At 36.2% G+C, this 576716-nt stretch overlaps 5 protein-coding genes across 7 annotated transcripts; 2 read left to right on the top strand and 3 right to left on the bottom strand.

Moving 5' to 3' along the window:
* Window positions 1-18838: 18838 nt before the first annotated feature.
* On the bottom strand, window positions 18839-93288 carry LOC145662564 (transcription factor YY2-like). Of its 2 annotated transcripts, none has more exons than XM_081728250.1 (6): window positions 92806-93288; window positions 83467-83623; window positions 80138-80198; window positions 77673-77831; window positions 72936-73105; window positions 18839-21945 (listed from the first exon to the last, which is right to left on the bottom strand). In XM_081728250.1, exons 1-6 carry the CDS (start codon window positions 93260-93262, stop codon window positions 21825-21827), a joined length of 1125 nt encoding a protein of 374 aa, XP_081584376.1. In that variant the 5' UTR covers window positions 93263-93288; the 3' UTR covers window positions 18839-21824. The 2 variants fall into 2 exon arrangements, with proteins under 2 accessions (XP_081584376.1, XP_081584375.1); XM_081728249.1 differs by lacking the exon at window positions 18839-21945 and adding an exon at window positions 54884-55930.
* Window positions 93289-128788: 35500 nt separating this feature from the next.
* LOC145661543 (uncharacterized) lies at window positions 128789-131058 on the bottom strand. Its single transcript, XM_081726864.1, has 2 exons — window positions 130363-131058; window positions 128789-128842 (listed from the first exon to the last, which is right to left on the bottom strand). Exons 1-2 carry the CDS (start codon window positions 131056-131058, stop codon window positions 128789-128791), a joined length of 750 nt encoding a protein of 249 aa, XP_081582990.1.
* Window positions 131059-145301: 14243 nt separating this feature from the next.
* Window positions 145302-147651, bottom strand: LOC145661542 (uncharacterized). Its single transcript, XM_081726863.1, has 2 exons — window positions 146956-147651; window positions 145302-145355 (listed from the first exon to the last, which is right to left on the bottom strand). Exons 1-2 carry the CDS (start codon window positions 147649-147651, stop codon window positions 145302-145304), a joined length of 750 nt encoding a protein of 249 aa, XP_081582989.1.
* A 63414-nt stretch (window positions 147652-211065) lies between these two features.
* Sos (Son of sevenless guanine nucleotide exchange factor) lies at window positions 211066-442315 on the top strand. The gene is made up of 25 exons (XM_081728247.1): window positions 211066-211475; window positions 224486-224752; window positions 230874-230957; window positions 233464-233544; window positions 258259-258456; window positions 259468-259608; window positions 268272-268481; window positions 282540-282655; window positions 284913-285043; window positions 286404-286595; window positions 288741-288858; window positions 290424-290580; window positions 301602-301709; window positions 302374-302528; window positions 308454-308610; window positions 317691-317798; window positions 318433-318588; window positions 326674-326856; window positions 336271-336388; window positions 342974-343143; window positions 392167-392283; window positions 423125-423365; window positions 427531-427664; window positions 431179-431455; window positions 438420-442315. Exons 1-25 carry the CDS (start codon window positions 211371-211373, stop codon window positions 438875-438877), a joined length of 4182 nt encoding a protein of 1393 aa, XP_081584373.1. The 5' UTR covers window positions 211066-211370; the 3' UTR covers window positions 438878-442315.
* Window positions 442316-477634: 35319 nt separating this feature from the next.
* Window positions 477635-503968, top strand: LOC145662562 (small integral membrane protein 12). Of its 2 annotated transcripts, none has more exons than XM_081728246.1 (2): window positions 477635-477785; window positions 503492-503968. In XM_081728246.1, exon 2 carries the CDS (start codon window positions 503533-503535, stop codon window positions 503812-503814), a length of 282 nt encoding a protein of 93 aa, XP_081584372.1. In that variant the 5' UTR covers window positions 477635-477785; window positions 503492-503532; the 3' UTR covers window positions 503815-503968. The 2 variants fall into 2 exon arrangements, with proteins under 2 accessions (XP_081584372.1, XP_081584371.1); XM_081728245.1 differs by lacking the exon at window positions 477635-477785 and adding an exon at window positions 477810-477934.
* Window positions 503969-576716: the final 72748 nt, after the last annotated feature.

The following is a 576716-nucleotide window of genomic DNA, read 5'->3' as shown; positions in this document are numbered from 1 at the left end:
CAGGTGAAACCGATAACCCCGGCAATGACTTGGACCCCTGCACTGGCAGGCCTGCCATAGGCCACTTGTCAGCCACTCCTAGATCTGCGAAGGTGTTACCTAGTTCCCACTGTGGAAAGTTTTATGTGGATGCAAGAGGATTAGCCATTCATATAGGTAAAAAGCATCCGATCATAAACGTAGAAGAGGATTGTCTTCATATCAATAATAATAGTTTTCCTGACTGTAGAGCCACAAATGTAACCATCACTAACTGCAATGATAGCACACAGGATTTAACGTTATCTAACTTGGGTAAACTGTTGACGTCATTAAGATCCTCTACACACATCCTAAGACGTGTCCCTCGTGGTGCTCGAATTGAGGTTGCTGATACACTTTCCAAATTATTACAGCAAGTAGCTATTTCAAATGGAGAAAGAGAATGGATTAACCTGTTTATATGTCCATTTGTAGCACTAACTGCTCCCAAACAATCCGAAAGACCCTTACCTCATGGGCAAAACAAAGAGTTCGTGTTTGGGATAATATAAGTACTGACGTCTTAACCTTACACTTGCTAAAGATCAAGAAATCTATACCTAAACAGAATGTGTCAAATCTGAAAATTATTGAAAATAAATTAGCCGATGGTGATATCCGAGGAGCAGCCCGTTTATTAATGTCAGATGATACAGTAATAGCCCCTGACACTTCAGTGTTTGAGACGTTGTTGGAGAAACATCCAGCCCACCCTGGTACATTTACTTCACCGAATTTTCCAGACCAAAACAGGGTTCAAGGAGATTCAGTAAACGAAGTTAAAAATGCTATACATTCTTTTCTATCTGGCAGCTTAGGAGGTCTAGATGGTCTTCGCCCTTCGATTCTCAAAGATCTTTTATCTTGCCAAATACTTGAATCGAAGGAAAATCTATTAAAATCACTTTGTAATCTGTTCAATCTAATTATTTCGGAAAAAATACCCTTAGAAGTTCGCCTTTTGTTTTTTAAAGCCAGACTTATCGCTCTTAAAAAGAAATGTGGTGGAATCAGACCTATCGCCATAGGGAATATTTGGCGCAGAATATTAGCCAAAATTATATGCTTCAGAATACGAGAGCCTGTTAAGAACTTTTTGTCTCCCCATCAACGTGGAGTTTGTATTTCCAACGGAGTCGAAGCTGCCGTTCATGCAACCAGGGTATATTTTTCCTCCACACACAACGCTCCAAAGGCTATCGTAAAGCTGGATTTTCGCAACGCTTTTAATGAACTTCGCCGGGACTCCATGCTTACTGAGGTACTGAACTATTTGCCCGCAATATACCCATATGTTCACCAGTGTTACGCACAACCCAGTAACCTATTCTTAGGCCAAGACACTATTTCATCCCAGAGAGTAGTACAACAAGGTGATCCCTTGCGCCCAGCACTTTTTGCCATAACAATACATTCTTTAGTACATTCAATTAATACTGAACTAAACATCTGGTATTTGGATGATGGGACTATTGCTGACAAACCTGAGGCAGTCCTTTCAACGTTAACACATATGTATGAGAAAGCATCAGCTCTTGGCTTACATTTGAATTTCTCAAAATGCGAAGTTGGTTTTCTTGGATCAGATGAAGTCACATCCGATCAATTATTCAGAAGATTTGGAGAAGTTGCCCCAGGAATACGTCTCCTAACCAAACAGTATGCTTGTCTTCTAGGTTCTGCTCTCACAAAGAAAGCATTTACAAGTGTGCTATCAAACAAAATATCCAAATTAGAATAGTTTCTGTCTCGTCTTGACTCGATTTAATTACACGCAGCTTTTTTCTTCTACGTGCTTCATTGTCAATCCCTCGCCTAAATTACTTTCTATGGTGCTTTCCATCTTGGAATGAGATTCCACTGCTGAAGAAATATGATCATATCCTCAAAATGGGTCTGGAATCAATTTTGAACTGCTCCTTGAGTGACGACTCTTGGATGCAAGCACCTGTTGGATTGGGAGGCCTTGGTATTCGACGAACCGTTGATATGGCGATTCCTACCTTTTTAGCGTCCTACCACGGATCTCTTCGATTAATCCAGGCTCTCCTTCCTCAAGGCTACCACCTGGACCCAGATGGGATAGTTGAAGAAGGCTCTAGCAAATGGATAAATATAACAGATACGGACCTTCCAGAAATCAGCAAAAGAGGTTCTCCGGCATCTTGGTACACACCAATAGGAGTACATTTCCATAAACTTCTTTTACAAACCGTTACTGTTCCAGAGGATAAAGCTAGACTTCTTGCTGCGTCATCCCCCCCCCTCATGCTGGGGCATAGTTAAATGCGTTACCTTCCCCCCAATTAGGTTTTCACATGTCTAATGAAACCTTTCGAATCGCAGTAGCCCTAAGACTAGGTTCAGCTGTTCGTGAGCCGCATCGCTGTCCAGCTTGCGGGGATCAAGTTACCCAACGCGGTCTGCATGGCTTCTCATGCATGAAGAGCATAGTCAGAACCACCAGACATTCATCTGTTAATGACATCATTTTGCGAGCCCTCACGACGGCAGGAATTCCTTCGATTCGTGAACCGTCAGGCTGTTGTCGTTCCGATGGTAAACGACCTGATGGCATGACATTAATACTTTGGATGAGAGGCAAATCACTAGTATGGGATTTTACATGTTCTGACACATTTGCCCATTCAAGCCTCCCATTGACTGTTGTGAATGTTGGAGAAGTTGCTAGACGTAGAGAGGCAGAAAAGGAAAGGAAATACAATAATCTCCTCGATAAATTTATATTTGCTCCAATAGCCATCAAGACCAGTGGATCATGGGGTTCTAGAAGCCTTGATTTTATCAGAGAGGTAGGCAGACGCATATCTGTCGTTTCTGGAGGTGTTCGTTCAGCATCCTTATTCCAATGTATATCCATAGCGGTCCAACGTGGCAACGTTTCGTCAGTTCTTGGTACGTTGCCGCCTGGAAGGGAACTGGAGCAGGTGTTTCTTCTCTAGTACAACAGAAACAAGCGAACAATAGAATAATTAAAATAATATATCAACGTTCAAATAAGTTTAACAGTATTTTAGGTTTAAACTTTAAATGTTGATCCATCCACCTGTAACATAATATTTATTCAAATTGCGTTTGCTCCTTAGAAATACTTAAATATAACAGAGAAAACAGGCAAAATTACGCTGGCTACAAAATCCGAATGAAATAACTTCACAAAATTTCGCAGATATCAGGCGGAAAACTTCCAAAACTTTTAGAACAAAGAAACGCGATGTTTTGAAAGTAAAATTAAGGAACTTGAAGATAATAGTAAAAATAAAAACATCCGGGACATGTATAAGATCAGCGAATTTAAGAAGGCTATCAACCTCGTGTTTATATATTAAAGAAATCTGACGGTACAGTTCTCACTGATACGGAAAGCATCTTAAATAGATGGAAAGATTTTTTTGACGATTTACTTAACACGCAACCAAAAACTAGTGTGTGTAGAGAAAAGGAGATACACACCGCAGAACCGTATATTCCAGAACCCAACCGAATAGAAGTAGAAACCGCTATAAAGAAATTAAAGAAACACAAATCTCCGGGTGTAGATGAAATTCCGGCTGAGTTAATTTTAGCTGGAGGCGAAAAATTGTGGAACAAGATACATAAACTTATTCTTCTTATCTGGAACAAGGAAGAATTGCCACAAGAGTGGAAAGAATCAATCATTGTTCCAATTCACAAGAAAGGCGACAAAACTGACTGTAATAGTTATCGAGGCATTTCTCTTCTATCAACATCCTATAAAATCCTTTAAAATATTCTATTAGCAAGATTGACCCCATACGCAGATGAAATTATTGGAGATTATCAATGCGGATTTAGACGAAATCCATCAACTATCGACCAAATATTTACCATTCGCCAAATACTCGAAAATAAGTGGGAATACAATACCCTGGTACATCAAGTACCGGTATTTATTGATTTTAGAAAGGCGTGCGACTCGGTTGGAAGAGAAACATTATACAACGTTCTTACAGAACTTGGAATACCGAGAAAGCTAATTAGATTAATTAAGATATGTTTAAATGAATCCCAAACGAAAGTGTTCGTATTGCAATTGCACTTCGCCTAGGAGTAGACATCTATGAATCACACATTTGCTCTAAATGTGGTGCATCAGTCAAGTAGAATGGTCTACACGGTCTGTCTTGTATAAGTAGCTCCGGAAGACATGTGAGGCATTCGAACGTGAATGACATTATCTGGAGAGCACTCACATCGGCGGAAGTTCCATCTGTTCGTGAACCTCCGGGTTGTAACAGATCTGATGGCAAAAGACCAGATGGCATGACGCTGGTACCATGGAAGAGGGGAAGGATTCTTCTCTGGGATTTCACCTGCTCTGACACTTTCGCGTCATCTAATCTCACTTTTTCTTCATCTCGAAAAGGAGCTATTGCAGCCCGCAGAGAATGCGAGGAAAGAAGAAAATATAAAGATCTGCTCGATAGATACATGTTCGTGCCCGTAGCCATTGAATCGAGCGGCATTTGGGGCCTCGAAGGGCTCAATTTCATCAAAGAAGTAGGCCAACGTATTGCACACCTTACTGGTGACAAGCGGGCTACTACTTTTCTGATACAACGTATCAGCATAGCAGTTCAGCGAGGAAATGTGGCTTCCATTTTAGGTACATTACCTCCTAGAAAATTATTAGAAGTAGTTTTTCTTTTATAACTAACTGTTCAGAATTTGCTGTTTATCTTTCTGTATATATATTTTAAAAAATGTCAAATATATCCCAAAGTAAAGTCCGAGTAGGAAAATCTTTGTCCACGAGCTTTCACGTTGAAAATGGCCTGAAACAAGGAGATGCGTTGTTGCCATTATTATTTAACTTTGTTCTGGAATACGCTATAAGGAAAATCAAAGATAGCAACCAGGGCCTAGAGTTGAACGGTATTCACCAGATTATGACATATGCTGATGATGTAAATTTAATAAGGGATGATAGGAGAACAATAGAAAGAAATGCAGAGATCTTATTAAACGCTTGCAGGGACATGGGTTTAGAAGTAAATGCAGAGAAATCTAAATACATGGAAGTGTGTCGGGACCGTAATGCAGCAAATTATGGATGCGCTAAAATATTAAATAATACTTTTGATAAAGTAGATAGTTTCAAATATCTAGGATCAATATTAACAGAGGAAAATTATATTCACGAAGAAATTAAATGTCGACTAAAAGCAGGGAATTCGTGTTACTATTCAGTTTAAAATCTCTTGTCGTCGCGAATTCTGTCGAGGAATCTTAAGCTTAAAATATACAAAACGATAATCATGCCTGTTGTTCTGTATGGTTGTATGGTTAGTCTGAGAGAAGAACATAGACTGAAAGTATTTGACAACAAGATCCTGAGACGAATATTCGGACCCAAGAGGAATGGGAATGGGGAATGGCGGAAACTTCATAACGAGGAACTACATAATTTATACGGTTTACCAAACATTGTTAGGGTCGTCAAGTCTAGGTGGCTTAGGTGGGCGGGTCATGTAGCTAGAATGGAAGAAACTAGAAACGCTTTCAAAGTCTTGACTGGAAGACCAATCGGAAAACGACCATTAGGAAGACCTAGGCGCAGATGGAAGGCCAATATTAAGATGGATCTCGCAAAGATTGGAATACAAAGTAGAAACTGGATGCAGTTAGCTAAGGATAGAAGTCAGTGGAGAGCTTTTGTGAACGCGGCATTGAACCTCCGGGTTCCATAGGTCATAGAGTTAGTTAAATATAACAATGAAATTTAATCATTGAAAATATTAAATGGAAGGAATAAATTACTGTCAAATATTGTAATTTAAATTTGAAAAATTTATAGAATTATTGTAATATAATTTGTATTAAATATTTTTGGTATTTTTTTAAAAAAATAAAGTAATAATATTTATTAATATTTTCTGTTGCACTGTGCATTCATATAACTGAATGATGCTATTTAATAGGGCAAAATACGCTCAAGAGGAACTTCTGTGGTTAATTAATTTAGTTTCATCGCCTATGGCATGGAAGTCATGGATTTGACTCTGTCAGAATGCATGTGATTTGGATTCCACATGAAATTATAGGTTTCGTGAAACCATGTAATGAGAATGTACACCGTACTTATCGTTAGAGATTCCGCGTTACTAGATTAGCGATACATACCTGGTCTACTGATACGCATTAATGAAAAGTGTCGAAAACGTTAATTATTATACTTAAAGAGTACATTGTCGTTGCAGAAAATTAATTGTGAATTCAGGTAGGTTTGTGCTCAATTTAACTGTACCGCAAATTAAGTTTCTGTTACGTGTGAACAGCTGTTGGAAACAAATGAAGGAGTTACTACTTACTCTTTGTTTAAGAACAGTGTTCACAGTCCTTTGCAGAAGTTCAGAAAAATATTGTGCCTGTCTCTTGCGTCGTTACTATAATAATCATTACAGTAATTATCATAATTATCATTACAATAACTCCTTAGCACCCATTGTACTGTACCTTAAAAGATACACGTAAGTTTTCGTTTACAGTTGCCACTTAGATGACTATCAGCGTTTTGTTTGAGCGGTACAACGTCACAATTGATACACAAAATCATGGAATTGCGATGCAAATGAAAAATTTAATTAAAAAAATGCATCTATGATTTTTTTTTAACAGCATAATAGTTTTTCCTTGAACAATAAAAAGGTTCACTTTTGATCTCGCATAGTTATGATGAATCTCCCTTCTAAAACCCGACTTTTCCTTTAGATGCCTCTGGTTCTCAAACTATACATACCAATCCACCAAAGACTAGACACCATTTTCCTGAAAAGCTAGCCGTAGAACTGACGATAAACAGACGATGTATACATCAACATTTTTATAGTACATGGAAATAAAGCGGCTTGCAAAATGCAAGACCTCAGCTCACTTTTCGGAATTCAAATAACAAGCGAAAACGCTATAACGAACTAGCGATAACGAGATTTTATAATTACTTCCTTTTCTGTTCTGTTGTTTCAAGCTCTGGGACAAAGAGTTTATAAATAACAATCATTTCATAGTATCGGCCCAAAATTTACTTTGCTATGTCCTCTTTATTTTTTTTCTTTTTACTGAAATAGCAAAAGTAATGTAATGTTCGGTTTACGATTATATATATAAAAAGGAAAAACGACATTGATCTGAGCATCATTTGGCTACAGTATAAGTTAGGAAATTAACACTTGGGTGAATTTAAATGAATGTTCTTTTGCCATAAAAAAAAAAAAAAAGTGGATTCAGTTCGTGGATTGAGTAATGCTAATTACCCGTTTCTTGAAGGCATTACAGATTGAGTACTTAATAAAAACCTCCATGTAAACACGTTGAGAACCAGATACCATTTTAGGGAATCTGTAGGATAACAAAGTTAGTACTTTAATATATTCGATATTTTTTCTATTCTGCATTATCATATGTTTGTTATGTAAATATTGACTTTTATTATTTTGTGTCCACGTAAAACATTAAATTAATAAATAAATTCCATTTTCATTGCTGTCGAAAATGTGATACAAAATTTGTAAATTGTGATGTGAATTTAAATTTATTTCGCAAATTCCTACTCAAAAAACCAAATCTTACAAAAACTCTGATGTCCATGTATATTGAAGTCTTGCACACACAAGTTTTATAATGCAGATTTTAAGTTGAGCTATAAGATTCCTTTACTTTGTAAAATTTCAAGATAATGTTGAGGTATTTTCTTCCGCCTGCCAAATTTAGCTCACTTCTCCATCCTGTTTCACTCTAAAAAGATTATTTTGAATGACATGGAACGTACATTGTAAATGAAGCATTAATCAAACTGCAAGTATTTCCAAATGGTTCATTCGTGTTATGTTTGATTGGGATGGTGAAAAAAGTTGGTGTACCTCTAAAGGTATACTGGTCGCTAACAAGATAAGATTTTCTAGGTCGCATTTCTTTTCTTTTGGAATGTGTATTGATGTAATAGAACAATGAGGTCCATAACTGAAACAAAAATGTACAATTTTTCGATTTACCTACAGTTTACAATGACTACGTACCACTAGTACACCTAGACGCATAGTAGTATCTCTCACTTCAATAAGTTTATAACGAATTAGAAACAGTATCTGAGAATGGTTATAGTCATGCAATTGATGTTGCTTTCTCGTACGTTCAGGAGATGCACCTGCAGACGAGGAAGAATTTTGTGATGTTGAGCCAGCTTTTCTCAAAGAATTTTCGTAGCAGTTGAAATTGATGATGTAGACAACAAAATTCATGACGTTATAATTCATTCGAAAATACCATCACGTTCTAAGTAAATGAAGGTTCAATGAAGGTACACACATGAATATCCAGAATAGTGAAAGATATAATCCTTTAAATATATATATAACGTGGGTTCCTGTCACCACGGCATGGCGCGTCCTCAGGTTGCGAATCGAGGAGAAGGCCTCTAGATATAGAGGTTAGCTGCGAATATACTGAATAAGCAGTCGCGGACAGACGACTAGGAGTGGTCCTCCAGCTTGGGGGTTTGGGTAAGGCTAACACCCTCATCCTGTAAAAAAAGGTACTTGTTCAGAAACATTCACAAAAGCCTCGGACAAGGACTGATAACTTGGCACGACATCAGCAAAAGAAAATGGACATGAGATTTGGAACATGGAATATTAGAAGTCTTTATAGTGCAGGCGCGTTAAAATCTGTAACGAGTGAGTTAGAGAAATACAGGATGGACGTAGTAGGAGTTCAGGAAGTTAGGTGGGAAGGAAATGGATCTGAGAATTCCGGAAATTTTACGTTCTTTTACGGGGAAGGAAATAAAAATCACCAGTTAGGAACAGGGTTTTTCGTTCACAAACGAATATTACCAGCAATTAAACGGGTTGAATTTGTTACTGACAGACTTTCTTTTATTACTCTTAAGGGACGGTGGTGTGATATTGTTGTTTTAAATGTACATGCTCCAACTGAAGATAAGGGTGACGGTATAAAAGATAGTTTTTACGAAGAAGTGGAACGGATATTTGACCAACTCCCGCAATACCATATGAAGATTCTATTAGGGGATTTCAATGCGAAGGTAGGACGAGAGGATATTTTCAAACCGATTATAGGGAACGAAAGTTTGCATAAGGAAAGTAATGACAACGGTGTTAGACTCGTGAACTTTGCAACATCCAAAAACCTAATCGTGAAGAGTACAAAATTCCCACATCGCGACGTTCATAAATACACTTGGACATCACCAGACGGAAAAGCACATAATCAAATTGATCACGTTTTAGTAGATAGAAGAAGACAATCTAGCATAATTGACGTCCGGTCGTTTAGAGGGGCTGATTGTGACACTGATCACTACCTGGTAGCAGCGATAATACGGGAGAGATTATCGTTGAATAAATGTAATACTCAATGTCCGAAAACGGAGAGATTTAATTTAAAGAAATTAGAAGAGAGCCAGGTAAGAGAGGAATACCAGATTGAAGTTTCGAATAGATTCTCGGTTTTAGAAGACTCGGAGTGCACTAGTGTTGAGGATACTTGGATTGAAATTAGAGATAGCATTAAAAGTTCAGCAATAGAAAAATTGGGACACGCGGAAATACGTAGGAACAAACCATGGTTCGACCAAGAATGCATTAAACTAGTAGAGAAGAGAAAACAGGCAAAATTACGGTGGCTACAAAATCCGAATGAAATAACTACACAAAATTTCGCAGCTATCAGGCGGGAAACTTCCAAAACTTTTAGAACAAAGAAACGGGATTTTTTGAAAGCTAAAATTAAGGAACTTGAAGATAATAGTAAAAATAAAAATGTTCGGGACATGTATAAGGGGATCAGCGAATTTAAGAAAGGCTATCAACCTCGTGCTTATATATTAAAGAAATCTGACGGAACAGTTCTCACTGATACGGATAGCCTCTTAAATAGATGGAAAGATTTCTTTGACGATTTCCTGAACACGCAACCAAAAACTAATGTGCGTGGAGAAAAGGAGATACACACCGCAGAACCGTATATTCCAGAACCCAACCGAATAGAAGTAGAAACCGCTATAAAGAAATTAAAGAAACACAAATCTCCGAGTGTAGATGAAATTCCGGCTGAGTTAATTTTAGCTGGAGGCGAAAAATTGTGGAACAAGATACACAAACTCATTCTCCTTATCTGGAACAAGGAAGAATTGCCACAAGAGTGGAAAGAGTCAATCATTGTTCCAATTCACAAGAAAGGCGACAAAACTGACTGTAATAATTATCGAGGCATTTCTCTTCTGTCAACATCCTATAAAATCGTTTCAAATATTCTGTTAGCAAGATTGACCCCATACGCAGATGAAATTATTGGAGATTATCAGTGCGGATTTAGACGAAATCGATCAACTATCGACCAAATATTTACCATTCGCCAAATACTCGAAAAGAAGTGGGAATACAATACCCTGGTACATCAACTATTTATTGATTTTAGAAAGGCTTACGACTCGGTTAGGAGAGAAACATTATACAACGTTCTTACAGAGCTTGGAATACCGAGAAAGCTAATTAGATTAATTAAGATATGTTTAAGTGAATCCCAAAGTAAAGTCCGGGTAGGAAAATTTTTGTCCACGAGCTTCCACGTCGAAAATGGCCTGAAACAAGGAGATGCGTTGTCGCCATTATTATTTAACTTTATGCTGGAATACGCCATAAGGAAAATCAAAGATAGCAACCAGGGCCTAGAGTTGAACGGTATTCACCAGGTTATGGCATATGCTGATGATGTAAATTTAATAGGGGATGATAGGAGAACAGTAGAAATAAATGCAGAGATCTTATTAAACGCTTGCAGGGACATGGGTTTAGAAGTAAATGCAGAGAAAACTAAATACATGGAAGTGCGTCGGGACCGTAATACGGCAAATTGTGGAGGCATTAAAATATTAAATAATACTTTTGATAAAGTGAATACTTTCAAATATTTAGGATCAATATTAACAGACGAAAATCATATTCACGAAGAAATTAAATGTCGACTAAAAGCAGGGAATTCGTGTTACTATTCGGTTCAAAATCTCTTGTCGTCGCGAATTCTGTCGAGGAATTTGAAGCTTAAAATATATAAAACGATAATCATGCCTGTTGTTCTGTATGGTTGCGAAACATGGTCGCTTACTCTGAGGGAAGAACATAAACTGAAAGTATTTGAGAACAGGATCCTGAGAAGAATATTCGGACCCAAGAGGAACGAGAATGGGGAATGGCGGAAGCTCCATAACGAGGAACTACATAGTTTATACGGTTTACCCAACATTGTTAGGGTCGTCAAGTCTAGGAGGCTTAGGTGGGCAGGTCATGTAGCTAGAATGGAAGAAAGTAGAAACGCTTTCAAAGTCTTGACTGGTAGACCCATAGGAAAACGACCATTAGGTAGACCTAGGCGCAGATGGGAGGATAATATTAAGATGGATCTCGCAGAGATAGGAATACAAAGTAGAAACTGGATCCAATTAGCTAAGAATAGAAGTCAGTGGAGAGCTTTTGTGAACGCGGCACTGAACCTCCGGGTTCCATAGGCCATAGAGTTAGTTATATCTATATCTATATATATCTATATCTATCTATCTATCTATCTATCTATCTATATATATATATATATATATATATATATATATATATATATATATATATATATATATATATATACACGTTGAAAATACAGTGTTCTGAATGTTCATAGAAAGTTTTGCTAAAATATCTCAAGAATAAGCCTTAATGTGCTAAGCTCAGTATACCAACAGATCTGATACTATATACGATATAAATATTCTACGCTTTGTTGCACGTCATGTGGATTTCCTCTTTGCAGGATCTACCTTTCTGTATTTCATGTTTTATTATTTTTTTCGAATTTTGGTTCTTTATTCGTTGTATGGCTTACTTTTAACTTCTGAAAATCCTTGGAACTTCATATTTTCAGCTCTTCCAAGGGACCTTGCCCACGGAGGAGAAAAAGTAATACATAAAGGAAATAACAAACTCACAGAAAAGATTTGTCTTGTAAGATTTCTAAAGCTTCGCTCGTCAAGTTACAGTGTATTTCACTGTGTAATGGAGTGATAATGCTCGGTGTTCTGTTAGCTACGACATGAAAGTTGCAAATTCATGTTCAAAACAGCTATATTCTCCATCTGTCTGTCATCAGGTATCAGATAGCGAAAAAGGTTTTTCTGCTATGGATTTAACGTCCTAAGAATAAGTCTTATCTCCATTTTTATTTCTCTATTCAAAGCGGAAGTGTAAATCTACCATTTTTGGCTACAACGTTAATCGAAATAGAGAGAGAGAGAGAGAGAGAAAAAAGGATGGAGCATCTCAAGAATAGATTACTTCGACGCCCTTATCGTTATACTTGAATCATCATCATCATCATCAGGTATTGTGTCATTCTTCATCTTCACGTACGATTTTTCTTGTCTTGATATCGTCCATCAGTTATAGCCTCCTTCGCCCCCTCCCTCTCTTTTCTGCCATCATATCTTCTAGCACGTCTCTAATGATACAGTTCATTCTTAGCCTATGTCTTAACCAGTTCCTCTTCTCAATAATATCTAAAATTGTTCTTTTCTCCCCACCTTTTCTAAAACCCTTTCATTAATTTTCCCCTCGACCCAGATAATTCTCTCCATTCTTCTCCACGCCTACGTTTCGAAAGCTTCCAGTTGTTTTCCATCCTTTTTGCGTAATGTCCATGTTCCTGACAATACTATACACGAAACATTCTGAGTTTTTTCTCAACTGTTTATTGAATGTCTCACAAAATAGACCTTTCTTCCTCCTAAGGGCTTCTTTTGGCGCTCCTATCCTTGCTTTTATTTCACGTTCGCACTTCGTATTATCACTAATAATATTACCCAGGTATCGAAAACTAGTTACCTGTTCTTTTCTCCCCTCCTACTTCTATATTTGACACTGACTGCTTCGTTCCAATCACCATGGCTTTTGTCTTTCTAACATTTATTTTCACCCCATATTCTTTACAACCCTTCCTTAGGTTCCTAACATCTTATTCATTTTCTTTTCAGATTCCGCAACAAGCGCCATATCATCTGCGAACCGCATATATTTAATCATTCTACCTCCAACTGAAATCCCATCTTCATTATATAGGCTCTTTTCACACTCTCTTCTAGATAGATATTAATAATGTTGGCAACAGACAGCATTTCTATCGAACTTCCCTTCCAACTGCACTTTCCTTCGTCATTTTCTCCCCTATTTTAACACTTACTTGTTGTTCATATACAAGTTTATTCTATCTCGTCGATCTTTCCATTACAACCCGACCTTCTTTATAACTTCCAACAACAATTTTCAATTCACACGGTCAAAACCCTTTCCAGATCAATAAATACAACATATACTTTTTTCCCTTTTTTATAAACCTTTTACCGACCATCCTTAATAATCCAATTGCGTCTCTGCTGCCCTTACCTCTCCTGAAACCGAACTGTTCTTCCTCAACTTTTTCATTTGTTCTTCCACACAACCTTCTGTTCAAAATTAGAAGGAAAACTTTTGCTATATCGATATGAGACGAATAGTTCTATAATCCTCACGTTTCTCTGGATTCGATTCTTAGCTTCCTAACATAGAAGAGCTCTTATGTATTGCTCTTTACGAAGCTCCTAATAGCTCTTTACGAAAGGGCTAAAACAGTAGATGTTTTTCCACTTTCTAACACTAGATGGTATGGACTGGATCTGAACAAATGATAGTTTCTCAATTTTTTGAAGATCAATTGTATAGACGCCTATTTTAACCAACCTAATGGTAATTTTCTTATCTTCATATCTTACATGCTTAATAGCTCTTTAGGAAAGGAGTAAATCAAAAGATATTTTCCACAATCTGATATTAGAGGGTATGGGCTATATCTTTGCAAATTATAGTTTCTCTATTCTTTGAGGATCAATTGCAGAATCACTTTTTAACTAAAGAGTGGTATTTTTCCTATCTTCACATCTTGACTCTAATATCTCTTTAGGAAAGATGTGATTCAATAGATGTTTTTGCACATTCTAACACTTAAAAGATATGGGCTATACTTGGAGAAATTACAGTTTCTCTATTATTTGAGGATCAACTGTAGATTCGCCTATTTTAATCAAAAATGGTATACTGGTAACTCTTCCTATCGTCACATCTTGGCTCCTCAATAGCTTTGTAGGAAAAGGGTGAGGGCGTGAACTGTTTATATAAATTATCGTTTCTCTGTTATTCGAAAATCATTGTTAGAATGACCGTTTCCTTTTATTGAAACTAGTTTTAGTTTCCATTGTATTCAATTTCTGTCTGCGAAATTGACCTTTGGAAAGGATGTGGTTAAATAGTATTTTTAAATTTGAAAAGAGTAAAATGGGTGGGTTTATTTATTTATTTATTGTTTGTTTGTTTCATGCTTATGTCGATTTGAAATTTTGTCAATACATAAAATGTTGATTTCAGTTCGCCTTTTTTGTTGTTTGTTTGGGAGACATTTAATTTGTTTTCTATATTCGAAAAATGTTTGTGAATTTAATGATTTTAAAATTGGAATTTTTGTAATATTGTGATGGGCAGATTATCCAGTTTTTGGTTCTATCTTTTTCTTTCATATACCGTAATAATTCCTGGGTGGTAAGTAGATGGCGCAACTGAATTCGTGCCATTAGTTCCCTCAATGATAGGTTTATTACAAAGGACACTATAGTCCGCGTCACCCGAAATGGCGTGTGGCATCAGCCAAGAAGCTCGCAGTGCGCTGTTACTAAACTTTAAGGGAAGAATCTAATCGTTCATAATTGTCCACAAATATGAACAAAATTAATTACGAATGATTGGATTCCTCCCTGAAGTTTTAGTAACAGCGCACTGAGAGCTTCTTGGCTGATGCCACACGCCAATTCGTGTAACGCAGACTATAGGGAAGTTTTGCTATACGACCTTATTTCTTATACTTTTTCAAAGTACTTTCCACCACACATTACATATTTCCATTCTTCAAAACTAGTTATCGAAGAAAGTCTGCCCTCTTTCGGCAGAGATCTGGGCACCTCATAGTCCCAAGCTTAGGGCGTCATCGCTTGTAAAACGCCTTGCTTTCAGTCTGGTCTTCATATGGAGGAACAGCGCGAAGTCACAGGGAGCGAGAACTGGATTGTACGGAGGGTGTTCTAACACTTTTAGTCCAGTGCTGATTAAATATTCTGAGCAAACTTTTGAACGGTGCGCAAGAGCGTTCTCGTTGTGAAGAAACCATGTGCCCATTCTTGAGTTTGGGGGCAACTGTTTGGGAGCTCTAAGAAGTTTAGGCAGACATTCCTCGGTATACCACTTCCTTGTGACTGTCTTCTGTGTTTCTAAGACAACTCGCTCGACAATTCCTCGCACACTTAAAATACCGTCATATTCTCTTCACTGCTGTGGACTTTCAGCCACGGGGGTCTCCTCTTCTTCGAACACCCACACTTTGTTTTGAGCCTTAGTCGGGACGTCATAGTAATAGAGCCAAGTTTCGTCACCAAACACACTACTGTTAACAGAGGAAGATTTTCAATTTTTAAATTTTTTCAACATTTCACAGCACCATGAAAAACAGTGTGCCATCTGCTCGTCGGTCAAGTCATGTGGTACCTAAAGGGTAAAAACTTTCTAACTCAAAGGTAATCGCGAAGAATAGCACGAACTACTGGTGCATTAATGCCCAAGCATATCTCTATTTGATGGTATATAACCCGTCTATCTGTCTCAAGCCTTTTTCCTTACTGCAACAATGTTTTATTCAGTCACAGAAGAAGATGGCTGACCTGACCTTGGAGCGTCCTCAAGGCTGAAATTTCCTTTTTGAAACTCTCGGTACCACCTAAATATCGTTGTACGATGAGGACACTCCTCTCCAAGCACAGGAGTCATTTACTCGAAACAGTGATCAACACTTAAACCACGTGCAAAATTGTAGCGCAAAATTGCCCGATATTCAGTTTTTGACCACGACGAAACTCCACCTCTTTTCACTAACACAGCAATTCAACAATACACTGATTCTTAGTAATACGAAAACATGAAAGCTACTCTCTTAACTTCAAAAGGTAGACAATGTCTCATAGAATCCTAGGCCATTTGTAGTGAAGTTTGAGAAGGCGTAGAACCTGCAAATATGTACAGAAGACTTCAAATATAGTATGGTGATGAGACGTTCAGCCACAGTAGACGATGTGAACATTTAGAGATTGCTGTATGTCCATCCATGGTGGTTACCAGCCCACAGCAATCATTTTCTTAAAACGCTCAACGCGTGAAACACCTGATCCTGGATAATCGACCCATAATATGTCGTTAAATTACACAATATCTTGTGGGAAAGGTGAACACAATCATTCACTAACACGTGACTTCTCGGGAAGTTAATGCACGCTGGGTACCAACGTAGCTTCCTGCATTTTTCTGGTACAGGAGAGATGAAGTTTGCGCCTCACTGTGAGTGATTTACACCTAGTTCAGGTACAGTCCAAGTGGTCTAAATGCTTAAGTACTGATCTCAGGAGTGTAAATGTGTGGTTAGTCTGTAATATAGCGTAGTAATTCATGCACCGGCATGGTAAGCCGGAAAGCTCAGTTCAATCTCGGCTCAGTCACGATTTTTTTTTTTTTTACTACATTGTATTGAATTCCAACCTATAAAGAATACGATATAAAAAAGAAAAGTTTTTTTTTTTTTCATTTCTCATGTTTAACTGAAACATAGTTACACTAATCCAAGAACACTTCACAATTCCCTACATATAGCTGGAAGACTCACTGGCTGTTTACAGATGGGAAACATTGCTCCAGTATGACTGAAAATTCACGATGCATCACTATTTTCAGTACAAGTACCTTTCTTCTATCTACTTCCTCTTTGATCAATAATTTCATAATAAAGGGGCCATTTTGAATGCAACTTTTAATAACTTATAACTACTTGCAAACAGAAAATCCATAGTGTTAACAGTTATGAAGCATTATAACCGGTCAGGCAAATCTAAATTTGCTCAAGTGGTGCACCAAGGCCTGCTTTTACATCAACAACGCCCTGGAAACATTCTAAGTAATCGTCCCCCCCCCCCCCTTTTTTAGCCCTTCAATAACAATGACATGCAAGTTTTGGTTTGGGGAGGATTTTTTCCTTAACTCTCCTTCCGAAAGCCTTTCTACTATCTACCACCTATGGCACACCTTGACTTCAACTAGCAATCGGTTACCTTAAAAGAAGAAGAAGAAGAAGTATAAAACGAAATAAACCTGTATCGTTCACGTAATGATCGTGATAATATAAAATTAATTATTTATGGTATCAAGGACTTCCCTCCCATGAAAGCAAAAGAGAAGGTAGGGCTTTTCCCATTATGATCAATTATACATCCACCACTCGTGTGGTCAAGCTGCCCATAGAATGGTTACACACAGAACCAAGATCCACAGCCAGTCCCCGCAATCACTTTTGATATAAAAGTACATTGTCATAAATAGTAAAGAGTCAACTACAATTCATTATAAGAGATGAATCCCACATCCTTCGTATTTACTATGTGTATTCTAATTTTATAGTTATTTTTTTTACTTTTCTTATAAGGTTAAAGACTTTTTCTAATTGTCCTCCTTTTACTTTGCACAAACTTTGATCCCTGGGCACGTGCCCACTGTGTCCATTTATAAAAACGGGCCTAGGTATACGTGCGTCAAAGAAAAATTATTTTAAATAAAATAAAACCAAAGACTGCTTCTACAGAGCATTTTCTCCACCTTTATTCATCTACAACATTGTATCGTAACTCAGAAATACGATTTATCACTTTTTTATACTTGAAAATAAATTTGTAATATTACAACACAACCATACGAATCAGAAATTACAATCCACATGAAGAAGAAAAAAAGAGAGGACAGAATTGAAGCCATGTAAAACAGTTCTTTTTAGTCACAAGATTTTTTTTACACTAATTCATCATATGAAATTTCTAACAAACAATAAACAAGGACAGAAATTAGTAAATTTAAATACATATCGAGTTATTACTCTTTATTTACCAAAGTCGACTTCCAACATTTTAATTATAAAAAAGTCAAATAATTCTTGTAATGCGATCTGAAGAAATAAAGTGGATTGAAGAAAATATCACGTACACAAACACATACTTTCATACATACACGTATACACACAAACACACACACGCATACACACCTACACTGGAGAAAATATGTAAAAAGCAAAATATAAGTTACTTATACGATGCTCTTGAGGATTACATATACAAGATGTTTCAGGAAAAATCCAAATTAAGAAAAACTATTTACACTCACCATATCTAGTTTCACATAAAATGTCTACTTTGAATAAATAGCCAACATACAGGTAATAATAGCAGGATATGAGGCTAAAATACGGATATGTGGGAAAAACAGCAAACTTAACAGCTTAACTTAATTGGAATATTACATAAAAATCTAATCGCTGGCCCTACGGAGAATCGAACACCAATCTTCCGTTTGTCGGGTATTGACTACCTTCTGTGTACTGGAAACATAATCATTTTTATTTATTTATTTTTTATTTCTCAAGTACCAACGAACTAGGCATCTCGCAATTACTTGTGAAGGGAAATTAATGTGATCAATATCTGATAGGAAAGGTTTCAACGTGTAACATACTAGTTGGAAAACACCAAAAAACGAAACGGACGCGTTGGTGGAAGCACAATTGACAGATAATTCGCCTGTCAAGCGAGATATTGGAATTCGATTCCCGATATTTTTTTTTTTTTTTTTTTTATGTGTTTGAATTTTGTTAGTTGAAAGATAATATTTAAAATATCTGTACAGGTTTATCTTAGTTTAAAAACTGTGAATAAAACAAGTCATATAACTATGTTTCGAAAGATCTATAGTTGTTTAAAATTGACAGGTATAAATCTATTGCGTAAGCTATTGTTCAGAACGATGAATGATCTTCTGTGTATATTTAGTAACTATATGAATGTTGCAAGAAAGTGATTAATAAACAAAATATAAATACACGTCTTCGTCTCCTGTAACCTATAAGGCACAAAAGTAGAATTATTTTAACTTCCTTTTAATAACAATGTACATGAATACCCTTCTATTAAAATTCTTCGTTTGGAAGTGTTTGCATCATTACCAATGTTCAGTCTACACACCCTATACAGTTTTTTTTTTTTTCAACAACCTACAGAACAAATCGACTAAATCAATAAATAAGATTCCATATTCCACCGTGTTTTATTTCTCTCGAGCTAACTAACGTTTCAAAAGTATCTGACTGCCTTTATCATCAAAGTTGTATAAATGTAGGCAGCTGTTGTATAATAGTTTTTGCTATAATCTTGTTATATTGATATAATATTTCCAAATTTTCTGTAAGTTCAAAGAGTGAATAAGAACAATTTATATGCCACTTTTAAAGATCCGACCTGAAAGGTCAAGGTGGATTAGAAACTCTTAGGTATTTATGCAATCCCACATGGACGTGCATAACGTACGTTGGATAAACTGTACGTACAATTGAGACCAGATGCAAGGAACGTGCAATATACAATTAAACCAATCACAAAAACCAGCACTGGACAACACATGCACTACAAGAAAACTATAAAAGTTTTTTTTTTTTTTTCTGAAAACATCAATTAATAACAAAATATTATTAAGAGAAACGATGTAAATAAAATTAAAGAATAACACCTTGAATAGCGAAGAAGGTTTGAAAATAAGTCAAATTTGGAACATTTTATTACAATAAAAAGTGGAGAAAAAGGAATAATAATAATAAAACAGTCAATATTGTAAATTTAATTTAAACGGAAAGCTGTAACAATATTTTATTGTTATATATTGAAAAATAAAATTATAACAATGTAACAAAATTACACCAAAAACTATAACAGTTTTCTTAATTATTGCAACTTTGATGATAAAGGCAGTTAGATGCAATCGAAACGTTAGTTTGAATAGAACAAAACACAGATGGAGTATCAAAAGCCTTATTATTGAATTACAAACATCTCCGTAATATATATAAGTCGACTAATGTTAAGTTTTGTTTTACATAATTCTCCGTACAATAATAAAAATTGTACTTGAATTGGTCAATTAATTCGTAAGTTATTGACAAAAGGATGTGTTGATGACTATATAATTGTGAACTATTATTATTACCATATACTGTATTTTCATCTCTTTATCCCTCCTTATACTTCTTAATTCCTTAGACTCATGAATATGATGAAAGTTTAACTTAGCAAAAATTAGAGTGTAAGAACATAACTAGTTCTACAGAATCACCCAGTTATATTATCTTTTATCGTAATTTGATTCTCAGCGCTTCAATCATTGACCACGCCGCACCTTTATTATGTTCAAAGGACATGAATACCAATCCTTGTGGCCACGACAAAATCCTTCATTAACATTGGAAACGCATTTTGAGAGATTTTAAATATATAAGACCTTATTAAACGATTTGACAACAAAATACCTAAACAAGTGTTGTTAATTATACTGGTCACACATTTACAAGAAAACAAATTAGACACTTCTTCTATAGTAACAAGTGAATTGGCATCAAATAAATGTGTATATATATTGGGCTGAGATATTTTTATCATTCAATCCTATTCGTACCAAGCTGTCATGTAAACAGTAAGTCATTTATTTTTCTTCACCTCCTGTAACAAAAAAAAAAAAAAAAAAAAAATCTCCACACAGTTCAGTATTATATTCGTGTTAATATTATAAGAGTTTTATATTATCGCTTATGATCTACCTACTATCGAGAGTTTTACATTATGATATACCTAGAATTTGTCTCGATATTACTACGATTTACAAAAAATTTTAATATTCTTCCTGAAAACATCTACATAAAAAATATTATTATGCATTTCGATTGCCTTTACAACTTCTGATAAGAAATGGGAAAAAACAAAAATGTTAAAAGCATACCAAACTGGAAATGCTTTCACGCACCATGTTGGATGACGTGAGAGGGAAGAACGACTTGCATCTTATAATATAATCCTCAAGAAAATCACACAAATAACTTAATATTTTGATTTATATCTGAGTAAGTTCACATTATTACTACACTCTTCGAAAGCTAGTACACATCTGATTACGTTAAAATGTGATCGATAATTGATAACACCTTTCATATTACCTTCGTCAGTAGGGTTTGTGCACAAAAATACAAATCTGAGTCACTTACACTACATGTTTGCTCAGGTATTTGCTTTTTCTCTAAAGCGTGCCAACATATTAAAGCAATCCTTTGTTTTATGCTTATTGTTTTGCTCTAGTAAAGGAGCATTTCTTCAATGCTGGTATTCATAATTGTTAGTCACTCAGTGAACACTGAATTATTGCTAGCACCAAACACTATGCATATTTCTTCTGTGTCTTTTATGTAAGAATTATCACGTTTTTTTGGCTTCCAGTAATTATCTTCCAAATGTTGCAGAAGTACGTACAATACTTCAAGAAACAAGGGAACTTCTATAATTACTGTCACAGACATATACATATCATGCTTCATGATAAGTTCTCCACACTTAACTGCTCCTCGTTTTTTTTTTTTTTTTCTTCCTTTGTTTTCTAGTTTTGGAGTAACACTACACTTCATCAAGAGGAAGGATAAGGGAACAAAGCTATTATTCACAACTATAAAATGACTTTAGTTCACGTTTGGTTTAGTTTTACTTTATTGTACTAGTCACTGTCTTCTTAATCTGCGTACACTATAAAGTGATCGTCAGGTCCTGCCATTTCGACTTGAACAAAGTGGGGTGGCTGAAGTTCTGATTCATCTAAGTCAGATGCAGTTCGACTCAAACTGTTCCTTGATCTAAAAGAAAAAAAAAAATATATCAATGTAAGGCTATTACATATTTACATAATATATTCGTACAACATATTAAAGTAGACCTGTAATATGAACGTCATCCAGAGAACAGCAGTTTTAGAAATAATAATGACTGCATCCACATTGCTTGGATTAAAGAAAAAAAGATCAATCATAAGGATAGTATATATCGCAAGTGATGTATGAATTCATTCTAATTTGACATGAAAGTAATCCTTGACTTGCTTAGTACGTATTAGAAATATTTTCCTTTTCAGACTTTGGTTCTCGAGTTGTTGGTCATTTAATTTGAAATTTGGACTAGTCAAGTGTCGGAAAAACCTTCCGAGTTAGTCATGGCAAGGTTTTAACTTAAAAATAAAATTTAAAAAAAAAAAAAAAAAAAAAAAAGATAAGAAAGTCGTTCGCAAATTTAAATTATGCAACAATATTCCAATCATCACTGAATAGAATTCGTGGTTCAATTTGGAGATGCATTAAAATATGGAATCCAACTATTAATAATTTTTGTAAGAAATTTGCATACGCTTTGAATGGTAAGCTTTTGATGAGGAAGGGAAGTTATGTTATGTAATCTCGTAACAAGTCAAACGAACAAAATATTGAATAATTGTGCATGCTGTTCTCAACGGTTCATTGCAACAATGATGATATAGTATTCAATATGTTTATCTTATTGCTATATATTAACTTTGTGATATGTTTTCAATGTGCACTTATCAAGGGATAGAATTAGGTACTCATCATTTCTTTTAAGCCTTTATAAGCCCAAGTGTTTAAATATTATACCCACTGTTAATGAGGAACATTCAATAAGTTTACAAAGTAAATTATGCTACTTGAAACCCCTAGTATTCATTTCGTAGAATTCATTTCGAATAAGAGACCTTTTTTTAAGTGTTCAAAAATCATTGATATATGTGTGAACTTCATCGAAAATTAAACTACTTTCTTTTATTATCTTAAGAAGTGTCCCTAGATAGATACATAGATACATAGGGTGCCTAGATACATAGGGTGCCTATATTAAGCTTTTAGAATCCTGACACGTCACTGGCAGTATTTGCATATTGAGACAATTGGATACCCTACGAAATGTTGCCCCACAAATAATAATAATAATAATAATAATAATAATAATAATAATAATAATAATAATAATAATAATAATAATAATAATAATAATAATAATAATAATAATAATAATAATAATAATTATTATTATTATTATTATTATTATTATTATTATTATTATTATTATTATTATTATTATTATTATTATTATTATTATTGTATTATCTGTGGTGTCTTCTGAACTGTTTAACGTATCGGGGGATGTTTCATCATTATATATTACTCACAGTTCTCTATACTCATGGATCGGAGAGAGACCCAAATCCTTCAGTCCGCTTTCTACTTATGGTCTACAGACTGCTCGCTCAATTTGTTATGTCAGTTAAGATAAGATTCAATTTGAAGTGAGTATAAGACACGTTAGTGATCGGGGGCCGCGGTCGCTCACTGGTAGAGCGTTCACCTCTGGTGCATGGGATCCCGGTTTCGAACCCTGCTCCCGCCAAGTGAACTTTGTGGTGGACAAACACCGTGTGCGTGGGTTTCCTCGGGGTTCTCCCGTTTCCTACCACTTTCTTCATTCCACCATTTCATTCATTGCTCATCATCACCGCCTCCTTTAGCCTAGCCAGCATAAGCGTGGGACGTAAAAAAACGTTGGTGATCGGTTTTGTTCAGATTATTCAATTGATAACATTGGATAATATTTCAAGTCTTGCACAGTCATTGATAGGTGGACAACTCAAACTAACAACTACCATGTTTCCCCTTTGTTGAAAGTTTTTCAATTTCTGACACATGTAGCCGTCTTTTTGGTAATGAGGATCTAAGACGACTTGCTGAACTACCCATTTTTGCGCACCCATTTTTCCACTGCATTTTCCCTTCCTGAAAATTGATATTCACTAACTTCGCAGAGCAGATATTATATATATATATATATATATATATATATATATATATATATATATATATATATATATATATATATATATATATATATATATATATATATATATAGGGGCGGATCCAGGATATGATCAAGGGAGGGGCTAAACCATATTTTGCCGTTTTATCCAGTGTAAAGCAGGATTGAAACCCATTTTATCCAGTGTATACCTGAGCGTGAAGGGTGGGCCATAGCCCCCCTTGGATCCGCCACTATATATATATATATATATATATATATATATATATATATATAGGATGTTAATGAACTATACCGACAAACTGTAAGAAGTGATTCCTCACACGAAAATAAGAGAAAAAGTGCATAGTTTCAGAGCTAGGGCTGTCCAAAATCGCAAAAAAGCCAAATTTCAAGAGGCCCTACTTCGAATTCGAGAAACAGTGGATGGTGGTCCTTATTAGCGTAAAGGAAGTCATGCATACGCAGTCCAAAATTACACATTTCATTAATATTCAATGGGTGCACAGAGTATTTTCTGCAGGGTAAAATTCCCAGACATGCCATCAACTGAATTTTGAGATATGCTCTGACTTTATGATTGGTCCAAAATAGGCAAACGATAAGTTTTGATAGCAGTGAACGAGGAATCCTTTGGCGAAATGTCGGAATTGTGAAGGATCGTTAGCAGCACGGTCTCTCGTACTCGGGAAAACGCATGCTGCGATGTTTTCTTTCACGCTTATACATCGCATCACACGTTATTAAAAAAAAAAAAAAAAAAAAAAAAAAAAAAAAAAAAAAAAAAAAAAAAAAAAAAAAAGCTGCCTGTTCCTAATACTTCCAACTTCCCTGAGAAGCATTGCATGTATATTGTGGTCAAGGTTTACCTCCTGCCTACTCTGGACCCTCCTTAAAATCAGGGTATATCTGAAAACCCTATTGAGAGCATATCTGAGAATTACATCCTGTAGGGAATACCCTGTATACCTATTGAAAATTGATGAAATATGCACTTGTGGCTTCCTTTACGCTGATAACGACCAGCATCCACAGTTGGAAAATACCATATGGAACGAGTTGAGTTGATTTTGAGTTTTACGTCCCGTTCAGCAGCGAGGCTATATGAGACGTGGACCTACTGATTAACGTGGAATCCGAACCACATGAGCTCCCACCGGGAATCGAACCCGGGTCTCCCAAGCATATGGAACGAATTCGATACACTTTAGCCTACAGAAATGGTCGAGAAGTCTAACAAATTCAACTAGCGATCGTAACACTTGTTTGTGGCGAGTTCGAATCTCGCTCAGGTTGTTATGTATTGCGATTTACAATTCATTTCGATGTCATCATTCATATCCTATATTTTAGCCTAAAGGGTATTACAATGGAATATAAAACTCAAAAATATAACACAACTAGGATTGTACACCAGATGAGACGAAATACCAAAAGATATAAACATCTTATAATAAAAACAGATACATTTTACAAGACGAGACCTCACTTTTATTATATCTTTTCGAGACGAGGCAGACTTAACTCTTGTCTCGTGGATAACCCTAAATACAATGGTATCTTTCCGCAACAACATTTCTACTCGTAATTAGTAATTCCCAAAACAGCATTCTCGGTGTTAGCTCTTGCAGTTCAAATTCCACGTTAAAATGTAAGTCTCTATCATATAGCCTCGGTCTGAAAAAGGGCATTGTTATCAAACAAACGATGATGCAATATGGCAGTTCAAATGACATGGAAGAAATAATAAATGTGGATACAATTATGTACTGTGCTCAAACGTTCAAAGGACTTCCACATTAGATGACAACGTAATTATTATATAGCTTCCGTAATTCTAATAATTTTCCAAGTTCCTGATGATGGGTTAAAACTAAAAATTGTATCCCAACCAAAAATCGAACATTTAATCACGCGCACAATTATTCTGTTACGGGAGTACAAGTTGTATGTTACAAATTTCCAGGACCATATATCAAATATACACTATGAGATTACCATGAAGTAATTAAACAGTCCTACGATAAAGAGATGGACCAGTTCTAGTGAAGTATGGAACTTGTAAAAATTTAACACTTTTAGGAGGGAAAGAACTCAAGGATTTTGACAGAACTGTTGTTGGTACGCGTAATTTCTAAGGTCTGTCCAACAAGGATATAGCTGAAAGGTTAACGGACTCAAATTAACTTTAGTATTTATCCTATGGAAGTAAAAGATGGAAGGAAATTACTTCATGACGTAACGGGGTACACATCAAGGTCCATCGACCCTACTGTTTTTCCTTTTTTAAGGTTCCGACATAACTACCGTTCGTTGGAAACCGGATTCAATAAAATTGTGATGTCACGGCGGGAGCAGAAATAGTTTTCACTCAAGATCTTTGTCATTCACCTCTGTTTGTTAGTTTGATTTTTGCAGTGAAGTGGGTGATTCATGTTTTTCTAGGTTGCATAAAATCAATTACTGTAGTGTTTATGTTAGTCTATACGCATGTCGAATTGTGAGCTAAGTACTTTTCGCAATCATAGAAATACGAAGAATTCCGAAGTTATTTAGCGTGTATTTTCCTTCGATCCTAAACTGCGGAAAATTTAACAATAAATGCCGTCGGAAATACACGTTTAAAGTTGACAACGTTCGCTCATTTTATTCCCCATGCTTATGAATGTGACTTAAAATCTGGGCTTCTAAATATTCCACTCAAGAAGAAGTTGAAAACGAGATACTGAACCTTCACTGAACATACCAGCGCCATATGTGAATTGTGTTGATGTAAATAATGAATGAAACAAGCGTAAGGAAGCTAAGTGTTTGAAGAAAATGAAATTATCAAACATTGGAGAACAATTAGATGAAAAGACCACTGAGACCGAAACAAAAAACGCTTTGTTTATATCATTTTTCGTTTGTTCTGTGAAGAGTGAAGGTCATAAACTTAAGAAAGAGTTTTCCTTTTTGTGTTAAGAGAACGAAAATTTACAAAGTTAGAACAATTAAAAAACAAATAGATTAAAGAATTAGTTTTGAGGGCCAGTTCTAGAATAGAATATCGTAGCATCTCAATACAGTGGTTAATAACCCGGTTGTGGGTATATTAAGAAAACGTTTCACACAGGGCCAAGTAAACATGCTAATGAATGACAAGAAACAAACTAAGATGAACTGAGAAAGATATCATTCCTGCAGTCACACAACTTGCCATTAATGACAAATTATACAATCATCTGCGGTTACAAGTTCGAATTCTACTACCCAATATGTCAACATTACTATGTTGGGTGCAAAAATTACCGTTTTCATCTGGTATTCTTACCCTAGTTTTGAAGATTTAAACGGAGCTAGAGCCTACTTCAATGATGTGGACAAATTTTCAGTGCCAAGTTTGATGAAACGAATGCTAACGGAATGTGTGTTATGTCCAAGATGATGATTTAGTTTGGGGACCATAAAGAAATGACTATGAGGCGCTAATTTGAGGCTTGACAGACAGATAGAAATAGCCAGTGTATTACGATTTCGATAAAACTGTGAGTAAAAAGTTACCAGGGTGTCTCTCAGAACTCGGAATTCCTAACTGATGACTTTTTCAGGACTTATTATCAAATTTCTTGACTCATAAAAAATATCGCAAAATTCGACAATTCTATCACTTATACCACATTCAATTTATATACTTTACAAACATCATTCCTACGATCTGAAAAAGATTACTGAGGCATAAAGATCTTACTTTATTCCAATATGATGTATTGAAGAAATCCATCAACAGTGCTCAGTAATTTTTTCGTTCACACTGTCACCACATACAACTTTTAACAGCTCATAAAACGAAAAAAAAAAAAAAAAAAACTAACACTGACGCAGTTTCTTTTGAGGCGAAACAATTTTCTCTTGTAGTTGTTCAGCTTCTTCTGCAGTCCGCTCCAGTAATTTTCTCTTCTCTTCTCTCTTCAGTGCCCTAATTTTCTCACCAGTGTTGTTAATTTTGTCTAGCTCCTTTACTTCTTTCTTATCGCCAAAGCTACCTTTCGTCGCGAGGATAGCAGCCTTATAGCTAAGCCTTCAACCAAAGGGGGTCTAGGGGGACCTTGCCCCCCTAAACTTTCCGTGGTCCCTCCAGACCAATACAAAATAATATTATTAATGCAAAAATCATAATTTAGACATCTGTAAGAGAATTTTTAATGACTTGGCCTCCCTTAACATTCATGACCCTCTCAAACCTCTGTGGCTAGTTTTGGGCCTGCTTATAGTTATCATCATACTTTTGGACACAATTACTTGATCAACTTCACTACATTGAGAGACCGCTGAATGAACATATTGCTGGGGTATAAGAGATTCTTCACGAAGATTTTGAATAAGACACTCTTTGTTTACAGAGAATCCTCTTTCAATGGCTGCATTCCCATGAAACATACACAAAATCTTCATGGCAAATTTCAGAAACACAGCATTGTCTGCATCTAAACTGTACCCCAATCTTTGCTTTTTCTATGCAAAATCTCGTAGGTTTTGCTAGAATTCCTTTCACAAATTTTAAGGTAACAGCTTTTTATTTGATCATCTTCTGAGGAAGAAATCCAGTTCGTAGAAATGAACTCCTTTAAAGCTAGAATCACTCGACAATTGCTCAATACTGAATTAAGCATGATTGATGGTGCCAAATATATCGTTCCCTTTATTATTACGTAAAGGACTTCTTTTACTATTAGTTTTTCAAATATAGCAATCAAGAAGTCCTGAGTCACGTCTCAAGAAAATGATGTTTGTGTCTTTCAAACATTTACATGCTGATCTTGCTCCAAATTCTATGTCAATATTCTTTACTGGTAATAAGTTAGCTTTATTCTTAACACTCACTGAAGCATCTGTGCAGGATTTTTAACTTCTCCCTTCAAAAATCGCTTGCCAATATTTCTAAGTATTGAATACATTTCAGTGTACAAGAACGGTATCAAAGGTTTGGCCTTCTGAAAGGAAATAAAAAATAACTGTAATTCAGCAGTTACTGACTGAACTGAAGAAACGACAATTTAGCAGAAAGTAAACCATCTTCCACAAACGACTTCAAAACGGAGAAGTTATTGCTGTCAGGTGGGTTAGCTGAAATAGACTCAATATACATTTTCAAATTGGGTATCACATGTAGTGCTCTTTCAATTACATTTATATTCTCAACTCATTTGGAATTATGTCAAAAGTTAAAGTCTAGGATTCAAGACAATCGCTATTATTTCAGATTTGGGTAAGTGGCAATTGTAAACTTTGGAATGAATTACAAATAAATACAGAACACTCATACTTCATAAAAACGGTGAATGAAGAGGAAAAATTTTGGATCTTCGCAAATTTGTTACATTTGATGAAATTACTGAAAAGTATTTCGTATATAGTAGCTTTGAATTAAACAGTGTAACTATCGAAAATTGTCTTATAGATAGAGGTCTGCGCGGTTGCGGGTATCCGCGGATATCCGCATCAAAATGGGTATTTGCGGATATATATCTCTTTTCTGTGAGGATAGCAGATAAAGCTGTGGATAATGTTTCCTACATTTTTTCTACTTAAAAAATGCTATGAATTTTCTGATGGTGAAAAGAGCACTAAGAAATGTTTGATTTGAATTAAAAGTTTTAAAACCAGTTGAAAAATAACTAAAATCAAAATACAAGTATGTTTGAAGCTTGTGGATCAGTGACAGCAAAAGGACAAAAAATGACACGAGAGAATTGTACTTTTATTGCTATTTTCAACATTTTTAGCAGCCGTTTTGTAGGTGAATGATATCTCTGACCTATACAGAGCGAAACGACAGGCCCCTTTGCTACTCCTCAAGTACCGCTATTTACTGAAAAAAAAAAAAAAAAATCTGCCAAAGCCCCTCTGGTAAAGTTGAAAATTTTCAGACCATTGGCCTTGAAGATGAACAAATGTCTTGAAATAAAGTTTTTCTACCCTGAGAGGTCAGGAACCAAAACCCTAATTTAAGACACCGCATCCCCCTTCATAAACTGAAAACTGGTCAGCAGAATTATCTTTGCCTTTTGTGACAAACAGGAGAAGCGCGTAGGTCACCGAAATAGTAAACAAACCACATCATACGCTCATCTTTCTCTCTAAAAAAATCATCTTCACTGTTTCCTTTACTGAATGCACATTTGCGACCCCACAGATTTCTCTCTTCGGAGAGGTACCACGGACCTCAATGAACATTCCGAGATTGGAGTTTTATAGCAGCAGCTGTTTCTTTCTCTCTCTCTCTTCTTGTGTGTATGTGTATATGTATGTATGTTCTGGGCCTCTGGTAAACAAAGAAAGAACAACCAATGCGTTGTTTCTCCTACCCTAAATGTGTCCATCAATTGAGTGGGGGCTACAAAGAAAAGCAGTAAATTCTAAACTTCCTCCATTGCCTCTTCCCGAAATTAAAGGCATAGACTTCCTATTCGTATTCGAAGTTATTTTCACTTCTAGTTTCAGTCAAAGCATGCATTGTATTGCGTTGTTCATCACTTTTTTTTTTTTTTTATTATTATTTAAAGCAATTACTGTTACTAGTGTCAGTTCGAGATATGTGGATGCATTTGCAGTGCTGTGATTAATTTTTATTTCTTAATAACGATTATTTCTATTTCGCCTTTGTGTTTTGAACAAATGCTCCTTTTTAATAAGTAATGATAAAGTTTAAAAACTTAGTGCCGTGCTCTAAAATTACATGATTGAGGGAATATTACCTACGTGGCATTATTTTGGTCCGATATCTGCATTTGAAGACCTGGGTAAGTACATAGATCGTTAATTAATTTCTAATTTGTATCTGCACGGTTTATATTGCATTTTATTTATCGTAGTTGGTATTTGATCACGAGAAACTGATATAATGTATTGTTTCGTTTGATTCAGAAAACTACAAGAGATAGTTATTTAAAATGTATTTAAAAATATTTTCGAAATCATGACTATTATAGAATATGTAAGTTGTATATATTTGCTACCTCATCATCTGAGGATACGGATCGAGATGCTGCGGATGCGGTACGGATGTGGATGCAATATTTTGTATCCGCGCAAACCTCTACTTATAGAGATGTTCTTGAAGGTTTGTTTTTTTTTTTTTTTTTTTTTTTAAAGGACAAAGGGTTGCCCTAGCAATGGAACCATTTTCCCATCAAATGGCTGCGCTTATCAAATTTCTAACGCCAGACAATAAAACAGCGCACAGTTTCTTCTAGTTTGTCAATGATTTTTCGTTCCCATTAACGCCACCAACGAACTCAAATATGATTTCGGAGTACATTTTGAAAAGCAAATTCGAGTACTAAACCAACTGGAAGAAACAATTAAAATTTTGAGAGAGCACAGTTTACCTGTTTCTATCAGTAACTTTAATGGACTTTATGAGGACTTAAAGACCATTGGTTTGACGTATGTACTCAAAAGGAATTTAAACTGGAGAATTTATTCTCTCAACTCTATGCAATGGGACATTTCTGCAACCACCCTCTTCCAGTAGAAGTTAAACACAAGTTGCGCCTTCTAATATTAAGATGCTGTTCATCACATCCTATAAATGTTCCAGTAGAAGCAACTGGAGTTAGTATAATGGCAAAATGTTTTTTCGTGATTTTATTATTTCTTCGCGCTTTGGGGAAATTGTATCAGAAAATGAACGCATGAAAGAACGCGGCTTCAGTATGGATGAAGAAACGGAAGCATTAAGATATAGAGCTGGGTACATTGCAAAGAAATATTGAAACCTTCGCCGCTACGAGTAATATGGATTCGCATAATTCAAACGTATGATGGGCAGAGGTGGCTTTACGTAGTGCACAGTGGCCCCAGACAATCTTCAAATCTGGCCAAAACCTCAAAATTCGAAATTATCACAAATATGAAAGACCTTACACATTTAATAAGGGAAGATGTAAGGTTTTTGTAGATTTCGTGCAGCTCCTAAGGGTTGGGCCTACAGTTAGCACCAATGTGAAAGATTAAAGTCGGTGGAAGAAGGCTATGTAGACGCCGGTTGTAGTACACCGGTAGTAGACGCAAAGTTCATGATGTAAAAACAAAATAATGTTTCGTTGTTAGGCGTCAACAATGAATAAGCAGAACATGATAAAGAAACGTCCACTAAATTGACTAGTGCAATGTATTGTATTAGTCAATTCGTACCAGTCAATTCGGTGGATGCTTCTTTCTCAAGGAAACCAATCCGATGTTGCCTTTTGGTATCTTTGTTTCATTCTACATTCCGCAGAATTTGTAGAAGCCTCCTTCCATTTGTTTTGTATCACATTTCGAGAATGACAAGGGAAAACAATCATTAGCCTAAATACTGCTCGCAAAAAATATTACCCTACTCACATACAAATATGCCTTTCAAACCAGATCAGGCAAAAACGGGCAACAATCGGTCTTTTTCTCTAACAGATAACATCCTCTACTATCACATCCGGCACAGAGTAGAACTGGACTCGGTTGGACTCGAAATAAAACTCTACTTGAAATTCAATATCAAGCATACCAATTTTGGTTTTCGATCTAATTTTATTTAGCCACATATTGTCTGATACATGAAAGTATATTAGTGTTCTATGTATGTGTCGTGAACGATGAATGTATAGCAATGCACAATCATTGTTGACGCCTAACAACGAAACATTATTTTGTTTTTACATCATGAACTTTGCGTCTGCTACCGGTGTGGATACGTGGCCTTCTTCCACCGACTTTAATCTTTCATATTGGTACTAACTGTAGGGCCAAGCCTTAGGAGTTGCACGGAAATCAACTTATTTCTGAAAACCTTACATCTTTCCTTATTAAATGTGTAAAGTCTTTCATATTTGTGATAATTTCGAATTTTGAGGTTTTGACCAGGTTTGAAGGTAGTCTGGACCACTGTGCAGTGGTGTGAAATTATATTTCGTAAATTCCACAAGAAAACTGTGAATCGAAAAAACGAATATAATTGGTCGACTGTTTGATGCCCTAAGGAAGAAATTTAAAAATGAAGATCAAGCTATGGTGAAACTGTTCGCCAAAGCTACGACATTCTTCAGAATCCGGTTTTTGAACACAAAAACACGTGAACTTCAGGGAAAGAATGTTCTTAAGCGAAAACAATGGATACAAAGCTGTTTTTCCAGTGCTGCACAATGCTTAGCTGAGTACATATTGTATCTGTATATAGTCATTATTATTATTTCGTATTTTTTTAATTTATTTGTTTTCCTTTACAAATCGGTACGCTGCAACATTGGCTCAGCACACGATATTAGTCCCTGCTTCAAGTGTCGACGTCACACTACCGCTGAAGAAAGTGGCTACGCAGAAACAGGGTCAATCCATCCGAAATGGTCCAGAGGTGGTTGCTCGGCCATCTCCGGAAGTTATAAAAAATTGAGTGTGATCAACCTTATTTATGAGAAGATCAATAACATCATTCACGTTGTTGTATGTACAAGTGTTCCTGAATGGCGGCCATTTTAGTTGTCGGTGGAGTGCCAATTTTTGCATTTGCAAGCGTTTAAGCGTTTGCATTTGCAATCAGGACGTACGAATCAGACGAACACAAAACAAAAACGAATGTTTACAGGAGAGACTCAGGTACACGGACAATATAAACTTTTGCGTCTTAATAAATATGCAGGGTTGAAAACCAATACATGAAATCACGAGAAAAACTACAGAAAATTACACTTTATAGGGGCTGTAGTTTGGAATGGCATGAAGTGGGGGGGGGGGGTACAAGATTGGTACTGAATACTATTGCATGTAAAGAGTCTGCAGAAATATCCACGGCTATGATACTACTGGCATCGTAGATTTATGGAGATCCGAAAGTTGAAGTTTGTGATTTTGATGCCATTTTTGGGGCGTAATATCTCAAGAGGGCAAAGTGCTCGAAATTGCTGCTTATGCCACAAAGTAAATCTGTATGTGAATAAACTATTGCAAGAAAATCATGACTGATATTACACGGAGAAAGAAATGAGGACATGGTAAAAACACGTGGGTGATGAAAGCACGTGCGTGACGATGGTCGTAGCCTGGAAAAAATTAAATGTTTGGATATGTTTCATGCTAGATTTCAAAAACTATGCATGGTACAGCAATTAGGCCCACTTTTGTTTGTGTTTAATTGTGTATAAGCTTGCAATTGGCGTTCGTTTCATCTTACTAGCTTCATGATCATTGCCACGTCTATATGGTAAGGGGTTAGCTCCCCCTTGCTCCCACGACACACATCGACGAACTGGACCGCAGTATTAAGGCCTTTAATGTATCGGCAAAGTATCATTAAAATCTAATCACAGTTAATATGTTCACAAAGTTGCGTTATATAGGATAAACTACTCTTTGGCTAGCTGAGGACTCCGCCCCGCGTTTACTCGGCCAACGGCCTTGAGTCTCTAAAACCTACAATTCTACCAAATTTTAATTCTTTTCATATTTCAACTATCTAAAAGGTAAGATTTTGTATCACAAGAAAACACCCATATAAATAGCATGGGAATTACTTCATCCCCCAATAGATACCTTAACAACTAAAAATATTAACTTTTGGTAATTTTCCTGTTGGTTAGTTCCGAAAGTCTACAATCATGCAGAATTTCATCATTCTAATCCTGCCGGAAGTGCCTAAACATTGTGGGGTGTAGAAGATGTCCCATATAAATAACATTGGGAAGACTTTTCAGTTCCCCACAAAACCTCTCTACGGTTGAACTTTTTTATTTTTGGTGATTTACTTAAGTAACGCTAACGGTAGCGTATAAGCATATCGAATTTCAAGTTTTTATAACTCCAAGTACCTAAAATACGAAATTATACGTAATAAAAAAAAGGCCTCATTTAAATTACATACAGAATTTCTCCATCCCCCCTTAGACCCCTAAAAATTAAAAATATTAACTTTTGACAATTTTCCTGTGGGTTTAGTACTTGAAAGCTACAATCGTGCTAAATTTCAACTTTCCACTTAAACCGAAATACCCCTTTATTTTATGTCAGTTCATGTAGTTTTATATATAGTTAGGATATATATATAACGCAACCTTTTGATCATATTAACTTCCGTAACTTGGATTTCAATGTCCCTTTCCTGATACATTAAGTGCCTTAATACCTCTGTTCAGTTCGACGATGGGTGTCGTGGTTGCAAGGGAGAGCTAACCTCTTCACCATATAGACGTGGTAATGATCATGGGAGCTAGAAAGATGGAACAAACACCACTCGCAAGCTTTTGCACAACTGAATACAAACAAAACCGGGCATAATTGCTGCACCACGCATAATGTTTGAGATGAAACATAATCCAAACATTTAAATTTTTCCGGGCTACGACCATCGTCACGCACGTGTTTTTACCACGTCCTCATTTCTTTCTTGCAATAGTTTATTCACATACAGAGTTACTTTGTGGCATAAGCAGCAATTTTGAGCACTTTGCCCTCTTGAGATATTAAGCCCCAAAAATGGCATCAAAATCACAAACTTCAACTTTCGGATCTCCATAAATCTACGGTGCCAGTAGTATCATAGCCGTGGATATTTCTGCAGATTCTTTACATGCAATAGTATTCAGCACCAATCTTGTGACACCCCCCCCCCCCCCCACACACACACACATTTCATGCCATTCCAAAATACAGCCCCTTTAAAAGTGTAATTTTCTGTAGTTTTTCTGGTGATTTCATGTATTGGTTTGCAACCTTGCATACTTATTTAGACGCAAAAGTTTGTATTCTCCGTGTATCTCAGTCTCTCCTGTAAACATTCGTTTTTGTTTTTTGTTCGTCTGATTCGTACGTCCTGAGCAACTGTAGTTTGTTTTCGTAAACGCTTGCAAATGCAAAAATTGGCACTCCACCGACAACAAAGATGGCCGCAATTTAAGAACAGTTACACATACGAAAACATGAATGATGTTATTGTCCTTCCCATACACACGGTTCGTCACACTTAAATTTTTATAATTTTCGGAGATAGTCGAGCAACCATTTTTACCATTTTTGGACCACTTCAGATGGATTGGCCCAACAGCGAGTTACAAACGGTCCTGTAAAAGCGCGCGTCAACGGGTTTGGGTACACATTAATAATATAAGTCAAATTGTACTCGCGTAAGCAACAAACGGTAAAACTGCAATTGACGCTACGTTTCGTTTCAGTGGCCAACTGTTATCTCCTCCACCTGCATTTTTTTTTTTTTTTTTAAAATTAAGAAATGCTGCTTCAAGAACTAGATATTTTAATGTTTCCTTCATTGCAGAAAAAATGTTAAATCTCCTTGAATGCCAGAGATGAGCCATGAGATGGTTTAAGCATGCGTGCCAAACCAAGTTTTTAGAGCTTAAAGTCGAAAAGCAGACACAAAATGAATATTAATATTTAGAAATCAAGTTACGCTAAATACATAAATCTGAATGCTAAAAACTAAATTATGCTTCATCACAATTCAAATAGAAAAAAAAAAGAAAAAAAAATATTCCTTGCTTTCACAACAGGGCTAGGCATAAACTAGTCTTCAAGGGGTTGTAAACACAGCACAGGAACCAGAGTCGGCGACTCCCGCAGACAAAGAGAGCGAAAGTTTTCTCGAATGGATTCTTGCCTACTGCCTCCCATGTTAATGAAAGTCATTCTCTCTCTCTCTCTTAGAAAAGTAATATCACATTTTACAGAAAGGGGGAAAAAAGTTACTTCTTCAAGTCGATGAACGGAAGACGTACAACTGATGATGATGGACTTTACTTCTGATGTGTCGAACAAAGACCAGCTATCGATTATACTTCAGCTTATTTCACCCATTGATACCTTTGCAAAAGAATGCCTTATATAACTTTACTAGGAGTATTACAGAGCGAACGCCTAGAAAAGATGACTTTGACTGTACTAGCAGAACTTAAAACTAGATATCAGATATTGTCATTGGACAAAGCTACTATAATACCCCGAATATGCTTCTATATATTCTGGTCTACAAACAAAAATTAACCAAACTAACTGATTACGTGTCATGTACGTCTCATTGTGTGAATCTAGTCAGAAGTCGAGTGGCTCGAAAAGCCTGTCGAAGCACTCTTAAAGGTCTCTACAACCTCTCAGCATGTACACACTGGGACACACTAAAAACTGCATCAAAGCAAACAAACAAAATAATGCTGAAATCATTTAGTGACAAAAGGTGCTCTCCAAAAGTGGAGGATGATGCTCGAGTTTACTGAGTTTGTCCGGAAAGTAATGCAATTTGACTTTTCTTACCGCTCCTTCTGGTGGTAGCGCATTCTGATCGGTTGGATCAGATGTGTGTGTGTGTGTGGGAAGGGGGGGGGATTCTTAGCTTCACAACGCTTACAAGCTCAGTTGGAAGCGTCACGATCGCCGTTCCCGTGAATCTTCTGTTAGTGCTTGTGTAAAGACGTACCATGGAGAAAACTATCGAACAATGTCACGTGATCGAGTTCTGTCCTAAATTGAACAAACGCCTCGCTGACACCCACCAAATGATTTAGGAAGACTACAAGGACTCTTCTCTTTCATATTCTCAAGTTTCCAGGTGGTTGAAGTTGTTTACAAATTACCAAGAAGACATGAAGGATGATTCCCAGTCTGGACGACCGTCAACCAGCAAAAATGATGAAAATATGTCCCGTGTTCTTTATCTTTTAAATACAGATCGTCGAATAAGTGTTCGAATGATAACCAGAGACTCTCAGTATTCGTCCGCACTCGAAAGGAGATCGCCATTACCTGGATGTTGCATCACACCGCTTTGCGTGTCCAGGAGTTCCTGGCCAATCACAGCTTGGCAACGTTGCCCCAGGCCCCCTACAATCCTGACCTGGCTCCGGTAGACTTCTTTTTGTTCCCAAGAATCAAGACCACCCTGAGAGGAACCCATTTAGGAACCACTGAAACAATATAGTTTTGGATTACAAGGAGATTGGACACGTTCTTGAGACTGATAAAAGATGCAACTCAAAATCCTGAAACACGACCATCAACTGAAAGGATGCATAAGAAACTTAACAACTTAAAGTTGGCTCTATTTGCTTTTTTCTGGAATGATATCCTACACAGAGTGGACAAAACAAAGCAAATGCTTCTAACGAAAGGACGACCTATTCTGTACGACAAGAGTGCTACATATCTAACAATCGTTTGTAGAAGACAGAAGAGTTTGAGGAATACAAAAGCCTAACTACTTCAAATTACAGCAAAAATTTATACACGATGTTTCACCCAAAAAACCGTGATTTCTAGCAGCTACAAAATTTATTTGAAATAATATAGTAATATATATATATACGTAAATACACAGCAAACAAAGTATAAACTTTGTTTTACATTTTTTTTTTTTTTTTTCAGGTTGCATAGTCCAGTATAATAATGGCGGACCGCAGACGTACGTTGCAACAAAAGATCTCATTGGCGAATTGGTTCATAGAATCTCACTCCCTTGTTGGTGTCCAATGATGATTCCGACTGGAGAATTACTGTGCATTGGCACCATCCACCAAGTCCATATGGCATTATGTTGATCAGTACTTCGCAGAGGGGGATCCAGACTAACTGTATATACAGAACAGCGTATTGCAGTAGTGCGAGCATCTGTTGTGAATAGCCCGACTAAAAGATCTCTGCGACGTTTGCCAGCAGAAAACGCAATGTCCGTAACATCATGTTGACGTATTCCGCGAAAAGACCTGCAAATGTTCCCCTACAAAAGGCAGATGTTTCAAGAATTAACAGATATTGCAAAAAGAAGGCGTCTGCATTTTGCAAATCAGTTCAATGCGTTAATTGCTGATGACCCAGACATTATTGAAAACTTGTGGTGTACAAATGAAGCTTACTTTTATCTGTCAGGTGAAGTAAACAAACAAAATGTAAGATTTTGGGAGGCAGAAAATCCGCATGAAATGGTAGACTCGCCTCTGCATCCGGAAAAGGTTTTGGTTTGGTGTGCTGTATCAAAACGTGACATAATTGGACCTTTCTTCTTTAATGGCTATGTCACATCAGAAAATTATTTGGAAATGTTTGAGCATTACTTTTATCCTGGCCTTCGTCGTAAAAGGTGTCCACTTCATCAGGAATTGGTTCTAGCAGGATGGAGCTAAACCATATACGACAGAACCTGTCCTTACTTTCCTTCACAAAATGCCTCAATCGTGTGATGTTTAATCACTACCCAGTGTTTTTTGGAACAGGCTTATAGTGGGCTCCATGCAGCCCAGACATTAACCCTTATGAGTTTTTTTTTTTTTTTTTTTTTTTTTTTTTTTTTTTTTTTTTTTTTTAATGGGATTACCTCAAGCAGGAGGTATTCAAGCTTAAACCCTGAACTTTAAATGAATTAAGAGCAAACATTGAGCAGTGTAGGGCAGCAGTTTGTCACGTCACCCTAGGTAAGGTTTTTGACAATATGTGCATCAGGTCAGAGAAGTATCCAATCGTCAGGGTGGACACTTCGAATATGTGTTACATTAAACTTTAATCTTTCTCTTACTATGGTCATCAATAAAATAAGTTGTTTCACTTCAAAATCACGGCTTTTTCACTGAAACATCCTGTACATTTCAAATTACCGGCTATGGAAAGCGACCAGATTTTATTGATGAGAAAAAAGAAGTTAAGTCGGAAATGAAGCCGGAAACTGAGTTTCGAATTGGAATATTTCCAGTATTATCCACAATTTTGTAGTATAACTCAAGAAACAAAGAAAATATTGTGTCTTCCTTAATAACATTTTTGAGATATTTAGAAATATCCATGACAAAGAACCATACGGCATAGAAATTCACGCGAGACGACTTACTTCTCAGTCCTCTTAGCTTGGTAGACTATTGTATGCATTTCGAAGTCTACGTGGAACTAGAAAAATAGACTGCTTGCATATCGTGAGTTTTACATGTACACGTATAAAAAGTAAACATTTAGCATGTACTTTTTCCAAATTAGAAATGGCAATATGACATTATTTATTTGAAGTTACCTGTCACCAATTGCACAGCCAAAAGAGAAGGAATTAAAAATGCGAAAAAAGTCAACAATGGTAAAAATTACTATAAAAATTGATTTTACTGGCAGCAGTGATAACCTTGTCCATTCTAAGTTACGGAAGAAGCCAAGTCTACAACAGAAACGTTAAAAACTAGATAAGGAGGTCCGTGATTCTGCAGAAAAACGTAATTTCAACTAATTGTTAACTATCGACAAACTTAATAATTATGTTTTTTAACAGTTGCCGATTCAGTCCGGGATATAACAGGTCTCTAGGTGGTTGATAATGGAAAGGCCCTCCGTTTGAGGCTTAAGGAAGAATTCTCTCCCGAATCAACATTTTTGTATTACGGTATTGGGAGCGCAATGTTTCTCTGTGTCCAGAGTGCTGTCTGTTACTGTCTAAAAAGAGCCTGACCATCATATGATATGTAGTGATCTTGCGATCTTCATTTTATAATTCATCAGTTCTTTTTCTTATTTTGATCATATATTTCATATGTCCTCTTTTCTTGACATTCAATTTTCCATTTATTTTTCATTGTAAAATTTGTGTTGGCAGAAGATAGAACCCATAATCCCTACTTTAAACACTTGTGTGAAGTATCTCCTCTTTTTCAAGGACGAGATAATTATTTCTCGTTGGGCCATAGAATGAACAATTTCATTATTCTTTTTTCAATGTAGAATTTATTAAAATTAATTGTCTAGTCCCTCACTGGTAGTTGTTAAAGTCAGTCTTAAGCTGTCATTGATGGATATACTTTTCTTAAGTTAGCGATATACTTTTCACAAGTTAGTTTCATCATTTCTGGAAGAAATCTACACACAGCTATTCTGAAAAGTGGCGGCGGATCAGATTCTTGTAGCAAAAAGTCCCTATCCCTTTGTTGTGCTTGCATAGTAAATTCAGTTCAACATCGGGAATTGGGCGGGAAGAATAGCTGTTTTGTTTCCGACAATATATATGTATCAAATGTTACGTTTCTTGTCGAGTATAGGGAAGGTAATCCTCGATTATTTCTTTTTTCAAAAGAATTCTATTTAGCATAGCAGAGAAATATATCGGAATAATTTGTTAAGACAATTTAAAAGTTCAAAATTAGCGCTTATCTTCCGGGACCATCCATATTCATTGTTGAATGTCATCTTGATTGCACCGAAGTGGAAGCGAGTATTCCAGTCCTTCACTTACCGGTTTTATATTTGTATTCGAGAAATTATTTTTGAAATCTTGAGATCTTTTCTTTTGTGGAGTGGACAAAGCGAAGCTGAGATCTCTTTGGACTTTGGAGCTATCAGGAAGACTGAGGTATCAATAGTCTTATTCTTGCGGTAGAGTCTTTATCTAGTTTGGAGAAGTATAACAGTTCTTTACTCAAAAGAATTTTATTGAAGAAATCCATTAACTGGTCAAAGTACGAAGAGAAATTTTTCAAGGAACGAATTATGTCAATTTTCCAGGAAAATATCAATGTGCAAAGTCTTCTATGAACTGTTGTGTTTCAAGAAGCGGAGTTCGAATCCCACTTTTGTTCATGGTTGATTCAGAGAAACTACTATCGGACCTAACTGTTAGCAGGTTTTGTTTCGTTTCTTACAGTAGTTAGTTTGCATCAGAAACAAGATATTTGTGAAAACTTGAGTTGATTTTGAGTTTAACGTCCCTTTCAGCAGCGAGGCTATATTTCGCAATTTTTATTTGAGTGATATTCTTGCGTGCCATATTTTCGGGAGTGGGGGTGGACAATAGGTGTAGGTTTATTTAATATGTTTGTGTAGATTGCTGATCTTTCCAATTTGTTCTGATACTTGGGAGAATCATTATAACAATATTATAGTATGCAGTTTCTTTAAATCTTTAGTCGCAAAACGCAGAAATACAGATAATACGATTTAGATATGTTTAGATTTTGTTTACGTTTCTAGTTTCTTGTCGTTCGATCAGTTTTGCGTTTAATTGGAATATACCTTCGGTATTCTAAATTATTGCCATTGATCCTGTGGTTGCTATTGGCTTTCTGTGACTTAAGAAATTATATGCTGTGTACTTTTAGAAATACTATCTAGGCAGTACAATTTTTTTTTTTAAACTTAGTTTCAGCCACATTTGCATTATTTATATCTTTGACATACTTAGCTAACTGGAAAAGTAATATAATCGTGTTGCCAGTATGTGTGTGTTATGTATGTCTTGCGTCAGTTTTTCTTTTTTGCTTGGGCTTTATGCGTGAGATGCGCTCCTTTGTACACGGATTCCTATATCGCACAAGTGTAATTAAAAATTTGTATGTCTTTTAATATGTGAGTGTATATTCAGTATGTATACTTATGATTTTAATTGGTCTCTGCGAGATACATAATTTTGATTTTGTAGAAGTCACTGATGTCGATTTATACTATTAATGCTTGTGCGAGAATCAGCTAATCCCATAATGATAGATTTGGAAACACTAATTTTATACTTAGATGAGAATATGCGATTATTCCATTGCAGCTTTTAACTGAAAAGTACGCATATTGCCTTTTGAGATTAAGTTATTTTTCTTTATATAGTTGATTTAGAGAGTTTCCCCCAGTAAATGGGAGTTGTGGTCCTTTGGAAGAGGGAGATGTCAAAAATAATTTGAACTGCGTTTTCGTAATATCATCGTTGTTTTACTGGCAGCTCAATGTAATGGCTGTATTTAATTTTTTAAATCAATACTTATTTGGCGACTACGAATTCCTTGGTTTATATATAATGCAAAATAGCAACTTTATTTCTCGTGACCAGAGGTTTCCTCATCTACTATGCATGTATATGTATAGAGTGGGTGAATAGGTAGAGAAGTTTTAGAAAACAAACTAACTTATTATATAAAATATCCCCTACCAAACAGCCGGGTAAGGCAAAAAGAAAAGTGACTTTTGACAAGTAAAACTTCGTATTTAAATTCCATGACTTTTCGAGATTTTTAAAGCTTTTCCTGAAATTCCCTGACTTTTCCAGGCTTCCTAAGTCGGTGGGAATCCTGTAATATGATTTATATTATTGTGTACCACAATGTGTAATCAAACAAACTATTTAATTGAATTTTAAAATATGTATAAAATAGGCAATGTATGAAGTGGAAGCAGTTTGAATATTCTTTACGATTCATAATCCAACGGAAAATTTAGTGTCTTGACTTCTACAATGCAAATGACCGGCTATGACTTCTAGAACTAGGAAGACGCAGAAAGAATGTGTAAGAATGTTGACATGACTGAAAAATCATATAAATACTACCAGATTCTCTTCCGGGTATTGGAAGTTCTATTTTGACGTCGAAACTCTGCGAGTCAGATTATTCATCATTAGTTTTTCTACTCCATCATTCTATCCATCAGAGGTTCTGCGTATCACCGTTACCAAAAGTAAGTGATTATGCATTGTCTTCTCTAGTCATACCAGTCCATACCATGCTCTGTGATTACTCAATTATTCAACATCAGATCATTAAATTCTTGTTCTAAATTATTTCTATGTTATCGAATTTTATCTTTGAATTTCTATTCCCATGTTTCTAATCAATTCTGAGCTACGTTTTCCACGCCCCCAAGACTTGCATTAATTTAAATTACTTCTTGGAGGAACTGGGTGGATGTTAAGGCCATTCAGTAATTTCATGTATGAGAATGGTTTGGGGTTCGCAATCCAGACGAAAGGTCTCCATTCGACGTGCCTCCGGAAGTTTCTAACTGCCTTTTACGTCACAAAACCGGTCACGTTTAACGTAGATTGCGAACCTATTTAAGGTTTTAGCCATATTGACAGCGAATACCTGCCTTATGAAAAATAAGATTTCGGACCTTGTAAAATAAATTACACGGGACTAAATCGTTGTAAATTGCAGTTTATACGTTTAACAAGATCTGATTTGCCACATATTCTTACTCTGAAGAATGTTATCTACAATTGTTCAATATCAATCTGAAGATATTCTTTTATGATTCTCTCAGCTGATTGGAACAGCTTCCATTAAATGAAAGTTTCAGATAATCCAACATCAATTTGAGAAAAACTTTTCTGTTTTTCCTCATGAATTATTATTTTAATATTTGATTAAAATATCACTTCTATTCGGGTTTTATCATTTAACCACATTCTACGTTCTTTTAATTGGAATAATATGAATGATTAATCTTCTCAGTGTAAGTTAAATATGTGTAAAATTTACCTGAAAGATGAAAAATTTCTGAATTTTGCTGTAAGCTTACACGTTGAGCTTGTAATTTTCTTCAAGGTTCTCTAATAAATGTCAGATGCGTTATAATACGTTGTGTACAATTAAGAATAAATTAATTTTTGTGGCCTTATATTGCATATTTGAATAATATTTTCGTTTTCAGAGAAAAGGAAGATGGTTTTTGTGTACGATTTCTTTCGCGTTTTCCCTTGTTTATTTGGGCCCTTCCATTCTTGTATATTGTAATGTCCCACGTGAAGTGATAAACAAACATTTCCACACGCCAGTGTTTACAAACACCACCACGTGGTTTGGCAAGAGGATTTCACACCAGGTGGATCTACAATCACTTGCAGACGATGGCTTCTAGCCCCTCCCACGGAGCAGCAGCGCCACCGCCACCGCCACCCAAGAAACCCTATATATTGGCTGGACCACGGTAATTCTGTACCAGTTTTCTGGTGTCCCTCCTACTGTTTGCCACGGAACATTAGGAGTAACCTAACCCCAGGCCTCTAGTCTGCTACGGCAACTCCGCCTATCCTATCTCCTGGCTTAGCCTGCTACGGGGCTCTGTAGAGATTCTGTCTGCGACCTTACGGTCAAAGACTACCTATAACTAACCTTATATACTAGAGAAATTATTTGTACAGTATTTTGTAAAAATACTTTTATAGTGAAAAGTTTTATAATAAAAACCGGTAGTGGGAGTCGATCCGGACACTCTTTTTATTAACGCTCTACCTATACCTATATGGGACAAAGTTTTACATGGTCAAGGCTTTGACCGGCTTAGTTTTGGTCTGAATACTCCCCTACCGGACAGTATTTTTATCAACTAGAAGTGAACTCTTTTTAAAGGTATGTGATTTTCTTAAATTGTGAAATTAGTAAATCGGACTTGACTTTATTTTAGTGCATGCCTCATACTAGAACAGGAAAGAACACTTTCCCGCAGGACGGTGCAAATATGGATCAGAATTCGCGCCCGTCTTTCAATATACCACACCTAACTAAATATTCGGGACACGTTACGGAGGACCCCGATAGATTTTTTATGTTTTTTGACCATCTTGCGATATTGCATTCTTGGAATGCTGAGAAAAAGAAAGAGTTATTACCGATGTATTTACAAGACACGGCGCTCGATTTAGTGCTACAGTTAAAGGCCCAGAACCAATTGGATTCACTTAATTACGAACATTTAAAGAATAAATTAGTTGACTTGAGTAGACCGAAATTACCGGCATATCGGGCTGGGTTTGAAAATTTTCAGGTCCAACAGGGCGAAAATGAGCCAAAAAGATGCCTATTTTCTTAGGAAATTGAGAGTTATACAAGTTCTGCCGCAGGCCACCGAGGAACTGAAAATAAATTATTTATCATTAGGATTAAAGAAAATCTTTATACAAAAGATCGCGTTATAAAAATTCACAACTGCACAAGCCATGCAAACACACTTACATAACCTGGAAAAAGCAAATAACCCCATGAAGAAACGTGATTACGTAGAGTTACAACAGGCAATATATTCACTCTGCGATCACAATTCACCAGTCAGCAGTTTAAACTCATCGGCTGTCGCTGTCACTTCCTTCCCTACACATCATCAACAACTGACTTGTTCATTATGTAATCAAACACCTAATTGGAATCATTACCAACAACTTGCCCCAGTCTTTCCTACACCTTCAGCACCAGAATTACCGGGTGCATCACAAAATCAATTCCCTCCGAATCTCCCTCCCGAACCGCCAGCACCTAGCACATCTGGTACTTCTAGCACAAATAATTCATTGGACTTTAGTAAATTAGCAAATCAAATTGCCGAACTATCTCTTCTAGTAGCCCAAAATGCTATTAAGAATTCACAATTCAGACGGGGCGGCCGTAACAACCAGAACAAAAATGGAAAGAAAAGCAATTCTAAAAATAATAATAGTACTCCTAGGCCAGAAACAGTCACAGTTTGCGGTACGTGCTATAAAAAAGGTCATTCTTCCAGCACATGTTATAAGAATAATCAGCAAAGAAACCTAGAGGGGCCCCAGGACAAATCCTCTCAAGAACATGTTTTGAGGGCCGAAAGTCAGAAAGTAAATGGGCAGCAAAAAGTCGCAAGTACTAGCCCTAATAGACAGTTAATTACATCACTTTATGCAGTGGCTCCGATATCCGATAGAAGAGAAAACATCAAGTTGTTAAATCAAGAACATAAATTGTTAATTAATGTAACGGTTAACAAAGAAAAATATCCTGTAATCATTGACACAGGCAGCTCCTTGAGCCTATGGCCGAAGAATTGAGAATTCCGTCGTAAATTTACGTTATATAGCTTTAATTAAATTCAGGATTGGATCAGCAACTTTCTCCCACTATTTTCGAATTTTAGAGCACGGAGACTTTTTGCCTTTATTTGGAGAGGACATTCTAAATCGTTTACAGGCTAAAATTGATCTGCAAAATAATACATATCAGTATACAAGAAATCACAGCCACCGCCATACCCAATCTACGTTGACGATCAAGAAAAATTATCAGCAAAAGCAATCCATACAATAAAACAGCATAAATCGGCTGACGTATTTACTACTCGAAAGGTTACTATACCAGCCAGGTCACATTTCTTTTTACCAATTAATGTCAAGAATCGGAAAATAGATAATGAATATTTTATCATCTCTCCAATAGAGAATTTGTTACACAAGTACGGGTTACAAACTTCGACTACTAAAGTACCTAAAAATAATTTCACGCTATGAATATCAAATCCAATAGGCCAGTAACACTAGTAAAAAACACACCGATTGAATATGATGAAGAGAATGTTCAAGAAGTAGACTGCCAAACAGACGAACAAAATGATGGAACATTTTATAGAACTGAACAAGAAATTCAGAATAGGCTGACCAAGTCACTTTTTAATATTAAGTTATTCTACATAAATCCGGATTTAACAAATGAACAGAAGAAAGCTGTACATGATCTACTTTTTAGATGTCTTTTCTTATACACCAACTGACATAGGCTACTTTCGTGGATATGTACATAAGAAAAGAATAGATAAAGGAGCCTCTTTCCACCAGAAGTCACCACCCATTCCATTGGCAGTAAAACCGCAAATTGATTTGCAAATTAAACAACTTTTAGAGGCCAATATTATTAAAGAGACTAGTGACAGTTCCTATTCCTCGCCACTTCTCATAGTAAGGAAATCAAATAGTTCAGAGCTCAGCCTAGTTTTGAATCTACAGGTTTGCAATAAATTTACACAGTATTTGAGCATTCCATTCCAGTCCACAGAAGACATTTTACATGTACTTAGAGGCAAATCTTGCATCTCAACTATCGACATAAAGTCTAGTTATTTTCAACTATTACTGCATCCTAAAAGTTAAAAATACATGACGTTTGAACTTAATCATATTAGGAAGGCATATAAATTCCAACGCTCCGTAATGGGACACACCACGTCGGCGACAGCCCTGACTATAGCAGTACGCATGCTTCTAGAAGGTTTACTACCTCGTGTAACTGCTTTTGCAGATGACCTCGTAATAGGGAGCAAAAATTGGAAACAACAACTATCAGACTTGGAATTGCTCTTTAAAAGACTAAGAAAACACGATTTTAGAGCGAGCCCGAATAAGACCCGTCTATTATACTCGGAATTGGATGTTTTGGGATTTACAGTTAGCGGTAATGAAATCAAAATTGCACCCAAAATTGCCAATAAAATACGAAATTGAACCTTGAAGAGTTTCCTAGGACTCTGTTTTTATTTGACGGCCCATATCAAAAATTTCACGGAAAGGGTGGAACCCTTTCAAATTCTTTTGGATAAGAATTCAAAATTTAAATGGACAACTCAACATGACGAGCTATTTGAAAAACTTAAGACGGATATTATACAAGCTTCATCTTTGTTCCATTTTGATCTATCGTTGGAAATCCGAGCATATTCAAATGCATCATCAACCTCCGCAGGCGGTATATTGGCATGTTATGATAATAAAACTAATCAGGAACGTGTTGTTTCCTATTGTAGTCGTCGTTTTACCAAAACCGAGAGAAAGGCCTCAACATGGCAAAAGGAACTATATGCACTGATATATGTCCTGCGAAAATTCCGATATTTCTTATTGAATAGAAAATTTAAATTATTTATAGATGCTAAATGCTTAGCATCATCCAACACCCAGTCGGATAAAGTAGAGAAATTTAGCCGCTATAAAATATTCTTGGCGGATTACGGTTTTGAAATTCAACACATTAAAAGTCAGCAACATCGTGCAGACATTTTTAGGCGCTTAGAAGACAAGCAGGATATATAACGTGACGAAAATCAAGAAGTTGATAACTTCTCGGATACAGATGATGATAAAGTCTTTGCTTCCCACTCATTGGAGCACACCTTTCAAATTGACGAGTCCTTTTGTTACCCAATTTAGCAGTTGAACAAAGGAAGGACCCTTCATTTTCGGACATCATTACTGTATTGGAAAATAAAGAACATAAGTTATCTACACTCCGTGCGGCGAAATACTTTTCTCTTAAAAATTGATTGTTATATAGGACTCAGAAACACCCTCAACTAGGACTGCTGTATTTACTTTGTGTGCCAAAATCCTTACTAAACAAATGGTTTGATGCTATCCATAACAACCCGATGGCACCCCACTTTGGGTATACTAAGACGTACCAGTCGGCACTCAGAAAATATTATTTTCCTAATATGAAAGCTTACGTAGCCAATAGAATAAAGACATACAATCTTTGCCAAAGATTCACGAAGTTACCAGCTAAGCCAGCAAGCCTATTGCTGCACCACCCATCTAAACCCATTGCCACTGCCTGGCAGTATGACTCAATTGGAAAAATCCCAGTCGGGCAAGGAAATTTCAAACACACTAGTTGCCATTGAAATGTCTACGCGATACTGTGACCAGGGTTGTAGACAATATTACAGCAGAAGAAATTGAACAATTTCTTATATATGACATTATTCTTAAATATGGAGCTTTTTCATACCTGTATTTGGACAGACACCCTGTACATAATGCTAAGATATTGCAAAACCTAGCGAAGTTCTATAACTTTGAATTTAAATTTTGTCCAGCGTACGATCACAAAACTCTAGGTGTAGTAGAAACATTCCACAGAGTCATACAGAACGCTCTTAAATTTTTTGTACAGGAAAATCAAAATCGTTGGCCAAAACTAATTCCGTATATAACATTCGGAATTAATACATTTGTACAAGCTGGAACTAAATATTCAAGTTTTTTTCTTATGTACGGATACGAACCTAAGACTATCTCTGATATAGCATTAGCATCAACTCCGACGTTATGCGTCGACAAAGAAATCCTGAATAAGGTACGTGGGATCGTACAGGATAATTTAATTGCAAGTTATAACAAACAGAAAAGATATTTTGACCGTAAACATCAACAAACTAATTTTGATAAGGGCCAGAAAGTACTAGTATTTTTCCCAATCGGCAAATTGGAATACCAGAATCCTTCTCGGCTAGATTCGTAGGACTTTTAGAAATCATCGAAAGAGTTAACCCTAATCTTTATAAGATCGAATTTCCAAACTCATATCGTCAAACAATACAGGAGATTTCAGTAAACAGAATTAAGCCATATGAAGATAAGGAGGACATAGAGCAAGAATAAATAACTTATTTTTATTTTCTACACGAGCGAAGACATCTATAAAAAAATGTATATAATAGCAAGAGCAGAACAGAAAATACGATAAGCTTTGGAATATCTCATTTTTAAATATTCCTCTTCTTTTAATTGGCAGTATGAAAAGAAGGAGAATCAGAAGAGAACATAAACGCATCCAAATTATTTAACTCAATTGGCAAAGAACATTGAATAGCATAAAAACATTTTTTCATTCTTGCTTTGAAAAAAAAAATTTATTAAAGTACTCACCACTAAGAAGAAGAAACACGAACACAAACATTCAGACGGATAAAAACACTTTTCATTGCAATACAAATACTTACTATTTTCTGCTTTAACAAAAAGCTGATTCATTATTCTGCAACTGAATGAAAGAATGCTGAGATTTGCATTTCCGCTTTTGAAAGGCAACTGATCTTTACAAGGACAGCTAACCTATAATTTTACAATTCCTTGATATTTTTTTTCTTTCTTTTTCCACTATGGACTACATACTATGACTGACATTATGCAACATAGATATTGTACAGGATATTCCAAAGGTTATGAACATTATACAGGATGACTAGGAATTCAGGACCATCATTATCATTATCATTGGCATTTAAACTTGGAAATTTTATTGAAATATATATCTTTAGTGCAAATATATTAGAAACTTTACACCTTATACAGGGTGACCAAGAAATCACGCCGTTCGCATCACGAATTTTCTAATACAAATTATCTTTATATCTCTGTGTTAATCACAACTTTTTTAGTACTTGTAACTCTTATTTGATATATATCCGTCTTCGCTCAATACCAAAAATATCCAAGAGACCTCGCTTAGAAATATCTCCTCCAATTCCAATGGACACATTTAATACAATTCATACAACTAAAGAGCGACCGAATCCACAGACTCCAAAAACCCTTCACTATAAGTGAACTAATTATATATATATATATATTAACGCCAAAGCTAAAAGCAGCCCTACCTCCAGGGAAATGAAGTGACATAAAAATGCACCGATCCTGCCTGTAATTAGGGAACAACTGTTTAGTGGTTTCTTCCGCTACCTTCTAGTGGTCCGAAAGGCGATTTTTTGTGTTGCCAGTGTTGATAATGTTTTCAGTGATTTTTTTGTGTGATTCCGTGGTTGCCAACTCCTACAAGAAAAATAACCCTTCGGGTTATTTTATAAACAAGCCAGGGGGTGTAATATCCCATGTGATGTTGTAAACAAACAATTCCACATGTCAGTGTTTACAAACAGCACCACGTGGTTCGGCAAGAAGACTTCACACCAGATGGATCTACAATCACTTGCGACGACGGCTTCTAGCCCCTCCCACGGAACAGAAGACGACATCGGAGCAGCGGCGCCACCGCCACCCAAGGAACCCTATAAATAGGATGGACAAAGGCAATTAAGTATCAGTTTTCTGGTGACCCTCCTCTAGTCTGCTACGGGACTTAAGGAGTAACCTAACGACAGTTATTTATATACACCTGCTTTAAGCATTCCTATGGATAAAAATAACAGGATAAATCTGGGGAACGAAGATATCACAACCCTTTGCTTACTGTGCGATCTTCTATGAACAGTTTATATGCCAACGCCAACGATTCGGCTAAAGCATGACCATGTGGTTCCACCTTACTGGAAATAGGAGTTTTTCTTGTGGTGGCAGTTCGTCGTAGAACTGTTGCAAGAAGCCACGATAAACTTCTCTAGTCACTGTTGATTCAAAGAACACGACACACTACACGTGTCAACACCTGTTTTTGAAACTGCACACCAATCTTTTGGTCATGAAGGAGTATTTCGTGTAGACTATGTGGATTCTCGGCAGACCGATACCAGTATTCTGCACATTCACGTAAGTTAATAAATGGAACAACGCTTCGTCGAATATGAAGTACAGGAGAAGCTCCGAACGTCCGTCCGCAATCACTTTCAGTAATCAAAAACAGTACGCAACCTGTTTATCTCTTCAGTTTCTGGACACATGTTGTTCAATATGGTTTCAGTTTCAGAAACTTCAGCACACGCTGTCACATTATTTGTAATATATCGACTGGCTGGGATAGTTTCCGAATAGACTTTGCGAATTTCGTGTTGTCCGATACTGAATATCACGGACGACCTCCGGTACTCGGATAACATTTGGTTTCCTCCTACTCACATTGGTTACAGACTCAGTTTGACGCCATTTTTGCACCTGGTTCTGAACGCAGCATTTCACACTGGTTTTTATTCCTGTGTAGTCGATAGTGAAAGCCTCTTTTTTGTGTTCTTAACTGACCCCGTCCGCACATATTCTTTCACTATCAAAATTCGCTGCTGCATAGAAAACGTCATCTTCTCGATGTGACTTGTTTACTAGAACTGAACAAGTAGAAAATCCCAGCTAAACATCTACACATTAAGTGGCACATCCGCGCCACATCGCAGTGTCAGGCAGAAATAAGTTCCCGCAAGGTATTAAATAACTGCGCATCGGCTCGGCGTCAGTCACAATTACTTAGAAGATTACACACAATTATTTGATCGTCTCTGATATTATCTGGCCAAGCTAATTTTATGTACGCCATCTTGTATATATTGTCTTTGAGAAAGAATGGTGAGGTTTTGTGGAGCTGTTGAGCAGGAGTGATGGCGCACTTAGGTGGCTAAATGATGCACTGTTTTGTTTGGCAACTCAAATAGTTTGTTCAGTGCAAAAACAAATACAGTGCTACCATAATCCACTATACTGTGGCAAAAACATTAGAGAGTGTGTATGCATGTCAGTATATTTGTTGTGGAGCTATATCAACACAGTGTGTACGGTGTTAAAATCAATAATGTAAAACATCTGAAAGTAACAGCAATGAGGCAATTGTTACTGTTACGCCCGATTAGCTATCAGCAGATCGAACGCGTGAAAGAATGAGGGCATCAAGGAAAGTTATCTCCCATTTTGACCGCAATGCCGACCAATTTCTGTCACGAATAGTAACCATGGATGAAACATGATTGTAACACTACGATTCTGAAACGAAACAACAATCAATGAAATGGCGACACACAGGTTCCCCCTCGCTCCAAGAACTTTCAGAGATAGAAGTGGGCTGGAAAAGTGTTTGCAACATTCTTCTGGGATAAGGATGAAATTTCATAGACTATCTGCCCAAACGTCAGACACATTTAAGGCACAGTATTACTCTGCATTACTCACAAAACTGAAAAACAAATTGAAGGTTCAACGCCACGGAAAATTGAAAAACGGAATTCTCTTTCTTTAGGACAATGCCTCTGTCCATCGAGTACTGCAAACAACTGACAATGCATGATATAGAGTTTTAATGTCTAGATCATTCCCCGTATTCCACAAATATAGCTCCGTCAGACTATTATTTACCTCCCAAACTCAAATAATACTTGAAAAGACGTCATTTTGGATTTGATAAGGAGGTGATTAGTGTTCCGAAACAGTCTTCACTTTTTATATATATAGTTGATCTGCAAAAATTGAAGCACAGTGCAAGGAAGTTATTGAATTCGGGAGGAGTATGCAGAATAACAAGAATTCCATCATTCCATGTGCACGCCTCCTAAGTTGGGCAACGAACTTTTCAGCAGTCTCTCGTACTACATCTGTAGGCAGATTTAAACCTGCCTGAAGAACTTCTTTCAAAAATAATTACTTATGTTTCCTAATATCTTGTCATTACACTTGTTACACATTCTTCTAACTCTTCTCTAGATCCTTAAAATATATCATTGTACGCGTACTATTTACTCGTTGTTAATTAAAATTTCCAACAATTGGACTTCTGAATTGCATTAATAATGTATTTTTACGTTCCTATTATCGTGAAGTCTTCAAGTGTAGATTTAGATGTCTGAAGTGCAGTAGTGTTGAGAAACGAAAAACATCTTAAAAATATACAAACCTCTGCTTCCGGTTTGAAAAACTCAGTGATGCGATTCCAATTCATCTAAGTTCCAGGGTTCCTTTCCCTTAAGTTGCTCCTCACAAAAAAGCTTCTCTACTCTGGAATTCGTTTCTCACTCCTTCCAGACTGAATTTCCTAAACGTCGTGCCAATGAATGATATTTCGAAAACCCCAACGTATCATATTCCATGTTTTCATATTAAACGGTTCAAAAAAATAACGTGCAATATTAGATTTCATGCCACTGGTCCGTTCTAAGGAGCCAAAGTGAGATGATGGGTAGCTTATGCCCATACTGATATACCAATTAGTATTTAAATGAATTTGATCCGACAGTTTTGTTTCATTGATGGATAAACATACCACCTGTTGAAATCTAATTATATTAGTAGATGAACACGATTATACAAATCCAACAAAGTTCCCGCAAAATAAACCGTTAATGGTTCCAGTGTATTACGATTAATGAAATATATATCAAATCACATTATAATTATTAATAATAAAAATATAACAAGAGAATACTAATTCTTTTTTTTATTATTTGTGAATAAAGAAAATTATATACACATCTTTCCTTATACAAATTCACGAGCAATAATATTTTGATTGAAATGGATGTAAATAAAGTTCAATGATGATATTTAGTATCTGTAAATCAGGTTACTGCTTCCATTAAGAAATAAAGTGTTTAAAATACTGATCTCAGTTGGGAATATTAAGATAAAAAATACACATAAATACAATATGCAGATGTCACTTTGTAGCATGCACTCTACTCTGCTTACATATAAATCACAGAATACAAAAAGTTTGAGTGTATGAATGCGAAAAGATTATTTGTTTTTCGGAATTAAACAGCAATAATTATATTAATGATTATGAAGGAATGATTTACACTGAAAATATCATTAAGTTCACTGTGTAGGTTCATGGAAAAAGAAACTGTTTAAATCATACTCGCTATATCCGTATATACAAAAAAATAAATTTATACAAACTCTGTTTTACTTTGATGTAACTAAACTATTTTCCTCTGAATCTATCGAGTACTTAGTTTTTTTCTTTTTTCAAATAAACATGATTTATTTATGATAACAATTACCCGCATATATTAAAAAAATGCCATTGAAAAAATTTAATGTATACTTCGTTTTCAAACTTCATTAGGATTTTTTAAATATATATAACTCAATAAAATTGTAAATTATGATTATCATGATGATCAAATCATAATTGTAAACAAAAGTAATATTACACTTTCAACATTAATGCATATAATCACAATAAGGCTACTTCTGATTAAGTGTTACTTGCACGGTCTGTAATTGGAACGCCTAATATGCAAATATGTATAAATAAATATTATTTTCTAACCGTATATCGAAGGTCACCTCCATGACCACTTCCTTTATAAAATATACAATAGAGTTGTCAGGAATAAAACTAAAGCGTCTTCTTGATACTATTATATTAACGCTATATTTCCGATTTATTCACAAATAATAATGCACTCTATCACAGAGGATCCACTAATCTACTGAAGGCAAGATACATATACATACTTCTCTCAAACTTAAATCGTACTATAAGTCTGAAGCTACCACTGCAAATGGCGGATACGGAAGATATAGATCCACAAGTTTCACTACTAACACTACATATTGTCCGATTCTCCGTCCACAACTTAACAATGTTAAGTTATAATTTTAAAAATGTTCCGTTATGTACTTTTTTTCGATAGAACACTTGAGTTTATTAAATTCACGAGCACAGTCACTGATAATGTATTTGTGTATTCATACACAAGTCTACAGCTAAAACGGCTGCAAAAAAATGCACCACTGTATACTTCCTGTTTGACACTGTATGCAAAACGTTTGGTACTTTTTAGTTCGAACCACTAAATTATGCATTAGTTCCATGAACACAGGTTACGTGGAAGAATATATTCGTGATTTGAGAAACGAAGTCTTCCCACATTTAGTCTGCATAGACTATGAACTGTTCGTCATCCGGAGTATCCATCTCCACTTGCACATAATGTGTTTGCGGTATGAAATCGGCCTGTAGTGCCTGGACTTGATTCAAACTATTTCTCGATCTATAAAAAGTAAATAAGCATATTTACCATTACGAACACAATATAATCAATGAAAGTTCTAGTTCTACTTTTCTTCACGTTAAATTCTCGTAGTACCAATTCTATTTTGTTCTCTTATATGTGACTAACCGAAAATCTAAAGTAAAAATCTAAATTTCTGGAGTTAGATAAATTGTGTTTGATCGACTCTAATTTTATCACGCTGATTTAATATGAATTGAAGTTTAATTCAATAGGGCATAATACATTACGTTATAGTGTATCAATTAGTAATCTTAAATAAAGAAAGAAATGCAGACGTCAGGTTAGATCTTTCACAACGACACATGTAGAAGTAGACTGAACCCTTGTAATACATTTACATTCAGAGAGAGAATGATAAGAAAATAAATATAGAAGTGATCTACTGGATTGATGCAATTGAAATGTCAGCTGATGCGTGTCACTTTCACAGGCAAAATCATAGAAACTATAACACTTTGTTTATCAATATCTCCGCAGCAGCACACTCTTGCCAATGCTTATCCAACGATTGAATTCCATGACGAAAGAAGCCTAAAGTCTGCAAACCGAAGAAATCCTCAACCACAGTTGTACCGACTGGTAAGGACAATACGTGGGTGATGAAGTATTTCATCATACTACAATTCTTGGAGAGTTTGTAACCTTTTGACATGTGGGTGTGAATTGTCGTGCAACATGACGGCACCATGTATACTGAACGTAGCAGTTTGAAATCTTGCAGACAAATTTAAGATGTCCTTCATGTAGTTCAACATTGTAACGCTCTGAAGTGATGGTTTCATCTCTATGCACAAAGACATGTTGGATCACCTCCACTACAGCAGCAACAACTTTTGCAGGTGAAATGGTGATTGGAAAACTGTTCAGAATAATTATCACGATCCTAACACTGTCCTCGACGTTTATGATTGTCGTAGCAGGACATGTTTCATCAGAAGTGCAACTTGATCCTGAAAACTTAACGGTTATTCAGTACACTTAAAGAACTGAAGACTTCCACACAGTGGTTCTTGTTGGCCGATGTCAACTTACATCTTACTTTTATGTCCAACTTTTTCAATTAACCGATTGAGCGAAGCCGCCGAACAACTATTATATGGTGTACGATCTTCTGCAATGGTGCGAACACTTTTCCAAGGATTTTCTTTCATGGTGTTCCTGGGTACTAATCAAGCATGCTGTTGTAGGTGGCTGCGGGACTCATTTTTCAATGTATCACCGACATGAAGTTGCACAAACCAGCAGCGTTCGTTCACCAATGCACTGTTGCTAATTTTTACGATTAGACATGGAGAATATCACGGTTTCAACTCGAAAAGGAAAATCATTCACAATCGTGTTTTCTCCATGGTACACTTTTCACATGATCCTGTTCAACAACACACTGCCTCCTAATGATTGGGCTCACTAGTCTGTTTCTTGGGCATGTACGGAGTTTGTGATATAGCATGCGTGACCTCGCTCAATCCATTGGTTGCGTTACAGGGGGTTGTTTCCCACCATAAATAAAATTGAACATTTCAATCGTACCAACCCTATACTTAGCGAAGTGAAATTCTTCTTAAGAGGAAATAAATTTAAGTCAGGTTATTATTAGATTGGTGCGAACAAAATATCTCCTCCCGCCCTAAGTGCGTCATTTTCAAAGGCACAACAAAAGAAATCTTAAATCTGCGATGTGAATAAGTTCTCAGCCACACGGTGCACTTCCTGATCGTTATGAGTTATCTTGGTGGGAGTGATGTCAGGTGAATACGGCGTATGAGAAAAGGTTTCAAACTACAACTCATGCAGAGACTTTAACATCCTTTGAAGGATATTTGAGCGTGTACTGTCGTGTAATATGTAGCAATGTCATCTTTTGAACATTTCTATTTGTTTGCGGGCAAAGTTGTGGTGCATTTCATGGAGTTCAGCACTGTAACGATCCGCAATAACGATCTCACCTCGACCGAGAACGACATGATGGATCATCCACAGCATAGATCACCATAACAGCAACTTCACCTCGAGTTCTGGAAACCACCCTGAACTTCGATAAAGATCCAACATCTGTCTTAATTGTGTTTGACTTTCGTGGCAGTCTATTTTTCAATAAAAGTAACAACCCGATGCAAGGAACTTTCCCAATTATTAAGAGAACTGTTCACCTCCAGACGGTGATTCTTGTTGGTCGATGTCAAACTCATGTGGCACTAATGAGAACAACCTTTTCATCTTACCAACTGCATGGAGTCTCCCAACGAAAGTATGGCTAACTTGTCTGCAATATCATAAACATTTTTCCGATGATTCACTTCCACGGTATTCCAGAAGAGCTCAACCAAACATGATGACGATAGTACGCACGGACTCATTTCGCAATTCTGTGTGACCGGAACCAAACACACCAAAGATTCCTGGTTCAAATTCGAAATCTTCGAAAAAGAAGTCACTCGCAACTGTACGTTTGTCACGATGCTCCTTCATACGCCCCTGTTCAACAATGCACTGCCTCCTGACTGTCCAGGTATTCGAACCTGTTTGCTGGACGTGTAGAGTTTGTGACGTTAGAAGCGTGACCTTAGTTCATTCTTGTTGTGTTGTGTTGTTGAAATGAGTTTCCATCAGACGCCTAAGCGGATATTTCATTCGCACCAAGCTAACATAACATAAACGTAATCTTTCCAAATATATGGTAATGTTTTAATTAATAACATTTCTAAGCCTTACCGATAATAATAATAATTGCGAAATCTCAAGCTATATAAAATAAATAAATAATAAAAAAGAAACATCTAACATACGTAAACCATATAATGTCAAATATTTCATATCTAGAGAACTTAATTGTAAAACACAGAACTTGGGAAAAAATGTGAAACTAAAACTACTAATTAAAACGTCCACTTAAAAATGATCAGGTTTTTTGATATATACATGTAATATTTTTCATAATGTATTCTTATACTCTTATACCTGAATATATATATATATATATAAATCAACAAATCAACACAAAGTCCGTAAACGAAGTATTTAAAATCTGACTACTCTACAACTAAGATAAAGTATATTACTTAGGTAAAAACAAATTTTCCTTAAATTATGGTCATGGTGTTTCGGCACAAAAATGTCTTTTACGAAGAATTGCTTAAAAGAAATCATGAAGACATGTTTATCTAGTATAATTTTTCCACTTTTTTAGGCACTTGTATCTTCAAATAAGTGGCATTTATTCTCTTTCTTTTCTAGATGTGCGTGAGTTACGCTTGTGTTGGTTTTAATAGCAATACAAAAAATATATTAAAATGATACTAATGAACTGCATTTACTTCCAAAATCTTCAATGTATCATTGTTACTCATGTAAATATTACCAGGTCATAATTGACAGAATACTTTATGACGATGTGATTACTGAAATGTTAGTTATTTTCATTTAATTTGATAATCATGATTATTAAGGGTGCCTTGTTCAAATTAACGGTTTTATAATATTCGTGTGCTTCAATTTGAGTTACGGATTTATGTAAAATACAGGGTTAACATAAATAGTTCATCGGGTTACAAAATGTGCATTTACTAGCATAAAACTTCAAAGATAGACATACATATACTCTTAGACATAGACGGCAGATGTTCAGTGTGTGCACGGCACACGTCCAAAAATAATCCAGTTTGTTCCATACGTTTAGTAGCATTTTCTTATCAATGTTCGTCACAGCAGTACTGATGCATTCCTTTAGTTCTTGCAGTATTTTTGTATACTTCACTTACCCTCCTCCGCCCAAAAAAAAAAAAAAAAAAAAAAAAAAGCGCGTCTAAGTTGAGTGATCACGGGGAATTGTAATGTCAATCTATTTTCAGTTTGTTTCTATTTCTTCTTTCTCTTCCTGTACTTGATCTTCCGTTTCTTCTAGTCAATTTTTCTTATTTCAATCTCTGCTGTAAGTAATTCATTTTTTCTACATGCCTTGTAAAACTCTCGAAGTGCCAAAGCTGAAATAAATTATGTTTCGCCCTTCACTTGTTGAACGCCCATGTCTACAATGTGGGGGTCGCTTTCGCTCTCTTACTGGTAATTATTCGTCTATTTATGAATCTGCTTTATTTCTGGGTGGTGTGTTGAGATTAACCCTTCAAAGCTAGTTAATACTTTGGACTCGTGAGTCTGCGCACAACCCTCAGCGTTTGCTCGCTTTTGGGCAAGGCTAGAGCACAACCCGTTAAACTTCCGTAACGTCAACAGTGAGCACTACAAAACCCCTTTCACACTTGTTGAGTTTAATTCTGCTCTCCGTGAATCATTCAATATTGCTCCAGGTATTAACATCCTCCAAGAAATTTTGCGCAACCTCTACCGCGATACACAGCTTGCATTATTGCAACTGTATAATCGCATCTGGTTAGAGGATCCCCCCCCCCCCCCCCCGTTGGCGTGAGGTTTTAGCTCTTCTAATCTTGAAACCAGGGAAAGTTGCAACTAGTCCTATGAGCTGCAGACCTATTGCTCTTACAAGCTGCGTCTGTAAGCTGTTTGAATGCATGGTAAATACACGCCTCGTATGGTATTTGGAATCTAATTCGCTCTTGAACAACTATCAGAATGGATTTCGATCTTCTCGATGCCCTACAGACAATCTTACTCATCTCGAGGGGCAGATTCATGACGCTTTTCTCAACGGGAAACATTCTGTTGATATTTTTTTGACTTAGAGAAAGCGTATGACACCACTTAGCATTACGATATATTGAAACAATTGTGACTGGAATCTTTGTGGACATATGGCCCAATTTATTGTGAATGAACATTTTCGAGTGCGTGTGGGATCTAATCCTTCAGAGCGTTTTTGTCCAAGGAAATGGTGTTCCACAAGACAGTGTACTCAGTATCACGTTGTTTTTCGTTGCAGTCAACAGTGTACTTTCCCAGCTCCTGTCGCTTGTCCGTGGTCTGCTTTATGTTGATGACCTTGTAATTTATTGTCGCTCCCGACACCTTCGCGGCATTAGTCGACAGCTTCGGCTGACTCTACATCGTCTTGTTGGCTAGTCGACCGAGGCAGGATTTCGCTTTCCCGCTGAGAAACCTTAATGTGTTCACTTCTGCCGCCAACACAGTTGCCTTATGAACCCGGACTTGTATCTGGGTCTGCTCTTTGACCGTCGATTAACGTGGACACCGTACATTCGTTATCTTAACTACTGTTGTCTCCGCGCTCTGCATATCGTACGTGTCCTCTCTTCGCCGCTCGTGGAGTGTTGACTGTACTGTTCAGCTCCGCTTATAAAGCAGTCTAATCTGGTCCAAGTTAGACTATGGCTGTATTATTGCTTATGCGTCTGCTCGCTCTTCTCTGATGAGACAACTTAGCATTGCATCTCGTGGGTATTCGACTAGCAACTTGCGCCTTCTGTACTATTTCTGTTGCCAGCCTTTATGTTGAGGCAAACGAACTTTCGTTAAGATTTCGTCATGGGATACTTCTCACTTATGCATGTGCGCTGTATTCCTGTAGATTTTATCTTCATGGTGAGCAAATTTACGAGCTCTATGCTGCACGTCCTCGCACCATATCCTGTGCGTGTAACGGTTTTCTCACTGAAGATTTCGTGTGCCTCCTCTCGTTGCTTGTGCTCTCCCACCATGGCTGCTTTGTTCACCAAGACTATTTCCCCTTACCCTCACATTCTAAACAATACGCTATTTCCCAGATATACCAGAAGGAGTTTGCAGCCTTGTTAGAACAGTGCTAATATTTTAACGTGTTTCATACGGATTGTTCTAATAATGGAATTCCTGTTGGCTGTGCCTTTGTCACCGGGGCAGCTCACAATTCAGTTTGTATCGCCTATGTTCAGTATATACTGCTGAATTAACTGTAATTAGGCTTGCTTTCGACCATGCGCCTATGCTTTCGTTATGTTGTGTGGTGGTTTGCACCGACTCTCAGAGGGTAGCTAATGAACCTACGGAACGTTTTCAGTAAGCACGCCCTCGTTCAAGACATTCATGAGATGCCATCAACTACAGCAACAGGGTTGTGTCGTCGTTGTCTGCTGTGTGCCGGGTCACGTCGGCATTCAGAGAAACGAACGTGCTGACAGTTGCCAAGCGCGCCGCCTTAGCCGGGGTTGCACTGGAGCACAGTCTTCCTCGCTCCGATCTCGATAGCTATTTCCATACCTTGGTGCGCTCTCATTGTCAAGTAGACTGAGACTAGGCATAAATAAACTTCACGCAATTAAACCACTCCTTAAAGAGTGACACACATCCGCCTTAGTCATCGAGATGAAGTGCTCTTGACGCGTTTGCGTATCGGACTCTCATCTGATGAACAGTTATTTGCTGCGTGGTTTGAATCGTCCGTACTGTGAGGAATGTATTGTTCCACTGAGTATTTGGCACATTCTTGTCGAATGTCCTGATACTCAGATCTCAGAAAGGGTCAGGGACTCCCGCTTACACTTCACCGTGCATTGGGCAATGATTTTGATATTGTTGAGCGTATACATACTTGTTTTTATACATACCTGTAACATTGTTCGCGTTCTCTCAACCCTGTTAGTCCTTTGCTCTTTTATTTGTTGTTTCTGCATTTTTATCTTTCATTCTGACTTTTTATTACTATTTATTGTTATTGTTATACATTTTTTCTATTGTTACTATTATTATTATTATTATTATTTTATTTCTATTATTATATACTTGTAATTCTCATACATTTATTATTTTATCTCAGTGTGATCGTCCCGAAAGATTATATATTTTGCACAGAGTGCTTCCATATTGTAAATGAGACCATCCAGCAGTTCCTGTGGTAATGCATTCCTCTTTTGTACAAGGTCCCGTCTGAGATTATCCACATTTCGGGTTACAATCCGACGTCTACGGGGATCCTAGACATGTTTAATCGGATCAGGATCCGGGGGTACGATGGCCCAGTGGTGAAGCTTATGGTACGAGGGGTCCCTGGGTTGATCTTAGGCCATGTGAATTTGTGAACATCGTCGTGTCTGTGAGTTCTTCAGTTTGCTCCTACGGTCTCATTCCACCAATCATTTCATAAACATTCACTCTCATTAATCTTCTGTCTCCTTTAACCTTTGTTGGCATAACTGCTAGAAGTTGAACTAGAAATTTAATTTCATCTTAATTAACAGCGGTACTCCTCTGGTATTCATGTTCCAAGTACTCCTCGACCACCTCTGCTCTGTAAGGACGGGTACTGTTGTTCATTAGACAACACCTAAGGCCATACGCACCATGTAAGAGTAGCACATATTGCTGTAGGATAACGTGCCGATATATCGCACCTGTCATATTATATTCCGGAAATACAAGCAGGGTTTCTTTGCCCCTAACATGAAGCCACTCCATATTATAACCCTGTCACCACCATACCGATCTCGTTGGCAGAGTCATAACGTGTCCCTGGTACCCGCCAGCCATACAGACGTCGAAGTATACCAAAGACCGATGCAAAGTGTCGAGCAAATGCAGATGCAGTTGTAATTGAACATCGACATACATTTTTTTGTAAGATACGGGTCTTCATACTGGATTAGTATGTAACTGACTTGGTCTACATTGCCTCCAAATGCTTTCACCCTCCTGGAATCTTGTCTACAGTCGGGAAATTACACTACAAGTCACATTCAACTCCGCACCAACAGCTCGTTGACTTTGATCCATTTATAGTCTTTCGACGTAAAAATCCAAATGTATTCTTTGTGTCATCCTCTATGCTTCCTGTACATGTGAAATATACTTATCCAACGAAACACGCTGTACGTAACACTTCAGTACCAAGCAGACATTGAATGTACCAACCATCGATAGTCACGCTCGTAGACGACGCCTGTGTAGCTCACATGGTTACAATTCACGTTATTTGTGTAAGGTAGTACGTGATGATTTCTGCCTTTACAAAATCATATTTTGTTCCAGGGTCTCTCTCGACATGAGCGTATATATATATCCACTTAAAAAAAAAAAAAAAAAAAAAAAATCCACACCGATATAGTTTTAATGAATGTGAAATGGGTAATACAATTAGGTCCAAGACGACACTTTGGGAGTATGCCACGCGGACTTCCGCCGTCTTGAATTCAATTTTTCTATGAATTATAGTGTGACACGTGACCATGGGCTAGAATTTTCTCAGGATGTGAGATATGCATGTAATTTAATTTAGTGAAAAGTTATTGGCAACTGAAAATTATATTTACCTTTTTCTTTCAGGTGTGGAACCACGCCGCTATCACGCAAGGAATGCATGCAGATACTCAAACTGGGGACGGAAGGAGTGCCCGTGCGGTGACTCCCGATTTCAACCAGTATCATCCACAACGTGACCCTGTGTCACATGTAGTGTCACAGTTATTAATCAAATTTGAGGAGACGGGCACAGTCGTCGACAGACTTCATAGCGGGCGACCGCGCACAGCCACGGACGAAGCAACAGCTACGGCATTGCTGGCCTCCTTCCCGATGTCACCCCAGCGGATCACACATAGTTTATCAATGCTATGAGGGGTGAGTCATAGTTCAGTGCACAATGTGGCATCACTATTAGGTTCAAATGCAGCAACATCTCTCCGAGGACGATCGTGATCGCCGATTGCAGCTTTGTAAGTACAGTATCAAGCAATTACGGCTAAACTTTGCTATGCAAATACTCCATTCAGATGAAGCTAAGTAAATGGGGAGGTTAACACACAGAACATGCGCTATTGGTCACCTGACAACCCCGCGTAGACACATCCCTTCAAAATGACTAGTTCAAAGATTATGGTGTGGGCTCTCACTAATAACGTATCTATGTATCTGCCGCGATAAATGTGAACACACATCAATATCAGAGATTACAGTGTAAATCCTTCCACACCTGGATAAACACTACTTATGACAAAATCCTACATTACTCAATTTATTAACACATTACATTAAAATACTGGTCTTCTCCATAAGGTTTCTTTATGCGCAATAATTTATATTACCTGTTTAACCAACAGTATCTTCTTCCTGTAATACACAACCTTAAATTCCGCTGTTTTCCAATTCAGTTTGCTGACTTCAGTACACAACTTTATCTTTCACCTTAAAATTATTTTTCACTATCATTGCCCACACTAGAACAAAAGGAATTACTTTTCCTCTGCCATTAAGTACAAACGAACATTGAATTCTCGAATTACTAATTATGTAACTACTAATACAGTATACGTAATATATTGATGAACAGTTTACGAAGTACACATACACAGGAAGACAAAATTTCATAAAATCAAAATCTCCGAGACACTAAATGGCACAATATATTTTTCATATTGTTTTTTCACGTAATTTTCTTAAACCAGCTCGGTTTCTAAGGTATTCTAGTCTGAAAGTGTCTTCAATGTGATCTGAGTATTTTCTAAATTAAATTAAATTTGTTATTCATATCAGTGACAATGATTTTGAATTTTCCACTTTTTACAGTTCTATGAGCAGCAAATTTAAACTTTCTTTTTTCTTTTATAGGAGACTGCATACGAATAGCTAACTTGGCAAAATCAAAATGTTCTAGGGAAGCAACAGTCCCAACATTTGACGGGCACTACGTGTCCACCACTATTCTGGACTAACGTCCTGAGCATCTCTCGAGAATAGGAAGACAGTCATCATCTCTTGACACGCTTTCATAGGTCTGGCACGATCCTGATGCTACAAAAGCACCCTCTTGAGAAGTACAAACCTGTTAAAATCGATGGGACTGGCTCGAATGAGATGTTCTGGAATGGAATTATTTGGATTCCAGTGTCAGCTGACATTTTTCTTGAGAGCAAACTGCAGATTTGAACTGTGTGATGAAACCTCGTCTTGATTCAAGTGGAACAGGTGACACGAATTTAGTTGAAGTGTATTAACTCTTCAGTGGAGAATGGCTTGAAGATCTGTTTGTAGTAGTAGTCTGACTTGCTTAAAATTTTTTCTATCTTTGATTCTCCGCTTGCTATTGTAACAAGTATTCAATAACGACCATGACAACCTTCACGAAAGATTCTTTACAGTGGTAGAGAATCTTTCGATGCAGTTTCAACATACGTAATTACTTAATTAACTGAGGGGATGTACATTTAATACAAAACCAAATTCGCCAATCACTTAAGAATTTAAAAATGCATTACTGCATGTAGACGATTCAGTAGTGATTTTCCCGTTTTCTTAAGTTTGCGTTTTCGATAAAAGCATGATAATTATTTACTCAATTCAAAAAATTATCAGTAAGCAATAATGAGTATGTTTATGTGGTTACTATACAACATTACTATTTTTAAGTTTACGTTCAGTTCTGTATTTCCTATTAAATGAATAATTAATAATCAGGACACAATATAAGGAAGTCAAGGTTTGTAAGAACAGATTTACAATTCGTCGGCATTAATTCTCTTCTAACATAGATACCAGCAATGACAAGAAAGCACTGGCTGACTCTGACCATCATTGATTTAGAGAGTTCACACTGAACAAAGTGGAAAATCACCACTAAAATTTGTCTGCGTGGAGTAATTTTTCGATGCTTCGATGTGTGCAGCAATTTGTTTTGTATACGATTGTCCATTTCTTCTGCGGTCAGCAAAATACACACCTCTGTTATTTACTGTTGCAACCAAGTTCAACGTTTTACCGATAGATGGCGTTCAGTTTTCTTTAGTTGTTATTTTCTCGCAAAGTATGAGTAACGCGATGGCCACAGGTTTGAATTCCTTTCATAGCTTATCTGGTGATGGAGAGAGTGGCTGCTTTCTGAGACTTTGTGCCGCTGGACCATAATATGCTGTTGAGTTAAAGCTCATGGAAAGACACTCTACGAAGTCTTTACTGCACAACTGAAATGACCTTCGTATATGGTAATGTGGGATACATTGTGGGGCAAACCAAGGCCTGGTACCTAGAACACTATACCGATTGATGATATTCTTGACTACGATCAGATTACTGGTGGTACATCCACTTCTTTTGCACTTGTCCTGAAACTCGAGACTGAACATTTGCATGGGCGATCGTCAAGAAGCAACCCTCACCAAACAAGCTCACTATGTGAAGCATGTTCAGAAAAAAGTAAATACTTCCTAATATGAGGATGGCAGTAAGCCTCTGTTAGTACGCTCGAGATTGTCCGCTTTATGAATGGGATGGAAGAGCTGAAATTGGTCATTTACACAATACTAGCTTTCTGTTCTAGTATATTTTCTTACATTTTATGATTTACATTTTGCAAAATTCAGCAAGAAGTTGATTCTGAAAAAAATGGGCCAACAAGCGACAGACAGCAACAAAATATATGTTCTGTCATATCTCTTACTTTATTATTGTTATAAAAGAAGAAGTAGTAGTAGTAGTGGTGGTGGTCAGAATATTTTCATTTTCTTAATGAATAATTCTTAAAAGCATCAATCTCGCAGGCAAAATAGTAATTAGATACATCAACAAAGTTTTCGCTCAGCTACATCAATATAAATTTAGTATCCTAAAAGTTTAATCCGGCCGCGATTTATAAGTGATGAATATCTGGATCATACAAAAATGAAACAGATTCCTCGGAAAACGGGGTCAATTTCTAAACGTCCCTGATCTCCTCAAGTGAAAGAGCAATACACAAAATAATACAAATGTTAAAAAAAAAATTCTTCATACGACCATGCTCAATAACGCACTGCCTCTTAGACTACCTGAGGACCACAACCTGTTTTTGGACGTGTACAGGGTATGTAAAATTAGACGCATGGGCTTAGCCCTGTGTTCCGAAAACGAGTTTCTTACCAGACATCAAAGCGACGAGTTCATTCGTTATCACCCTAATATTAGCCTGTTAAATAATGGTGCTTTGGGACTACCATTGTTGTGTACCTATTGCCTTTTTTTTAAAATTATTTTTTATTTTTTAATACCATGCCTACTGAATAATTTTAAGGAGAAAAAATAACCAGTAATATGTACTAGCTGAAATGTCTGTTTTTCACATAGGAATAGCTTTCTGGAAAATATTTGAAATATCTTTTCCTCTTATAGTACGCAATGAAATTAAAATGAAATCTTTGAGTTTTACGTCCCACGATTATGTCGGTTAGGCTAAAGGAGACTATTATGAGAATTGAATGAAATGGTGGAATGAAGAAAGTGGGAGGAAACGGGAGAACCCAGAGGAAACCCACGCACACGGTATTTGTCCACCACAAAGTTCACTTGGCGGGGACTGGGATCGAACCCGGGACCCCAAGCACCAGAAGTGAACGCTCTAATTTCAAACAGGTCAGCCGTTTTCCGCTCTACGATAACAAATGATAGACAATGTGGCGAAAAATATATAAATTTCCCCCTTCCCCCTTTAATACCGAACATTTCGAAAACACTGAAACACGTATTCGCTTATTTCCGATGAGCTTGTATGGAGTTTCGTTGTTCTGGTTTCAGGAGTTTGTGGAGATACTCTACTTTTCGCGTTAATTTTCATCCCCGTTTCCTCTTTTGGATACACCGATTAACTAAAGTGGTTCAATTAAGAAAGAAAAAAAAAAGTTGAGGTATGTACGTTTTAAATTCGTTTCAAAGTGTTCAGAAGTTTTCTCGCATGCGATTGAAAAGACAAAAATTTGTTGATCCAATCTGTCAACAAAAAACTCCTTTCCTATTGCCTCCTTCCCCAGGGAAACGAGAATTTTGAAAAAAGTTTATTTTTAATGAGTTTATATACCGAGTTTCATCGTCCTAACTTGAAAGGTTTATGATATATTTTATTTTTCGCGCAACATTTTGAATCCTTTCGCCCCCCTTAAGATGTCCTTCAATCACAGTGACAGATTAAAACCTGGATTTGCAGCTTGGACTTACTTTTTAACGCCTCAATTAATAGCAGTTCAATTTTGTTATAAGGACTTCATACTTCTTCATACTAGTTTTATGTAAACAAGTAACAGGTACAGGACATAAATCATTATATCTTTAGCCTCCAGAGCATAAGTGAGTAACATTAAACTAAATATTAAAAACATGTTTCGAACCGCAAGAAACTAGAAAGATGGAACATATTTGTTGATAATAATAATAATAATAATAATAATAATAATAATAATAATAATAATAATAATAATAATAATAAAGATTCCCAATAAAACCATGTACACAGATTTCAGGTCACCACTAAACCCTCATAAATCGACCATGGATAGCGACAGTGATCGAAGTAATAACCAGAGAACCACAAAAATCTATATAATTGTACTAGACAGATGATACTATTCAATCTTTAAGGTAAGCGAACACATTACTGAAATTGAATCGGTGAAGAAAGAACAATACGAATCCAAAATTACAGTTTATGATTACGAGGTCCATTCAACTTACAAAACACCTTTATTTTCTTCCTCACGACTGGTAACAGACAGAAACGTGCTATTTGCTTTAAAATATGCGAGCACTCGTTGTCAACTTGTGAAAGAAATGTGCACACTGTCGTCAAATTGGCTTATGCGAGGCCGAAATTGTCTTGGTTTGTTGTCACAAGATGTGTCACACCGCGAAATGAAAAATGAAGAAGAAAAAAAAAAAAAAAAAAAAGATTACACGCCGTTCTTGCAATGAACACAGCCACCGGAAGCAGAATATAAAAAGGGAACTGAGTTTTCTACGCTAAAATGTCCAGGATACGCAAAATCTTGCTGCTCTACAACTTTGACATAAAATGTCTTCCTGACGCCCCATAAAACAACAGTGTTTGCATGACAAGCACTATCATGGAAGATTCGTTAAATTCTTTCAATGCGAAGATGAAATAAAACAGTTTTTTTTCACTATGCGCCTAATTAACCACATGTGAATGAATTATCTAACATTATTATAACTTGTTTGCGCAGGTATTTCTCGACCTAGAGACTAAGGTGTAAATTTTATCTTTAAGGACTAAGGTGCAAATTTTATCTTTAAAAGTCACTCCAGCGAAGTCGTTAATGTCGCAATATCCAGTAGCTAACATATCAAGCAATACTGTGGATTCATTCTCTTCGATGACCAAAATTTCCACACACACCTGTTCATGGCAGTCCACTCCTACACTAGTGGTTATACTCGATGTGGTGACCACGAATCTAGAATATCGCCCTGGAATATAACACCCACTGAAGCAGTGCTTGACGAAGGTGGGGGAGCGGAATTACGATCACACCGCTTGATAATCTTTCTAAAGGCTCGCTAGTGCGATGGGACGTCTTCATTTCATCAAGCCAAAAGCAAAACACTGGAAAGGAATCTGGGAACTTCACAGGGTAATAGACATGCTAGCTTCAGTCCTCAATCGTCGATACATACACCACTGAACTCCCTGCGGTATGACTGGATGCTTTGTCCATTTAAATTCATACCTTTCGGGTATCATTGCCAAGAACAGCCGGACGTGAGGGCTGCATAAGAGAGCCATGACTTCTTCCAGGAAGTAGGCTCCATATACTTTGGCCCTGAAATGATCAACAATTGCCCACGGGTGAAGGAACTTTACACCATGAAGTTCTCTGAAAGTTCTCTCGACACTGAAAGACGAATTCGGAACAGCCTTTCAAATCAACTAGGGCGTAAATGCACCTGAGCTTACTGATGTCATTAAATTGGACCGAAGCATGGTCAAGAGTAACAACCAACCGCCATCTGCCACCTACAAGATACTACTACACCTTTCGTGCGTTCAGAATCTCTCCTGAACACGCCTGGGTGCTAGCTTGAGACCCCTAGCTTTGTAACTATTCTTTATACCAAAATATTGTATGGTGATTTCACGCTTTCGTCTTCGTCCTGATTTCTGGGGCCAGAGTTCTTACAGCGGTGGATAATTCTTGCCATTGTATGCTTGTATGCCTGCTAATCCTCTGCAGCACAATATTTGACTGTCACACTGTACTTTGCATAACGAAGTGCACATAGATACCCTTCCATAACGCTATCACTTTAAACGACATACCTGGAGCTCCCACCAACCACTTGCAAACAGCACTACACACTCGTGACACTAACGTATTCGACATCCAAAGAAACACGTCATTTTACAAGGCATATACGTAAGCATCTGACGAACCTTGATCATCTAAGACGAATGAAACCACTGCAGTGCAAACCATTTATGAAAGCTTATTTCTGTACTTTATACTGGAAATTAGGTATCGTTTCTTCTCGAAATTCAGAAGAAAACTAAAGCTAAGTGTTTTGTGAAAACCGGGTTTACTGAACATTCTTGTTCTTCAGAAACTGTCGAAATCTTTTGGAATCTTTAAAACTTTTATGGTAGCGAAACAACCGATCGTTTGCGTGGTGAAGATGTGGAAAAGTATACGCTTCAATCAGTTGGAAGCCTCAGACAAAATACGACCGAGGAAGACAACACGAAGATGGATTGAGGAGCAAGAAAACTTGAAAATGAGACTTTGAATGAAGTTTTTCAATGGGTTTAAAATACCACTCAGCTTCTTGCTAACTAAAATTAGCTACATTATAAAGAACATAATATGTAGATGGCCTTGAAAGAAATGTGAGTAAACTACTCACAGCCACAACCGTTATTCAATTAAAATTCATTGAACTGCTTTAGCATACAGTATAATAAATTCTAACGGTCTTCTCTTTAGTGTTTGCACATTTCACATATTTCTTTTGTTGTAGTAAATAATATATATATTCTGTTCATTGAAATTGAGCTTCACTTTTCAGTACTGTAATGGGCTGAAATCTGAAGTTCTCCCACTGGAAAATGAATCTGAAACCCATTTATACATCACACAATATACAAAAACATGTCTTGTTCTATTGGTGGTGTGTGTGTTTGCTCTATTTGTTGGAAGTAAAGCTGTCTAAAACGAAATTAGTTCGAACCCATTACCTTTCGTTTTATTCATATTTCGCTACAGTCCTTGCCTTTTGGGTGGAACTTTAAAAAATTAGTGCATCTTCGTATTCTTTCTTATGCAGGTGAATGAAAATGAAATTTTTGAGTTTTTGTCCCACGGTTATGCCAGTTAGGCTAAAGGAAACGGTGATGATGAGTAATGAATGAAATGGGGAAATGAAGAAAGTGGGAGGAAACGGGAGAACCCCGAGAAAACCCACGCACACGGTGCGCAGGTGAATGAGGTACTCATACTCTGCGTTATCAAAATCCCTCCAATATACTGCTTTACCAAATTTTTCGCGCCTTTACGCCCAACGTTAATAAAGTACCCTATTCCCCTTAGTCTGTCATATTGAATTCCCCCCCCCCCCTTAGAAGCTGGCTTTCCAACATTCGTACAAATCAATGAAATATTCTTTTCTGGATTCAACTTTCGCTATGTAAAAGTATACAAAATTTCATATGAAAGTACCTTCATGTATGGAAGTTCGTGCCTACATGTTTCACGGTTAAAAAGAACAAAAACTTCCCTCTATTCTGTCCATCCCCTATATTCTCACGACTTCGAGGTAGTATTTCTGGCTCCTCGTATGTGATGTAATAGTTCACAGATTGACCAGTTTCAGAGATTAACACAGAACACAACAAAACACAAAGTTTCAGGAACATTTTCTCTAAATAATCCACTTAGATAAGAATGAGAACACAATTTCACAAACTAAAAATAGTACACTAAAATATCTTTTACTAAACGCTTCATCAGTAAGCGACAGGAAGAAGTGGAGGGTGAAAAAAAAAAAAAAGGTAAACGTGAATAGCCCCAGTAGGGACCTTGCCTTAATTAAAACATTTTGATATTTCCAACAAAGAAGTCTCGAAACTGACATTATCATAATTACGTGATAAGGAGAGAAAGATTCAATAAGCAGTTTGCCAGATTCTTCTAGATATTTACTTGATGAACCCCATTCTTTGAGTATCGAATTGGAGCTTCCTATTAGGAATCTGAACGACTGATTCAAGAAATGTAGTAAGAAAAATGATATAATCTGAGATGAAGAAAAGAAGATGGAAAGAATTACTTACTTTGCTTTGGCATGTGTCAAAATGTGAGACTTCAAATTAGTTGACTGGGCAAATTTCTTGTTGCATCCGTCGAAAGGACATACATACGGTCGATCGCCTGTGTGTATCCTGACATGTGTTCGTAGGTTGAAGTCCAAGGAAAAACGCTTCCCGCAACCTTCAAATGTACACTAGAAACACAAAAAAACGAAAACTATCATCAACACTATATAATCAAAAGATTCACCATTAGCATTCAAATATTAATTCCTTACGTCACAACGTAGTACCCACACTATTTTACAACACTAACTCTTACTTGTACCTCAACACAGAAAGAGTCCGTCATATTTCGTTAAAATTAAGTAACTCTTTATTTTTTGCCCATGTAAATCCTGATGGAATTGCTATATTCCTACTATGATTTTCGCAACCAATCCTGTTGTCTTCGACAGCTGGACACTAACGAAGAGCCTCAGTTTCACAAATACTGAAATAACTTATTGCTGATTTTAGAGTTTACTGCGAAAAAAGGGAAAAAAGAATAAGCTGAATAACATGCAAAACTATTTGTGACGTCAAAGCTCTGCAACAGCGTCTAGGTGTCGAAGGCAATAGGACTGGTTGCCGAAACCATACTAGGAATATTACAATCTAATTATGATTCCCAGAGCACAGAACAGATTAGTATTATGTATCTTCTTATTTCTAATCTTATTTGAGAAACAGTAAGACAGAATATGAACTTTCAATACATATTACAAATAATGTATTAACTACTCTTTTTTCTTTGCCTCCAATTGGAGCGACGGTATTACAATTATAGCAATCGTTATTGTAAAATGTTTACCCAATATTCTCATGTAACGAAATACTATCTAAGTCGAAACATTATAAAAAGAATGATAAAAATAACGAAAAAAAAAGACTGCTTCAACTAACTAAAAAGAACAGTCATTCTTCGACTACAACTAAAGATGCTCGCAGTATCCTCTAACTTCTTTTATTTGATCTATCTTTCTTAATACTGTAAGAAGTCAAAGTGTTTCTTTCATGAGAATATTAACTGAAGAATGAAATAAATTATACGAAAAATGTGCTAATAATTCAGCTCTTGTTATTATGTTATTCTTATTTCTAATTCTAGGGAAACGTTAAACTAACAAATTTCATATTAAAACTATCTGCGAGACGTTAAACTAACAAATTCCATTTTAAAACTATCAACTTCACTCCAGCTCCCAGATTTGTAATTTTCCATATACTCTTTTTTTTAAAGCATCCATAGCAAGTTTGATCACACGGGATTTCCCATTATAATTTTGGCAGTAACTACATAATAGATAAATACTAAGATTAATTCAATTGGATATTTGTAATCATGCGTCAATTAAGTCCCTTAAGCTGTCAGACGAAAAATATAGTCTATATTTACTAGAATCCTATCCAGGGATAAACACACAGTTTTCGAAAGAAATTAGTATGTTGAACTTTCGGTATGGAACGTCAATTGACCGTAAAGTCTGCTCACTACTTATTATTAATATAACACATATTAAATGAGATCTAAGCCAGTAGTACATACAACTACAAAACGAAGGATGTACTTGAATAATTTCAGGCAGAAGTCACGAAATAGGTAGTAGCAACGTGGTCTACTTTTCTACTCAAAACGTAGTAGCGTTGTTTGTTTCAACCACATTTCTTATTATGATTACCAGTTGAAATGTCCGTTTTTCGCACGGGAAGAATAGGTTTATAAGAAAAATATTGAATCTCCTTCCTCTTTGGATACGCATTTCAATGAAAGTATAATGATAAAAATCTCAGTTATTCTACTTTTGACAAATTTTCAAACACCCTATTCTTCACCCCTAGAATATGCCCTTTAATGAAAGTGACATCATAAATAACAGCTTGAGGTTGGTATTATGTTCTACAAAATTAATTTCAAACGAGTCAGCCGTATCCTCGATCCCAGAATCAATGGATTTGACACTAATCTCAGTCATTTTGAATATTTTATTTTTTATGCCTTGCCATCTACAACCCTAAAAGTGCTAGGGGTGTTTTACTCCTACAGGAGGCTGAATCTGCAATTAAACAACACTGAGAATGTCACTATTCATCTCAACAACCTCGAAAACTATGGATTCGACACTAACATCGGTCGTTATCCATTATTTTTATATGTCACCCTCTTCCTCCCCAAACCCTGGAGTTGTCTTGCCTTCACAATATTTTAAACATATGTGTTCCAAGTTTAGTTGAAACTGCTTCAAGTGTCCCAGAGTACTGTTAGAAAAAAAAAAATATATATATATATATATATATATATATATATATATATATATGTAGGTGCTCGAGCAACGCCATTGGGCTTGTCCTATTAGAACATAAAAGAAATGTGTAGAATAAATAACAGACAATGCCTTCGGCTTTGCTGTCAATTCCAGGGCCAACTGACGTACCCGTTCTTACTTAAACTTGGGCTTCAATATCACTGTGACTGTCACCAATTGATTAAGTAACCCCCCCCCCCCCCAAAAAAAAAAAAAAATACGGATTCGACATTGATCTCGTCATTTTGGACATGTTATGCGAATGGGAGCTGAACCTTCAACATCAAGGGTGTTACTATTCTCTCAACGAGCCCGGAAACTATGGATTCGACACTATCCACAGTCCCTCGTTTTCGATTATTTTTAATGTCACCCTTTCACGACCCCCAGAGGTGTTTTACTTCCACAGCACCCCAACGGGAGTGTAATTATAGCGACCTCAACTATGGATTCAGCACCAATATTGGTAGTCTTTTATTATTTTCACATATCCCCTTCCCATCCCTCCATAGAGGTGGTAGATGTGTCTTACTCCCACAGTAATTGTTCCGAAATTGTAAGTCATAGGTATACCAAATTTGGGAAGTTGCTCTACGCGTTCGAGATTTATGCTGGAACATACATCATTTATATATAAAATGGTCATCGAGAACGTCATGGCTACCTTTTGTTTTCGAAGCAAGAAATTCTGAAATACACAAATGAAAGGTTAGTACCTTGGTAAAGTTAAATGTATGGAGTTGGATGAACATACATATCAGGACCTATGAGCCAAAACTGAAATGCAATCAGCGGAACGATGTCATCTAGGCTCGCCACGCAAGTGGAAATATCGTAGCAATCCCTCCCCTGTCAAGTTAATGGTCATTTTGAAATATGATATTATGGGGTAATTTTGTACCATTTCGACCCAGATGGCAAAATTGTAAACGCACTGCCCTGCTCCCGCCCTTTTCTGCTACGACATCTACATCGGGCTGTTCGGGAGAAACGTTCTGAATGTCTAAACGATGCATTCATTCTTCACGAAAACGCGACAACTTATAAGGTAGCTTAGCATATATGCAGAATCTTCTCGTGCGATGGGGATAGAAGTACTCGAGCATCAACTGTATTAGCTAGACTTAGCAACTTGTGAGCTCGAGGTCATACCTAAACCGAAGGAACCACTGCGTAGAACACGTTAAGACACTTCCACAGCAGTGAGCCGTGATTTTCGAAGATTTGCTCACATGATGCTACGGCCATTCGGCACCTTCAACATCGTTGGTAGTGTGTGGTGGATTCTCTAGAAGACTACTTCGAAGGACTGTACATTCCACTGGTATGTGTTTCTGGCTTTTACGCATAATTGTAATTGTGCTTGTTATGGTTATAACATTGTAACTTGTTGTATTAATTTTCTCTAGTACTATATTCTGATAAGAATATGTAAGTTCATGCATCTCCCTATGTAACGTTTACATATGTACTACCCTTCCATTTGCATATTTCAAAATTACTTGCTTCGTTCCGATTTTCGAAAAAACTGCCATGATTTTTGCTGTGACCTTCGTAATATAAAATGTTCCCTTGCTCCTTCTTAAAAAAACGCTGAAACACTGCCCGTATACTATTAATGACAACCTATATGTGGAGTTTTATGTTCATAGCTTGAGGGGTTCGTGAGAAATTCAATTTTTCGCATAAATTATGATCACCCTCCTCCTCTCCAAGGATATATATATGCATTTTAATTGAAGTAACACAAATAAAATATAGTCCAAGGTAGGTAATAACTATATCCAGAAAATCATTTCAATCGGATCAGCCGTTTTCCCGTGACTAACAGATCAACTTAATTTTTATGTAATATATAATTATTATTTGAAGGACAACATTCAGATTATGATTATTCTAGAGTTCCTAGCTAATGCAAAATATATTCAATAACACAATAACATTTTAATTCAATTCATTCTGTTGTCTTCAACACTTACTATCTAATTTAATACCATATGACAAACAATAAACTCATTTCAACATGTGTATTAATTTTTAAAAATAATAAAAATGTGCCACTAAACAACTGTATTCTAACTCCATAAATGAATCTCTACCAGTAGACTTGGCCTCCTCAATAAGTTCTGAGTAACTTGTAGTTTAATTCTCACGCTACCTCCTGAGTTAGATCGACATTGTAAGACTGATTTCAACATTTTCTACAATTTATAAATATGTACTTGAAGAGTCAACACATTATAAATTCAGTTCTGAACGATATTAAATGTCCGCCATCAGTATAAAAATGAATCTTTCACACTAGGAAAATCTTTCTTACAAGACTTAACTAGGACGATATCCTATTAAGTTCCGGAACCACTACACAATTTCACTTTCAAGCCTCAAGAGTTTAACAGACCTATTATGTATTTACCTGGAACGGCTTTTCGCCCGTGTGAACCAACTGATGCCTCTTCAATTTGGAACTCTCCACAAATGCCTTACCACATTCCGCACATACGTGGACTCTGGGACCGTGAGTATGTAAATGTTTTCTCATCGCTGAGTTGTCACGGAACATTTTCGTGCAACCCTACAAAACAGAAATAATAATCATATAACATTTCTAGCGGATAATTCTGTTTGGACGAACTAACATGGAAATACAATTCCCTACATCTAGAAAGAAATAAAAAGAAAAGTTTAGCCTTGTAGACTAAAGGAGATGCATGATAAATGAAAATTAATGATCATACAAAAATTGGCAAAATGAGAATATGAAAAGAAAAAGGAAAATGCTGTACCCAAGGTAGCATGGCTTGGAATCGAATCAGGAATATCTCGGACCAAAAGTGAGTACCTGCCACTGAACTACTGTGCCCTCAATTGTCTGACTAAGTATACATGTACAATTTAAGCCCGAATCAGACGAAAATTAAAATGTGCCAAACTATTTCTATAGTTGCTTTTTCAGTTATGATATTTCCCAACAAAACTCTTTGGGAAATGAATGCTCACACAAAAACGTAGAAATTAGAGACCGGGTATCGGCAAATCTCATTTTCTGCAAGAGTGTCCATCAAGTGAACCATGAAAGCCCACTAGCACGTAGCATAGCAACGTTCTCTTATCTCGCTTTTTTATAATGAACTCAGCGTTTCCAATTCCAGTATGACAGTGTTATTCTCCGGTATTCCAGAAGCGAAATTCTTTTAACTGGCATTATTGACAAAGTAAATGATTTGAATTATTGAATCTAAATAACTGTAATCACTTGTTATCACTCTCTATTGATAAGAGGTCACATAAAGTGTAATATTCATGCAGATGCTTACTACATGAATATGTATATTAAATATTTCTTTCTTATCTTTCTTATTAAATATTTCTTTCTTATCTTTCTATCTTCCTTTTTCCTGTATTTGTAGTTTGCTTGTATTTCTAGGATTACATGGTACTGTACTGCAATTAGATATTGTAAACGTAACATTGCGCGTGCACACCAGTGCTATAAAGGACGTAAACACAAAAATAAAAATACAGATAATTATGACAATTCCTAATCCAATACCATCGTTTTTGTGTTCTTCGCATGCGAGGAAAAAGAATCTATAGTGAAAATATCGTTTACTTTCTTACGCCTCCACTTTAATTTCTGTTTACAACACTTGAGTGTAATTAATTATAGAAAATAAAATAATGGTATGTTAATATAACAGCCACTATGGATTGTAAGAAAATCAAATATAAGAAAAGTTTTAAAAACAAAATTTTTTAGTGCAACATATCAAGTAACAATTTGTCGATTTGCGAATCTCATACAAATTAGATCATTTCAAGTGAACTAGGAGCGACTAGAGCTTTTTTTTATATGTACATATAATTTGTACTACAACGACAGTATTAAAACCAAGAATTAAATAATTGAAGTGAAAGTAATAATTATATATCACATAAAATTAAAAAAAAAAAATTCGAACTAACTGAATTAAAGTTTAAGGAATCAAAAGGTCCAAGATACCAAAATCCAGTTGAATACCAACACTAATGTAATGAAAATTTCAACAATCCATCTTCCTTCAATTTGTATGTGTATCATAGTTCAATATTCTCGAACTACTAAAACTCACTCGTGACTAGTGTATTCGTCTCTGGTGTGGGAGACATGGATTTTATTCTCGTTCCTCATTCCGAGTCTTCGCAAAAGTTGCAGATTGCACGCAACATAACCAAATAATGCAACAATGCAACAAGCCGCATTTCATATAGCCTCAGTGCTGAACTCCAAATCAATCAACCATTCGAACTTTTCATCAATATTTTAAACAATTCCAAAAACACAAGAATACAAGAAGTGAAAACCACATCATAATGATCTAGTATGTCCCCATTTATTCAAAATTCTTAACCTAACTTTTAAGTAACGCATTCCCAAAGCAACTATAGATAGACGATATCGTTTGACCTGAAATACATCACAGGAATTAAAATGCGCAAGTAATATGGATTCTTGTCTGTATGTTCACAATTCAAATAAGTAAAACTAAAGCACAAACAATGTCTGGCACATTTTTGTAAAATCAACAACCACTAATCCTTTTAACGCATCATGAGATTCCTATCCAAAGATTAATTTCCTGGTATCACTTCAGCAACCAGAATAACACGAGAAAACAAACAAAAAGTTAGCAGTAGTTATCTTAAGTAAAATTATTTTCCGTGCTGCAAGTATCAGGCAGGACAGCCTGTTCTGTGGATCTGGATACAAATACAATAATAAGACGTGAGATACATGCAAAAGATCTACTACATGTTATGAAAACTACATTACGTTGATCGTACAATTACAAAGTTTCAATTGATGCTAACAAAACACGTTAAATAGTTAAGAGTACCTACCTTATGAGGGCATGCAATGGTCCTTGCAACGTCGTCTGTCTGTTGCTTCTTTGGCTTCATCCTGTGGCCAGACCAGTAAAAGAGAAATAGCAAGTATTTGCGAAACTAACATTCGAAAAATAAGCACAATTTATTTAATTACATGGTACCTGAAGCAAAACATGAATCTGCATTATCACATTAATCAACATAAAAAATTTTGAAAATTTCTTTGAAATTTCCACATTACATTCTTTACTTCTACAATGTTGTGTCCTTCATAGCAGCAAGTACAATTCAATTGAAAACTTGTATATCACTAAGTCAGATAAGCAATTTACTAACATAAAACTAAATTAAAACTTCCGGCACGCAGCCCTGTGCGGCTTACACCGACCAGTCGGCCGTTTCAAGTTAGAAAATGCATGATTACATCACGGATCGCATGTCTATTATTGTTAATTGTCTTAACCCGGATCCACTACTTTTACTCAACTAATTCCCCAACTATCCCCACGACATCGGAAGAATTCCACACTAACATGACACTTGGTTTCCTCATCAGGCACCAATCCAAATACTGATTTGACTCAAACCTGCATATTTGTTTCCTTTTAAAAGAAATTAAATATTTATCAAAACAAGCAAATAAATAATTTCCACGTATCTTTGCGTATTTTTATTTATAAAATCCTAATTGTTCCAATGCTACATGTAATGTGGATCTTCGTCAGAGTATCCTCTGAGTATTAAATCGAGTGGATTTTTCATGCTACTTTTCAATATCTTCATTACGGATATTCCACTAAAACAATTACTTACAATCATTGCAATGAAACCCCCAAGAACTTCAACATTCATTCACAAAATGTATTTGTAGAATACTCAAGAATAATGATTAGTCAACTGTCATGGCAGACCTATCAGCTGCCGCATATGCCAGGCATTTGGGAAGAATGCTGTGAACGAACGCACCGCCAGGCATTGGTTCCAGAAATTCCGTTCGCGAGTTGTGAGCCTTTCGGATGAACCTCGCAGTGGACGATCACATATGCTGGATGACGAGGCCCTGAAAGCAACCACAGAGAAGAGCAGCGGTCTAACGTGTGATGAACTTGCCGACTCCACTAAAACAGTCAGATTGCACCTGCATGGGATAGTGAAGTCATACAAGTTAAGCAAGTGGGTACCCTACACATTGTCGGCAGGAAACAAGGATCAACCAGTGGCAACCTGTATGTCTTTGCTCACTCATGGCAACATAAGTGTTTTTGCTCACTCGTGACGACTCCGAAACGTACAAGACACACTGTTCCTAACACGTCAAGATCACCCCTGCACCCATGAAAGGACATGCTCTCTGTATGGTGGCTGTCAGCAAGTCATTACGAGCTCCTTCCATCTGGTCAGACCACTGCGGACCTCTAGTCTCAGTAGTTGCAAAAGGTGCACCGTATATTGCAGCAGGAGCCAGCATTGGTGAATCACAAGTGTGTGTTGTTCCTGCACGACAATGCCAAGCCACATGTGACAAAGAGGACTCGGGAGACCCTGCAGCAACTTGACTGGGAGCCACTATGCAGTGCACCATATCCACCAGGCCTTGCGCCAACAAATTACCAACTGTTTCATTCCCTCGACAACCACCTCCGTGGGAGATCATTCGCAAATAAGAGAGACTACCAGAACGCACATACAGACTTCTTTGCATCCACGACTGCCAAGTTTTATGACCAGGATATTGTGTATAGCTGCAGGAACGCTGGCAAAATGTGTTGGATGCTGATGAAGATTACTTCGAAACCTAAAGATACGTACAGTTCACTGTGTTGCTAGTAGTTTATCACTGCTCTAGAACAGAAAGAACTTTTCTGGTTACCATATACAGGGTGGACAATTTATCTGGAACATCCGTCATAACGGAGAAACCAAAATAGGGAGAAAAGCGAAATTTTCAACGAAGCAACTATAAGGAGGGGGGGCGTTTTGCAAACTAAGGATGTTATAGTATTACAAACATCCAAAATTTGGAAGTTTCTATCACACATACAGCACAACGGAGATGGACAGGAAAATGAACATCGGAAGTATCTTAACGTTAGATATTATGGTTCATGTTATGACTCGTTCTGAATGAATAGCAACGACGTTACAAGGGCTTGATTATTATTATTATTATTATTATTTGCAAGGCTTTATTTACTGATGAAACTGTAACACTATTATTTTTTAAAAGTGATTTGCTTTGGTCAGTTCTTTTTGGGGGGAGGGGAGGTTCCAAAGCTAGAATGAACGGCACTCATACTGAAACTTTACTTGATAAGTCAATGGATATATTGAAATAAGTAAAACAAGAATTTGAGAGAACTGAGGGTAGGTTACAATAAAGGCAACTGAAACCATCGCAGTGAAGCAAAACAATATACGCCGATTGGCGTGTAACATGAAATTTTTTATACACAGAACGGTTTTATCTATACGTGTTAGAAACAAAATTTTAGGAAGGTATGGAGACGTCTTATATCGACACGACTCAGAATAACACTTCAGCAAGACTCCAAACGTTTTTTTTTCTCTCTCTCTCTCTCTTGGGACTACTTTTTATTAATATGTGTTAAAAACAAATCCACGAAAAAATGTGTAACTGTAAACAATTACAAATAAGTAAGCTTTAAATGAAAGAGAATAGTAACGTGTTAATTAGTAAGTGATAATCTGCAGGAATTAACTTTCATAATGTGTTCTGAACATAAGCATTGTTCTTAATACCGTACGCAAAATAAATAATAATAAAAAAAGACAAATCACTAAATCCGACATGTTTATTTGCAAATTCTAAACGAACACACAAGTGTATCAGTTTAATTATTGTAAATTCTCAACCATTTCACTGCGAATAAACAAAACAAGAATAAAAAAAACAGCAATATATTCATCGCCATACAGTAAATGTCAACGTTAAACGGATATATAAATTTTTAAAAAACGCTTTAAAAAAGTTACTAAGATGTCAAATTACACTCAAAACTAATTAACACGTTAATATACTAAAAACAACACTAATAATAAAAAAGAAATGTATCTGAACAACTGAAATTAAAAACTCGTGTCGAAGTTGAAATAATAATTATATTGTGACTCTTCTATAACATATACTGATTTCATGGACATCACAGTTTTTTTTTTCGCCTTGATAACAAAATCGTATGCAAGAAAAAACTAATTTTTCTACTACGTTTTGTGTTTTTAACTCGTCTTCTTTCAATGCTATAATGACTATTGTAATTGCGACAGTATTTCAAACAGGTATGCCAAATCCTTGGCATTAAACAAGCATGAGCCCAACATACCTTGCGAATTCAGCTAACTGTTTCGGATCACTGAGATCAAGGCCTGGAATTCCTCCCGGTGGAATCTTTTTCCCTGTCATGTACTCCGTGTAGTCTGGGTCAGGCTCAGGATTACTCCCGTCATCCAGGACAAGGGACTCGTTCAAGTTGGCATCCTCTTTAAAAGGAATAAGAATATAGCTATTAACTATCATCTTTATAAATGACAACTTGGAATTATACTTTCAGAGAAATAGCCTATATGCAATAATAAAAAATAGGTTCTTTGTTTTGCTTATCCTTAAATCCATCCCCTTTACGTTCAAACACTATACAAGGTTTACTTGTCGAAGAAATTACATGATTCACGCTGAAATTTTGATAATGATTTCCTTGATTTTATACGACCAAGTAAGTAAATTTTCCCTGAGTCGCAACACCAAGAACGCTATCATTTATGGTTAGATATTTAAAAAATAAATAAATAAATAAATAAAAAAAAGCAATCGGCTCCCCCATTCCCACAGCCAACTAGCGCTCTTCTTTCTATTTTTCTGAAACTATTATGTAAAAATGGAACTGATCTTGTTTGTGATCGTATCACGATCCGATTGAAATAATTGCTTGGATTAAATTATCACCTACCTCGAACTGGTTTTTATCACGTCACTTTTATCAAAATGCATATCTTAAGGGGCAGGAGGGAGTCATAATTTAACCAAAAAAGTAAGTGGGTAAAGCCCAGGGTATACTGGTTTAAACCAAAAAACGAAAAATGTTCGTAAAAGTGTAAGTGTTCGTAAAATCTTAATGAACACATATTTGTGGGTTATCATGTTTCACTCCCGTGTATTATTCGTATTATATTCATACCTAAATTTCCCATGCATTACTCAAAGAGATTAACCTACAAAAGCAACTTATATATATATATGAATGTTTCTTTCATTTTTTTTTTTTTTTTAAAGTTTGTTATTAGTTATGCAATTGCAATCAAAAGAAAAATTCTAAATATTGTTTCGTTTTAATAATGTTTACTATTGATAAAATACATCGGAATGCCGTACTTTTGTTTGGGGGGGGGGGGGTCATACAATTCCCACGAGAGGCATTTATTGAAATCAGAAGTATCTTTGGTATCCATTTATGTATAAATGGGTCAGAGCCAAAGTGGACTCAAATAATTCGTATCTTTATTCATTTTTCTTACTGATATGAAAATGAAGTCCTTGTATTTCTTTTACTTGGACTAATAAAAGTCGTAGTGAACTAACTTGGACTAAATTAGTTCTTCTGTACTCTGCATATTTTGAAATTGTCCATATGTAACTCTGTACAACGCCTTCACTTGTGCAACTGTTTATCTTTTCGTCCTTCTGAAATGACTCTTGACAATTATATTAACAAGTATGTACAGATTAGTACAATGTATTTTTATCAGGAGTCCTTCGTGAGTGAGTCGGCAGACGTATCGCATTTATGCCCAATTAGTCTCGGTTTCGAGTTCAAATGGAGGACAATTTCTCTCAGATGTAAGCCGTGAAGCGGTTTGGATTCCGCTTTAAGCTTATGTGACCCCTTCCAGCATAACCCGGTTGTTGCATAATAACACCAAGGAGAAACAAACTTATTTCTGTCCATATTTGATATAAATACATAGAGCAAATTATTTACACCAAAAAACCATTTTTTTTTTCAATAACAATCATGGTTTTTGTCAACCCTGGTAAAGCATATGACAGTCATAAAAAGTAAAGATGTTTATAAAAGTCAGTACAGCGTATGAATATGAAGTTCACGCATTAAACGATGTATCAATGAAAAATGTATATGAAAAAAAAAACACCCACACCCACACATATTTTATATATATATATATATATATATATATATATATATATATATATATATATATATATATATATATTTAGCAAGTTACCTAAAGCATCCCACCAAGTATGAAACTCTGTATATAAACTCCTCAATAAAAGTAAAAGAAAACATGTGCAACCATTTCTGAAAATGTTTGTTTTAAAGGACAGCAAGGGGCATTTCATATCTATATTATATATAGGTGGATGCATGTATGTGTGTGTATGTTTCAGCTAAATTCTGGAATATCTGGAGCTATTTCTCATGCTTGATACACATTATCACTTGCAATCTGGAAACAAACACTGTTAAGATGTCTTTAGCGGATGGAAGGAGATGACATGTAAAAATAATTTGAAAAAAAAAAAAAAAAAAAGACAGATAATTAGTGTTGAATCCATAGATTTCAGAGTCGCTGAGATGAATAGCGACACTCTCAGTGACGTACTGTGGATGTAAGACATTCTTACCACCGCTGCGGGGGTAGAAAGGGGTGATAAGTTATGTAAAAGTCGAAAAAGATCGATATTAGTGTCGGATTCAATAATTTTAGGGATTCTTGAAATGAATACTGACACTCTCGAAGCGTGTCCAAGTTTATCCCCCATCGGCATGAGAGTGAGAAATAAAATACCGACATTGACCGAGATTAGTGCTGAGTCTATTGTTTCTGGGTTCGCTTAAGATGATTGGCTAGTCCCGATGGTTTGTAAAGCCAAGCTTAACGAAGAATGGAATGTCAGCTGGGTTGGGAATCGACAAGAGACAACGCCCAAGGCGCTGCTCGTACAGCATAATCTTTCTTTCTTAATATAAATATTTATTATGAGTCGAGGTTCCTGCATTTGGAATACATTAAAACATATTATAATTATACACTAATATCGTATCTCGCATTCTGAATACATCAACAAACATAAACAAGTAAACATGTACACCAAATCTGACGTACTTAATTTGATTATCTACAACCAAGAAACATAACTTATTTTGTTCTAGACCATCTGTATTTTTTACTTAATTTGTTGTTGTTTTAAAGTGTGCAGTTCTAATACCTTTAATATTCTTTAAGCTTGTTTATTTCTAAAGACAATTAGCTTTTTTATCTTCTCATTTAAACCTGCATTGATTCTTTGAAGTATTCTTCATACCTTCTGTAACCAGCTACAACGGTTAAGGAACTCTGTATAGTTTAATAATATTTGATTGCATTTTCCGTATTCCTCTGTTCAATATAAAAACTTCCCTCACAATCTTCACCTTCTCTGACTTTCAAAGTCAGTTTGAACCCTGCATTATACAAATTTGTAACAATTTAAAATGTATTAACTGATCCAGAAATGGATGAGTTTATTTATTTATGACTTCGCCACGTAAAAGAAAAGTCATAAATAAATAATTCTATCAGAATGAATGCGACCCAACGCCGTTTATTGTATTTATATATATCATGTTGTGGCTTTATTTATTATCTTAATTAAGGAAATTAATTAGAAATATTTTGAAGGGTTTCGCGTAGTATTTTATAAGAAAGATTGGCGTGCAAGTTCCTTGGTTTGGATAGTGCGATCTCTTCGAAAGTAATTATAACGTTTCTCTCCCAATCCGATATTCCTGACTCTGGAAGATATGATACAGGGTCAGTCTAGGGATGTGCAAAACTTCCCGAAAGGAGTTTGTGGAGGGAAATTTCACAGCTTATCTAAAATTTCCCTTTTCGTGTACGTCACACATACATATGCAAGGTACCATTTGAAAGTTTGTTTCAGTATGAAGAGACTAACTTTTGGATGAATAGTACTGTGGGTAAAAAAAAAATTACTTCATCTCCTATTTTTCACTCTTTATACTTGGGAATATTTTTCCTTCGTAACTATTCAACGTATTGTAATGCGATTAGTAGCAACAGTAATCATTACCATGGTTGATCTACGAACAGCAACAATCATAAAAGTCTTTGAAACGGTTTTTCCTTCATCTTAAACTGAAAGAAAACAATATCGAAAATAATGGTATTTAGATAAAAAGCTACTGAAATAAAAGGAAACCAGCCAGTTTCATTGCTGCTGCTTATATGCATTTTATTTTCTGTTGGTTGGACTATATGGCTTCCTTACTTGTTTTGTTCATTTCCTTGAAAGATAAATAATTTTCAAACGTAACTTTTAATTTGCGTTTTGTTTCCAAATATCTGATATTCGAGGGAAGATCGCCATGTAAAGGAAATATAGCTATGTGAAACATGAACGGATATACAATTTGGTTTTTATCTTTCTGTTCTTAATTCGTTTCTCCACAGATGCAGTCTATGGGTTTTGATGGTGTCTCTCAGTTTTTACTAAAAAATTTGAAAATTTAAAGGAGGTAAGAAATTGTGATTTGAGTTCTTACGTGACCTTTAGGTGAGTAAGCTTGAGTGATTTGGAGTTCTTATGTGATGGAGTGTTTCGTTCTGTAAGACTAGGAGTAGTTATGTTTAATGCGAGAAATTATATGCAGTTGGCACTATTTGCAAGATGAGGAAGCTATCTGAAACTTTTTAATGTTTTAAATGCATTCTTATAGGCATCAAACTGGAGGGGCACATGTTAAACCCAGCTCGTTTCTTGTACTTTCTAAATCCTTCATAGAGTTTCAAACGTTTAAATGATTCTGTTTTACTGTTTAATGCATAAGTACTTCTATTATTTTCTATAATTTTAATTCATGAAATTTGTGCAAATTCTGAACCACAATTGTCACGAACAATACCTAAAATTGCTCATAATATTTGGTTTAGATGCAACTACCCTCTTACTTGCTTCCACTCTACATTTTTGTATTTTCCTCCATTACAGCAACATTCATGACCTAGGTTAGTTAACAATATAGTGAGCTTGAAACATTGTCATATTATGCCCTATTGCCTGTTTACCTAGTATAGCATCAATACGCTGACTCACCTAGTCCAGAATTTAATTGCGTCTTTCTCCCTAATTAATCACCCTACATTGAGAACCTTTGTTACCTCTTTTCCTACGGGAAGGTTCAAGAACACAGCCCCCCCCCCTTCCCCATATAGGTTAGTAACTAGGTTGGTTTCTTTCTACCAAAGTTTAACAATTAACCCACATATTACTACAAAGAAAGCGTTAGCGTGTGAAGGCGGGTTAGAGCCCTGCAGGGCACGTTGTTCTCTGTCTTTATTATAGCCAAAAGGGAAGGGGAACCTGTGTTCTAGAATCTTGTTTACACGGTTTGGAACCGTACGTACATACAAGATTGCAAACTGAAATGATAAAAATATTTAATTCTTTCGTTTTCTTAAATCTAACAACTTCACAATGCAACAAAGTGCAAGGTGAGATTCACATTTTGCAAATATATATATAATTTTGTCATGAACGCAACCCTTTAGGGCTATTCAGACGAAGGCAGCAACAAATTTAAGTAGATTTCAACATCAAACCCTAAAATACTTAAAGGAAAATCTTAACATACTAAAATTAAGAATTGTAACTAAACTGTGTTACAGTAAAAGGGATTTTCAACTCATCATTTTACGTATATTTCCACTGGTGCTGGAACTAATGTTGGCGCACCATATTTTGAAATATTTACATGTACTTTGCATGAAAAGCCATGTTCGCAGGGTTGGTAAAAACCATGGTTTTTATTGAAAAAAAAAAAAAAAAAAGTTTCTTTTTGGTTTAAATAATTTGCTCGATGTATTTGTATCACATATGGACAGAAGTAAGTTTGTTTCTACTTGGTGTTATTATGCAACAACCAGGTTCTGCTGGAAGGGGTCACATAAGCTTAAAGCGGAATCCAAACGGCATTTCGGCTTACATCCGATAGAAATTGTTCTCCATTTGAACTCGAAACCGGGACTAATTGGCCACAAATGCGATACGTCTGCCGACTCACTCACGAAGGATTCCTGATAAAAATACGTTGTACTGATCTTTACATACTTGTTAATATAATTATCAAGTGTCATTTCAGATGGACAAGAAGATTAATAGTTGCAGAAGTGACAACATTGTACAGAATTACATATGGACAATTTCAAAATACTGCAGAGTACAGAACTAATTTAGTCCAAGTTAGTTTATTACGACCTTTATTAGTCCAAGTTAAAGAAATACGACGACTTAATTTGAAATGAAATGAAATCCTTGAGTTTTATGTCCCACAGTTATGCCCGTTAGGCTAAAGGAGACGGTGATTATGAGAAATGAATGAAATGGTGGAACGAAGAAAGTGGGAGGAAACCCACGCACACGGTGTTTGTCCACCAGAAGATTTACTTTGCGGGGGCAGGGATCGAACTCGGGACCCCAAACACCAGAAATGAACGCTCTACCACTGAGTATATCAGCATAATCCTCGACTTAATTAGCATATCAGTAAGAAAAGTGAATAAAGATACGAATTATTTGAGTCCATTTTGGCTATAACCCATTTATACATAAATAGATACCAAAGATACTTCTGATTTCAACAAGTGCCTCTCGTGAGGTTTGTATGACCCCTCCCAAAAAACTACGGTATTGCGATGTATTTTATCAATAGTAAACATTATTAAAACGAAACAATATTTAGAATTTTCTTCGATTGCAATTGCATAGCAATAATAACAAACTATAAAAAATCACAAGAGAAACATTCATAAACTTAAAAAAACTTCTGTAGTTTAATCTCTTTGAATAATGAATGGGGAATATAGGTCTGAACAATATACGGGAGTGAAACTTGATAACCCACAAATATGTGTTCATCAAGAGGTTACGAACACACCCTTTTACGAACGTTTTTCTTTTTTTTACCAGCTGCTTTAAATCTGCCAACCCTGCCTCCCGATGGCAGAAGTTTCTTTGTCTTTTTGCGATGAGCTTTTGTAAGTCAAAAAATTTCAGCAGGAATTCTTCAAAAATTTTCTGCAGAAGAAACACTTGTAATTGTTAAAAATACGCTTTACGCGAAGTAAAAAATAGTTCGAACTATATTTATGCATGTCGTTCGTGCACTTAAGACGTCTAGACATAGCAGGCATGTTTTCACACTATTATGTTGGCTATAATGTTTTCGTATGGCAATTTTTCTGCACAAGCGCGGCAAATTTTCTGCGTTCACATCGCAGATCGCGGCATGTTCTGCCATGGGACCCTGCATGTTCATAAGGAACAAACTTTCGCAGGTGACAGAATTCAATACAAAATAATAAAGCTGTATTTAAGGTTTACAAGTGTAAGGTTACTGGTGTAAAATTAGTAGAAGTGTTTTACGAAAGATAAAACAAGTGAGTGCATACGAAAGATGACTTGATTAGATGCTTATTTTTCACCGGCGGTATATTTCTGCATAGCGTGCAGAACCTGTATTTTACGTTTACAAGTGGAGCGTTTCTATTATGAAACCATGACAAGTGCTACTGAAACTCGTATCATTATAAAAACCACTTGGTTTCACTACCCACGATTGCACGCATATGCACCATCTTTGCGCTGCTCTGATTCAGTTAGATAGCATATGTAGTTTTTAGTGGCCACTTAGCATAGGTTGATTTGTGTTTTTCCAACGTAGTTTTTATGCCACATATCCTGAAGCTGTAATTATACGCAATTCATAAAAGAATTATAAATTTACAACAATTACTTCTGGTGGTCCCTTGAATTTTATCAACGCCAAGTGATATATAGGTTAATGCTGTATCTCCGAACCAATTTTAGATTAGCAGATGAATTGCAGAATTAGTTTGGTTTGTAGGGAAGAATGGGTGAAAGTCAGATGAGGGGAACAGTTAAAGATAAGAAAATACTTTTTGTTGTTGCTTGTTTTTGATGTTGTAAGCGGCACTGTATGTGGAGGAGGAAGGGACTATTTGGCGGAGAGGTACACTTGTTTTGATGTATGGCAAAGGCAGTGAGGAAATGGTGAGTAAATAACAGAAAACTGGGACATATTTTGTTTGAATTTTATCGAGATATACAAAAATAAGAAGTGTTAGTCGTTGAAATTGTGTGAAAGACACGGAATACTATACGGGCAAACAGTCTGTCGTAAGTGCGGAAAAGAATTATAGAAAAGAAACGAAACTACGAATAAGAAGAGGAACATCTAAACTAAATTTAGTACATTTTGGTACTTTGGATGGCATTTAGTATCCTCCCCCCTCCCCAAAAAAGGCCATGCAGCATATAAGACGCATTTTTGACATACCGGTAGTTCATCACTACCCTCGTTTATGCGTATACCCACCGCCGCTGACACGCCTGCTCACTATGAACGTACACTTTCGCTCCGCTCGGGCCCCCTACTGCGCTCCTGCTCTGACCTGGCTAAATAGCATTCGTACTTTTTATAGGCTACCTAGAACAAGTTTGTGTGTGTTTTATGGATTAGTTTTGCCATACGTCCACATTGTATTTCGAACAAGTGAGCCAGGGTCACAATTTAGTACTTTATGGGTGGGTCGGGGAACTAAATCATATATCTTTTTATTTCCGTGTGGTCCGGCGATACAATAATAGTGCGTGATATATTTTCATGTCGCTTAGCGGAAATCTTTTAAGAGACAACAAGGAGGAGATTAGTGAAGAATACTTTCTAGTGACGCACCGGAAGTAAATCCGTACATTTCCATTTTCTATATCTTTTTTAATTAATTAAGTTCCAGAGCAAGATAAGGCTATAGAATACATGAATTCGTTTACTTAGAAAGATAGCAGTTATCTCAGTATGCCGTATCTTTTCTTAGGATCAGTGCTCTATTATTTCATAATAATTAACTTTACTTAACGGTACGAGCACATTTTACTGGCACTTAATATTTCTCATGAGCCTGCAAAGAGAAAATAAATAAAAACATCTAATAACGTCATTGGGCACTACAGCCGAGCAGAAGCCAGTGTGTTTGTTGTGTTGTTTCTGGAATAGCCCCACCGCCGATCGATTTCCTCATCAGCAACCTTCAAGGACAAAGACGCTTTGGAACCCCTTCAGGCATGCCAAAGATATCTTGTTCAGCAGTTCTTATGGGCATTTCCGAAGGGAACAACTTTTATTGGAAACTGTATATTTTTATTCGGCATTTCAATAGGAACCACATTTAATTCTAGGGATAATTATACGACGAACCCTTAGTCTCTAACCAAAAATGGCTGCCCTCCGCCATAATATTCAGGAGGCCATATTGCAAAATATGGCTGCGCCCATCGAGTCGTTCATGGCCGGCAACATATCAAAACAAACCGTATTTACATCTTATTTCCATTAAGAAAATGTTAAACAATACGCTATAAACTTTACACTATACAAGTCGACCTCCCGAGTATCGATCCGCACACCCGGATGTACATGCGATGACGTTTTCACTCACAGAAGAGCCAAAAATAACACAGGCAGAGTGAATTGACATATACATCACCATCTATCAAAACAAACAGCGACCTACGTCTATTGTTGTATTAATCACACGAAGATAAAGTATGGAATAAAACTTACCGTCGTCTGTCCCTGAAGCCCACATAGTAACAGAGAACTCCCCTTCCAAAGTCTTGATTTGCACTTGTTTCTGTTCCCATTTCCGAGTTTTCGTTTCAGGCACAACTTCACCGAGATGATCATTTACTCGTATTCTTCCCCCTCTTCTAGGTTTTTTTGCACCTCTTCTAGATGGTCCTGGACTTGATTCTATATAAACTTCACTTTCAGTGGGAACTGGAATTTGATCGTAAGCAGATAAAGGGTCCGCACCAACCACTTCCTCTTGAGTTTGAAGAATTATTTCCTCTCGACCAGGTTCTGGTAAAGGTTGCAATGCTATCATAGGCTGTCCGTCAACACCTTCAATAGTAGTCTCTACAGTTTCAACAGGTATTTCCACGGGAATTGCTTCGATTTCAACTTCTTGTATTTCAGGTTGAATCTCCACTTCTGTAATAACATCTGATGACGCCATGTTTAAAGCAAAATGGCCGTCCACTGTTCTGCGACTGCAGCCAGCTGGATCACGTGATCACATGAGCTAAGCAAATCATGTTTCAGGAGAGATGGCGGTCGATGTAGTTTCAAGTACAAATGTAAACAACCAGAACGCGTAAATAAAATAAGAGGTATTTAAATGTGTATTAAGTTTACAGTAGCTCTGTAATTACCTGTTATAGGTTCAAATTTATTTATAGTTCATTCCGTTAGTATAGGATAGCGTTTTTCTTATAGTAAGTCTACTTAGTCGAATTTCATAAGTTACCTAAACTTCGGATTGAAAATCGTAGCGGAAAATTAAAATATCACTTGTATAAAATATTATTAAAACTCGCCATATGTCCTATAAATTACCGGTTATTAATGCAATCAAGTTAATGTTTTTTTAAAAAATATATATGTATATGAAAAGGGAGAGCCCATTTCAGATTGAGTGACAGCAGGGGCGGCTCTTGAGGAACGCCCCATCGATAGATACAAAGCTGCATTCAAAGGGAAGAACTCTTACCTAATGTTCTGACTCTTGTATATAAGAATTAATGTATTGAGTTAATTTTCGTTTCGTTTGAAGCAATAAAAAATATTAATGCGACTTCCTTCAAAAGCCACAATTGGTGGGCACTAACTCGTTCTCACTATTTTGAAAGTGGAATGTCTAATAGAATAATAGTCTGCTTTGATGATGTGTTGTCAGCACGTAGGCTACGAATGCTGTTAATTCTAGTTAGCCTATCTAAACCAGAGTTCTCATTTTTCAGGCTAACTCAGTGGCGTAACTGAGGGGCCTGCAGTGCGGGGAGACCCGCGGGGTTTGGGAGCCCACCGCGAAGCAAATGCCAAGAACTATAGGCTACAAAAAGGGAGCTGAATACGGATATCCATTTCCCTGAACAACATTATTTACTTTAGAAAAGAATATACTCTGGGTGAAAATTCATCCATTGTAGCAACATCAGTTTAAAAAATCATCTTAGCACTCGAAGGTTAAAGGAAAATAATTTTTGCCTTTTTTCAGTGAGTATTAATTTTAATTATAATTTTATTATATTCCGTGGATTTATTAACCATTGTAGTAGTATTGGCGTGACTTCAGGACACTTTTTGGCCCCTGGGTCCCTGCCTCAGGACCCATGGTCCCTGGCCCGGGGTCAATGACCTAGGGGTACCTAGGACCACCCCCTAAAATTTGGCAGGGGTACATAGGACCACCCCCAGGACCCATGGTCCCTGGCTCGGGTCAATGATCTAGGGGTACTTAGGACCACCCCTCTAGAATTTGGCAGGGGTACATAGGACCTCCCCTCTTAAATTTTGGAAATTGCCAAATCTAAAAATTTGGTATGGTAGCCTAGGACCACAGTATGTACCTCTATCAGTATTGGGTGTCTATGTCGTTTCCTTTTATGAGTAAAAAATTGCCAAAAATTCAAATTTCGGGGTTTTTTGACCTAATTTATCCCCTTTGATGAGGTGTTATTACCCTATATGGTTATATGGGCATATACAGGGGTTCATTACCTTTCATAAGACATGGGTATATTGGTGCGCCCCTTTAAATTTTTGGGAGGTGTACCTTGGCCCACCCCTTCAATTTTGGAAATTGCCCAATTTAAACATTTTGGTACAATAGTATAGAACCCTAGTATGTATTACTATAAATTTGGGTGGTCCACTTCGTTCCCTTTCAGGGGTACAAAATTGACAAATTTTAGTACAACCACATGTTTGGTTTTTTTGGCTCATTTTATTCCCTTGGATGAGGTCCTATTACCTTATATAGTTATAAGGGTGTATACAGGTGTTTATTTCCTATTGTAAGACATAGGTACATTTGTGCATCCCTTTAAAAATTTGGCAGGGGTGCCTTGGCCCACCCCTTAAATTTTGGAAATTGCCCAATTTAAACATTTGGTATAATAGTATAGAACCCTAATATAGATCACTATAAATTTCGGTGGTCTATCTCGTTCCCTTTTAGGGGGCATTTTTGTTCCGCTTTAGGGGTGAACATGGATACCTTGGAATCGTCCCGAGTTTGATTCTTGGAAAATGTTGAATTTAACGTCCCTGCGAAAACGATGGTAAGAAATGATAGGACGAAACATGAACTTACTTCGTTGTGGATTGAAGCAGGGACCTCATACAGTAGAGACAAGCGCTAAGCGACCGTACACGTGTGTTGATTACTATGCAATGGTCCCGAGTTTGATTCTTGGTGCTAACGTTAGAAAATTTTAACGCCCCCCTTGAAACGATGATGATGAGAAATGATGAAATGAGAAAACACCATAAACTTACTTGCTTGCGGATTGAAGCAGAGACCTCACACATCAGAAATAAGAGCTGAGTCACCATTGCCCATTGAGAAGTTCAGTTTGTTGATTACTATGTCATGGTCCCGAGTTCGATTTTTTGTGTTAGTTTAAGAAATGTTGAGTTTAACGTCCCCTTGAAACGATGATGAAAAAATGATAGGAGGAAACATGAACTTACTTCGTTGTGGATTGAAGCGCTGAGCCGCCGTACTCCATTCAGTGCGAACAGTTTCGCGTATGAAAAGAAGACGAGCAGGTTATGTTACATTTCACATTTCAGTGCGAGCAGTTTATACTAGGTTTATGTTTCATATAGAAAGATAGAAGATCTGTGTTGTCATCTTTTTACTTCGTGTGCGATTTTTGACCTTGAAGAAAACCTTGTTGACTCAGTGCAAAGCATTGACGTATACACATAATCTTATTGTTTAGTTGGCTGTATTTAGAGATGAATCAGACATTTAAGGTTGCTGGTTCGAATCTAGTTGTGTTCGCTGTAACTCAGGGTCTGAGCGATACTTACCGAAAATTTTTTCCAGTGTTGCCAACACTATCAGAATGAATCGATTCATTTAGTCGGAGCAGTTTCGTGACGAAAACTGATTTTTGTTTTGCACACAAAATTTTTTCTGAAACAGAATTTTGTTTGTACATAAAATTTTTTTCTGAAACAGAATTTTGTTTGTACATAAAAAATTTTCAGAAACAGTTTTTGTTTTGTACACACAAAAAAATTTCTGAAACAGAATTTTGTTTTCGTACACAAAAATTTTTTCTGAAAACATTTTTTTTTCGTACACAAAAAATTTTCTGAATCAGTTTTTTTTTCGTACACAAAAAATTTTCTGAAACAAAAATTTAGTTTGATTTTTTTCGTAAAACATTGATTTATTTTACCGGTAAACTGATTCAGAAAAAAGAAATTGAAATCGCAGTACAGGAAAAAGAATTTGATTTTAGGATGTGAAATAAAAACACAGAATCATGTTTTTGTACATTTATTTTAGCATGTCAAATAGAATACAGAATTTCTTTTTCTTCAAAGGAAGACGTGTCCGTGACGGGTACAAATTCTGTAAAGAGAAAATAAAACATATGAATATACACGGTAATATTTATTTTGTTTCCTGTGAAAGAAGAAAAACAGATTATTAACATGGAACTAACTGATCAAGAGAGAGTGAGGTGAGAAAAAGAAAAGCAAATGTGACGTACCTGAATTCCTTTTTTTTTCTCCACGGGTTTCTGCAAGGTGATGTCATCTGAGTTTTGTCTCCGTTCGTGCATCGTTGAAGCATGTCCCGTGTTGCGTTGATTCTTTGCCCCTTCTTTGGGAGGTGATGTTGGTGGGATTAGGGGAAAATATGGCTGTTATTCTGTTCTGGCTTTTTTATACCCATAGGGCAATGTCTCGTATGTGTCTGGTATTAATCGGCGTTTTTTATAGTTGAAACTGTACTTCTTTTCTTCAGGTTTTGTGACAAGATGATGATCGTGGGTTCTGTAAATTTTGTGCGACGTGCTAATGGAGATTTTTTCACTCGATTGATTTATGATCATTTGCTCTAGACTATTAAAATTTAGCTTTTGACTTGCAGTATAATTGAGTGTGAATCCACGAATTTTGCATACATAACTGGTTGATTTCGTGTCGGGGTTGTAGATTTCCAAGGCGTACTGTTTTGGGCCACCAGACACGAATTTTTTAATGTATGCTTTTGGTCCAATTGATTCCAGTTCATTTGACATTGAACCAAGAAATACTTCTGGTTCTATTGTGGTCTGTGATGGTCGCTGCGTGAATATCACGGAATCTGTATCGAAATATAGTACTCTTTCTTGCAGCAGTTCTAAATATTTGTAGAGTTCCAGACGAGCTTGACACGTTGTAAATGCTCCAAGGACAACATTAGCATTGTGATTTTGTACTGGAACATCATCTTCATACTGCCAATAAAGGTATAACAACGAATCGTTAACAGGTAAAATTTGGTTGACTTTTATGTCTGGAGCAGTTAATTTCTGATACAGTTCTTTGGGGTCGTTAATGATGGTCGTTTGGCTGAAATTGTCTCTTATAGCGAGTCGTCCCCAGAAGACATTCAAACAGAGTTTTGCAAGACTACGACGAGCTGAATTTGTCATTATATTTGCTGCATCCAAAGTTATGCCTTCACGTTGTTGTACCACTTGAATATACTGCTGCTTTTCTTCTTCGGTGACGCAATTGGCAGGCCAACCAGAAGCTTCCAGCTTAGATTTCAAAAATGTGTTAATGTATTCGCTGAATAATCCGCCAGTTTTGGTTTCTGGATCATATACGGTGATGTCGTAATCCCAAATTTCGTAAATTTCAATGACTTGATACCCAAGTTCAATGGCTTTTTGAATTTCATAGGACACCCATGTTCCTGTTAGGCTTCGTTCACTGTCGGAATGTGTACATTCAGAATCTTGATTTAATGCTGTGGCACAGGCAGCACAAAGTGGAAACAACAACTTCTTATTTGAGCGAAATGGCAGCACTGGATGAAACACATTTCTGCTAGGCAAAATCTTCAACTTGACTAATCCGTTGACATCTTGAATGGCGGGCATTTCTGGATCTCCCTGTAGATATATTCGTGGATGCCCTATTGGATACCGTCCACATTTATTCACATAAGGATACAGGGAAACGATATCCAAGAATTTTATTTCTTCGCCTTCATTTTCATTTGCGACGTGATACAATTTAATGGCATTAACACGGCCACCATAGAAGCTGTCTCTTGGATTTAATGGTGTCTTATTAGTATAAGGATGTGTGCTTAAAGAAGAGGCCAATGCTGGATTGGATTTTAACACTTGACGAAATTCACATTCCCACATTTCATGTACTTTATATCCCATGGATCGTAATAATTTCATTTTACGCTGTGTTCTCTCGTAGCGATAGTTCATCGTTTCTTCGGAGTTCTCATAAATGGGCTGATCACGGCCTGTAGGGACACATAGAGGACAGCCATGGAATCTACAGCCTTCAAATTCATACACGTGTTCCTCTTTAGTGTCGGGATCTTTGTAGTAACCGTCCAGATGAAAACCAGCAACATAAACTTCTTTCCCTTTGGCCGCATGTAGAATTGGATGGCCCTCTTTTTCTTCCATGTAGGCAAGCCACTGCAAAGCAATCCGTGACTGATTGTTTCTGTGACGGTATCCTCGTGCAGGAAGAATGCTAATAGTATTGGGTTTTAAGAAATTTCGTCGAAATACTAAATTGCACGCACTCGCCAAAGTGATAGCCTCCAGGAAAGGATTAACGTGAGTTTCTTGTTCAAAAGTGGTCATGAAAGATATACAAGCCATTCGAAGTACGTTGACGTCCTGGACACAATAGTTCACCAATTCTTTTTGGAAAATAAACGTATCGTTCTGGTGTTCGTTGTACCATGTCATGAATTTCTCTCGTTCATCCACTTTCATTTCATCTGCACCATAATAATGGATGTCCGGTAATTTTCCCACATACGTTTGATTTGCAGCAGTATTAAAAAAGTGTGGAAAATATCCTTTGGTCGCTGGTAAATGAAATGCCTTGGATAATTTACTTAAAGCCATTGGCATGAAATTTAAAGAGTCAATAAACGATAAGTGATTCACTTTCATGCTTAAAATTTTTGCTCCGTTCAAGATCAAAGTAGGTTTCAATTCATGTTCTTCCACTAAAGATTTAAGAATAAAATGACCATCATATCCCTTACAATTATGTGCCAAAGATACAATAAGTTTGATGTTGGGTCGTGGTTGACGTAAATACGCAAGAAAGGCATTGATCGGATCATCTTGAAAAATATGTTCCCGCTGTCCACAAACTTCACACGGATGATGTATATCTTCATCTTGAACACAGTTATAACATACTTGTTGGGCCACCAGTAAATTGGGCTTATGAATGAACGTGTCTTCATCGAAGAAAGTATCCTGTGTGGCTTCGATATCATAGAAGACAATCATAGCCTTCTTGGCATGTAACACTGATGGAACTCCAGGTTTTAATTGAATCGTATCAGGCTTCATGTAGCATTGGTGAGTAGACGTAACGTGTTTACGACACACATTACAAAAATAATCTGTACAATGATGTTGTCTTTCCCCTGTATGGACAAACGAATAAATGCGTAGACATTTGGAACACTGTTTCACCACCTTGCATACTGGTTGGCCCTTATGATATGGTACAGTCAGATGATTTGTATAACATGTTTCACCATAAAATTCACGATTGCATTCTGGACACTGCTTCTCCGTATTGGTCTTACTGCATGGCGGTTTCTGCAAACATTTCTCACACATGGCCGAACAGTTCTTGACGTGTCTATTAAGATGATCATATTTTTTGTGGCATGCAACACAATAATACACAGTTGAAAAAACAGACGTTAATGACGTGATGATGTCATAATGAGAATTGATGCACATTAAATTGATTGGAATCTTGTCTTCGCCACCCGGTCCTTCATACAGAATATCTTCTCCTGAAAAGCTGGTGTATACGGTAAGTTTATAATTTGTCAAGTAGCGTTGCAATTGTCGCAATTCTTCCACGGATCCCCCATGGTCTAAATTCACTGATGATCGAGACAAAAGTTCATGTACGTCAGGGAGAACGACACACTTGCGCTGTTTGCGATATTGATTGTACAGTTTCTGATTTGTATCTTTATATTTCTTTAGTCCAATAGCAATCACAATTGCATAAGCCAAGCAATTCTTGTCGGTGTTTTTCACTCGTAGAATGCCTTTCTTGCACTTTAATAATTCGTCGTTTGTTAAAAGACCTCGACGCACCAATCCAAATCCACGGGGCACATCCACATGATGAAAATGTACAATGAACGGTTCGTTCATGAGAAAACTATCGTTACTTTGAAGGATGCGATCAAAGGAAGCCCATAAAGTCTCCAGTGTCAAATTACTTGCACGCCGGAAAGATAAATAAAACGGTTTGTTCTTCTCATCATGAGATAAAATCGATAATCCAACCATCGATGATTCGTCAACATTTTCCAATAAGTAATCCAACATCTGTTGAAAGGAGGCCTGAATCCATTCAACAATATCTGTGTCACTGGTCGGAGCATTAATTTGAATTTCCAGCATTCGTCCTTCAAGATTAAAACGCCGATAATGTCTATTGATTTCTCGCAAGACAGTAAAGCCAGAAGTAGCCATATTCAAATAGGGAAAAAGGTAAGGTAAGCAAAAGGGAATAAGCAAAGAAAACAAATATCTAAAACGAGAGAGAAAAAAAGCACGAATTAAAATTGAATTTAGAGATCACTAACACGTTTAATGGTATCAAAATGACTACACGATCAATCCTAAAAGAATTATCATATCTCAAATAGTTCTACTACTGAAACGTTTTATTGTCGTCATACTGGAAATTAAACCCGGGATCAACATGTAAATGACCTAAGTTTCTGTAGTGATAAAAAGAATGAATGAAATTGTTTTTCTAACTGTGCTGAGAGAATCATTTTTTCCCCTGACACTGAACTTTAAACGTATGACGAACATGAAACGAAAACAAAATCTCATGCGCTTGCTTTTTTCAAGCGGTTAGACAAGGAATACTCGAATTCGATTCTCGGCGGGAGATCAGATCCCACATTAAACTGCAAGTCCACGTCTCACGTTGTAGGGAACAAATTCGTGCGTAGTTTCTTTGTTTACGTTAATGGTAACTTTCAGAAACTGAGCTAAGTGGTTAGCGTTACGCACCTCTGGCCCGGGTTCAACATCCAGTATGCGCTCAGATTCAACATTAAGCTGTATTCCTAGCATTAACGCTGAGGGGACGCTAAAACCAAAATCAACAAATTTCTCGTGCTTACTTCTAATGTGTGGGATGTGGCCCGGGTTCAACACCCAGTATGCGCTCAAATTCAACATTAAGCTGTATTCCTAGCCTCACTACTGAAGGGACGCTAAACCAAAATCAATAAATTTCTCGTGCCTACTTCTAATGTGTGGGATTCCCGGTCAAGTAAGTAAGGGTTATTCTTCCATTTGCTAAATATTTCATGCTAAAATAAAAAACAGTGATAACAATGTTATCCTCATGCAAAAGCACTCCATTGATGTTAAGAAAACGCGGTCGATACTTACCTCAAATTCAAGGAACGGAGTAAAGTCACGCTGTCACTAGAGGTACACGTACGTTCATTCACGATCTTCGTGGAAGTAGGACTTGAAAATGAAAATTAAGAATTTTATTTAGATCTAAAACGGTTCAACTATAAAGTGACAACACTATCAGCCAATCAGAAACGAGGAAATGAATCAATGACATCACGGAGAACCAATGAAAACACAGCTTTCATCATGTATCATGAGCCGAAACGTGATGTAACAAACAATCTGATTGGTTGTGACATTATTCACGTTTTTTCTCCTTACACATCAATCGTTACGACATCTAGTATCGCAATTTTGATCATGACATCATACCGTTGACTCGTTGGTTTCTTACGACATTCAAATTAACACATCTAAAATGTGATTCATTTTCCTTAAACTTGATTAAAAAATGTAAAACTCATCGATATGTTACAAAACTGTCTTTGACATAAATGTAAAGTTGAGCTTTAAAAGTCAGTCAGCTGAGAAAAATGCTGATGTAGTATAAGATGATTCTGCAATTTCACAATAACAAATTTCTATGCGTAACAACGAGCAGAAATGTGTAGTAATGTAACATAATCTGCTCGTCTTCTTTTCATACGCGAAACTGTTCGCACTGAATGGAGTACGGCGGCTCAGCACTTCAATCCACAACGAAGTAAGTTCATGTTTCCTCCTATCATTTTTTCATCATCGTTTCAAGGGGACGTTAAACTCAACATTTCTTAAACTAACACAAAAAATCGAACTCGGGACCATGACATAGTAATCAACAAACTGAACTTCTCAATGGGCAATGGTAACTCAGCTCTTATTTCTGATGCGTGAGGTCTCTGTTTCAATCCGCAAGCAAGTAAGTTTATGGTGTTTTCTCATTTCATCATTTCTCATCATCATCGTTTCAAGGGGGGCGTTAAAATTTTCTAACGTTAGCACCAAGAATCAAACTCGGGACCATTGCATAGTAATCAACACACGTGTACGGTCGCTTAGCGCTTGTCTCTACTGTATGAGGTCCCTGCTTCAATCCACAACGAAGTAAGTTCATGTTTCGTCCTATCATTTCTTACCATCGTTTTCGCAGGGACGTTAAATTCAACATTTTCCAAGAATCAAACTCGGGACGATTCCAAGGTATCCATGTTCACCCCTAAAGCGGAACAAAAATGCCCCCTAAAAGGGAACGAGATAGACCACCGAAATTTATAGTGATCTATATTAGGGTTCTATACTATTATACCAAATGTTTAAATTGGGCAATTTCCAAAATTTAAGGGGTGGGCCAAGGCACCCCTGCCAAATTTTTAAAGGGATGCACAAATGTACCTATGTCTTACAATAGGAAATAAACACCTGTATACACCCATATAACTATATAAGGTAATGGGACCTCATCCAAGGGAATAAAATGAGCCAAAAAAACCAAACATGTGGTTGTACTAAAATTTGTCAATTTTGTACCCCTGAAAGGGAACGAAGTGGACCACCCAAATTTATAGTAATACATACTAGGGTTCTATACTATTGTACCAAAATGTTTAAATTGGGCAATTTCCAAAATTGAAGGGGTGGGCCAAGGTACACCTCCCAAAAATTTAAAGGGGTGCACCAATATACCCATGTCTTATGAAAGGTAATGAACCCCTGTATATGCCCATATAACCATATAGGGTAATAACACCTCATCAAAGGGGATAAATTAGGTCAAAAAACCCCGAAATTTGAATTTTTGGCAATTTTTTACTCAAAAGGAAACGACATAGACACCCAATACTGATAGAGGTACATACTGTGGTCCTAGGCTACCATACCAAATTTTTAGATTTGGCAATTTCCAAAATTTAAGAGGGGAGGTCCTATGTACCCCTGCCAAATTCTAGAGGGGTGGTCCTAAGTACCCCTAGATCATTGACCCGAGCCAGGGACCATGGGTCCTGGGGGGTGGTCCTATGTACCCCTGCCAAATTTTAGGGGGTGGTCCTAGGTACCCCTAGGTCATTGACCCCGGGCCAGGGACCATGGGTCCTGAGGCAGGGACCCAGGGGCCAAAAAGTGTCCTGAAGTCACGCCAATACTACTATTGTCTTCTAGGGGTACACTCATGTCCTAAATTATTGTCGCATATCTATAACTGTCTTCTTGTATATATATAATTTGATAATGATTTTACAGGAGACATTTAATACTGATACTATGTGTATAATCAGGAAATGTATATTTGTGGTAAATTTCATAGGAAAATAACTATAGATAGGAAAATTATGATGAGCAAAATAAAATGTTGCTAAATTGACAATAAAATTTTATTTTCGTTTTGTTGTTCTTATTTACTGCTCTTTTGACATGAAATTTGCCACATACATGTCTTTGCCAATTATACACATACAACGTTATAAAAATACCGAGTGAATTCGTTATCAAGTTATATCCCTAGAAAAACTAATTTATAGACATACGACAATAATTTTGGACATGAGTGTACATAATATAGTGGGAAGTTAATTGGAATGGGAAGGGGGCCCAAAAATAATCCTGCGGGTGTGCCCGACATTTTTGCGTTACGCTACTGGGCTAACTAATTCAATAGATCCTCAATTCCCTCAAGAGGCAAGATCTAGTGATCTAAAAATTCTTCGCCTCTGTTCAGGGTTGCCAAGGTCTCGGTTTTGAGCTCACTGGGCCCGCACTGATTCTTGTAGTACTCGACAAGACAAATATAATGATAGGAATATATCTATCTATCTATCTATCTATCTATCTATATATATATATATATATATATATATATATATATATATATATATATATATATATATATATATATATATATATATATATAATCCGAGCTTGGGAACATATTGGAAATCGGTCCGAGATCGTTAACATATTAGAAATCGGTCTGAATAAGGAAAGGGAAGTCATACGGAGCATACAATATGGTTTGGTTTATTTTTGTACTGCCCAAAGAGACAAACACAACAACACTAAAGTTTTTGAAATCCAACCTCTGGAACATAGTGAAAACGGTATTGAATCAATGCCAACCAGGTTTCTATTTTGATTATCAGATTATTTTTAGAACTTAAGCTGCCAAAGCAGTCCCGTAGCCAGCCAAAAATATAGGGGAGGGGGATTTCACTAGCATATTTTATTTCATTGGCAAGTTCACCGTGAAAATTTTAATGTCAGTAAATATTTTGGGGAGCGACACCTCTAGTCCCCCGTGGACACGGGTCTGTGCCAAACTCTTTTCCGCTCCTTACAACGGGGACATAGTGTTATCTTGAAGCAACACCGTGTGCGTGGATTTTCTCGGGGTTCTCCCGTCACTTTCTTCATTCTACCATTTCATTCATTACTCATCATCACCGTCTCCTTTAGCCTAATCGGCATAACCGTGGGACGTAAAACTTAAAGATTTCATTTCATTTTTATCTTGAAGCATGACACACAGCCCTGGCACACTTATATTTGTTTGTAAATATTTGTCTTTTTAAAACTTTTTTTATTCATCTTTTAATCTTTTCATCACTATATTTATGAAAGAACTGAAATTGACCCTATTTACCAATTGACAAATTCAGAATCAATGGATTTTGTCCGTTTTTAAATAGGTTCAGAGTGATTAGGGCTATATAATAATAAAATACGAAGTGGATCATATGATTCCACTTTGGTATTATATCTTCCTACAGCAAATCCGTAGGGAAAAAATCTAATTTTTCCTTTGTAAGTTTTTTACAGTTTTAAAATGTTAGATCGTTTCGGAATTTGGTCTCTAACTTACGATTTTTCTATCAAATGATTTCACTATCATTTGCATATAAACATTATTACCACATCCATTCAGTGATATACTTCGATTGTTTTCCGTAATACAAATACTTGTATGGTATACACTGTTCATTAATTCCTCCTCACTCTCAATCAATATATGTGGGGACTTTGGTCGGTCTTCACACGTAATATATTGCGCCATGAGGAAATTTGTGTTGTTTATGAGCAAAATACGTTATTAAAAGAAACAGCCAAAAGATATATATATATATATATATATATATATATATATATATATATATATATATAGTATACACTATGTGATCAAAAGTATCGGGACACCTGGCGGAAAATGACTTACAAGTTTGTGGCGCCCTCCATCGGTACTGCTGGAATTCAATATGGTGTTGGCCCACCATTAGCCTTGATGACAGCTTCCACTCTCGTAGGCATAATTTCAGTCAGCTACTGTAAGGTTTCTTGGAGAATGGCAGCTCATTCTTCACAGAGTGCTCAACTGAGGAGCGGTATCGATCAGTCGTTCTTTCAGAAAAAGTGTTCCGGGGGGCACAGGTAGTATTCCGGGGAGCACTGCTAGTACTATTTTATTTATTATTATATTATAGACATTATTTTGGTCTCGTCCTGGGGGGAACTCTCAGAGCTTCGGGGGCAGTGCCCCCCATAAAACATGTCTCAAAGAAACACTGGTATCGATGTAGGTCGGTGAGGCCTGGCACAAAGTCGGCGTTCCAAACCATTCCAAAGATATTCTATAGGATTCAAGTCAGGACTCTGTGCAGGCCAGTCCATTACAGTGATGTTATGGTCGTGTAACCACTCCGCCACAGGCCGTGCAGTATGAACAGGTGTTCTATCGTGTTGAAAGATGTAATCGCCATCCCCGAATTGCTCTTTAACAGTGGGAACCAATAAGGTGCTTAAAACATCAATGTAGGCCTGCGCTGTGAGAGTGCCACGCAAAACAAAAAGGGGCGCAAACCCTCTCCAAGAAAAACACGATCACCCATACCATAACACCATCACGTCCGAATGTTACTGTTGGCACTACACATGCTGACAGATGACGTTCACCGGGCATTCACCATACCCACACCCTGTCATCGGTTCGCCACATTGTGAACCGTGATTCGTCACTACACACAACGTTTTTCCACTGTTCAGTCGTCCAATGTTTACGCTCCTTCCACAGAGTGAGGCGTCGTTTTGCATTTACCTACTTGATGTGTGGTTTATGAGCAGCCGCTCGACCATGAAATCCAAGTTTTTTCACCTCAGGTCTAGCTGTCATAGTACTTGGAGTGGATCCTGATGCAATTTGGAATTCCTGTGTGATGGTCTGGATAGATGTCTGCCTATTACACTTTACGACCCTCTTCAACTGTCGACGGTCTCTGTCAGTCAACAGACGAGGTCGGCCTGTACGCTTTTGTGCTGTAGGTGTCCCTTCACGTTTCCACTTCACTATCACATCAGACACAGTGGACCTAGGGATGTTTAGGAGTGTGCAAATCTCGCGTACAGACTTCTGACACAAGTGACACCCAATCACCTGACCACGTTCGAAGTCCGTAAATTCCGCGGAGCGCCCCATTCTGCTTTCTGGCGATGTCTAATGACTACTGAGATCGCTGATAGTGAGTACCTGGTAGTAGGTGGCAGCACAATGCACCTAATATGAAAAACCTATGTTTTGGGGGTGTCCGGATAATTTTCATCACATAGTATATATATATATATATATATATATATATATATATATATATATATATATATATATATATATATATATTAAATCTTCTGTATACCAGGTTTGAACTATACATTCATACAGTTACTATTGGCAGAGAACAGGTAAAGGCCCTAACATCACAGGATGTGCTAGGCATGTGCCATTTAGGTGTCCCACAGTGGCGGCGATAAGAGCCCCGCAGACTCCAGGGGGCCCCTAGAAAGTACGCTCACCAAGGCACCTTTTACACGTCATTTAGCCTATAATTTTAATGCATTTTAAAAGTGTTTCTCCACAACCTGTAACTAATTCTTACAGTTTCACTAAATTAAATAATAAAGTAATCATTAAAATTAAATAATAAGGTAAATAATAATGAGTGTGAACATGAATGTCAGGTTGATCTTTACAATTTTCCCATTTTCCATGTAACATTTGTGTATTTAAATATTTTGTAGGTAGAGACAAATAGCGATCCAGGAGTGTCTTTTCCCTTTCACCAATTTTATTATAAAATTTCTAAGTACAATGTCTTTAATTTTCAAAGAGTAATTAATAGTGTATTTTCTCCTAATTGACCAGATGAAGGAGATAGGGGTTTTGCGGGTGCCCCTTCAGCTCATGGCAGCGTTCAGAACACTTGCTAGGTTATAGGTAAGATTTATGGGAAACCCCCTCAGCTCATGCCAGCCTCGTGAGGTTTTTAGATGTAGTTAGGATCCATAGTCCAGTACGACATAGGGCTTAGGAAAGGTGTACCCCTAGTTCAGTGCGACCTCGGAGCAGGTAAGGTTAGTCGGTCAGTGGTCAAACTGATACCGGGTTCCTCTGTGGTCCCGCTTTTATTTGTCCTCTTCGGGTGGTTCGTCCTCCTTGGGATCCTTTCGTGTGGTCCGTCTCCTTTCGGTTTCCTTCGTGTCTTCCTCTTTAGTGTATCATCTGCTTTTGTAAATAATGGCACGTGTCGTTATACGTGAGCTTTTGTTGTAATGTGGGAATCCTTACAATATTATTTATATTAGTCTATTATGCCTTATTTTTGTTATCGTGTATCTTAGACTACAATTACCGTGTATTACAATAAATTATCGCGTATTTCAATAAATTATTGTGTTCGCTGGAAATATCTACCAAGAAAACAATTCGAGACATTGCAACTTGTTAATTGAAGAAGACAGTTGCTTCTTGAGTAGTTTGTCGGACTTGACAACTGTACCTCATACTTCCTGTCATTTTGAGAATCGAACATGGAAAAAAAACGGATAAAATTATAGACAAATTCTTGCTCCTGAAGAACCGAAGGTTATCGTGTAAACAGTTCTTAAAAATGTAGTGTTCTATTCCATTCCAAGTGAAATATAGTGATAATGATCCTTACAATACTTCTCCTTAGTTTTATTATGTGTGTTTGTGTGTTGCGTGTTCCGGTGTGACGATACAAGAAGAGTTTCCATTCCGTTCTATTCTAGGCAATGAAAACAGTATATTTTACGCTAGTACACAAAAATATTCTACATTAGAGGAGACCGGGGCTTGTTGTGACAGGGGTAGGTTGTGACAGTTATGTTTCTAGGAAAAGTACAAACAATATACATGACCTGGTGATGCTGATTGACGACTACAGTCACGAGTTCACAGGCTATTGTTCCCCATCTGTGTGAGTTGCACTAAGCCAGAGAAAAGAAGAAAGTTGGTTTTGTGGAGGTCTTGATCTATTTTTCAAGGTAAGTTTGATTTCTGTTTTCTTCAATATAAAATAGTTGGAAATTTTAATGGTATTTTCGAAAAACTAAAGCAACTATATTACGCATGTAAACGGTTTTGTTTTTTGGTAAAGTAAAACTGAAATACTGAATTGGCAATAAAAGCAAAAAATACCCATTAGGGCTAGTTGTGACAAACCGATAGGGGTAAATTGTGACAAATGTCACAACTGACCCCGCGGAAACCAGACAATGGAAGTTTATTGTCTAATTAATTTTATTAATTTTACATAAGGGATATTATTAATGTTTTGTTAGGAAGTGGACACGTTATTAGTATTGGGAAGAAATTTCCGATTTCTAACGGATAAAATCATTAGCACGCTGTTGATTGTATATGCATCAATGTTTGCAGATTTAGACTGGTTTCTTGTGGATGAGTGTACTCAAGGGATCCCGGGTTCGATTCCCGGTGGAGACATAAATGGTTCAGATCCCGCCTTAGTTGTAGGTCCCTCCTTAGGACGTCATCACCATCCCATGGCAAACAAAGACAAACGGCCATGGGTTCACCTTGCCCAGAGACTTTGAATCAGAGAATGGCCTTTGGACAGAACACCACATCATCATTAACAACAATAACAACATCCTTTTGCATGTAGTTTGCAGCAATTTGAATTTGCATTTTAATGTTAGCTTCAATCTTTCTCGTTGCAGATGGTACGAACACATAAGAGAAAGAGAAAGGCCAGATATCAATTGAAGTGCACATAGATGGAGCACGAGCATACCACGAAAACAAGATATCTTTAAGACAAGTTGCAGCACAATATGAGGTTAATAGACAGTCAGTGTACAGATTCTACAAGAAACAGTTTGTTGCAGGTAATTAGAACCTAGGACTCAGCTTAATTTGCATGGAGAAGAGATTCGACCGACTTCGATTTCATGGTAAAGGTCCTGTTGGAAGTATTGCAGGAAGGAATCCATCAGGTTGGATGACAGGAGACCTGTTTGTGCAATTCATGGAGCATTTTGTCAAACATACAGGCAGTTCTCTTCAATATTGTGTCCTTTTGTTGCTTGATAACCATGAATATCATATCTCCGTGCAGGTAATCAATTATCCCAAGAAAAACGGTGTTATTCTCCTGTCATTCCCACCTCACACGTGTCATAAGCTGCAACTCCTGGACAGAGGTGTATATTCTTCATTTAAAAAGTTAGTTGCAAATGGAATGGATGCATAGATGGAAAACATCCTGGGTGTGCATTTAGTATCTATGACATTCCGACTATTGTGAAAACGGCATTTCCTCTTAGTGTAAATTCATCTTATATTCCTAATGCATTCAGAATAACTGGTATATATCCCTTTAATAGAGACATTTTTACAGATGATGAATTTTTTGAAACCGCAGGTAACTGATCGTTACATTGAAGATGATTACCACATTATAAAGTTTGCACTAGGACGTACTTCGCTAACACATCATTCAACTTCAACGGCATCCTCATCCTCAACAAACTTTTCAGGTTATAATGAAGAACAAGGACCAACTAACATTACATAAGAAGTGAATTCAGAACTCCCAGATTTACCTGTGAAGGAAACAAACTGGCCTTATCCAGCAACAAACCGTAAAGAATCTGAAACCTTATCGACTGTTGACAATAGACCTTCTACAGGTAAAGAAAAACCACAAATGTCGTCTATGCCAAATATGCCTCAAGACGAAACGTCTAGAAATGACAGTAATCCTCATCATGTTAGTCCTAGCGCCCTTCGTCCGTTACCAAAAGTTAGACTAAGAGAAAATAAAGGAGGAAGGAAGAAGCGAGTATCCGCTGTACTCACTGATACTCTAGTTAAAGAAGCATTAGAAGCAGAAGCAGGAGCAAGACTTGAAAAGTCTCTGAAGAAGGGTATAAGCCGTAATATTCTGCACAGCTCTATGAAAAAAGGCAGTGAAAATTTCAAAACGTAAATGATAGTGAAGATGATTGTTTTTGTCTTGTGTGTCTAGAACCATTTTCTAATTCCAAACCCAGAGAATCGTGGGATCAATGTTATTGACTGTAACCAGTGGTCACACGAAGCATGCACAGAAGGTAATCTTATTTATGTATGTCATAACTGCAACTCGGACGCTGATAGGGGGTCTATGTAGTCTAGGTTTGCATAAGTCATTTCTGAAAGAAATTGTGATTCTATTATAAAACTGAGTATTAGGAAGGAAGTATTGTTGGCGCATTTAACTGTATACGATCACGATAATTTAGAAAGAGTATTCAAATAAAAAAAATGAAAGTAGTTTCTTCATGTGTGCAAAATATTTTTGTCAGGAAACATTACCTTTACGTTATGTTTAGCACAATTTATATTAAAATTACATTAGCGAAATCGGGCACATTTCTTTCTGTCACAACTTACCCCAGCAAGGGGCATGTTATGACAAAACATTTGTGTTTGTTTTTTCTATTGTATTGTTCTTGTAATAAAAAATACAGATGCAGAAAAAAATATGGAAGTGGTCTAATGTCCAAACTTTATTTTAAGACAAAATTTTCGGAAATTTAATAAAAACGAGATCCTAGAAAAAATAAAAACTGATTTTTGTCACAACAAGCCCCGGTCTCATCTAATTCTTCCTCTGTGTGGAATGTAGTTACAATATAATCCCGGATAACCGAAACCCGAATTATCCAAAATCGTAAATCCAAAAACCATGTACTGAACTGCACGGTTTTCAGGGGGGGGGGGGCAATGCAGGGCCCAAGAAAATTTTGAGGGGGCCATCTCCAATGAATTGAAAATTTTATATACATAAATACACACACACACACACACACACACACACACACACACATATATATATATATATATATATATATATATATATATATATATATATATATATATATATATATATATATATATATATATATATATAATAATGTGTGTGTGTTCAAGGTGGTGAATGTTCTCTTTGTTGTTCATGATTTTACTCTTTTACGGTGAAAATGTAAGAATTTACTACTTAAAACAACTAGGATGCATTAATACAATTGATTTCTAATATAAGTAGTTATTTAATCGCTGCCTTTAAAATATGTGTGGTCAGTTGATTTAAGTGGAAGCAGAGAAATACACCTTTACAGGTCAAGAGGTCAAGAGACAACTTATAGGTTCATGCCTCTACTTAAAAGAGGATCTTTCTATTCTTGTGGGCAGCAGCAAACTTATGCACAACTTCTTCAAGATCTAAGTTGCCAACCAATGCGAACATTCAAGATTTTTGCATGAAGTCTACCGCATCGGCAAACATGACAACATGAGTGTTTGTGGGTTCACTAACATACTACAAACCTAGTATGGACCACAATCTAATTATATCCGCCACACTGAGGTGCTTGGGAGATGGGGACACTCACACTATCTTTTCCATTGTCCAGTGCTGCTTCTATCCCTTTTGTCACATATTCGTTCAATGACATTCACGCCATTTTCAACAATGTGATGTTTGCACTTGTTGGCAACACTGACAACCTAGAATGGTTGGGAGACGGCCACACTCACCATCTTTTTGCTATAGTTCGTGTGATGTTTCTGCCAAACTTGATGTATAAACGTCTCATCGTACGGAAATTGTTTTACAATTTCTTATTTTTATACTTTGTTGGCAACACTGATAAACTGGGGTCCTTGGAAGAGGAATATATCCGAAGTATATTTTCCCTCGTGACGAATTATGTTTATGCCTCGTTTTCATGGATATACATCGAGTGGTACAGAAACCATCTGCCACGTTGTATTTACAATTCGTTGGCAACACAGACGAAATGGGTACGTTTGGGTGCAAAGTGATATTATTAAACCCTTACCGAGTCACGTTCTAGCAGCGATCCAAACAGGAACATCATGGGCTCAGGGGCTTACGTGTGATGCATTGTAATATTCATTTTTATTTCTGTCGAGTATATTATACATAGGGTCACAAACACCAACAAACTGGCTCCATATAGGGTCAGTTTGCAGGTTTGTCTGTGATTTGAAAACGGTTTCGTACTTCTCATGGCAAGATCTTTCAGACGATATATAGGTTTTCCCCAGGTATTTGGTACCGATATGGAATCATTCCTAGTAAGTGCAATCGATATAGCACAGTTTAAAGAATTCAAGTTTTTTTAAAGCTCTTTATTTACAAATTTGATTATTCCTGTGTGCTTTAGAACAGTGTTTGAATAATCAGTGCCTATTGTATTTCTAAAATATAGCTATATTAATTTATTGGTATATATTTAGCTTCATTTTATTTGACAAAAAAATAATTACAAGAACTAAAAAGTGTTTCTCTCGCAAAGACGTTTTCACAGTTCAGCTATTTATGTTATTAAACAAATTTGGTGTCTTAATACATAAAATGATGCCCGTATATATGCAGGGTGTAACTTAATATAACAAACGTCAGGAGGTGATTCCTGACATCAAGATAAAACGAAAAGTATACACCAACCTGGGTGTAGAAATGCCTCTTTCGCCTCCTTGATCACCCGAAAATAATTCGGAAAATGTAAAAACAGCCATAACTCAAGAACAAAACGTCGTATCTAAATCAGGTAAAAAAAAAAAAATGTCCATTATTGTTAGTCGTAGATTTCATTAGTGTACAATCCGATATAGTGCAGTGGCAGCGCAAGGGTGTCTCCCAAAGAAACTGGAGTATACCTTTGAATATTTTATCAAACGTTCAATGTGGGAAATGAACAACAATAGTACATCCTTTAAGTTAGAAGAACACATAGAATTCAAAAGAAAGAAGGATACACATGTGTGATTGATCTATTTTGTCTCGTGCAGAATAAAGTCTCGGAAAAAAATAAATGAAAAGAAATATTTAATGTATCATAGTTATATCTTCTAGGCTAATTGTGACACATGATGAACGAACGGCTTCCTGTCCAAGTTACAATTGTGTGAAAATGCAAAATAAATAAATAAATAAATAAATAGATAAATAAATAAATAAATAAAATAAAAAATAAAAAATAATAATAACTTTGATCCAGATTAAGTTTAAAATAACTGTGCATAGGAGAGTCAGAAGGCATGTAAAGAAACAACATGCAGTATCCAAAAATGCAAAGATCATGTATAATGAACGAGTGTAGTACAAGGGATTACCCACATGACACAGGGATCCCCAAAAATTGCATGAATACATATTGGGCAAAAGTAAACTGCATTAAAGGGTTTCCTCCTCGTAATATGTAATGCCGTGCAATATGACACTTTTGTGCGCAGAAGCAACAAAAATAGACGAAACACGAGACGTACACGTTGCATAACGATACAAAGAAATGCGTTGGGACAGTATACTTGATTTATCCGTAGGTGAATCTTCTTCCAGGGATACTTTCGAGGGTCTTTTTCCCTCCCTTGAAGTTGACAAACCGTCCCTTACCCTTGAGCTACGAAAATCTACATTGTTTTTGTGAATAAACCAAAATAGCGTCTTAGTGTAGCCCACTTACATTTTGATTTTGTCGGGGGACGCGGTGGCTCAGTGGTAGAGCGTTCACCTCTGGTGCTTGGGGTCTCGGGTTCGATCCCAGCCCCCGCCAAGTGAATCTTGTGGTGGACAAACACCGTGTTCGTGGGTTTTCTCGGGGCTCTCCCGTTTCCTCCCACTTTCTTCATTCCACCAATTTCATTCATCACTCATCATCACCGTCTCCTTTAGCCTAACCGGCATAACCGTGGGACGTAAAACTTAAAAATTTCATTTCATTTTTTGATTTTGTCATTCCTGCGGAAAGTTTCTAGAAGAAAGCTCGTTGGAATTACGTCCAAGAAATGGGGAAAAATCTTTTTTCCACGTTCTAATGTGCCTTGGAGCTTGATCCAATACCTACACGAAAGAAAGAGAATGTGGCACTTTTGCGTACACGTAGGAATGTGTACACTCATTTCCAAAATGATTGTCTCATATCTATAACTGTCTTCTTGTAAGAATATAATTTGATAATGATTTTGCAGGGTACATTTAATTATGATATTATGTGTATAATCGGGAAAAGTATAGACCCTATATTTGTGGTAAATTTCATAGGAAAAGAATTATAAATACAAAAATTAGAATGAGTAAATCAAAATTTTGCTAAATGGACAAGAAAGTTTTATTTTCGTTTTATTGTTCTTATTTACCGATCTTTTTACATTAAATTTGGAACATACTCTCATGCGCAAAAAAATTGCGCGTATACTGTAACCTACGATTTTTCGCAGTTATTCCATTTTCCTTACGTTTATGGGTAAAACAGAACTCTAAAAGAAAAAAAATGTGGAAGTATTTCACAAAGTATCAAACGTATAGTTATGTAAATGTATTACCTCTTATTGTGAAATCATATAACGATGGTTATCATTCAAGTATTAAGATGTCACCTGCAAATGTTTCTCAAAATAACCTATTACAAGTATGCCATAATTAGTATGATACTAAAATGAAGAAGAAGAAGAATCCGGATTTCTCAAAACATCTTAAGATGGGTGATACAGTACGAATTTGTAACACTAAACTTACATTTGATAAAGGATACATGCAAAACTGGACTTGAGAAATATTTAAAGTGAAGAACATAACACCTAGAGATCCACCTGTTTATGAAATAGAAGATTTAAACAAGAAAGTATTCAATGGATTATTTTATAGAGAGGAATTACAACCTGTGATGTTATCAAAAACGTTTTACATAGATAAAATCATACCCACAAGAAGAAAAGGTAACAGAAAGGAATATCTTGTTCATTGGAATCGATATCCTACTTTTTTCGATTCCTGGATACCTGCATGATCCTTAAAGAAGATCAAGAAGTACAATGGAACCTAATGGAGATTTTTACGTTACGCTTCCCAGTAATAGTGCTATGGAATTTTTCCTGACACCTTAACATCATACACTGCTAAACTTCATCAAAGAATGGAATTCAGTGAAATGTGGGAAGTGGCTATTGTTGAGATTCATTATCCTCATTCAATATTAAATATTAATGAACAAAATAATATTCTTTTTTTACAAACGCGCAAAAAGTGATGAATGGAAGTTTGTAACTATTCCTGTACATTATTACAGTGACATTTCAGAGATGGTAAAGATAATTAATACGCACAATAGATTCACAAATTTACATATTTCCTACATTCGTAACAGTAATACCTGTTTTATACGACGTGTTCAAAAAGACATAGATGTAGACGTTGCATTATCGCCAAATGTTAGTGCGATGTTGGAATTTGATCCAAACGTTGATTTAAAGGATATATAACAAGGAACAAAGAGTTCCAAATTTACGTTTAGGACTTTCATCTACAATGCATGTATATTGTTCTATAATTCAATCCGTATTTGTTGGGGATACAGTAGCACTATTATTACGTATCATAAATATGATTCCTGTGAATCACACATTTGGAAATAGTGCTATAGAAATTTTTAATCCTCCACATTATGTGCCTATATAAAAGACGCATTTTGAACACATCAAAATAGATATAAGATATAGTACAAGCTCTCCACTGGCATTTACTTTCAGAACTGTACTACATTTTCGACCCGTGCGCCATCATCAACAATTATGAATAATCCGTATTCACAATATTATCAAAAACAAGGTCTTTCTGAAACTGGAAACGTTTATGTTGGATCACCTTATCAAGATGGACATGGTATTGGAAGTTTCCTTGGATGATTATTTCGTTCTGTCATTCCATTAGTAATACAAGGAGCTGAAACAATAGGAAAGGAATTATTAAAATCTGGAGCAAACGTTATTAATGATGTCATCATCGATAAACAACCTATTAACGAATCCTTTCATCAACGAATGAGTGAAGCGAGGTCCATCTTTCAAGAAAAAGCTAAAAATAAACTGAAATCTCTGCTAGGATCTAGATATCAGCGAAGAAAAAGAAGAATTACATATCATTCCATCTTTAACCCTTCATCATTACACAGCATCAAGCGGAAGAAGAAGGGCAAGACGAAACGTACACAGAAAACAAAGAAAAATCAGTCTTATAAGAAGAGGAAATTATCAGATGATATCTTTGATTAAATCTTCATCATCATGGCTTTCTTACATCATCAATTCTGCGAGTGTGTAAAAAGTGAACTAGATATTTTTTCTACCAACGCAAACCAGTATATTAGATAACCATGTTGTTACATATAAACCAATCAGTTCACTAACTGAGAATGCACCTATAGAATTTGTCATCTCAGGAACAAGTGATGAAAACATAGATCTACCACATACTCTCCTTTATATTGAAGCTCATATTGTTAAGCCTGATGGATCAGTATTTGGTGAAAGTGATAAGGTTGTGGCTCCTATTAATGACTTTTTAAATTCTATGTTCAGTGAAGTGGAAGTGTATTTAAATAACAAACTTATTTCATTTCCATCTCATAACATCCATATCGTTCATACATCGAAAAGCTCTTAAATTATGATGATTCTGCTAAAAAAAAAAAAAAAAACACTCATCTTCAATGTGCATTGTGTCAAGACACTGCTGGACATATGGATGCAACATCTAGTGGTAATAGAGGATTTCAACAACGTTATGAATTAACAAACAACAATGCAAAATTCGACATGCTTGGACATCTTCATTGTGATATTTTTAATCAGGATAAATTTCTAATCCAAGGAGTAGAATTACGCATCAAGTTAATTCCTGCAAAATCAAACTTTCGTCTCATCGCTAGTGATTCGTCTGTTGAAGCTAAAATGAATATTTTAGACGCTGCTTTACATATTAAAAAGGTTGATGTTAGTCCTACAATAAAACTTGCACATAACAAGCTTCTACAATCAACAACTGCCAAATATCCTCTCACAAAGGTGCAAATGAAGTCATTCATCATTCCAAAAGATCTTCAATCCAAAACAGTCGATAATTTATTGATGGGAGTATTACCAACTCGAGTGATTGTGGCGTTTACTCAAAATGATGCCTATACAGGTACGATAACTTCAAATTCATTTCATTTCAAACATTTTGACATAAATTTCTTTTTAGTATATATTGATGGAAAACCTGTACCTTCGAAACCTTTACAGCCAAATTTCGAAAACAACCTATATGTTTCTTCATATCATACCTTATTCTGTGGACCAGGTATTCACTTTTCCAATCATGGCAACAACATTCCTCGCCTTGACTTTCCGCAAGGATACACTATCTTTGTTTTCGACATTACGCAAGATGGAGAAGCCAGCGCTGTGTAGCATTGGAATCTCATAAAACACGGATATGTTCGTATGGAAGTTCATTTTAAGAACCCTCTACCAGCACCTGTCTCATGCATCACATATGAGTTCCAGTCACTCTTAGAAGTGGATCACCAGAGGAACATCATCATGGATTTTTAAAGGAACGTCATTATTATTTAAATACCGGAACATATATGTACATGTCTGCACTTAATACATGATGTCTTCTACACTAGAATTATTGAATGCACTTGAAACAAATTTTTAATTCAAAATCATTACGTTGGCGTATTTGCAACCAACCAATTACCAACACATGTTCCACTACCTGCAGCCATCATTATAAATACGGAAATAGCTAGTAAAATCGCTACCGATTTGATATCTGTATATATTAATACTGATGGACGTGCCCACTATTTCGATACATTTGGATTTCCTCCATATGTAATGCAACATATTCAATTTCTACGTACAAAGTCAGTTTCTTATACATTTAATAATAAACAAATTCCAAGTGTGAAATCTTCCCTATGTGGACATTATTCATACCTATTCCTTTGCTTCAAAGCTAAAGGAAAGTCCTTAAACGATTTTCATTATATCTTCTCATCCACTCCCGATAAAATAATCTTCGATTATTCTATCTATTACTACAGGTAATCATTTCTCCTTTTTACTTCTGTATACATCCCTAATAGCACAAATACATAGCAGGCATATGCCTATTATGTTCCCTCAGGTACATGGAATGTGTCCAGTATGTGCCTTATAAATACTTCTGAGAAAGAAATCAGATGGATGGCAAGTGATAGTCACAGTCTACGTCCGCCCCTAGGCACATACCTCACATGTACCTGGGGAACGTGCCTAGTATGTTCTAGGTATGCTCCCCATGCCGTAAGCGTCAATGAACCACAAAATTACTCCCCCAAAATATGTTAAATCGCCTATATGCGTAATGTGTTTACATTAAGGTAAGTCTAAAAAATGCTTTAAAAAAGTAAAAAATATGCAGCGCTACCATAGGGTGGGCGCAAACCACCAACCCTTGTATTACTAGCCGCGTGCTCTACCAACTTGGCCACGGAGGCGATGTGAAGACACTGCTGCTTGTAGAAGAATAAATTGTTGAGGTCTTTTGAATTTGGCTAATCAGAGTGCTTCTTTAACCACGTATATTCGACGATAACCGTTTGGGATCAGATAAAATCTACTCGCCATGTAATTTTATAACAAAATGACGAGAGTTTATTTACTTTATTTCATGGTTCTTCCATATTCACTTTGAAAGGATCGGCGACAGTTGCCATCTAATACAGTTGATGCTTTTGTTGCTTCTAGCAGGGACGGCGCCAGAAACGTTTGATGGGGTGGGCGGAAAGAGGCGGACCCAGTTGCTGGGTGGGCGGACAATGAAAATAAGAACTGGGCAATGTAGACATTTTTTGGACAATAATTTTCAATCTTTAAACTCTTTAGTTAGTTAAGGCTCAGACCGAAATAGGGGAGGGACAAGGATGTAGAAAACAGTTGTCTTGGCCTTACAGAAGGTACAATTCCGGCATTCGCCTGGTGGGTCTGAACAGATGCAGGACTTAGGATGGGCTGCGGGAGTTCGTGGCTATATGCTCGACCTACTGAATTCCGCGTGGCAGACACTGTCCGCCTTATGCAGAGTCATTCTGACGCGTGATTAGTGTCATACTAAAGAGAATGACTAACATATGTTTCCTGCAGTAGTGAAGTCTTTAGTATTGCGCTAATCGTACGCCAAAACGACTCTGTATAAGGCCTAGTATCTCTACTTCCAGTTTTTTTAAAAAAAAAAACAATAATAACGGTGTGTACTGTGTAGTCGATGAAGTTCAAAACAGCTTTATTTTCTCTCCCTCCAAGAATGCACATGAATGCATAGAAATAAAAGAAGGTTCAAACAACACAGACTAACAGATATACTCCATCTTTCGTTAATATCATAAAATACACAATAAATATGTAAAGTAAAACAAGGCTAAAATAGGCTATTGCAAACATTTTCATCTTTGAAGGGTTTATTACAAAAAAGCAAGAGACAAAAAATATAAATCATTTATATTTTCTCTCGTATATTCTTAATTTGTGCACACTTGATTTTTTGACGTGATCTCTACGTATATGCAACAGCAAAGATCTATGTTACTAAAAGAATAGGGAAATCCGACAGCATAATTGTTTGATCATACCTTACACAGAAATCTTTGAAATTGAAACTTAAGTTGAAAAAAATAATAAAACAATTATAAATTGGATAAAGAAGTAAATAGCAATTAACAAAACTTCATCATGATCCACAGAAACAACAATGTATTTTAAACTATGAAGGGCTGATCACATGGTACGAACAAGCTTACAATAAACTTTTATTCCTGCACTTTAATGGAGGAATGGTGACAGCAATTACGGCTAATTTGTGAATTTCATGAAAAGCAATTTTGAAAGGATCCATTACTTCAGTAAACTGAGAAACGGAGGTAATTTTGTATTGCTTTTCCTCCTCACAACGTTTCAAAACTTTCGGAAGAAGTTCCATTTCCACCTCTATCGACATCACATCCATAATGACGTACAGCACAAGTGGTTCATTTTTTTCAAATGAGAGGGAATGTTCACTTTTAGGGTGAAGACGGCTTATTCCAGTGTAAATTGGCGTTCAGCTGTATCTGGAATTAATTTGTAAATAAAATCATTGTTCATTGCAGAGTTAAACAGGGTCCTAGAACCTACTACATTACAATCAATAGTAATACCTATTGCTTTTGAAGTACAGGATGTCACCTTCATTATCCTACTTCTGTTGGGGTGGGCGGATGGGTGGGCAAGGCCATTCATTGGGTGGGCGGTTGCCCACCCCCGCCCACCCTTAGTGCCGTCCCTGGCTTCTAGTGCACAATCGCTTAGAAAAAGAAGCAACAAATGCATCCAATGTCCGAGATGAATTTAGAACACCTAAATGGCGAATACCTAGCACGTCTTGTGCTCTTACGGATCTGAAACAATATGTACCTAAAGGTCGTACCTAGAACATGATAGATATATATCCCAAGTGACGACACAAAAACAAATGACTATTACAGTGCGAAACTGGGCTAAGTATGTAAATGCTATATTTATGGTACATAGTTGCAAGTACCTAAAACTGTAGGTAGTTGAAATACATACTTAGCACCTGAATATCATGTACCAAGTGTCGGGTACCCAAAAAGTAGCTGGGAGAACTAAATGGCACGTGCCTAGCACATCTTATGCTGTTAGGGATATTATAATGTCTTCATTATTATGACTTATTTCTTCTTCGTTTATTTTGGATACTTTTTGTTATAAATAAAATAAACCTTAAATTCTATCTATTACTGCAGGTAGCCATTTCTCTTCTTTGTTATGACGTGTTCTATACATATTATCATTTCTTCGTTTGTTTTCTATACTTTTTATTTGTTCATGATTATAGATAAAATAAATTTTAAGTTATGTTTTTCATTTTTTTTCATTTCAGAGAATAAAAGATCGTCAGCGTGTGTATGCGCAGACAAACTCCATGGCCCATGAACCCAAAGGTTCAATGCCGCGACCACAAAAGCTCTCCACTGACTTCTATCCTTAGCTAACTGCATCCAGTTTCTACTTTGTATTCCAATCTCTGTGAGATCCATCTTAATATTGTCCTCCCATCTGCGCCTAGGTCTTCCTAATGGCCGTTTTCCGATTGTCTTCCAGTCAAGATTTTGAAAGCGTTTCTACTTTCTTCCATTCTAGCTACATGACCTGCCCACCTAAGCCTCCTAGACTTGACGACCCTAACAATGTTTCGTAAACCGTATAAATTATGTAGTTCCTCGTTATGAAGTTCCGCCATTCCCCATTCCCGTTCCTCTTGGGTCCGAATATTCTTCTCAGGATCTTGTTCTCAAATACTTTCAGTCTATGTTCTTCCCTCAGAGTAAGCGACCATGTTTCGCAACCATACAGAACAACAGGCATGATTATTATTTTATATATTTTAAACTTCAAATTCCTCGACAGAATTCGCGACGACAAGAGATTTTGAACCGAATAGTATCACGAATTCCCTGCTTTTAGTCGACATTTAATTTCTTCGTGAATTTGATTTTTGTCTGTTAATATTGATCCTAAATATTTGAAAGTATCCCCTTTATCGAAAGTATTATTTAATATTTTAACGCATCCATAATTTGCCGTACTACGGTCCCGACGTAAATTATCGGAATTACTTAATTTTAAGCAGTGTTGTTAACTTTAAGAGTTTTTACCATATCTCCAGAACGGTTTGAGATATGAAACTGATATAAAACATTGACTACTAAAAACCGATCAAGAAATACGACAACTGTCGACCAAATCAGCGATTAGCAAAACAGAAACTACCAATAAAAAAAGTGTTGAAATTAGAGGTAATTTAATTTCGCAGCTATGTTCCCTCGAATAGTTGTAATGTTCCCTACAAATGACTTGCGGTAATCAAGTAATAATTATGAATTGCCTATCATTATAGAATATTTGTTACTGAAATTCGCCAATTGTTTATTGCACCTAATATGGAAGATTGACACTAATATTGAACATCAGCAAGCCAGTTTCATTTCACAGTGTGAAACTATGGTAAACTTCCAAACTATACGAATGCGGTTTTCAGACTTAGAATTAGTATATCTATAATATTTTGCATTGTGCAAGCTTAGCTTTTAACAAACTTAAATCTGAGTTAAATTACTCGCTGAGCAAAACAATGCGTTTATTGTATATATATATATATATATATATATATATATATATATATATATATATATATATATATATATATATATTAACGTGTAACAGTTTCACCAACTATCCATTTTGGCTTCATCAAACACTATGAATACACAGATAGTGACAGATTTAATATGAGAGACAGCGAAAAAATCCCTGATTCACGATTGGCTATAATAGGCTGCTACAGTCAATTCTCTTTCACCAGAAACCGAAATACAAAATAGGAACAAAAATCGATAATTCCTTTTTCCCCTGTCTATACTATATATCGTACATTTATATCTTATAACTAGGCCTAATCTAATTTACAAAATAATCTTACAAATAACACTACAATATGAGTACTAAATAAATAAATAAATAATATAAATAATACCACTACACAATAGGAAATAAATAAATAGCAAATTTATAAAAATAAACCTGTACAATTAACTTATTTAATCTATAAGGCTCCTTAAGGCCATATCTAATGTTTTCAGCTGAGATCATCAATCCCTATATAATAACATGGTGAACTTCTTTCCAAAATATTGTGAAAACTATTTGTCTTATGCAGTTCAAAATTTCTCGAGATGTTGACCTACTCCAATACTATATGTTAACTTTTTTATTTTTAATCTATCTCTTATAGTTCTTTAATGCTACTTTTTACAAGGAAATATGGCAGCATTGGAAAGCATCTAAGCAGGGTTTCTTTTCCTGTCCGTGGAGGTGCAGATACCTGATCCATTCACACCATTGTTCCTCAGTGATCTTTAAAAAGTTGGTAGGAAAGGGAAACAAGTTACGAAATGAGATGAGATCGTTTATCTAAAAATGCGGAGAATGCATATACACTATTCGAAGTTATGTTAGGTAACAAACTGATCATATGGTTCGGAAGAAGAAAGGGTTGCAGAGGCAAGACTAGCTGCTGTCAGAAATGAGACAATCTTATCTACCTACACATCTTTTTACTTATATTTTGTAACAAGCCTTCTTGTCAAACAGGGTGAGCTTTCCCTATTTTCCTATTTCAACCATTTTTGATCCTAAATCTTGATTCTTGTGCGGTGAAGAAAGGAGACACGTCTGAGGAAACGCAAAACTAAAAGCATTATCATCAATATTTTGATTTCCAAAATAATGAATGTAACTTAAAAAAAACTTTAAAAGAAATATCTTTGAAGAAGAAAAAAATTATGCGTATCATAACAGTAATAGGCCTATACAAAATAAATAAATAAATTTCTGAGGGTCTAGATCATTTGGATCCGATATTGGTATTCCAAGGATAAGCAAGTGAAATATTTTTCACTTGGTGTGTGTGTTTGTGTGTGTATTGTGTTATATAATATATTTTGACTCAGTTTCCTGATCAACATTACGTTACATCTTAGAAATCTATCATACTACTTATTGGATCAAGATCCGGACGTCGACATACATAAATTATATCCACACTTAGCTCATGTAATAATAAATATGTTAGCATGGGGCCAATTTAGATTGCAATCTCATAACAAACTTAACCATTTAATTTTAGGTAGAGCAATAATTTGTTAAGATGGATAGTTTTGATTGGATAAATAAAATTAGAGATATCAGATTAGATAATTACCCAAAACTAGTGCTGTGGCCTTATGATAAAATCAATAATAACTGTCATATTAAATTAGAAGTTAGATTTTGATGTGATTGAAATTGGTAATAAAGTCGAATAATAGAAGTGTGTTATCAATTCGTAACCAGCATGTACTCACCATATTTTGATCGGAAAAGAATTAAGAGGACGAACCTTCTTCTGTGATCGTCACTTCAAAACTCTCTCGAGTTCACTACTCTTTTTGTCCACCTACCTTTTCTTCCTAGTTTTTGGTAGCGTCATTTCTTCCGCTTAAAATTTCATTACAAGAATTTCCTCATGACTCGAAGTAGAAAGCTTTTGTTATTGAATTGACACACTGCTGCATAACATAAGTTATATTTCCTATTAAAAAGGAAGGTTTTATTCACACATAGTTTTGAATTGTTACGAGACTTCCTTAATTGCTCTACACATGTGAATGACCTAACAGCACCAGATTGTAAAATTTTCATTGTAAAATATGAAAATTTACAACATATTAATATCAAGATTAATAAAATATTATTTACCCTTTATCAATTAACTTCAGTCATATTCCAATACAATTACGTCACTTTTGAACTAAGAGATGTTTATCCTTGTTTCTCCTATGTAGTTCATAACACTTCATAATTTTATGGAAAAATATCTGGCAACGTGTATCACTTCTACTCTCCTGATTCATTTAAAGAACCAATTACCGATATGTCGCAAACTAGAATTATTATTTTCGGCTGAGGAATATTATCAAATTCTCAATCAAATTTGACCAATACATGAACCTTGTCGCAAATTGGAATGATCACAAATCGCACTGATTCAATAAAAATATATCCACAGAAAACTATATTAGTCCATATATCCACATTTTTGCATAGGCCTACTTCTATTTTGTAGTTGACCATCCATCACAACAGAGTTAGTACTTGATCTGATGATGATTTGCGGGTGAAACATCTCAACCAAAATCTCGTGGCTTACAATCTCGCCTGGCGAAAACCTGGATAACGTGTAAATTATGTAACTGAGGTTCAGCACTGAAAAGTTTGTTCCATTACCATGATATTATTCTATGTGAACAATGCAATAATCATAAGTATTTAGTAATTTTATGAAGGGTAATTTACATTTATGCACTAATAATGATAACAAATACATTTTGGTTAGTGACGCATTTAGGAGGCTATCAAGCTCTCCCCGAAATAATTTCATTATTATTATTATTTTCATATTATACGCACAACACAAATGCTTCTTACTGGTTCTCAAGCCTCCCCCTCCGAAACAAGATCCTAAATACGTCACTGGTTATCATAACTTTTGAATCTATATTATAAGTACATCTCTACAAGCGCTTTGGCAGTTTATACTGCAAAATATTTCACCATGGCGTAAGAAAAACAAAAACTGGATATTGGTCGATATTCGTGATGCATTTAAATTTTAGCAATTCGAAACGTATGTATTTTTTTAAATTTCTATTCACATAATGATTGGATAAACTTCTAGTTTACGCTCATACCTACCGTTGCTAACGCACCTGCTCCGTACAGACGTACCCCCTCGCAAGTTCACCAGTTCATCCTATTCTGAACGTAGTGTTGTCCACGAGACCAGAAATTTCTCGTCTTTATTATAATCTCGAAAACCACAAGAGAAGTACCTTTTTAAATTCGAGACGAGGCATGAAATACAACAATTATCGTCTCGTTTTCGAGACGAGAAATTTTTCGAGTACAGTGGTCAGCACCAATTCATCCAAATTTTGATCTCAAGTACTGTTTCAGTGTTATATGATTCATATGTAAAAAAAAAAAAAACAAAAAAAAACCTACAAATTTAGAAAATGATGGTACTGTACCAAAGCAATGAAGAGCATTTATCTACGTTTAAAATATGCAAGTCGTTACACAATTTAGTCCAATAATAAGTGTGGTTTAAATGTTGTTCTATCACATTATTCGTGAACCAATCGTGACGCGGAACGGTTGTGATAACTTTCAGATGAAATTAAGGGAAAAATTAGGGCATAATTTTTTAAAAACAAATTTCCAAAACAGAAAATAAAATTTTGAGACAAGAGCGAAAGAAGTCTTCGAGGATAGGGACGAGACGAGACCTATTAAATTTAGGAGACGAGACGAGAAAACCTTACTTCTCGTCTCTCTCGTCTCATAGGGAACACTATTTGAACGAAATAGATTCTTGCTTGTACTGACTACCTGGCAGATATTGATGCAATATTTTTTGGCATGAATAATCAATTTTATGGCATATCAATCTGCAAGCGTCTCATCAATCTGTACGTTATTATTGGGGCATTAGCCAAGAGCAGAACGCTGTAGAATGCATTAGGTTATTATTGAAAAATGAAATGAAATCTTTGTGTTTTACGTCCTACGATTATGCCGGCTAGGCTAAAGGAGACGGTGATGATGAGAATGAATGTAATGGTGGAATGAGGGAAGTGGGAGAAAATGAGAAAACCCACGAACATGATGTTTATCCACGACAAAGCCCACTTGGTGCGATCTGGGATCGAACCGGGAAGCACACACACACAACAGAGGTGAGCACTCTACTACTGAGCCACCGCGGTGTCCGTTATTCTTTAGGGCATAATAAGTTATGTAAAAGAATTCTTGAAATTCTCATATTTTTAATCTGCACGAAAATAGATTTGATAAATACTATTTCTTCTACCTGAGTTTATTCAACTTCCAAATTATTCTATGCAGAAATATCTGAAGTCTAATAGAACGGCTATGTTTGTCTCTCAGTTAACAGGTATCACACCAAAAGCGGCAAGAGATATGTAGAAGGGTTTTCTGGAATCGATTTAGCGTCCTATTAATATCGCAGCAGAAGGTTTCTACTTAGTTGCCACGGCCAAGCGCGTTAGGAAATTAGACGTACTAGAGACAAGACCAGAAGGTAGACGAGAAGGAGAACCAGTAACAGTAGCAAATAGTAGGTGTTGATAGTATTCAGTATCTTAATTTTCTCGAACTATTGGGATACGAACAGCAGAGAGAATGACAGAAATAATAAAATCTTCTGCTCTCTTCTTTTACTCTATATTAAACAAGACCTCTCTATATTATTTGATAATAATAATAATACCAAATTATTTAATGGATGCTATGCATTTGTTTTGTCGCCATAATCGATGGAAATTAATTACTTAGTGTATGAAGACTTCTTTCGTTCAACACGAGTGTAAAGTTTTACTGCAGTGCATGCTATTTGTAAGCAAGCATCTCTTATTTTAGTATGACTTTCAATATTGAAGCAAATCAGAATGCAGACTAATTTTTTTTTTGTTCTTTGTCGAAAACAAAGAAGACAACCAGATAAGGGACAGAGGATAAAAGGAACGTTCAGATGCTGAGGTCAATGCATGCATCTTACAGATTTCGATAAATTAGATCTTGCTGTACTACAAACAAAAAGGAGCCTGAAGATTTTTGCTCGGAACGCAGACTATTGCAACATATGATATTCTGCAGTTGGTGACTTTGTTGTCAAGATATGTTTCGGTAGTAGTTTAACTTGCGGCCACTATTAATTCACCGTTTGTCACCGTATCACTCTGTGTGGGGGGGGCCGCTAGGGGGGCAAGATTTTGAGCAAAGGGGCTTGCTCCCTCAGGCTCACCCTTGGCTCCGCCACTGGCGCATCATCTACCTGTAGGGTTTCCATAAACCCTTTTCGCACACTGAACACATTCACCAGTAACATTCTTCAGGAAATATTCGCGAGATTGAGTATGTCAATGCGAATCACTACTGTGTCGTTGTTTTACACTGATACTCTGCACCGATGAGCACATGATGGCCGTTTCAGTTTCCCAATTTTCTGTAGCGTAATATGTTCCAAAATTGTGTTTCATATTACTGATGATCAGTTTAGACAAACACTGTCCAAACATAAACAATGTGCTGGACGAAACAGCTTTCCAGGAACATTCTTGTCTTTGTCATTAGTATATGGAAGACCAACATTACGTTTACTTTTCTTTACATTCTTGTTCCAAGCTGCTGGATTTTTGCCGAATCTGTCTCCTTTTTCTTTCATTTATTTGCATTGTGGACATGGATTGCAAGTTGTCCTCTGCGCTGTTGCTGCAACCTGCAAAAGTGAAATAGGATTTGTTGCACAAACCATATCGTTTGGATTTTATCAAAGAACAAAACAATACCGTGAATTCACCTAGTGGACTAGGAGTAGCGTGTCTGCCTGCCAAGCAGGACTCGATAAGCCGTGCGTGGGAACGAACCCTGCTACGATCGGCCATCCTGACCGAAGTGTTCCCTGAGTTTCTTCAGTCCTATCAGGAAAATGTTGGGCCTTCTATAAGGCCAGGACCAGTGGTGCTATTCATCAGGATCGCACCTGTTCGCTAGAACCCATTTTTGGAAATCGAAAATAAACCACGCGCATAAGATTTCTATATGTTTTGTATTTCTATTAGCATAGCAAGCGTATATATTGCAAATTTCAGCTGGAAAGGAAAACTTGTAAAATACAAATTTTCCACAGCCAAAAACAATTAAGCTATTTAAAGAACATTACTTTGCTCTTTACTAGAAGAGTAATGGAGGGTGGAGGGAACGGTAAATTTTAAGTGTCTTTGCTCTTAGAAATTCTTACAGCTACAGGACTAAACATACGATCTGTCAGAACAGGCTATAGGGGTTTATTTCTTAATCCCAAATGCTCTGGTATCAATAATTAGATCTGGGATTATACAAGTGAAGTGGTAAGTGTTATTTATACATATTTGACAAACATACAGACTATTATCATCCATTGCTATTTGTCGATCCCTTGCTAGATGAAGGTCTTTCCAATATTTTTTTGGCAACCCTTTATCTTGAACAGTTCGTTTCTAAGATATTCGAAGTACTACATAATTTCGTCATACCAGCTTCTATTAGTATGCTGTATATGTCGCTACATGTCACAAGGGGAATTATATATATATATATTACCTATCCGTCGTAATAGTGTATTTTTCTGGACGTACGAAACGGTATGACATACCGGAATCTTTTTAATGTGATTTGAATATTCCCTCTTCTGTCTTAAGAAGCGGTTGACGATCGACTTCGAAAATATCAAACAGTAAATATGTAAAGTATCTATTGCAGCTTTCCTGGCGACGTATTGTGAACAGGTCTTCTCGGGCTAGCAGCCAGGTAAATACTGTTACGTATATCTTGCGACGTTTCGAGGGCTGACATCGTCTTCATCTTCAAGCGAATATGATAGAGCAATAGAGTGTATGCAATATATACTACTTGTATGTGTGAGTGGGCTCTTCTGATTGGTGGTTGAAATGGCGGCTTCTAATTGATGCTTGAAATGGTGGGATATGATTGGTGTCCATGTTTGACTCAGTTGGAATCCTGTGTGTCTGTTAAAGTTCGTTTTTTCTTGTGCGATTGCAACAGCTTCTTTTCTTTTTCTGTCCCAAACTCTTGAGCATTTTGCTATTATTTTGGTATCTTGGAATAAAACATTATGCTTCTGTTTGATGCTATGTTCATCTAATCCGGATTTTTCTGTTTGGTTTAGTCTGATGTAACTGTTGTGTTCTTTGCATCTGGCTGCAATAGTTCGTCCTGTTTGTCGAATATATCACTTACCACATTCACATGGAATGCGGTAAACTCCAGGAGTTCGGAGACCCAGAACGTCTTTGGTTGGCCGTAGTAAGTATTTTTTATTTTCGCTGGAGGTTTGTGTACTGTCCTAATGTTGTACCTGGCAAATAGTCTGCTGAGCTTTCCAGAAGTGTTGCCGATGTATGGGAGGCAGATTGTGTTCTTCTGTTCTTCATTCATAACTTCATCTGTACTTTTGTTCTTGTTGTCAGTGTCCTTCGTTCTGGTCCTTTTCAGGACCATATTTATATCTCTCATAGAGTATCCATTCTGGAGCATGCTGGTGCGAAGTTTATTAAGTTCCTCTGTTAAACAATCCTTGTCTGAGATAGAGAATACTCTATGTGCTAAGGTGTTGAGAACTCCAATCCGTTGAGCTTTGTGATGGAAACTGTTTGCGTTCAGATATAAATCTGTATGTGTTGGGTTCCTGTATACTGTATGGCCTAAGCTGCCATCCGGTCTTCTGTATACCATGATGTCCAAAAATGGTAGACGGCCTTCTTTAACTTCCATCGTGAATTTAATATTCGGATGCTGGTTGTTGAGATGCTGCAGGAATTCCTGTAAGAAGTTGCGTCCATGTGGCCAAATGGTGAAGATATCATCAACGTATCTGTAGAAATATATGGGTGCATGTGGTGCTTTCTTCAGTACTTCATGTTCAAAGTGATCCATGTAAAAATTGGCTGATGTTCTACCGCTGAGCTTTGGCCATTCGGTGTGGGTATGAAGTGCTTTATTTATTTTAATTCACGTCAAATTATAAAATAAAAAATAAAAAAAAACTAGTGAAGATACACAAACGAAAGAAGGAAAAAGGCCACATATACTTCTTTTGCTGTAAGGAGTTCCCATTGAAATGTCTGTTCTGATATTGTTTGATATTAGGGGAAGAAAAACATTTCCTCCTTTTGCTTCAAAGAGTGTTCACTTCGTCATTTTAATGAAGTAAAGGCAAATTCATTACTCAGTTTTAGAGGTCAATGGTAAAAGTAACCAAAATTAATTGAACTACGGCTAGATCAAAACAAGAGGCTGCAATCGGGGCAGTTGCCCCGGGCGCCAGCAAACTAATTTGTGTGTTTATTGGTGTAGATGCCCTGAGTGTCAAACGTCTAGTTTCGTCACTGATTAGGCTAACATATTTTCAGAGTGTGTAATCGGGACATTTTTCTGAAATATTAAGAATACATGTTAATTATTGGAAGTCTACTTTAAAGTGAATCTTAAGCTCGAAGAGCAAGGCTTAAAATTTAAAGTGGACTGGGACGGCAAATCAGTGTTCTGTTAGAGTTCAGTTCCTGTTTCTGTGCGATGTTTGTCTCTTAAGAAGAATTGTCCTTATCCATCACTTTTTACTTTATTATTATTATTAATACAGTTTATATACCAAACAACTATTTATATTATGTGGTATGAAACCAAATCTGGAACTTGTGATATTTATTTACTTCCATCATTCCATCCGGCAAGTTAGTGTAATTTGGACAAGAGAAAATGTTTTCGGGATGGTAAATTTTGAGATGACTGCTGGCATGCTATAACTTTGAGGTTCGCCTTATCTCAAGTAGATGCAGACATGTCGGAAGGTTTGATTCTTGTAAATTCACTAGTTCAAACGCTGTCAAAAATGAGATCTGGAGAATATGACTCTCAACGAACAACATTCGAACAAATTTATCAAGAATGTTGGGAGATATGCAAAGAAAATCCCATAGCCGCAAAGAGCTAGACTATATGGGTTCTTCGTTGAAAGGAACAAGATATTCGCCATCGAAATATCACAAATTCATTTTGGATGAATCTCTTCCTTCATTGAAGGCGGAAAAAGAGACATTTTTCTGCCTATTATTGATAAGACAGTCACTAAGATGGAAAACTGCTTTGTATCATGTAGCAAAATCATTGGATCAATCACCGCTCTACATCCAAAAAGTGAAAACTTTTGTAAATTACAACATTGTAGAGCTTATGGCCCAGCATTATGGAAGTAATGTAAACTCAAAATCCTCCTAAACACATTAAGTTGTATGATGACTAGACGAGAGAAAACCAAAATTGATTTTTTGATGAATTTCATTGATCTTTTTTGTCTACAAAAATGCATTTCTAGAAACATACAAGCTAGATGTAATCTCTGTGACTATACCAGTTTCTATTGCTACATGTGAAAGGTCATTCTCATGTTTGAAAAGATTAAAGACATATAAGCAATTCAATGACTGATGATACGGTAAAAAGTTCAAGATTGCTTTATATTGAAGAAAATTGCTAAATCGTTAGATCTTGAAGAATTTGTTGATTTGATGAGTTTGCTGCTGCCCACCAGAATAGAAAGATCCTCTTTTAAGTGGAGGCATGAACCTCTAAGTTATTTTCTTTACCTGTAAAAGTGTATTTCTCTGCTTCCACGTAAATCAATGAGCCACAGATATTTTAAACGCCGTGATTAAATAACTACTTACTTATATTAGAAATCAATTGTATTAATGTATCCTAGTTGTTTGAGGTAGTAAATTCTTGCATTTTTAGTGTAAAAGAGTAAAATCATGAACAACAAAGATGAAAACATTCACCTTGTGAACACAAAATTATATATATATATATATATATATATATATATATATATATATATATATATATATATATATATATATATATATATATTTACGTGTAACAGTTTCACCAACTATCGATTTTGGCTTCATCAAACACTATGAATACACAGATAGTGACAGATTTAATATGAGAGACAGCGAAAAAATCCCTGATTCACGATTGGCTATAATAGGCTGCTACAGTCAATTCTCTTTCACCAGAAACCGAAATACAAAATAGGAACAAAAATCGATAATTCCTTTTTCCCCTGTCTATACTATATATCGTACATTTATATCTTATAACTAGGCCTAATCTAATTTACAAAATAATCTTACAAATAACACTACAATATGAGTACTAAATAAATAAATAAATAATATAAATAATACCACTACACAATAGGAAATAAATAAATAGCAAATTTATAAAAATAAACCTGTACAATTAACTTATTTAATCTATAAGGCTCCTTAAGGCCATATCTAATGTTTTCAGCTGAGATCATCAATCCCTATATAATAACATGGTGAACTTCTTTCCAAAATATTGTGAAAACTATTTGTCTTATGCAGTTCAAAATTTCTCGAGATGTTGACCTACTCCAATACTATATGTTAACTTTTTTATTTTTAATCTATCTCTTATAGTTCTTTAATGCTACTTTTTACAAGGAAATATGGCAGCATTGGAAAGCATCTAAGCAGGGTTTCTTTTCCTGTCCGTGGAGGTGCAGATACCTGATCCATTCACACCATTGTTCCTCAGTGATCTTTAAAAAGTTGGTAGGAAAGGGAAACAAGTTACGAAATGAGATGAGATCGTTTATCTAAAAATGCGGAGAATGCATATACTGTATTCGAAGTTATGTTAGGTAACAAACTGATCATATGGTTCGGAAGAAGAAAGGGTTGCAGAGGCAAGACTAGCTGCTGTCAGAAATGAGACAATCTTATCTACCTACACATCTTTTTACTTATATTTTGTAACAAGCCTTCTTGTCAAACAGGGTGAGCTTTCCCTATTTTCCTATTTCAACCATTTTTGATCCTAAATCTTGATTCTTGTGCGGTGAAGAAAGGAGACACGTCTGAGGAAACGCAAAACTAAAAGCATTATCATCAATATTTTGATTTCCAAAATAATGAATGTAACTTAAAAAAAACTTTAAAAGAAATATCTGGGAAGAAGAAAAAAATTATGCGTATGCATAACAGTAATAGGCCTATACAAAATAAATAAATAAATTTCTGAGGGTCTAGATCATTTGGATCCGATATTGGTATTCCAAGGATAAGCAAGTGAAATATTTTTCACTTGGTGTGTGTGTTTGTGTGTGTATTGTGTTATATAATATATTTTGACTCAGTTTCCTGATCAACATTACGTTACATCTTAGAAATCTATCATACTACTTATTGGATCAAGATCCGGACGTCGACATACATAAATTATATCCACACTTAGCTCATGTAATAATAAATATGTTAGCATGGGGCCAATTTAGATTGCAATCTCATAACAAACTTAACCATTTAATTTTAGGTAGAGCAATAATTTGTTAAGATGGATAGTTTTGATTGGATAAATAAAATTAGAGATATCAGATTAGATAATTACCCAAAACTAGTGCTGTGGCCTTATGATAAAATCAATAATAACTGTCATATTAAATTAGAAGTTAGATTTTGATGTGATTGAAATTGGTAATAAAGTCGAATAATAGAAGTGTGTTATCAATTCGTAACCAGCATGTACTCACCATATTTTGATCGGAAAAGAATTAAGAGGACGAACCTTCTTCTGTGATCGTCACTTCAAAACTCTCTCGAGTTCACTACTCTTTTTGTCCACCTACCTTTTCTTCCTAGTTTTTGGTAGCGTCATTTCTTCCGCTTAAAATTTCATTACAAGAATTTCCTCATGACTCGAAGTAGAAAGCTTTTGTTATTGAATTGACACACTGCTGCATAACATAAGTTATATTTCCTATTAAAAAGGAAGGTTTTATTCACACATAGTTTTGAATTGTTACGAGACTTCCTTAATTGCTCTACACATGTGAATGACCTAACAGCACCAGATTGTAAAATTTTCATTGTAAAATATGAAAATTTACAACATATTAATATCAAGATTAATAAAATATTATTTACCCTTTATCAATTAACTTCAGTCATATTCCAATACAATTACGTCACTTTTGAACTAAGAGATGTTTATCCTTGTTTCTCCTATGTAGTTCATAACACTTCATAATTTTATGGAAAAATATCTGGCAACGTGTATCACTTCTACTCTCCTGATTCATTTAAAGAACCAATTACCGATATGTCGCAAACTAGAATTATTATTTTCGGCTGAGGAATATTATCAAATTCTCAATCAAATTTGACCAATACATGAACCTTGTCGCAAATTGGAATGATCACAAATCGCACTGATTCAATAAAAATATATCCACAGAAAATTATATTAGTCCATATATCCACATTTTTGCATAGGCCTACTTCTATTTTGTAGTTGACCATCCATCACAACAGAGTTAGTACTTGATCTGATGATGATTTGCGGGTGAAACATCTCAACCAAAATCTCGTGGCTTACAATCTCGCCTGGCGAAAACCTGGATAACGTGTAAATTATGTAACTGAGGTTCAGCACTGAAAAGTTTGTTCCATTACCATGATATTATTCTATGTGAACAATGCAATAATCATAAGTATTTAGTAATTTTATGAAGGGTAATTTACATTTATGCACTAATAATGATAACAAATACATTTTGGTTAGTGACGCATTTAGGAGGCTATCAAGCTCTCCCCGAAATAATTTCATTATTATTATTATTTTCATATTATACGCACAACACAAATGCTTCTTACTGGTTCTCAAGCCTCCCCCTCCGAAACAAGATCCTAAATACGTCACTGGTTATCATAACTTTTGAATCTATATTATAAGTACATCTCTACAAGCGCTTTGGCAGTTTATACTGCAAAATATTTCACCATGGCGTAAGAAAAACAAAAACTGGATATTGGTCGATATTCGTGATGCATTTAAATTTTAGCAATTCGAAACGTATGTATTTTTTTAAATTTCTATTCACATAATGATTGGATAAACTTCTAGTTTACGCTCATACCTACCGTTGCTAACGCACCTGCTCCGTACAGACGTACCCCCTCGCAAGTTCACCAGTTCATCCTATTCTGAACGTAGTGTTGTCCACGAGACCAGAAATTTCTCGTCTTTATTATAATCTCGAAAACCACAAGAGAAGTACCTTTTTAAATTCGAGACGAGGCATGAAATACAACAATTATCGTCTCGTTTTCGAGACGAGAAATTTTTCGAGTACAGTGGTCAGCACCAATTCATCCAAATTTTGATCTCAAGTACTGTTTCAGTGTTATATGATTCATATGTAAAAAAAAAAAAAAAAAAAACAAAAAAAAAAACTACAAATTTAGAAAATGATGGTACTGTACCAAAGCAATGAAGAGCATTTATCTACGTTTAAAATATGCAAGTCGTTACACAATTTAGTCCAATAATAAGTGTGGTTTAAATGTTGTTCTATCACATTATTCGTGAACCAATCGTGACGCGGAACGGTTGTGATAACTTTCAGATGAAATTAAGGGAAAAATTAGGGCATAATTTTTTAAAAACAAATTTCCAAAACAGAAAATAAAATTTTGAGACAAGAGCGAAAGAAGTCTTCGAGGATAGGGACGAGACGAGACCTATTAAATTTAGGAGACGAGACGAGAAAACCTTACTTCTCGTCTCTCTCGTCTCATAGGGAACACTATTTGAACGAAATAGATTCTTGCTTGTACTGACTACCTGGCAGATATTGATGCAATATTTTTTGGCATGAATAATCAATTTTATGGCATATCAATCTGCAAGCGTCTCATCAATCTGTACGTTATTATTGGGGCATTAGCCAAGAGCAGAACGCTGTAGAATGCATTAGGTTATTATTGAAAAATGAAATGAAATCTTTGTGTTTTACGTCCTACGATTATGCCGGCTAGGCTAAAGGAGACGGTGATGATGAGAATGAATGTAATGGTGGAATGAGGGAAGTGGGAGAAAATGAGAAAACCCACGAACATGATGTTTATCCACGACAAAGCCCACTTGGTGCGATCTGGGATCGAACCGGGAAGCACACACACACAACAGAGGTGAGCACTCTACTACTGAGCCACCGCGGTGTCCGTTATTCTTTAGGGCATAATAAGTTATGTAAAAGAATTCTTGAAATTCTCATATTTTTAATCTGCACGAAAATAGATTTGATAAATACTATTTCTTCTACCTGAGTTTATTCAACTTCCAAATTATTCTATGCAGAAATATCTGAAGTCTAATAGAACGGCTATGTTTGTCTCTCAGTTAACAGGTATCACACTAGGGTGCAGCGTTTTACCACTTTTTTTTCGGAATGAAATGTAATACCTGGCAAAAGTGGGCAACCCACATGGACATTACAGGCATAGATTTTTTTTTTCAAATCGGATAATATCTTCTGTGAGAACTATTGCCTCAAAGTTTCAAAATTTCACTGAAAATTAGAAAAAATACCAAAGTTTTTCATGAATTTTAGTTACGTTAAAGTAAACACTTTTTGGTTAAATACATGTTAGTTGCTTAGAAAACTGACATTCAAGTATAAAAATGCCAGTTATGTGCCCTTGGGGGGATAGGGATGCTTCCTCTGGGGCCAAAAAAAGGGGGCAAATTCAGTACATTTAAGCGGTTGTGCAAATCCTCGCTCATCTGGTCATATAGTCTGTCCAAGCGTCCCAGAGTCTACCACATGGAGGTGGCTGCACCTAGGGCTCCTGCGCCAGTCCTACTCAACCAATCAACCATATATAGGGACGGATGAACTAATCAAATTCGTCACTGTCAGGAAAAATTGTCAAAAATTGGGACTTTGATTGCAATTTAGGCGCAACTTGCCTAGAAAGTAAGGTTGACCTGATTATCCCGTCCCTAGCATCACTGCCACATACTCGAGAAGCTGCTTCAGTGACTAATTTCACTATCCGTTCTATTGCCATCGTGTGGCATGGATAGACGGTAGAGGACTATTCTGGCACAGTGTTGTCAGAAAGTGAAAGTTTGTCCATGAGCTATTTGTTTGATACTGTCCTTTGAACTGGTGGTACAGTTATTGAAACATCAGTGCTTTCCCAAAAGATCATTTCAGTATAATCTTTCGCCTCAAAATTCAGTCTGGGAATGATGTTATATCTAATAGTGTTATGAAGATTCTCTGCTTCGTGTTTTCGAGCACTAAGAATCTTATGTAATGCATCTTGTCAGACAGCAAGTAGACCATCAGTCATCATGGCGAAAAGAACATTCTCTGGGAGTGCGAGAAATGCATTCGTCTGAATGGATGAACGGATTACAGCCTGGTATTCATTTGGTAAGTATCTAGACCTATGAATGGTCTCAAAGACGTGACGAGGACCATTAGCAAAGGAAGACTTGAGATAAGTATCTCAGGTCTTTACTGAGTTTTCTGAGCTCTTCTGACTATGATGAGATAAGTCACATTTTATTGGTTTGAATGACACCAGTGGAAGCTTTTCACAGTCAGAAGAATAGGGGCTTGAATTAGCGCCAATATGCGTGAAGAGAGCTCTGATAGGCAGTTCATTAATTGCAAGAGACATATAGCCTGTTAATTCCTTTACTTTTCGACGAATACCTCCCTTCCACCAGTGTTAGTGTTTGTTCCATCACACCCAAGAACCTCTACTTCATCAAAGCCATCTTCGATTTGGTTCATGATGTACTCGAAAATAGCCGTGGACTTGTCATGGCCAGAGCCAAAGGATGGTGTCACGTCACCAACGTATTGAGAGTTAGGTTCAGCCACAAGTGGTAAGTGCTCTTCTCTAACGATGCCTGCGTGTGTTTTAGTGTCTTCCCTTCGATCATTAAAGTATAGGCTTTTAATGGGATCATCATTTCTAGAACTTACTTTTAAATTCCGAGCAACTTTAAGTTTCGCACGCCTTATTTTGCTCCTGTCCACAATTAAAGCAGAGTTATGTTGCTAGATTGTTGAGAGGTTATAATTCCAGCCTTTAAAGTTGCCTGAAGCACAGTTGATGTTAAATGTGCCACAGCCCTTTCGCTTACATTGTATCTCTGAGCAGTCATAGCAGTTTCAGTCAAATCTAGCTTCGGTTTAGATGTTCTGTCTCTGGGTTTGGTCTCTTCCTCAGAAGAGCTTTCCTCTGCTTTCTCTTCAAGGCCTGCTTCATTGTCAACTGAAGTCATTTTTGTGATATAATAAATAATATTGACTTTTTTAAAAAAGAAATACAGAATTTTCTGTAAAAATAGTGTTTAGCAAACTATTATCTGTAACGGCCAATTCATGTAAGCTGAAGGCAACAGTAACCAAATCGCACCCCCAGAATAATAGTGTCGTAACTCCAAAAATTCGATTTTTGAGATTTTCACATTATTAGGCTTATGCTGTGATGGTTCAACAATGAAAGAATGTACTAAGCCATACTCCTAATATAGGGGGAAGGGGAGACGAAACTACAGTTTTACATTAATAGAAATGTTCTATAGAACTCAGTGAAATACTGTCGTAAACCTGTTACGACAGTCTTTTTCCCCATCTAGTTCAAGTTTCAGATTACAATTCCAGAATAATACTGTCGTAAAACACTTTCCTTCCGAAAAGAGATCGGCTTTCGTTTTGTGTTCTTTTATTATTATTACATCAAATAGGCCGATAATTGTTAGAACAAAGCTTTAAGGGTGAAACACCTTCTTACTTTACCCACTAGAAGCAAAACATTCTCTATAACAAACTGCAGGAGTAATCTAGTCTCATAAACTTACTGTAGTCCTTTGGTAAAGGAGGCTGCAAGATGAGTCGTGTTCCTTATGATACAAGAGCAACGAGAATATTATCATTAGCATTAAAGGCAAAACGTAATGCAGATGATGACGGAGATATATCAATGGATGAAGAGGTAAGAATTATCCTGCTATAGCACTGAATATTCAACGCAACTTGATATAGGTGTCATACGTGGAGAGAATGATTATAATTTCCATGTAACTAACAACTCTGATTTTGTTAGGGCATTCTGACTGTTTTGACGTGTGATGGGTTTTGTCCATTTTAAGGTGAAATAAGTGTACTCTCCTCAGACGATTGCTAGCTTTACGAATGGTGACTCCACCTATAATCTGCATTAACATTTGTGCAAACTTACAAAGAAACTGGAACAATTGAGACAGAAATGAAATGAAATGAAATCTTTAGTTTAACATCGCATGGTTATGAAAGCAAAGTGCTAATGGAGACGGATGGAATTACAAGTGAATGATGATTAAAGAAATGATGAAATAAGAAAGTGGGGGAAACGGGAGAACCCCGAGAAAACTCATGAACACGATGTCGTCCACCACGAACTTACGTAGGGATCGAACTGCGACCCTTTGAACCAGAGGTAAGCGCTCTACCACTGAGCGCCGTACACCCTAATTGAGTCAGAGACTCTGCAAGTACTATTCCTGTTCCAATTGTTCCACAGTTCGTTTGTGAGCTTGTACAGCTGTTAATGTATATTATAGATGAAGGCTTTATTTCTAAAGCTAGCAATCTTCTGCGAGCGTAATTTTACGTCATCTTAAAATTTGTTAATTTTTTGGGTGTTTTGGCCATTTTAGATAAAATGAGGATTTGCCATGTATGGGATATGATCTGGAGCCAAAATTTATATCTAGTTCCTGTTCTCATTTTCATTTCGTTAGTGAATTATCCTGGTATAGTGTTTCTTTCAATTGCTTTTTTGTTGTTATTACGGAATGTCTTATAATGTGCATCAATCATTATATTTCTCAACTGTTGGGTAGATTGTGTTAAAAGAACATATAATCTTCGTGGGGACAGTCCTTTTAGATAGAAATCGAAATGTGCGCCTGGAAGAAACACTTTTCAGTCTTGCAATGTAGCATCTATAGTGACACTTATCAGTCGTTCTCCCTTTTTTCAGCTTTCATCAGCATTAATACCTCTGGGCATTGATTGTGATGATAGTGATGTTGATAAGACCTGGAAACCTAACCCTGAGGACTCTTCAGAGTGTAGCTTACAAGAGGAAAATGAGAAGACAAGAACATACGCAGGCTTGGAGCCAGTTCCAGACAATTATGATACAATCAATGTAGCTCCAGGTAAAGTATCCAGCAAGCAATCAAGTAATTTCGAAATCAAAAAGGTGACTCATGAAAGTGTGAACAGAAAGGAGAGCAATGTAGAAGTTGTCGCAGAACCAGGAACAAGCAAAGAAGATGGGAATATCAACTCTGAAGCTAGTGTTACTCAAATTGAGAAACAGCGTACGAGAAAGAGGCAGAAAAATGTTAGCGAGTGGAAAGTGAACGTAAGAAAAAGAAAGAGAAACGTGGGACTAAGCTACGTCACACAAACTGGAAGAAACGTTGAAGAACGTAAAGTAAAATTGCCTTGTAGTGACAGATGTTGTCTCAGATGTAATAACAAGATTAACGAAAATGTTCGGATCTCAATTCATAGTGCTTTCTGGAAAATCGGTGATATAAACAGACAGCGTGAATTTCTAATTAACAGCATGACTGAGGGTCGCCCTCCTTATCAAAAAAAGAAAGAAGGCAGTTCCAGATCATCAAATTTTGCTTACTATTTAAAGACAGACAATAATACCAAGATACGAGTATGCAAAACAATGTTTATTAATACTTTGGGTATTAGTGAAAGATATGTGTATACCGCTCAGAAGAAGAAAGGGAAATTTGATATTCTGGAAGGGGACCTAAGAGGAAAACATGGGAAACATCACAGAGTAGACGACAGTGTAAAGTATGACATTCGAGAACATATAAATTCCTTTCCGAAAATAGAATCTCATTACTTGAGAAATCAGACGCAAAGGGAATATCTGGAAGGTAACTTATCTATTTCAGAAATGTACAGACTGTATAAAGAGAAATGTATAAGAGAAGGTAAACCTTTCGCCAAAAAGCACGTTTACGAAACAATTTTCAACACAGAATTTAATCTTAGCTTTTACAAACCGAAGAAAGATCAATGTAATATTTGTGAATCTTGGAAAAATATTTCCGAAGAAGAAAGAACAGCAGACCTGGAAGAAGCGTATGCTCAACACCAAAGAAACAAAAAACTATCACGGGAGATGAAAGTTAAGGATACTTCTTCTAATGACAGAGTTGCAGTGTATTGTTTTGATCTTCAATCAGTACTACCAACGCCATGTGGGGATGTGTCATATTTCTATTATGCAAGGAAAATATCAGGTTATAACTTCACTATTTACTGCACTAAAGACAAAAGAGGATTTTGTTACGTGTGGAATGAAACTCTTGGAAAAAGAGGTTCAAATGAGATTGGTAGTTGTTTGTACAGCTTCTTAAAGCTAAATAGTGGACAGGACATATTATTTTACAGTGACAATTGTATTGGACAAAATAAAAATAGGCATTTGGCATCCATGTTTCTGTTCGCTGTTGATATACTTGATATTCCTTCAATCACTCACAAATTCCTCACTACAGGCCATACACAGAATGAAGGGGATAGCATGCATTCTTGTATAGAAAAACAGAAGAAGAGAGTTCTTAGAAGTGGTCCAATATACGTTCCTAGTCAATGGGTTTCTGTAATCAAGTTAAGTAAGAAGAGTGGAACCCCCTACTTGGTCAAAGAAATGGATATAGAAGACTTTTATGACCTTAAAGACCTATCGTCTCAAATTTGTAACAATTTCTCTGTGAATGAAGATGGTGAGAAAGTACATTGGCAAGACATTAAAATTCTGAGAGTCGAGAAGGCAGCAAAAAATTGTATCATGTACAAAACTGAATATGATGATCAAAAATACAAACTTATTCGAGTTAGACGTGATCGGCGCGACACAACAAAGTCTCAACCTCAATTACGACTTGCTTACAAAGATGGAGATCCTGCTATATCCCACAGCAAGAAGACAGACTTGTTAACATTGTGTAAAAACAACCTAATACCTAAACAATACCACAGCTTCTATGAGGGGTTGAAATCTACAGAATGAAAACTAAATCAGTGAAATTCTACAACGATTAGAGAATCACTTTGAAGATTGTGTCATTTAATTACAAAGAAAAATATGTTTCTCTGTACGAATAAAACTGTCGCAACTCACACGGCAAGTAAAAATCATTGTCAATATGTAATTTGTAATACACAAATACGAATTTATTTTCTCAAGCTATTTTCAACAAAGTATGTACTAATACATGTGTTTAAATAAAGATATGGTTTTAAATAGAAACAAAAATATTAAGGATTATTTCAATGTAAAAACTGTGTTTTGCCTCTCCTGTAAAATAAACTTTTTTGAGTTACGACACTAATATTCTGGGGGTGCGAAATATAGCGCTTGAGAAATGGCGCCCAATTTGAAGCGTATCCGGTTCGTTCCTGATAGTGACGCTGAGTTACGCAGATCGGGACACGAGAAGGGCGTTGCAGTATTGTGAGGTGGAGGGGTGGGAGTGTCATGGTGAAAAATAACAATGCTCTGCTACTACTATGAACCACCAGTAGAAGGAAAAGGCAAGGACGAAAATAGCTGTAGAAACGCTTAATTGTACTGAATTTTCCCCTTTGCCGGCCCCAGAGGAGGCACCCCTATCACACCGCAGAGGCATATAACTGGCATTTTGAGACTTGAATGTCAGTTTTCATAGCATCTGGCATGTATAAATCCAAAAATATGTTTGCTTTAACATAACTAAAAATAATGAACAATTTTTGTATTTTTTGTAATTTTCAGTGGAATTTTGAAACTTTGAGGCAATAGTTCTCACAGAAGATATTATCTGATTTGAAAAAAAATCTATACCTGTTATGTCCATGTGGGTGGGCCACTTTTGCCAGGTATTACATTTCGTTCCGAAAAAAAAGTGGCAAAACGACCCACCCTAGTATCACACCAAAAGCGGCAAGAGATATGGAGAAGGGTTTTCTGGAATCGATTTAGCGTCCTATTAATATCGCAGCAGAAGGTTTCTACTTAGTTGCCACGGCCAAGCGCGTTAGGAAATTAGACGTACTAGAGACAAGACCAGAAGGTAGACGAGAAGGAGAACCAGTACCAGTAGCAAATAGTAGGTGTTGATAGTATTCAGTATCTTAATTTTCTCGAACTATTGGGATACGAACAGCAGAGAGAATGACAGAAATAATAAAATCTTCTGCTCTCTTCTTTTACTCTATATTAAACAAGACCTCTCTATATTATTTGATAATAATAATAATAATACCAAATTATTTAATGGATGCTATGCATTTGTTTTGTCGCCATAATCGATGGAAATTAATTACTTAGTGTATGAAGACTTCTTTCGTTCAACACGAGTGTAAAGTTTTACTGCAGTGCAAGCTATTTGTAAGCAAGCATCTCTTATTTTAGTATGACTTTCAATATTGAAGCAAATCAGAATGCAGACTGATTTTTTTTTTGCTCTTTGTCGAAAACAAAGAAGACAACCAGATAAGGGACAGAGGATAAAAGGAACGTTCAGATGCTGAGGTCAATGCATGCATCTTACAGATTTCGATAAATTAGATCTTGCTGTACTACAAACAAAAAGGAGCCTGAAGATTTTTGCTCGGAACGCAGACTATTGCAACATATGATATTCTGCAGTTGGTGACTTTGTTGTCAAGATATGTTTCGATAGTAGTTTAACTTGCGGCCACTATTAATTCACCGTTTGTCACCGTATCACTCTGTGTGGGGGGGCCGCTAGGGAAGCCAAGATTTTGAGCAAAGGGGCCTGCCCCCCATGCTCACCCTTGGCTCTGCCACTGGCGCACCATCTACCTGTAGGGTTTCCACAAACCCTTTTCGCACACTGAACACATTCACCAGTAACATTCTTCAGGAAATATTCGCGAGATTGAGTACGTCAATGCGAATCACTACTGTGTCGTTGTTTTACACTGATACTCTGCACCGATGAGCACATGATGGCCGTTTCAGTTTCCCAATTTTCTGTAGCGTAATATGTTCCAAAATTGTGTTTCATATTACTGATGATCAGTTTAGACAAACACTGTCCAAACATGAACAATGTGCTGGACGAAAAAGCTTTCCAGGAACATTCTTGTCTTTGTCATTAGTATATGGAAGACCAACATTACGTTTACTTTTCTTTACATTCTTGTTCCAAGCTGCTGGATTTTTGCCGAATCTGTCTCCTTTTTCTTTCATTTATTTGCATTGTGGACATGGATTGCAAGTTGTCCTCTGCGCTGTTGCTGCAACCTGCAAAAGTGAAATAGGATTTGTTGCACAAACCATATCGTTTGGATTTTATCAAAGAACAAAACAATACCGTGAATTCACCTAGTGGACTAGGAGTAGCGTGTCTGCCTGCCAAGCAGGACTCGATAAGCCGTGCGTGGGAACGAATCCTGCTACGATCGGCCATCCTGACCGAAGTGTTCCCTGAGTTTCTTCAGTCCTATCAGGAAAATGTTGGGCCTTCTATAAGGCCAGGACCAGTGGTGCTATTCATCAGGATCGCACCTGTTCGCTAGAACCCATTTTTGGAAATCGAAAATAAACCACGCGCATAAGATTTCTATATGTTTTGTATTTCTATTAGCATAGCAAGCGTATATATTGCAAATTTCAGCTGGAAAGGAAAACTTGTAAAATACAAATTTTCCACAGCCAAAAACAATTAAGCTATTTAAAGAACATTACTTTGCTCTTTACTAGAAGAGTAATGGAGGGTGGAGGGAACGGTAAATTTTAAGTGTTTTTGTTCTTAGAAATTCTTACAGCTACAGGACTAAACATACGATCTGTCAGAACAGGCTATAGGGGTTTATTCCTTAATCCCAAATGCTCTGGTATCAATAATTAGATCTGGGATTATACAAGTGAAGTGGTAAGTGTTATTTATACATATTTGACAAACATACAGACTATTATCATCCATTGCTATTTGTCGATCCCTTGCTAGATGAAGGTCTTTCCAATATTTTTTTGGCAACCCTTTATCTTGAACAGTTCGTTTCTAAGATATTCGAAGTACTACATAATTTCGTCATACCAGCTTCTATTAGTATGCTGTATATGTCGCTACATGTCACAAGGGGAATTATATATATATATATATATATATATATATATATATATATATATATATATATATATATATATATATATATATATATATATATATATATATATATATTACCTATCCGTCGTAATAGTGTATTTTTCTGGACGTACGAAACGGTATGACATACCGGAATCTTTTTAATGTGATTTGAATATTCCCTCTTCTGTCTTAAAAAGCGGTTGACGATCGACTTCGAAAATATCAAACAGTAAATATGTAAAGTATCTATTGCAGCTTTCCTGGCGACGTATTGTGAACAGGTCTTCTCGGGCTAGCAGCCAGGTAAATACTGTTACGTATATCTTGCGACGTTTCGAGGGCTGACATCGTCTTCATCTTCACGCGAATATGATAGAGCAATAGAGTGTATGCAATATATACTACTTGTATGTGTGAGTGGGCTCTTCTGATTGGTGGTTGAAATGGCGGCTTCTAATTGATGCTTGAAATGGTGGGATATGATTGGTGTCCATGTTTGACTCAGTTGGAATCCTGTATGTCTGTTAAAGTTCGTTTTTTCTTGTGCGATTGCAACAGCTTCTTTTCTTTTTCTGTCCCAAACTCTTGAGCATTTTGCTATTATTTTGGTATCTTGGAATAAAACATTATGCTTCTGTTTGATGCTATGTTCATCTAATCCGGATTTTTCTGTTTGATTTAGTCTGATGTAACTGTTGTGTTCTTTGCATCTGGCTGCAATAATTCGTCCTGTTTGTCGAATATATCACTTACCACATTCACATGGAATGCGGTAAACTCCAGGAGTTCGGAGACCCAGAACGTCTTTGGTTGGCCGTAGTAAGTATTTTTTATTTTCGCTGGAGATTTGTGTACTGTCCTAATGTTGTACCTGGCAAATAGTCTGCTGAGCTTTCCAGAAGTGTTGCCGATGTATGGGAGGCAGATTGTGTTCTTCTGTTCTTCATTCATAACTTCACCTGTACTTTTGTTCTTGTTGTCAGTGTCCTTCGTTCTGGTCCTTTTCAGGACCATATTTATATCTCTCATAGAGTATCCATTCTGGAGCATGCTGGTGCGAAGTTTATTAAGTTCCTCTGTTAAACAATCCTTGTCTGAGATGGAGAATACTCTATGTGCTAAGGTGTTGAGAACTCCAATCCGTTGAGCTTTGTGATGGAAACTGTTTGCGTTCAGATATAAATCTGTATGTGTTGGGTTCCTGTATACTGTATGGCCTAAGCTGCCATCCGGTCTTCTGTATACCATGATGTCCAAAAATGGTAGACGGCCTTCTTTAACTTCCATCGTGAATTTAATATTCGGATGCTGGTTGTTGAGATGCTGCAGGAATTCCTGTAAGAAGTTGCGTCCATGTGGCCAAATGGTGAAGATATCATCAACGTATCTGTAGAAATATATGGGTGCAAGTGGTGCTTTCTTCAGTACTTCATGTTCAAAGTGATCCATGTAAAAATTGGCTGATGTTCTACCGCTGAGCTTTGGCCATTCGGTGTGGGTATGAAGTGCTTTATTTATTTTAATTCACGTCAAATTATAAAATAAAAAATAAAAAACTAGTGAAGATACACAAACGAAAGAAAGAAAAGGGCCACATATACTTCTTTTGCTGTAAGGAGTTCCCATTGAAAGGTCTGTTCTGATATTGTTTGATATTAGGGGAAGAAAAACATTTCCTCCTTTTGCTTCAAAGAGTGTTCACTTCGTCATTTTAATGAAGTAAAGGCAAATTCATTACTCAGTTTTAGAGGTCAATGGTAAAAGTAACCAAAATTAATTGAACTACGGCTAGATCAAAACAAGAGGCTGCAATCGGGGCAGTTGCCCCGGGCGCCAGCAAACTAATTTGTGTGTTTATTGGTGTAGATGCCCTGGGTGTCAAACGTCTAGTTTCGTCACTGATTAGGCTAACATATTTTCAGAGTGTGTAATCGGGACATTTTTCTGAAATATTAAGAATACATGTTAATTATTGGAAGTCTACTTTAAAGTGAATCTTAAGCTCGAAGAGCAAGGCTTAAAATTTAAAGTGGACTGGAACGGCAAATCAGTGTTCTGTTAGAGTTCAGTTCCTGTTTCTGTGCGATGTTTGTCTCTTAAGAAGAATTGTCCTTATCCATCACTTTTTACTTTATTATTATTATTAATATAGTTTATATACCAAACAACTATTTATATTATGTGGTATGAAACCAAATCTGGAACTTGTGATATTTATTTACTTCCATCTTTCCATCCGGCAAGTTAGTGTAATTTGGACAAGAGAAAATGTTTTCGGGATGGTAAATTTTGAGATGACTGCTGGCATGCTATAACTTTGAGGTTCGCCTTATCTCAAGTAGATGCAGACATGTCGGAAGGTTTGATTCTTGTAAATTCACTAGTTCAAACGCTGTCAAAAATGAGATCTGGAGAATATGACTCTCAACGAACAACATTCGAACAAATTTATCAAGAATGTTGGGAGATATGCAAAGAAAATCCCATAGCCGCAAAAAGCTAGACTATATGGGTTCCTCGTGGAAAGGAACAAGATATTCGCCATCGAAATATCACAAATTCATTTTGGATGAATCTCTTCCTTCATTGAAGGCGGAAAAAGAGACATTTTTCTGCCTGTTATTGATAAGACAGTCACTAAGATGGAAAACTGCTTTGTATCATGTAGCAAAATCATTGGATCAATCACCGCTCTACATCCAAAAAGTGAAAACTTTTGTAAATTACAACATTGTAGAGCTTATGGCCCAGCATTATGGAAGTAATCTGCAAACATCCAAATGTAAACTCAAAATCCTCCTAAACACATTAAGTTGTATGATGACTAGACGAGAGAAAACCAAAATTGATTTCTTGATGAATTTCATTGATCTTTTTTGTCTACAAAAATGCATTTCTATAAACCTACAAGCTAGATGTAATCTCTGTGACTATACCAGTTTCTATTGCTACATGTGAAAGGTCATTCTCATGTTTGAAAAGATTAAAGACATAAGCAATTATATGACTGATGATACGGTAAAAAGTTCAAGATTGCTTTATATTGAAGAAAATTGCTAAATCGTTAGATCTTCAAGAATTTGTTGATTTGATGAGTTTGCTGCTGCCCACCAGAATAGAAAGATCCTCTTTTAAGTGGAGGCATGAACCTCTAAGTTATTTTCTTTACCTGTAAAAGTGTATTTCTCTGCTTCCACGTAAATCAATCAGCCACAGATATTTTAAACGCCGTGATTAAATAACTACTTACTTATATTAGAATCAATTGTATTAATGTATCCTAGTTGTTTGAGGTAGTAAATTCTTGCATTTTTACTGTAAAAGAGTAAAATCATAAACAACAAAGATGAAAACATTCACCTTGTGAACACAAAATTATATATATATATATATATATATATATATATATATATATATATATATATATAATGTGTGTGTGTGAATAAAAATTTTCATTCATTGGAGATGGCCCTCTCAAAATTTTCTTCGGCCCTTCATTGGCCTCTCCGAAAAAATTCTAGCTACGTTACTGGTTTGTATGCAGATAAGAATTCATGTATAAAATGGCTGTAATAACGAGGGTGGGAACTAAATCCAAGCGGTCAAAATGATGGGAAAATTCCAATGACAAAATCACAGCAGTCTTTTTTGAATGTACCAGTGCACACCCTATATGATAATTTTTTCCTTTCAATTGTCATATATTCTAAAATGTTATTTATATTTTTTAACTGAAATAACTTTTTCTTTCTTTTAAGATGTAGAAAACTCAATAAAAAGTGAAAATTTTGTAATAAAAGAGCAGATTGCTATATGCTACCACACAAGAACGACATTTTAAAAATCAAATAGCATCACAGTTACTTTTCCTAATTAATATGAATGTTCTTATTGTAATATGCTAAACGTGTTTCAAATATATTAAAGGTATAATAAATAGGAATACCCAGAACTTTTCTTATGGGTATGTGACAAAGTAATTAAAGCTAGTATTTTATTTTGAATAATGTATAAATATTTATTTTAATTTTGAAATACTGATAAAGATTTTTTAAGCAAAGATCAAAATGTGAAATATATGCAGAACTTACTATGACAGTCTTACGTCTTTTATTGGGTTTTCAACATTTTTTAATGTTATTTCCGTAAAGTGAAGAATTTCAGATAATATTTTAGATGCATAACACTTAAAGAAAAAATAATCATTCTTTTATTAATCTGTGCTTATGATTCTATCATTTGAATTAAGTCCGTTTTGCCTGAATTTTTCTTGGGGTTTGTCATCTTGAATTTTGTCCTGCATTCGAAATAATCTCTTAGGTAATTCTAACAGGGTGTAAAAAGAATAACTATTTCTTCAAGTTTCACCATAAATTTTAGACGTTATTCTTGTTCTCGGAAAAATCACAAAGATATACTTTATCAGCAGTGTTATTCACATCTACTTCGGTAAAGATGAATGTGATTTTTAAAAAAAAAAAATACCTGCGGTTAAATGGAAAATTAATTAAATCATTTGCAAGAAAGCAGCTTGACATTATAACTGAAACGAACATAAAATAAACTTAATTCGGTATAATATGAAATTATTTCACATGAAGATTTTATTGACTTTTTCATAGTTGATCTCTAACATACTAAGAATCGCAGTATGTAACAGGTGCCACAGTTCACATCCTCAAGGCATGTTTGGCCAAATATTAAGTAAACAATGCAAGAGGATGAATAAGGCGACTCTTAAGAAAGAACGTTAACGTTCTACATCGCAACTCCTTTTTCGGCATTACCTTATCAACTGATTTGTCTTATATACATAATTCTATACTATATGCAATAGTATCATATGTACTTCTATTTTCATATTTATATTGTAAGTGTAAATAGCAGCAATACAAAATATCAATATCAATACTGAAATACCTGTATGTTTTTTGTAGTTTCCATCAAATTAAAAGGTAAGATAATCGGGAATAAGGGCCGTCTCACGCATCCTTTTGCATTGCTTGCTTATTATGTGGCCAAACCTGTCTTGAGGATGTGAACTGTGGAACCTTTTACGCACTACGAGTAGTGGCGGCTTTAGGGGGTAGGCAGGGTAGGCACGGGCCTACCCAAAATTTTTGAAAAATATATAAACACTAAGACACAATAAAGAGTAAATATATTTCCAATTTTTATATTAATGATTAATAATTATTTAATAAACAGCATCAACCACTACTGTAAAAGTAATTTCCTATTTTCGTTAATCAATCAAATGTGCATATGTATCCTACCCAAGCGAAGGGAGCGGGCTTACCCAAAATTAAAATCCTAAAACTACCTCTGACTGCGAGCTTCAGCATGTTGAAGTTAAACTACTGGAAAACTGAATAAAGTTTTGTTGTGAAGTGACTTGATACCTGATGGAAGTAAGTTCACATTATCTTCATTTCAGCTACAATGTCATACGGTTTTCTTGTAACTAAGTCAATAAATTTTCAATTTCTCTGCAGGTAGTTTATAAAAATCATTTCTACTGAAGTAGATGTGAATAACACTGTTAATAACAGAACTGTATCTAGTCATTTTTTCTTAAAACAACAAGTAGAATTACATCTAAAATTTATGATAAAACTTGAAGAAAAAGTTATTCTTCTTACAGAATCTGTTACAATTACTAAAGGAGAATTTTCTTGAGTAAATCCCTCCCTGAACAGAATTCCACGTCTCGGAAGATTAGGCAGAACGGGAATTCCCGTTCTGCCTAAAGATAAGTTATTTAAAATATTTTCTACAAAGGGCTTTAGAGCCTTTAGGCAGAACGGGGAGACCATTAAAGAACTTACTATTTTGGTTATTAAAACATTTGAATTCTTGTTTATAAGTGCCAATATAATAGAACAACTTGTAACATTACTTAATAAATAATTGTATGTATGCATCTCGTACATTTCTAAATTTCGCCACTGGGTTAGAAAAAACATTATCGATTATTAAAAGATAAAAAATATGTGTTACTGAATAAAGAGCAGTATATATGTTAGCAGTATATGTATTGACAAAAAATATCCTTAGCGCAACGGTATCATCTAGATTATCCAGGAACATGCAGCAGTGACACTTCCAATGATGACTCTAAGATTATAGAGAATATGATATAAACAAATTAAATTGATTTTGGGAAAATTATTTTTATTGAAGTTAACTGAACTATTGAATTCACAATTATTGAAACTGGGATAACATATAACATGACAATTGAGATTCATTATTTATTTGATGTCCTGTATACATATGGCAAATCATTGTAAATTAACTGGCAATATTTTTATAACGAAGTAGTTCATGACATTTAAATTATGTACAATAGAGCTAATATTGTTTTATTATCCTCTTGTTAATCTCCTTATTAATTTGTTGACAATTAATAGGGAATATGTAACTACCCTACTTACTCTGGATGTTCTTTGAATTCCTAGCATATGAATTATAATCTATGCTTAGTCCCTTATGAGAAGTTTTTTCTTACAACATGTGTTCTATGTGCGTAATGGCATTATTAACAAAGTTCCTAGTGACAGGGTTGAAACGTAAATTCAACATTATTGTTATTCTTTTACGGATTATACAATGACCTAGTCATATTTCCAGGTACATATATTTATCTGACGACGGGGTTAATCATATTCCCTTCTTAATGAGGATTACATCTCACTATTATCAATACTACATAGTTCATTTCCTTATGCAAGTTTCTTCAATAATTATAATATTGGACTCAGCCACAAAATTCAGCATAGTACAGACCAATAACAACATAATAATACTTAACCTAATCTAACGTTACCTACCCTAATCTAACTAACTTAATCCTATAATTGATATATTCGTTAGTGTTGATAACAATAGGGAAATTAATTATGCATATATTTAAGGACCAAAGCATAGGCATCATCCAGATTGAGTACAGAGTAGCAAATGAGATATTCTTATTTGTTTATTCCCGTATTCATTTAACTGATTGCGTTATGATTATTAGCTTCCAGCTAATCACAACTGCCTAAGAGTGTTTTTATTAATTGCTTAAACGCTATCAGTCTTCAGTAGCTAATTCATATCGAAATAGAGTGGATAAATAGTTCATTTTAACTCAAATATTTACATAATCCAAAAGAAGTCATATTCCACGTCTGGTTAAAGGAATTATATAAAAATACTCCTTATCAAGAACTCTAATAATTTCTGTTATGGTAGCAGTTTTCAATGGCAGATAGCATACAAATCGGCTGTACACATCAATAATCGACAATATGAAATATTAGCCATAACTACCGGGTAACTTTCCTACGAGGTCAATACATACTTTCTGATGTGGTTTATCTGCTTCAATATGGAGTTCTTCTCCTGCCACAATTCGATTTGAATATTTTGTTCTGGCGCACAATTCACAATTTTTAATATATTGTGTAAACATCTTTCTTTGTTTTCTCCAAAAGAATAAATTTTGTGCTACTTTCATACATTTATTTATTCCGAAATGCCCTGTGTTATGGATGCGAGCGATAATCCTGTTAGTTAGGGAAATGGGCATTACAAGCAGCCAAGGTTTCAATTTAGATTTCCTAATAAAGATTAAGTTATTAACTAACTTTATTTCTGCATTCTCAGGAGCGTTCTCTAGTCTCTGTTTTAGCAGCTGACAGTAATTGTCTGTAGATTGCAGATCCACTAGTTCCTGATATCCAAACCAATTTTCTTGATCATATGTCACAAAATTTATACGATAACGTGTCAGTTCATTTGGAATTTCTGGAGTATTTATGCTCAGTATGTCTGCTATTTGATTATCGTTTCCTTTGATATGTTGAAAATTTAAATCAAAGCGCTGAAGCTTTAATAGAATTTTTGTTGTTCTGGGATCCAGATTTTGAAGTGTAAATGCGAAAGTGACTGCACTGTTGTCACAGTGGACTGTGATTTTTCTTCCTAGTATGTAATAAGAAAAATTCTCACATAGGAATAATACTGCCAACAATTCCAATTGAGAAACAATACGAAATTTCATGTAATTTCAATTTCCTGCTAGCATATTCGATGATAAGTAAATCTCCGGTATCGTTATATTGCGCCAAGTAGCCTGCTAAATTTTCAAAGCTTGCATCCGAGAACAGATGAAATGGTTTTTCAAAATCAGGTTGACTTATAGCAGGTGGTTCACTTATCAATATCCGTAATTGCTGGAATAATTCTAATACCTCTGGAGTTAAGTTAAATTTATTATTTTTCTTTAAAAGATCGAAAAAGGGTGCAGTTAAAGCTCCGAAATTTGGTATAAATTTCCGTCTCCAAGATAATAATCCTAGAAATGATCTAAGTTTCTTTTTAGTCGTCGGTATTGGAAAATTCTTAATAGCCTCGTTTTGTTTTGGATTCGGTTTTATCTCATTTCCGTTTATAACATGTCCCAAAAATAAAATTTCTTCTTCAAAGAATTGACATTTCTTGAAATTCAATGCAAAATTTCCGAACTCTAGAATTTTAAATATTTCCTCTGAACATGAACAAAATTTTAAATATGAACAAAATGGTCTGGCATGTTTTTGCTAAAACATAAAAGATCATCAAGGTATACTATTACATAATGTCTGGTCTCGTGTCCAAAGTATGAATTCATTACATTTTGAAAAATGCTAGGGCCAGACTTTAATCCCATTGGAAGAACACAAAGAATATATTGTCTGCCCAAGTAAATGAAGCTGGTACACTTGTATGAATCAGGGTGGAGTTTAACCCCATAGTATCCCATGGTGGCATCCATCGAACTAAAAATTTTTGCATCAGCAATTCGGGTATTTCGTTAATCGGTTCTACCTGAATTTTCGGGGAAATGACTTTTTTATTCAATAATCTCAGATCAATCACGGGTCTAACTCCTCCAAAAGATTTTCGTACACAATGGATTGGGTTCCTATAACTACTCGGACTTTCCTTAGAAATCCCCAATGCTATCCACTTTTTTATTTCAGATTCAAATTCTGCTTGCATGGACTGAGGCACAGGATAGATTCTCCCTATAACAGGTTCATTATCTGTGAGCTCAATTTTATAGGGCTCACACCGAATAGGTTTAGGATATTCGTTAAATAAATGCTTAAACCGAATCAATAACTGCAGTAATTTGGTTTTAGTTTGATGGTCCAAATTTTTACGTTCGTTGACATAAGTCTCTAATTCATGTTCCGAAATTTCACCATAATCATCATATTTAGAAGCCAGGATATTACACCTATCAGCGGGTTTACAATCAGTAATTCCTAAGGCTAGATTTTCCGGATCACATGAAGGTTCCTGGTATTTATTATTCAACTGTACTAATAATACCTTTGGATAAGAAATATCTAACATCACTGTTTCTGATTTTTCATTTTTCAAAATTAATTTTCTATTTTGACTGTCTAAAATTACATTATATTTCATAAAGAATGGTGAACCAAGTAAGAAATCAGCTTTCATATCTTTTACTACGAAGACAGGGACGTTAAATAAACTCCCTTGAATATTTAAGGTTAGCTCCAATGAGCCTTTAACTGAGAAATTATCTTTGCCCGCAAAAGCACTTAATTGCATTCTGGATACCGGTTTGAGTTTTGCCGAGGGAAAAGAATTCTGTAATGCCGACCAAATATTTAAATTTAAAAGATTTAGCTCTGCTCCAGTATCCAATATGCAATTCAGATGCATTCCTCCTACTTCACAATTTACCATGGGTGACGGAAAGATCTCAACATTTGTACAATCATCTTCGTCATCTTTTAAGACGAAACAAATAATGAACTTTACTGGCTCTGATGTACGTTTTGAATTTTCTTGTTCCAATTGCTTTCTTTTTCTGGGGAGAGAAATTCCGGTGAGCTGACGCCATCCTCCCCTAAGAGCGACTGCTCGGTATGTTTTCCGATCTCCCGTTATTTCCGACTGATGGATAATTAGAGTTACTGGAATTAATTCCTGCCGCCGAATACGGAGGATTTAACGCCGAAGTTACTGTTGGCATTACTGGGACTGGTAGTGATGAATTGAACATAGTCATTGCAGGATAATGTCCGAATGAATTTATTCCATACGTATGAGGAGGTAAATATGGTGGAGGAACTGGGTTATAATTCGCCATTGACAGTGGAATGGGTCCACCTCCTGAACCAGGACTCCAGTTTGAATAGCCTGGGACCATATCTATTACTGTTATCACTCCAATTTCGACGTTTGGAAGGGTTATTATAATTTTTGTTTTGATCAAATTTCCATTTGTTACTGTCTTTGCCAAAATTACTCCTTCCAAATCTTTTGTTTATTCTCATAGGTTCAGTCTGGACAGCATTATCAGTTTTTACTTTCTTACCCCTTTCAATTCCAGACTGTCTAATAGTCGGTCTTTTAATTGGAGACTTCAGATAATTTAGATTTTGTTTTTCCAAATTTGAAGGATGACCTTCCATGTCTTCCAATCTTAAAGTTAATTCCTGTACAGTGTTAACTGTTCCTAACTTAAATATTTTGGCCTCCTCTGCAGGTAGGCAATCTAAAATTAGATCCTTAAGCTCCTGGTCAGAGGGTGAACTCACCACCGAATGGTAAGTATCTATAATGTACCATACGAAGTCAGATAATGATAAAAATTTAGCTTTGTCATACCGCAGTGAGTAGAGACGGCGCTTTTGTGTCCTCTCTACTTGCGGAGATATATATTGTAACTTAAACAATTTGAGAAAATCTGCAAAAGTTCGGATTCGAGTTTCAACACTTCTATACCATGTCTTGGCAGCTCTCTCGAGACACCAAGATACTATGTACCTTTTATCCTTTTCCTTAAGTCGGTACATACTCATACTTTGTAATAAATCATCTAGGAAAATCCTAGCAGATCCTGAGGTTTTCCCGTCAAACTTGGGGAAATGATGAAGATTTCTTAAGTAGTCTCTCGATCGTCTACCTGATATAATATCAGATGAATCATCTTTATTAGTTTCATTTCCCGAAATTCCTCCAACCTCTCGTCTTTCCTCATTCCTAGAGATTGAGTTACTATAAACTCTACGAACTTCAGACTTAATTCCGCGTACTCTACCATGCCGATTACGATTTCTAATTCTACGGTTACAGAACGAGGTTCTAGTTTCATCTTCATTATTTTCGTGTTCTGAATTAGCTACTGAGGAAGAAGCACTACTGCTATTGCTACTTATATCCATACCAATTTCTTTCAACCGAGTCTCATACTCATTGTTTTTCTCTTTCGATCTCCCTAACTTATTACATCGATGTTCAGATTTACTACCCGACGGAGGATCAACAATAATAGGTCCTTCTTTCTGTTTTTCCTGCTTATCTAAGCAACACGAAAGTTTCTCAATTCGTTCTCCTAACTTACCAATATTTTCTTTAATAAGATTCTCGCATTTCTTATTAACTTCATGTACTCCCATGCGCAAAAAATATTGCGCGTATACTGTAACTCACAATTTTTCGCAATTATTCCATTTTCCATATGTTTATTGGTAAAATTCAGTTATTAGTACGTGGAGATAATAGAAAGCAATCCGTCTAAGGAGATATTTCCAAAAAATATAATAAAATAATAAAAATATAAGCAAAAAACAAAATTATGTTCGGTTTTGTGTATACTGGCAATAATGTTTTCGAGGGAATTTTTGGAGTAGCACAGCACGATTGCAGAGGGAATAACAAGATTGGTAGGAGAAGAATTAAATGAAGGAACTGGATATTGGAGTAAAATATTGCATTTGTTGGCTTAAATCTAGGGTGTAAATTGTCTGCCAAATATAAATTAGCTTCTGTAAGCAAGATGTTATAAGGAAATATATAAACAAAGAGAAAAACTATTGTCTTAAGTTCGGAAGTGACATGCTCTATAGCCATGAGCATTTATTTCTTAAGAAAAAGGCAACAAAAGAAAATCTGTGTGGTCAAGTGGTTAGAGTGACGGACTAGTAATTCTTATACTGTTTTGACACCAGATCGAATCCCATCCGGTCCTGTTCAATTTTTTTCTTTACAAAACATTGTAGAAAGTGTATAATTTTTATGTTAATAAGAAACGAAATAATATAATAATGAAATAACTTTTTGTTTTTCTGATGACGTATTTATTCAGAATTAGCTTACTATTTATTACTAATAGAGATTGTTTTTAGTTTATGGTATGGTATGCTTAACCGTTCCCTCTCCGTTTTTACACAGCTTCAACTCACTGCGAGTGTCTGTGAGTCAGGAACTGAAAAAAACAAAACAAGAGCAACCTGCAGCTTTACACACAGCGTGAGAAACACAGTCACAGCGATAGCTCGTTGTCATGAAGAAAAAAAAACTGTTCTAGTGTTTCTGTGTGTGTGTTTCTTTGACTCTCTCTCTGACTCTCTCTCTCTCTCCTTTTCTTTCATATCCACAACTGCAGCAAATGCAAGTTTTTATGAAAAAAAATCAAGAGTGCTTTCTTTAAACAAAACTAAATTTTACAGCTCTCTTTGTGAGGAACGCGAAAGCTTCCAAAAGATGCCATGAATATTAACTATAATCGTACCGAACTATACAGTAGCGTGAAAAACTGATAATAAAATGATGTAACATGCATAAGCTTTTTTCCTAGTGTAACCACACATTAAACATAACAAATTAATTTTTTGGGATTACAAATTATCACATTACGTGTCGGTGTAGGCCTATTCGTTTTCACATTCGAGCGACGAAAGAAGAAAGTGTGGTGATAGTTATGAAAACCGAATACCAGATTTCAATAAATTCAAGTTACATGGCTCCTACATATCGAAAAAAAATGATTTTTCGATGTCTGTCCATCTATTTGTCTCTCGGTTCGTCACGCTTTTACACGCACTCAAATAGAGGCCATACTGTTCAACGTATCTGCACCGAATTCTAGACATAACGTTTTAATAACATAATATCTTTCGAATTTTATGTCCTTCGACACCTAAAAGCAATGGTAATTTACTGAAGGATTAAAATTTAAAATAATTCAATTTTCTCAAATAAAAAAAGCTGTGACGATTTTATTTACTTTTGATAAATATACATTTTATTAACATATCTCCACCACATATGAATAATTTTTCTGAAAAAATATATATGGTGTAATTTACTGTATGGTATGCGTTCTTTTTGCACAATTTTCTCAACCACATTTCATAAATAAACGTATCATTAATTACCTAACAATATGACAACTCGTTGGAAGGAGTAGCTTAATTTTAGGGTGAGCTTTCCCCAGATGGTTTTCCCATTAACGCCTCAGGATATTTTGTTCATATTTCGTAAAGAAATATTTCATAAATAAACTAACATAGAGCATAAATAGTTTATTCCGATAACATACAGAAGAAGTGGTTTTCTCAAGGGTTGATTTTTTTGGACAATTGTCTCAGTAATAACTGAGACAAATTTGTTCTAATTTCAGTAAAAATATTTTCTGTAATAATCTTACAATATGGTATAACTCGCTTGTTCCGAAAAGAAAAATCCAAAAGAAATAGTTTACTTTGACAGTGAAATTTTCCCCGACGATTTGCGTAAAAATTACTCGATATACTGTCAAAATTACAGATAGAAGAGTTTACCTTTGGGGGTAAGCTTTTCCCGATGACCTTCCTAAAATCAACGCAGGAGATGTTTGTTGTTCATATTTTGTAAATACGTGTTACATAAATAACCTAGCTATATGGTATAATTCCCTCATCCGGAAAATCTAGAAATGGTATATTATTTTTCACAATAAGTTTTACCCTGCGATTTTCTCAAGAACGACTCAGGCGATTGTGTTCGTATTTCATAAATAAATGTTTTATGAAAACACTAACAATATAGCATAGCTCGTTTGTACTGAAAAGATCCACAAGGGATAATTTATTCTTGGGGGTGACTTTTTGCATAATTTTCTCAGAAATTACTCAGACGCTTTTGCTTATAGTTCACATATAATTATATCCTTTATAATTCTAATATATGGATCAAGTTATTTCTAACGGAAATATGACCAATGGGTACTTTACTTTTGGGCCTGAAGTTTCTTCTAGCAAAGTTTTCCAAAATATTATTTTATTCGCAATTTCCCAAATAAAAGTTTCAATAACAGTTGCAGCCTAACATAAGTCACTGTAAAAAATTCGAGCGAGAAAGTACAGTGCGTTTACTCCGTAACCTTTCTTAAATATATTTTTAAATGTTACACCTAATCACAATTTTCCGAACAAAATCGAAACTTCTTTTTAAATGTGCCTTGTTGTGGTCAAATGGTTCAAGTGCATTGGTTCTGGATTAGATTTCCTGTGAGAGCTAGTGTATCTTCATCCAAGAGATGCGACACGTCGGTGCAAAGAAGAAAGTGTTTAAATAAGCCTAACCAAGCTAATCAACAAAAGAAATAATACAATGTTACGAAATTATCGTAGAAACGTTGTTTATATTACCTAGGTTCGACTGGAATGTCCAAACAATTGTCAATTCCAAAGGTCTTTGTTTTCGTCAGGCGGGAGCTCATGTGGTTTGGATTTCACGTTAATCAGTAGGCCCACGTCTCATATAGCCTCGCTGCTGAAAGGGACGATAAATTCAAAATCACATCACACATCTTTGTTTTCGCCTTTGTTTTAGCTCATAAATGTCTCTGTTCATAAGCTCCTTAGTGGTTAGCGTACGCGCCTTTGGCGTGGAAGACCCGGCTTCGATTCCCGGCGAGAGCTCACGTGGTTCGGAGTCCACGTTAATCAGTAGGCCGACGTCTCATATAGCTTCGTTGCTGAACGAGACGTTAAACTCAAACTCAATGTCTTTGTTCATAAATGTCTTTGTCTATGGTTTTGCATATACGTGGCATGGACATTAAATTTTGATTTCTACGCCATATGTATCTAATTACATACACACCTATAGAACGAACACAACAAACTTGGAATATCTACATTGTTTGCGTATGGAAAATAATCACGCTCTACTGTACAGGACAGCCGTGTGTATGGAATTCCATACACATGGCAATCAACGTATTAAGAAATGTATAATAATAAGAATTATTATTATTATTATTATTATTATTATTATTATTATTATTATTATTAATAATAATAATAATAATAATAATAATAATAAACAGAAAACGATACGATCACTTACATAATTGATAAATATAAGTTAACATTTAATAAGCATATAACTGCAATGGAATTAAGTTGTTTCTCTCTCTCCCTGAACGCTACAGCCCTTATTGTTCTAAGGCGTAGAAGAGAACTTGTGGCACCCACGATTTGGGGCGGTGTGTGGTCACAACTTGGTATCCCTTTGTTGTTAGTCCTAGCTTTCTAGACGGATGCAGTTATTACCGGTAGAATATACAAGCAACTAGACTTTTGTATTACTATTAAAGTAAATAATTACACTCATTCCTTCAATATGATACTTGTGGTTGCTTAACCGTATACAGACAGCTGATCCATGGAAAAATCGTTAATAATAATAATAATAATAATAATAATAATAATAATAATAATAATAATAATAATAATAATAATAATAATAATAATAATAATAATAATAATAAAAAATAACAGGAACTCGACAAATATTCTTGCAAATAATAGGAAAAAGTTTGCGCCACACTGCTCACTTTGCTGGACACACCAGTGTGGCGCGTTATACCGATTGTGGCACACTGGAGTATAGTTTTTTTTTTCAATTTTTTTTCAACTATTCCAACTGCTTCAATTGAAATGGATTTATAATAATAAGAGAATGAATTTAGTCTTCTTACCCTTCAATTTAGAAATAAGGTTCGCGAGAATTTCATAAAAGAATAATATACTCAGAATTGTATATAGTAGTTTGTTTTATTCGAAATTACAAACTTCCTGCAACTGTTTTTTGATTGAAATTATTTGAAATGAAATTTTTAAGTTTTACGTCCCACGATTATGCCGGATAGGCTAAAGGAGACAGTGATGATAAGAAATGAATGAAATGGTGGAATGAAAAAAGTGGGATAAAACGGGAGAACCTCGAGAAAACCCACGCACACAGTGTTTGTCCAGCACAAGGTTCACTTGGCGCGAGCATAGATCGAACCAAGGACTCCATGCACCAAAGGTGAACGCTCTACCACTGAAACACCGTGGTCTCTGAAATTACTTATGGAACTACCGAGAACTATGCTGTAATATTTGAATGTGTTCCAAGTTTACAATAATTAGTTTAGTTAAATTCATTATTAACAATTAAATAATTGCATTCATTATTAACAGTTAAATGCTGGTGATGCAAAGACTTAAATCTAGCGATACCGCGAGCGTAAGTATTAAACAGAGGGATTTTAAAGAGCCCCCTGAGCTGGGGGCCCTGGGCTCCATTGGCTCCGCCCTTAATCCGCTAATGCCTATAGATTATAAATTAAAGGGGACGGGCCGGGTCCGTTCTAAAAATTCCGGCCCGTGACGACCTCTAGCTCCTGTGTATATGCTATCTGAAAATACAGTAGAGTTTCGCTTATCAGACATAAAACAGGCAGGCAGAACGCCGGATAATATGGATGTGTTAAGGAAAGACCTATAAAAAGACAAACTATGATATAATTTTACACATTACGCATCTAATTATCATCTTTGCAAGAAACAAATATAATGCATTGACTCAGTGACGTATCCAGCGTGAGGTCCTGGAAGCTGTCCCTTACCAAACCTCAAGCACTTTTTTAATAAACCTACTTTTTCCCTTTTGAGGTTTTTTTTTTATGTCAGATTACTTTGAGTCAGTGTCCAAACTGTGGACAATGCGTTGTTGTTATAATTCTAACAAGTAACACTTCCCAAGTGTAACACTCCGATTTTGGTAAAATTTGGCAGGTAGATACTATACATAAAATAAACAAATAAGTGCTTTTTTATTATTTTTTTTTGTTGAAAAACGGTTTTAAGGGGCAAAAGCCCTCACCCAAAATTTGAAAGTTGACGCTCGAAAGGCAAAAACAAGTGGACCAAAGTGAACGAAATTGTGAACAGATATTGCGGACATAAAATTAGGGAATACGTGTTTTGTATTTTCCTGGAAAAAACGGTTAGGTGGGGCACAGATCCCTCCAAACCTTTGATCATGAAATATCAAAAGTGCTAATAACAATATGTCAGAAGTGCCTAAATTTACATGAAGAATTGGAACAAAACTTTGTGTTAGGACAATAAGCAAAAAATAAACAAATTCGGTTTTTTTATTTCCTGCGAAAAAACGGTTTTAGAGGACAAAAGGCCCCCCCATGAATTTTGAAATTTGACGCAAGAAAGGCAAGAAAAAATGTACCGAACTGAATGAAATTGTTCACAAATGTTGTAGAGGTAAGATGAGGAAATACGTGCTTCGTATTTTCCTGAAAAGAGAAAAAAACCTTTTGAGTGGACCGAGGCGTTGAGTGTCGGCAGGATTGGACCGAAGCGAATGAAATTGTCTGTAAATATTGGATATGAAAAATAAAGCCTCTCGTGTTTCACAAGTGTCGCCATCAGATTTCTTCGAATTTGGCAGATCAACAACAAGCACAAACAGTATAGCGTATTTTGTAGTATTTCACGAGGCAACTTTAACCCTTACAATGTTTGTCCGCATAAACAAAAACACGTGCCGATTAATTTCCTTTTTGCTGTTGATGTGCCAAAATTGATAGGGACATCTTTAAAACACGAAAGTTCTTATTTTACATACAGTCTATACAATATCTACACACAATTTCATTTGCTTCGGTCCACTCCTTCCTGCACTTTTACGGTAATATTAACTTTTTTTTTGGAGGAGCTCTAGGCCCCAACACTGTTTTTTCATACAAATTAAAATGCATTTCATTTATTGTTTTGCAAATTGTCCCTATACGAAGTTTCGTTGCAATTCTTCATACTCTTTAGGAACTTCTGACGTATACATACTTATTTGCACTTTTGATATTTCCTAATCAACAGCTTAGAAGGTCCGTGTCCCACTCAATCGCTTTTTTCCAGGAAAATACGAAACACAATTACCTCAATTTACGTCTAGAATATCTGTGCACGATTTCAAAATTTTGGGTTTGGAATTCTGCCTCCTAAAACCAATTTTTCGCAGAAAATAAACCCTTTTTTTTTGCGTATTGTCCCTACACAATGTGTCGTTCCAATTCTTCATGTCCTTTAAGCACTTCTGACATACTGTTATTAGCACTTTTGATATTTCACGAACAAAGTTTTGTAGGGGTCTGTGTCCCACCGAAACGTTTTTCTTTTTTTTTCAGGAAAATACGGAACCCATATTCCCTCATTTTTCGTCTACAATATCTGTGCACAATTTCATTCATTTCGGTTCACTTCTTCTTGCCTTTCGGGCGTCAACTTTCATCATTTTGGATGGGGGATTTTGTATCCTAAAATAGGCATTCGTTTAGTTTTTGCGTATTGTCCATACACAAAGTGTCATCGGAATTCTTTGTCCTTTACACACATCATTCATATTGTTACTAGCACTTTTGATATTTCATGATCAAAGGTTTGGAGGGGTCTGCGTCCCACCTAACCGTTTTTTCCAGGAAAATACAAAACACGTATTCCTTCATTTTACGTCTGCCATATCTGTGCACAATTTCGTACACTTTGGTCCACTTGTTTTTGTCTTTCGGGCGTCAACTTTCAAAATTTTGGATGAGTGCTTTTGCCCCCGTAAAACAGTTTTACCGCAGAAAATAAAAAACATGTATTCGTTTATTTTATGTGTAGTATCTGCCTGTCAAATTTTATCAAAATCGGAGTGTTACACTTGGGAAGTGTTACTTGTAAGAATATACCGTAATGCCATTGATACCAGGTGGAATTAAAGAACACTTTTAAAAGGGATTACAATTTCGTTTCCGGTCTGTTTATAACATTACTGTATTAGAACGATACACTCATTGCCATTTGCTATTTTTGTTATGTGATATACGTAGCAGAAAGTTTTCCTTACATGTCTCTAGAAAATATTTTTTGATTTCATGTGAGTTAGAATTAAGGTTGACCGGTTCATAAATGACAAGTAAGAAACGTTTAAGAGAAATACAGAACTGTTGCATTATTATTATTATTATTATTATTATTATTATTATTATTATTATTATTATTATTATTGATATTTTTGAAACATTAGAATTACGTGCTTACGAGGATTCGTGTTGGGCCCCCTCCGAAAAGAAAAGCTGGATATGTGCCTGCACTGAATGATAGACGTATGAGTCAAGGTATAGACGAGCGTGCTAGGCGATCGAGTCCGGAGCATCAAAAACAGACTAAGACCACAACTTGCAGCTCTTCTTGCCGATTGATGCTGCTTTTTACCTGCTATGATATGTCGGATAATAATATGAAATAAACGAAGGTCAAGACCATGGCGTATTGGTGTTTCATGCACCTAAACCTGTAAAATATTTGTGCCGAAAACATCTTTCACTCACTAGCTAAATTTGAGGGTATGATCGCTCATCTTGTCTTATAAAGTATAGTCTTATAAAGAATATATATAGCATAATAAAAACCTTAAGACCAAATTCAATGATTTTCTATAGTTTTCTTTTTTAATAACGGGAAACTTGTTTAGTTCATCACGATAAATCACGTTTGATACTAAGATGTCTGTTTCTGACTATATATATTTTTCATACTTTATTGGAGACAATTTTTTTTTTCAAGAAAAGAGGATGATTAAGGAAGCTATACAACACCATAAACTGAAAGCAATCGGTATTACTAATAGTACACTAATTCTAAATAAATACGTCATCAGAGGAAACAAAAAGTTATTTAATAATTGTATTGTTTGAAGTTTTATTAACATAAAAATTATACACTTTCTACAATGTTTTGTGAAGAAAAAAAATTGAACAGGACCGGATGGGATTCGATCTGGTGTCAAAACAGTATAAGAATTACTAGTCCGTCACTCTAACCACTTGACCACACAGATTTTCTTTTGTTGCGTTTTTCTTAAGAAATAAATGCTCATGCCTATAGAGCATGTCACTTCCAAACTTAAGACAACAGTTTTTCTCTTTGTTTATGTATTTCCTTATAACATCTTGCTTACAGAAGCTAATTTATATTTGGCAGACAATTTACACCCTAGATTTAAGCCAACAAATGCAATATTTTACTCCAATATCCAGTTCCTTCATTTAATTCTTCTCCTACCAATCTTGTTATTCCCTCTGCAATCGTGCTGTGCTACTCCAAAAATTCCCTCGAAAACATTATTGCCAGTATACACAAAACCGAACATAATTTTTTTTCTTATATTTTTATTATTTTATTATATTTTTTGGAAATATCTCCTTAGATGGATTGCTTTCTATTATCTCCACTTACTAATAACTAAATTTTACCCGTAAACATATGGAAAATGAAATAATTGCGAAAAATTGTGAGTTACAGTATACGCGCAATTTTTTTTGCGCATGGGAGTACCTTTTGATCTACTAATTTATCCAACCTCTTTTCCTTTTCACTACACTTTTCTAAACTCTTTTGGAATGCATTCATCGTATCATATTCTAAAGCTTTTATCTGATCGGACATTTTTCATTTGCTTCTTGCAAATTTTTACATTGCTCTTTTACTTGACTACAATTTATCTCACACTTCTCTTTAATAGTATTTACTTCTACACTTAATTTAGAGAAATCCTTAACTAAGACACCTACTTTATTTTCCATATTTACTGATATTGCAACTATATTCTCATTAACTTCTTTTTCAATATTTAACAAATTCTCCTTCATTTTTCCCATATCTTCAACAACTATATCAAAATTTTCGAAACACTTAGCTTTCACATCATTTAAAGTTTCCGTTAACTGTGACTGAACCAATTGGATTTCAGACTTTACTGCTAACAACTCGGTTGATACTTTGTCATTCAAATTCGAAATATCTGACTTTACAGAACTTTTATCAGCTTTTATAGAATTGATATCCGTTTTTACTTCCGTCTTTATAGATTTGTCCAACTCCCGAATATTCGCTTTTACTTCAGCCTGCACCAAACTAATATCTCTAGACAATTTCTGCTGGAATCCTTCCATTAAACATTTCAGAGTTTCCAACAACGGTCCCCCTCCAATTTCAATATCAGGTGGACTTCTAACTATTTCGCTAGGTGGTCAACTGATTCCAGCATCGCATTTTTCTTTTCCTGAACAAATATTCACCGCTGTTTCCTTAAGAACTGGGACATTAAAAGTTTCATTAACAGTTGTGCAACCTGCTTCATTACTTTGTACACTATCACTAGAACTTTCCCCAATATCAATTTCGAGTACACATTCCTGACATACCCAACTATCATTATTTTGCCTTATTGACTTAACTTCTAGTTCCGACAACTTTATGCATGTCACATGAAAGATTGCCACACATTTATCGCAAACAACGGATTCGCTACTGTTCGGAATCCTCTTCCTTTCACAACATTTATGAACCTTTGGTTCCATATCACTAGCACTAAAATCGATAAACATATATATTTCATAAATTTTTCGTCCGTCACACACCCACAGACAAACCAATAAAGGGAGAGGATAACGTCCACAAAACACTTACCTCATTTGCTTACTCATCTACTAGCGACTACAGTCTCACCAGAAGTGTACACTCCACATTTAAATTTTCTCTAGTTAAATTAAATCAATCCTGGCTGAAAGTCGCCAATTTGTAACATTACTTAATAAATAATTGTATGTATGCATCTCGTACATTTCTAAATTTCGTCACTGGGTTAGAAAAAACATTATCGATTATTAAAAGATAAAAAATATGTGTTACTGAATAAAGAGCAGTATATATGTTAGCAGTATATGTATTGACAAAAAATATCCTTAGCGCAACGGTATCATCTAGATTATCCAGGAACATGCAGCAGTGACACTTCCAATGATGACTCTAAGATTATAGAGAATATGATATAAACAAATTAAATTGATTTTGGGAAAATTATTTTTATTGAAGTTAACTGAACTATTGAATTCACAATTATTGAAACTGGGATAACATATAACATGACAATTGAGATTCATTATTTATTTGATGTCCTGTATACATATGGCAAATCATTGTAAATTAACTGGCAATATTTTTATAACGAAGTAGTTCATGACATTTAAATTATGTACAATAGAGCTAATATTGTTTTATTATCCTCTTGTTAATCTCCTTATTAATTTGTTGACAATTAATAGGGAATACGTAACTACCCTACTTACTCTGGATGTTCTTTGAATTCCTAGCATATGAATTATAATCTATGCTTAGTCCCTTATGAGAAGTTTTTTCTTACAACATGTGTTCTATGTGCGTAATGGCATTATTAACAAAGTTCCTAGTGACAGGGTTGAAACGTAAATTCAACATTATTGTTATTCTTTTACGGATTATACAATGACCTAGTCATATTTCCAGGTACATATATTTATCTGACGACGGGGTTAATCATATTCCCTTCTTAATGAGGATTACATCTCACTATTATCAATACTACATAGTTCATTTCCTTATGCAAGTTTCTTCAATAATTATAATATTGGACTCAGCCACAAAATTCAGCATAGTACAGACCAATAACAACATAATAATACTTAACCTAATCTAACGTTACCTACCCTAATCTAACTAACTTAATCCTATAATTGATATATTCGTTAGTGTTGATAACAATAGGGAAATTAATTATGCATATATTTAAGGACCAAAGCATAGGCATCATCCAGATTGAGTACAGAGTAGCAAATGAGATATTCTTATTTGTTTATTCCCGTATTCATTTAACTGATTGCGTTATGATTATTAGCTTCCAGCTAATCACAACTGCCTAAGAGTGTTTTTATTAATTGCTTAAACGCTATCAGTCTTCAGTAGCTAATTCATATCGAAATAGAGTGGATAAATAGTTCATTTTAACTCAAATATTTACATAATCCAAAAGAAGTCATATTCCACGTCTGGTTAACTATGAATTTCGATAATAAAGATGGATCCAACATTTGAAGCAAAACAAGTTAGGACACGCCCCCCTCATAGTTTGTCTGTGTTTGTGTGACAGGACGAAGACAAATTCATTACTCATAATAATGCATTATAACTCCAACGTAACCAGAACGGATATACTGACAGTCACTTATTAAAGAGAACATCTAATTAAGTTCATTGGGGAATAATAATCGACCAGATGAAGCAGGATTTATTATAATGTCTCCTTTTTTATGTTCGAATTTAGATAATAACTTATTTGGAATGTCAATCTCATTACCTGTGTTCTCCTTACTATGTACTCCTAAAATGCAGTATATATTTTCTGCAACTACTTTTTATCACTTTATAGTTCTATTGTAGCTTCTTCTGCTACAAATTTTAATTAATTTTGCTGACACTTAATTGCAGGATCCTAGCTTCATCAAATCTTTACATCGTAATCGCCCGTAAATCATCGTGCCCTCTCGGGGGCAGACTAATGTTTACATCTATAAACAAATTTCGGAGTACATCAATCCCATCAATTCTAATACCCAAACTCTTCTCTAATCAAAAGAAAACCACCCTCTCCATATTATCTCCAACTACACGATTCTCACTTTGTCAAACTATTCACTCCCTCCACTCACGCAGTCCATCCTGTTATCCGACTACAAACATGACCCGTCCCCGCCGAAGCCACGTACGACAAACCAAAGGGTAAGTTGCAAAACACTACAAAACTGATCCAATTCACTCTCGTAACTCATCCAAAATGCAACATAAATCCATTATGCCCGTCATCTCCTAGACCCGCCGCTCCACTGCCGCGCAGGACCAAACTCTCACATATCAAACATATCGGATTCAGGCCCAATACGCAATGCTTGCCCACATCCGTCACATCCAACTGTCATCATATCATACAAAATTCTATATTGCTCCACTTCGGCTCCTATACAAAAGAAAATGCTATACTACTCCCAAATTCCAATGCTGCTAACAATTACTGGTGTTTATGTCACAATACCTGCCCATTAAAAACGAATTTCTATTACGCACCACCATTCACAATCGAGACGGCAACACAAGCCCACACAAAACGAACATATTGCAAACATGCATCCCTGCACACAAACTCCACATTTAAACGAACAATGTTTAAAAGCAAACAAGCGAAGATTAACAACAATACATACATTTAACAACAATCAATGAACGGAATGTCACGATTCGTGGAAAACACGATCGTAACAAACTTACTTTGGACGAGAAAAATTTTCAAGCGAAACTCGTAACGCAACATTGAATGGAAAACAACCTTTAGACGGCTGTGAACGCCACAACAACGTCGATCAATCGATTGTCAACGATTTCATCTTCACACCAAGCATGAGAAAGTCGACGCTAATTCGCTCTGGCTGAGGAAGGAAATCTAATGCAATCGTTCGCTGCATCAACGAATTTTAGTTTTTAAAAAACTAATTAAAAAGACGATAATAGTATACGATCTTAATACAACATTGCACCCCCAGATTTTTTAACACCTCCCTAAGTTCAAAATTCTGCATAAATCACTGGGCATATGATAATATGACCCCCGTGAAGTTAGCGACCAAAAGTTTAATAAATCGATATTTTTTTAGAGTTCTGAGTAGCACTCAAAGAGTTCTAGAGTTCTTGATAGGTTAGACCAATAGTTCTGGGTAAATAAAGATTTTATAGCGATTTTAAAATTTTGGTGCTAACTTCACGCAACACCAAAAATCTTAAAATGTCTTTATTTTTTTAGAGTTCTGAGTAGCACTCAAAGAGTTCTAAAGTTCTTGATAGGTTAGACCAATAGTTCTGGGTAAATAAAGATTTTATAGCGATTTTAAAATTTTGGTGCTAACTTCACGCAACACCAAAAATCTTAAAATGTCTTAATTTTTTTAGAGTTCTGAGTAGCACTCAAAGAGTTCTAGAGTTCTTGATAGGTTAGACCAATAGTTCAGTGTAAATAAAGATTTTATAGCGATTTTAAAATTTTGGTGCTAACTTAACGCAACACCAAAAATCTTAAAATCTCTATATTTTTTTAGAGTTCTGAGTAGCACTCAAAGAGTTCTAAAGTTCTTGATAGGTTAGACCAATAGTTCAGTGTAAATAAAGATTTTATAGCGATTTTAAAATTTTGGTGCTAACTTCACGCAATACCAAAAATCTTAAAATGTCTTTATTTTTTTAGAGTTCTGAGTAGCACTCAAAGAGTTCTAAAGTTCTTGATAGGTTAGACCAATAGTTCTGGGTAAATAAAGATTTTATAGCGATTTTAAAATTTTGGTGCTAACTTCACGCAACACCAAAAATCTTAAAATGTCTTTATTTTTTTAGAGTTCTGAGTAGCATTCAAAGAGTTCTAGAGTTCTTGATAGGTTAGACCAATAGTTCTGGGTAAATAAAGATTTTATAGCGTTTTTAAAATTTTGGTGCTAACTTCACGCAACACCAAAAATCTTAAAATGTCTTTATTTTTTTTAGAGTTCTGAGTAGCACTCAAGGAGTTCTACAGCTCTTGATAGGTTAGACCAATAATTCTGGGTAAATAAAGATTTTATAGCGATTTTAAAGTTTCGGTGCTAACTTCACGCAACACCAAAAATCTTAAAATCTCTATATTTTTTGAGAGTTCTGAGTAGCACTCAAAGAGTTCTAGAGTTCTTAATAGATTAGACCAATAGTTCTGGGTAAATAAAGATTTTATCGCGACTTTAAAGTTTCGCTGCTAACTTCAAATAAAACTAAAAATTTTAAAATTTCTATATTTTTTAGAGTTTTGAGTAGCACTCAAAGAGTTCTAGAACTCTTGTTAGGTTAGAACAATAGTTCTGGATAAATAAAGATTTTATATCGATTTTAATGTTTCGGTGCTACCTTCACGCAAAAAAAAAATCATAACATGTCTATATTTTTTAGAGTTCTGAGTAGTAATCAAAGAGTACTAGAGTTCTTGCTAGGTTAGACCAATAGTTCTCGGTAAATAAAGATTTTATATCGATTTTAATGTTTCGGTTCTACCCTCACGCAAAAACAGAAATCATAACATGTCTATATTTTTTACAGTTCTCAGTAGCACTCAAAGAGTTCTAGAGTTCTAGCTAGGTTAGACCTATAGTTCTGGGTAAATAAAAATTTTATAATGATTTAAAGTTTCGCTGCTACCTTCACGCAAAACCAAAAATCATAAAATGTGTATATTTTTAGAGTTCTGAGTAGCACTCAAAGAGTTCTAGGGTTCCTGCTAGGTTAGACCAATAGTTCTCGGTAAATAAAAATTTTATAATGATTTAAAGTTTCGCTGCTACCTTCACGCAAAACCAAAAATCATAAAATGTCTATATTTTTAGAGTTCTCAGTAGCACTCAAACAGTTCGAGTTCTTCCTAGGTTAGAGCAAAAGTTCCGGATAAATAAAGATTTTAGAATGATTTAAAGTTTCGGTGCTACCCTCACGCAACACCAAAAATATTAAAATCTCTATATTTTTTACAGTTCTGAGTAGCACTCAAAGAGTTCTAGAGTTCCAGCTAAGTTAGACCGATAGTTCTGGGTAAATAAAGATTTTATAGTGATTTTAATATTTCGGTGCTACCTTCACGCAAAACAGAAAATCTTAAAATGGCTATATTTTCTTGGAGTTCTGAGTAGCACTCAAAGAGTTCTAGAGTTCTTGATAGGTTAGACCAATAGTTCTGGGTAAATAAAGATTTTATAGCGATTTTAAAATTTTGGTCCTAACTTCACGCAACACCAAAAATCTTAAAATCTCTATATTTTTATAGAGTTCTGAGAAGAACTCAAAGAGTTCTAGAGTTCTTCATAGGTTAGACCAATAGTTCTGGGTAAATAAAGATTTTATAGCGTTTTTAAAATTTTGGTGCTAACTTCACGCAACACCAAAAATCTTAAAATGTCTTTATTTTTTTAGAGTTCTGAGTAGCACTCAAAGAGTTCTAGAGTTCTTGATAGGTTAGACCAATAGTTCTGGGTAAATAAAGATTTTGTAGCGATTTTAAAATTTTGGTGCTAACTTCACGCAACACCAAAAATCTTAAAATGTCTTTATTTTTTTAGAGTTCTGAGTAGCACTCAAAGAGTTCTAGAGTTCTTGATAGGTTAGACCAATAGTTCTGGATAAATAAAGATTTTATAGCGACTTTAATGTTTCGCTGCTAACTTCACGTAAAACCAAAAATCTCAAAATGTCTATATTTTTTAGTTCTGAGTAGCACTCAAAAAGTTCTAGAATTCTTGCTAGGTTAGACCAATAGTTCTAGGAAAATAAAGATTTTATCGCGACTTTAAAGTTTCGCTGCTAACTTCACGTAAAACAAAAGAATTTAAAATATCTATATTTTTTAGAGTTCTGAGTAGCACTCAAAGAGTTCTAGAGTTCTTGATAGGTTAGACCAATAGTTCAGTGTAAATAAAGATTTTATAGCGATTTTAAAATTTTGGTGCTAACTTCACGCAACACCAAAAATCTTAAAATGTCTTTATTTTTTTAGAGTTCTGAGTAGCACTCAAAGAGTTCTAAAGTTCTTGATAGGTTAGACCAATAGTTCAGTGTAAATAAAGATTTTATAGCGATTTTAAAATTTTGGTGCTAACTTCACGCAATACCAAAAATCTTAAAATGTCTTTATTTTTTTAGAGTTCTGAGTAGCACTCAAAGAGTTCTAAAGTTCTTGATAGGTTAGACCAATAGTTCTGGGTAAATAAAGATTTTATAGCGATTTTAAAATTTTGGTGCTAACTTCACGCAACACCAAAAATCTTAAAATGTCTTTATTTTTTTAGAGTTCTGAGTAGCATTCAAAGAGTTCTAGAGTTCTTGATAGGTTAGACCAATAGTTCTGGGTAAATAAAGATTTTATAGCGTTTTTAAAATTTTGGTGCTAACTTCACGCAACACCAAAAATCTTAAAATGTCTTTATTTTTTTTAGAGTTCTGAGTAGCACTCAAAGAGTTCTACAGCTCTTGATAGGTTAGACCAATAATTCTGGGTAAATAAAGATTTTATAGCGATTTTAAAGTTTCGGTGCTAACTTCACGCAACACCAAAAATCTTAAAATCTCTATATTTTTTGAGAGTTCTGAGTAGCACTCAAAGAGTTCTAGAGTTCTTAATAGATTAGACCAATAGTTCTGGGTAAATAAAGATTTTATCGCGACTTTAAAGTTTCGCTGCTAACTTCAAATAAAACTAAAAATTTTAAAATTTCTATATTTTTTAGAGTTTTGAGTAGCACTCAAAGAGTTCTAGAACTCTTGTTAGGTTAGAACAATAGTTCTGGATAAATAAAGATTTTATATCGATTTTAATGTTTCGGTGCTACCTTCACGCAAAAAAAAAATCATAACATGTCTATATTTTTTAGAGTTCTGAGTAGTAATCAAAGAGTACTAGAGTTCTTGCTAGGTTAGACCAATAGTTCTCGGTAAATAAAGATTTTATATCGATTTTAATGTTTCGGTTCTACCCTCACGCAAAAACAGAAATCATAACATGTCTATATTTTTTACAGTTCTCAGTAGCACTCAAAGAGTTCTAGAGTTCTAGCTAGGTTAGACCTATAGTTCTGGGTAAATAAAAATTTTATAATGATTTAAAGTTTCGCTGCTACCTTCACGCAAAACCAAAAATCATAAAATGTGTATATTTTTAGAGTTCTGAGTAGCACTCAAAGAGTTCTAGGGTTCCTGCTAGGTTAGACCAATAGTTCTCGGTAAATAAAAATTTTATAATGATTTAAAGTTTCGCTGCTACCTTCACGCAAAACCAAAAATCATAAAATGTCTATATTTTTAGAGTTCTCAGTAGCACTCAAACAGTTCGAGTTCTTCCTAGGTTAGAGCAAAAGTTCCGGATAAATAAAGATTTTAGAATGATTTAAAGTTTCGGTGCTACCCTCACGCAACACCAAAAATATTAAAATCTCTATATTTTTTACAGTTCTGAGTAGCACTCAAAGAGTTCTAGAGTTCCAGCTAAGTTAGACCGATAGTTCTGGGTAAATAAAGATTTTATAGTGATTTTAATATTTCGGTGCTACCTTCACGCAAAACAGAAAATCTTAAAATGGCTATATTTTCTTGGAGTTCTGAGTAGCACTCAAAGAGTTCTAGAGTTCTTGATAGGTTAGACCAATAGTTCTGGGTAAATAAAGATTTTATAGCGATTTTAAAATTTTGGTCCTAACTTCACGCAACACCAAAAATCTTAAAATCTCTATATTTTTATAGAGTTCTGAGAAGAACTCAAAGAGTTCTAGAGTTCTTCATAGGTTAGACCAATAGTTCTGGGTAAATAAAGATTTTATAGCGTTTTTAAAATTTTGGTGCTAACTTCACGCAACACCAAAAATCTTAAAATGTCTTTATTTTTTTAGAGTTCTGAGTAGCACTCAAAGAGTTCTAGAGTTCTTGATAGGTTAGACCAATAGTTCTGGGTAAATAAAGATTTTGTAGCGATTTTAAAATTTTGGTGCTAACTTCACGCAACACCAAAAATCTTAAAATGTCTTTATTTTTTTAGAGTTCTGAGTAGCACTCAAAGAGTTCTAGAGTTCTTGATAGGTTAGACCAATAGTTCTGGATAAATAAAGATTTTATAGCGACTTTAATGTTTCGCTGCTAACTTCACGTAAAACCAAAAATCTCAAAATGTCTATATTTTTTAGTTCTGAGTAGCACTCAAAAAGTTCTAGAATTCTTGCTAGGTTAGACCAATAGTTCTAGGAAAATAAAGATTTTATCGCGACTTTAAAGTTTCGCTGCTAACTTCACGTAAAACAAAAGAATTTAAAATATCTATATTTTTTAGAGTTCTGAGTAGCACTCAAAGAGTTCTAGAGTTCTTGATAGGTTAGACCAGGCCTGTCCATGAATTGGCTCCCGGAGCCAAAGCGTGAGCGGGCACGAGCGAAGATAAGAACAGATGAGCACAGGTGCTGCTAGCTTCGCTTCTTCCACTGCATCCGATAAGTGTTGCCAACCACACATGATGGCAAAAAACCTATGGCCAAGCCTGGCTAGAAATTCGCACGATGATAAGCATTGAGCAGACGCAAGCGTGAAATGTGCAGGTGTGCTCTCCCCCTCCCCATTTCGAAAGCAGTGAAGCGAAAACACTGCAGGAAATAAAATTGGTACGTTTTTTGGTTGAGGAAGACGCATGATAGAGGTTACAGTTAGCGTTGAAGTAACTAACAAATGAACAAGAAAGAAAGAAAGAAAGAAACTAATATTAAACATGTCATCTTACAGACGTAAAAACGACTGCAAAAATCGGAAACGAATTGTTTCAGACCTTTTTAGCTTGCTTACACAATTCGTGACGTTGTATTACATTAGCACTCGGTCTGTAATTTGTCATTCGCTTCACGTTTGCTAAGTTGTAAACGCCTTTCGTTGCTAGATTGATAGGAGAACGACGGGAGGTTGAAAATAATAATAATAATAATAATAATAATACGCATTATTATTATTATTATTATTATTATTATTATTATTATTATTATTATTATTATTATTATTATTATTATTATTATTATTATTATTCGGACCAAAGAGGGATGAAAATGGGGATTGGAGGAAATTCATAACTAGGAATTGCATAGTTTTTTATACCGCTCACCTAACATTATTAGGGTTATGAAGTGTAAAGGCTCAGGTGGGCAGGCCATGTAGCCAGAATGGAAGAAATTAGAAACGCTTTCATAATTTTAACTGAAAACCCAATTGGAAGAAGACCACTAGGAAGACCTAGGCGTAGATGGGAAGACAATATTAAGATGGATCTTGCAGAAATAAGAGTACAGAGTAGAAACTGGATCCAGTTGGCTAAGGACATAAGTTAGTGGAAATATTTTGTAAACGCGGCATTGAACCTTCGGGTTCCATAGACCATAGAGTTAGTTATTATTATCTAAAAGAAATGTTCAAATGTTGTTAAGAGACAATTACACAGAAGAACCGAGTTTCGACCAAACACTAATTTGCCGGAAGGAAATTCCAGTGCAGTCCAGCCTACTTTAAGCGTTATCCGTGCAACCCACGTTTCATGTTCAAGACATTGGGAATAATTGTTCGTATCATTCAGTTGGAACGTTTCCTTTCGAATTTACGCTATTACAGTAGACCTACGCTATTACAGTAGGCCTACGCTATTACAGTAGGCCTACAACATTGTGACTTTCAAAATCAGTCAGTAACTATCGAAGAAAAACAAGCGTGTAGCTTCAGTCGTTGAAATGATTTAACATTCTTTTTCACTTTTAACAAGCCACCGGCAAGCAACCAGCCAGGGACAATACATTTTTCCTTATTAAAAAGACACTCCTTGTTTAAAAAAAAAAAAAAAAAAAAAAAAACTAATTGCAGTCACTAACGGTCACACTTAAAAATGGAAAATCTCTTTGGCTCTCTTAATATTTTGTTTGATTCTTTGCGATCAAAGTAACTTTAAAAGTGGAGTAAGAAATACTATTCTTCCTATTGATAGTGTAATAGTGGCTTCTAATCTCCACAACCAACCCCTTGCTAAGCCTATTCGTACACACATACATGCATAAGCTAATTTTCTGGAGATATACTTAGATAATTACAAACAAGTGCTACAGTTTTTTTTTCTTATCAACAGATTATCTCTTTTCCTAAAAAGCGAAACAATATAATATAACAAACCCACACTCGGATATAACAAACCCACATCCCTCTTTAACAAAAGGAAAGAAAAAAGAAGAAAAGGAACGTACATAGTTTATCATTTGATTGCTGTTACAAGTTTGTATTGTCTATAGTTAACGGTTACCACATTGTAAAAAAACACTTTACACTAAATGGCAATCAGTTACCATACATACTTTTTTTTTTTTTTTTGGTAAGCTAGTGATTACAGTCAAGGTTGACAACACTTCCGCTCCTCTAAGGACAAAACCCGAAGATCCACGAAGCACGAACAATGGTATTTGCTCGTAGAATGCTCGTGAGCGTTCACGAGGAGAGTTTCCACTATCTGCTCGCCGTGGGCAGGGCTGGGTTAGACCAATAGTTCTGTATAAATAAGGATTTTATAGCGATTTTAAAGTTTCGCTGATAACTTCATTTAAAATCAAAAATCTTAAAATCTCTATATTTTTCTAGAGTTCTGAGTAGCACTTCAAGAGTTCTGAAGTTTCTCATGAAAAGTTAGAACAATTGTCGTAAAATAAGGTGATAAATCTATATATATAAAAGAGAACGTACAAAATTTTGTCCGCTCATCACGCTAATACGGCTGAACCAATTTCTTTCATTTTTGGGGGGTTATTAGGATTTGGACCCTAGATGGTTTTTATCATATCACTTTAATTTTTAATTACCAGTGTCTTGAGATAATTGACCATTCAAGTGTCCATAACGTACAAATCCTTTGTTATTAGTTCATCATAGGTAAAAATAAACGTATTTATATGCAACCCGCATGACCGTGTCACTCGGCGGGTTAACATAAATGACAGGCGATATACAGCGGAAAATAGCTTGAATCTTCTGTTTAAAATTTTTTAATTGATTTGCTTATTTTTACAGACACTTTTACAATATGCCAGCACCGGGATGACCGCAGCGAAGCGGGGCGGGTTAACATAAATGACAGGCGATATAATGTTAAGATTTACTGCAATCTTCTATGGTTTTTATCATATCACTTGAAAGCGAAAAAGTAAAAATTATCTAAGTAACAAAGTTTATTGCGTTCCGGGGTGACCGCAGCGAAGCGGGGTGAACGCTGCTAGTGGGAAATAAATGTCTCGTCATAATCTGATCACACATGCAATCGTTGGAAATCATTAACAAGTATATAACATGTGCCTAATAAAATTCAAACAATGTTACCCAAAGCATAGAAATCAACAATTGCAGGTGCGTGAAGTTGGCAAGACCACTAACAGCTCAAATTCTGAAACTCGGTGGAGAATTTGAGTAGAATTTGAGCTCTCAGAATAACCAACTCCCAGAATTTGGGTTCAATTTAAAGGCTCTAAGTTCATGTGGAAAGTGGGCCTGCCAACTTCACGCTCCAGGACCACCGAAAGCTCAAATTCTTAAACTACGTCCAGATATTGACTAGAATTTGAGCTTAAAAAAAAACAACTCTAGAAATTTGAGCTTTTGACTTAAAGGGTCTAAGTCCACTTAAAAGCTGCAATTTGAACACATAGTGCCAAGACACTAATAGTTCAAATTCTGATACTCCGTGCACTTATTGAGTAGAATTTGAGCTCTCAGAAAAAACAACTCCCGGAATTTGATTAATGATTTCCAACGATTGCATGTGTGATCAGGAGATCAATTTAAATGCTCTAAGTCCATGTGAAAGGTTGTCCTGCCAACTTCACGTTGCAGGACCACCGAAAACTCAACTTCTCAAACTCCGTCGAGATATTCAGTAGAACTTGAGCTTTCAAAAAAATCAACTCCCGGAGTTTGAGGTTTCAATTTAAAAGTTCTAAGTCCACTTAAAACTTTCACCATTAAGATCTCAAATTCTGAAACTCGGTGCACAATTTGAGTAGAATTTGTGCTCTCAGAGAAACCAACTAACAAAATTTGAGCTTTCAATTTAAAGACTCTAAGTCCATTTGAAAGGTGGTCCAACCAACTTCACGCTGCAGGACAACCGAAAGCTCAACTTCTCAAACTCCGTCCAGATATCCAGTAGAATTTGAGCTTTCAAAAAGAACCAACCAACGGAATTTGAGCTTTCAATTTAGAAGGTCTAAGTCCACTTCTAAACTGCGCCACTAACAGCTCAAATTCTGAAATTCGGTGCAGAATTTGAGTAGTGCTTTAGCTCTCAGAAAACCGACTCCAAGAATTTGATGTTTGAATTTAAAGGCTCTAAGTCCATTTGAAAGATGGTCCTGCCAACTTCACGCTGCAGGACAACCGAAAGCTCAAACTCGGTCCAGATATTCAGTAGAATTTGAGCTTTCAAAACAAACTAACTCCCAGAATTTGAGCTTTCAATTCAAAGGGTCTAAGTCCACTTAAAAGCTGCAATTTTGAACACATCGTAGCAGGACACCAACAGCTCAAATTCTGAAACTCGGTGCAGATGTTGAGTACAAATTAAGCCCTCAGAAAAACCAACTCCTAGAATTTGAGCTTTCAATTTAAAGGCTCTAAGTCCATGTGAAAGGTGGTCCTGCCAACTTCATGCTGGAGGACCACCGAAACTTCAAATTCTCACCACATTTCAAATAAACTTAGAGCCTTTAAATTGAAAGCTCAAATTTTGGGAGTTGGTTTTTCTGAAAGCTCAATTTCTACTCAAATCCTGCATTCTGTTTCAGAATTTGAGCTGTTAGTGGCGCAAGTTTTAAGTGGACTTAGACCTTTTAAATTGAAAGCTCAAACTCCTGGAGTTGGTTTTTTGAAAGCTCAAATTCTGCTGAGTATCTGGACGGAGTTTGAGAATTTGAGCTTTCGGTGGTCCTTCAGCGTAAAGTTGGCAGGACCACTTTTCACATGGACTTAGAGCCTTGAAATTGAAAACTCAAATTCTTTGAGTTGGTTTTTCTGAGAGCTCAAATTCTACTGAATATCTGCACGGAGTTTCAGAATTTGAGCTGTTGGTGTCCTGGTATGATGTGTTCGAAATTACAGCTTTTAACTGCACTTAGACGTTTTAAATTGAAAGCTCAAATTCCGGGAGTTGGTTTTTTTGAAAACTCAAATCCTGGTGAATATCTTGACCGAGTTTAAGCTTTCAGTTGTCCTGCAGCGTGAAGTTGACAAGACCATCTTTCAAATGAACTTAGAGCCTTTAAATTGAAAGATCAGATTCTAGGAGTTGGTTTTTCTGAGAGCTAAAACTCTGCTAAAATTCTGCACCGATTTTCAGAATTTGAGCTGTTAGTGGCGCAGTTTTGAAGTGGACACAGACCCTCAAAATTGAAAGCTCAAATTCCGGGAGTTGGTTTTTTTTAAACCTAAAATTCTACTGAAAAATATCTGTAAGGACTTTGAGAATTTGAGCTTTCGGTGGTCCTGCAGCGTGAAGTTGGCAGGACCATGTTTCAAATGGACTTAGAGCCTTTAAATTGAAAGCTCAAAATCTGGGAGTTGGTTTTTTTGAAAGCCCAAATTCTACTGAATATCTGCACGGAGTTTGAGAAGTTGAGCTTTCGGTGGTACTGCAGCGTGAAGTTGGCAGGACCAACTTTCACATAGACTTAGAGCCTTTAAATTGAAAGCTCAAATTCTGGAAGTTGTTTTTTCTGAGAACTCAAATTCTACTGAATATCTTCACGGAGTTTCAGAATTTGAGCTGTTGGTGTCCTGGTACAATGTGTTCAAAATTGCAGGTTTTAAGTCGACTTAGACCCTTTAAATTGAAAGCTTAAATTCCGGGAGTTGGATTTTTGAAAGCTCAAATTCTACTGAATATCTGGACGGAGTTTGAGAAGTTGAGCTTTCGGTGGTCCTGCAGTGAGAAGTTGGCAGGTCCACCTTTCACATGGACTTAGAGCCTTTAAATGGAAAGCTCAAATTCTGGGAGTTGGTTTTTCTGAGAGCTCAAATTCCACTCAATATCTGCACGGAGTTTCAGAATTTGAGCTGTTGGTGTCCTGGTACGATGTGTTCAAAATTGCAGGTTTTAAGTCGACTTAGATCCTTTAAATTGAAAGCTCAAATTCCGGGAGTTGGTTTTTTTGAAACCTCAAATTCTACTGGATATCTGGACGGAGTTTGAGAAGTTGAGCTTCCGGTGGTCCTGCAGCGTGAAGTTGGCAGGACCACCTTTCAAATGGACTTAGAGCCTCTAAATTCAAAGCTCAAATTCTGGGAGTTGGTTTTTCTGAGAGCTCAATTTCTACTCAAATCCTGCACCGAGTTTCAGACTTTGAGCTGTTAGTGGTCCTGCCAACTTCACGCACCTGCAATTGTCGATTTCTATGTTTTGGGTAACATTGTTTGAATTTTGTTAGGCACGTGTTATATACTTCTTAATGATTTCCAACGATTGCATGTGTGATCAGTAGATTATGACGAAACATTTATTTCCCATTTATTCCCTTATTTTACGACAATTGTTCTTACTTTTCATGAGAAACTTTAGAACTCTTGAAGTGCTACTCAGAACTCTAGAAAAATAGAGATTTTAAGATTTTTGATTTTGAATGAAATTAACAGCGAAACTTTAAAATCGCTATAAAATCTTTATTTACCCAGAACCATTGGTCTAATCTATCAGGAACTCTAGAACTCTTTGAGTGCAACTCAGAACTCTATAAAATATAGACATATTATGATTGTTGGTTTTGCGTGAAGTTAGGATCGACACTTTAAATCATTATAAAATATTTATTTACCCAGAACTATTGGTCTAACCTATCAAGAACTCTACACTTCTTTGAGTGCTACTCAGAACTCTAAAAAATATAGAGATTTTAACATTTTTGGTTTTACTTGAAGTTAGCAGCGAAACTTTAAAGTCGCGATAAAATCTTTATTTTCCTAGAACTATTGGTCTAACCTAGAAAGAATCCTAGAACTCTTTGAGTTCTACTCAGAACTCTAAAAAATATAGAGATTTTGAGATTTTTGGTTTTACGTGAAGTTAGCACCGAAACTTTAAAATCGCTATAAAATCTTTATTTACCCAGAACTGTTGGTCTAATCTATCAGGAACTGTACAACTCTTTGAGTGCTGCTCAGAACTCCAAAAAATATGGACATTTTATGATTTTAGATTTTGCGTGAAGTTAGCACCGAATCTTTAAAATCGCTATAAAATCTTTATTTACCCAGAATTATTGGTCTAACCTATCAGGAACTCTAGAACTCTTTGAGTGCTACAAAGAACTCTAAAAAAATATAGAGATTTTAAGATTTTTGGTGTTGCGTGAAGTGAGCACCGAAACTTTAAAATCACTATAAAATCTTTATTTACCCAGAACTATTGGTCTAACCTATCAAGAACTCTAGAACTCTTTGAGTGCTACTCAGAACTCAAAAAAATATAGAGATTTTAAGATCTTTGGTGTTGCGTGAAGTGAGCACCGAAACTTTAAAATAGCTATAAAATCTTTATTTACCCAGAACTATTGGTCTAACCTATCAAGAACTCTAGAACTCTTTGAGTGCTACTCAGAACTCTAAAAAAAAAAATATAGAGATTTTAAGATTTTTGGTGTTGCGTTAAGTTAGCACCAAAATTTTAAAATCGCTATAAAATCTTTATTTACCCAGAACTATTGGTCTAACCTATCAAGAACTCTAGAACTCTTTGAGTGCTACTCAGAACTCTAAAAAAATAAAGACATTTTAAGATTTTTGGTGTTGCGTGAAGTTAGCACCAAAATTTTAAAATCGCTATAAAATCTTTATTTACCCAGAACTATTGGTCTAACCTATCAAGAACTCTAGAACTCTTTGAGTGCTACTCAGAACTCTAAAAAAATAAAGACATTTTAAGATTTTTGGTGTTGCGTTAAGTTAGCACCGAAACTTTAAAACCGCTATAAAATCTTTATTTACCCAGAACTATCGGTCTAACCTATCAAGAACTCTAGAACTCTTTGAGTGCTACTCAGAACTCTAAAAAAATATAGAGATTTTAAGATTTTTGGTGTTGCATGAAGTTAGCACCAAAATTTTAAAATCGCTATAAAATCTTTATTTACCCAGAACTATTGGTCTAACCTATCAAGAACTCTAGAACTCTTTGAGTGCTACTCTGAACTCTAAAAAATATCGATTTATTAAACTTTTTGTCGCTAACTTCACGGGGGTGATAATATGGTATGGATGGGGTCAAGAACAAATTGGTACCTGTGTCATTTTTCTTCGAAAATTTTCAAAGGTCATTCTAACTGAATGTTGAAATATGTTCCGTGATTTTCTTTTTCCTGAAGTTTTCCCCTTAAATCTTAGTCCAAAGATTGGCCTGTGTACTGTGAATGGGGCTCGAGCACATAACCAAGAAAAACAATTGAAAAATTGAAAGAGAGGTTTGAAAAACCTTTGTTAAGTATGGAAAGTAGTTGATTGTAGTAGAACTGGAGAGTTTTGTACACAACAATGGTCCAGCAGGTGGTCTAATTGACTGGTAATCTGTGTACATCCATGACAGTGGGGCCACACAGGACCTTGGTAGGTTTCTGGGAGAGGAATATTTATTACCAGACCGTTAGATGGTCAGACTTGTTCCTGGAAAGGTTGTCCGTTAGGAGGTGTATAGTTACTAGAAAAGGTTGCATAACTTGTATCACATTATTTCTTTATAGGGATATTTATAATATTATAATTTAATTGGATCGTATCTTTTTAATATTTCGTTATACGTTTTATGGATCGGTTCGATATGAAGCTGATTAGAAGAGCTATGCTGTCATCATATTAAAAATAAAACTAATCTCGAACCCAGATTATTTACCGGAACGATTTTAATTTATTTAGTTACATAATATTATTTTATTTCATTCGTTCGTATGCTATACATACTCCATAGAACAACTATGCTGTGGTCATATTAATGATGGGGAAGAGAATAAACTTTATTCATGCTGGACACATTGTGGATTCTCAGTCTGAAAGATTTCATGTACGAAGTACGTATACAGAGCGTAGTTCTCGTACGTCTTTTGCTGGTGAACTCAAGACGGGAACTTTTCGCGCGCTTTTTGGAAACCGGTTGGCATGGTAGATGAAAATAAGATAATGTCAACAGAGAATACGAAATAGTTTGTCACCACGAATGGCACGAAGCATGACACGAAACTGAACGCGAATAGAAAATAACTCTTGTTGAGCCTGTCGAAACATAATGCGGTATTGAATGTGAATACAAAAGATTGTCACATTACTATAATACCGGATGCGAATACAAAAGAAGTTTGCTAGTATGAAGGATATTGACCCTTTTATTTTACGTAGATGATATGTGATTTCTTGGTAGATGCTGTGTTCACGCGAATAACAATAATGATGGAATGTTGTTGTTATAGAAGATGTAAATGATCACATGAATAACACATTTTCTTTTAAAAACATGTATACTATTTATTTGCACACGGATTATGTAAATCATTTCTTTGAACGTAGATGGCAAGTGATTGATTAGTGCGCGATATGAATAACATTATTGAAGGAATACCGCTGTAAGATGTGACTGACCCTAGCATAATGTGATTAACATTAATCCAGCAGGTTTAATAAAGTAGACGCTTGTTGGAGGAGAAGAAGAAGAAGAAAGACCAACATCTCCGATTTATTTAATGAAGAAGAGGAGGAAGAAATTTCTAAATTTTTCGATGATAGATAACTGTAAACCGGACACACCACCACCAAGTGTTTCACAATTGGACTTTCCAACTTCACCCCAAAATGTTCCATTGGATTTGCGTGTCCAAACGAAACAGTGCCAATGTGGTGGTGACTTTGCGAGTGAAATTTGTATTAAAGACAGTATTTTAAAGTGGGAACCAAAGAAAAAATGAAATGAAATCTTTGTGTTTTACGTCCCACGCTTATGCCGGTTAGGTTAAAGGATACGGTGATGATGAGTAATGAATGAAATGGTGGAATAAAGAAAGTGGGAGGAAACGAGAAAACCCCGAGAAAACCCACGCACACGATGTGAGAACAAAAGAGTGCTTAACTTTTCCAAGGCTTAGGTTAAATTATTACAATCAATTTGGCCATGCGTGTCTCTTTGCAAATAAACTAACATTAGAGGCAGAAGCCTTGAAAATTGTAGCCAATAAAAATGTTAGAGACGAAGTGTATGATGTTTATGTGAGATCGCAACGTAATAGTGAAATAAACGAACAATTGTTTGTGAGAAGATATAAAAACTTACTAAAAACACCGAATATATTGAAATATTAGTGGGCATATTACTAGAGAAAGAAAAACGCTGCAATATAATTTATTTTTGTGTATGTATATAATATTATCTGTATATATTATTTTTCTATAGTTATGTGTGTGTGTGTGTATTGTTGTGTTTGTATATATATCTTTCTTTTTATATCTTTGCTTATATATATTGTTTTTATATTCAAATATAAACATATATCATTTCTTGATAAATAACAGGTATTCGTATTTTAAAAGGTAAAACTTACCTTATGTAACTTATCATATATAACTTCATTTTATATTCTTAAACTTATGGCACACAATTTTTATACATTTAAACTTATGCTACAAGATTTTATTTTCCTCTAATTTTGATATTTGATTATTGTTTTTATTTTTCTTGAAAATTTTTACTATTACCTGGAACTATTTAAAAGTTTGATGGGCACTTCTTTACTTTCTTGAAAATTTTACATTGAATTATTTACAAGTTCGCAAATGAAATTTGCTCTTATAAGTTTCATAATTGAAATCTAATTTTGCAAGTTTACAACTGAATCAGTTACAAGTTCTCAATTTTTCGTATTTTCGCAACTTTTACGAGTGTTATAAAAAACACGAAATAATACAAATGCTGTTTTTAATAAAAAAACGAAATAACACAACAGCTGAGCTTCCTATGGAAGCGAACCATTACAAAAAGTAGGATAATATAAATAAGAACGAGTTTGTGCAACAAACGTACCATTGAATAAGAAGAGTTCGTGTAACGAACGAATTATTTGTAGGTTCACAAATGAAATTTGTTCCGCTTAATTTATTAGGAGAATATACATAAGAATGAATATCCAAACGAAAGAAAAAACTGATTTTCTACAAAAATTTTAAATTTCTTGCAACTATTTTAACATTGTACATAACACGAATTTTGTAAGTTCACAGCGTATGTGTTCTTATGAGCTTCTACAAGAAACATGCCAACTAAAATTGCACACCAAACGACCGAATAAAATGTCACAATCGAAGATAATTCATCAAATTCTCAATATCTTCACACAAAAAGTCGAGATCGAGTTTCCATTGGAAACAATTTTTCTAAGTTCACACTGTAAGTTTTCTTAGCACTTTACGTAATTATGATTAAACAGTATAAGAATATGTTGCTGTAACAGTATTAGTGTAAATAATACGAAATAATAAAATAGGAAGTAAACCAACAAAATTGAAACTGATCAATTACTTAATTTTAAAAAACTCTGTAATGTTATAGTATCATTTTTGTTTTATATAGTTACCTTATAAAATGCAATATTTTCACATGCACGCGTTATAAAATCCAGAAAGTTATTTTCATGTTATAAAATGCAGTGTTTTTCATACGTGCGTTAGAGAATGCAGAAATTTTCTCACTTTATAAAAATCCACAAACTGATTTTACGTACGCGAATCATAAAACGCAGAAATTATTTATGTTATAAAAATGCAAAAAATTTTTCACATACGTCGAATATAAAATGCAATGTTTTCACATGCAAGCGTTATAAAATGCAGAGTTATTTTCATGTTATAAAATTCAGAAAATTTTTTTCATACGAGCGTTATAAAATGCAGAAATTTTCTCTCTTTATAAAAATGCACATACTGATTTTGCGTACGCGAATCATAAAATGCAAAAACTTTTAGCTTTATATAAAAATGCACAAATTAATATTAAGTACGGGAATCATAAAATGCGGAATTTTTATAAAAATGCAGTGTTTTTCACATAGTCTATTATGAATGCAGAAACTTGTTTTTACATGCACGCATTATAAAATGAAGAAATTTATTCTTCATATATACATGTTCAAGTTTTTAATTGGAAGAAAAATTTTTAAGTACTATAATATAAAACGTATTTACACATAAGAAAACTTTAAAACACACACGTAAGGAAAGAATAATAAAAACAAGTAATATAAAGTGATAAAAAATTATTTATAAATTTCAATATGATATATTTTACTAGCAAAAACAAGTCTGATTTTAAAATGTTAACATTCCTTGAAATATTGTTTAATAGAATCAATATTTATAATATATGTACAATTACATGTTAGCCAATTTAATGCTGAAAGTCTTTTATCACTTGTTTTCGTTAATTTACACACTGTTTTTATTATTTTGTAATTGATTAACTGAAGAGTTTTTATATTCCAATATTATTATTTTACAAGTTTAAAAAGTGCATATTATATTTGAAAACTTTTTGTAAAAATAACTGTAATTAACTGAATATTGTCTTTGTTTAACAATATCTTATATAATGCATATGTAAATGTCCAATCATCAATTTCAATATCATTATGCACTGATAAAAATTCATGATATTTTATCAAAAGTTTGTACATTAACCGTAGAACGCCATGCATTATAGCATATGATATCATATTCTAAAATAATACTCATGTTCATCTAACATACTTCGATTTTCAAAACAACCGTAACACAAAAGTTTATGCTGTGGTTTCCATCGTGCAATACACAGTAAGCACCTTATTTATCTACAGAAAAAGAAGAACATTGATATTCGCAATGGTCGTACACATTTAGGGAAACACATTGATACTCACACTGACGATTGTTCAAACACACGCTTGTCCTGTTCAAGATATGCTTCTCTTAAATCAGAAATATGATAATCACTAAATGTTATAACCTGATATGTATAGTTAAATTTATTTATAAGATATGGAATAATGTTTGCATTTATATATTTCACATGAATTTTTAGATATTGTTTTAATATTTCTTCACGTGTTGATTTCTTAATTAGGAAATTGTACACAAAAATATTTAATTCTTCATCACTTTCACTTACACATTTATGCAGTCTATTTCTCACTACAAATTGCACAACTTTCACAAAGTAATGGTTCAGAAAGTTTATATTTTTCTAGTAAATGTTTTACACAAACTTCACTTACTTCATTAGGAGTACACCTACACTTCACATCATTGTATATGAGAATGCCATTAGAAATTGTATTTTGATATACTACTCCTTCCTCTTCAAAGGGTATTTCATTTCGATATCTGAAATTTCGTCTCTACATAGCATCACGTATTATATCTTGTGTGGGAAAAAAATTATATGCTTCAGCTTCTTCAGGAATGTCAGGATCATTTGAAAGTACAAGAATAATTTTCTTTCCTTATTTAAGTTAAAACGTTTTTCACGTGGTGAAATATATTTAGTCTTTACGTGTTTACTTTGCGATAAGGAAAGATTGGTTTCAATTTCACCTTTCCTTTTCTTATTATGAGAAGAAGAATATGTTCTTACATGTTTAACATTATGCAATTCATTATTTATTTTTTGCTTTCCAATCACTGAAGCAGCTAGCTTTCGACTGTACATCTTAACACAGTATCAATCACTTTATTTGTGCTAATATAAGCATGCGCATGTGAAAAATTTATACTGCAAGGTGGGAGCACGAAATAAATGCTCAGAAAATATGTATGAATATATTAGAAGTTTTTACAGTGCAATACATGTTTACGTATTAAATTACATTCCATGTATTTTATGTAACAAAAATATTTAATTCGGTACGTCAGAATAACTTCACTTTTATTTTTTCATTCTGATTGAAAAAATAATTTAAGAATCACATTAATTAGATACATATTCATATATATATAATTATATGATAATATATTGCGAGAAAACATGCAAATGTAATTGGTTGAAAATTCAGTATTTGGATGTTACAGCACTATATGCATGAGTAATGTTTCATAATCCAATACATATACACAAAGTAAAGAAATATCAAAGGAATAATGCTGTTATATACGTGTTATGTTTGGCTTATGCCACACATGGAGGAAGAAAGTATCAGCGAGTGTTTGCATAGTGAAAATGATAGTGCCATTAGTAGAACGTTCTGTACGGCAGAACTCCATAGAGCGCTACAAAACAGATATAAGATACTTGAAATAAAGGAAATTTGGGAATTCGAACTCATATGTTCGGAGGATCGTAATGCGCGTAGTTTGTTCCGCGACTACGTAATTCTTTCCTTTTAATGAAACAGAAATGTTTAGAATTCTCTGCATGGTGTAAAACGGAATGAGACAAGCAAAAATACATTAAACAGTATAATACCGATGAAGGCATACAACTAAGTCAAGACATTATCGGCACGAACCCATGCATCAAAGATATTGCAAAAAGATTCTACAATATAATGTATTGAAAATGGACACAATGATCAGACTTATTGCAGGCAAAAATTTTGGCTTACTTATTGTTAACGCAATAGAATATGCAAATAGTAATGCACCTTTGGTGACGAACATTTGATTGTTACATACATGGACATCAAAAAGAAAATAATTCCTTACAGTTTGAAAAGAAATGGTGAAGACATTGATAATACTAAAAGGTTATAACGTATAGAGAACAGTGGGACTTAATGTAATATTACACGGACAATATTATATTTGTGGAAAGTTCAAACTTACAATTGGGTTTTTTACTTAGGAAAACTAAGTACTGAAGTTGAAGTAGGGTGATATGTTATCATTTTATTACGAAAATATAATTTCGTTATTACATTTGTTACGCATGGAATCGTTTAAACGATCTGATGAGCTTATTGATTTGGATGTTTCCCTAACCTACTGTACTATACAGAGACAAGAATAGTTAAAAATTACCATTCCAAGGAGATACGTGTTGCCAACGAAGAATATAAACATTTGTTTATCGTACTATAGACACATTTGAAAGGTGGACAGGATATTATTATTATTTAGCAGAATGTAAATTAGTATTTGATATCACTGATCGTTATCACGAAAATGTTAAGAATAGTAAGATAAAGAAGTAGACTTGTAAAAGCTCAATCAATTGATATTGCTAGGTAAAACCTATTAACAAGATCAAGACACATCAAATACAATGTATGGTATCATAGTTTGAAAGATTAAAGACAACATTTTGCAATTATATGTACAGCGTGCTAAAGGGAAAAGAAATAAGTATTAAGTGTTCAACTGAAAAGGAAATAAAAAAAACTGAATCCTATATTCAGGCACTGTTTGATTTTTTAATAGATAACACGTTAAAAAATTGATAAGAACATTGTTGTAGGAATAACAATTGGGAGCTTCATAGCTGAATATTCTTCTATATGTTTCATGGAAAGGCAAATCGGAATTTAACTCGGAGTTCCTCTTTTCCGTAGTAGAAAACACCCTCAACAGTAATAAGATGCTCCTAATCGGAGGTGTCGTCACTTTAACTAGCATAGTGTGCATCTCCAAAAGGGAAGAAGTAAGAATCGAACCCGTGGATCGAGCAAGTATCAAGATTATAAAACTCTTTTGGAAAAGTGTACCATTCCGATGGAAATAAATGTCTATTGTCTTTCCAAGACTATCATCCTGGGTAAGGCTAGTCAAAATTATAGACAAGTATACAAGTTAAAAAATCATCCTGAGCGATTATTAAAGCAAGCTAATTTACAAAGTCTATGTGATGATGCTGATGTTACCATTGAGCGTAAAATGCTTGTACTATTGCTGATGCGAAGAAAGTTCCAAAACAAACTAATCCCTGAATACCATATCGTCATCTATGAGAAGAACAAAATGAGTCGGGACTATAATATAATATATCCGGGAATTAAAGCTGACAAACAAATTTACATCTTGTATGAGGACAACTATTACTAATTCATAACTAACATAGATAAATTTTTGGGAAACGATGGCTTTTGTGATCATTGTTTGTAGGAGAACAATAAATCTGAAGTTTATTATTATTTTTAGTGATCATCTGCTTATCACTTATTTAGTAAAATTGCTCATTCATTCTTACATTATGAAACTTTTAAGAGTCACCAACATCCCCTCAAAATTTATAAACACTTATTTACTATAATAATAGTTGTACCAAAGGAGTATCTTTCAATATTTTAAATTTGTTTGTACGGAGATTTAACTTTGTAGTGGTGTTAATCAGTTCTTCTTTTGCAACATTTACCACTCCCTTCACCTTATTATCACAAGAAATGTTTAGTATTACTGTACTGCATTGCAGCACACAATAACTAATTTCAAATTTCTGAGACAATTACAACAGTAAGATTGATTTATCAGTTTTTTACGCTCACAGAAAAAAATCAGGTCATACCATTTCTTTTACAGTTTGTATGTGTAATAAACCTACAGAACATGGACAAGATCATTCAATGAAACACAGTTAAATCAATCACGAACACACAAAAGTTTTTCTATTCACAAATAATTCTCTTAACTTAAAATCTTTCTGCAAGAATATTTTTATCAATTGTTTAATAAATGTACCATTATGAACTGTTTCATAAAGTACGGTCATGCATCTTCTGAAACTGATGCACAATTTCATCTTCTATATCCATATCCGTAATAATATTTGTCTTCAATATATTTTTATCAAACAGAATGCAGTCATAGTATATTTTGCCCACTCGTACATCCACTGCAAAGAAGCAAGCTTCTGCTTTTAGATTCCCACATTTGAAATGTGTTTATTAAACATTGAATTCTTATGTGAATGTTATTGCAGTGACAGACTGTAAATTAGCAAAGTACTAATTTACAAATGATGAAAAGGAACCTTTTTGTAAAGTAATTTAGAATTATGTAGAAATAGAGATGAAGTACAATTAATAAACCCTGAACCAGCACTAGTAATAGACGTCGGTCTGTCTCCTCTCTCTGACTCGAATTTCTGAAGAAGTACTCGGACTTCTTTTACATGTGAATTAACGTATGGAATTTCGATAAACAGGTAGAATGAAAGGTCGTGTATGGCAATGTTACGCGCTAGAATATAAAGATAAGTAAGTATCTTGCAAAGTTTGTGAACATAAATATGTATGAGCAAATGTTGATAAATTGATGAGACATGTATCTTCTAGCATTTACCCAATCTAATTAGTTTATAACATTTATAAATTTAACGTGTTTATAATATCAGCAATAGAGTCAAGTTGAGCAAATCCACTTACATATAAACTTAAACTGTTACTATATAATTTACTATATAATTTTTTCACACATATTTAATTGATAGAACATACTGTAAATAAATATAAATTTATGCGTACTTTCTAAATATAATAAAGTGTTAATAAAGTAACATGGTACCGTTCAGAATATACATTTTAAAGAATCCTCTGTGGACAACAGTAATAATGTGCTGTGATATAAAAATTAATTCAACTTTGAAATCATAATATAGTAAAGAATACATTTTCTTTCTGATTGAACATAAATTCTCGGATAAATTCCCATTTTGGGGATCTTCCCGGGAATATTCCCGAAAAATATCTTCCCGGGAATTTACCCCTCACTATCCCTGACGGTTTGAGGCCCCACGCAATGCGAGGTCTGCGGGGCCCTTATTTACGCCCCTGACTTGAATTTTCGTAAACATAAAAAATCTAATAAACGAAGTACTACTATGAGCAAAATAAATGACGCGTCTCTTTATTTTGAAGTTTTTGAAAATATCTCCGTTTTCTTTATATGTTCTAAATTTCGGAAGGTTTACCCAACAGGACAGGTTAATAACAAACTCGTTTTTAATATTTGTATTAGATATTAGCTTAAAATAAATAAATTAGAAGCAAAAAACATTAAATCGACAGAAATCTCGAGAATTACCAACTCTGCTAAAGTGGGAAATTTTGAAGAACGCGAGGGAATTCTGCAGTTCAAAACGAAGCAGCGACATCTATGTCATTGAGAGAAACCTGGATTAGATCTACAGACGGAACTTTTAACGACTCATTTCTAATATGTCTTACTACATGCAAAAAGTGGAAATTACCTATCGGAAAAGACGAATTCTTAGCACAATCGTAATGAAAATTTCTCTTTACCGTAGAACAGGTTCACTTCACGTCAGAAAACAATTAGCTCAGGCAGTTAAAGAAACTAGTCTGTATGCCGAAGGTAGTGGGTTCGAACCCCATGGAAGTGCCGCTGTCATTTTTATTTGTATGGTCATTTTATTTATTTTTATGTGGGAAAGATTCAAATTGTAACATATGTGTAAAACTCATGACTCAACCAAAAAAAGAGAAAATGTCGTTGTGGCACTTGCATTAGTGTTTCTAATTTTTTTAGCAAACAGTTTCGTAATTATTTCCCCTGTGCTCACTGCTCACTACATGCTCAATGGTGTATAACGAATTTTTTCCAGTAAATGTTAATTCTAATTTGGAGAATTTTATAAAGTTTCACAATGTTTCTCACTTGATAGTCTTCTATCTACTTTTTTGAACACTTTGATAACAGATTTCCCTATATATATTTAATTACGGAAAAGTTTTACAATGTATTTGTCTTAAATTGAAATTGTTTTGAATTTACCACATGAGGTAAGTAGCCCGAAGGAGGAGAACTGAAGTAACTGATATTCTACGTAAAAGCAACCTGTTGTAGAATGATTATGCTTCTTACCTTCAGTACATAATCTTTACGTTAGAGAGTCATACAGAGAAAAATCCTGTTTTTTCCTCTCCTATGACCACTCATCTTAAAGCTCTACATGTAATGATTCGTGTCACATAATTTCGGCTCTCCAAAGACATTCATATGTATTATTATTATTATTATTATTATTAGTAGTAGTAGTAGTAGTAGTATCAGTATTAGTATTATTCCTGAATATGCCACCCTTACATAATGTAGTAACTTTAGACATCTTAGTTTAAAGTGCTTTCTTTAGTAATAATTTGAACAACCACGTAACAAAATTTAAGATGTATGAGGAGGCACGACGTTTTATTTCCCTCCTCTCTTTTCAGCACCGTCTTAACAGAGAGTATATCATTTCTGACAAGGAGGGCAGACAAAATGAATAAGACATATATTTAGAGTTTCCTTTCCTCCTTCGTGAATGGAATATCATGTAGCATTTTTTATTCTACCGAAGACGACTCTAGGCCGTTATGGTTAGGTAACAAAAGAAATACCTCATATATTTATTGCACCCCTTGACTGTAATATTACCTCTTCTTTATTTGTTCGAGGCCGCCCTACACAACCAAGGGTGACAAAAAGAATAGGAAAAGTGTCTAAAGATTACAAAGCACCTTATATTTTGTCAGAAACAAGGAAATGTATACACAGCATTGCTTTCGTTAACAAGTGTTTCACCCTTGAGTCGCTTATAAAATTAGGCAGAATAAACTTTTGCCGATCTTTGTTCTAGAGGGATTTGTCCAGGATGGTTTGGCGTCGGGCTAATAACTATGAGTATCCGGTATGTTTATTTACATCGCCGTTAAAGAAATAGCAAACTTTCTGAAAGGAACTTACTTAGGAAACATCAGATCCTCCTTCTACTTAATTTCATCTAGCGTTCTGAGTGAAAGTTCTATGGGAGTATTGGAAAAATATATATTCCCGTTTTCACGCTGATGGTAGAATTTCTTAAGCAGTTATTGAATTACGTTCGAAGCATATTCGTAAATACCGCCCCCGCAACCCTGTGGCGTGGGGATCGCACAAGATGCAAGGCCAAAAATATACAGAAAGTACGCAGTGGCGGACCAGGCCAAATTTTCACCAGGGCAAAGTGACTTTTTGGCGCCCTCCCCCTGGTACTAGCCTATATTTTACATTTTACCATAGTGTTTTTAATATTTTAAACCCATTTAAAAAAAACATTCATTACCTAGGAAAACTTCACAAAGGATATGGCCCGCTATAAACAATACGAACTCCGCCCCCTCCCCGTTTGGTCTTGTGGCTAGCACGCCTGCCTTCTGTGGTACCGGGTCCAATTCCCGGTGGATTACTGTTGAAAGATAAAAGTGGTTCTGATTCCACTATAATTAATATCCACATCTCCTTTGGCCTAACACCGTGTGCGTGGGTTTTCTCGGGGTTCTCCCGTTTCCTCCCACTTTCTTCATTCCATCATTTCATTCATTACTCATCATCATTGTCTCCTTTAGCCTAACCGGCATAACCGTGGGACTTAAAACTCAAAGATTTCATTTTTTCTCCTTTAGCCATTAAGGCATAACCGTGGAACGCTGAACTCAAGCATACAAACAAATAATGCTTACTCCCCCGCCACTCTTTATTTTACATGCAATCTCTCCATTTTTCGATACAGCCCCCTTAGTACTATGAAACTCTCCTCTTCTATGGTTATGTAATTGCCACTATTTTACAAGAATATAAACCAAAAAAGTCAGTAGAAAACACGCCATTAAATTTACTTTTTGAGGCTCGTTTTGGTGCCCCTCTTTCTCTGGCACCCCGGGAAGTCGCCCGGCCCTTGGTACGCCCATGAGTGTACGGACGCATAACTAAGGACTGCGGAGGAGAGGTTAACCTTCATGTTAAGTCACTGGTTTGACGTGTTTGAAATGTTCAGGGACTGATCGGTTAGTGAAATAATTTCGACGGTTACTGATGTTTAAAGTTTAGCTGAGACAATGTTACCTAACCAAATACATTTGATATCGCGATGTCACAATTTGATTTCTCCTCACATAAAATGATAAAAATAATAATAATAAAAACCCTTACTCGTACTGGGCTCTAACTACCAACCTAATTCGTACAGACTAGTTGCTCTGACCAACTGAGTTTTGATTTCTTACGCGAAAGAAGTCTATTATATATCGAAGCATGCTTTTCATTCTCAAAACTGTTCGAAGTAATACGAACATGGCTTAAGAACAGAGACGGAACTGAATTACCACTCGATTGACCTTGAGGGCAAATCACCAAAGGGTAGCTATAAACGTAAGTTCAGCATGCATTTCTGTGGAGTTCTGTTCAGTATTCCTATCTGCCAATCACGCTTGTTCATTGGAGTAATATTTTACAAACGTAATCTTTCGATAGAGCACAATGGCAGACCAAAGAGAAGGAATTCTTGCCCTTGTGAACGTTGGATACTACAATGTGCAATAAAACTGTCGCGTCTCCTTCAAGTGATATTTTATCGAAAATAACTGTTTTCCTTTATATATCCGAAGTTTTTGAGGGTTTCAAAATGAGGAAACGTTACTGTCAAACAAGGACGCATTTAAGGGTGGGTCCAGGGGGTCCGGACCCTCTCTGAAATCCCAACTTTTCTGTAAATTTAGCCTAATTTTGGGGATTATTTTTTAAAATGTTATTATAATTTATCCTAATATTGAAGTCGGACCCCTCCCGAAATAAATTACTGCATACGTGCCTGCTGACAATTTTCAATATATTCGTTAAATAATAAAGTAAAATAATTAAATTAGGTGCAAAAAGCTTCAACACGGGCTAACCTTTGTCCACTGCCAATATTGTTAGAGGGGATATTAATAGCAAAAATTGCTAGTCAATGCTGAACCTTGGAACTTCACCCCGAACAGCAAGTCTATTATTGAGAACTACATATGAAACATTTTATCAAAACTTATCTAGTTTTTATCTGGCATGAAATTATTATATACACCAAAAAGCACCCTCCTAAAATGTGTATCTAAACATTGCTCTACGTATCTACGAAGCAATGAAAATTTTTTATCGAAATATGTGAGCAGGAAACTCTAACAGCCAGCCATTTTATTTAAATCGTAATAAACTCTGTAACCGTGCGTTAACGTGAAGACAAAGCTTGGTCCATTGGTAAAGTGTTGGAAGAATGAAAACTCAATGTTCGTAGGTTCGAATCTATCCACTCACCAGAACATTTTATTCTTATGTGTAACGATGAAATAAGAAAGAAAAATGTATAACCGTTAAGACAAAACTTCAACCAAGTCTGAAGAGAACAATACTAAAATAGTAACACAATGACGTCAACCAAGAATTATTTCATGTGGCGTTTAGACGAAATTACAGCTGTCAACAATTGCAAAAGTAAAAACAGGCTTATAGGTGTAATGCAGTCTAGACTTCTGAATGCATTTACTTCCTGAAAACTTCCGTCTCGTCATTGGTATTCCGTTAGTCATTGTAAAACCTTTCAATTGGAAGTGAAATGACACAAACTAAAACAGTTTTAAATCAATAAATGTCTATGTGTAAAAGTAGGTGTCTCTTATCCGTAGTTCTGAGTTCCTTTTACTTTGATCATGTGGTTCGGATTCCACGTTAATCAGTAGGTCCACGTCTCATATAGCCTCGCTGCTGAAAGGAACGCTAAACTAAAATCAACTCAACTCCTTTTACTTTGAAGTGACAAATGAGAGAAGAAAGTATGCTGTTCGAAAAAAAATCAAATTTGAAATTTCAACGAATTTACACGTATTATAGCCCCTAACACCGAAAAAGTTATTTTTCGATACATGTCCATCTGGGGTTCTTCCGTCCGTTCGCTACACTTTTCTGTGCACTCGCCTAGAGGCCATACCGTTCAACTTATCTGCACCAAATTTTAGTTTAAGATTTTCATAGTATTACCTATAGTTTCTTTTATTTCCCTCCTACTCCCGAAACAAGGATAGTTTCCTGTGCGATGAAAATAGAAAAAGATATTTTCTCATAACTGGCTCTAACGATCTTGTTTTCTTTCTTTTTTATAAAACAATATTTAATTAGCAACCCTATTTTGTGGTATAAGGCATTTATCTGAGAAAAATCTACAAGGGTTAGTTTATACTTAGGGGTGAGTTTTTTCTCAGTGATTTTCTCAAAATGGACTCAAGTGTTTTCGATCATATTTCATAAATAAATATTTCATTAATAACTTAACAATATGGAATAACTCGTTTGTCCTAAAAAAAATGCGATGGGTAGCTTATTCTTGGTGGAGTGTGTTGTCTGAGCGATTTTCTCAAAAACGACTCAAAAGAGTTTATTCATATTTCAAAAATACATATTTCGTTAATAACCTAACAATATGGCAAAACTCGTTTGTCCTGAAAAAATACGCGAGGCGTAGTTTACTCTTGGGGGTGTTTTTCCTCCACGGTTTTCTCAAAAATGAGTCAAGCAATTTTGTTCGTACTCAGAAATAAATATTTCATTAAAAACCTAATAATATTGAATAACTTGCTTACCCTGAAAGAATCCTAAAAAGATAGTTTATTCGGGGAGTTATTTTCCCCCTCACGATATTGTCAAAAATTACTCGGACAATTTTATGGATAATTCATAAATAAGTATTTCATTAATAACCCTATAATTTAGTATAAGTCATTTCTATGAAAAACAATTACGACGGATAGTTTATTTTGGGGTCAAGGTTTTTCCCGACAATTTTCTCGAACGACAGGCGATTTTGTTCAAATTTCGCAAATAAATATTTCATTAATAACCAAACGTATATCTTAACTCATTGTTCGAAACAATTCACAAGACTTAGGTTGCTCCTGACGTGTTCTTTTTGAACGACTTTCTCAAAAATGACTAATTTCATTTTTTCATATTTCATAAACAATTATTGCATTAATTGTTCTATTATATGTCTAATGAAAATATGCTCAAAGTGTGACTTAGTTTTGTAGTGTGGATTTTCTTCAATCGAAGTTTTTTATTCGATAATCTGACATTCGATGTATTTGAATAATACGATAATTTTATTCGTATTATCCAAATACACACTTCAGGAACAACTGTGGCCTAATACAGTTAAGAAATTGAATTGAAAAAGTTTAGTGCGGTGACCCTGTAATTGAATATTTTTTGGTAAACTTCCTAGCTTTTTGTGGTAAACTCAGGCTTTTCTTTTTCGAGCGACAAAAGAGAGAAGAAAATATGGTGATTGTGAAAATAGTATATCAAATTCAGATTTCAACAGATTTACATACTTCATAGCGTCTACATACCGAAAATGTGATTTTTCGATACCCGTCCTTCCGGTCCGTCCGTTCGGTACACTTTTCTGTGCACTCGCCTAGAGGCCATACCGTTCAACGTATCTACCAAATTTTCAACTTAGGGTTTACACAGTATTTCTACAGGAGATTTTCCAATTTTTTCCTACCGCCTAAAATAAGTGTGATTTACTAACAGCCGAAAATCGAAAAAAGCTATTTTCTCCAAAATGGTTTTAACAATTTTGTTTATTTTTCATTAATCAATATTTAATTAACTACCCTATATTGCAGTATCAGATATTTCTCTTAGAAAAATTTACAAGGGGTAGTTTAATCTTGGAGGTGACTTTTTCTCGACGATTTTCTCAAAAAAGACACTGGCAAATTTTGTACACACTTCATAAATAAATATTTAACCTTGCAACATGGTATAAGTCAATTGACCTGAAAAATATATGAGTAGTAGTTTATTTTTGGAGTTGAATTTATTTCCTTAATTTTAAGGAAGAGAGCTACTTTTGAGAGAATAGATCTTAAAAAATAATTTTAAAACTTAGACTTTTGTTTTCGAGACATTCCAGACAAGACGAGACATTTTAAAAGCTATCTCGTGTCCAAAACATTTGTCACGTCTTATTTTGGATGTCACAAAGCGCGTCTCGTCTCTTCCTCGAGACATGTCTTATCTCGTGCGCATTCGTTAACAGGAAAGGATTATCTTTCTACTCAAAGAATTGTTTTTATAATGGTTGCATATTTATGATAATTGCCGTCAACATAGATTACAGTCCTTTCAGTTGAATTAATTGTTTATTATTATTATTGAAATTAAAATTAAATGGAATGTCTAGTTGCACGATTATGCACCTACGCTAAGGAAGAATGATGATGAGTGAAATGGTGAAATGAAGAAAGTTTGAGGAAAATGGAAAATCCAAAAAAAAAAACATACCCATGCACACGGTATTTGTCCACCTCAAATTACACTTGGAGCGAAGTGGAATCGAGCCGCGGACCCCATGCACCAAAGATTAATAATAATAATAATAATAATAATAATAATAATAATAATAATAATAATAATAATAATAATAATAATAATAATAATAATAATAATAATAATAATAATAATATTTGAAGTGAGCTTTACGAATTTCAACCGTCCGACTCAACCAATGTTTGGATGCCTGTTCGTTCGTCTGCTCCATGACAAACTCTCATAAAAGACATTTCATTTTAATAAATCTATGTAGTAAGTGCCTTCTTTTAGCTTTGAGAAGTAACTATTGCTTGGAATTTGAATCTGCAAAATATAACAGGTAAAATTAACCAAATGGTGCAAGTTTCCACTCATGTATACAAAACAATTTTGCAATATCAACTGCGAGAATCTTGTCCCATAAAGAAGCCGAAACCCCTACACGGAAGAGCCCTCCGAAATTTGATCGTTGTCCACACGGATTGAAATTATCATTTGAAGCCAAGACTTTAATATGAAGCCAATAATTTCTTTAAAATAGACGAAAAATTCGAAAGTTATAAGCATTTTCATATTTTTGCCTTTTCCCATAAGGGAGAAATAGCCCCCTATACTTAAGATTCCCCCCAGGATTTCATCATTGTCCACTCGGACTGAAATTGTCATTTGGAACCAACACTTTAATACGAAGCCCAACATTTCTTTAAAATAGACGAAAAATTCGAAAGTTATAAACATTTTAATATTTTTGCCTTTTCTCATAAGGGGGCCGTATTAGCCTACACTGAAGAGCCCCACGAGATTTGATCATTGACCACTTGGACTGAAATTCTCATTTGAAACCAAAACTTTAATTTGAAGCCAAAAATTAAACTTTTACATCAATTTAAACTGACTGGGTTCCGGTTCACCCCACTATTATGTTTAGTTTAGTTAAGTGGTAATTTGTGACAGCTTTACATCATCAAAAGAATCTTTCACTCCCCCCTCCCAGAAGTTTGTGCTGGATCCGCCACTGGAATCAATAGACATTTTTCCTATTCTTTTTGCCACCCTTGTAGGGGCTCCCTCGTACAGATAAAGAAGCGGTAACATTACAATCAAGGGGCACTATATATTAGGTATTTCTTTAGTTACCTACCCCTAACCGCACAGGGCCATCTTTGGTAGAATAAAAAATGCTACGTAATATTCCAATCATGAAAGGGGAGAGGATGCTGTAAATATATTTCTTATTCATTTTGTCTGCCCTGCTTATCAGAAATTACTTTCTGTTGGAAGGATACTAAAACGAGAGGGGCAAAATAAAACGTCGTACCCCCTCCTACATGGTTGCTCAAATAATTACTAAAGAAAGCATTTTAAACTAAGATATCTAAGATTTAAACTAAGAAATTAAGATATCCTTACATTATGTAAGGATGGCATATTCAGGATTATTATTATTATTATTATTATTATTATTATTATTATTATTATTATTATTATTATTATTATTATTATTATTATTATTATTATTATTATTATTATTATATGAATGTTTTTGAAGCACCGAAATTTTGTGAGACGAACAGAAGAATGTAGAGGTTTAAGATGGGTGGTGATAGGGAGGAAAAACCAGGATTTTTTCTGTCTGACTCTCTAACGTAAAGATTATGTGCTGAAGGTAAGAAGTATCATCATGCTACAATAGGTTCCTTTTACGTAGAATATGAATTACTTGAGTTTTCCTCCTTCGAGCTACTTATCTCATGTGGTAAATTCAAAACAATTTCAATTTAATACAAATACATTGTAAAACTTTTCCGTAATTAAACATCTAGGGAAAATTAAACATTTAATAGGAAAATCTGTTATCAAAATATCAAAACAAGTAGATAGAAGACTATCTAGTGAGAAATATTGTGAAACTTTATAAAATTCTCCAAATTAGAATTAACATTTACTGGGAAACATTCGTTATGCGTCAGCGAGCATAACGTATAGTGAGCAGTGAGCACAGGGGAAATAATTACGAAACTGTTTGCAAACAAAATTAGGGACGCTAATGCAAGTGCGACAACGACGATTTTTCTTTCTTTTTTATCGTCATGAGTTTTACACATATGTTACAATTTGATTCTTTCCCACATAAAAAATAAAAATAAATAACCATACTGATAAAAATAACAATAACAACAGCACTTCGAGGGAGATTCGAACCCACTACTTTTGGCATACAGATTTGTTGCTTTAACTAACTGAGCTATTTTTTTCTAACGTGAATTAAGCCTGTTCTACAGTAAAGACGATTTTTCATTACGGTCGCGCTACCAATTCGTCCTTTTTCATAGATAATTTCCACTTTTTGCTCTATCTTTACGTTAATACTTGGCATATATTCATATATTTGGAGTTTGCAGATAATGCACGTAATAAGACATATTAGAAATATTTCGTTAAAAGTTCCGTCTGTAGATTTAATCCACATTTCTCTCAATAACATAGATGTCGCTGCTTCGTGTTGAACTGCAGAATTCCCTCGCGTTCTTCAAAATTTCCCACTTTAGCAGAGTTGGTAATTCTCGAGATTTCTGTCGATTTAATGTTTTTTGCTTCTAATTTATTTAATTTAAGCTAATATCTAACACAAATATTAAAAACGGGTTTGTGATTAACCTGTCCTGCTGGGGAAACCTTCCGAAATTTCCTACATGTAAAGAAAACGGAGATATTTTCAAAAAACTTCAAAATAAAGAGACGCGTCATTTACTTTGCTCATAGTAGTACATACGCGAAAACAATAATTGGTAAATTATTGATCTAATATTACAACATCATTTTTTATGCTGTTCTTACATCATCTGACAAAGTTCTGCCACATTGCATATAGAATTTACTTGCTGGATACAAACTGTAGCGCATCTGCGACGACTTTCTGAATAGACCTATGTCAATAATTTTATCTTCTTCAAGCTAAGAGGCTATCCCTTGTTCTATTTCAAGTGCGGCTAATGCTGATGTTCTATCCTGACCAGACTTACAACGAAGATATAATTTGAGCAGTGGCGTATTTAGGGGGTTCCGGGCTTAAGTCCTTCCCCCGAAATTTTATTTATTATGTTAAAGTAAATGACATATCTTGCAGAATTTTCATATTTCCGGGACTGAAATTAGCAAAGCCCCCAGAAACAAAGTCGTAAATACGCCACTGGATTTGAGCCTCTTGTGCACGCTGAAAGAACACTTACAAGAAGCTGATAACACAGGTAGCGTCAAGGTTATTTCCAGCAAATTCGTAGTTTGGGGGAAAATTGCCTTGGACAGAACAGCTCGCAGGTCCGAGATAGTTGTAATTTCTTTCTCCTTCATAAGAGATTCTGCGTAATTTTTATAATAACGAATTAATATTCAGGAAAATCTATTTCGAATTGCGTAGCAAACTCTTCCATTGCCTCCTTCTTCAAGAACAGTTTTGATTTAGGATGTCATGCTTGAATGCCACCAATCACAGATATATTTTCCTTGCAGAATTTTCTGACAAACTCGTTCACAATGTTGTCAACTACTGGATATAGGAGTTCTGTACGAAAACTCGCTTCAGTGTAATCCTGTGATCTGTTCTTCGGAATACTACGCGAAACCAAATAATCTTTCATACTACTATTATCTCGCTTTTCTCTGCTCTTTGGTTGATTAAAACATTCTACACCATTTTGTTGGTCAAACTCCAATGCTTCAGTGTAGAGACACAATGAATTTTCCTCTAACATAAGTTTTTCCTCTAAGGACATCTCCAGTTTCTTTGGACCTCTAAAAGGAAGATATGGTATATTTTAAGGAGCTATATCTTATTATTATATTTTTATGTTACTATATTTTATTAGTATATTATATTTTTTATTATTATATTTTAAGGTATTATATTTTAAGATGAAGAGTACAATACTTATTTCATATAGAGTACACATTCTTTCAAATGAGCTACCTGTTACCACTTGTACTTCACGGTTATCAACTTGTACATCGTAGTAACACCTCTCCTTTAATCTGTAAAGTTTACAAGAAGTTTTACGAAAGAAAAGAAACTACACCCCACATTTTCTAAGAAGGCTGTTATTTACCTCAAAATTGGCCCACATTTCCATTGACCTGTTTATGGTAGCTGGATCCATCATGCTTCTTTAGTTTATTTGTAGCCTCCTTCCAATCCCGGAACCCCAATGCTCGAAAAGCAGCTTCCGTGTAACCCGATTGGTTCCCAAAACAAGACATGGAAAAGAAAAGCATGCATCCCGCGAAACACTATACTCCAATCTGTTGTAAAGAGTATACTTTTTTTTATGTTCATTTTCGCCTCTCGAAAGTTGTACATGGGAAATTTTGTAGCTTTGGTTGATTGGGAGATTATTTCCTAAGTAATTCACATGAATGTTTTGCTGAGAGGTACTAGCAACTTCCTTATCAACAGTGTCCGAATGGCTATTTTCCTCAGTAACAACATGCACCATATCAGTTTCGCTGCAGGTATTCTCCAATTGCTTATCACTTGTTCCATGTGAAATAAAATATCCAGATTTTATAAATCTTTCTATATTTAACTTAATTTCAAGAACACATAAGGGTCTAAATAGCTTACATATTCCTTCCTCTGTTTTGCCAGAATCGTTGTTAAATATAACTTAAAAAAAAAAAGAAAGAAAGCAAATCTACACTCAATACCTTCTCGTAAAACGAATTAAAATCCAAGATACTACGTTGCAAAACCCAGCAATGGGGAAGAGGGATCATCTTAGCCTTTGAGTCGAATATGATCTTTCAGTTTTGTCTTACAAGTAAAGCGCCTAAATGGATGAATCGAGTTTCGGGATGAGACATAGTGCGCCTGATAGAGGATGTGAAAATATGTGTAAGTGCAAAATTATAGCGGCTTAGCGCTATAATGAACGGAAGGGGAGGGGAGGGGGTCAAAGTTGCTGGGAGAAGGGCTTTGCTATGTTATAGAAATACATCAAATAAATTGTAATTGAATTGAATTGTAAAAATAGTTAAAAACTAGACAATGCAAATGGTGGTAGTTTCAGATATTGGCAAAATAAGAATGGGCAGAGTAGATCAAGAACCTATGCCGCCATCTTGAAATCCGACATTTTGAAATATGTGATATTCTTTGAAATAGAAAGGTAGTCATGTGATATATCAATTATTGCCAACATGTTCTAAATAGTCGATTATAAACTTCAGTGATCATTATCTGTACTTATTTGGAAAATTTAGGATCGTCGTTATAGTTATTTACGAAAATTTAGGAGTCTGATACTCGTATGTTGAAAATTTGGATTATCATAAAAACATATTCGACTGCAGTAGTCCATTTTTCCTCCAGATATCACATGCTACGCTCGTCCCAAGTTTCTATTGCTTACAAAGGTGGACAAAGTAAGGTGAGTGAAAAATATAGGTCTAGCAAATGATGAGAAGATAGTGGTCTACGTACAGTACGTAATAACTGCGTTCCAATGTATAAGATTTTATTGTGTTATGGTCTATATTAGTAAGTATGTCATTCAACAAAAGGTGGCTATATCAACTGCACAGTTTTCAACCAAAAGTGAAAAAAAAAAATAAATAAAAAAATAAGAAAGAAAGAAAAAGCGGAAGCGGCACCTCCAGACCAGAACAGCTCTCTTCGGCACTAGCAAATTGGAAGTAATGTCATAAATAATAATGTACTAATATACAACTTGAATATCAAATTTCACTGTTAGTTTTCTTTTATTGTATGTATGTTTAACTTATATTTGTTTTCGTGATAATCTTAACTTTCAACATACGACTATCATTCTCTTAAATTTTCGTAAATAACTATAAAGATGGTCCTAAATTTTCCAAATAAGTACAGATAACGATCTCTAAAGTTCATAATTGACTTTCTTAGAACATGTTGGCCCTAATTGATATATCATATGACTACCTTTCCGTTTCAAAAAATATCATACATTTCAAAATGACGGACTTCAAAATAGCGGCAGAGTTCCTGATCTACTTTGCCCATTTTTCTCTTTTCAATATGTGAAACTACCACTGTTTGAATTGTCTATCTTTCACTGCTTTTACGATTCAACAGTTTATTTGATATATTTCCATAACATAACATAGCCGTTCTCCCACCAACTTTGACCCCTTCCCCTCCGTTCCTTATGGCGCTCAGCCGCTATAATTTTGCACATAAATATATTTTCACATCCTCTATCAGGCACACAATGTCTCATCCTGCATCTCGATTCATCCATTTGGACCCTTTACTTGTTAGTCGGTTATAAAAAGTGCATTCGCATAGATTTTTAGCCCTTAGTACCTCAAGGCGACTATAAGGCTGGAATCACTATGGGCTGGAAGAACCTAGCAATGTTAAAAATGACGACTCCCAGCCCCAAAGTTACTGATCTTATACTCACATTACCGTTCACTTAATGCTTAAGAAATAGCATATAAATGGATTTAAACAATAACATTTTCTTAGAAGTATGAACAATTTGCTTACTATGGATATATATTTTTTCATTTATTGTCAGATAAAAAAAATTGTAACATAATTTTAAATAAATGTTTGAAGGGACCAAGCCAAGATTTGGGGGGGCGGTGCCCCCCGTGCCCCTCCCTAGCTACGTTCCTGGTGCAGAGAAACTAATTTCGGAAATGTGGACAAGTTTCCATTTACTTAGCTTTGTCCCTGATATAGACGCTACTGACTTAATGAAAACGAAGGAGCGAACTTGCTTTCTGATTTAACCGCAATGGCTCGAATAGATCGGTCGTTTCAGTCTGTTTCATTCATTAGCGAATACCTAGATGCCTAGTAAAAACAGTGCAATATGCAAACCAAACTCGATATACCAAGATGGCAGCACTGACAACCTGATGGCATCACTTGTTGTTCTCTAATACCCAGTGTATTGGTGATATTACCTTTGACAAGAAACTTTTCTGTTCATGTTTCGCTTCTGATGTATGGTAAAATATTCCGGTTATTCCCACTGAATGGAATTGTTTTCTAGAGTCGAAGCTGGACGCTGTATGTCGAAAAAAAAAACTGAATTCTAGAAACTACAACAGGATTTTTTCTCTTGTTTTAATCTCAGGAATCACCTCCTGGAGTTTGTTCGTACGTTTGTGTTCAGTTCCAATTGTCAGGAGTCGATTTTCGATTCCAAGTTGTCAACCTTGTATATCGAAACCGAAGCTTAATTCGTGAAACTGTAAAAGTTTTTTTTTCTCTTGTTTTGATCTCAAGAATTACCTCCCGAAGTTTGTAACGACATTTTATTTACACCCTGTATATAGGGTGTCCCACCAGAAATGAACACTGCAATTCATTTCTATGGGGCTAGTTAAAGCAAGAGGTATACAAGAACAATTCTCGAACGATACAAAACCTGGAAACGAACATTCGCAGTGCCATTGAGAACATTCACACTTCTACTCTTCGTAAAGTTGCTGGCAACATGGTGAAACGTGTGAACCAGTGTTCGAATCAAAACAGGGGCACTTGCAGCGTCGCTGTAGAGCTGATAACTCGTTTCGTGATACGCCTTCGGTGCGAGCGGTCCAGGGTTCGATTTCCGATGGGGTCACTCGGTCGAAAAAGTGTAACACGCTTTTTCAGGCCAGCCACCCTGAATGAGGTTTTCCTCATTCACACCAGGCAAATGCCGGGGTGGTACCTAACTTATAGGGCCCAGGCCGCTTCCTTCCTTCTCCAATCCTTTCTTCCTTCCCTTTCCCGGATTGTGTGCTCGCCGAGGGACGTCATCCCTCAAATCGTGAAGGGTTAAATGGCCTTAGATGCCGAAAGCCTAGAAATCTAAATCCTAAATCCCTAAATCGTTTCGTGATAATAGCAGTGATTAATGATTTCAGATTTCCCCCCTGGGGAATTTCAGTAGACGAGGAGTGAAAGCAGGCACGTAGCCAGGATTTCGTAATAGGGGGGGTCCGAGACATGAAATACTGTGGTTATCACACCAGAGTTCGACTATTCTAAACTATTTTACTGGTAACTGACTGGTTCGTTTAGTCAGGATTTCGTGATAGGGGGGGTGAGAGTTTGATATGAAATATTGTGGTTATCACACCAGGGGCTTGATCATTTTAAACTATTTTACTAGCAACATATATTGGTATGTTAAGACTTTAAAATTAGGACATGTTAGCAAGGGCGCCGATTTCTCCGTAAATTTGGAGGGGGGTTCATTCAGAAGGCATATATGAGGATTTTAAGACAAATTGCATTCAAATTATGCCAATATATTGTATATTCATAGATATAACAAGGGAGCCCACATGACCTTTGGGGGGCCGGGCTCCCTCGGCCCCCCAGGATCGGTACCCATGCATGTTAATAAGTATTTTAGTAACAAACTATGAAGAAATCTCGAATAAAAGAATATTTAAAAAATACTTTTTTAAAATTTTACAATATCTACGTTCCTTCTTTTCTTCATCTAAATGTAACAATTTTCCTTTCATTATGACCTCAACTATTAAAAAAAAAGTACTATCCAATCATGTATGGTAAAATATTTATAATATCTGCGTTCCTTTCTCTGTTGAATCAAATGTTAACAGGACTTGCTTTCCACATACCTTTTTTGTTTTATTTTTCCGTCAACTACTGCCTGTTCCAAATGACAAGCTAAAAGGAGCAGTAGAAAATTGTTTTCGAAATAACATGTTTGATACTACAGGGAAGCGATGATAAAAAGCTATTTTTATTTTTAGCTTTATTTTTATCTTTATATTTTATCTTTATTTTTAACGCTGATTCTTCCTATTTCTTGTTTCTTTTTGTTTCATCCCTCCTTATTTTTTAATTTCTGGTCCCGAAGGGGGGGGGGTCCGGACCCCCCAGACCCACCCCTTGGCTACGTGCCTGGTGAAAGTAGTAATGCAGAAATACTTGTACTGCACATCGAACACGATGGAAGATGTGTCACGAGGGCAATTTTCTTCTGAGCCATATCCTGAAAACATCATTAGTCCCACCACTTTCGATTCTGCAGAAGGACGGAGCGAAAGATCCATTGAAGCCACTGGCAATGGGCAATAAGAAATAAGATTCATCATAACAAGGAGATTCATCTCAATGCTGATGTCCATCTCGTAATTATATTACTAAAAAATCCAAGATTTTGAAATTTTGTAGTTATGAGATTAAGTATGGTAATTCTAAAATTCCAAACACCAAAGTTCCTTGGTTCCGCGATTTCATTGGTCAAAATTTCGAAATTCGAATGTTTCGGGGTCTGATATGAAGAACCAATCTACCGTTGTTCGGCATTACGAAATTCTAAGATTCACATATTATGGAATTCCGAAATTTCGAACTGGAATTTGAAGATTCCGAAATTCCGAGGTACCAGGTTAATGTTTCGAGGTTCCGGAAGTCCGATCTTCCCAAATCCTGAGATTTTGTAATTCCAAAATACCGTAATTCTAAAATTAGGAAGTTCCGTAATTCCGAGAATTCGTAGTTTCGACACTTCGTACTTCCGAAATCTAGGAATGACTAAGCTTTTAATTCCGTAATGAAGATTTTATTCCGAAGTATTCCAGAATCCGGAATACCCTTACTGGTAACCTAAGTTGAGCCCGATCGAAGAAATCCCTTGGAGGAATTTCGTAGGTCCGAGGGAATTGGTCCCGGGCCAACTCTTGAAATCATCACTATCAATAACTATGCCACTATCGGTCCTTCAGGAATCGAACCCGGAATCACACCAAAAGCAATTGTGATAACTCATTGACTATCGATAGTTCGCGACAAATGGAGTCCAGTAGGTAATAAAAATATCCACAAAATAATCTATTATCATTGTTGTTTAGGAGAAAGAATTTTCTTATTTTTATTGTTGCGGAATCGAGTTATTTGATCTTATCCGTAATTTTTAAGAAATTAATTCCTACGAGATCATTTCTCTGTTATTTAAATGATTTTCACAAATAAGAGCATTTCTTGAATATTTTGTTCACTTCTTTTAGACATCTATTGTACAAATTTGTGAAATTAGATGAACAGACAACCACAACCCAGATCAAAATGCAGACGTCTTTCGTCTATTCTCAATTGTTTTATGACGCACGATGAGCATTCGCATGCGCAATGAGCACAGTGTACATGTTAAGAGCTCCGTGTAAGTTGGTCTAGTTGAATGTGCGATAATGGGTGCAACTCAAATATTTCTGTTAAGTTTGGACATTCATAAAATTGAAGACGTTCATCAGAAATCAAGAAGATAATTTGTGTAACATTTGTGCATCTGTACCCGATGTTATCGGCGAGAGAGACGGGTTTCGGAAATATAAAACAATTCCAATGGATGTCTTATTTCGTCAATAGTAAACATGGCGGATTGGTGTACAGTAAGTTAGGCCTAAAGTGAGCTAGTGAAGTCCTTTATTGAAATGTTTTCAACACCACCGAACCAGGCAGAGCAACAAACGTATGATTTTGAAAGCGAAGAAAATGCAGTAAAATGGAGAGGTGTCCTCGTTAGCTCTTTGCGTAAGGTAGTGTATACATTTGTAATGTTATGTAGTTAACGTAATTCTAAGCTCTAGAATTATTTACAATTTTCGTTATGTATAAAACTACATAAGCAATTTTATTGTGGTATACTACCAATAAAGTTCAACGGTGGTATTAATATTCCACAATCGACAGATTATGACGTTCCTGAAGGGCCAGAAAACTCAAAAAGTTGTGTTTTTAATGACTCAGAAATCCTCCGATACCACAGAATTGATAGTATTTTTATAGACTACTAACGAGTTAAGCAGTTAGTTGCACGACATAGAGTATCGTTTCGGTATATTGATTCACATTAGCAAGATGTATACCAACTGATTCTGATATGATACGATATAGTCGTGCATACAAACTATAGTGAACTTCATTCTTTGTACTAGTCTCACAGCAGCTGATTTCGCGTACACCATTTACAAAGTTAGCCGTGAATATAAATTCATGCTAGTTACGTGACAATAAATGTAGCCTTGTATATACCCATTAGTTTTACCTGTCTGTAGATAATCCGATTGAAGACACAGTAACAGTTTTATGAATTTTATGGTGAAAAATTACTATTAGGATGACATAGGCGCAGATGAGAGTATAATATTAAGATGAATAAAGTTAGCTGAGGATAGAAGTCAGTAGGGAGCTTTTGTAAATGCATCTTTCAACCTTCAATTCCATAGAGGAAAGAGTTAGTTCATGATGAAATAAACAGCTAATCTTCCGCAGATTGCGGCCCCGAATTAGACCTACCGTACATGAACTTGTTTTCGGCGTTTATTGTTATTTTAATTTACTTTAGAATTAGGGCCCTCTTTCATTTTCGTCGCTTACTGTTAATCACAAATATTTCTTTGCTCTTCCCTAGACACGTATTCGTCTATATTGTATTACTTAAAAAAATTAGCACCTTTCAACTGTTAGTGTTACAAACTGCGCACTAGTCAGAAATAACAAAAACATGTATTTTAACCAAATGTTGGGAAATGGGTCAAAATTTTGAGAGTTATCCCATTTTATGTGGGCATAGATTTGTAAAATCCAAAGAAGAAATATATTACTTGCGTAATACTATTGTAAAAGTAATCAAATCAGGATCTTACCTCTTACATGTGTATAAAGTAGAAATAAGAAATGGAATATGTGTTCTTTGACACGTAGCAATCTAGGCCTATAAGAAAGCACGATGAAGTGAAGTGCTATATGAAGGCAGTATACAAAGCGTTCATAAAAGTGTCGCAAAGCTGTGCCACACACAAGACACATGTTATATGGCATATGAAATACTTTTCCACTACTCTCACGCATAAGTATAACCATTGTCACTGACGCGCCTGCTCTCTATGTACATATCCCCTCGCTGCTGCGCTTTCCAACTAGCACTGTAAACAACATCTTATTACAGTATTATGTAACTGGACTTTTAGAGGGAGATTGGGGGCGGAGCCCCCTATCTTCATGTTCATGAAATATGAGCTACTCTTAGCAGGAAACATTCTTAGTGTTGCTTAACGGAGGAGTTGCATTAATGGCGCAGATAGACTTCAGGAGAACTGAGTATGACTACAGCGTATGCACATATGGCATAAAACTGAAATACGTAAACCCCGGATTGACTTTAAAACACAAACCAACTTGTGATGGGTGGCCACCAAAAAGCACGAATGCTATCTAACCGAGTCAGAGCAGAAGCGCAGCAGCGAGGGGATATGTACATAGAGAGCAGGCGCGTCAGTGACAATGGTTATACTTATGCGTGAGAGTAGTGGAAAAGTATTTCATATGCCATATAACATGTGTCTTGTGTGTGGCACAGCTTTGCGACACTTTTATGAACGCTTTGTATACTGCCTTCATATAGCACTTCACTTTATCGTGCTTTCTTATAGGCCTAGATTGCTACGTGTCAAAGAACACATATTCCATTTCTTATTTCTACTTTATACACATGTAAGAGGTAAGATCCTGATTTGATTACTTTTACAATAGTATTACGCAAGTAATATATTTCTTCTTTGGATTTTACAAATCTATGCCCACATAAAATGGGATAACTCTCAAAATTTTGACCCATTTCCCAACATTTGGTTAAAATACAACTCTCCTCTTATTAGCTTCCGCGCTACATTTCTGTATTTCCCTCCACTACTATAGCATACACGTCCTAGGTTAGTTAATGAGACAGTGAGTATGAAACACTACCATATTATGCCGTATTTCGTGATTACCTAATATCGCACCAATACACAAACTCATATAGTCTAGAATTTAGCTAACATCCGTCTTTTTTCTATTTAATAAATTTTTTTTCTTATTCTCATGCTGAGATTTTATCTGATTCTGTTCATTTCTCCATAAATTTTGTACTTCGGGGCCGACATCTGCAGCAGTTAACTCAAATATACTTCAAGAGAAATAGTGGCGCTTAAGAAATGAATTTGTCCTTGCACCTTACTGAAAGTGTTAAAGTACTGAAATATGAACACGTAAAGCACATGCCACAAGCTTAACATAGTAAACCAAGCATACGCTGTGATGTATGTGTCGTAAATCCAATAAAGACTTGTGCAAATAGTTTGTTAATCTATGATTTCGTTGCGACATAGCTCACGTACTGTACGTAGAGACGTGTAAACAATTTCGCAGATTCTTCAGGTTTCTTCTTATTCTTCTACAATATCGTTCTTGCCTCGGATCGTATACGTTATTTAAAAACAACTTTCACCTTTATACTCAAAATACCAGTAACTTTAAATTATGCTTTCGGCGGTATACTCACCTGTTGTATTCGTCTGCCTTTGCTTCCTGAAGCATCTACGCTCTCCTGTAAATTAAACAAATCTTTTCGTGAGCATACTTAGCAAAATGAAAGTCGCAAATAGAATTGAAGGGTTACAATACGATAAGCTCCACCGTGCTAAATCAATATACTAAAAGTAAGGTGAACGAAACGAAGTCATTATTGCCATGTTGAAAAGTTGACGGTAGTTAATAATAAATGGCGAATAGAATTTCATAAGATATTAGGAAGTGCTTTTCTCATAAAAAACAATATATATAGTCTATATTATGTCTGTTATATCCTCCTTCAGTGCACGGATAATCTATAAGATAGTATACCCTTAAAAATATTACCGACAAAAGTATTCCGTGGGGTGACACAAGAGATGGCAAAATTAGTTTAAAAATATATATGATTTTATATTACGGGCACATATTTCCTAAAATTGTTAGACTTACTCAATTAAATGTAATGGGCCAGTGTATATGCAATCTGTTAAATCTCAATACATTGACATCTTTCTTTGGAAAAACTTCTTGCCAATGTTAGTTTCAGTGATATTCATGGGAACAAGTTAAGTTTTAAGAATTTAGGGCGGCAATTAAATGCAAGAGTAGCTGCGCTTTTTGTTATTATTATTATTATTATTATTATTTTTTTTTTTTTTAATTTTTATTTTATTTTATTTTTTTTTTTATAACAGTGGGAGTGTTTGTTTTACTAATGTACTCATTAAGAATCTTGGTGGTGGTTTCAAGTTATCGGAAGAAGAGAATGCATTTCGTTGATATTAATTATCACCTTCTTCCGTATGATATTTCTGATTCGGGTAGCTGAATTTTTAATAACTTTAAACTGGGGACACTGGGAAGTAGTGACTTTTTTTTTTAAAATATGTATGTCCAGATCAATTCAGAAAATAAATTGATGCCCTCAGATGTTACTAAATTTAAGTAATGTTAAAATTCATGAGAAAGAAACTTTTTTTTTTTTTTTTTGAAATACTTCGTCCAGAAAAATATTCTGCCGTTTCTGAGATAGTGGTTGGACTAATAATATTTCTTCTTTCTCTTTAAAGTTTGCGCAATATTAGCTCGCCCATCATTTTAATGACTTGTGAATTCCTTTCACAGGGGTAGTTTGGTTGGACCATTCTTGTATTTTCTGATAGCGGAGTTCTTCAAATTTCTCTTTGAGCAATAAGATGAAGGCTATTGATATGTATGACTTTACCACTCGTGTAAAATCCTCGACATTTTGAAACGCTGCTGTACCTAAGTTGAAAAGATGTTTTATAGCGTGGTGTTTTAGCAGGCCTCCTATACAATCGCAAACCTTCTTACGATGGAGTATACCCACTCCATTGACATAAGTGACTTCGTCAGTTCAAACAATTGGTAAAGATTTTTGAAGTGGTTAGGGTCATCATCAGAAATAATGATGATCTTTTCTGACTGTGATTGCAGCTGTTGAAGAATTTCGCAAACAATACATGTGATGTCTTGTTCTTTGTCTCATTTACAACTGCAACATTTGTGGTCTTGTTTTGAAAATATGTGACTTATGTAAAAATTGAAACTTTGACATACTCCAGTGATACCATCGTATTTTTTTATGGCATACCAGTTTTCAGCAAAATTATTGTAAAACACTAAACATAGTTGTTCAGCGTTTACGAATCCCTTAACTTCTGCGGTGTGTTGTTGCAATTGCTTCAGATGTTTCAGTGTTACTTCTTTCAATGTCCATTTCCCAAGTTTGTGAATGAAGGGATCAATGACAACAATTTTCTTAATGAGTTTATTTTCCTTCCCTATTGCATATTTAACCTCAGAGGACTCATCTGCTATGTTTTCCAGACTAAGTATTTGTAAGACGAGTTCTCCCTTTCCAGGACAGCCACCACATTCCTGAAACAAATAGGTCTCTCGTACATCAAGACTACTAACGACTTCACATGCCCATCCAGGATGTCATATGGTACAACATCAAGTAAATTCATCGAAGTTCCCAGGTGAAGTTCAAAATTGGCACAATGTATAAAATTGTAATCTTCCAATGTGGAATACTGAATGTTCCTTCGTGTATGTGGCGAAAGTTCCTTTAATACTGCGGGTCATATATATTTTCACTTTCATATCATTTTCTACTGCAGATATTGTAGAGATAGTGTCTTCTTTTTAGTTGTCACTTTGGCGAGAGCAATCCCATTTATCTTCCAGATAAAATGACTGTTTCATTCACAAGATAATCATAATAGGGACTCGGTTTCCCAAATACTCCTTTTGCAGACCTTACATTTCTTGTTCTGTTCACCGTGTGTTTTGTTGCAATTGAATGTGGTGCAAAATATGTATCTTTGAAAAGGACACCGAGATAATCGTTAAAAGTAGCAGCTTTTGTTGTAGGATTCGCACGATTCAGCAACTAAATTGATGATTGCTATAAATTCTCGGCAAGTTGGACAAACTTTTTTGAAGATGGAATTCCTACTTTGAAAAATTTGGACAGTTTTGATTTGGTGTACACACCCACAGCTGCAGTATTCAGCTCTGCTTTCTTGATACGTCCTGCTTATGACTTAACTTCACTGACTATATGATTTCTTAACACAGACTTTGACTTTGAAACAGAATCTTGAAATGGGTACTCTTATTCTCACCCTGAAGAGTTTTTTTTTTTTTTTCTTTAGTCGTATATGTTCTTCTATGGATATATAAACGATCACTACACGTCATTGTCCTCTGGTCCCAGTCAGGAGATACTTCAAACTCAGTACTTTCCACGAAGCAGCCTATAGCTAGTCAGTAGGATCCTAGGCCAGACACACGCAATTATCAGGATGAATCCATAATGTTTTATAAGATTCTGTTACATTCTGGAATAACCTGGATGGTTCCACATTTTCTTGAAGACCTTTCAGTATTTCGAAGGTTCTGAGTAAAGCAAGTGCAGAAGAATAAAGACATTTCACCAATTCCGCTTTGTTTAATTTATCATTTTTATTTCGTCACATTGAGCATGTTGGTTTAATCAGAACTAAAGTGACATGTTCTCCTTTTCAGGATATGTAGTACCCTGAAAGAAACAAGTCTTGTACAATTCTTAGAATTTTGGGCGTTGATGTTCCTGAGACTTTTTTCTTTCTTTCTATGTTTCTTTCCTTTTTTTTAATGCACTCAAAACATTAGCTACGGAAGTTGAACATTGTTTATAAAACCTGTTGAACTCAAAACTGGAAGTTCTCCTTTTCAGAGAATATAGTCATATATGGTACTGATCAACAGTTACAAGGCGTGGGATGCCCGGGTTCGATTCCCGGCGGGAGCTCTTGTTCGGATTCCACGTTAATCAGTAGGTCCACGTCTCACATAGCCTCGCTGCTGAACGGAACGTTCAACTCAAAATCAACTCAACAGTTACAAGATAAAAATTTTCTGTTTTTTTAATTTCAGAAAGCTACAACACAAGAACTTGGACATATTATTCCAGTCGAAGGATGTAATTCGAATAAGTAGATTATTGTCTTTCAAATTTCCAGGGATAGACCATTTTAATATTTTGGTGAAAATCGGACGTTAGAAATGGCGACTTGTATCACGGGGCAGTTTCATTATTATTATGAAACTAAGAATTAACAAGTTTCTTGCTTTGCCCTGAATTAATATGGACTAGTATGTCATATAGAAGAATGTGCCCTCTACACAATATTATTATTGTATGAAGCTTGAATCGACGATGGAAGCACTTAGGCTGTAATCTCACATAGATATAGTTTTTAAGCTTAACATCCCACGATTATGCTCCAAAGATAAGGACGGGAGATCAGAGTTCGATTCGCAATTGGAGTTCATGCGGTTCTAATTCCACGTTTAGCTGTAGGTCTATGTTTCACATAGCCTCGGTACTGAATGACCTGCTAAACTCTAAATAACCAATCAATTCAAGGCTAAGAAGGGCAGTGATAATGCACGAAATGGTTGAATGAAGACAATAAGTGGAAAGGAAGGTAGTATTACTACCTGAAAATACCCTAAAAATTCACACACGCGATGTTTGTCTATCACATAGTCCACTTGGCGCGAGCTGGGATTGAACGAGGGGTTCCCACGTATTACAGGTGAGTTCCGTACTACTGAGCCACCGCAGCCTCCGAAATTGTTTTAAGTATGTAACTAACTAGATAAGAGATTGTGGACAACATTTCAGCAACAATACTTAAGATATTTGATTTGAAGCAAATAAGATCATCTTTCCACTTTAAACACGGGAAAGGAATGTGTTCCTTTTTCTGTGATTTTGAATTTTTTTTTTTTTTTTTTTTGTTTGTCAGATTACTGTTGATTTGAAGCCAAATGTCATTTTCAGTACGGCATCAATTAATATATTAAGACGCATGCCTACAACTTGAAGATGGTATGCGAACCTTTGTTGAATTCATAGGAGAGTCCAGCGAGATACTTTTTCCGCGAACGAAACAAATCTCTCTCCTCTTCCCTCGTAAATACAACAGGTGTCCACATTCTTGAAAAGTCAGGGAAGTAGAAATGTATAAGGGAAATGGCGGATTGGTCAGGGAAAAATCGATTTAGATCCATTGTTCGTTATTGAATTTATGAAATAATAAGTGTAATACCGTCCTAATGCATATCTTTTTAAATTTACGTTCTTTTGGATTAAAGAAAATTATAAGAGAAAGAAGCAGAAATGGAAAGTGCACAAGGCCAGATGTAAGGAAGGTGGAGATTGGGGTTTCTTCCTTTTTTTCTTCTGTTTAAATTATTCAGTGGTCAGGGAAATCTGGAACTAGTCAGGGATTTTTTTTGGACAAATTTTATTGACATCCTGTAACAAGCTCTGGATTTATTAAACATGTTGTAGGTAGAATTACAGAAATCTCCGAAGGGTTCATACACCCTTTTTATAAAAATGTGTGAATTATCCAGAGACAACTTATGTGAGTCCACGGAGAGTCGACAAATTTTTAGCTGTAGCCCCAAGCGAAATCAGTTAATATCCTTACTGCAGTTCGTTATTACTAGAGTCTGGATTTTTATGTAATATCAACCCCCTAAATATGTACATACATATGTAACAAAAATCGCTTACAAATGTAAGAAATATGTAATATTACATATGTTACATACTTATGGAAATAAAAAGGAAAATCTACTACACTTTATCCTGCTTAATGCAAGTCCCCCAATGAATTGAAATGCTTGAACAGCTGAGACAGCCATACGTCACTGACGTGACTGGTTGCAGGATAATAAAATTCAGACGCGAATGAAGGAAGATGTGAATCGGTTAGAGACAAACAGGAAAGCCACGAGAAAAGCAATGCATACGGCATTTGTACGTCAGAATTCTGATGTGGTGTGGTGTGGTCCCGTTTCAAATCTAGAACCTTTCACACTAAATGTGCATCCGTCACCACGGCCCAATCTTGAAATTAATTATACGCAATATACAAATTTAAATACTAAAAGCAACTTAAGACAAAATGTATTGTTTTATATATATTTATTTCATGCAGGGAAAGGCAGTTCTATATATTTTAAACAATACCAGCTGGACTAAGATTGAAGAATATTTCCACTAATGAACATTTTTAATTTGCAATAAAGTACTTACAAAAGATGTGCCTGCAGTTCAACTGTGTTGTTGTTGCACAATGGGTTACAAGGTACATTGCCAAATGATCAGAAATAAAATTTTGTCGGCGATCGGATAAAATATTCTTGTATGCAGAGAATGATCTCTCCACATCACATGAGGTAACAGGAGCGTATTTCAACAGGGGGATGTCGTTGGCGAAATATCTTCAGGGGGGGGGGGTTCTTGTTTTACCACTGATGGTGAGAATTTCACATACTGCCAATAGGCTGTCGTAACCCGGGTTTCTTTCCAGCACTGCATTTAGTTTCTTTCGAACTTTTTCTCCTACATCTCCACACATACCTTGCAGCAGTCTCCTTGCATCCTCTATGCTTTCCATGGATTCCGGAAGAGTCCGCCCAACAGTCTCTAGCTTTTTAATGCTTGTAGGTAGCCAGCCAAAATTGATGTCTATGTATGCGATATCACACGCTACTTTTGAGTCATTAAACAGTTTTTGAGCAATGCTAACTGACACAGCAGACTCCGATGGAAATGAATGAACGACAGGCTTAATTTTTTGAAAATGTTCATTGTAGAAATGTACTGCCTGTATCCAAGTGCCCCATCGCGTTAGCACAGGCTCCGAAGGAAGTGGCACGTCTGGCAGTTAATCTCTGTAAACTTGAACACGTTGTGGTGCCTTAACAAACATTATTTTCGTGGAAGAAACTAGTTGATTTACTTCACAAAAGTTGTCTCTCACCTCTTCAGCAAAACGCTGAAGAGCATGGGCCATACAGGTGAAATGAATTAAGTGAGGGTAAAAAGCTGTAAGTGCTCTAGCCGCTTTTAACATGTAGGCTGCACTGTCTGTATAGAGAACAAGGACTTTTTCCTCCTGAACTCCTCCCGACCACAACACTTCCAACACTCCCGACCACAACAAGACCATCGTTTACAAAGCGAGCAATCGTGGAATGATTCGTGCGTTCCAGCAATTTACTCGCAATAAGATAGGATTTAGGTGAAGCATCTTCACTTAACTTTCCAATCACTGAATTTGCTACATAACGTCCCAAAACGTATGTTGTTTCGTCCACAGAAATCCAAATATATATATGAACTACCTATTTCTGCCCTAATGGTATCTATAGCTTCCCTATAACAAACTTCGAGATAATACTTTCGAAGAGTGGATTCGTCAGAAATTCGACGCCCGCAGTACTTCTCCAGAAAAGCATGGTATTTTGGCACTTGAACTTTGTTCGAAGGAATGTTTGCTGCTATCATTGCTTGGCACAAGTCTTTGAAAAACTCACTCACTGAAGTACCTTGAGGCATTTGTGTCAAGAGTACTTGTTTTTTACAGTTCGCAAATTTTTATTTCTTGCATGGAGTGCACCTCGTACATGTTCTGAGATTTCATTAAACATCCTTTTTATTTATTTATTTATTTATTTATTTATTTATTTATTTATTTATTTTGTTAATCACACACTTGGCACAACGCCACTTTACTGTCTGTAGTAAACGCATCATCGATAGTTCCCCACGACCGCAACTTCGCGGATAAAGTTGAGGCAACCGGATCCATTTCTAACTTCGGCGGTCAATACAGAACACGTGCGTTTTGCAACTGCAATACTAGAGTACTGTCCTCCTGTCATTCAGTTGAACAAGCGAAGTTGTTTGAAAGCTTAGGTTACCTGCTATGGTAATGAACTTGCAGTAAATTCCTGGAAGCACACTAGCATACAGTTTTAACTTGAATTGCAGGATTTGCTTTCATCTTTTTTCCCGTCCGACCTCCGATGACAATCAAATAGATTTTATTTTAGGAATTTCCTGGCCAGTCGCCTGTCAGGCACGTGATCTGTCTTCTTCCAGAGCTGAGAATAAAGGGCGCTGCTAATGTACCCCGGAGGGAGGATTTTTTACTTGTTTCTTCTTATATTTCTTTTGTTGTCGACGAAAATTCTGCGAAACATGGTTTGACAAAAAAAAAATTCTCTTTCGGTAAAGGAACGCAAAGATAGATATGACAAAATTGAATTTAGATGCAAGCCTTGCATAGTTGGAGAGTTTTTTTTTTTTAATTTTAAATTAAAATTTCAGTAGACGCAAAATTTTTAGATAGTTTTATGTAAAAAAAAAAAAAAAATATAGAAACCATAGAAATATGTAATATTGGTCAAAATATGTAAAAATATGTGATATGAAACTTGAGTTGAAGCTCCCTACAGTTGTGCGTCACAAACATTGAAGGATTTGACGAACCTACATATGAAGGAGAAAATATGTAATTACATACAAATCCGGACATTAGTTATTACTATAAAATAACATAAAAAAAGCAAGAACATCAACGTAACTTCGTATAACAGTTTAACTTTCACAGAACTAGCAAAGCGATTGTATCCATGTGTGGTTCGAGGAATGATGGATAGTGTCATACACTACCATCAGTCAGTCAGCACTCTACAACTGAATTATTAAGAACTTGTCTCTGCTTCGATTTCTACTGAGAGCTGAACAATGAGAAGTACGTGTGATAGCTGTAGAATCATCAGGTTTATAAAGAAACTGACTTAACTGCCACTTGACTTAATAGGGTGCATACTCAATATTCATAAAAAATTATTCTCTTCCGCATTACAAATTCTTTTCAGAAGACTAAGGTTTCTGTGAAACCACGTCCCGTTGAGTATCTTATATAGAGTGTAATTACTTTTCTTAGTTCCATAGTTTTTCACAAAATATGTCTGTACCTCTTCATAAGCACTAATTGACATTCTATAAATAACTAACTTATTCTGATCAGAGTTTAATATACTTATTTATTACAACTAAAATGAAGTGTTAACAGTTTCAATAACTTAACGTTGCCTTCTTCAGATTGATAGGGTTGAAACTGCATATATATAAGTATATTAAACTCAGAAAAAAAAGTGTTAGTTATTTATGTAGTAAGTTCCAGAGTTGTAATGGAAGAGTTAAGTGGCAGTTTACGTAACTGACTAATACCATCAGGTTGTTTAAAACGTATTGAGCCTTTAGAGGTCAAAATTGAGATGACACTTATTATTACATGCAAATAACATTATCCATCATTTCGGTCGATGACATTTTTGGCAACGCCATAATCCGGTCGCTATAGAACTTGAGGTTTCTGGGCAACAATCCAACAAATTGTGACACATAATCTTCACAGCTGTCTTTTGAAACTAACTTAGCACCATCCAGGGAGTTCTGCAGAGACCGAAACTAATGATACTCTGATGGAACCAAGTTTGGGCTACACGGTAGATGCATTGAAACTTCCGTGGCGAATTCTTTTGATTTCTGATGAGTCGTTAAAGATGCATGCGATCTGGCATTGTTAGTATGATATAATTCGTCGTCGGCAATTCAAAACCTGCTATGTGCATTTTGCAGGAGAAGCGAAAAACAGTATCCTGGTTAGATTTTTCGCTTTATAAAAGTGATGTTATAAGTAATATTTGATGCTGCACGTAACTTGATACCTTCTCGCTTCTCCTGAAAAATGCACATAGCAGGTTTTGAGTTGCCGACGACGATATACGATATCTTTCAGTTGACCAGTTCCGGATGTTTCTTTTGGATGAATTTGTATGTGCACGCGCGCTAATTGTCGGCAATACAAATCCGAGTCTTACCTTTCTGCCAGGTGGCAGCAGCAGCTCATGGTACACGATGCCCTTCCAGTCCCACCAAAGGCACTGCATAACCTTCCTGGGTGTCAGTGTGGACTTCGCCACAGACTATGGAGCTTTTCCTCTCTGAAACCACAATCTTTTCCGCTCGTACTTGTAAATTATTTACTTTTCATCACTTGTGGTGAACCGCTTCAGAAATGGCCCGAGTTTGTTACGTTTCAGTAGAGATTCGCAAATAGAAATTCAATGTAGTAAATGTTTTTGAGTTAAATCATGAGGCACCCAAATGTCGTGCTTCTTATTGTAGCCGTCTTTCTGCAAATGATTTAAGACTGTTTGGTGATTGGCGATGTTCTGACTTTGCTGTAGTTGGTCGCCCACTGTAAGCATCTTGGACATCGAAATTTCCACAATGAAAGCAACTGAACCATCTTTTGGGGTGTTGCTTTTGATAATGTATCTGGCCTATTAACAGCACAAATTTCTTTATGGGTCTGCTCAGCATTTGTCTTCATTGAAATAAAATTATAAAATGTAACGCAGTTTTGCGAAGGTTCACTCATCTTAACGGCGCAGTACGGTACGTCTGATTGTAAGAATTCAACACTTGTTGCACATCTACAAGCTTCAGTTGTCAAATAATCTTACTCTTGACCCACTGCAACTTAAATATATATATCCTGATATTTAAAACACAAAGCCATCTCCTAAGAAAAAAGGCTCATTTACTTTTAGAGGACCTGATAATTTCAGAAGCGTTGCTTCGTTGTCCCACATATATTCAACTCAGGAAATAACAATGATTTATATATCCAGTTAGAATTGTGTCACTTTTTTTTAGAACAATTATGTTTGTTGAAATAGTGAAACTAGAATATAAGTGAAAAAGTTGCAATTCACTTATTACTGTTATTTATTTACTCTTTTTTTTTTTCAACTCTAGGTTTTGGAACAGGTTCACCCTTCCTTACAGGCAAGGGATGATGCACTTGACTATGTTGAAAACCTCATCTTACGACTATTGGGTATGCTGTGCGCCCGACCGTCACCGCATAGCATTCAAGATGTGGAAGAACGAGTTCGGCGGATATTTCCAACACCGATTGATAGGTGGGCTCTTAGTGAAGCCAAGGAAGTTCTGGACAAGGGGAAGAAGATTAAATCTTTACTTGTCCTACCAGTGGACAAAATTCATCACATGTTACACAAGGTAAGAAAATTAATTGCTAGTGTCGAAGAAAAATTTACCCAGATCCTACTGTTTTAGAAATAATTTTGTTGAAGACGCGTGAAATCACCGAGAAAGCATTATACACATAAAACGAGTCGTTTCTGTGTACCTGAACGGTTAGCACACTTATCTTCGTCGCCCGCGATTTCGGATTCCATTCCTAAGAAATACTACTTTTTCCGTGCTGACCTTCAGGTATTGGTGGGCTACTATATTAAGAGGCCACGAACTCTGGTACAGAAATCGAAAGTAGTAACAATGAGAGTCGGATTGCTGACCATACTTCATCTAACTAAAAGATATTTGGCCCATTGTGGCTCTTCGGGGATAATAGTGACAATAAAGGTGTCGCAAAGTGGGGCAAAAACTCAAAAAAGTGATTAAAATTGAATTTTTTATTATTTTTCCGTCGAACTAGTTAGCTGTTAGTGTGTGTTGGTTTCACCTAGTCCTCTCATAACTCGAGTTTTAAAAGGCTATGCTGATTACAAGATCGTAAGAGTCGTTATAAGGTGACAGTGGGAGAAAATTTTAAAATATTTAGATTTCATATATAAAAGTATTATTTTCTTGAGTTTAGTATGAGTCTGAATGTATTTTCTGGTCAGTGTATAATATTCGAAATGAAAAAAAAAAGAAAAAAAAAAGTTTTTCAGCATTTACAATCAGAGAAAAAATGCCGAGTTTATGAGTTACAGGATTTCCATTAATTATACAGTTTTTTCGCATCCATGTGTGACGTTCATTCCAAGGTTAAATATCACATTGAGGTGTGCACACACAGCTTCTACCGTGGCTAGGTGCACAAACTTGTGATTATGGAACCACAGCCCGAAATATCCTGCAAACGAAGCTAGCTCGTTCACGTTCTCTCTATGTAAATCATCAAGTGGGGGTGGGGAAGCATTCCTATGCATCATTCTTCCTGAGGATGCGAAGAATAATACATAGGAATCCTGTTTCGAAACCAATATTGGATAGCAATGGTTCCGTTGAAAATGACGATAATTATTCCGAGGTTTGGGTATATGATATGAAAGAGGTGAGAGGAGCTATGTATGATCCCATGGAGATTGATTAACACTAAGTATTTTAATTATGCTCACCTTAATAGATTTCATAACATCGCTTGCGTTTCATAATATATGTCACTTTACTTTTTTAAAAATCTTTATAAATGTGGGAATGGTCATTTCAACTTAAAATCAAGAAGCAGGCGTGTCCTTATTACCTACATGAATATGTGATGTACATTCGTTAAACAACTGTGAGCAGGCGTTCATGATTTGTTACAAAGAGAAGTGTAAATATTTTACCGTTTTAACATAATTATATCACTTAATATTTATTTTGTCACATGAACATATTCTTTCGAAAAAATGTTTCGCTAAGCATGCAGTTTTTTCGGTTTTAATATATATTGGAGACGTTACAATAACATCTAAAATGTCCCTTTTGATATAAAAGTCAATTTTCATTATTTTCCACAACATTTAAAATTTTTTTTTCACTCTTCTAATATGATCAAATTGGCTCGGCCAGCTAAACCCTTGACCCTCTTAGAGCTCCTCCGTGGCTAAACGGTTAGTGTACGCGCCTTTGGCACGGGAGACGCTGGTTCGATTCCCGGCGGGAGCTCATGTGGTTCGGATTCCACGTTAATCAGTAGGTCGACGTCTCACATAACCTCGCTGCTGAAAGAGACGCTAAACTGAATTCAACTCAACTCAACCATTGACCCTCTGGGTGAGACTAGCGAGCATGTCAGTAAAGTTTCATCTCCAATTTTTCCAAAAGTTATTTAGTTCTGAACACTTTTTTTTTCTTCATGTTTTTCCTTCACTGTGTGTCGGACCGTTTTGAATGAGCGTGATTTTGATGGACTGTTGAGAAACCTCAAAGAAAATATATACGGTATTACATGAAAATGATTCAGTTTCATGAAAGTTATCAAGGAAAATATTTTGAAAAAGATCAGCTTTAAGGTTATTTTTCTTGTGATGCCACAGACAGTTGTTTTAAAATAGTTCCATTGGATCCAGCGTCCTTAAATTGATACAAAACGTGCAATGGAAAATTTATCCAAGCACTTTTTACCAGTGGCATCAGCATTAGTTCTTTGGAGAAGCTATCTCTTTTTACTCGCTTATCCTTGATCGATTTCAACCGCAACTAATGTGGATGTCCTAAACAAACGCTCTGTTTTATCCGAAATGAACGAGTTTTACAAAGCTTATAAGGGGAAACTTATTCGAATGTACAGTGAGTAAACTTGTAACATGGGATGGTTTTCCTTCTGTATTCTTGATAAATTTCACTCCCATCACTTCGGAAGGTTAGGGAGAGGCATATACAAAGTGTCATTAAAAGTGGATAAGTTTCATAGGAATTATCTTGGAACGGATACTCGGACAGAAATGCCGGTTGAGTCGAATGGTAGAAGCTCATCTCAATTATGAATTGGTGAGCCAATTTTGTTTCCTTACGTCTTTTTCCAAACATCAGATAGGCGTCCACGTAATGATATTGAGCCTATTCTATTTTGAGTTTTGTGTTTACCAGTGTAGCAGATTAGTATGAAAGTATAACCATAAATGTATATTTGAAAATATAAAATATTTTTATACATGGCATTGCATTCATATACAAATAAAATACTTAAGTTTTCTTTAAGAAGGGTCTTTAAAATATTGTTTTTTGTTTTTATGGCATGTTAAAAGTTTTAGATACCATTCTCGGCGCGATTTTTTTAATAACTAACTATATATGATAATTTTGGCAAGAAGTCATTTTAGTACTTCTAAAATAATATTAAATAACTAATAGTTCTTTTCAAAACCATTCCCACTAGCAGCATAGAGTTAAATGTTTTTCATTAGTATATTACTGATATTTTCAGTAGTATATACAATTGCTTCCTGTCCCAAGGGTTTGGGTTTGGGCGTCCAAGGGTTTGGGCGCAACTCTTTCGAATGTACCATTTTTCTATCTGAAATTTTTCATTCTCCAATTTGATTGTACCATTTTCAATAATAAAAAAAAAATCACATTTAAATATTCTGATAAGCGCAGCCTGCTCGCCCGCCTCCTGTGGCACCTGTGCGTTGCCCTGTCTCCGTATCTCAGGTACAAAAATTATGAGTGAGCGCACGTCAAAACCTGTGCCCTCAGATTTCTGCATTTAGAAAATCCAGCTTAAAAAAGCTTTGAAGAGAGATCTACTGTTTAAAATTAATTGCTAGCCATGTCTTTCTAAGAACTCTTGCCAGGTGTTCAACCTGTGTCTACTGAGCAAAAACATAAATACCGAATTAATCAGCAGTTTGTTTTCTGAAGATTAAAATAAATCACTAGAAATATTAAATTTGTCATACTTGGGTCCAGAAACTGCCAACTTAAGAAGATTACGACGCAATTACGAAGCTTTTCCTAGTAAGCTTGAATTGCTTTTCTTTGACTATCTGATAAAGCTAGAGTACTGCCAATACAAGAATTATTAAAATCTGAGCGGAAGAATATATAACAGCAGCATAGAAAATATGTATTGACAATGTTGTAGAGCTAGACAGCCTCAATATCAGTAAATTCGACATCTTGTTCTTTTCATATCGTTTTATGTTTCTAAGCAAAGTGTGTATTGTACATGACTCATAGCACATTTTACATTATCACCCGTTATTTTGTTCTTTGGTAGTAGTTTGAAACTGTGAACAAGGTTTTAAAACATAAACGCTTCACTGGAGAGAAAGAGACATACATTACGGAGGGAGTAAACCTCGAACGACAGTAACAAGATATAAGCACTAGAAACCTTCCTTGTTCGAGAAACCTCTTCGCTGCGGCGAACTAAGATCTATTAAAAGCAACTGGTTGAACAAGCAACTCCCTTGATGAAGGGGTACATTAGCACAGACTTCGAGGCAAATTCAGGGTAAAATGTTCACTTTGGGAAACGCAAATTACTGCTATGAAAACTTTTATGTATGCCGCAAAAACAATTTTATAATATCCATTTCACATACCTTTTGAGAAGAAAAAAAAAAACTTAATTTTTTCGCTTCCCTCGTCATATGTTGGCTTTCTAGACTGGGTGCGCTACTTCTTTCTTTCAAGTAGTTGTCCAACTTCTATCGCGCTGGGTGGACGCCACAGTCCCAACGCCATATGCTGAGTACGAAGTCACCCATCTTTTCTCTGACCAAACCCGGGACTGCTTTACTTCGCTGATCTCACGAGGAACAGTATTTCAGGTCAAACCTTATTGGAAAAATTAACTCGGAAATAATGATTACATGCAGTGGAGGTGTGATTGGATGGAGTTTAGGGGCAGTTCATCTCCAGAGATTGCGCCATAGGTGCACAAAGACCAAATAAACTCTTGAGGTATTTAAAGTCGAATTTCATGTCTCGCTTTATTGTATTCTCGGGCATTCTTTTTTTTTTTTAAAGGGGGAGCTCTATGCAAAAACCCACCTGCTTTGCTTTTTGAACCAATTTACTTTATGGACATACTTTTCTGTTTTGATCTTCATCGATAAATCCATTTATTTGGTAGACATGTTCAGTTAAAAATCTTCGTAACAAACTTTCAGAAGAACATAGCTCCTAAACGAAACCGTAAGGAATTCCTGTTGGTGAAAGCTTTTCTGTTTGTTGAAGCTTCCTCCAGAAGATTATTGTACTTATACATTAATATACTATATAACGAGATTAGTTTAAATCCTATTCATAAGAACACGGTATATCAAGGTTATCGGTATTCACTGCATTGATTTTATAATCTTCGGCGTCATGGTATATGTAACGTTATGATCGTCAGGTCGAAGGTAGTAAACAACAAAATCATTTGTTTATTACATTATTATTATTATTGCCAACAATGCCACTTCTGTTCTGTTATTAATTTTAGCAGCTAAATTAAGAATATGCTCTTCAGGACAAAGGGCAAGAAAAGTAGATCGTAAGAAGTGAGATATGATTATAAAGAGGAATAATAATGGGATACGAGAGCTCTACAGAAACACAATACAAAAATTCAACCTACTAATATAAAAGAACTGGAGAATATTTTTTGGCTCTTTAAACCTATTTTTAAACTTCCAAACTATGCTATGCATAAGTGTCGGAAGTCTTACAAAATGGCTTTGTCCGTCCATATGTCGAGAGATATCAGAGGAAAAATAGTAAAAGATATCGAAATTCAGTTTTTTCGCAATCGATTCAGATCCCAAGAATAGGTTTCATCTCCGTTAAATGTTAAAACCGGAAGTGGATCAAATGTTTCCAGTTTCAACGTTTATTGCCATAGAACAGAAACGGCAACAAAGAGAAGTGGTGTTTTTTAGACGATTCAGCGGCTGAAGGCAACGCACCGTGATTATTCCGAATACTCTTCCAAAGCCGGAAATGGTTCGAATTTAATATTATTTCCGATTTCAGTACTGATTTCCACAGAGCAGAAACGGTAAGAGATATCCAGATGCAGTTTTCTGCAATCCATTCATTATTCCAAGAATAGGATTCATCTTCCTTCTGTTCAATCCGGAAATGGTTTAAATTATTCATTTCCAGTTTCAACACTTATTGCTATAGATCAAAAACGGTCATAGATAGCGATACGCAGTTTTCTGTTATCGATTCATTGTCTCAAGAGAGCATATCGTTACAACCCGCAACACACTACCAAAAGCGGAAGTGGTCGAAATTTACTACTATTTCCGATTTCAGTACACTTTCAAAGAAGCAAAAACTGTAAGAGATATAGAGGTGCGGTTTTCTGCAATTTTTTCAGCTTTCTAAGAATAGGTTCCATATTCTCCGTTAACCCTCTATTCGAACCGGAAGTGGTTCAAAGTAATCTTTTCCTGTTTCAGTACTGATTTCTGTAGAAACGACAAGAGAGATTGAGATGCAGTTCTTTTGCAATCGATTGAGCTTCGCAAGAGTGAAATGAAAGAGGAGTTTAAATACAAATAATATAAATTGATGAGTGATTGCAACTTTATAGTACTTAATAGTATTGTCTTTAATTGTGTGATTTGACTGACTTTAATTGTGTGACTTGTATTATTGTTTCTAATGATCAATGATTTAATTGCAGGAAGTATTGCAGTACAAGATAGACTATCAAGTGTCAATGTATATAGTGGCTGTGCTAGAATATATATCTGCTGATATTTTAAAGGTAAGTTTTCTACAATTTTATGTTATTTTTGTAAAGATAATGACAATTTAAATGTAATATGCTTTCTACTTTTTGCCAGTTAATATTGAGTAAGCAGCTGAACATTGGAAACTAAACAAGTCCTAAAGTTCTAACCTTATTTATCACTATAAATGAGAAAGTAATTTAAGAAATTAATCAATTGCTACTATTTTCAACTGATGATAGAAACAAAATAGAACACTATGCTTGCCTGCAGTTAGATTATTCAAAGTTTTGGTGTATTCATAATTTTCTGTACAGGTACATTAATTGTTAGATACCAGATAATTGTTGGTCTGGTTTTACGTTACCTTAATGTTGAAAAAAGATCTTAAAGTTCACCAAAGTGTTTGTTTATTCTTTAAAAAATACTAATTGGAGCCTATAAGTCAGTCAAACTAGAATTCGCTTATGTAGTGCTCGTGGACAAAATTTAATATTTTTTTCGGAGGATTATTGTCGTTACCTTTCCCATTAATATACCAAAAGCAAGCCCCTACTCATCTGACTTCATGGAAAAATGACATACGAAGAGGCATTGTCATTCGCTTTTTGGCTAATTTTTCAAAAACGGCTAACTTCAGAAGGAAAATGAAGTAGATCAGTTAGAAAGAGCAGAAATTTTCCTATGAAATATTTTTTTATTATATTTTCTCTGAGACCTACCGTTTCCTAGGACTGATGGTCACTTTCCAGAAAATTATGTTTAAAAACAGCTGAAAATTGTCAGTTTTATCGGAATGTTTAAAAGTGCTTTTAGGATTATTGGCTGTCATTCATTTCGGTTTGATCGGGAACATATTTAAATTTTTGTGACAGCTAGATGCTGACAACTGTTTATTAATTAAGAGACAAGCAAACATTACATTGGATGGTAATAAGAAATAATATTTTCTTGATTTGTTATATATTAAGTTGGCGGTAAGTGCTTGAATTACCATACACAAACCGCAGCTGGGAATAAAGAAAAATAATTATTATAATATGTTATAGAAGTTACGTTCAATATGTATTGATTTGGACAATGGATCATTGGTTTTACATCTCAAATAGCTGAAAATGAGTTAATTGAAGCAGGATTAATAACTAGAAGATTTTATCTTACAGAAGATTGTAAGAGAATAGTCTTAAGCTAATAATATACTAAAAGTTGCACAGTCAAACAGATGTACATTAATAATTCGTTTAAGCCTTTGATGCTCTAATTACATTGTTTAGAAATTTTGTTGTTGATGAATAAGATGGATGATTTAATTATGTATTAAATAGCGAAGGGGCTAGGAAGAAAGTTTCTCTTCGTATCCAACGCGATATTAGCTCATCAATATCGGTTCTGATAAAGTAATCAAAATACCAGTAACTAAATCATGTTTCAGAATCGGAACACGTGAAAGAACAGTATCAAACTTTATACTAGGTTGTATATAGTACTTAAGCAAACTTGATCTTCAGCCTGGAATCGAACCCGGGTCTTCCAACGATAGCTTGTCATTTGAAGTCATCGCTACTGGTAATTCTGCAAATTTTCATTCTTTGTGTTGATTTGTAGAGTTTGTTTGAAGAAATAATGTTAGTTTTCGTTGTAAAGAAAGTTTTCTATGTACAGATGAGATCTCATATTTTGGTGCCCTCTGGGCTGGTCTAGTAGCTAGTGTGTGTGCCTTTGGTGCATGTGGTCCTGGGTTCGATTCTGGCAGGAGAGCATAAAAAGTTAATTTCACAATCATACGCTTTCATTGATTATCCATCTCCTTTAGCCTAAAGTGTATAAGCGTGGGGCGTTAATTTAAAAACCACTTCTTGTCATTTTCATATTTTGGTATTCAGATTAGTAATTTGAGAAATGGGAAGGATGAAAGGAACTTTTCTCTTTGATTCAGTTCCTCAAAGATGGCAGTACACGACTTTCCAAACAAAGTGAATTGCTAGGGTAACCAATGAGATGCGACGTACGATCGCAATTCAAAATCCCTATAAAGTTGCTTTCCTTCACTGTGTTGTAAAAAGGAGTACGAAATGATACCTTGTTCCGTTCTTGAACAGCTTTAACAGTTCTAAAAAAATAAGTGCAATAAAATTGCTTACAAGAAACGTCTGTGATTTATTCTAGCACAGTGCGTTCGGTGTGATTTTGGAGATGAACAAAGTTCACCAAACATTCTGCAATTATACGTCTGCACATATCGTCCGTTATGTCACTTGCATGATGAAATTGAGTCTTACAGCTGTCGATTTCTGCTAAAACTTTCCATGGCATTCACTTGTAGGTTCAAGAAAGAAAGAAAGAAAGAAAAAAAAATACGAACGCAAGTCAGAACGTATTTTTCATATGTTTGAATAATTTTTTCTACCTTGTGTTACAGTGGGTAAGAAAGAGAGGCAACCTAAATTCTTAATTTGCTGTCAGTGCTCTAGAATAATGTTTAAAGGTAACACATTGTTCGTGTGAATTTATCTTTAATTATTTTGACACTTCTATTTGCAGTTGTCCGGAAACTTTGTAAAAAATATCCGACATGTAGAAATCACGTGCCAGGATATCAGAGTGGCTATGTGCGCAGATAAGGTGAGTTTATATCTTTTTAGTAGAAAAAATTCACTAACACTTATAATTCTTTCAGAGTTTTATGTTAGCAACTAATTTGAAGTTAAAATTTAGAGTACATAATTTTTTCTTATTGTTTACTTGTCAATATCTTAAATTATATAGTTAATAAAAATGTGAAATTGAACAGAAAAATTTGGATAAGAAATTGAGCTCGGTGTTCTAGATAATATGTGCGGCAATAAAACCAAGAAATTTCCTTTTTTCTTTAAAAAAAAAAAAAAAAAAAAAAAAAAAAAAAAAACTGCGATAATGCCATGACATATTTTTTGTTCTTTTAAAAATGCGAGAGAACCGTGGGCTAGTCAAGAAGAAACAGACACATTACACACATTCTTTATGATATGTTGCGGAAAGGTACATAATATATGTAATAAACTTTAGTATATGGTGAGTTACATATTTATACACAAACGCTTCTTCTTTGAGCTGAAATCGTACATTTCGTTGAGCAAACCAGCATTGATTAAAGCAGTATATCACTTAAAAATTACGCCAATTTGCAGTATTGCATTGTATAATTTGCTTTTCTTGAGCTAACGGCTATTCCATACATCTGTTCGATCATCGATTGAATATTTGTCGCAGTTCAACTTGCATTTCTTTTCCTTTAGTGAATTTAATCTTGGAAAAAAATATATCGGCCACAGTAGACCGTACAAGATATTCCAGTACATTAGTGATCAGTCATAAATTCGCTGCAACATGTACCTTCTCAGAGCTGGGTGAGAAGTTGCAATGAATCAAGTTGGATATCATTACCCTAAAATAAAATAAGTAATAAAAATAAAAAAAGTTATATTTTGACTCAAAGTAGAATTAGGGGTCATATATAACATAAGGGAATACATATTGCATTACAATTAGAGAGTCTTGTTTCCGTTTGAAGATTAATGTATCCCACTGAAGTGTTATATATAAAATAAATAGCCTACATTATTCAGAATTTTAGCTTAAAGCATCCCGAAAAAGAGCGTTCGGAATTTACACTTGAAATAAAGATGAAGTTTGAAAGTATAAATTATTCATCATTGTAGAAACTCAGTTTTTTTAAAGAATTTATATGTTCTCAATCAGTTCTTCTAATAAACTGTCTACTTTCTACGTGAATATCTGTTTGATTTGGTTTGTTTTTGTATAGGAAAGAAACTGTTATTGTTTTATTGTTTTACTAAACCACGTAGCACGTAGTTCTTATCTTTGCTGCAATACACATCTGTATTCTAACTACTTACAAAACAGCAACAAGGTCTTTCATAGCAAACATCACTCAACTAATGCATTGTTGTGAAGCATTAGTGTTTGGCTCACCACGGATTAATCACACTGCAGTTTAATATTTTCGTATTATAATTGTTCATTTTGTAAATTTTTGCATGAAGACTGATTCCATTCAAGTTAAAATTGAATGCATATTTGAAATGCGGGATTTGTGGCCTTACATCCTTTGAAGTGTATAAAAGAATTTACGGCAGAGCTTCTTATGCGAGCCTCCAAAACCGGCCTTAACTCAGAGATAGGACACAATCTGGCTTTTCTATTCGTCGAATTATATAAAAGAACGCAATGCTAGCGGGCCAAGGCGGCGACAGCTCGGAGATAGGATAGTAGCAGGTGTTTGCATTCGTCGATATGTATAATAAATAAAGAATTTAATGCGAGCGGTCCAAGGCGTGGCAATTCGGGGTTTGAGGAAGCATTAATCAATGCATCATTCGTCGCTGTATGTAGAATTTTAATTTGAGTGATAATGCAGGAAAATAAAACCGGCAGTCATTCATCTTTACTGTCTTAAAATGAAGGCGTGTTTCCAAGAACATAATCCCTTGCAGAGCCATATATATTAGCTGACAGGTTTTGAGCTAAGAATCGCACTGAAGAAGGAAAGAAAGGAAAGTGCTGGACTGGCTGGAACTAGCTTCATTTTCTCGTCACCAGATTTGAGTCATCTTCAAATCAGTGGCCGGGTTTTCCTGTATTATTCCATCGTTGTTCTGTGTCTGCTGATACTTTGTACATATACATAAAATAATTGCATCAATCCCATGATTGTACAGAGTGACAACACGATGCAATCAGAAACGCAATCTTGAAGTCTTCCTTGATTGTGTGTACCCGTTGACGTCTGTGAAATTGAAATCTGATAGACATTGGATCAAATTTATGAGTCCGTGAGAAGACAATACTTAGTATATGTAGATTATCCAAACGTAAACGTTTCAACGTTACAGAAACGATGGAGTTCCTTAGTGTCACTAACATTTTAAATGGGGGTATCACACATTTATAGTTCGTTTGTTTGCATTTGGAAAGAAAGCTTTTGTCCCCCTACTATAACACCTTTTTTTCAAGTGCTGATATTGTTTTCGCTCATTAGTTTGCCGTCCTTTCTAAATTTTTCCCAGGCAAATTGATAAGAAATTTTTACGATGGTTAATGACAATTTGTTTTTTAAAGTGCAGATGATTCTTTAGTGTAATTTTTGAAAATTCTCATTTTTAGTTTTCATTCATTCATTTGTAAACTAAATCTGTGTTGATTAATTACTGAGGAGTTCGTTAATATAATTCTGATCCATTGTTCGAAAAAGTTTTTGTTTGACCTGTGATGAAACTTTTTATTTGTACTGTATCGAAAAAAAATATATATATATATGCAGCCCGTATATAAACTGTGCTATCTGATGTTGTTGCAAATTATTCAGTTATAGTTGATCAGTAATATAATTGGAGAAGTTGACTTCTGGATTCTTGATTAATTGGGTTTTGTTTGATTCGAATTTAGCGTCCCTTTCAACCGTCAGGCTTTATGACACATGAGCCTACAGCTTAGCGTGGGATCCGAGCCACATACGAAAACTCACCAGGAATCGAACCCAAGTCGCCTGCACCGAAGGCACGTACGTAACCGTATAGCCACGGAGGAGCTCGGAACTCGGAATTGAGTCTCAATATCACGGAAGTTCAGCATTCTAAAGTAGGCTTACATCTAGAGGTATTAACACATTCATGGCTTATATTCAGTAATAATTACAGATTTACTTCATTTTGTAGAAATATAATAACATGATACATGTGTTGGAGGTGGTCGCGACTTGCGTCCATTAAATCCAGCCCACAGTATTTTGAAACGTCTGCCGCCACTGTCTGAATTGCTTCTCAGTGTTTGTTTTATGAGGCGTGTATGATTCATAAAATTTCATTTCAGATACCTTCGTAAAAAATCGGCGACATCAGATCGGGAGAGCGTGATGATCAAAGTCCGTCCCTTCGAAGTTACGCGGTTACCTAAAACCCGCAAATTTCTGCCGTGCTAGCGTGTGATATTGAGTGATATAGGACTATCCTCCCGACAGGTAAAACAGCGTCTTGTCTGAGAACCACATTTAGACCAGAATGCCTGGACCTTCCTGAAAATGCATCTGAACCGTCGACAGTAAGCCACTCTTTTTGGTTGCTCAGGGTTTTCTAATTTATACACCACGGAGATACGGTACACAGTAGTCTTCGTTTTTATTCCCGCAGCAGAGAACAAATGTTTGTAGACAATCCTGATTCTTCTGCAAACTGATGCAATGTTTTAAGAGAACCTAGTGCTAGGTCCTTCATATTCTAAACCGTTTTTTCCCACATATCTTTTGCGTGCTCATCCAATAAAGACCTCTTGGTTTCGAATTTCTTCGCCAAGGTCTAAGTGCTAGACTTACTTGGCGGATATCTCCCTCCAAACTTTTCTACGACTTGATAGTAGCTCACTTTATCGAGTCTGTTCAGCAATAAGTGCAAGCAATCAGCATTCACTGCTTCACATCATATCGATACATTTTTTAATTGTGTGGTGTGCAGAAACTACTACGAATAACAAGTTTATTCCGTAGATATCCTCAGCCAAATGACAAAACTATATCAATAGAGGCGAATCAGACAGGAGATAAGCTGGGTGACTGGCAGACCGCTACTTCTTGTCGCAGGAACTAGGCGCCACATTACAGATACATTTAATTTGTCACACAGTGACGTATTCATGTTCAAATTTCATTGCATTATCTTCATTGATATTAAGGTTATTCAGTAGCAAATTTGACAGCCTGCAGAAAGTAAAAATATACATGATTAAATAAATAGATGTTTTATCAGGGAATAGATGGTGATTTGCGGATGAAATAGAAATATGTATTTACATATTATTAACGTTGAAGTTCCTTCTTCCGGATCAGATTCCTTATGCACTTAATCTAATGCGATTTGCTTAACCATAAACTTACATCCAGAAAAGCAAGGGCATTAATTAACTCCCAACAGTATGATTGTTGTGCAAAAGTAACAGAAAAATATATTATTTCTTAAAAGCTATTCAGATCAGTTAGGTGCCTACGTCTGTGAGGACTTAGAATATTATTACTAAACGTATAGAGATGGACTAATTAGAATACTATTACTAAACGTATAGAGATGGACTAATTGTCTTGAGTAGGTGGAAACTTGAAGTAGAATTTCAAATAATGGGTTTGCTCTAAAAGTCTATTTTAATAAAGAAGTGATCTCGTGTTCGTAACAGCGATTGGCAACATAAAATTCAAAAATCCCTTTTAACAATCTTTTAATGTGTTCGATGCCATTAAACTAATTCTACACATTTAACTGGCTTTTGATGAACTTTTAAAATCATGATGGAAAGGATGTTCGTATTTAATATTGTATTCACTCTTGTTTTGTTTGTTGTTACTCATGATTTTAGTGAGTAGTTCTTTTAGTTTAATGACTGACCTGTAAGTGTTTTTAAGTATAAACTTATAATCGTGGTATTTACACTAGGCTTCTTTAGAAGTTACAATACATTACTATATAAATAATCATTAATAGTGTATTATTATTGCCCGTTGTTTTAATATTAGCTTAAATTTAACATAATCATATTGTCTGAAGAATCCAAGTGTAAAAGTGAGGAGATGTGATATAAAATAATTAAGTGTGTTTGAAATAAAGCTTTCAGAAAGTTTGAGTGGTCAACAATGCTGGATGCTAATTATTCAGCTTGATTATTTCAATACTAAGAAGTTAGTACAAATCAAAATACACAGAGGTTAATTCATTTATATTGAGCCAAATTTGAATGCGTCATTTACGTAGGAAATACCGTGTTTCCACCACCGGTTATGTTTGATCTGAGGCCACCTCTATTGACTATTGTTCGACATCGTAGTTTCCATTGCAGAGTTCGCGTTACAGCTGAACCATGCGTATTGTATTTGAATCCTCTTTACAGGCTTTTCACATTCCGAACACGGTGCGAACTCGGTGATAGGATAGGTACTGCTGGAGGAGTCCGAAAACACAATAGTCCATTGGACTAGCATCTAGACTCTTGACAGGAATGTCAGAAAAGAGAATTGCCGCAATTCCAGTGTCCTGTTCCATACGGCGATGGAACCAGTGATGTTCTCGCCGTGTGGCTGGGTGCCTTTTTTGGTACAGTTCAACGTGGTTCGCGTCTTGTCCGTACAATTCTGGGATTCCATGCCTGTACATTTCAGTCAGGAAATGAGTCTGGTAGTACGCAGCATTTATTTTGACGTTTCGCTCCACCTTTCGGAGACGCAGAGTGCCTCTGTATGAGAAACTGGGCACAATCATGAACCCTTTTGTGAAACTCTCATCGCACTGGCGGAAGAGAGTGCTTCGGCCTTTGGCGGCAACAAGTCTTTTGTAATGGCGCGAACCTTACCACAATCTGAGGTAAATCCTCGCTCACCAATGGTAACAACAAATTTCCACCGATCACTCACGAGATTACGTTCATACAACCTCCTGCAGTTCCTTTTTCGCTCAGCCACATGACACGTTTTTAGGGCCTGGACACTGATCTTGTAGAGAACCTTCAGGCGTAAATTCCTTTGAATGGTACGTTTGATTGTCGTCTGCGATGTGCGGCATTTGCTGGAATTGCAAGCTGTGTAGGAAGATTTTCGGAGGACGGCATACACCGAACTCCACGCAACAACGGCGAGATCATCACAGGAGGCTGATTTCTATCTTCCCGCGTCAGTGTGGTGAACCCAGGAGTCTGCGCCGCGTATTTCCGTATAATACGGTTCACAACGGTACGCATGTGACATACGATGCGATTTCCGAACTTAGCATCGGAAAGGGCGACAATGAACCCCTCCCAGAATCTGTTCAGTTTCGGTAGCATCACACTACGCTCGACCACACTGCTGTATTAAGTGACTAACGTGATACTGTTGTTTGCCTCGTGGCAATTTCATTGCGAGGGTTGCGCATGCGCGGCACAGTTGCACATAGATTTCGGCTCATTATAAATGAATCAACCTTTGTAGTATAGAAGAACTACATGTAGTACACACTACTTAAAAAAATTAGGAAGTGAAAGATCGTGTAGCACTGTTCAGAACTGTTGTTCCGATGATGGCACTTACTTGAAATTCTGTTTTCTGAAAATTCCTCTCACTCCTAAGCTTTTGTCTGTCTTGGAGCCTTGTTCACTCAGGATAAAAATAGGAGTAAAATTAATAAAAGCATCAAAAATAAAAGCATCATATAAAGGAACGGACTCACCGTTGTAGAACAGTGCAAGAGGGCTGGACGCTGCGAGTGCAAGGAATTTTGAGAAAACAGAATTTCAGTTTAGTAAAATGATTGTTAAAATTCCAGAGCGTGTAAAAATATTGTTTTGGTTGTGTTTCGTGATTCAAGTAAATGTTTGAAAAATAAAAACAAGAGATAGAGCAATATGAAACTTTAAAGCTTGATGAAAAGTTCCTTTTTCTAATTTGGTAATATATTGGCACATTTGTTAACACTGCCTTTAAATGTTTCGTCAGAAACCATTAAAATGACCTGTAAATATATTTTGAATAAATTTGAGAAGAGAGTATTAAATGCCATGAAGCATGGTAATTAAAAATGTCATATAAATCACAAACTAAACAATAGCAGAATGATTTAAAAACAAAAGTGGAAGGGGATATTTAGTAGCCTGTATACGAATGAAGCAACAATTATGTGTAAAATGTTTCGGTTTTAACATATGTAGCGCCGAAAACCGCCCAAACTAGATCGATATGCCAAAATATTATACATATACTGAATAACGTAAACATTCATCCGTCGCATCAGAACAGCTCTAATAATTGATGTGACATGAATTTTACTGAATGTTGGAATTGTGTGGTTACATCCAGCAAGAGCTATTCAGTTATTGCCTAGATTGCAGTTATATTTTGGAGAGATTACTACAAGTCAATAAGCAAGGCGGAGACAATATTCTGATGTTGAGTAGAATTCAACTGGCGAGCGCGAGCCTATGAAGCACTGGAGTTAGTCAAGTGCTCATGAAAGCCTTGTGTTGTGTAAGTTGCGAAGTGACACATTGTTGCTCTGTAACTTCTACGAAACACGGGTTTCCAGCAGGAAAAAGAGTGTAGACATTTCGTGTGCAATTGTCTGTAATAATATAGCATGTCAGTTAATTTGTAATACCTGTATTGTAGTTGTCAAAACACATAATTATAATGTAGTAGTACTAGGATTTTTAAAATAAAAATTGAGATTTTTTTTTTTTTTTTTTTTTATGCATAGTATGAAAACTTCATTGCTATTGTTTCTTAAGCTGCTAGTTATTAATTCTGTAAGTTAATTATATTGCATTTTGAGTTTCCAGATACGTTTGTATTCAAGTGACTGGTAATTTATGTATGAATAAGCATGTTAAGTATGAAGAACATACAAGTGTCGATCCTAACCGAATTCTGAGTCCACGAAACGTTAGGGAGAAAGTAACATGTATAACCGCTGAAGATTTGGCTTGCAAAAGATGCTCATTGGAACCCCACAACCTAATATTTAGTGTATGTGCCTTCTCTCCGAATTCAATTTTCGCTGGTTATAGTTTTCATTCACATACAATGACAATTGTAGGGTTTTGTTTTACCCATAGTGCCACCTGTTTCATTGTAATTGTAAAATTTATGGCACATTTGTACGTGTTTGATTTATCAAATTTTGATTTAGAGACTGGCTGTAGAATATATAATTTCTCGAACGGTTCGTTCACATCCAAGACTTAGGACAAATATTTTATCGAGAACTTGTTCCATAGAAGTGCATAAAGCTGAGAAGTTGTCAGGTTCTCGTTTGAAGGAATAACAATATTTTCTTGATGAAACTCGGATTCTAATCATGATTGTGATTCGCATGAGCTTGTTGATTTTAGGCGTAAATCAATAGTTGTGAGTAGTTTGGATTTCCGGTTACGATATATTTGATCTGCTGTTGTACGAAAGAAATAAATTTTATAGAATAGTTGCGATATTAAAAATTAGTATTTAGGTAGTTCTATAAAATTATGTTGTTGATATTCCATAATACAGGCAGATTTACTAGTATAGGATTACTGGTTTGTCAGAAAAGTCATGACTTTTTTCGTTTTTTGGTGTATGCAAATAAAAACCAAAGATCAATTAGTGATATGTTGTCCGTTCGTTCGATAATTTTTAGCTATCTTTCAGTGAGCATAATTCCTCGTTCATAAAAGAATCTGTTATTATACTTCGCAAGAAGTTTTGAAGAGAGTGAAACAAATAAAAGGCTCACGACTCGAGATTAGGCGGATATGGCAACACATTTTATCTAAGCTTCAATAATTTTTAGTGGGTAATCAAACTTTTTAGCGTTGATTTCGTGTTGTTGTAATGAAGCACAACTGCTTTACGATTTACGAGCTTCGCATGTTTCTGCATAAGGGTTCCGTTCAAACTGTTCAGTTGTATATTTTTCATTACATATGTGATGAGATTTGTTATATTTGGTTCCTTCGTAGGAGCTCGAAAAACATGACACCTTTGAAAAAAATTATCAAACTTTTTCTGGTAATTCGTTGTCATGTGAAATGAATTATCACGTCGGAACGGAGACCATTTGCGGACTGTTGAAAATATGATCGTTTTTCTCGCAGATATTTATACTCATCGTGAAATAAACTTCTTTGAGTTCATGAGGAAACACAAACATCAAGCTTACTTACGTGTCCTGACTTCTTCAGATTATGAACGCTTGAATGGTTGATGTTCAGTGTTACTGTGATTTCTTGAGTCGTGTTACATGAGTATGACACGGTTAGTGCCTTTATTTTGTCGTCAGCAACCTGCTGTCAAATTACATAGAAATTATATAAATGCAGATGACCCTGATACTTTCAGAAATAAACTGGACAGTGCGTCTACTAAGTTTTAGGACTGGATCGATAAAACTACTTCCAGGAAAGAAATGGACAATTTTTGTTGTTTACTCTTCAATATACATCCATCCTAGACTTATATACACTTGTTTCCACGGTCTGGATGTCATTTTGGAATCATCTTTAATTCACTCATCACCCGCTGTTGAATGTCGAGAACATAACCTTTTATTTTGGGTTTTAATTTTAGAACAGGAAATAGTCTGTAGGTGCTAAGTCAGTGGAATAATGAGGTGGTTAAGCATAGTTTTCATTTTCTCCATAACCTGTTTCACAGTAATCGCGTTGTGAACGGGGGCATTGTCGTTGAGAAGGAATCTGTCATTGGATTCAACCATGATCAGTTTAACACTCTGGATCTCTTTGACCCTCTTGCAGTAATTCCTTGTAGATAACGCCCTCCCCTTCTCACGATATTTCTCAGCTTAAACTTTCTTAGGTCGCGGCGAATTTTTTTTCCATCCATGCAGATGATTGATGTTTAGTGACAAGCTAAACACTTAAAAAAAAAAAATCAGGCTCACTGTCAGCTGCGGCGAACGAATCTTGACCAGTCAGACATTGAGACGAATCAGAACGAATCTTCCGTTTTCGCAAGTCTTACACAACAGTCTTCCTCGTTATCTTCTTACAAATATTTACTTCATTTGCAACATTCTCGTTTTGAAAGTTGACGATTCTAAAGGAGCAGTTGCCAAATTGCATCTATGGTCTTTTCATTTGACATTCAACTGGCCGGCCACTCTTACCATCGTCCTGAATGTCGGCTTACCCATCACAAAATTGGTCCACGCCAACGGCAAATGTTCGAAATGAAACGAAATATTTGAGTTTAACGTCCCACGCTTATGCCGGCTAGGCTAAAGAAGACTGCGATGATGAGAAGTGAATGAAATGGTGGAACCCACGCACACAGTGTTTGTCCACCACAAAGTTCACTTGGCGTGAGCTAGGATCGAACCAGGGATTCCATGCACCAGAGGTGAACGCTCTACCACTGAGCCACCGCGGCGCATGGGAAACGTTCGAATGGGACAATGTTTGGTCCAATTACTGTATTTAGATTTTCTGTGCCAGTTTTCCGGCTTGAACACAGAACTTAATCGTTGTTTGTTCCTCCAATCATGAGGACCACATATACACAAAACTCGTCTGCAGTGCGTCGAGACATATTACTGTTTCCGTCGGCCAGTAGACGACGTATTTGACATACACAGAGCAAAATCAATCTTAAAATACATAACAGACGGACTGTATAATGCCATCTGTAGCAAAATTGCGTCATGACATTTTCTGACAACCCAATAATTTTATTGATCAGAAAACTATAAGCTCTGTTTTTTCCTGTTTTGTAAAGAAAAGATGAAAGTCGGCTGCAAGTTTTAATGCAACTGCTTTTAACAGACTGCGGTGTTTCTGTCGGTAGTGTGCAAAACAGCTTAATTCTGTCAGTGGTATCTATTGATTTTTTTTTTTAATGCTCCATGATTATGCTCTGACACTAAGGTAGACGGTGATGATCATAATGAGCGAAATGGTGCAATGAAGATAGAGAGAGGTAATGAAAGAACCCACGCACATGGTGTTTGTCCACCACAAAGCTCACTTGGCGCGAGCTTTCAGAAAAATTGTTTATATATGCATCCAACGTCACAAAGGCATTAGTTGTGTTTTATTTTATTTTATTAAGTTTACCATGTAAAATGGCATGGACTGTCTTGATAATAGAAGCTCCGTTTTTGTTCACTTAAATCCATTCCTATTGTACATTGCCGAAATGAATAATTGTAATCGTTTATTAAAAACAAAAGTGGATACTCTGCGTGATGCAGTGGGTAGTTCATTGCGTCTGAGCCCGTAATGGGGAAAGCAATTTGGCTGGAGTTGCTATAATAGTCTACGGAATTAAGTAACAGTGATCTTTACTCACAACAGCCAAACATGGGAGTCGAATTTGTCTACTCACAACTACATTTTAATTGTCTGGCTTAAAATCTAAATCAGCTGAAGATGAGTAACAGTTGTTTTATTAAATAACCTGATTGATAAGATTATTGAGCTTCTAACAGATCTAACAGCTTCTAACATTTTTTTCCTTCGTATGTTCATTGAACATTACTGTATGGCCTTAAATGAATGAATTCTTCCTCATATAAACAATACTATTTCAAAAATAAACGTTTTCGAGCTTTAGATTACATATAGCAAGTGCATGTGAGTTTTTCAAAAAGCAAGCCTTCATTGAGTTTGCCCTTACCACCCGGATAAGAAAGTGATAAGAAAAATAGAATTGCTCAACCATAAATGAAGTCGAGAAATTCAAGGTAATTGTTTAAAATTCCATCACAGTAATGCAGCTTGAGGCTGAAGTGGCTCAGCCATATAACATTTACAAGGTGTGGATAAAAAAGTGGTAACACTGATATATTTCTTAACTGGCTTTATTGCCAGAGGTTATACAAGTTAAATTGCTTTAATAGGGCCCGCCATGTCCACTACCTGCAGTTACACTTATACAAGGTGTCGTATACCGTCAGCACGTTCATATTTGTCTGTGTTTCACATGGACTACCATATGGTACCGGCTATGGTTTCTCTGGTTTCCTAATGCTTCTCATGAAGTATTTCATCCATCTTGGCAAAGAGATTGCAGTCGCACAGATTCATATCAGGGGAATACGGCTGACGTTCGAGTATCTCGTCGCTAGTTACGTAGGAGATCTTGCCCAATATTAGCCCAACCCAGGAGGAAGCACGTATAATGATGAAATTGTAGTTATTCTATATATTTCCTCCCAGTTCAATACACTTCCTGCACGGTGCTACAATTTTTGCAGCCCATTAAAAAAAAAAAGCGTTAACCATCTTTGTATCAGATCCAAAATGGCGTCCTTTGAAGTATTGTTTGCGTTTGCGTTTAGGAAATAAGTCGGACCTGGGGAATGAGGATGATGATCTAGACATTGAAACCTGTGATAATGGAATGTCAGCTGTGTTTGCAGTGCTCGATGGACAGAAGCGCTGTCCTGAAGGAACATTTAATTTTATATATATATATATATATATATATATATATATATATATATATATATATATATATATATATATATATATATATATATATATATACGTGACGTTGCACTTTGTTTTGTGAGTAATGCAGAGTAATACTCCCCATTAAATACCTGACCCTTGTGGAAGTAGTCTATGAGTACGACTCCATCCTTATCCCAGATGAATGTTGCAGCACTTTCCCAGCGACTTTTGCCTCGTGAACTTCTTGAAGCGAGAGAACCAGAGTGCCACCACTCCATTGACTTCGTTTTAGAATTGTAGTGGTCAAACATGTTTCATCCATGGTTACTAATCGTGACGGAAATTCGACGACATTGTGGTCAAAATGCGAGATGACTTTCCTTGACGGTACGTGACGTTTGGGCGCGGACGTTTGGGCCGCGCCGTTTGGGCACTGGACCTTTTGGCGCGAAGCCATTTGGGCGCCAGACGTTTGGGCGCGAGTTAAATTAAAAAGACTTTATGTTAGGCGCTGCGTACTAAGTTCGAATCAAGATATCACAAGGTGTCTACTGTAGTGGAAGTCCTAGAATTATACTGGATTTTGTTTTATATACTAGAAATACTGGAATTTCAAAATTCTGAAAACTGAATTAACAATTAAATTTTGTAAATTTAAGTTTCAGCCAAAGTGTGCTTTTTGTTTGATAACTTTTCAAGCTAAGGTAAGTAGACCAGACTAGATAAGATTGCCTGCATTACGTACATAGTGAGCCTATTCCATTAAAAAACTTAAAGCAGACCTTCTACTGTAGTTATGCAATAAGTGTAAATGTCAAACACATTTCTAGTGGCCCAATGACCAATATATGTACACTTAACTATTATTTTTCACTTTGAATTATTTTTCACTTTGAAATCTTTCTTTTTTTTTTCCTTTCGCTACTTTCTTCAATGCAGATTAAATGCTTACAATGGGACGAAAAAAAGTGTGTTAAGTTTTGATTTTTATATTGGAATGTTAAAAAGAAGTGATACCCGAAATACGGCATACTCCAGTTCCTAAACTCAATATCTTAGACACCCTGTATTAACATCTTTCCCTCAACTCGATTAGGATTTAGGATTTCTAGATTTCTGGGCTTTCGGCATCTAAGGCCATTTAGCCCGTCACTTTTGAGGGAGTACACTATCCGGGGGAAGGGAAGGAAAGAAGCGGCCTGGACCTATAAATTAAGTACCACCTAGTGTGAATGAGGAAAAATCAGGAAAACATCATTCAGGGTGGCTGGCCTGAAAGAGCATGTTATAATTTTTCGACAGAATGCTCCACCGGGAATCGAACCCGGGACCACTCGCATCGAAGGCGAGAGCGTTAGCGACTACGCTACGCGGGGCCACTTCTCTCAACTCGAGTGCGCTGAAATCTTTTATTGGTAGTTCTTTATTGGACTTAAGGAAGAGAAGAGTTTGGCATACGTAATACGAAAGAAAACAAATTTTAATATTCATAAGTATGTAATTATTAACTTTAAAAAAATATGAAAAATAAATCAATATGTTTTAATTAACATTAAGAAAATTATTAACAGTTCGTCTGATTCCTTCATTTCCTAGCTTTCTTATATAATACAAAAATGAGATCATTAGATCAGAAGTACAAGAATCGTAAACAAGCGAAAAATCAATCCATTTGACGAGGTTAGGCAACAAATGCCACAAACGCATTAAACTATTTAATTTAGATGAATAAATAAGATAGAGATAGAAAATATACAGATAAATGAGGTGAGATAAAGATAGAAGTGTGTATATCTTGATTCGCGCTTAATTTTCAATGCCTAGCTTACTTTATATGTCGTAAATTGTGATTTTTACTATGTACCTCGCGCCCAATCTTCTGGCGCCTAAACGGCTTTGCGCCCAAACATCCGGCGCCCAAACGGCAGCGCCGAAACGTCCGCGCCCAAATGGTGGCGCCCAAACGTCCTGTCCCGTTCCTTGATGTCCTTATTCTTTCATACGTTTGATCTGCTGACAGATTTTTGGGAACCCGTTTTGCTGGGAAATGTTACTGTCTCTGCCACATATTTTGCTAAGTTTCTGGTATTTTCAAGAATAATGTCATGACTTCCACCCACGATTTCGGGGACAGTCAGTGTTCCTGACGTTCCCGCAAGTTGATCATCATTTGTTGAGAAATCGCTACGTTTAAACTGTATCACCCACTTCTTCAGAACTGCACATGACGAAGGAGAATTCCATTATTATTATTATTATTATTATTATTATTATTATTATTATTATTATTATTATTATTATTATTATTATTATTATTATTATTATTATTATCATCATCATCATCATCATCATCATCATCATCATCATCATCATCATCATCATCATCATCATCATCATCATCATCATCATCATCATCATCATCATCATCATCATCATCATCATCATCATCATCATCATCATCATCATCATCATCATCATCATCATCATCATCATCATCATCATCATCATCATCATCATCATCATCATCATCATCATCATCATCATCATCATCATCATCATCATCATCATCATCATCATCATCATCATCATCATCATCATCATCATCATCATCATCATCCTCCTCCTCCTCCTCCTCCTCCTCCTCCTCCTCCTCCTCCTCCTCCTCCTCCTCCTCCTCCTTATCCTTGGTGGAACAAAAATTTTGATGTCAGTTCTGACCTCGAAGTTCGGGAAATTTACTTGTTGGCCACACTTGATTACTTCAGGGACCTGAAAAAACAAATAAGAACTTCGTTATCAATATGAAAATTTGTATTTTTACATTCAGAAATTTGTTTTTTTAAACTACACTTTCATCAGTCTACCTGCACTCCTTCTTAGCTGGGTTACGAATTTTTCAGCAGCCCCTTGTATGTGACACCTAGTGTTGCCATACGAGATATGGTCGTCGTTGTGAAAAATTATCGTCGTCTCTCTCCAGGTGAGAGGAAGGTGGTGCTGCAGAAATTATCAGCCGTTTGACATCCACGTACAGAATCATGCAATTGCACAGTGGTTCAGAACAAGCAAAAACCTGGCCAAAACCTATAACCGTTTATAACAATGTACAAAATGCTTCTAATCCCTCAAATATGTGAAAATTGTATATTTATAGTACTAAGAATTAACGAGCACGTTCATCATTCGGTTGCACTAGCCTTATGTGCAGGAGAGAGTTAGTAGGAAATGTTTGTAAATACTGATAAAGTACTGCGTTTTGGTATGCATTACGTCAGTACACTCACACATAAAAATCTGCACTACACTCATACATACAAGTCTTCATTACACTGACACACACAAATGAAAAACGAGAATTGATTTTGTAAACCACATTTGTACGTCAATCATCACTGTCAGTGTCAATATCACTGAATAAAAATGGAATGCTTTCATTCTTTTGTTTGCTGGACGCCGCGTTGGCTCCTTCTGCTCCACGCTCCGACGTCTTTAACAGCAGTCATCCTTCATGTGACAAGCAACGTCTTTTCTTCCCTCTTTTCTTCCCGGTAGCCATGTGCCTAATACGCGAAAGAAAGGGATCATAAGTAATAGGGAGCATATGCAGCATATCCTGATTCGTAATAGTGCGAGAGAATTTGCGTGAGTTATCTTCTCGAAATGTTCGTAAGTCTTTATTCCGTGCTTCAGAAAGTTGACCTATTGGTAAAATGGCATTCTGTTGCCGATCCATGAGCAAGAATTTTATGGACACTAGCAGACACATAGAACCAACTGTAAAGATGAACAAAGAGTTTGTCTGTCTCCAGTGCATAACTGTCGAAAGCGTTGGGATCAATATCAAGTCCAGAATTGATTACAGATAGTATCACCGAAAAACGTGTAATCAGTTGTTCAGAAATCCCCATCATTTGCGAAGATCGTTGTGAGTCCGCAAAACATCTCCTAGCAGTGTTCCCATACTTGCTTGTTCCACTATCTTCTGCTTTGGGTCTATCACATTAAGGTCTATTTTTGCTCTAGACTGCTTCCGAATCTCATGTTTTTGTAATTTCAATAGTTTCTTGTGCTTCTTTCGAACTTGCCATATCTTGAAATCGAGTCTATATGCAATATAAAGGAGGCACTCAAAAAATCGTATGTACGCATGTAACACTGACAATCCAAAGAGAAATGTGGATGTGTCTATGTCTTTCATAGAAACTCTCCCTAAATCGTTAATTTCTTTGAGACATGCTTTGGAAATATAACACTTTTGAAGAAATTTGATATTCAGGAGTGCATTACAACTTTTCCATCTACCATAGTGAGAATGAGCTCTTGATGCACAGTAAATTGGAATCCACTGACATTCACAGTTGATAGGTGATCTTGAATCTGCTGTTCGATGCACTGGACTCGTTCAACTTTTTTCTACAATAAAGCTTGCGATTTAATTTCTGCACTGACATCTGAAATAGTAATACTCTCATCTGACGGGTAACAACTTTCTTAGCCTCGAGTAATTGGTGATAACTTGGATAAATGTCTGCGTTGCGTGTTTTGGCACCAAGACGTAGACAGTTGTTTTGGCTTTTGGTTAACTTACGATCGAGAAGCAATGCAAGCGCCTCTTCTTTGGTGCACGGTTTGAGTAAAATGCTCTGGTCCTTTGCGCTCATAAATGCTTGTCTCATCTTACGAACCTTTCGACGTTGTTTCTGTCACCTCACGAACTACTTTTTCTGCATCTTGTTCTGATACCCGAAGCCTCATTTTGGCAGCAAAAGCCAGTTCCGACGTACTTCCAGATGTATGTAAATCTTCCGCTTTCATCCGTTTAGTTCTGTCAATAGATTCTCTGAAATCCTTCGATGGACAACCTTCAGGATTTGATCGACGTTCCATCTGTCTCCGGAATTTAAATGTCAGTTCTTCATCAAGCCATTCTGTATGTATCTTTAGGAAATGTCATGATTTCTGCCACTCTTATAGTTTTCGGTACACTTGGCTGCAAAACCTAGAAACAATTGGTCGAATGTCTTCACTAACGTGGGTTGGGTGATCACCGAGGTCCAATTACGTCAAAACTCAGGTCTGGACATGCTGTGTTTGTTCCCTTTGACAATGTCCTTACATTTCTCTCATTTTCGCATTGACCTGGATGCGTCTCAGCATCATTATGAACTATAGATGTCCTGCACGTAAAAAGTAGGAATAATTAATTTCAGTGTCCTGTCACCACACAGAATCACAAAGGAGCAAGTATTTCACGAATTCGCACATATTCGCACCTAAACTTCCTGAAAAACAATTCATCATGGATTATTCTTTCAGGCCATTTCAATAACCCTGCTGGGGAACGCTGGGCACTATACTAAATCTCTATAGTTTTGTGGACCTTTTGCTAAAGCAAATTAGATTTTGTCATATTAATATATTTTGTTCGAGGAAACGTAGATATGGAAGATACTGCATAACCACTTTGGACAGTTGCAGTGCTTGAGAGGTATGTTGATACCATATACAACACATGTTTCTTGTGACCACATATTCTCAGATACCAAGCCATGAACTTGAATGACAAATACTCTATTTGGCAGCTATTTCACATATATGTTCACAATGGTTAACTTTCACCCGTTCTAACTCACACGTTACATGTTACTCGTGTTCATTATTTGTATATAATAAACTATGGATATTTCGTAACCCATACACTAAACCAGTGTCCTTCTAACGCAATTTTCAAAAATTGGGTTTTGCCAGCTTTTCGCTCGTCCTGAACCACTGTGAATTGGTGCAAAATTGACTCAATGAACGTTGTATGCTACAATGAGCATCATTTTCACATTACCACCTTGCGTAGGACACTGTCTCTGTACGAGGAGATCCGGATGCTTCCACCCATTGCCGCTCCATACCACTTTACAAGCATAGTTCATACGAGCGAGATCAGATTTTGGTCCTAGTAACGATTTGTCGAATAAATTTATCACTTTCCCTCCCATACCGCATATCTTGTACAGTTACATAGCGTTGCCATATTTTACAGCATGGTAATTTAATGGGGTATCCACCATACTGCATTTTACGGAACCGAAGAATATTTTGTAGGATGTGGAGCATGGTTTTGTGGCGTACGGTTATGTCCGCGGATAACTCATGGGCAGTCCTTCACCGATTCATTCCAGCAAGTGCTGATTTCAGACTATTTTCCTCGTGAGAGTTACAGTACGGGATGGGTGGTGGGGGGTGAAAATAGTATTGCAAAGATACTGGTAACATACGTTGAGTATGATCGGTTATATGCCCCGAGGGAATCCTCCCTACCCCGGACTGTCAGGAGTGAAGGAAGAAGGTGGATTATCTGGTTGTCGATTTGTAATCGTTCTGAACGGCATCCCTACCTTCATGAAACATTTTACCCATCGCGCCACTGTTCAAACAGCACGCTTCGTCACTACATATTTGACGCAGTCTTGTACTCTCCAACCAAGTGCCACTTCATTTTGGTACATATGGTATTCCTGTCATAAACAGCTTGAAGTCCTCCTACCACAGTATTTGACTCAATGAGACACAACCGTTCGCACTTGCCACATTTGTTCGTCAACCTTGTGTTATCACTTAACGAATCCTGTTGATTCACGCCTCTCAGTAGCAACTGTGTTACTGATTCAGTTTCAGTCTGTTGATAGTTTAGACATGCGACATACTGTATGTATTAATTTATCCTTAGCAGAAAGTCAAGAAATATCGTTAAATGTAATGTGATAAATGGAGGAAATAACCTATTTTAAATCAAATGAGTTCTTCTATAGATCAAAATTCTGATATATATATATGTAAAATAATGTTAACTTGAAAGCGGTACTAGTATTGTCGAATGAAGACATTTGGAAGACATTTTTATGTTTGTGATTGATTGATTAGTAGAGTATAGTGTCTCTTTTCACCGCTGAGTTAGAGGTTAAACCTGAAGTGAAATTCGAATCACTATTCTGGCTTGTATCCGAGGTAAATATCTCCATCGGGGATGGAACTAGGGACCACTCGCAAAGAAAGCACTCTTGTTAACTACTTAACGACGAAGAGGCTATGGTTTTATGTTAGTTCTTATCAGGAATCCGAACATACTATTTTTTGTAGGACCTGCTATTTAAATAATCGACTAGAAATCTTCATTCATTCTGCCAGTCCCGTGTTTGTTCTCATATTCCTTTCAAGTTATCCAAACAACATTGACCCTGTTGGTAGCAGTTAGTGCTTTTAAGTTTCTTTAACATATAATAGGTTCATTTAACGATCATATAAAAGGTATGTTTCGGTTCCATCGAGGCCAGACTTTTTAGTTTCGGGAAAAGAAAAGTTACATAATGCCAGATCCGACGAGTAGGAAGATATTTCATGACAGTAATGTTTCTCGCATGAAAAAATGCCTGATAGACAAAGTCTTACAGACCAAAGCATTTGCCCTGATTAGAATCAATCTTCTTCTTCTTTTTTTTTTTTTTTTTTCAATAGTTCAAATTCTTTTTTCTCATTTTCTTCGCGAAATGAAAACCTCAGTATAGTAGTGCTGAGTGATTGTTCTCCCAGTAGAAACCCACTCAAACAATTCCATGAATGTCAAAGAACTGACGCAGTAATTCCTTGATTTTCAGCGTGACATGCTTCTTTTTCAGTCTGGGGAACTGGGGCTCTTCTACTTCATGATTGCAGCTTTGTCGTAGGTAGAATTCATGTTTTATCGAAAGTGATTATACAAATTCCAACAAATCTGGTTCGTTTTCCATGCTTTGTAACATACCTGCCCATAATTTTTGACAGCACCTGGTTTTTTTTTTTTTTTTTTCTGTTTTGGTTCCTGCGAGAGATTTATTTTGGCACAATCTTGGCACAGATTCTCCTCATGTTCTTTGGTAATCCGCCGTACAAATTCCCTGTCGAAGTTTATTAGTTAGCCATTGCACGTACACTTACTTCGGTCACTTTTTGTACTCTGTTGATGTTTGAATCAGTAACTGAATACAGCGACGACCTGTATGAATGATCATTGTTTTCAACATTTTCCTTTTTCTCGAAGAAACATTTTTGCCACAGAAAGATTTGTACTGTGAATATATAAGTATCATCGTATACTTCGGCCAACGTTGGTGGAATGTTTCAGTTGGCGACTTCTTAAGTTTCACAGTAAACTTAATTTTCAAAATAGCCATTTTTCGATACATAACAGTTACACTGTTCACAGAATGACGCTTCACTCGGACTTAACAAAGTTGGGCAAGGGCAAACTTAATGTAGACGAAGGCGAGAGATGGTGCTTCAATACAGCACTAATCAGTTTACAGTAGCTGCTTTCGTGACAGGTTTTATAAAATATGCCCCCGTGACAGGTTTTTATTCAATATCTTATTATACAAATAACTTGATTTTCACGTCTTAGGTGTATTATCTCCATAATAATAATACTTACCTCCAGTTACAATAAAGATATTGAGGTAGTAGCAAAATTTCACAGAGTATTAATTCTTACAAGATAAATAACAGTAACGGTTTTGTAAAGAGGAATTATATGACTGACTGAAGGAGATTGTTCTTTACTTTAATAGATTTCGTGACTTTCAGAGTAATTAGCAAGATAGGATGAAGTGGAGCTCAATATGCTTCAGGTCAAAGATAGATTAATTTTTCCACCTTAAACGCTTTTCTTTTATCTTTGTGCTGTGAATAGTAGCAATCAAAAATATTGATAATACTTTGTCGCTTACTTGATTTTGTGATAGCAGTCAATCAGTATGATTCTTTTAGAAGTAACACAAACTGAATTAAATTGTAGATTACTTAAATATAAAAAAAATCTCTTCATAGCACCTTTCATCATATGCAGACTGATAAATTATAGTAATTTTTAGCTGTTACGTAATCAGATAAGTTAAAAATCGAGTACTTTTTTCTCCTAAATTTGATTCACAGCCTAATTGTCCATGGCAGACTAAAAATTTCATTTCATTTTCATTTGATAGAGTATATGCATTTTTTAAATATCAGATATTGCTCGTAAAATACTCTTTTACCATGGTAAGTATATTTTGTATTTGATCAGAACAACAGTAGTTTCGTTGAAAGTGTATTACTCAAAATATGTATTGTGTTGAAATACAAATTCATTGTTCCATATTTTATTCGTAATTTAATTTATATTCATGTTACTTTGTCTGAAACTTTAATTTAAAAATATGAAGTCAAGATTCCGTTCGTTAGTTAAAAAATTGATATGTTAATTATAAATATTTTTCATCACTCGTTATAATTAGCTATTAATAATGAGTCACATTTGTAGAAGCAGCGTATTACACTGTACTGCTCTACTGTTTCCATGCATTCGTTCGTTGTGATGCAGGTGGTAAGGGAATTTCATGTGTCTCTTAACTGAATTGTAGAGTAGGCTGCTGTATCCCCCTTCCTCTTTCTGTGTTGTGATTTGAACATGCATGTGTAGCACACGAATATCACACGACCCTCGGTGTGTATGGTTTCTTTTTACCCTATTGAAACATATTCCCATGCTTCAATGGCAAAATACCTATATATGTGTATAGACGTTTCCCATTTAGATTTCTTTCTGTACTTCAAAAATTGTAATGATTGTTTATTTGGTGTTAATTTTCAACTATATTCATTTATTACAAGATATATATTGTCGATCTTCGTACTAAATTATTATGTAATATGTGTATTTTTCACATGCACCAGGGAAATTATTTCTTAATATTGGTTATTTTTTAATGAAATAATCTAAGGACGTAGAAGTGCGTAAAAATTCTTTTCAGTCGAGTGTTTGTTATGCTTAATGAACTGACAATAGCGCTTCTTTTCTTTTAAAATAATCAAAATGAAACTAATAATGAGTGGTTTAAGCTATTACGTACTCGCTATATATTGAAATTTCCTAGTTATGATTGCAAGTGAGTAATGTTTTTTTTTTTTCTTTTTCTTTCCGCAAAGTAATAGTTATGTATGTAAGAGGTCACTTTTAACTCATAAAATTATCTTACTCAACTATAGAACAGTGGAGAAAATTTAGAACCTACATGAAATCCGACTATTTCCTTCAGCTGAGATAAGCAAGTAGAAACCAATCTAAAGAGCAAATAATTAAAGAGAAAAGGAAACAACTATTACAGTACAATCATATCTACAAGTTCTGCATACAAGAGCTATCCAGAAAGTCACTTACGTTTCGGCGGGTGTCGCTGCGGGTGAGGCGAGCGATACCATTTTGTGCAGGGACTTCCGTCGGTTCGGTGCACATCCAGTTGTGGACGTGTGAAGTTCGTGTTGCTCTGTCTGCAATATATTGTCAACATGAGTACTCCGATTGAAAATTACGCCAGTTATGAAGTGAGAGGTCTGTCATACTATTGTTGTTGGCGAAAAACACTAAACCAATTGATATTCATCGACAACTGTGTGAAGTTTACGGTAAATGTAATAAGTAAAAGTGGAATAAGACGTTGATGCTTCATAATTGTATGCTGCACAAACGTTTTCGATGAAGACCGAAGTTGGGGGCCGAACATTTTGACAAACGAACTGGTCGCAAAGATCAATTACAAGAATCGGAAAATCGCCATTTTACAATAACAGAGCTTTCGTTTGAGTTTCCGCAAATTTTAGAGCGTATTGCATGAAGTTGTGACCCAAAAGTTAGGCTGCAATAAGTTTTATGCAGGATTGGTTCCGAAAATTTTGACAGAGAATCACAAAACTCAGCGGACGGCAGCAACCTTGAGGCCTATAACGAAGACGGCGATTGGACGTGATTGGGGTTAAGCACTTAATTGTAAATAGTAATAATAAAAACAGTTCATGGAATGGAGACAGGTTTTTTTTTTTTTTTTTAAGTTTGCAAACAATCTCTGCAAGAAAACTTATGGGTACTGTGTTTTGGGACAAGAAAGGTGTACTTCTAGTCGACTTTTTGAAACTTGGTGCAGCAATTCCTGCTGAAACGTATTGTGAAATATTATCATTTCAAAATAAACGACAGGGAAAACTGAGTGCAAAAGACCTGCTGTTTCATGGCAACTCCCGCCCTCACTCAGCCAAGCAGACTCACTGGTCAGAAACTCTTTACAGGCCATTCATTGGAAGGTTTTCGTCCTCCCGCCATGTAGCCACACCAAATGATTACTATTTGTTTTCTCACATGAAGACCTGGCTAGCAACACTGTGCTTTGATTATGCAGACCATGAGGCTAGTGTGCACAAATGATTGAAGTCACATGCGGCAACTTTTTTGACAGTGGACTTTGTTTGTTCATCGCTATGATAAATGCCTATGGTGACTATGTCGAAAAGCAGTTGTAAAAGTGTCGCTTCAAAATGTATATAATAAAAAATGTGTACTTTCACTTGTCTTCTTTTTATTTCAAAACGTGAGTTACTTTCTGGACAGCCCTCGTATTTTCCTGTCTCCATATGGTGGAATTGCTAATACTACCATCTAGCGTCTTTATAAATCGTTTTTTGTAGTCTGGCCAGATCCCCTTAACTTGATTTGTTTCTTATGTGTATGTTAAAACGCTTTTTGAAGTGAGTGAATTTCTTGATTAATGGTATCTACATCATATATAGAATATGGGGCATTGGAGTTAAGAATGGGTATCACTGATCGAGTTTTACATTCATTTCAAAAAATGTTTTACATATGCATAATTCGGATTTGATTTTTGTTTTGCGTCCCTTTCAGCAGCAAGGCTATATGAGACGTAGACCTACAGCTTAACGTGGGATCTGAACTACATGAGCTACCGCTACATCGAACCCGGAACTCGCGCTACATGTGCATGAGAAACTGGAAGAATGTGGCCATACTAACACCATTTCAGAATACGATCGAGAAGAAGGCAAGACAATAGGATTTCGAAATTCCATCATATGTAGACATGATTTTATGTGGACATTTCTCCTTGTTCCTTCTTTTGAAGGTCATGTTTAGGTTTAATGTGTGCTTATTCTGTCACCGAAATATTAGAAGTCAAAAAGAACGAAAACGATGTTGTTAGCAGAACATATTTAAGTATACAAACCATATTAATGATTATTGACTGGCATTTAAGATCCCTTTTTCACGCTTTGGCTAAGTGAAGCGGAACCTGCAATATATATATATGTATATGTTTTTGTAATGATTTCTTACCAGCACGTGTGAAAAAGAAATATCAAGGTAAATAATGCGTAAATTGCAGATGTGACTGTTTAAGTTCAGTAGTAAGAAAATGTTGCTTTTGTGCTTAACAGTAATTTTGCTGTTAATTTGTAATTAATTTATTTAATTAAGAAACAAATAAATAAATACTTCAGATGCTAATAAAATATATTGAATTTGTTTCGAAGGTGTTGATGGACCTTTTCCACCAAGATGAGGAGGTATCTGCGGGCTTAGAAGACGAGACTGTTTCAAGAACATCCCTTACTTACGAGGAAGTAGTGAAAGATTTAATTCATGATGAAAAACAGTACTTAAGGGACCTTCACATGATCATTAAAGTTTTCAGGGAAGAAATTGCCAAATTGTTATCTCCAAATAGTAAGGTACGTAATGGCGTAATAGTAAATACATCACAGGTATTCGCTCTCCATTCTTGACAAAATACTGTGTGTAGATTTTTCTTTTTAACGGTTAACAACATTTGTGTATAATGTTGAGCAACACAACTGTATGTTCTAATTATCTAATTTGTAAACAGTTTTTCAGAACATCATTATGAAACAATTAATGCTTTTGTGAAAAAAAAAAAATCGTGTCGGTTTTTAAATTGAATGTGTGTTTTAAACTATTGACCATCTCCTTTCATTTAAAAACTATTTCTCTGTACTGTATAGATGTTTGAAATTAAGGCTTGGAATAAAGATCTAAGAAGTAAAATAAGCGTGCATTTGATGTAAAACTTTAAATAAGTAAAAGGACACTTTGCAGATAGATGTGAACTGTAGGGTTTCTAAAACTTAATATTTATTACATAGGAAGGCACTGGTCGATTCAGGGTTCCTACTGGTTGGGGATGTCAGGGAAAACTCAGGAAAAATGGTGCAGGTCACGTAAGCTCAGGGAAAGTTTTTAAAATATATTTTTTCTAACATTAATTGTACACCAATTTCAGCTTAACCAATCATTAATACACTATGGAACATTGCTCAAATATTTATGGGTAGTAAGTGCAATGTACGTATGAGCAATTGATCATTATTTGTCTCTATAGCATAAATGTTCTCATACATAAATATTTACCGTTATTTATTCCTTATTTATGTGTTAACGCCATCCTGTCATGAAAGTCAGGGAATTTCTTGCCAAAGGTCAGGGAGAAGTCAAGGAAATAGATTTCTCCAGATCAGTAGGAACCTTGTAAGTGGAAGTAGTTCCAGATTTCCAGTGTGCACGAATTGGAGAATTCGTTTGTTGTTAGCTTTTCGTTGTTTAATGTGTTTCTCTAGTTTCATCGGCATGACACACTCTCGATCGAGTGAATTGGTTGAATAGTATAGTAAGTGATAAATTATAAATTACATTAATTCATTAAGAAATATTTTATATATTGACAGGAACTAGATGTAATCTTCAGCAATATAATGGATATCTACGAGCTTACTGTAACTTTGTTGGGCTCTCTGGAAGATATGGTGGAGATCACTGAAGAGAAACAAGTACCTGCTATTGGAAGCTGTTTCGAAGAATTGGCGGAGGTATGTATTTGACTTCAGCTGTTCTTGGTAGTATGGGTGATTCTAAGCAAAAAAGTTCATATAAATGTGGTTCCGATTTTGTTCGATAACAGATTGAACAGAAATAAAAATGTCACCACCAAGATCAATGTACTAGGAGTGTAACGGTATTGTGTAATTTTTATATAATAATATGCATTTACGGGCAAAATGTGCTTTTTAAATATGCACAAGCTGTTCAAAAGGAAGAAGAAGAAAATGTAAAGAGAAATAGATGTATTTTTTTCTGTTATTATGATTGATGTTCTGTTGTGATAGTGATTTGACATGTTTTGTAAATCGTCATAGCAACGGAAAAAAAAAAATATAGAGAGAATCCATCTTGTGATATATACATGTACAATATTTAAAAGTGTGTAAATGTTTAATTTATTACGCACTACAATAAAATAAAGGTAATATCTAAATGAAGTGTTTAGATGGATTTTGATAAAACAGTAACCTTGATTATATAAATATACGGACTGAGGGCTATAACGACATATAAAATATGCAAAACATGTATTATGCTAATTACAAACTGGTGTTTTTCATAGTAAAACACATTTAGTGGTCGTTATAGGAGGTACATAGTAGCTAATAGGAGTCCGTCACATTTCCTGCCAATTACTGAAGAGTAGGTAGCAATCGTGAAGTTTCTCATCGGGACATCATACTTACAGCGTTTTGTGTGTGTGTGTGTGTGTGTGTGTGTGTGTACGTATGCAATGTTGTGTGGCAGGTACATACACACACATTAACATTTGTGAGCTGCCGTTATTTGGGTTGTTTCCGAACCATTTTACACACGGTTACCATGAAATAACACCTTCATACACGAATGAAGATTATATGGACAGATGCTTTTGAACATGTTTTGTAATGGAATTACTCACGCAGTTGTTGTAGAATGGTATAAGAGTCGTTTTCCATTACGTAGGACACCAAATAAGGCAGTGTTTACTAACACAGGGTTCTCACTGGTCCTGGAAATCCTGGAAATGTCCTTGAATTGATTTTGTCCTGGAAATATCCTTGAAAATGCATTTCTGTCCTTGAAATTTACAGAAAAACTGAATGTCAGATTTGTCATAATTATATTGAAGATTGTAATTTATTTTTATTTATTTATTTATTTATTTATTTATTTATTTATTTATTTTATTATTATTATTATTATTATTATTATTATTATTATTATTATTATTATTATTATTATTATTATTATTATTATTATTATTATTATTATTATTATTTTTGCTATTCCTGTTTTTGTGCTGAATAATAGGTGTAATTCGTCATGATTCTGCATGTGTGGGTGTTGGTGGTCTTTCTTTCTCTTAACAGGGTGGTTGGTTGGGAGAACTTCTCTCTTCCTCTTTCATCCACTAGTCTGTCAACCCATTCTTGGATGCTGTCTTTACTAGTGTTTCACTAGTATATCCTCCAGAAACTGCGTTTTGCACCAGTATTAATCCTCCATAATCAGTCTATTTTCGCAACAGCATATAATCGTTAGTAAAATCTCATATGAGACTATGTCTATAGATGAGGAAATCTCACAATTCCGTACTCAGTTGAAAAACTTGTAATATAATTCCTTTTTTAAATTTTTTTTTATCCCTAATTGTATGCGTCACACTGTCACGCAATGAGCCATGTACGAAAAATAGATTTTTGTTGTTTGTAATTTTGTTCGGTGCACAATTAAAATGTCATGTAGAAAGAATGAAAATACATGTGCTGGATGTGGGTAGATCGGATAGCTGTAAGGAGAGTTGGGTGCCCCCCCCACACACACACACAGAAAAGCACATTACGCTCCGCTTTGTATATTTAATTATTGTGCATTAATACTGTACTTGCATTAATATTCACTGCATAAGCTATTGTACTGTTCATTTCACTGTTGTGAGTTTTGACCGTACAGTTGCAATCCTTTATACCTTCCTGTATTGCAGTCCTGGAAAATTGGTGATTTGTCCTTGAAACGCCCTGCAAATGTCCTGAAAATTTTGGGGGGAAAGAGAGTGGGAACCCTGCTAACATGTTTCGTGGTTTGAAGGAGCACGAAACAGTTCCCAGTGCTAAAGTGACTTCGAACATGAAACCAGATAATCTGTGGAAGAACGGGAGAAAGTAATTGCAGTGGTGCAGCGAAGTTCTACCACAAGTACCAGACGAGTGTTAACACGTCTGGATATTCCACGTACCCATATGTGGCGGACACTATATGTGGACAATCTATATCCATTTCACCACCAACCGGTGCAGCACTTAACCTATTGATGACGCTTCCCGCGTCCAATTTTGTCATCGGTTACTACACAATGCAATACAAGTGCCTTACACTTTATTCACTGATGAGTCGACCTTCACTGGTACCGATGTGAATAATAGTTGTAATAAATTCACTAGAGCTCGAGAAAACCCTAACGCAACCCTTGTCACAGAATACGAAGACAGACTTCCTATAGACGTGTAGTGTGGCATCGTTGACATATTGTTGTTAGCTCCTTATCCTTCATGAACGCATGAATGCACAGTGGTACCTTCATCTGTTACAAAATGATTTGACGTACCAGTTAGACGATGTTTGTTTCTTTGCACACAAGATGGAGCCTCCTCTTGCACCATGACTTGCATCTGTTCATGCCAATCGGTTGATCATTGAACGTTCATGCCAGTCGGTTGATCATTGAACGTCAGAATGCCACCTATCCTAATCAGTTGATTGGTCGTGTTGGTTTCGTTACTTAGTCAATTGTTCTCTTACTTACCTCTCTTCATTTCTTTAAATGGGGGTGGATAAAATAGGTTTACTGGGAAAGGACGAATACAAGGGATAAATGATACAGTCGTTCATGTAAGTACTGACCAGCATAATATTTTTCACCTTTAATTGCTAGCACTATTAATTATCATGCACTAATTATTGATACATTCAAATTAATGCAATAACAGTTAGTATGTCCCTTCTTACATTTACATGTTTTACATGTTACTCTTTTTATTTACATTTTGCTACTTTATTTTTATTTCTGTTCATATCTCAGTTACCGTTCATAATCTGAACCATGTTCATATGATTTTTTTTCTTTTGCTTAGAATCACTCATAGTACCATTTCCCAACATATTGACACTTCGGTGGTGAAACACTCTGTATATACTTATGTTGACCTTTTTTCAAATTAATTGAAGAAACAACAATACTTCCTACAATTTCATGTATTCTAACACACAAGACTATATAAAGTTTCTATTTTAAACATGTTGACATGAAATATTGTTTAATTTATAACAGTGAAGAAAGTGATAGTTCTATGAATAACGTAACATTCGCGTTTTCTACAAGTCGTCTCCATTCTTGATGTTTTTTTCTAAAGTCTGTTTTTCCATCATTTCAATACTGTTGTTCGTAAGATCTTCCGTAATGTTGCCTAATCATCTATTTTGTAGTCTGCCTATTTTCCTGATTTTATGCAGCAGTCACGATTTGTCCTGCTACAATCGACATCTCTTTCCGCGCGCCGAGCGAAACAAACATCCTAAGATCTCTTTGTAGATGTCCCGACTGCTCGTCTGCCCATGTGACAAAAACTGTGAATGTCACCACTCGCATCGAAGAACATGATTAGTATGATTTTGAATGACTTAATTTATTCGGCCTCGGCAACGAGGGAGATCTCATTGCCAGCCCTGGCGCTTGGTGTCTGGGTTGTACACTAATATCATTTTATGTATCTTTTCCATTTTACGATTTTCACTTTCTCCGTTATACCAGACGATATATTTTCCTTAAGAGTCTTCATCCCGGCGAAATTAAAATACCGCTAATTTTACAGTAATTATGTGATATCTTTACACAGATAAAAGATAATCGAAATGTGGAACAAGAGCGCCCTAGACAATATTATTTTACATAAGAAACCGTTATCACGACTCAATTATCTGCTTTCGATTTTGAGCCATTTTGAAAATCGGCATTTATTTTCGCGTTTCTAAACAGCTAAAAACGGAAAGCCACTAGGTGACTTGTGATAACGGTACCTCTCGCAAAATAATATTCTCTAGGGCGCTCTTGTTCCATATTTCAATTATCTTTTATCTATTTGAAGATATCACATAAGTACTGTAAAATTAGCGATATTTTAATTTCACCGGGATGAAGACTCTTAATATTTTTCTTCTTTCAAACTATATTACCATATTTTTTTCCTTGTTGAGTATATACATTTTGGAGTCTGTTATTACCGATCGTATTAATATCCTATATCCTGTTATTTATCTTGCTCGTGATACTCTTTTGCTGGTGGAAAATTGTTCCTTTGCATAGTATGCTTTGCATCTCAGTAAATATTTTTCTTGCACGCGTTTCTGTTACCTATCATTTTCATCAATTCTGTTCCCTAGCTATGTAAATCCTGTGATTTTTCCAGATCTTGCCTTGCTTATTTCTGTTTCTTTAATGTTAATGTTAGATTGTGAGGTTTTCAATATATATATATATATATATATATATATATATATACCGTATTTGTGCGAGTATAGGCCATACTTTTTTCCCTACATTTTGGCTCGAAAAATCATGGTGCGGCCTATAATCGAGATTTTCCCCCCATAGATCATAAATCATCAGTTTCAAAATGACATGTACACATATAATTTTGCAGCCTTCAGTTTGAATCATTTCAGTTGTAACAGCATATCCACATTTCCTGTTTTAAACTACAAAATCAAGCAAATCTGTTTCCACATCGGGATATTGGCACGTTTGCCCTCGAAATGAACACCAACTTTTCAAACTATTTAAGTGTTTCTTTTCACTCGCAACCACCGACGAAATTTATGAAATCTGAATTCAGTTTCCCGTGTTCCTTTACATAGCTCATAACTTTAAGTTTAAATTTCGCTGTGTAACTATTACGTTCCTTTCTTATTGTCACTCAGAAACAAAATGATCGACTTTTGAATTTTCTTACACTGCCGCATAAATTAGTCACGTCACCAGACCGCCCAATACGAAAAACTTGTCCTATTGGTGATGAATTCCTTTAATTATACGAGAGCTGAAGAAGGGGAAGGAGAGAGATGCAACTCAAAGTACTGTCTAATTGAACTTTCTCGTAAATTTAGTAGTGCGGCCGATAGTCGAGATTTACTTTTTTCTATAATCTCGTGTCAAAAGTTCAGGTGCGGCCTATGTTCGCACGCGTTTTATATTCGCATACATAGGGTATATATATATTGTTACTAGTCATTGTTAACCCTACTTCTGCAACCACTTTGGTGGTTCTCTCGTTTTCCGTTATTTAGTACAGAAGGTCGATCCGCGTATATGTGTCCAATTTTGAAATAGCACTAACCTTATGAAAATCCATGGGACCACCATCGGTTGGCCTCAATGTGATGGCCATGTGTTCTGGCAGTAGCCGTGTACCGTAACTTCCACTGTAGAAGACTACGACGAAGTACAGGAAGTGGAATCTTCTCCCATTCCTCCCGGCAGGCTTTCCACAGGGCCCCGAGAATAGTGACACGACGAGAAGAAAGTGCCCTTTTCAGTAGACTAAACCCGCAGAAATCCATGGGACTGGCATCTGGTGATTTCACTGGTATATCATGAAATGGAATAGCACGAATACTGGTGTTTGTCTCCATCTGCTTCAAAAAGTTCTGGGTAGAACGAGATGTATGTGAGGAGGCCTTATCCATATGCACAGACACTTGCTTTATGGCATGCCCATACAAACGAGGCAGACCTTCTGTATAAATTGGGGTCAGTATATGTTGCTGAAAGAATGCAGAGTTGATTTTACAGTTTTTAGGGACCTGACGAATTGTTAACTTGTTCTGATAAGAGTAACCGGCGACAACCATAAATCCTTTCGAGAAAGTTGCTTTGCAATGACGGATGAACGCAGGACGGCTTTTTGCATCTCGCGAAGTGTAAGTTATCGAGCGAATTTTGCCACAATCTGATAGATAAACCCATGCCTCATCTAGTGTGGCCACAAACTTCCACTTTTCCCCAGGTAGATGGCGTTCATAGAGTCGCCTGCTGTTGGTCTTTCTCTCACGGCGATGGGCCGCACTTAGGTAATGTCCATGACTTTTAAAGACCCTCCGGAGGTTTAATTTCCCACTCAGGGCGCAGTTAACAGTTGACTGTGGTATGTGGAGTCGAGCTGCCATCACACGTTGCGGAGGAGAGTTCTTGTAAGGCCATTCGCCGCAACTTCTGAGCTACTTGTGGAGTCACTGTGGTACACGCTCGTTTCCTCGACCCCTTAGTGGGTGAAGGCTTACCTAGTATGTCTTCTTTTTTATACTGCTTGATTATGTTCTTGATAGTCGTCGAACCCAGTGCACAACCATTTTCTTTGCACTGCTTTTGAATTTTAGAAACCGAATATTTGGCGTGGAAAAGTCCAATTACATAGCCCTTCCAAAAACGGTTCACCTTTGGAGCCATGATGCACACGATACACAGTTTCGCTTGGCAGACGATAGAATGGACCTCCAGGTATAGCACACGCGTTTAACCACTTGGTTCGGTCGCTTCTGTGATCAGGGGTACGGGTGTAAAATTGGACACATATACGCGGATCGACCTTCTGTAATTCGTGGAAGTAACCAGCATTCTTCTTATTTGCTCTTCATGATATTACGCATTTCCTCCTCATCCTTACACCTTTCATTCGTAGTTTTTTTTTTTTCGTTGTTTCATCATTTATTTTCGTTTTCATATTTTTGTCTACTTTCTTACTCAGTTTTTCGCTAATTTTCCTGCTATTTCTTCACTTGCTTTTAGTATGGCATCCTGACCTATACCATTCTTTATTAACCCCTTAAAGATTAATACTAATTTCATCAGTATTTCAATATCAGTATTTCAATATCATATAACAAAAGAAAACTGAAAATAACAAGACCCTGGTCTGCCGAATTGCATACATTTCAGCCGGTGATGTGTGATCAGTACGTCGGCTACACCACTATATTTGTGACTTTGCAGGACAATGTATGATACCTTTCTTACCTATATCTTTGACTAGTTCTTCTAATTCAGCACTTTTTTTAAAAATATATATTCAGGTTTTCCTTGTTCGCCTGTTTTTTTCTGTGTGCAGCGTACATATTTTGCTGTTCCGTTACATGTGTTCGTCACGCCTTTTCTTGGGTGGGTGCATGTACATATATTATACTTATGTCTTAATTTGTCCTTTAACTCTTATTTTACTGATTATAAATCCGGTTCCGTGCAACTAGTTTTGTTTCTGGGCCGATACAATTCTTTTTATCTATCTATCCTTCCTTCACCTTACTATCTTATTCTTTGTAATGCTATTAGATTTAATGCAAATTCTTTCGCAGTTTCAAACATTTTCCCAGCTTGTAGAGGTTTGCACATTTCAGATCCCTAGTACCAGCTGATTTTTCCGTTTTCGTTGTTTCAGTCCACTTCTCGTATGCTACTTTTGTGTGTCTGAGACACGTAAGAGTTTTCATAATATGCCTTGATTTCGCATGTTGAGGTTATTATTTCCTCGTCGAATTCCCATCCTGGAAGATAGGTAATTTTCGTTTATATATATATATATATATATATATATATATATATATATATATATATATCCTTTGGAGATTCCTATACCAACTGTAAGGCATCAGTCCTGGCCTAGTCCATCCCAGATTTCTCCAGTGTCTGCTGTATCTAGCACACATTCTCCTAACCACTACTTGGGGAGGTGCCTAGTGGGAGTTCGGTATTCCCTCCAAGACGTTATACTTTCAAAAAACACAAGTATTTTGTCTTTTTCATAACAACCTATTTTTGGAGAACGATTCTACTTTGAATAATTTCGTTACCGAACTATCCATTTCGTCTTTGCACCAGATTCTGTGGTTACCAAATACATTGTACAATATTCAGCACTAGTGAATGTGAAGTGCAATGGAAGTTATGCAATCCAACATACTGGTTGTTTTGTTTAGGTTGTCTAACAAACTTCTTCAGTGCCTTATCAAAAATGTCTTAATTCGACTCTTATGTTTAATATCTGCTTCAAAGACAGAGATTTGAACAGAGAGTGTGATCCTTTGTAGACTTCGTAAAATAATATGTAGACATTGTTAATTTTGTCTAATGTACTCTTCTTTCTATTCCCACTTCCTTCTTCGGTTTCTTGCCACTAGCATTTCGTCCATTAATTTCGCTGTATCCTTCCTCATAGTTTAAGGGTAGGATAGCAACAGTATTTGCAAGAGGGGAAATAGGAAAAAGAAAAGCTTCTTCTGGAATAGTTTACAGCATAGCGCTTTGGATTATTCGAATACCTTGATGTTGCTTCGCTGTCAGTGACATTTTCACACAAGAAAACAGAAAGAAATCGTACAGCAATAAGTCAGACCAAAGTGGAGAAAATATTGAACTGATAGTAATAAGTAAGGTTATAACAACTTAATTCAGTTTTCATTACCTGACAAAATGATAACACAGACAAGTTAATTCAACTGTTAGTATTATTCAAATATATATATATATATATATATATAAGTAAGAGTGCAGTAATTATGTCAGATGAACTTAATTCCATCTGCTTCAGTATAATAGTATAAATATTACATCGTTTAATTTCAGGCGGCGGAATTCGATGTGTACGGAAAGTATGCGAAGGACGTCATTAATCACCAATGTCGAGATACATTAACAAAACTATTGGCCAAATCTGAAGTGTCTGATGCTCTTCAGACAGCTGGACATGGCTTCCGAGAAGCTGTTAAATATTATTTACCTAAACTATTATTGGGACCAGTGAGGCATTGTTTTTCGTACTTTGAGTACGTAAAGGTATGTATACAGTAATAATTCTTTGGAAACAAGGCTAACATTTTTTTAAAATTCATCTGATGCTTAATTTTCGGTAATAAATTTTTATTGAGGAACTTATATCATTTTAAATGCTATTCACGACTCATCGATATGGAGAAACATAAAGATTTTAAGCAAGTAAATAAAGAAATAAAAGAAAAATCAGCTTGTAAGAAATAGAAAAAGCTATGTATCAGAATTTTGTCCATAACCGAGATATGAATGTTATCAACAGTTAATGCTGATGTAAATACGTGAGTAGTAGCAGGTATTTCCAAGTTGACATACTAGTTGTGTACTTATTTCTCGAAAACTACGTTTTGCTGTTCTCAGAAGTATCATCACCAAGCTCAGAAGTATCATTACCAAGATTTGTATATATATATAAATCTTTGAGGAAAGTCAAAGATTTTGGGAGGTGATAGGGGAGGTCATTCTAAGCAAAAATGTTTATGTGAACATAGGGTCTATTCCCCCTCGTTCCAGAGATAGGGGGTGGTGGTAACTTTTTACCTCTTGCACTTGTCGATTTTCGTTTGAAACGTCCTAGCATACCCTGTAGTTGGGGTTATGTTACATATTATACATCGTTTGAAAGCTAATGGAACAGGATTGCAGATGGCAGTACTGGAATAATCGGTATACCTACAAAAGAGAGGTAACGGAGAGAAATTTTTCGAATTTTCTTATAAAATTCCCTTTTAAAAACAATTTTGCACTGTTCTTGAGGAGAAACACTGTCGCTAGAGGAACAATATCTGTTTAGGCGAAAATGATGCTGTATACTAGGGATGGCCAGACGGATCCGGATCTCGGATATCCGGATCCTATAAGATCCGGATCTCGGATCCGGATCCGAAATTTCGGATCTTGGATCCGGATCCGGTTCCTGGATCCGGATCCGGAATTTCGGATCTTGGATCCGGATCCGAAGTTTCGGATCTTGGATCCGGATCCGAAGTTTCGGATCTTGGATCCGGATCCGAAGTTTCGGATCTTGGATGCGGATCCGAAGTTTCGAATATTGGATCCGGATATTCGGTTCCTGGATCCACACCCGAAATTTCGAAGTTCAGATTCGGACTCCTGATTTGAATATTTTAGGCCTTAGAATGAGACCCAGAACTAAAATATCCATATGTATAAAATTTACTAGGTGAATTTTTATCTAACTCAGTGGGAAGACAATTCAGTTGAAATGACAAAAGATTACATGAAAATCTCATTTTTACATTTTTCGGGGTTAGACCACTGTTGCGCACACCCCATCATTTAGTCTTTAGTATATCTTTAAACGTACTACAAGTATGCCACTTTCATCTCAAGTCAGTAGTTGTATAGATCTGCCTTTTGTTATATATTAATCGAGTTAGGATTAAAACTCGATTGTTTGTGAGACCTATGATAATATCTTCAGAATGAGTTATAACGTTGAAAAACTCCATAGAATGCTGCATATTTTCTTTGAGCCACATTGGAATTTAATGTAGTCTATCTTATACAGTCGGCTCTTATGATTAATTCAATGATCTGAACTCCTGCAGCATTACGGTAAAATCATTGATATCTTTGAATTTTCGTCATTATTTCTATTTTTTATTACGAGCAAAATAAATATCATAAGCGGCATTTTACATAATACATATAGACGCAGTTCAGTCAGTTGATTGCTTAAAGTTTATAGCAAAGCTATTACATTTCTAAGACACTGGCGGCCTTAGGACAAAATCCATGGCTTTCCCATAAAATCTTAAATCTCTCTATATAAAAACTTCCAGAGTGAGTGAGTGAGTGACAGATCACCGTACAGGCCAAATCGCTTAAGCTACAAACTTGAAATTTGGATAGTTTATAGGCTTTGTGACGTAGGATACCACTAAGGAAGAACTTTGGGAAATTCGACGAGGAAGGGGGGAAATGGGGTGGAAAATAATGATGATTCTTGACGTTAGATACTTCAAATTTGGTATTTGGGTTTCTCATTGAAAATAATTTGATACTTGTTAAAGTGCTTTTTGATATTTAAATTAGAAGGGGCAGGGAAGATGTAGAAAGTAAAAGAACGGGTGGTAATTGCAATTATTGCAATTAGTATAATAATATGCCTATATCTCGGAAACTTAACGGGTTAGAAACATGGAATTTGGTATTTGGACTTCTCACTTAAAATAATTAGATACGTATTTCAACGTTTTTTTTTTTTTTTTTTTTTTTTTTTATGTGGCCCAAAAGAGAAGAAAAAGGGCGAGAAGAAAATTAAGTGGAGATTACAATCATTGTATTAATATGTTCAATCCTTTAAGGTTACAGACTTGAAATTTGGTATTTGCATTTTTTTTATTAAAAAAAATTTGACATGTGTTTCAGTGTTTTTTGACGTTTTAGTAAAAAGGAAAAGAAAAGAGATGGAAAGGAAAGAGGGTGGGGATTGTAATTATTATAATAACATGTCGATATCTGGGAACCTCTGAAGGTTAGGAGCATAGAATTTGGTATTTGGACTTTACATTTGAAATAATTAGGTATGTACTTAAGCGTTTTTTGATGTATGTCTTAGAGGGGAAGAAAAGGGGCGGGGAGAAAAGACTTTTATGTCTCGGAATCCTGGATTGTTAGAGAAATGAAACTTGTTATTTGAAAAAAAAATTAGTTATGAAATGAAATCCTTGAGTTTTTCGTCCCACGCTTATGCCGGTTAGGCTAAAGGAGACGGTGATTATGAGAAATAAATGAAATGAAGAAAGTGGGAGGAAACGGGAAAACCCCGAGAAAATCCACGAGTACGGTGTTTGTCCACCACAAAGTCTACACGGCGCGAGCTGGGATCGAACCAGGGACCCCAAATACCGGAGGTTAACGCTCTACCACTGAGCCACCGCGCCCCCTTAAAAATTCGTTATGTTTGCAGGCGTATGATGTGCGAGGCCGTAAACCGAGCAAATGTGTGGGCTGGGGGGAAAGCTCCCATGTACTCGCACTGAAATTCAGTATGTCTCGGGATACCGGAATGTTATTACATACAATTTGATATTTGAACTGAGATTCAGTATGGTTGTAGGTTTACGAGGTACGAGGTCATAGGCCGATCAAATGAGATATCAGAGGGTCTAAGGGCAAATCCCCAGACATTTCTTTTTAAATTGATTATGATTAGAGGCTTTTGTGGTGCGAGGCCCTAGTAACGGGGGTCTAGTGGCGAAGCCCCCAATTAGCCGAGGTCTATTAAGTATATAAATGTATTTGGTAATCACTGGAAATTGCATGTATGCCTGTGGACAAAATTGCATAAGTAGCCACGAGAAATGACAATCTTTAAGATAAAAATTTTAAAAAGCTACCAAAATGTACTCTTGAATGAGTTGTATATTATGTTTGCACAGGGGCGAATCCAGAACGGACTCCTGGAGGGGGCGGATGGATTCTTAGGGGGCGGTTGGGGAGGCTAGCAGTGAGAAATTACTTAGATGATCTGAAATTGCAACAAATTACTACTAAAGTACACTGTTAATGGTGGCGCTGGGTAGAGGCGAACGACTTTTCGCCCTCCCCCTGCATCCGCCTATGTGTTTACATGAATGATATAGCTCCTTATACAACCTATGCAGAGTTAATAGTAGTGGATTACTAATTACAAAGATACATGTTACTGCTCGAGGCTCCATATGGTATTTTGTATACACATACAGTACCGGTACATTAATACATTGATTTTGATACATTAATTGCCATTTAGAACTTCATCTCTACTACAATTCTTAATTCTAACTGAAGTGGTACGGTCACAGAGAAACGTATTTTTAAAGAAAGAAAAAAACTCATCAAGAGCAAGAAAAAGAAGTTGCTCCTTAATTTGATTTGATCGATATTTTATGGGCTGTTCAATTAGCAATGGCCTAGCCCATCACGACTAGGAAATGGCCTCATTCAGTGACCACAATAACTCAGAAAGAATTAGAAAAGTAAGCAGCCTGAGTCTAATGAAGAAGCTTGGGCTTGAGACTAAGGTTTCATCCCAGCATTTGACTAGTGTTACAGAAAACAAAGGACAAATTTCCATCAGGACGACCGCTTTAAAAAAGATTTACTACCTTTTCGGTCAAGTATTTCCACTACAATCGAATCTGACAATGAGATTGCTCTCACCTAAGTCGACAGTTTTACTCAATCAAATTTGGAGTAATTGTGACATATTAAGGCACGAAAACCAAATATCAACAGAATGAAGAGAACGCAAGGCTGTCACACGATCAGATACCAAAAGTGTCTTAAAATCTTATTTTAAGCATAGGAATGAAAATCACTTTGTCAATAATTTCGAAAATTTTGCTGATTCGGAACACCCAAATTTTCTGACACGGAGTTTCGAATCCGGATCCAAGATCCGGTTTTTCAGGTCTGGATCCAAGATCCGAAATTTCGGATCCGGATCCAAGATCCGGTTTTTCGGATCCGGATCCAAGATCCGAAATTTCGGATCCGGATCCAAGATCCGTTTTTTCGGATCCGGATCCAAGATCCGTTTTTCGGATCCGGATCCAGTGTCCGGATATCCGGATACCGGATATCCGGACCCAAGTGGATCCGGATATCCGGATCCAAAAATATCCGGATCTGGCCATCCCTACTGTATACCAAAGATCCAGGCGAGATGTCAAGTTTTTAGCTTCATTAGAAGCCGTGAAAAAAGCATTCTTCCTCACTCCTCACTCGAATAACATAACAATGTTTCAACTTACCATAGATGACAATGGTTACGAATATTAATAAACGAATGTTTTTATGCAAAATTGGAAATGCAATACTATTCCCTAACATACAAGAGCTCTACACTTCTATGTGGAAACACTCTCAACAGCAGATGGCAGTGAAACAAAATCCACTTGAATTAAAGTTTTTGTACAACATACTACACCAGAATGCCCATTGCAATAGGGTTGTCAAAATCCTAAATAATTGCTTCTATTGCTCACAAACATTTTGCTTGTCTCACATACACCCAACAGAGACGTTGGCACTGTTATGCAAAATTTCCTCGAAATGCTTTTGGATCTTTTTCTTCTTTAAGCGGCGCACCGCAACTCATTACCTTGAAAGGACCTGTGTTAGTTATTTTGTCTCGTGTGTGCAAGTGATAATAGGGTTACGTCTCTATCTGTGCATTAGAAGTAATTATTTATGCTTTCGACAACCCTATTGAAATGATATTCTGATAGTATGTTGTGCGAAAACTTTAATTCAGCTGGGTTTTGTTTCACTGCCATCTGTTGTTGAGAGTGTTCCCACATAGAAATGTAGAGCTCTTGTATGTTAGGGAATAGTATTGCATTTCCAATTTTGCGTAAAAACATTCGTTTATTAATATTCGTAGCCATTGCCATTTATGGAAAGTTGAAATATTGTTATGTTATTAGGGTAAGGAGTTAAGAAGAATGCTTCTTTTACGGTTTCCAATGAAGCTAAAAATTTGACACTTCACCTGGAACTTTGGTATAAAGTATCATTTACGCCTAATCAGAAATTGTTCTTCTAACGACAGTGTGTCCACTCAAGAACAGTGCAAAATTGTTTAAAAAAGGGAATTTTATAGGGAAGTTTGAAAAATTTCGCTCCGTTATTTCCGTCATGTAGGCAGTACTGAAACAATCGATACACTATCTGCAAGCCTGTTTCATTAGCTTTCAAATGATGTATAATACGTAACATAACCCCAACTACAGGGTGCGCTAGAACGTTTCAAACAAAAATCGGCAAGTGCAAGAGGGGAAAAAGCTACCCCATTCCTATCTCCGGAACGAGGGGGAATATACCCTATGTTCACATAAGCATTTTTGCTTAGAATGACCTCCCCTCCCAAAATCTTTGACTTTCCTCACCGGACACCCTGTATATATATATATATATATATACAGGGTGGCCCATTTTAATCTTTCCACGAAAATATCTCGAAAACTTCTCAACATAAGTGAACCGAACAAAAACTCAAATAGGAAATGCCATGGGGAACATCTAATGGTGTTACCGTGGTGTCCCCTTGAGTCACCCTTCATGAGGGCCCATTAAATGGAAACATGTGGGAGTGATACCTAGTTCGATAGATCTTGAAAAACTACAAAGGATTGGAAAAAAAAACATATCGGTTACCGTATTCAAAATGGCGGCCAAGACATGGTGCCTATATCAAATAAAACGTCCAGTACCATTAGTGAGAAAGCGGTTGGAGATAAATGAACAGAATAAGTGAAACAGGAAAATGGTATGGGGTACGTCGAGAAAGGCGGCCCAGGGTCCAACTTTGAGATTTTAAATGGAAACATGGGTTGGGTGATATTTCTTTAAACACTAAACAACGTTGTGGCAAAACATTTTTCATATGAATCACCGTTTTAAAATTGGCCGGCAAGACATGGTCCCTGTATCAGATAAAACGTCCAGTAGCATTAATATGAAAACAGTTGAAGATAAATGAAGAGAATAAAACTCGTATAGGAAACAATAGAGGGTATTTATTATTCCACGGCTCAAGAACGATGCAGCAGAGAAAAAGATAATTAAAATAACAGTGACTTAATGCAAAGGAGGAAATCTAATTCCTAGAAAATTATCGCTGCAACCTCCCTCCTCTGAAGTGGGAAGGAATTGTGAAATTGCAAATGAGAACCTTAGTTTCTGGAAATTGAATCTACGCAACAAAATTATCTGAAATGTGTTTTTATAAGAAATAGATGTCTCTGTAATGAAAAAAAGTAGATAAAATTAGTGTTAAATGGTACCTTCCATTTTTATTGCATGCAGTGACTTCATGCAAAAATCAATCAACTGAAATGCAAAACAAAATTGTCGAACATTGCAGATTTTACAATGTGAATGAGGTATTACTCACCCCATGTTTCCATATAAAATTTTGAATTTGGCTCTGGGCCCCCGGTGGGTAGTGCGACAATACCATTCCATGTGCCCCATGACCTTTCCTCTTTGAGTTTTTGTTCGGTTCATTTATCATATTAATGGTAGTGGACGTTTCATCTGATACAGGCACCATGTCTTGGCGGCCATTTTTAATACGGTGACCGATATGAAAATTCTTTAGCACTACGCTTTTTAGTTTTAAAAGATCTATCGAACGAGGTATCACTCGCCTCATGTTTCTATTTAAAATTTTAAAGTTGGATCCTAGGCCCCCATAAAGGTCAGCCCTGGGGGACACCGCGACATCATTCGATGTGCCCTATGGCATTTCCTTTTTGAGTTGTTGTTTGGTTCATTAATGTTGAACCTTTTTCGAGATATTTCCGTGGAAAGATTAAAATGGACCGCCCTAGATATATATATATATATATATATATATATAACTAGCAGCGTTCACCCCGCTTCGCTGCGGTCACCCCGGAACGCAATAAACTTTGTTACTTAGATAATTTTTACTTTTTCGCTTTCAAGTGATATGATAAAAACCATAGAAGATTGCACTAATGTTAACATTATATCGCCTGTCATTTATGTTAACCCGCCCCGCTTCGCTGCGGTCACCCCAACCCGCCCCGCTTCGCTGCGGTCATCCCGGAACGCAATAAACTTTGTTACTTAGATAATTTTTACTTTTTCGCTTTCAAGTGATTTATAGCGCCTGTCAGTTATGTTAACCCGCCGAGTCACAGGGTCATGCGGGTTGCATATAAATACGTTTATTTTTATACCTATGATGAACTAATAACAAAGGATTTGTACGTATGGACACCTGAATGGTCAATTATCTCAAGACACTGGTAATTGAAAATTAAAGTGATATGATAAAAAACATCTAGGGTCCACATCCTAACAACCCCCCAAAAATGAAAGAAATCGGTTCAGCCGTATTAGCGTGATGAGCGGACAAAGGATTTTTTGTACGTATTGACACCTGATTGGTCAATTATCTCAAGACACTGGTAATTGAAAATTAAAGTGATATGATAAAAACCATCTAGGGTCCAAATCCTAACAACCCCCCAAAAATGAAAGAAATCGGTTCAGCCGTATTAGCGTGATGAGCGGACAAAGGATTTTGTGCGTTCTCTTTTATATATATAGATATAGGGTGTCCAATATACAATGCAATCCGGAGTTTGGGATAGTAGAACTTTTAAACCTGAGGTGATACACGAATAATGGTTATACCAAAATGAAGCCTTGTTCATACATATATTTTTAAACCAGAAAGCAATGATTGAAGTACACTAGGAACCACACAGTGTTGCCAGATGTAACCGTAGATGTAAATCAATTTTTTTGCAAAACATGTAAATTGACTCATAACTCATACGTATGGATGTTCTGTCGTTAATTTTCAGTTTGTTTAGTTGGAGTAGCTTGGAAACTATGGAGCAGAGAAAAGAATTTTTCATATTCACCGATAACTAATCGGATGAGGCCCCTGTAGGGGGAACTAGGGAAATCGTAGTTTTCATTAATTAACACTCTGAATTGGCAACTTTGCTGATGTTTCAGTGCATCAAAAGGTGTGTTAAGGATCTGTCTACATTATGCAATTCCTGAAAACAATGAAAAACGAACTTTGAAATTATCATGATAAAATTTTTACTTACATGCACCCTGCAACAATGCTATTCATTTCCATGGGGCTAGTTAAAGCAAGAGGTATACAAGAACAATTCTCGAACTATTCAAGACCTGGAAACGAACATTCGCAGTACCATTGAGAACATTAACACTTCTAATCTTCGTAAAGTTGCTGCCAATCTGGTGAAACGTGTGAACCAGTGTTCGAATCAAAACAGGGGACACTCCCAGCATCCACTGTAGAGCTGGTAACTCATTTCTGATATTAGCAGTGTTGCCGGGTGCATATAAGTAAACGTTTTATCATGATAATTTCAAAGTTTGTTTTTCATTGTTTTCAGGAATTGCTTAATGTAGACAGATCCTTAACACACCTTTTGATGCACTGAAACATCAGCAAAGTTGCCAAAGAGTGTTAATTTATAAAAAACTACGATTTTCCTACAGAGGCCTCATCCGATTAGTTAACGGTGGAAATGAAAAATTCTTTTTTTCCATTCCATAGTTTCCAAGCTACTCCAACTAAACAAACTGAAAATTAACGACAGAACATCCATACTTATGAGTTATGAGTCAATTTACATGTTTTGCAAAAAATATTGATTTACACCTACGGTTACATCTGGCAACACTGTGTGGTTCCTAGTGTACTTCAGTCGTTGCTTTCTAGTTTAAAAATATATGTATGAACAATGCTTCATTTTTGGCGTAACCATTATTCGTGTATCACTTCAGGTTCAAAAGTTCTACTATCCCAAACTCCGGGTTGCATTGTATATTGAACACCCTATATATATATATATATATATATATAAAAGGGTGCTTCGAATAAAATCATTTATATATCTTATGGTCCCGCATCGCCGTTGAAATTTAAGAAATCCGTTAAAAACTATAAATTTTCAATATATTTTTTAAAACTACTAAAGAATATAGGACGAGGACCCTATATGGCCTAAAAGTTTCTTCAAGTAAGTAAAAGCAACGCTAAAATAAATAAACTATATTTATATGATATTTTCTGGTCGCGCATCACTGTCAAAAACGCAAAATTTGAGAGTTTAACGTGTTAGTATTATTTTCTTAAAACAGGTAAGATAGGGATACTCACCACAACGGGTTGGCTGCACTTAAAGTTCCATCACCCAACCAGCCATCCAATAGTGTAGCTCTGATGAAGCCGTCTCTAGCACTGTGTCCACACTCTCTACCAGTTATTGAATTTGAACCTATCAGTTGTGTGATTCCTGAAGTAAACAGGCAGATACTCAACAAAGATCAAATGTATTTACTGGACATATCAAAAGTCATCTAGTTAGAACACTGCTCTGAAGAATTTTCAGTTCATGACTGAGCCCTTGTCACATTCAACATGTCTCACTACAGCTAATCGAGTTCTGCGACTGTACATTAGTGTGAAAAGTCCTTCAGATAATGAGACATTTGTCACCTTTATCTTAAAGTTATATATGCCTATGTAGTTTGCCATTAAGTTGAGCAACAATTTGACCGAAAGTCCACATGTTTGCGAGACCATTCAGGAAACGCGGTATTTTGCCAGAAGAGCTGAAGTAAGTTGTAGACCCCGTTATAGAACGGAATGCTTCTTTTGCTCATCCCGAAAATTTGCTTTTGGCGATGGTCATTGATGACAGAAACCACATTCGAGAGCTTAGGTACAGACGACTTTTAAACGCAAGGAAAGCAGCTTTTGAAAATGATCCTATTAGACATTTTTGCCACAAAACATGAACTTTGTAGCTAAGCTGCGTTAAGACACGTTAAGCTTGTGATGGAAGCTTCCGGTATAGTGTGTGGACAGTGCTAGAGACGGCTTCATCAGAGCTACACTATTGTCAAGATCATCCATGCCTACATTTTCGCATAAATCAGAAGAAAAAAAAAATGAAAAAGTGGTATCTTTTAAGTTTTCCATCCCGCGCATATACCGGCTAGGCTAAAATAGACGGTGGTGATGAAAAATGAATGAAATGGTGGAATGAAAAAAGTGGTGGAAATAGGAGAATCCCGAAAAAAAAAGCCACACACGGTGCTTGTCCACCACAAAACTCACTTGGTGCGAGCTGGGATCTAACCAAGAACCCCATGCACAAGAGGTTAACGCTCTAGCACTGTGGCCCCCTGCCCCCGCATAAACCAGACTTTAAAGTTATTAGTAATGGACAAAAGTAAAGGGGAAAGTGGAAATTTGTAGGGGACGAATTACGTGAAATTATAAATTCGTAAATACAATTGTAAATAATACACTCTAATTATTGGATGGCTGGTTGGGTAGTGGAACTCAAAGTGCAACCATTACCTCGTACTAAGTAGCGTCCTTCTGTTACTTGTTTTAAGAAAGAAAAAAAGTCAAACTCTCAAATTTTGCTAAATTCGCAAATTTTGCAAATTTTTGACAGAGATGCGGGACCGGAAAGTACTATATAAATATAGTTTATTTATTTTAAAGTTGTTTTTAATAGTTGAAGAAACCTTTAGTCTATATAGAGTGATCATCCTATATTCTTAAGTTCTTTTACAAAAATATTGAAATTTATTGTTTTTACCGGGTTTATCAAATTTCAACGGCGATGCGGGACCGGAAGATAAATAAAAAAAAAATTCTTCTTGGGTTTTTTTCTTGTCTTTACAAATTGCAACTTTTGCTCACTATAGCGTTCAGAAAATAGAAAAATGATTATTTTCCGAACCATATATATATATATATATATATACACAAGGCGTTAATGAACTATATCGACAAACTGTAAGAGGTGATTCCTTATATCAAAATAAGAGAAAAAGTTCATATGGACCTGTGGGCAAAAGTGCATAGTTTCAGAGCTAGGGCTGTCCAAAATCGCAAAAAAGCCAAATTTCAAGAGACCCTATTTCGAATTCGAGAGGCTGTGGATGGTGGTCCTTATCAGCGTAAAGGATGTCACGCATACGCAATTCAAAAATGCATATTTCATTAATGTTCAATGGGTGTACAGAGTATTCTATTCAGGGTAAAATTCCGAGACATGCCATCAACCGAATTTTGAGATATGCTCTGACATTGTGAGTGGTCCAAACTAGGCAAACGGTAAGCCTTGGTAGCAGTGTACACGGAATCCTTTGGCGCGATTTCGGAAGTGTTAAGGCGCGATCGTCAACAGCACGGTCTTTCGTACTCGGGAAAACGCATGCTGCAATGTTTTCTTTCACGCCTATAAATGAAGAAAACGTGAAATATACCTTGACGAAATACATCACATCACACGTTATTCCGAACACAAAAGAACATGGAGCTGCCAGTTCCTAACACTTCCGACTTCCCTCCAAAGCATTGGATGTCCATTGTTGTCAAGGCTTACTTCCTGCCTACTTTAGATCCTCCTTGAAATCAGGGTATATCTAAAAACTCGATTGAGAGCATATCTGAGAATTACACCATGTAGGGAATACCCTGTATACCCTTAAAATTGACGAAATATGCCTTTTTTTGAATTCTGTATGCGTGGCTTACTTTACGCTGATAAGGACCACCATCCACAGTTTCTGAAATTCGAAATAGGGCCTGTTGAAATTTGGCTTTTCCGCGATTCTGGACAGCCCTAACTTTTCGCCATATATGCATATGAACTTTTCCTCTTATTTTGACGTTAGAAATCAGCTTTCACAGTTTGTCGGTATAGTTCATTAACACCCTGTATACATACATATATATATATATATATATATATATATATATATATATATATATATATATATATATATATATATATATATATATATATATATATATATATATATATATATGATGTGTGTGTGTGTTGATGTGCTGTTTCATAACAAATAAAAGTTTAGAATTTATACATAAAGTTAAAATATTAAAGTCTAGAAAAATCGCTAATATAAATAAATGTTCTAAAAAGACATGACAAATCTAAACTTCAAACATTATGTGTTGTAAAGTTTACTAAATAATTAGTATCGATTAATGAGGTTTAATCACAAATTAAGGAAGACAATGAAACAAGCAATGGGAAAGACGAAAAGAAAGTAATATGAAGGAAGAAGGGTAGTTTGTCTTGTTAGTTGCTTAAATCCTAAGTATTTATTTAGTTCTTAGTCTGCTTTGCTGTGCAAAAGACCACCGTATTAAAATAACAATAATATAATAAGTTTTATAGAAGATAGTCCTAAATTCTGTTTGTAGTTTACTGTTGGAAAAACATCTTTCAGGGTTACAGCTTGGGCGTTATATTTTGCAGAAAAGAAGGCAAAACTTTTTGTAAGCAATCATTGCTCTAGTTTTAGTCATACAAAAATATCCAAGGCTCCGCTCTTCTAATTACCATTCAGGTGAGGTAAAATAAAGGTCATGTCATCAGCTTTGGTGGATCACAGCAACGTCAAAAGTGATGACTAAAATTCCACATGGACAATCAACACGAACCATTCAAACTCTGAACAGTAAAAAGTTTAGAAGTCTCCAACTTTCACGAAATATAAAATTAAATAAATACTAACCTTGTATCCCGAAAGAATATTTCTTTTATATCACTTCAGCTCTCTCTCTCTCTCTTGCAGTCTTCCTAAGTCACTTCTCTTTTGGCTATTCCTTTCCTTGAATATTCATCCACGGAGGAATGAAACTCCAAAACTAAGGATATGACGAAGCAGTAATCACTTTTTTGTGTAGTTTGTAGAATCTCACACATCTTCACTTTTGAGTTTTTATCCTTGAAAAATGAATTGTAATAATTTAAATTATATAAATTATTTGCAGAAGTTTACCATTAGTAATGGTAATATCAGTGCAAAATTACAAGTAGCTTTGTAGTATTATTGAATAATAGTCTAGTGGTATCAGACTGATGATGTTCTACGCAGTAATGAGGAAGTTTATGAAAGCATAGACATTGTAGGTTATAGTACGTCCTAACGTACTACAGATAGGCAAAAGTTAAGTTATTACCCGAAAAGCGATATTTAAATAGTGCACTCAGTATGATTACTGCCTGCTCAAATACACAGTTTCATTCAGTACTTTCGATTAAACAATACTTGTATTCCTATAGTCACTAAAACTCTATTAGTAGATATCATCATGAATTGACAACAGACTGAATATCAGTTATGAAAATATCACTTTTTGGATGGCATTTGTCCTTTGTTTCTCCCGGTTTAACCTCCCCAAAAAAACTTTAGTAAAATGTGATTTCTCGTACGGAAAAATAATAATGCAACGGAAGTAACCAGAACACCGAGAAAAATATAGTAGCAAGAGGGTTAAAATGGTGGAAAGCTGCGCGTAAAATTTGAACATTATTCATTAATTTGGTATATTTACAATTTTAGTTAGAACGAAAATCCAGCACAGCTCTCATATTGTTACAGTATACTTCATCACCCGAAAAACGAAACCAATAGCAGTTTACAGGAAAAACAGAAAATTTGTTGATATGTCTAAATGTATTTTTAATATTTCAGCTGCTTCATAGATTAACGCCTGTTGAAGAGGACAGGGAAAGCCTAGAGCAAGTTGAGGGCTTACTTAGACCTTTACAAGTGGAAATGTTACATACGACTGGTAATTTACCAAAAAAGTAAGTACATGTTTTTTTGTTACTAAAGCTAAAGTGATATTCCCGTGTGCGTGGGTTTTCTCGGGGTTCTCCCGTTTCCTCCCACTTTATTCATTTCACCATTTCATTCATTACTCATCATCACCGTCTCCTTTAGCCCAACCGGCATAACCGTGGGACGTAAAACTCAATGATTTCATTTTTAAAGTGATATTCATATTGTCCATCACTGTGTATGGGAGGTGCGATAAGGGAAAATGTTTTTTGTTATGTGAGTTCACTACATTTTAATACAAGAAACTCCTCATGATGATCAATCAATATCGTAATGTGCTTATTCGCAAAGTAATGTGCTACTTACTTCATACACACTTAAAACCAATAATTGTGCAGCAAAGTAATATTTTGAGAACGTCTTCAGAAACAATTAGGTGAAAGAGTAAATTTTTAAACTATATAAGTAATTTTCATTTTCTATTAATAAATCATATAAACATAATTTACCTGAGAAATAATATAAATGAATGGCAAGCAATTAATCATGTATATACAACTAGAAGTGTAACATAAAAACATTTTATCTACACTAAGAACATTTATTGTTATCTAGATCTATAACAATATCAGACCCATTATATAACAACAAAAATTTTACAATAAATTGCCGATTCAAAGACGAGAGTAATATGAAAATCTAACGAACATTTAATTTCATAATGGGTAGGAAATATGACAAATGAACGCATTGAAACAATATTACAGAAGAAATGTCCAACTTAAATATATGTATTAATCAGCTAACTTAAAGAGACTGGCTCAGAACAAGCATCTGCTTATGTTAGCATTTATTACAAATATAAATATTAGAAATATATAAATTTAGCAATTTTCTGAAGGTACTTGTTGGCAACACTGGATACACAATGATAATAAATTAATAATTAATAGAATATCAATATAACATACCTCGTTCTTTAAGTATTTCAAAATTATTAAACGCTCGTCATCTTCTATTGGAGCATACGAATCCATTTGTAACCTGAATTTATTTATTATCAACTTTTCATTCGTATCCTGCGAGGCCATTTTCACTGGAATAATTAAGACAGAATAACAAATAACAGCAACAACAATAGGAAAGAGAGAACCACACTGTTGAGTTGATTTTGAGTTTAACGTCCCGTTCAGCAACGAGGCTATTTGAGACGTGGACCTACTGATTAACGTGGAATCCGAACCACATGAGCTCCCGCCGGGAATCGAACCCGGGCCTCCCACGCCAAATGCGCGTACGCCAACCGCTTAGCCACGGAGGAGCTCAGTGAGAACCACACTGTCTCAGTGGCAGAGCGTTCCTTCTGGTGTGTGGGATTTCTGGTTCGATTCCAGCTCACGTCAAGTGAACTTTGTGGTGGACAATTGCCATGTGCTTGAATTTTCTTTCATTCTTCCGTTAATCATGGGACGTTAAACTGAAAAAAAGAAGAGGTTGGAATGGAGTCAGTAAGGGCCTAATTTAGACATACTATTTTGGCTATCACTTGGTGGCACTGAGGAGAAAAACTGAAAGTATATATGGTAAGATAGATGCGTTTCACGGAGTTTTTATAAATACTGTCAGGACTTGTTGAGTCAAAGTGATAATCTGACAGATTAAGTTGCCATTTACTTTCTTCATTCACTTTGCTCATCTGTTGTACAGAAATTTATACACTGTAATGCTATATTTAAGATTGCCTGCTCGGTCGTACGGGTTATACAAAAAAAAAAAAAATAAATAAATAAATAAATAAATAAATAAAATAAAAAATAAAAAAAAATAAATAAAAAATAAAAATTAACAGGGTATGGGAACATAACGGGCGCCCTATGCTCGTCGTAACGTAAAGTTTCATCTGACTGGCACAGAAGCTGTTAGCATTTACTAGTATACTTAGATCTCGGTTTACGCTGACGCTAACTTCACTCTGGTTGAGAGTCCATAGGCACACACTTTATCCCGAACCTGTTCTCATGTACATATTTAGAATTTGCTCTGATCTTCTTTCTCATATATGCGAGACATCAGTCAGTCAAGACATACGAAGACGGAAAACAATCGAAATTGTACCTGAATATTATTTTGAAGTCCGTCATTTCAGGAATTAAGATCACGTAGTGATCTTATTTGTATTTTGAACTTAGCAAATTTATTTTCTTTATGGCTTCAAAAATTTGTGTATACAACTTTGATTGGTATTTATGGTGACATGGTTGCAGCTGTCAATTGTTTTTGCAGAGAGACTGGAGTGAAAGTTCATGGCCGAGCGAGAAGGCAGGCTGCGTTAGAAAAGACAAATGAACTTCAAAAATCCATTGATGGCTGGGAAGGAAAAGACATAGGCCAGTGTTGTAATGAATTTATTCGAGGTAAGTTGTCTCAAAATGATTGTATGGAGAAAATCTTACCAGTCTTGTTTTGTGCTGTTTCTAGGTTCTGTTTCTTTTGTGATGTAGTAGTGACATTGAATTTTGAATTTCGAAGCTTTTTTTTTTTTTTTTTCCTTATTACAAACTCCGTGATTTTCAAGGAGCTTCAAAGGAGATAATGAGTGTGTGTGTGTGTGTGTGTGTGTGTGTGTGTGTGTGTGTGTGTGTGTGTGTGTGTGTGTGTGTGTGTGTGTGTGTGAGTGTGAGAGTGAGAGTGTGAGTGAGTGACGTTAGACTTTATACATTATAAATACAAAATTTATTGTCGGTTGCAGAAGTGTATCCTGTCTCACATAAGCTATTGTATGAACTCAGGAACAGATGGTCCGATATCAGTATAGGTTTTCGTAAATTAAAAGTAGATTATTAATATAAACAAGAATTGGTTAATTATATAGTATAAGGAAAAATTGTTGATTCCTCCATTTTCTCTTGTAATTCAGCCGTCATGGATGTATTCGTTAATATCGACACTGAATTGTCAAACGTAAGAGACGTAAGTTTGAATTTCTAAACACCGACTTCAAAAGTGAAAAAAGTGTGTGCACCCTTCGGGTTCGACTCCTGGATCAGTTAAACTTTTTAACTCGGAATTTTCATTGAATTGTTGTAAAGAGAATCTCATGTAAGGAAAAATTGATTGATTTCTCCATTTCTCATAATGCAATTTCCTTTAAATCAATGAACATTGTAGCCTAATTTGATTATTCATTCGGTAGATATTAAACAAACCAAGTTCTGTTAAGGCGGATGATGTAGATGTACCTTGTTTTGGTTATGATTTTAATTTGATAGTACTTCAAATGCTGGTAAAAGACTTGTATGCTTATTTAATGCTATTTAGAGTATTTAATTTGGAAAACACATCGTAAATAAACGTTCATCCTTTTCAGTTGAGTTGAGTTGATTTTGAGTTTAACGTCCCTTTTAGCAGCGAGGCTATATGAAACGTGGACCTACTGATTAACGTGGGATCCGAAACACACGAGCTCCCGCCGGGCGTTCATCCTTTTGTTACGCAAATTAAACAGTATGTTGAGCTAAACCAGTAAGCTAATGAAGACCAGAGTTTTACCAGGAATCGATCTTAAAACTATATACCATACAACACTAACGACGGATGCCTGGGAGTTTTGGACCTTATCTTTGTTACTAAGTTCTTAATTTATTTTAAATAGCTTCTAAATGTCAAATAATTGTTACAAGTAGAGATACTGATAAGATATATTTAGAATTAAATAACACAGACTTGTATTTTTTAAAGACTCTCCTTAACGCTGTTTAACATCGTTTCTTTCAGAGGATGTCCTTAGAAAACTAAGTTCCGGCAAACGGTTAACAGAACGACGAGTATTTCTTTTCGATGGCCTGATGATCCTTTGTAAACCAAACAACAAACGATCGTCAGTCACTGGACCTATGGGTGAATATCGTCTCAAAGAACGCTTCTTCATACGGAAAGTGGAAATAATCGACCGAGAAGACACGGAAGGTTTGTTATATTTGTGTTACAAGGAAATCTGGATAATATTGTAGTGAATACTGCCACGGAATATAGATAATGTTCACTTTCTCATAGAAACTTCCAAACTCGATTTACGTAAATCTGTAATTTAAAATGTATGTGGCAAGGGTTATTACCTTAAGGGTTATTTTTCAGTTACTTTTGACATCTATATATATAAAAGAGAACGTACAAATCCTTTGTTCCCTCATCACGCTAATACGGCTGAACCAATTTCTTTCATTTTTGGGGGGTTATTAGGATTTGGACCCTAGATTGTTTTTATCATATCACTTTAATTTTTAATTACCAGTGTCTTGAGATAATTGACCATTCAAGTGTCCATAACGTACAAATCCTTTGTTAGTTCATCATAGGTAAAAATAAACGTATTTATATGCAACCCGCATGACCGTGTCACTCGGCGGGTTAACATAAATGACAGGCGATATAATGTTAACATTTACTGCAAGCATATTTCACGGGTATTAAACACATGAGATATGGAGTTGTGCATTTAAATTTTCATTTCAACCCAGCGAAGCGGGTAATATATGCTAGTCCAGGATAAATGAAATAAGTCAATTTTAAAATGTTTTGTAAATAGTCGTATAGAAAATAATTAAAATCTGTTGGAAGATACTGTATATGTCTTAATTATGAGTGACCGTCATGAGTGATGTTTTCAACAAATCCTAACTAGAAATACAGTTTGCAGTATAATTACGTTGATATGTGCAGTATATTGTCTAAACCTGGGAGTGTTTGAAATATGGTGTGGCAATTATTGCGGGATGTAGAGAAATTGGTTTACTTTCACATCACAGAAGTTGGAGTTGTATATTTCATATAAATTCTATACATGATATATTTATTCTTACGATGACACTGATTAGCAGCTGGTGTGAAAGTATAATATTTCCTGTTAGTAGAATGTGAGAGTAGCTCTGATACATAATTCTGTATTACTCAGCTTCTTTAAAAGGACATTTAAATATGACTCGGGTTATTACAACGCTTTAAAAATTACAATAATTCTGTATCTGTAAATAATACCGTTGTTGGAGTCAATTTTCTGTGCTACAGCGCATTATTCACAGCATTCTGGATAATTTTCTTCGTTCCGTGAAGAAGGGTTTTGATTGTATATTCAAATAGATATGATTATGAAAGTGTTGTATTAATAGATATGATGTTTAAAATATTGTCTTTAAAGTAATGTCCTTCGAGTTCATGTTTCGGCCTTTCAAGAAAGGAGAAAGTCACCGGAGCAAAACCAGGGCTACAGTAGGGGTGGTAGCATGTGTCATCTGATCTATCTTGATTTCCAGAGTCGTGTGGAGTGTAAGTAATTTGACATTGTAGAAAAAAGACTTGCTATTTTCAGCTTTCATCATCTTCATTTTTTGAATTTTCCTTCATTGACCTAATTAATACGAGTATTCATTGCGTTGCAATCCTGCGAGAAAGTAATGAGTTGATCCTTCCACTCCCAAACGAATGTTGCAAAATTTTTCCGGTATGAAGGAAGTTGTTGCATGTCTATAATGTAGTTCATATCCAACACGTGATTCGAAAGGATTTATGCTATTTCATCGCGTGGGTTTGTGATAGATATTGTTTGTCGAACCTAGTCAAATCCATTCGTTTGGGACGTCCTGTACACTTATCCTGAAAGCACCACATGCAACTGACAGGATGCCCGTCAGCATTTTAGACAAAGTTAGTTAGTTCACCTCATGAATCACAGCCCGACAAATTCAGTCCGGATCGTAATTGTATACCTTTTCATTGTTTCTAAACATAGTTGTGGTTTTACTTTTCAGTATCTTCGACAGTATTTGTTCCATACTTTCTTGTTTTAATAATACGAAAATGTTACTTCATTTGTTGGTTTGACTGGTACGAAATGACGGTTCTTCTTTTGTGCGTGTGTTTTCTCTTGATTTTTAAGTGCATATAGTAATGATTCATAAAGTGTCTATTTATTTGGTAGTATTTTGTTACTAGTAAAGTTTAAGATAGTTGTTAACAAGATTATTGTCTGCGAGTTTTAAATAAGTTAAAATTTTGCTTGTTGAAACGTTCTCTGTTTTCTATGTGGTTTACTAAAATTGTCTTTTCATTTTATAGAATTAAAGTACGCCTTTGAAATCGCACCAAGAGTGCAGCCGAATGTGATATTAGTAGCTAAGTCTGCAGAAGAGAAAAATAATTGGATGGCTGATCTAGTTATGCTGAATACGAAGAGGTAAATTCTAATATATGATTTCAAATTATAGTTAATTATATAATTTATACATATATTTTTTTGGTGTTTTTGTAACTAGGTTCAACCCCTGTTATATTCTTAGTGTATTTGATTTCGGAATTACAGTATTACGTGTTAATTAGCCACCTGCTTAATTTGGCCTAATTTTTATAAAACCAACATTTTCCCGTAAGATATACTTTACTTATTACTCTGTAAGTTGTTTACCTGTTTAGCTTGGAAGTAGTCTCGTTGAAGCAATTTGTTTCAATTTTGCTAATGCAATGCAAGATTTTATATTAGTATCTAAAACATACTTACGTATGGATTGAGGTGATGATTTATTCAGGGCAGCTCTCTGGTTACCACGGCTACTGCGGTGGGTACCTTACCAGCTCCCTTTCAGTCACTATATCCATTCCAATGGACATGTAGTTTATCGTTTTTTTTTTTTTTTTTTTTTTTTAATGCTTGTAATGGAATGCTTTAGTTAAGAAATATTGGTACCTTAGATGGGCACTAGATTCTACTATTAATAGAAAGCCTTTTCATCTGAGATTTTCTTTTTGATTCTCTGAAATACAGAAATATTTTTTATTTTTTAACAACATATAAAGAACGAAAAAGTGTTAACTGGACCGGGACTCGAACTCGGGATCTCCACCATACCATGCCGATGCGTTTAACCACTACGCCTTTCAGTCCGCCCAGAACAACCAAACACCCTTTCATTCCTTTAGTTAGTGCTTTCTACACAGACCAGATGGCTTGTACCACGATCTAGCTGCTGTGCTTGGACAATCCAGTCTCCATATATTGAGAACACCTTTTTAACGGTTGTGATTTCATATATTAATGAAAGGAGGAGACTCATTTTTACACACCAGATACTCTGTAGGTGCGAATTCAATAACATACAAAGAGCGAAACCCAAGAGTCTCTGTCCAAAAGAGCAGAAATAATGACATTGAAGCAAATATGCTGACCACCACTACCCAATTGAAAGTCCAGCTATAATCTTTCATGAGTTGTGGCGCCAGGGGTATTTTGTTATTTATTTTAAAGTTTATTTGAGATTTTTATAAGTTGCATGTTATGGAACTCGCAGTATAAATTTATGTTTATGCATTTGTACGTTGAGTGTCAATTGTCAATATAGTCTTACAGCCATACTAAATTCCTCAGGGAAAGTACTTACTTTTATTTCTTTTAAACTATTGGAATAGTGTAAACGTGAAGCTATTTCGAAACGATTGATTTGTTGACTATCTTGTAAGGAAATTTTCTCTTGAAAGTTAGTTTGATTCAAATTACTGAAATTACATTAAAATGAACGCAATTAGTAAGTTGATGCATATTGTATAAATGAGTAATTCGTTAGTTGTGTGTTCCACTTGTTCCAAAATTTTGAAAAGTTTTATCTTTATAACTGTATCCTCTCTGTTCACTTGGAGTAATCTTAACATTAGAACAATTGACTCAAGCTTCTATTAGTTATTATATAATCTTGATATAGTTCCTTAAGTTGTTAATTGGTAAGTATAATATTTTGCTTCTTCTTGTAGCATGTTAGAACGTACCTTGGATAGCATTCTTTTGGATGAAGAGAAGAAACATCCTTTACGATTGCCGTCTCCAGTTATCTACAGGTTTGCAGAAGCAGACTCAGGGTCCAATATTGTTTTGGAAGAGAGAGAAAATGCAGGAGTGCCTCTTATTAAGGTATGTGCAAAACAGTATATAGACAATATATATAACTCTCTCGTAATAAATAGAAGATTCTCTAGGTATTCTAATGATGCTTTCAATTGAAAACCTATATTGAAGCTAAAATTTTCATCTGCTCGACTATAGATGTACTTTAGAATCGGAGCATATGCTTGTTTTGGTGTCCGCTGTACATAAACACAGCTTATTATTGGAAATAAGTTGAAAAGGACTCGGCGAACTTTACACTTTTCGTATCAACGCTGATCCACTTTGCGTGTTCTCTGCACCATTATTTTCGCGTCATTTGCGGTGATCAGTGGTTTGGAAATTGCAATCCCGATCTCGGATATTCAGGTAAAAACTCCCATCGGGGACTAATTGTTGCAATAAGGTGTTCCAGGTACTGATTAAGTTACTCAGTTACTTTGTCGCATTCGCTCTACGGCCCTTAATAACAATCCTCTTCAATGCTCGGCGATCACTGTCACCGAGGTTTCTCTCCGTTTACAATAAGTGCTCTTCGCCGGAGTCCTTTTGCAATAAGTTCTATAGACCGTCATAACTTTCTTCATTGTGTCACGCGACACACCCGACACACGGACCACCATAGACAGACTTATTTCGACTAACCGCACACCTATAATTTGGCCTTTTGGAAAAGGATCTATTTTGTATCACCATCATATGGCGCTTCAACACACGCCTCCATTCTACCCCACTTGACATACTACAGACGATCTTTTATTACCAGTAACAACGGCCAGGAGCTGTACACACATCCTCAGTGTTACCATCTCTTACATCTTAACGTCTTGCAACTACTAATGTTGCATCTACTAGTGCAGGCCTGCCCATGAATTGGCTCCCGGAGCCGAAGCGTGAGCGACAACGAGCGAAGATAAGAACAGGTGAGCACAGGTGTTGGTAGCTCCGCCCCTTCCACTGCATCCGATAAGTGTTGCCAACCACACATGATGGTAAAAAACCTACGGCCAAGCCTGGTCACAAATTTGCACGATGTTGAAGCATTGAGCAGACGCAAGCGTGAAATGTGCAGGTGTGCTCTCCCCCTCCCCATTTCGAAAGCAGTGACGCGAAAACACTGCAGGAAATAAAATTGGTACGTTTTTTGATCTAGGAAGACGCATGATAGAGGTTACAGTTAGCGTTGAAGTAACTAACAAATGAAAAAGAAAGAAAGAAAGAAAGAAACGAATATTAAACATGTCAGCTTACAGACGTAAAAACGACTGCAAAAATCGGAAACGAATTGTTTCAGGCCTTTTTTTAGCTTGCTTACACAATTCGTGACATTGCATTACATTAGCACTCGGTCTGTAACTTGTCACTCGCTTCACGTTTGCTAAGTTGTGAACGCCTTTCGTTGCTAGATTGATAGCAGAACGACGGGAGGTTGAAAATAATAATAATAATAATAATAATAATAATAATAATAATAATAATAATAATAATAATAATAATAATAATAATAATAATAATGCGTATTATAATTATTATTATTATTATTATTATTATTATTATTATTATTATTATTATTATTATTATTATTATTATTAATAGTAGTAGTAGTAGTATTCGGACCAAAGACGGATGAAAATGGGGATTTGAGGAAATTCATAACGAGGAATTGCATAGTTTATACCGCTCACTTAACATTGTTAGGGTCATTAAGTGTAGAAGGCTCAGGTGGCCATTCCGTGTAGCCAGAATGGAAGAAATTAGAAATGCTTTCATAATTTTAACTGAAAACCCAATTGGAAGAAGACCACTAGGAAGACCTAGACGTAGATGGGAAGACAATATTAAGATGGATCTTTCAGAAATAAGAGTACAGAGTAGAAACTGGATCCAGTTGGCTAAGGACAGAAGTTAGTGGAAATATGTTGTAACCGCCGCATTGAACCTTCGGGTTCCATAGGCCATAGAGTTAGTTAGATATTATTATCTAAAAGAAATGTTCAAATGTTGTTAAGAGACAATTACACAGAAGAACTGAGTTCCGACCAAACACTAATTTGCCGGAAGGAAATCCCAGTGCAGTTCAGCCCACTTTAAGCGTTATCCGTGCAATCCACGTTTCATGTTCAAGACATTGGGAATAATTGTTCGTATCATTCAGTTGGAACGTTCCCTTCCAAGTTTACGCTATTACAGTAGGCCTACAACATCGTGACTTTCAAAACCAGTCAGTAACTATCGAAGAAAGACAAGCATGTAGCTTCAGTCGTTGATATGATTTAACATTCTTTTTCACTTTTAACAAGCCACCGGCAAGCAACCAGCCAGGGACAATATATTTTTCCTTATTAAAAAGACACTCCTTGTTAAAAAAAAAAAAAAAAAAAAAAAAAAAACTAATGGTACCCACTAATGGTCACTCTTAAAAATGGAAAATCTCTTTGGCTCTCTTAATATTTTGTTTGATTCTTTGCGATCAAAGTAACATTAAAAGTGGAAAAAATGAAATGAAATCTTTGGGTTTTACGTCCCACGGTTATACCGGTTAGGCTAAAGGAGACGGTGATGATGAGTAATGAATGAAATGATAGAATGAAGAAAGTGGGAGGAAATGGGAAAACCCCGAGAAAACCCACGCATACGGTGTTTGTCCACCGCAAAGTTCACTTGGCGGGGGCTGGGATCGAACCCGGGACCCCAAGCACCAGATGTGAACGTTCTACCACTGAGCCACCGCGGCCCCACTTTAAAAGTGGAGTAAGAAATACTATTCTTCCTATTGATAGTGTAATAGTGGCTTCTAATCTCCACAACCAACCCCTTGCTAAGCCTATTCGTACACACATACATGCATAAGCTAATTTTCTGGAGATAATACTTAGATAATTACAAACAAGTGCTACAGTATTTTTTTTTCGTATCAACAGATTATCTCTTTTCCTAAAAAGCGAAACAACATACCCACACTCGGATTAAGAACTTGATAATATATATATATTGAAAACTGGTTTTCCATTGGGCAAACTGGCAAATTTTTATAAATGTAAGCGATGGTTTGGTTCCACCACATCCTTCTTTAACAAAAGGAAAGAAAAAAGAAGAAAAGGAACGTACATAGTTTATCATTTGATTGCTGTTACCAGTTTGTGTTGTCTATAGTTAACGGTTACCACATTGTAAAAAACACTATACACTAAATGGCAATCAGTTACCATACATACTTTGTTTTTTATTTGGTAAGCTAGTGATTACCGCCAAGGTTGACAACACTTCCGCTCCTCTAAGGACAAAACCCGAAGATTCACGAAGCACGAACAATGGTATTTGCTCGTAGAATGCTCGTGAGCGTTCACGAGGAGATTTTCCACTATCTGCTCGCCGTGGCCAGGGCTGTACTAGTGTTTCCTTTATTTTGATAACCATCTGTATATTGCGTGTAATATTTTGATACTTTAGAAATAATTTTCGACATATACGTGTACGTTATTTATGAAGTGCAAGAAAAAAATAAGTAAAATAGAAAAAGAAAGAAAAGATAATGAAATAACAGGATTAGAAATACCAGATAATAATAATCTCTAGTAGATTTCGTTCCGTAATACACTTTTCTATAAGTATAACTCTAAATAAAAATTAACGATGGCCAACATACACAATACAACAATGGCTAACATTTTATATATATATATATATATATATATATATATAGTTGAAAGAGGAAGCTGAAGATTGAGAAACGTGGAAGAAACCTTTTCAGACTCAAAATTAAAATCAAGAAAAAGGAAAAAAGAAAACCTCATTAGTCCCAGAACTTGCCAAAAGGCAGAATACTTAATAATAATAATAATAATAATAATAATAATAATAATAATAATAATAATAATAATAATAATAATAATAATAATAATAATAATAAGGATGTATTAATCATTTATCTCCAACTTAAAACTAGGAGAGCTTTTCATCTAATTAGTTTCCTAGGTATATAGTTGAGATATTTATGGAAAATTAACTATTTCTGTATTTTCTATGTATGTGAATTGATATGTTCCCAGTTGGAAACATTGCCATTTTCAGGAGTTAATATTACTTTGTTTCATGGGACTTAGGATAATAACAGCATCGAACTTGTGATGAGAACTAGATGTCCTGTTCTTGAGTACGTTTTTGAATTTCCTCTTCTTCCCATGAAGTTTTCGTGTATTTTTCAGGTTGCAGCAACTGCCAAATTCAAACTATTAGAAAATACAGATCACCAGTTGAATTAAAGAGACAGCAGGACAGGCAGAAACCGCCATTCAGAGGCTCCACCAGTGCATGTGAATGAATCGCAACACGCGTGTACTGCTGCCGTGTGTTTGCTCTGTCGGTATTCGTGTCAGTGCAGTGTGTGATACGCAAGACGAAGGACCTGAGTACATTTGACGATGGTCAAATCGTAGGAGCCAGACAACTGGGTGCCTCGGTGGACCGCGGCACTCGGATTTTCAAAGGCATCTCTGTCAAGGGTATATCGTGAGTACCTGGCTTCTGGTAAAACCCCACCCGGACGGGTAAACTGCCGCGGTCAGGGGCGTGTCTGCGACAGGGATAGACACCGACAGGCCCGCATTGTAACAGCTAATTGACGGCACAGTGCGTCAAATCGCGGAGAGGTTCAATGTAGGACAACGACCTGTTAGCAGCCACTCAATCCACAACGATCTACTCGCTATGGGGCACAGAAGCCGTAGGCCCACGCGAGTATCCCTTCTAACCGCACAACACAGGAAACAACGTCTAGCACGTGCAAAGGAACACCGCCACTGGACCGTGGAAATGTGGAAAAAGGTTTGCTTGGACAGATGAGTCTCATTTCACATTGCTACATGCCGATGGACTGGTACGGGTGCGTCGCCAATCGCACGAGTCAATGTATCTATTGTGCCAGCCAGTGGCGGATCCGGGGAGGGGGGTCGGGGCAATCCCCTCCAGAAGAGGAAACTATAAATATATAAGAACCCACCCCAGAGTTTGAAGCTGTTAAAAGTATCTCTAAGTAGCAGTATAACAACCCCTCCCCTAGAAGTCGGTCCTGGATCCGCCCCTGCTGCCAGCAGAGGCTGTGCAGGAGCGATGGTGGTGGTATTCTCATCTGGGGCATGTTTACGTGGACTGAAATGGGTCCTCTAACACGTGTGATACGGTTCCTCACAGGTGAACGCTACCGCGATCTTTTGCATGACCATGTCCTATCATTTGCTCGGTTGCAACATCCGGATGGTGACCTCATCTTTCAATGCGGCGGCCCACCGCTCTAGGATGGTTACAGACTGGTTTGATGAGCACTCCTCTGATCTGGCTACACTTCCCTGGCCATCACGATAATTTGATCTCAATTCCATCGAACACATCTGGGATACCATGGAACGACGCCTTCGGGCTGTGGATCCTCTTCCGACCAACCTACGAGTTCTGTGGGAGATTTTGCAGCAGATATGGATTGAGATGCTACAACAATACTTCAGGTGCCTCGTGGAGTCCATGCCGCGGCGGATAGCCGCTGTTATCCGAGCGAAAGGTGACGCTAGACGGTATTAAGTAGGTGTCTCTACTTCAACTGGTTATCATTGTAAGTTTCAACACTATTTCTTTCCATGCGACTGAGGTTTGTAACTGGATATCATCTCATACATAACATCTATGCCACCTATCCCATTGCTGTATGTGATGTTCAGGGATATGGAGCCTCTTCTTTAAGTTACGAGAACATCATTTTGTTTCCCATTAGTGAGTGAGTCTGGTAGAGTGGTGCCAAGGCGGCTACAGAGTTCTAATTCCGTCTGCACATGTAAATATTACAATCACACTCTCTTATCTCTCTCTTCTCATTTAATTTGTGTGGACCAAAGGGCATACCAGTTCTTCATTTCAGTACTATGCTTGTTGCTTTGAACAGCTTGATTTGCAGTTCTTTCAGCAAGAGGTACAAGGGGAAGACATCATAGAATACCTCAATTTGTAGAGGATTAGTTACAATATCCAATAAAGTAGTTACCACATTAGTTCAAGTAGAGATTTAGATTCAACAGTATCTTTCCCTTGATAAATTTTCATGGCATACTGGAATCCATCACATGAACAAAATGTCCAAATTTTGAATCCAAAAAAATGGATTTTCCCTTTACGAACACCTTACACAACTCATCGTACAATGGCCATAATAGGCTAGCATTGATTCGACGATAAAAACTACCCTTTCGTAGAGTTCACCATACAGTAGCGAAATTTACCAAAGATTATATTCTTGCTTCAATTCAGCATTATTTGTAACATGGAATTCTGTCTTTATATACCAAAATTTTTGCATGGGCATTGGAGTTGATGCAGTTCATATATTTAGATCTTCTGCAACCGACCATCACACATTTCCTTGAGATGCTGTGGAAGCCATTTACTGTACACAGTGAAGCTTCTTGTGTGCTTATTCTGTATCAGTTGCTTTACAGAGTTTGTTTCGATCACTCACACGAAACATCAATGTTCCAATTTGGGAACAGGATATTTTTGTTGTTACTCTGATCTAAAAACAAATGTAACAGTTCTTAAGATGGTTTGCTATTATTAGTTAGAGCCTTATAAAATAGTTCGGCTAAGCTACACAGTTTCTCATCATATTTGAGGAATATTATTTGGACCTTGTATCTATGTACAGTGCGAAGCATAGAAAATGTTGCAAAAGTTGAAGTCCAACTTAGGAACAAACTTTCGCGCCGTGTGCTTATGCATTCCGAAATACACTTCTCATCGACTAATTACTTCCGGTATGCAACCCAACCCACCCCCTCCTCGAACTCTCCTTGTCTTAAGCGGTGTGTGACGTAATGTACTGTTTCCATTCAGACGGAAAAAACAGGAACCAGTTTACAAGGTTTATAGCTCTAAAACCTCTCTTTCATTCGTTTGTTCTGGAATGCCTTTGTAGAGCTTCAATAAAACAAAACGTCACAAAATGTTCCGATAGCTTCATAAATGCCCTTATTTGCATTCTTTCCCTTCTTCAAAGACTGCATATCACATGAACCTAGGAAGGTGATACCTGTGAAATCTATGGAAATCGTAAATCATGGCAGTAGGTTTTGTGGTTCCCAAAGTCTGTAATGCGGGCGCAGAGCTCTAAAAACTACTGACAGAAATGAGTGTTATTCATTTCTTGTCAGTAATTGCAAGCAAATGTTCCAGTTGGCGTCATTTGGGCAGGACAGAATGGTGTAATTGTACCCTCCCTTGAGCTTGAGAAATACATATTGCTTGATCAAATGTGTAGTAATATAATAAAAAAAAAGTTCGATCCCAGCTCGCTCCAAGTAAACATTGTGGTGTACAACCACCGTGAGCGTGGTTCTTCCGTTTCCTCCCACTTTGTCATTCCACCATTTCCTTCATTGCTTATCATCACTGTCTCCTTTATCCTCCCCGCATAATCGTGGGACGAAAAACTTAAAGGTTTCACTTCATTTATTTTTTACTAATAAAAATGTAACTATTATGTCTGCGGAGAATCGCCGTCTCTCCCGGAGCCGAGCAAAAACTAAAATGACGCTGCTTTTAACAACAAACCAATATAGTTACGATAGCACATTGCTAGAGTGCTTACACTTGGTTTCAAGAGTCGAAGGTTTGATCCCAAGCAATAACAGTTCATGGACGACATTCAGAGAGAGATAGATTCAAATATGGAAACAGAAAGGAATGATTTACATATGCAAGTTTAGAATTGAAGAAAAAATGATCGGACAGCATCCGTATTATGATGAAAATTCTGCCTTTGTGAAACAGAAGAAGGAAAGGTTCTGAACTGCGAGGATCAGATTAGGCAGTTGTTGAATTAAGATGGAGTACTCTTTTTAGAGCATCAGATGATTACGAAGGGAGAGAAAAATCTTAAGATCTGGAGAATTAAGAATTTAAAAAATCTTTAGCTTCCGAGCCGGGTTTCGAACCACGAATCCTTTACTTATCGATCTATTACTTTATCCACTCAGCCAGGGAGAACTCTACGTAGCCTGTCACATACATTTCCTTTACCTACTAGAATGGGATATTCCAAACGTTGACTCAGTGGATACGCCAATGAACTTCCCCTAGTTCAGGAACACTTTTTAAGTCAGTAAAATTTATTCTTATTGTGTTCATTAAGTTATATTTGATAGAATTATATGATAAAATAGTGCCAAATACTTTGCGTCGTTCTCTGTTTCATGAATGTTTAATGTAAGGGATTCCTACATGAATGGTCTTAGATTCGAATCCCGACCATTCTTATTGACTTCTAGCCACGCTCATACTGTGCAATTGAGAAACTCAATTTTTCCCGTGTATTGTGTAGGCCATCATCACCTTCGACACTGTCCCACGCGACACACCTAACACAGTAGCCACTGCCGTCACACTCACTCCACATAACCGCGCATCAACAATTTGCCCTCTTTGAAAATCTGAGAGGTCTCCCATTTTACACTACCTCCGTCTGCTGCAGCCACTGGACACTGCTGTTCCACTGCGCCTGACGTAGTATGGAGACCGACCTAACACACCACCACCAGCGGTCCGGCGCTAAGGCGCCACGACACCACTGCCAACCCATACATTTGACGTGTTGCCAACTACAGGTGTTTCCATTTTTCTCATCATCTCTCCCCCCCCTCTCTCTCTCTCTGTCTCTCTCTCTCTCTCTCTCTCTCTCTCTATATATATATATATATATATATATATATAGGGTTAGTCAAAATTATGTTAACACTAAATGGGAAAATATGTATTCATACACTTATACACGAAAGAATGTCTCCAATATACCTATTGCAAGTGCTGAATACCTGCAAACTCACTCTGAAGTCGCCTCAACCTGTTCATCATTACGTTCAACACATAGAAACCAACGACGAACAGTTTCATTTAAAGCACGTGCACAGATTTTACGGGGGAATGGATGATATCACATCCCGTATACGGTCCTTTAAGTCATTCATGTCGCGAACTTTCGTAATGTAAACGCGCTCCTTTACCATGTCCCATAACCAGAAATCGCATAGTGTTGAAGTCAGAGGATTATGGAAGCCAGCCCAATGATCCATCACGACCAATCCATCGACCATGAGATGTGGTAGAGCGCCATCTTGTTGAAAATACCCTGCACGGCGGATTTCTAGTGGTAGTTCGTCAAGAGTATATTGCTTTAACATCCGTAAGTAAAAGTCTGCGGTTATTGTTTGTGTGTTAAAGAAGTAGGGTGTAATGACTCCAGCGGCGGTCACAGGGCAACAAACATTTACTTTGGGGGAGTCACGTTCATGTTCCCGAATAACCCGGGGTTTTCGGTGGCCCAGAAAATCGTGTTATGTTGGTTCACAAACCCACTGGTGTGTAAAGTAGCTTCATCGCTGAATGTTATTATATTCACAACATCTTGCTGGATATTGGTCATTTCAGCTAAAATCTGACAACATTCCACGCGCTTAAGTTTCTGCGCCAATATTAAAGCTTAAGTGACTTGGATGTGGTACGGTCTCATTCCAGGGTCGAGTTTCAAGATGCGCCACACTATTTTTTGAGATATTCCTGTTTCCAAACTGCATCGAACGCTTGATTTCGAAGGACTACGCAACACAGCTTGCTGTACAACAGCAATGTTTTGATCACATCGTCCTGATATTGGACGTCCTGCATTGTCTCTATAATTGTCTGCTACCGATCCTGTAGCTACGAGCTTAATGTAGATGTGGTACATTGTTAAACGGCTTGGTGGATCACGTGCAAATCGTTGTGTAAACTTTTCACGGACCAGAGTAGGTGAACCGTACACTTCCATTAGGCTTGCTACAAATCATCTTTGCTCTAGTGTTAATCGCTCAGCCATTGTATGTTAACTGAAACGAGAGATATTGAAGATGTTACAAAACAAAACAATGCAACAATACAATACAATACAATACATGGACATGTCAAAAATACATCTTACTAAACAATACAATTTAATAAAATACACTATTTTTGCCTCCACGTGGTATGTCCATTCAGTGTTAACATAATTTTGACTAACCCTATAGATATAAAGTACAGACAGTGATAAATATCCTGTTTTAATCTTAAATCAACCCTCAGTGAGCTTCATAAATCTTTATTTGCCAAAACTGAGCAATTTTTTGAATTACAATCTCATCTGAATTGAACGTTATACCACGTATGGGTGTTTTGAAACGAGCAAAAGAAATTAAAATCTGATGGCACAAGTTCATATTATGGTGGATGTGGAAAAACATCCCATCCAGGTTCCAATAATTTTTGTCGGGTGATTAATCTTGACTGTGGTTTCGGGTTGTCGATGAAAGACAACTTTCTAAGATTAACGAGCGTTTTTTTGTGCAGGGGCGTCATTTAGGGAGGGCAGGACGGGGCAATTGTTCCCCCCCCAAGAGTTTGAGGAATACAGATACTTGAATCGATTGTCTACTAATATACTAGTACAAAACGTGAAAGTCTTATGTCGGTGGTACTCTTTCCCCCCCCTCCCCCTCGCCCAAGCGAAGTCTGAAATGACGCCCCTGTTTTTGTGGAGCATTGTCACCGTAAATTTTTCGACATTTTGCACAAACTTGACGCGCGTTTTTCACTTTATGGAATTAATACAGTAAAATATGATGAGAAACCTGTGTGGTGTTACATCTGTAAGTTGTCAAATCTACAAAACTCAGCCAAGCCAAATAGCGTTTTTGCCTTTTAAAGAATGGAGCTGCAATTGTCAGCTGTCAATTATATATTATGACTTTAGAATTTCCAAAAATGAACTAGCACTATTTGGTGCAAAAATGTGACATGACTTGTCCGATACCCAATAGTTAAATTCATTTTTGGAAGAAAGTGTTGCTAAACAGTTAGGTAAATATATTTTGATCTTCGAAAATTCCGGAATAGTTTATTTAAGCGTAAAAATAGATTTATTTGAAAACCAAACTAAAATTGAATGTTCGAAAAACTACATAATTTTACTAATTAGTACATTTTGTTGTTTGCAGGGTGCAACGTTATATAAGCTGGTGGAGCGGTTAACGTATCATATCTACGCTGATCCAATGTTCGTGCGTACGTTCTTAACTACTTATAGGAGTTTTTGTTCACCTCAGGTATGTTAATATTTGTTTAAGAAGCAGAACTTATTGTAAATTAAGCATTATATAAAGAGTATAGTGAAGTTATTGTTGTAATATACTTCACGGTTGGTATTTTAAACATTGATTACGTGTGTTTATGAAGTAATTATCATATCATATCAGGGGTACTAATTATTATAAGATATATATATCAGGGTTATCAGATTTCATAAAATAAAAGAAATATATATCCTACAAAAAAAGGTGAGCAAGTTTAAATACCCGTTTATTTCTTAAATAACTGTTTCTTGACTGCTTTACATATTTTAAACAACAAATGTCAATTTCTGTTATACCCATTTACTAATGTAATTGCTGAGCAAATTATCGCTGACTCCTCGTTTGTGAGGCTGAGAATACCGTGTATTGTAGCGGAACGTATTTTTAAAAGTTTATTTTTATTATTATTATTTATTTATTATTGAGTATAGCTGTAAGTTGTAAATTGAGAACATTTTCCTTCAATTAGCAACATAATCTACGTTTCAAATTATTTATCAGCAAGTTAATAATAGTGATGAGGGTTTTTTTTTTTTTTTTTTTTTTTTTTGTTAAGTTATATTTGAGTTACAGATCCAATTTAATAATTCAGCGAAAATCAGGTTCGCTGTATTCCAATAATTATTTTTATTTTCAGGAACTTCTGAATTTGTTAATCGAAAGGTTCAACATTCCTGATCCTTCTTTAGTTTACGATGATAAAGACAGTGATTCTGATAAGAATCTGAAAAATTCCCAACGAGAAGACTGGAAAAGATACAGGAAGGAATATTGTCAACCTGTTCAGTTCAGGTAAAGTAGCCTTCAAGAAGTATTAATGAAGCATAAATATACAGTATTTGACTGATTGTGAGGTACTTAACACTAAATTTTATTGTTGGCAATTCTTGTTTCAATGATTTCAGAAAGTGGCCCTAATTTTTCATTCTTCTTTGAAAAGAATTCTGTGTGAACATAGAAGATATTTCGCCACTATTCATGGAAGTGTGTTTTTAAAAATTAAAATTACTGTGAATAAGATGACACAAAAGAGTAAACAATACAAGATATAAATAGAATGCCCTCAGGTAGTAGTGTTGCTTGAAAGTATTTAATCTCTATATCCAAAACAGCAGTTTGAATCTTGTGATGTATGTTTGTTACTGAATTGATTATGTGAGCAGTATAAAATGTCAGGTACATGGACAAAATCTCGCGTCGCTGAAATCTCGCAGCTCAAAACCTCATGTGGTCAATATCTCACCGCCCAAAACCTCGCCAGCTAAAATCTACCTTGGCCAAAACCTGACCATAACAATATACCATTTATCTTGTTACGTTCTTGTAACTTTTAAACTAATGGACAGAAAATTCTGAAATTTTGTAATATGCAAATATTGGCAGGGGGACATTGTCTGGCGTACTCGATATCAGAAGGCCAGCTCAACATAAATTTGTGTTCTCAAAAGACACCACGTTAGGTTATTACATATTTCAAATCTACATATAAAATGAAGACTAACAACATTTCATTTGTTATTCAATGTTGCAAACTAAGGACGCTACAGTGTCACAAACATCTAGATTTTGGTGGCCTCTACAGCAGTAATAACAAAAATGAGACAGGCGGGACAATACTTTACTGTCTAATATTATGGCCTTGATACGAAGGATTTCGAATGAATACGAACAAAGTTACAAGGACTTAAAAAAAATGACTTTTTCTTTTTCAAGAGCCTTTATTTCGACAAACTGCATACATAAGTACCTCACCCAATCGCACAGAAGGTTTTCACTATATGTGAAGATCACATTGCCGTTTATAGCAATTTAATATCGCAAATCGTTCCAGAGATATCGTAAAAGCAGTTAAAGTTCGCAATACTTCAAAAATTATGTAATTCCGAGAACTTGTAAGGACACCTATCAAGAGGTATTGGGGTTGTAATGTCCTAGAAGCAAAATAAATCAAGAAGAGTTTTAAAAAGTTCTCACAAATACGCCATTTTAAGCAGTGTATCAAATTTTACAATTTTTTTAATATCTCCTGAATAGTTTGAGATATAACATTGCTGTAAGTGGCATTATGATCTTAATGTCTATTGGGAATAATGTACATAATTCGATGTGATACTTATCTAAACACTTTTTGCAATAGTCCTTTGAAAAAAGTCAACCGTAGTATTCAACATTAAGGGACTGCTTACGTGCATTATCCCATCCATCTCACTTGTGTTATTACTGTTGTTAGTGTTGTAAAATTTCCGGAAATTTTGAACCGGCTGGTAAAAAACAGTTTTTTCCGGTTTCTTTCCGGAAAAATTGGGAAAATAACAAAAATCTTTGTATAAGGTTAGTTTACTAGTAATGGAACAGTATTTTTTTTCGAACGCGTGAAAAATGTAAATTGAGGAATTTCAACATTGTGAATATTTAAAAAAGAAGCATTCGAAAATAAAACTGTTGTAAATATTCTTAAAAATTAATAGTCTGCACTCATTTCCTTTATGTGCCTTTTAATCGTTTAGGCCTACTCCTGGTTGTGCATTAATTTCAGAAATTTTATAATTGCATACACATCTACCTTCATGAAGGGTTTCTGTTGCAACAAATAGGGCTCTTGAAAGAAACTGAGTTCTTAAATGTGCTCTTTGATCTAGTGAAATTTTGTTAATTTTAACCAAATTACATCTTAAAAGAAAGAGCAGTAGGCAAATTTCACTAGTACTCATGCAAGACACGTAATTACTATTATTTAATATTCAAATACAGACTTTAATATAAACTTTATGTACAAAATTTTGTATGTAAACAAATACCTGTTTTCTAATGCGACAAATTATCTACGTATATAAAATGAAAGTGACTATATTTGTAACTTAACAACTCTTGAACCCCAGACTGATCTCGATAAAAAAAAAAAAAAAAAAAAAAAAAAAAAAAAATCAATATAGATGAGGTTCAGGCCTGGATGGATTTTACCATTTCACTTTGAAAGTGCAACTTGGAGGAAGGAAGTGCGGATATATATTGAAAATTACCGATCTTAGTGTCGAACTGTTTTCGGAGCTGCTGAGATGAACAGTGGCACTTCCAATGAAGCATAAATTTAAATTCAACACTGCATCTTGGAGGAAGATGAGGGAAATACATAAAATGATAAAAAAAAGACCGATATTTGTGTCAAATCCATAGTTTTCGTCGTTGCTGAGATGAACAGTAACATTTCCGATGCTGTTTAAATAAAAATTCAGGCCACAACTTAGGGAAGGGGGAAGGGAAGACATAAAAATGGCTGAAAATAGCCTATATCAGTGTCGAATCCATAGTTTTCGGGGACGCTGAGGTGAACAGTGACACTTTCGATGCCGTTTAAATCCAAATATATCCCCGCAAACTAGAGGAGGAGGGAGATATATAACAGGGTGTCTATCGGTCACGAATGTCACGAAATCAGAAAATGGTCATGAAAGTCACGAAAAAGTCACAAAATTTAGCTTTTGGGTCACGATTTTTTTTAAACTGTTCAAATGTAAGTACAGATTGGAAAATTTTGTTCTATAAAACGTCAAAGTTCACCACCAAAAACGTCTATGATCGGCTTTAGACGCTACCAAATCGCAAGCAAAGTACGTTTTAATAGCATGGATGAAAATTCGGCCTAATTCTCACCCAAATTCGCTTTTGAAAATATTAGGAAATTTTATGATTTGGTAAAGAAAAGGTCACGAAAAAGTCACGAAATTTCATTTTGGAATTTTAGTATTCACCCTGTATAAAAATGATCCAAAATGATTGATATTAGTGTGAATCCATAGTTTTCAGGGCCGCTGAGATGAACAGTGACATTTCCGATGCAGTTTAAATCCAAATTCAACGCCGAAACTTTAGGGACGGGGAATGGGGTGATGTATAAAAATGATCGAAAATGACTGATATTAGTGTCGAATCCAAAGTTTTTGGGGTCGCTGAAATGAATAACAACACTTCCGATGCCGTTTAAATTATTAATTCATCCTCGTAACTTGGGGATGGAGGAGAGGGGAAATATATATATATATATATATATATATATATAAATCAAAAAAATGACTGATATTGGTGTCGAACCCATGGGTCTTGGGGTCCTGAGATGAACATTAACTCTTCCGATGCTGTTTAAATCCAAATTCAGCGCCGCAACTTGGGGGAGGGAGATGGCCGATATTAGTGTCGAATTCATAGTTTTCGGGGTGGCTGAGATGAACAGTGACACTTCTGATGCCGTTTAAATCCAAATTCAGCCCCCACTAGTTACTTCTAAAGGGGGAAAGTGACATGTAAAAGTAATTGAAAATGACTGATACCAGTGTCGAATTCATAGTTTTTAGAGTCTTAAGTTCATTTGGTGACAGTTTTAGTGTCCCTTATACCCAAAATGAAACATATTCTCCCCGTGGGAAGAACGGATATTCTGTTAGTCTTTAGGGGGTCTAATAATAAAGAATGGCTTTAGGGGGTCTAATAATAAAGAATGGAAATTTCACATGTTAAATTCCTTAATATATTTGTCGCTTCTCAAATTTACGCACTTGTGTGGTATATGTGTGTATATGTAAATAAGATAATCTCTCTTTTTGAGTTGTTCGAAAAATATAATTACAAATAATAAAGAGGGATTTTTATCAGAAATCAGAAAGCTAAAAAGTAAAATTAAAAGCTGTTGCCTTAAGTATTTTTCCTGCTAGCGAAATACGTTGTATACATATATGCTGCAGACACGTTACAGCAAATAAGATTAGTATCAGGCGAAGAAATAGTTTTTAAGTATATTTTCCGGGTTTTGCCAATATTTCCGAACAAAAGATTTTTTCTAATGGGTTCAAAATTTCCGGAAATTTTACACAGCACAAGGAAGATACGTATCTCCATAAAATATATATTTGATTTTAACATACCGGTATTAACTAAAATTATTCTGGCCCTGTTATTTTAACACTTCCCTGCCATAAAACGGTAACTTTATAAGATTACTTAAGATAATTTAAATGGATCTATATTATTAATCTAACTAGGATTATATTTTAGGATCTTTTGTAGCAATAACTCCATTCTATCACGATGCTAACTTTAAAGGAGTGGTACAAATATATTTCTTGCCACAAAATTTCCCTATTCTAATACAAGAAACGTAACTACTTAATGATCTTAACTGTGAACTAGTAAATTTAAAATGGTTTTCATTTTAAAAGCATAATGTAGTAAAATATTCGAAAATTTCAATTTTTCAGTTTTTTTTTTTCCCAAGCCTTTACAACACTATGTAGAACCCTCCAGAATTTGTTTCTTCGATGTTTCTGATACTTTAGCGTCCGTAGTTTGTAACACTGCATTACAAGTGTGATATCGTATGTTTTCGTTTTACATATAAATTTGAAATATGTAATGACTTGACGTAGTGCCATTTGAAAAAAACTACAATTTTATGTTGGGTTGGCAACACTGTAAACATTATGGAGTCACAGTGTCAAACAATATCCCATGTCAATATTTGTATGGTACAAAATTTTATCTTTTTATTGTATATTAGTTGAAAAGTTAAAAGGATGTATCAAGTTAACTGTCCACCTTGTATATATGAGTTTCTAAGGTCTAAATAATAATAATAATAATAATAATAATAATAATAATAATAATATTAATAATAATAATAATAATAATAATATACAAAGAAGAAGAAGAAGCAGAATCCAAAAATACTCAATTTAGAAATTAAAAGCGAAAAAAATTGACGGTTCAAATATATATATATATATATATATATATATATATATATATATATATATATATATATATATATATATATATATATATATATATATATATATATATATATATATATATATATATATATATATAATAAACCCTGATTAGGAGAAATTTATTCATCAAATCTGTCTTAATTAAATTATTTGGTGAAAGTGAACTGTGAATACTATCGGGGGTTCAAAATTTATGCCAGAAATTTAATATATCATGAATCCATTAAATTACGAAGATAAAACTCCTCATTAATAAGTAAGTGAAGACGTGTCTCAGTGTTTTCTAAAATCATCTTTCAAGGGGAAAAGAGGGCAAGTTCTATATTTTTCTCCACATTCAAATCGATGTTGTTTGTGTCACCACCACGTGAAAACGACTGAACCATTTGAAATGAATTTTCTGTCTACTGTACTGTATTCAAATTTTATTTTTAAATTGCAAAAGCGAAATTTTGTGTGCTAAATATGTTTAAACTGAGAGTAGTTCCTGTCCGTTATGAGAAGATAAAATAGCATGTTAATAACATCTTGCGGGAGTGAAGGGAGGAAGAAGACTGTCCATGTCCACATCTGAGAATGTCGGTGAAATTGAGAGGACAATAAATGTCCATATTCTGGAGATATCTTTTAATGGAGGTTTAACTGTATGCTATTTTTAGTGTATATACTTACAGCGATGTTTTGAACATTGTTCACTAAAGAAATCGCTATAGCAAAATTTCTTATTGCGAGATTTTGGACGGCGAAATTTCGTCCCGCGTGATTTTGGCCACGCGAGATTGTGATGAGACCATTAGTACATGCCTTTTGGTATTTTCTTCTATAACAAAGAATTTTCTATGATCATACACAGTGCTAAGGATATCTTCGTGAATTTTTGTTGTAATAGTTATTTTATTTCATATCTAGCGTTATTTTATTTTATTTTATTTTTCAGGGTGCTAAATGTTTTGAGGCATTGGGTAGATCATCACTTCTATGATTTCGAGAGGGACCCATCGTTATTAGAGAAACTGCACGAATTCCTAGACACTGTAAATGGTAAATCTATGAGGAAGTGGGTGGACTCTGTGCTCAAAATTGTACAGCGAAGGGTAAGTTATATCATTAGCTGATAACTTTCTTAATGTATATGTTCAACATTATAAAAGATATTTGGATATGCTTAAAAGTTTATTTGTTAAAATTGACGGATTGGTACGTACTATAAACTAGGTATAAAATACAGGGAGAAATAACTTTGTATTACAGTCATGCAATAATACATCACATTCAAATACTTTTGCAGATTTTGTTAATACAGCAACAGGACTCAAGTAGTGGCTAAACACACTCAAGTTTTCCTGCTTACTTGTACGTCTATGGAGACGCACTGGCCTTCACTGGGTCTGCAATACATATTCACTTCGCTGAATATCAGCTTTCCATACACCTCGTCACTGCAGTCTCCCCGACACCACCCAAGAACGATGTGCTGTCGCCGGTGAGCATGTGTGAAAGGGTAATCGTGGGAGAGGAACACGGAAGTATTGACTTCCCTCCAACAATCGATTGTTTAGTATTGTTGCACTCACGAGGTTCCATCGTGTGCACTACAGATAGGCTACTAACACATCACTCCAGAGTCCAGTGACGATGATCACACTAACACATGTGAGCAGTCTTCTGTGAAAGCCATATCTAACGGTGTACTGTGAACTGAGACACACGAGCACACTTTGTCCCGTAGTAAAGTCTGTTGTAAATTGTGCTGTATATATATATATATAAAATAACACTGGAGAACCAATTTGTTTCTCCTCCCTCCCCCCAGAGACATGCCCAGAACTTTTCTTGAGTTAGTGGAACAGGCCACAGCCTATTAAGATTGCTGTAAACGGACAAGTTTTGCTGATAGATGTTACTATGATCTTCGTATTTCTCTGATGTATTTCTTACCTTTCACGGAAATTTACAATTTCTCTTACAAATTTCAACCTAGAGACTTCACATTTATAGACAAGGAACTTCATATCTTCGAAGGCAACAATTCATGCCGATTTTTTATGTAGAATTTTCGTCATTGTTGAAACATTTTCATTGTTAAAGTTTTTTATATCCATTTCAACAACCAAGATAATTCTAAGTAAAAAATCGGCACAGAGTCTTGCCTTTGATAGGTTATGAAGTTCCTTCTCTAAAAATTCGAAGCTTGTATGTTGAAATTTGTAAGAAAAATAGTGAATTTTCGTGAAAGGTAAAAAATACATAACAGAGATACGAAGACAATAGTGACATCTATCGGCAAAACATGTCGCTTTAAATCAATCTTAAGAATTAATCATACTGTTGAAGGTCGACTCAGCATTCAGGAATTAAAAAAAAATTAAAGATCACGGTTATTCGAGGTCGGTCAAGAAGGCCCAAAATTATTCCCAGGGTAAACTAAAAGTGCAAATATATGCTAGGTATTGTTAATTTAGCCATAAGTTATAAATCTTATTCAGACAAAACGCAAGAACTCGGTAATTCAACATGTAGATAACAGGAGTTGATTCAAGACATTGTCAAACACAAGTCGATTTCATTCATATAAGAAGATATATTGTGGGTGCCCACCCAACCGTGTAAACGGTGGAAAAGCTGTGAATTCGGTTATTTAGTTTGTGTGGGAACCATGTAAATTCTGTCCAGAAGAACGATTAAAAGCACGAAGAAAAATAAAATATGTTCAATACTCGTACTAGTTAGTAGTTGATTGGATTGGGAACGAAGGAGAAAAGTCACCGGTAAATGAAAGCTTTGGCTTTTTCGAGTCAATGTTGTTGTAATGTGCCACTCTGTTGATCAGATGATGTTTCCAAACTGAAGTGAAGCATTGTTGAAGTTTTGTTATTGTGCAGGGAGTATATCGTGTATTAGATCTTACAAAATTGAGGGTATAAAATATGGATTCAAAGGAATAACCAACATTTTATGCCCTCACGCTGGTCTAGTGGCTGGCGTGAGCCTTTGGTGTGCAGAGTCCTTGGTTTGATTCTCAGTGGGAGAATATTGAAATTTGAGCTCAGGATGGTTCGAATTCCACCTTTAAACTGTAGGTTCACGTCTCTTATGCTAAAAGGGCGCTAAACTCGTATTTAACCAAACACCCTATTTCGTATCTGTATTGTATTTGACACAATATAATCGGTCAAGCTGTTGTGTTGCAAGGCGACATTTCCAAACCCCAAGTAACAGCAAGTCTTCTGCATCTGTGAACAACGGATATGAGCAGAAGGAAACGACAGGCTAACACAAATGATATCTGGTGCTCACAAAGCTAACTACAATCATATTGAAATATTGTGGGATCATTTAGGCACATGTATTCCCAAGCAACAAGCTAGATTGCACAGATTAACAGAACAGGGTGCATAGGATTTGTGATAGTAATTAAAGGCACAAGGTAGGTACTTCAAACATGAGATCCGAAGGTACATACATGTATATACCATCAGAACACTCCCCAGCTTAGTTTCGTATGTTTAATTGTGGTTACTTTTCCCCTCCCTATCTGATGAAGCAAAGCAAAAGCGTTTATGTTGTTTCTCTTTCATGTGTGTAATGTGTGTGACACTGTTATCTGATAGGGGGGCGCGGTGGCTCAGTGGTAGAGCGTTCACCTCTGGTGCCTGGGGTCCCGGGTTCGATCCCAGCCCCCGCCAAGTGAACTTTGTGGTGGACAAACACCGTGCTCGTGGGTTTTCTCGGGGTTCTCCCGTTTCCTCCCACTTTCTTCATTCCACCATTTCACTCATCTCTCATCATCACCGTCTCCTTTAGCGTAACCGACATAACCGTGGGACGTAAAACTTAAAGATTTCATTTCATTTCACTGTTATCTGATAAGTAGTTCATTTCACATTCTCGTTTTTCGATGTTTTTTCTTTCTTCTGTAAGGGTATATTGGCAAGCGCGCGTGGTTTCCGGTTGGATTCGTTGTACTCAAAAGAAATGCAAAACTCCAGTCAATAAGTTTAATGTAAATTAAGGAAAAGGATGCTTACCTAATGTGGCGTGCTATTTATTGGTAGCTAAAACAGGTTCAATGAGCTCACCCTTCTTCATTGGGCGAATCTTTGTGCAAAACTAGTTCGCCATAAAATTATAAATGAAATCCGTATTTTAATAAAAATAAGTCGAATGTTTGGATTAGTTTTTTACATTTCTTGTGAGGGATGTAGAGTGGTTTGTCTAAGGTCTCGAAGAACAATTAAAGAAAAAGAAAATAGAATTAAGTATATAAAAACGGCTAGTATACAGAAACTTTGTAGTATAACAGGCCTTGAAGTTCTCAGAAACAACCAAGGTAAACGTAAAAGTAGCTATAGTGGATCTCTCTATAGTGGATGATTCTCTGGCCAGGCTTGATATAGAGACTACAAACAGTAGGTTTCAAATCAGTATTCAAGATTTCTGTTAAATCTAGAAGTTTAGAAAATTCGTGAAGAAAATTATTATTATTTATTTTGTACATTATTTGGCCCACTCGTGAGTCTACCAAATCTACTTTAAATGCTTCAAAATAAGTATCAGTACAACTAAAAAAAAAATAAATAAATAAAATAAATAATAATAATAAACTGAAATTAAAGAAATGTTTGGAATGCAAAAGATAAAGAGACTGCAATCTCTGGATTATTGAAACTTCTCAGCTTGTTATAACACAAAATGAAGGACGTAAAAGTCATTTAAAAAATTGCACCATTAGTTGAAAAAAACGTTAATTTTATTTCATCAGAAGCGAGAATCCAGAATTAAATTTGAACAAAGGAATGGGTTTGTATAATCAACAAATTCACCAATAAACAGCAGCTTTATAAGAAGTATTACCATTAAAAAGAAAAAGTACAAATATAAATTATTTACAAAATTCTTCAAATACCAGTTTTGCAACTGACAGTGATACAATTACTCCGTTGAGAAATTAGACTGGGCAAAAAGTGACATAGAAATTGTACACATACTCTCACTCGAAATAAATGAGTTGGTTAGTTGGTGCGAACACTTATGTGTTGTTTGTTTTGAGTCTCATGCGTGTTACTCTTTGTAGTTGAAGATACTCACTATTCAGGTAAAGAATATGATTTAGTTTCTGTAATCACTCTCAAAAGTCAATTTAGTTTCTGTAATCACGCTCTAAGGTCAAGCTACCCTTCATTATATCTAGATTCTCACTAGAATAAAAGAATCAGTGGTAATCAATATATCTAAGTGCATATTACAGCAAAAGTATTGTAGTCCATATCAAAACAAAATAATAAACTCCATTCCAAAAATTTCAAGTATTTAATTATTAAAATCTACGCGTTTATAGTTGGATCGGCAGCGTTTGCTCATGAAGCGCATTTTTACGAGTCAGTGATATTCAGTAAACAATGTTAACATTATAAATTCTTTTCCACATATTTCTTTCGCAGTATTTCCTATAAAATACTTAGTTTGAAGATATTTACAGTTAATGGTTTGGAAGAAAGAAAAACAACATACTCGGCTTCAACTCAAGTAAACGAGATTTTTTACACGTAGAGCACGTTACTGTATAAAGGGATGTGAAAAGTGTTACACGAAGATTTGTCAACTGAGGAAAGTGAGTTTCACTGAAACTATTTGCCTCTCAGTAAATAGCACATCGCATTAGGTCAGCAACTCTTGTTAATTTTACGGCATATGACAAGTATGTACCCTGGCTTACATGTTAATGTGCAGGGTGGGGCACAAAATGATTCATCATTATTTATTTATTGATAATTTGCCGCAGTAGCGGAGGGGACCACTTGTCTGAACAGGATCTTCCATTATTAATCGGAACACGTGTTATTTTCATTCCAGTATTAAACTTTTTTTACTTTCCCATTATTTTGTGCGTTTATTTAGCAAATTAAAAGTAACATTGGGATTTAAACACCCTTTATTTGTCGGGACTCCTGTATTGCAACTCTTACCACATCGATATTCTGCGGCAAACACACTGGTTTTATCGAGGACACTTCGGTTTCAGTATTGTTCTTTCACGCAAAGATTTCTTATTACAGTCTGCAGATGGTTTTGTTGGAGGGTGTCTACCGGGTATGAAACCTATTCTTTAAAATGCCAGTGAACCACAGCAATACTTTGTGTTTCGTGAAAAGTAAAGCGGGGCCGCGATGGCTCAGTGGTAGAGCGTTCATCTCTGGTGCATGGAATTCCACGTTCGATCCCAACTCGCGGCAAGTGAACTTTGTGATGGACGAACACCGTGTGCCTAGGTTTTCTCGAAGTTTTCTCGTTTCTTCCCACCTTTTTATTTCCACTATTTCATTTATTCTCATTATCAGTTTCCTTTACCCTACGTGGCATAATCGTAGGACGTTGAAATGAAAGATTTCATTTTCATTTATAAAAAAATTAAGTATAATTGGTGATCGCTGCTCCGTTGTAAGTCTCCCCTTATCAGCTATCTTTGCAACAAGTCCTCTAGCGATAATGTCACGAATTAGGCCTGTTTTGCTTGTTCAATTGCTTCTCCATGCTATACTGCTGCTACTGTTGAGGTGTAAAATTTGATTTCCGGCCCATCTGAAATGATAACAAAAATATAAACAATAAATAAATAAACGGTGGATCATTTTGTGCACCACCCTGTAGTACATTATGAAGTTTCGTGGGTGAAGAAAACTAACAAGGGACATCACCCAATTGTCCGGCTCCGATTTCAATGAAATTTTTATTCCTGATAGAGGACATGTATTCATTACTTGTGATGACAGAAATTTTTGCCATCGTGCATGTTTTCTATTTTTTAATAATTTTTAAAGGTTGTGATCTGGTTAATAGAGATTACTGCAGAAGTCCCTTACTACCCTTTGTAAACGGAGTGTTAATGAAAGAACAACCATGTAGATACGTATAGGGCCTAGAGGGAAGTCGTATGGTACGTATGACCTTGATGGCAGCCATCTTGAAATCCGCCATTTTGAATTAAGGTCAAGTTTTTTAAATGGGAATAGGGTAATATGATACATAATTTCGGGCTAGAATTTAATCAGGAAAACAGTGGTGAAGTTAGTTTTAAGATGCGCTCATTTGGTGAAAAGTTACAGGCATATTAATTGTTTATACTTACTATGTGCCTAAGTCCCTTATCTCCGCTTCTAACCCGCGTATTAATGATTATAAGTGGATAAAGGTTTCGGTAATACATATTATGCCTAGAGGGAAGTGATACGATAAGGGTATCATTGACGGCAGCCATCTTGAAATCCGCCATTTTGAATTAAAGTGAAGTTTTGAAAACTGAAAACCATAGCATGTGGCACCAAATTTTAATAGTAAATTTCCCCAAAAGCCAATGGTATGCTTAGTTTTGTTCTATAGTTAATTAGTATGAATTTATGACTCTTCTAATGTGCACGAAACGTCCATTATTCGATCTTTCAAATTGGCAACACTCCTAATTTTCATCGCATGTTTTAAGATTCCAACTGGCACTTTGCAATTGTTTCCATGGCTCATGTTTTCTAAATGTATTACATTTTTAAGAGTTGCGATTTGTCAGTTCATGGATAGTGTTGGGATAAGCATCCAGCAATCTTTCTGAATTTTGAAGACTTGCCATGTAATTATTAATTTCATAGACAATGTAATTATTTATTTCCTATACCTGCAATTCAAAAACTCGTTTACTGACATGAATCATAGCAGAACGAAAGAACTCCAACTTTGCATTTAGATAATACCGGAGACGTAGCTTGTAATGGATAGTAGATGAGACGAGATATAAGTTGAAAATTCACTTCAAAAAAGGAAACGAAATATGACTGTTGTGTAAATCAATGGTCTTTTGTTTTGTTTTATACTTATTTGTTTACTAGCAGCGTTCACCCCGCTTCGCTGCGGTCACCCTGGAACGCAATAAACTTTGTTACTTAGATAATTTTTACTTTTTCGCTTTCAAGTGATATGATAAAAACCATAGAAGAATGTTAACATTATATCGCCTGTCATTTATGTTAACCCGCCGAGTGACACGGTCATGTGGGTTGCATATAAATACGGTTAGATTTAGCTATGATGAGCTAACAAAGGATTTGTACGTTATGGACACTTGAATGGTCAATTATCTCAAGACACTGGTAATTAAAAATTAAAGTGATATGATAAAAACCATCTAGGGTCCAAATCCTAATAACCCCCCAAAAATAAAAGAAATTGGTTCAGCCGTATTAGCGTGATGAGGTAACAAAGGATTTGTGCGTTCTCTTTTATATATATAGATAGCAGCGTTCACCCCGCTTCGCTGCGGTCACCCTGGAACGCAATAAACTTTGTTACTTAGATAATTTTTACTTTTTCGCTTTCAAGTGATATGATAAAAACCATAGAAGAATGTTAACATTATATCGCCTGTCATTTATGTTAACCCGCCGAGTGACACGGTCATGTGGGTTGCATATAAATACGGTTAGATTTAGCTATGATGAGCTAACAAAGGATTTGTACGTTATGGACACTTGAATGGTCAATTATCTCAAGACACTGGTAATTAAAAATTAAAGTGATATGATAAAAACCATCTAGGGTCCAAATCCTAATAACCCCCCAAAAATAAAAGAAATTGGTTCAGCCGTATTAGCGTGATGAGGTAACAAAGGATTTGTGCGTTCTCTTTTATATATATAGATTGTATATTTATTTATTTATTTATTTTCTATCGCAATATTTTAGCTATTCAGACAAAAAAGTCATTCGTTTTCTAGTTATTGTTGTCGATGGTTCATGTTTGTAAGATTTATAATCAGTATTGATCAGGAACTCGATTAAGTTACACCTTTTTATAAACAAGTTACCTGTTTTCGTATTTTGTTCATGGTACAAACAGTGTGTTGGGAACAGTCATATTACGTCTCTTTGATATTTTCTATCATTGCTGGTGTTTCTTTAAAGTTGTAAAGTTGTATTTATTAAAAAAAAAAATACTGTTTGTCGTTTCCGCAACATGTAGGCTACATTTCATGATAATTGTGAGTTCGTGTTACACCAATTTCTTATAATTTCATTTGTATTTGTTTACATCACATAGGTCCATAGGTTCCTCATGTACTTTGGGTTAAAATAAATAATTACACTGCCTAGGAAATTAATAATAACATGGCAAGTCTTCAAAATTCAGAAAGATTGCTGGATGCTTATCCCAACACTATCCATGAACTGACAAATCGCAACTCTTAAAAAAATGTAATAAATTTAGAAAACATAAGCCATGGAAACAATTGCAAAGTGCCAGTTGGAATCTTAAAACATGCGATGAAAATTAGGAGTGTTGCCAATTTGAAAGATCGAATAATGGACGTTTCGTGCATATTAGAAGAGTCATAAATTCATACTAGTTAACTATAGAACAAAACTAAGCATACCATTGGCTTTTGGGGAAAATTTACTATTAAAATTTGGTGCCACATGCTATGGTTTTCAGTTTTCAAAACTTCATTTTAATTCAAAATGGCGGATTTCAAGATGGCTGCCGTCAATGATATCCTTATCGTATCACTTCCCTCTAGGCATAATATGTATTACCGAAACCTTTATCCACTTATAATCATTAATACGCGGGTTAGAAGCGGAGATAAGGGACTTAGGCACATAGTAAGTATAAACAATTAATATGCCTGTAACTTTTCACCAAATGAGCGCATCTTAAAACTAACTTCACCACTGTTTTCCTGATTAAATTCTAGCCCGAAATTATGTATCATATTACCCTATTCCCATTTAAAAAACTTGACCTTAATTCAAAATGGCGGATTTCAAGATGGCTGCCATCAAGGTCATACGTACCATACGACTTCCCTCTAGGCCCTATACGTATCTACATGGTTGTTCTTTCATTAACACTCCGTTTACAAAGGGTAGTAAGGGACTTCTGCAGTAATCTCTATTAACCAGATCACAACCTTTAAAAATTATTAAAAAATAGAAAACATGCACGATGGCAAAAATTTCTGTCATCACAAGTAATGAATACATGTCCTCTATCAGCAATAAAAATTTCATTGAAATCGGAGCCGGACAACTGGGTGATGTCCCTTGTAAGTATATTGATTGAAATACTAATCAGTTAGTTCAAAGTGAACTTTCACAATAATTTTAAAGTTTTTTTCTTTCTTTCTTTCAGTCGGATCCAACTGACCAGCAGCGGGAAATAACATTTGCGTTTGACAGGTCGCCTCCTCCTATAGAAAGACATATACAATGTCCAGAGGAAGAATGGACTATTTTAACGGTAAGATTCATACTAATTTCTTACTATTAATTGAATATGAAATCACCTAAGTTTTCCTGTGATCTAGTTTAATTGATTATGGTCTTGCTTTTATTACTTACCTTTTATTTTATCTTCACTCATTTTATGTCAATATATACCATGGGAACTTATACACCTATCATGTATTTATCGTCTCATATATAATTTTATTCCAGTGTATACCGTGGAAACTTATTTATGGTACAGAGTCGGAAATATAATGGATAGTACAGAATTCCATATTTTGCCTATTGACAACCCCTTTAAGGGATATCATTATTACTATTAATAATAATAATAATAGAGGGAGTAGTTTGTTTTGTTTATTTATTCTGTTGTTAATATTAAAAGTATTCTTTTCATACATTGACAGTCACGCACATACACCAGAAAAGAAAAGAAGAAATATTTGTGAAGCCACAAGATGAAATCTTGACGGTGTGCACTTACAAAGTGGCACAAAACTAAAAATGTAGTGCGTCATTTGACAATAATTTGTGCGTAGCATTTTTCTATCCAGTTGCAGGAATGCACATTTTTATTCTTGAAAAATTTTCATGTTTTGACCTATGATAACGATTTTATAGTAATTTTTCAATATTTTGTATTACAGCTTCATCCTATAGAAATAGCTCGTCAATTAACGTTATTAGAATTCGATTTGTATCGTGCTGTGAAACCTTCAGAACTCGTAGGAAGTGTATGGACTAAGAAGAATAAAGAGCAGACGTCGCCTAATCTTCTTCGGATGATCAAGCACACAACAAATGTAAGTAAATCATTACAGTTTATTTGTTTTCTTTTCTCCGAAATTTGTAATCACCTTATATGGTTTTTCTTCCCTTCATCTTGTATTATTTGATTGATATATATACTAATCTTAGCCTTCTTTTTTGTATTTTTCATTCTCTTAACACTCTCCACAACCAATAGTATGATTCCTCCGTGTGTCATAATTTGTCCTACCTTTCTATGTTTTCTTTCTGGAATAATCTTTTTTTCTCCTGCCGTTTTCAGAACTTTTATTTGGTGCTGTATCCAGCGCTCTAATTTTATAATTTTCGGTATCACTATCACATTTTAAAGGCTTCTATTTGCTTTTCTTATCGCAGTTTCTGTGTTTCATAGCCATATATATTCATAAGCTTTTCTTGGTTTCCGGTCAGAAGCTTGTGCTATTCTTCAAGTGTCTTCACTTGAGCTGTTCTGGATTTTAAGACTTGTTTCCATCTAATGTCGCTTGTTATTTTACGTCCTGAGTAGCAAAAGTTCCTGTACAATTTTCCCCATTGATCTGTTATTGTGATTTTTCTTCTTTCGTATCAAATTTTATTTTGTTGAACTCGCATCTTCTGCGGTCCATTTAGACCTCCTTCCGATTTCTTCTCACTGTCTGCCAGCAGCGTCATATCTTTATCAAATCTGAGTGTATGAATAGTTATTGTCCATGAATAGTTAGGTTTAGGCTAACGTACATAATTTATATTGTATTCAGTTCGTTGCATTTGAAATACCCAGATGTAATCTACTGATGTAAGACGTAGGTTGTAATATTCATTGATTGATCGATTGATTTATATTTATGTATTTTGTGGGCAGCGAGGCTATATAGACCTATAATTTAAAATGAGATCTGAACCACGTCATATGTTCGATCCTCTCCTACAAGGAATCAAACCCGGTACCGTGTCCATCAAAGCATGCGCTCTAACTAGAGACAAGAGAGGAGGGCTTACAGTATGCAGTAGGCAATGTAATACCAGTTAATTTGTAGTAGGTATTTTAATGTAGTGGCTAAGTTTGTTTTAATTTGACACTTGTAATTTGGAATGAGCTAACTATATATATACACAATCGTGTCCAGAAAAGGGACACCATGGGAAAGTGGCACACAATTGAATATAGGGGACCTATGCGATCTGCAAGATCAGACATGTAAGAAAGATACTTAAGGGCTACTGAAGGTCAAATGACACAGAAACACAGCAAATGGCGACTGTAATGCACCTACCTTGTGTTGGTTTATCCTGTCTATCTGGTTTGACTTCAGTTCGTTGAGATCTCCAGAAGCATTGCATTACTATGGGATGTGATCATTCCGAACAGCTATACAGGCGACACTAATATCGGTCTTTTTCGACTACTTTTACATGTCACTCCTCCCAACCCCCTAGAGATGATAAGATGTTCCACATATTGTTCCGGTAGATCGCACACATAACAGTACCCTGCGGAAAGACATACAGTGTTGTTCGTGGTTCTTACACGATGCCATCCCAGCCCACAATCCGGGAGTACCATAACGATCGTTCCATAAAATTGATAGGGTCATAATGCGACTATCCCGGCCAGATGTATAGTCGTTGAAAACCACTCTCCAGACTGAACCGGGACTCATATGTAAAGAGTACCTAGTCCCACTGTTCGTGAGTCTACTTAGGATGAGCTGGACACCATGTTAAGGGGTCTTGACCATGTTATGGTGTGAGGCGCCTCTAACGTGTTGCCTTGCATAAAAGGACACCTCTTGTACCTATAGATACGTAATTGCTGCAAGATCCCGAGCTGATGCAGCATGCATTGCTGGTTGGACGTTGTGGGGCATCTAATGCTAGATAGCACTCTTCGCGCTGGGTTGTGGTACGTGGTCGACTAACCCCATATTGCCTTCGAATGTTTTCGTTCTCGTACAGTCTTGTCCAAAGCCACGAAACCACACTCAGACACATTCAACTTCGCACCTCACCTCGTTGACATCACATCTACACGTTGTCAACTTTAACCAATTCTTGGTCTTCCGATAATGCAGCCATCATGCCATGCAGATGCTTTTGTGCGATGTTCTATACTCCCTCTGCATTTGATGTGTACTGCCCTAGAAAATACTCCGTACTGTACATAATACGTCACTACCAAGCTGATCTTGCATGTATCCCTCGCCCCTCGCTAGTAGTTAATCATACACGTAGAGGAGGTGCTCTCATGATTATAATTGACGCCATTTGTGCAACACATGACGTGGTATCATTTACTATCCACAAAATCACGTTTTACGCCATGAAGTCGGGGTATATATATATAATATAATATAATATAATATAATATAATATAATATAATATAATATAATATAATATAATATAATATAATATAAAAGCAAGTGCTTCTGACGTTAATATGCTGAAGTGCCAGCAAAATTATTAAAAATAGGAAAGTGAAGGTAAATATAAAATTGAAGTAAAAGCATACATAATAGCGCATGAGCATACCTTTCCAGAGCTGAGAGAAGAAATCCCTGAGTCACCTTCTTGCCTCATGACGAATTTCAACTCCAAGCAATGAGAGTAATTTTTCCGTTTGAAATCAGACACACACTACTTTTCAGAAACGTCTGAAAATATTTACAAAATTTATATATATATATATATATATATATATATATATATATATATAATAGAAGCAAAATCACTACCTTATTCTTAACCGGTTTCAGTCCTAAGAAAAGTAGATAGTGGGATGAATATGCGCAAACTTACCAAGTTGAAGTGAACGTACCCATTTATTAACGGATTTCAACCCAAAACAACAGACTAATCCTCAAGAAGAATGCATGCAAAGTTTTATTAGAATGGAAGATGTGTTCGAAAATTATCGTTGATTGTTGATTCGAATTGTAAAATACTTCATAATATTAATACTAATAGATAGAGACACGATTTTGTGTTAAAAAGGAATTCGTAATTTCGTTATAAAAATATACGCAAAGGAGGATAAAATCGGTGAATAAAAATTCAATGTAAGAACACTATTTTCCTTGGCAATTGCAGTTAGTTACCTTTTATTTCACCTTAATTTCCACACTCATCAATCATCATGACATGAGCTCATTCACGGCTAAATTAAACAATACTTGAGTTTTTTAAAAATTAACACTAAGTATCCTCATTGAATAAAAAGTTGAAAATTATAAAGTTCTAGCTAACTGGCCCACCATATGTACAGGGAACAAAATTTAAAAGTAGTATTTGAACCATGAAAAATTCTGTTATAATTTCGTGAGATGCACAAAGCTGAAATAGTGTGAGCTAAGCAATGATGAAAATAAAACCGTAATCAAAGCGTTTGAATAGAACGGGAACCTACTGTTCAAAGTGGATTTCGAACCATTTACTCGGGTTTGTAACCGAGGCTTAAGCTTCCAGCAGGGTTTGATCCTGCGGTCACGCGCACCAAAACGAGCTCTAGCCATGTGGCCACGAAGGATCTATGAATGCAAATACTTGTCACGTGATTTTCACACATTTTCACGCTAAACAAAATCAGCGCGTACAAAGAAAACACGTGTAAATTTTCATCACTAAGCGTTTACTCACGGTCAAGTATGCAGAAGGGAGAAATAATGGTAGTAAATAAATCGTAAAAGCGTCGAAAAATTGTCACTTTTGCGTAAATTTCGTGGAATATCGAGACCTGTTGCAAATTTCGCTAATTCGACAGAATTTCGCGTTTAATCGCGCGCGTTATATAGCCTAACAAATAATAAAAAAATATAATAATTTTTAGGTACACAACATATTCATACAAAACTGAAACATTTCGTATTTTCGCGTGTCACCGTAAAATCGTGTCTCTACTAATAGAGAACCAAGGAGAGTTGTATTAAATAACAAAAGGAAAAACTTTGAATCTATTTACCCTTACCCAAGCTGTGATGAAAGTTAGTTACTAGACTGTTCTGTCACTTGCCTTATAGACTGATTTAAGCAAGTGAGTAAGAGGAATCAAGTATAGTAAGTGTTCGTCAAAATTTTAGTAATAACACTAGCCAACAAGATTTTGGCACAGAAATGAAAATACCCGATTCTAATAGAACTTGTCACGTAGAATTCGAATCTGCAATCAGTTTTTCTCCATCACCCTCAGTTTTCCCGTGACAGAGGAATTTTCGGGAAATTTCCCCCCTTTTTTATTTTATTTTTTATTTATTTATTTATTTATTTTTTTTTTTTTTACCATTTTCATATCTGTAGCTCGAATACCCTTAGGTATATAAACACACAAATTATATTGTATGTTAGCTTGATTTATACTTAGTAAGCCCTCTAAGTTTCATAAGAATCGCATTATTCTTTCTAAAGAAATAAACATATTTATATAAAAATATGCTATGTGTACTGTTCATTTTACCATATTCATTAGTACAGATAAAATCACACATAAAATCCACGAAAATTACAATATAAGCACGGTTTATACCTCATTGGACTTCCAATAAAACATATTTTCAATGATGTGTACACCATGTCGCCATTGAGGGCCGCGGTGGCTCAGTGGTAGAGCGTTCACCTCTGGTGCTTGGGGTCCCGGGTTCGATCCCAGCCCCCGCCAAGTGAACTTTGTGGTGAACAAACACCGTGTGCGTGTGTTTTCTCGGGGTTCTCCCGTTTCCTCCCACTTTCTTCATTCCACCATTTCATTCATTACTCATCACCACAGTCTCCTTTAGCCTAACCGGCATAACCGTGGGGCGTAAAACTCAAAGATTTCATTTTTACCATGTCGTCATTTTTGTATGAGGGAATTTCTAGAGGGATTTTGTTGGAAGTTCCCTCCAAAAAGTAGTTTATAAGTTTTTTTGTCTCAACTTGCTATTTGTATATAGTGATACAGAAACAGGAACTGCACTAAAACATAGTTTTATGTCTACTTAATAAATAATGTTAATTTCTTGAGAATCGCATTATTCTGTCTAGAGATATAAACTATTGTGTCTATTTATAGGTAATAAAGAATATGCAAGACTTTTACCAAACACAAAAACCTAACGTTGACTATTATTGTCGGCACATGGATGGGTACTCAAATACAAGCACAAATACACACATGTTTTCTGTGGAAAATAAGTCACTTTTTAATATTTTGATCTGGCGACAATGCATAAAAAAATTGGTGACTCACATAGCCTGATGTCTGTTAGTAGCGTTGAGTGACGGTCCAAGCTGGACGTGTTTTAGATGTGGCCGCGTGTAAGTTGAAGTGATTGTGCATTGTGGAGTTCGAATAGATTGTGTTGTGTGGTGATGCACTGAGTCAGATTACGTTTGTGCTGCTTCATGATTCATGGAGTGTAGATTCGTGTGTGTATGTGTGTGTGATACCTTACAGAATACAAGATGCCGAGGAAGTGTGTAAATCACCCGGACAATTTCTGTTATGTATGTGGGGAGCTGACATTTAAATCGCAACGTCGATGTTTTACTTCACTTGTGAGGAAGTGTTATGACTTATATTTTGGTTGCTGTGTAGGAGACCAAGATAAGAATTGGGCTCCTCACTACATTTGTTGTACTTGCGTGAAACGTCTTGACTGGGTGGGCAAATGGTGAACGAAACATGAACTTCGCAGTACCGATGATCTGGAGGAAACCAAAGAATAATTCTTCAGACTGCTTCTTTTGTATGACACAGATAAAAGGAATAACCCCAAGCACACAGTACAGTGCCCTAATTTGCCATCAGCAATTAGGCCAGTTCCACACTGCAGAATTACCTGTATCAGTACCTCCTGCTCATCTTACGGCAAATGAGGATTACGTACTTGAGGCAGCTACTGAAGTTCCAGATGAAGATGATGATCCTACTTATGTAGGAAGCATATCTACATTGGATCCCCATCTGATAACTCAGGGTGAACTAAATGACCTCGTACGGCATTTAAAACTCTCCAAGATACAGGCAGAACTTCTTGCTTTTAGATTTAAAGGCTGGAATCTGCTCCATCGTGACACTAAAGTGTGTATTTTTCGAAACAGTTTCAAAACTACTATTCTCAAGAAAATGATTTAGTGTATTGTAATAATGTCTGTGCTGTGATGGATACACTCGGACATGCACATATAAGTACAGAGTGGAGATTGTTTAATGACTCATCCAAAACTAGTTTGAAGGCTGTCCTTTTGCACAATGGCAACAAATTTCCTTCAGTGCCTTTGATTTATGCAACTGATATGAAGGAAATCTATGAAAACATCAAAATAGTGTTCGAAAGAATTCAGTATGAGAAATACAAGTGGACCGTTTGCTGTGATTTAAAAGTTATTTCTTTGTTAATGGGTTTGCAGCTTGGTTATACAAAATGTTGTTTCCTCTGCGAATGGGACAGCAGGAACAAAGCGGAACATTACATCAAGAAGGAATGACCAAAGCGTGTATTAACTCCTGGACAGAAGAATGTTGTTTATTCCTCACTGGTGAGCCCTTATAAGATAATTCTACCTCCTCTTCACATAAAGTTGGGGCTCTTCAAAAACTTTGTTAAGGCAATGGACAAAAGTAATGCAGGATTTTGTTACCTCAAGGAAAAATTTCCTCGGGTTAGTGACGCTAAAATCAAGGAAGGGATTTTTGTAGGCCCTCAAATAAGAAGTTTGATTCGTGACCAAACATTTGAGGATCTCCTAACTCCGGTTGAGAAAGCAGCTTGGTGTTCATTTAAATGTTTAACAGAGATTTTTTTTAGGAAACCAGAAAGCCCCAAATTACTTGAAATTGTCAGTGATTTCCTGCAATCATTCAAAAAAATGGGTTGCAACATGTCCCATAAAGTTCACTTTCTAAACTCCCACCTGGATTTCTTTCCTGAAAACCTTGGTGCTATTAGTGATGAGCATGGGGAACGTTTTCATCAGGACATTTCCTCCATGGAGAAGAGATACCAGGGACAGTGGAGTTCACAAATGCTAGCTGATTACTGTTGGACACTCAAAAGAGATGTTGCAGAAGCCAAACACAGAAGAAAGTCGACAACTAAAACATTTGAGTTAAGGTAAGTATTCATTTATTAAGAAGATACCACTCACTCCTTTTGTATTATTTATTAAGTAGACATAAAATTATGTTTTAGTGCAGTTCCTGTTTTTGTATCATTATATACAAATAGCAAGTTAAGATAAAAAAATATCTTATAAACTACTTTTTGGAGGGAATTTCCCACAAAATCCCTCTAGAAATTCCGTCTTCCAAAAAATGGTGACACGGTGTATACATCATTGAAAATATGTTTTATTTCAAATCCAATGAGGTATAAACCGTGCTTATATTGTAATTTTCGTGGAAGTTATATGTGATTTTATCTGCACTAATGAATATGGTAAAATGAACAGTACACATAGCATATTTTTATATAAATATGTTTATTTCTTTAGAAAGAATAATGCGATTCTTATGAAACTTAGAGGGCTTACTAAGTATAAATCAAGCTAACATACAATATAATTTGTGTGTTTATATACCTAAGGCTATTCGAGCTACAGGTATGAAAATGGTTAAAAAAAAAAAAAGAGGGGAAATTTCCCAAAAATCCTTCTGTCACGGGAAAACTGAGGGTGACTGAGAAAAACTGATTGCAGATTCGAATTCTACGTGAAAAGTTCTATTGGAATCAGGTATTTTCTTCCGTGTACCAGAGAAAAAGTATTTTTTTGTCGACTAGTGTAATTCAATACGAAGGAAGAAGGGAATAAAAATGCCACAATGTAGGGAGTAAAAAAAAGTCTGGGTTAGAATCGACAAGTTCGAGAACTTCGTCAAACCAGTCGAACGATTGTTGATCAGGGGGAGGGAGGGAGGGAGGGGGAGAGAGAGAGAGAGAGTGAGTGAGTGAGTGAGAGAGAGTGAGAGTGAGAGTGTGTGATAGTGATTGATTGATTAATTTTTGTTCTGCGAGATGCTCACTTTGAACCTAGCAAAGTGAGACATTAAAAATTGATAATTAAATTTGCTATAAAGTTTTATTAAGCACCTGAGTTTTCTATGATTTATTAAATTTATATTTATTTTTTCTTTCTTTCTTTTCAGTTTACTCGGTGGCTTGAGAAAACTATCGTAGAAACGGAAAACTTTGAGGAGAGACTTGCTGTAGTATCTAGGATTATAGAAATTATGATGGTGCTACAAGAATTGAATAACTTTAACGGTGTTCTAGCTGTTGTAAGTGCCATGGGCTCTGCATCTGTCTTCAGGTTGAAATTAACATTTCAGGTATGTATATATGGTACGCAAAATACAAAATAAATCTGTTTTTTTGGGAATGGAATGTGTATGTATATGTAATATAGTAGTTTCATGATTTTTGTATTCAACTACCACATTTGCTTAAGACAGTGCGTTTGCAATATACGATACTTATGAGGTTCGATTGCGGTTGGCAGTCGTGGTTTTTCAAACCATCATTAACTTATTTTCTTATCAATGTTCAAACTGGCATTACCTTATTTAGTTACCATGTTAAGTTATGCAACCAACTTTCTGTTGTATTAGTTGCCTAACCACTGTATCGCTGGAAGTTACAGGTCTTTTTTTCTTTTATGGATAAAATTCAAACATACAGACAGGAAAACAATACTACCTTAAAGAAAGAAAGACAAGCAGGAATGTGACATTTCTTTGGCATGAAAGTACGTTTACATCACATTCTCAGTTCAAGCCTACTGTTTGGGAACTTCAAATATATTATTTGATATGTGGCAGACCTAAGTTTTTATGCACAGAATCTTTTCTTTTGTAGTTTTATATTATGTCAGTATGTTCAAAATATGAAGTTAATAGGTTAAATAGACCCCGAATTTTGAAGACCTCTGTAAATGCATTGATCGGCCTGTGCTCCCACATAAAATGTGACTTGAGTTTGTAAAACACATGGCAAATTGATGTTATACTTAGTACTTGTATTTCATGTGATCATTTCGAGTAATAAAATCTGTTACATTTTTTGTACAGTATTGCTGAAGCTGGTAATCTTTTCATTAAAATATTTTTGCAGTTAAGCGTTACTTTGCAAGTTTTACAAGCTATTTAATTTCAACTGGAAAATCTGTTGCACCAACAATTCGCCTTTTTCCTTCACAAAACAGTAATTAACGGGAAAGAGAGATGGAACGAAATTATTTCGTCACTGAAACTGAAATTTTGAGGGGGGGGGGAATCCCCAGATAGGTGAAGAACTTCATTAAAAGAAATCCAATCCCTTGCATTTTTGTGTATTGTTAGTATTGTAGAGCAATACATGTGATTAGTGTTGTAAATAGAAAAAAAACGGTTCGTATTTTTTCAGAAATGTACGTTTTTTTTAGAAAAAAAACATTGGCTCTCGTTTTTTTTCTAAATTTCGTTTTTTTTCAAACAGTCATTTGTAATGCATCTTACGTCTATTTAAGTATGAAATATTTTTATGTAGGTGTAATCACCGTAAAATGCAACATAAATTAAACACTAGATACTGATACGCTACAAATATTTTACAATTTACATGAATACCATACCTATTAACAATTCGGGTTTCAGCAGTTTTCATCAATATCAACTAAGAAATAAAAGTAGAAATGAAATTTTGTTTTTTCGTGAATGCAGGCCTTTAATAAGTACGAAAATAATGTCACGAGCAATATAAAATTAAAATAACTTGTCTAAAGGTAAAAACCAATACTAATTTGCCTAATTGTATTTTTCTAAATGTCATATATAAATAATTTGTCGACTAGATATATATGATATGCAGAGCCGGCTCTACCATATATGCAGCGGCGTATTTACGATTTTGTTTCGGGAGGGGTTTTGCTAACTTTCGGGGGGATTTGCCTGAAAATGTGAAAATTCTGCAAGATATTTCATATACTTTACTATAGTAAGTAAGATTTCGGGGGGGGGGGGAGGGGCTTAAGCCCGGAAGCTCCCCTAAATACTCCACTGTATATATGCAACACGTGCATTTGCGTGGAACGGCAAGATTGGATGGTCCGGCAAAATCTGTCATAAGTATATTATTTAAATTAAATATTTCTTGTTTGAAACAGACTTCATGATGGTGGTAGTTACATTTACTAAGCTGACCTTCTATTTGAATACAACATTCATAAATTATGTTTATGTTGCATTAGTTTAAGGCCACATGGACAATGCTGAAGGAAATGGTCGAATAAATCCGAGCACAAATTGCTTGATTGTTGTCAAATGCAAGAATTCAATTCTAGAATAGTAGTGAATATCTGTTCCATTTATTAAGTTATCACAGTTTTGATATGAAAGTAGTCTTGTTTTTGTCAGAAGCAAGTTCCTTATCATTGAAGATAGAAACATTTTTTTTTTAAAAAATGTTAGATGTAGAAGAAAAATCAAGAAATAAAGATAAAAGAGCTAGTTGCACTGGAATTGCAAACTGATACATTGAGATTGAAGCTCGATAGTGAATTCTATAAAAAGGATTACCATCTTTCCTCTGCAGGTGTGTTTGCTTTATCTTTCACTATCATAATAGATTAACATTTAAAGAAAAAAACAGACACAACGGAATTGCATTTTTAGTAAGTATTTAAGCCTTTCTGAGTGCGACTGCACTTACGCTCACCTTTGTTGTTCATGCTGGAGTAGCATACTTAAAATCATGACTTCTAAGATTTGTTCTTTCTGGAGAAAGGGGGAGGCGGCATATTATGCCATTGCACGAGGCGACAAATTGACTAGGACCTGAATATAGGATGACTCAATTTGAAGTAATGCAGGGTGTTTCAAAATTAATATTAGGGTTTTGAAACTTTGTAGTATCTATTACAATTAACTTACAATTATAAATATTATATCGACTGAAAGAGCAACTCAAACAGTTTTGTACGCACGCATGTATATGCATTGTTTCTTCTGTCTGCCGTTAGAAAGAGCAAGTAGCAAAGATGGAAACTAGAGAGGAGGAAGCATTTTGTGTTTTAATAAAGACTGAACCTGTATAGTGCAACCGTCTGTATGAAGAATATTAAGGAGACGCTTGCAACTACGTCTTTATTGTTTGCAGTTGCTACAGGTCTAAAGCCTACAGACTACGGTTTACGTGCCAATTTCGCAAGTGAAATATTCCTGCATAACAATGAAGATTTTCTGGATCGTGTCGTCTTCAGTGATAAATCGACTTTTCACCTAAGAGCTAATGTGAACACTCATAATGTTTGCATCTGACCGTCAGCAAATCCTCAGGAGATGGTACAATTGAAACGAAACTCCCCTAAATTGAATGTGTTTTGTGCTATGTGGCGGAAAGTTTATGGGCCTTTCTCGCCTATCGACCAGATGTGTGCCGTGTGACGAATGAATCTCACATTGAACACTTGTAGCAGACTGTTTGAGGTGCTCTTTTACTTCATGCATTGCTTATAATTGTACGTAAAATGTGATAAGTACTACGAAGACTTAAAACCCCAAAATTTATTTTGAAACACCCTACATTTCTCACCACAGTGTTGGAACTAAGATGTAAAAAGGAGAGAAAATTTTCCTTATAAAGTTATTGTTTACAACGATATTATTGTTAGTCGAGACTATAACTACAACAACAACACGAGTTAGTAGTCAAAAAAATGTAATCAAATGTATACTCGGTGGCCCAGGTGGCGAAAGTGGCACACACAGGTGTGTCACTTGTTTAATCCGCTCCAGTGTGAACACTAATTAAGATATCGGGATATTATTCTTGCAAAATGTGGTGTACTATAGTTTAACATATTAATTTCTTTTTCTTCTGGTGTCGAATTTCCTTCTCAAATTTCACCCCAGTCAAAAATTCGATAATTTTCTAATCTCGAGATTCCTTTACTTTTTTCCCCTGTATACCCTAGCTTCCTTCGTTGTAAAAAGACATCCTTAAGACTTGCCAGGTAGATACCTCGGATGGATACCTAACTGTTGACATCAATTGGACGGGCCTGCGCTCAGTGTTGCCAATTAGGGAAATTAAAATTCTCCTATATTTGGGCAAAAAATTAGAAATTTTTGTTTATAAATCCGTACCTATACGTCCGAGTGCAAGTCAACTTACGCCGATCGAACATTTGTCCTTACTTAGCAAATGAAAGTACAGATCGTTACAATGGGGTAATTAGGGGGCGCACGTAAAATTCGTATTTACGTTCTAGCCCTTGATTTTTCTAATTTTCCCATACTTTTCTGTTTACCGTAATATATTTTTGGTAATTAGAAGCTTTGTTCCTTAAATATCGCCATAATACTTGTAGGATATATTATTGGAGTACCAATGTTTAATTTAAGATAGTTTGCGTCTGTTTGGTAGCAGTGTTGCCAGCTACAGAATATTTTAATTTCAGATTTTAGGGGGAAATTTTGGAAAAATTATATGTTTTGTTTTATTATTTCCCTCTTGTTGGCTATATCGGAACAAACGTACCAATATCTAGAAGTCTCGTCTTTGCTCTACACAACCCACTATAGAAAGTTTCAATAGGATAATTAGGGGAAGTATAGTTGAGGTTTACAGTGGACCTTGTTCTCTAATTGGAAAGATAACTGTGATTTTTTTAAAGGTAGAATGAGATATTTTTTATTGACATACTTACTTTATTAGATATCGTCACAATATTTGTAGGATATATTAGAGGGATACCAAAGCTTATTTTAAGATAGTTTGTGTGTGTCTGATAGTAGTGTTGCTAGCTACAAAAAATTTTAATTCCAGATTTTAGGGGCAAATTTTGGAAAAAAATATCTTTTTTATTTCTATTATTTACTTCTTGTTGGCTACATTCGAACAAATGTACCAGTGTCTAACAGCCTCATCTTTAGCCTACACAGCGCACCATAAAAATTTTACTAGAATAATTAGGGGAAGTACAGTTGAGGTTTATAATAAACCATGTTCTGGAAATGGTAAGAAAATGGTGAATTTCTGAGGTAGAATGAGATTTTTTTGAAAATTTCATGCTTACTTTGTTATATATCGCCATGATACTTGTAGGATATATTCTTTGAATACTAAGATTTATTTTCAGATAGTTTTTGTCTGTCTGATGGCAGCGTTTCCAGCCAAAACAATTAATTCCCGCTATTAGGTAAAAAATTCGAAAAATTTCCCTTTTCCCTCTATTATTACCCTCTTACTGGCTCCATTGAAACAAACTTACCACTGCCTGAAAGCTTCCTCTTTGCCCTACAGAACGCACCATAAAAAGTTTCAATAGGATAATTATAGAAGCTGTACCCCGGCATATTTGATTTTTGCTTCTGAGGCGTAAAAAGTGTCAAAATTTCGTGTGTATGACAGAATTTTTTCTTTCCCTCTTTGAATGGAAGCCAGCGACTTCAGGATTTCACTGTACTTTGACAACACACCAAAGATTTGTTTAGGGGACTTGAACCCATATAGCAGCAGTGGTGCTAGAAAATTTTTTTTTTTGAATTTCGGTTAGGGAATTTTTTGTAAATTTTCACCCCTACATTTCCCTCAATAATTTCCCACCCGTGGGCAACACTGCAATACAACTTACACCAAAAAATAGCCACATCCATTTTCTTAAAAACAAGGCCTTAACCATATCAATCAAATGAATAGTTTTTGAGCAATAAGTCACTAACTGGAAATGTAGGAAAACGCCAAAAATGACCTGGGGTCGAAAGGAATAATCACACAATTTTGCCCGTATAGGTACAAAGAAACAAACGATTTGTAAGTTACGAGGGCTTCGACTCAAGTTCTGTTGATTATTTCAATAATCTGCAACATAAATCAATAAATAATAGTTGCCAGAAAAAAAACAGACTTTTGAAAAAAAACATGAAAAAGAACGATGTTTTTTATTGAAAAAAAACTTCACAGAAAAAAAACCGTTTTTTTACAACACTACATGTGATGTTAAGTCGCTAAAAAATTAATAATTCAAATAATGCAAATTGTTTTTCCTGAAATATAAGGGTATTTTATGTAGTTTCTTTTTCTGTGTTAGAAGTAAATTATAATAGTTTGTCTACCCTGATTCTTTGCGTTTAAAACAGAAAAGTATCCTGCGGTCGAGATTATCAAACATAGCATTTGGATTGCTTCTAGCATGAAAACACTAGTTACGTTTAAATTCATCGTGAAGATCAGAAATTGTTTCGTTGGCTACTATGTTTATCAGCTTTGAAAACATGAAAAAATTCAGGATATTGTATTTTAATTTAAACATCAGAGAAGTAGTGATATTTCTGGTAAATCAATAATAGAATGTGTAAAATTTGAAATTCCTAAGAACGACATGATGATCCAGTAATTCGATACAAAGATAATATTTCGTGATTAGGAGGAGCAACTTATTTGGAAAGTTTGGGTACGAAACGTCGCAGCCAGAACCTCTCAAATTACAGTCTCACCTGGCCAAAACCTATCCTTCGAAAATCTCGCGGGACGAAATCTCGTCATAGCGATTTCGTCAGTGTAGAATGTTCAAAATATCGCTGTATGTACTTCGTACTGTGAATATATATAGCCCTATATTAAAAGATAGAGAGTATATAGTGAAAACTCCCTTAATGTGCACCTCACAATATCGAAGAACTCCAAAATATGGACATAATTTGTCTCGTAAAATATATATGTATAGTTACGGAACAGATCCGTCTATTTCATGAATACAGTGAGATACGGATATGGACAGTCTCCTCCCCCTCCCCCGAAACATCTTAGTAACTTTTCCATAACGAACAGGAACTACTCGCAAATTAAACGTATTTAACACAGAATATACTTTTTGCAATTTAAATATAAATCAGAGCAAGGTAGACAAAGGTAATTTTAAATGGTTCAACTGTTCTCCCTTGGTGATAAGATATAAGTAACGTAAATTTGAGTTTGGAGGAAAAAAATAATAAAAACATAAATTGCCCCTTTTACCCCCTGAAAGTGGAATTCTCGAAAGCGCTGGGTAGGTGTTCACTTGTTTATAATGAGAAAGTTCTATACAGAATTTCATCTTATCTTAAGAGATTCTAGAGAACAAATTTTGAACCTCTGCTAGTCCATAGTCGCCATTTTCTAATAACTAAAATTGATCCGACCAGAGTAGTCATTTGGGACTATACGGTAGCAATTACCTCCTGAGTTTGTAATATATATATATATATATATATATATATATATATATATATATATATATATATAAATCAGTATTGTACAGAAGGTTGTTTAGTGTATATCCAATCATTTTCGATTTGGTGCTGCCATGTGGCATATCATGCTTGAATTATGGGTTTGCTGGCGGGAGCAGTGTTGTGTCTGACTTTGTAGGTGCGTGAGTATTATCAATTAGCACCAAAAATCAGCCGGTATTGGGAGGGTTACGTAACGGCCCTTTTTCCATTCTAAGTTTTCGTACGTACGTATTGTGAAACAGTATCGGGAGGAAGGGTTAACACTCGGGGTGACTACTACGAAAGCTATTTGTATGTTGTGGCCCGTTACACACAACAGGCTCCCCTTGCGATTGGCGTGCCAAGAAAATCTCCTCGACGTAACGTCATATCGGTTTCAGATTCCATCTCGCACTTTCAACTGTGAACAAAACAATACATCCCTGTTCTTGAGTATGGGTGATAAAAAGTTTTCTCCATTTCTTACATAATTTATCAATTTTACTTTCGTGTTCCGCAATTAAATATGTAAATTGGCTACAATAGAAACATTAAAATGAGAGTTTGAGTTCCTTAATTGCTTTCGAAGTGAGATCTTAGTAACTTACTGTTAGGGTTATCAGTTTGTTTTAAGCTCTTTGATATCCTCATTTAACTCCTGTAGAATGCAAGTGTAAGCAAAATGATGTAATCCATCACATTTAAAACATCTTTTACCGAAAGGTGGACACTTGCTTTTTTCATGCCCACGATGACAATTCTTACACCTGTTCACATGTTTTTCAGTTTTTCTTGAAACTCCTGTACGTATCGGATGTGTTAAAGACTGTTTTGTACTACTATGTGAGGAGTCTTCATTATATGAGTAGTCTGGTCTTCTTTGTATGCTAGTTTTGCTTTTGCCTCTCCTGTTTTGCGTAAGATAGATGGACTGAGTATTTTGTTCATTAGAAGTACTGAATACAGACGTGTCATCAACTGCCGTTGCTATGTCTAAAACTTGCTGAAAATTAAGAGATGCGGAAGTTAATATCTGTCTTCTGACAACATTGTTCTTCATCTCAAACACGAACTGGTCGCGTAAGGAGTGATCTAAACAATTTTCAAAATTGCAGTAAGCAGCTTGATTCTTTAAACTTAATAACGAACTGAGCCATGTTTGATGCTCAAGTTGCCTCAACTGATGGATCTTGAATCTCTCAGCAATTTCATTAGTTCGACACAACATAAGCTTCAATTAGTTGTACGACTTGTCTGCAGGTTTATCTGGCGTACACAAATTTCGTAATTCTTCGTTTGCTGAAGTACCCATAACAGCTATAAACGTAGCCACTTTCGAATGTTGGGAGTGTAAATAATCGCAGGCTTTCCAATGCTCCTATTTTTCCTATATATTTGCGTCTCTTCCTATAAATTCCTATATTTCCTACATTTTAATGTAATCTCCTATATGTTTGTGGCATTGCTACTTCCACTTGTGAAAATAGCATTAGAAAATAGGGTGTGGGTGGTTGAAGGGCCTTTTTTCTCTCCACAGTACGGTGGTTGAATGGAGATTCTTCTGTTCCGTCCATTCCTGCTTATTGTCTAAAGATAATTACACCAAACAATATACAGTTAGCGAAAAAAGTATTCATACACCTATAAAATGGAACAAAAAATAAACTAGTTTCGTCATATTCATTAAAACGTTCTATGGAGTAGTGGTTTTAAAGACTTATAAATAATTTATTTAGGTGTATCAATACTTTTTGCACTAATTGTAGGCAAATAATTGTAGAATATGTTAGTCAAATCTTACGCCATTTCTTTCTGCATGTTCCGAGCCGAATGTTAACTTTGTCTCCTGTGTGCGAACGCATCGCGGAACAACTTCTAGGGCTACGTAAGTACTTTCTGGAGAATCTGTCAGAAAGACAAATTGTTTGAAACCAAACTGCATTTCATCATTTGTATATCAGTTATTTTTGATATTTTTTGTTTCTTTCAACGCAAAGACCCGCTAATTTATTTACTCTACTCATATATATTTCGTTAGCATTGGAAAGCCTGTAATCGGACAAAGTGTTTGCCATGTTTAATCGGATCAAGTGTTGAGCGAGTTAGTAAAGCAAATCCTTGTATATGTTAGTATTTGAGCCACAAGTGGCTGATGCGGTTAAAGGGAATAAGGGCCAAAAGTGGCTTAAGTTATAGTGAGAGAGAGTGTGTTAAATATAGTAGATTGAGGAAGTGATAGAATAATGTGCTACAACAAATACGCTTGTAGAAGTGTTATTTAACCTTAGTGATTGTGATAGGGTACAGATTAGTACCTGAAGTTTATTGGGATATTAAAGATAGAAAGATAATTGAAGCTCTATGTTCAGTAGTATTTACTTGTAAAGTAAACCAGTTAATTGAGTAATACTCGGCATTTGAAGAAATACAACCCAACACTTACAGTTTGTTTCTGTCAAGTGGACTTATTCAGGCATACCCATTTTTATGTTGATTTTTCTTTTCTTTTTGTAGGCGATATCTGCTCGTTTGGAAAAAGCACTAGAGGATGCCAGAGAATTAAACAATGACCATTTTAGAAAATATCAAGAGAAGCTTAGATCAATAAATCCACCCTGTGTTCCTTTTTTTGGTAAGTGAAATTACTTTTTTGATAAAATACTTAGAACCCAGAAAATTGGTTGTTGTTGCTAAAGTGTATTCAATGTAAGAAACACACCTGGGATAAACAAATGACGTACTACAATGAAATGTAATTGGCTGGAGTTATAAATATAGTTCCGTAATTGACATAATTGCTTATTTGTAATTGGTTAAAGAGATGAACTATTTTTTCACATTGTTTCGTATAATTAACTTCACCCATTTGTTAGACGAGACGAAAAAATATTAATTCACGAAGCAAAATATACTGCTACAAATTACTGACAAAATATATGCCATATTCTGTGAGTTTTACCTTCTGTTATCGAGAAAAAACAATCGTCACAGTGTTGCTAACATGCAAACCGATAAGTATCTATAACAACAAATGTTAAACACTTGAGAGAGAGAGGTAGATAGTAAATGTAATAGAGAATAAATATTTATATAATATGTTTCGGTACAAATTTAATATATTTTGAATTGCTCTTAACAACCATAATAAAGAAAAACCGTTCTTAAAAAAGTGTAATGGCTGTCCTTAAGAAACGCAGAGATTGCAACAGTCATTTTAAGTCCCGCCCCCAACAGTTACCTTACAATTTGAAAACATGGCGGCTACATGTAGTGCTTCTGTTCAGTGTCAAGTTATGAAACATCCAAATGGAAAACCATTGAACAGCGGGGAAAAACGAATTGTTTTAAACGTGTTCAATAAACTGCTGGAAAACAATGCTACTGTGTTAGTGAATGACATAGTGAAATTAACGGCAGAATATACTGGTGTCTCTAGTCGAGTGTTGTGAACGTACGTAAAGAGTTCAAAGAAACGGGGTTGTTGAAAACACCAGGTAAAAAGAGAAACAGACTGAAAACAGAATTAGTGAAGGCGGATGACTTTGTGAAATGTGCTATTCGGAGCAAAGTGCATAATTTCTTTCTAAGAAATGAACCACCTACACTAAACAAAATTTGAGTTCTGTAAATAGTGACCCTATGTTGCCTAGTTTCAAACGAACTACGTTCTACACATTGTTGTTGGATATTGGTTTTCAGTTTCTCAAGAGAAATAAAGTGAACAACGTTATTTTAGATAGGGAAGACATTGCATTATGGCGGCGACGATATTTGAGAAATATTCGTAAACACAGCGGAAAATAGAACTATATATTACTTAGAAGAAACCTGGGTGAACGAAGGTCACACTACATGCAATGTATGGGTAAACACAACTGTATGTTCTAAAAAACAGGCGTTTTTGTCTGGAAAATCAACTGTCCTAAAAAAAAATCCTACGGGCAAAGGAAAAAGACTAATAGTTGTTCATATAGGCAGTGATAGTGGATTTGTAGATGGTGGAGCTCATGTCTTTGAATCTAAACGCGGTGGTGATTACCATGATGACATGAATGGTGACGTTTTTCGTGAATGGTTTGAAACAATATTGCCTAACTTGATCCCGGGTGTGTTATTGTAATGGATAATGCTTCATACCATAGCGTAAGGCTCGAACGATGTCCAAACTCCTCATGGCGAAAACAAGAAATAATTGAGTGGTTAACAGCAAAGAAAGTGCCTTTCTCAGGGTGCGATGTTAAAGTGGAACTATTGAATAAAGCTCAAAGCATTGCTCTCAGCAACGAAAACCTATATGTAGTAGAGAGCATCGCAAAACAGACTGGGAGAATTATTGAGAGACTGCCCCCCGACCACAGCAATTTGAACCCGATAAAAACTGTGTGGGCGTTTGTTAAGGGTTTTGTAGCCAGAAATAATACCACGTTTAGGTTATGTGACGTTCGGCTGCTGCTTGAAACTGCCTTGACTCAAGTGACACCAGATGTGTGGAAAAACAATATTCGTCATGTGCTGAAGGAAGAAGAGAAAATGTGGAATCTGGACGGACTTTCTGACACCTTGGTGGATCGGCTTGTAATTAACATAAACAAAGAATCTGATTAATCTTCTGATGAAGTCCTGCAAGTTACTGCGTTGAGCGATTCAGAAGAAACCTCAGATTAATATGACTAATTCATAATTATTTTATCGTTTATTTCTTTAAGTTGATAATAACATTTACTTAGCGCTATTACTTAATTCCATTCAGTAGCGTAGCCAGGAGGTGGTTCCGGACACCCCACCCCCTCCCGAAATTTGGAAAAGTTGTTAAAATTAAGCCAAAAATCGCGTTTTTTGCCCAAACATTTTCCGGTGGAGGAACCTCGGACACCCCTCCCCCGAAATTACCTTCTAGCTATGCTTGCTTTATAACCGAGATATATCTTGCTTTTGAGATCGAGGAACGTATGGAAAAAGAACAGCTGACCGAAGCAGAAATCTCGCCGTGAAGCACATGCTTGACGCGTAGTGATACAAACTGTTTTGTTTATCTCAGGTGTGGTTCTTACGTTGAATACACTTTAGTAGCACAATTGGTAGAGCATCTGCTTCTTGTAAACGGGTGTTTAATGTTTTAAGTCTCCGCCAATCCATCAATTCGTTTTTGTTATTTTATCATCGTTATATACGAACTAGAATGAAGTAGAAATAGCACGATGTGAATATCAGTAATACATAAAGCTTTATTTTGATTCATGGTGCGGATGTAGATGCTGGGGTTTCGAATATCCGAAAATATATTTAGATAGGGATCTTCCTAAAGTGTACCATATTTTAAAGTTGTAGCTGCTAATGAGCATAAATAATGAAGTTATGGTCCAGTAAAAAATTGAGAAACATGAGCTCGGATTGTGGTAAAATTTTAAGATAAATTCAATATCTTCAAATGTATTTAAGCAGTCTATAAGAAATTTTGTTAACATTATATATACACAGTATAGCATTTACCCAAAATCATTATTATCAGTGCTGTAACACAGTGTTGTCAACTGGTATGTATTCCTTATTTTCAAATGACTCTACGTTATGTTATATACACTGCGTTATGTTATGTTATAGACACGTATATACAGGGTGTTGGTCACGAAAGGCACGAAAAAGTCATGAAATCAGAAAACAGTCATGAAAGTAAAGAAAAAATCACGAAATTTAGGTTATGGGTCACGTTTTTATATTATTATTATTATTATTATTATTATTATTATTATTATTATTATTATTATTATTATTATTATTATCTGTACAATGATAAGAACAGAATGGAAAATTTTATTGTATAAAACGTCAAAATTCACCACCAAAAGTGTATATGGTCTGCTTTAGACGCTACGAAATTGCAAGCAAAGCACGCTTCTATCGCATGCAAAAAATTCGGCCTGATTCGCACTCAAATTTGCTCTTGAGAATGTTATTAAATTTTATGGTTTGGTAAAAAAATTACGAAATTCCATTTTGGAATTTTAGTAGACACCTTGATATAGGATTACTGAATAATGGTAAAGGAAAATATGTGTATAATATGTAACAGTATTGCAAACTTTTAAAGTTATTTGAGAAGACGTATTGCTGCAATTTCGATCCATAGATTGGAAAATACTTGAGGAAAAATAATGTTTTTTGACGAGAGTAGTTGTGAAGAGGAGTATCCCATCCTCAAGTATAAAAACTCGTATTTTGATTCAAAAGTATTGTCAGAATATGAAATTAGTTTTCGATCATTTTCTAAAGAGTATTCCGAAAGGAATAGTTTCCAATCTAATACAACATAATTCTCATATCATTATATTTCAAGCGTACAAATAAAAAAAAAATATTACAGTGAGCCAAACAAAATAATCATCTAAGAATTGGGCTAGGAAGACAAGGTGACGTGAAAATAACTAAAATTAAGTCCCTTTTTCAGTTCTCGGCTAGATTAGGTGGTTAGCGTACCGAATTCCCGATCGGCAGATTAGGGTTCCAATTTTACCCACTCCATTTTTTCTTTCTTTTCCCTTCGTTTTATCATTCGAGAAAAATATTTTGCAGAAGCAGAAAATTTCATAAATGGAAATGTTCTACTGTGTTAATTTTATGGCGATCTTGAATGGTCATTCAACATACATGGAAATACAGTATTCGTTACGACGGTAAATTATTGTTCCACGAAACTCCATTTTACCGTCCAAAATCAACATTGAATTCTGTGAAAAGGAAACATATATTATTGGAAATTTAAAATGTGTTCTGCGACGTTGATTTTTTTTACCATTATTTCTGTGAGCACAATATCAGTAATGTGTAGTCTGTTGAAAGTAACTCGGTGAAATCTCTTCACCAGTGTATATTCCATTAGAGCAAAGTCGCTAGCAAAAGCTTTATACCCACCTTTGTATAGTAATAGCAAAATAATAATTTCAAAACTGTTGAAACAGTTGGGATTTAGATATTTTGAACTGCAAGAACCTTCTGTTACGCTACTGAAAACCACATTCAAATCAGAACAGTTCTTTTCGAACTTCCAGTTACTTGCTTTTAAGTTTCATTGTTGATATCATCATGGTTAAAAATTAGGAATTTTGAACACTGAATCTTTGATGACCTTTCCTTCCTAGTTTGTTATCGAGAGCTCCATTCTCAGGGAACGTTTAGAGAATGCGATAAATAAACATTCCTGGAATATTTACTCCCTTAAACGTATTGAGTATTTCCGAATCTGAATTTTCTACTTTATGCAACACTATAAAGTATACATAAGGTCCCAATTGCTTAATAAAAGTGCTTTTCTTTACTGTGGAGCACATAATAATTTAGTAGTCTGATCACCTACTGGGCCTTTTTGTAACTTGACCCTCGCCTATCAGAAGTCTGTAGCAAAATACATAGTAAGATCATATATAGAAATATCAAAATGACATCACTATTTTTTGAAATTACTATTTCCATCAATTATTAATTCATAACGTCTTGGTTTTTGATCTTTTAATTCGAAATGGAACGAAAGAATTTTGGTTCTTTCTTCTTTTTTCTTTCTTTCTTTCTTTCTTTCTTTCTTTTTTTTTTTACAGGAAAAAATCATCTGCATTCCTCATTATGTTTAAATTGGTAAAACTGTTAGTTAGAAAAAATACAAATGTATTTTTCTTTCTGTTCTCATAAGAAATATATGATACTTATAATTCTTGCTTACACAGGGTACGGCAGCGTTCATAGTAGGATATTAAAAACACACCATCTTATGTCAATTAATAGTTAAAGGTATGTTATTTACTAATGTGTAAGTCATTGTCCATTGCTTGGATTACTTTTTGAATATGACTCCTGTCAGATGATGCCCCCTCTGCACAACACATTCATCTAGGCGGCGTTGGAAGTTTTCCATAACTCGGCATAACGTATTCCCTGAGACATTGCCGATGGCAGTTCTGATGCAATCCTTCAATTCAAGAATGGTGGCACAACGTGTTCGGAACACTTCTTGCTTCAGGTAGCCCCAAAGGAAAAAGTCTGCACATGAAAGATCAGGTGAGCGAGGCGGCCAGGAAATGTCACCAAAATGGGAAATTACTCTACCTGGAAATGTCTGTCGCAAGAAATCCATGCAAATTCTGGCTGTATGCGAGGTCGCTCCGTCTTGTTGAAACCGTAATTGCTCCACATCCACATCGACCATACCTAACTGGGGAAGAACGAAGTCTTGCAGCATCTTTAGGTAGCGTTCACTGGTGACAGTTACAGCCATACCGCTGTCATCCTCAAAGAAGTAAGTTCCAATAATCCCAAAGGAAGCAACTCCATACCACACTGAGACACGAGAACTGTGCAAGGGCTTGATGTGCAGTTCATGCGGCTTTACATCACTCCAATAACGCATATTCTGTTTATTCACTGAACCACATAACTCGAAATGAGCTTCATCTGACATCAGGATGGTGTGCAACATTTGTGGATTTTGGGGAAGGAGATCACGCATGGTTAAGCAGAATGTTTGTCGTGAAACCCAATCGCGAGCCCTAATTTCCTGAATAATATGCAGCTTATATGGGTGAAAATGGAGATCTTCGTGCAATATTCTCCTGAATGAGCGATCGGACATATGCACAGTTTGCGAATGACGACGAGCAGATCTTTTTGGGCTACGCAATATTACAGCACCAACATTTTCCACGGCTTCTGGTGTCTGCACAGTTCTTTCACTTCTTCCCGGTTTGCCATTGCAAACAGAACTTGTTTTTTTGAAATGCACGTACCCTCCTCTTATGGTCCGTCCATCTGGAACTTTTACGTGACGTCCCAAGTTAAAATGTTACCGAAATAGACGCTGGGTAGCAATAACAGAGTCGTTATTCTTGAAATAACTTTCAACAGCAAAGGCACGATGATGTGCACTCCACCGCTCCATATCACTGTCACACCCGAAATGGCAGCTCATTAGTACACGAATGCGGCACGAGCTGGCGCGCATTCATGCAGTACGTCATTGTACTACGCAAGTCAAATTACGCTATGAACGCTGCCGCACCCTGTAATTTAGAACTAAAAATCGATAATAAACAGGATTGCAACAAAATCTTATATCTTCCAGGGAATTTCCAATTACATCGTCTTGTTTTACTATCTGTTTTTGTCCATTATTGTGTTTTGTCTTGCTATGTAATTATAATATTATTAATATGAAGTTAATGTTCTTATACAGGTATGTACCTAACAAATATTTTACATATAGAAGAAGGAAATCCCGATTATCTTCCAAATTCTCCAGAATTAATAAATTTTAGCAAGAGACGAAAAGTAGCGGAAATTACAGGCGAAATTCAACAGTATCAGAATCAACCATATTGCTTAAGTGTTGAATCGAGAATTAGGGTAAGTACCAGTATTTTAAATTTACGTCTATATTAAAAATAAATAATATATTGTACTATTTTTATATATTTATATAAAAATAAATAATATATATTTATAGTATAAATATTAAACTTGGTAGCATTTGCGTAAGTGGGGAAAATCCCCCGTATGACTTTCTTCAGTTTCCATTTATTGCTTTATGAGCAAGCAATGGTCGGACATTGTGAAGAATACTTCGCGAATTGAAATTAAAAGCTAGTAGCTACTTAACATTAGGAGGGAAATCGCGAATATATATATATATATATATATATATATATATATATTTGGTCTAGGAATTAATTCGTGCGGTTGGTACGCACACATTGAAGCTGTAGTACAAACACAAAATACATAAATACCTTAAGAAAAATATTGTCCATCGCTAGCCACCACTTTCGCCCATCTGTCAGGCAATGTACGGATTCCGTGGCGAAAGAAGTCCTCATCCTTGGAAGCGATCCAGTCAGAGACCCATGTTTCGATATCTTCTGAAGAAGTAAACCGCTGTCCAATCAAATCGTTGTTCATGCAATCGAACAAGTAGTAGTCCGAAGGAGCAACGTCTGGTGAATACGGCGGGTGGGGTAAAACTTCCCATCCGACATTTTCTAAATAGGTTTTGATCGGTTTTGCGACACGTGGGCGAGCGTTATCATGTTGAACAATAAGTTTATCATGTCTGTTCTCCCATTCTGGTCGTGTTCTGGCCAGAGCTTGCTTCAAACGCATTAATTGTCGTCGATAACGTTCTCCATTCATAGTTTCACCCGGTTGCAGCAGCTCATAGTACACCACACCTTTCATATCCCACCATATGCACAGCATAACCTTTGCACAGTGAATATCTCGTTTTGGTTGTGATGGACCTGGTTTCACCCAGGCCTTTTTTCGTTTAGGGTTCTCGTAATGGATCCACTTCTCATCACCCGTAATAATTCGATGCAGAAACCCCTTTCTGCTCTGTCGTTGAAGCAGCAATTCGCAAATGGTTTTTCGTCTTTCAACGTCTCTGTCTTTCAATTCATGTGGAACCCAATGTGACATCTTTTGAATCATTCCCATGGCTTTCAAGCGTTTGGAGACTGTTGTTTGATCAACGCCTAATGCTGCTGCAAGTTGTTCCTGCGTTTGACACGAATCCTGCTCGAGCAATGCTGTCAATTCTTCGTCTTGAATTTTTTTTGGCTGTCCAGCTCGCTCTTGGTCTGCCAAGCCGAAATCACCACTTCTAAACCGTGCAAACCACTTCTGACACGTTCGCTCAGCTAGAGCATGGTCACCATACACTTCCACCAAAATACGATGACTTTCAGTCGCACTTTTCTGCATGTTAATCTGCATGTTAAAGTAATGCAGCAGGACACCCCGCAAAAACACTTTATTAGGCACAAATTGCGCCATGTTCACTTAACTACAAACTGGTGTTGTTGACGCTTTAATCCACTGCCCTATACTACGAACGATACGCGATGACAGGGGTTTGCAACACATGTGTGGATACACGGAACTGTGGGACACTCCGTTCGTTGCGCCATCTCTTGTCCACCCGCACGAATTAATTCCTAGACCAAATATATATATATATATATATATATATATATATATATATATATATATATATATATATATATTATTTATTTATTTATTTATTTATTTAAAAAAAAGTCACGAACTAAATTCTCACTCGTTAACTTCAATGTCAGGACATTTCAGCTAGATACTCCTGGACAGTGTTTCCATCAGAAACATTCTGGATAGAAGTACCTAGAAATGCGAACTTGACGACTCTATTAGGTTCACAATTGTCTTAAAGGAGAGATAATGAAATATAACTAAAAGCAAGATCGAAAGATGAAGGTCCATTTAGAAATTTAAGCCCGTCTATAATTCATTTGGACATTTCTGCCGTGTCGTGACAAAACGCTGTAAGTTTGGCGGAGAAGTTTTGCGAAAATGAGCCGTAAAGTTTTCATCCGAAAATGTGATCTGTATCGTGTAGAACCAGTGTAAGTAGGCAATAATGGTCAACCAATCAATTTTCACCAAATTTAAAACACACAACATGCATTTACGTAACATTACATGCAACCACGTGTTTCCAAAGTCAAGATACACTGGTTCTACACGATACAGATCACATTTTCTGATGAAAACTTTACGGCTCATTTTCGCAAAACTGCTCCGCCAAAGTTACAGCGTTTTGTCACGACACGGCAGATTTTATAGCTGAGATTGAAGGTTTGTATCCCAAGAACAACTTAATTTTCTTCAATGTTCTTCATGACATATTTTAACGATGCCAGTCACCTGGCCTAATAATTAACACAGCGTAATTATTGCTAATGTCTGATAATTTTGCCTATCACCAAGGATGTTGAAATAAATTCATCATAACTGCAGTTTCAAGATAGTCTATACATATTCTCTTTCAAATATGTAAGTCTGGATTTTCGTAAAATTGTGTAAAGTTAAGTTGTCTCTTCGTTTCTTAGTAGGATGTATGCATCAGGGATACGAGAAAATAAATGTTATACACCATTTTCAGAATACAGAAAACTCCGAATTCCTGTTAAACTTAGTGAGGTTATTGGGTAAAAATATCCCGATTGAATACACACTACTGTTTATGAAAATTGCAACACCCAGAAAGACCTATGCTAGAACAATGAAATTTATTCCAGAGATTAGGTACATGACAAGACAAAAATTATTAGAATTACAGAACTGTATCACCTGTAATCTTGAAACATCAGTATCGTGTAAATCCACCACGTGCTGAAGTCAGCGCCTCTATACGTCTTGGCATGGATTCAAGAAGGTGCTGGATATTTTCCTGGGGAATATTTTGCCATACGGTTTGTACAGTAGTCCATAAAGCATCTACATTTGCCAGTGGCGGACCGTGAGAAAGAAGTTTGCGCCCAGACATGGTCTATGGTGACATATCAGCCGACCGTACGGGCAGCTTGCACATTCCTCGTTACATGTGGCTTGGCATTGTTCTACTAAAATATGGCGTCTGGAGTTGGCTGTAGTTAGGGCATCACCCCTGACTTCTTAAATCTCACCAATTTATCGATTGTTGTTCAGATTGCCTTGGACACGGATGAGTTGTGATCGCATGTTTTAACCAGTGGCGCCCCATCCATCACACTGGGCATTTGTCCGCTATGATGCTCAACAATGCAAGCTGGCAGATTGAGTTCACCGCAGTAACGTCGTACGGGTATGCGGGCATCATTGTAGGACAGGTTGAAACGGGAATCGTCCGAAAACACCACATTTTGTCATTCAGCACGCCAGTGACGGTGTTCGCGTGCTCACACCAGTCTGTTGCGTCTCTGGTTTCTTGTCAAGGAAACCCGTTGCAAAGGTATGCGAACCAAAAATCAAGCCTTGAACAGTCGATGCAGACATGACAACACCTGTCACAGTGCTCCAGCGTTGAGTCAACACTGTGGATTCCGCTGTCCGGTCCGTTATGACCATTCGGACAAGGTGTCGTGTCATCCCGTGCTGTGATCACATTGTGGACCAGATCCTGCTCGTCGCTTTGTGCGACCTTCTTCTGTTCGCTGCTTCCACACACGCATCACTGTCGTCGCAACATGTCTTGTACGAACAGTAATTTCGCGGTACGACAAACACGCTTCCGGCTGCCCCGTTCGAAATCACTAAGCTGCATATATTGCGCCCTTTGACGTCGTTGAGGCATACTGGCGCTTGCCTACGTGTTTCCGCTTTGATTGATCACTATCTACTGCCTCCCTGTGACATGCATTGACTTAATATTATTGTATCTGTGAGTGCATTGACTTAGTGTGGTACCAGAACGATCACAAACGAGATGGTGCTGTCGGCCATACATGGACGACATCTGTCTGAAATTTTAATCATTTCCTCCTACAACATCCTTACACATATTCGCAAGGTTTGGATTCGTTCGGGCCATTTTTTTCTGCTAGTTGCAGTTTCCATAAACGAAAATGTATAATAATCGCTTGGAACAGAGTCATAGTTTACTCGCATATGTTTTCTGCTGATGTGACAAGACCATTAAACTGTGGTATAATTGAAGATCTAGAACAAGAAAAGATCGGCGAATTTAATATTATTGTATCCGTGAATATAAATTCTTTGAGTATCCGAACCCGAACGATTACCAGCCAGCCTAGTGTCCACCGTAGCAAAACCCGTGTGTAGAATGGGATCAGGAATGCCTCACCACACCGCCTTGGCAACTTTTTCGAAGATCCTACAAGGTACGGAGACGGCGTCGAGCAAGTGCCTGTTTAAGGAGTCCAAACCCACTTGATGAGGCGTCTGGATATTTCAGAGGGATAGATGAAGATAGAATCACTCGAATTCCCGTATGTTCTGCCTTCCTTGCATAGAACGTCTGGGACGATTGAGCAATATAGTTGAATGCTATGTCCATGTGGATCCATACATTTGTGATTTCGTCACCGTACAGATGAGAGATGTGTGTGTCTATGACGTACTCCCGGAAGTAAGTTGCGTTGACATCGGTGTTGGAAGACACTTTGACCACTGGCAGCGTTACTCAATACCCCACCATCACCAGAATTTTCTTAAAACACTTGTCCTTGCACTGCAGCACAAAGCCTGAACAGCACTTGTAATCTGTTTGACGGTAGAAAATGTATCGAACTCTCTTGGTATCATCTAGGTAGAGTACGTCCTACGAAATGAAGGAAATGGTGGAATGAAGACAGTGGGAGAACCCCGAGAAAACCCACATACACTGTGTTTGATCACCACAAAGCTCACTTGGCGCGAGCTGGGATCAAACCAAGGACCCCACGCACCAGAGGTGAACGCTCTACCAGTGAGCCACCGCCATACCCCCCATATAGGGTATACATCCATTTTAATTGTCATTTGTGAGGTGTTACATACAGTTTTCTAGTGTTGGTAAAACTTTCCTGATTTTCTGGTGTTGGTAAAACTTTTCTTGAATGTGGCACTCTTTGAGGCGGTGTCCGCGCACTTCATGACACGTCTGCATTGTGAGGTTTTTCCGAATGATGTTGGGAACTATGCCTTTTAATATACTGTGTCGTATGGCCAGACCTCTCTTCCTGTGTTTAGGGATCGTCCCGTGTCACTACTCACTTTGTGGCGCGTACTGTTTTGAGGATTCGTGTGGGCTGGAGCCATGTTCTAACAATTTCCGGCCTATCACATACCGCAGGGGCCTCTCGAGCACACACTGAGATAATCGTCGGAGACCCGCACCAGCTGTGTTGACGATTTAAACTTTTTTTTTTTTTTTTATCGTTTCACATCTGTCTACAGAGTGGTTCGGAAGTGGGCGTACCCCCCTTTAGTTTCAACAGTTTAGTGTTAGGTATGGTAGAATATCTGTACACAGTTACCTTGAATCTTAAGAGTCATAAACATTGGTATGATCACCATCCCTGTTCAATGTTATATGGACTTTGATCACACATCGTTGATTATTCCAACTTCACTGCAAATAACTGTTACCAAGCAGAAAACAGCAGAAAACAAATGCACATGGATAGCAATGTTGCCATACAATGCCAAGCAATGTTACTAAACAAGTGTGGGTAAAACCTAAAACCGTCAGAAAACATCAATTAGGTGTACGTCCACTTCCGAACCACGCTGTATAATAGGCAACGAAAAGCTCACAAATGAACGCTTTCCCTGAAAATTGCTACTGCTACCTTCGTTATTCCATATTTCGTACTCAACTGATGCTGTTATCAAGTACAGGTTCCAGTGTATTCAGCAATGTAGTGGGGCATATTAGCGGTTAACAGCGTCGTTCGTAGGGCCATTAAAAGTTGACTGTTTTTACTGTGGGTAATCTTATGTTTTTAAGCGTAGATCGTCGAGAGTATATCTATAAAAGACGGGATCTGTTCAAAATAAAATTTAATAAATGTGGAACAAATGGAAAACAGGAACCTTTTGATTAAAACAATTGTAATTAATAGCATGTTAAACATATAGAAAATGTTATAAGTGAGAAATAATATTTGCGCATATTATAACGTTATCCTTCATCCCCCAAAATATTATTATATAATTTATCTTGTATTTGCTTTGTTTTTGAATTTTCTTATTTGATATGAGTTTAGCATCCCTTTCAGCAGCGAGGCTATATGAGATGTGGACCTACAATTTAACATTGGATTTGAATCACATGAGCTGCTGGGAATCGAACCCATCGTACACTACTGTTTTCTTCATGACGTTCTCGCTGCACACCTGCTATATCATTTCTTGTATTTCATTGTCCTTTTTTCCTAGTTTCACTAAAAATTGCACATTTGTTCGTTGTTCCAATTCCAGCTCGAACATTTTCACATCAGAACTACACGGAAGCAGAAACAACAATGTACGCTTCTCAGCACGAAATTGTCACGCGTTAACGTAAACACTATTGAAAATATAGTGACACTGAGAAAGTAGGCTTCTGGAAAAATACAAAACTGCTTATATAGTGCTGCCCTCAGTCACACCCGGTGACGTGTTCGAAAACTTAATTGTCAAACCTCGTATAATATTTGTTTCATAGTTTACAGCGTTACACAGATTTAATTTTATGATTTTTTAAAATAAAATTTGTTCCTAAAATGTTTATGATAGTAAGTTATAATAGTGAATACGCCTCTCTCACTATGAATCATTCAGCATTTTGAACTCAACAAATAATAGCGATGAGCGTTTTAACTTGCTGAATTATTTTTCGTAGAATAGTCTTTGCAAGTACCACTAAACAAATTGGGCAAAACTATTAATTTAAGTATGGATCAAGGATTTTTTTTTTATTATTATTATTATTCAGAGCCGTTGTAATGTATGTTATGTAATTCTCGATTGTGTTGTGAAAAGCGAATTTATGTGACAATGATGAGTCCTAATTACGTTATGTTGTCAGTTTCTGACAATCTTCGTATAAAGAAATCATAAATAACTGAATATCTGTTCGAAATTTGCAACATAGATGACATAAATTACGATTTGTGTAGAGTATTAATAAATAAAACCCCATCAGGATCAAAATTTAAACCCAGAACCATCTGTTTGACACGTAACGTTTTACTATTGAATTACTGTTGCTCGTGATTTTTAGTGTTTCGAATACTAAGTTGTAATCGAAGGTCATAAATCCACAAGACAGATGTTTTGACGTATTGAATAGCTTCTTCCATTTCTGAAGTTGTTTACAGTTATTTACATGGTGGTATAAATATGCAAAGAGTGTAATCAATAAGTGATCTGACAAACCCATAGTAAATACCGTATTATTTGCTGTATAACACTCTTCTTTCTATATGACACTCTCCAAAATTCAAAACAAATACGTATTTAGGGAATAGCAAAACTCAAAGTAAAAGAATGACTGTAATTTAAAAGTAGTAATATTTAACAAAATAATTAATAGTTCTGATCATTGAACTGATCGTTTAGAAATCTGTAACATCCATGTCACTGCCATCTGAATCTTCTCCCCAACTCACTTTGTCAACATCGTTTTTCACCTTCATCGTCTTTATACAAAATATTAATCCTCACACCCATGAAAGGCATTGCTGATGAAATGTTTAAAAATAGGTTTGACAACAGTTTGTTCATTCACTTTCGACCAAGATGTCTTTAGCCACTCGCACATCTGTGTGATTGTGTGCCGTTTCCGAGACCCCTTTGGCTTTTTTAACGGTATGCAGTACTAAGTAAATATAATTTGAGAGTAGAACTGCATTGAGCGAGATTGTCAAAACATGAGAGAGTTCCGGGAGATTCCTATAAATGGATTGTTTCTTTCATTTCCTTTTTGAAAGAAAAAAGTTATAGTACTCAGTTAGTCTTTTGCGGAGCTAAAACAATAGGAAAGTCATTAAGGTCTAAAATCTACCTGTATTATTCATATCCAACGTCTCCATAACATCCCCAAATGTGTTTATTCTGTTTTTCTCATTCGTTGTCTCATAGTCAATGTTTTTAAAACAAATGTCTGAAAAGCGAGCTTTAGCTGAAGACAAAAAACGGGATCTGTTTTATGCTCTCCCTAAACTGTTAGATTGCTTATTACACTTCCAAAGTAGCCTATGCGTAAGTGTTGAAAGTTTTACAGAATGGCTATGTCTATCTGTCAACATTTATTAGAGCAAAATTGGTAAGAGATATCAAGAAACGGTCTTTTGCAATGGATTCAGGGATCCAAGAATAGATACCAAAAGTTGTTGAAATGAAACATTTCTGGTTTCAGCGTTCATCACCATAGATCAGAAACAATAACATAGCGACAAACTGTTTTCAGCAATCGATTCAGCGTCTCAAGAGAACATACTATCCTTTTCTGCAACATAGTACCAAAACTGGAAGAGATTTAAATTTACTAATACTTCCGGTTTCAATACTTTTTTCCATAGAGCAAAAACGGGTAAAAGTATCAAAAAGCTTTTTTACAGATTCAGCGTCCCAAGTATGAGTTTTCGTCACTTCTATCTGTGTGTTTAAACCGAAAACTGAAATTTTATTTATTTATTTTACAACACTGATCGCATAATGGATAGAATGGAAATAAATAGCGACAAGCAGTTTTTGATGTGGATTCAGTTCGGAAGTGTGTGTTTCATTTCTAATTTTATTTCTCTATTGCAACCGGAAGAGGTGACATCATTTAGCACTTCCGGTTTCAGTATTAATCTCCATAGAGCAAAAATAGTAAGAGATACCGAGTAATGACTTTTTGATATGGACTTAGCGTTCAAGGAACAGGCTGTATCTTTTGATCTTATTCCTCTGTTGCAACTAGTTATAGCTGATTTATCGTGGGAAGCACAATAAGGAAATTTTCGGAATCGTCATTACCCATTCAGCATGATTATTACATTTTACTACATTATTACATTTGATACGTAGTATTAGGATAGTCCTAACGGAAGATTGAACGTGGGTGCCTTTCTATATATAAATTCAGTTGGAAGAATCTCAACTTTTCGAATGCTAAAATGTGTATGTGTGATATATGTTCGTGAAAGATGTACAAGGTCAAACTGATATCGATTATAAGACAAGTTTTTTTTTTTTTTTTCTCATTCATTTGAGTCATACTATTACTCGATGGAAGTGTAAGGTGTTACACGAGACTAATTCTTGCAAATAAAGTATTAAGGTTGGTGGGGGACGCTTCCTTACACTATTGTAAGTCGGGTCGGGAAAGCCTTTTGTGTTTTCAGTTGAAGATAGTGAGTAAGCGAAATTCCTATTTTTCAGTGGAGAGTAGACGAGGCAGTGACATTAAGTAATGAAATTCAGAATAGATAATTCTGTGGTACGTTTTTTTGCTTGGCTTTGGCGAAGGTTTTCACGAGTGAATTGTTCGAGAAAGAGATAGGAGGGATATCCATAGTTAAAGTGTGTTGAAGAGGCTGAGGTAATGGTTGAGAAACGATGTGGAACAGATGCAGGTCTCACTAATGGGCAGGGAATAGGGTAACAACTGTGGGAATATGAGAACTCTTGAAGTAAAAGTAAAAGTATGTCAGTCTTAAATTTCTATTTTCGGATCTGACGTTCATATGAAGAAGGGTTATAGTTTGTTCGGAAGACCAAATTAGGCACTTATTTAGGAATTGTAGAAACATATACAATGATAATCGGGCATGGCTACATAAGAAGGACGTTCAGTTCAATTCGGGATATATTTTTTTTTATTATTTGTGAGCGACACTATTTCGCCCGCCAGTCTGGAAACCGGTACTGAAGATGGCAGACAATAATAGCGTAAACATGTACCCTCATGCGAAAAAAAAAGCACGTATACTGTAACCTACGATTTTTCGCAATTATTCCATTTTCCTTACGTTTATGAGTAAAATTCAGTTATTAGTAAGTGAGATAATAGAAAGCAATCTATCTAAGAAGATATTTCCAAAAAAGATAATAAATTAATAAAAATATAAGCAAATAATTATGCTCGGTTTTGTGTGTACTGGCAATATTGTTTACGATGGATTGTGCAGTAGCAGAGCATGATTGCTGAGGGAATAACACGATTGGTAGGGGGAGAGCTGAATCAAGGAACTGGAAAGTGGAGTAAAATATTGCATTTATTGGCTTAAATCTAAGGTTTAAGTTGTCTGCCAAATATAAATTAGCTTCTGTAACCAAGATGTACGGAAATATAGAAACAAAGAGGAAAACTGTTTTCTTAAGTTTGGAAGTGACATGCTCTATAGCCATGAGCATTTATTTGTTAAGAAAAAGACAGGCCACGAAACGCAGTCTCCGTGGTCAAGTGGGTAGATTGGCGGACTGGTAGTTCTTATACTGTTTTGACACCAGATCGAATCCCATCCCATCTATTTTATTATTTTTACAAAACATTATAGAAAGTGTATAATTTTTATGTTAATAAGAACCGAAACAATATAATAATGAAATAACTTGTTGTTTCCTCGAATGACGTATTTATTCGGAATTAGTGTACTATTAGTAATAGCGATTGTTTTAAGTATATGCTATTGTATAGCTTCTTCTCTCATCCTCTTTTCTTGGAAAATGAACAATTTTGTCTCCAGTAAAGTGTGAAATATATATATATATATATATATATATATATATATATATATATATATATATATATATATATATATATATATATATATATATATATATATATATATATATAGACAGAAGCAGACATCTTAGTACCAAACTTGATTTATCGTGGTGAAGTGAACAAGTTTCCCGTTATTAAGAAAGAAAGCTATAGAAAATTATTGAAGTTGGTCTTCTTTAGGTTTTCAGCATGATATATATATATATAAATATATATTCTTTATAAGACTATACTTTATAAGGCAAGATGTGCGATCATACCCACAAATTCAGCTAGTGAGTGAAACATGTTTTCTGCACAAATATTTTACAGGTTTAGGTGCATGAAACGCCAATACGCCATGGTCTCGCTTATCTGACCTTCGTTTATTCCACGTACCGTATTATCTGATATATCATTGCAGGTAAAAAGTTGGATCAATCGGCAAGAAGAACTGCAAGTTGTGGTCTTAGTCCAGGGTGTCTATCGGTCACAAAAGTCATGAAAAAGTCACGAAATCAGAAAACGGTCATGAAAGTCAAGAAAAAGTCACGGAATTTAGCTTTTGGTTCACGATTTCTTTTATCTGTACAAATATAAGTATAGACTGGCAAATTTTGTTCTATAAAACGTCAAAATTCACCACCAAAAATGTGTATGGTCGGCTTTAGACGCTACGAAATTGCAAGCAAAACACGCTTCTATCGCATGCATGGAAATTCGTCCTGATTCGCACCCAAATCGCCCATGAAAATGTTACTAAATTTTGTAGTTTGAAAAAGAAAATGTCACGAAAAAGTCAGGAAATTTCATTTTGGAATTTTAGTAGACACCCTGTAGTCTGTTTTTGCTGCTCAGGACTCTATCGCCTAGCGCGTCCGTCTACACCATGACTCATACGTCTATCATTCAGTGCAGGTACGTTTCCAGGTTTTCTTTTCGGAGGGGGCCCAACACGAATCCTCGTAAGCACGTAATTCTTATATTTCAAAAAATCAATAATAATAATAATAATAATAATAATAATAATAATAATAATATAATGCAACAGTTCTGTATTTCTCTCAAATTTTTTCTTACTTTTCATTTATGAACCTGTTTACTTTAAACAAACTGCATTGTAGCACGTGTATCACATAACAAAAATAGCAAATTGCAATGAGTGTATCGTTCTAATACATTAACGTGATAAACAGAACGGAATCGAAATTGTAATCCCATTTAAAAGTGTTCTTTAATTCCACCTGGTATCAATAGCATTACGGTATGTTCTTAGAATTATAACAACAACGTATTACCCACAGTTTGGACACTGCCTCAAAGTAATCTGATATAAGAGAACCTCAAAAGGAAAAAAAGTGCTTGAGTTTTGGGAGGGGACAGCTTCCAGGACCTCACGCTCTACACGTCCCTGGTTCAATGCATTATATTTATTTCTTACAAAACATCATTATTAGATGCGTAATATGTAAAATTATATCAGTTTGAGTTTTAATAGGTCTTAACACATCCATAAATTCCGGCGTTCTGCCTGCCTTTTTTATATCAGATAAGCGAAACTCTACTGTATTTCCAAAGATAACATATACACATGGGTAGAGGTCTGCACGGGCCGGAATTTTTAGCAAGGACCCGGCCCAGCCCCTTCAATCTACAAGTATTAGCGGATTAAGGGCGGGGCAAATGGAGCCCAGGCTCCGGGACCCCAAGCTCAGGGGCCCGTTAAAATCCCTCTGTTTAATACCAAAATATAGCAACCAACTTATTATCTTATAGGCTTGAGACCTATGCTAAATATCTTTCGGCTCGTTACGCTCGCGGTATCGCAAGATTTAAGTCTTTCTATCAGCAGTATTTAACTGTTATAATGAATATAATTATTTAACTGATAATAATGAATATAACTAAACTAATTATTGTAAACTTGGAGCACATTAAAATATTACAGCATAGTTCTCGGTGTTTCGATAAGCCTATGAGGCTGTAGAAACCAGCAAAGAAAATTTATGCGCTGGAACTATTCGTAACATAGGGCCCCCTGAAAATAGTCGGCTCCAGGTCCTCAAAAGCCTTAATCCGCCCCTATCTATAAGCAATATTTCACGAAACAAATGTGTTAGTCATCAAGTTTTCATAAAGTAGTACCTTTCTCCTTTAAATAATTTCAAAGGCCGCGGTGTTTCAGTGGTAGAGCGTTCACCTCTGGTGCATGGAGTCCTTGGTTCGATCCTTGCTCGCGCCAAGTGAAATTTGTGCTGGACAAACACCGTGTGCGCGGGTTTTCTCGAGTTTCTCCTGCTTTCTCCCACTATCTTCATTCGACCCCGCGTGATGATTTTCCATACACAAACAATATAGATATTCCAAGTTTGTTATGTTAGTTCTATAGGTGTGTATGTAATTAGATACATATGGCGTAGAAATCAAAATTTAATGTCCATGCCACGTATATGCAAAACCCCACACAAAGAAATTTATGAACAAATAACATTGAGTTTGAGTTTAACATCTCATTCAGCAACGAAGCTATATGAGACATCCGTGACTAACGTGGACTCCGAACCACATGAGCTCTCGCAGAGTCTCCCACGCCAAAGGGGCGTACGCTGACCGCTTAGCCACAAAGAGTTTATGAACAAAGACACTTATGGGCTAAAACAAAGATGTGTGATGTGATTTTGAGTTTATCGTTCCTTTCAGCAGCGAGCCTATATGAGACGTCGACCTACTGATTAACGTGGAATCCGAACCACATGAGCTCCCGCCGGGCGGAAACAAAGAATTACTGGCGGATTGCTGTCCGTGATTCATAGGTGATAACGGTTAACAATTTTAAATTTAAACAAATATAGTTTTAATTAAGCACGAATTTAACTGACAGTGTACAGTGGGGAAGGCTCAGTAGTTCGCAAGGATCGTTACAATATCAAACCTCCTCAAATACACTGCAAACCTGTCTGCAAACCCCTATCAATATTAAACGGGTATTGTGTTCTAATGTTCATTTCAATGTTAACCTATGTAGGCTTACGGACTTCAATATTCGCCCTCAAACGAAGATGCAGACTATCCATGATTTGCAATATTAAACTCTCTCTCACCCTTTGTATTTTCCTAACTTGTCTCCCAGCGATTACAACATTTTTTGATATCTCAATCACTTCTTAGTAGGATAGCTTTATCTAGAAGCCACTGATTAACCTGGCATTGTATTTTTCATTTTTTTACCTTTGGAATTGACAGTCATCGTTGGACATTTCAGTCGCACCCATCTAATATTAATAACGTTTCTTCGATAATTTCGTAACATTGTATTATTTCTTTGTATTATTGATTAGCTTGGTTAGGCTTATTTAAACCCTTTTTTCTTTGCACCGACGTGCCACATCTCTTGGACGAAAATACACTAGCTCTCACTAGAAATCAAATCCAGAACCAATGCACTTGAACCATTTGACCACAACAAGGCACATTTAAAAAGAAGTTTTGATTTTGTTCGGAAAATTGTGATTAGGTGTAACATTTAAAAATATATTTAAGAAAGGGTACGAAGCAAACACACTGTACTTTCTCGCTCTAATTTCTTACACTGACTCATGTTAGGCTGCAGCTATTATTGAAACATTTATTTGGGATATTGCAAATAAAATAATGTGTTCTGGAAAACTTTGCTAGAAGAAGCTTTAGGCTCAAAAGTAAAGTACCCATTGGTCATATTTCCGTTAGAAATAACTTAAGCCATATATTAAAATTATTAAGGATATAATTGTATGTGAAGTCTCCAAACTTGACATGGTTTGAAGGTACAGGTCAGCAGACTTTAGGTAATTTTGGTGACCTGCAACAGCAATTATAGACAAACAAGCTGAAATAGCATGTAGGTGCATTGTCCATGATCCTTATCAATCGGCATGAATTAGCTCCCTGACTACAGCCAACATCTGCATATAGTTCAACCAAAGTTCGCTTCTTTTTGACTTCTGAGAATATTGACAGTTTTTTTTTTTCATGCACAGCAGAAACTACAAGTATATTCGTCACAATCTTGTTCAAGCATGTTGTCCACCTCTAAGTCACCCTTTCCAGCTTGACAATATAACTATTCCAGCATGTGAATGCGGCTCTCAAACCCAGGTTCTGTTTAAATAGTTTTAGAGATAATGAAGTTTGTGAGGCATTGGTTGACCATAAGATGCCCACGTAATACACGCTGTACTGCTTTCCTGACATAATATGTATGATTGTATTTTCACTGTAGACTGTTGCTAAGATATCTTTTAGTCCATTGTCTTGCATTAACGTTCCTATAGCACCCATTAGATTAAGTAAAATATGGAAACTTCCAAGTAACAATATGACATTTTTCACTCCAACATTCTCTTCGGCTGAACTCACAATTTCAGAAGCTTTCCAAAACAATGGCTGGTCAAAGGTGACAACAGTTGGCATTTTGTATTTCGCTGCTAGCTCATAGATGAAATTGAGAGTGGAAAGAATGCATGTCTCTTGTCTCCAGGGTACATATCAATCATGGCCAGGAATTGTACAATGATATACATTACGAGTATTATTATTATTATTATTATTATTATTATTATTATTATTATTATTATTATTATTATTATTATCTTGATAAGAACAATTCAGATACTTCTCTCTATAAAATTAAAGTATTACATTAATAAAGAAAAGGCATATTCTCTTACATTGTGGTGTTCAGTGTTATAAAATACAACACCCTCGCCACATAAAATTGTCTAGCTTGCTTAGTTTGTAAGATACAGAAATGATTTTGTTGTCAATGGAAAGAGGACATTCTACTCTATAATAGTCATTTCGGATGATTTTTTGGAAACTTTAACAGTTTCATAGTTCTGTGCCAATTAAGATAGATAACGAACCGAATATAACGATTTTTTTGGAAGAACGGCCGCCATATTTAAAAATGTCGGTATCATCACAAGACTGTACTACCTTTCCTCATTTATATTATCTATTACCATCAATTTGACAGAAGAACGAAGTTTCTATCTTAATTCTGAGAAGATATAATTATTTTTTCCGAGAAAGGTGTTTAGTAACAAAATCCAGAATAGCAGCTCAAAATGGCGGCCAAGTGGACGTCTAATTTTTGCTAATTTTTGATATGTTGTTCAGAATGCTATTTTCTACCACAAAAACTAAAGAAAGCTTTTCTTGCAATTTGTTGTGGATACAGCCCTAACTTTCCTTATATTTACTAGACTATTCCTCAAACCACTGTAACGTCTGGGATGGGGCTTCATCAGGAAAAGTAGTAGTCATCCAACGAACACACTCTTGCTGTTCGAAAATCGTAATAAATAAGGCACGGAATTGCTCTCTCGTCAGGTCCATTTTTAATCACTACCACTTCACTTCAAACTGGTGCCCTACAACGACAAACACTCCGAGTTACATACGGTTTTGCATTTAGAGTGAAAAAAGATGAAGGTTTATAACTATAACAAAATCTAACAGATTACGTTGTTCCCAGTACGTGATTCCAGAAACTTTCAGTGCAGCTCCCGTATATATCCTAATTAAATTTACAATTTGAAGTACTTCGTTTCCCCATTATTTCAGAATTTTGGAATATGGTGATTTCTGTCCCTTTGTTCGGAGAAGATCTGCTGAAACTTCAGGTTAAAATTGATTTTAACACTGTCTGTGTATCAGAAACCTCGGAAACAGAGGACACGAGAGCGGAAGAATTATTCCATACGTCAGCATGCCTTGGCGGACGTACGTACAGCTTATAACAGCGTTTCCCAACCGGTGTGCCGCGAATGGGCCGCTGGTGTGCCGCGAGAAAATCGAAACAAATTAATAATTCTATACGAACCAAATTGCCAGACATAGCGGAAAATGTATATTTGTATTTCACATTACTATGAATCTCTACTATAAATCTACAATTTTAAGTTTCATACTATGTTACTTTTTTGTACATTTTTAATGTTTAGAAACGTATTTATCATTGTCATGACCATTATTACTTCTTTATTGTTGCAGACTATTTCGTAACTTGAAATTTTAACATATCATTCAATAAATTCAACAAAGCAAACATGCATACAAATTACCTACATTTGTGTTTTAAAAGTATAGGAGATTTGTTTATTTGTTCCTTATTTAGTGATCTTCCCTTTTAGTTAGAGGTTAGATACAGTTTTCGAAAGAGAAAGTGGATTTTTAAAAACCCGAATCCTATATTTCATTGCTATTGTTTTCTATTTTAAAATTAGAATGAAAAATAAGTATAATGATCTAGCACGGGGGGAAATCAGTGATCGAGCTTTCTTCTCTGTAAGAAGGAGATCAGTAATTATATTAAAATACCACGGTATTTTATATTTACAAATAATAATAGTAATTTTATATATATATATATATATATATATATATATATATATATATATATATATATATATATATATATATATATATATATATATATATATATATGGGTGTGCCGCGAGAATTCAAGTTATACCTGTAGTGTGCCGCAAGTTGAAAAAGGTTGGGAAACGCTGGCTTATAAGATCATCATCACAGCTAGATCATATTTCATTTTTTTCTATTACTATCAAGAAGAAAAATAATGATGCATTCTTCACTATTTCTCCATTACAATTTCGAACTTACACAGTTGGTCACAAGTTTTTTGGTAGCAGTCGAGAAATTTCTTACTCAAATTCACTACGAAATTTTGCAAATGGTTTTGCACTATAGCCACTAATGAACACTTTTAAATCACTCTTCTAAACTTTCAAATTATTGAACACCTTTCGACTCCATATAACAAAGCTTGCTTCAGTACTCCATGTTATAAATAATGTCAACTAGAAATTAATTAAACCAGCTCTTGTGAAGATGATGATCGAGAATATTCCAAATTTACGTGGATCACTCGTTCAGAGGGATCTTGAGCTATTTTACCAGTATTCTAAAGCATTTTAAATCTCATTCTGTCAACAGCTAATCTCGACATTATAACCCAAACTCCAGTTATACATACACATGACTATTATATCCGTTATAAGAATTTTTAACAGCGGATTCCAATCGGAAACAACACACATCCGTCGTAAAATGCTTGGTTATGTACTTTGGACTAGTGTAGCGTAGTAGTATGAACTTGATTTATTTATATGCTAATCACATATAGTCCAGTAAAGATAGGATTGAGAAAGGAACAAATTAGTAACAAGCTGAAAATTGGTATGGAAGTAGGGGGATGTGTCAGGAATAACATACTAAAAGTCCCCTAAAATCCCACTGTAGCTTTTCCCGCAATTTTGAAAAATGTCCGCCATCTTTAGACGACGACATGGAATTTATGGAAATCGTCACCCTTTATGTTTATTCTTCTAGCCACCGTTCTAATTATCACAAAGCCATGAATCATATATGGTTGGAAAGCTTAAAAGACAGGAAATCTAAGTAAATACCATATATGCCCATCATGCTAAATTTCTAGAAGAAGAGGAAGAAGAAAACAGCTTTTTTATTTAAAAAAGATATATTTTCAGAAATCATGAGAAGTTTGCAACACTGACAGTTATTCCACACCAACGAAACACCACCAACAGATGTCCTTGATATTTATCTCAATCATAGCCAACAATGACACAAATCGGTGCAATACAAGCCGAGAAAAAAATATAACTTGTTACTTTCTGACCTCTTTGTACAAAAGTGCATAAGGTGACATACACTTTCACGGTTCTAGTCACCTTTTATCACATAGGATCAAGAGTTATATATCATTGGAAATCTTAAGAAACGTAAATTCGAACGAGGTAACACTTATACTAATCAAGCCCAATTTGTGGAAGAAGTGCAAAACTCAAAATTTCGGGACAAAACGTGATTTTCGCAATAAATTCTTTAAAACTTGCAACACTGACAATTATCATATGTTAACAAAACTCAGTTACTGTTTCCACTATCGTCATTATTAATTTACTCTTAAAATGGCCAACGGTTTTCCTAATGGAGCTTTTATGAAGCTTTTATGATACATAGTTTTACATCACTTAAATATAGCACAAAAATCATTTATTGACAGCATTAGAAAGTAGCAGAAATTGGTAGTCTCCTATTCATAGGAAAATCGTAATTCACACACTAAAAATAACTCTCAACTACAATAGTCATTTGAATGTAATTTTTTAAAAATGTCTTGTTTATAACTAGAATGCAATTTTCCTCCTAGTATTCTTCAAATCAACGTAATATTTACATTACACGTTAGTATGCACTTTAAGAACATTCGAACTTATTTTATTAGAAATCGATGAGGTTATCATTATCTCGTTCATCTCTATGGTCTTCATCATTTGGTTTTGCATTCATGCATCCAATTCCTCGACACTGACATAAATTAGAGCACACAATTCCTGCTCTTCGACAACCGTACATACTTTCACAGCCCTTTTTACAGTTACAGGATATTACACGGAGCGGGTACCTTGGTCATTCTTGCTGGTGCAAGAATACGTCCTAATGTTGTCCATCCATATTCAGTCGCTCGCATATCATTGAGCAATACCTGGGCTCAAAAAACGTACACTGTCAAAGAATGAATGGAATATACCACTTTTAACGTGCACACGCAGAGGTAATGGTCTTTCGGATTTAATCATTGAAGATATAAAATACCTTCGTGTTCTGAATATCCAAGCTGAAATCCACCTTGTGTACGATGTAACATGGATGATTCTCAAGTAGTTGAAGACACCATCTTGCCCGAATTGGAATGGATTTATGGAGCTGGTGACAAGCAACAACCATAAGTATCAAACATATTAAGTAGTAATTCAACCTCTCATCAATCTTCAGCCAATAAACATGGATGCTGTATACTCGGCTCTTATGTTTGCCAGCAAAGAATGTGCAGAAAAGAAGCAAAAAAGCATGCTTAGTCACGTTGGATCAACCTTTGTACTCTAAAGCATGTGACATTGTAGCAGCATGTAGAAATTCTGATGAATTACCGTCAGTGGTTGTTAGACTTGGGAGTTTTCCACACTATAATGTCATTTATGGAAACAGTTGCATATATAATGAAAGGTAGTGGCATTGAAGAGCTTTGGTCTTGTGTGTATGCTAGTAACTCCATGCCACAGATAAAGCCAGGCCATTCTTATTGCTCGTGCTTTGCGAGCTACTTTTTTTAAACACAGTTAGCAATTGCAATATATACTGTTTATTTAATGAATCAGACGCCACTGAGGAGTTTGAGCGTCAATTGCAAGGTGTTTGTATTCCTCTGGTGACTGAAGAAGATATCGATACTGATGTAGTGGTTCAACATTCAAACATAGTCAATCAAGATTGCAAATGACCTGAAGTTATTCATTGACGCTGCTGCAGAAACAAGCCGTATCTCTAAGTTATTCGCTCTGTACTTTCAGCTTGTAGAAATTATGCGTCCTTTAGTTCGAAAGAACTGGAGACTTGAATCTTCATCTTCACTGCATGTGAGAAATGTTACCATACTTCTATGCAGCTGAGCATCTTTTGTATGCCAAGTACGCACATCTGTACTTACAAGAAATGTTGCGGTTGGAGGATGAAATGGATCTTCATGAGTTCCAGCTATTTACAGGAGATGGTTACTTCACTATTCGTAGAAAAGATATATTTTGGAGTGGCACATGGTCCGATATGACGATTGAGCAGGTTTTAGCGAGAGCAATGAAGAGCAGCGGTGGACTGACCCATAGGAGAGGCATAACTGAAAATATAATATCTAGATGTGTGTCAAGTATGCCAGCAGCGTGCCACTTACGAGAATGTCTTGAAAAATTATGTAACAAAGATAGGCAAGAACTTCACACTGGTCGGCATGTGGACCTGTACTAAAGCAGTCAATCGCGTGATATATTACATCTAAAGAAATTCTTGCGTTGGTTTTGCCAGCATTCTCCATTCTCTTCATATCCGGAGCTCGCGTCCCTAAGCACTGGCATGGTAGGTAATGAAATGGTCAACTGATAAATCTAAGGAAATCGGATTGCTGCTATGGAAGGAATGTTTGGATGGACTTTTGGAAATGCAAAACTTAAACAAACAGATGCGTATCCGTGATGAGCCACTGGCTGTAAACACCATACTTCAACTGAATCATATGAGTAAAAGTCCGAAAAAGAACTCCAGCAGCGTTTTGCTTATGAGCTTGCACCCTTTCACTTTCTCTTTTCACAGAAATGTCCATAAGAAGAACGAAAAAGTCCGCTTTGTACGACATGTTTGAATATCGGACAAATTTTAAAACTCAATTTGAAAACACTGTGTACGTTATAGATGGAGGCTGGTTTCTACATCATATTGTTTGGCCACAATATGGAACATACCTTGACGTGTACAACTCGTATGTGTCCTATGTACTCACAAACTCAGGAACAAAAGCAACAATTATTTTTTTATGGGTATTGCACTGAAAACTGTACTAAAGCCGCTGAGCGGGAGCAACGTGAGTCAAAGGTTCAATCAGCTTTGATGTTATTCACAAATGAAACCAAATTATTAACAAAAAAAGATAAATTCTTAGGTAATTTCAAAAATAAGGATTGTTTCGCCCGTAAGTTGATGGTTCATTTGACACAAGCTAGAATTCAAACCCAGCAAGCAAGAAGTGATACTGATACACTTATAGCTAAAACTGCTGTAGCCAAGTCTTTAAATCCTTCTAAGCATGTCGTGATAATGTTGACATGATGTTGGCGCGAGGATGGTGACATTTTAGTCATTTTGCTTGAACAAGGTAATAATCAGTACGATATCACATTTCGAAAGTATGGACGTCTACAAGACGTGAGTAAGGAATTTAGTACCAAGAAGTTGTAAGATACACAGGCAAATATACTAACTGGTTTGCTCAGCTACCATGCTTTAACTAGATGCGACACATCATGTGATTTGTGTCGACAGGGAAAGAAAAAGCCATTCTGATTACTTCAAAAACGGGAAGATTTAGGCCGACCACTTGAAGTTTTGAACCATGATAATGCTAGTGTACAATCTATAAAGCTGGCACATTATTTCTACTAACACGCTACGATTCTCCAGCAATAGTAATCTTACTGGATGAATTCCAGTATCATTCATACATCCTTGCAGTAAGTCGCTCCCCATTCAGAACGAAATACGATTGGCAAATTTGCCACCCACCAGTGATGCTGCGAAACACCATATCATCAGGTTCAATTGTACCGTAGAAATGATTTGCGAGCGACTGAATATGGATGGACATTAGGAGGTATTCTTGCACCAGCAAGAATGACCAAGGTATCCGCTCCGTGTAATATCCTGTAACTGTAAAAAGTTCTGTGAAAGTATGTACGGTTGTCGAAGAGCAGGAATTGTGTGCTCTAATTTATGTCAGTGTCGAGGAATTGGATGCATGAATGCACAACCAAATGATGAAGACCATAGAGATGAACGAGATAATGATAACCTCATCGATTTCTAATAAAATAAGTTCGAATGTTCTTAAAGTGCATACTAACGTGTAATGTAAATATTACGTTGATTTGAAGAATACTAGGAGGAAAATTGCATTCTAGTTATAAACAAAACATTTTTAAAAAATTACATTCAAATGACTATTGTAGTTGAGAGTTATTTTTAGTGTGTGAATTACGATTTTCCTATGAATAGGAGACTACCAATTTCTGCTACTTTCTAATGCTGTCAATAAATGATTTTTGTGCTATATTTAAGTGATGTAAAACTATGTATCATAAAAGCTTCATAAAAGCTCCATTAGGAAAAACGTTGGCCATTTTAAGAGTAAATTAATAATGATGATAGTGAAAACGGTAACTGAGTTTTGTTAACATACGATAATTGTCAATGTTGCAAGTTTTAAAGAATTTATTGCGAAAATCACGTTTTGTCCCGAAATTTTGAGTTTTGCACTTCTTCCACAAATTGGGCTTGATTAGTATAAGTGTTACCTCGTTCGAATTTACGTTTCTTAAGATTTCCAATGATATATAACTCTTGGTCCTATGTGATAAAAGAAGGTGACTAGAACCGTGAAAGTGTATGTCACCTTATGCACTTTTGTACAAAGAGGTCAGAAAGTAACAAGTTATATTTTTTTCTCGGCTTGTATTGCACCGATTTGTGTCATTGTTGGCTATGATTGAGATAAATATCAAGGACATCTGTTGGTGGTGTTTCGTTGGTGTGCAATAACTGTCAGTGTTGCAAACTTCTCATGATTTCTGAAAATATATCTTTTTTAAATAAAAAAGCTGTTTTCTTCTTCCTCTTCTTCTAGAAATTTAGCATGATGGGCATATATGGTATTTACTTAGATTTCCTGTCTTTTAAGCTTTCCAACCATATATGATTCATGGCTTTGTGATAATTAGAACGGTGGCTAGAAGAATAAACATAAAGGGTGACGATTTCCATAAATTCCATGTCGTCGTCTAAAGATGGCGGACATTTTTCAAAATTGCGGGAAAAGCTACAGTGGGATTTTAGGGGACTTTTAGTATGTTATTCCTGACACATCCCCCTACTTCCATACCAATTTTCAGCTTGTTACTAATTTGTTCCTTTCTTGGCAGAAAAATGGGCTATCTTTACTGGACTAATAATATGCATTCCATATTTAAAATATAGACTGAACCACGTTCACAAAAAACAGACTGCTTATTTAACTTTATTTAAAAATTTAGCTACAAGATGTCAATTAAAACCTACAGAACAGAGGAATTTTATTCATATTTACCCACAGGATTGTATCTAACTACTCGCAAACCATCAAAAAATTACGAAGCATAGGAATCACATAAATACTGTTACAAAGGAAGAAACTCAGCATCAGCAATAAGAGAAGAGAAATCAATATGCATATACTATGTGAAACATACATGGTCTGATAACAGTTTGCACCAGTTATATTTCAAAATGTCCGCGTTAGCACGCACACAGACCGGAGTCTGGCGGGCTACTCATTTACGGCAGCATTCACTGTCTCCTGGGAAATTGACGCCACTGCAGCCAGTAAAGAGCGCTTTAAACTGTCAACTGTGGGATGACGGTTCTTGCAGGTATTGTCCTCAAGCACTATCCACAGTTGGTAATCAAGGGTATTAAGGACAGGGCTGCTAGAGGGCCAGTCCTCAGTAGATATGAAGTCAGGCACATTGTGCCCAGTCACTCCTGAGTTGACTTTGTCTTGGAGCTGAGTCTTGCTGGAAAGCCCATGTAGGTGTTCTGAAGAGCGTGGTGGTCAAGTCCTTCACCACAGGCTCCAGCGCAATGTTTTGGTACACCCGGTCACTAGTTTTCACTCCTTTCTCACATAGCTCACTTCCCACCACACCATAACGGACGCGGGATAATGGGGGTCTCTGGATTTTCGGAACTTTGTCCCTGGCTTTCTGAGCTGATGAGCATGTACCTTATTATGGCGATTGAAACGCTCTTCAATAGTGAACAACTTTTCATTGGTGAACAGAATCTGTCTGAGCCATTTTGCGCGTACCGCCGAAAGAGGCGTTTACTTTTATGCTTCCTTTGCTCCATCAGACACGTCGTCAGAAAAGTGTCCGTTGCCCGTCGATATTCTCGAATACAAAGATCGTCTCTGAGTAGCCTGGACATCATTCATTTAGAAATGTTCATCTCACGGGCCATTACTCTCTGCTTCCGTACGGGATTTCTCCTCACATGCGCCGCCACTGCTCTCCAGCTTCTGAAGTTCTTGCACTTCGTGGTCGGCGAGCTCTCGGGCGATCCTGAACAGACCCGGTATCAAAGAACCACTGGATGCTGTGACTGATGTTAAGCTTTTTCAGTGTGTTAAAAATTTCATTCGCTGGTTTTCCAACTTTTGTGTAGCGCTATCACTGCTACCCTATTTTCGTACTCACTCCATTTCATCCTGGCTATACAGGTTGCGTGTATTCCTTTCTGCAGCAGCATACTCAATGTATGATCGCACTTTCCACCGCCAGGTTAGTTCATTCTACTCACAACAAACAGTGGTACATCCTCTGGTATTTTTGATCAGTATTTGTGGCTAGACTAGATAGAATAGGTAATTCTGACTTATTTCTTCAAATATGGAAATTTTCAGAGCATGATCACAGATACTTTGAATCTACCTAGAAGATTGTCTGCAAATTTTACAAATTTCGCCAATTGCCACAAGATCCAAACCTTAATTTCACGTTTAACTAATTTGCAAAATCTACAAAGAACCATTACATCAATGCACTCATTGCTCCAACATGAACATCTTCTGACAACATGCCCAACTTTCATTTATCACACACCTTCCCCTAGACTAATCGCAATTGCTGCCTATTTCATTAACTGGTATTGGAACTGTTTTATATTTTCTATATGAACGTACATGAGATTCATAATAATGCTTAATTAAATCTATAATAGTCAATCTTGTCTCTTTAAATATGAATAGACTAATCATACCAGAGACCTTAAAAACCCTCATAGTGCTTTTATTTTCAATTTTCCTATGCGTGCTGTATCGACTACACCCGCGACGAATAGTGAAAAATCGTCAGAGACTTGTTCTATTGTGCAGATCTACCCACAAGTACTTCACATGTCATCGGTAGTCGTTAATGTGTTTATATTAGTTATCTATGCCAAATCTCAAACAGCCTTTTCCTTGAGGGAAATGAAGTGTGTCACCGATCCTGCCTGGCTAAAGGACTATCTGCTTAATGCTTCTTCTTTTACAACCATCGTCACAATATTGTAAATCCCCACCTTTTATCACAGCAGTGCTAGTGTTTCAGTGTTCAGTGAAATAATATTTTTAGTACATCTTTCTAGAGTTGGTTGCTCCTCACCAGTGCAATTTTACAAAAAGAAATACATAACCCGTCGATGTATTATTTTTAAAACTATCCTGGGGGTGTTATTCTATATGTGCCTCATATTTGTAAACACAGACGCGCAGGTTTATAGAATTTAATAAAATCATACAAGTTTCACAAAAATGTTAGGTAAATAAACGTGGTTTGTAAAAAAGTACACGTCTAGCACTGGTACAGCAGCAGCTGTGGCTGGTTTAAACCATTTTTTTTTTTTTTTTTAATGATGTAACCAAAAAAGATGCCACAAATCGTGTGAATTTCATAGTGACGTTTTCACCTATCTCGAATCACCTGTGTTAGTTGAATCTAATTTTTGCTTTGTAATTAAGGAGTCCCGATGAGCCACAAAATTTCTCCCAGCTGAAAACCGAGTAGTGGTTCAGATGCCACTTTAAGTAATATGTCCAATCCTTCATAACCTCGCTGTTACGTAAGGACGTTAAGCCTAAACAAACCTAAAGAACTGAAACAGCTTTAGCGGGTACCAAAATTTTTGAAAAGTATAAACGTCTAAAAAAATATATATATATATATATTTACTGCCAATGTACAAATCCTATACATTTTTATATTTAAAAAAAATAAAATAAATGGTTACTCAAAATCCTGAAGCCGCCCCTGCTAACGAAACAAATTCTATTGCATCTATCTGCTTGCTACAAATTCTATCTATTTCATAGTTATCAATGTTTTTAACTTTGCTGATAAAAGTAGGCAAACTTCATCGACTATTTCTTGAGTAATATCTCATACTAAATTTTTAATTTTAAAATTCCAGCTTTCATTGTTTGTATAAACGCCATTTTAGCACACTGGTTATCAGGGACGTACATAGGAATTTATTTCGGGTATCCACAGCTTTTCAGGAGGGGGTTCAAATTCAATGTGAGGGCAAATTGTATTAAAATTTTCAGATGGCTTACAGGGTTCAGAAAAGGAAATGTCAAAATCTCCAAATAAACTTCAATTAGAATACATATCAGGCTACGTCACCGTTCTCTATGAAGAAAATTGGTGACTCGGATATGTTTTACAGAAATGAGGAACGAACTTGATGAAGTAAATACAACTTCTTCATCCACCTGGGCCATCTCCATAATTCTTATATCCAAGAAATGCTGATGTTCTGTGAATATTATTAGTAGTGAACGTTCTGACAAAAGTGAATCCTGTAACTCCCACTGGAAGAAGTTATGTTCTCCTTGGAAGTGAAATATACCAAACAAATGAGGCTTTTTCAAATGATACTACTACTCATTGAGAAGTTTTACTATGGACTCAACTATGTTCTTTCTTCAAGTAAGTGTCCATTTTTATTTTCACAGAAGTGTAAAACTTAGCATTCTTGTGTTACTACCCTACGTACAGAGTATTCTTGAAAAATCAAGTTTTAGTTTTGAATTATTTTAACGATGAACCATTACCATCCCAAATTCAGATTTTGCCAGGTGCTTTACAATAATACTATCCATTCACGGAATTAATTTCAAAATTGTAAAGTATGCACTTTTCGAAAAACTTTGAAATAAAATTTTTATTTTTATTTTGAAAAAAAATTATATTAGCCTATATGATGATGTATATCACAGGAAAGGGCGTGAAAAATGCTGTAAAATGACATCTCAATCAACTCTCTAGCTGAATTAGGAAAGCTGCAATTCCAATTTCAAAATTCATTGAACATGCTATTTTGGGCATTTTTCCAAACTTTACATAGCATTATCTACAATACCGGTTGAAATTTGGTATATTTTTCTTAATCTATCTAGAGGGCATCTATATACCAAATTTTATTAAAATCTGAGATGGTGAGGTTAAGTAACTGTATTGAATTGATATGGAATGACCCCGGAGCTCTGAGGGACCCTGCATCAAACTTTTGGAGCTTAGGAGTGTCCTTCGCCTTGGCTGCCTGGGCTTAAGGACCACCCATTCACCAGCAAAACCTATAGAGAACATTGTTTTGGTCTCCGGACCACAATTACAGTGATTTGTGTTATATTTGTATGTAACTAGATTTTAATGATAAAAATACCTATTGACTTAATTTTTACAGTATTTTGTTCAGATGATGGGGCAGCAACAACACCGTAAATTACTTCGAGTCCTTTTGGAAAGGATATGGTGGGCCCATTCCATCTTCATAGATTAAATTGATGTGATAATATCTGACACAAAACCTAATAAATATGTGTTTGGGAGCCCTAATAGCAAACTCTTCACTTAAATGGACCCAGATCACATTTTCGTTTCACTTAAAGTGATTGTTTCTAGGACGAAGGGGGTGAATCTATTTCATGATTCATTTATGCATTCATGTTTGTATTGTATCATAGAGAATAAGAAAGGTTTACCTTGAAGTGTCCCCTCGAACGATGGGAAGCTTAAGTGGAGGGCAGATCCTTCCTGTCCTCGGACAAGTTACGGCAGTGACAGTAAATTTAATTGAGAGATAGGCAACCCAAACTGATTTCCTGCCATCCAGGTTGCCTACTATTAGTGAGCTTAATGTATTTTGCAGAAATCTTAATTCTGCCTGCGAAGAATGGGGATGTCAGCTTGTTTGGGAATCGACAGTGGCAATGCCGAAGGTGTTGCAGGTCTTTATTTATTTCATTCATATCTCTATTTTCTGTATTAGATTGAACCTTATTCTTCCCATATAAAGCCGTGTACTTGTGCTAGTCATATTCTGCACAGATCCTTATCAATAGAATGGAAACATGTGAGATGTCTGGGATGGCTGCGGTCAGGCGGCGAACACATCGCCGAGCTGTTGGTAGTAATGTGTTAAGACGAACTCCATACTACGTGAGGAGTAGTAGAGCAGTCAACTGAGCGGACGGTGATAGTGAAAATGAGTGATATCTCTGATTTTCAAAAAGGACAAAATATTGATTCTTGGTTCAATGATGCTGGCGTAACGAAAGTGGCTTATGTTTTGGGTGTTTTGCAAAGTAATGTTCAAGGTGGTGATGGCGTACATTACTCGGGGGCAAAACCACATAAACGAAGAGGATCAATGGTTGAAAAAAAAAAAAACCTCAGTAACAGATCTCGCCGAACATTAAACTAGATTGTCACTCAGAACCATCGTTCGACTTCAGTGCAAGTGACAGAGGAACTGAAGCAAAATTAGCGGTGAACACACAAACCGCTTTCTCAGTTTTTGAAACTTTTCAAAAACAATCTGTTTTCAAAATCGATTCCGCTGTTAAACACTGTTCGGTTTTCTAACAGACATTTGCTTTTTCGTTATGTTGTTTGGAAATCAATACAGTTGCAGAAAGGTGAAAACTTTCGGAAGAAACCGAACCGATTTTTGAAGATGGATTTGTTCTGTTAATATTGATCGTAGATATTTGAAAGTATCCACTTTGTCGAAATATCCATAATACGAACACTATATATTATTATTATTATTATTATTATTATTATTATTATTATTATTATTATTATTATTATTATTATTATTATTATTATTATTACTAATATATTATTTGGTATTTTGAAATATCCATAATACGAACACTCACAATTAGCGGCTGACTACGTTCGTATTACTAGAAACTATCGTGCAATAAAGACGATTATGTTGACTCATTTTATTTGAAATAACGAGAGTGTAGTATTTTTATTGATTTTTATTTGATAGATTGGTGATTAATCTTGAACACCTATGTTGTATAAGATCATTGCAGTAATTGGTAAACACTATAAAACAATGTAGTAAAATTCGTTGACTGTTTGGAGCGGAGTAAAAATTACAACAGTACGTAAAGGGCATGTTCTAAGGGGACACTTTAAAAAAAAAATAAAAAAAAAACAAACGAACGATGTCAACTCTTCAAGCAAAGGGAGAGTAATTGTACTTGGTAAGTGGGTCACATCAAGTTTTGTAGCATAGGGAAGAGTATTTTCAGTCAAGACAGAAACGTAGATGGAGTAAATTGAATGGTTATACTTTTTTTTTTCACAAGTTGTGGCGTGTCGCCCTTGGTTACCAGTAGGTGCAAAAAGGATGGGAGGGACATTATTGATTCACTGGAGATATAACGCCCACATCACCTTTGATTGGTTGATAATGCCGGTCAGTAGTGACATCACTCGTAGAGATAACCAATGAAATCAACGGAGGCGGTTCTGAAATTCGAGTCGATTTGGAAGCGAGAGAGAGAAAGAGAAGCGTTGCTATGGGCCACAACTGTGGTAAATACTGTCATTCATAAACACAGACAGAAGGAGAGGGTTATCGGTCGTACTTCTTCTAGAAGTTAGTCATTGAATTCGAATTTCATAAAAACGTTTTTGTAGAAGTAACTTCCTGAAGAGTTCAGTGACCTAAAAGTTTATGTAGTTAGTTTATATTTTTTGACACGCCTGTATATTTTGTAAGGGCTAGTGATAAGTGTGATGCTGCAGTGATCAATATATTTAAATATACTCGTCTGCAACTTTTTTTTTTCTGTTTTTACATCCCCAACTTCTTTCCAAATAAACAAGGATTTTCCTTCGTTGAAATCTTGTATTATTGTTTTACTTAAAATTTCCCTCTATTTTTTTTATTCATTTGCCTCAAACACGAACAGTTTTGGCATTGTAAAATCAAGAATCGGGTCTATAACCATAGATTTCATTATTCTGAAATTTGACACTTGTTTATCTCTAATATGGTAGATTTCATTACTTGGAACAGTTCCGATCCGATCATCAGATTTAAAGAAACACGGTTGTCAATAAGCAAAATATCATACGAAACGAAAAGATATTTGAGTATTCATATTTAGAAGGTATACTACTATGAACACAATTAACAGTTTAAAAACAAAACAATAAATTTTAAAGAATGAATTGCAAATGTTCATACGCATTGAGCGTAACCTACACAGAACAGTATGTATGCGATCCATGTAATGTACTCCACAAGATCTTTTTTCCCCTTCCTTTCTTGTATTTTCCAGGTGAACTTTTCTTCGTTGCTGTTAAGTCGCAACAACTGAAATGTTGATTTCTGTGGTCTGTCACTGACTTGATTTTTGTCACTGTAACTGGATAAATGATACGATTGTCACAGTAATGACGAAATAATTTGAGGAAGTTTTCTGTAACTTTTTTTTAATTAGTTGACTAAGTTTTAGTTCTTATAACCTGAGTTCAATACCGAAAGAAAATTAATTTTCCATTTTTTAAAATAGCAGTTTGTATTCTTTCCTGATTAATCTTCAGCATTGCCTCTAAGATTGTATTTACTATCTAAATGTATTTCTGTTTAACGACAAACTAATATTTCCGTCCTCTTCAATTTTAAATCTTAAAAATTAAAATATAAAGATAAATAGTGACTTTTATAGTTTTGGAGAAGATAAGCGAATCCTAATATTGCATTAAGGCTTTTCACTAAGCTTACACCACTTTCATTTTTAATTTTAGTGAGTAACTTAAAACACAGTGAGAAATATCACGAATGTAGAAAGTTGGCCAGATAGTATCAACAAAACGCTATCATATGAGCTAGTAATTGCTTTTAGGACCTTTCGTATAGTGTATAAATTTGAGTGATCAACAATTATGACGTCACAAACAGCGCACTCAAATTTCTGATTCATAAGAAAAGGTTTGGAAACAGTTGTTAGTTTATTTAATAGCGTTTTGTAGGTACTTACCTGACTTGAGTTCTATATTTTCAATATTCTTCATTGTCTTTAAATTATTGTCTGAAATTAAAAAAAAAAAAAAAAAAAAAAAAGGTGATCTTAACAAAGAGCCTTTAGTCTCGAAAATAGCTCTGAAATGAAAATATAGCTTCAAACTAGTTGAGAATGCACCAAGAGCATTGCCAGAACGAACTTTAAAATATTTTTCTTATCAACTTCTGCAGGCCTTATACTAATTGTTCTATGTACTTTATTACTATATTCATTAAACAATTCTTATACATTTATAATTTCCTTGAGTACTAAATTTTTTCCACATGTTTTGTTTAAGAGTTATGTTAGAGCGTTCTACGATACGTTGTTTTACGAAGAGAGATGCTCAAAATTGAAAAATTCGGAAAATATAATCTCTCTATGACTTATGGTTCCCGAGATATGGCTCCTTAAACTTCCTGAAATCGAAACTTTTCTTGGCCTATATCTCGGGAACGGTGAGACTGACAAAAAAAACTCTTTATCACTTCTTTTAGATAGTTTTTGATGCTCTATCGAATGGAGGGCCAAAATTGAACAATTTGCGAATAACAGACGTTCATTGAAAATTGATTTAGATTTTTGGGCTTTCGGCATCTAAGGCCATTTAGCCCATCATCTTTGAGGAATGACACCCCTCGGCGAGCATACTGTCCGGGGAAAGGGAAGGAAGGAAGCGGACTGGGAGCTATAAGTTAGGTACAACCCCAGCATTTGCGTGGTGTGAATGAGGAAAACCTCATTTAGGGTGGCTTTCCTGAAAAAGCGTTTTACATTTTTTCGACCGACTGCCCCCACCGGAAATCGAACCCGGGACCTCTCTGAAGGCGAGAGCGTTAGCGATAACGCTACGTGGGGCCGATTCGTTGAAAATTGACTTTAATCTATATGACATTGAAGTTGACTTAGGAAATCAACATTAAGTGTGTTTCCGAGTGAATAGTGATGTATGTTATAACTGAGCGAGTATTCTACTTCAGGAAAATGTAGCTAATCAAACGAACACCACTGCGTAGACGTCCAAAATGGGAAGAGTGTAGGCGCAACACATTAAGAATTTCCGTCTCCGTTTGATCTCGTATGGCTTGTCTCGTGGTTTAAAAGATCTAAAATATTTGAGCATATGTGTGTCGGTTGCAGCTTCCGCCTACAAATTTATCTCGAATCACCTGGTCCATGTAGCTTTTCTCTTCTAATTCGCTTCAGTTGGGAAGTGAATCGGAGCCAAAATTTGGTATGGCGCGTTGTGCTTGCGAGGGCGGAGTGGGCGGATATACTCCCACGCGCGCTCCATGCCTTGACTCGCGCCGGGTCGTTGCTTTCTCTTCAGTTGACAGAGTGGGCAGATGTTGGAAACTTCGATGTGAGTGGAGTGCTTGTGTGGGTGGGGAGAGGATGGAATGAGTGTGTGTGTGTATGGGTATTGTAGAAATCGAGAAAACAGAAATACACTTAAAACGTAAATTTTGTAATAATTGTTTATTGAAACTTAATATTTTTGTCATGTTCGCTAGTAGTGAATAGATTTGCTGGTGGGTTTATCTTCGTTTTCGTGAAGCTCGTGTTTTCAGTTCGATGTAACAGGACGAACCTGCAACTGGATGGATATTGTAGATCTCGAGAGTATGGGTGGATATCTCTAAAGTTGTCAACGAACTATTATAATAAAACATGCCATCTGTCTTGCAGCGTGAACTTCGTCAGTTACAAGTCTACGGTGAATAGTCTTACAGTCATAAAAAAACGTGTAGGATTTGGTCTTCAGTATTCGTGAGTATTTTGTTTAGCAATGAAAATTCACTAGGCACTTTGAAAAGTAGTTATATCAGTTTAATTACGTAAGAGTCGAAATCGCGTAAATATTTCTGCAGCAATTCTGTGATAGACTTGCGTAAATATTTAATTACATATGTGTTTATCATACCATTGGCGGTCCGTACTGAAACTTTACGCTTCGGCGTTATTAATTTGTATTACAAAAGTAGGAAATAAGCTTCGTGAGAGAGAAGGAAAACGTTGGAATGAAGGCAAATGAGTTAGGATAACCAATTTCAATGCACTTAATAAAACACAATTGGACACTAAACGATTAGACGGAAACTCGTTTTCTTGATCATATTCAATAAAGGAATAGTGAGAACTACCAATCACACAGTCTATTCTGCCAGGCGAACGTGTACCGAATAAATTACTACCGGTATTTATGAATGAGTGACAGCGATCTGAATGTGAGAGTGGTATGCGTGCGTGAAAACTGATTGACAGTTTTTTCAGGTTTCCTGATTCATCAGCTTGTGATCATAATGTGTCATTGCCATCGGTTTCTTCAGTGGTGTTGCCAGGTAATTATTTCAGTTATATGTTAGTTGACAATTGAGTGATTGGAATCCATCACTGAGGCTATAAAATACGTCTGAAGTGGAAACCGTACCACCACGAAGGTTTTTATTCAAGGCTTATTACCACCACGGGGATCACACCCAAGAAAGACGCACATTAACCACTAAGGAACTACACTTAGTGTCTTCTTAAAAGCATAACATTTTTGTTCTGTCAAGTCTAAAGTGAAACTTGCCTTTGTTACTCATCTTGGTATTAAAAATTTCCAGTCGTATAATCAATGTATTTCAAATATTCTTTCACGCTGAATTGTATTAAAACCTTCGCAATTAACATGGAATGCTACAACTTGCAGTAAGGCTGCATCCAGAGAAAGTAATTCGGATATCTAACACCGAATGATCTTAAAATTTCGGTTGAGGACTTGCAATTCTAGCCCTCATATTTTTCTAGTTACATCATTCAAACTAGGACCGCTTTCTTAATAGTGTTAAGCTGTTATGATCCAGGTATTTGAATTGTAAATATACTTGCGATAATTCGTGATACACATTTTCTTAAGACCTATATATGTAAAACAACCCTGATATGATTTTTTCTTTTATAAATATATTAAGTATTCTATAATTCTTCTCTATATACTAACCTATAATTCTTCTCTACATGTTAATGGCGACATCTCAAGACGGGAATTAATTCTAATAATTCAATTAACAAAAGTAGTTAAGTGACCTCAGTGGCTCAGTGGTAGAGCGCTCACTTTTGATGCATAAGATCGATCTCAACTTCCGCAAGTGGTATTTGTGGTAGACAAACCCCATGTGTGTAGGTTTTCTCGGGATTCTCCCGTTTCTTCCCATTTTCTTCATTACACTATTATAATCTATCTCATTATCATCGTCTTCCTTAACTTCGGAGCGCAGTCATAGGACATTGATTTTTTTTTTTAAAGTTATCTTACTGGCGAAATAAAACTAGTCTCATATAGGTGGGTTGTATTCCAATTAAGGATATCTCTATTAAATAGTCTTTCAATATTGTTTAATCATTTTTACGTAATCCATAGACAGAACAAAACCTTTAATATTCATTATACACGCTTACATTGATGAAAATAGGCGAGACGGGATTTTGATTTAGCCTATAGCAGTTTTCGCTTAATAACGCTTTTGGAATTCCTATTATGACATACAAACACGCCAGGGGAACGAAAAAAAAGTAAGAAATGACGAAGCCAAAAAGCGAAACTAAGTTTCGTATCAAAGTTCATTACTTGCCACTAGTGGAGACGGTCCGCGTGCCAAAAATACTGTTTACTACATATATCGCTTGAAAATCATTTTTCGACCCGTATACTAGGGCTTTAATTCATTTCGTTTAGAAATCACTTCCTAAAGCTTGATGGTAATGTTTTACCTTTGTATTATTGCTATTAATTTAAATAAGGAGCACCATCGAGGTACGGAAGCTGATATTTAAACGAAATAAAATGAAAAGTACTAGTACATATGAATCGTAAAACGTGTGCTTTCAGAGTTTTAAGTTGTTAAAAACTCGAGAGTTCAGTTTTGGAAGCTTATATATAATACGAAAGTCAATATAATACGTGTTTGTGACTCAATAACTTGAATCACTCGATCAGATTTTCAACATAGATGAGGTTCGGGCCTTGGATGTTTATCATTTCACTTTGACATTGCAACTTAGGTGATGGGAGAGATATATATAAAAGTGATTGAAAATGACTGATATTAGTGTTGAATTCATAGTTTTCGGGGTCGCTGAAATGATCAGTGACTCTTCCGACGCCGTTTAAATCCAAATTCAGTCCCGCAATTTGGAGAAGCAGGAGTGTCGAATGCATAGTTTTCGAGATCGCTAAGATGAACAGTGACACTTTCGATGCTATTTAAATCCAAATTTAACCCACAATAGTAATATTAGTAATATTTAAATTTTATATGTATAGATTACTTATTTTCTGACTTACATATATATATATAATCGATTTGATAGCGCTTCAGTAATAATAAGAAGTGACTAACGGAACATACTACTAATTTTTGTTTTTTAACCCAGCAAAGCGGGTAATTGACGCTAGTATCTTATATAGTAAAAATTGCCTTCAACGGACTCCTTACTCAACGTAAATATATCTTTAAAAAAAGAAAAAAAGAAATCAAAATGAACCTTTTAACGAAAAATGTTCAAGTTCAGGAATGCACCGTTTAGAAAATGTTTAGTCTTCCTTTGAGAGGTCAGGTATATACAGTATGTTGTCTGCGGAAATGTCTTCGTTCTTTTGTTACCTTAATTACACATTTAATCTTCAGTCGACCAAATCTGCTCCGTCATGTAAGGCCTTAGATATCGTGTGATATTCTTTGAAGGAAATACGATTTTCATACTTATTTTCGAATGCCAGGAATTCGTACTCTTAATTGCTCTAAATATACGAAACAAGAATCATAATACGGATAATAGATCATCTAGAAGGGAAGCAAAAGTAGAAGAGGGACATGGTGGCTCAGTGGTAGAATACGTACCTCGTGCGTGGAGTTCCTGGTTCGATCCCCGGCCAAGTAATTTTGTGGTGGACAACATCGTGTCCGTAAGATTTCTGGGAGTACTCCCGTCTCCTCCCACTTTCTCATTCCACCAGTTCCATCATTCATTTGCCTAAATTTTGCTTTTTTAACAACTTGAAAGTCTGAAAGCAAACGTTTTACGATCCATATGTACTAGTACTTGTCATTTTATTTCGTATGGGGGGACACGGTGGCCCAGTGGTAGAGCGTTCACCTCCGGTGCTTGGGATGCCTGGTTCGATCACAGCTCGCACCGTGTGGACTTTGTGGTGGACAAACACCGTGCTCGTGGTTTCCTCGGGGTTCTCCCGTTTTCTCTCACTTTCCTCATTCCACCATTTCATTCATTTCTCATCATCGTCTCCTTTAGCCTAACCGGCATAACCATGGGACGTAAAACAAAGATTTCATTTTCATTTTTATTTCGTATGAAGGACATAATCATGAGACATTAAGCTGATTTAATTTCATTTCCAAAGTAGAAGAGAGAGAGTGCAGAAAAGGATTTAACTTTTTTTTTTTTTTTGCCTTGGGCTAAGTAAAGTTGAGTAGCCGAGCAGCAATATGTATAGAAAACCCTCCTTGACTATTGGAAAAAATAAAGAAATCGTGTCTACAGTATTTTTTCTCTTCACTAAGTTATGCGTGTATGAATTCGTAGGAGAATCAAATGCTGTAATTAAATAGGGTACGCACAGTATTTTCTTTTATTTCAGCATGTCAATTACATCCATATACATAAAATTTTTATTTATTTATTTTAGCATAAGTCTACCTTCGTTTAACTAGAAACCCATCATTAATGAAATTTTTTGCGAGTCTCTTTCGATTCCGCTTAAGGCAGGTTTTCCTGTTTCAAAATATAAGGAACATTTGCCTGGTTAAAATTAAACATTAAAGTAAAGAAAATAATTAAATTAAAATTTTAATCTCAGAAAAAAAAGTAACGGGTGAAATTATCTTTAAAAAATATTCAATTAAAATGGCAAATTTCCGAAAGATTGCGAGGCTATTATGAAATGTTACTGTTTTCAATCAAAACTAGTAATTAATGAAAATAAAATATATAATTCAAAAATTTTGTGTATCATTTAGCTTTAGAGAATCATTATTTTTAAGGAGTTATGGTGTACCCTGTCTGTTCGTCCGGGAGACATAAGATCTCAAGAATTACTAGATCATCATAACCCAATTTTGTTAGAATGTTGAGGGTCAAAAGTTAGAAATCGAGTTCGTTTTTGAAGCCTTTATTCAGACTGGAAGCAGTAGAAATTAACCATCTCGGGTTTTAACGTTAATCGCTATAGAGTAAAAACGATAACATAGCGAAAAGCGGTTTTCTGTAATCAATTGAGCGCATCAATGATATACGAGTGAAGTGGCAAAAACGTATTCTCTCTCTGATCTCTCTGTTAAAAAGCTGAAGTGGCAAAAACCAACCACTTCCCGACTTAACGTTGATCTCCATCCATAGAATTTAAAACCGTAATGCAGGGTAGGCGGAAATTAATTCCCTATTAAAATTTGTCTATAACTTTTTAAATGCTTAACCAGTTTTCATTAAACAAAAACATTTTGTTCCTTACTATGATAAATTGTTATGCATTGCTAAAATTCCACATGGGCATCACCATTATTCACCAGTTTTCGTAAACGGTTGGAGATGTTTGCGACAGGCTTCTGCAGATACTCCAAAGTACGTTTGCAGAAAATTGGGGAATTCGCTCCTCCAGTTTATCAAGAGTTTTAGGTTTTGTGCATAAACTTCCTCGTTCATCCACCTCCAGAAGAAAAGTCGCAGGGCATTAGGTCAGGACTCCATGCTGGGCATTCAAGGCTGCCACGGCATCCCAATCAGTGTCCTGGAAAATGGATGTCGAGATACGCACGGACAGGTAATTGTCCCACGTGGATACACTACCGTAAACATAATCTTCAAGCATAGGAAGGTACCGTTCTGCATTCATTGTGTCCTGATTTACGTGTGGACCCACAACTTTTTGCGGATACTCCTCTGTCCATTAATAACAACTGTACCGGTTAACAGCCCCTTCCCGAAACATGAAACAAGGCTTCATCTGACCACAGGATATCGAAATAATCAGACCATCTTCATACCAAGCAAGTATCATCTTCCCGTATCCGAGCTAAAATGTCCATAGATCCCGAAAACCCAGAAATATAATTCTTATCCCTCAAAATTCGGAATTTTATCTGAGGCAAGCACACCCACTGCGGATCGAACCCGGAATCACAAACATGGAAGTCATGCACGTTAGTAACTTTGTCCCAAAGGAGCACACGACTAGATTTGGTAGACGAGCACCAAAAAAAAGCAGTACCTGGAGAAAAGCCTACGACTGGTGTTAAGAAGGAAACATTGTACAACATTTTTACCGAATTTGGTATACTGGAAAAGCTACTTACATTAATTAAGATGTTCAAATAAATCCCAAAGTAAATATCGTTTAGAAAAATACCTGTTCATGAGTTTTCATGTTGACAATGGCCTGAAACAAGATGTGGTGTCGCCATTAGAATTCCATTTTGTTCTGGAATACATATATGCTGTAAGGAAAATCAAAGATAGCAACCGGATCTTAAGAGTTGAATGGCACTTACCAGGTTATGATTTATGCTAATATCAATCTGATGGGGAATGATATGAGGAGAATAGCAAGAATATAGAGGTTTTATTAAATGCCTCCAGGGATATGGGTTCACAAGTAAATGCAAAGAAAACTAAATACATGGGAATTGGCGTGACCATAATACTCAGATTTATGAATTCGTTAAAATATCAAAAACGTAGATACTTCCTATAAAGTAGATACTTCCAAATATCTAGGATCAACATGAACTGATCCATCACATAACCACAAACGAATTATGTGTATTAGAAGCAGGAAATACATGTTATTAGTCTATCTTTTTTAAGAATACAATGTGTAACGTTGGGGAGAATTCAGCGATTTGTATATAAAATAGAAAGTAATTTGTGTAAAATGAATACGGATTACGAGAAAAAGGCAAAGTGTCTACATGTGAAAAAAGTAGACGAGAGCAAGAATGGCTGCACTGGCTATGTGGCCGATTGGTAAAGGAAGTCAACTTCGGAGCGTGGTGTCACGGGTTCCGATCCCATCGTCGGCTTCTTTTTCTTCTTCTTCTTCTTCGTAGAAACAGTTTTGTATACGAGCTGATAGGCATTAACCGACGAAGCGAATGTCATGTTTATGGAACAAGTTTGGTACTGCCGTCAAATAGCCAGTTAATCGCGTACAAGGAAGTTTTACCCACTGATGCTATATTGTGTGTAATGCATGCTTTTGCTTCCATCATTTTGTTGCCCGGCATGTCCATTATTAAACATTTTTCTCTGAATTTGTTCCTATAGTCTCACGCCTTGCATGATCCCAATGTAGTTACATGTAACTAGTACATTATACCTTTTATATAATTGTTGGCACGCCGGTGCATATCAATATGTTTTCAATCTTCTTTCAGTAATTACCGATTTCCACTGAGATGAATATACAGTGTCATTTCGTAAGCGATTTTTCCACAGAACGAAGGTACATGATAGTCGACGCTGAGATTTGAACCCACGACTCCACGCTCCGGAGTCTGACTGCCTTAACCACACGGGCAATAGAACAGCCATCCCTCTTCCTTGCCTCTAGTTTTTCATGCGTAGACATTTTGCCGTTTCTTTTGTTGGAATCCGTATTCATTCTGCACAAATCACTTTCCATTCCGTATATAGCTTGCTGAATCCTCCCCAACATTATACATTGTGTTCTACATTTTCACCTCCCAGTTGCTTCATTTTTGTGTTAGAGCAGTTGAAACCTAGAAAGTAGTCAAGTTTGTTGGTTACTGCCGTAGAATATTCTTTTAGAGTGCAGTAGGTGTTTCTTGATGGAGATTCCGTCATTATGACTACATGGCCCCGCGTAGCGTAGTCGCTAACGTTCTCGCCTTCGGTGGGAGCGGTCCTGGGTTCGATTCCCGGTGGGGCCACTCGGTCGAAAAAGTGTAAAACTTTTTCAGGCCAGCCACCCTGAATGAGGTTTTTCCAGGGTTTTCCTCATTCACACCAAGCAAAAGCCAGGTGCACCAGATTGAAAACATTGATTAACTTATATAGATCCCAGACCGCTTCCTTCCTTCCCTTTCCCTGGATAGTGTGCTCGCCGAGGGACGTCATCCCTCAAAACGTGACGGGCTAAATGGCCTTCGATGTCAAAAGCCCAGAAATCTAAATCCTAATTCTAATCCTAGTCATTATGACTTTTTCTGACATCAAGTATTAATATCTGTTCCTGTGCCATACTTTAAAAGAAAGTATGGGAAGGTTCGAACCACCGATCTTGGGTTTTATCATTAGTGTATTTTCCACACAGCTTACCATTCAACTATTTTATCACTGAGAGTTTTCTCTCCTTGCTAGATCATGCAGAAGGACCGGAGTGAAGTATGCACTTCGCGTTCTTTAAAGCTATTTTCACAGGTTTACTCTATATATGCAAATTCATGTTATGATATTGTTATTACAACATTGCACTATCGTGTCTAAGATAATTTCGTGGCAGAAAAAGAATGTTAAGCAATTTGTGAAAGAATGTTAAAATGTTAAATTCGGATGACCCTAGGGTTGGAAATTATATTTTGGATTCATACAGGGTTATGCATTGGATTAAATTGTGCAATGTAAAGAAAATATGATGTAGATGCATCAATCTAAAACAATTAAACAAATAAACGTAGCTGTTAAATTAAACATAAATGCAGGTGTAGATTTCATTTTAATATTTGTCTGCCTCAGAAAAGTAAAGGAACGAGAAACAAACGTGCAAAATTTCTTATTTGTTTACATCAGCGCAAGTGGGATCGTTATTCAGTGCGAAGTGACATAAACATACATAAATATGAGCTACTAAACTTCTACGTCGTCTTACCATAAATACTGTCCCTACTTTTGAGGTGCTGTACTTCCGCTCGTACAAGCGAGCGGCGTAAATCATGAAGCGTAAATCATTACTAGATGAGCTGAAGAGGTGTAAAGGTGTCAGTTGTAAGTGTTCAAAATAGAATGGGGCGAGTGTGAAAATCATACGACCGTGATAGCGTTGCACAAGGTAGACTAATCACCAGGGGAGACTTTCAAAACCCTCCAGAAGCTGCAAATTAGTAAAAAGAAAATCGTTGACCGCGCTATCCAGCGCTTGGTTGAGACTAAACTGTAAAAGATCGCTGCTGGCAAGCAAGACCACGCACAGTGCGAAACATCGGAACTTGTGAAAGAAGTGGCTGTGCGTGTCCGACGAAATCTAATTAGGAAACAGTTATGAGTCGTGAGCTAAAGATAACCAAAACGTGTGTGTCTTGCCGTTAAGCATTGACCTGGGACTCCATGCTTACAAACAAAGCATATGACATCTGACAAATGAACTGAGATGCCGCGGCAGAGGGCTTCTGAACGCAAAGCACTTACTGAAGCGTTATGCAGCGAATGGGCACCGTCAAATTCTCTTCACTGATAAAAAAAATAATTTCAGTGTTGAGAAGATTTTCAATGCCCAAAATGGAGCTTGACAGGATACATGCCATGTCCTCTAGAGGAACTGGTGAAAATGCTCCAATGATCCAGAAAGTCAGCATCCTGCCTCAGTTATGGTCTAGTGAGGTGTGAGCTACGAGGGCACAACAGAGCTTGATTTCTGTGAAAAAGGTTGAAAACGGCAGCCAAAAAGTACCAGGAGACAGTGTTTGAGAGACTAGTTAAGAATCTCACCAACAGCCTCTTTCATGGACAGAATTGGAGCTTCCAGCCGGAGCCAACCCCAGCACATAAGGCACGAACAACTCAGCAGTGGCTGGAGGCAAATGTTTCGGACTTTATTTCCACTTCAGATTTGCCTTCTGCAAGTCCGGGCCTAAACCTTTTGGACTACAAATTGTGATCTTGTGAATTGTGATTCAGAAGATGGCTTGCAAGAAGAGACATCCCAATATTGAAAGTTTAAAGCGGTTCCTTCGGAAGGCAGCTGCAGATTTTTCCAGTTGAAGTGTTGCTTAATACAATTGATGAGTGGCCACAATGACTTTAACCTCTGTGCGTGCTAATGGTGGCCATTTTGAATAATTATTTGTGATTTTGGTTCATAATGCATCCATGTAACTCATGTTGTTATTAAAATATCTCGAACCATTTTGTGTCAATGTATTTAAAACTCTGGAACAGTATTTATGGTAAGACTAGGTAATAGGGAATGCTGTTAGAAGAATTCTACTTTCTTTCAGTCGTCTGATACTGTTAATTTAAAATTCGTAAAAGTTATTTTAAGATAATGAAACATCAACACACACAAACATACATCAACATACATGAACATTATTCTCGTATTTTTAATATTCCTATTTCTCTTGCGTATTTTTTGATCCTTGCCATGAAATTTAGCATAAAATAGTTTTTGGGGGTGTAATTTAAAATTAAAACATTTTGTTTAGTTTATCGTCCCACATTAATTAACGGAGGCTAAAGGAGACAGTGATAATAAAGTAGGAGGTAATGGTAGAATAAAGAAAGTGGGATAAAACTAAAGAAATCCTAAACACCCATGCTCATGGTGTTTGTCCACCATAAAGTCCAGGGACCTAACGCACGAGAGATAGAAGTAACAAACAAATCGTTTTATATTTTGTAAAGATTTATAATTTTAAAGATTTTTCTCATCGTGTTGGTATCTTTCTTTTGAATTGTAATTTCAGAGTTACTTGCAGAAGGACTTTGCAGGAAATAAATTACAGAAGTCTTTGTTTTCCTGACAAAAATATCGTTTTAAGTGCCCAGTTTAAAGAAAGAAGGAAAAGTAATTCGTTTTATGCACAGCAAAATTTATTCAGGTTTTGGTTTATTTTCTACTATGTTGTAATACTGACATTGCAAGTAAATGTGATTTTACTTTTTTTTCTAAAGTATAGTTCTCTCTGAACCTCCTATGCAAAAGACTGGTCGAATGAATTACATGTTACACCAGAAAACAACAGAATGTTTTCAAATATTCTTGCATTTATCCTGCCGACTGCAACAGTTTTTTTTTTCATAAATTACTCCTTAGTTTTGGCTCCAAGGAAGGTTACTGTACAGAGCTATGTTTTGAGGACACTCGAATTGGCAGTGAAACAATTAGCAAATCGTGTGAAGCAGATGGTTAATCGTTATAATCATTTTGTAGTTACGATATTTTTCCTACTTCGTTCTAGATTTTAAAAAATAAATAATGCATCACATTTGCGACTGAAAATTATCTTATTTTTCTGTATTGTATCTATTTTGTTTGTCTACAATGAAATTATAATATGCATACTGCAGTATTACCGTTCAGTTTCCACCCCTGACTGTGGCAAAAAGGGGGTGAAGAACCAGATCTAAAGGAAATTCCTAAATACCTAGGGTCATTTTTTCGAACTTAGTCTTTAAAAGGAAGTCCCCACTTTTTGTAAGCAGAACCGTAAAAGTTTAAAGAAAAGTTATTACAGTATTAGTGTGAATAATAGTACAGTTATTGATAGTATATTTTGCTTGGTTTGATTATACATATTTTTTTATTGTAGTATTAATGATGATGATCCAGTTTTATTTCTCAAGTATGTAAACTTTTCTCTACCCCAAATTTTCAGTGATCGGGTACGTTATATACAAGTATTTCTGTGAAAACTCTTTAATAGTTACCATTGAGCTTGATACTGGAAATCGCAAATGTATGTAGTTTCCAGTTTTAATAGGTGCGTCAGTGTTTTTTCCTTCCTCTTGAAGTTAGGTTGCCTATTTAGGTACTCTGTCGAGAACTTTCTTGTGTAAGCAATGACGCAAATATGAAACAAATGGACGTCATAATATGGAATTTTCACGTTTGTCAGAGGTAGAAAAAAAGTTAATATAGAAAGGGTTTTGATGTGTCTATTCTGATGGTCACTGATGCAGTTTTTAGATTGTTGTATCCTGTATTGAAAATTTTTGATCCAATTGTAGCCATTGTAAATCTTTCACAGAAAGCGAGGCACTTTGAACAGGTAGTGAAGCTTTTCCATTTATATATATATATATATATATATATATATATATATATATATATATAAAAGAGAACGTACAAATCCTTTGTCCGCTCATCACGCTAATACGGCTGAACCAATTTCTTTTATTTTTGGGGGGTTATTAGGATTTGGACCCTAGATGGTTTTTATCATATCACTTTAATTTTCAATTACCAGTGTCTTGAGATAATTGCATGTTAACATTTACTGCAATCTTCTATGGTTTTTATCATATCACTTGAAAGCGAAAAAGTAAAAATTATCTAAGTAACAAAGTTTATTGCGTTCCGGGGTGACCGCAGCGAAGCGGGGTGAACGCTGCTAGTATATAATATAAATGGAAAAGCTATATATATAGTGTAGTTCTCTTTCTGTCATTGCAGCCCACGCTTATGTTAAAATGTTCTGTTCGTGAAGGGCTACGTAAAAATAGTGTGGGTGTTTGGTCGCAAAAATCGAACGTGTGAATGACAACGATGTGTACAAACCCATAGAATTAGTTCGTGTTAGGTACCAGTGAAAAGCATTGAATTGGTAACAAGGGTTTGTTTCGCGAATTAATTACAATACATTCTGAAATTCAAATAAACAGTGGAAACGAAGTATTGCGTTCGTAAAATAACATCAGTGTTAACGTTATCTTTTTAACCGAATTTTGGAAATCAGTCCCCGATCGCAGAATTATTATCAATAAACTGAAGAATTATCATTTGTGTTGATGCACATTTACTTTTTTTTGTAATTTATCTATTTATAACCGAGACAATTTTTAGAACTCCTTTAAATATAGAAATTCCTGTCCATCTGAGAAAGCCCGAAAAACTGTGAATGTGATACTGAAATTTGTAATAAAGTTATCAAAACTGATGCAGAGTAGAGACAAGCATAACTTGCAACTTCAAGTATAGTTGTAGTAGTGTTCGCTTGGTTGCTCAGTGGTAGAGCTCTCACTTCTGGTGCTAGGTATCCCTGGTTCGATCTTATACCGTGTGACTTTGTGAGAGTCTTGTTTCAACTCGCATTCTTATTCTGTCAATTATTTTATTATTCACTTTAATATTTTGTCTCTTTTAGCTTACTCTATGAGGCGTAAAGCTAGAAATTTCATTTCATTTCATTTCTGTAGTGTACCCGTATATATCTATGGGTAATGGGTTATTTTGGTGCACCAGGTCCTGGAATCAGTAGATTTTTTCCATGTTATTTAATTTGAGAGCTGTTTGAATTAAGGGGTAGAAAAGTCCAGACTAGAAAGCGATGGAAATCGATGTTCTGATCCCATACTAGCCAAGTGTAAACTATCTGGCCGGCAAAAGTCTCTCAGACTGTAGCGCCAATAATTATTGCTATTATTACTCACAGAGGAGATAGTTTGCAAACCAGTATTATTTTACATCAATGTACCTATACTTATTAACGTGTTAATTTGTGTGAAGGATCGTTACATTGACGCACCACATATGTAACAATATTCACTTTTATCAGTTTAATTTTGAGAAACTAGTAAAATAAGAAATGCTAACTTTTTTTTGATATAGTGGCTAGTAAGCTGGAGTGGCTAGTAAGGAGCATATGCTGAAAAAGAAACGAAAATTGCACAACGCATTCTTTTCTGAAATTTTCAGAATCGCATGCATGATTCCAGATCTTTTACATAAATGTAGTAAGAGTTTGGTGAATGGAGGCATGTTTGAAATGGGGCTGTCCATGGGCACGTTAGCGTAAAAGACAGTAACTTCATTCACTTACGGTGTGGGTCCAGGTAAATGACAACGTTGCATTTTCATTTAACATTGGGTACTTAAAGAGTGTACAGCCCAAACAGCTCGTCCGAATTTAAAAAAATCCTTCACTTTAGATTGAAAAGTTCATATTTGGAGACTCTTTCCCCTCTTACATTGGGTTGTAACTCAGATATTAACAGAGTAAGGGCCGCGGTGGCTCAGTGGTAGAGCGTTCACCTCTGGTGCTTGGGGTTCCGGGATCAATCCCAGCCCCCGCCAAGTGAACTTTGTAGTGGACAAACACCGTGTGCGTGGGTTTTCTCGGGGTTCTTCCGTTTCCTTCCACTTTCTTCATTCCACCATTTCATTCATTACTCATCTTCACCGTCTCCTTTAGCCTAACCGGCATAACCGTGGGACGTAAAACTCTAAAGATTTCATTTCATTTCATTTCAGATATTAACAGAGTTACCCTTTATCAGAGAACTTTTCAGACATTCTGTATATATATATATATATATATATATATATATATATATATATACAAATGGTAATCAGAAAAAATGGAAACCCCTGTACTTGGCAACACGTCAGATGTATGGGTTGGCACTGGTGTCGTGGCGCCGGACCGCTTTTGGTGGTGTGTTATGTCGGTCTCCATACTACGTCAGGTGCAGTGGAACAGCACTGTCCAGCAGACGTAGGTAGTGTAAAATGGGAGACCTCTCAGATTTTCAAAGAGGACAAATTGTTGGTGCGCGGTTATGTGGAGTGAGTGTGACAGCGGTGGCTACTGTGTTAGGTGTGTCTCGTGGGACAGTGTCGAAGGTGATGACGGCCTACACAACACACGGGAAAACCACATCGGGGAAGCGGAACAGTGGGCGGAAGAAAATCATGAGTGACAGGTCACGCCGGGTATTAAAGCGCATTGTCACGCAGAACCATCCTGCCACTGCGGAGCAAGTGACGGAGGAACTCAATCAGCACCTCCCCCACCCTGTTCCGACAATCACAGTCCGCCGCGAATTACATGACATGAACTTACGGGGTCGTGTTGCACGGGCCAAACCTCTCGTCAGGGACCATAACGCTTTCGCACGCCGCAAATGGTGCCGCGACCATGCAACTTGGACCGTTGAGGACTGGAAACGTGTGAAATGGTCGGATGAGTCATCCTTCATCCTATTCCCAACCACGGGCCGTGTTTGTGTGGAGAACGCCCAAAGAAGCTTATGATATGCAGTGTCTCCGCCCAACTGTGAAACATGGCGGCGGCTCGGTGATGCTGTGGGCCGTCATATCATGTTTTTCATTGGGTCCTGTGGTCACACTTAGCGGACGAATCAATGCCAACGATTATGTCGCAATTTTAGGAGACCACTTGCATCCTATGGTCCGGATGTTGTTCCCGGACAATGACGCCATCTTCCAGGATGATAATGCACCCATTCACACAGTTGGCGTTGTTGCAGCGTGGTTTGAGGAACATCGGGAACACCTCCCCTGGCCCGCCCAATCCCCAGATCTCAACATAATTGAACATCTGTGGTCCGTCTTGGAAACACGACTCCGGCGACGATTTCCACCTCCATCCTCTCTCACAGAACTGGCCGATGCCCTGCACGAGGAATGGTGTAAAATTCCACTTGGTACCACTCACGACTTCTATGCCTCCATCCCACGTCGCATCAAGGCTGTTCTGAAGGCGAAAGGTGGCCTGACACCATATTAATCTGGTAAGTTGCAATTTCGTTCAGGTGTTTCCATTTTTCTGATCACCATCTGTATATATATAAAATATTAATTGGCATCAAAAAATCTCTGAAAGCCAGGAAATACAGTAGACTCATGACTATCCAGCCTTCATATTATTGAATCTAGTTCCAAAAGCAAACAACTTTAATAAAACGAGGACTGATTTTTTGAACGATCTATTCGACTTGTAATGGCTTATAAAAAAGGGACTTTGCCAAGGAAAATCAATCATCTAGCAAGGACTTTTTTTTTTCTTTCGAAAATTAAACACTAAGTTGTTTCGACTCTTTTTGGCCTACCTTTTCCCATTTATACAATCCGCGGCAAAAAACCTGCAACATGAGAATGTAAGTTTATTGTGATACTACGCCTAACAGCACAGGGAATCAACATAACGTCTAAGTGGCACGAATCACGCCAGGGTAAACCTCGGCGTCCTCCCGTGAACGCTTATTTTGGAGCAAAAGACTTCGTCATTTCACAATAAACTTACATGATTATGTTGCAGGTTTTTTGCCGCTGATTGTACAATGCGCAGTAAAACAAGTTTAAATCATTTATTTAAAATTTAGGCCTACGTTTTACGTTAATGTTTCGTTAACTTTAAATTCTTTCCTGCAATTAGACACTAAAATTTATCTTAAAATGTAATTATTTTTATGCTTGGACTTCCTTTTTCTGTAATAAATTTTTAAAACTACAGTACAATACGTAACAAACATTTATAAATACTGACCTATACAAATAGGTTAGAAAATATGAATAAGAGAAATATCTTGGTATTAAAAGTTTTTTTAATGGTATGAGGGGGGGGGAAGAAATGAATAATTATAGAACTCCGGCCTATCGAGCTGTTTGTTACCCAATCTGCCCTTCCGTCACATTGGGCCGGATACTCTGAAGTCAAATGTAGTTCATATTATTATCTATAAAATTGTTTGAAGTTTATACCAAACAAAAGAAGTTTCGATGGTAATTGTGATTGTGGACCGCAGATATAAGCATTTGTCTTGTGTTGATAACATCTTACTGATGTTGCTAATTACAAAGTAGTTTCGTCACTACTTTTGTGGTTGCAAATAAAAGAAAGAAAAAGAACACAATTTTTATGTTTCCCAACTTAGCACATTCCCCCTATTTATTCTAAGTATCGAAAAGCAAGAGATTCTCATTAAATTGAATTATTTTGTATTTTCAGCTAATATTTGTCGGTCAAGGAGAGATTTTGAAGTCCAATTTTGAATTGTTATATCGTTTTAATTTGTGCTCATAGTAGTTTATTTATTTATTTATGTATTTCAGCAATTCTTGGAAAATTTGTCCCCTTTTGAAGACCAGAGCGACGCCGAGATTAGCAATTACTTGTATAACAAGTCGTTGGAAGTGGAACCACGGGGGTGTAAGCAACCACCGAAGTTTGTAAGTACATATTATGCTTCTTTACTGATTTAGTTTGATTTTTATGAAATTATTGTGTTAAAATCAGCTGCAAATACAAGCACTACGACCAAAGTTGATCTTAGCCTCAAATTTTCTTAAATCGCTACTTTTTTATTTTTTTAAAAAAAGGAAATATTTTTCAGTAATACCTAGGTAGTACGATGTGGTCGTGGTAGGTAAACATTCAGTAAGTGCTTTTTCGAAATCTTACTGTCCTCTGAGTTGGAAGTTAATCAAGCCTCAAATCATTGGTCAGCCTCGCGCTCGTTTCTCATTCAGTGTTAATGCATCAACTTGGTCAGCTACGTATTTTAGAGTTTTTTTTTTTTTTTTTACGTACCCAAAGCATCTCAATCTACTTTCTTGCAGTTTTTCCAACTTCTGATCTTACCTTTACTATCCCTCGGATTACTTCGTTCTTAATGTCCTTCCGCGTTACTCCACACATCCGCCGCATCATCTTCACCACCGCAATATCCACAGGTCTCACTATTGTTACGTAAATTTTTCCTTTAAGGCGTATTGATACCCTGTAGTCACATAGCACCACTGCCGCTCTTCATTTTGTCCAACCACTGCTGTTTATATCATCATCTTTTCCGGTATTTTCTTCCAGTATTGTCCCAAGTACTTGAATTTTTTCGTCACTACCACAACTTCTTCGTCCAGTCGTGTTCTTATATTTTCGATTACATTTGATGAGTGGACAATATAAATATTCTCTTAGTTTTAGTAATTGTAAGCCCTTTGCTCACTGATGCTTCGCTCCAGGTATCTAATTTCTCTTGCAGTGCTGCCTTGATCTTACTTACCAGCACAATCTCGTCCGCAAATAGCATATTCCTAAGATGCTAATGCTTTTATTTCCTTCGTAAGCTCGTTCATCGTAACTGCAAAAAGACTAAGACTAGATCCCTGATGGAATCCCACTTAAACTGTAAACCTTTCTGTTATTCCATAGGCGCTTCTCACTCTTGTTCTACATCCGTCGTACCTGTCCTAAATTATACAGATGGATGTGTTCGGAACACGAAAATCCTGTGACGTCTGCATATGAATCGAAGTGCTGCTCAGCGAAGGCGTAGGCCATCAACGCAAACAGATAGTCGGAAGGGACCAGGTCTGGTGAATGAGCGGAATGGGGTAGCACTTCCCAGTTGAGTGTCTTCAAATAGTTTTGGACCACTGTTGACGTGTGTAATGAGGCGTTGTCATGGAGGAAAATCACCTTGTCATGTCTTTAACACTCTGGCCTTTTTTTTTTTTACACAGAGCACGGTGCAATTTGATCAGTTGTTGGTGGTAGCAGTGGGCATTGACAGTTTCATCAGGTTTCAACAACTCAAAGCAGACGATACCCTGCTAATCCCACCAAACACAAAGCATCGTCTTCCGTCCGAAGCGATTTGGTCTCGAGTAGGAATGGCCAATTCCAAAATTTTTAATTTTCAGAATTCGGAAAAATTCCGGATTTTTCTGAACTTCGGAATTTTTCTGAATTCCGGATTTTTCCGAAATCCGGAAATTGAAATTTTCTATTCCTGAAAATTTTGGCCATCCCTAGTGTCGAGGAAAATGTTTAGGGTTGGCAGGGATCAACCCACGTTTTCTTGCGTTTAGAATTCTCGAAATGTATCCACTTTTCATAGCCCGTCACATTCCAATGCAGATTTTTTTGTCTGGCAAGCAAGATTTTGCATGTGTGTTGGCGTCTCTCCAGCTGCTGATCGGTCAATTCATGCTGCACCCATTTTCCAATCTTTTGAACTTTTCCCATGGCACGTAGATGCATGGAAATGGCTGCTTGAGTAAGACCCAATTGCTCGGCAAGCAATTTTTTTGCGATTGGGTATCGTCCTCGTTCAAGGGAGCCTGCAATTGATGGTCGTCTAAGTACCGGGGCCGATTTTCACGCTTCTTGTCGCTCAGGTAAAAAGAGCCGTTTTGCACCGACGAAACCAATCTGTCACCATAGGCCTGCACAAACATTCGAGCCAATTTCTTCAAATGGAAGTAGAAAAGTAGAGCTTCCCGCATATGCTCTTTGTCGGAAACAAAACTAGACATGCATACCAACGGAACCCTGTGTGCTGTTGTCTGCGCTTGTTGACGATGTGCACTGATTCGTGATGCCAGATGTCCAACTCACACAAACAGCGAGTATGGCGTTTCCATGGTAGCTTCATACGCGCACGAACGGCATATATGAGCAAACAGCGGATTTAAGCTTATACACCTGTAGTAGAAAATAGCTGTTTTTAGACAAAACACATTCTTGTTCTACGAAACGTTTACGTAAAACTTGATTATTTAGTGGCATGAAGTAAAGAATGGTATTATTATGGTATTCCGCAGCATAATTATTGCTGGTAATCTAAGAGACCGTACGAAACAAAACTGATACCCGATACATAGCAGTTGACACACATTTTCACTAAAACAAGCAGGCAATCTTACTAAAAATCAGCACTATATACCTTTTGTTATCCATTATTTATGTTCTGCAGAGCTGATTTTTTTGTTTTCCTGTTTATTGCAAATCACGTAAATATTGAATAACAAGAGGTAATTTTTATTTGTATTGTCTTTTCATTAATAATGTTGCATAATTATTTTCATAATTACATAAATAAATTTATTGTTTTCCTAGACATGGTCAAACATTCTTTAAAACGTTGAAACATTTTCTGCCACACGCACACTCCTCCATAATCACTACTTCCAATTGTCCAAATCACACTGTTTCTAATTACACGTTATTTTGAATGATCTCTAGAAATATATTCAGTGGAAAAAAGTTGGGCTTCTTAGTGGCCACTTAAAACATTTTTGTGACACTTGCTAATGTGATCCCGACATAAATGTTAAGTAGAGCGGTGCCCCGTCATGTGTGAAGTACACGATTTTCACATCAACCTAGGTCGCAGCAATGGGATGGACGGAAGTTTCTCGAATATGCACATAGTCCCAACATTTATTGTGTCACGGAGAATCTTCAGACCAACAAGAGTATCATTGATCTACAGGCCAATAATTACATGACAGTTAGTAATCGTGGGTTTTAATTTGTCCCTATATGATCACATTGAAAAATAGTGCTGTATTATGTACAGCTTCATAGTCCCTTTTTGAAGTCATTACAAAGCTGTAAAAGATCTGGCATAAAAGTTATTTTCTTTCGTACGGTTCGAATCAGGATCAAAAATTATCATTTTCCATTGAAGAATAATCGACTTCCGATCAAGATACCACACTTCCAATTAACTTTAGGAATTCATAGTACCACTATTAAAGTGGGTATATGCGGTTTGATGTCACGGCGTGATCAAATTAATGGCTGCATCCTATATACAGGATGTTCCATATTGATAGAACTCACTTTAAATATAAATATTTTGGATTGTAATAATCCAGTTTACTACAAACTTCGTTGAATACATAGCTAAGATATTGGAGTTTTGCACATTATATTTAGTTTTTAATATCACATTCTTAAAGTGAATTCGTGTTGTATAACAAGTGACGCCGTGGCATTGCATTCTCTTGTGTGACAGATCAAGAGGCATTGCAACTCAGGAATGAAAAACATATTGAACCTATGGGCGTATCGCTCGACAGTAACTAGCGCCAGAACCATGCCCGCTCTTAAAAATACAGATTGAATATACACCCGCATGAGTTACGGCACATCATGTGGTCACTGACACTGTACAATGGCTTTTCGTGTACATATTCTGGCGTTTCTGTCTCTCAAAGGTTCCGAAGTGCACGAAAAATCAGCTTCTGGGATTGTGCATCGTGTTTCTTGAAATTCTTTCTGAATTGCTTTTGTGTTATGATGTTGGAACCTTGACTAGCAAAGTATGCTCCTAGAATGTATTCAGTTTTGCTTAGGTTCACATTATAAGAACTACACACCTACAACAGATAACATCAAAATAAACTCCCACGTATTGGCTTGCAAACACAGTAAAATATAGGTGGGAAAGAATCCTTGTGTTCATGTAATTTAAAATTAAATATATCCCATCAATATGGAACACCCTGTGTATATAGCTTTTATCCTGGAACAAAAGGCGCTGGTACGTTTACGTTTACATCCTGAAAAATGACATAAGGGTTTGTCCGAAAAGTGATAGTGCTGATTTTTCACTGCCAAAATGTAGTGATGGAGAGGGATGATACTGCACTGGTGGGTGGGTGGTGTCTTAGCTACCAGTGCATCAGTCGCCAGTAGGGATGCGCACGAGTCGAGACAACGTAGTTCTTTCGAGTCGAGATAAGAGTCCAGTCGAGACTGCTCGTAAAGATCTCAACTCGATTCGAATGTCTCGAAAATCTTTCTATAATTGAAATATTATTTTGAAGAAAGTATTCACTCAGAAACACTCGGCACGAGAATTTCGGAAACTGCAGGACTTTTCGGGTGTTCGAGGAGTGCTGTGGCGTGAGTGTCTTCAACAAGTGACAAAACCAAGGAAAAACGACGTCCAAATGTCGAGGGGTTGGATGCCCCCCCACCTCATTACAGATGTCGGACATCGTAAGCTGGGCAGACTGGTAAAACAGGACAGACAGCGAACTGGCCGAACTAACATCACTTGACTTTAATGTTGGGCAAAGTACAAGTGTGTCTGAACACTCCTAACGATGGGCCTCCGCAGCCGACGACCCATCTATGTGCGAATGTTAACACCACGACATCGGCAACTACGACTGAAATGAACAGGTGACCATCGCCATTGGAGCTTGGCGCGGTGGCAGAACGTTGCATTGTCTGGTGATTCCCGATACCTTCTTCATCATGACGATGGGAGGGTGCGAATCCGTCGTGTTCCAAGGGAACAGTTCCTTGACACCTGTACTGCGGGACGGAAACAAGCTGGCGGCGGCTTAATTATGCTCTGGGGAACATTCCCGTGAGCATCCATGTGTCTAATGGAGCTCGAGCAAGGTACCATGACGGCCGAGGCTTACCGCACACTGCTTGCAGACTACGTGCACCTCTTCATTACCTTATTTCCCAACAGTAGTGACATTTTTCGACAAGATAATGCACCATGTCACAAGGTTAGGAGTGTGATAGAGTGGTTCGAGGAACACAGGGACGAGTTCCAATTGATGTTCTGGCCCCCAATCTAAACCCAATCGGACACATCTGGGATGTGATTGAACGTGACGTTAGAGCGCATTTCCCCTCTCTCCGGAATTTACGGGAATTGGGTGACCTGTGTGTGCACATGTGGTGCCAACTCCTTCCAGCGACCTACCAAGGACCATAGCGTCCATGCTAGGACGCGTCGCCGTTGTTATCCGTGTCAAAGGTGGACATACTGACAATTAGGTAGGTAGTCATAATGTTCTGGCTGATGTGTGCGTATATTTTAACTCGTATATTTTGTCTCGACTCGAATTTCGAGACGTCTCGTCGAGCTGAGACACGAGTCGAAACAACATTTTCTCGAGACGAGTCGAGACAGGCTTAAATCTCGATACAACTCGTGCGCATCCCTAGTCGCCAGTCGTCTCCAAGACTCCGCGGAGTGTAGATCGAGTTTAAGGTGAACCTCTTTCAAGATGCTGTGTCATCTCCACAGTGAATAGTTTGCTAGAATAGCACGTTAAGAATAATTTGTTAGAGATGCTCTTTAACGTGAATAGCGTTAGGCGGTGAAGTTTTGTGTCAAACTGGGTAAAAGTGAATGAGACCCATGATATGATCAAGACTGCTTACGGGAGTGATGCCATGGGTCGATCAAGTGTTTTTGAGTGATACAAATTGTTTCGGGAGGGAAGAGAGCAAGTTGTAGATGAGAAACAGTCAGAAAGCTCTTTAACGACAAAAAGTGACGAAAACTTAGTGAAAGTGCGAAATCTTTGAATTTACACCGCTAATTGAGCGTGCGGATGATATCAGAATAATTAAATTTGCCAAAAACTATTGTGCACGAAATTGTGACCGAAAACTTCGGAATGCGCCAAGCCACACCGCCTTTGCTGTCATGAACTTCCTGACCAAACATGGCATCACAAGAGCCTCCCTGGCCACCCTAAAGCCCAGATATCGCTCCTGCAGACTTCTTCCTCTTCCTCCGACTAAAAACCGTTATGAAAGGCGGCACCACGGCTCGATCCGTAACGAGGGAGCTGAAGAGCATTCCGCTTTCTGCGGTCCAGTTAGCTTTAGTGATCGGCAGAGTCGCTGAAACCGCTGTGTTGCAGAAGGGGCACATTTTGAAAACTATTTAAGACGATGTGCCAAAATTGTAAATACAATTTTGTTTTTAAAAAAATCAGTCCTACTACTTTCCGGACAAACCGTACGTATAGAGTGAATCTTTTAAAACTCACGGATTGCATTTGGGTCTAGAATTTCTAACAGGTCAGATTTTCATGCGGTTTGTGGCAAAAAATCAAGTAAGAATGGGATATTTGTTACTATGTTTACTGGATTAAAGTCATCCGGGGTAATATCGGCCTCGCTCAAGAAAAAAAGCAAATATTCGCCAGTATGCCTTGCAATTGGAATGAGGTTTTGGATTTTTGCATGGAAATTGCCGAATACAAATTAAGTGTTAGCGGTAATACCCAAAAATCCCATGTTGAATAGCTACAGCCGATTTCGTGCGACAAACAACGGAGAGATTTCTTGGGCGCGGACCTAAGGAGTCGATAAATGACATTTTCCACAAGAGCTGCCTACAGGGTCCAATGCTTCCCTGTCTTACTCATAAGCGATCCTGTTTCTTCCAATTTATTCACTAGCGACCATAGGTATATTATGTTACTATCTGGGGCAGAACGTGAGGCAAATTTGTTTCTAAATGACCTTCGCGAAGCAACAATACATTCCATTTACCAAAAACTTTTAACGATAAACTCACGTTGCTCCAAGGGGCCGTGGTGGTGACTCAGTGGTAGAGCGTTCACCTCTTGTGCTTGGGGTCCCGGGTTCGATCCCAGCCCCCACGATGTGAATTTTGTGGTGGACAAACACCGTGTGCGTGGGTTTTTCTCGGAGTTGTCCCATTTTCTTCATTCCACCATTTCATTCATCACTCATCATCACCGTCTCCTTTAGCCTAACCGGCATAACCGTGGGATGTAAAACTTAAAGATTTCATTTCATTTCATTTTCATGTTGCTCCAAACACTACACTATTCTCACTGTGTCCTGATCATACTCACACAGTAGCACAGAATTATACAGCGCAATTTCCAATTCAACGGCCCAGTTCCCTACTTTTTATTCTTATTGATCTTGGCGAGGTTTCCATGTAAGGTACACTGGCTAATATTTGCGGTTTTCCTTGATGCGTAGCCAATATTACCCCGGGTGAATTTAAACCAGTAAACATGGTCCCATAATTATCCCATCCTTCCTTGATCATTTGCCACAAACCGCATGAAAATCGGACTTCTGTTAGAAATTCTAAACCCAAATGAAATCGTTGTTTTTTTTTTAAAAAAAAAACACCCTGTTTATATATATATATATATATATATATATATATATATATATACACAAAGAGAGAGAGAATAAGTTCCTTCTAGTTTCAGACAAGGATACGCTGAAGAAGCGGTGCAGACAAACTTCCGTTGTATGAAGAAAATAGTCTTTAGTCTTGATTTGTACTTTTGCACTTTCTGAACATTTCCTGTCTTTTATCATTAGGATTAAAGAAGAAAAAAGGTAAATAAAGTTAACAAGGAAAGACAGGAAATGAAACCGAAGTTTTGTCAGTTTGGTTTATTATTGGGCTAGGTTAGTGGAAGCCAACAATTACCTTGTTTTAACCCCGTGAGTTGTTGATATCGATTAATGCGTGGGAGGACCACTGGCGTAGGCGAGGATCCACCAGAACCTAGCACCTTATAAAGACTGTATGGGAAAATGAAGCCTTCGTCATGTGTTTGTATTCAATTACAGTAAAGCTAATTTATTTCCGGTTCTAAAAAAAAATCTCAAATTTTCTGGTACTTTCACTGCTTGTTTAAAACGGAAATTCACTTCCTGTTTGATTTGTGTTAATAGCCTATTTATCTTTCCTAGTGACATGTAACAGATCCGCATTTTGGTAAAAACATTATAAACCACACTTCTAGAATTTTGAAAATATATCATTATTGACATAATAAATTAACAAATGTCAGATGTTTAAATTCAAATTCTATTTCTTTTAAATATTTCAAGTAGTTTTTTAAACACATTTTCGGCAAAGAAAGAAAAGAGTTGAGAGAGTTGACATTTAAAAATAAACGAAAACAACCGATATAATTGTCCAATCCATAATTCTCCGAGTCGCTTGGATAAATAGTGGCTCTCCCGGTGTCGTTTAAGTGCAGATTCATCCCCATCATTATGGGTACTGGAGACGGGTTACATGTAAAAATGGTTGAAAACTATGAATATTAGTGTTCAGTCTCTAGTGTAAGGTCTCGCGTAGATGAATACTAACACTCCTGATGTAGTTTAAATCTAAATTCATCCCCATCGTTGTAGAGGTTTGAGGATGGGAAGAGGTGACATGTAAAAATAATCGAAAAAGACCGATATTAGTGTCCGGTCCATATTTTTAGGGTAGGTGAGGTGAATAGTGACACTTCCGATGCCATGGAAGTCTAAATTCATCCCCATACTAAGTAGAGAGGGTTTCAAATACCTTCCATAACCTGTTCTCTGACCGAACGGTCCGGATGGGACTGTACCTGCGAAACCTGCATAATAATGAAATTAGACAGGGGTAAATGGAAAAGTGAGACTTCAACTTGAAAATATATTTAAATATGTTATATCAGTAAGGGAAAACTTCATTTAGATGTGTCGCTTCTTGAACCGTGGAAGTTCTAAATGTATATGTTACAACTATACTTTCTGAGACATCCTATAAGATAATGTTTTATTACGGAGAGCGAGTTACAGAAACGTTCTTGCTGGCTTTTTATCCGTACATGTAACAGTTTAGTTTTACTTCAGTAATACTTACAATAGAAAATTATCAAAGTATGGTTTAGCAAAACACTTGGATTTCAGCGTACAAACGAGAAAACTGATCATATGAAAATAAATTATGTATATTCTATTCCATACTGTAAGCTAATATCCGTAAGACACGTACACCATTGGAACAAGAAAGAATACAAAATTGTAAAGATGGGAGAATTTCAAAATTGTTTAGTAATCTGATCACGTGGGTATCAGGATATCCAGATCATATAGTCACTCCGATACAAACCATAATTGTGAGTGAAAGTGTTTTTCGTTTTACGGTGTATTGTTCTGTTTTCACTGAAAGTGTGGATTCAGAGTTTTGTCAGGGAGAATTACACACGCCTGTATGTAGTTTTGTTTGTGTACAATCAACTACGTCGTAAGTGTTTTGTCCGTAGGCAGGAAGTGTTTTGTCCCTATTTAATTTATTTCACTGTATATTATTATTAATATATTATGACTAGACAAGTAAGAACCAAAACTTGGTATTGAGATTACCAATTAAAAAGAGAAATTCATTTCGTTTTTAGTTTGTAGAAAGTTTAGAATAAGAATCTGGTTGCATAAATGAAAACTTCTTTTTCATGTTTGAGGTTTATTTAGGGAAGACATATATGAGTACGGTGTGGGTGGACTACGATGTTAAAAATATAGCCTGGATGTTACGAGTTTCAAAAATAGCAAGAAATATGGTGGTATTTTTTTTTTTAACTCTCTCGCCCTCCCTTGCACATATGGGATAAAAGTGGCGTTGAGTATGAGTGAAAAGTAGAAGTTAATATTCAGTAATTCGACTTCTCTTTTCCCTCACTCCTCGATACCCCACCCTCAGCATGTTGCTTGAGAAATCATAGGGAGTGGTTGTGCTGAGATAAATGTTTCCTCCTGCCTGTCATTTGTGTATATTGCTCAGCAAAAAGTGACGAAGGAGATGTTTCCATCTGGAACGTGAAAAATCGTACATGCCAACAGCTTGGAAAAATCCTATGAAGATCTTACTAAATTGAGGAACTTTATAAAAAAGTTACCGTGCATCTTGTTATCTCCTGAAATCTCGACAAACATGAGAGCAGAGCCAGAATTTTGATGGCCCATAAATTGCCAAAATGTGTTCCAAAAATAATACATTTATGAACCATAGAATCTTAAGAAAATGGCTTTAAAATATTTCGTTGCCAGTATTGCGAAATTTTAATATTTTAATTCTTTTAACAGAATCGTAACTCAATATACTTTCTTAGTATTTTTTAAAACAATTTTTTATGTAAGATTTTAAGGAAAGGACTAAGAGAGATATATTGACAACCTTTGAGAAATTATTTAATATATCGGAAGTCTTAAAATTATTTAATTGGTAAATATTACATTTAAAACACTTTTCGTAACTGGATTTTCGTCCCGTTTCAAGAATTCGTAATTAAATCTGCTTAAAAGTTGAGATAAATTTAATTGCAAGATGAGTGTCGGAAATTATACTTTCCGAATGCAAAGATGATTTCGCATATATTCAGGTGATTAATTTACTAGATAATGATTTTTGAGATGCAAAATTGAGCTGAGCTGAACTCTATAATTACAGCATATGCGGAAGTTATTCAACAATTATTCCAGTTGACAAGACTTCCCTTTAGTGAGGAAAATTTCGGTATTTTCCGTCTTGAAAATCCCAAAAGTATTTTCTGAGTTAATCTGAGTGTTTGCTTTTTGAAGAGGTTTTTGAGAGATAGAACTTTGTTCGGTGAAAAAAGATTTTCGAACCATCATCTTACCACCCTAAATCGCTCGCAAATATTATCTCCAAAATTGCGCCTTACATAAATCATGTGACAGAAGGGAAAAGGAATGTTGTTTAAAATGTATGGAAGACTCACATATAAAATATAAATATGTTGTTCATTTTATTCCGTTTGAATGTTTGTAAAAGATTTAGGTGTCAAATAATTATAAATATTCGGGACCAGAAGTTCTTAAAATTCACAGTTAATCAGATATGTATTTATTCGTAAAGAATTAGACTTGATCTCTCACTCTGGCTTGCTATAGCCATTAGCGGTAAACGAAATACAAAGTGGTTGAATAAGTGCAATAACAATGTGGTGCAGAAATTGTGTAACATATTACATTTTCCGCAAAATCAACAGTTGTTAAATTATTAGTTGTTTTACATTTTATAGCTTCTCATGAAAACCCAAATAAACTATAGATTTGAAATAAGCATACACTAGAGCTTGATCGTTCATAACACATAAGAACAAAAATAAATTGTAAGGGAGATGTCGAAAGGTTTTAGGTATTAAAATTCAAACAACAGTGCAATACTGAAACGTATCACGTTTAAAAGCGTATGCCGTCTAACGGTGAAAGATATAACTGCAAGACTATAGGCTTGTTCGTTTGAAAATTAAAGAGGGCTGGAACTGTTAGTTAGTTTGAGCCTGACAGTAGGCAGTAATGGAGCTAGAGCGACGTGATTTTTGTGCAATGATGTTTTACGATTTTAAGTACGATTTAACGCAAGAACATTACCATAGTCGTTTAGCAAAGTGTTTCGGGAACTCTGCTCCTTCACGCGCAACCGTTTTTAATTGGTTTGCTGGATATAAACCCATCCGACAAAGCCTGACAGATGAGTCTCGCTCTGGGCGCCCTAGCGCCGTTGCGAATAAAAATGTCACAGTAGTAAGAAATCGTGTCAAAGAGTATCGCTATATCAGATAAGAGAAAATTCAGTCAGCCTTGAAGATTTGATCAACTGCAACCCAGTCGATTATCTAGGTCTTTCTAAGCTTTGCATTCGTGGGTCCCACGTGCTTACGCCTGAGTGAAAAGATGACTGCGTGGAGTGGTGCCGCTGTATGCCTAACAGATTTTCGCAGGGGCAAAGTAAAGACGTTTACAATATCGTCACAGGTGATGGAAAATGGATTTGATTTATAACTATGACCTTGAAAGAAAACAGCAGTCGATAGTATGGTGTTTTCAAAACGAAACTCCATATTTAAAAGTGAAACTAGGACACGGCGTGGGTGAAGTTATGGTGGTATCTTTTTTTCTCTAAGACTGGCCATGTAGCAACTATACAGTTCGATGATCGACGTACAGTAACAACAGAGTGGTACGTTATTTATTGCCTTCCAAGTTTCTTTGAAACTTGGAGATCTGCCCACCAAGTCTACTGTCTGACTTTCTTTTTCGTCACGACAGTGTACGGCCATACACAGCAGCGAAAACTTAGGAGTTTCTAGAGGAAAGTGGATTTCATATTGTACCACACCCACTTATTCTCCAGATTTAGCTTCGTATGCCGTTGTCTTATTCCCAATATTCAGGAAAAAGCTTGGAGGACGCAGCTTTCAAACTAGTGAAGAGGCTGTCTCAGCGTATAATGAAATTTCTGATATTCCAAAAACAATTTTTTTTTTTTTTAAATATTTGATTCGTGGTTTTTAAGAATACAAAAGTGTAATTGTAAATGGTTTTATGTAAATAGATTTTTCAAAGAGAATGCCCCTCGTATTTCAGAAACCTTGTTAATGAAAATAAACATTGCAATTGACAATATTTGCAATAAAATACCACAGCAATAGTAGTTTGAATTATAGCTATAACAAAAACATCGAAATTGGACCTACCGCTCTGACTTGACAAGAATCTGGTAGAATCTCTCGAAACGTACAGTTATGAATGAATAGGAAATGGAGGCTCATTGTTACCCGTGAACATATTAAATTGACTTTGTTAACGAACTCGGCCGAGGTGGTCGCTCTGGCAATCTGTTGCAAACGCATTTATATATATATATATATATATATATATATATATATATATATATATATAGTATAGATACACCTTTCGTTCAAGAGTTATCATCTGGAGTAACATTACAGTCTTACACGGTACATCAGCGCGATACAAGAACACTTCTTTATTATTGTAAATGATAGCTTGGTTTGCTTTAATGGGAAACTGTAATTTAAAACCATTTGAGATTTTACATGGCGTAATGTAAGAAAAAAAATGAAATTCTAGGTACAGTTAGCATGAGGATGAGATGAGGATACACTTAAATAGTACTGATAGCGTTGACGCTGGAATGTTCAATTTTGTTGAAAGGGAAACAGCCTGCTAGGGTTAACAATTTAAACAACCATCCTGACATTCTCATAGTGGAGTAGAGGAAGCCTTCTTTTTAAAAATAGCTAACCGCTGGAGTTATTCATTTGGTATAACTCTCATCTCTTAACAACATAATTTCGCTTCTGTTTTACAAGTCTGAAGTCTTTTAAGTTTTACGTCCCACGATTATGCCGGCTAGGCTAAGAAGACGGGGATGATGAGAAATGAATGAAATGATGGTATGAAAAAAGTGGGAAGAAACGAGAGAACACCGAGAAAACCCACGTACACGGTGTTTGTCCACCACAGAGTTCACTTGGCGAGAGCTGGGATCGAACCAAGAACCCCATGCGCCAGAAGTGAACGCTCTATCACTGAGTCACCGCGGCCCCCATCTATTTTACAACAGTATGTAAAAAGACAGAGGAGAGAAATGTTTATCCTTAAAATATTCGATAATATAGAACACAGTACATATGTTGAATATCGAAAAAGACTGTTACATTAATGACTGCAGTAGTGTTTCTTACTGTATTGTTTCATACTATATTTCTTTAGCATATTGTATGTCCATGCGTCTGTGCCAACTACTGTTGACTGCCCAACAGCAGCTTTGTGAATGTGACATGTTTTGTGAATGGAGAGATTCCGCTTCCCTCTTGCGCGTCTCTCTCTGCAGAACATGAATGGGAAGTGTAGTCAATGAAAGCATACTTCGCTCCGGTCGATGAAGCCCAGCGTTGCCACATTGTGTGTTGTTTGCATTGAAGTACCACTGCGACAAGGCGCAGATAACTAGAAATCTAGTCAATGCAGTCCTAGCCCGTTTCATTCACAAAAGCAATACAGAATTTGGTTTAAATATTACACATCTTGTTATATAGAGACTTTTCTATCAATGTTATGACTTTAGAACAATAAACCGAGTGAGATGAAATAGCTTATGGAAAAGTCGATAAATTATCACCCAGTTCGTAATCAGGGCATCTTAGGTACATTTTTCTTGACGATAATTTTTCTCATACTGATAATGACCAAATTTGCTACTTCTTGTTTCTGTTTGTAGTAGAAGCGTAAAACCTGAATATATGAACAACATACCCTGTGATTAGTTAAATTTAAGTAAATTTACATAATAAAACATAACAGAGAACTAACATTGAACGGTTTTAACCACATGCTATATGCTGAAAATGTCATTTTACTAAGAAATGGTTTGATATCAAGGCAAGAAAACGCGATTTTTTAAAATTATTATTTTCAATCGTGTAGAGAAATCGATCTGCAAGTCATATAGGCAAAACGAAATACGTGGTGACAGGTAGAGATAGTAATCACTGAATTAATTGAAATACAGTAATCATTAACAATAGTGTAGGAAAGGAAAATAAAACAACTTACACGTGCTAGAAACACACGATGACTAAGTTATCTAGGACATTTTAAAATAAGACTAATAATCAGTAACGATAATGTATAAAGGAAAATAATTTAGACATGTTAAAAAACAAATGAGAATTGTGTTAGCAAAGAAATTTAAAGTAGTTATAACAATTAACAATACTGTAGGATAGAAGAATAAATAAATTAGATGTAGTGAAAACAAACAAGAATCAAGTTATCGAGCACATTTAAAATAATTGGTAACCTCGGAAAGTAGTGTAGGGAAGAGAATAAAATAATCTAAATGCAATGAAAAGAAACGAGAACCAAATCTTCGTCAAGGAATAAACTAGTACCCATTAATAATAACGTAAGTTAGAAAAATAATTTAGGTATATTGAAAACAAATTAAGAACCAAGTTATCGAAGAAATTTAAAAGAAGATTAATAAATAGGGACCGGATGTTTAGGCATTGAAAACCTGGAAAATAGGCCGGCAAATAGGCACTTTAAAAAGTAGGCAGTAAAATAGGCACTAAAAGGTAACTCGAAATAATAAAGATAAATACCCAATACAATTTAGAGGAAGGTCCACATGACACATTGAAAACAAATATGCAGAGTAATCAAGTTTAATGAAACAAATCAAAAACAAACTTGCAAATTACAAATCTTTTTCGTATTCTTCCTTTGGTTACGTATGCATGCACACATCCCACGCGTACTCCAGTCACTGTCACTACCGATAAGAGTGTGTTTTTTATGCGCTGGGCGACTGCCAAGATCTCTCAACTCTCATACGGATGATACCGGTGTGCGATATACCATATCTTTCATGTGACCCCAAATGTAGAAGTCATATGGCGTTAAATCCGGACTTAGCGCAGACCATGGTATCGGACCACCTCGACTGATCCAACTCAGAAGATACCTTTGTGGAAAACTTACGACATGAGGTAGTTATTTTAGCTATTTGTATGCCAATCATCTTAAGGTTCTTTTTTTTTTTATATATATAGTTCCTCGCTTCGATCTAAAGGATTTTTTTTTAATTCCACGATTTGCTATTTATTATCCATTCATGTCTTACTTTATGGTAATTTTAGAGATATCTGGTAGACCTAGTGGTCAGACGAATGATCTGGTGGAACGTGTTAACGAGAAAGGCGATCCAATCGGCGGTTCACAATAACTGAACTCGAAAAAGAGTTTCCAGGGGTGTCTGCGAAAACAGTGCATCGAATTGAGACTAACAAGCTGGGTTATCACAAAGTGTGTGTGAGGTGGGTGCCAAAAGTGCTGACAGACGCTTACAAAGAGCAAAGAATGACAGCTGCACATGATTTTTGGTCCGCCGGAGTTGAGGGTAGATATTATATCTTTTCTTGCATAATGACGGGGGATGAAATGAAATCTGAATATTGTATACCACTGGGGAGTAGAACCAGCAGTCAGTGCAGTAGCAGTACTCGAGTTCTCCTAAAGCGAAAAAATTCAAAGAAATACCATAATTTCACAAAAGCATGGCAATCGTGTTTTGGGACCAAAACGGTGTGATTCTTGTGGAATTCTTGGAACCAGAACGAACAATTACACCAGATGTGTATTGCCAAACACTGAGTAATCTGCGACGTGACTTCCCAAATCGGCGGAGAGGATTGCTACGCTCTGGAATTCTTCTGATCCATGACAACTCCTACCCCCACACACAGCTGCTCGTATTGTTGAAACAAGTCAAAGATTTCGATGGAATTATTCAGTCATCGCCCTTATAGTCCCAACGTTGCCCCATTTCTTTTTCTTCGTCTGAAAAAAAATCTATATGTTGTAACGTTTCAAGGAAGTGCTCAAAACAGGACTGGGTGCACATTCAGGCAACAGAATTTTACACAATGGGTGTACGAAAGCTTGTGCCACACTACAAAAAATGTCGGGAGGTTCATGGCGACTACCTCAAAAAAAAAAAGCCAAGGTATGTACTTGTATATCATTCACAATAAATTTCCTGTATCATTGTCATAAATGTCAGTTTCTTTTTTCCTTTTCCTTTAATGCTACAGTAAAGAATACTTCGTAGCAGTCACTATGTCTAAATTCTTGACTATTTTTGTTGTATACTAATATGTTAAATTTAGACCTCTATGAAGATCATCTTCGGTTTTGTATTTTGTGAAAAGTAGCTTAATACGTGAATTCAAATTTCAGAAAAGTTCGAGTAAGTTATGAGTTTCGAATGACAAGACTTGCTCCCTCAAAATGCACTTTTCGATTGTCAGATCTTAAACCACTTTTCCTGTTGCTTATACAACCGAGCTTAACATAAAGGTAGTGTGGGTTGTCTGCTTTTGTATTTCGTGTCTTTTCACAATTCTCAGTTTTGATGGTATACATCATTGTTCAGTCACGAAAAAAAGTATTCTTCAGTTCACAACATTTCTTTTCCTAATAACTCAAGAATAAATTAACCTATTAGAGTACCGATTTTGGCAAGTTATCAAATTATAACTATTCTAAAGATAACGACAAAAAGATCCAAATTAATTCATTTTCTCCCGAGTTATTGGGAAAAGAAAATTTGTCAACTGTCAAATACTTTCTTTTCCGTGTGTACGTCAAAGGAAAAAAACTTTTTCTTAAGTTTAATGTCCTAAGTTATTAGATCAGTGCAATTAGACAGCAAATGGTTCAAACCCGGAATTTTATAACAACAAGCTGAAAAGTTGTGGAAATATTAAATTTCTCCCTAAACAACGTACTCAAATCCTTTAAAAAAATCATCTTGGAGAAAGAGAGATACGAGGTCATCAGAATGACCGCCAACATAATTTATCCCTTCAATTTTAAAACGCCATATTTTCTCAACATTTCAAAATAGAAACTTCATTTGACAGAAAATATATTAGACATATTTATAGTGACCATTTGTTATAAACTATCGCCGTCTTTAAATATAGCGCCTTAAAGTGAAACTAATTAATATACGGGAAAATGTTCTGAAGTAATCGCTATTTGCCGTTTCAAGAGCTTTCCAACGAGAAATTCTCTTTTAAGAAAATGTGTCAAGTATGTGTATGTAAAGTAAACGAAAAATATGCAAGTGTTCGAACTTCCTCTCATCTCAGTCTGTGAGACTTCAATATCGAGGATAACCTAGACGAAGGACTTACCGCCAGTACATGAGAACTGTGGTAACGCAGTTAGTTTCATTTCCACCATCAACGGAAAGAAACATTTATACCGAGTTTTCCACAGGGTACAACAGTAGAACGAATGCATGTGTCACCAATAAATCGAGGATGGATGCTGAAAGATGTTCATTACAAACCTATTGTGAACGAAATTGCAACTGCCGAAGAAGTAGCTTAAGCTACTCGACGACGTGAGGCTATTGAGTTATTCATCATTATGAAAATTGTTCGTACACCATAGTCGGGGACGGTGACAGAAGAGCTTGAACTATAAGCAATAATATGATAAGAGACAGACGAAGATCTGGTAAATCTACGCTTGAATAAGTTTGAATTATTGCAGTGGAACAGTTGAAATACGTTGTTTCTTACATTAATTTAATTTCGTTTCACGATTATTGTGTATTCATGTGGTAGTTTTCATGACTAAACGTTAACGTATTTCACTCAGTACTTCATAAACAAATAAATAAGATGATCATAAATATCTTGTTTGTACAAAATAAAAAGAAAACATAATATGGATAATGTAGTTGAGTCAGTTTAGTTAAATTATTAAATAGAAAAATATTTCCAGTATTGACAAATTAAGTTTCCGAAAGATAATGGCATACATGTGACTCTTAAGGAAGATTCCCTAAGCTGTACGTTTCACATTCCATTTCGGGAAAAATATGAAAGAAATATTCCAAATATTGTAGCTGTTACTAGCAATATAAGTATTCTTTACTATCATTTACATCGTCGTAAGTGATTATGACGCGCTCATTTTTGAAGAAAATCGATCACGGTTACCTCTACTTAAAATTGGCTAGATCCGTTAGTTTTAGAGATACAAACAATGGTTTTGGGCTCGTTGGAAAGCTCTTGAAACGGCAAATAAAAATTACTTCAGGACATTTTCCTGCATATCAATTCGTTTCAAAGTTAAATCTTAAAACACAAATTGAAAATACACACTCGTTTCACTTTAAGGTGTCATATTTAAAGATGGCGATAGTTTATGAAAGTGGTCGTTGTAAATGTGAATGTCTAATATACAGGGTATCTCAAAAGTCCTCTGACATAGGGCAACTCTGTTATTATCAGAGCTACACAAATGGAAGAGGGGAAATCGTCTCCAAATATGTTATTTTAAATCTAAAGTGAAGGATTTTTTTAAATCGCACGAACCGTTTGGATTGTACACTCTTTATGCACCCAATGTTAAATGAAAATGCAGCGCTGCCATTTATCTGGATCAACAACATAAGTGAATGAAGTTACTGTCTGTTATGCTAACGTGTCGATGGCCAGCCTCCATTTCAAACATGCCCCCATTCACGATATTCCTACAAAATTTGTCCACCTCCCGTCTCGTCCTTCCCTCCCCAGCCCCAGGTAAATAGTAACGTTGCATTTTCATTTAACATTGGGCGCATAAAGAGTGTACAGCCCAAATAGCTCGTCCGATTTTTAAAAGCCTTCATTTTAGATTGAAAACGTTCTATTTTGAGACTGTTTCCCCTCTTATATTTTATTCTAACTCTGATAACAGTTACTCAATGTCAGGGGACTTTAAGACTCTGTATTCTTTGTCAAACGAAGTAAAAATGAAGTTTCTATCTTGGAATGTCAAGAAAATACGACGTTTTAAAGTTGAAGAGAGAGATCATGTTGGCCGCCATCTTGAAACATCCTATATCGGTTTCTCCAACGGGATGTTTTGTAGGGGTTTTGAGTATGTTTTATTTAGGAAAACATTGAACATTTCCACCAATTTTCAGCTTTTTGTTATAAAATTCCGGGTTAATACCTAAGTGCACTGGACTTTTATGCCCTTTAGGCTAAAGGAAGTGGATGACAGCGAGTGGTAGGAAAATCGACCAAATTATATATTTTGTTCTCTTGTACAAATTTTTAATTCGATATAAGTACGATTAATTTTAACACGACACGGTAAATTATACAAATACCAACTGTAACGAAGGTTGTACAGATTTCCCTTAGTTGTACCAGGAGAATGCAGGAATTGTATATTAAGCTATGCCCCTTGACTGATACGGAAATAACAATTTTGATAGGAATTCATTCTTCTGACAAAGATAGAGATCAATCTAAACGAAAAGCCGTACTACGTATGAATATTAAAGTTTTAAAAGGTTACAGTTCTTCGATACGATTTAATAACATTAAAATACTAATTAGTTGTCAGTGTCACATTTACAGTTCAGTCCTCAGGTCAATTGTAACGTAAGTTTAGGCTACGAATATGTAGTAATGATTACGATTTTATTATTCAGTTGTACTTAACTGAAAATGGTAAAAAAGTGATGATATAAATGAGTATTTTCCTGTTTTGAAATATTTATTAAAAAATACTTAAAATGGTAGCGAACACCTTGAAATAAATGGAACAACTTTGATAAACTGATTCATGAAATAGATCATGAGGTTTAGATAGCAGAACAGTATGAAAAGCAAAAAACTTAAAAAGCATATTCGTTCACAAGGAAGAGTGGAATAGTTTTTACCGTGTATTAATGTAAAAGTAGTTACATCTTTTTTTTAAAAAAAAAAAAATCTTCTATCACATTGACAGAGTAATATGCCGTTGCTCAATATGCACATCCTATGAAATTACTTATTAATACTCTTAGTTCTTAAATTGGTAGTGAGCCAATATAGATGAGTTTGATAAGTGAATGTGCACCTGGGTTTCTTGTTGTCACCACCTGTTGGGTTCCGAGAATTATTTTTTCCCCTTGAAAGCAAAACGTGTGTTGGCTGGCTTACTAGAACATAAATATGGTCGTTAGTACTTCGGTGGAAGTTGATGGCGAGCGAATGGAGGAGAGGTTAATGAGCGCCCAAGGATTTTTTTTTTTTTTTTTAAGATTTTTTGAGAAAATATTGGATGAGGGAAGGGAAGAGAAGCAGAGAGGAGGATGGAAAGTCAGCCTGCTGCGAATCGATGAGAGATTTTTAAAACATTTTAAGGATAAATATTCTTCAAGTGACAGGAAGTTTAAAAACTACACCTGTTTGATAATGACTAAATGCGCCAATAATGTTTGTGGGAACTGCTCTTTCCTAATGGTAAGTGTAGGGGAAAAAATGTAGAACTATTCCCTCTAATCAAAATTAGTATCTCAAAGGTTAAAATAATGCGTATGAAACATGTCCATTCGTAACTGACCCTCAGATACAATCACTGGTCAGCATGATTTACTCAAGTTTTTAATAAAATAATGATATCCAAGAATGAAGTTATATTTACGGCATTAATTCTAGCATTTAAAGAGAGCAATTTTCCGATAACTTTTGACTATTTTGTTTTACTTCGATCCTGGATTCGTGGAAAAAAATAGTACTGTGAAGGGTCTTTCTCTTCATGTCTTGAAGATACCTAACATCTCCGAACCGAACATTTTTAAAATGTCTTAATTAGAAAAAAAACTGTTATATGTTTATATACAAAAAAAAAAAAAAACTTAAATGATAATTAGTTTGCAAAGAGTCTCCCAAAACAAATGAGAAAGTGTTGAATGAAAAACTATCTGCAGTTTAATCTTGATGGTCTCCGTGACCTCGATTCATCTTCAACACTCTTCATGCTATGCTTGAACTCTTGCACCTATCTTTTGATGGTGGCATATGAAGGGAAAGATTCACCTAAAGTATTGACTGTATCTGATAAACACTGACATTCCTTTCAACTACAAATACTTTGACAGCCCTATACTCAATTTTTTTTTTTTTTTTTTTTTTTTAATTCCCCAACTTCAGACGTCTGTCTCACTTTAAGGACTCATTACAAACAAAATAAATTCCTTAGAACCATGAAATTGGTACATGATACTAACAGTTTGTATTATTATGAAGACAATTTTTTCTAGACTACTTATTTGTTTCTGGGTTAGGTTCAAAATTTCTCAGTCACTCCTTGTATAGATTGATGATTAGGTGTATGAATATCACGTACATAATTTAACGTAATAATTATGATTTCATACACAGATATTCATTTGTATATTTTGAATATACCAATATTCCTTCGATATGGTGTTTAAAAGCCAAATCCCCAGCATGGAGATTATTTATTTAAAAATAATGAAATAATGGAGACGTAAAAACATAATGAATGCAGGCTGCCTTATGTCTATCCTTTTTTTTTCCAAATGTAAGAGATAAGAAATGAAATAGTAAATTAGATGTGTAATTAGTATCGAACTTCAAACGAGATCAATACTACCCTAAATCAGAACTCAAGGTATAACATGCATTTTGGACTGGTTTTTCTCATGTTTTGGAGGGATACGGTAAATATTTTAAAGGCGTGCTGCCTTGACTGCGACCGTGAACAAAATGTAGGGAGTTGGGCATAATAAAATGGTACCAATATTTACCACCATTTCTGTTTAAGTGATATGTACAGAGATTCCCGATAAAAGCCTAGATATCACCTCTCTTTACAGTAGTTTATTAGTAGGATATCTTAAAAAGCATCGTTTCAAGGAAACAATCGTTTATGTTTTCCTGTTACATTTGTAATTCAGACTCAGTGTAGAGCATTCACATTTGGTGCGTGAGGTCCTTGGTTCGATCCCAGCTCGCGCCAAGTGAGATTTGTGGTGGACAAACACCGTGTGCGTACGTTTTCCTGGGGTTCTCCCTTTTCCTCCCACTTTCTTCATTCCACCATTTCATTCATTTCTCATCATCACTGTCTCCTTTAGCCTAACCGGCATAACCGTGGGACGTAAAACTTAGATTTAATTTAATTTAATTTATGTAATTCAGAATATGTATATATAAATCCTGTGTTTCGAATTTAAAATTTGTAACATCAGATGTAATTGCTAATGTGTTATTTGACCATGAGGATAGCCTAAAATCAGATTTTAAAATTTACCGTAACATTGAATTAGACGATTGATGTTTGTCTTCTCTAAATGTTGCTTAGATTTGTTAATATGTATAAAAAGATAGTACTCGGGTTGCTCAGTGATAAAACATTCGTCTCTGGATTGTTGGATTTCAATTATATTCGAAAGTTGCATTATGAAGGCCTTGACCAACATAATATATAGGGGCGCCTACTCCCGAGAAAGTGTTGCCCACAATACGAGAAATTAGGTTTGCCCGTCTTGTCTCGAAAATATTTTTTGTTGTCCTTTTGTAAATTCATGTACAAAATTTATAACCTGATTTTTTTGCTTGATGTCATCTAAAAGTTACCAGAACCCTTCCACGTCATGAGAGTTCACGAAAAGTGTAGTACAACAATATTTAAACTTCATTTATGATTGGAGTGTATAATGTATGACTTGCGAATCATAAAACGATAAATGCCCTTCATAGTGTTCGTATAATCGCTTAAAATTTTATAGTTTTTTAAGCTATGGGTCATTTTGAAATGCTAAAACAGTGTTAGAGATTTAAGACTTGAGTGAATTAGTGTTGCTCACTAGACATGAAAAATTTCTATTCTCAAAATTGAGGCAAGAATTGTCATGTTTCTCGTCTCATGGGCAACACTGTCGGGGGGTTTCTTCAGTGCTCTAGCACCTCCCCTCAAAATTTTCGTGAGCATCCTCACAGGAAAATGAGGCAAAAAATAAGAAACAGTAAAAACGCAATTATGCATGTTCACAAGGAAAAGCAAAAATAAATTGAACCTCAGAACTGACTAACGTTTTTATCAAACGATCACCTATTTAATGGAGCACTTTCTTTATGAATCCCTCTCTTCTGGTCTAGTGGCTAACGCGTGTGCCTTTGGTACATGTCGTTCCGTGTTCGATTCCTGGTGGTAGAGCACAAAAAATTTAATTTTACACTCACTCCTTCCCATTAATCATTCGTCTCCTTTAGCCCAAATAGTATAAATGTGGGACGTAAAAAAAAAAAAATCATCTCATTTTTACTTTATGATTGAAATGGAAATTAGAAGTTCCACAAAGACTAATTTTTGAACTAACGAAAAGCCTTTCATTTCAGTTTGCTACATTGTATTCATTATCATTATACAACAGTGTGCGTTTAAATTTTGTTTTGTTTAACTAGTTTCATTCGCTTCCTTACAAAATCTGTAAATCCGAAGGGAACTTTGAATGTCGTGATCAGAACTAACAAGTAAGATTGACCATTAGAATCTAGAACCTCCCTAGTTACGCCACTTACTCTCATTCATGAATGTTTTCTGGTATGGAAAAAAGTAAAATAACAGTTTCATTCAAAAATACCTAGAATTGTATTTTCGGGAGGGTCCATACCCTAGACCCCCGGTTGTGGATTGTGAATTAGAGCACCCCCACTGATTTTCAGAACCTGGCGCTCCTGATAGTATAGGTGTTTTTTATTTTCTTAGGTTATTTTTATCCCCCCACTTCGTAATATCACTAATATCATAGTACCACCTTCTTTCAAAATTATATTTCACAGAAATTCTTTTCTCACTAGCCCATAGATTAAAACCGCAGATCATGAAACTTAATATGAGAAGAGAAATACAGATGGTGATCACAAAAATGGAAACACCTGTAGTTGGCAACACGTCAGATGTATGGGTTGGTAGTGGTGACGCCGCAGCGCCGGACCGCTGGTGGTGGTGTGTTAGGTCGGTCTCCATACTACGTCAGGCGCAGTGGAACAGCAGTGTCCAGTGGCTGCAGCAGACGGAGGTAGTGTAAAATGGGAGACCTCTCAGATTTTCAAAGAGGACAAATTGTTAGTGCGCGGTTATGTGGAGTGAGTGTGACGGCAGTGGCTACTGTGTTAGGTGTGTCGCGTGGGACAGTGTCGAAGGTGATGACGGCCTACACAACACACGGGAAAACCACATCGGGGAAGCAGAACAGTGGGCGGAAGAAAATCATGAGTGACAGGTCACGCCGGGTATTAAAGCGCATTGTCACGCAGAACCGTCCTGCCACTGCGGAGCAAGTGACGGAGGAACTCAATCAGTACCTCCCCCACCCTGTTTCGACAATCACAGTCCGCCGCGAATTACATGACATGAACTTACGGGGTTGTGTTGCACGGGCCAAAACGCTCATCAGGGTCCATAACGCTTTCGCACGCCGCAAATGGTGCCGCGACCATGCAAACTTGGACCGTTGAGGACTGAAAACGTGTGATATGGTCGGATGAGTTATTCTTCACCCTATTCCCAACCACGGGCCGTGTTTATGTGTGGAGAACGCCCAAAGAAGCTTATGATCTGCAGTGTCTCCGCCCAACTGTGAAACATGGCGGCGGCTCGGTGATGCTGTGGGCCACCACATCATGGTTTTCATTGGGTCCTGTGGTCACACTTAGCGGACGAATCACTGCCAACGATTATGTCACAATTTTAGGAGACCACTTGCATCCTATGGTCCGGATGTTGTTCCCGGACAATGACGCCATCTTCCAGGATGATAATGCACCCATTCACACAGCTGGCGTTGTTTGAGGAACATCGGGATGAAGTTCAACACCTCCCCTGGCCCGCCCAATCCCCAGATCTCAACATAATTGAACATCTGTGGTCCGTTTTGGAAACACGACTCCGGCGACGATTTCCACCTCCATCCTCTCTCACAGAACTGGCCGATGCCCTGCACGAGGAATGGTGTAAAATTCCACTTGTAACCATTCACGACCTCTATGCCTCCATCCCACGTCGCATCAAGGCTGTTCTGAAGGCGAAAGGTGGCCCGACACCATATTAATCTGGTAAGTTGCAATTTCGTTCATATGTTTCCATTTTTCTGATCACCATCTGTACTTTATTACATTAATCTGCATTAGTTAGGTGTGTAACCATTATTTACTAATTGCGAATTTATATACCGAGAAAGTAGGTAGTTTGAAGTGGTGCCATACTCTGGAAGCATGGATTGCTGAACAGTGGCGACACACCGCTGTTATTCTTGGCGTCACGAGGCATCGGGTAAAACTTTGTCACCTCTGGGAGTGATTCGATGAATTCTGATGTAACAACGATACAACACGAACATCCTATGTCTTTACATGTTGCCTCTTAATGAGATAATATCCTGAACCTAGAATCATCTTTTAACAGCATAACGCTGGTCCACACATGACACGTATCTATAAACTACCTGCATGATGTTGAGGTATTTCTTTGACCAACAAAATCCCGTGATCTGGACCCGATAGTGCCTTTGTGAGACCACCTTGGACGCCAGTTATAACAGTTATAAGCAGTGGTCCAAGTGAGACGGTATGCTGTGGTATGCCATACCGCCTCTGGTTTTTCAGTGATGAAGGCATACCGTCTCTGGTTTTTCAATTATTAAAATATACCATCACTGGAAAGTAGATGCTAAATACCTTTTAATAAATCCATTTTTATAGACAGTAATTGACGAATAGCTTTGCACGTCAAAGATTTTATTTCTTATGCAGAAATAATTTCTAAGTTGACAACACCGACATTTTTGTTACCTTTTTCCTACCTTTTGTTTCTAAAATGAGGTGTGTTCAAAGAAATTCATCTAGTATATATTTTGACGTGTCATATTGAATTGTTTCCTTGTTATGTATGTATGTCTTCTTGCCTTAATGCATACAAATGTGGGGGTTTTGAGTGTGAGCGAATTTACGGGTTGTCTGCTGTGGGAGGAGGACCTTCTAGGGGTTTGGAATCCCCCACAGTTGAGTGGGGGATTTGGAGTTTTCCCACAGGAAATTTTTAATATCCTCATTCGGTTTTTGAGTATTTTCGTATATACTTTTCTATAATACAACATAAGGTTATATTTTTTCAGAAAGTTGTTGGCGGAGATCAAAATTTCTCTATACCCCCACACCTTACTACAGAGAAGCTCTCCATTAAGTCATTATGTAAATATAAATGCAATTTTTTAGGCAACAAATCCTCATTAAATTTCAACATTTAGATAGCCGGTATGTCGAGTCAAAATCGTAATAAAACATAACCACCTCTGCTTTTTTTTTTTTTTTTTTCACTTCGAAAGCTGGTTATAAGCCAACTTGCCTCAGAAGAGGATACAACAGCTGTATAACACCGTTCCCAACCGAATCAGTGCATGCATCCAAGCCTGAGGCGGTACCAGTGAAAACCACATACTCAACGCGGGGACGACACTAAAGCAGTCTTATGTGATTCTAGAGGTCACGGTCCATTGCATCTCGAATTATTTACATAACTCCCGATAGTATGCACGTGTACGAAATTACTTCGACATCGGACCATTCCTTCCAGATGCCTACCGTTTACGTGTCAGTTAGTGTTTTAATGATATAATTATAGTCTTTGTGGATGCATAACCAAAAAATGACTGCATGTTTCCTTTATCAACAACCGTTTTGTTCATCGGCGGTCATTATTCATATTAAAGAGAACTGTACTTTAAAATTAGATACAGTTATTGATAGATATTCTTTAGTAAACAAAGGTTCTGCATTATCTTTAAAACTTCGTGAATTCAGAAACTTCTTTTCCTATTGGCGAAATAAAATAGTGTCAGTCTCCACCGATGGAAATTCTGGTAACTGTATTGCAATGTCTCTGCATTTTTGGCTTTTATAAGTTCCTAAGGCTAGGCAGTGCCCCTTGTGCGCATTGTTAATTGGGAAACAGGAGAACAAAGAGATAAATTGAAAGGAAGTCTGGTATTTTGTAATTGAAAGAAATTCTGGTTCTTCCTAGATACCCTGAAAAATGAAGTGAATGCTGAGGTCAAGGTTATGTTGGCCTGGTCCTTTGCTTAGTTCACTGCAACCCTGTGACGTCATAGAGTAGTGGAGTATTGATCTATGTAAACCGCCCCCGCAACCACCTACGTATTTTTCAGCTTCCAGACACGTGTCAGAGGAACCATCAACAAATCGCGTTTTTTTGATTTCAATCACATGGCTATGCCAGTATATATATAAAAAAAAAGCGCGTTTCTTTCCCATATTATATTCTTATTTACTTACAAGTGAATTGTAACCTATGATTGTTCATTGACTCATTCAGATTAATTTGGAGGCGAAAATTACTAGCTTAAGAGTATGACTTTTGTTTTCAAGCTTTTCTTTTTTTCTTTTTTTTTTATTTTTATTTATTTTTTCTTTAAGTTAGCATTCCAACTTGTACAAGTAAATTTCACATCATAACGAAATATATTCTGAAACCAGTAACTTGTGGTAAACGTTGAATGTAGATTCTTACAAAAAATATTAAGTGAAACGTTCAAAAAAAATTATACGTTCCTCTAAGGTTTTGTACTATATTATTCAACTGAAATATTTTGAATCTGAAATGAGAAACTTGTATTTTTCAGTTATTTGTCTAGAAAAAAATAATCCTCCCTAATGCCATTCAGAAATCTTCTTTCTTCTTTCTTTTTCAAATGACAGATTCTAAAAATTGTCTTTTCATATTATGATGTTGAACTGGCAAATCGTAAAGAATAATATTTCTGCGATGTCCTCTTGCGTTGTTTCGGACTTTTATCACTTATATTGAATTCCTGCAACGAGAATTTAATTTCTTTTTTCCGAATGTGTGTTTCCCAATTCTCATCACATTTCATTTTCTTTCTTCAATAGAGATTGTAACTGCGGAAATATCTGGGGATGTTAGTGTTTTGTATCAAAACTATTTCCGTGTTGGTTAAGAGCCTTCCCACTTTTTTGAAAGACAATGAAGAATATAAAGAAATGTAGAAAATAAGAGAGATAATATCTACAAAACGCATTATATGTACTACAAGGTGTGATCAAAAAGTACGGTGAATGTAGTTGCACAGTGCCATCTATCGATGTTGTTTGTATCCATTTCAACTAAAGATATACCACATTGACTTGACACCTAGTCTTACGTTCCAGGCGCTGCTATCGGCTGAAGGAATTCCACTCCCTTTCGCTAAGATTCTCTCGCTTAGCAACAGCGGGACCCTTATTGGCTCGACGCGTGGGTGTGTCAAGATGTGAGCTTTAGTTCGCATTTTTGCCACGGCTCAAGACATTTTGGCAGCACAATAGTAAGCTCGGTAGCCTAAACCTTTGATACAGTCAGTGCCGAGTTTGAACGAGTTGTAACGTGTTAGTTGGCTTCCAGAGGCAGAAAACTGAGGACGTATTAAGAGTTGCTGTCGAGCGTCAACATGTCAGTAAGTTTTACTCTAAGCTGCAAAAAAGTGTCAAAGAAGCTCAGGAAATGTCAAAATCAGTGTATGGGGTTGAAGCGGTGGCATTGAAGACTGTTTGAACCGTGGTCTGAACATGGTATGAGCGATTCAAAAGTTGCAAGGAGTCGGTTGAAAACGAGCAATGATCTTGACGTTCTTCGATGTTAGAAACAGAAGAAAATGTGCAAAAAGTGGCACAAATGATTTGTTCAGACAGGCGAATGACTATTCGAGAGCTTTCCGAAGAACTATACATCTCGTGTGGATCCGTGAAAAGCATTTTAACTTCCAATTAATGGCTTCCTTCTTCACCACGAAAACGCGCCGTGCCACACCTTCCGTTTGATCCGCAATCTTTTGGCCGAAAAAAAAAAAAATCCTGTCTGTCCACATTCGCTGTGCTCTCCAGATATAGCACCACGCGAGTACTGGCACTTAGCCAAAAATAAAAACCGTGCTTAAAGGAAAAAGTTTTACACCATTCCTGACATTGAGAGGAACACGACAGAGCACTGAACGCCCTTCTGAAAGAAGCCTTCCAGAAATGTTTCTAGTCATGGATTCAACGTTGGGATAAGTGCATTACTAGCCAAGGACAGTATTTTGAAGAAGATTAAATCAAATTCCATGTAAGCTTATTACTTTGTTTCTAATAAAATTATTCACCTTATTTTTTGATCACACCTCGTAATGATCGTTTCCAATATCTTTTCTTGTAGTGTATAAGTATGGGTAATCAACAATTATGACGCTATAAACTGCACATCCAAGTTTCTGTTCTCGATTAAAAAAAAAAAAAAAAGAAAAAGAAAAAGAAAAAGAAAAAAGAAAGAAAGAAAAGTCTGGAAGCTATTATTATCTCATTCAATAGCATTTTGTAGGTACTGCAGTGCTTACTTTCTATATTTTTGATATTTTTCACTGTCTGTAAGTTATTCACTAAAACTCAAAGTAGGGGTGAGCTCAGCAAATAGCCTTAACCATCATCCCAACTTCCAGCTAAATTCTAAATTATACTTGAAGAGCCTGAACATGCTAATGGAAAATTGATGTCGTATTGAATACAGTTCTGTATAATTTAAAGATATATATATAGAAAAGTATATTTTAATTGGTGAATTAATCGGTAATTATTGAAAAAATCAGTCGATAACCACATGTTCAAATCTTTGCGCAAATTGTATGATTTGAGAATTTTGGTTGTAGCAAAATAGGTCTTCGAAAATTTATATCAAACTTCTGTGTTATTATCAAGTTGGTGTGTTTTCTTGAACTTATTTTTTATATATGTACAGGGTGTTTCAAAACAACGCCGACGACGTTTGGGAGGTGATTCCTGGCACCAAGATAAGACCAAAAGTATAGACCAATCTGGGTGCACAAATGCTTCCTTTCGGAGTCATAGGCTGCCGAAAACATGAAAAAAGAAACTTTAAAGGTCCATAGCTCCAATATTATGGCACCTTCCGTAGCCGGGTCAAGACTTTATTTAGGAACTAGTATGTGCCCTATCCAAAAATCTAGTTTCAGAATCCTGAAGTACTTCCACAACAATTTTTATAGAGGAAGTTTGGCTACGGGCATATAATTTGAAGTACTCACCAGCTGTCTATAAAAATTGTTGCGGAAGTACCTCATTATTCAGAAGCACGGATATTTGGATAGGGTTCACATTAGTTCCTATGTGAAGTCTTGACCCGACTACGCTAAGCCCATAATTTTAGAGGTATGGACCTTCAAAGTTCATTTTTTTTCTTGTTTTCGGCAGCCTATAACTCCGAAAGGAAGCATTTGTGCACGAAGTTGGTCTATCCTTTTTGTCTTATTTTGGTGTCAGGAACATCTTCCCAAACGTTGTCGGTATTGTTTTGAAACACCCTGCATATTAGTGTGTTCTTATAAAGTTTTAGGTAAATATATTTGAAAAGTTACATATCATTATCCTGATGTCTATTAACAGTTGCTAACTTTTCTGTTAATAACTTTTAACATTTTTTCTTATTATTTAGCCTAGAAGATGGCCTGATCTCCAGCTGAAGTCACCAGGGATTAAGCCTCGAAATCTTCCTGGGAAGAGTCACCCAACACCACTTCCAGCAATGAGCCTCTTCTCGTCAACTCAGCGATTAGTAGACGATGGGGAGGACACTCCGAGAGTTCTCACGCCTCAAAACACGTCCGCACCCATTACACCTCCTCACGGTGCCAACTCGGACATTAGTGTGTTCGCTCCGGTTCTCATTGGACCAGGTAACCAGATGATTCCATTATATATTTTGTATTCCATTTGTTTATCATGTATCTTCGCGTTATTTCTGAACTACGTAACAAAATACAAAATTTGAATTAGTTTGCACGGAACACATCTTAAGAATTCAAAATCAGTTATTTATGCTTTCCGGAATTGAGGCATAACATGTGAGTAATTTTGATTTCTTTAAGTACAGAATGATTACTTTTTCATCCACATAAATAACACTTTGTAAATTATAATTATTGATATTTTATTAACGTAGTCCGCTTGTTTACATTTTAATTTAGAATAATCCTTTTTATGTTTCTCAGTTGTTCCAGTCTGCGCTTCAAAACTCTCTTTTTGCATGTTTGTGCTAAATTGTCATGTAAAACTACGGGGTGAGGCAGAAAGGAGGGACTTTAAAAAAATCGATTGACAGATTCGAGTTCGTATTGAAATACCGTTTTAAAAAATCAAGTGTAGAAAACATTTCGCATGTGGTGTCCTTTATCACTGATGCATTTCTGAAGACGTTCTTCGAAGTTGGCACCCATTTTTTCAAACATAGCTCTGTCGATTTGGACGATTTCCATGCTAATAGCTTCCTTCAGGTCTCTGCTTGCATACATGTGAATTGAAGTAACACTACATGAAATAATCGCACATGGATAGGTCAGGGAACAGAGAAAGTCAATCAAGTCCCCAAATCTGGAAATAAACCGACCAGAGAATTGAGAAGGAAGAACAAGCACTGATGCTTTAGTTATGTGTGCCATTTGTCCCATCCTATTGAAACTGTGTGTGCCGAATGGGAATACGTTTTCGTCGTAATCCAGGGAAGAGGAAGTTGTTGATTATCTCGATATATTGCTCCGAGCTCACGGTAACGTTTTCATTATCTTGTCGAAAAAGAAGGACCGATGACAGTAATTTTCCCTATAGCACACTAATCTATCACTCTAGGGCTGTGCAGCAGTCCTTCGTGTAATTCTTTGCGATTTTTAGAAGTCTTATAACGGCAGTTCTGTTTGATTAACAATGTCATTGAAATGAAAATAAGCTTTGTCACTCATTTAAAAAAAAAAAATGTGATTTTGCTCAAAAATTGCTTCCATCTCGTGTGCCCAGTTCAGTAATCCTGGGCTTCCCAACTGTTGCACAATGGCCAGTTTGTGTGGGTGGAAATGCAGGTTTAAATCCAAATGAATGCTGATGCCAAATTCAGACGCATGAAACTGTTATAGGCAACAATAAGGTGTTCTATTGTCTCTAATTCTATGGCTTAATCTGAAAAGAAAAGAAAAAAATATTTGAAACTACAATAAAATAATAGACAATAAAATGATAAAACTTCACGAACGTAATGCCACTTTCCGCACATAAGTCATTCCACCTAGTGAAGAGTTTTAGCCATTTCAAAAGCGTTCCTCCGCTCTGCTTCACTATGTATTTTGATATTATTGAATATTGTTTATTTCGTATGGAAAATCGTTTCGTCAGATTCAGTATGCTGAAGTATTATTTATGATATCTTCCGAAATGATTGCGTTCTTGATGATGTCTTCATCTATAATAGATAACATTGATATCGTTGAAAAGTTTGCATTTTTTAAAAGTGCGGATTCAGTTTTTCAGAATTATATATATAGCAGTACGTAAACTGATCTTGATCAGTAGCCAACTCATTATCCATATATATATATATATAGTTCTTCCTTCTTAAATATGGAAGGACTAAAAGTGTATCGTTCACGAAAAATAACAAAATATTAATGTTTTATAGTATATTTATTCATGAGAGTGTGGTACTTACTAATTATATGCATGCATCATACAATCTGAAGTACGCCTAATAAATACAAGAGCTAAGGACACGTCGCTTTGTTCTGTTTGAATCCAATATAAATTCAATTCTTCTAGTTTTTTTGTCTGCTGTATGTTCGTGAATGTGATATTCCAAAGGAAATCAGAGATGTCTATTATATAGTCATATTTTAAATGATTTCTTGAAGCATATTTACTGAAAGTACAAATCAATGGAGGAATTCATTAAAAGAAATTGTTTACGCATATTTTTCAGCAACTTTAATATTTATTTTTAGAATAAAATTTCTTTCTTTGAAGGTGTTTATGTATTTTCTAATTATTGTTAATATAAGTATCTAGAGCAAACCATCTTCATTCTGTGTTCCATCATTATAACACTAGTTTCTGCAGTAAATGTAGTGAGCAAAACATTCGATTTTGTTACTTTAAGTTACTGAGTAGGAGGAGAGCTTTGGCTATTGCCACTTCAAGAGTTGTTCCATGCAGCTTCGTAGTCCGATGATGTTGGTCATCACTTCGCTAGATTATTGTATAAATGTATTATTTTGTAGTCAAGTATGACAAGGTTTCGTCCAGGATCGTCAAATACCATGTATGTAGAATTCATCGGTTTCGTGGTGGATAAGGCACGAAGCCAAATATATTTTCCAAGAGATATGAAAAATTGATCCTTTAAAACAGAGAACTTCATACGTTAAATTTATCTGTGATTACCAATACCTGTTACATCGATATCAGGTAGTCTAAAATGTAGTGAGCCTTTCGCGCACGAGACGGCGTTACTGTCCCAAATCTCAGGGTATATGAGTCGCAGCGGGTCAAGCCTAACACCATTTGATAACTGACAGTTGAAGCTAGTAGATGTGCAAAAGTGTCGGCATCCTTGTAAACAGACGTATGGTACTTTGCCGTGAAAATGAGTGAACTTTCCGCAGAACAACGCTACATTTTACAATTTTATTTTTGTAAAGGCGCAAATGCTTCACAACCCCGTGAAGAAATTTGTGATGTTTATGGGTAAGATGCGTTAGCAACAGCCAAAATATGGTTCAGTCGCTTTCGTGCTGAAAATTTCAATGTCCAAAATGTTCTTCGCAGTGGGCGACTTATCAACGCAAAAGTGCATTTTATTCTGGCAAAAGTCGAGCAATACCGGCATGTAAGCAGTCACGACATCGCCAAGAACCTAAATGTCCATCACCAAATGTGTTAAACTATTTGGTGAAAGCTGGCTACAAAAAGAGGTTCGACGTTTGAGTGCAACATGATCTGACTCACAAACTAATTTCCATTTGCAAATTACTGAAACGTGAACTCGAACCATTTCTCAATCGATTGATCACGATGATGGAAAGAAAACCTATTACAATAATATGCGATAAAGATTGTAGTCGAAGTGAAATGCTCCACAATATGTGGCAAAACTCACTCTGACACTCAGGAAGGTTTTGTTCTATGTTTAATGGAATCTGAAGGGCATCATGCATCACGAGCTGCTGCCGCTGAGCAGAATTGACAGCCTTGGGCCTGTATTTCGATAATTTGCGCGATTGTAAGTAGCAATTCAAAGAAACGTTCGGAACTGGTCAATAGAAAAAGTGTCGTATACAATGGTGACAACGCCAGACCGCATGATGTTTTTAACAACTGGTCAGAAATTGACAGCTCTTGGCTGGAAGTTTTTAATGCATCCACCGTACAGTCTAGATCTGGCACTGTTAGACTGTCATTGGTTCTGACCTCGGCAGAACTCACTGAATGATGTAAAGTTAGTTTAAAATGAGGCGTGTGAAAGCAGCGAGTCTTTTTTTTTTCTTCTCCATAAACTACTAAAATAGTATAGCGACGGGATTATGATATTTCCCGTATTATTTCCGTAAAAATAAAAAAATTAGTTTCCACTGATTACAGCACTATCTATCGCGACTCGTAGAATTGAATCTGGAATCTAAAAATGGGAGTTCCCATGTAATTTTTCAAGGTTACCCATCTTCAGGAAAGCCGAGACATTATAATATAGATCAGTTTCCCTCTCCAAACTAATAACTTTTTATTTCGAACACTTTTAGTTTGATGATTATTTCTCGAGATATTTTGCAGTCTAAAGCGAAAAAACTCATATATATATTTATATTCTAAAAGTAAGACTATATCAGGCGATAGATCACATCAGTCTAAACGAAATAACTTGTTTGATTGTAAATTCACATGCGTAGTTTTCAGGAAAATCGAAAAACCGAACTTTTGCGGCACTGTCATTCGTTGTTAATAATAATTGATAAAATTATTTATGCACTGTATATGTAACAGAATATTGCTTCCTCTTCATTTAAATAATATATTTTCTTGCAGGTAATCAGTCCCCAGGCCCTATGTCTACAGCCTCTTCTTTGTCAACGTCTCCGTCATTGCCAGCTCCAAATCCTCCACCGCCTCTACCTCCACGAAGGAAACGAGAGAGCTCAATTGGTGACACTTCGCCGAAGGTAGGTTAATTAACATTTTATGGTAGAAGACGCAAGTTGACTCAGAGATTAATGTATGTTCGATGGCAGCCTCAATATAAATTATTCGAACTATTACAAAAGCTAATATTACAACCGATAAATATGACAGATTAGAACTGAATAATAGTGCGTTACAACTACCAGTGAGAAGTAATGAAGATAAAATATTTAACCAAAATGGAAAAACTCATTAACCTCAATAACGCTTGTGATCTTGCTATTGTAAATGGTAGAGTAGAGAATGCACACACCTAAGTGAACAAGGATGTAGCACGGTAGATTATTGTCTGAGTGCGCTGCGCACATATGATCGTATAATTCATTTTCATCGCATCTTAATTGACAAGACGTTAACGCAGAAAACGAGGTAAACTGTACAGCTACTTTGTCGATTTTAAAAGAGCTTTCGACGCTGTGACCAGAACTGCTTTATTGTATAAACTAAGAGAGTACGGGATATCCACTCAGACACTTCAAAGAATCGAAAAAATATACAACCGGTTCGTTTTCTGTATTAGAAGCAGAAGAAAATGAAATGAAATCTTTAAGTTTAACGTCCCACGGTTATGCCGGTTAGGCTAAAAGGAGACGGTGATAATGAGAAATGAGTGAAATGAAGAAAGTGGGAGGAAACGGGAGAATCCCGAGAAAACACACGCACATGGTGTTTGTCCACCTCAAAGTCCACACGGCGCGAGCTGGGATCGAACCAGGGACCCCAAACACCGGAGGTGACTCTCTACCACTGAGCCACCGCGCCCCCTAGAAGCAGAAGAAATAATATATCGGAACCTATACCGTTTTATGTAGGGCTAAGGCAAAGGTGCCAACTTCCTCCAATATTATTTAATTTATTTATCAATGACGTAAGTTCATGTACTATAGGAAACCGATACCACCACCCACATGTACTGTTAACAACAGTTCCAGTATTTTTGCACGTTGTAGACTTGACAATCATGTTAAAAACCGCAGTAGGGTTATAGAGAGCATTAAATACATTAGAAACGTACTGCACAGGATTGAACCTTAAAGTGAACTTGAACAAAACCAAGGTAATCGAATTTGAAGTGGTACAAACTGACGAAATTCGAGAGGTTGGGAACAGTTAAAAAACCTTTAAACACTTTGCAAGTGAACATATAATATATTGGTACTGGGGTCGACCACCAGAGAAGAGTGGCAGTTATTACAGAAAAAAAAAAAGCATTTTCACAACACGCAAAACGCTGACCAGACGCGACAGCATTGCGCTGAAATTGGCTACGCGTACATTTAATATATTACTGCAGCTCATACTTCTGTACGGGTGTGAAGTCTGGGGCACGAAGTGTGCTAACAATAATTAATAAAGCAGGAAAGCAGCAACTAAGTTCATAAAGCAAATATTAAGAGTACCACAATCGCCACCGAATAGCGCGGTCTTAATCAAAACATGGAAGTATCCCATAAGCTCAGTCATAAAAATACGGGTTCTAAAGTATTGGCTAAACATGTGCGAAACCGAAAACGGGAGGGAAATTCAGAAAAGATGGCTTGATTATAAAATTAGACAGAGAAGTAGTAACTTCTGAATAATGGGAGTATTGAGACTTGCAAGGGGTAAGTATGATCGACTTGCTGGAAGAAAGAAATAAGTCAAAAGACATATGTAAAGCAATTAAACAATAGTAATATCAGATGTAACTGGAAATTTGAAAACCGATTGCGAAACTAAATGATCTTTGGCAACTCTTACGTAAAAATTAAAATAATTGACGGGGCAGAAAAATATCTAGAGTTGGGGAGGGAACAAAGACGTGCCATAGTAATATTTCGAATGGGGGTGTACAAGTGGAAAAGCCGAGAGACGAAACCGGAAACGTTTCGTAGCGTATGTGGAGAAATTGAAAATAAAATGCATATTCTATTCGAATGTAAGATATTCCAGGAAGAGCACAATAGCTAGTGGGAAGGAGATAGGGTCCATAACAAAAACACGGAATGAAAGAATTTCTAAATACAATCGACAAACAGATTCTATATCAGCCTTTGCACATTCATCCTACCGCCTGTGGGAAGATTCTTTAAAAAAAAGAAAGAAAGAAAAAGAAAAAATGCATCTTTTACTCTACATGAGAAGGGGGGGAAAAAGCATTTGTTATGAATCTATTAGTGTACCTATTCATACTCATTTGTATTCATTGCTGTGTATATTCACATTAGGATGTGTCACAAATTTGTAGAATTGTATTATGGGCCACAAGCCTTCAATGCAAATAAGTAAATTATTTTTGTTAAAAAAAAAAAAAAAAAAACTAATTGAGCGTCTTAACATTGTTCTGTTAATATTGCTTGTCGATGTCACTTTTCAAATATCTACGGACAACAGAAGACTAAATCATTCGGCCTGTTACACTGTTGCTCTGTGGAATTTAATCCTTTTAAATTATCGATAAGTTACTTTCCTTTCAATTTGTTAATACAACATATTTTTACCAATGGAAATTTTCGCTTGAAAGTTTCTTTCTATATTGACAGTTTCCATTTGACAAAACCTGGAGCTACGCATTACCTCAACATTAAAATAACTGTATTTTTATGGATCCTGGTGTCTACTCAGGTGTGTACGAATTAGATTGGCAGTGTGAAATATAAATGAAGACCTAAAGTAAATTTCGATCTAAGTGCCATTTTCTGAAGTTTCGAGTTATAACCGGAATGATGGTCTATGGGCCAAGCAAGTTTTAAGTATATTCGGATCTAAGCGCCAAACCTGTGCGTAGTAGTTCAGATTGTTGCCAATAGAATGTGTGACGTGTATGTGAACGGCACAAATTCTTTCCAGGAAAAACATCATTATCTCAAAACTGTTCAAATGGTACTTAGATCTTAATTTACTCCAGGTCTTCAAATATGGACCGCCATGACAAGAGACAATATATACTAGTGAAAGGACATGTACGGAACACCCAATATTGTGAGGCAAGATTGATAAATAAGAATGACATAGAAAAGAGTTTTTTCTGTGTGAAATATTTTTTTATTTAAACTAGAGAACATTAATTATTCACATGAGGGGACCCCGATAATAGGTGGCTCCCTTTTATTGGGATTCATATCCAAACTGTATTCTGGAAAGAAGTAAAACAATAATAAGACAGTAATATCAAAATACATCGTCGTAAACAACGTGGAAGTTTAATAATTTCAGATGCTGTTTTCCTCTGCATTCTCATATCCATATTACCCTGTTTTTTTGCATTGTTTTTCCATTCTCGTTGCAGTTTTTGCTACTTGATGTTTTTGAAAGAGAAAGTTTCATATTAACAGTGATGTTATTTATATTATTTTTAATTCAGTAGATATTGTTCAGGGAATCTAGAAAGTAATTCTGTGCTTGCCTTGTGATCTCTCAGATAAATGAAGTGATAAGTAGAGAAAAAAATATTTCGAGATGTTAATTTACTATAAATTAAAAACCATAGCGTTCATTATGATTTGTTTGTTTTAGGTGAAGCAGGCACCAGACGCTCCAATGTTGCCTCCACGAGAAGCATCCCCACCTCCTCCCTTGCCACCCCGTCGTGACCAGGGTTCAGGAACGTTACCCCGCATGCATTCCACTTCCACACTGCCATCTCGATCACATCCATCGGAGTCAGGCCTTCATCGAAGAAACTCTGCTCTGGAAATGCCTCCATCTCTACCAGCAGCACCTCCAGCCACAGCACCACGACGTCATATTCCAAATGGACCTAGCCCAACCTTCCATAATTGTAATCATCAAGGTAAAATATTTTTATATTTTCTGTCTTTATCGAGATTTAAAAAAAAAAAAAAAAATACCATATTTTAAGAATGGGAATACCATAACAGTGGGAACTGCAAAGAAAATCAGCCCGAACCTATGTACATGGTTTCTATCGGTCACGAAAGTCACCAGAAAGTGACGAAATCAGAAAACGCATATATGAAAATTCGGCCAAATTCACTCTTGAGAATGTTACGAAATTTTATGATTTGGTAACGAAAAGGTCACGAAAAAGTCACGAAATTTCATTTTGGAGTTGTAGTAGACACCCTGATGTATATAAACATAGCTCTTGTCTTGAGGAACTAAAAATATTCAGTTGGCCAGCCATGTACTTGAATACGGGACCTGTTAGTAACGAAGCGGTGAGTTACCCATTCGACCACTCCCGCTCGGTTGGTTTAGGAATTATCAAAAATGTGAGAGAAAGTAAAATTAGTTTCTTTAATCTGTACAATAATTCGTCCTATAACCTTGTGTGCTTCATATTACTGTAGTACTCTATTTAACGCGAGTAACAAAAATGTGATATTTAAAAAGTAAGTAAAAATAAAAGAATTAATACTATGCGGAACACTAGAGTAACGTTTGTTTGTATTTGTTGTCTTTTATTTACATGGCACGAAGTAGTCCGAGGAAACCTACTGTTAACGTAGTTGTACCAATATGAAGACTAACCTAGCCTTTGTGTCATATTTGTAATCTGTTGTTGCTTATTATCTTTCAGGAGACTTTTATTTACATTCAGTTATGACTTATTTTGCTAAGGTGTGAAAGATAAAAGGAAGATAAACTTGTGTTCAGAAATATCATATTTAAGAAGATAGCTCAGGAGAAAAGTTAATGGTCAGTTTTTGAACATAACTCTTTTCCTTACTCTCCGGCACATATGTTCTGTTTATTTAGGAAGAAACTATTCAATCATGAACTTGTCGTGGCAAAGAGTAGTTCATTTAGTTCGTTCAGTTTGTCAGAAGGAAACGACTTCCATGATTCACCAACGTATGAGGATTGTAATTTAGAGGATTGGTAACTGCGTAACTAATTAAGACCAGAGAGATGGACAGTATACGAGTGTCCTCGTCGATGAAAAGGTGTTTTCTTCCGTAAAGGAGATGGATGCTTGTACATTTAGTTCGCAGATCATAATTCTGAACAAATTCTTAGGCAAATTACAGAATTTCCTTTCATTTAGTTTCGCACAAACTGGTCATTGAAATCTCCAAAACCTTTCGCTCCAGCAGTGCATTGGCCGGCTTGCTTTCACCTTCAACAAGAATGAGAACATTTTCCCCGTTACAACCATGGAAATCTTTTATTAATTTTATATGTGGATTAAAGAAATACTATATTTAAAAAATTGTTGTGGTTGCACATTAATTAATTATTTGAATTAATAATACACAATAGAAGCATTTCAAAAGAGTCATTTATACGTGCTAATTGAATAATTGAAGACCTCTACCGGGTTGTATGATTAGCGTACGCGGGGAACCTGGGTTCTATTCCCGGTGAGAGCCAGATTTCACATTTAGTTGTTGGTTGGAGACGTTAACTTCCAAAACCAGTCACAATAACTGGGACCAGGCCGAATGGCGGCCGTTGCTGTTGTTTAGTTAATGCAGAATGCTATGAGTATCAATAATACATGATTGAGTATGTATGGCTTATGGCTTTAAATTAAGTCATATTTGTAACTGCTAGCTCAATGTTGTATTCATTCTTATGATATTTCTGATTTATATTAAATGCTCACTAAATAATTCACTTGTGTCGGAACGTAGGAAAGTTATTATAAAATCTGCCGCTTCCGGATTAGTGTACTGTACTGCCATTCACAAATACTCTTACTTCAACCGGCTGCTCAATCCTGAGTTCCAAAAGACAAGCGAATCGACAATGATACATGAATACTATACACGGAAGTCAATTTAGGATAAAATTGTGTTATACAATATTTCTTTGCATAAGTTCACATGTAATAACAGCATTCCTTCTCTCTCGGCTTCTTATCCCAAGCAGCGCTGCATTCGGCATAACTACTGTGAATGACTATTTTTCTCTGTGACCACCACAAAAAAAAAAAAAAAAAAAAAAAAAAAAAAAAAAAAAAAAAAAAACCTGAGAACTATATAAATTAGATGTACTTCACTCACTACAAAGTATAAGTTTTGAAGTTCTTAGCTCTCTTGATTTTCTGTAAAACCTGTAGAGTAGGAGCATTCGCAGTGCGCACGCTTCTATTTTGCTAACAAGATTTTGCAAGGTTTTTAAAAGAAATATATGAAGTAAGCGTTCATGTAGGTCGCTGGGAATTAAAACTCGATTATACGAAGGGGGCATGGTGGCTCAGCGTTCATTCTGGTGCGTGGGGTCTTTGGTTCAATCCCATCTCGCGTCAAGTGGGCTTCGGGGTGGACAAATACGATATGTGTGGGTTTTCTCTGGGTTCTTCCGTTTCCTCCCACTTGATTTCATTCCACCATCACATTCATTTCTCATCATCACTGTCTCCTTTAGCCAGCCGGCATAACCGTGGGACGTAAAACTGAAAGACATTTCATTTTCAATTATACGAACTGGTTTTTAACAGTCAGTAAAAAGATTATTTCGTTCTCAAACATGATAACACTAGTGGAGCTTCGAAAACAGTGTTATTGTATTGCATCGCCTATTGACGAAAGCAGTTGATCACTACTAAGGTTAATCGGATATACTGAAGAGCTATTGAATTGTGCATGTACCGGGCGCTGCTGCCTTATTTCTTCGTATTTTCGAACTCCACTAGGAACCCTCGCGAAAAAATTGCTTAAACTTTTGACCCAATTTTTTTTTTCCCACCAATATTTTTTTCTTCCTTTCTTTTAGTTATAAACAGCATGTTTTAAAAAAAACATGCAAAATTAGTGTTTATTCTTTTATGTATTTGGTCTAGGAATTAATTCGTGCGGTTGGTACACACACATTGAAGCTGTAGTACAAACACAAAATACATAAATACCTTAAGAAAAATATTGTCCATCGCTAGCCACCACTTTCGCCCATCTGTCAGGCAATGTACGGATTCCGTGGCGAAAGAAGTCCTCATCCTTGGAAGCGATCCAGTCAGAGACCCATGTTTCGATATCTTCTGAAGAAGTAAACCGCTGTCCAATCAAATCGTTGTTCATGCAATCGAACAAGTAGTAGTCCGAAGGAGCAACGTCTGGTGAATACGGCAGGTGGGGTAAAACTTCCCATCCGACATTTTCTAAATAGGTTTTGACCGGTTTTGCGACATGTGGGCGAGCGTTATCATGTTGAACAATAAGTTTATCATGTCTGTTCTCCCATTCTGGTCGTGTTCTGGCCAGAGCTTGCTTCAAACGCATTAATTGTCGTCGATAACGTTCTCCATTCATAGTTTCACCCGGTTGCAGCAGCTCATAGTACACCACACCTTTCATATCCCACCATATGCACAGCATAACCTTTGCACAGTGAATATCTCGTTTTGGTTGTGATGGACCTGGTTCACCTGGTTTCACCCAGGCCTTTTTTCGTTTAGGGTTCTCGTAATGGATCCACTTCTCATCACCCGTAATAATTCGATGCAGAAACCCCTTTCTGCTCTGTCGTTGAAGCAGCAATTCGCAAATGGTTTTTCGTCTTTCAACGTCTCTGTGTTTCAATTCATGTGGAACCCAATGTGACATCTTTTGAATCATTCCCATGGCTTTCAAGCGTTTGGAGACTGTTGTTTGATCAACGCCTAATGCTGCTGCAAGTTGTTCCTGCGTTTGACACGAATCCTGCTCGAGCAATGCTGTCAATTCTTCGTCTTGAAATTTTTTTGGCTGTCCAGCTCGCTCTTGGTCTGCCAAGCCGAAATCACCACTTCTAAACCGTGCAAACCACTTCTGACACGTTCGCTCAGCTAGAACATGGTCACCATACACTTCCACCAAAATACGATGACTTTCAGTCGCACTTTTCTGCATGTTAAAGTAATGCAGCAGGACACCCCGCAAAAACACTTTATCAGGCACAAATTGCGCCATGTTCACTTAACTACAAACTGGTGTTGTTGACGCTTTAATCCACTGCCCTATACTACGAACGATACGCGATGACAGGGGTTTGCAACACATGTGTGGATGCACGGAACTGTGGGACGCTCCGTTCGTTGCGCCATCTCTTGTCCACCCGCACGAATTAATTCCTAGACCAAATAGATTTTGGGGGTCCGGGACTTAGAAATCCCGTCAGCCAAAAATTGACTAACATATAATAGTAACATATTTTTGTTTCCATGTCTTATACAGAGAAAGCTACGGATGTTATTGTAACAATTTACAACTTGCGAGTTATTTATACCATCAGAGTTTATTCTTTACTCCTCTACATATAATTTGTGATTATTATTTATCTATTATTATTTGAATAAGCATAAAATAACAGTTGAAAAAATGATAGTACTTGAATTTCAAGGCAGCATACACCACTGCCCACTCATATGAAATTAAAATTAAATTATTCTTTGATACTTCACATTTTTATACTTAAATTAATGATTATTTGTTTCTTTTAACAATATATGAATACAGAAAATCAGTACTTGTTATGCTTTAACCCAAATTTCAAAGCAATCTACGCTGGTTTAGTCACTTATGGAATTCAAAGAAACAGTACAGTACAATTTCTTTCCATTTACACACAGAAAAACCTTCCACTTCGTACATTTCTAGTGTGCTCTGGATTCAGCCTTCTTCAAAGTACATATTTCACATCTACTTCTTTTGTCTACGGATTGCGGCCAAAGTGCCTCTCGATTTTGGAGTCTTAATATCATTGTTTACTGAAAGTGATGTTTTCCTTCTCTTGATCGGTTCCTCACTTGGTGGCGACACCAAGAAGTGTGAAGAGCTTGAATAAACGGCCGGCAATATTCGAGACCTCTACATCATTTGCATAAACATCATGAAAGTATAGAGAACTAATGCTCTACCATAGAGCTCTAATAATGTAGGCTGTCATATGGTAGAATTATTATACTAAAGGGCTATGCCACCTAGCCCTCTCTATCCACGCGTATGTTCTAAATGAAGAATATAAATTAGTTAAGAGTTCGGTACAGTTTCTTTACATAGATATCACTACTAACAATCTATATTGAAAATATAACAAACAATGCGTAGGCTCGAATGGAAAATCCTAACATCGCCCTCCACTGCGTAAAAGGCAGACGGTACTTCGTGGTCCGCCTGTAATTTTACCCCATAACACACAATAATATATAAATATTTGTAATGACCATTTCTGTTAATCATACATTACCTGGTGAAGTACAAAAAAAAAAAAAAAAAAAAAAAAAAAAATCCATGTGTATTTGGAGCTCCAAATAATTCAGAACATAATGTTCAAATATCAGCCCATACGACCACTAGTCAAAAGCCAACAATGAATCCAAACGTGCGAAATTATATTAGTCTCACACCCATATGAACTCTAAGAAGCACCTTCTGCCATCTCGTGCCATTTCTTTGAACCATTAAAAATAAGACTGTGGGTCCTGTCAGGTCACTAGCAAAGAAAGTGTTTACATAATATAAAACACAACCTTGAAAGACCTCGACTTAAGCCACGCCAATCAATAAAGGGTTAAATTGATAATGGGTAGAACGCGTAATTTAGACGCTTTCCATCGAGGATGCATGAAGCATTTAGTTTTCGAAGTCGTGCGAGAAATTGGATTTTCAAGAGTTTGGCGAGAATATACAGATGTTGGTAAAAGAAGGAATAATGGGGCAAACTGCATGGGACAAACTCCCTTGAATGATCGTGATCTTCGAAGACTTAGCTGTATCCCGCGTAGCCTTATGTCGAAACCAATCATCTAAGTGAGGGGTCAGTTGGACTGTCAGTAGACATTTCTCACTTAACACCACCACGCCCAACATCATCTTGTATGAATCACAGAACACCTTGACTGGACCATCAACAACTGGAAGCGAGTATCATAGAGTGATGAGTCCAATCGCACGAGTGTTAAACTACGAATATGACGCCATGAATCCAGCATGTACAAGATCATACCGGTTTCGTAATGGTCTGAGGTTCTTCTGTTGGCAATGTTTGGGACCTTTGGTACATATACTATCGAAATGCGTGGGCCTGCAGGATGATCATTTAATCCCCTCATGTTTTCCTGCCATTCGGATACAAATGGAGAGTACCATAAGGATAACCGGTCCTATCACAGATCCCAGTTGTTTACCATTTTTCGCGTAGCATTCCACTGGCTTCTTCCTCACAGAAAGGATACCGAGAAGTCTGGACATAAATCCCATTGAACTCCTGGGATTTCTGAAAAATGATATTCAAGCACCCCATCCACCACCGACGTCCTTACCTGACTTATGGGAAATTCGAAAAGACGTTGGCAGGATATACCTCCAGATCGCTTCCATAGTCTTCTTGAGTTCCTTCTTGAGTTCATGCTTCGTCGTGTGACAGTTATTATCGAGGCCGAAAGAACAGCAACTCGTTACTAGTCAGGTATCCTAATTCAGTGGCACTCCAATTTATAATCCCTATATGTTTACACTTTCTAAACTAACTACAATTTTGATGTTTGAAGCAAAATTAATTCAGACCCAGCATCATTGGAGACTGTTGTAATGATTTATGTTGATTAATGCAAAAATTGAAACTTTCAAAAAATAACAGTTCAACACTAAGATAATTTAATATGTCAAATATTATTCAACTTTCAAACATTCTTACTATTTGTAATTTTTGGTCGCAAGTTTTTTTTTTCTGATTTTTGTGATCAGTTTGTCCAGTTGTGTAATTCTATTTGATAACAAATTATATTTTTCAAATACTCTTTTGTCGTATTTTGTTTTTGTTGTTGAAATTTTATGTAAAACTGACTAAACGTCGAACTCTTATTTAAACAGGTCAGCCTCATTCTCTACATTTCAAATATGGTGATACACCGAATCATCGAGACTCCAGTTTCTATCCACCTACGAGTCCTAGTTGGAGTAACGTTCCAAGCCATAGCCATGCGTGTGGATTAAGCCGTATGGACATTGGATCGTCAGTCTCTACTAGTCCAGGATTGACCCGTGGGGACATGACTTTCGGTTCGTATGGACCAACATCAGGACACTTCTCGTCACGCTCAGAGATCGTGTTACCATCCTATATCCCCAATGCAACTTCAAGTATTGGGGCGCCAAGAGACGTCCCAGGGGCTTCGGTATCTCGGTCGGATCTTCTTGCAGGTTACTGTCCAAGTGCAGCGCCAGCAGCAGCCAGGGACTTGTTGGAGAGACCAGGGCCACAGTTGCCTCCTAAGACTTACAAGCAAACGTTCCATTTTAATCATGACAGTGGGAATACGGCCAGATAGTTTGTTAGTCAGAATCGCAAGTTTTGGGACCTGATTTGAATATTCTCTTATGTTTATGAGTGCTGTACATAAAAAATGTATTTTACTTGTCTGCGTAAGAAAAAACCCTAGCTTGTGCAGCCCTATTTCTATTTCTTTATTTTTAGTGTGATTTTTTTCCAATGTGTGACAAATATAGATAACTGGAGAGAAAATGACAGAGCTAGGGTTAATAGAAATTAATTATACGAGATATGGTATCTCATTCTGCGAATCCAGTGCTTGTGAATATAAGTGCGTTTGTATGTATGTGTATTTGAATGTCTGTGTATGAATGTATGTATGTTTTTTGTATGTATATTACGTGATTGCTATTGTTGTACATAATAGGTTTGAGATTGCGTCTGTGCTATATGGTAAAAAATAAAAAGGACATTACTTTTGTAAGTATTATGTATATGTTAATGTATAGTTTAAAAATGGGTGTGATAATAACGGGGGTGATAGCTTCAAGTCATTTGGAGCGAAGTGTAAGTTAATGAAAACTTTGAAAGAATTTAAAGCAATGGATATAAAACAAGTTATTAAATGGCACCTGAAGGTTGTTAGTGGGCAGTCTTATGTTGCAGAAAGAAATGAAAATTGCTTCTTTTATAATTTAATCTAGAATCAGGTGTTTTTTTTATTTATTTTTTTTAAAGAAAAAAAAAGTTGTAGGAGTCAAAATTCTGTCTTAGCTTGAGAAAAACGTCTACATACTATTCTCGACACTGTTAACTATCGAAATGATTTTTTTCTCAGTATTGTAAGCCCAGTTGACAGAGCACTTAATATACCTATTGACTTTCCATACTTGTTCCTGATTGTCATTTAGGAAAGTGATATCTCTAGTCCATATCATAGGGGGACTATATTAGCTGCTTACTTGCCATTTTTTTTAATAGGTGAAGGACAGTAATTTGAATAGGCAGGAAACTGTGATAAAGTAATGCCAGAAAAAAATATAGTTTTTGCTATAGGTTTTTAATACTCGGATAATGCATTGTTTACTTGTTTATAATGGACTGAGTTTGGACAATGAAGAAAATAAATATATATGTATAAAATTAAGGTAGTTTTTAGAAAAAATATTTAGCTGTTTCATAGTCATTGTGAGTTGACTGAAGTGAGCCATCCATATCAACGTTGCTCGTCGATGTCTTGAATACCCAAAAGAAACTTTCGTGCTGATGTTGTAATCATGGTATAATTGTGGCGTTTTATTTTCCATTATTCTGTTTATATATAAAGAGAAAAAATACTGCATAAACAAACGAATAGAAACTTTTTGTTTACAGCCCTTAAAAAATACAGAAGATAATCAGTAATACATACCAATACATTTTTAGCGGTCAATTTGATATTACAGTACGTTATTGTACTAAAGTAAATTTTAGTTTTCCTACCGTGCTGTGGTGGTTAAGTTCTGTCCACAAAATTTTGAAAATAAACTGACAGACTAGGGTTTCCCCAGAAATAGTCATTGTCCAAGGTAATTCAACTGGGAGTTTATATTGATGCGCTTACGTTGCCATGTATTTTTATCTTGTAATATAAATGAAATAGAACTGTAATAATAATAGTAATAATGATGATAATGTGGATAATACGAAGTTGTAATATCATGTACATATGTAGAAGATTACCTTAATTGTATGTATGTAGAAATGCAGAAGTACAGTCCTTATTTTTAAAAGTTGTGTAAATATTTTGTCAAATTTGGATTGCCTTGGGAGCTCCCCTGTGTTCCATTTTCAAGGTACATCTTTTGGTTTGGTTTTGAAGGCTATTATAATGCATTCTGTACATTCGTTCTCAAAGCTAATACATAAAATCATTAGTCATAAACGCTTAAACATACTCCTGAAAGGTTCATTCTAATTCGTCTCTGCTAGAACAAAGAAAGGTTCTGTCTCTGCTATATACTCCTGCAAGAAATACTTCGAAGAGGTAAAGAATAGATTCTTTAGTTACACAAATAGTAGTAAGTGCTACCTAAGGATAAGGATATTAAGTTTTTAACGTGACTTCTTAAGCCACAATTTAAAAGAGCACTTTTTTTTCGTAACTGACGTAAGGTTTCATACTGTGAATTCAGAAGAGCTTAAAAATGGTTTAAAGTACTCTTTGTATGAAAATAAACGTAGCTTGTTCGAATCGTAGAAGTATGCAGTAACGGAATAGAACTATCTCATTTTGAAAATTGCACTTGTGACCCAATATTGCCAAGATTATTTCTTAATTTTCATCTTTATGCAGTAGAGGTTTTTTTTCTCTTATTCCAAAATCAGTTGTGATAACGTGAGATAACCTTGATTAAACATGCCAGCACTGTTGTAAGTTCCATTAATAGTGCAATATTAATTTAGAAAGAAAAGAAATAGTATGACACAGTTGATGATTTTATTTGCTTCACTGGTGGCTTGTAGTACTTTGTATTGTTAAATAAAATTCTCATTATCTTCGAAGAATTGTTTATTGCTAAAGAATTTGCGATTTAATTAATCTGATATAGAAAGAGGTTAAATATTCTTCAGCATTAAGCCATACATTGAATGTGATAATTTTGTATGTAATAGATCACCACTAAACAAAAATAATGGCCTTGATTTCTCTGGTATTTTCGCAAAATTTGTAAATTTCGAATGTAAATATTTTCAGTTCAAACAAATATACTTCTTACTGTCGAATGAAGCCAATATTTGGAATCTCTCATCGCTGCAGATAAATCAAGGTCTTACTTCTCAGACCTCTACCATTCGCTACTGCGATAATTGAAGTTAATTGAAGTTTTCCTGAGAGTCATCAAACTAATTACGTTGTAATACCCTAAATAGGAAGCTATCTTCTTCAGATTTGAGACAGGCTATAGATTAATTAAGAGTTAAATACAGTGAATGAAATATTCCTGGTAAAACAAGACGCACAGATTGCTAGACATTTAGGAACGAAGAACAATCACCAGTGAAGAATAATTGTCCATTGTGTATTTGTGTTACGTTCATTTATTTTATTTGAAACAGAATGCGTTAACCTAAATTCTCGGTACTGCCAATCACATCTGTATAAAGCTAGTCTATTTCTAAAGTTTACATTCTGTTCTTTTAATGACATTTTCGTTCAGTGAGTTATACAATTTATAAATGCTCGACATATAGCTATAGCATTGTATACATGTAGCTAGCTTTTACAGGAGTGTGTGTACAGAATGTATTGAAATTGAGAAATTTCCCTCTTTGGAACTTAACTACCACAGTTGTTATTCAGAGACGAAATAATTATATTGCTCATTGCTTTCATTAGGTCAGCCCATACACAACCGTGCTATTTCACAAAAAGAAAAGAATATTTGTATATATATGAAAAAATTGTTATTGCAATAATTGCAACTATAAATTAAATGTTTTTATTCAAATTAAATAGTGTTTTATTTCTACAATACAGGGTAAAATAATGAATATTATTTGTAATTGACTCTTCATTACGCGATAATTAGGGGGAAAATTTTGTCTGTCGTACAATACTGTTATTAGAAATACATCAAGTGTTGCAGAGAGTTGTGTATGCCTAGCACATAAAATGTGTGTAGTGTTTTAGAGATGGAAACTTAAAGCAAGTGAAAAATTAGTAAACTAATAATTACCCAATATCTAGAAAGAAAAATGAATGCGTTAGGACATGTGGTAAACCTGAATTTCTCTTTGGACGGTGTGATTCGTCTATAATTACTGAAATAAATTATGCTTAAACTGCATGATATGATAGATCGAAGAGAAGCTAACCTCACAGTTGCTAACAGAAATTCAAAATACACGAACAGTTAGCAAATTGTTTGTGGTTCACATGACCCAGATATGATTCCTAATTGGAATTAAGTCTCCATTAACCACGAAACTGTCAAATATGTATGTACAGAGGCAATGCAGTTTCTGCCTTTTCTGGAAGGTAACAGTAGAGGAAGATTGTGAGGTACGAGCATTTCTTCACGTAGTTTGCTGCATCTTCAATAGACTTCTTTTACTCGAGCTACAGATACACTAGAAGTGTGTTATGAGCTCATTCGCTGTGAAGGCGATTACTTCGATATGGTTTCGAAAACAAGAGTCCGACGGTGCAAAATCAGCGAGTGAGGCGCATGGGGTAACAGTTCCAAGCCTCATTTCTCCTCTTCTCTCAGTACAATCTATTCTGGTGACCACTGCATTTCCGATTCGTAATAGTCCCCATTGATACGAGTATGACCTTTCGCCTGCCACTTGTTTCAACTTCCTAGGGACAGGGAATTTATATTCGCATGTTTACAGTTCCCTTCTTGAATTCGGAACCTAACAGACGATGTATCCAAGTTTCGTTCTAAGTCATCAGCGTCCTGACAGGTTTTGCCTGATCAGTATGAGAATGAACCAAAAATGTCCTTGCTGTTTTAAATATGTTAAGCTTGTGCTCAGGTGTTGGCGCATCTTGCAGCGAGTTTACTCATCTTCCAGGAAGTCAGTCAAAATGGAGCCAGTACTAAGATTTATGCAATGTCCTTTACATTCACATATGTTCTAGACCCATGGCTTTATTATAGTGGTCTGTGATCAGTCTTTTCATGAATGTCCTTAAATTATCTTGAGTGTTTTTCCTGCCTTGGGTAAATTCAACACCTTACTTTTAATATGAACATAGAAAGGGAAACCTTCAGGAATTTCATAGAGTCACATACCTTTTCTGTGCAGATATTTGGTTACACCCCTAGTTTCCTCCTGCGATTACTAACACCTAACTAATGCTTTCGAACACCACTATCTGTGAAATATTATAACTAGCTTTTGAGTTTTCATGCACAATGTTTAATTAACTACTTGGCCTATAGAACCCCAAGGTTCAGTGCAACAGTCATGAAAGCTGCCCATTGATTTTGTCCTTAGCTAATTGGATCCAGTTTCTATTTCATGTTCCTATTTCTGCCAAATACCAACATCTTCATATTGTCCTCCCATCTGCACCTTGGCCTTTCTAATGGTCTTCTTTCGATTGTATTTTCAGTTAAAATTTTGCTACTTCGTTCGGGTTACTTGACCTGCCCACCTGAATCCTTTAGATTTAATGACTCTCAACAATGTTAGTAAATGGTAGTGCTGTTTCTTGTTAGGAAGTTTCCACCATTCCCGTTCCGTTTGGCTCTGAATATTCGCCTTAGGGTTTTATTTTCAAGTACTTACAGTCTGTGCTCTTTCCGTAAAGTAAACGACCATACAGTACCCTGGGCATAATTATCATTTTATATGTTTTAAGCTTCTAATTCTTCGCCAGAATTCACGAAAACAAAAGTGTTTAGATTGAATATCACAAACTCACTGCTTTCAGTTGACATTTAATTTCTTCATGGACATATTTTTGGTGTTAGTGTTAATCCTAGATATTTGAAAGTGTCCACTTTGTCGAAAGTGCTACTTGGTATCTGAACGTGTCCTTAGTTTGTAGTATTATGGTCATAACAAATTTCCATATATAGTTTTTTCTGCCTTCACTTGTAAACCCATATCTCTGCAGTCGTTTAGTGAAATCTGTCCATTTCTTTCTGTTGTCTTCAATCATCTTACATCAAATTGAATCAGCATAAGCTATAATCCAGTGAGTGTCATTCAGCTATAGGCCCTGGTTGCTATCTTGAATTTTCCTTCTAGCGTATTTCAGAACAAAATTGAATAACAGTGTGTTAACCCATCCTTTTGTTTCAGGCCATTCTCGACGCGAAAGCTCGTCGACATTTCTTATTCGGACTTATGTCGGGTTTCATGAAAACAGTTAATCTAACTAGTCTTTTTGATATATCAAAATCTATAAGAATGTTGTATAGGTTTCCCTCCTATCCAAATTGAAGGCCTTTCTGAAATCAAATAAGTGATGTGCCGGGTGTATTCCCATTTCTTTTCTAGTATTTGCGAATGGTAAATATCCAATAATTTCATCTGCGTATGTATCAATTTTGCTAAGAGAATGTGTGAGAGGATTTTATAGGATATTGATAAAAGAGAAGTCCGTCGATAATTATTACAATCAATTTTGTCGCCTTTGTTGACTTATTTGTGCGTTGGAACAATGATTGATTCTCCACCTCGTGTACTGTGTTACAAGGCTTTATCTATGCGGTAATAACACATTCATCAGCTACAACCAGTGACGTACGCAAAAGTGATTTTGTGATTTTAAGCCCCCTCTGCTCTTCAGAAATGCTATGTATGATACTGATTGCAACACTGTTCCTAAACAAGAATAAGATTTTACTGTTTTTATGTCTGTCTTACACTGGAGTCAATTTCTCGGTCTTGATTAAAAAATGATTTAGCTCTGGTGTGCAAATGATTCAACCACGCAGTGAGTTTCGTGATTTATGGGACTTGATGAGACCTGATCCCATCACTTACATTTCGTACCTGTCCCAATGAAGGAGAAATACCCTGATCAACGTTGAGAATTACGTAAATTTGGACTGCTGAAGGTCTGGTTTTGATGCTCGACGCTTGCGAGAAGTAGCATTGAAAATTAAGAATGTTGTTTCAAGCAAGTAATTTTTAGGAAGCACATCAATTGAAAACTAGGGAACCAACTGCAGCATTCACAAACTTCTGCCATTACTTTGGTGAAGTGTGGGGCATAAACATAAAAGAAGAATGCTGTTATGTAACGGTTGTTGATAGCGTTATAAGGATAAGGAAGGAAAAGTGAAATATTTAATAAAGTTTAATATTTCACAATTACGTGCTTAAGCTAGAGAGATGAGTAATTATGGATGAATTGATGGTATAAGAATGAGAAAGAAAACTCAAACACGATGTTGTCCACCACAATAACTGCCTGGGATCGAACCATGGGCTCTTCGTAGTAATGTAAGTGCACTACTATTAACCCACTATGCCTCCTGGATTTAAAAAAAAAAAAAAAAAAAAAAGGCCAAGGTAAGTCATCCGTGGAAAAACGTGGTAAATTAAGGAGAGGTTTTGTAAGATTTAAAAATTGTATACTATAGGTAGTATTCACTGATTCTCTAAACAAGCTTTTATACAGTACGGACGAACAGTATCGTGCAAGATGATAACACTGGAAGGTGACCAACGCTAGATATTCTAGTTTTAGTCTATAGCCCAGTAATAATGTGTAACGATAACCTATCCTCAAACGAAGGATACTGCTTGATCTACAATGTGTCCAGATACATTTTCATCGAGTTTCAAAGTTGGGATATTATTTCAGACATGAGAAAATTGCTCCTGGAATGGAGAAGTTAATCCCACCACCATTTGCAAATCGAGCTGGAGAAGCGTTCTATGAATAGCTATTCTCATTAACTATTACGATTCTTCATTGCCATGATTAATCAACAAAATTGTAAAGTAGAAATCAGACAACAATACTTATGTTAAATGGATTCATGTAAATAAACTGCTCCCTAACTTTATTACTGTTGACTATTGGGAAAATAGTCTGCCATTGCCATACCGTATAAAGATTTAATCACAAGTACAAAGGGTATTAGGGAAGGTTTGCAATACAGTGTTATTTATTTAATTTTTTTCAAAATAATTGCCACCACATTCAATATACTTCATCCTCCGAAATCAATCGTTAAACTAGATCTGCCAAGTTTCACTAGGGAGTGTGGCACACTCGTTGTCCCAAGCCCTCATGTCAGAAGATACCACTGGACGCATCCCTTTCAGCTTCATTTTCATATACGGGAAGAGTGCAAAGTCTCAGGGAGCAAGGTCTGGCCTGCAAGGAGGGTGCTTAAGAAGTTTGTCCTATAGTGATCAAATATTCGGTGCAGGCTTTCGCGCAGTGTGCTGGAGCATTGTCATTGAGGAACCAGGTGTCCATTCGTCAATTTGGGTGTAGGTTCTTCATAGATTCGATGACATTAGGCATGCACTGTTCAGTGTACCACTTACCTGTGACTGTCTTTCGTGTGTCCAAAACGACACGCTCCACAATTCCACTTGATTTGAAACGTACAGCTATCATTGTCTTTACTGATCGGGATTTTCTGACAGCTACAGGTGTATCCTCATCATAAAAGACCCAAACTTTGTTCTGAGTCGTGGTCGCCACATCATAATGGTACAGCAAGCCTCGTCACCTGACACGATGTTGTTCACATATCGAGATTGTCCCATGTCAAACATTTGCAGTATATCCCGGCACCATGTCACACATCGTGTCATGTGCTCTTCAGTCAGACTATGCGGCACCCAGAGACGACAAAAAGTTTCTTCACGTGCAAATGATCATGCAGAATCGAACGAATTGCTGGTGCATTTAGACCTAAGGTCTCCTCAGTCTGCTGATAGGTCATTCACCTGTCTTCGTCAAGCATTTTCCTAACAGTAATGTTTTGCTCCGTAATTAACGTTCGTGCTTTCCCGCCCGTCAGCGTTCTCCAGAGTGAAATTTCTTCTTTGGAATTCTTTGTCCACCTGAATATATTTATACGATTTGAACAGACATCACCCAGTGCAAGTCATTTCTTCTAATCACTGGTCTACGTTTAAACCACGCTCGAAGTTATACCCCAAAACTGCTCGTATCTCCTTTCGTGACCAAAATGCCATAGCAAGCACTTTAGCTTGCCACGGCTAATGAAACTCAGAATGCACCAAGAAGCAGATTCCTGTGACACATGGTTGCATCGTATTGCAAAACTTTCCAACTACCGTGACTGTGGGCTATTTGGACCCATACCAAAATCTCGTTTAAACTCCCATATACAATGCAATGTAGAGTGAGTTCAGAGTTAGATCCGTTAGATGGGATCATAATGCAGGCGTATACACGTTGAAACTATTTTTGTGGTAGGTTACGAAGTAGCAACATTGGTGAGAAAGGTCTGTAACGAAAAGTGTACTTATTGAGCGCCAAACTTTTATGTGTGGATACTATTTGCAAGGAAATTGATCCAATGCTGAGTAAACACATAAGTAATTACATATTGGTTAATGAAACTGACATGGTAAACTTTCTCATATACAGTAAGATATGTGCGAAAACAGGCCTATTTTGCCCCACCTCATCCTTTGTTATCTTTATCAATGGAACATAGAGGTCTGTTGTCACGTGTCACACAAGTAAGGATTTTTCATTGGTTCTGTACGGGTACCGATACATAATGGTACATCAATATGAAAGATTTGCCTGGAGTTCGAAAATATTCTGATTTTACATAGCAGCAGCTTGGAGAATGTTTAGCAGCAATTCTGTCGGGCAAAATGTCGCAAAAAGAAGCAGAAGCTCACTTCAAGATAAGTCGTTCCACTATAAAAAGAAGATTAAAAAATAAATCAAGACAGAATCCGGCCCATCCGAAAGTGCACTGAAGAAGAAGAATTAGCCTTCGCTAGCCATCTTGATAAAATGTGTCATTTCGGATTTCCCTTTGGTTAACTTGATTTTAGATTTCTTGGAAGACCTATTTAGCCTTGCATGGGAAAACTGTCATTGCTTTCTAAGACAATCTTCCCAGTCGAGATTGGGTGAAGTTATTTTTGAAACTGTACCGACAGTCAACGACTAGATTCGTTGCTAACATAAAGAGAGCTCGTGCAGCTGTAGAAGAAAACGTAATCAGCGATTACAGCCATTACATTTGATAGTACTTCTTAACATGTTCTCTGTGTTTTGCAGTAAATAAAAAGTATTCTTGGAACACGTATGGGCGACCAGGGCAAGAGTGAACACTTTTTGTAAATCAAAGAATTGCAGTGTAGTGGTGACAGCGAAAGACGCAATATCTCTTTGATGTGAAAGCCTGTTATCTCTAATAATATATACAGTCTAATTGCGACACAGCAAATAGAGGATACAGAGGAATAACATAGTTTTGGCGAAGAAAAACTTTTCTACTCTTGCCCCATGTGGTGGGGTAAGAGTAAACAACGATTGGAGCAACACTGTATAGTCGAATGAAAACATAGAAGCGTAGACATAAACGCCAAGAAACACATTGAATCATAGATGTGTAGACTATGTACTGGTTACATGGAACTACAGGGAGTTATAAAACCAAACACATTAGTGTCAAATGGAACTGCCAACAAAAGTTACAGTAATATATCATACATGTTATAATGACAAAATATGAAAATAGGAGGAATCAGTTCAACATTCGTCACAAAAATGTTACGTGCGGTGCTACATACGTACACAGTGGTCACACACGTACACAGACTTCCTTTGTTTAAAATTGGAATATTGTTCGTGGGACCACTCATTGCATATGATGCAGGAAATCTACATTTCAACGTTTGGGGTATCTGATAAACAGTTCCCCACAGAATTGGCAGGGCATATCCATGTCGTCCGGTACAGATATATTTGATTGCTGAGTGATGCTTTGTGGTTGGATGGACGACTTTGATGGGAATTATTTGTTTGCTGTTCCTAGCTTCTTTTGTGTTCCCGTGCAACATTGCTTATCGACATTACCATGCGGTATGGCATGTGCTCAGGCTGTGAAATTCTAAACGATAATGCAAACGTTTTGTTTGTAGTCTATGGCCGCCAATTTCTCTTACCTCTGCAAATGTCTTTTACTCAATGTTACATGTTGGCTCCTATATTTTCTTTACCCAAGTATACCACAAAGGGCAAGAGTGAACGTTCACTCTTGTCCCGCCTCAGGCATCTTCCAATCATCGCCCGCCATCCCCCATCTAAGCACTTTTTCTTCCTGCGTACTACTGATAAGAAATACGAACGGATACAACTTTTCCATGAAATATTTCCAGTCCTGTACTGCTTTCCTTCTAAAACAAACTTTCCACTCTGCTGCTCTTCACAGTGCACGCACACGGCTCCTTTCCTTTTCCGTTCTGACATGTGCCATGCCGAACTAGTTTTCAACATTCGCTTATTTACCGACGTTGCCACTTCTCCATAAATAGCGTTTTCACTCTTGCCCTGGTTACCCATACGTCCTACTTAGTCCCAGAGTAAATTTCAATGATTTTCTGTAGGAAAATATGGGGGTGGGTTCAAGTAGCCCGAACGCGAGTCTTACTTGAACCCATTTTCTACAATAATCGCCTGTGCTTTATTTTCAATATATGTAACTAAATCTGTCCTCGATATGTGCAATAAAGCCTGTAGTTCCATTTAATATGGGTTATGATGATAACTTTCAGCTTTTCGTAGATAATTACAAGCCGAACGAATTTATTGCAAAAATGGGTCTAAGTAGCCCCCATCTACGGTACCCTTTGTAATAATCCGACATACAGATGCCTCGTGGCTATATAGTTAGGACTACGAGACATGCCGGGACAGTAATGGTTTTACGTAATTGTGCCTCCAAAAATTGTTCTGAACACCAAATGTCTCGGTTTTTCTTCAAATCTTAGTTTTATCGGCTAATAGGAATAATTCAATCTTGCCAGTCAATTTTGGTAAGTGATGACACACCCATGAATATACTGTAAATTATCATATGGTGTGCTCACGTTTGTAGTGTAAATTCAGTGTGTCCTTTGTGTCTTTTTTTTTTTTTTTTTTTTTTTGTCTTATAATCTGGGAGACCTACATATGATTAGCATACACGCGTTGGAGCCCTGGTTCGATTTCCGGTGGGATTTTATGTACAAATTCTACCTTAAGTCCATGTGTCATAACCTCGGTGCTGAACGGAACGCTAAACTCCTAATCAATCATTTGAAATGCATATTTCTTTCAGAGTAAAAATCACATTTGTAGTCGCGGTCATATTTGACTGTATCAATTCATAACAAAACTTTCACTTCTCTGTTTTTAAGGTTATACGAGGAGCAGTCAAAAAAGTTCCCGAAATGTTGTTGTCGTTTTGGCATTTGTGATGCAATCATGATTAATCTCGTAGAGTACAATCCTTAGGCTGTCTAATTATGAATGTGACAAGTGTGAAGAGGCCATAACAGCCAGTGTACGAGTAATGTAGCTGAATGAAAAAGTGTGTGGTGATCAGTTGGCATATTTTCACGGATCGAGCAAAGCTGCAAACATCAAGTTCATATGCAAATTGGGGGGAATCTGCTTCATATACTTTGGTAACCTTAAAAACAGTTTAGCACGATAAGGTGTTTGGCTCTTCCTAAAGCTAAAAATGGGCCTCAAAGGTACCCGTTTCGCCACCACAGAGGAGATCCAAACCAGCGCGACGGCTGAACTCCGAAAGATACCAAAAGAGGACTTTCGCCAGTGTTTCCAGCCATCGCAGGAGCAGTGAGCCAAGTGTATGTTCCGAAAGTGCCTACTTTGAAGGCGATTAAATATATATCTGCACTTATATTATGGTAATAAAGAGCAACAACAGAATTCCAGGAACTGTTTGATTGCTCCTCGTGTGTAGTACAATGTTAACTTTCATATAACCATTACAATAGGTCAACTTATAATTATTAAACCCCGATTACCCTAGCAGACATCTGCTACGTTAAATACAAAATGTTAACAGGGTTGCCAGCAACATACGAAATTTAATACCATACAGTGTTTAGTAACTAGCGCGTGCCTTTGGTCCCTGATTCGATTCGCGGTGGGAAAAGCACAAAATGTTTAATTTCATATTCATTCATTCCATTAATCATCTGACTCCTTTAGCCTAAGGGGCATAACCGTGGGGCGTTAAACTATTTTTTTTTTTTTTCAATTTTGTAGATGCAAGGTTTCTGTTCATTGTTTTATTGCTGGTTTGGAATTCTATATACCATCGTCATATAGAATTCTGTATGGTGCGTTCATTTTCTGCAATATATCCGTAAGTTTTTTTTCTTTTCTTTTTTCTATATTATTCGCCTTACAAAATATAATTTACATAATGTCCCCGTTTAAATTCCTATTGAAAAGCATTCTTAATTGTGAAATGTGTAAGTTTTACACTTCTGTTCACAAAAACTTGAACTTACGTTCAGAGATTAAGTAAAAAGAAAAAGAAGGAAATTGTCTTAGATGCTTACGATTTCCCTTAGGCTGACTCATTTATATCACAGAGAGCGATAATATTATTGTATGCATACTGTAATTTCGTTGCCTGTACGGTGAAGATCGAACTATTCCAGTCACAAAATCGCCGACTGCCTTCCAGAGACTAACAATAAGTCCAAAAAATTAAATCTACCCTTACGTCTCTCGGACCTGTGGTTACGGGGAAATTTACAAAAGCAATAGACCATCCGCACATTACCGCAAAGTAAATACAAATAATTGACATATACAATACAATCATAGCAATATGATTACAAAATGTTATACGTAATCGTACCATATATATACTGTCCCAAATTTTGATTATGGTTGTACTTCCACCTGTACAAGCGAGCGATGTCAAGAGCGGTATTGTGAAGCGTAAATTGTTGCTGGATGAGCTGAGGAAGCGACAAAAGGCCTTATGCAGAGTCGTTTTGACGTATGATTAGCGTCATGCTAAAGGCCTGACTACTGCAGGAAACATATGTTAGTCGAACTCTTTAGTATGGCACTAATCACGCGTCAGAACGACTCTGCATAAGGCCCAAAGTGTCAGTTGTAAGTGTTCAAGATGGAATGAGGCGAATATGAAAATCGTGTGCCGTGTTAGCGTTGCACAAAATAGGTAGATTTTCAAAACTCCAGAAGCTGCATATTAGTAACAAAATCCCTTTATCGCATTATCAAGCGCTTTGTTGAGACTGGAACTGCAAAAGATACCCCGCAGCAAGAAAGACAGCACACAGCACGAACACCTGAACTTGTGAAAGTGGTGGTGCGTGTCCGACAAAATCCAAACTAGATATCGAAAATGTCCATGTCTCGCAAGTTAAGCAGTGACCTCGGGCTCCATTCTTACAAACAACGCAAAGGACATATCCTGACAAATAAACTGAAGCTTCAGAGGCCCCTAAACGCAAAGTGCTTACTTAAGCATTACGTAGTAAATGGACACTGTCGAATCCTTTTCACTGATGGAAAGATTTTCAGTGCTGAGGAGACTTTTAATGCCCAAAATGACAGGATATATGCCACATCCTCTAGAGAATCTGGTGAAAAGGCTCTAAGGATTCAGAGGGTTACTCTTTTCGGTGGACAGAACTGGACCTTTCAACAGGGCTCAACCCCAGCACACAAGGCACGGAAAAGAAAGCAGTGATTGGAGTCAAATGTTCCGGACCAGGGCCTTCGCGAGGATTGTAAGCGCCCGGGGCGAGAATTCCAAGGCGCCTCCCCATGTGTTATGAGAAACAAACACAGTTTATTCTGTACTCCTAAATTTAAATATAGAATGTGAGATCATAATATAAGATAAAATAAGTTAATATTATGTCATTTTTTTAAAAAAGTGAATGGCTTTTGCAGTTAAAACAGAAAAGTTGAAGAGGACAGGTTTTGAATTATTAAAATCGAGTGCTATTCTTGTTTATTTTGAACTTGATACACATCAACATAGTAATAGCATAGAATATACAAATAATGATATAAATATTAAACTCCATGATTTTTTTTAAAAAAAAAAAAACTCTTCTCACAGATGGCTGGAGAAAATTCCAGTTGAATAATCCTAATGCTAGACGATGTTTTACATTACTGGCAATTGTCAAGTTCAATACTCTATCGAGCGTCCCTCAAGGATCTAATATAGGTCCCCTATTGTTTCTTGTTATTAATGATATTTCCCTGCGCATTAAAAGTTCTCAAGTTCTTCTCTTTGCCCACAGTCTCAAATTATACTCCGAAGTAAGTTCAAATGATGACTGCGTGAAACTTTAATATAATCTACAAAGAGTTCAAATATGGTGTGATAATTAATTAGTCCTGAATGCAGTGGTCGAAGTGAGGCGGTATGCGGTGGTATGCCATACCGCCTCTGGTTTCAGTAATAAGGACATACCGTCTCTGGTTTTCCAGTGATCAAGACAATATTTAAATATCCTGTATGTTGAGTCAAAATCATAATAAAACATACCGCCTCTGCTTTTTTTCCACTTCGAACACTGCCTGAATGTGTCCAAAATGTAAATCTGTATCTTTCACGAGGAAAGAAAATCCAATTAACTTTACCTATATAATAAGTGGCACTCCCTTGTCTACCCCAAATACTATCAAAGATATAAGAGTTATATTTGATAGCAAACCAACCTTTGCTCAACACATTGACTCAATAATGAGTAGTGCATATAGAAACCTACGTTTAATTTATAGGATAGGAAAGGATTTCGATAAAAAATCAACATTCATAACGTTTATTTTTCGTATGAGAGGTCAAAATTAGAATACTGTTGTACTGTTTGGACACCAAATGTTACAAAATACTCCGATGCAATAGAAAATATAACATTTTAAAGTTTTAAAAATGCTTGCATACAAGAAAACCGGTTTCCACCCAGAGTATGTTCCCTATGAAGACATAGTAACGAATTTTAGTTTCCAAATAGAAAAAAGGATATGGGGTTTGATCTGTTGCTCTTACATAAATTATTAAACGGTAAAATTGATTGTCCAGAATTAGTTTCGAAGGTATTATTACGTGTTCCATTAGGTAAGATTAGAACAGCAAACACTGGGATATTCTGTTTTAGAAAAAACGAGAACTAACATAGTTCATAAGTCACATCTGTGGAGAATGTGTGTTTCATATAACGAAGTTATTAGATTTCATGTAGTAGATGTATTTATTATGTCCGAAAACAACTTCAAAACAATTGCCAGGCAATAACTTCTGCATAATTAAACGACCTATATTTGTGTATATATAATAGTGTATGTTAGATATTTATGTACACGACACTATAACTTAACTGGGCATTAAGCCTGTTGTGTTGTCCTTATGAAATAAGTAAATAAATTTTACTTACTCGTAGCCTGATCATTATTAAAATATCTGAATGAGCATTATTTAAAAAAATCATTTACCAACATAATGTGTATTCCTTGAATTTCTTCACTTGTCCCGGCGTCCGGGGCAATCGCCCCGGTCGCTCCGCCCACGAGACGGCCCTGTTCCGGACTTCATTTCCACTTCAGATTGGCCTTCTGCAAGTTGAGATCTAAACCCTTTGCACTACAAATTGTGCTCCAAGCTTCAGGAGAAGACTTTGCAAGAAGAGACATCCCAATATTGAAAGTTTAAAACGGTCTCTTCGGAAGGCAGCTGCAGATTTTCCAGTTGATGTGTTGCCTAATGTAATTGATGAATGGCCACAAAGACTTAAGGACTGTGTGCAGGCCTGCAACGAGCCACAAGGTTTGGTGGGCCATGAATATGTTTGGGGGGGGGGGACAAGTCATTAAATATTCTCTTACCAATTGCTAAATTGTGTTTTTGTATTAATAATAGCATTTTGTATTAAGGTCTGGAGGGGACACGAAAAGTTTTTGGGGGCCAGGCCCCCTTAGCCCCCCTCTGGCTGAGGGACTGACTGTGTGCATACTAATGGCAGCCATTTTGAATAATTATTTGTGATTTTTGGTTCATAATGCATCCACGTAAATCATGTTATTAGGGTATTAAAATATCTGTAACCATTTTGTGTCCTGAACCAAGGGACGTTCCCACCAGGAGAAAACCCTCCTCAACCTAATTTGTCCGCTTTGGACAATAAGATTAGTGATGAGCAAATGCAAGACCAAGACCAAGACCGGGTGGTCTTGGCCTTGGTCTTGGTCTTGCACATCCAGTCTTGGTCTTGCATGCAAGAGTCTTGCAAGTCTTGCATTTAAGAAATCTCAAGCTTTTCACAGGTAAATTTTACTATGGATATAAGTGATAATAAACTCTACAATGTGCCAATAGTAACGGAAATACAGCGTATGTTTCTAAATGCAATATAGTTTAACTTTGTGTAAGTATCATGATAGTGTACAACATAGGTGATGACCTTTCCTTTTTTAATGGCTGCCCACGCTTCACTACTTGTAAGATATGCCTAAATCACAACGTTTCGTAATCTGTTTATATTTTTTAACAGATATAACACTCCACTGGTTCCCAAACTGGGGAGGCTACCCCTGAGATTCATGAAAGAAAACCAAGACGGCACAGTTTATTAAAATACCATGAATTGCAAAATTATTTTTACACTCAGATTTTTCTTTTCAACCACGATTAGCTAATCCTTGTATTAATCAAATTTCCAATTAAATATTGAGATTTTGTTTTACTGATTCCAATATGTACTCTATGGGGCAGAAACATTGACATTACGCAAAAGTGATGAAACAATTGCAAGCTCTCGATGAAGAAAAAAAGGAGAGAATTAGCTGTGTTGAACGGATAACGAATGAGAAGGTGTTAAAAAAATAGCAGTAAGGAAAAAAAAGAATTATAGATATTATTAAGAGGAGGAAGAGGAACAGCTTAGGATATTGGCTGAGGAGGAACTGTATTATGAGGAACGTGCTGGAGGGTATTGTGGAAGGAAAGAGACTGAGGGAGTGAAGGAGACTAGTTGAAGGAAGGTATTAAAACAGAAAATTGCTATGTCAAGACGAAGAGACTAGCTGAGGACCACCGAACGTCGAAGCTTCTCAGTTGCAGCAAGTAACCTGTCAATAATGGCAGAATAGCTATTATGAAGATGATTATATATTTAGCAATATTGACTAAAAAAGGGAGAGAGAAAATTAAAATAATAATTATTATAATCAAACCTCTTAATATTTTAGAATAATTTGAGTGAAAACTGATACAATTCAACTGTCTATGTCTTTTGTGTAAATTCAACCTATATAAATACTTTTGACCTGTATTGGAAATACAAAATAACAGCATCAAACGCCAAGTTATTTGAAGTCTCACTTTTGAATATGATTAATAACATCAATTACCGACTTCGTTGGTTAAACTTAATAATAAAATAATAATAATTATTATTAATAGTAATATATTTCGTTAGTCAGTCACTTTTACTATTAGTAAAGCGCTCTCTGATATCAACCATTTTCGATTATTTTTATATTTCTCTCCCCTGTCCCTCCTCCTTCCCAAGTTGCTGGGCTGAATTTGAATTTAAACGGCATCAGAAGTGTCATTGCTCGTCTCAGAGACCCCAAAAACTAAGGATTCGGCACTAATATCGGTCATTTTCAACAAACTTATATATCTCCTTCACCTCCATATTGCGAAGTACGGCATCGGAAACGTCATTGTTCATCTCAATGACCTCGAAAACCATGAGTTCGACCTTGATAATGGTAATTTTTGATAATTTTATATATCTTGTTCCTCTCCCAAGTTGCGGTGCTGAATTTGCATTTAAACGGGATCGGAAGTATCACTGTTCACCTTAGCGACGCCGAAAACTATGGATTCGAGACTAATATTTGTTCATTTTTGATGATTATTATGTATCTCCCTCTCCCCAAGTTACGAGGCTGAATTTGGTCGTAAACGGTATCGGAAGTGTCAGTATTCAACTCAGCGAACTGGGAAACTATGGATGCGACAATAATATTTGTCATTTTCGATCGTTTTTATATATATTCTCTTCCCTCCACCAAACTACGGGGCTGAATTTGGATTTAAATAGCATCGGAAGTGTCACTGTTTGTCTCAGCGACCCCAAAAACTATAGACTCCATTTTAATATCGGTCATTTTCGATCATTTTTAAATATCTTTCATTCCCCCTCCCCTAATCTGCATCGTCAAAGTGATATGACAGAAATCACCTCAGGTCCGATCCTCATCTATTTCGAAAATTTGATTGAGATCGATTGTCTGGTTCAAGAGTGATGAAATCACAAAGACAGCACTTACATTTTTAATTTTTTACATGGATATATATATATATATATATATATATATATATATATATATATATATATATATATATATATATATATATATATATAAGTAGTAGAAAATGGATCGATCTGGCTCAGACCTGAGCCAACCTAGGACAACTCACAAGCCACTGAGAAAATGACCACCGTGCACCGTGAGCCCACGGCCTTTTACGACCTCCATTTTAGGGGTGAATTCGTTCCCTTTTACGACCACTTTTTAAGGGGGTGTATTCGTTCTCTTTTACGACCTCCATTTTAGGGGGTGTACTCATTCCCTTTTATGAGCCCTATTCTTAACATAGCAGATAACACATAGAAGAGAAGATAACACATAACACTATTTTAACATAGCAGTTACGAACACATAACATAGCAAGGGTGTACTCGTTTTCAACCCCTATTCTTAACATAGCAGATAACACTTAACACAGCAGAGCACATAACACTTTTTCAAGGGTGTATTCATTCTCTTTTATGAGCATATTTTTCAACCCCTATTTCAACATGACAGAGACTACGAAACATAGCAGAGGTGAACACACAGCAGATACATAAGACTTGTTCCACCCTTCCAACCCTAAGGGGGTGAACTCGTTCTCTTTTACGACCTCCATTTTAGAGGGTGTACTCGTTCCCTTTTATGAGCATATTTTCCAACCCTTATTTTAACATAACATTATTTTCTTTTACGGGGGTAGCAAGACCCCCAACCCTCCTCCTTTCTCATCCAGGGCTTGGGACCGGCAATGGCGGAGTTTAAAAAAATAACATCATCATACTCTCATAAATGAATAAAGCATAATATCATTAGCATCAATAGTAGTGAGTGAGAATTTGTTTAAAAAATCCTGCATCGAATAACCAGATGCACGACATGCTAAATATAGGAAACAGTAATGTCCACAAAATTGAGATAAATCACCTTGAATACGTCTATTATTCCATGTATAATACAAACAGTTTCGTTTTAAAAACCTTATATGATGTTGTATATAGGGAGGTATACCATAGCTATCGAAATACTCTCCCACACACATATTAGATATATAAACAGCAACCCAATGTTCACCAGGCTTATCACTAGAATCAGTGTTTATAATTATGGCGGCTGGAAATGTATGAATAAACAGAGGTAACTCATCGGCGGCATACACACCAATAAAATGATCTTTAGGCAGATTTTGTTGTAATGCTTCATAAAGCTCAATTGTATTTAACATCTTTAATTAATATATACTTTTCTCTGGAAATCAATTTCTAATTCTGAAGAGAATTCACCATAAATAATTGTTGTTACAGGAGATGGCAGTGCTTCTTTAAAATGAACCTCTAAACGTACACTTCCTTGCCGTTGTGGGCTAGTATGAAATCCAGCACTAGCACTAGAATCGGGAGTTAAATCAAACACCAGTAGAGTATAACCATTAGGATATTCGGCTAGTGAAATATTATTACCTTGATTAGAATAATAAATACCTGAACCTGTAAATAACGTGGAATATGCTTGTATATATAGCTTATTATCAAAATCAGGTTGTAGTGGTTTGGAAGGCACAGCTGTTCCATCAACATACAGTGTAAAAAATGACATATTAAAATGCTGAAAATTGAACGGATTTGTCTGATAAGTACCATTAAAAGCAGTATTAGTAACAAAACCAATAATAATACGTTTAGGCACTATGCCTGAAAATAGATCTGGAAGTGTACTATCCATAATTCCTTGTGGCAGCGTTTCAGTCTTCACTTGCACTTTTGTTATAGGATATTTTACTCTAAATTTAGGATTTTGTAATACTTTATTTTGTGCTATTTTAACTGCTGGTGATACATCAACCTTTTTCACAAGCAATGTTGCATCGGTAATTACAACTTTTCCATCAGCATCTGCGTCACCCATTAGACAGAATGTAGGTTTAGCTGGAATTAGTTTAATGCGCAGTTGTACACCATTCAGTAAAAATTTCTCCTGATTAAATATATCAGCATGAATATAACCCAATAATTCAAATGACTGACTTAAAGTAGTGAGAAGAAAACGTTGTTTAAATCCTACATTACTATCGGCCACACTGTCCATATGTCCTGCAGTATCTTTAAACCACATTGATGTTTGAAGATGCGTTGATTTAGCTTCAGCATTATAATTTAGTAGTTTTTCAATATACGCCCGATATGGATATGTGTGTGAAGAGTAGGAAATAAGTTGATTATTTAAATATAATTGCAATTCACTGAACATTGCATTGAGAAAATCATTTACAGGGCCGATTTTCTTATCGGCAGAAGTTAAATTAGAACCATCTGATTTAGTAATTTTACCTTTAATATAAAACATTGTGTGCGATAAGTCAATATAGTCATCCCCATGACCGGGGACAACAAATTCTATTGGTGCATTATCAGCTATCGAAGCCACAGGCTTATATGGAACTATTTTATTACCTATAATACTGGTTTGAGTGGGTAAACCAGCAAATAAATCTAATTCTGATTTCATACACTCACACTGCATTTTTTTTTCTCTCTATTAATATACACACATGGTAAAATTTATAATACCGTATTACGTTTGCGAAAATGTAATTTTACACATACACTGCCATGTTGGAAAGGAAGTGGATTACCTGTACTATCTCTTAAATCAATAATAATTTGATCAAATTGTTTACGTTGCACGGAGACATAATGAGGATTGTCAAAAATATGTACATTATTAATACCATACTCTGTAATATTTGTATTTATAATACGTAACAATGGAGCTACTGTGTCACCCACCATTTGTGGTTCTACAATATCACTGTAAATATACATAAGTGTAGGTAGCGATTTTTGTAAATCAGGTGGATAACGAGCATGATGCACAACTGCAATATCTTCTTGTTGTATGTGATCAAAACCTAGTATTCTGGCTAGTTCAGGAGATAGACGTACTTCTATACGCCTCTCTTGATCTTTTATTACTCTACTGACTTCAATTCGTTTTACTGATGCTTTAACTTTTAATTGTAAATTTAATATATCACTTTTATGATTAATTTGAGATAGAATATCATCGACATTATAATAGTGTCCTGGTAAGATTTTAGTTATGTTCCAGCTTTCTGTATTCATGAGCCGGTAATAAATATTATTAGTATATTTAGAAACATTCTGAAATGAATTTGTATAATGTACTTCAACAACTGCCGTCTCCCACTCACCTTTCTCTAGCACCAATGGATGATATAATTTGGTGGTATAACATGACAAAGTATTTTGTGGAAAATACTCCATAGAACTGTTACTCGGTAGTGTAAGATAAAAGCTAGTCTGTTCCATATTAATCAAAAATATCACTCTTCCTTTTCTTTGTACCACCAGTCGTCTTTGCAAAATGAACTTTTCTCCGTTTTCTTCTTCCAGATCCTACCAACACTTGATTTATTTTATTTTGAGCTTTAGTTTTTAAATTATTTTTAGCTTCTTGCCAACGTGATGTTAAAGCTTCGTCAATAGGTCTATTATCACCTAATACATCTCCAGCTACATTAATTCCTGTACGTAACAATTCTTTACCAACAGTTTTTGCTCCTTGTTTAATTAACGGAAATACACTTCGAAATAAACCACCTAAAAAACTTCCAATACCATAACCTTCTTGATATGGTGCACCTCTATACACGTTATAACCACCTCCTGCTTGGTGAAAATAGTGTTTAAAGTATGGATCATTCATTATTATTATTTTTTTCCTATATATACAGATATAACAGTTGTTTATAATATTGTATTGTGGCTAAATGTTTTTTAAATGTGACACAGGAATCCATGAATTAAAGGAAGGGGATATCCCCGCCAACGAACAAGTACACGTTTACCTTTAACTTCATAAACTTTAGGCAGAGGCACTCCTTGTAATTCCTCCTCGTAACATGTACAATATTGTAAAAACTTGGCTGTAAAATATTTCCACATTCGTTCCACCACACTTGCTTTAATATCGGCGTTCTGTGTTGTGAAGAATTACTGAAATGGTCTATTAACAAACTCTGTTTGTAGACGTAATGGTCTACGACGTGTAGATGCAAATATTTGCTTAAATGTTTTCACCAGTTTTTGTACGTACAGGCACAGCCCAGGCATAACGACTAAACAAATCAATCACTGTTAAAATATTGAACACTAAATAGGAATTACGTACTGGCTTATGCAGAGTATAAGCCGACTGTTCTTTTACCCACTGTTGCACTTTGTGTAAAGGAATAGATTTCTTCACAGCTCTCCATAATGACGTTGCGGTTGAAAACGAGGCAGGGTGTGAAGGGTTATAATAAATATCGGCCAGCTTCTTCATATTTTATAATCACACCATCTGTTGACAACTTTACGTTTACGTGGTGGCTCCTCCTCCTCCTCTTCTTCTTCTTCCTGTTTTGGATCAGCAGCAGCAGCAGATGATGATGTCAGCTTACGAATATATTCTATACGCTGTGGGTTGCCTATATACTCTAAAGGTATATTGGATTTTGCTAACAGTACAGCGAAGGGTTCCCAGCCTGTAGGGGGAATATTTTTCTTGCGATACCTGACAAAATCTGCTATTAGATCTACTATATTAGCTCCAGGAATTAATTTATTATAAATATTAACATTACCACTGTCATCCCAATGAATGTTGGAATTTTGTTTTAATCTACGTAATAAAGGTCTTGCTTTACGCAGACAATTTTCGGGAAGAGTAGATAGTATTTCATCCTCTTCCTCCCCGTTCTCCTCCTCCTCCTTCTTAGTACCAACACTAGTTGATGTTGTTGCAGTAGGTTTTTGCACAATGTGTAAATATTTTTGTAACACCTCTTTATAGCGTATCCATTTCTCTTCAACACTCATATTTTTATTATTTAACATATTTTTCATCTCATCGTCTAAATTAGATATAGTTTGATATTGATGCAATTTTTCTGGTGCAATTAAAACAAGCTTTTGTGCATGCTGCATAATTATTTAATTAAAGTAGATAGTATACCTCCAATAATAGGTGCAAGCAATGCAGTAAGAAACCCACCTTTTTGTACAATTATTCGTTTTTTCTTTTGTTTTAATGACGGACCTTTTTTCACCAAATATCTCAGTTCCTTTTTATATTTTTTTAGCTTATTTATCTCTGTTTTATTTAATGGAACATTTCCTTGTAATACGTTATAGGAACATTCACAAATAGAGCGAATTAAATCAGGATCTGCATTTTGTAAAATTGCCTTACGTGCTTTCGGTTTTGACTTTGCTAAAAGTTTTAACAAAAGTGCATTTTCCTTACTAATCATATTTACGGCTATTAAAGCATAAATAGTTGTTAGAATATAAACCATATTACAATTATTATTTTTTTACAGGTACATAAACATAATTAAAAGAATCTGTTGGAAAGATATTTGTTCGAACTCGCTGCTCATCAGGAGTATTTTGTTTTAAATCAAAAAGTAAATAACCATGTGCAATTCGTGTTGCATCTTGATATGCTTCTTGAATAAATTTTGTATTACCTGGATACAATTGTCGTGCGAGATAATTAATTTGAGCTTGGTCTCTAGGATTTTTAAAACAAACAATATAATGGCAATTTAATGATATGTCTCGCATACCTTTAGCTTGATGAAACATATTTTGTGTTATAAAAATAACACTTAAATCTCGGTGGTGGCTACCTTTAGTAAAAAAGTCAACAATTCGTGTATCACATTCTCGCATTAAATCGTCAATAATTACCAGATGGGGGCCAGCTTGTGCTGGAAAATCATCTATTTTGGGAAGCCCTTCTTTAAATGTACAACCTGAGGATAGAGTTTCATACAGAGGTTGCCACTCACCATAACACCATACTATATTTTTCCATTTTTCGGCATAATGTTTTAAAAACTCTTTTACAAAATATGATTTACCACACCCAGTGGGGCCAGCTATAATACAAGTAAATGGGTGTTGAAACTCCATATTCTGATAAACCACAAAATAATTATGAATATAATAACATATTATTATTATTACGATTCAGACGGTAGATTGGTAGCAGTAGTAGTAGTAAATTCAGGCATGTTTACAACTTTACATAATTGAGAACAAGTAATTATGCTCCGCTGAATGCACGGCAAATGAAGCTGGAGTTCTCGCCATGTACAAACACTGAAATTTACCTGACCATTACTATCGTCATCTGACGATTGAATAAAACACTGACGAATACCGTTAAGAGTATCTGACAATGATATTTTATAATTTTCACTAATGAAAAATTGTGTAGGCAATGAAGAATTTGTATCAGCATTAAAGTAGTTTTCAATATATGAATAATATGATAGAAAAGTATACCACTCATCAGGTGAAAGACGAATACGATCATAGTAATTATGTAAAATGATAATAACAGAAAATTCTCCCTCACCATCGTATGCTAGACCAACACATACCTCGATTTCATCGAAATAATAATAATAACGATTTAAAATTTGATTATCCATTTTTTTTTACTCTCTACTTAATTAAAAACTATCGTTTCTACTAATACTGTATTTACCCTATTCGATTTCGTAAAAGGAATTTTCCATTCCATCTCTATTACAGATATATTGCATTTATTTTAAATAACGTTTTTAAATATTTTGCTTTCTTTTCTCCTTTACATAAAAAAAAAAACAGCGTTTGTGGAAGAACAAATTTGATTTAATATACTTTTTACTTGTGATACTGATAGACCTCGTGATGATGATGACAATTTAACTAAGCAACGAAAATTCACCTTTTGAAATTATAAAATCTACAAGAAAAACTTGTGACGACATGCTTCACCTATAAATTCTTGACTTCTCTTTTTTTTTTTTTACAATATAGTATGTTTTAAATCAATCCAAGAATTTTCACTTTTTGGCAGACCTAACCATTTCACATAGGCCTTATTATTTTTCTTTCGCAACACTTTTTCAATTAAATATGTGTTTGGAAATTTCGTTAATTGTAATTCGTGTCCGTAAAATCGTCCTTCAATAGGTTTATTATTTGAGTCTACTAAGTGATATGTCGGAGGATTAGTGAAGAAAACTTTAGCAATTCGAAAAATTTCTGTACTCCAATTGCGTGTAAAACCTCTATCAAAACCAGGACGCTTAAGTTTACTAATTCTTACATATTCACCTATCTTAAATTTACTTTCTCTTTTTATCACAGAAAACTTTTTGCAATAGATGTTTGTCAATAGATGTTTTTCATTTTCTTTTTTAACAGCGTCGATAGGTTTCATTTTAATAGTGGAATGAATAGTATTATTATATTTATGTAGTAATTCCGGCAGAATGCCAATCCATTTATAATTTCCCTGCAGTGTAAATTTTCTCCACATTATGTTACGTAACGATTTATTAAATCTTTCAATAATACTTGCTTTCACATCACTGTACGTGGAATAATGTTTAATGTTATTTTGGTTCATCGCCTTCTGAAACTCTGAGTTATAAAATTCTCGACCCCTGTCAGTTTGTAAAAATTTAGGGCTTTTGTTTGCTTTTCTCAGCACTGTTATAAATGCTTGTGCAATTTCTTTCCCAGTTTTATTTTTCACAGGAATAGCCCAAGCATATTTCGAGAACGTATCTATCACAGTTAATAAATATTTGAAATTTCGATTAATTTTTGCTAGACCTTTCAATTTTCCACTATTCATTTCAACTAAATCAGCTTGCCATAAATCATGAATCCCTTTCGTTATAACAGGTATTCGAGGATAGTTTCGTCTTGCACTTTTATGTAATTCTGCAACTATTTGTTCTCGAACTGATTGTGACATTTTTTTTAATACTAATATATCCAAAAAAAAAAAAATTATATCGTATTTACAATATACAAATCGTACATTTTACATCTTTATTATTATAATACCCCCAAGGAACAGTGTGTATATTACAATTTAAAATTTTTCTTTTGTCATCATACGGATCTAATGCTAATTTTCTTACCTGATTTGTTGTTAAATTATGGTATTTACTTTTAATTTCAAATTGTGTTCTATAGATCGTTTCGTTTTTAAATATACATGATTTATAATCGTCAAACGTAATTTGTTCTTTAACTACATTTTTCTTGATCCCTTTACATTTTTTCAATTCTTTATTTTCCCCTGTTTTTATAGCATAATTTTTTGCTCGTAACCCAACATATTCAATCATAGGAACTCCACCTAATTCGTCTTTCATTTTACCCAAAACGTGTTTATTTTTTGTGCTATATAAAGAATTATTTTCAGGATAATTTGAGGTGTCAAAATACTCATTCATATCTTTTATATCGTTATAAATATTGTTAGTTTTAATTTGGTAAATGAAAGAGTCAGTATCCATATATGCAATTCTAATTTTATCTCCATATCGCGGTTTCATTATATTATAATGGAATTCATACATTGCTAATTTGGATAATTCTAAAACTGTCGCTCCTACGTAAATTGGTTTATTAAGGGTTACCGATTTTTTTACCATATGAAACAATGCCAAATTATCAGCCAATTTTACCCAATTTTCAAACTGATTTTGCGCTACTAATTTTTTACACTTTTTTTCATTGTTAATTAATTTTATATCAATTCGTTTTCGTACATTCTCCATTGTCTTTCCGTACACAGAATTATTTAATAACTTATAGAAATCTTTTTCAAATTCAATTGTAGCATTTGCACGGCGTTGAGTATTTTCTTGAATATAAGATGCAAGCCATTTAGATTGACGAAACCATAATATTTTATGTACTTTTACCAATATTAAACCTTGTTTTAGATAAAATTGTAATACTCTATAATGCAAGATATAATTCGATTTCGATTTAAGTGTCAATAGTAATTTTGAATATTTACCATTCGGTGGAACTTCATTAGTTGGAGCACACGGAAAATCAGAATGGTATTCGTGTAAATCAGTTGGATACTCTAAATCCACTTCTAGAAAAAATCCCCATTCACTATCCGTGGACCAATTGATAATTTTATGTTTGTCTTGCCAATTGTCAATTTTATCCTCCCACCGAAAACCACCATATGGTAAATAGTCAATCATTGATAGTCCGTACAGATTGTTCATGTCAATATACAGTAAATAAGATTTTTCTTTTTCCGCATCAAAATCATGTACGTAAGGATTATTAGCTTTGGCATATCTTAACACAGCTTGAGTAATACCTCCGCGAATCGATTTTTCTACAAACATATACATATTGATATCTGATAAAAGTTCAAGTTCAATTTTTGTTCTATATAACATGGCTTGCCATGCCAACCCAGGTGCAGTAAAACAATTAATCGGATCAATACAAAAAGCATTTAAACATGTCTTTCTAAAATTCTCCAACACATCTGCTGTGAGAAGTACATCACATTTTAAATATAGATCGTGGTAGTCCCCTAAATTTTCACATTTAAACACACGCCAAATCAGTTTTGCATATTGATAATCAGTCTCGGAAATTTGTGTTCCATTCAATTTGCTACTAAACGCTTCTCTTCCAGGAAATTCAGTTTCTTTAAATGTATCTAAATTTGTTATGTATTCATAAAAATAAATTCCCTTACGGAGAATTAAAGGAAACTTTTCATCAGAAAAATATTGCTTTGTATAGACAAATTGCTCAGGTTTTAATTTTGACACCAAATTTTCGAGACTATACGGCAGGAATTTAAATAAGTCTACAAAACGTAACTCGATAGGTCTACCATTAAAATTAAAGTGCTTAGAGAATGTTATGTATTTCTCAGTGCTTTCAGCAATTACAAAAATATTTCCAGGGGTGCAACCTAATTCTTTCACAAATAAATGTGCATCATACCCAGACAAATTATGGAAGAAGACAGGGATAAAATTACTTTGACGCTTAATTTGTAAATTACACTTGTTGCACACCGTGGCGATATATTGACCAGTTAAATGGTTATGATGTTTAACTTTTCTATTGTTACTCGTATATTTACTATCGCAAACCGAGCATTCAGTGGATAGGTTAAACTCCTGTAACTGAGAACTAGTTAATGGTATTAATGGTTTTTCTTGATCTAATATGTTTATGATTTTTCTTAATTCATTCTCCATAGCAGACATAAACTTCATCGATACATTTTCTCCCCGATAAATAACTAAATCTGATTTCATATAGTTGTCACTCCAACATACAATATAACCAAAACTGCATGGTATATGTTGGTGAATTTGTACTGTATGAGATCCACTTTGTTTATTTATAGGTTTTAATAAACTTTCCATATCTGCAATTATTATCACATCATTCTGTAATAACAATTTCAATTTTCGAAATTTTAAAACTTCTCCTTGTTTCGGCATGTTAATTTTGGTTGGAGTGTGTTCTTTACATAATTTGTCATGTTCATCTAATTTTGATTTGTTATAAAATGATATTAAACATCGTCTACAAATAAATGTTTGATGACTACCTAACTGATGTCTGACTAAACCATTTAAATTTGTAATTAAACAATAATGAGAGTTTAAATATAATAAATCAATATGTTTACCTACACCTGCATTTTCGCTTATATGTAATGGGAAAATAGTTTCATGATCATAGTTAATGCCATATATATTAATGGAAATTTGTTCTTTAGGAAATACGGAATTATACATATGTTCAAATTTGCTTATGTGTGCTATTTCGACTGGAAATTTTTCAAATAACGGTAATAAAGTATTACTATATTGTATGTAATTATTCACACGATATGGATTTTCTTTTGCGGGATGCAACGCAGCTAGAATACAGTACATAAAACTTCTATTATCGTTATTTTGAATATTTAAAACACATTTTGTGGATAAAATCCATTGAGGCAATTTTATATGACTCTTCAATAACGCATTGATATTTTTTATTAGACAATAATGAGAGTTTAAATATAATAAATCAATATGTTTACCTACAGCTGCATTTTCGCTTATATGTAATGGGAAAATAGTTTCATTATCATAGTTAATGCCATATATATTAATGGAAATTTGTTCCTTAGGAAATATGGAATTATACATATGTTCAAATTTGCTTATGTGTTCTACTTTGACGGGAAACTTTATATTGGTTTTTTCAAATAATGGTAATAAAGTATTACTATATTGTATGTAATTATTCACACGATTTGGATGTTCTTTTACTGGATGCAACGCAGCTAGAATACTATACATAAAACTTCTATTATCGTTATTTTGAATATTTAAAACACATTTTGTGGATAAAATCCATTGAGGCAATTTTACATAAGTTTTCTCTTTATGACTCTTCAATAACGCATTGATATTTTTTATTAGACAATAATGACTGTTGGAATTTTCTTCACAATACAGTAAATCAATATGTTTAAATACACCTGCATTTTCGCTTATATGTAATGGGAAAATAGTTTCATGATCATAGTTAATTCCATATATATTAATGGAAATTTGTTCCTTAGGAAATATGGAATTATACATATGTTCAAATTTGCTTATGTGTTCTACTTCGACTGGAAATTTTATATTGGTTTTTTCAAATAATGGTAATAAAGTATTACTATATTGTTTGTAATTATTCACACGATTTGGTTGTTCTTTTACTGGATGCAACGCAGCTAGAATGCAGTACATAAAACATCTATTATCATTATTTTGAATATTTATAACACATTTTTTGGATAAAATCCATTGAGGTAATTTTATAAAAGAAGAAGCGAAGAGCGGATCATATTTACTGATTTTAATTTCTAAGTGATGGTTTGGTTCAGAACATAAAGACCACCCTGATTTCTTAATAGCCCTATTTTCTTGTTCAACTAAAATTTTATTAAATAATTTTTCTATTATAGAATTCACATCTGTACTCGGTAAAATAATTTCGTTACCACTATTTACAAAGAATCTACATGTTTCTAAATCTACTGGTTTTACAAAAGTTGTACCCAAAGAAAAATTTACTTTAAACGATGTCTTAGTTTGTTCTTGTTGTAATATATCTAAACAGTCTTTTATTTTATTATTTAAAAAACATCCACTATCCTCATTTAAATCAGTATCACATTTTAAAATAAATTTTTTTAAATTATTATTAAATAGAGTATCAGAATTGATAGTATTTGATTTAACCTTTTTTGTTGCCATTTTTTTTTTTAACTAACTCTTCAAAGTTACTATAATAATTTTGAACTGAGTTTTTATAATATAATATTAATAGTATTATAATGTCTTACTTACAAAAGAAACCACACTATTAATAAACCACACTAATAATATAAACGCACACACACACAAAAAATATCTGAACTTTACTCTTCGGATGGTGAACAGGAAGTGATTACAAAAAAACATGTCGGGCAGTCTTTTATACCTGTCTGACAGCATTGCGTAATATTGCGCAATAGTATGAGTCATCCTCTGGGGGATTCCCCTCTTTTTTTTATTATACCTTTGTGATTGATTACATTACGTTCAGGGATTCCTATCGTTGAATGACAAGTTATTGTCTGTTAAAGAGAAAACTAGGTCAATGTTTTTCAAATCCGGATAAATGACGTAATGAGAATTATCTACATATGGCGGAAGTTATTATGTAACTGATAACAAAACACGGAAGTTTCGCATTCTTTAAATAATCATCTCTGTTATGTTCAAATATAGGTTAGAACAAGTTCACTCCTTAAAAGAATCTTTGCTATAGGGTTCGAATGTATTATCTGTTATGTTCAAATAAGGGTTGAAAAATGAGAACGAGTTCACCCTAAAAATGGAGGCCTGCTATGTTAAAATAAGCCATGCTCTTTTATTAGCTGTGCTATCTGCTATGTTAAAATAGGGGTTCAATTTGCTCTTCTGTATGTTCGTTATGTTACGTAGTCTGATGTTCTGCTGTTTGTTCATAGGGGTTGGAAAAGGGAATGAGTTCACCCCTAAAATGGAGGTCGTAAAAGAGAATGAATACACCCCCTAAAATGGTATGATATTCGTACTCAGCATGGTTGAAACCCCCCCCCATATGCCGAGTTTCATCCAAATCGGTTCAAAGAGCGTATCCAATCGCTATTCATTGTCTTAAAATAGGGGTTGGAAAACGAGTCCACCCTTAAAATGTACTCATAAAAGGGAATGATTTGATGTATTCTCTGGTCTGCTGTGTGTTCGTAATCTCAGTGTAATTTCTGCTATATTAAAATAAGGGAATGAGTTCACCCCTTAAAAACGAGGTCACCCCCTTAAAAGTCACCCCTAAAATGGAGGTCTATTAAGGGTAGAGAAAATGAATACACCCCCTGTGCTATGTCCACCATGTTTCGTAGTCTCTGTCATGTTGAAATAGGTGTTGGAAACGAGTACACCCTTGCTATGTTATGTAGTCTTCTGCTCTTATATGTGTTCGTAATCTTATGTTACCTACTATGTTAAAATAGTGCTATGTGTTATCTGCTCTTCTATGTGTTATCTGCTATGTTAAGAATAGGGGTTGAAAACGAGTACACCCTTGCTATGTTATGTGTTCGTAACTGCTATGTTAAAATAGTGTTATGTGTTATCTTCTCTTCTATGTGTTCGTAATTTCTGCTATATTAAAATAAGGGCTCATAAAAGGGAACGAGTTCACCCCCTAAAATGGAGGTCGTAAAAGAGAACGAGGTCACCCCCTTAAAAGTGCTCATAAAAGGGAATAAAGTCACCCCTAAAATGGAGGTCGTAAAAGACCGTGGGCTCACGGTGCACGGTGGTCATTTTCTCAGTGGCTTGTGAGTTGTCCTAGGTTGGCTCAGGTCTGAGCCTGATCGATCCATTTTCTACTACTTATATATATATATATATATATATATATATATATATATATATATATATATATATATATATATATATATATCCCTTCCTCCTCCCATAGGTTCTACCATTAAAGTGAGACAAACTCTAAAAACCTTTTCAAGACCGAACCTCATACATGTTAAAAATTTGATTGTGATCGGTTCAAGAGTTATTAAGTCACAAACTTAGTCATTTTTATTTTTATTTATATTGATTTATGTACATCTCCTCTTCCTCCCCTACGTTGCTCCGTCAATGTGAACTGACAGATAACATTTCACGATTGAACCTCAACTATGTTAAAAATATGATCAAGATTGGTCGTTTTTTCAAGAGTTATTAATAGTGTTGCCACGAGACGAGACATTTCTCGTGTCTCGTCTCGTCTCGTCTCGTAAACGAGACGAGACACGAGACGGGGCGGAACCCTTTTAGACGAGACACGAGACGAGACAGACTGCTTGTCCCGTCTCGAAAACGAGACGAGACACGAGACGAGACGGGACGTCTCGTGAAATGTCTCGTCTCGTCTCGTGTCTCGAAAATGAAAACGCTGGCGGGAATGGCCAAGATTGAAATTGCCAGTGGTCATATAGATTGCAAAAGGAAAATCTCCTTTGTGAGAAAACATGTTGAAAAGCCTTCCTAGAAAAGTGTCCTCTGTCTATTGAATGAAACAATCGTGATACATGAGCTTCCAGGAATATCATCCTTAATGTCTTGTTCCCAATTCTTCTTGCTGTAAACTGAGGAATTCTCATTTTCTTTATTTCTGGCTGGAATGATGACAAACAAAATCAAAGACAGGGAAGATTTTTACAAGGTCAAGAAACCGAACTACCACCTATTCAATTTGAAAACTGGGTAAGGTCTACAATCATTACAGGCTGTAGTTGAAAGTTCTGGCTGAGATGGCGGAAGAGAACAGAACATACTACACTTGTCTTTATTCTCTGGTGGCGGTATTCTTTTTGCTATATGAACCGAAAACGGCAACTGAAGTATGTCATCTTGCAACTAAAATTTTGTCCTCTCTCTCTCTCTCTCTCTTTCTCTCTCTCTCTCTCTCTCTCTCTCTCTCTCTCACACACACATACACACACACACACACATACACATAAAAACATAATTTTACCATTTTACCAATCGCTCGCTTATTATACAGCAGTCATGTTGTAAAATTCACCTCTTCGTTTAGAAGGCCGGCGAAGGACAAAGAAAGCAAAGATATTATCGACGATCCCTTCAAATTGTTTGCTTTCAGCAAATTTATGATACTAACAATAACATTTTAGGTGAAGAGGTTTTACAGGGGGACCTTCGTTTTGTTACGCGGAAATGTTTGATCTGAACAGAGTGCGAAATTGCCCTCTGCTTCCATGTTGAGAGGAGGGGAATACTTCACTTTCCTAGTGAATAATATTCATTATGATCTGAATTATCTTCAGAAATCGTTTCTTACAGGCATATAAAACCTCTCGAACTTGATAAGTTTAAAGAATATTTGGTATAATATTCATGGAACTCCGTTGAAAGCAGAAAATATCATGAGAATGATCAAAATTCGAACATTGGAGAACATAATTAACAGAAAAGAAATAGGATACCCAAACCATATTTTTAAACCTGCTATAAAATGTATATCCTATATTTTTACTAATTTTTTACTCCCATGAAAGTATCCTGGGGAGGATATCTCTCCAATTTTTTTCAGACTGAAATCCTTTTATCCCGTACGATTCCCCCCCGCTGACACAATACGAAAAAACAAATGTTGTTAAAATCCATACACATGACCCTTCCAGGACTCAACCCGGGGCCTTCAAGCCATGATCGCCGCACACCGCTCGGCTTGGTATGAAGATGTACGTTGTATGATTGCGAATAGATCACGACAATATAAGAAATTTTAATCCAAAATGGCTACCCAAAAATCAACTTTTTTTTAGCCACTAGCTAATCTGGGTGTACTGTCATGAGTTTGTTACACAAACGGGACAAACACGACCTAGTAGCACACACCCCGCGGTTATGGGAACAGATTTGAACCATGGAGGTGAAGACTGGCCCCAAGCATTCTTTCGTCCGATGTGTCGTTCAGCTCCCATTACTATGGCACTTTAAGTAGAGCTTACTGTGCAGTAACATGTAAAATTTCAATCAAATACTTTCCATTACTCAAAAAAATTATTTGGTTCCGAGCTTTTCTTTTAAAAGAAAATAATTGCAAAAACTCTAAACAGGCTAAAATGGAAAGTAGTTTTTGGATTGTTATGGGTTAACACTGTGAAACCTAAAGCTGGAATATATGAAATCAAAGTATACACACATATCTATCTCTCTATTTATCTATATATCTTTCCATTATATATATATATATATATATATATATATATATATATATATATATATATATATATACAGACACTATAAAGCAAGTGGGCTGATAGTATACGATAGTGTCGGGGATGGTGACACCTTTACATCGAACTTTGCTTGTCGTGTAAACATTATTTGACATTAGTGTCTTCATCTTCGACGTACCTATGAGCAATTTGCTGTATATTCGTGTATTGAAACTGGTGAAACAAATTTCAATGTTTCAGAATGTGAAAAAAAAAAAGAAAGAAAGCCAGGGTCGAGAAGCCTCAGACAACTAACAGCAGAGATATATTATCTTGTAAACTATTTGTCCTTGCCTTGTGAGCTTATTTGAATTTATTTTTAAGACCTTTAGGCAACTTTGGCCGAATGGATGATCATGGGAAAATTAGTAGAATGAAGAAAGTGGTAGGATACTAGACAACTTCGAGAAAACACACATTCGAAAAAATGAAATGAAATCTTTGAGTTTTATGTCCCACGGTTATGCCGGTTAGGCTAAAGGAGACAGTGATGATTAGTAATGAATGAAATGGTGGAATGAGGAAAGTGGGAGGAAACGGGAAAACCCCGAGAAAACCCACGCACAAGGTGTTTGTCCACCACAAAGTTCACTTGGCGGGGCTGGGATTGAACCCGAGACCCCAAGCACCAGAGGTGAATACTCTACCACTGAGCCACCGCGGTCCCCACACACATTCGATGTTTGTCCATCACAAAGCTCACCTGGCACTAACCGAGATCGAACCGACTACCACATACACTAGAGGTGAAGGCTTCACGGTGTAGCTACCGTGACATTTCTTGTCTTGTGTGTTCTGGGTAATACTTGTAACTTAGTTGTATCTTGCTTAGCATGATGCAGCCTGCTACATTTTACTTTCGTTCCCGTGGTATGCTGCTATATTTTTTTACGAGACAAGACGAGACAAAACGAGACAAACGAGACGAGACGAGACGGGACGGGACAGAACCTCTCGAGACGAGACACGAGACGGGACGAGCACATTTTTTCGAGACGAGACACGAGACGAGACATGCTTTTCACGAGACGAGACGAGACAGCCTGAAGTCTCGTCTCGTCTCGTCTCGTGGCAACACTAGTTATTAAGTTTTATTTATTATTTTATAACTCCTCCTTCCCCTCCCCTAAGTTTTACCGTCAAAGTGAAATCATGAAAACACTCCCAGGCCCAAACTTAATCTATGTTAAAAATTTGATCGAGATCGGTTGGCTGGTTCAAGAGATTAGGATTCACAAAACTAGTCACTTTCAATTTTATAATATAAATTTATTGTTGTAGTATAATGTTATATCCTTCAATCCTCGATGTGCCGTATACCTAAGGAGGCTAAAAGTTATATTAATAAACAATTATTCAATGTATAAGCATCCGCCCATGAAATCAAACTTGCGGTCACATGCACTAAGTTTTTGTCAATGTCATGAAAATGTTATTTCGATATTAGTTTTAAGAGCACACATTGAAAATTTCCAACGGATGCTTGAGTCTCGGAGCCAAGGCCATACCCATGTAGTCGACACCTATGGTGTACGGTATTACCGATGTTCAATACTACATTTCTCTTTAGTTTTGGAAGAACACCACTAATATGCTTTGAAATGAAATGAAGTATCTAGTTTAACGTCCCACGATTATGTGCCAAGGCTAAGGAAGACAGTGATGATGAGAAATGACTGAAATGGTGGAATGAAGATGAGAAATGACTGAAATGGAGGAAACGAAAAAATACCGAGAAAACCCATGCACACGGTGTTTGTCCAACAAAAAGGTCACATGGTGCGAGATGACACCTGTGTGACTTGAAAACGAGTAATAGGCCTATCTACAGAAAACGCGAACAACCAATTCAGTAAACGGCATACTGTTGCTATAAGCTACAGGGGCAGATCGACTCACACGGATTGCATAAACTACTGGGAGCACATTCACTCCAGCAGCATTTTTGCGGAAGCCAAGAAATCCGTTTCCTTCTTTTTTACATTATATAAAAAAATCAAGTAGTGCCCGTACTTGTGCAAGACTCTTGCGCAAGAGTCTTGGTCTTGCATTGGTATTCATGGTCTTGGTCTTGGTCTTGCATGCAAGACTCTTGCAAAAATTGCAAGATCAAGACTCTTGCGCTCATTACTAAATAAGATTGCGAAGCCCTCACTAGTAATTGCTCAATCCAGTTATAGGAACCAACCAAAAAGTAGCAGACAATGATTTAGAAAACCGAACATTCATTATCAGAATGGCAACAAAGGGAAGAAAAGACAGGGACTCTCACAGAATAACTAGCAAGCTAAACCTGTAGAAGACCAGGTATCAATATGCATCGTGTGTCGAAAGGCGTAGACACGGAGCTTCTACCTGTTATAGGCGTCAAAGAACGCGTAAGGCTGCCCCTTGAGAAGGGAGCCTATACTCAAAAACATCCAAATTCCAATGAAGATACCATAGAAACTATTTATTATAATTCACACGAATATGACATTCCTGCTTTAGAACACCAATCCACAAATCTGGCGGAAAGCATTAATTTGGAAGACGAAATTAACAAGTCAATTCTATCAATAAATAACAAATTATTATGACAGACAGCGATAGTTGACACAGGCATCAGTCTCATTATGGCTTTCGCACAATTTACACTCTGGAACACCAGTAATTACATCTCAGACTATAGTAAAAGGGGTATCTGGGAAAAATAGTCATTTAAAACACACAAACACACACACAGACACACACACACACACACACACACACACACACACACATATATATATATATATATATATATATATATATATATATATATATATATATAGGATGTTAATGAACTATACCGATAAACTGTAAGAGGTGATTCGTCACATCAAAATAAGAGAAATAGTTCTATTTCGAATTCCAGAAACTGTAGATGGGTCCTTATCCGCGTAGAGGAAGCCACGCATACGCAATCCAAAAGTGCATATTTCGTCAATTTTTAATAGGTATACAGAGTATTTCTACAGGGTGTAGTTCTCAGATATGCTCTCAATAGAGTTTTCAGATATACCCTGATTTCAAGGAGGGTTCAAAGTAGGCAGAAGGTAAGCCTTGACAACAATGGATATCCAATGTTTCGGAGTGAAGTCAGAAGTGTTAGGAACCGGCAGCTCCATTTTTTTTTTTTTTTTTTTTTTGTTCGGAATAATGTGTTTCTTCAAGGTAAATTTCATGTTTTCTTCACTTGAAGTATTGAATGGTCTTGTTCAAGCTTTCTTGGATCGTCAATAAAAACAGGACCGAAACGAGATCTCTTGAACGAAACTATTGAATTCAAGACAAAAATGACGTCAGCGCTGACGTCTTTTTCATCAAATAGTATTGAATGGTCTTGAACAAGACTCTTAGAATAGTAGAATGAACGGGGGAAGGGGACTAATGAGAAGCATTTTGAAAAATATTTCTTTCCTTCTTTTTCTTTTAAAAAGATACCTATAATATGTGATTTACATATAGTCCTAAATAGTGGTGCACTGAACGGGATTATGGGCCTCGACCTGAAGCTTGATCAGTAACATACTAAAGAGTTCGACTAACATATGTTTCCTGCAGTAGTTAGTCATTTAGTATAGCTCTAATCATACGTCAAAACGACTCTGCATAAGGCAGTATGAATTTTTCTTTACAATAGGGTTTTGGCGTTATTTAATGGTATTTTCGGTTTGACGGTATTTTCATACTTTATCGCCGTATATTCCTGTGGAATTTTGGCTGTTTCGAACACGAATCTGATACACTTTTGAATTATTTCCAAGGATTATTTCATTGGCAACACTGGTACGGTAATAAAGAAAGAAGAAAAAGAAATGCATAAGGCTTACAATGTTTTGAAATAACGTAAGGTTATAAATTATTGGTGAGTATTTGCTGGTTACCACGGTTGTTCAATTCATAACGTCGTTTAAAAGCGACTACAATGAATATTTATATATTTTTCGGAGTGTGTGACTGTCATTATTTCTACATGAATTTATTACAAAACTTTGATTTGTGCAAGGGAAATGTGTATGTATAGGACGGTGCGGATGCATTAAATTAAGACAGTGCTATATATAAAATTAGTGATTTTGCCGACTTAAAGGTCCTAGTGATAACTCACTGGTGTAGATAAAGTATATAAGTGCCACGTTTTGAGAAAAATTACAGGTTAAATATGAAAGCTACACAAGGGCACCCATGTTGTGGTTTCCAATGGGGGGCAAGTATAAGCGACATTTCAAATGTAGTCTCAAATTTTGCGGTAACTACTCTAAAATATCTATTGGGTTTTCGATCTTCCGAAGCACTATTTTCTCTAAAAGGGGGAAGGGGCGAGCGCCCCACCTTGACCCCCCCTTATGGGCGCCCTTGAAGCTACGTTAGATACCAATTTCGGGTGAACATTAAAATGTCCGCTCCAGTTGGTATGTTAGGTAAACACTTGATTAACCCATTCGTAGTAAATGATTTAAACTTCACGTCATGACATAGCCACCGATATACAGGCCCGTAGATGAAAATGTGACGTCATCATCGGTAGTGGTAAGGCATTTGGGCATATTTTTGGATTTGGGGGGGGGGATTTTTTGTTAAAATTTCTGCTTTGGTATGTTTTTTTATTTTTGGTGCTTCAGGTTAGGTTAGGTTATTTTCGCTAAAGTTAACTTTGTATTGCCCCTCTCCCCAGTTCCATAGAGCGCTCACCTCCGGTGCTTGGGGTCCCTGGTTCGATCCCAGCTCGCGCCATGTTGACTTTATGGTGAACAAACACCGTGCTTGTAGTTTTTCTTGGAGTTCTCCCGTTTCCTCCCACTTTCTTCATTCCACCGTTTCACTCATCTCATAATCACCGTCTCCGTTAGCCTAAGCGGCATAAACGTGGGACGTAAAACTTAAAGATTTCATTTCATTTTCTTCAGTTCGAAAACTACTGTATCCCGGCTTTTGTGTTACGGCAAGGTTCTAGAACACAGGTACCCCTTTCCAATTTAGCAGTAATAAAGATAGAAAATAACGGCTGTCACTCTGCGGGGCTCTAACCCGCCTTCACTTGCTAACGCTCGCTTGGCAATACTATCTGAATTAAATATTAAACTTTAGTACAAAAAGGAATCAACCTAGCTACTAATCTACATAAGAGGACCTGTGTTCTACAGCCTTTTCTGTGTTACAATAAAGGAAAGATTAAAAGCCTGTTATATTGAAAACGTCTAATGATTTTCTTGATACGAGAAATCGATCTAGCTTTGGTCTAACTTTCGAAAAACTTATTTAGTAATGTTTTCGGACGCATTAATTTGGGGGCGCCTCACTTGTACTACAAAAACAACAAAGAATGTTAACAGAATTTTGTGAAAATGCATTTTCGCATACAAGAAAACTATTTAGGTATGGATCAATTACCGGCAATTAGTTTAGTGGCGTTTGGGAGCGCTTCAATTACGAACAGTACTAGGAAAGTTTTGCAATACGACCTTATTTCTTCTACTTTTTGAAGTACTTTCCACCGCACATTACACACTTTTCCATTGTTCGAAACCAGTCGTCGAAGAATCTCTACCATGTTTCAGCAGAGATCTGGGCACTCATCGTTCCAAGCCCATAGTAGGGCGTCATCGCTTGTAAAACACCTTCCTTTAGTCTAGTCTTCACATGGGAGAACAGCACGAAGTGACAGGGAGCGAGATCTGGACTGCACGGAGGGTGCTCTAACAGTTTTGGTCCATGCTGGCCAAATACTCTGAGCAAACTTTTGAACGGTGCGCTGGAGCGTTATCGTGGTGGAGAAACCATGTGCCCATCCTTGAGCTTGAGCAAAACTATGTGAGAGCTGTAAGAACTTTAGGCAAACATTCCTCGGTATACCATTTCTCTGTGACTGTCTTCTGTGTTTCTAAGACAACTCGCTTGACAGTTCCTCGCACACGAAAAAATACCGCCACCATTCTTTTCTTCACTGATGTGGACTTCTGAACAGCCACGGGGTCTCCTCATCTTCAAATAGCCACACTTTATTTTGAGCCTTGATCGGGACGTCATAGTAATAGAGCCAAGTTTTGTTACCTGTCACAATACTATACAGAGAGCAAGATTTTCCATTTGAAAATTTTTTCAACATTTCACACCACCATGAAACACGGTGTACCATCTGCTCGTCGTTCATGTCAAAAGGTACAAAATTTTCTAACTCGAAAATTGATCACGGAGAATAACACGAACTGCTGATGCATTATTGCCCAAGCATATCTCTATTTGATGGTATATAACCCGTCTATCTGTCTCAAGCGTTTTCCTTACTGCAACAATGTTTTGTTCAGTCACAGATGAAGATGGCTGACCTGACCTTGGAGCGTCCCCAAGGTTGAAATTTCCTTTTTGAAACTCGGTATCACCTAAATATCGTTGTACGATGAGGACACTCCTCTCCAAGCACAGGAGTCATTTACTCTAAACACTGATCAACACTTAAACCACGTGCAAAATTGCCCGGTATTCAGTTTCTGACCACGACGACATCCCCACCTCATTTCACTAACATTGAAAATCAACTGACACTGAGACAATGACTAGAGCTTCTACAGTGCAGATTTGGATATATATCTAAACACGCAGTAAGTTGTAAACTCCTGTGATGTTCCGTTCTCTTCTATTGCAAAACTTTCCTTAGTGCTCTTGTATATTTCAAAAAGAACAAACTGTACACGAAAGTTTGCACAAATGCGTTTTCGCAAACAAGAAGGTGATTTGGCTAAGTTTCAAGTTCCGCAAATTAGTTCAGTGACGTTTTCGGAGCTTTATTTGGGGTACAGAAAAAATTTAACTTCAAAGGAGTTCTTACAATCATCATGAAGTTTTGTAAGACTACCATTTTCGAGTATAGTAAAGAGATTTACCTCTGTGTCAAACTCAACTTTCGTTAAAACTTGTTTAGCGGTGTTTTCGAACGCCTTACTTATATTTCAAAAACAACAAACAATCTTCAAGAACTTTTGTGCAATTTTGTAAAACTTCGAGTACAAGAAATAGATTTAGCTTAGGTGTTAGTGCCAACATTAACTTGTCGGAATTTGTAGAACCTCATGGCTTAACTGCTTATCGCCGGACCAATTTTAGAAAATTTACCAGATGAATTGGATAATTTATTTTGATTTGTGAGGAGGAGTGAGTGAAAGTCAGGTGAGGGGAATAGTTGCAGTTAAAATAATACTTGTTGTTAGTTGTTCTTGATGTTGTAAGCAGCACTATATGTAGAGGCGGAAGGGACTATTTGACGGAGAGATACACTTGTTACAATTGATGGGAAAGGTAGTATGAAAATGGTGTGTAAGTGACAATATTGTCACGTATCGTGCTTGAGCTTTATCGAGCTATAGAAAATTCGTGTCAGTTGTTGAAATTGTGTGAAAGGCATGTTCTACTAAACAGGCGAACAGTTTGTCGTAAGTGTAGAAACGATTGAAACTACACAATAGAAGAGAACATCTAACCAGACCTAATCTGCACTAACTCAATTTAGTACAGTTTGGTACTTTTTTTTAGATGGCATGGTGCTGTGCAGCAAAAGCTGTGCAGCAGATAAGCCATTCATTTTATGACATAAAATGTTTTTCCACTATCGTTTATGTGTATGCCTACCGCCACTGACGCGCCTGATCCCTACGGACGCACCCCCTCGATACCGCTCGCCCCCATCCGCTTCTACCCTGTCTCGATTAGATAGCATTCGTGCTTTTTAGTGGTACGTAGCACAAATTGGTTTGTGTTTTAAGCACTTGTTTTTATGCCATACATCCACACTGTATTTCGAACAACAATCACTACCAATTGAGCCAGGGTTACAACCTAGTGTTTTGGGGAGAAGCTAAATAGCATTCACTTGTTTTTCGATTTTCGTGTGGTCCGGTGGTACAGCAGTAATGCCAACTTCATTATAGGTGTACTAAAATTTTAACTTGGAAATGCGTCAAACGATCTTCATGGAAAAAAAAAAAAATCCGTTTTTTGGCTGCGAGTTAGCTATTCGGAAGATCAAAGTACGTAATATATCTCTAGAATATTTTGGCATATAATGACACTACCTGTAGATGCGCCTAGAAAATAAAAAGCAAAAATAAAAGCACCAAAAGATAAGAAAAAAATCCGCACCTTCTGTTCTCTTGGACTGGTGGGGTCTATCCTTTTGGTTGGATATTTTCTTATCCTTTTACTTCCATTCGTTTTATCGTCGGGAATGATTTTCTTGTATACCAATTCTCCTTTGACCACGTTGGCCCCACGCTGATCTTACTGTGAGAGCGTACGTGTGGGATATCCAGTGGAGTACTGTAAGTTCTTCTCGCAAGCGCACGGTTGAAGTTGCAGCGTTCTCATGCATTTTCTATTTATCAATGTATATTAAACACCAATATTTCATGGATATTAAAACTATAAAATCGGGTTACGGCTCACCTCTTAAGAATCCCAAACCAAACAAGAATGAGGGAAAATCTTAGGTTTTCGATAGTGTGGAAAAGATAAGTATCGTGATGCTTGTCATTCAATATCTTGTAATTAAATTTAAAGATGCTGACAGTGCCAATGCTGAAGCTAACCATCCGAGTGCTATTAAAGGCTTATCCCCTTTCCTTATTAATAAAGTAATTACTTGTAACGCTGGCCAGATTACATATATCAAGAAACCACAGAATGACACTTTATTGGTGGAAACGGTCGACGAGAAGCAAACAGTGAAGTTACTAAAATTGACTACCATTGGACCAGTGAACGTATCGGTAGAACTCCATCGTTTACAGAACGTCTCTCACGGTGTAATATCATGTTGGGACCTCCTAATCGCCACCGAGGAGAAGATTAAATCGGAGCTGGCTGACCAACATGTTGTAACTCGCATCAAAAGTAAGAAGTCAGGTGAATCGTTGCTACTCAGTAACAGACTCTTAATTTCAGTTTGCCTACACTTTCAGCCTACGTGAAGGCTGGCTATTTTCAAGTTAAGGTGCATCCCTATATTCCCAGTCTCCTGCGCTGTTTCAAATGTCAACACTTCGGGCACACAAGCATGTCGTGTAATGCGAGTGCCACTCTTTGTGCAAATTGTGGCAAGGGTCATCGTAATGCAGAACCCTGTACAGCGACCAGACCCTTTTGTGTGAACTGCAAGGGTAAGCATTCTCCTTGGTCTCGAAACTGCCTAGCCTTTCAACGTGAGAAACGAATCCGAGAGTTAATGGTTGTTGAGATCATCTCTGCTGCCGATATTAAACGTTCTTTAAAAGCCCTTTCTGTGCCCTTTCCTAGTCTTGCAGCTACCATTTGTAAGTCTGTGGCAACCTAGACGTCCAGCTTTTCCACCCAAAACAGATCTCGTTCCCGACAAGAGTCGAGAAAGTCACACTCTAGTCGCATCGACTAGCGAACCACCCAAAACCCCACGTATTTCTGTTAGTGTTAGTCTTCGGCGAACTCCAGCTCTTTGCCGCTTACCTCATATCGCCAGCCTAGAACTTAGCCAGTACATACGCCAAGTCAGTGATATGGTTCTTTCCCCGAAACGAACAAAATCTCCATCTATTCGGAAGCCCCCTGCAGCTTCTTTAAAATCTGACATGGTGGAAGACGACCTGGTGGATACTGAGTGGAAGGTACGTTGCCCCCGTGGAAAGGTTCGCCTCAAACGTTAATTTCTGAATTGTTATTGATATACATTCTTATTGTTATATATTTGTTATTCTCATATATTATTTTATTTCTTCTTTCAGATTTTTATTTCTCTTTTGTAGCAATATTTTTGTTATCTTGTGATATGATGGTTTTTAAATTTTATTTAGGGCAGTCTGTGTTTTTGAGCAGTCGTGTTGATTGTGACGTGGACAAATAGCCTCGATGTTGACTCCCCCATTAAAACTTATTCAATCAATCGATCGATAACATCCAAAATTCGCCCATTGACTGGAGAACAGTCCTGTCTCTATCTTTTACGAAATGAGTACGGAAGATAGAAGTATAGGAGAATGACAGCAGCTTCGGTCAATGAAACTCTCACACCCATTACCTGCCCTCTTTACTTTTATTATAACACTTGATACCAATATTTTAAAAAAAAATGCCTGGTATTTTTTTTAAGTAATTATGCATTTCATTTTGCATAATTTTCCTTCAGTATTTTAAATATTATACCTTAGAAATCTAAATGTTTTGAAATAAACAAAATATTAGTAGTATAAAAGCAAATAATTATTCTCAAGTTATATACCATTTGGAAACCAGCAGAAATATTCCAATTAATTACATAATTACAGGCAGATATCACGTCAGTAATGTGGTTATGCTTAAGGTTTATCCTAATGCGGGTACATTGCGAGAGTTTTCTTTCTTAAACATAACCGACTCCGTCCTATACTCCTGATAGAAGTGTTACGTAACATTAAATAAACTAGGAAATTCTAGGCGTGAATAGAAGATACAAGCCTCAAATGTGTGATTGATTTTAATTTTAGTGAAGTCATGAGATGTTTGTGAATGGTTTATGTGTAGAGACATTTTGGCAGTTGACAGATTTCTTAAGCACATACCTGATTTTCTTGTTGAAGATTATTGTCCCACGATAGTCACTCCAGGTCCAATCTCAGCCCAAGTCCTTATTGACACAACAGTGACTTTCCAAATTTTATCTGATGTAGAATTTAATGTTCGAAATCTCAAGACAAAATTGTTTCAAATAACTCAGTTACATTGAGACTATCGACGATGTAATCTCTGGTCGCTCTCTTTTTTCATCCCGGAAATATCGTGAGGTTATATACTATTTCTTTCGCTGAGGTTGTTACCCAAAGTGACGTAGATCCATGCCATGACCCAGAAACACGGGTTCATGTACAAGTCGGAATTTGGTTCAGACGAAGAAATCTGTCAACGCAAGATTTACATAATGAGGAAGTTCATTATGTAAGTCAAACTGTCTTCAGCACATAAAACGAATTCGCAGACAAATTACATAATTCTTAACATTTTATTATAGAGTTTTAATCTGTATTTAGATAAAGGAATCTTTTCCTGTTTTGTTCATCTTTAAGAGTTGAATTTAGAACCAAAGTACAACACAAATAAAAAGTTTATAATTGGCCGGTTACAGTAAATGATTGTAACGCACTATTTATATAAAGGAAAGCAAATATTTTTACTTGTGTGGTGCGTCTTGGAGTATTTTTTCCCTACAATATTTCGCAAACTTTAACGTTTGTTTATCCATTAGTCTTATTCTCCAAATTACTTGTTGAATTGCTTTTTTTTTTTTTTTTTTCATAGAGAGAGTAAAATAGGAAAAAAAATGAATTAAGCAATTCAGCAAGTAATCTGGAGAATAAAACTAGATGGATAATGAAACAATGAAGTTTGAGATATATATATATATAGTAGAAAAAAAATACCCCAAAATGCACTACGTAGGTAAACAATATTTGCTCGTGTAGTGACTAAAAAGGAAATTATTACTCAATTGATACCAGAATAAAGGTTTCGTAAGTTAGTTTGGCATATTTAAATCTTAATTTATACATATCAAACACTACTGAAATATTAAATAATACGCCAACATATATGGTGACAAATCTTACATACAGCTATACATTGGTACGAAAACTTTTAAATACATATGAAAGTGTCTGATATATGTAAAGGGTTAATAGTCACAGTCGTAACACCTATTTGAATGCTGACTAATACAATGTGTGGAAATCATTTTTCAAACTAGAAATTACACTAACCTTTTTTATATTCCTAATAGACTGAGATAATCTACGATATTTCGGATATTTTAGAGAGTATCTATTTTCAAGGACATAGCGACTTAAATAATATGCATAAATAAAAGGGAAATATGACCCAAGCAACTACTTTAATTCACTAATCTGGTTACAGTTTTAGCAGTATATTCTGCAATAAAATTTCTTTTATTTGCTTCAATATTAATGCAAATTCATCAATTTGTATACGAAGTAATTTACGGAGTAACTTACGACAAAAAAAAAGACTACTAAATTTGTATTGGAGACATCACACTCCTAAATTTTTCCCCACGACATCCTGCATATGTGAATGTTATAAATGTACTTAACCCATTAATTATTATCTTCTTCTTCTTCTTTCTATCTTACAGGTGTTTGAGCGTATTAATATCATCTAGAATATAATATTACTAGACTAACTTAAAATAACCAAACACCTTAAGATAAAAGTATTATCTAAATTGATATATAACATAGAATAATATGTAAACTGATGAATTTCCAGTAGTGTTTAACCTGCTGAGATCCAAGACAAGGCCAAATGAATTTTGTCATCAAAAGTGCACTTCTTGGTAGAAAATCTGATGTAAAAGTCAAAACAAGAAAAAATATCAACTCAGTATTTTTATAGTGTTAGGGAACATTGGGCCTGGAGTTCATGTTTTGTGAGGGTAATTTTTTAAGAATAAGTCAAAGAAAGACTATTTCAACTATTTTACTATTCTTTTACAATTATAAGCACATATTATTACAAGGATTAACAAAAAGATATAAATTATATATACATAATTATAGATATGCATTTAAAATGTGTACAATCAAGTATTTTTGTTATGATATCGGTGAAATTTGACCTTTTCTTCTACATTTACACATATAATTCTCAATAATTACACCATGCTGTGGCACTCTTTGAAGCAATTCTTATTAGCTACCAGGCAAAAGTGAACAATACATGCTTTGCACAGAACTCTGGCTTTATTGTTCTTACATCCAGGAAGTCGACATCTATGTGCCTCGCTGTCCATAATTTCGGGCATAAGAAGAGAACTTGTCTTCCTGAACTCAATTGAGGGATGAAGACTTGCTGTTTGTCGTTTACATGGAGTGGTAGAGCGTTCACCTCCGGTGCTTGGGGTCCCTGGTTCGATCCCAGCTCGCGCCATGTGGACTTTATAGTGGAAAAACACCGTGCTCGTGGGTTTTCTCGGGGTTCTCCCGTTTCCTCCCACGTTCTTCATTCCACCATTTCATTCATTTCTCATGATCACCGTCTCCTTTAGCCTAACCGGCATAATCGTGGGACGTAAAACTCAAAGATTTCATTTCCATTGTACCGTGGAGGAGTGATTCTTCGAGACATTTTGAAGTCAAAAAACTGTTTCCTTTCTAGGTGTGCCTCGTACTATTTCATCTCATCTCATTTCTAACCAGCTGGCTGTAATTGCAAAGTCATAGAGATGCATAGTAACTCTAACTATCCATTTCCTCGTTTGTTTTTGAATTCTGTAGTATGAGATAACTTTGTCAAGAAGATCAACACCTCCCATTTCGGAGTTGTAACTTCTTACAATTGTTGGCCTCTGGACAGTCAAATACTGTTTCTCTTTCTTACACCATCTCTTACTCTCATCCATCGTTAAGCAGCCGTCTACGGAAAATGCCAAGAGCACAGGCTTATTATCGAACCATTTTGGTATACATATTTGTCCGTCATTTCTAACCACCTGGTCAATTGATGTCCTACTTAGGACTGCAACTCCCTGTCACATTTCATACAGCTTGAGGAATATTTCATTTTCTTATAGTACCAGTTCCCTACATCTTAGCTTCCGACTGAATTAAATTAAGGAGTGTAATGGATGTAAAAATCAATCCATATATATTATGAACCTTCCGGAAGATATTTAGTTAGTTTCGTAACAGCCTTTTCACCGATAATCAGATTCTTGATTTCAGGACTATCTGTGTGTAAAATTGTATCCTCTTTTCGTTCATAGAAGAAAAAGTCTAACGGGAGTCCATCGGGCGAACATGCAACAAATACCTTCAAAACCGCGAGGGTTTGGTTTACCCCTAATGTACTGACTCATCTTGACGTGACCCCTGAATGGAACTATTTGCTCATCTATTGAAACTGTTTTAGTTCTAGCATTTGACAGACATGCTTCTCGAACTAAATTTAGCATAGGTCTAACTTTGCAGATAGTGTCATTTTATTTTTGGATCTTCGGAATTGCTAAGTCATCTACAACTTTCAAATTATTTCTCAAAAGTATGAGTCTGTTGCATGACATACAGTCTGCAATTGCTGAAACCCTTGTACCTCTTCCCCAGCAGATTCACAGAATAGGATATTATAAATACATCATGACTATTGCTTCAAATAATTTTTTGATCTCATCAGGCGTGGGTTTAAGACCATACCAGTCTTAACATGAATATTTCGTTAGTTGCTTTACTTACATTTTCGTATATTTAAAAAAAAAAAATCACAAAGTACTATTAAATTTTGGATCGGGCGACATTTTTCTTACATCGGAGACGTCTGATTGAAAATCAGGAGCTGATGCAAAGGCTGGAAAATACCTATATGCTTCCACCGTGTAGGGCGTCCTATATTAATAGGTGAACTGGGTGAACCTTGTTCTTCAAGATCGGATTCATCTTGATTTACTAATTGACTGCTGTCCTCTATGTAATCCCGTGGAATCAGGTCCAAGTACTCCTCGTCATCTTCATCAGAGATCCAAATTTGAGTCATTCCCATCAACCAATAGCTCCTCTTGAATTTCTTTGACAGTAATAGACCTACAAATAAAAATAAATTACAATATATTAGATGCGGTATCTTTCGAAATGCGTTAGATTAATTTGCAAAATAATTTATTCAGCGTTACTTTGCTATCCTACGAGCTCAATTTTCATCTAGTTTGAGTGACGATACTCTGCATTTTAATTTGAATTCATTACGTATTTTCTTAGCTGCGTAAAAGTAAAATATGGAAAAATGAGCCTTGGAGTAAAGTCAATGGGTAAGTAACGCTATTAACTAGAATGGGGATTAACGCTCAGATACGGATTTTAGAATTAATTTTAAAAAGTATTCTTAAAAAATAATACAAAATATCTCACAAAATTATTCCGCGTTCGAAGAAATAAATGAGATATTTTACTTTGAAATTTTACGATACAAAAACTGAAAACACACTCGCGCCAATTAGGTTGGTATGGCGTCAAAATTACCATACTTAGCTTCTGCATATATGCAAGAATTATGAGATTTAAGCAATCTGTGCCCAATTTTCTACAATTAGATATCAAAGTTGATAAAATAGTTGAATTCCGATCCAACTATTGCTTATATACGTAACATAAGTATGGCAATTTTGACGCCAAACCAACCAAATTGGCGCGGATTTGTCTTTAGTATTTGTAGCTTATGTCATTTTGAAAGTTTAATATTTCATTTATTTGTGCGAACTTTTTTTTTAATAGTGGAAATCCCTATTTTAGGATAATGTTATTCACGAAATTCTATAATCATCCCTGTTACATTCATACACTAAGCTAGCTTATGTTTAGCAAGATAAGCGGACATTTCTCTTGGTCGCAGACATCATCTCTGGTTACAAAGTCCGATCGTTTGGAAACACATTTATCGTTTACCAAAAAGGAATTTTCCCTACAATAGTTTTTTAATTAGAAAAATTTCACAAATAGTTTAAAACAGAGCAAGAACTTACAACTTTGGTTGTTACGTAAATTAACGTATTCCGTAGTGGTATGCTTAATATTTATCAAAGAAATGCACATTACTTTGAGAAAATGTACTCTATCATCCATATATACTTTCATCAATTTGGTGACCCAATGTTTCCTATAGGCAACAACGAAAATAAGGACTCATTTTTGAAATTTTCGAGAACTCGTAAAAAATGACTGTCATGATAATTCAACAATACACTACTTATACTGACATAAAGCAACAATGCATAAAATCAAATGAAAGAATCACATTTGTAATCTTTACGAGATGCAGAGGCGAAGGTTTCTGCCATCTTCGTTGAATTTCCAATGTCGTATCTCGTAAGGTAGCAAATGAACATCGATATTCGCTACGCTATCTCATAGTTGCCAGCTTCCAATATATGTGGGAAAAAAAAAAAAAACACCTTACTGCTATGAAGAAAAACACCAAATATATAAATGTTCTTTATAGGGAACGCTGGGTCTCAGGAGGTTAAGCAAAAAACATGTGAATATCTTGCTGCATAATATGATTTACGTTCTTGTGACCTTGAAAATGGACACTTGGTTAAGTCTCTCTTTTGTTTTTGTTGAATCCTTTCCATCGTTAATGTATGTGACTGTATCCTATAATAGTTACTTAGTAGACAATTGCTCGATACATTTAACCAAACAGTTTCTGCAGTATAACCATTCGAACATAAAACTAAGGCATTTAACATTCCTCTGTTCTGAAGCTCTCTGAATGTTACTTCCGTTGCCACTGTTCTTTGATTTTGTATTTTTAAAAATTCATTATCATCATTATCATAGTCCTTGCATAAAATTTAAACAATAAGAAAGTTATAGACAATTACATTGAGAGCACATTTGTTGGAAACGTAAGCTTTCCCCTGTCTAAGCGGTTAAGCAAGCAGCAGTTTTTATAATACACTACTTCCTTGTCTAAAACCAACATTGATTTGCACTCTTCACACATCAATTTTTTGGAAGCAACATAGAAATAATATCCTCCCAAGTAAACAAGAACTGGTAAATATGGTTCTGTTCTTTTAAGAGACTCTTCACAAACAAACAAACAAGAAAAGTGTCATATCTGCAGCTGTAACAGGCGACATTTCGCAGTGAATAACTTCAGACAGATAGCCATCAATATTAGTTACTGGAACATCACTGTACCTGTCAGTAGCCTTTTTTAATTTCATAACTGACTGGAAACATAGTTTAGACTCACTCTCAAATATCTGACGAAGGATCACATTATAATTAGCACCTGACGTTTGTCTGTACATACCGAATCGTGTTTCCAAACAGTCAGTTTGATATTTGTATATAAGTAATGGTATTTGTCATAACGCTTTCTTGATTTTCGGACATCACCATAAATTAGAACATATCTTTAGGAAGAGGGGATGGAACTGCGGCTTACTTCTACCTTGTCCCTGTTTCAATCCCTGCCTACACGAGTTTGTGATGGGGTTCGATTCCCGGCGGGAGCTCATGTGGTTCGGATTCCACGTTAATCAGTAGGTCCACGTCTCATATAGCCTCGCTGCTGAACGGGACGTTAAACTCAAAATCAACTCAACGAGTTTGTGATGGATAATATTGTGTCTGCATTTTTTTCGGGCTTCTACCTTCTCATTCCACCATCGCTCATTTTCATTAATCATCCGTTTCTTTTAGCCTAAAGGACGTAAAATTAGAAATTTAATTTCTTTTCTTAGTCCCTGTTAGGGCTGCTTCCGTTGAGATTCTTATGTACCAGTTTCCAATAGTCGTATACCTTAGTCCTCACAAATTGTCAAGTCTACAAATCCTTTCTTCTTTTAATCAGATTTATTCAGAAGAGTAGTAGGAAATTGACGTACAGCTTCCTAGCCTTCTTACTGCTTCCATGCTTCTAAGGATATTTAAATGTTCTTTCCAAATTTGTTTTGTAGCAGCATAACGTCCAACGGTCCTTACCCATACTTGGGACCACAACGGCAGAATTAGAATACTTACCACTCTGCAGCAAATTATTTTTTCCATCTGGAATATTTACGTGTGGTTAATACAATTATTTTCCCCTCTGGTAAACTTTGAAGGGTGAGGTTGGCTGGTCTTTTCAGAGACTGCCTCTAAAAGTACTAAATGAATTGATGGGATGCATATTTAATAATGAAATACTAACCTTGAATTCTACTTAAGAACCAGCTTTTAAAATTTAATCATATACATTTCAGTGACTCCGTGTTATCTTCATCGGTACGTGACTGAAATTTTACTTTTCTAAGGACTGAAAATTTGCCATTATATGAGTCCGTGAACCAACGTAAAAATTCTTCAACAACACGCACCAATAAAGATGACAAGGAACCATCGAAACGTACACAATTAAACTTAAAAACCTGGTGCTTATGTGGAGTCAAGGTTCAGCTTTTTTTTGTTTGTTTGTTTGTTTGTTTCTTTCTTTCTTTCTCTTTTCTAAAATCATTTTTATAATGAAAAAGCTTAGCAAAAAGCTACACTTATGTCGTAGAATTTTGTAGGGTAGGCTGAACTGATGTGTTTTCATTCCTTTGTTTTCATATTACATCCTTTCATACATTTTTCCGATATTTCGCTAATAGAAGGTTCGAGTGGACAACAAAAAATTAAGTGCGAAAGTTACACTGTACAAGCTTGAGTATTTCAGAAACATATTTTGCTTATACAGCACATTATAAATACGTGGCTGGCGGCAGTTAGTCGTCGATGATATCTTCTATATTCACAATATATTACATTCCACATTCACATTCTGTGATCATCATTTGTCATCATAGTTGTTATTTTCATATCACTATTCTGAAATCTGATTTGCTTAATATTTTGTACATTTACGTGAGTGCGAGTTTAATACTTTGCATAACTTGGTCTGCACTTGTACTAGAATATGAATTGACACAATCTTAGGTGTCGAGTCATATTTCACAAACGGTATGGTTCGCATTCGTCTGCTAGATCTTTGTATTTAACTAGTCTTATATAAAAGACAGAACGAATGGAATATTACCTTTATTTAACATTTAATAGTGTAGTTACGAGTTCTTGATATTCAAATACAAATAATAATAATATTAGTAATAAGATAAATTCCTTCTTTAATTTTGTTGTTCATTTCTAGTTCTAAAACAAAATAATAATTTGTTATGATTTAAAAGTGTAACTATGAGGATACATTATCCATCACCTGATTGTGAAATTATTATTTTTTCAATGTTATTCTCTTTCTTCTCGTTTTTATTTCCGTCGTTTGTCGTAAAATATTGTAATATGTTTTAACACTTACGGATAATTGGTGGGTTGATTTGGATTTAGCGTCTCTTTTAACACAGAGATTATATGAAACGTGGACCGACAGCTTAATTGAAATCCGAATCACATAAACTTCCACTAGGAATCAAAGCCGTGTCTCCCATACTGAAGGCGCCCACGCTATCATATGGCCACGAGGAAGTTCACTTACTGATAATACCATATTTCAGTTATAACAAAGATTCACGTAATGGTGCAAACTTGCATAGTGGTAAAATAATCGTTCAGTTTAAATTTATTCTCCTCCTACATGTCACTGCTGCACCATTACTTTAAGTGCATTTTTTTGTGTAAGATATTGTTGGTATACCTAGGGTGACGACAAACCGAAAAACGTCGGGGAATTTAACCTTTTGTCACTCGCGCTGTTGGAAAAAAGAAAACAGGTGAATAAAAACTAATGATTTTTACGAACGGTCGCATTAGCGGACTCACCCTCACTGCTATTCCTCAAGTGATTCCTCCCCCTCTTCCACCTAAAAGCTCGCTGACGTGCTGCAATTATAGCAGCTTCCAGTACAGGTTGAGGAAATAGTTTCGTCTGTGTTTTCAAACGCGCGAGTAGTTCCGTGATAAACGTAGCAACCATATGTTTTTATGGAGTTTGAAATTTTCCAACGCGCGATCGTTATTGTGATAATTACTCTTTATGAGTGAAGTTTTATTTTTCTAAGCAATGTCTCGCTTCTTGAATACAAGTGAGATACAGAAGTGGCTTGACAATATTAATGATGAGTCTGATGTTAACTATCGAAAATTAGTGGCTGCTGAAATTGATGCGGATTTAAGTAATGAAAAAGTGAATGAAGATGATATTGATCATGATAGGAAACAGATAAGGACAGTGTAGATGCAGACTCCGATGCAAACGATATGGATGTGAGTTACAGTTACAGTGAAAATAGTGAAGGTTGTTTCATTGGGAAAGACAGAAAAACTAAATTGAAGAAGTAACTGGCAGCATCGACAAAGATAAAGAGCAAAAACATTGTGAAAAAATGCTAGGACCGAAACTTACTGCTAAGGGTATCACTGAGTAAATTTATGCTTTTTTTTAAATTTATCGATATAGCCGTGATTGTGAAATTCTAAAATGTACTAACAAGTATTTGGTACTAACAAATTACGAACAAGTTTCGACGAAGAAGCACTGCAACTGTACAGCAACTTCCAGAGCGGAATTAATGGCTTTATAACGACGTATTTATTTGAATGACAGAAAGAAAGGAGCACATGATGATGTAAGATCACTGTGGGCATGTGTCGGAACAGAAATTCCAATCGTAAGAGCAGCAATGAGCTACACGAGCTTTTTACTGCTATTCAGGGCATTAGATTCGATGATTTCGAAACCAGACAGCACTATAGCAGCAAATCGAAATGTTCTAAGTAATTTACTCAACAATTGCATGCATTACTTCAAATAAATGTTACTAAATATATTGTTTGTATCTCAAAATGTCAATGTTGGAAAAAAGCAAACGCGCGAGTAGTTATGTTACTAAATTTCGTGCGAGTGACAAAAGGTTAAGAATGTCGGGAATTCTGCCAAGAGTCAGGTAATTTCGATTTCCTAAGATGAAAATTCTAAAACCATTTCAGATATGGTTGAATGCTTATATTTTAATCGACAACTTTAAAAAAAAAATGAAAAATAGGCTTGTAAAACCAGAAGCATTTAGTTTTTGAAGTTTATGTATACAAATTAAGAAATTTCTTCCTGTGTAAAACGTTAACAGTGGTTTTTGCTGCATATATTGCCTTTAAGAAATAGCCAATAACAGATTTGGACATTTTACATTTCGCCCAAATTGCAGAAAGTGTCTACAGAAGCTTGTTGTTAAACTTTTGGAGAAGTCATCTTTAAATTATAAATTGACTAGATCGATTTCGTTCTCAGTGTATCTGCAGAATCTGATGTTGGACTAAATCAGATGAAGTCTCTCTTAGCTGAACTAGTTGAAAATAATTGGTTAGATGGCAATAGGGCAAATAGTGTTATGTTGCAGTGTAATAAGTTTTGTTCGGATCCAATTTGTAAAACAGTTATGAGTCAGTATTCCAGAACTGGTCAGTGTTAGGATGACTTTTGGCTAAGGAATTTGGATACTTTAGAGTAAAATGATTTAAAAGACGTTGTTAAAAGGTCTTAATTTTCTGTCATGAAAACTCTTAGTTTAATAGAAAGGAACTTTAGTAACACTGTGTACAGACTTGTTTACAATTCAGTAGCATCTTCTGGTGACCTTGAGAAACTATCTATAAGAGAAGTGAAATGAATTTGGCTTATATAATACTATTGATTTTTTTATGGCGTTAATGTACCGCAGCCAGTTTTATGTCTATACATCCAACCTTTTTCGGTGATGTCTCACTGTGACTTTTCCTTTCATAAAGGACAAGACTCATCATGTGACTAAAGTTACAGATTCAAGTTTTAGGGAAGATGTTTAATTTCTTGCTTTGATGGAAGTTTTGTTAGGTAAATGTTCTGTAATTTCACAATAACATGCGTTGTATTTGTTTTTATATTATTTAGTTTTATAGTCGATTAGGGAAAAATATAATTACTTCTGTGTGTATCATCATTGTCACATTTTCTTGGCCTTATTTTCCGTGAACATGGGAAAGTCTGTATGGCTAATTACATATCAGGGAAAATTTCAAAACATGTTTTGTAAAACCGATAAAGGTCAGAGAATTCGTTTCCGCAATTTTTGTCGCCACCTTAAAACCACTCAGGTGTGCAGAACATCTAAGGCTATTTTGATTTTTGAAAGGTAAATCACCATATACTTTCCCAATACGATCAACATAATATCCATTATTTACAGTGTTTAAGACCAAAGACTTAATCTTTGTGCGAGAGAATGACATTTCTTATCAATATTCCTTCAGCATCCAATGTTCCTCCGATATATTTTCTTTTAATGAACAATCATTATAATCACAGTCTCTTTATGAGGTTTACTACTTGGTCATCTTCGAAAGTTAAATGAAAGGTTACGCTATGAAAATGATGTGCTTAAAAATCTTAAAGGTTATAAACATATTACCGTTGAAATGTTCAAAATACCTACTTCTCTAAGTGCTTTTTCTTTTTGTTTTATGATGTATATGTTTAATATATAAGTACCAAACTTGACTTAGTTATAACTAAGTTTTCATTACTCCTAAAGTTGGACATATTTATGTGAAACTAAAATCGGTTTTATTGTTGGAATAATACAGAAAAACATGGCCGATGAATTGGCTGGAGATTAGGGTCTCTCCTGTGGATTGTATTTATATGTAGTTCTGTGTGTGTTATTCCATGCCGTATTCGTAATGGAGCTTAATTTATACAAAATGATGTCAATAATTGTGGTTTTATCGCATTAACTCACATCTTATTCATGATTAAGAGAGATCATTTTCTTAGTGACAAGTTGATCATACAGTTTCCAATACATCTGTAGTAGGGGTGTTCCGGATTCCGGAATTCCGGAATACTTCGGAATGAAAATCTTAATTCCGAAGTCGGAATTAAAAATTTAGTTATTCCGAAATTTCGGAATTCCGTAATTTCGAAATCTCAGAATTCCGGAATCTCGGAATCCCGGAAGTTCATTCCGAAATCTCTAAATTCCGGAATTTCGGAATTCCGAAAGTTCACCTCGAAATATCGGAATTCAGGAATCTCGGAATTCCGGAACTTCAGTCAAAAGTTTCGGAATTTCTAAAACTTGGAATTCCGGAATCTCGGAACTTCAGCTAGAAATTTCCGAATTCCAAAATATGAGGACTTCGGTTCAGCACTTCTGAATCTTTGAAATTCGAAATTCCCAATAACGGTACGTAGATCTAGCATATCGGAATCTCGGAATGCTGAAATGTCAGAATCTTCAAATAACATGATTATGAGATAGACATCAACACTCAGACAATGTAATGATGAAACTTACTCCCTTTTACTCATTGTTAGTGGCGGCAATACTCCGTCTTTCTACAGAACGAAAAGTGCTGAGCAGAAGGACTCATTGAACAAAGTGTAAAGAATTCATTTACTGGTTCTTGTCTTGTTCTAATGTTCTACCCAAGGGCAGGCTCTAACATGTTTATACATCGTTGCTAGCTGGGTCACTAGTGCAATACGGATAGAGTATCGACCAGTTTCTTCCCTGCGTGGCTTCAAAATGATATATAGAAAATGAAAAACTTAGAAACAGGACGAAGCCATAGATTGCGAGTTTCGTATTCATTACCTATATATTTACTTGCACACTTGAGCCGATATTCTTCTGCTATTATATCACCCTCGTATTCCTTAATGTTTAGAAGTCAGGTTCTGGACACGTAGCTGAAATGCTCGTTCTGCGCACGAGGAGATTAAGTTTATCAAAAATATTTGAACCCCAACTCCCCTTATGATACACATTTCAACGATTGATTTCACGGTTTATCTCTAAAACTATGGATTCGACACTAATATCGATAGTTTCCAATTATTGTTACGTGCCACCTCTTCCCACTCCAACCATAGTTGCTAGGGGGTCTTGAGAGCTAAACTTCAACTTAAATGGAATCGAGAGTGTCAATGTTCATCTCAGCGGCTCGAAAAAACTATGAATTCCAAATTAATATCAGTCGTTTCTAACTATTTTTACATGTCACCCTCTTTCAATCTACCTCCTTGTGGAGCTAGGGGGTCTTACAGTCACAATTTGTTTCCAAGTTGTAGTCATATGTGTACCAAGTTTGGTTGAAATTGCTTCAGGTGTCCCAGAATTATGCTGGAACAAACATATGTCCATTTTTATAAGACAAAGCATCTAGCTCTTCTCCCTCATAATTTTCTTAGTTTTTAATTTCTTGTATCTATAATAACAATATATATTACGCATATTTAATACTTAACACTAGAAAACTAAGAAAATGTTATACTGTACAAATAATATTTTAAATACGAAATATTATGAAACTTAAGAAATATATTAATTGAAATATTATATTGAAATAATGTATTAACATTATGAAAACTAAGGAAATGTTATTTGAATAATATACAGATACATCTATGCAGTGATAATGACACTAGTAATTATACCCTTCTCAATAGCTTAAATTTACCGTACCTTTGAAAATAAGAGGAAAAAAAAAAAAAAAAGATACAGAGACCGACAGAAGTATTGGAATAATATAATTAATACTTTATTTACATTGTATGTATTATAAACAACATACATCATATTTGCTTAGTAGTGTTGAATTTGTAAACATATAAACGTTACCATTATGTGTCTCCGAAACTATATTTAAAATATCATAATGCATGTATTTAGCACACAATATATAGAGTCTACTATATTTCTCCTGTGGTCTCACTTATAGAACGACATAACGTCTCCAAACGAGTAGACACATGACTGGATGCATGTTTTATGCCCCCACCACAAAGTCGTTGTATTCATACTGTGGCTCGCAACAGCAGATCGCAATTGTAGTGTAGAGCTAAGCATTCACAAGTGACATGGGGTGTAAAGGTAAGGAGACAACAGGCGAAGAGAGAAATGTTGTAATTAATCTGTACAAACAACACAAACCCCCCTCCGAAATTGATAGTACAGTCAACAGAAGCAAAATCATGGTGTTCTCCATCATTCAGCGCTTCAAACAGACTAATAGTGTTGTGAATAAGCCGAAATATGCCGCTCCTTCTAAACTTACTACTAGAGACAGGAGCCAAACAAGCAGAATCCGGCATCTGAGATTAGAGGAAGCCTTGAACAATATTCTGATACTGTGATGCACATAGGAACAGTTGGATGGGTTTTACATAGTGCTGGTTACAATGCCAGTTTTCCTACGAGGAAACCATATATCAATTGTGTGAATCAGAAAAAGGGTCTAAAATTTGTTAACCTGTATAGGGGAAGCCAACAGAATTCTGGGATCACGTTCTCCGGTCGGATAAAAACAAATTCTGCTTATACAAGGGTGATGGACGTGTTACAGTGTGGAGGCTATCAAATATAGCTAAGAACATGGTAGCTACAGTGAAACATGGAGGCAACAGTGTAATGGTATGGGGATGTATGGCTTCATCAGGCGTTGGGGAACTGGTGCTCATAGATGGAATCATGGACAAGTTTGAATACAAGAGAATTCTTGAAAACAATCTTAAGAGGAGTGCACAGAAGCTAGAATTGGGAAATGGTTATTACTTCCATCAGGACAATGATCCAAAGTATACTGCGGAAATTATGAGGCTTTGGATGGTGTATAACACTCCTCACACTTTGAAGATACCGACCAAATCACCAGATTTAAATCCTACAGAGAACATCTGGAACGAGCTCGAAGATCGTGTTAGGAAACATCACATTAGAAGTAAGGACCATCTGAAAGAACTTCTTCAGAGTGGAGAAATATAAACTCTGCAGTCACCACAAAAAAGTAGTCATGTTAAAAAAAATTATCGTAGTAATCCATAGAAAGGGGAACATAACTAATTACTAGCTGTTCTCTGTTGAATGCTGATATCCAGATGTAAACAGACTATTTTCATCCTTTCTGGTAGTGGAAATAAGTATCCGATGCTTTTTATGAGTTTATATATTTAGTAGAAGACTCAACTTTATTTTGTAGCAGTTGTATTTTTGTCTACTTTCTTTGCATACCTATAGAAATAATAAATCTAGTAAACATGTTTATGTTAGAATAATTATGTCGGACTCTGTACTTCGTGTTGACTTATGAATCCCCTGTTATACTAAGCCAGCGATGTGAAACAATGAGAAAATTTAGCTTATATTCAATAGTATTTTAAAATGTTTTTTGGAACAATAGCTTTGTTCATGGACAGAAATATTAACTGCCCAGCATGCTCAGCGGTAAGATTATTTGTGTACACAAATATTTTCTCGCTAATTTTGTTAATCTTGAAAGATGGTGGGAATGATTATTCCACCAAAGTAGTGGCTCTTCCTCCAAATCTGCATCGGTAACTTTTGGCAAATGAATCATTACTTGTCAAACCGCAACTCTTTGGACTCTCCTCTGCCCTCATGGCTCGAGCATTTACTTGAGTCTCCTGTTACCTCAGATTCAACTATCTACGAATGAGATGTCTCAGATACAAATTTGGTCGAACCTCACATTAATAGTAGTTATATCATTCATAGCTGTTATACAAGGATGTAAGGCGAAATTACGAAACCTTTACCGAAATTTGTTTTGAGTGTATCACTGTTCTCTGACAAAGAAAAATACTAATTTCCTTTCATAATTATATTTGGATATTCGCTTATAAGGGCACCAACGAAAGTTTGTACCCGTCTATCCATTTTTTTTTTCTTGTGCAAGTTAAGTTTAGTAATATGACGAGAAACAAGTTATAATTGGTAATCCCAAGCGAAAAAAGATATTCTGAAAAATGTGAGCATACCTTGTTCGCAGTTGTAGTTTGAACTGCTAATTTCACAAATTCACTGTAACCTTCTACGGATCAGGTAATACGAATAGTTAGGAAGTACTACAATTGGACTAAGGCAATGAAGACCAAATGACAGCTCGCGAAAATTTATAATTAATTCCTTTTTGAACTTTATCCGTAATAACAAGGATGTAGTTAGTCACCATAATATACCTGAATCGAGGTGGTCTGATTTTTAACTGTGAAGATATTTTCTTTTAACATTTTGGTTACAAAGCCCACTCTGCAAAGTAAAGGCTGTTGATTATGTGCTAGTATATAAAATATTAGATATCATAGAGAGTCAAATGTTCGAAGATTCGGAAAATATATTACCACATTCAGCGAAAAGTTACATAAAAGGGGACAGTTTTCCAAGTTCTTATTTTGTCCTGATTTGCTGTGCATTATAAATTAGCCATCACTTGTCTAAGAAATAGGTGAATGGATCCTATTTTTTGTATAACAAACTTTTCAAGAAGGGAGGATACATCTCACCAAAAACTTTCCCACACACAAAATATTTTTGTTTTAATATATTGTAAGTTTCTAAAGTTTATATTATTTACTTATAGAAGCTAAAAGATGTATATTTAATATTAGAAAAAAAAAATCATTCTCGACATAAAAATCACAACAAACTGTTTCGGGGCTTTTCAGACCCCTTTTTCAATGTATTTTCTTCCGCTACGCTACCCACTAAAATGTAGTTATACATAGTTTAACAATGAAATTCCAAAACTGATGCTGGCACTTACTGAAGCAAATCGGGGTGAATATTATTTAAAATGTCTTCCATTTTCTCAGTGCACAGATTTCCTTCTTTTATAAGAACTGTGAAACCGGTTTTGAAGTAATTCTCTGGAATGCAGTTAAGTTATGCCGTCATAGATGGCTGGATATTCTGAATAGTTGTGAAATGCTGTCTCTTCAGTGTCAGTTTGAGTTTGGACAATGGAAAGATGTCTGCGGGTCCCAAATCCGGGGAATAGGAAGCATAAATGAACTTGGGAACTCCACACGTCATTAAGAACTGATCACAATTACTTCTGGCCGGGTGAGTGAGAACGAGCATTATCATCCAGGAAGAACCAGCTGCCCTGATTTCGTAAGTGTGGGCTCACACTATGAACTTGCTTCAGCAAATGGTCGAAAAGGTCGCGGTAGAAGACACTGTTGATTGTTGCATCCTTAGGAACCCATTTCCTTATGAAAGATGCATTGGGTGTCAAATAAAGTGATTAAAATGATTAGCGTCATCTTGATCCTTGATTTTTGGAACCGGAACTATTTTGAATGTCGATGAATTTGTTCCCCCTTCACTCCATGATTCACTTTCTTGTTGATAGATCGTATTGATAGCTCCAGTTGCCTGTGACGATGTGATCCAGCAATCAAGAGTCCCACTCCGCGGACTTGATCAACTCTGTGCGCACTCAATTCTATCAGCTTTTTGATCTTTAGTCAAATAATGATTTGGGGCCGCAGTGGCTCAGTGTCGGAGCGTTCGCCTGTGGTGCATGGGGTCTTTCGTTTGATCCCAGCTCGCCCAGTGAGCTTTGTGGTGGACAGACACTGTGTGCGTGGGTTTTCTCGGGGTTCTCCCGTTTCCTCCCACTTTCTTCATTCCACCATTTCATTCATTTCTCATCATCATCGTCTCCTTTAGCCAAGTCGGTATAACCGTGGGACGTAAAGCTTAAAGATTTTATTTCATTTTCAAATAATGATTAATGAATTAAATTGGCGTTTAGCGCCCCATTCAACACCGAGGCTATATGAAACATGGTCCTGCAGCTTAGCATGGAATCCGATCCACGTGACCTCCCTCTGGGAAACGAGCCAGACCTTCAATGCCAAAGATGCTCACGTTTACAAAGTCAAACAATGAGGCACAATTCTTCCTTTTTCCGGGATCTTTCAGGATCTGCCGGATCTTTTTGCTGTTGACGGGCAGGCACATCCTTCATCGTCGGACAGTCATGCGAAATCTGACAGCAGACATGGTCCACATTTTCCTCTGAACGAGTGGGTTGACGAAGTCCACTTCTGGAATCATCCATCGCGAAATCTGGGTTACCATTCGAACACACACGCGGAACATTCTCCCGGAAAACAGTTCTAATCATCTTCTAAGACTGTAGCTGATTTCTGCAACTTACAGTAAAACTTTATGTTCGCTCTTTGTTCTGTGTAAGACTCCATGAGAATGGGAATCAGGCTGCTTTCGATGACTGGAGCACATAAATACAAAGAATCCATGACAATGAGAACCAGGGTGTTTAGAAGGGCACAGATGCTCTCTTTACCAAATCTTCACGTGTCCTGCAAGAAAGATTACCATAGTATTAATCACACATGATAAACAGTTTCCTGACATAAAATATTTGACTTCTGTATTTAACTTACATTACTAATTAAGCTTCCTTTGTATTGAGACCCTTACATTTCAGTTTCCAATAGTCGTATACCTTAGTCCTCCCTAATTATTAACTACGTGAATCCGTCTGGGCAGCTCTCTGTTTCATCTTTTAATCAGATTTATTTTAGAAGGAAATGCCTCCTTACTGTTTACATGGTTGCAGGGAAATTAGATATTCTTCCCAAATTTGTTTTATTCCCATAAGCTCCAACGCTCCTCTCACACCCGGGCTTGGACTAATAATGACGGAGTTAAAATACCTTGTATGCGAATTGTAAATAATACTCACCACTCCGCAGCAAGGGAATTTTTCTGTCCCGAATATATTTTCATGGTCACTACAGTCTTTTTCTTGCTCTGATAAATTTTGAAGAGTGAGATTGACTGGCTACATATTTAACACTGAAACATATACTGGCCTTGAATTCCACTTAGGCAATGATTAAACAGTTTTCTGTCATTAGCAGTTACAAAGTACTACCGTCAGTCCTGTAATTTAAATGTCAAACATTGTAGATTCTGTCCATTCAGAAAGTGTAAATTGAACTTACTTTTTTTTTTTTTTTTTTAATATATTTACTTTTGCAAAGATTTCCTATGGAACAAAATTTTTACTGATGGACAGAACCTGTAACAACGTTTTTCGTGTTTAGCGCAAGAAGATAGATTAAAAAAAGGTTAAGAGAAGCCATGAAACATTTGTGAGATTTTTATGTCCAGGATACTAGTGAAGAATAATTTTTCTAATACCCTTTACAATAGTTAAATATTTCTTTAATATAAATTATCATGATTATTTTTTGTTGATCATTTTCTTAATTATGTATTTTCAGATGATGTTCTAACTTCAAGGAGTGTTAGTTTGAAAAGAAAGATGTTGCCTGTGATATTAACCTTTCTTCGCACTTATGCTCCCTATGTGACCCTTCCTGTGGCCGCAGTAATAGGGTTCGTTGGGTACCACATGGAAAATATCTTATCAGATAAGTACACTCCGTATCAGAAGGGTAGTATCGAGGACAAGAGAGTGGAGCGTCTAGTAGAGGAGAACTTAGAAAAGGATGCAACCAAAGTGGAAAGTTTGAAAGAAAAGAAGTTTGTTCCACGGACTGTATTTGAGAAAAACGTGTCACCTTCCTTGTTAAAGGATAGATGAATATTCTAATCTTCTGAAGCCGTTTCATTATTGATTGTTGTATTATATTAATGTATTATTTATAGTATAGATGAAATATGATCCGGATGACTGGTTTGTAGATGATTTTGTGTACAGCTAATGTCTTAAGAATATACATGTTCTCAATAATTTATTTTCTTTTTCTTATTTCTTTGTGTGGCGCTATGATGATCTTATCTTGAAGAATTTATTATTTTATTTTATTTTTGCAAAGAATTTTTATTGAATATGATTTTCACGGATGGACAAAATCTGTAACAACGTTTATAGTGTGTAGGGGAAGAAGATACATTGAAAAAGGTTCAGAGAAGCATGAAATATTTTGTGTGATTTTCTTGTCCAGTATACTAGTGGAGAATAGATTTTTTAATACTCTTTACAATACTTAAATATTTCTTTAATACAGATTGTCGTGATTATTTTTTGTATCACACAATATAGATAAAATTAGATTTAAACTTTATATGGTTTGCAGAGTGACTGAACTCAATTACCGAAATTAAGTTACTGTAATTTTTTGGTTACTGAAATTTAACCACACTTCCAGTTTTGACGATGGTAGGATAAGTGGCACTGGAATCATTACTTCCCAATAGAATTTAGTGATTGGATAAAAGGTAGTTCAGAGTGTTACTTCTGATAGGAAAGGTTGAGTTCAGAGTTACCGTTGGAGGCTCGGCTGTTTTATCTCTGAAAAGTAAAAATATTGGTCTGCTAGCAACTTGTAGATATACAAGAGATCAATTGCCTGAGAGTGGGACATTTTCAGTTTGTATACCGCGGAAGAGAAATTCTGAAAACGTGGAAATGTACTACCTGTAGTGTCTCAAATCCAAAATCTCGATGGTTGCAGAAAATTGTCAGTTTGAGAGTATTGAGTGTATTTTTTTTTTCTTTCTTTTACAAAATATTTAGTCTGAACAGCTAGAACGTAACAGAATAGATGTCAAGCTATGGTCAGTATGCAGACGCAAAAATGATGTTCAGGCAAATTCGCGTGAAGCAAGAAGACTCAAACTTTCAACGCATTGTGTGGAGATCGGATCCGAAACAGCCTATTCAAGACTACAGGTTGCTCACAGTCACATATGGAACCACATGTGCACCATCCTTAGCAACAAAATGTCTCCAGCAGTTGGCCGTCGACGAAGGACACAACTTCCCGTTAGCATCACCAGTTGTGCTTGGCTTTCTACATGGATGATTGACTGGGAGTAACTCGGTGACAGAAGCAATTTATCTGCAGTCACAACTAGTACAGCTGACAGAAAAGGGAGGGTTTGAATTGCGCAAGTGGGCGTGTAATGAACCAAGTGTTTAAGAGTCCATTCCAGTAAGTGAAGTGGAACGAAGAAGTAACATCAAGTGGTATCACGTGAACAGTGAAACCAATCCTGCAGACTGTGCGAGTCGTGGTGTTAGACCGTCCGAGTTGATCAATCATCGATTGTAGTGGACAGGTCCAGAGTGGTTAGCAGCAGAAACAGTGCCACTGTTGAGGTTGACGATGAGACCTCAGATGCAGTGATTGTTGAACAAAAGACGTCGGTTGCTACAATGCACGCCATGGCAGATGTTAGCCTTCTTTCAAACTACTCTTCGGTAGCAAGATTAAACCGTGTGACAGCCTGGTGCAAACGATTTATAAATAATTCAAGGAGGACCCTTGATGGCGAGTGAGTTAGAGGAAGCATTGTCTTGCTGGATTCGGTTGATACAAGAGGAGGAATTTTCTCTAGAGCTGAAATGTCTTAAGGAAAACAGTGACGTACCAGCATAAAGTAAATTATTTTGTCTGCACCCATTCGTAAAAATAAAGGTCTGCTTAGGGTAGGAGGAACGCTGCAAAGGGCACAATTAGACTTTGACGAGAAGCATCCTATTCTACTGCCACGGAAACATAGTTTAACCGAACTCATTGTGCGTGACGAACATGTAGAAAATTTACATGCTGGTCCACAGCTATCTCTGTCAGTTCTTCGACAGAAGTACTGGATACTAAGAGGAAGAGATGTAGTGCGCCAGATCGTACGACAGTGTATAACGTGCCACAGATTCTCTCGAGCTAATACAACCTAGCTCATGGGACAGTTGCCCGCTGGACGTATAACTCCAAGTAGACCGTTTAACCAGTGTCGGGTAGATTACACTGGTCCAGTATTGTTGAAGAACACAAAGGGGGAAGTCTGCCAAGACATATAAGGGATATATTACATTGTTTGTATGCTTCAGTACAAAGGCCGTGCATATTGAACTAGTGACCGAAGCATCTACTTCAGCCTTTCTGGCTGCGCTTAAACGTTTCGTGGCGCGTAGAGGGAAGCCAAGTGACATATACAGTGATTGCGGAACAAACTTTGTAGGTGCAAACCGTGAGCTGAAGGATCTTTTGACAATAGTGATGCCGACAGGAGTTTCAAATTCAACGAGTGATTATTTGAGCTCACTTGGAATCCAGTGGCATTTCAACACTCCAGCCTCACCTCATTTTGGGGGATTGTGGGAATCCAAGATCAAGTCGAAGAATCATCTGAAACGCATTTTGAAGAATGCTGTGCTCACATACGAAGAGATGTTAACTGTACTAGTTCAGGTGGAAGGATGTCTTAATTCGCGACCACTAACCCCCATGTCAGCTGATCCTAGTGATCTTAGGGCCCTCATACCTGGCTATTTTTTAACTGGCGACTCATTGTTAGCTCCGCCACAAGCGGATTTCATACGTACAAAGGTGAATCGTCTCACAAGATGGCAACTGACTCAACAATTAACGCAGTACTTTTGGAGACGGTGGTCTTCCGAGTAATTATCGCAACTTCAACGAAGACCAAAATGGTTCAAAGAAACTGCCAACTTCAAACCAAATGACATGGTGATCCTTCGCGAGACCAACCAACCCCGCAAATGTGGAAACTTGGCAGGATCGTTGAGACTCACTCAGGAAAAGATGGTCTCGTGCGTACGGTAACAGTGAAAACATCTGACGGACTCTACAAGAGGCCGATAGTGAAGTTGTCCCTATTGCCTTTCGACAAAAGGGAGTCATCAACAGTTCAATCTGAAGACAAGTAATTGATCATTTAGCATGTTTATTCTAACACTTATTTGCGTAGTACTGTAAGCTTTAGTATTTTATTTCATCAATTGTCAATATTATGATATTCGATACTGGGATTTGTATTGAAATATGGATATTTCAAGGTGAGCGGTGTATGTTGAGTGTATTTTTTTCTTTTACAAAATATTTAGTCTGAACAGCTATAACGTAACAGAATAGATGTCAGGCTATGGTCAGTGTCCTTGACTCCCTTCGCTCTCGGAGGGTGGCCTTTTTCTCCCCCTTTTTTTGTAGAAAGTGAACATGAGCCACCACGAAGAGCAGAGAGTGTGTGTTTTTTAGACAGTCGAAACGTGTGAGTGGATGTGTCTTGTGTCGAACTATTGTGGTGCAATACAAACATTCAGTGAGAATTTCACATACAGTACATACCTGTGTCCACTAGTGTATATTAAATATTTTGTTAATTAAATTAGCTATATTTTAACCAGGTTACGATTCATTTCTCCAAACAAACAAGTAGCGAGGCGCAAGGAAGGTTTAATAAATAATGGGAAATGCTTTCGTGCATGCATCCCGAACAGAGAGAAATACGTTTGTAAGCGTTATGTAACAGGGAGTTGTAATAGTTTCTTACAAATTAATGTATAGACAGTATTACATGACGTTGTGCATTTGACAAAACAACATAATTGATATTTGTAAATACAATGTTATTCTTTTCCGGCTTGTTTCCAAGAGTTGACAAGTGGATAGAAGAAAAAAAGCAAAACAAAACAAATTTACAAATTATTGATTTCCATCTTCAGTTTATAAGATGGTGTTTCTACAATAAGAAGGCTCTGATTTGATTCTTAATGACAGTTATGGTGATAGGAGATCATTTACTATTTCCCAGTACTCATATTAAGTACCCTGGCTTGCATCTTAGTGTCAGAGTACACACCAACCGATTGAAACTTTAGATTATTGCGTCAATATCTTGGTGAATGTAACGGATTGATTTAAGTATCCTAGTTTCTGGTGCGTAGGACTGGCCCTAAAGATTGAAGCAATTTTCTCGGGAAGAAATGTAATAAAAAAAAAAAAGTACTTGTCTTTGTGCTGTTTTCTTGAAGGGAGGGGGATTAATTTTATTATTTTTTAAAAAAAATTCTGTCCTTATTTTCAAGAAAATTAATAAAGGATATGTAGTTGTATAATTATATGGTGGTAGTGGGGGGGGGGGGGGGGTGAGCAAAGATTTTGCAGAATTTGCTACATATTGTTAAAATCTTTCCCAAACGTAAAGTACCTCGTTCCCGATTGTGAAAAAAAAAATCTTAAAAAAAAAAAAAAATGTATTCTGGATAAACAAACATATTATTATCCAACTTCTCTAACATATTGATACCCTACTGAACGATGACAATAATTCCGAATTTAAAATTTCGTTGTACTTCCATGAAAACTCGATAGTGATAGAAAATTCAAATTATTCCAGTACATAATCCCATAACTGTAACATAGTCGCTTGACTGCAGGCAAATACATCAATAGTTAAGATAATATGTGCTAAGGATAAGCGAAGTCCGAAATATCTAGACATGATTTCACCAAAATATTGGAACACTGTTAATCTTGCTGGCGTGAGTAAAAACTAAAATTACTGTTGTACGGTTGAAAGTGTGAATAAAACGCAAAACTACTTCTCAAAAATATAGTATTGCCTCATTTGTGCATACAGATCCCACAATGTCAAGAATGAATAGATTGAACTGTAGTTTTGATGCAAGAAATTTAAAGTAGCATAGAGGTTGGGATGCACATTCGCTTGACTCAGACTGACCAGACCTTTTAATGGAATGTGTATTTAAAAAAAAAAAAAAAAATCCAATACACGTGCTTTCAATCAGGAATTTGTTACGAGAAATATGCATGACACATCTTGTCAGCTGTCATTCCGGCAAACAGCGTTAACCGTATAGCTTGCTGGCTAATTACAACATACGGAATTAATAATTTTACAAATTAAGAGTAGCAAATAAGATAAAATAATTTCTTTGCTATTAGTATTTTAGTAGAAAAATACAATTACAATTTCAAGAAGAAAGATGCATTACCTTCTGTAACACAGGTAGTATTTGTCCTGGGTGTTCTGTTGGAATTATCTTCGTTGGCATCACCAGAAATTAGTAGAAGGAAAATCAGTTGCAAATGTTTCTGCTCTACAATTTATGGTGAACACTGTTGTCAGTTCTTGAATTCGAAGTAGTAAGTTTAGGAGTCCATGGAGAAGATACTGCGTATATTCTAGATCAGCCATCTGTAACAGCTGATCCCGGCCTACTGAACCCTTTGATCTTGTCTGCCTGACCCGTTATTGAAAATGTATTTCGTAGCAATCTTTTAAACTGTGTTGACTTTTTTTTTTCCCTGGAAAACCTTGAAAACAACTTGCACGTTGGAATATGGACGTTGAGAGGCTTGGTTCAGAATATGAAGGACCAGTTTTCCCTTTTCTTTTCTTTTTTTACTGCTTTTCTTTTAAAGTAAATATGTTGGTTATCGTTATTAACAGTTTTTATCGTCCTGTGATATTAGTGAACGGTGAACGAGTTTCTCTATATTCTTGTATTCAATTCTTGTGAAAATGTAACACATCGCCTCTTACGGCCCTCGACGCCAGTTAGTCCTCTTTGGTAAGCCCACCCCTTGTTTCAACTTGTACATGCCTGCTATAGATGATTATTTTAAAGAAATATTAATTTCTAAATGAAAAGAATTTTCAAAAGTAGATATAGAAGTGTAATGGGCAATGGGAAGTTTACTTCCCGCAAAAGAAGCCTAAGTGTGCTCTTTTGCTCCATTGGGAAGCGTTGTTCCCATCTCAGCCATGATCATTTTTCGCGAAAAGAATGGGAATTGCACTTTAAAAATTATTATTGCTATGTGCTTGTGTTACCATCCATTATGTAATTTTGTAAATTGTAGTTTATTTGCATTTTCTAAGTGTTCATCCATTTTAAAATTTGTATTTTTTTTTTTTTTTTTTTTTTTTTTTTTTTTTTTTTTTTTGCGATTCTTCCCTCAATACTACTCTCATTGGCAATGAACGTTGGGTCACTTGTTTTCATTAACCCGAAAGAAAAAAAAAATCCCTCTTTGCTAGTTAGTATTATTTTAAAGATAAAATTTTGAAGCCGGTCAAGTTTCTCTTCTTTCTTGACGTGCATGATTGGTATGTTTGTTTAAATTCTTCTCTGAACCCATAGTAATCCATTTTACTTTAACCTGTCGCTACTTAACTTGTGAAAATGACCGCAGCAGACGTAACAAATAAGCAGAAACGGTTGTGTAAAATGCAAATAAAAATTTGGTTGTATAAAGCCATTCAAATTTTTTAGAACAACGAAGCGTCTCATAAATTGGAAAATAGGGCAGTTTTGTAATACTAAGAAAACTTTATTTTAATTGAATCAAAGAACATAAAAATCCAAAATTGTGTAAATTATTGGCGTCCCTTGAGATCTTATAAAATGTGGATGTAGCTAAATGTGCAATTCGAAACGCGTGCGCTGTTATTTGGATAAATCCTTTCTACAAATACTAACATGGGAAATTGCTCAACAGGTGATGTTAGAGAAGTAGCTCTGTTTTATTTTTTCGCGAAAGGCATGATTTTAAAAAAGAATCCTAACAGCTACGGAAGAACTCCCTCGTGGCTATGGTATATGGTTAGCGTATGAGTCTTTGGCACGAGAGAACCAGGTTCGATTTTCTGTGAGAGTTCATGTGGTTCGGATTTCACGTTAAGCTGTAGCACCACGTCTCATATAGCTTCGTTGTTGAAGGGGGCGCTAAGTCATTATCTAACTAACTAAAAGCTAAGAAAGACTAAAAACAGGCTCCCTCTGAAAGGACCTGGTGATGTCACTGTATGTAAGCTAGAAGTATAGGAAAATATTAAAAATTACTTTTGGAGGGATGTCAGCATTATAAAGAAGTATGTAAATGCTGTGATTAATTCATTAAACTGTCTAACTAGCGTAGTGTAGTACAAGATCAGATTTTTTTTCGCTAATAAACCTTTTTTTGTCAGTATCATTTAGCTTAGTTACAAGTTTAATTTCTGGATGAGAATAACAATGATTGCAAAATGCACATATACAACTAAAATGTTTAGAACAAATTCTGCTTTGCATCCCTTTTATACGTACTCGTATATGGGTATTACTGTAAGAAGAAAGAAAGAAAAACATTTGAGACAACAGGAACGTCTTAGAAGATCAAAGAAAAATGTAGATCTGAATTAATTCTAGATTTCTGTATCTTATCAAGAGCTAAAATAATATATATATATATATATATATATATATATATATATATATATATATATATATATATATATATATGCATCACTACTATCCTAGGACTTCGGCTCATAATGAAAAGTATTGTTAATACAATTTGTAAGATAAATGCAATAATAACCATCTTAATTGCATATAAATGCTTAGAGTTATTAAAATTGAAATGTGCCGCACATGTGTAGTTCTTTTCTAGTCATGTAAAAGCAGTGGTGCTATTCAGCCGGTTCGCGAGAACCGGTTGTTAGAATATTTCGAGTTCGCAGAACCGTTTGTTATACCCAGACAAACACACACACAACGCGCGCGCAAGACCTAGCTAAGAGTGAAAGAAAGAAACCAAACAAATTTGTGAAAACATCTCTTTATTTTCCCGCTTGCTTGCATTGTTGTGAAAGCAAGAAACTTTGAATTATTTCAATTTAATGGGGAGACAGAAATTTGAATAAGAATTCCGGAATTTCGTCCGGAATACTGGGATCTGTGAGTGTGATACATATATAATGCCTATTACGTGTGCTAGCTATTTGTTTTTGTATGATTCCGATATCTTCATCAGTTTGGGAGGTATGTGTTGCCGAAGCAATGCGTACGAAATATTGGTCTATGCGTACGGAGCTACTTCACTTTTCCACATAATCACCATGCGGTTCCAAACACTTTTCGTAACGCTGCACCATCTTCCGTAAACCCTCTGAATAGAAGTTTGCAGCCTGGGATTGGAACCAGTTGACAACAGCAGTCTTGAGATCCTCGTCATTTTCAAACCGTTGTCCACCAAGCCACCGTTTCAAATGCAAGAAGAAGAAGTAATCGTTGGGGGCAAGGTCCGGACTGTATGGAGGGTGGTCAAACAGGTCCTAACGAAAATCTCGAATCATCATCTTGACGACGGCAGCAGTATGAGAACGCGCGATGTCGTGAACGAGGATGATTCCGGACTACAATTTCCCGCGGCGTCGATTTTGAATCGCACGTCGCAGTTTGGTGAGCATGTCGCAGTACACGTCAGCTGTAGCTGATGTCCCACGTTCGAAGAAATCAACCAACAGGACGCCCTTGTCATCCCAAAAGACGGTAGGCATAAGTTTGCGACTAGAGAGCTGCGATTGCTTAAACTTTTTTGGTTTGGGAGGAACCTGAATGGCGCCACTGCATGGACTATTGTTTGGATTCGCCGTTGGTGTACAATGTAGGAAAACAAATCATCTCCCTATTTTCGATACCGATTCAAAAACTGTCGGGCACTGCACATTCGTTGCTCTTTGTGCTGGTCTGTTAGCATTTTCGGCACCCACATTGCACTCAACGTGTGATATCCAAGCGTTTCTGTGACAATCCTGTAGATGGTGGTTCATGCAACGTGGGGAAAGTAATGAGCCAGAGCATTGATCGTCAATTGTCGATCACTTCGCAGTTTTTGGTTCACTTGCTCTACGAGGTTATCCGTCTGAACACTAGGCCTGCCACTTCGGTCTTCATCGTGCACATTGGTGCGGCCATTTTGAAACTCGCGACACCATTTGCGAACATTTCCTGCACTCATTACTGTAGGTTCATACACTAAGCATAATTCCCGATGGATATCAGCAGCAGAAGTTCATTTTGCAAGAAAACATCGTATCACACTGCGCACTTCACGACTAGCGTGAGAAACAATTCTCGCGGCCATTGCGATCTCCATTCCACGGCTGCCAAACTCCTACTGAATACTGATTCAAGACAACCGCTGCAGTGGCTTCGTCAATAGTCTGTCGTTGGCGCTGCATACGTGAAATTGTTTTCCGGCCTACCCCCATTTCACTATATGTCGACGGCACTTACTTATGGAATACGCCTCCTATATATATATATATATATATATATATATATATATATATATATATATATATATATATATATATATATATATATATATATATATATATATATATATATATATATATAAAGAGAGAGAGAACCGGTTGTTAAAAAATTAGAATAGCACTACTGTGTGAAAGTACTTTTTAAAAAAAAGTAAACATCGACCTTCCTATTATCTACCTTCCATCTAAAACTTCCGTATTATCACTCGGAAGTAGTATGTTTTAATACATACACTTTGCTTGGAGACTTTTAATATATTAATGAGGAAGCAGTGATGTAACGAGCAAGTTGTTCTTGGAATGGAGAGAGACTGGTATTTTGCACACTAAAAACAAACCAAAAGTATTATTTTAGGATATGAAAGCGTTAATGTCACCAAATATACATACATATTACACATATTATTATTATTATTATTATTACTATATCCAGTATATTACCTTAGTAAAATATGGATCTTGACAGTGTGTGAAGTTAGGGTAACAGAATGTAGGAAGCGTATAAGTATGCTATTCATAAGGAAACAAAAATGGTTGTGGAAGTCCATTTGTTTGAATGCGTTTATATTGGTATTAGTCAAAAATCAAGAAGAAAAATTAGGATCAAATTCTGACACTATTATGCAATAGTATAATTTAAAATTAGCAAATGTGTGCATCCAATTAGGCAAATAGAAGAAAGAAAGTGGATTTTTAATTTCAGTTGTTTTCATTATTTTAAATTTGATGAATTTAAAATGTATTCAAAAAATCTTTCACATCTTCACTTCACTTACTGTAAGTTTTAAATAAGTTCAATAAAGATGTAACAAACGAACTCTTTTGGGGAGGCCAGGCTCCCATTTGCCTTGAAGCTGCAGCCCTATGAGGAAGACAATTAAAGTAATCATATGAAGAAAAGATTATTAATTATGTCCAGAGCGCCATGTAAAGTGATTTCTATTCAACTGGTTTTTGCTACTGGTGGTGTTCGATTTATTGAATTCCTTAAATCCAACGTTTAATGCATTTTTACTTATAAAATTAAGTAAAAATCTTATCTATAAGAGGCATTGTAACTGTACAAATAGAAATAAAGGTAAACTAGCAATTTTCTATCAGTGCTCATTTGCGCTACCAATCTCCACCAATATGGAAGTGATAAAACTACATCTCAACGAGACCACACTTCACTAAAGTCACTTCTCTATTATCAATACCTTTTTTCTTTCGAGCAATGAAAGGAGAAAAAGAAGGTTGGTGACCGTCGATTCGAGATTTTTACGGATTTACACTTTTCATCGATTGATTTTTCGGCATTCTCCATCTGTTTACCCGTTCATCCTGATATACGCTCACCTAGAGGCCATGCCGTTCAACGTATCTCAATCAAATTTTGAAACTTACGGTGTTTATGTAATCCTCCGGGGAAGTTTTTCGAATTTTCTTCGTACTCCTAAAAATAGGGTTATAATACTTATTACTTTTTCTCAATATTTGCTCTAATGTCGCTTATATTTCATAAATAAATTTTGCAAAAACAATCCCATCATATGGTATAAGTTATTTCTCTAGGAAAAATTGAGAAGGGGTCAGTTCTCTCTCAAAAATGACTCAGGCGATTTTCTTCTTATTTCATAGGTAAATATTTCATTAATAATCTGACAATATGGTATAACTCTTTATCTTGAAAATAATCTACGAGGGGTAGTTTATTTTTGGGGGTGAGTTTTTTGGACAACTTTCTCAATAACAAGTCATGCCATTTTGTTCATATTTCATAAATAAATATTTGATTAGTAACTATATTATTGAGTAGATTATTCCTTATGTAAAAATCACAAAGGGTAGTTTACCCTTAGGGATGTGTTTCTCTTCAGATTACTTTCTCAGAAGCAACAGATGTGATTTTGTTCATATATTATAAATAAATATTTTATTCTTATTCTTATTATGTTGCATAAGTCACTTCCATGAGAATATGCACAAGGGATAGTTTACTCTTGGGTGAGTGTTTTTTTTTTTTTTCAATTTTGTAAAATACAGTGAAACCTGTCTATGTTGGCCACCATCGGTTCCATCGAAAAGTGGCCAACTTAGACAGGTGGCCAACTTACAGAAAGTAGTATGATTTGTGTATTTTTAGAATAGGATTTTTAGTATTACTTGATTGTAAAATTTTAATAATCAGTGCCATGACAGCTACTTATAAATAATGTATATAGAGTAATCATAAAGGTATACAGTACTAGAAAATATTACTATAGTATGTTTAATACCTATATGTGCAAACCTTTCTCTTCCTGAAAACAAGTCTGGTACATTGGATTATTTGGATTGAAAACACAATAACACAACCAACCATGAAATAGAAGCGTATGTACGCAGTTTATTGAAATTGATATTATAGAACACTGAGTTATTCAGATTGAAAACAAGAAAAGCTAAGTTATAAATTGAGAAATTCATATGCAATTTATATGACTTCTTTTCAGTTGTTACTGAATGGTGGTTCATTCTAGAAGTATTTGTTTTATTCTTTTTGGCAGATATGCACATTCTAATATTGTAGTTAACTACCTCTTGTTAATGAGCTAAAAGTGTTTCCCTCGGAGCCAGATATTTTGAGAAAATTTTAAGGAATTGATATCTCAAACACTCCGCTATCTTTTGACAAGCCGACAGGTGCCAATAGTTGACAATTGAGATGGTTAGTTTTAACCTTGAGAATTTTCCGGAATTACTAAAGCTCCCCACTGATGAGAGGAATTGATATAGCTAATGGTTTTACCAAAACAGATAGGGTAAACAAATACACAACCATTTACTGAATTCCTGTACGTGCTTTTTCTTAATCACACCTTCGTTCACCACCCCTTTATGAGGGTGGTGTTCTGGCCATTGACCTCCAAGAACAAATCGTGCGAATCGATGCTTCTTTTTGTCCAGTCACAAATACAGAACATCTGCCTCTCATATGGGAATAAGAAAGAGTTAAGAAAAATAACAACACATATTTTGCGTGGCCAAGATACGCAGGTAAATTTATCATTATCATCATAGGATAAATATTGCTTCAGTGTGGCCAACTTCCAAGATAGACAGGTGGCCAACTTATAGAGTAGTAAGTAACGAATTCTTATGGGAAAATTCAGGTTCAAGACGAACTAGGCCAAGATAAGCAGGTGGCCAACTTAGAGAGGTGGCCAAGTTGACAGGTTTCACTGTACATGCTATTTTGCTGTTATTTTGTAGAGAAATATTTCATTAGTAACCCTAAGATTTGGAAACAGTTATTTCTCATGGAAAAATCTACTTTTGGGGATGAGTTTTCTTTCAGTGAAGTTTCTCAAAAACGCCTTAGAATTTTGTTCATATTTCACAAGAAAAGGGGGCGACACGTTGTTTTTGTCATGGATTTCAGATCCTACGGATAGATATAATCTCAGCTTCATTCTTTTATTGAAGTCGTAAGTAATAGGAACCAGTTGAACTTCTGGTTTCAATATTACATTGACATTTTATACAACGTATGACTCATATAACTGAACAAATGTTACGTCGCATGGTTTCTGAAATGACAATTCTTGGAAAACAATATTACCAATTTGATCTTTTAAAATTTTATTTTCTTAATTTCATGTATGTATGACATAAAGAAAAATGAGATTTTCAAAGAGTTTCGGACGACAATAACAGTACCGTAAGACAGGGTTACTTTTCAGAAAATATGGAAAGAGTTTCACAGTTCTCTGTCGGTAAAACCATGAACTGTAAAGAGGAAGTTTCAACTGCCACCATAAGATAGAATATCGAACTGTGTTTTGGCTATATTGTTAGGGGTTAACATCCGTTCTAATTACCCGAAGGGTTTGTTGTTGTAGAGGTATGGAAAGTAGTCACTGTAAAGACCGCCAAAATTTGAAAGATATCACCTACAAGAATTTTCGTCAAAGTTTAGGACTTATGAATGTTACCCCATACACGCCCTTATGACGCTCCGTGGATGTTCTATGTTCACTCTGTCCTTACGCAAGTTCACGGTGTAATTGAACTACCACAGCTAGGTAGTATGTTGGATATCGATGTACCGACACCAACAACTGACCTTCCCCTTATCTCCATTTGCATTCAACTCATAGTGTGAGGGCCAATTGAAGACAGACATCCAGAAAAAGCGACAGAATTTTCTTGGTTACCTTTGTACATGGCTCACATATAAAAGCAATAATTTATAAAATGATTATATGAACATAACAAAAAAAAAAACATTTATCAACTTATCAAGATACTCAAGTCATTACACAATATGCTGTAATAATAAATAAGGTTTAAATGTTGTTATATCACACCCTTCATAGACCTCTTGTGACGCGGAAGGATTCTGATGGCTTGTAAATAAAATTAAGATAAGAAATCAGGGATTAAATGTTGTTACATAAATTACAAAACTAGAAAATTTTCGAGACGAGACGAGAAAGAAGTCTTCAGAAATCGAGACGAGAGGAGATTTCTACAGGGTGTCCAATATACAATGCAACCCGAAGTTTGGGATAGTAGAACTTTTGAACCTGAGGCGATACACAAATAATGGTTATACAAAAATGAAGCTTTGTTCATGCACATATTTTTAAACTAGGAAGCAACGATTGAAATACATTAACCACCGCACAGTATTTCCAGATGTAGCCAAAGGTGTAAATCATTTTTTTTTTTTTTTTTTTTTTTTTACAAAACATGTAAATTAACTCATAACTCATACGTATGGGTGTTCTGTCGTTAATTTTCAGTTTGTTTAGTTGGAGTAGCTTGTTAACTACGGAGCAGAAAAAAGAATTTTTCATTTCCATCGATAACATCGGATTAGGGGTCGGTAAGGGGGAACTAGGGAAATCGTAGTTTTCATAAATTAACACTCTGAATTGGCAATATTGCTAATGTTTCAGTGCATCAAAAGGTGTGTTACGGATCTGTCTACATTATGCAATTCCTGAAAACAACCAAAAAGAAACTTTGAAATTATCATGATAAAACTTTTACTTACATGCATCCTGTACCACTGCTAGTCATTTTTATGAGACTACTTAAAGCAAGAGGTATACAAGAAAAATTCTTGAACTATAGAAGACCTGGAAACGAACATTCGCAGTGCCATTGAAAACATTAACTTCTACTCTTCGCAAAGTTGATTCCAACATGGTGAAACGTGTGAACCAGTATTCGGATCAAAACAGGAGCACTTCCAGCATCGCTATAGAGCTGATAACTCGTTTCATGAGCCGGCAGTAGCAGTAATGCCGGGTGCATGTAAGTAAAATGTTTATAATGATAATTTCAAGTTTCTTTTTCGTTGTTTTTAAGAATTGCGTAATGTAGACAGGTCCTTAACACACCTTTTGATGCACTGAAACATCAGCAATGTTGTCAATACAGAGTGTTAATTTATAAAAACTACGATTTCAATAGTTCCCCTTTACAGAGGCCTTATCCGATTAGTTATTCGTGGAAATAAAAAAATCTTTTTTTTTTCTACGCCATAATTTACAAGCTATTCCAACTAAACCAACTGAAAATTAACGACAGAACATCCACACGTATGAGTTATGGGTCAATTTACGTGTTTTGTATATATATATATATATATATAAAAAAAAAGATCGAAACGAGAAAGAATCACTTGTCGTCTCGTCTCGTAGACAGCTCTATTGAATAGATACAGCGTAGTTGTATTTATTTTTTATGTCCCGAAAACTTGTGTTCGAGAAGAATTATCATATGATTTTAATGGTGTTTAGTAATTTGTGAGAGTTAAATACACTCCATTTTTTGTTACTTTCCGTAAAATTAACAAATATGATGTTATTTATGAGGGTAATATGTTGATCCTTATTTGCTAGTTCAACTTAATAGTCAGTATTTTATCAGTCTTCATGTATCTTTGATTAACACACACAAATTGAAACTTTGGGGTGATTTCTCAATTGGAGGAGACAATTTTTATTTCCACAGCGACATAGATAGAACACAATTGAAAAATATGAGTTGTTTTTCCTTAAAGGGCCAAGCATTTTGTAAGGGAAAGACGTCAATATATTGCGAAAGAACTACGACAATAGTTAGGATTGAAATTTTTACCACACAAAAAAACTTGGCTAGAGGGTTTATTCCCTAGCAATTTGCGTATATGCAACGCAAGATTTGCGTTTTAGTTTGTGATAACGTCATTGCTGCTTGAGGAGGGAAGATGGGCGATTTTTATATATAAAAAAAAAATACTGATTAACTCAAATACAGAAAATATACAGGGTCGCCCAAAAGTAGGTATGCAGTCCCGTCAGCTTATTGCATTTTATATCATTTATTATTATTATTATTATTCATACAGGTATTTACTTAGTTTCTTCATTATTTATTCTTAATTTCTTTTCACATACCTGAAGCTCGGAATAGACCGAAGCAAATAAATGCATTATCTTATGGGGCGTTTACACTTAGTCGATTTAGTCGCACGACTAAATCGACTCGCTGCATTTGCCACTAAATCGAAGCAACTAGGCCGAATCAGATTGATGGATGTGTTCAATTATTTCAACCACAGAAAATAGAACGTCTTTTAATTCAGTTGCCAGTCGATTAGTCGCTTTCGATCAACAAGCGATTAAGTTGAAGTCCCGTTTATACGGTCGATTAAGTTGAAAGTGACGTCAATTCAACTGAATCGAACGCAAATCGACTAAGTGTAAACGCCCCATTAATAAATTAAAATGTCATACTTGATCGATGCTGGTCTGTACACACACTTTTGGGCCATCCTGCATATATGTATTACTCTTCCTGTAACTCTGTCATTTGGTAACTGAAGATTTGATCTAGATTAGTGGTTCTCAACCTTCCTTGCCTGACGACACATTCCAAGGCATCGCGACCATAAATAATAATATATATTATAGAAAACCGTGTAACGTGGGTTCCTGTCACCACGGCATGGCGCGTCCTCAGGTTGCGGATCGAGGAGAAGACTTCTAGATATAGAGGTTAGCTGCGAATATACTGAATAAGCAGTCACGGACAGACGACTAGGAGTGGTCCTCCAGCTTGGGGGTTTGGGTAAGGCTAACACCCTCATCCTGTAAAAAAAGGTACTTGTTCAGAAACATTCACAAAAGCCTCGGACAAGGACTGATAACTTGGCACGACATCAGCAAAAGAAAATGTACATGAGATTTGGAACATGGAATATTAGAAGTCTTTATAGGGCAGGCGCGTTAAAATCTGTAACGAGTGAGTTAGAGAAATACAGGATGGACTTAGTATAGGGATGGTATCGAGACGAGACGAGACGAGACTTTGTACAGTCTCGGTCTCGTCTCGGTTTAAAAATAGCTGTCTCGGTCTCGGTCTCGTCTCGAGTCAAAAATCGCCGTCTCGGTCTCGTCTCGGTCAACAAATGCTTGTCTCGATCTCGGTCTCGGTCTCGATGGCCAAATCTCGGTCTCGTCTCGAAAGTCTCGAAAAAAAAGGTGAAATTAAAATTGTAAAAGTATTATTATTGTAAAGTATGTCGTTTCTGCTTCTTATTTTTGGCCTTATTCTTGACTTAGAATTATAGTATGGTGTACTTCTTCAGAGCTAATTCGCTAGCGCTGATGCCTTCCATGCGTGTGTTCCAGTTTCAATCATCAGTGGATAGAAAATATCATATTTGGGATAAAATTCTAATAGTAATCTATATTTCACTTTCAGCACAAGACTTTCTCATATGGCCTCAGTACTGCCTATACAATTAAACTCTATTATACAATTAAACTCTATACTTCAGTACTATACAGTAGTTTATTTCCTTCCTTAGAATAAGAATTGTTCAACACATTCTAACGGATAACGCAACACATAGTAGCATGAATGTATTTAATCGTACCGAAATTGAATCGTATCTCATTTATTATCCAATACATTCTGTTTTGACTGTCATTTTAAAAACATAATATAACGTTCATTATCTGAACAAATAGGGTAAATTATTACTACAATATATTTTGTTTAAAATTGATCAAATGCTTTATTACCGTTTCATATCTACGTGTTTAATTGTCACCTTATAACACGAAATTCCTGAACTTTGTGGTGGGAGGCCACATCTTTGCTATGTGTGGCCTCGGGTTACATCACGAAACAAGTTAGATTCAAAGTCAGATGTTTCGCATAGTTCGCGTCTAAATTTAAGTACATTCTGTTTCTTATACAAGTTCCTAAAGTTGTAATGCGTTACATACGAATACGTATATCCACTGCCATAACATAGATAAAGCTTATTCCTGAGCTCTTAGCGGTGCATGTGATCTTTATTCGAGAAAACCAATCGTGCGTTCATTACGTTGAAATTTTATGTTGATTGAAAATTACTTGCGAAACATGAACATACATATTATATAAGTATATAGGTAATTCGAGCTAGCTGTATCTATTTTCTCTCTCTCGCCAAAACAAGTGATTCTTAACTTTCTAGTTTTCTTTTGTATTCATTTTCGTAGTTTTGCAGCAACATGAAGTATTAAATATTCAAAAATATATTTTTTTCGCTGTATGACTTTCGTTAAATTTTGGATCCAATTTTACCCTACCTTACCTAGTAAATTTATACAGTATATATATATATATATATATATATATATATATATATATATATATATACTGTATAAATTTACTAGGTAAGGTAGGGTAAAATTGGATCCAAAATTTAACGAAAGTCATACAGCGAAAAAAATATATTTTAGAATATATATATATATATATATATATATATATATATATATATATATATATATATATATATATATATATATATATATATATATATATATATGACCATTAGTGGTAGACTATGTTAAGTAACTTTTTGGTCAAATTGAGTTAGAATATTTTTTTTTAATAGACTATGTTCTTTCTAGTGGTGTAATAATGTAAGTCTAAAGCCATCTTACTACTTTGTAACTACTTAGTATAGTTTGAAAAACAGTACTATAGATTTTAGTTAAGGAACCGGTTTTTCGCTTCTCCTGTAAAATTAGAAGTTATGACTTGGTTTAGTTTACCTCTGAGGTCTCGATATAAAATTATCACCATCATCATAATCAAGCATTATCAATCCACTGCTGGATGAAGTCTTCCCAAGTTTTCTCTACAACTATCTATCTTGGGTAATTCTTTTCAAGGTTACTCCCCAGTGGTTCCTGATTTTGTCACAATTCCTTGTATGCGGACATTTCCTAGGCTGTTTTTGTCTCGTGGTATCCAATCTAAAATTGTTTTCGTCTATCGATCATAATTTCGCCTTGCAATATGTCCATCACATTTTCAGGACTATATTAAACATTATTTCATTAGTACCAGTAATTAGTTGCCAAATAATTCATTTCTATATATTTGGGCTACAAATAGTTCATATCCTCTACTTTTGGAGCACAGACACGCTACTTTTTGATGTTCGGATCTGGCAACACTGACTCAATTATTTAAATCAACACAATGTAAGAACCCCCATTTGCTGTAATGGCTAGTACGCTTGATTTTGGTTCGCATGGTCCCGAGTTCGATTCCCGGTGGCGGTAATGTTCAACGGCCGAAGTTTTTCGGATTCCACTATGATCAGTAACTCCACGTCTCCTTTAGCCGCCCTAGCATAATCATGAGACGTTAAACTAAAACAAAACAAACCAAAAATCAACACAATGTCTATTACTAACTGTAAGTCTTTGAATAATTGCATATAGCTATATGGTATGGATCAGGTTTGAGGTGGTCTGTGGTCAAACTATAACAAATGAAATGCAGTTAGGGTGTAATTAAAATTTTAATAAAGCAGTGTTTTAATCTAAAAAAATACACCAGGCCTAAGGCTTAGGGAGAACAATTAGTGCAACTGAAAAGTTGTCAGTTACGTTTAATTTCAGTTACAATTTGTTTTTACATGTATTGCTGGAACGAAAACTTTGACATTAACATTATAAGTAGCCGAAAGACTATGAAAAACATCGTGTTTTGAAAACATTCTTGAACCATAAAACAAATTACGAGTAATTTTAAAATATTTTGCACTTTAGCTACGTTATTTGCACTGTATTTATAATAATATTTAGCAATTTATTTAAGTTCGCAATACTGCTTAAAATAATGTAACTGCGACTTGTTGTAATTAAAACTACTGAACACCAATGTTATAATGTTCCTGCCATTTGAGTTATTAGAGATCTCCAAAATGTTGATGTTAATGATATGTGTTGTCCTTTGTTACACTGAATAATATATGTGCTTTTGTGGTTTAATTTAATATCTAAATTAAAAATATGTAGAGCTCTTTCATGGCTAAGCAGTTAGGCTATGGCGTGAGAGGCCCGGGTTAGATTCCCGGCGGGAGCTCATGTGGTTTAGATTCAACGTTAATCAGTAGGTTCAGTCTCATATAACCTCGCTGCTGAAAGAGGCGTTAAACTCAATTAAAAAATGAAATGCATTTTTTGAGTTTTACGTCCCACGGTTATGCCGGTTAGGCTAAAGAAGACTGTGATGATGAGAGATGAATGAAATGGTGGAATGAAGAAACTGGGAGGAAACGGGAGAACCCCGAAAAAACCCACGCACTAAACTAAATTAACTGAACAGAAATATGTAATATCAAACGTAGTGCAATTTGAGAAATTACAACTTTATGTTGCGTTGGCAACATTGCTTGTTTATCTAGTGGTATTGCAGAGTATCTAGAAGAATTTCCCCTTCCATATTTCACACAGCATGTTAAAAAAATTCAGCATGTTTAATATATATGACTATTATATATAACTAGATGAAATACCCATTTTTCGCATGGGACCAGTATTTGGAGGTCAAGGCCTGTGGGAGTATCACTATCTCAGCAACCGCGAAAACTGTATTTGACACTAATATTGGTCATTTTGTATTATTTTTACATGTTTCGGTACCCCCTCCCCAGCAGGTGAACCCCGGCCCGCATGCACTGGTAGCTGAATTTGAAAGTCATCGCTAATGGAAGTGACACAATTGATCTCAGCGACCGCAAAAACTATACATTTGACACTAATATCGGCCATTTTGGATTACTTTTACATGTCACGGTATCCCTCCTGTGAACTCCGGCCCGCAGCTGAATGGGGTGAATTTGGAGGTTAATGCGATCGGAGTTTCACCATTGATCTCAGAAAACGCGAAAACTATTTGACACTAATATCAGTCATTTTGTATTATTTTTACGTCTCGGTACTCCCCTCCCCCGCAAGTGAACCACGGCCCGCGTGCACTGGTAGCTGACTTTGAAAGTCATCGCTAATGCAAGTATCATCATTGATCTCAGCGACTGAAAAAAATACGTATTCGACACTAATATCGGTCATTTTCTACTACTTTTACATGTCCCGGTAAACGCCCTTCCTAATTCAAAAATTAAAAAAAAAAAAAAAAAAAAGCTTCTTGGTCTGAGGCCTGGGGCATGATACTTGTCACCCAAATTTCGTAACTCTTGGACTCTCGTCTGGTCCCCAGGCCACACACAGGCAATCAGAAAGCAGGCACGCAGACAAACTCTTCCTTTTACTTATATTAGATATGATATACAGGCGAGGATCCAAGGGGAGTGTTAAAGGTGTTATACCTCTCCCTTGACGCTCAGCTATACACTGCATAAAATGGGCTTCAATCCTACTTCTTTCTTTACACTGGATAAAATGTCAAACTGTGGTTTAGCCCCTCCCTCGATCATATCCTGGATCCGCTGGTATATATATATATATATATGTTGAGAGAGGGAGAGAGATAGACAGAGATGACTATACACATCAGCAGTGGATTTTGTTTCGGGAGAGACTTGAGAACGAGTAAGAAATATTTGTGTTGTACGTGCAATGCGAAAAAAGATCACAAATCTATTTCGGGAGGGGCTTCAGTAGTCTGATAGCCATCCCCTAAATACGCCACTGAACATTAGTCAACTGTTCCCATATTACCTAATACAGCAACGAAATAAATTTTGAGTAAGGGTTAATCTTAATAGTTGTCTATATCAATATTCGAGACGAGACCGAGACTTTCGAGACTGACCTAAGTCTCGTCTCGATTCATAGAGCTCCGTCTCGGTCTCGGTCTCGTCTCGGTAGATAAAAGGCCGTCTCGGTCTCGGTCTCGGTCTCGTCTCGGTATATAAAAGGCCGTCTCGGTCTCGGTCTCGGTACCATCCCTAACTTAGTAGTTCAGGAAGTTAGGTGGGAAGGAAATGGATCTGAGAATTCCGGAAATTTTACGTTCTTTTACGGGGAAGGAAATAAAATCCACCAGTTAGGAACAGGGTTTTTCGTTCACAAACGAATATTACCAGCAATTAAACGGATTGAATTTGTCACTGACAGACTTTCTTTTATTACTCTTAAGGGACGGTGGTGTGATATTATTGTTTTAAATGTACATGCTCCAACTGAAGATAAGGGTGACGATATAAAAGATAGTTTTTACGAAGAAGTGGAACGGATATTACCATATGAAGATTCTATTAGGGGATTTCAATGCGAAGGTAGGCCGAGAGGATATTTTCAAACCGATTATAGGGAACGAAAGTTTGCATAAGGAAAGTAATGATAACGGTGTTAGACTCGTGAACTTTGCAACATCCAAAAACCTAATCGTGAAGAGTACAAAATTCCCACATCGCGACGTTCATAAATACACTTGGACATCACCAGACGGAAAAACACATAATCAAATTGATCACGTTTTAGTAGATAGAAGAAGACAATCTAGCATAATTGACGTCCGGTCGTTTAGAGGGGCTGATTGTGACACTGATCACTACCTGGTAGCAGCGATAATACGGGAGAGATTATCGTTGAATAAAGGTAATACTCAATGTCCGAAAACGGAGAGATTTAATTTAAAGAAATTAGAAGAAAGCCAGGTAAGAGAGGAATACCAGATTGAAGTTTCGAATAGATTCTCGGTTTTAGAAGACTCGGAGTGCACTAGTGTTGAGGATACTTGGATTGAAATTAGAGATAGCATTAAAAGTTCAGCAATAGAAAAATTGGGACACGCGGAAATACGTAGGAACAAACCATGGTTCGACCAAGAATGCATTAAACTAGCAGAGAAGAGAAAACAGGCAAAATTACGGTGGCTACAAAATCCGAATGAAATAACTACACAAAATTTCGCAGATATCAGGCGGGAAACTTCCAAAACTTTTAGAACAAAGAAACGGGATTTTTTGAAAGCTAAAATTAAGGAGCTTGAAGATAATAGTAAAAATAAAAATATTCGGGACATGTATAAGGGGATCAGCGAACTTAAGAAAGGCTATCAACCTCGTGCTTATATATTAAAGAAATCTGACGGGACAGTTCTCACTGATACGGATAGCCTCTTAAATAGATGGAAAGATTTCTTTGACGATTTGCTGAACACGCAGACAAAAACTAATGTGCGTGGAGAAAAGGAGATACACACCGCAGAACCGTATATTCCAGAACCCAATCGAATAGAAGTGGAAGCCGCTATAAAGAAATTAAAGAAACACAAATCTCCGGGTGCAGATGAAATTCCGGCTGAGTTAATTTTAGCTGGAGGCGAAAAATTGTGGAACAAGATACACAAACTCATTCTCCTTATCTGGAACAAGGAAGAATTGCCACAAGAGTGGAAAGAGTCAATCATTGTTCCAATTCACAAGAAAGGCGACAAAACTGACTGTAATAATTATCGAGGCATTTCTCTTCTGTCAACATCCTATAAAATCCTTTCAAATATTCTGTTAGCAAGATTGACCCCATACGCAGATGAAATTATTGGAGATTATCAGTGCGGATTTAGACGAAATCGATCAACTATCGACCAAATATTTACCATTCGCCAAATACTCGAAAAGAAGTGGGAATACAATACCCCGGTACATCAACTATTTATTGATTTTAGAAAGGCTTACGACTCGGTTAGGAGAGAAACATTATACAACGTTCTTACAGAGCTTGGAATACCGAGAAAGCTAATTAGATTAATTAAGATATGTTTAAGTGAATCCCAAAGTAAAGTCCGGGTAGGAAAATTTTTGTCCACGAGCTTCCACGTCGAAAATGGCCTGAAACAAGGAGATGCGTTGTCGCCATTATTATTTAACTTTGTGCTGGAATACGCCATAAGGAAAATCAAAGATAGCAACCTGGGCCTAGAGTTGAACGGCATTCACCAGGTTATGGCATATGCTAGAGATGCAAGGGCTCGGAAAAAAACCGGCTTTTCTGAAAAAAAAACTCGGTTTTTTCTGCTTTGCTTTTTTGCTTCGGAAATTTTGGGCTTTTTTCAAAATACTGCTTTAAATTGATAAAACAGACTTTGTATCGCTTCTCTATAACACAAAAAATCATTTAATTAGTGGTTGATGCTGATAATAATATAAAACATCGAAAATAAACTATGAATTTCGAAAAAAATATTTCAAACAATTTTTCTTCAACATATTTACATTATGAATTCCACAGGATTAACCAATGTATATAATAAGAATTTTTTAACCTCCTATATACAAAAGTAAGCAGAGTTGGCAAGAACCGTGGTTGTTTTTGAAAATGCCAAAAACCCGTTTTTTGGGGGATGTTTAAACCAGGCTTTTTTGGTTTAAACCAGGCTTTTTTGACTTAGATTTTTTGCTTTATGTATTTATATTACATATTCACAGAAATAAGTTTGTTTCGCCTTGATGTTATTATGCAACAGCGGGGTTATGTCGGAAGAACTCCCATAAGCTTAAAGAAGTGCGGTCAGTAAATTTCTTAAGTTGAGAATCTCCCGCCCTAGCCATTGGGAAAATCCCGTCATTACTTGAAATGTAAGACAATAACGGGAAAATCCTGTTATTGCTTTACATGTAAAATTTAAAGGTCAACGTACCATAATCAGTACGCTAAAACTGAGGTATTAAATTACAAATTTAGTACCGGTACGTAGATATCATTGAAAGTCCAATCCAAGCTAATGTTGGAAGCTACGTAGGCAATCGATAAATTTTGCCAATTTCTATCAATATATTTAAGCAATATTGGCTTCTTTATAAAACAACACGCATGTAGGCATGCAGAAATATACAATTTGGTTTGTTTCGTATATTTAGGCTTAACATCCTTACGAAATACCGAGGTTATCAAGGAGAAGACTTTCGCTTAAACTGACATCCGAACCGCTACTTGGGTTACGCATGAAAGAAGGTTTGTGGTTCGACCGAGAATTGAGCATGGGACACCTTGATTAAAAGGTGAAAGGGAAATAAAACTATTGCAGGAGGTTTGATATCTGGAAACGTTACCATGAAGTTCACACGATTCGCATTTTTCATTCTTTTTATTTTTGTGGTTTAAACCAGTTATTAAAAAAAAAGTTGGTGTAAACCAGCCAACCCTAAAAGTAAACACTTCCTTTTAAAGAATACACAAATAACTAGCAAAATAGTATGTAGTATTTTTACTTCAAAATATTCTATACCCTCTTTTTGAAACAAAATAAAATTAAAATAAAACACAAGAGAAATACTTAGATTCATATGATACACTTAAAGGCTGCACATCTAGAGCTTTTGGTTCTGTATATTCTTGAAATTCTACAGTTAAGTTTTATAGAACCACCATCACAGTTTACCCAATCCTCAAGTTTTCTGAATTTTTAACAAGAGGGATTCAACATATCATTACGGAACTCCTCCCCCCTCCAAAAAAAGACTACGGAATATATTTAAGTTAAGCTAAATACAACTGCACAACAAACATGACTGAGTGATTAGCTTTTGCGCTTCTATCGGGAAGTCCGGGATTCAACCAGCATTCGACCATTCTGACAAAGATTTTCTTCATTCCATCTGTGAATGTAGAAATAGTGCGTGTACTGTGAGTTGGGCGACTTCCTTTTTTTATTGTTTTTAAATCGTTATTATTACTAATTACCAGCAGTGACGGTTTTGCCAAGGTTAGGGGGGCGGTCTTTCGGACTGAAGCCCGTTCCCCAAAGTTACGGAATGTCTGCAACAAACGAAATATCTATTATTTATGCCTTTACTCATAAACTTTAAGCTCCCGTCAAATAAAAATTACGAATGTTTGAAAAAACTAAACATTAGTAAGAAACCCTTCCCAAAATACTTTTCTAAATCCGCCACTGATTCTCAGTATAAAATGTTTTTTAAAGTTGTATCCGGAAGATAATTGCTAAACATATAAACGAAACGAAATATTAGTTATGCCTGTACTCATAAACTTCAAGCATTTCCCAAATAAAATTAGGACTTTTTAGGAAACGAAACAATCAGAAAAAACATCCTCAAGTACTTTTCTAAATCCGCTACTGATTATTTGTATAAATTGGTATTCAAGGTTGTGTCCGGAAAATTATTGCTAAATCACTTTACAGCTACAGTATAACAGAAATGTGGAAGTACAGTTTGACGGATATATTGAAAAACGTACGCTTTGACGGATAAATAGAAAAACGGACAAGTTTAACTTTTGCGCTAGAAGCTAGAGTACTAAAAGCTCTTAGAAATTAAACACGGATGACAAACTAGAGAAGAAAAAAGATGTCGATAACTCAAAAGTTAAAATAAAATTAAATAGCCTCTAAAATTACCCTCAAATACTACATTCTTCATGTTAGCTTTAATTCGTAAAACATGTGCTCCATCCATCTTGATGGTGAATTTCAGAGCGAAATATCACATTCAGGTCATGGAATTCTTATCTAACTATAGAATATACTATAAGAAAGCTATTTAGATAGAAAAATCATGAAGTTGAAAAAAGCCAAAATTTCCAAAATTCTCGTTTTTTTTCCAAAAAAGCCGGCTTTTTATGTGAAAAAAACCATCGATTCAAAAAAGCCGGCTTTTTTGCATCTCTAGCATATGCTGATGATGTAAATTTAATAGGGGATGATAGGAGAACAGTAGAAATAAATGCAGAGATATTATTAAACGCTTGCAGGGACATGGGTTTAGAAGTAAATGCAGAGAAAACTAAATACATGGAAGTGCGTCGGGACCGTAATACGGCAAATTGTGGAGGCGTTAAAATATTAAATAATACTTTTGATAAGGTGGATACTTTCAAATATTTAGGATCAATATTAACAGACGAAAATCATATTCACGAAGAAATTAAATGTCGACTAAAAGCAGGGTCAGTGGCGGCGATTGGACGTTAAAAGTGGGGGGGCAAGATATGATCTGAATATTTGTACATCAATGTTAGTTTTTCTGGTTGTTTCTAACACTTTGTTTGACAAAAGGTTGTATAACTAATAGGATACTATCTTTTTCAGTTAAAATACCGTATATCGTGTTTCATATTTAATTAAGTAAATTGACAAGAGCAATGTACATTAGGTACTAACCCTTGATTCCTTGCTCGTGAACATCTTAAAATTCTGTCTGGAAAATTGTGTGATCAGATTATTTAATAACATATTTGCAAAACAAATAAATAGAAAGGATATTATTAATCATACTAATGAATAATGAGGCTTGTTTTGTAGAAGTTATATTGAAACTGGGGATTAATAAACAACTTACATTGTTAATTCCACACTTGCCATTAAATGTATGTTATTGTTCTTAGAAAATGAAAGACAGTAAATACTACGAGCATATGCTACGACGCAATTGTAATATTAATTCCTTTGAATTGCAATTCCTGTAGCTGTCTTAACTCCATGAGAAGACATATAACCAATACCCATTTACGTAACGACAAATATTATATGCTAACATTTTTTCTATGAACCAGTAATATATGCAAAAACTTTACATTTGCAAATGAAACTATACACATTAACCATTTTAAATTATGGCTTTTTAAAGGTAAATTATTGAATTTCAGTCAATCAACTATAGCATCATCCCTATTTATCCTAGGATCATGGTTAGTACCTCATTTTCTTCAGAATATAACAAACTTTCAAATGGTTCCATTTATGTTTTCCTATATTGTCCCTAAGGCGGGAAATTTTGAGGGAAATCTGGACTTTTTCTGATTTTTTCAAACTTTTATCCCCTCTGGACTCCCTATGTTAACGCACAGATCTCAAAATCAACTGAAAAATATGAAGGGGTGTACTAAATGTGTATAAAAAAATTTCAAACTTCTATCTTGAAAACTAAGTGCGGGAAAATGTTTTACCAATGAGCTAAGAACATTCCCACAATGCCCCAGATGTCCCAGATGTAATATAAAATTTTCCTGAGACATCCCTATTTATCCTAGGATCGTTGTTCGTACATCATTTCCTTCAGAATAGAACATACTTTCAAATGGTACCACTCACATGTCAACATCCTGTACCTGAGGTGGGAAAATCATGAAAAAATGGATTATTTGTATAAAAAATATTCTTCTTTGTACTTTTTTGCCCCTCTGTACCCCCTGTTTTAACGCAGAGATCTGAAACAAATCTGAAAAATACTAAGGGGTGTATTAAATGTGTGTGCAAAATTTCAATCTTCTAGGTGCAAAAGTAAGCCCGCCAAAAATAATATCTCTACAATACTCCAGATTCCCGTATAAAAAAGGATCTCAGGTAAAAATTCCCTGAGACATCCCTATTTATACTAGGATCATGGTTTGTACATAATTCTTTTTAGAACAGAACAGCCTTTCACACGGTGCCATTCATATGTCTTCATCATGTATTTGAGGAGAGAAAATCGCGAAAAAAGTGATCTTTGTTAAAAAGATATCCTTTTTTTTAACCTTTTTGCCCCTCTGGACCTCCCTGTTTTATCGCAGAAATCGGAAAAGATTCTGGAAAATATTAAGGGGTGCACTGAATGTGTGTGAAAAATTTCAATCTTCTAGGTGCAAAAGTAAGCCCTGCAAAAAGTAATAAAAAAGTCATACCAATTTTTTTTAGTTATGACGTCATCACACTCTACGTCTCGACTCAGAAAGGCGCGAAAGCATGTAACGTGTTCTACAATACCTTCCAAGCTTGAGAAAAAAACAGAAGTAAAAAGCTTTATTGGCACTTTTTTCAATCGAATAATGAAGATTCTAGCCTATCACCGAAAAATAGATGATTAATTTAAAAGAGTTACGTGGTCACTTCAAAAAAGTGGGGGGGCAACTGCCCCCTCTTGCCCCCCCTAATCGCCGCCCATGAGCAGGGTATTCGTGTTACTATTCGGTTCAAAATCTCTTATCGTCGCGAATTCTGTCGAGGAATTTGAAGCTTAAAATATATAAAACGATAATCATGCCTGTTGTTCTGTATGGTTGCGAAACATGGTCGCTTACTCTGAGGGAAGAACATAGACTGAAAGTATTTGAGAACAGGATCCTGAGAAGAATATTCGGACCCAAGAGGAACGAGAATGGGGAATGGCGAAAGCTTCATAACGAGGAACTACATAGTTTATACGGTTTACCCAACATTGTTAGGGTCGTCAAGTCTAGGAGGCTTAGGTGGGCAGGTCATGTAGCTAGAATGGAAGAAAGTAGAAACGCTTTCAAAGTCTTGACTGGTAGACCCATAGGAAAACGACCATTAGGAAGACCTAGGCGCAGATGGGAGGATAATATTAAGATGGATCTCGCAGAGATAGGAATACAAAGTAGAAACTGGATCCAATTAGCTAAGGATAGAAGTCAGTGGAGAGCTTTTGTGAACGCGGCACTGAACCTCCGGGTTCCATAGGCCATAGAGTTAGTTAGTTTATATTATAGAAAACCTATTAGTTTTTATAATGACTCTGTGTAGCACTGAGCATTATTGCTACCGCTGGAGGTGTTGACTGGTCTGTCTCGATTTTAGCTGATCATTATTACATTCTTCATGATTTTTAAATTCTAAAATTTCGCGACACAAACTGTGAACTTTAGGGAACTGTGTGACACACCAGTGTGTCACGACACATCGGTTGAGAATCACTGACCTACATTGCAACTACCTTTTGGAAGTTGTTCTTTTTTTATTTATTTTCTTTTCTTTTAAGAAAAACTTGACTCACCCTGACAATCAAATCGTTGGAGCGTGTGGTCTTAGATTCGATTCCTAGCACGATATAAAGTTGGCTCAGTATTGTGAAAATTGTATAAAGAGCTATAAATTAAGAGGTTTCGGACTTCGGTGTAGGAAGTTAGAAATAACTCGAAATAAAGAACCAACGTGCTGATCAATTATCTATCATATTTGGCTATAATTCGTGGTTAGCCAACGTGCTGTACCGGCAGAAACTTTAATGTGCTTTGTCAACATGTAAATTTGTTAATAAAAATTAGCTACGCCTATAGGTAATACAACTTTTGTACCTATTATTATTATTATTATTTACAAATATTACTGCCGGTAGTAAGCTATTCAGTACGGCTATATCAGCAAAGTTTTTGCATGTTGTTGTTTTAATTTGAACGGAAGGAACCACCATATATGCGAGTGAGTGTTCTTGGCATGCAGACAGAGTCGTATGATAACATTTTAGAGATTCTTTCATTCTGCAATGCTATTGGCTGCCGTCTAGGGTGTGGACGGGAGGCAAATCTGCGTCGTAAGAGAAACTGACCTTGGCGAATTTGCACGTCTTCCAATTTTGACCCAGTCCTAGAGGCAAATCAAGGACATAGCAAGTATGCAGAAACACTGAGCGCATAGTAAATGGTCTTGTTCAGCTTTTATAGACGACGAGCAGAGCGCGGGGGAATCGTAAAAGAAAAGAATAGCGCCAGACAAGCACCCGTTATTATTATTACATCACACGTTCCAGATCGTTGCTAGATTCTTTTCGTACATGCTACAAGCCTGCAAGACTAATACTGCAACGCAATTTGTTAATAAATACTCTCTCTCTCTCTCTCTCTCTCTCTCTCTCTCTCTCTATATATATATATATATATATATATATATATATATATATATATATATATATATATATATATATATATATATATATATATATCGGTCATTCTACGTAAATACGAGTCTAAGAACAGAAAATTGTTTTAAATATATTTTGCTCGTTATTTGTATAAAAATGACTAGAAAGGTTCAAAATTTACTATGCAGATCGATTTCTTGTTAAAAAGTTCTAGTTTTTGTCTTTTTGAGCGATTGAAATTCCATGCTGCACGAAGCCAGTCGAAGGGAGAATTTACCAACAATTTGGACACCTCTATTTTTAAATAGGCCTATCACATGATAAACATTTGATTCAATTGCACTACGGTGTAGAGACAAGCACGTACACCTTAGGAACTGAAGCTGAGGAGTTTTAAAGCTGTTAGTATATTAAGCAGTCTACTATTTGACTATTTTTTGTATACACAACTCCGAAAGTGCATTAACACCTGCAATTCTCGTTTTCCTGCAATAGCAGGCAACCCAAAAAGCTCGGCGGTTAGGTTGGTTCCGAATTCGAAAGGCGTTGGACCAAACCTCAATTCTCTTAAAAATATATCAGTGTGGCAAACTGAAAAATAAGGAAATAAAACAAATTGTTAAGAATGACAATTTTATTATCGTAACGGAGTTGGATGACATCAAAAGTTACAAAATGATCTTACTTAAGCACCTTAGAAAAGATGAATGGCAAAAGACACATATCAGAAAAAACATTTCTCTCCTTCTCCCCCCCCCCAAAAAAAAGAATTTTAAAAAAGAAAAAGTTACATAAAGGAAAGCTTTAATATAAAAGCCTCACCCAAAATTTTGAAAACTGACACGCGAAAGGCAAGAATAACTGAACCGAAGTGAATAAAATTGTGCACAGATATTGCAGACGTAAAATGGCTTCATATTTTCCTGAAAAAAAAACGGTAGGGTGGGGCACGCACCCCCTCCAAACCCTTGATCACGAGATATAAAAAAATGCTAGTAACAGTATGTCAGATGTGTATAAAGGACATGAAGAATTGTAACGAAACTTTTTCTATGGACAACTCGCAAAAAATAAAGGAATACGAGTTTTTTCTGTTCTGCGGAAAACAGTTTTAGGGGGCAAAAGCCCCCACGAAAAATTTTGAAATTTGACGCCCGAAAGGTAAGAGGAAGTGAACCGAACTGAATGAAATTCTGCACAGATATTATAAACAAAAAATGAGGGAATACAGGTTTCTTATTTTCCTTTAAAAAACGGCGTGGTAGGGCACGGACCTCTCCAAACATTTGATCACGAAATACCAAAAGTGCTAGTAACAATATGTGAGATGTGTGTAAAGAACATGAAAAATTGCAACGAAACTTAGTGTATGGATAATATACAAAAAACATACGGATACTGTTTTTTTTATTTTCTGCGTAAAAATGGTTTTACGGGGAAAAGCACCCACCCAAAATTTTGAAAGTTGACGAACGAAAAGCAAAGTCAAGTGAATCGAAATGAATGAACTTGTGCACACATATTGTAGGCGTAAAATGAGTGAATATGGGTTTCGTATTTTCCTGAAAAAAAAAAAACTGTTGGAAAGGGCACGGACCCCTCCAAACTTTTGATCACGAAATATCAAAAAGTACTAGGAACAGTATGTGAGGTGTCTGTAAAGGAAATGAAGAATTGCAACGAAACATTTTGTATGGAAAATAACCATAAAATAAATCAATACGAGATTCTTATTTCCTGCGGAAAAACTGTTTTAGGGGTCAAAAGCTCCCACCCAAAATTTTGAAAGTTGACATCCGAAAGACAAGAAGAAATGAGCCGAAGTGAATGAAATTTGCATAAGTACTGCAGACGTAAAATGAGGATAAGGGTTTCGTATTTTCCTAGAGAAAACAGTTAGGTGGGGCGGAGACCCCTGCAAACGTTTGATAACGAAAAATCAAAAATACTATTAATAGTATGTGAGATGTGTGTAAGGAAATGAAGACTTTCAACGAAATTTTTTGTAAATACGGGTTTTTCATTTTTACGGAAAAACGGTTTTATGGGACAAAAGACCCCATCCCAAAATTTTGAAATTTGGCGCCAAAAGGGAAGAAAAAGTGAACCGAAGTGAATAAAGTTTTGCGCAAATATTGTAGACATAAAATGAGCGTATACGGATTTCGCATTTACCTAAAAAAAAAAATGGTTGAGTGTGGCACGGACTCCTCCGAATCTTTGATCACGAAATTTCATAAGCGCTAGTAACAGTATGTCAGATGTCTATAAAGGACATGAAGAATTGCAACGAAACATTGTGTATGGAGAATACGCAAAAAGAAAATGAATACTTGTTTCTCATTTTATGCGGAAAAATTATTTTGCGGGCAAAAGAACCCACCCCAAAATTTTGAAAGTTGACGCCCGAAAGATAAGAAGAATTGAGCCGAAGTGAACGAAATTGTGCACATATATTGTATAAGGGAGTACGGGTTTCGTATTTTCCTTGAGAAAACGGAAGCGTGGGGCGCCGACCCCTCCAAACCTTTGATCACCAAATATCAAAAGTGCAAGTAACAGTATCTGAGATATGTGTAAAGGACATGAAGAATTGCAACATATCTTTTTGTATGGACAATACGCAAAAAATAAAGGAATACGGGTTTTTTATTTTCTGCGGAAAGACTGTTTTATGGGGCAAAAGAACCCACCCCAAAATTTTAAATTTGAAGCTGGAAAGGTCAGAACAAGTGAACCGAAGTGAGTGAAATATTGCACAGATATTGAAGGCTTAAAACGAGGGAATACGGGTTTCGTATTTTCCTGGAAAAATGGCTTGGGTGAGGCACGGACTCCTTCAAACATTTTGATCACGAAATATCAAAAGTAGTAGTAACAGTATTTGAGATGTATGTAAAGGACACGAAGAATTGCAACATAACTTTTCGTATGGACAATACGCAAAAAATAAAGGAATATGAGTTTCTAATGTTCTGCGAAAAAACGGTTTTAGGGGACAAAATGCCCTATCCAAAATTTTGAAAGTTGACGCCCGAAAGGTAAAAAGACATTAGCCGAAGTGAATGAAATTCTGCACAGATATTACAGACGTAAAATGAGGATATAAGTTTCGTATTTTCCTGAAGAAAAATGTTGGGTGAGGCGCCGACCCTTCCAAACCTTTGATCACGGAATATCAAATGCGCTAGTATGTCAGATGTGTGTAAAGAACATGAAGAATTGCAACGAAACATTGTATATGGAAAATAACCAAAACATAAATGAATACTGGTTTCTTATTTTCAGCAGAAAACTGTTTTAGGGGTCAAAATCTCCCACCCAAAATTTTGAAGTTGACAGCCGAAAGAAAAGAAGAAATGGGCCGAAGTGAATGAAATTTGCACAGATATTGCAGACGTAAAATGGGGATACGGGTTTCGTATTTTCCTAGGGAAAACAGTCGGGTGGGGCGCCTACCCCTCCAAACGTTTGATAACGAAAAATCAAAAGTGCTACTAACAGTATGTCAGATGTGTGTATAGGACATGAAGAACTGCGCCGAAACTTTTGTATGAATAATGCGCTGAAAACAAAGGAATACGTGTTTTTTATTTTTGCGGAAAAACGGTTTTATGGGGCAAAAGAACCCATCCCAAAGTTTTGAAATTTGACGCCAAAAAGTAAGAAAAAGTAAACGGAAGTGAATGAAACTTTGCACAAATATTGTAGACATAAAACGAGGGAATACGAGTTTCGTATTTACCTAAAAAAGAAAAAAAAGCGGTTAGTTGGGGCCCGGACTCTTCTGAACCTTTGATCACGAAATATCAAGAGTGCTATTAACAGATTGTCAGGTGTGTGTGAAGCCCACCAAGAATTCCAAAGAAACTTTCTGTATGGACAATACGCAAAAAATAAAGGAATACGTTTTTTATTTTCTGCGGAGAAACAGTTGTAGGGGCAAAAGAGCCCACCCAAAGTTTTGAAAGTTGATGCCCGAAAGGCAAGAAGAAATGAGCCGAAGTGAATTAATTTGTGCACAGATATTGTAGACATAAAATGAGGGAATACGAGTTTCGTATTTTCTTGGGGATAACGGAAGCGTGGGGCTCCGACCCCTCCAAACCTTTGATCAAGAAGTATGAAAAGTGCTAGTATGTCAGATGTGTGTAAAGGACATGAAGAATTGCAACACAACTTTTTGTATGGACAATACGCAAAAAATAAAGGAATACGGGTTTTTTTATGGTCTGCGGGAAAACGGTTTTAGGCGGCAAGAGACCCACCCAAAATTTTAAAAGTTGACGCCCGAAAGACGGCAAGAAGTGGACCAAATTGAATCAAATATTGCACAGATATTGTAGGTTTAAATTGAGGGCATATGGGTTTCGTATTTTCGTGAGAAAAACGGTCAGGGGGCAGGGACCCCTCCAAACCTTTGATCACGAAATATAAAAAATTCTGGTAACAGTATGTCATATGTGTGTAAAGACCACGAAGAATTCCAATGAAACTTTTTGTATGGACAAATACGCAAAAAAATAAAGGAATACTTTTTTTATTTTCTGCAGAAACCAGTTTTGGGGGGCGAAAGAACCCACCCCAAACTTTTGAAAGTTGATTCCCGAAAGGTCCATGTTGTCTCAAAGGTCGAAGGCATTCTTTATTGCTATTTTGAGGCAAAAATTTTCTAAGTCCAGCTTCGGGTATCTTCGGGGAAAAGTAAACCAGGTTCGAACCTCGGGGCCAATCTTTGCAATCGGGAGAAATTTTGCAGATGTGTTTTTCTTCTTTTAAATATAATAAGACTTGTTATTAATTGTATAAAAAAGCAACATTGATTGAAATACTTAATAATACAATATTTCGAAACTTTGTATTAATATCAGCACATGCTTGTTTGTCATTTAGCTCTCCATACGTAATGAAACATTTAGATACGTAAACAAATCTTTCCATATGTGAAAGAATGCAGAAAATTAAGACATAGAACACAATTCTCGCCTGAGTACTAAAATAAAAGTCAAAATAGAACAAAAACAGCGTTTGCAGTGGATATGAATCAGAGCCCTGCAGGGACTGGGCGTGTCCTGTTCGGCCCGGACACAAATGCTATAGGGCCGAACCGGGTGCATGTATTTCCGGGCCGAGCCACGCCGGCCCGGCTCGGCCCGGACACACAAAGACGGGTTGGAAACTAATGTTGTCATTTTTTTCCTTAAATGTCCTCCACTACCGCTGCCTTTGCCGTGTTCGTACGGTCTTACTGTCAGTCTATGTTAATCGTAGTGTGTTTGGGAAACTGACTCTTTATTCAAGACTGCAAAGTACTTTAATACTACTAATATTACTACTTCTATTACTACTACTTCTATTATTACTACTACGACCACAGTTAATACTACTATAACTGCTACGATTTCGCGTCAGAGTTGACATGTCTGGTGGTACAGAATTTACCTTCTAAGTTCAGTATTTTATAACAAGACGTTTTAAACAGGGTGAAATATTCCTATTTTCATTTTCCAACCATTTTTGAACATACATCGACTTTTGCGAGGTGAAAAAGGAAGATACGACAGAAGGAAAACAAAATTATTGTAAAAGCATTATCATCAATATTTTGCATTCCAAAATACTAAATGTTTCTTAAAAAGACATAACTTTAAAAGAAATATCTTCTAAAATGAAAGAACAAATCATGGCATTTTAGGCGTGTGCGTAACAGTAATATACAAAATAAATAAATAAATATTACAATACTTTTGAGGGTCTAGATCATTTAGATTATATATCGGTATTCCAAAGGTAAACAAATGAAATGTTTTTTTTTTACTTTTGACTGAAAACGTGGTTTTGAATTATATATACAGGGTGTTTAAGATAAAACGTCCAGTGCTTATAAATCCGAAACGGCTGAGAATAAAAAGATGAAACAAAAACTGAGATAGGAAAATGTCATAGGGCGCATCACATGGTGTTGTTGTGATGACCCCCAGGGCCCTCCTTCAAGGGGACCCAGGGGCCAACTTCAAATTTTCAAATAGGAACATGTATTGATTCATACCTCAGTCAATAGTACTTGAAAAACAAAACTACTTTTGTAGGAAACAATTTTCGATTTTGGGCCACCGTTTTTAAATGGCCGCAAAAAGTGGGTCCTATATCAGATAAAACGTCCAGTGCTTATAAATCCGAAATGGCTGAGAATAAGAAGATAAAACAAAAACTGAGATAAGAAAATGTCACAGGGCACATGGCATGGTGTTGTCGTGGTGACCCACAGGGCCCTCCTTCAAGGAGGCCCAGGGGCCAACTTCAAATTTTCAAATGGGAACATGTATTGAATCATACCTCATTCAATAGTCCTTGAAATACGAAACAACTTTTGTAGGAAACAATTTTCGATTTGGGGCACCGTTTTCAAAATGGCCGCAAAAATTCCTGTATCAGTTTGAAGTTCGCACCTAGACCCCCTTCACTGAGTTTCCTGAGGGTCACCACAACAACACCACTTGATATGCTTTATCATCGTTTCTACCTCAGTTTTTGTTTCATCTCTCTATTATCAGCCGTTTCTGATTTAGGCCTATAAGCACTGGACGTTTTATCTGATACAGAACCCACTTTTTGCGGCCATTTTGAAAACGGTGGCCCAAATCGAAAATGGTTTCCTACAAAAGTTATTTCGTTTTTCAAGTACTATTGAATGAAGTATGATTCAATACGTATTCGCATTTGAAAATTTGAAGTTGGTCCCTGGGCCCCCTTGAAGGAGGGCCCTGGGAGTCACCCCAACAGCACCATGTGATGCGCCCTATGACATTTTCCTATCTCAGTTTTTGTTTCATCTTTTTATTCTCAACCGTTTCGGATTTATAAGCACTGGACGTTTTATCTGATATAGGACCCACTTTTTGCGGCCATTTAAAAACGGTGGCCCAAAATCGAAAATTGTTTCCTGCAAAAGGTGTTTCGTTTTTCAGGTACTATTGAATGAGGTACGACTCAATACGTGTTCCTATTTGAAAATTAGAAGTTGGCCCCTGGGCCCCCTTGAAGAAGAGGGGCCCTGGGGGTCATCACAACAACACCATGTGATGCGCCCTATGACATTTTCCTATTTCAGTTTTTGTTTCATCATTTTATTCTCAGCCGTTTCGGATTTATAAGCACTGGACGTTTTATCTGAAACACCCTATATATATATATATATATATATATATATATATATATATATCTATCTATATATATAAAAGAGAACGCACAAATCCTTTGTGAACTCATCACGCTAATACGGCTGAACCAATTTCTTTCATTTTTGGGGGGTTGTTAGGATTTGGACCCTAGATGGTTTTTATCATATCACTTTAATTTTTAATTACCAGTGTCTTGAGATAATTGACCATTCAAGTGTCCATACGTACAAATCCTTTGTTATTAGTTCATCATAGGTAAAAATAAACGTATTTATATGCAACCCGCATGACCATGTGACTCGGCGGGTTAACATAAATGACAGGCGCTATAATTTTAACATTTACTGCAATTTGAAAGCGAAAAAGTAAAAATTATCTAAGTAACAAAGTTTATTGCGTTCCGGGGTGACCGCAGCGAAGCGGGGTGAACGCTGCTAGTATATATATATATATACAGTCTGTTCCATAATTGGTGTAATTTTCTACAGCACTGGGAGAAGATGAAGTTTTCACACCATTAATACAAAATTTGGCACTCTTATTGAGAAATATCTGAATTTTTCGAATTTTTACGGGAAATAGGAGAAAATTGCTGTTTAGCCCCCCTTTTGGGAGTGTAAACACAGAAGTTCATTTTCCTTATGGGAGATTCAATGTTAAATTTTGGAAGCAGTTTTTTTCGTAAAGATCTTGGGGCAAATGAGTTGTATTTGTTACGAAATGCAAAAACATTCATTCACAAAGCTAGTAAAGCCGTCTCAAACATTATTTTGGGAAGCCCCCCTTTCGGGGGGCAAGGGACGTAAAAAGATGGTGGGTGATGTGTTATCAAAATCCCAAAATTTATTTTCGGACTGCCAGTAAACGTCAGATTAATCACGAATGTCACAGAATCAATGCTCCTTACATGTAAGAGTGACTGATAATGGGGCTACAGCCCCCTTTCAAAAGTAAGAAAATCACCATAAATATCCTTAGTAGGACATACGAGAAGAAGTTATTTTTTGTTAATTAATGTGAAATTTGGCGTTATTGTAGCAAAAGGGTATGCATTTTTGAAATCTGGAATGCTATTTTGGTAACGCACCGCCTTAGGGGGCACAGGGGACGAAGCATTAGATGATGTATCTTTATAAAAATTCAAAATTTTGTTCCGGAAATGCCAGTGAGCGTCAGATTTTCACAAATGTCACAGAATTAATATTCTAATGTTCCTTGCATGTGCCAGTAACTTATGTGGGGCTATAGCCCCCTTTCAAAAATAAAAATATCACCATTTATTAAATATATCCCTAGTAGAGATACGAGAAGAAGGTATTTTTAGTCAACTAATGTGACATTTGGCGTCGTTGTAGCAAAAAAGTATGCATTTTTCATATCTGGAATGTTATTTTGGTAACCACCACTTTATTGGGCACAGGGGGCGAAGCATCTGATGATTGATCTTTATAAAAATTCAAAATTTTGTTCCGGAAATGTCAGTGAGCGTCAGATTATTCACAAATGTCACAGAATTAATATTCTAATGCTCCTTGCATGTGCCAGTGACTTATATGGGGCTATAGCCCTTTTCAAAAATAAAAAAAAATAATCATTAATATCCTTAGTATTGACATACTGGAAGAATGTTTTTTTCTCAATTAATGTGCAACTCGGCGTCGAATTAGCAAAAAGTTATGCGTGCCAAATCTGGAATATTATTTTGGTAATGTACCGGCTTAGGGGGCACAGGGGTAAAGCATAAGCTATTGGATCTTTTTAAAGTTTCAAATTTTATTTTGGAAAATCCACCGTGTGTCAGATTGATCGTAAATAATGCAAAATTAATATTCCGATGCTCTTTGCATGTGCCAGTGACTGATATTGAGCTACAGCCTCCGTTTCAACAATTACATTAAAAATTTATAATAAATATCCTTAGCAGGAACATACGGAAGAAGCTATATTTTGTCAATTAATGTGAAATTAGGCGTTGTGCTAGTAAAAATCTGGGATATTATTTTGGGAATAGGAGGCACGGGGCACGGAGGGTAATTTGGTACTTTTGGGGATCATAGGGAGGGGGCTGATAGAAATTCCAAATTTTATTTTGGGAGTGCTCATGAGTGTCAAATTAGTTGCAAGATGCGCAGAATTAATACTCCGTAGTGCTTTTATGTGCCAGTGACTAATATGTTACTACAGCTATCTTTGACAAGCATCATAAATTCAATATGATTATTCTTACGCAAAGACCTACTGGCAGAAGCATTTTTTCTTTTTTTTGCAATGTGAAATTTGGCATTATTTTTTTAGAAAATAAATGTTTGTGACAATAAGATAATACTCATATGTGGATTTCTTTTAGGGGCGTGGACTCGGAATTTCTTTTGCCTAATGGGAGTGTGACATAGGTAAATTTGCATTTTTAGTTAGAAAATACAATAACACTCTTTCGCTTGTATCTATGATGGTGCATGTGTCTGGAATTTTATTACGTCCATTCCTCCTTATTGGGCAACATAAAACAAAGAATTGTCCAGAGCATAGTCATCCAGATATGTTGGAAAAGGTGTTCACAGTGGCTCTAGTAAATCGCATTAATTCATTCATGTCTTGCTCGTCTACGAGAGCATGCCGAATAAAGTAAGTTCATTTTATCTGTCTTACACTTAGATTAATGAAATATTTAAGCAATTTAGTTAATGACAACTGAGCCAAAGAAAAGTATTGTTTTTAGAAAGGGATAATATGTTTTCTTGGATTTAAGGTATAGCCTGACTCAACCTAATCCTTATCCCTCGCGAAACATTTGTTTTTACTATAACCATGTGTCCATAGTATACGATTTCCTGACGTGCTTACATGTGCAGTATACGAGTAGGCTAGTACGTGGAAAGTGGGATCATAAAGTTATTGTGGAAGAAGTAGGGAAAAGATACGCTTTTTCTACGAATAAAGAAAACAATATTTTAATTTTTAAAATATTACTTCTCTTTTCGTTCGTGGTATCTGCGGCATTTTCCATTGTCATTTTGTGTTCTATTTCGAGCTGGTTTGCTTAAGTGTGCAAAAAATATGCTGGTAACTTTATGTATGATATTATGCTATAAGAAGAGAACAATTTAGTTTTTAAAAACGCAAAATTCTTTGATTATATTCCAGTGATGCCAAAAAAAAAAAAAAAAAAAACCGAAGCTATATCCTCAATCTGTTACACTGACAAACGATATTCATTAACACTAGATTCGAAATTTAAAAAGAAATTAAAACATTTTTCTATAATAATGACAAATTGCACATTAATTGTAAAGCATATTTAACTCCTTCCCGTAGTTCCTACTAAGGATATTTACCGTAAATTATGTGATTTTTGGAATTGTGGCTGTAGTCTAATATCAGTCATTGGCACATGCAAGGAGCATCGGAATATTAATTTTGTATTATTTGTGATCAATCTGACACACATTGGATTTTCCAAAATAAAATTTGAAACTTTAAAAAGATCCAATAACTTATGCTTCACCTCCTGTGCCCCCTAAGGCGGTACATTACCAAAACAAATATTACAGATTTGATAAATACATAACTCTTTGCTAACCCGACGCCGAGTTTCACATTAATTGAGAAAAATCATTCTTCTCGTATGTCTCTACTAGGGATATAAATGGTGATTTTTTTATTTTTGAAAGGGGGCTATAGCCCCACATAAGTTACTGGCACATGCAAGGAGCATTAGAATATTAATTCTGTGACATTTGTGAAAAATCTGACGCTCACTGGCATTTCCGGAACAAAATTTTGAATTTTTATAAAGATACATCACCTAATGCTTCGTCCCCTGTGCCCCCTAAGGCGGTGCGTTACCAAAATAGCATTCCAGATTTCAAAAATGCATACCCTTTTGCTACAATGACGCCAAATTTCACATTAATTAACAAAAAATAACTTCTTCTCGTATGTCCCTACTAAGGATATTTATGGTGATTTTCTTACTTTTGAAAGGGGGCTGTAGCCCCATTATCAGTCACTCTTACATGTAAGGAGCATTGATTCTGTGACATTCGTGATTAATCTGACGTTTACTGGCACTCCGAAAATAAATTTTGGGATTTTGGTAACACATCACCCACCATCTTTTTACGCCCCTTGCCCCCCCGAAAGGGGGGCTTCCCAAAATAATGTTTGAGACGGCTTTACTAGCTTTGTGAATGAGTGTTTTTGCATTTCGTAACAAATACAACTCATTTGCCCCAAAATCTTTACGAATAATTATTGGAGAAAACTGCTTCCAAAATTTAATATTGAATCTCCCATAAGGAAAAATGAACTTTTGTGTTTACATCCCCAAAAGGGGGGCTAAACAGCAATTATCTCCTATTTCTTTTAGAAATTCGAAAAATTCAGATATTTCTCAATAAGAGTGCCAAATTTTATATTAATGGTGTGAAAATTTCATCTTCTCCCAGTGCTGTAGAAAATTACACGAATTATGGAACAGTATATATATATTGTTATATATATAATGTTTTAATTGTTCTGTTCTGAGATTGGCGTAGCAAGTGTGTACACTTTCTTTTGTGAAATCGTAATTGAGATCACTTCTTCACTCTCCACCCAGTATTACAAAGTTGGTTCGGAGTCCAACTCCCTTTTAGCCTCGGTCTCGAAAAACGTCTTTAGCTTACTGGTTCGAAGATGATGAGAAAGTGCACTATTAGTGGTAGAGCTTGGTACTGGAAATCGAAACCCAGGTAACACATGAAGACTGTGAGTTGAATCTAATTAGGTGGGATTAGCTTGACTAAATCAAAGAGTCCGTTACATTTGACTGTTTATTAAAAAAAAAATAACAATAAGAATACAGATGAATTTTACAAAATCGGTTACTTGGAATGACAACTTGGAAGTTAGACTACATTACTTAAGTGGGAGCACAACCCCTATAATACTCAATGGATGCTAGAAGGATTTATGCTAAACCGTGATTTATTGAAAATAGTGAAACATGAACTTCGTGCATCGCAACTTGCATTGGCCCGAAGGGAAAACTATTAAGTCTCGAAGAGGGAATTTGGGTCTCAGATTGAAGGGACTTCGTATTCGTTATTAAACATTCTCAAAGTGCTACTACAAATCTCAAAGTGCTCTAGTTGAAGGGGGAACTTAGAAAAAATAATCACATACCTGTTGTTCTATTAAGCGTCCGGATCTGGGGAGCACACACACTCGATGATCGTCGACTTCAGAATCAACCGGAGTGGCGAACAAGCCTCGTTTATATAGGCGTTACGTCCCACGCATTTCTGCCAGTTTCTGACGTAGCTCGAACGCTACGTCACGAGCCTCATCGAGCATGGGAGAGACTTCTTCACGCGCATGCTCAATAGTGGTTAAGACTTCTAGGTTTTTCTATGATTTTTTCTCTATCACGCCGGGATTGAAATTCCTATTTTACATTTATTTTTATAGTTTTATTTTATACCTAACTCTAACTACATAATAGATTTCATGTATTTACTGCTTTCGTGGTATTCCCTAAGTATTGCATCTAGGACCCGGCTCTGTGACCTGAGTAAAATCAAAGCCAGGGTCATACCACTATTACATGCGTGTGGTTTGGTGTCAATGAGGCATCAGGTTGATAATTCAATCTGGACCTCACCTGACTCCATTCTCCCTATCTCTCTTTTCCTTACTACACACACAATTTGAAAAGCGCGGGCGTCTCGCCCCATAATTTGGAGTCCGGCTTAGGACTTCGAGGCACAACTGTGTAACAGTTATCCGCCGACCTCGGTAAAAAAAAAATAAACAAAAAAAATGTCAAAAGTTATCTTTCTGGTATTTTTATTCAAGTACAGAAACGGCTGTCCAAGGCAAGTTGCTGGGAGTTAAAGGGTTAATATAGAATTGGCCTTACGTCAGGCGCTAGGAAACTAAAAACAAACTTTCTTGAGGGATTGAGAGAGTATGCACGACTAAACTGCAAGAGAGCGGGATTGTAAGATTTCATGTGTCTTGACTAACTATAGTACGTTTAAATGTTACTCAATTCCATTAACAAAATAGTAGATTAAAATATGTAGGATGAAATCTTACAATCTGGGAAGCCTTCTAGCTTATAATTATCAAAAGGTTTTGTGTGAACTCACAATAGTATCTTTGTTTTGGTTAAACCAATTCCTATCCATATTATTAAGCATGACTTCGAACCGATTATGAGTACAACTTCTAATAGTATATAAAAAAAAATAAGATTTTGTAAATCCAATGATTTGCTAATTACAATTGTATCTACGGTACTGAGTACAAGTATAGTTATACGTGTTAAATGTGCTTGTCGCAGGCTACTAAGTTTATTCAACTAGAAGTGAAAGAATTCAACATTAAATACACTCAAACAAAAAAAAAAAAAAAAAAAAAAATAGCGTGAAGCGCTTTAAAGTTTGACTGTGATGAACGATAAAATTACAATAGTAGGTCTCATTGCTTATAGTATAAGCTAACTGGGATAAACATGTAATGATATAGACTAGTATACTCAATTGTGTTGCCTGATTTTTTTTTTTTTTTTTTTTAATTATTGCGGGGTTGTGCTTTACAGTTTGTGAACAACATTTCTTATGTTGTTTCTATATACCAGTTATACTTCATAAATCATAGGCTATACTCTACTTTCCAGAATCAAGTGAATATTTTATAACCTATAATGTACTGAAAGTATTTGAGTACTCCATTACATACCTGTTAATATATTTATTGGTAACATAGAAGCGATTGCATACTAAATGGTTAAACGCATATGTAAAATAACTTGAGTAATTAACAACTAGCGATTAAAACAGTGGCTTAATGCCTAATAAATGTTATAAGTTGCGTCTACACGCATAATATATTAAAACTTATTTTAATATTATCGAAGAATGAATCTCACATTATTAGTTATTGCTCTTTATAATGATAACGCACTAACTGTAATATATTACAAACTTACTGTATTGCTCTGTTCTATACAGGGTAATCATAGTATGTACATGTGTTTTTCTAAACTTCTACTCAGCTAGATTGCTATTTCGACCTCGATTTGGTTTCTCCTCAACCTGTGTGGTATGCAATACACTATACACATTGATTATTTTTACGTATACTGACAATATACAGACATTACAACTGATTGGTGCGATTTAGCGCACCTAGAGATTTATATGCCATTACTGTAGCTTTCTTTTTCCATGAGTGGTTCTGTTAGCAAAGGGGGAGTCTGAATGGTTAAAATACTGACCCTATGGTTAGTGTGTTAGCTTATGCCCTAATGGCCTATAGTAATAACAGATACAAAGTTTAATAGTCGGGGATGCAGTTACATTTGCTATACCAGAGTACATGTTATTGCAGGGGACTACGTAACATTTCTTTATAATAATGGGGGAATGTTAGAGGGGGGGGGGTTATAGGTTAGTATTGTTAGTATTCCTATTCTTATTATTATTAATAATATTAACATATTTTATGTCTCCTTTTCTTTTTTAATATACACACCGAAATCGAAAGGGATTTCTTTGCGGTTACAAAGGAAGTTTTACGAAGTCAAGTTACATCATGTTTCATCATGTTAGTGGATCTTGTTGATTTATAGGATAGATTTTAAACGCAAAAGTTAACCACAACATAAGCTATGGTTGATATATTTTTAAAACACACCGGAAGTGTGTTCCGTTCTTTCTTTTAATTCTACTAGCCTTGACTGATAACCGGCCTCGGTTTCTGTTGTGGTGAACTTTTCTGTTTTTAAATCTTAAATGCCTAGTGTAAGTGATTTAATTATACGGAGAATAATTCTACATGATGACGTCACGGGGACCTGTTGTTGAGCAACAGTTAAATTCAACGTGCAATGGATAATTTAATAAAGTACTTCCTTGTCTTTTTCGCTTCGATGGTTGCCAAAAGATAGCTATACAGAGGGTTCCACAACTTACGGTCTTTAACATGGTGGAATGAAAATGTGTAAACTCGATTACCATACTCACATATAGACTTCATTAAATGTCTGAAAAACAAACTTGTGCTTTTACTTGACCAATCAATAGAAATTTAATTTTTACATTTAGACAATAACTTTCCATGGTTTTTTCTTGTTTTTGGTCCGTTAGATTGTGGATATTACAATGAAATTGAGTTGTTTCATATATGGAGAAATATGTAAAGTCTCTTGATATTGGTTACAATCTTCTTATGATTTTTCACAACGCTGATTTGAAAGGAGTTTTTATTCCTTTTATTTTGAGTCCTTTCACTTGTCCAATTTTTTTTTTTTTTTTTTTTTTTTTTGTACTGCTACGAGAAGAGTTTTTCACCTGTAAGCAAAGAACTGAGGTAAGTCAATGGAAGTCTGTCCGTAGATAAAAGAGATTTTCTTGTCACAGTAGGTGTTTATAATTCTTACGGCACAGAGAAAGTTCTGGATCCGGATGGAAGTTTAGATTTTAGGTCACTGTTGTCCACTAGTAAACAGTGATGGATTGACAATAGTAAAAATCACTTTCCATATCGTCCCTCTGGATCAGCCCTGGAGGGGGCTGACAGGCTGCAATCTGGATCCTTGGGTACCTCCAGATACCAGGGGGGGCCCTACTCTAGACATCACACTGGGTAGGCAATGGATATGGCTCTGCAATCAGAGAAGCTATTAGACTACATAATCAATAATGCATTACATAATAATCTTTGGCTTATGCGAAGTACTTGTTTATATAAGAAGTCCACCGGATCATTTTTTTTCAGCGGGGCTGACCACACATCAAATCTAAGAAAGATATAGTAATCAATATATAGTAATCAATGGAACCTGCAGGGGTTACCCAAAAATGAGGCTAATCGAAAATGAGAGTCGACTACAGAATGTTTTTCAGTCAGATGTCCTGAATATGCTGACCACACATCGTCAGACTCTAGGTACAGAAACCTGTTTAAATATTGTATGTGATTGTAGTAATATCACCAGAATCAATTTTGTACCATGGAACAACTAAACCGGAAGCCTAGAATTAAGTGTAGGTGCGCTGACCACGCATTATTGTTAGGATGCCTCTTGTGGTTAAGCAGTGACTGTGGATGAAGATCAAAAACAACGTCACGGTAAGTCAAGTTCTTCTCAAATTAATTGATGTACCTAACTCGGTGTGTTTCCTTGTGAGTGGAATGATAATGATGGAGGAGGCTGAATTATTAATTATCCTTTCCATTTACTGTAATGATTAATGGGTGATGAATCATAGGGTGAGTAAATCCAAGGTACTTCACAAGATGGGCAATACCTGGTTTGTTATGAAAACGTCAGGGCGTAATTGCCATATTGGCATACATTTGCCGTATATTTTGTTTTCAGATGTAGTCAGGTTGAGAACTAGAGTGTTAAAAGGAAGTTTGAATTTAGCCAGCGTGGCGGAAATGAGCTGGTATAATGATAAGTGGCTTGCAAATTATCAGCTCAGCTGACGAATGTTTGGAGAGAGGGAACAAGGGGTCTTGTACATCGCCACTGAGAGAATTCATCTAGTATGCTGTTACAGAGGCCGGCTTCCGACCAGCGACATCTCAGCCTTGTCAGATAAGTATATTTGCATTGTTTTCTCTAATTTGGAGGAGAGGAAGTGGTCAGTCGTTCGGATTTCTATGCATGAGTACAATAAAGCTGTTGTATACAATCTTTCATACCTTGAAATGTTAATATTAAACTTTAACAAAATTATGAGATTTGAATTTAGGTTACTTCGTAAACCACAGAACTAATGATCAGAGTTTAGCTTCAACAAGATTTAATTAAATTTAATTATACCATTGCAAATATGCTAGTTAAGAAACTTAGTTCCAAAGTATCATCAAAATTTGTTAATGAATTTAACTCAAAACAAAAATTGTAACTTATCTAAAGCAGACTGATATAAGTTTCTGGCAACTAATTGAACTAAAACACACTCAAGAAAAACTGATATAACACCTTATACAGCATATTACACCTTATGTACTCATAGTGTTCAAGACAAGACGTATCTCACAATAGGGCAATCTAGCACTTGATAAATGCTCAGTTAACGTGCATTTTTTTTTTTTTTTTTTTTTTTTTTTTACAATTGTAGTGTCTCGCTAAATCTTTGATAATGTGTTGTCTCAATTGTTACAGATTTCTTGAAATAATATTGTAGGGTTTTGAGCTCTATAACGTTAATTATTGACAATTGAGGCCCTCAGAGGAGGCAGTCTTATCTTGTGCACATTGTGATTTGTTCATTATATTTGCAACCCTTTGTAGGTAGCTTAGTAAGAATAATAAAGAAAAATGTCAAATTCCCTTGTCAAAGTGAATTGACAATCAAGTGATTAAAAATAACTATCTTTTAACAAAAATATAAAAAGGAAAATGAATACTCAGTTATTTCCGAGGCGTAGGTCCTGTTACTGCTTTTACCTGGGCAGATTCTGCTTTTAGGCTTCTGAAAGGAAAAACCTGAAACAAAAAATTCTCACACCCACACATAGCATTATAGATTGGACGCGGGGACCTGAAGTTGAGTGTAGTGTCCCGGCTTCTTATGAGCCGACAATTAACGAACTTGGCAGTTAGGGCGTGACTAGATTTACCTAGTAGTTTCCTTTGTTTAATTTCTAACTATTAAGTATGATGCCAATTATTGCACTGTGTTAATTATTAAGTATGATAATCAACGAGTTTAAATAAGATCTTAACTTTGTGGTTCATATTTTTTTCAGCTTGTTGGAGTATTCGTATCATCTGTTGCTCGGAGAACGTAAAAGAAGGAGAAGGGAAGACTCACGTCTCCAGAGACAATAGGGGAGGTTTCTTGGTACAGGGTAAGTACTAACTTTTTGAATTGTTAGTGTGTTATCTTTAAAGCATGCATTTCAATTTCTTCACGTCAAGCTACCAATTGGTTTTACTAGTGAGTGTTACATAGTTGAGTGCTAACTCGAGTGCAACGAAATCACAGTTCATATCCTGGGAGTATCCCATACCGATTTTTATTATTACTGAATTAAGTGAAAAACCACAATGAAAGAGAGTGACCCAAGTCGTAGTTAATCAGTGCTTATAAGAAGTGCGTGTTGCATTACTTGTGAATTTAGTGAGTGTTTCCCTAAGGAAAAACAAAACGTTGTTTAGTGTGAGTCACTCATACAAATAGTGCGACTCATACAAATAGTCGGGTCTCGAACACAGGACCCCTAGTATTGACAGTATTTGATTCTAACCTACTTTTACATAACCAATTCAAATACAAACTTGCGCTCGTGAGGGCGCTAATTAAGATACAGGATAAAAGAAATGATCTATCGGGGGGGGGGATCGAACCCGGAATCGTCAAGAATCAAGTGCTTAACAGAAACTATGGTGTACTCCAATCGTGATGATTTAATGGCAACATTATTATTATTATTCATTTCATTGTAATGTCCTTTCCCTATTTTCGCTTTATTTATCTATTTTCCTGTTATAAATGCTGGTGTGTTCTTTGCTGTTGGCTTTTCGCGCAACCATCATTCTGAGTCGGATGCACTTCCGTCACCTGATAAGAGTTGATTTCCTTTTTAGTTTTAACGATGACTGAGAGACGGGTTTTGAGGAAGTATCCGCGAACAATTGTTTTTTAAATTCGTAAAGCACAATGATATTCAACTAACTTTTAAGTTTCAAAGAGTACACTTTGGGGTGTTTATTTTGACATATTATTTCGCTTAAAATTATAAATACCGTCACGTTATATCCTAACGGTCTTGTGCGCCATGCGCTGTTGTGAAGCAGTAATATCCACTTTGAAACAGGGCCGCTTATGGAGGGGGCCACCAATTTTGAAAGTTTCATTACTTCTAGGTATTAAGTCTAGTTTTTTTTTTCTGAGTAGAGTTAAGTTATGTTCTACTAGAACTCGAAAGTCCTTAATATATACTATGCAACTCGTCAGGGTTCTACTCTATTATATTTATCTAACTTCATTATTTCAATTCAAATAGCCACAAATGAACTTACTAATAACAATTAACTATAATAAAAAAATCCAAAGCTAAAATCTTAAGTAAGCAGAAACCTAACTAACTTAAGATGCGAATAAAAATAACAGGATAACTAAAGTAATATCTAAGAGTTATTACTGGATTACTTCTATATCTGATATCATTATACTTCATTTGTTTTATTCTATTCTATTTTATTTTTTTTATCTATATTTTAGTTATACATATCTATATGTATATAATCCTTCCCGCCCAGACTCCTCAGAAAAAAAAAATAAACTAATAACTTCAGAGCAAGAAACTTGAAAGTCTTAAGTGTTAAATGAATATAAAGAAACAATACTGAACACTAAAAATAAAACTAACACAATATATGAGGAGCCTGGTAGGTGAGGTGAACAAATGTCAGGCAGAATATATAATGTAACAAAAAGGAAGCAAATTCAGGTAGCAGACAGATTGACAGCACTTAATGGCCGGGAAGAGTATATACAAAAGATAATTTGAGGAATAATAATATGTAGCAATTAAGCACAAAGCAAACACAAGCGGGTCAACTACCCGTTAGGGGATGTAAATACGAATCACTGACGTAATTTGTGCCCGACAGGCAATGCAGTGTGTAACCGCCAGTCCACAAGCAACACAGGTGGCGGCATGATTGCATGGTCGGAAGACTAGTTGGACTTCTTCAAGGAGGCAAATTTTACACAGGGAATTCTGAGGGACGGGGGTGTGATCGTCTGTGGGGCGGTCTGAATTTGCAACAACCTCATTAGCGGCGACCGGAATCTCAGTATCTGACAAAACTACTGGTTGTGTGGGAGGTTGGGATTGATCTGGGGATGCCGTCTGTAGCACGCGAGTTACGAAATCTTGGCCCTTATGAAGTAAGAGAAAAGCGCAGCGGGGAGCGTAACGCGCGTGTTCAACCCAGGGGTCATCGGTGGGCTCCCATCGATGAAGGCCCTGACCACAGAAAAAGCAGATAGTTTGGTCTCCCTTTTTCGCATAAAAGAAACCGGCTCGGCTTAATGCCTGTGGAGTTTGAGCTAGAGCAGGGGGCCACAATGAAAATGACTCCAGTCGCTTTTCTTCGAGAGTGTAGTGTGGATATTTGGGTCCATTTATTGTGATTTCCGAGGTACCTGCGATGGCAGGGGATTGTCCCCGTGAGGATGAGAGACGTTCTGGGCGGGAATTGGGCATATACGTCCAATGATAGGGGCCACATTCGTCTCTACCTTTAGGAAAATTTTGTAAGAGCGGGCAAGAAGGTGAACACTGACGATGCAATTCAGTCGGATCATCCCCTGGTTCAAAAAGACCAATCTGCAAATTACAAAATATACAAGCTACTCTATCTGGTTTGCAGAGGAAATAGAATCCAGCGCGTGCTAACGAAGCGGGCGAAATAAAAGATACCGACCAGTCAGTAAAAGTTGATAATCGAACATTTTCATCACGTAGAGCATCCATGGATGGACCAGGCGCAGATGATGTGGGTGTAGGCTCCATGGTGGCTAGAGGAGGAGGAGATGATAAAAAAAAAAATAAGATATAATAGTGGTCCTAAGAGAAAGAGACCTGGAGAGAGAGAGTGATATGTTGAGATGAGGGGATAGGCGCCCCTTGTTTTTTTTTCGACTTGTTGTAATTATAGTTCTATCATAATATAATTATGAGGTATGCCAATGGTCAGTGTTTAATTGCGTTATGTATTTTATAGGTTTGGTTTTTATCCAGTAACACTTAAATATCGTGGCGGCGATTGTTGCTGATAGTATGGTCTACGGCGAGCTCGTACTAGAGCACGTCTACGCAGTGTAATGCCAGTAAAAATAACAGACAACAGTCCGATGACCAAGGTAATTACCATAAATACTATATTAATGATAAACATTGTTGAATAATCTGTTAACATAGGTTCTGAAGATGGGAACCCTGAGCTAAGGGTACATGGGTGACAAATGAAAGGTACGGTCTCACGGGGTATGTCTTGAAGCCATTGCACAGGAATTAGTTTTACAACACGTGCTTTTTCCACGTGATGAGTAATGCAAGGATAAATAGATTGTTGTACAACCCCTTGTAGTCGCACAGAGCATCTACAACCAAGATTTATCAAAAAACTGCCATAATCATCTGGGGACATCATATTTGGAATGTCCGTTTCTGGGCATGAAATATGAATCGACAATCCACGTCGGGCAAGAATCGTGACAGTAGTGAAATTTAACCGGTGAAATAGGTCAACCGACGGTAAATATTTGCATTTCAGAGGACAATTGTCTCGAATGGCCGAAGAATTTGAGTGCAAAAGCGATAGGAGACAGGGTATTATGGAGAACTCGTGCGGTTGAAACTCACGGGCTAAACAAATGGTCTCCTTTGAAAAATCACAGTCTACGGTCATAAGTTTATTGGACGGCCATCGGGTTACTATATGTTGGATAGGTAGATCCACATGACAAACTTCCTTACCCCTTTGGAAAGGAATAATACGCAAATGTTGGAGTTGTAAAGTAGTTCCGCGTTGTCGTAAAGGAATTTTAATAGCCATGATGACTTGTGTAGGTGCAATGATACACTCACTAAGTTTATACGAGTAGAGAATCGAAATATCTGAGGGGGGTATGACTAACTCATACGCTGTTGACTTAAGCCGGTGTTCTAGATCATACGTCAAGTTAAGTAGTAAATCAGGAGGGAGTAAGGTAGGGGTGATAGAGTTCGTTAAGCATGTAGCAACCAATTGATCCCACGTTTGAATGTTATGAACAGTTCGTAAAGTTTTCCAAGGAATCATTGACGCATGTTGAGCTAACCTTAAGTTACCAAGAAAGGTTTGGAGCTGTGAAGTAGTAATCCAAGCTTGCTTAACGTGGACTTTCGTGACAAAGACAAAGGCGTAGCCTTGCTGACTATGATCTTGCATGAGTACTTCTAGATTATTTGGAGGTAGTTTGTTCCAAATGTTTTGTCCATCAGGCGGTACGAACGACTCGTATAGAAATTCAAGGACTAGTGGTAACGATGAATCATAAAGGATAACGTGCGGATCACTATCCGTAATAACGCCAGAATGGGCAAGGGTTGAAAGTTCTAGAGCATGCGCCTCACCAGTAGCGAGCAATAGTAACGTGATCGTTGCTAGTCATAAATTAGTGGTACGAGGGGGAGCTGGGGGACGTCGGTCCTGACTCGAGGACGGTTCCTCTAGGGGTTGGGAAGTAGATGGAGGGGGGTTGCGAAGAACAGAAAAAACTCGAAGACACAGTGTCTTATAACAACAAAAGAGAATAATTCCCGAAATTGTTATTCCAATAACGGCATAAAGTAGTGGTTCTGTTATCTCATGAATAATGCCTTGAGCTTTCACCGGCTGGGGGTAAGTAAGCAGAAGAGGCCACAGAGTGCTCTTTAAACGAAGGGTCATATAAATCATGCATAAGGTAAGAACAGTGTTCCATACGAACAAAATCGTAAGATACGGTCTGCCACTGATATCCGATACTTTAATTGTTTGGGGAAGTTCGATGGGGGTTAGCCTATGAGATCGTAATGGCGGCTCATAGTAGGTTACCTTTACTGACCAATTTTGGTTTAATGTCGCATTAAGGTCGGTGAATTCCAATTCACCTAAGAGATTTTTAGGTAATTTAAGAGTTTCTAAGGGTAACCAAGTTAAGGGTAGTAGGCGTTTGACTGCAGGATCCATGATGGAGTCTTTGGGGCATGGGAAACGGGGAGGAATTCGTAATTGAGAATTAATTTCCAAGGCACATTTGCAGTGTAGACTAACTTTGAGAGACCCAGGAGTAAAAGGATCCTGTTTAAGAATTTCACTCTTGTCTGGGCATATCATGGTCATTTGACGGGGAGGGTTAGTAATAAGATAGGTGTCTTCTCTCAAGGGAGTGATGATGGGTTGTACGTGTGGATGACAGGTAAATGCACAAAATTGATTGATTTCCGCGACCGAAGATGTTTGCCACAAATGATAGATACAATTCGGAGCTTGGAAGGATGTACGTGTTATATCCGGTATTTTACAAAGTCCATCAGGTCTATTCAAACACGTGATAATATCGTAGTCGGTTAAAATAGTTTCATACTCAGAATTAGTAGCCAGTAGGGCCGGTTCATGTATTACCTTGCACGTTTGATTTTGGTAGTGAAATGGTAATGGAATCAAACGGAATAATTTTATGGGGTGAGCCCCACGAATGATTGGAATTTTGGCAATCAACGTCACACTGTTTCCTACAAAGTGGCAGGTGGTTGTACGTAAATTATAGTAGCGAAATATTTCTGATTGTGGTATCGCCAATGAATATCCTTGTTTCTGAAGTCGAAGCGCTAAAACTTGTAAATCACGCGCTAATTGTTTGGGGTTAACTGCCGTTAACGACATACTTCCCTCAATGCAAGCAGTGTGGATGTCCTTATGTTGGCGCTCGTATTGGAGCGTAGCAAGGAGCTTGCTTAGGGTGAGAACTTGCACTGACAATGCGGTATCATGATTACGAGCTACTTGCTCGATTACCCTATTTACTGCTTTCTGAAGTGATTTCACTTTATCCTGTATTGACCGTACAGCATTGTTCACTTGGGTAGAAAAATTTCTTGTAGAGTCTCGAGTCAATAGAATGTTATGATGATCTGAATGTATTTGATCCACTATTTGATTCAACAATTCACCCATTTTTCTTTGGCTTGTAACGTAATTTTGGAAGGTACTTTTCGAAACAGTGTTACAACACCAAGAGAGGAAGCTACCAATGAAATCTAAACCACGTCTTGTTTTATCTGTTCGAAATGCTGTGAGGTCAAGAAATTCTTGCTGCAATTGCAAGTCAGTGATCTTTTGAATCTCCACAATTGAGTTCAACAATGTACATGAATGTTCAGACGCATCACTAGTCTGATCGCAATAACCGGAAGTGAACGCTTGCTGAAGAGTTTGGAATTCATCATGCAACTGAGGTAAATTGTATATGGGTATGGTATAAGCCAATATAGCTAACTTATGATAGGGTACCTGAGAAGTTAGTAGTTCCCAAAACACTCCTGCATTAGCAAGTACAGGAAGAACACTTTCCTGGTTGGATAGCGGAAGTAAGGAACTTCCAATTCCCAATATAACAAAAAGATAATGACGAATTAACATTTTTCTGAAAGAAAACAATAAACAGAAACAATTATATAGGATAACATATCGCCGAGAAATCCGGCTTACGGCGGTATGATAATAATGCCTTATTTATTTAATTGCATTGGTCAATCAACTATTGTGTCAAATCAACAGGGATATATTTAATATTAATAAAGTAGAGTAATCACGTATAGTCTGACCGTGGGTTTTATATACTTAAGGGTTCTTTGCCTTAAGGTACAAGTTAAAAAGAAATGTATTCCTCTTCCAAAACCTCATTCCATGTGACGGGTCTGGAGGCAACTCGCAATTGGAGGGTTGAATCACTTGTTCCCATTACCAGGAATATGCGAAATGCGAACCCATACGTAGCGTACACACTTCTCATCCAACGCGTAGTTTTTAAACCTAAAAGTTTCAACCATCCCTTGAAAAGGATAAGGTTTCCTATCTGACAATATCGAAATGCAAGATAGCGTCGCAGATAGTATCGGAAAAAGGGTGGGAGTATCTTGGAAGCTTGTCGGGAGGGAATGAATGCAAATAGATTGTTCCAGAGTTTTCTTTCCCACAATGTTATGTACGTCCACACTCGTAGGGGAATGACACTACCCCTATTAGTGGTGATATGGCAGCGTCGATCTCCAGAATTGGAATCCGTAGGAATATCCGTTTCCGGAGAGAGACAACAAGAACAGTGTTCCTGTATCCATCGAGCGATGTTGGACATACCTAAGATAGGCTATTGTTTGATCCGTTAAATTATTAACCGTATCCGCAAGGGCTTTGGGGGACAATTGTCGGTATATTAGGCTAAGGCAGATAACTTCTAGGGCTTCCAGGAAATCTACGGATAAATGGACATATACCAAGTCCGGGGGTAGTTGTCGATTTATGCAAGATAGAATTTGAGCCACAAAGGATTTTGCAAAATATTTCCGCTGAGAGATGCGAGTGAAGAGCGGCATGGGGCGTACAGCTAAATGCTAAAAGTTTTAACTTACAACCTTGTCCTGAGACTGACCTTCTACTGTCTGCCCTCTCTACGAAAGATAAAACGATAATTATATGGTCATCGTAAATGAATTGTAACTTATAGGGGATAGTTGTCTGTTTCTATTAGACTTAACTACTAATAGTCTTATTACTATTATGACATGTCTTAATTTGTTTAGTTACTTATTTATTTATTTATTTTTTTTTAAAATGAATAATCCTCTCTCCTATCTCTTTCCAGATCGGGGATCTAGGAGTCGTTATCATCCACAAATTATCGAAGAGGAAGGCGGTACGTATGAAGTGTAAGGTGGAAGGATCTTAAGGTTCATTACAAGTATTAATCTTTGTTATGGCTTTACCGCTCTCCTTCTCCTTCCGGCAGTAGGTCCTCTAATATACAAAATGGATCCGCCCAGGAGGGGGATTCTATTTTTTTCGAGTACCAGCTGTGTAATTTTAGTACTTGTGGGATTCCACATTCAAAGTGATTTTGTAGGTGCTCTGAAAGGGGCCAGGGTACTATGGGGTCAGGCAACTGGTCCAAGGAAACATTAATCACAGGTTTTAGGTCCAGGATAAACCATTCCTGGCATGCTTCTCTTAAGGCGGCGGCCGTCGGCTCGCCATAAACGAACACCGTGGACCCCATTGGGATCTTGTTTTTAAGTTCGCCTAACGCCTCATGTAAGTAACATTCTCCTTGGTCATACTCTAGCGACTGGACTTGTTCATAGAGCCATGCGGTAATTTGTTGATCTGGGGTAAGTTGATCATGGGTGATGTAGGGTTTTAAAATATAATTTATAGGATCCAACTCTAGTAGCTGTTGGCTAGTCCGTGGGGGTACTATCAGAACTGACAGTTCCTTGAATATTTGAAGTCCGGGCGCTAGTTGAAGGCCTTCCAGCGCGAAGAAATAAGCGGGAGCAATGTGAAAATTGTCCGTTTGGCTTACACTTTCATTTATTTCCGCGTCCTCGCTATCCAGTTGTAGAAATTCCTTTTCTTCCCAGAAATGTGCCATGTCAGAGTATAAATTCTATAATTAAAGGGAAAACACAACATTGGACCTTGGTGCTGCCATGGTCTGGTTGCACTTAATCTAACTTATTCTATTTTTAACCTTAATTTACTTATTACCTAAATTTGTCCTTACCTCGATATACTAGCGATTAACTAGTATTGGTCAAACCTGACAAAATGTTCACCAGAAAAGAAAATCGTTAATTATTTCTGCTTGTTTGGTTGGACTGAAGGATTATTTTCCTTAGTCTGATTCCTTGTAGTCAATGTCGATTTTTGTGGACCCTGTGAAGTCCGGCCGAAGGTGTCTGGCCTTCCTCCATTTACCTTAGGGTTCCATTTATTCTGTATATCACGGGTGTTTGTTTGCTCTTGTGGGCGGACTGCAGGGGCTTTGTCAGTAAGGGGTGTCCCTGAAATATGAGTTTTAGCCCAACATTGAGCACGCAAGTGCTTCGGTCGTCCACATCTATAGCACTTCAAGGGGCCTCGAGTTGGAGCTTTTTCGACCGAGACAGATTGCAATTTGGAAAATTTGGGTTTTGGGGGTTGAATCTTCCTGGCTATCTGAGTCTTTACTTCTTTTTGTTGTGGCTTAGTGGTGGACGGCAAAGAGATTTGTTCTCGACGCAACTGCGAGCGTACTCGAGCTTTCTCATATCGTTCAAGTGCCAGTTTTACCTCTTCCGGGGTGTCACACCCTTTTTCAATGACATAACTAAGGGCATCAGCCGGTAAACCTCGCAATAAATGCTGGAATTTATCCTCGTCACTCATATGCGGAGAAACACATTGGCATAGCTTCATCATGGCATAGTAATATTGCGAGTATGTTTCGGTCGGTTTCTTCATTCTATTATGAAGGCTAGCATAACTGTCTGACAATTGGTCAGTGTTTCCAAAAGCAGCGCGCAACTTCTGTTCTGCGTCATCAAATTTAGTTAGAGCTTGTAGCTCATCACAATTTATTTCATAAAAGTCGCGGGCAGGACCGTACAAGTAAGCAACAAGGTACTTTATGCAATCAGTATCATTCCATTTATATAGCTTCGCGGCCAATTTGAAGGTTTGAAGGAAGTCCTCCAGGGACTCTCCTGGGGTTCCGCCATAGTTATCAATTTTGATGCTAGGAACCTTAGGTGATATAGCCGTAGTATTTGCCGTAGCCATCCTGAAATTGATTCCCCTATATTTTTTTTAAAGCGTCAAGCAGATAAGCAGTATTTATGAGGGTTTCAGTATAACTTACTTGACCTTATACACTTTACCAGATCGTTTTGGTGCTCAACCAGAAGTTTTGTCTGCCAAAAGAGTAATAACATTTGTAAATTATCATCTTCCCATTTACCTTTTTCTTTGGTTTAATATTGAAACCTCTTAATACTACTGATTAGTACTATCAATACTATCAATAGTATTTCATAATTTTAAGAGATCCCAACACCACTAGTTAGCGGATCCTTTCTTTACACTGTGCTTAACCTATGTTTAACCACCGTACGGTTTTACTTATGATTTAGTTCTGTGTGTAACTTCTTCATGTTTCTGAAGTAAGGAGCTCCTTTTCGATACTAACTCGGTTAAACCTAGGTTCAAGTTTCGCGAGTACTTTTTTTTTTACTAGTGGATTGAGTAGGTTAACAATCCGGAGGATGGGGGAGCAAGAGTTACTAAAGAAGGGGGGATATTTCCTTCCTTTTCTTTTTCTTTTCTTGTAGATATTTGTTTTTTTTTAAAACAAAATTCAGGGCGCATATTCTCCCAACCATCGCGGAGGCTCGGTCACACTCATACCTTGTAGCTGCCGAAGTTTTCTTCCGGCCTCCAAGGATAGAAGGGAAGATAATATTTCTAACCCCAACATTATTGTTTTCTTCACAGCGTAGCGGCATTGAATATGGTGAGAATTTTGGCGCCAGTTCATCACACTCAAGACGGCTACACATTAGTGTAATTGTTCCCCTTCTGTTTTAACATAATTTTGTTTTTTTTTAATTTTTTTTAAACTCTTGTTTTTTTTTTAATCCTCCTCACTGTCACCGGATACCTCCTCCGAAGTCAACCTATCTCGCGGATAGTACTTCTTTAATCTTTCGATTGTTACAATCTGGGTGCGGCTGGGATCCGATACTAATTCAATTTTGCAGGCATTAGTAGGGGAAATACTTCTAAGATAATACGGTCCTATAAATTTTGGTGTCAGCTTAGGAGAAATATCCTTCTTTGGCAGGTAATCTCTACACAATACTAAGTCACCGACTTTCAGCTTAATAGGTTGTCTAGTGCGATCAACTCGTAACTTAGTCTGTTGCTGTACTTGTGTCATGGCCTGCTGGGCTAACTTACGGATTATCTTTAATTGTTTCTGGTATTCCTGTATCTTCGTAAATTGATACTGGGTGTCCAATTGAGTGGGAAATCTTGCCTTTTGACCAAAGACAATCTCGTATGGGGAGTATTTTCTAATAGGTGAGGGTGATACATTATAAGCATATGCGCACAAGCGGACATATTCCGCCCACTTAGTAGGCTGCTTAGCCGTGTACTTAGTTAGAAAATTTGCGATTACGGAGTTAAATTGCTCACACAGTCCGTTCGTTGACGGTTTAAATGCTGCAGTTCGAACATGCTTAATGTCAAATAAGTCATTTAGTTCGGCCATTATCGCCGAGAGAAAATTTGTACCTCTATCCGTCAAGATCTCTTTTGGGGGGCCAAAACGCGTGATTAATTCATCCAACATGGCTCTAGCCACTGTCGGAGCTTTCATGTTTCGTAGCGGTACCAGGCCTGCAAAATGGCTAAGATATTCTATCATAACTAGGATATAACTGTAGCCTGCGCTACTATGTAGCGGGCCAAAAATATCTAAACTCCAGCGGGAAAACAATTCCTCTTTTACAGGTAAGGGATGAAGAAAACCTTGCTTCTTTTCTCTAGGGATGTTCACCCTCTGACATTCGTCACAAGATCGCACGTATTCCTTAACTATTTTCCCCATGTTCGGAAAGTAGTAACGTTCGTTTACTTTAGAGTAAGTGCGAGAAAATCCCGTATGGCCTCCGCACAGCGGAGACGAGTGGGCCTCTTGTAATATGTCGGGGATAGCCTTTTCCGGTATCACTAGTTTCTTGTCTTTGTTCATGACTCGATATAACACATCGTCAACTACAACATAGGGCTTTAAAGCACGATCAGTGGGATTATCTTTCTTCTGTTGTATTAGTTCTCTAATTTTATCGTCCTCTTTTTGCATTGTTTTGATATCTATTTTGGGACATAACACTAGGTTGCACACCTCTGCACAATCTTCTTCTTGACCAAATTTAGAGGGTAACTCGTCCTTTAGCGGACATCTTGACAAGAAATCGGCGGTCACGTTATTGCGGCCTTTGACATGTTGAATCGTAAATTGATAGGGCTGCAAACGAATTGCCCAACGCATGAAACGAGAATTTAGCATCTTATTGTTTCTGAGGTAACATATGCCGTGAGCATCGGTCCGCACAATAAAGGGACGGTCTGCCAATAGAAAGTGGAAATGCAAAATTGTCTTAGTAACTCCTAGCGCTTCGAGCTCGACCGTAGAGTAGTTGAGCTCCGCTGGGGACAATGATTTCGAAAAATACGCTATTGGGTGTTCTTGGTTATCTTCTTTAATTTGTGCGACATATCCACCTATTCCGTCTCGACAAGCATCCGAATAAACTATGGCGTCCTGATTCGGATCAAAGTGGGCAAGGACCGGAGCAGAGATAAGACAAGATTTCAAAGTATCCCATGCTTGTTTCTCAGTTTCTCCAAATTCGAATTTGGCGTTCTTTTTGTCAACGAAATGAGTGGTTTTGCAATGGAAGAAAATCCTTGGACAAAAGCTCTGTAAAATGAACAAAGTCCAATAAAACTACGTATTTCTTTAACTGTGGTAGGGTATGGTACCTTTGAGATAGCTTCCGTTTTTGCAGGATCTACACAAATTCCTCGCCTACCGACGATGTGACCAAGCACAGAAGCTTCTTCGTAACCAAAGTAACACTTCTTAGGGTTGAGTTTTAAGTTGGCCTCCCGGAGTCGAGATAAAATAATTCTCGTTCTCTCTATTAACTCTGGGAAAGAAGGACTAGGACAAACCAAATCGTCTAAATAACAAATTACATACTTCCACATGATGTCACCAAATATAACATTCATCATATTTTGAAAAAGGGCCGGGGCCGTGCTTAGGCCGAATGGTAGTCTCAAAAATTCGAATTTTCCACGGCTGCAGATGAATGCAGTCTTCTCTATATCACACGGACGGATTAATAATTGGTTATATCCATTTTGCATATCCAGCGTATTTATGTATTTGGTACCATTCAGAAACGCTAATATATCATCTATACGCGGCACTGGCGTATAATTGGGCCTTAATATTAAGTTCAGTTTTCTGAAGTCGACACATATACGCGGGGAGCCATCTTTTTTAGTTACTATCACCATTGGTGCAGAATATGGGCTTTGACTTTCTCGGATAATATTGCTATCTAACATTCTCTGAATCTCTGCCGCGACTATCTCTCTCTGTTTTGGTGTTTCTCTATAGGGTGGATGAGAAACGGGTATATCTGTAATGACCTCTAGGGGACACATAAATTTATCGGTAGCCGCAGTCAGACGAGACTTGTCCCAGGCTACAACGTCCCTAAATTCCATCAATAAGTCCAGTAATTGGTTTCTTTCTTCGGGGTTTAAGTTTGGACCAATATTTAGTACTTGAGCTAATTCTTCCTTGGTTTGGGGGACTTTCTGGGGTTGTTCAGGGACTTCCACGTCATCTGTTTCATCTTTGTTAGTGAGGTGTATGATCTGATTAACGGCCTGTACGTTATTCTCCGTTTCATCATTTAAGGACTCGGCCTGGGGTACAAGTTTCCCTAAATAAAGATTTTTAGACAAAGATCTGGTTCGATCTGAACTATTAAAGATAGTCAGAGTAATCTTTCCATTCTCAGTAAAAACTGGACCTCTTGGGATCAAACAGGAGTGCCAATATCGAACTCCTTTGGACGGTAAAAATTCCCAAATATGTACGTTCCCGGTTGGTGCGGTAATTTCTATGTCATATGAAGCCTTGGACGGCACGCGGACATTTGCTGGAAGGTGTACTTTATAGGTAGTGTCCGGATAGATATCAAAAAGTTCGTCGCTCAGCCTCAAGGGGTCTGGCACAACCTCTTTCTGACTATGATCCTGAGCAGAACTCTCTAGGTCAGGGAGAGTTGCGGGATCATTTACACTTCCTTGCGTTAGGAATTGTTTTTCTAATGTTTCTAACTGTCCACTGTTTGATTTTTCCTCTACAGGCTCATGAAGCGCCTGGGAGGCCAGGGGTGGCTTTACAGAGTGTTGGTTCTTTGTGTTATATCTTGTCGCATAAGACGCATTCTCTTTCTTTCTCGGTATAATCTCTGTATCCGAACTATCTGTGGAACTAACTGCCAAAATTCCACTAGGGCCTGGTTGAGGGTCAAAGTTGGATAGGTTCTTTTCCTCTGTCTCTAAGTCAGGCGAATTGGTAAGTTCCAGCTCAGGAGCACTGGAAGACACCTTGCTTTTCTTAATTCGTTTACGTTTTGCTTTCCTACGTCTATTGACTATTTTATTCGTTTTATTCGTAGGCTCCGAGGGGAATTTTGTAGTTTCCCTGGAACACACGAATACGCGGGACGTAATTTCTTCAGTATGAAGTTTTTGTCTCTTATCAGCTACACTATCGACGGGATTTATGGGACTTCCGGTAACCAACTTTGGAGACGGACCCTTACTCCTAAGTGGGAGGTTCCGTTTCCTATAAATTGGTTTGTTTCTATGAGGGGGGACAGAGTTAGCCGTTTGTCCAGCATTATCGTTCTGTTTTGATTGGAAATCATTTAACGATCTCTTTCCTACTGATGGTGGGTATCGTTTAACGTGTTTTAAATCTAAGGTATGAATCACACCATGACGATACCCATATGTACTTTTCGGGACTGTGAACCATAGGTCTTCAACATGATTCCCGTCTTTATCTGCTAATTCCATGTATTTGGAATGAATGGTGGTGACATACTTGTGCAGGAAATCTATCCCTAAAATGACGTCATAGGCGCAAAACTGTGGGTCAACTATAGCTACGTCTAAGAATCTTCGTTTGGTTGTTTTCAAGTGATCCTTGAAACAACACGCTATTCTCACCACAGGAATGTAATCTGTGGGCTGAGCTCCTACGCCACGAAGCTTCACATAACCCTTCAGTCTTTCAGTTAGTGGAAATCTTGGGGGTAAGAGGGTTTTCGAAGCCAGCGAAATTTCAGAGCCAGAATCTATAAGTGCGTGCGTCCAGCGGTCTCCTATTTTTATCTTGGCTGTACAAAGCTGCGCCTGCCCATGGCCAAGGCCATAGGTATTTTGGTGATTGTTCCTATACAATTTGTAACCCGGTTCTGCTACTACTTCGTCTGAGTAGCAAGAACTAACCTGTACAAATCCCGGTTGGTGTTGTTCTTTAATGCATGACCAGTCCAAGCGGTCATTTTCCCATATTACGTCATGGTCAATTCGCTGGCTAACTAATCTTTGTGCTGTGTGAAATTTTCTAAGATATTGTAGGCACTGTTCGAGATTATCGCAATCATCTACTTCAAGCATCAGCTTAAGTAGGATGTCTGGCAACAAACTCATTCTAAGTTTACTCATCAATTCACTTTCATTGACCCAACCTCGCAAGAATTTCAAATCCTTTATTAACTTATAAATGAATGCTAAAGTGTTTTCATTGGGTTGTTGTTTTCTTGTATCAACGTCATATTCTAATCTTGCAGTATACTCAATACTAGGAAAAGCCTTTTTAAGTTTTTCCTTCATCTCGCTATAGTTTAAAGGTAAAATGTTTGCTAGGTCTACTAAATAGAAGGAGAAAGCTTCCCCTTTCAGACAATAAGGAAGGTAATTTACTATCTCTAGGGTTGACCATTCGTATATGCTAGCCACTAATTCATAGTCTTGCAGGAAAAGTTCCACACACTCATGTCTATTACCAGAGAAGGAGGGAATTTCAACATTTGGATAGATCTTGAATACTTGTGGTTTAGCACCAATAGTAGAATTTTGATTGTCACCCTCGGGAGGAGGGTTGCTAACTTTGTCTGTTACTACTGTATCCGTAAATTTAGGTTTCTCAAAACTATATGGTATTGATGGCTCTGTAACCGGACTAGTCTTAATTTCTTGCTCAGATTTTAGATTTATACGAGGCTTATCCTCAGGATCTACTTTTAGAAAGGACGAAAAATTGGATTTTTGCTTATCAGAGGTCTTATCTTCACTGGATGAGTGTGAGACGGGCTCATCTTTCAGATCTAAGGACCTGTCTAAAGAAGCCGAGGTGTCGAAATTTTCAGAGACGGACCTATAGTCGGTATCAGTTACACTTCTATTTTCTAACTCGGAGGGTTGTTCTGAACTATATTCTGATGTATAAGATCTATCTTGTTCGCTGAATGCTGATTTTTCTGTCTTTTCCCCTTCGCTAAACTCTAATTTCTCCATGGGGGCCATGGGTGTAACCACGCTACTAGGTGGCGAAATGAACACTATCTGTAAGGGATTTAACTTTTCCTCTTTTTGGTACTTATTCATTTCTTTAGTCGCAGGTGATTCACCAGTTTCATTATAAGAACTAAATTTAGAACTAGTACTAGCTGAAGGTTGTAAACCAATATTCTTAACACTATCAGTTTGTTTGTTAGATTCACTTTGGGTTGGAGAGGTTGAGGGATCGTTTCTATTTTCTACTTCATCTACACAAATTACAGACGCGCCAAACTCCGCGTAATCAAATATTTTACCAATATTTTCGTTTATTCTACTCTCAGACCAGGAATCGTTATTTTCTTTTTCTTCCTCTTCAATTTGCTTCTGATGGTCAGAGCAAACTGAGGGGAAAGCATCATCACTTTCCTTCTCTTCGCCTAACCTCCTCTCAATTGGAGCAGGGGCGACGAGGTCATTTCTCTGGTCAGCGTGCTCTGTGGGAGGGTCTTGGTTCGCTGCTCGGGGAGTAGAAACCGTGGGAGGATCCCAATGGTCATATCGGAGCTCTCCTTCGGAGTTCCACGAAGGTTTTGACTCAGCCTCCATGGAAGACGCAGGAGGAGACTCCGGTTTGTCGCTTTGTAATTTCGCTATTTCTTCGTTTTGTAATTTCTGTAGTTCGTATCCTAACCAATCGTCTTTCAAAGATTCACCCCCATCTGAATCGGCACTACTAATATCTCCGTTTGACCACCTAACTTTACTAACGACACTGAGTATGTTATCTATACTGTCCAAATATTGCAGTTTCTCTTGGAGGGTAAGGCTATCTTCAAACATGACAGGATTGGTTTGAGTAGCGGTTGTCCGAATAACCTTAAGTTCACGATCTGTGTCAATACGGATCATTTTAGGAAACTTATATTCGGTCTGGACGCTAACATCTTTCTTTTGAAAATCGTCGGTCTGTATTTCCATATCAAAATTTCCAACTACATTTTCCTCAGGTAATAAATCTTCAAAGGGGGCTGAGGGGTCAGCTTGAAATAAAATACCTAATTTCTCTTCGTCGTCACCGTGGCGACGAACAACTGTGACCTGCACTTTCTTGTTTCGTAGTTGTCTAGTTAGGGGTCGAATTAAATTTTCTACTGCCGGGGACAGTTCTGTTTGTAATGAATGCCTAATCTGGTCTATTAACGCTTCATCGTTAGATTGTGTCAGAGAGTGCAATTTATTTTCATTATTCTCGTCAGGATTCTCAATTTTCGTTTCCCTTGGTTCGGTTCCTATATTTGCATAAATCGGCTCTTTATTCGTTGAAGTCTTGGGTTCGAGACCAATATTTTCGTAAATTGGCTCTTTATTCATTGATGTTCGTGATTCAGTATCTAAGTTAGCATACATGGTTCTAGGACCGATCTCGGCATAAACCGTTTCATCGCTACTACCAGCATAAAAAGATTGAAAGGTGGGTCTTTGCATTTCTAATGGCGTTCTAGGTTCTGACAGTTCGTATTTTATAGGAAAATATAGCGCTACTGGGCTATCTGGGCTTTTGGATACACCAATATCTTTATTTTCTACACTTAACACTAAGTCACTTATTCTATTTTCCTTATCAGCTAACTTATTATTATCTAGGGGACTTTGGTTCGAGGGGACATCAGGTATTATACCTGCTGTTGTTTCTATCTCAATTGTTGTTTGAGGCCATCCCTGACCTGCAGTTATTAGTTCGGCTACCTCTAGTTCGTCTTTTAAATTTATTTCATTCACTAGAGTTTTTGGATCTACCCCCGGTGGGGTCTCGTCCGTATCTGAATTCACATATATCGTCCTAGGAGCTGGCATTGGTTTTTCACTTGAACCAGCACTTTGTATTTCTATATCATTTCTAGTCGGGATAGGACTAGACGCGGCCAGCGGCGTTAGATCGCAACCACTCGCTGGTGCTTCTGGGGTTTGCGGGCTCGCGGTCGTTGGTTCACGATATCTTGGGTGACTCCACGTATCCAAGTATCTCGGTAATGGATTCTTTTTCCAACGACCAAACTCAGGAGGAGAATGCCCGTGGACTTTTATTTTATTGCACTCAATACAATAATAATTATTCCACCGATCTAAAATATAACGGTGCTTGCCCGTGGGTGTCTTAGGACAATGCGATTGCCCTAAATCTAATAGCTTGTCTTTTATTTTCTGCGCGAAACTCATTTTTGATGAATAAATCTGTTTTTCGCAAGTCAGTGGCCTCTCAAACCAGGGCAGTGGGTAATCAACCTATTTCCTCTGATATAGTAAGAATTTAATCACTGATAGCTACTTCCTTCGGAAATACTACGTCAAAATTTCTTACGTATTTTGCGACTTATTATTATTTCAATATCTTTATTTAACTTCCTTTGAACTTGAAATACTCAACTTCCCTTTCTTTATAAATTTTGCTTTACTTTTTAGAACGGGAAACGGAAAGTGACTAGACAGCTGTTTATAACAGATAATGCTTATTTGCTCACTTATGATGATTTTACTTTTTACTTCTATTCTTTAACTTGTTTTCTTTTTTTAAATACAAAACATCATTGTTTTAAACTATTATTATTTTTTTTAAAAATTCACAAGGGGAATTACGATCATCCAACCATTGGTTCATGTACTTGCATTTTTGATTTTAGGTATAGCATTTGCATAAAGGTGAGTTTTAGGCAGTTATTCCCAGGCAGCCGTCGGGCATGCACCCCTATTACAGAGGGGCCCTGCTGGACCAAAAGAATAAGATACCTGTGACCCCCAAGCGTTGCATGGGAAAGGATTTTAGACACCTATCGCCGGACAGACTGGTCGAACTTTCATCCCGTAAAACGGGAGGTTCTGCTGTCTAGTGATAAAACTGCCTGTGATCCTCCCCAAATAAGTGGTAGAGGTATTAGCCACTTATCGCCGGACAAACTAGTCGAACTTTCATCCCGTAGAACGGGAGGTTCTGTTGTCTAGAGATAAAACTGACTGTGACCCCACCAAAGCGAGCGGAAGCATAAGCAGACTTAGGGTTTTGCAAGTACATGAGACAAGAGCTGAATTCTGTATTAACACTCGCGTCCTGATTTTCCATTTCCCTTACTACACAAAAAACGTCGTGAGGTGAACTGAGTCTTGTTCTGCGGAACCTAGCAACTATTCCGCTGACTTATGACAACTTAAAGCGAGAGAAGTTGAAAATAAAAACTTTTTCGTCGCCACTTCACTACTTGTGAAACGCACTATTCAGAGCAGAAAAAAATTATATTTGTATATCAGAGCCATAGGCTGAACACCGCCTAGGCTAAGTACGCCACTGAACTTTACTGACTTTACATATTACAGATAACCCACTTGACTAGTCAAAAGGAAACTTTGCGTACACTTTTCACTTTTATCAATTGAAAGCTCTTCGGTAAAAAAAAATCACTCCCGATTTGCTAAAATCGCGTTTTAGGACAACTGAGATAGTTAGTTCCCCTATAAAGTGAATGAGCACCAGAGATTTGTTTAGTGATTCAATAACACACCGTTGGTTACCCGGCGCCTCCACCATAAAATGTTATATATATAATGTTTTGATTGTTCTGTTCTGAGATTGGCGTAGCAAGTGTGTACACTTTCTTTTGTGAAATCGTAATTGAGATCACTTCTTCACTCTCCACCCAGTATTACAAAGTTGGTTCGGAGTCCAACTCCCTTTTAGCCTCGGTCTCGAAAAACGTCTTTAGCTTACTGGTTCGAAGATGATGAGAAAGTGCACTATTAGTGGTAGAGCTTGGTACTGGAAATCGAAACCCAGGTAACACATGAAGACTGTGAGTTGAATCTAATTAGGTGGGATTAGCTTGACTAAATCAGAGTCCGTTACATTTGACTGTTTATTAAAAAAAAATAACAATAAGAATACAGATGAATTTTACAAAATCGGTTACTTGGAATGACAACTTGGAAGTTAGACTACATTACTTAAGTGGGAGCACAACCCCTATAATACTCAATGGATGCTAGAAGGATTTATGCTAAACCGTGATTTATTGAAAATAGTGAAACATGAACTTCGTGCATCGCAACTTGCATTGGCCCGAAGGGAAAACTATTAAGTCTCGAAGAGGGAATTTGGGTCTCAGATTGAAGGGACTTCGTATTCGTTATTAAACATTCTCAAAGTGCTACTACAAATCTCAAAGTGCTCTAGTTGAAGGGGGAACTTAGAAAAAATAATCACATACCTGTTGTTCTATTAAGCGTCCGGATCTGGGGAGCACACACACTCGATGATCGTCGACTTCAGAATCAACCGGAGTGGCGAACAAGCCTCGTTTATATAGGCGTTACGTCCCACGCATTTCTGCCAGTTTCTGACGTAGCTCGAACGCTACGTCACGAGCCTCATCGAGCATGGGAGAAACTTCTTCACGCGCATGCTCAATAGTGGTTAAGACTTCTAGGTTTTTCTATGATTTTTTCTCTATCACGCCGGGATTGAAATTCCTATTTTACATTTATTTTTATAGTTTTATTTTATACCTAACTCTAACTACATAATAGATTTCATGTATTTACTGCTTTCGTGGTATTCCCTAAGTATTGCATCTAGGACCCGGCTCTGTGACCTGAGTAAAATCAAAGCCAGGGTCATACCACTATTACATGCGTGTGGTTTGGTGTCAATGAGGCATCAGGTTGATAATTCAATCTGGACCTCACCTGACTCCATTCTCCCTATCTCTCTTTTCCTTACTACACACACAATTTGAAAAGCGCGGGCGTCTCGCCCCATAATTTGGAGTCCGGCTTAGGACTTCGAGGCACAACTGTGTAACAATATATATATATATATATATATATATATATATATATATATATATATATATATGTGTGTGTGTGTGTGTGTGTTATAGTATTTTGACTCAGTTTTCTGACCACCGTTACTTTACTTCTTAGGAATCTACAATTGCGTTACTTTTGAACAAAGAGACGTTTATTCTTGTTTTCCTATGTAGTTCATAACACTTCATAATTTTAGAGAAAAATACCTGTAATGTGTATCACTTCTACTCTGCTGATTTACATAAAGATCCAATTATCGGTTGGTCGCAAACTGGAATTATTATTTTCCGCTGAGGAATCTTAAACTCTCAATCACATTTGGCCGACACATGAAAAGTAATGGCCTTGTCGCAGAGGAATGATCACAAATTGCATGAAATCAATAAAAGTATATCCACAGAAAGCTATATTGGTCCGTTTATCCACTCAAATTTGTTGATGATTTGCGAATGAAACATCGCAAGCAATATCTCACGGCCCAGAATCTCACCTGGCGAAAATCTCACATAAAGAAAATCTTGCCAGACGAAATCTAGCCTGGCTAGATCATCGAGGGATAAAACTTAGCCATATAAACTCTCGCGGGACCAAACCTTGCAGTGGCGATTTCTTCTGTATAGAATGTTTAAAATATATATTTAAAATATTCACTGTACACTTTGAAAAAGACAGAACATAAGTGATTTTATTAATTTTTAAAAGAGGAAAAGAAAGATAGATAAGTATAGTTACTTCCCGGCTTATTAACACTTGCGTCGAAAATAGATCTTTACATTTCACGCTCACCAAATAATTTAATTAAATAGAGAGACAGAACAAGAATTAGCTGGCCACTTGTTTTGGAAAATTTACGGATAAAACCCGTCAACTAAAAAACGAAGAACTTATTTATGTAGGCGGATAACTTGTAACTCATGTAACTGAGATACAGCAGTAGAAAGTTTGTTCCATCACCATGATATTGTTCTATATGAACAATGCAATGAACATACGTATTTAGTAAAATTATGAAGTGAATTTGTATTTAATGACTAAAAATTATGAAAAAATCTTTAGACCAGTGGCGTATTTAGGGGCTATCGGGCTAATACCCACAGAAATAATTTCATTATTACGTTTTCGCATCATACGTACAACACAAATGATGATATAAAAGCAATATGAAGAGCATTTATCTACGTTTAAAATATCCTAGCCATTACCCAATTTACTCCAATAATAAATGTGGTTTAAATGTTCTTATATCACACTATTCGTGGAACAATCGTGACGCGGAACGGTTGTGAAAACTCCTAATTGAAATTAAGAAAAAATAAGACATAAATTTTTTAAACATAAATTAACAAAACTCAGCAATAAAATTTCGAGACAAGAGCGAAAAATGTTTTCAGTGATCGAGACTAGACTAGACCTATTAAACTTAGGAGACGAGACGAGAAAATCTTACTTCTCGTCTCGTCTCATGAGGAACATTATCTGAACGAAGCAGATATCATTCTTGCTTGTAGTGACTAGCTGGGAGATGTTGGTGCATTTTTTGCATAAATAGTCGATTTTATGGCATATCAATTTCCAAGCATATCATCAATCTGTACGCTATTATTGGTTATTAGCCAAGAATAGAACGCTGTAGAATGCATTAGGTTATTATTTAGAAATGAAATGAAGTCTTTTAGATTTACATCCCACTCTTATACCGGATACACTAAAGGAGACTCTGATGATGAGAATGATCACGAAATGCTGTAATGAAGAAAGTGAGAGAAACGTGAGTATCCCAAGAAAACCCCACACATGGCGTTTGTCCACCACAAAGCTTACTTGGCGCGAGCTGAAATCGAACCTGGAACCTCATACACCAGAGGTGAGCACTCTACCACTGAGCCACTATGGTCCCCGTTATTATTCAGGGCATAGGCCTAATAACTGATGCAAAAAGAATTCTTGAAATTCCCATATTTTTAATCTGCACGAAAATAGATTTAATAAATAATATTTCTTCTTTCTGTGTTTATTATACTTCCAAACTATGTTATGCATAAGTATTGGAAGTCTAATAGAACGGCTCTGCCTGTTGACAGGTATCAGACCAAAAGCGGTAAAAAAAAAATATTGAGAAGGATTTTCCGGAATAGATTTAGCGTCATAAGGATAGGTTCCATCTCCTCCGTCAATCTTCTATATAAATCGGAAGTGATAGAGATCGACTACTTGCGGGTCATAATAGCTAGCGACAAGCAAGTTTAGGGAATTGATTCAATGTCCCTCAAAAATGTGCCATTTCTACCCATATCTTTCTATCAAAACCGGAACTGGTAGAAATTTACTACTACTTCCAGTTTCAATATTGATTTTCATAGAGCAAAGACGATAAGATATATCGAGAACAGTTTTCTGGAATCCATTCAGCACCCCAAGAATAGGTTCCGTGTCCGTCTCCTCCAACAACCTTATATTTAAACCGTAAGTGGTAAAAATCGACTACAACCAGTTTCAACATTAATGGCCATAAATCAAATACGAAAATAACTAGGGACGAGAGGATTTCGGAAATCGATCAAACGTCAAGAAAATTTACCACCTATACACTATCTCATTATTAAAACCGGAAGTGGTAGAAATTTACTACTATTTCCGGTTTCAATATTCAGTTTCATAGAGTAAAAACTGTCAGAGAGGTCGAGAAGTGTTCGGGAATTCAAACAACGTCTCAAGAATAAGCTTTCTTTCTTCCGTTAATCCTGCACTGAAATCAGAAAAGGTAAGAATAAACCGTTTTCGTTTTTAACATTGATCGCCATAAAAATAAATTGGTAGTAGATAGCGACAGTTTTCGAAAATCGATTGAGCATCTCAAGAAAAATACCATCTTCACCTATTTCTCTCTACTGAAACCGGAAATGGTCAAACAATTTTACTCTTCCAGTTTCAATATTGATCCCTATAGCTCCATAGAGCTCCCTCAGGCCTATGTGGATAGCATACGCGTCTTTGGTGCGGGAAACCCGGGTTCGATTTCCGGTGGGTTCGTATTCCCTCGCTGTAGGTCCATGTCTCATATAGCCTCCCTGCTGAACGGTACTCGAAGCTGAAATCAAACTAAAATCAAATCCATAGACCCATAGAGCAAAATCAATAATGGATATCAAGAAACAATTTTTTATTATTATTAAAGTTCACCCACAATTTTCTTCTGTCCCACCAGGCGAATATCACCAGGATGATGTAAATGAAATCTTTGAGTTTTACATCCCACGGTTATGCCGATTAGGCTAAAGGAGACGGTGATGTTGAGTAATGAATGAAATTGTGGAATGAAGAAAGTGGGAGGAAACGGGAGAACCCCGAGAAAACCCTCGCACACGGTGTTTGTCCACCACAAAGTTCACTTGGCGGGGGCTGGCATCGAACCCGGGACCCCAAGCACCAGAGGTGAACGCTCTACCACTGAGCCTCCGCGGCCCCCCGGATGATGTACTCCCCACATATGCTCTGCCTGATTTTTACATTTCTTTGCCTTTGTTATTAATGTTTCGGTATAAAATGGCCTTTCGGCTCCATTTGACATTTCGTTTTCTAAAATAAATATTAATTAATTAATGCATTTAAATTTACTCGCCAGTTGTGTGTGTGTCTAACACAGCAACGGTCTATTTCTCAAAACTACTCGTCTTGTAATGTTTTTTGAGAATCCATCAAATATCATGACGCAGAAATACTAGAATAATAGTAAAATTCATTTCTAAGTACTATTGCTGACAATTTTAATTTGCCGCTTTTTTACAGTATATACAAGTGTAAAATATTTGATTTTGAGAAGTTTCACTAACATTACAAGACTAGTAGTTTTGCAACGTAGGCCCCTGTAGTCTCAAGTTTGATTTTTAAAAAAGGTTCTCGATGTCATTCAAAACGCAGATATGTAAATAAAATATATATAGTAAAAGAAT

This window comes from Thermobia domestica, chromosome 10 (assembly GCF_964235325.1).
Source record: "Thermobia domestica chromosome 10, izTheDome1.hap1.1, whole genome shotgun sequence".
Taxonomy (NCBI): Eukaryota; Metazoa; Arthropoda; class Insecta; order Zygentoma; family Lepismatidae; genus Thermobia; species Thermobia domestica.
Note: the sequence above shows the minus strand (reverse complement) of the source record. Positions and strands in the feature narration are given on the sequence as shown.

Bases quoted from the DNA above. Each gene is read 5' to 3' on its own strand.
- LOC145662564 (XM_081728250.1), bottom strand. From the start codon at position 93,262: ATGGCGTCATCAGATGTTATTACAGAAGTGGAGATTCAACCTGAAATA. The intron at 77,832-80,137 runs GTAGGTACTCTT...TCTGTTTTGTAG, and splicing joins CCATTGCATGCCCTCATAAG to GGTTGCACGAAAATGTTCCG. The intron at 73,106-77,672 runs GTAAATACATAA...TTGTGTTTCTAG, and splicing joins CGGGCGAAAAGCCGTTCCAG to TGTACATTTGAAGGTTGCGG.
- Sos (XM_081728247.1), top strand. From the start codon at position 211,371: ATGTTTTCAACACCACCGAACCAGGCAGAGCAACAAACGTATGATTTT. The intron at 286,596-288,740 runs GTTTGTTATATT...TTCATTTTATAG, and splicing joins CGACCGAGAAGACACGGAAG to AATTAAAGTACGCCTTTGAA. The intron at 308,611-317,690 runs GTAAGTTATATC...TCTTTCTTTCAG, and splicing joins TCAAAATTGTACAGCGAAGG to TCGGATCCAACTGACCAGCA.
- LOC145661543 (XM_081726864.1), bottom strand. From the start codon at position 131,058: ATGGATCACTTTGAACATGAAGTACTGAAGAAAGCACCACATGCACCC. The intron at 128,843-130,362 runs GTAAGTGATATA...TCACTTTTGCAG, and splicing joins CCGCATTCCATGTGAATGTG to GTTGCAGCAACAGCGCAGAG.
- LOC145661542 (XM_081726863.1), bottom strand. From the start codon at position 147,651: ATGGATCACTTTGAACATGAAGTACTGAAGAAAGCACCACTTGCACCC. The intron at 145,356-146,955 runs GTAAGTGATATA...TCACTTTTGCAG, and splicing joins CCGCATTCCATGTGAATGTG to GTTGCAGCAACAGCGCAGAG.